The 538881-nt window shown below is 44.0% G+C and overlaps 5 protein-coding genes and 1 pseudogene across 9 annotated transcripts; 2 read left to right on the top strand and 4 right to left on the bottom strand.

The window, feature by feature from the left end:
- Positions 1–50857: 50857 nt before the first annotated feature.
- LOC143925734 (SCAN domain-containing protein 3-like) lies at positions 50858–52729 on the bottom strand. The gene has a single exon (XM_077450186.1). It carries the CDS (start codon positions 52727–52729, stop codon positions 50858–50860), a length of 1872 nt encoding a protein of 623 aa, XP_077306312.1.
- Positions 52730–63476: 10747 nt separating this feature from the next.
- Positions 63477–305640, bottom strand: LOC143924811 (dynein axonemal assembly factor 8-like). Of its 2 annotated transcripts, none has more exons than XM_077449282.1 (31): positions 305567–305640; positions 296088–296231; positions 285171–285272; positions 282183–282440; positions 277624–277708; positions 271575–271749; positions 267941–268108; positions 264010–264303; positions 257359–257506; positions 254924–255112; positions 245210–245362; positions 243332–243526; positions 238216–238326; positions 235050–235200; positions 234672–234969; positions 234496–234581; positions 229823–229977; positions 229572–229713; positions 227631–227762; positions 224453–224647; positions 189396–189707; positions 180424–180486; positions 176061–176114; positions 174724–174893; positions 171122–171317; positions 153416–153513; positions 143810–143906; positions 96479–96690; positions 92950–93035; positions 65459–65522; positions 63477–65158 (listed from the first exon to the last, which is right to left on the bottom strand). In XM_077449282.1, the coding sequence occupies exons 2-31, from the start codon at positions 296199–296201 to the stop codon at positions 65081–65083; spliced, it is 4581 nt and encodes a 1526-aa protein (XP_077305408.1). In that variant the 5' UTR covers positions 296202–296231; positions 305567–305640; the 3' UTR covers positions 63477–65080. The 2 variants fall into 2 exon arrangements, with proteins under 2 accessions (XP_077305408.1, XP_077305409.1); XM_077449283.1 differs by having other exon boundaries at positions 271575–271746.
- Positions 118943–123963, bottom strand: LOC143924813 (E3 ubiquitin/ISG15 ligase TRIM25-like). Its single transcript, XM_077449284.1, has one exon. The coding sequence runs from the start codon at positions 123918–123920 to the stop codon at positions 122337–122339; it is 1584 nt and encodes a 527-aa protein (XP_077305410.1). The 5' UTR covers positions 123921–123963; the 3' UTR covers positions 118943–122336.
- Positions 305641–306104: 464 nt separating the features above from the next.
- ANKS3 (ankyrin repeat and sterile alpha motif domain containing 3) lies at positions 306105–367788 on the top strand. 3 transcript variants are annotated; one of them, XM_077449280.1, is made up of 17 exons: positions 306105–306254; positions 325415–325599; positions 329115–329313; positions 333152–333273; positions 333387–333469; positions 334143–334277; positions 340864–341019; positions 343629–343763; positions 344488–344582; positions 347642–347797; positions 357994–358118; positions 358462–358603; positions 358717–358889; positions 360031–360110; positions 363130–363216; positions 363288–363378; positions 365765–367788. In XM_077449280.1, exons 2-16 carry the CDS (start codon positions 325439–325441, stop codon positions 363368–363370), a joined length of 1932 nt encoding a protein of 643 aa, XP_077305406.1. In that variant the 5' UTR covers positions 306105–306254; positions 325415–325438; the 3' UTR covers positions 363371–363378; positions 365765–367788. The 3 variants fall into 3 exon arrangements, with proteins under 3 accessions (XP_077305406.1, XP_077305405.1, XP_077305407.1); XM_077449279.1 differs by having other exon boundaries at positions 344488–344621; XM_077449281.1 differs by lacking the exon at positions 325415–325599 and having other exon boundaries at positions 306122–306254; positions 344488–344621.
- Positions 315809–315926, top strand: LOC143925769 (5S ribosomal RNA; annotated as a pseudogene).
- Positions 367789–371345: 3557 nt separating the features above from the next.
- On the bottom strand, positions 371346–538301 carry LOC143924809 (glucagon receptor-like). Of its 2 annotated transcripts, XM_077449277.1 has the most exons (14): positions 538102–538301; positions 470979–471039; positions 459646–459742; positions 455232–455339; positions 439601–439722; positions 437470–437576; positions 437169–437325; positions 432888–433047; positions 431400–431460; positions 429079–429148; positions 397612–397700; positions 378797–378935; positions 376246–376287; positions 371346–372344 (listed from the first exon to the last, which is right to left on the bottom strand). In XM_077449277.1, exons 1-14 carry the CDS (start codon positions 538155–538157, stop codon positions 372276–372278), a joined length of 1338 nt encoding a protein of 445 aa, XP_077305403.1. In that variant the 5' UTR covers positions 538158–538301; the 3' UTR covers positions 371346–372275. The 2 variants fall into 2 exon arrangements, with proteins under 2 accessions (XP_077305403.1, XP_077305404.1); XM_077449278.1 differs by lacking the exon at positions 459646–459742.
- Between the last annotated feature and the right edge of the window lie 580 nt (positions 538302–538881).

Raw genomic sequence — 538881 nt, 5'->3', positions numbered from 1 at the left:
TGACCGGGTGGGATGGACCATTAGCTTTCCAGTCTAGGGGTCGTTACAAGCAGGGCCGTCTTTAAGTCGGGGCAAAAGGGGCAGCTGTCCTGGGTCCTGTCATTGTAGTGGGGCCCAAAGCAGATGCCTCATACTTGCCAACTATCCCAGTTTAAATTCCCTTGTCCTTTGAAGTTTTAGTCCCGTGCTGTGTCCCGATATCTCAGGGTAAAGTGCTGTTACTAACACTGCCCAGCTCTGCCCTATTGTTGTGTAGAGACTCACCTGCAGACCCTGTGTTTACATGTAAATAACCAGCATTCATTTGCAAATAGCGACAGCATTCATAAGTAAATAGCTGTGGCCGGCGGCATTGATATGTAAATAAAGGCGCCATTCATATGTATATCATGCCCCCTGCAGTGAGATGGTGTGCTGTAGCCTCTAGCAACCAATCAGTGAGCAGTATTACTGTACAGCAATCTCTAGCAACCAATTAACAAGCAAAAATTATTTGTTGTAGCCTCTAACAACTAATCAGTGAGCCGTAATGTGTGCTGTGACCTCCTGCAACCAGTCAGTAAGCAGTAATTATATGCTGTAACCACTGGCAACCAATCACAATTGCAGTAAACTGATTTTAAGTCTAGCTGCTATTGTCTCAGAGCATGTGGAGAGTAAAAATGCATGGGGGGGAGGGGGCCAATAAAATGTTTGCCCAGGGTCCAATCAATATTAAAGATGGCCATGGTTACAAGCTTAAAATGATGGCCAGGGATGGAAGCTTTACATCAATTCACCAGGCAGATCTCACATGCTCATGATAATCATCCAAGATATTAATACCCGAAACAAAATAAAAGGAGGGAACTATAGTGAAGTACCGTTTGGCAATACGTTTATTGCGCAAGTACGAATGAATACTTACAAAATGCAGGGTAAAAACAAGCATGAAATGTCAAGAGATTTCAATAGGAAACACAGCTGTTGGCGCGCGTTCCACCGATAACTGGAAGTGACGTCTGTTGGTCTCAGAACCAGATATTATGTCAACGCATTTCACCCTCCCACAGGGCGCCATCAAGGACCTCAAACTCTCACCTTGTAAAATAACCCATTCAGTTTAAAATATAAATGATAGGCAAAACATTTGTGTATACATATAAAAAAAATTATATAAATGCCTTTTTTTTTTAAAATAAGAAATCACATAACTCTGTTTTCAGCTACATAAGAGCTAGGGGAGGAGAAACAGCAGTACACTAATCTTCCCAGTAAATGGCTGTGCAGGGTGAGGCATGTCAGCACAAGGCTGATTTTTGGATAAGCCCCAATCACAGCAAGAAAACTGACCATGCTATGCTCTCATGCCTAGTGTGGTGAGTTTTAATAGAAAAGCATGGGGACTGGCAGGAATATTAGGGATTTCACACAAGGGAAGAAATACAAAGAGAACAGGATATTTCCGCAAACAAGTACATGGTACAGCAGGCACATATCAGGAATATGAAATGTTGGGCTTACATATTTATTTATTTTTTCACAATAACGTTTATTGTAGAAGTAAAGAAAAAGAAGGGGAAGAGGGGGTATAGAAGGAAGGAAGAGGGGATATAGAAGGAAGGCAGAGCGAGATATTGAAGGATGAAAAGCAGAGGGAGGTAGAAAAGGAAGTAAGGAAGGAAAGAAGGAAGGAAGGGGGTATAGAAGTAAGGAAGAGGGGATATAGAAGGAAGGAAGAGGGGGTATAAAAGGAAGGAAGAGGGGAAGAAGGGGTATAGAAGGAAGGAAGCGGGGGTATAGAAGGAAGGAAGAGGGGGTATAAAAGGAAGGAAGATGGGGTAAAGAAGTAAGGAGAAGGGGATATAGAAGGAAGGATGAGGGGGGTATAGAAGGAAGGAAGCGGGGATATAGAAGGAAGGAAGAGGGGGTATAGAAGGAAGGAAGGATGAGGGGGTATAGAAGGAAGGAAGAGGGGATATAGAAGGAAGGAAGAGGGGGTATAGAAGAAAGGAAGAGGGGATATAGAAGGAAGGAAGAGGGGGTATAGAAGGAAGGAAGTCAGAGTAAGGCAGTGGGAGATAAGGAAGGAATTCAGAGTTAAGGAAGGAATTAGCAAGGAAGATTTAGATAAGGGACGGAGGAATGAGGAAAGAAGGAAGTAAGGCGTGAGCGAAATAAAGAAACAAAGAAAGAAGAGAAAAATGGAAGAGGAGATAGAAGAAAGATGGAAAGAATTGAGTGAAAAAGGAAGGAGGGAGGGAAGATGGGAGAAAGGAAGGCAGAGGGGGATAAGGAAGGAAGGCAGAGGAGGGGGATAAGGGAGGAAGGTAGAAGGGGATAAGAAAGGAAGGCAGAGGGGGATAAGGAAGGAAGGCAGAAGGGGATAAGGAAGGAAGGCAGTGGGTGATAAGGAAGGAAGGCAGAGGGGGATAAGGAAGGGAGGCAGAGGGAGATAATGAAGGAAGGCAGAGGGGGATAAGGAAGGGAGGCAGAGGGGATAAGGAAGGAAGGCAGAGGGGTATAAGGAAGGAGGGCAGAGGGGGATAAGGAAGGAAGGCAGAGGGGGATAAGGAAGGAGGGCAGAGGGGGATAAAGAAGGAGGGCAGAGGGGAATAAGGAAGGAGGTCAGAGGGGGATAAGGAAGGGAGGCAGAGGGGATAAGGAAGGAAGGCAGAGGGGGATAAGGAAGGAGGGCAGAGGGGGATAAGGAAGGAAGGCAGAGGGGGATAAGGAAGGAGGGCAGAGGGGGATAAAGAAGGAGGGCAGAGGGGAATAAGGAAGGAGGTCAGAGGGGGATAAGGAAGGAGGGCAGAGGGGGGTAAGGAAGGAGGGCAGAGGGGGGTAAGGAAGGAAGGCAGAGGGGGATAATGAAGGCAGAGGGGGATAAGGAAGGAGGGCAGAGGGGGATAAGGAAGAAAGGATGGCAGAAGGATATAAGGAAGGAAAAGGAATGATGATAAGGAAAAGGGGGGGGGGGGGGGTGAAAGGAAGAGAAAAGGTGGAGATTATAGAAGGAAGAGGGGAAAAAAAAAAGTAAAATGAAGGTAGGTTGGTTTTGTGGCTAATGCACAGCAAAACAAAGAAGATCATCTTCTGTATTAGAAAAGTGAAGGAGGTCTCCGCTCCGCACTGCTCGGTCTTGTGCCTGGATTACAGCTCACACATCTCCCAGATCTGCCGTTCTCAGACTCGCACTGTTAAATCTTTTCTATATTTAGTCGGCAGATTAACACATAAAAAAAACCTACAAAATAAAACCAAAGAGAAAAAAACGTGGGTGATAATGACAGAATAGATCTTGCTATTTGTGTCTAGTCTAGTATTTATAACCTCCAGACGTGCCAAAAAAGTTGGATAAACAATATTAAGGCTATAAAACCAAATTCTTTAACATACTAAAAAGCTGTTCATACACTAGTAGAACTTTGAAATTTTTCGTTTTAGGAGCGTTTGTTTCGATTTCATAATTGTTAGGTCAAATTTATGTTTGTGACAATCAATTTTAACCACTTGTTTACTGGGCACCTAAACCCCCTCCTGCCCAGACCAATTTTCAGCTTTTAGCGCTGTCACAATTTGAACAAGAATTGCGTGAACATACAACACTGTACCCAAATGAAATTTCTATCATTTTTTCCCCACAAATAGAGTTTTAGTTTGGTATTTGATCACCTCTGGGTTTTTTATTTTTTGTTAAAAAAATTAAAAAAGACAGAATTAAAATAAAAAATACAAGTTTTATATTTTGTTAATAAATTTTGCAAACAGGTAATTTTTCTCCTTCATTGATCGGCACTGATAGGCTGCATTGATGGGCACTGATAAGGTGGCATTGATGGACACTAATAGGCGGTACTGGTGGGCACTGATGAGGTGGCACTGATAGATGGCATTGGTGGGCACTGAGAGGTGGCACTGAAGGGCATTGATAGGTGGCACTGAAGGGTACTAATAGGTGGCACTGATAGCTGGCACTGATGGGCACTGATAGCTAGCAGTGATGGGCATTGATGGGTGGCAGTGATGGGCACTGATCGGTACTGGTAGGTGACACTGATAGGCAGCATTGCTAGGTAGCACTTATGAGTCACTGATTGGCACCACTGGTGGGCATTGATAGGTGACACTTATGGGCATTGATAGGTGACACAGATTGCTGACACTGAATTGTACTGGTGGGCACTGATTCATGGCACTGTGGGCACTGGCTGGCGGTACTGGTTGGCACAGATGAGGCAGCTTCACCTCTTCCTCTTTGGGAACGATGTCCCTTGCACAGAAGGCGCTGATCGGCTTTTGTTTCTCCTCACACTGTCAGCGTGAAGAGAAAAAAAAACGATTACCGATCTTCTGTTTACATCACGTGATCAGCTGTCATTGGCTGACAGCTGATCATGTGGTAAGGCGCCGGGGTCGACACCTTACTCTGATCTGTGAAGGGGAAGACGTCTATTGACGGCCTCTCGACAAAGTAGGTCCGCGCTGTAGCTGGCATTTGGCTATAGCGCGGATCTAAAAGGAGTTAAAGGAGTTAAAGGATCAGGATGGAAATTTTTTCTTGAATGAACACAGTGTATGATTGTAATCTCTAAGGAGCAGGGTCCTCTGTTTCCTCCCACATTGAATTGTATTGTAACTGTACTGTTTGCCCTCATGTTTTAAAGTGCTGCACAAAACTGTTGGCGCTATATAAATCCTGTATAATAATAATAATATTAATAATAATGTAGTTTTCATTCGATAAATTTAATACACTTAAGATTTATTATACGCATGTTTGTACAAATGTTCATACAAAAATCTACTAGTGTATGCCCAGCTTTACATATTCACCTAGGCGGTGGCAGAAATACAGTACCATGTAACTGTGGCCCAGTTCTCACAGACATGAGACAATGCTAATTCCTGATACCCTGTTTCCCCGATAGTAAGACACCCCCGATTGTAAGACGTATCGGGAGTTTCAGAGGGGTCGGCTAATATAAGCCGTACCCCGAAAGTAAGACATATGTCTTACTTTCGGGGAAACACGGGGGGTATTGCCGCCTCCCTCTCATCTAGCTGCGCGCCGCCTCCTGCCCATGTCCGCACCGTCCCCCTCTCCATACGTCGCCGCGTCTGCCATTTCCCTCTGATCTTAATGAGCGCCGCCTCCTGCCCACGCCTGAGCCGTCCCCCTCTCCATACGTCACCGCGCCGTCCCCTGCACTTGTCACTGCCGCCTCCTGCTTAAAATACGGTAATGCACACAGTATTAATCATACATCAGTAAAACATACACACTGGCATACTGGGGTATCATCTGCTGTATGTAACCCAGTGGGTATCAGCAGGTGTCACACTGGATTAAATACAGCAGGTGGTACTGTATCACACACAAATCTGTTTTATCTTCCAGTATTCCACTGTTCGTTCTTACCATTTTTCATTGTTTTACATGTTATGCAATGTTGTAACAAGATATTCTTGGCACTTCCTTTTATAAAACTGTTTTGTGGTGAATACAATACTGTTCAGGTTGTTAATAAATGTTAATTTTATGGTTAAAACAAAAAATTCGACAATTTTTTTCCAATATAAGACATACCCCGAAAGTAAGACATAGTGGGGCTTTTGGGGATAAAAAGAAAGTAAGACACTGTCTTACTTTCGGGGAAACACGGTAGTACTGGCCCAGTGTAGCAAACAGCCTTGGTGATGGGAAATATTTAGAGGACAAAAAAAAAAATGTGAGGTTGTTGTTTGCATTGGACAATGTGTGTGTGATAACAAACTTCCTCAACTTCTGTGATAGAGAAGAACTCTGTGGCCCTGTACCTGCACTGTCCGATGTTACTTGAATGGGACTAGGACCATGCCATGCAGCGTCACTCTTTACTTATGCATTCACGATTATTTTTAAAAAGTTTAAAATGATCTAATATGATCCCATAATGAACCATAGGCCAATCGGATGGTGAACTTCTTCTGCCTAGGTCCAGGCCTCTGTGGCCTCCCACAAATCCTCTCCTGCAAGTCAGAGAACAAAGCTATCAGAATTACAGAGTGGATCGGGTTGGTGTCTGCTGTCTGTCAACATGCATTCATCATTGTGAATATGTGAGCTGCTTTGTGCCTGTTTATCGGTGTGTCAATTTATCTGCATTGGTGACAAACAGCGTCAGGCCTGGTTTAAGGGTAAGTAGCGGGAAATGACAGATGGTCCATTACTGTAAATATATATAGTTTAGCGTTCAGCTGAAAGATGGTAAATTACATTCAGATTCATAGCCTGTCCACAGAGGAAGGCAGCGATGGCAGTCAATACTAAGACATTAAGTTACAAAGTGCTTGCGTCTCCATACCTGACCACTAACTCAAACAAATGAGGAGTAGCTAGCAATAAATTCTTATTTACATAGCTCATTATTTTTCTTTGGCTATGTAAACACCAGACGTTTACGTGCATGCAAACCTTCCAATATATATCTTTATTATTAATTTGTGCTATAGAAATAAAAGTAAACCTTAAATACAGATTAGGGGATGGCCATTGTTCTTGGTCCTTCTAATGAGGGAGTGTATTTTGGGTACCAAGGGTAACCAGAAACGTAAGAAGATCAATGCACTGAACAACAGGAAATAATTGTAATCAATGTCCATAGATAACCCCACCCCTGAGGAAATGATCTGTTGAGGTGGGTTTTCCTAGTTGATGTTCTTAGAGATAATGCCAGCATTAGGAGTCTTTGGTCAGGATATAAAAACATTCATGGTTCATACTGTATGCAGGGCCGTCTTTAATATTGATTGGACCCTGGGCAAAACTTTTCTTGGGGCCCCCCCATGCAGTTTTGCTCTCCGCCTGCTCTGAGACATACAATATATAGCAGCTAGACTTCAAAATCAGTTTACTGAATCAGATCAGGCAGCTATTGCGATTGGTTGCCAGAGGTTACATTGTATCATTACCGCTCACTGACTGGTTGCTAGAGGTTACACTACATATTAAGGCTCACTGATTAGTTGCTAGAGGTTACAGCACATGATTTCTGCTTGTTGATTGCTTGCTAGAGATTACTGTGGATATGACCTCAGGAGGGCATGATATACATATAATTGCTGCTGGCCGCTGCTATTTACGTATGAATGCTGCCACAATTTACATATGGATGCTGGAAATTTACATGTAAACGCGGGGTGTGCAGGTGAGTCATCTGTACACAACAATAGGGCAGAGCTGGGCAGCATTAGTAGCAGCACTTCACACTGAGATATTGGGACACAGCACAGGACTAAAACTTCAAGGGTTGAGGGAATTTCAACCAGGATAGTTGGCAAGTATGAGGCAGCTGCTTTGGGCCCCACTACAATGACAGGGCCCAGGGCAGCTGCCCCTTTTGCCCTGCCTTAAAAATGGCCCTGACTGTATGTGCACGAGTATGCCCTAATCACTCTGCATTTCTGCAGTGGTCAGTTGTGGGTGGGGATTTTGCAATGGTCAGTTGGTGGTGATTATTGTGCAATTGTCAATTGGTGGTGGAGATTGCTCAGTGGACAGTTGGTGAAGGGGAGTGTGCAGTGGTCAATTGATGGTGGGGTTTGTGCAGTGGTGGTTGTGATTGTGCAATGGTCAATTGGTGGAGGAGATTGTGCACTGGTCAGTTGGTGGAGGGGATTTGCACTGGTCAGTTAGTGGAGGGAATTGTGCACTGGTCAGTTAGTGGAGGGGATTGTGCACTGGTCAGTTGGTGGAGAGAATTGTGCACTGGTCAGTTAGTGGAGGGAATTGTGCACTGGTCAGTTAGTGGAGGGAATTGTGCACTGGTCAGTTAGTGGAGGGAATTGTGCACTGGTCATTAGGTGGAGGAGATTGTGCACTGGTCAGTTGGTGGAGGGGATTTGCACTGGTCAGTTAGTGGAGGGAATTGTGCACTGGTCAGTTAGTGGAGGGAATTGTGCACTGGTCATTAGGTGGAGGAGATTGTGCACTGGTCAGTTGATGGAGGGGATTGTGCACTGGTCAGTTGGTGGAGGGAATTGTGCACTGGTCAGTTAGTGGAGGGGATTGTGCACTGGTCAGTTGGTGGAGGGAATTGTGCACTGGTCATTAGGTGGAGGAGATTGTGCACTGGTCAGTTGGTGGAGGGGATTGTGCAGTCATTTACTGGTGGTGGGGTGTGCACAGTGGTCAGTTCCCAGTGGAGATTTTTGCAGTGGTCAGTTGGTGGAGGGCATGATGCAGTGGTCATTTGGTGGTGGTTATTGTGCAGTGGTTAGTCGGTGGTGGAAATTCTTCATTAGTCAGTAAATCGATGAGATTTTGCAGTGGTCAGTTGGTGGTGGGGATTGTGCAGTGGTCAATTGGTGGTGGGGATTGTACAGTGGGCAACTGGTGGTGGGGATTGTACAGTGGTCTCTTTCAGCCACCTCCTGTCTACCTACACTCCAGCATTGGCTGTGGAGCGATTTCCCAAGAGTGATAACAGTGGACCATGCCTGCACAATGTGTGTCGGCATAGCCACCTGGGGGGGGGAGAGACAGAAATTATCGCTAGTGGCTATAGCCTCAGTGAACTGTCTGAACTTCCTTCTTGCAAGCGGAAGCTGGATCAAGGACACTTGCTTGCTAGATCAGCCTTTCTCAACCTTTTTACCCAAGAAATAAAATAATTTTCAAGTCAATTGGAACCCTTACTAAAACCATTTCATTGAGGGTCAATGCATCGGTGGTTAGTATGAAGAATGCAACCCTTCTCCTGGTTGTTTCTTACTGTGTTTTTATGCCTATTTATAAAGTCTTCCATAGGTTTCCACACTTCCCCTTTTCCCTCTGACTTCCATTTGTTTGGAATGAGCAGTGCACGTTAGTTTTGGTCTTTTGCATGTAGGATAGGTGGATGGCACCTCCTCCATGTTTCCCTCCTCGTTGGGCGCCAAGCAAGGGTCACATGAGAGGCCTACCCCAGGCAGGTTCTTCTGGGCTACGCTAGGCACTTTGCTTTGTGCACTGGTGCCCAGTCCTGTTGGAACAGGAGGAGCCATCCCCAAACTGTTCCCACAAAGTTGGGAGCATGAAATTGTCCAAAATGTCCTGGTATGCTGACGCCTTAAGGGTTCCCTTCACTGGAACTAAGGAGCCAGAGGTTACATTGTATCATTACCGCTCACTGACTGGTTGCTAGAGGTTACACTACATATTAAGGCTCACTGATTAGTTGCTAGAGGTTACAGCACATGATTTCTGCTTGTTGATTGCTTGCTAGAGATTACTGTGGATATGACCTCAGGAGGGCATGATATACATATAATTGCTGCTGGCCGCTGCTATTTACGTATGAATGCTGCCACAATTTACATATGGATGCTGGAAATTTACATGTAAACGCGGGGTGTGCAGGTGAGTCATCTGTACACAACAATAGGGCAGAGCTGGGCAGCATTAGTAGCAGCACTTCACACTGAGATATTGGGACACAGCACAGGACTAAAACTTCAAGGGTTGAGGGAATTTCAACCAGGATAGTTGGCAAGTATGAGGCAGCTGCTTTGGGCCCCACTACAATGACAGGGCCCAGGGCAGCTGCCCCTTTTGCCCTGCCTTAAAAATGGCCCTGACTGTATGTGCACGAGTATGCCCTAATCACTCTGCATTTCTGCAGTGGTCAGTTGTGGGTGGGGATTTTGCAATGGTCAGTTGGTGGTGATTATTGTGCAATTGTCAATTGGTGGTGGAGATTGCTCAGTGGACAGTTGGTGAAGGGGAGTGTGCAGTGGTCAATTGATGGTGGGGTTTGTGCAGTGGTGGTTGTGATTGTGCAATGGTCAATTGGTGGAGGGAATTGTGCACTGGTCAGTTGGTGGAGGGAATTGTGCACTGGTCAGTTAGTGGAGGGGATTGTGCACTGGTCAGTTGGTGGAGGGAATTGTGCACTGGTCAGTTAGTGGAGGGAATTGTGCACTGGTCAGTTAGTGGAGGGAATTGTGCACTGGTCAGTTAGTGGAGGGAATTGTGCACTGGTCATTAGGTGGAGGAGATTGTGCACTGGTCAGTTGATGGAGGGGATTGTGCACTGGTCAGTTGGTGGAGGGAATTGTGCACTGGTCAGTTAGTGGAGGGGATTGTGCACTGGTCAGTTGGTGGAGGGAATTGTGCACTGGTCATTAGGTGGAGGAGATTGTGCACTGGTCAGTTGGTGGAGGGGATTGTGCAGTCATTTACTGGTGGTGGGGTGTGCACAGTGGTCAGTTCCCAGTGGAGATTTCTGCAGTGGTCAGTTGGTGGAGGGCATGATGCAGTGGTCATTTGGTGGTGGTTATTGTGCAGTGGTTAGTCGGTGGTGGAAATTCTTCATTAGTCAGTAAATCGATGAGATTTTGCAGTGGTCAGTTGGTGGTGGGGATTGTGCAGTGGTCAATTGGTGGTGGGGATTGTACAGTGGGCAACTGGAGTTAGTGGAGGGAGTTAGTGGAGGGAATTGTGCACTGGTCAGTTAGTGGAGGGAATTGTGCACTGGTCATTAGGTGGAGGAGATTGTGCACTGGTCAGTTGATGGAGGGAATTGTGCACTGGTCATTAGGTGGAGGAGATTGTGCACTGGTCAGTTGATGGAGGGGATTGTGCACTGGTCAGTTGGTGGAGGGAATTGTGCACTGGTCAGTTAGTGGAGGGGATTGTGCACTGGTCAGTTGGTGGAGGGAATTGTGTACTGGTCATTAGGTGGAGGAGATTGTGCACTGGTCAGTTGGTGGAGGAGATTGTGCACTGGTCAGTTGGTGGAGGGGATTGTGCAGTCATTTACTGGTGGTGGGGTGTGCACAGTGGTCAGTTCCCAGTGGAGATTTTTGCAGTGGTCAGTTGGTGGAGGGCGTGATGCAGTGGTCATTTGGTGGTGGTTATTGTGCAGTGGTTAGTCGGTGGTGGAAATTCTTCATTAGTCAGTAAATCGATGAGATTTTGCAGTGGTCAGTTGGTGGTGGGGATTGTGCAGTGGTCAATTGGTGGTGGGGATTGTACAGTGGGCAACTGGTGGTGAGGATTGTACAGTGGTCTCTTTCAGCCACCTCCTGTCTACCTACACTCCAGCATTGGCTGTGGAGCGATTTCCCAAGAGTGATAACAGTGGACCATGCCTGCACAATGTGTGTCGGCATAGCCACCTGGGGGGGGGGAGAGACAGAAATTATCGCTAGTGGCTATAGCCTCAGTGAACTGTCTGAACTTCCTTCTTGCAAGCGGAAGCTGGATCAAGGACACTTGCTCGCTAGATCAGCCTTTCTCAACCTTTTTACCCAAGAAATAAAATAATTTTCAAGTCAATTGGAACCCTTACTAAAACCATTTCATTGAGGGTCAATGCATCGGTGGTTAGTATGAAGAATGCAACCCTTCTCCTGGTTGTTTCTTACTGTGTTTTTATGCCTATTTATAAAGTCTTCCATAGGTTTCCACACTTCCCCTTTTCCCTCCGACTTCCATTTGTTTGGAATGAGCAGTGCACGTTAGTTTTGGTCTTTTGCATGTAGGATAGGTGGATGGCACCTCCTCCATGTTTCCCTCCTCGTTGGGCGCCAAGCAAGGGTCACATGAGAGGCCTACCCCAGGCAGATTCTTCTGGGCTACGCTAGGCACTTTGCTTTGTGCACTGGTGCCCAGTCCTGTTGGAACAGGAGGAGCCATCCCCAAACTGTTCCCACAAAGTTGGGAGCATGAAATTGTCCAAAATGTCCTGGTATGCTGACGCCTTAAGGGTTCCCTTCACTGGAACTAAGGAGCCAAGCCAAACCCTTGAAAAACAACCCCACACCATAATCCCCCCTCCACCAAATGATTTGGACCAGTGCACAAAGCAAATTCCATAAAGACATGGATGAGCGAGTTTGGGGTGGAGGAACTTCAAACTGATAGAACACCTTTGGGGTGAATTAGAGAGGAACCATAAAACGCTACAGTGCTAAAACTGTGCCCATCCTGTAGCACGGATTCCAGGCTCATCCCACTCCCTACAATGACCGGCTTTTCTTCTCTACCACGGACAATCACACAGCTCCCAGCTTACTACCGGACTACAAATCCATTGTGACCTGTCATCCTCTCTCCCCTCCCTCTCCCGCTTGTGAGTGCCATTTGTTTTATATTCGATTTTACTCAATAAATTGTGCTACACTATGCCGGTTTGGCGCTTTCTTCCCTTCCCCCTTTGAATTAGATCGGAGACTGCGAGCCAGGCCATCTCATCCACATCAGTGCCTGACCTCACTAATGTGCTTCTGGAAGAATGGTCAAACATTCCCATAAACACACTCCTAAACCTTGCGGACAGCCTTCCCAGAAGAACTGAAGCTGTTATAGCTGTAAAAGGTGGGCCAACTCAACATTGAACCCTACAGACATATGCCGCGTACACACGGTTGGATTTTCCGACGGGAAATGTTGTATGTGAGCTTGTTGTCGGAAAGTCTGACCATGTGTATGCTCCATCGAACATTTGCTGTCGGACTTTCCGCCAACAAATGTTTGATAGCAGGTTCTCAAATTTTCAACCAAAACTACAACTATGTTGTTGGAAAGTCCGATCGTGTGTACACAAGTCCATCGGGCAAACGTTCATGTATACTCAGAATCAAGCAAAAGGAGCTACACTGGCTATTGAACTTCCTTTTTCTCGGCTCGTCGTATGCCTTGCATGTCACCGCGTTCGCCCCGCTCGTAATTGTTGCCCAACACTTGTGTGACCATGTGTATGCAAGACAAGTTTGAGCCAACAACCTTGGAACAAAAATCCACGGTTTTGTTGGAGAAAAAGTCAGATCCTGTGTACGCGGCATAAGACTCGGATGCCAATAAAGTTCATGTGCGTGTCAAGGCAGGTGTCCCAGTAATTTTGGTAATATAGTGTAGCTACAAGTAGCCATCTTATGGGCTAAGTCAGTGTTTAGCTCATTGATTCAGTGACTCCGTGTAAGGTTATGATTAGTAGAAGTATATTAAGTATACAGACATGGCTTTTCTGCACACAAGCTTCTACAGTACAATAAGCCTGCTGCTCCTTCCCCTCTATTCTAGGTATCTCAGTACAATTGCAGGCATGGGGAGGGGTAGGGAAGGGGATCACTTCTCCATCCTCAGCCCCCTGTATAGCGCGAACAAGGGCTGCACTCTCGTCTGGCTGGTTATCTGATGCTGTTGCCGGGGTAACCGTGAGAGGCCGCTCTTTCAGATGTGCAGATTGCTTAGGTTCTGTTCAGGGCCAAAAGCAATGGGAAACGACAATAAACTACAAAGGGCTACATCTATAAATATGATACTGTATAGGAATGCCTCAGCTTAAGTTTACCCTTCATTATTTGTAAGGAGAGGTCTACCCTGCCGTTAAGGGTGCATTTGCACCTGCGATTACATGTGAAGACCCCAGCGGGGGGTTCCCAGCAATTAGCTGCAGAATCTCACATGTACCTGGGAGGGATTGGGAGTTTACATGCATGTTCAGTACATTTATAGCGCATTGGTAGTGCGTTTTCAGCCCTTTTAAAAAAAAAAATGTTTTTGTTTATTTCAAAATTAGTTTTTATGTGCATTTGTAGTGTGTTTTTTCGTGCGTTTATGTGCATTTTTGGTGCGTTCCAAGAAAAATGCATTATACTGTACAGTACTTTTTTTTTAACCACTTCAGCCCCGGACTATTTGGCTGGCCAAAGACCAGAGCACTTTTTGTGATTTGGCACTGGATCAATTTAACTGACAATTGCGCTGACGTGCGACGTGGCTCCCAAACAAAATTGACGTCCTTTTTGCCCACAAATAGAGCTTTCTTTTGGTGGTATTTGATCACCTCTGTGGTTTTTATTTTTTGCGCTATAAACAAAAAATAGCGTAAATTTTGGAAAAAAAAATGCATTATATTTTACTTTTTGCTATAATAAATATCCCCCAAAAATATATAACAACATTTTTTTTTCCCTTAGTATTCTTCTACATATTTTTGGCAAAAAAATCGCAATAAGTTTGCACAAAAGTTATAGCGCCTACAAAATAGGGCAGGGATATGCAATTAGTGGACCTCCAGCTGTTGCAAAACTACAAATCCCATCATGCCTCTGCATTTGGTGTCATGCTTGTGGCTGTCAGAGACTTGCTATACCTCATGGGAATTGTAGTTCTGCAACAGCTGGAGGTCCACTAATTGCATATCCCTGAAATAGGGGATAGTTTTATGGCATTTTATTATTAATTTTTTTTTTACTAGTAATGGTAGTGATCAGCGTTTTTTATCGGGACTGCAGCATTATGGCAGACACATTTGACACTTTTGGCGCGATTTTGGAACCATTCACATTTATACAGCCCCTGGACGACGTAAGGTATTACGAAATGCGTAGGGGGGAGCGATGCACTGACGTCACCTCGTGTTCGATATTGGTATTCCAGGAAGCACGGGTTTGTTTGTGTGCGTCCGGCCAGCGCACACTTTTTAAGGCCTGATGTTATTCCATGTTTGTAAGTGCATTTTATATTTTATAATTACATGATTAAAGTAAAGGTTTTACACTATTTGGAGACTTCCTATCTTTTATGTGCTATTGTATCGAGTGGAGAGCTCTGCACGGGAGGGGAGGAGTTATGAAAGACTGAGCTAATTCTCTGTTGTGGAAGTCACAAGATCAGAGAGATGGTCTGACGGCGTGAGAGCCTGCATACCGTGTTTACATCTGTTGTGACCCTCTGTAATGGGGGGGGGGGGGGTCATGTCTTTCTGGTAAGGAGCCAATCTCTATATAGTTGGTGGTGGATATAACACGGCTGGCACGTTTGAAGAATCTCAATTGGATTTCAGAATTTTTCACTTCTACCACGGGTGGCTGGCTATTTACGTTGGACACTATTTATATATATTTTTGAACTGTATTCTTATATTAATTGTGGGGACTATAATTATTCCATTGGTGACAAATAATGGTTTATTTAATTCTTTTAATTTTACTCATTTGTGTTTGTATATGGGGCATTTATAAGGAAAACATTTTTTAAGCAGAATTATTGCCTTTGGAGGTAGGGTTTGACACAACACCAGGTGAGGGGTTTAGGACACTTGATTTTGAGTTATTTATGTGATTGGTGATATCAGAATTTGTATGTTGCACAAACACAAGGTAAAATTTGTGATTCATTCCCATTTTCATATTATTTATAGGTTAGCACAATTCACTATTTTCTCTACATTTATACAGTGATCAGTGCAATTAAAAATGCATTGATTACTATGTAAATGTAACTGGCAGTGAAGGGGTTAACCACTAGGTGGCGCTGTAGGGTTTAAGTGTGTCCTAGGGAGTGATTCTAATGGTGGGGCGGAGGGGCTGTGTGTGACACTACACTGGTCACCGATCCCGATTACAGGGAGCGGTGATCAGTGTCATTGTCATTAGGCAGAACGGTTAAATGCTTGTTTACATCAGCATTTCCATGAGACAATCACGGGTATCCCCGCAGACATCGAGTCCGCGGGACCTGGGATCATGCTCACGGAGCTCCCGGCGGGCACACGCACGTGCCCGTAAGCCGCCTTTTAAAGGACAACGTGCAGGTATGTTAATCTGCCTGTACGTGCCTTTCTGCCGCAATATATCTGCGTGAGGCTGTCTGGAAGCGGTTAAACATGCATGAATGCGTGAATGCATGCGTGTTTTGGGTCATTGTCATGCTGGAATACCCATCCATGACCCATTTGTAATGCCCTGGCTGAGGGAAAGAGGTTCTCTCCCAAAATTTGACGGTACATCGTCCCTTTGATGCGGTGAGGTTGTCCTGTCCCCTTAGCAGAAAAGTAACCCCAAAGCATAATGCTTCCACATACATGTTTGGCGGTGGGGAGGGCATTCTTGGGGTCATAGGCAGCATTCCTCCTCCTCCTCCAAACACGAGTCGTTTTAATGCCAAAGAGCTTGATTTTGGTCTCATCTGACCACAACATTTTCACCCAGTTCTCCTCTGAATCATTCAGATGTTGATTAGCAAACTTCAGACCATGGGCGTCCGCATAGGGGGGCAAGTGCACCCCTTTAGCAAGGTGTCAGCACATGCAGCCCTCAAAATTTCCTACATTTGCCTGCTGGCATTTGGCGAGTGGAAATTAGCGGTGGGTGAGTGTGGAGCAGGGACGGACTGGGCTGACAGTTTCCTGGCTAATCTCTTCTGGCAGAAGCGTTGCGGCCATCAGAGTGCCCCGGAGGGGGTGCTCCCTGCCCCCAGGCCACTCTGATGTCCTTTACAAAAGGCTGCACCACTTCAGCCAGAAGCCATCAGTCTGGAAACCTTCACAAGGATTGGGCATCCGAATGACACAGAACAGGGATCTCCCGCTGAGGCGCGCCTTGTATATTATTAGCCGGCTGCTGTCAAACAAAGTACCACCTCCTGGACCGGCATTGGATCAGTGTGCTGTCTATTAGAGAAGTCGGTCTAAGAGGCGGGACTTTGTTTGACAGCGGCGGCTATTCATGTACAAGCCACGTCTCAGCCGGACATTGCCGCTCTGAGTCACCTGGCCGGCAGATCCTCCTGATTCCTCCCTGATGCATTGCTGGGCACTGATGAAGCTAATGTATGGGCAATGATAGGCTGCATTGTTGGATACTGATATGCTGCACTGATGGCCAATGATATGCTGCACGTATGGTCACTGATACGCTGCACTGATGGGCAATGATATGCTGCACTGGTAGGCAATGATACACTGCACTGGTGGGCGCTGATAGGCTGCACTGACCCCCTTTTCTCACCCCCTTTCCTGGCCGGCCGGGTAGCGTGCTCGGATAAGGGTCTGGTATGGATCTGGGGGGGACCCCCACGCCGTTTTTTTGGCGTAGGGGGTTCCCCTTAGAATCCATACCAGACCTAAGGGCCTGGTATGCTCTCGGAGGGGGAACCCACGCCAATTTTTTTTAATAAATTTGGCGTGGAGTTCCCTCTTGAGAGCTGATTATTCTGTCAGAGTCGCCACCGTATAGACGGAGATCCGACCTCCATTGAAATCAATGGGTACCAGTCGCCTACAAGTCGGATTGAAGTAGTACAGGAACCTTTTCTGAAGTCGGAGCGACTTCAGTAGTGTGCATTAAGACGGCTCTCATTCACTTACATTGATTTTTACATGTTGTCCGACCTGAGGCGACTAGGGGCGACCTGAAGTCGGATCTGAGTCGCCCCTGTGTGAACCGGCTCTAAGGCCCCTTTCACACTGGGGCGGGAGCGGCGTTGGCTGTAAAGCGCTGGCGTTTTGCAGGTGCACGCAAATTTAAAGCTTGACATGTTGGGTATCTGTTTACTCATTTGCCTCTTTTTTTTAATATTTTACCAAAATGTTAATTTGACAAATTTTACAATGTCAAAGCTCGACATGTTGGGTATCTGTTTACTCCATACAAGCTCATCTTTTATATTTGATCAAATTGGGTAATAGAGCTGCACGGTTCTGGCCAAAATGAGAATCACGATTTTTTTGCTTAGAATAAAAAGATCACGATTCTCGCGACATTTATTCTTTCACATTATACAAAAACAAATTAGGCTAACTTTACTGGTTATTTATTTTTATTTTTTTTATTCATTAAAGTAATTTTTTCCAAAGAAATTGGCCAAATTGGCGCAAATACAGTGTGACATAAAATATTGCAACAACCACCATTTTATTCTCAGGGTCTCTACTAAAATATATATATATATATATATATATATATATATATATATATATATATATATAATGTTTGGGGGCTCTAAGTAATTTTCTAGCAAAAAAAATGATTTTAACTTGAAATCAACAAATGTCAGAAAAAGGTTTAGCGTTTAAGAGCTGGTTCACACTGGGACGACTTGTCAGGCGACTTAGCCACCTGACAAGTCGCACCCCGTTCTGTACAATGGAACTGTTTTAATCAGAACGACTCAAGTCACTCCGACTTAGAAAAAGTTTCCTGTACAACTTTGGGGGCGACTTGAAGCGACTTGCATTCACTTCTATAGAGAAGCTGCTGTCGTGTCCAGGTCGCCTGAGGCAGTCGCGCTGCAAGTCGTGCTGCCTCAGTGTGAACCAGACTGCCTGTTTTTTTTTTTCTTCCTTGGCTGTGGCTTAAGAAGAGCAGAGAGAATTCTTTGCAAAGCAAGAATCGTGAAGAACTTTTGTCAAGATCGCAACGGGGGAAAAAAATTGCGATAACCATTCTTGACGATTAATCGTGCAGCTCTAGGTAATATATTGCGAGCCCCAAAAATAGCTTAATGCCACGTACACACGACCGGACTTTTCGAGGGACTAGGTCCGACGGTCTTTCCGACGGACTTTCGGTGGAGTTCCGACTGACTTTCCGAATGAATGGACTTGGCCACACACAATCACACCAAAGACCGACGGATTCGAACGTGATGACGTACGACTGGACTAGAATAAGGAAGTTCATAGCCAGTAGCCAATAGCTGCCCTAACGTCGTTTTTTGTCCGTCGAACTAGTATACACACGAACGGATTTGTCAGTCCGGCGGAAAAATTTAAAACATGTTCTATTTCTAAAGTCCGCCGGATTTTTGGCAAGCAAAGGTCCGATGGAGTGCACACAAGATCGAATTGTCCGAAGGACTCGTTCCGTCAAACCTTTGCTGTCAAAAAGTCTGGTCGTGTGTACTTTGTCGTGTGTATTTTTTTTACAAAAATTTTGCACTTGATTAACCGTTGTGCAAACATCGTGTGGTGTAACAAGCTGTGACCACTACCATTTTATTCTCCAGGGTCTCTGCTTTCAAAAAATGATATAACATTTGGGGGATTCAACTAATTATCATAATTTTTCAAACGTGTGAAAACAATGTGAAAACGGTGAAAGGGTTAAATAATCCTAAATAGTAGCTGTAATATGAGTGCTGATTGATCTTTTGTATGAAATATCGGTTCATAAATAAGCGTGTGAATGTGAATGTTTAGAGTTATGTAAGGGGGTACTACATGTCCTCTCTGCCAGGTTATCTCAGCGGGAGTAATCTCAATGGGCACTTATTAGGGCATTTCCGCGAACATTTCTAATGCTGTAGGTATACCTCTATGAGACATGGTTGATGTAACCTATGTTTAGACATTCATGTAGATTTATACAGTGCATGTATAATGAGAAGTTTCCATAGATGGCAGGCACTCAAAGCATTCGTTGAGCGTATTCTTGTTGTTCGGCATTCAATCACGGCAGAGTGCAGTACATTTTGTCTCATTCTTCTGAAAGCACATCTTGCAGCGTCTTACAAGTGTACGCTTTCAGCGCATAATGTATTCTGAGTGTACAGAACACGCTGTTATACATCCATCGTTCTGCAGCCTAGATAAATCAAAGGGTAATAAGGTTTGGCGTTTTATGGCCTAAATAGATCATGTGACCAGAAAGCCTCTCAGATAGCGGAGACCCAGTTTATCAGAGCAGCTATAAAATCTCTCCTCCTGCTAAGCACGCTCTATAGAATAATATAGGATTTGTAGCGTTTCCTCGTACAGCTTGACAGATCTCATCCCATCTGTTATCGTAGCTCTTCATCTGAGATTATATAGAAATATTAGGGGGTGATTTACTAAAGGTCTGCCGCAGAGAGCCCTGCGCTCACTTTAAACAAACCAGCGGTCGTCGTAATGAACGGTGCTTTTTCGGTATATGTATGTTTGGACTTATCCCCTTAGCATTTGTCCAAAAATAATATCTTCCCCTTTTTTCATTTTTTGTTATTTTACATTTTGCTTATTGCTTTTTCCATATAAGGATTTGTAAGAGCTCCCTCTGGTGGTTATCTGTATATCTGGGAATGCAATTAACATCCCTGCTTAAAGGAAAACTTATACAAAAAAAAATGGTATATTATTGGTAAATAGTATTTCTGTTTCATTTTGGTGATAGCTAAGATTTTCTAAAACTAGGGAAAAGATTGAAAGGTAGCTTTCCCGCAACCATGGCAACACCAGGGTCGCTGAATACACTGCCATTCAATCTGTTCTGTGTATTCGTTATCCATGATTACTTGCCTCTCTGTTATATTTCCTTCACAAATCCCAATAGGGATAGCAGAGGGTCGGGAATCCCTGGTTTCCAGAGCTACCCTGTTGGAGATTAGGTGCTTCCAGGACTTTAGGTTACTGGTGATTAAGGAAATTATGTATAGGGCTGACTGATGCCCCCAGGAAGTGCCAGGGTGAAAAAAAAAAGCCATTATCTCCTGTGTGTATTTCAAAATACATTTCTGAATTCAACTTGAAGTTGAAGTTTAAAGCGGAAGTAAACCCATCCATAAAAGAGTTTTATTTACGGCACGTGCCGGAAATGTAACACTCCCATTGGTTGTGCTCTCAACCAAACAGTCAAACCATCCAATGGCTGATGTCATAACTGATCACGGCAGTTGTAGATTAAACAGAGGCAAAGATGGCAGCTTCCTTGGCTGAAAATGATAGGGGGGTTTACTTACCCTCTAACTGGTTGCCGACCAGCCGCCGCAGTTTTACTGCAGCAGAATGGCACAGCTGGGCGAAAGGACCTTACCTTACGTCGCTTCGCCTTTTGGCCACTAGGAGCGCGCGCCTGCAGCGTGTGCCCAGAGCCGATGCGAGCGCCCGGCAGGCGCAATGACCGCTGGGCACATGTGATCGCTAATGACAGAGCGAGAAACGGGATCTGTGTGTGTAAACACAGAGATCCCGGTTCTCTCGGGGGAGAGGAGACAGATTGTGTGTTCATACTGAGAATGAACACCGATTTCTCTCTTCTCCTAGTCAGTCCCATCCCCCCTATACTTAGAACACACCAAGAGAACACAGCTAACCCCTTGATCGCCACCCAGTGTTAACCCTTTCCCTGCCAATGACATTTATACAGTAATTGGTGCATTTTTATAGCAGTGATCGCTGTATCATTGTCAATTGTCCCAAAAATGTGTCAAAAGTGTCCAATTTGTCCGCCGCAATATCACAGTTCCGATAAAAATTGCAGATCGCCGCCATTACTAGTAAAAAAATGCCATAAATCTATCCCCTTTTTTGTAGACTCTATAAATTTTGCGCCAACCAGTCAATAGACACTTATTGCAATTTTTTTTTTTTTTTACCAAAAATATGTAGAAGAATATAAACTGAGGAAAAAAATTTGTTTTTTTGGAAAAAAAAAAAGGTGGGATATTTATTATAGGAAAAAGTAAAATATATTGTGTTTTTTTTTTGTTTTGTTTATAGTGCAAAAAATGAAAACCGAAGAGGTGATCAAATACCACCAAAAGAAAGCTCTATTTGTGTGAAAAAAGGATGTCAATTTTGTTTGGGTACAGCAGTGCACGACCACGCAATTGTCAGTTCAAGTGATGTAGTGCCATATCACAAAAAATGGCCTGTTTATTAAAGTGGCGCTTCCCCCCCCCCAAAAAAAAAAAAATATGATGAAAATTCCTAAAAAAAAATAATCTCCATTCCAGGAACAGGCACTTCTCCAATAATATCAAAGTTCTGTTTCATGTGCTAAAATACAGTGCCTTGAAAAAGTATTCATACCCCTTGACATTTTCCACATTTTGTCATGTTACAACCAAAAACGTAAATGTATTTTATTGGGATTTTATGTGATAGACCAACACAAAGTGGCACATAATTGTGAAGTGGAAGGAAAATGATAAATGGTTTTCAATTTTGTTTACAAATAAATATCTGAAAAGTCTGACGTGCATTTGTGCCCCCTTTATTCTAATACCCCTAACTAAAATCTAGTGGAACCAATTGCCTTCAGAAGTCACCTAATTAGTAAATAGAGTCCACATGTGTGCAATTTAATTTCAGTATAAATACACCTGTTCCGTGAAGCCCTCAGAGGTTTGTTAGAGAACCTTAGAACAAACAGCATCATAAATGCCAAGAAACACATGAGACAGGTCAGGGATAAAGTCGTGGAGACGTTTGAAGCAGGGTTAGGTTATAAAAAAATATCTAAAGCTTTGAACCTCTCACGAAGCTCTGTTCAATACATCGTCTGAAAGTGGAAAGCCTATGACACAACTGCAAAATTACCAAGACATGGCCGTCCACCTAAACTGACAGGCTGGGCAAGGAGAGCATTAATCAGAGAAGCAGCAAAGAGGCCCATGGTAACTCTGGAGGAGCTGTAGAGATCCACAGCTCAGGTGGGAGAATCTGTCCACAGGACAACTATTAGTCGTGCACTCCACAAATCTGACCTTTCTGGAAGAGTGGTAAGAAGAAAGCCATTGTTGAAAGAAAGCCATAATAAGTCCCATTTGCAATTTGTGAGAAGCCATTTGGGGAACACAGCAAACATGGGGAAGAAATTGCTCTGGTGAGATGAGACCAAAATGTAACTTTTTTGGCCTAAAAGCAAAACGCTATGTGTTGGAAAACTAACTCTGCATATCACCCTGAGCACACCATCCACACCGTGAAACATGGCGGTGGCAGCATCATGTTGTGGGGATGCTCTTCATCAGCAGGGACATCGAAGCTGTTCGGGGTTGAGTGGAAGATGGATGGAGCCAAATACAGGGCACTCTTAGAAGAAAACCTGGTTCACCTTCCAGCAGGAAAATGACCCTAAACATACAGCCAGAGCTACAATGGAATGGATAGATCAGAGTATATTGATGTGTTATGCCGCGTACACACGACTGGACTTTCCGGCAGAAAAGGTCTGACGGTCTTCCCGATGGAGTTCCGATGGAGTTATGACAGACTTCCGAACGAACGGACTTGCCCAGACACGAATGAAAAAGTCAGAGCAAAGTCAGTTCGTTTTGAACGTGATGACGTACGTCGGGACTAGAAAAGGAAGTTCAATAGCCAGTAGCCAATAGCTGCCCTAGTGTCGTATTTGGTCTGTCGGACCAGCATACAGATGAACGGGTTTCCCAATAGAAATTGAAGTCCAGACCTAAATCCAATTGATAATCTGTGGCAAGACTTTAAAAATTGCTGACGGAGCTTGAGCTATTTAGCAAAGAAGAATGGGCAAAAATGTCACTCTCTAGCTTTGCAAAAAAAAATAAAAAATAAGAAGAAATTAGATTTTTTTTCTTTTTTTTTATAGGATTTTTTATAGTAGAAGAAAGTAAAACATACACGCACACACATATTTATAGCGCAAAAAAATAATTAACGCAGAGATGATAAAATACAACCAAAAAAAATCTCTATTTGTGGGAAAAAAAGGCATACCTTTTATTTGGGTACAGCGTTGCATGAGTATGCAATTGTCAGTTAAAGTAACGCAGTGCCGTATTGCATAAAATGGCCTGGTCATGAAGGGGGTAAACCTTCTGAAGGTCAAATGGTTAAGTGAATGATGTCATGAGCACCCCTCCCCCCCTTTCTGTATGTGCAGCTGCAGGGTGGAGAATGCCCAGCCACAGATCGTTGGCTCAGCACTGACAGCTGACTTCCAGGTTTGGTTGATCATGGGACAAAAGATGAAGCCAAACCCAAATCAGGAGAGCCATCAGACTTTCACCCAAGTGGCACCTTATACGCTATATAACCAAAAGTATTTTCTTTATGGACTTTGCTTTGTACACTGGTGTGCAGTCATGTTGGAAAAGGAAGGAGCCACCCCCAAACTGTTCCCACAAAGTTGGGAGCATGAAATTGTCCAAAATGAAATGTCTTGGTATGCTGACGCCTTAAGAGTTCCCTTCACTGGAACTAAAGGGCCAAGCCCAACCCCTGAAAAACAACCCCACACCATAATCCCCCCTCCACCAAATGATTTGGACCAGTACACAAAGCAAGGTCCATAAAGACATGGATGAGCGAGTTTGGGGTGGAGGAACTTGACTGACCCCAACCCGATAGAACTCCTTTGGAAATAATTTTTGTGGAGACTGCGAGCCAGGCCTTCTCTCCAACACCAGTACCTGACCTCACAAATGCTCTTCTGGAAGAATGGTGAAACATTCCCATAGACACACTCCTAAACCTTGTGGACAGCCTTCCCAGAAGAGTTGAAGCTGTTATAGCTGCAAAGAGTGGACCAACGCAATATTGAACCCTACGGACTAAGACTGGGATGCCATTAAAGTTTGTGTGCATTAAAAGGCAGACGTCCCAATACTTTTGGTAATATAGTATATATAGTCCCCTTAGCTTTTCCTCCAGCTGTTACATAGAAGGTTTTGTATTGAGATAAGGGGAGGGGTAGGGGAGCTGGGCCAGCACAGAGAGTAATTCAACTTTTCAGGAGGAGGAAATAACTATGATGTGCAGGGAGGGAGGGGGCTGTGTTGGGTAACTGACCAAATCAAATTTCCTAGCAAGTTCAAGGGCACATTTCAATTGAATAAAAAATCGTCAGTGGAATGGGAAACCACTGCATGTAAAGTACTTAATTCTTCTGTGCAATATTTTACATTGGGGACAGGGTCCCTTTAAGTACAGCTCAGTGTGGCCCCAGTTATGTGATTGCGTCAATACAGTGCATACATCCCGGTTGTGCCCTAGATACGTACTGTATAAGCAATATAGTCAGTATAAGAGGAAACCCCTAACACTGATGAAGACGAGAAGACGAGCTGTAATGCAGCTATTTTCTAGCACAGTTGGGAATGTGGCAAGTGTATGTAGTGGGAGGAAGGTAGGCAATGTCATTGGCCCTGAATACAACTGGAGATGATGAAAATAGCGTGTTATGTGATAACTGTACCCACATGGTAGTTGTTTGGTATACAGGCAAAGACGCGAAGACGGGGGATCTCAGAGGGCATACATGTGGCAGAGTGAGAGGGAGTTTGGCACTGCCTGCTCCTTCAAGTACAAACGGCGCACTTGGCAGGACAGTGCCAGTGTGGGGGAGGACAGCACGGCTGCCACCCCTTCTGTACCTGTTCTGTGTATTAGAGGAGACGCTGCCAGGGCAGCACGCGTAGGAGCTTGGCACGGCGGATGCCCGCACCATACCTGCTATGTGATCAGAAGGTTCTGTTCATTCCCTGGAAATGATTTAATTACCTCTGATAAACTGGCTGCCTCAGCAATCAGCGATCTGGGAGACGCGGCACTTTGCATAATTGTGCATTTTAATCGGAGGAGCGTTACCCCCTGCCCCAGCAGCTGAGGTGACGTGACCTAGATTTTAGGGGTCACTGAGGTGAAATGCAGCATGACCACCAGAGGGGACCTGAGCATCATCCTTCACTGTCATGCATGCTCTTAAAGGCAACACTGTACAATTATATCTTATTTTTCATACGAGGTCATATATGCACTGTTTCTGGCCTCATTTACATAGGTGGCAAACTTTACTGTCCCTCTAAAAAGTGAACCATGGAGGCGGTTTGCAGGTGTTCAGCAGGTGATACTGTCGCCTCCTGATTGCCTTTTTTTTTCTTGACCCCAATGGGGATTTTACATCAAAATACTGCAACCATGTGCCAAAGGGGGTCCTAAGGAATGTAATGGTTACATTTGGTCTACCAATTGCAACATGACAAGTTAAATAGACTGCACCACCATGTATCATGGTCATAGCAAAGTAAATAGACATGAGCAGCCGCCATGTAAATTCGTAGATAAGCACCCTTGACCATCTGTGCAAAATAAGCCTTCAAGATAAATTCCAGGTGTAGCAGTCTGTGATTGCTGCACTTCTCTCTTTTGCCACTAGGTGGCTGGGTGCCTGGTGGCATTTGATATGAGAAGTGCAATGCAAGGTCAGATTAGGGGTATATGGGGTACTCCAGCCAATGAGCAGGGGTTTTATTAAGTCCTTTGGCCTGCTGGGAGAACCTAAATATTTGGATGGAGTCAGGTGTTCGGTGTTCTGTGCCACCTGGATGGCTGTCTGGGTGGACGTGTGTTGTACTACCTGGGCTGCTAGTCCGGAGTTTGGGCCTATCCTGGGCATATCTGGCTGCTAGGCTGTCTGAGGGCCTATCCAGAAGCAAGAGAGCAGTGCAGAGTTGGGATTTCGGCTTGCAGTCCAACCAGAAGGGACGGTTCTGCCGGCCGGAGAACCTGACATGGTCGGCGGCAGAGGGGAAGCAGCTTTGTGTGTCAAGCCAGGGACTGAGCAGGCCAGTGGGGCGAGTGGGGCGATGTTAGAATTTAATATTCATCAATTAACAAAAGAATTAACAAAAGTAAATCATCTAGTCTAGTGAGAGAGACTGTGAGCTTAATGGACTGAAGAACTACAAGAAGTGATTGTAGATGAAGTGAAGTAACTGTTACACTTTGTGCTTGTGTTCAAGCCTGTACCCGCATTCCTACACATGCATGAGACAGCATTCCTACACATGCAAATGTGGTGTCTAGTTGGATGCCTTTCCCTGCATGGTTGTCCTCCTGTTGAAGTCTCTGAGTCTGCTAATTCGTTTTGCAACTACTTCAGGGTGTCCTGGCCCTAACCCTCTTTCCCAAAGTTCTGTTAGAAATAAAATCTCTTTTGCATTCAAAAAGTGTCTGGTGCCCAATCAATCTACCTTGCATTACACCCACTGTGCCTTGCAACCCACCATATGCAGAAGGGTGTCAGCTGTCTCTGGCCCTGCAGGTTCTCATTAGACCAAGGAGGTCTGTGACAATTTTTTTTCATAGTTACATTGATCCAGCTTGGTCCAATGCAAGTATATATACACTTGTAACAAAGCGTCCCACACTCTGCTTAAGTGCTTTCTTAATATACTGCTACCTCCCAGTCTGAATATAGATATCAGATATTCCAACCGTTCCCAACAAAAAACAAGGCGATACTCATTTGGTTGCTAAACATGAACTGATTTATTTGAGATGACACAGAAATATATACACCAGGATGACAATACAAACTGTAACCAGAAACCTAATTAACATGAGCTAGTTATCTAATCATTTACCCAGACTAGGTGACTCAGAAATATGACCTTTCAGGGTAGACTTGTTGTCTCCTCACTCACAACTTACAATAAACCTAAGTATAAACACATCTCTTAACCACTTAACCACTTTCAGACCGGACCATTTTGCTGGTAAATGACCAGAGGTCTTTTTACACTTTGGCACTGCGCTGCTTTAACTGGTAATTGCGCGGTCATGCAATGTTGTACCCAAACAAAATTTGCGTCCTTTTCTTCCCACAAATAGAGCTTTCTTTTGATGGTATTTGATTGCCTCTGCGATTTTTATTTTTTGCGATATAAACGTAAAAAGACCGCAAATTTTGAAAAAAAATGATATTTTCTACTTTTTGTTATTAGAAAAATCCAATAAACTCAATTTTAGTCATACATTTAGGCCAAAATGTATTCAGCCACATGTCTTTGGTAAAAAAAAAGTCAATAATTGTATATTTATTGGTTTGCGCAAAAGTTGTCACATCTACAAACTAAGGTACGTTTTCTGGAATTTACGCAGCTTTTAGTTTACGACTGCCTATCTCATTTCTTGAGGTGCTAAAATGACAGGGCAGTACAAAACCCCCCCAAATGACCCCATTTTGGAAAGTAGACCCCCTAAGGAAATTGATAAGAGGCATGTTGAGCCCATTGAATATTTTATTTTTTTGCCTCAAGCGATTGAATAATGACAAAAAAAAAATTTTTTTTTTTTTTTTACACAAAGTTGTCACTAAATGATATATTGCTCACACATGCTATGGGCGTATGTGAAATGACACCCCAAAATAAATTCTGCTGCTTCTCCTGAGTACGGGGATACCACATATGTGGGACTTTTTGGGAGCCTAGCCGCGTACGGGGCCCCGAAAACCAAGCACCGCCTTCAGGCTTTCTAAGGGCGTAAATTTTTGATTTCACGCCTCACTACCTATTACAGTTTTGAAGGCCATAAAATGCCAAGATGGCACAAAACCCCCACAAATGACCCCATTTTAGAAAGTAGACACCCCAAGCTATTTGCTGAGAGGCATGTTGAGTCCATGGAATATTTTATATTTTGCCACAAGTTGCGGGAAAATTACAAACTTTTTTTTTTTTTTTTTTTTTTTCACAAAGTTGTCACTAAATGATATATTGCTCATGCATGCCATGGGCATATGTGAAATGACACCCCAAAATAAATTCTGCTGCTTCTCCTGAGTACGGGGATACCACATATGTGGGACTTTTTGGGAGCCTAGCCGCGTACGGGGCCCCGAAAACCAAGCACCGCCTTCAGGCTTTCTAAGGGCGTAATTTTTTGAGTTCACTTCTCACTACCTATTACAGTTGTGAAGGCCATAAAATGCCAAGATGGCACAAAACCCCCACAAATGACCCCATTTTAGAAAGTAGACACCCCAAGCTATTTGCTGAGAGGCATGTTGAGTCCATGGAATATTTTATATTTTGCCACAAGTTGCGGGAAAATTACAAACTTTTTTTTTTTTTCACAAAGTTGTCACTAAATGATATATTGCTCACGCATGCCATGGGCATATGTGAAATGACACCCCAAAATAAATTCTGCTGCTTCTCCTGAGTACGGGGATACCACATATGTGGGACTTTTTGGGAGCCTAGCCGCGTACGGGGCCCCAAAAACCAAGCACCGCCTTCAGGCTTTCTAAGGGCGTTACAGTTTTGAAGGCCATAAAATGCCAAGATGGCACAAACCCCCCCCCCCCCCAAATGACCCCATTTTAGAAAGTAGACACCCCTAAATTTAGGGGTACACTAGTGAGACTAGGTAATAAATGGCGGGTGCCCTGAAACTATAAAAAAATAACTAACCAACCAGCGTCACCTGTAACAGTTATATGGTGATCACTGGTGAAAGGGTTAACTAGGGGGCAATCAGGGGGCTTTATGCGGTAGTATATGGGGGTCCCTGGCGCTATAAAAAGCTGCGGCGAACCTAAATACCTACCTGCCTAACTAGCGTCACCTGTGACACTAATACAGCGATCAGAAAAACGATCGCTTATTAGGCTGGGTTCACACTGGAGCGATGCGGGAACGCCACGAATGCGCGGCGGGTTCCCGCATCGCATGCCTCCCGGCGGCAGTTCACACTGCCCTATGCGAACTGCTGGGAGTGTCAGTGAAATGTTAATGACACCCCCAGATCAGTTCGCATATCGCAGTGCGATCTGCAAACTTGGATCGCATGGTGTGAACACCCATGCGATCCGATTCTGCTGCGGACCAAAAAAAGGGTCCCGTGCGAGTTTGCGGCGGGTGCGGCGGGTGCGACACGAATTCAGCCATACTATCTGTATAGCTGAACTCGAATCGCACAGAGATCGGATGTGATTTGCACTGCAGTGCGGTGCGAATCACATCCGTTCTCATAAACCGCTGCAATGTGAACCCAGCCTTAGTGACACTGGCGACGGGGGGTGATCACGGGGTTAAACCTTTATTGGGGGGGTTAGGGGGGTACCTTAGAACTAAAGGGGGCTAACCCTAACTGCCCTAACAGTTATTAGTCACAAATGACACCTGCCGGGTGATCAGGGGGTTAAACCTTTATTAGGTAATAAATGGCGGGTGCCCTGAAACTATAAAAAAATAACTAACCAACCAGCGTCACCTGTAACAGTTATATGGTGATCACTGGTGAAAGGGTTAACTAGGGGGCAATCAGGGGGCTTTATGCGGTAGTATATGGGGGTCCCTAGCGCTATAAAAAGCTGCGGCGAACCTAAATACCTACCTGCCTAACTAGCGTCACCTGTGACACTAATACGGCGATCAGAAAAATGATCGCTTATTAGGCTGGGTTCACACTGGAGCGATGCGGAAACGCCGCGAATCCGCGGCGGGTTCCCGCATCGCATGCCTCCCGGCGGCAGTTCACACTGCCCTATGCGAACTGCTGGGAGTGTCAGTGAAATGTTACTGACACCCCCAGATCAGTTCGCATATCGCAGTGCGATCTGCAAACTCGGATCGCATGGTGTGAACACCCATGCGATCCGATTCTGCTGCGGGCCAAAAAAAGGGTCCCGTGCGAATTTGCGGCGGGTGCGGCGGGTGTGGCGGGTGCGGCGGGTGCGGCGAATGGCTGAACTCGAATCGCACAGAGATCGGATGTGATTTGCACTGCAGTGCGGTGCGAATCACATTCGTTCTCATAAACCGCTGCAATGTGAACCCAGCCTTAGTGACACTGGCGACGGGGGGTGATCACGGGGTTAAACCTTTATTGGGGGGGTTAGGGGGGTACATTAGAACTAAAGGGGGCTAACCCTAACTGCCCTAACAGTTATTACAGTCACAAATGACACCAATGCAAAAAAAAAAAAAAAAAAAAAAAAAAATGACATTGGTGTCACTGTGACTGGGGGGCAGGGGTAATTGGGGGGGTGATCGGGGGGTAAAGGGGGGGTGTGAGTGTGCCTGGCATGTTCTACTGTGTGTGGGATGTGTTGGTGCAACTCACTGATCCGCTCTCCTCCGTGTCGGAACGAAAAATACCGACACGGAGGAGAGAATACATCACTTCCTCTCCTGTGTTTACATTACAGGAGAGGAAGTGATGTCACCGGGGATTTCCATTCGTCGGGAGCGATCGCGAGGGGGTGGCCATGAATGAATGGCCGTCCCCTCGTCCGGGATCGCTCCCGAACGAAAACCGACCGCCGCAGGCACCGGGCGGGGGCCCGATCGGGCCCCCGACCCGCGGGAGGCAAAGGACGTACATGTATGTGCTTATGCCTGCCCGTGCCATTCTGCCGACGTACATCGGCGTGCGGCGGTCGGCAAGTGGTTAAGGACCGCCGTATTGCCAATGTACGTCATTACAATGGCACAGGCAGGCACAAGCACGTACATGTACGTGCCTGCCTTCCAGCGGGTGGGGGGTCCGATCGGACCCCCTCCCACTGGATACGGCGGTCCAGTTCGCTGCAGGAGCGATCCGTGATGAGGGGATGGCCGTTGGTTTCTGGCCATCCCCTCTCGATCGCTCCTGGCCAATGAGAAGCTTCCTCCCACTGTGTATTGTATACACAGGAATTAGGAAGTGATGTCATTCTCCTCGGGGCGGTCTTTTTGACCGGACTACGAGGAGAAGACAGAAAGTAAGTGTGCACCAACACTACACTGACATGTAGCTACACACAGGCACACAACCCCCCCGATCCCCCCTCCCCCGATCGCCCCCCGCCCCCCCTCCCCCCTAGTCACAGTGTCACTGATTCAGTGTCAGTTGTAAAAGTAAAAACTGTCAGGGCAGTTAGTGTTAGGTCCAGGGTAGCCCCCTATCACCCCCAATAAAGGTTTAACCCCCTGATTGCCCCTGGAGTTAACCCTTTCACCCCCTTTTGCCAGTGTCACTAAGCGATCATTTTTCTGATCGCTGCATTAGTGTCGCTAGTGTCACTAGGTAGCTAGTTATTTTTTTAGGTTCACCGCCAGGTTTTTATAGCGCTAGGTACCCCGATATACTACCCAATAATGGTTTTAACCCCCTGATTGCCCCTAGTTAACCCTTTCATCCCCTTTTGCCAGTGTCACTAAGCGATCATTTTTCTGATCGCTGCATTAGTGTCGCTAGTGTCGCTAGGTAGCTAGTTTTTTTTTAGGTTCACCGCCAGGTTTTTATAGCGCTAGGTACCCCGATATACTACCCAATAATGGTTTTAACCCCCTGATTGCCCATAGTTAACCCTTTCACCAGCGATCACAGTATAAGTGTCACTGGTGACGCTGGTTAGCCAGTTAGTTATTTAGGTTCCCCGTCAGGTTTTTATATAGCGCCAGGGACCCCCATATACTACCTAATAAAAATTTGAACCCCCTGATTGCCCCTAGTTAACCCTTTCACCAGTGATCACCGTATAAGTGTTACGGGTGACTCTGGTTAGTTTGCTTTTTATAGCATCAGGGCACCCACCATTTATTACCCAATAAAGGTTTAACCCCCTGATCACCCGGCGGGTGATATCAATTAGGTTTTAGGGTCAGGGTCTGCGTCGCCCCAGGCAGCGCTAGGTTAGTGCCAGTACCGCTAACACCCACACGCAAAGCATAAACCTCCCGTAGTGGTATAGAATCTGAACAGATCAATATCTGATCTGATCACATCTATACTAGCATCCCCAGCAGTTTAGGGTTCCAAAAAAACGCATTGTTAGCGGGATCAGCCCAGATACCTGCTGGCACCTGCGTTTTGCCCCTCTGCCCAGCCCACCCAAGTGCAGTATAAATCGATCACTGTCACTTACAAAACACTAAACACATAACTGCAGCGATCGCAGAGTCAGGCCTGATCCCTGCGATCGCTAACAGTTTTTTTTGGTAGCATTTTATATTTAAATCCGGAAGGCAGTGCTTGGTTTTCGGGGTCCCGTACGTGGCTAGGCTCCCAAAAAGTCCCCCACATGTGGTATCCCCGTACTCGGGAGAAGCAGCAGAATTTATTTTGGGGTGTAATTTGACTTATGCCCATAGCATGTGTGAGCAATATATCATTTAGTGACAACTTTGTGCAAAAAAAAAAAAAATTGTAAAATTCCTGCAACTTGTGGCAAAATATAAAATATTTCATGGACTCAACATGCCTCTCAGTAAATAGCTTGGGGTGTCTACTTTCCAAAATGGGGTCATTTGGGGGGGGTTTTGTGCTATTTTGGCCTTTTATGGCCTTTCGAAACTGTGATAGGTAGTGAGGAGTGAAATCAAAAATTTGCACCCTTAGAAACCCTGAAGGCAGTGATTGGTTTGCGGGGTGCCGTACGCAGCTAGACTCCCAAAAGTCCCACATATGTGGTATCCTCGTACTCAGGAGAAGCAGCAGAATATATTTTGGGGTGCAATTCCACATATAACTATGGCATGTGTGAGCAATATATCATTTAGTGACAACTTTTTGTAAACTTTTTTTTTTTTTTGTGTCATTATTCAATCACTTGGGACAAAAAAAAAATATTCAATGGGCTCAACATGCCTCTCCACAACTTCCTTGGGGTGTCTACTTTCCAAAATGGGGTCATTTGGGGGGGGGGGGGGTTGTGTTATTTTGGCATTTTATGGCCTTCGAAACTGCGATAGGTAGTGAGGAGTGAAATCAAAAATTTGCACCCTTAGAAATCCTGAAGGCAGTGATTGGTTTTCGGGGTGCCGTGCGCGACTAGACTCCCAAAAAGTCCCACATATGTGGTATCCCCGTACTCAGGAGAAGCAGCAGAATATATTTTGGGGTGCAATTCCACATATAACTATGGCATGTGTGAGCAATATATCATTTAGTGACAACTTTTTGTAAACTTTTTATTTTTTTTTTGTGTCATTATTCAATCACTTGGGACAAAAAAAAAATATTCAATGGGCTCAACATGCCTCTCCACAACTTCCCTGGGGTGTCTACTTTCCAAAATGGGGTCATTTGGGGGGGGGGTTTGTACTGCCCTGCCATTTTAGCACCTCAAGAAATGAGATAGGCAGTCGTAAATGAAAAGCTGTGTAAATTCCAGAAAATGTACTCTAGTTTGTAGACGCTATAACTTTTGCGCAAACCAATAAATATCCGCTTATTGACATTTTTTTTACTAAAGACATGTGGCTGAATAAATTTTGCCCTAAATGTATGACTAAAATTGAGTTTATTCGATTTTTCTTATAACAAAAAGTAGAAAATATCATTTTTTCTCAAAATTTTCGGTCTTTTTCCATTTATATCGCAAAAATTAAAAATTGCAGAGGCAATCAAATACCATCAAAAGAAAGCTCTATTTGTGGGAAGAAAAGGACGCAAATTTCGTTTGGGTACAACATTGCATGACCGCGCAATTAACAGTTAAAGCAGTGCAGTGCGAAATTGTAAAAAGACCTCTGGTCCTTAGGCTGTTAATTGGTCCGGGTCTGAAGTGGTTAATAGTTTGCTAGGAGAAAAAGGTATATTAATGATCACAATAAATGACTATGTGAAAGAGCCGAGTCCCAAGCTGGCAGCACCATCATGGCCTCCTTAATAATGTCCTTTTTGCATTACATAACAGAATATATTCCTAAATGCTTGTAGCTCCCTCAAATGCCAGGGGCCATAGACAGTACGCAAGGGGCTAGCATTCAGTCTGCTCCAAAAGCCTCTGTCCCGGGTGAGTCTGTCACAATACTATATTGTCAAAAGTATTGGGATGCCTGCCTTAACATGCACATGAACTTTAATGGCATCCCAGTCTTATTCGGTAGGGTTCAATATTGAGTTGGCCCACCCTTTGCAGCTATAACAGCTTCAACTCTTCTGGGAAGGCTGTCCATAAGGTTTAGGAGTGTGTCTATGGGAATGTTTGACCATTTTTCCAGAAGCACATTTGTGAGGTCAGCCATGTTGGACAAGAAGGGCTGACTCACAGTCTCCACTCTAATTCTCCCTAAAGGTGCTCTATCGGGTTGGGGTCAGGACTCTGCACACACCAATTAAGTTCCTCCAACCCAAACTCACTCATTAATGTTTTTATGTTTTTATGTTTTTATGTTTTATGGATCAGATGGTCTGATGAAGAAGCTGTAGCTTCGAAATGCATTACCATTCCTTGCCACTGTGAATAATCACACTTCCTGTTCCTGTGAAGTCACGACCAGCTGCTTCTTGTTTCCTGCCTCCTGGTTCCCAGCATTTTCTGGATCCCTGTAAGATCACACCAGTGCCCCAGGCTGCAAAGGGAAGACATTTATGAGACTCCAGGACTGGCGATTTTCACTGCATACTGAACTCATCTAATTTAACCTGTACAACATCCCCACGGAGGAACGAGGGATCTCCCCAGCATTCCAGCAAAGACAGCCCAAGAAGCGACACAGTGGCTTATACTGTGGAGGCTGATCCACCCCGGACGGGGTCGTATTTCTGGTGAGAGCAAAATTCATAAACACGAACGGATAAGCGAAGTTACTCCCTCCATTCCTCTTCTATACATAGAAAATCTCTCTTTTTTCACTATCTAATTTCCATTTTTTATATTATGGACTAAATCTCTATTTCTTATATTTTATATATTTTTTTATAATATGGACTAATATTTCTAATTTTTCTTGTATTTTTTCCCCATTTTCATATCTAAAATTGGGGATTTTTTCGAAACTTAACACAGTGTGTATATATTTGTTGCACTTTTCATATTTCATTTTTTCACTTGTGTTTCACAATTGTACAAATTTGAATTTTTTGGTTTTTTCTTTATGGTTATTTGATTGAATTTGTATACCAAAGTTCTTGGTTACGCCATCACCACAGTCACAGGCACATTGGGTATTTTTTAATATATATATATATATATATATATTTTTTAGTATGTTTTTTAAAAGTTTTCACTGTTGATTATAGATTGAGTTTAGCATACATAGTATCATTTATTTTAGGCACCTAATTCATTTATTGTGCAATTCACATTTATATATAGATATATTTTTTATTCCAATTCCTATTTTCACCCTTATTTTTATATTAATTTATTAACCAGCACGCTGGAAAATTTATATTCATATTTATTTTTGTATTCACAATTTAATATTGACTGATACATTATTTATTGGGTTTATCATTCCAGTATATTTTGGTTCATTCAGGATTCTTTGGAGTTTAAAACCATTAGCCAGCAAGCTGAAAAATTTGTACATTTCTATGATATTTAGTGAGTCCAAAAAGGTATAGCGCCATATCTATTTTCTCTACCTCACTTTTTTTATGGACCTTGCCTTGTGTACTGGTGCACAGTCATATTGGAACAGGAAGGGGCCATCCCAAAATGGTTCCCACAAAGTTGGGAGCATGAAATTGTCCAAAATGTCTTGGGATGCTGATGCCTTAAGAGTTCCCTTCACTGGAACTAAGGCCCATGCCCAACCCCTAAAAAACAACCCCACACCATAATCCCCCCTCCACCAAATGATTTTGACCAGTGCACAAAGCAAGGCCTATAAAGACATGGATAAGCACATTTGGGGTGGAGAAACGTGACCAGGCCTTCTCGTCCAACATCAGTGCCTGACCTCACAAATGCACTTCTGGAAGAATGGTCAAACATTCCCATAAACACACTATTAAACATTGTGGACAGCCTTCCCAGAAGAGTTGAAGATGTTCTAGCTGCAAAGGTCAGGCCAACTCAATATTGAACCATACTGACCAAGACTGGGATGCCATCAAAGATCATGTGCGTGTAAAGGCAGATGTCTTAATACTTTTATCAATATAGTGTATGTCCCATGCCTGTGGGATCCCCTGGATAGTATAGTTATCGTGTGACTGCCAGATATGGCCCTTTGCTTGCTTTTATCTGGCCCTTGGGGCACTATTTCATTCACTGGCACAATTTCTCCCAATGACCCGAACAACGGAGCACAATTTCTCTCAATGACACCAACAATGGGGCACAATTAATTCCAATGACACCAACAATGGGGCACTATTCCTCCAAAATGACAAAAACAATGGGGCACAATTCCTTCCAACGAAGGGGCACAGTTTTTCCCAATGACACCAACAATAGGGCCCAATGCCACTAATGATGCGGCACAATTACTCTCACTGACTCCAAAGACAGGACATTGTTTGCTCCAACTGATGCAGAGACATTTTCTACTCCTGATGACCACCCTCTAGCCCCCCTAAAGTCTAAAGGACAGTAAACTGGCCCTTTGTTTAGAAAGTGTGGAGACCCCCTGTTCTATAGTCATGTGAGCTGCATAGATAAGAAAAAGGAGGAAATTAATAGCTTAGTAGGGAGCTGAAACTGGAGCATGTTCTGATGTGGCAACGGCTGGTCTACACAATCTCAGGCTGCAGCAGGGACACAGACAAAGAGGGAGCGATAATGAACAGCACGATCAACTACCGTATATACTCGAGTATAGGCCGACCCGAATATAAGCCGAGGCCCCCAATTTACCCCCAAAAAAACTGGCAAACTTATTGACTCGTGTATAAGCCGAGGGTAAGACATGCCTGTCCATCCCTGTGTGTGTGTCCGTCCATCCCTGTGTGTCCGTCCATCCCTGTGTGTCCGTCCATCCCTGTGTGTCCGTCCATCCATCCCTGTGTGTGTGTGTGTCCATCCATCCATCCATCCCTGTGTGTGTGTGTCTCCATCCATCCATCCATCCATCCCTGTGTGTGTGTGTCTCCATCCATCCATCCATCCATCCCTGTGTGTGTGTGTCTCCATCCATCCATCCATCCCTGTGTGTGTGTGTATCCATCCCTGTGTGTGTGTGTATCCATCCGTGTGTGTGTGTGTGTGTGTGTGTGTGTGTGTGTGTGTGTGTGTGTGTGTGTGTGTGTGTGTCCAGCCTACCTGTGTCCCGAGCCTTTGTCCCGAGCCTCCGTCCCGTGCCTTGCCTCCTTGCCTCCGTGCCTCGCCGCCGTGCCTTGCCTCCGTCCCGTCCCGTCCCGTCCCGTGCCGTGCCTTGCCTTGCCTCCGTCCCGTGCCCTCTTCGTCGGCGCCTCGGCGGCCATTGTAAAATTCAAAAGCTGCGCCGCCGCCTTCGCCTGTGATAGGCGGAATACTGAATTTCCCAGCAGCCTGTGTTCCGCCTATCACGTACATCGTATCATCCTCGTCCGTAGTACGAGGATGATACGATGTCCGTGATAGGCGGAACACAGGCTGCTGGGAAATTCAGTGTTCCGCCTATCACAGGCGAAGGCGGAGCCGGAGGCGCGGCTTTTGAATTATAGAATGGCCGCTGTCTGTCTGCTCGACACGCTGATCGAGCGGGCAGACAGCGATGACTCGAGTATAAGCCGAGGGGGGCACTTTCAGCCTCAAAAAAGAGGCTGAAAATCTCGGCTTATACTCGAGTATATACGGTAGGTTTTCTTTCAGAATACAGAAAACCAATCCCATAGTGATTGAGTGCGTATGAGCAGAATGTAATACAACATGAACTGACAGGTTTAATGACAATTTAAATTGGTGTAATCTCTTTCGATTGTAGATGCATGTACGTTGACACAAAACGTTGCAAGAATTACCTGCAGATCCGTTAAGAAAATGTTGGGGTACTTGGAGTTTTTTTTAGCACCCAGTCAGCTTGAATTTGCTGGGCCAGCAAGACCGGGCCTGGATGTTTTTCTTCATAAGAAAAAGCTTCCATCTTTCCACTTTACCCCATAGCCCAGACATATGAAGAATACGGGAGATTGTTGTCACCTGTACCACACAGCCAGCACTTGCCAGATATTCCTGCAGCTCCTTTAAAGTGGTTGTAAACCCTTACAACACACTTTGACCTACAGGTAAGCCTAGATTAAGGCTTACCTGTAGGTCCAAGAAATATCTCCTAAACCTATACGGTTTAGGAGATATTTACAAAAGGACAGCAGCGTGTAGGCGCACTGGGCAGGCCACAGATTGCGGCGATATGCCGGTCGTGTCGGCTCCCGTGCGCATGCGCGGGAGTGACGTCATCGCGGCTCCAGCGAATCACAGCGCCGGAGCAGCGAGACCCGGAAGTCACTACGGGATACATGGCAGCGGCGAACATGAAGACGGAGGACCGCTTCAGGGGCTTCGTTCTCAGGTAAGTTATTCATAATGAGCTAGTATGCTATGCATACTAGCTCATTATGCCTTTGCCTTGCAAGTTGCATTTTTTTTTTTTTTAAATAGCCTTTACTTCCTCTTTAAAGTTGCTGTAGGCCTCTTGGCAGCCTCCTTGACCAGTTTTATTCTCATCTTTTCATCAATTTTGGAGAGGTGTCCAGTTCTTGGTAATATCACTGTTGTGCCATATTTTCTCCACTTGATGATGACGGTCTTCAGTGTGTTCCATGGTATATCTAATGCATTGGAAATTCTTTTGTACCCTTCTTCTGACTAATATCTTTTACCAATGAGATCCCTCTGATGCTTTGGAAGCTCTCTGCGGACCATGGCTTTTGCTGTAGGATGCGACTAGGAAAATGTCATGAAAGACCTACTAGAACAGCTGAAATTTATTTGGGGTTAATCAGAGGCACTTTATATGATGGCAGGTGTGTACTGACTCCTATTTGACATGAGTTTGAATGTGATCGCTTAATTCTGAACACAGCTACATGCCCAGTTATAACAGGGTGTGCACACTTATGCAACCACATTATTATTATTTTTTTTTTCTCCACCCCTAAAGGATTTCAGTTTGTTTTTTAATTGAGTTTGAGTACAGTTTATAGGTCACTTTAAAAGGTGGAAAAAGTTCTTAAATGATTTATCTTTGTCTCATTTTTTTACATCACAGAAACCTGACATTTTAACAGTGGTGTGTAGACTTTTTATATCCACGGTAAGTATTCACAGCCTTTGCTCAATACTTTTTTTAGGCACCCTTGGCACCAATTACATACTCAAGACTTTTTAAATATAAAGCTACTAGCTTGGCACACCTATTTTTGAGCAGTTTCTCCCATTCTTCTTTGCAAGACCTCTCAAGCACCATCAAGTTGGATGGGGAGCATTGGCTTGGTGCACAGCCATTTTCAGATCTATCCAGAGATGTTCAATCGGATTCAAGTCTGGGCTCTGGCTGGGACACTCAAGGACATTCACGGAGTTGTCTTCTCTGTGTGTTTAGGCTCGTTGTCCTATTGGAAGATGAACCTTTGCTCCAGTCTCAGGTCCAGAGCGCTCTGGAGGATGTTTTCATCAAAGATGTCTCTGTACATTGCTGCATTCATCTCTCCCTCAATCCTGTCTAGTCATCCAGTTCCTGTCGCTAAAAAAAATCCCCAGAGCATGATGCTGCCACCACCATGCTTCACTGTAGGGATGGTATTGGCCAGGTGATGAGTGGTGCCTGGTTTCTTCAAGACATGCTGCTTGCCATTCAGACCAAAGAGTTCAATCTTTGTTTCATCAGACCAGAGAATTTTGTTTCTCATGGTCTACGAGTCCTTCAGATGCCTTTTTGCAAACGCCAGGCAGGCTGTCATGTGCCTTTTACTGAGGAGTGGGTTCTGTCCGACCACTCTGACATACAGGCCTGATTGGTGGAGTTCTGCAGAGATGCTTGTTCTTCTGGAAGGTTCTCCTCTATCCATAGAGAAATGCTGGGGCTCTGTCAGAGTGACCATCAGGTTCCTGGTCACCTCCCTGACTAAGGCCCTTCTCCACCAATCGCTCAGTTTGGCTGGGTGGCCCACTCTAGGCCCCTGTACACACGGTCGGAGATTTCCACAACCAAATCCGTCGGATTTTGTCCATCAGATTTAGTCTGACGGATTGTGTCCGAAACTGTTGCATACACACGGTCGGACTAAGTTGTCGAAAAATCCGATCTTTCAGAACGTGATGACGTAATTTCGTTACGATGGGACTAGATTCAGGCTAGTAGCCAATAGCTTTGATGTAGGAATTTGATCTGAGCATGCGTGGCACTTGGTCCGATCAAAATTCTCTACACATGATCAGATTACGTCCGACCGGCCCAGTTGGTCAGGAAATATTTCCAACATGTTGGAAAATTGGGTCGGACGGAATCAGTCCGATGCATACCACACACAGTCGGATTATCTGACGACACGGTCCAATAAGACACATTCCGACGGATTCTCTGACCGTGTGTACGCGGCATAGGAAGGGTCCTGGTGGTTCCAAACCTCTTCCATTTACGGATGATGGAGGTCACTGTGCTCATTGGGACCTTCAATGCTGCAGACATTTTTCTGTACCCTTCCCCAGATCTGTGCCTCCATACAATCCTGTCACTGAGGTCTACCTCCAATTCCTTGGACTTCATGGCTTGGTTTGTGCTCTGACATGCACTGTTACCTGTGGGACCTTCTATAGACAAGTGTGTGCCTTTCCAAATCATGTCCAATCAACTGAATTTACCACAGGTGGACTCCAATCAAGTTGTAGAAACATCTGGATGATCAGTGTAAACAGGATGCACCTGAGGTCAATTTTTAGTGTCGTTGCAAAGGCTGTGAACAATTATGTACATTTTCATTTTTTTTATTTTTAGTAAATTTATAAAGATTTCAAACAAACTCATTATGGGGTATTGTTTGTATAATTTTGAGGAAAATAATGAATTTAACCACTTTCAGACCGGACCAATTTGCTGGTCAAAGACCAGACCACTTTTTGCGATTCGGCACTGCGTCGCTTTAACTGACAATTGCCCGGTCGTGCGACGTGGCTCCCAAACAAAATTAACGTCCTTTTTTTCCCACAAATAGAGCTTTCTTTTGGTGGTATTTGATCACCCCTGCGGTTTTTATTTTTTGCGCTATAAGCAAAAATAGAGCGATAATTTTGAAAAAAACGCATTATTTTTTACATTTTGTAATAATAAATATCCCCCAAAAATATATAAAAAAACATTTTTTTCCCTCAGTTTAGGCCGATACGTATTCTTCTACATATTTTTGGTAAAAAAAATCGCAATAAGCGATTATTGATTGGTTTGCGCAAAAGTTATAGCGTTTACAAAATAGGGATAGTTTTATAGCATTTTTATTAATAATTTTTTATTATTTTTTTTTTTACTAGTAATGGCGGCGATCTGCGATTTTTATTGTAACTGCGACATTGTGGGGGACCCATCGGACATTTTTGACACATTTTTGGGACCATTGTCATTTATACAGTAATCACTGCTATATAAATGCAGTGATTCCTGTGTAAATGACACTGGCAGTGAAAGGGTTAACCAGTGGGTGGCAGTGTAGGGGTTAAGTGTTCCTAGGGGTGTGTTACTAACTGTGGGGGGGTTGGGCTTTCATTTAGTGTACACTGATCTCTGCTCCAATCACATGGAGCAGAGATCAGCGTCACTAGTTGCTAGGCAGAATGGAAAAATGTTGTTTATACAGCATTTCCTCCATTCGGCCGCTCCGTGAGACGATCGCGGGGATGCCCGCGGCGATCGAGTCCACGGGTCCCGCGACCGGACTCACGGGGGTCCCGACCAGCGCGGGAGCGCGCCGCCAGCGGCGCGCTCCCGATGGCATGGCGGCAACGAATATTGGACATACATGTACGCCAATATGCCTGCCCGTGCCATTCTGTCGACGTACATCGTCGTGCACTGGTCGGGAAGTGGTTAATCAATTTTGGAATAAGCCTGTAACATAACTAAATGTGGAAGTGAATACTTTCCGGATGCACTGTAAATCCCTTCAGTCATAGGGATCTACAACTTTATGATGCCCATCAAGAGCTCTTTTTTGATCTTGATGACACTGTAATTGCAAAGAGAACACCAGACCCTAGATGTCTAAGATGTAAAGTAGTATTAAACCCTCAGCATTTTTTAGATTAACCTGCTGAGTACAATTAAAAAAAAGTATTCCTCTGTAAACTATTGCAGTATACACATTTCAATGTTGCTGGCTCCAGCTTCTCCAGTGCTGCTTCCCTGAACTTCCAGATGTCACTGTGAAGAGTTAAAGCAGTAGTAAACCACATAAAAAAAAAAAAAAATCATAACACTAGTCCCTGTATGCAAGGATAGGTCCCTCCATAGGATGCTGCAAGAGAAATTGAAACAGGAAACCTGGGAAGGTGGTCATCACATAAGCTTAGCACCTTCTAGCTTAGTGTGCTAGTGTAAATAGTCGTTTTGCTAGTGTAAGTAAATTGGGCTTGGCTTGCAGCCAAGCCTGGGCTGAATCTGGGTCAAGGTAAGTGACTCAGGGAGGCTGGATGACTCATCAAGCAGCACCTCTGGTACCCCCCTACTTGCTGAAATCTTAGAGAAGCTCCCAGAAGAATGGGTAGGAGGTTAGGAGGAGCTGCTTAAAGTATTGAGGAGGGCCTCAGACAAACCCCAGCAGGTGGGTTAGCAGGGCGGCGGGTACCTCTTAACTACTCCTGAGTCATGCCAGCAGTGGCAGTCAGGTGGAAGATGGAGAGAGTGCTGTGGAGGCTGCCGTTGGCCCTCGGGGATGGCCCTAGTCTGGGGGGGGGGGGAGGGGGGTGACCTCGGCCTGGGGCTCGGGTGCTGGAGGGATCCTCTACAACACACAGAGGAATCCTTGCCTGGATGCAGGGGAGCAAGTTTGAGGACAGCAGGAGAGTGAACATGTTGTGCAGGAGATCTCCATGAGAAGTCAGCCAGGTGGGTTGGTGAGTGTGCCGTCTGGGGGGGACTGTGGGAAGTAGCCAGGAGGGCTAGAGAGAGAGGTAGCTTCAACCAGTGCCTAAAGAAAGAGGTGGTGCTGGGATCGGTAGCTGGACACTGGTCTTTTCTCTACACATCCATAGAGAACCGCAAACCATGCCTGTAAAGGGCTTTTGCTTAATCTGACCAAGTGCTTTTTGTCAGATTCATCAGTGTTCTAGCTGGATCTGTGTTGTTTTCTGTTAGCAAGTGAAATGCTGGAGGAAGAGGAGTGTATATAGACTGTATATAGGAATGTTGTCCCTGAAGAGTTCTGAAGTCAAGTGGGAATCCCATAATACCCCTATTTCCTATCCAAGTGTAGCGCCTGCTCCTGAAGAGCACGCGCTATGTGTTTTGTCATTTAACTTTACCCTTGAGCCGCAGTTTGGTTTTTGGTTTAATTACTTATTTTGACCTCAGTACCAGTCTGGCTGGATTGCATGGTGTTATGCACGACCATAGCTGGCACTGTCATCCCTGGCATAATTCAGAACACAGTCTAGTTGGGTGCATTAAGGGTTTACTCTCTCTTGGAACCAGCCCAGTGGGAGTGTCACTCTTGCTGTGCATTCTGGGAGAGGGTACTTAAGGTGCTGGCGTTGCTTGCTTAGGGGTTTCCGGTCCAGAAGTGCTTTCTGGCTGATGGTCCTGGTCCTCCTGACCAGCCCCCAGGACACTCATGGCCTGTGGTGCGGGTCCACCCGACTACAGGTCTCGGGGCTGGCTAGCCCGAGGCAAAGAAACTGAAAGAAGGATTCAAAGGTGGTCCAGTGCCGTCTCGGTTAGCAGAGAGGCCCACAACTGTGAAGGTATCCAGGGGAGGACTCTTCGGGAGAAGGCAACGCAAAGGTTGGCTTCTCAATAAGAGCCTGGACAAGTTGAAGGACCCCAAGTGAATCTGATCTCGTGTGGTATCGCCGGACCGGCTGCAAGATACTGGTACCACACGAGGGTTCTCCAAGTGTTCTACAAACTTTCAGTTTTACTCAAGTGTTCTACAGCAAGTCTGTGGCAGAGACTTGGTCTGATTGAAACACCCTGTTGGCTGCTAGGCCTGGTGAGAGAAGGACTATCCGATAAGGGTGAGGATCCAGCTGTGAATGGCTATTCTTTGGATTTCCTAATGTGAGAGACTTTTCCTATTTGAATTGGCACGAGTACCTGGACTTTCCTACCTAAACCCTCTAACCTTATGTTGAGAGACTGTGTTCGTTAACTATTTTTGCAAAAAAAAATCCCCTTAAGTGGATCTGGCGTCAGTCTCTGCAGTTCTTGGGCCATCTACCTCGGGAAACCCCTAGACCAGTGATGGCGAGCCTTGGCACCCCAGATGTTTTGGAACTACATTTCCCATGATGCTCGTGCACTCTTCAGTGTAGTGGAGCATCATGGGAAATGTAGTTCCAAAACATCTGGGGTGCCAAGGTTCGCCATCACTGCCCTAGACACATACGAGGTGAAGAAGGTAACGGTACCCCAATTAAATCAGCTGCTCATTCGGGGGTCAGTGCTACACAAGTTTTATCTCCACAATAAAACATAAAAAACAAGCACTGGACTGTTTCTTGACTCTGGAATATTGTGGAGATTCGCTGTGCCTTGCTGTGCAGGATGGGGGATCCCAGTTCACTAGTGGCTCCTATATGGGGTACGCTACAGGAACATTGGAAAGGATTAAAACATAAAGAAGCTGCACACTCAGGAAGCGATTAAATCAGCTGCAGAAAGTTCCTAAAAACTGGGATTAATATCACTTTCATTAAGACAGGTTCGACTCACACGTTTCCTAATAACGTTCTAATCATTGGCACCAGAAAAATTACAATTGACCAAAACAATACTTATTTTGACGATTTATCTTTTTTTTTTTTTCTCAGTGCTGCAGATCTCCTATAGCTTCTTTCAGCCACTTCCTGTCTACATGTACTTACTATAGTATCAGCTGAACACCATTGCTCTGGACCACCTTTCAGTACCATGCCTGTTTGTCAGCAAGGTTGCTTGTAGTCTACAACAGGGGTGCACATGAAAGAACAACAATGCAAGGGTACAATTGGGAGACAGTGGCCCCCAAATTAGTCAGAATTGTCCAGGCCTGTAAAAGGTTTACTTTTATTTACTACTGAACACTACACAAGAGGAATCTAACTTCTGTTCAAGGCATTCTGGGTCTCCTCCAGTGCTATGACTGAATCCCATAGAAGTTTAGAGAAGTGCATTCTAAATGCATCCAAAAATGCTTGCGGTGGGTCTGGCACATGGACTGGGGAAAAATAGGCCTTCGTGCTGGGCCAAAGTGTGTTCTATAATTCGAAACGCGCGTGACTACACTGTGTCTTAAAAACCCAGAAAACACATTCAGGCAGGTTGGTAAAAAAAACAGGAATTTTAATACTTCTCGAAAACATTTAGGCTGCATTCATACCTGAGCATTTCAAAGTTGTGTGTTTGGCTGCGATTTTGCTGCAATTTTGTTTAGGTCACCAGTGTAAAAGGCAGAAAAACACCTGTAATCTGCCCCAAGGAAGCTCATGTTCTTTTTTGAGCTTAGGGCGTTTTTCAGGCGTTTTGCTTCAGGTGTGAACAGGTGCCATTGAATTTAATGGAATTTTGCTTCTTGGGCGTTTTTCAGGCCTTTTATGAGCTGAAAACACTCAGGTGTGAATGCAGCCTAAGGCTGGGTTCACACTGCAGCGGTTTATGAGAACGGATGTGATTTGCACCGCACTGCAGTGCAAATCACATCCGATCTCTCTGCGATGTGAGTTCAGCCATACAGATAGTATGGCTGAATTCACATCGCACCCGGCCCAAACTCGCACAGGACCCTTTTTTTGGTCCGCAGCAGAATCAGATCGCATGGGTGTTCACACCATGCGATCCGATTCCTGTCCGAGTTTGCAGATCGCACTGCGATATGCGAACTGATCTGGGGGTGTCATTAACGTTTCACTGACACTCCCAGCAGTTCGCATAGGGCAGTGTGAACTGCCGCCAGGAGGTATGCGATGCGGGAACCTGCCGTGGATTCGTGGCGTTCCCGCATCGCTGCAATGTGAACCTAGCCTAAAAGTAACACTAAAATATATCTCCTTCTCCCCCTCACTTCCATATGTTTTGAGCAAGCACTACATGTTAGTTGTGTTCATGTGTCCTGATGCAGCACTGAGGACACCATTGATTGGGCAGCATTGAGGACCGTAGGCACAGTGGTTGGCCAAGGAAACTTAAAGTGGGGTTCCACCCTAAAGTGGAACTTCCGCTGATCGGAACCCTCCCCCCCTCCGGTGTCACAATTGGCACCTTACAGGGGGGAGGGGGGTGGAGATACCACTTCCGGGCATAGACTCCTGTGGGAGTCTATGTCATTTCCTGTCCTGCCCCGCTGTCTGCTGGGACACACACGGGTCCCAGAGACAGCGCGGACAATTCCTATTGCGCTGCGTTTCGCGCATGCGCAGTAGGGAACCGGGAAGTGAAGCCGATTTGCTTCACTTCCTGATTCCCTCACCTAGAATGGTGACGGCAGCAGCCGAGAGCCGAGCGATCGGCCTCGGCTGCCGGCGTCGCTGGAACCCAGGACAGGTGAGTGTCCATTTATTAAAAGTCAGCAGCTGTAGTATTTATAGCTGCTAGCTTTTAATATATATATTTTTTTTTTAGGTGGAATCCCTTTTTAATGCAGCAGATGAAACACAAATCATGCTTACTTCACTTCAACACTGGAAGATGTCCAGCAGTGCTGTCAGCAGAGAACTTGCAGAAACCAGTGGGACCCAGATATACTCATCTACTGTCTGGAGAACCCTGGCAAAAATTGGTCTTCATGGAAGAATTGCAGCCAAAAAGCCATACCTTCAATGTAGAAACAAGGCTAAGCAGCTCAACTATGCAGGAAAACAAAGGAACCGCGGTGCAGAAAAATGGCAGTAGGTGCTCTGGACGGATGAGTCAAAATGTGAAATATTTGGCTGTAGCAGGAGGCAGTTTGTTCGCAAAGGGCTTTAGAGCGGTACAAAAATTAGTGTCTGCAGGCAACGGTATGGTGGAGGATCCTTGCAAGTTTAGGGCTACATGTCTGCAAATGGAGTTGGACATTTGGTCAGGATCAATGGTGTCCTCAATGCAGACAAACACAGGCAGATACTTATCCAACATACCGTACCATCAGAGGGGCATGTGATTGGCCCCAAATGTATTCTGCAGCTGGACAACTACCTCAAACATACAGCCAATGTCATTAGGAACTATCTTCAACATAAGGAAAAACGATCTTAACCACTACAATACAGGGCACTTTCACCCCCTTCCTTCCCAGCCCAATTTTCAGCTTTCAGCGCTCTCGCTCTTTCAGTGACAATTGCGCGGTCATGCTACACTGTACCCAAATGAAATTGTTATCATTTTTTTCGCACAAATAGAGCTTTATTTTGGTGTTATTTATTCACGACTCCGTTTTTTTTTTTTTTGCGATATAAGCGCAAAAATAGCGGAAATTTGGAAAAAAAACTATATTTTCTTTTTTCTATTTGAAAAGAAATCCAATAAAATCAAATTTTGTCATAAATTTAAGCCAAAATGTATTCTGCTACATGTTTTTGGTAAAAAAAATTCCGTTAAGTGTATAATAATTGGTTTGTGTGATCACGGACATATGTACGCAAATGATCATGTACATATGTGTGCAGGTGATCACGTACATATGTGTGCAGATAATCATTGGGACATGTGATTTTAGTGGGACATATGTGGGGGACATGTTTTTATTATTAGGGACATGTGTTTTTATTATTTGGGGACATGTGTGTTTTGGGGACATATGTGGGGACTGTGTTTGTACTGTGTGGTGTGTTGTGTGTGTACACTACACTGATGATCAGTGAGTAAAAAGCTGTAAAAAGCAGCCCATACTCACTGATCATCAGCCGGCTGCAGCGATCTGCTCTCTTCTCCTCAGCGGTGACTTCCGTGTGAGGAGAGGAGAGCCGATTGCCTAGCAACCGGCTGTTTGTTTACATCACATGACGGCCGTGATTGGACACGGCCGTCATGTGATCAGGAGGGCCAATCACAGAGCCCTCCTGCCGATCTGAGATGTGCCGTGTCCGGGTGACACGAGCACATCGGGATCGCGCCGCTGCGCGGGCGCGCGCGCGCGCGATCCCGCTGCTCCTGAATGACGTTCCCAAACGTCCTATCAGGAGCAGGCGGCTCCCACCCGGCCGTATATACGCATTGGCCGGGTGGGAAGTGGTTAAGAACTATCTTCAGCGGATCTTCAGTAGGAACTGGCCAAGATGCGAACTGTTAATGGGCAGGCTGAATGTACCAAGCCGATTGATCGATCAACTTGGGTACAGCCAGCCTGCCAGATTCTCTTGCAATTATTGCTAGCAGCTGCTATAGCTGCTAGCAACAATCACTGTTTTCTCCCAGCAGGGACAGTTTCCTCCACAGAAGGGATTCCCCTGTCAGCACAGTCAGTGTTGATGGGGTAATTGTCCAAAATTTCATTCCTGCAACCCATGGAAATTTGCACCATGTATGGCCTGCCTAAGGAACTAGGAGTCCTGGAAGTGATGTTTTGGCTCCCACAGAGTCCTGATCTCAACATCATGGTGTCTGGGATTACATTAAAAGACAGAAGGATCTGAGGCAGCCTACAACCACAGAAGATCTGTGGTTAGTTCTCCAAGATGTTTGGAACAACCTACCTGGCGAGTTCCTTTAAAAACTGTGTGTAATGCCGCATACACACGAGCGGAATGTCCGACAGAAAAAGTCAGATGGGAGCTTTTCATTGTATATTCCGATCGTGTGTATGCCCCTTCAGACTTTTTACATCGAAAATTCTGACGGACCTAGAAATAGAACATGTTCTAAATATTTCTGACGGAACCAATTCCTATCGGCAAAACCGTTCGTCTGTATGCTGTTCCTACGGACCAAAAACAACACATGCTCTGAAGTAAGTATGAGAAAGCTATTGGCTACTGGCTATTGAACTTCATTTTTCTAGTCCCGTCGTACGTGCTATACGTCACCGCGTTCTTGATGATGCTGTTCCGACGTACCAAAAACGACCATGCTCTGAAGCAAGTACGAGACGGAAGCTATTGGCTACTGGCTATTGAACTTCCATTTTCTAGTCCCATCATACGTGTTAGCCCTTGTACACGCGGTCAGACATTCCGATGGACAATGTCCGATAGGACCGTGTTGTCGGATAATCCAACAGTGTGTGGGCTCCATCGGACTGCGACGGACCAAGTTTTCCAGTTGGAAATTTTTTTTACCGACAACATGATCCAATCGGACTCTAAAATCCGATCGGACTCTAAAATTTTCCGACAACATGATCCGATCGGACTCTGTCCGATCATATGTAGAGAATTCTGATCATGCCACGCATGCTCAGATCAAATTCCTAGACCAAAGCTATTGGCTACTAGCCTGAACGTAGTCCCGTCCTAACAAAATAAAGTCATCATGTTAAGTACGATCGGATTTTCTGACAACTTTGTCTGACTGTGTGTATGCAACAGTTTCGAACAAAATCCGATGGATTTGGTTGTCGGAATGTCTGACCGTGTGTACAAGGGCTTATACGTCACCGCGTTCTTGACGGTCGGACTTTGGTGTGATCGGGTGTACGCAAGACAGTTTCAGCGGAATTCCGTCAGAACTCCATCAGAAAAACCTTCAGAGTTTATTCCGACGGGAAAACTGGTCGTGTGTACAGGGCATAAGTGCACCTAGAAGAATTGATGCTGTTTTGAAGGCAAAGGGTCACACAAATAATGATCTGATTTGGATTTCTCTTCTGTTCCAATTTGTTAATTGATAAAATATAAACTATTAACACTTATATTTCTCAAAGCATTCCCAATTTACAGCATTTTTCACCTTTGCACAATACTAATATATATTATATATATATATATATATAAAATCATACTGTATATACACATATATAAATTGTGTGTGTGATATATATATATATATATATATATATATATATATATATATATATATATATATATACATATACACACACACACACACACACACACACACACACACACACACACACACACACAATAACTTCAGGAGGGGGAGAAGGCAGGGGAAGAGGTGATTAGCTTTAGGCTAGGTTTAGACGTGTCTAATCCCGCCACTTCTTTGAACCACATTCAGATCTGTTTTTTATAGGTGACTTACAGGCAGTGAGGAGGCAATGTGGCATTTGCGGTGCTTACCTTTATACTTGCATGGGTTGTGTTTGGCGGGTTTGCTGCCTGCCGATTGTGACACGTTGGGTAGTTTTTGGCACGGGTGCAAAGCAAAGCATTGTAAATGTGGCATGTAAACACCCCTGTCCCCTGCCATTGCAGCTTAAGGGGAAGGAGCTAGAAATGGTGCTTAACCTTGCATTTTTAACTCCCTCCAACAGCACCTGTAAACTAATGCCGCGTACACACTAGAGCAGGGGTAATGAATTAAAATTCAAGGAGGTCCGGTCGCCAAAATTTTCTTTGGGCCGAGGTCCGAATCTGAAGTCTGCGCTATGACTCAGAAAGATTGTAGTCACTGTATATCTATCAAAAACATGAGAAATGGACAATTTCCTTAGCATTTCAACAATATTTATTGTCAAGTTTCAGTTACAATATTAAACATGTGGACAGCTGGAACTAGGATAGCTTTACATTTGCTCTTGTCTTTGTAAGGAAAACAAACAACTATTTTTAACAAAAAAAACATGGAAGCAAATCCATAACTCTTTAATAAAACATAAAAAGCACATCCATTTTTCAAGTAAAAGAAGCACCTTCTGACTTTATTTCAATTTTTTTAACACCCAAAAAACTTTCCTGTCTAGTGAGAAAAATGGGATTTTGATTGTCCTGCCAGTAGTTTGAATCTTGGCTTAAATTGAGTTACTGCCATTCTCATGCACATATGTAGGTGCTCATTGGTGAGCCTGGAACGATACTTTGTTTTAATAATGTTCATAGTAGAGAAAGCTGACTCACAGCTGTATGTAGATCCAAACATGGTCAAGGTGTGTAGTGCTACCTTGATTAGACAAGGGAAATCAGTCTCAGGCACAGTCTGTAGCCAGAAGTTAGCCGGATCAGTTCCTTCAAAGTGCTCTCTTAGTGCGACATTTGTTTGCAGGTCAATCATTTCTGTCTGTAGAGATCCCTCATGTGCCCACTTGAAGGTCTGCATCACCTCCTTTGAAAACACTCTGACATCTTTAATGAGGAATGGATTGTGAATGAACAGGAGGATCTGATGTCCAAGACTGAAGCTATCAAACCTTTTACTGAAGTTTCCAATGAGTTTATTTATGAAGTCAACAAAAGAAGAAACATCTCTCTTTCCTTGAATCTGTTCTTTCACCTTTGTGAAATGCAAGCACTCTCCTTGCAGATCTTCCTTGAACAAATCCAGTTTTCTCTGGAAGGAGCGGACAGCGGTCATCAAATCACAGATGGAATTGTTCTTGCCTTGGAGCTTTACATTGAGTTCATTAAGGTGTGATGTTATGTCCACTAGGAAAGCGATATTTTCCATTGTGCTTTCATCTTGTAAAAACAGTGAAAACTGTCTTGCTTTCTGACTTTTGAGTTGCACTAAGAAAGCTGCTACTTCAGTTCGAATGGACCAAAAGCGTTCCAATACATTGCCTTTACTTAGCCATCTAACATTGTTGTGAAGTAAAAGGTCATTTGCATTTGCCTCAACTTCTTTAAGAAACTCTCTTAGTAAACGATGTTGATGGGATGAGGATACTCTGAGGAAGTTGATGAGTTTCATCATCGTGTCCATGATTTCTGCAAACTTGTCCGATAGAATGGCACACAGGACAGTCTGGTGAATAATGCAGTGGTAAGAAATAAGGTCAGGGTTGTCCTCTTTCAGTCGTGCCACAGCTCCTCTCTCCTTTCCTACCATGGCAGGGGCACCATCTGTGGTAACCGAGACCACCTTTTTCAGATCGATCTTCCTCTTTCTCAGAATCTCCTTAATGGCCTCGTATATGTCTTGTCCTCTTGTGTGCGTCTCAAGTGGTGTTACACCTAACAGGTCCTCACAAAATTCTTTTGTTTCTTTGTGAAAAAATCTTACATACACCAAAAGCTGGGCATTATCAGTTATATCCGTTGATTCATCAATGGCTAAAGAAATGCATACTGCACTCTGAATCGCTGCATCAAGTTGTCCCAAAACATCCTCTGTTAATATTTCAGTCTTTTTTGTTGCTGTTGACGCCGACAGTGGGATCTGGTTGATTTTTCCACACAGCTCATCTTTTTGTTTACCCTCAAGTAAAGTTTCAGCAACAGCATTCAAACACTCCTTTACAAATGTACCATCGGTAAATGGTCTTTTGTGTTGCCCCAAAATCCATGCTACTTTAAGTGAACATTCATTTGCACGCTGCTGGGCTGTAAATGAATGTGAGAGGACTTTGGTAGATCTGTCATACTGGGCTTTCAGTTCCGTTATTTTACGTGCCCTTACCTCAGAATGCTGTGGATATGTTTGCGCAAACGAGCTGTGTTTTGTTTCGTAGTGACGCTTCACATTGCTACTTTTTATTAATGCCACGGTTTCGCAACAAATCAGACAAACTGGTTTTAAACTTCCCACAGGAAGAATGAACATATATTGGTCTGTCCATTCATCTTTGAAGACTCGGTTTTCAGTGTCTACCTTCCTTTTCTTGGCACAAGCCATGCTCTCGGTCACTTTTGCTACGGTTTCCTCCACACACTTTGGTAATATTCTGTAAATGTAAATGTCCCTATTAGTTTTCCCTCTTACATCAGTTGCCCCTATTAGAGTAAGGCCGCGTACACACGGGCGGATTGTCTGTCCAACTTAGTCCGCTGAACCGTGTTTCAGCGGACAATCCGCTCGTGTGTGGGCTTCAGCGGACTTTTTCAGCGGACAGTCTGACGGACTAAGTCTTTCGGAATTTCCGTAATTTTGTCCGTCCAAACTTGGTTTCAGCGGACAATCCGCTCGTGAGTAGGCTAGTTCGACGGACTAAGTTTGGCACATGCTCAGAAAGGATTTACACGGCGAAGGTTGCATTGCAGTGTATTGGACGTCGAATTTCTCGTCCCGTCGTACATGCCGTACACGTCATCGCGCAAGCTTTCAGCGGACTGTCTGTTCATCGTGTGTGGTCAAGTCCGTTCATTCAAAAGTTGAACGGACTGTCTGTCGGATTGTCTGACGAACTTAGTTGGGCGGATAATCCGCCCGTGTGTACGCAGCCTAATTCATTAATTCATTGCCCCATCAGACTACCCCCAAAATAAGTTGCCAAAGGCAGACTACTCTCTTATATCAGGCATTCTTGTCAGAGTGCCCACTTACATCAGGTTTCTGCAATGGAAAGCCCCCTTACAGCTGGTGTCTCCCATCAGTGTGCCCCCTTATACAATTTGTCACCATCAGAGTGCCCCATTATATAAAGGTGCCCTCTTACATAGGGTGTCCACATCAGCGTGCCCCCTTACATTAGATGTCACCATACGTGTGCCTCCTTACATCAGGTGTCCCCACCAGATCAGATGTGCCCATCTGATTGCACTTTAAATTAGGTGTGTTCTTCACAGTGCCCCTTTACATCAATTGTCCCCATCACCGTGCTCTTACATCAGGTGCCCCCATCACAGTGCCCCTTTACATCAGTCGTTCCCATCACAGTGCCCCTTTACATCAGATGTCCCCATCACAGTGCTTCTTTAAATCAGGAGTCCCCATCACAGTGTCCCTTTACATCGGGTGTCGCCCCTTTACATCGGGTGCCCCATCACAGTGCCTCTTTACATCAGGTGCCCCCATCACAGTGCCCCTTTACATCAGATGTCCCCATCACAGTGCTTCTTTAAATCAAGTGTCCTCATCACAGTGCCCCTTTACATCGGGTGTCCCAATCACAGTGCCCCTTTACATCGGGTGTCCCAATCACAGTGCCCCTTTACATCTGGTGTCCCCACCACAGTGCCCCTTTACATCGGGTGTCCCCATCACAGTGCCCCTTTACATCAGGTGCCCCCATCACAGTGCCCCTTTACATCAGTCGTCCCCATCATAGTGCCCCTTTAAATCGGGTGTCCCCATCACAGTGCCCCTTTACATCGGGTGTCCCAACCACAGTGCCCCTTTACATCGGGTGTCCCCATCACAGTGCCCCTTTACATCGGGTGTCCCCATCACAGTGCCCCTTTACATCGGGTGCCCCATCACAGTGCCCCTTTACATCAGGTGCCCCCATCACAGTGCCCCTTTACATCAGATGTCCCCATCACAGTGCTTCTTTAAATCAAGTGTCCTCATCACAGTGCCCCTTTACATCGGGTGTCCCAATCACAGTGCCCCTTTACATCGGGTGTCCCAATCACAGTGCCCCTTTACATCTGGTGTCCCCATCACAGTGCCCCTTTACATTGGGTGCCCCATCACAGTGCCCCTTTACATCAGGTGCCCCCATCACAGTGCCCCTTTACATCAGATGTCCCCATCACAGTGCTTCTTTAAATCAAGTGTCCTCATCACAGTGCCCCTTTACATCGGGTGTCCCAATCACAGTGCCCCTTTACATCGGGTGTCCCAATCGCAGTGCCCCTTTACATCTGGTGTCCCCATCACAGTGCCCCTTTACATCGGGTGTCCCCATCACAGTGCCCCTTTACATCGGGTGTCCCCATCACAGTGCCCCTTTACATCGGGTGTCCCCATCACAGTGCCCCTTTACATCGGTGTCCCCATCCCAGTGCCCCTTTACATCGGGTATCCCCATCCCAGTGTCCCTTTACATCGGGTGTCCCCATCACAGTGCCCCTTTACATCGGGTGTCCCCATCACAGTGCCCCTTTACATCGGGTGTCCCCATCACAGTGCCCCTTTACATCGGGTGTCCCCATCACAGCGCCCCTTTACATCGGGTGTCCCCATCCCAGTGCCCCTTTACATCGGGTGTCCCCATCACAGTGCCCCTTTACATCGGGTGTCCCCATCACAGTGCCCCTTTACATCGGGTGTCCCCATCACAGTGCCCCTTTACATCAGTCGTCCCCATCACAGTGCCCCTTTACATCGGGTGTCCCAACCACAGTGCCCCTTTACATCGGGTGTCCCCATCACAGTGCCCCTTTACATCGGGTGTCCCCATTACAGTGCCCCTTTACATCGGGTGCCCCCATCACAGTGCCCCTTTACATCGGGTGCCCCCATCACAGTGCCCCTTTACATCAGTCGTCCCCATCACAGTGCCCCTTTACATCGGGTGTCCCCATCACAGTGCCCCTTAACAAAATGTGCACATCAGGGTGTCCCTTAACATAAAATAAGGGTCATGCTGATGGGCACATTTTATATTAAGGGGCACTCTGATGGACAACAAAATGTGCCCCTTAACTTAAAATTTGCCCATCAAAGTGGCCCTTTTAATATAAAATGTACCCATCAGTGTTGCTCTTAAAATAAAATATGCCCATCAGCGTGCCCCTTAACATGAAATAAGGGTCACACTGATGGGCGCCTATTATGTTAGGAGGCACTCTGATGGACAAATTTTATTTTAAGGGGCATGCTGGTGGGTATATTTTTAATGTGCACATCGATGGGCATATTTTGTAAGGCACATTTTGTTGTGCCCCTTAACAAAATATGCCCATCGATGTGCACATTAAAAATATACCCATCAGCGTGCCCCGTAAAATTAAATTTGTCCATCAGAGTACCCCTTAACATAAAAGGTGCCCATCAGCGTGACCCTTATTTTATGCTAAAGGGCACTCTGATGAACACATTTTATTTTAAGGGGCATGCTGATGGGTATATTTGTAATTTGCACAATGCTGGGCTTTTTTTGTAAGGGGCATGCTGATGGGTATATTTGTAATTTGCACAATGCTGTGCTTTTTTTGTAAGGGGCACGCTGATGGATATATTTTTAAGTGCACACTGATGGGCATATTTTGTTAAGGCGCACCTTAACAAAACATGCAAATCAGTGTGCACATAAAAAATATACCCATCAGCGTGCCCCTTACAAAAAAAGCCCAGCATTGTGCAAATTACAAATATACCCATCAGCATGCCCCTTACAAAAAAAGCCCAGCATTGTGCAAATTACAAATATACCCATCAGCATGCCCCTTACAAAAAAAGCCCAGCATTGTGCAAATTACAAATATACCCATCAGCATGCCCCTTACAAAAAAAGCCCAGCCTTGTGCAAATGACAAATATACCCATCACCATGCCCCTTACAAAAAAGCCCAGCATTTTGCAAATTACCAATATACAAATACAGTCATGATCACTATGTGCCCACATACCTCAACTGCAGGAGGGCACAACAGAAGCTGCCTCAAGGAGTCGGAGAGCCAGGACCCGGGAATTCGGAACCGCGGGCAGCATGGGGGGCGGAGCGCGCACGTGACGTCACACCCCCTACTATCTGTGAGCGTGCGTGTCTTCAGCTCCGAGACGCGGCCAGGAGCAGGGGGCGGGCGCATGCGCACAGCGTCACTGGTTGCTAGGGAAACCCGCGGTCCCAGCAAACCAGTGATTGCTGTCATTTAATATGCTGGCGGCATAGCGGTCCGGGCGGAAGCCCCGCTCGGTCCGGACTCGGACCGCGGGCCGATATTTGATGACGGCTGCACTAGAGGAATGTCCGACAGAAAAAGTCAGACGGAAGCATTTCATCATATATTCCGATCGTGTGTATGCCTCATCAGACTTTTTTTTTCGAAAATTCTGATGTTCCTAGAAATAGAACATGTTCTAAATATTTCCGACTGAACCAATTCCTATCGGGAAAACCACTCGTCTGTATGCTGTTCCTACGGACCAAAAACAACACATGCTCTGAAGTAAGTATGAGAAAGCTATTGGCTACTGGCTATTGAACTTCATTTTTCTAGTCCCGTCGTACGTGCTGTACGTCACCGCGTTCTTGATGATCAAACTTTGGTGTCATCGTGTGTACGCAATACAGTTTCAGCGGGAATTCCGTCGGAACTCTATCAGAAAAACCTTCAGAGTTTATTTCCGATGGGAAAACTGGTCGTGCGTACAGGGCATTAGTCTTATGCCACGTACACATGACTGGACTTTTTGACAGCAAAGGTCAGACGGAACGAGTCCGTCGGACAATTAGATCGTATGTGGGCTCCATCGGACCTTTGCTTGCCAAAAATCCGGCGGACTTTAGAAATGGAACATGTTTTAAATTTTCTCACCAGAACTCCGCCGGACCGAGAAATCCGCTCGTCTGTATGCTGGTCCGACGGACAAAAAACGACGCTAGGGCAGCTATTGGCTACTGGCTATGAACTTCCTTATTCTAGTCCGGTCATACATCATCACGTTCGAATCCATCGGACTTTGGTGTGATTGTGTGTGGCCAAGTCCGTTCATTCGGAAAGTCTGTCGGAACTCCGTCGAAAGTCCGTCAGAAAGACCGTCGGACCCAGTTCCTCGAAAAGTCAGATCGGGTGTACGCGGCATTAGGGTAAAGGTCAGCTTTACTTATATAAATATCAGGTCACCAACTTAGCTATGTATACTGTCTTGCAGAGCTGTATAAATCTCAGGACTGGCTGCACAAAATGACAAATCCTTTGGCAGGTAAAATGGCGCAAATATATGTAGTTCAAGTATGGATTAAGCATTGCCTGGAGATCAGCTTTAAGTAAATAAAATGTGCAGAAAGTATCAGCAGCATTGTACAGACAGGATACTCCGTGAAAGGGTTAAGATGGAATAACAGTGACACGAGTCTCATCTGTTAACTTATTGATGCAGAGGGGGGGATCATGCGGGAACATAGAGACACAGCTGCAAGGATCAGCCCAGACACCCTGGGGACAAGTTACCAAGACTACACGTGTCCCTACATGACAGCCCAGATTGTTTACCTGCGTTTCTACCTTGTTTAGTGAGCTTACAGTCTAACCTAGTTTTTTTTTTTTTGCTTAATAACCACAGAAGCATTGCATATATTAATAGAGGGGTAGGTAGCATGCAGAGGGGTATTCACAAGCAAGGTAACCAGTTCAAGAAAAATTAGGGGCATCATTGTCTAAGTACAGCTTACTGGAAGATTTATATGACAAAGTTTACAGAGGAATAATCCATATGCTGTGATTAGCTCCTTGGAGTGTGAAGAAAGAAAAGAGAGAAGGGGAGAGAAAAGAAAAATAAGAGGAAGAGGCAGGTTTATGGTATGTTATTGGTGGCATAGGTGGAGTGGATCAGGTCCTAACATCTCAGTTGTATATTTAGGCTTCCTAGTAGGGTGATATATGTCGGTTCAGCTCTTTGGTGGGTTCCAGATAACTGGACTCAAAGCCACAGAAGAATGTCAACGTTTTGGACTTCATGGTTCTAGACACCAGTCAGACCTTGTATTTGGTAGAAAACGTGTTAATTAATCTAACAGAACCAAGTATTTTTGAACGGATTGTTCTGTGCTTTAAAGAGAACCTGTACTGTAAAAGATGTAGCCAAAATGCAAGCAGATGCCAAAGAACTATTTACCAGTAATGTATGTAGGCACCTTGCAGCTGATCTTTACTCCATTACTGATATGACATTTCTTATTCTGCACTGTTTGGAGGTGTCCACAATAGTAGAGGAGCTGCTGAGCTATGCTTCTTACTGTCAGAGATAGCCCCCCAATGAACCGTGATCTGGTGACTTGTAGACTAATGAATAATAGGCAACGTGAGAGGTGCAGAAAACACAGATCCACAGAATGAATAAAGTAGGTGCATGGAGATCCTTGCACTGGAAGTCTTCAGGTACAGCTTCCACTCCAGCAAGGAGAACAGTGACACAGTGGTGACATCATCAAATCTTGCTTCAAATCTGAAGAGACTAGCAGTCAGAGACAGCAATGCCTAGTGATTCCACACTGCAGATATAGAGCTATAAGTATTAAGGTTCTGTATAGGAGTTTCTAGGCACCATCACATACCAAGTGTATTGCTATTTTTCAGGAGAAATGTAAGACAAATGTAAATATTACAGGGTACTTCTGAGGCACAATTAACATTTCTAGCTGTTCCCTACAAGATAGCAACTCTTCAGGTCCACTTTAAGGGGAGTTATAGAACCTTCAGAGTCCATTTATTTATTTTGTTAAACATGCTACAGCAGTGCGCATGTTACCACAATGCAGGCCCTCAATGTTCTGTCATCTAGAATTAGAGAACAAGAAGGAGAGGAGTTTTAGCATATTTGCAGTCTAATGAATTGTGCTTTATTAGGATATTTATATTATATAAATATATTTATTCTATGACATTCCAATAAAAGAACACAGTGAAAAAAAACAGACATCTGATTAAATATAACAAACTATTTTTTTTATTGAGAAAAAAATTATATTGCAAAAAAGGAAAAGAGATGAGAGAACAGAAAAGTTGATCTTGGCTCAGTTTTTTTATTTTTTTTATATAATGGTCAAAATAGAGGAACTTATTTATTCTGAACTGCCAACAGAAGGCTAAAAGCTGGACTGTAGCCAGTAATATTTACATTATTCTGTGCATTGAGAGGATTATAATTTATCATCATACTGTTTTATATCAACCTGCTTATTGTTCTCTATTGAATTAAGGAGCCTAAACAGCTCAGCAGCTCTGCTCCTGCCATGCTCTTGGTAGACCTCATATACTGGTTGACCTCCAGCAAATACCCTTTATGTTGCCCCTTTGTTAAATGTTCCTGTCTACCCATCTGCGGGCATTTTATTTTATAATGGACCTCTAGGTGTTCAAAATAAAAAAAGCAACTCTGGTTGCAATATTCACTTCCAAATCCGAGTACTTTTTTTTACCCAAAAGTTTTCCACAGTCTTCTGATTTGAAGGACATCCATCATCACTTCACCCATATGATTGAGGTGATATCGTCAATTAGGGGTGTCACTGGCCTGCCCCCTGATGGGGTGTCACCACAGTGCCCTTCATTCACAGTATATTGATTCCGAGAGTGGTGCACTCTGTTAAAGCCAGGACTGGCTACCACTTAGCCCCTGTACAGACGGTCGGAAATTCAGACGAAAAAGGTCCGATCGGACCATGTTGTCGGATAATCCGACCGTGTGTGGGCTACATCAGACTTTTTCCATCGGAAAGTCCGACCAACAAAGTTTGAGAGCTGGATATAAAATTTTTCCGAAAACATGATCTGATCGGACTTTGTCCGATCGTTTGTAGAGAATTCCAATCGGACAAAGTGCCACGCATGCTCAGATCAAATTACGAGACCAAAGCTATTGGCTACTAGGCTGAACGTGGTCCCGTCGCAATGAGCGAACGTCATCACGTTCTGAACGATCAGATTTTCCGACAACTTTGTCCGACCGTGTGTATGCAACACCAGTTTCGGACAAAATCCGTCGGAAAAAATCCAATGGATTTTGTTGTCGGAATGTCCGACCGTGTGTACAAGGAGTTAGAGAAGTTTGAGAGAAGGGGGGGAACCTACATGATTGGCCTAAAGACATTAGAAAATCGGTAAGAATAGGATAACAAAAGCACAAAATACCGCAGTAAGGATCATCTATTGAGGGGAGTGGGACTAGGCCTTAAAGTGGGCTTTGATGAGAAAAGGAATATTGTGTAGAATGTAATTAAAGCGGGAGTTCCGCCGTTTTTTTCAGTTTTTTTTTAAAGCCAGCAGCTACAAATACTGCAGCTGCTGACTTTTAAAATAAGGACACTTACCCGCCCAGCGCGCCCGCGATGTCGGCACCCGAATCCGATCTCTCGATCATCTCTCGGGTGCTACCGCCGCCATCTTGGGTATGGGAATCAGGAAGTGGAGCCTTGCGGCTTCATTTCCCGGTTCCCTACTGCGCATGCGCAAGTTGCGCTGCACAATAAGGATGGTCCCCGCTGTCTCTGGGATCCGTGTGTTTCCCAGCAGACAGCGGGGACCTGCGGAAAGGGGCGTAGATTCTGCAGATATCTATGCCGGAAGTGGGTGCAGATACCTGTACTGTACAGGTACCTGCACCCCCCTCCCCCCTGAAAGGTGCCAATTGTGGCGCCGGAGGGGGAGGAGGGTTCCAACGAGCAGAAGCTCCACTTTAGGGTGGAGCTCTGCTTTAAGAGGACACCATTGCTCAGACATGGAGGTGAGACTCTGCCCAATTATTTTTATAGAATGTGGGAGCTCTTATAATATTAGATCTATATAAGATAGAATATAATATATATAATTTATAGCCAAAAAATAAAATAAAGGCAACTTCATAACTTGCAATAAACTGAAAGAAAAACTGAACTGAAAGAGAAAATTTCTAAAGTGACAGATATCCTTTAACTCCAGTTTTTTTACATTAGAGAAGTCATGTCAGTTGTCACTTCACAGCGGTAGAATAAATGAAAGAAGTGCAAACATGTAACATGTAACAGCTAAACACAAAGTCCCATATTGCTGATCTCTAGGTGTCTGCAATATCATCTCTCCACCTCCCGGTGTCGGCTCCAGACCTTCATCCTTGACACATTCTACAACGAAGCCCAATAGATGTTGAAATGCATCAGAGATAGTAGTTCAGGTGGGTGATGTGACTTCTATAAACAAGATGACAAGCCTATGGACTGCCATTTCAAAAGCCTGAGTGTTCGTGGATTCGATTATACAGGCCATCAAATCAATCAGGATGATATGAAGGTCAGTCTGATTTTTAGACAGATGAATTGAACAAAGATCTACAGGGATCTTTAGTATTGGTCTGCTAGCAGAAACCTTTCATTGTTGACAGTACTTCAGGGATGAGAATTCCTATGATTCTGGCTACATTTATTAATAGACACTACAAGCTAGCGTTAGGCAGCAGGCAAGGGATGGGCAGCAACAATGAAGAAATTACACTTTGCTACAATGTAAAGTAGTGAGTGTACAGCTTGTATAACAGTGTAAATGTTCTGTCCCCTCAAAATAACTCAACACACAGCCATTAATGTCTAAACCACTGGCAACAAAAGTGAGTACACCCCTAATTGAAAATATCCAAATTGGGCCCAATTAGAAATTTTCCCTCCCCGGTGTTACAAGGTCTCAGGTGTGAATGGGGAGCAGGTGTGGTAAATTTGGTGTTAACTCGCTCACTCTCTCATACTGGTCACTGGAAGATCAACATGGCATCTCATGGCAAAAGATCTTAAAAAAGTAATTGTTGCTCTACATAAAGATGGCCTAGGCTACAAGAAGATTGCCAAGATGCTGAAACTGAGCTGCAGCATGGTGGCCAAGACCATACAGCGGTTTAACAGGACAGGTTCCACTCAGAACAAGCCTCGCCTTGGTCGACCAAAAAAGTTGATTGCACATGCTCAGCATCATATCCAGAGGTTGTCTTTGGGAAATAGACATATGAGTGCTGTCAGAATTGCTGCAGAGGTTGAAGGGGTGGGGGGTGAGCCTGTCAGTGCTCAGACCATACGCCGCACACTGCATAAAATTGGTCTGCATGGCTGTCATCCCAGAAGGAAGCCTCTTCTAAAGATGATGCACAAGAAAGCCCGCAAACAGTATGCTGAAGACCAGCATACGAATGACATAGATTACTGGAACCATGTCCTGTGGTCTGATGAGACCAAGATAAACTCATTTGGTTCAGATGGTGTCAAGCGTGTGTGGCAACAAATAGGTTTAAGAGTACAAACACAAGTGTGTATTGCCTACAGTCAAGCATGGTGGTGGGAGTGTCATGGTCTGGGGCTGCATGAGTGCTGCTGGCACTGGGGAGGTACAGTTCATTGAGGGAACCGTGAATCACAACATGTACTGTAAAATACTGAAGCAGAGCATGATCCCCTCCCTTCAGAGATTGGCCTGCAGGGCAGTATTCCAACATGATAACGACCCCAAACACACATCTAAGATGACCACTGCCTTGCTAAAGAAGCTGAGGGTAAAGGTGATGGACTGGCCAAGTGTGTCTCCAGACCTAAACCCTATTGAGCATCTGTGGAGCATCCTCAAACAGAAGGTGGAGGAGCGCAAGGTCTCTAACATCCATCAGCTCTGTCATGTCATCATAGAGGAGTGGAAGAGGACTCCGGTGGCAACCTGTGAAGCTCTGGTGAACTCCATGCCCAAGAAGGTTAAGGCAGTGCTGGAAAATAATGGTGGCTGCACAAAATATTGACACTTTGGGCCCAATTTGGACGTTTTCACTTAGGTGTGTACTCACTTTTGTTGCCAACGGTTTAAACAATAATGGCTGTGTGTTCAATTATTTTGAGGGGACAGCAAATGTACACTATTATACAAGCTGTACCCTCACTACTTTACATTGTAGCAAAGTATAATTTCTTCAGTGTTGTCACATGAAACGATACAATAAAACATTAACAAAAATGTGAGGTGTGTATTCACTTTTGTGAGCTACTGTATGTATATACACAGTATCCCACTAAAGAGAGTACACCCCTCACGTTTTTGTAAATATTTTATTATATCTTTTCATGTGACAACACTAAAGAAATTACACTTTGCTACAATATAAAGTAGTGAGCTTACATAACAGTGTAAATTTGCTGTCCCCTCAAAATAACTCCTCTGCACGGTATTTATGTATATTACTAAAGATCTGCTGGTCAAACAGCAAGGTGATATAATGGAGGGAAAGCCATATTTCTCTGTTAGTTAGACTCCAGCCTAAATTGACAACTAATACCTACCTTCAAGTTCAGGAAATGTGGCATGCACATACAATCTTCTGACCTATCTACACAGTCATGGAACTGGAAGTTCCCTTGCTTCACGCCACGCTGGAGCCTGGAGAAGATGGATGGAGGAGGTGGGTGGAGCCAACATTCACACACTAGGCACGGAGGAGGAAGTAGTTATATCCTCCTCCACTCCGCTCTGAATGCTGGCACCTTGCTCTCCTCCTCCTCGGCTTGGAAGTGACATCACTGGTTGCTAGACGCCAGGTGGCAGGCGATAGCAGGGGCGGACTGACCATTGGGCCACTCGGGCACTGCCCGAGGGCCCCCAAGCCATTAGGGGGCCCCATCAGGGTTGCCAGCCTCAGTAAAACCAGGGACAGTATGTACAAATCTTCGTTTTTTACATCTGTCTCTGAAATGTCCTTACCGACATCCTTTTGGTCTAAAAATCCAAAGATTATAGCTGTCCCACCTCTCCAGTACCTTCTCAGTCAATAGAAACATGTCTGTGTATACTGTGTGTACATGTATGTGTATACTGTGTGATTGTATACTGTGTGATTGTATACTGTGTGTGTGTATACTGTGTGGCCCCATAATCTCGGATTGCCTGGGGGCCCCATAATCACCTATTGCCCGGGGGCCCAATGAGTTGTCAGTCCACCCCTGGGCGATAGCAACCAGTGCCAGGACAGGCCAGCAGCGGTGCAGCAACACGAGGGTCTCAGCGCTGCTGCTGGCCTATTGCTGATAATATTTTCTCGGGGGGGGAAGAATTGCCCCGTTGCCCCCCCACTGGATCCGCACTTGTAACCACTATACTATAAAACCACCTGATTGAACGGGGCAGAGCATTGAGAAAGGCCTGCGGGTTCCTAGTACAAAATTCAGCCTCAGTCATTGTCAAGAAGACATGGGGTTTACCTTCAGGTAAGTGTGCTGTCAATGTATTCCTTGCCATATCCCAGTGTGAGGGCTCCTATAGATTATGGCAGGTCGGTACCTCAATGTACAGAGATACCTTGGCAATGACTTTCCCATAAGTTTCCAATGTTTGAATACTTACAAGTCTGTTTTTTTTGTGAACAGAAGAAGCAGGTCTTATTTAGGTTCCTTTAGCTAACAAGGATGTGTTGAGGAGTTTTTATATTTGCCATTTGGAACTCAAGAGGCACAGCTTGGTGGGTACAAAAACATCATCAGAATGTAGTTTGCCAAATTACAATTTTCATTTGTCATATAGATTTATCGCTGTTATTTTCTTGATGAGCTGGCAGTAGATCCGCTTTCCGATCTTAGGATGGAATGTCAGAGTGACTTTGAGCTGTCATTGGAGAGCTGATGAGCGCTGTATAGAGCGCCACTTCTCACAAGGCCCGAGGCACAATTTGGTGGATGCTGTCAGGGGTCAGTGAATCAAAAACGCAGCTGAGAATCTTGTCGGCCTGAAGAGAGAATAGGAAAGAAGATGAGGTAAGGGTGGGTGCTGGAGATAGACGTTGGAGGAAAATAAGGTGACACAGAAATGAGAAGACTAAGCAGGATCACTCTACTCGGTCAGCACATCTCACTCTTATCTCTCAATTCCCAAAGGAGCAGCTGAGAATGCAATTCAGTGCTGCTAAATGAAATCAACAATATAAATGCAATTCTCTGCAACTTGGCCAGTGTCTGGTTTGTGTAAGTTGTGTCAGCACAATGAATAGCTGCAGCCTGGAGGATCGGTGCAGGCACGTGCCACTTACCTGTGGCTGGCTCTGGGGACTCAGCAACGATTGTGGGAAGTTCTGTCCGTTTTGTAAGTTAATACTGCAAGAAAATAATAATCCTGTTAAGCAATAAATAAAAAAATAAAAAAAGAATAACAATTTTGACCAGTGCTGGCATGAGAGGATGGTCACAGGGTTTGGTCAGGCCATACTTTGCAGGAATACTTTTGCCAATTAGCTTTGGTAAAGACTGTCCAGTTTTGAATTTTCAGGTCATTAATATATGTACATGGGAGCACCCATTTATACTTGTTGCATATAGGGCCAGATTTAGACCTTGGGGGGCCCGAGGCACTTCAGGTTCTGGGAGCCTCTCATATACATTGGTTTACATTCTCAATGATAGTCACACATTTTTAAAATGCACGACACAAAAACGTTACAATATACCAGTCCAGAGCAAAAATATTTTACAGATGATGGCTGGTAAAAATCTTTCTTCTCAAGATACAGTTAAAAAAATAAAAGTTTTTTTATGATTATATATTATAATATTTAAATAAAAACAAGAAAAATACTGTGCTAGCCTAAAAACCAACCATACAAAAATTATACTAAATATTTGGAAGCAGTGATTATTAAGATGTGATACACACCCAAAATACACATAAAATAAAAAATATAACCGCGCTCTCCCACAAATTAATTATTCTTAGCACGTGATTAAACCTAGAATCTCCAACCAAATTCAGCCACTATAAGTCCAATGTGACTATTATAATAAATTGATAAAAAACAGAAAACAGTGATAACATATATATGTAATTAATACATATGCAGTGCTTAACAGTTTCACTGAGAAATAGCATGTAAATAAATATTAAATATCAGATAAATAAATAAATACATAAATTCAGATGAATAAATAAATCAAGAAATAAATAAATAAAAACGTTAATAAACTCAATTGAGTTTATTAACGTTTTTATTTATTTTTTATGTTTTCAGTTTTTTTATCAATTTATTATAATAGTCACATTGGACTTATAGTGGCTGAATTTGGTTGGAGATTCTAGGTTTAATCACATGCTAAGAATAATCAATTTGTGGGAGAGCGCGGTTATATTTTTTATTTTATATTATAATATTTATTTTTTATTATTTTACATTATTTTATATTATTCTTTGGATATAGGGGGGTATCCAGGACAGTTGCTCCTTTTGCCCCCCTATAAATCTGGCACTGGTTGCATCCACACACTCTGAATCATGTACTGAAACACAGTGGGTTTTATTTAAAGTACATGTTCCATTAAGGAATATAAGGGTCAATATTGCCGGCTTAGTCTTGAAAATTTTAGCTATCTGGCTGTGTCCAGATTGAAGAATTTTGAAAAATAAAACTGAGAAAGTCTGAATTTCTTAAAGTGTCATTAAAGCTGAACTCCATCGTTTGAAATTCTTTACATAGTTTGTTTGGGTCAGCTTGAGAGGGGGGATGTTGAAGCACAGAAGGATTTTCATCTTAAAGCGGTTTTGTACAGAAAATTGCAAGTTCATCTTATTCAAATGGCTTTGGAACATAGATGCAGTTATGACCATTGAAATAAAATAATATGCAGTATTTACCTTTTATTTTTAATGTTTATGCCGACTTCCGGGCTCTCCTCCCGTGGGAGTAGGCGTGTTTATTGGCTTCGCAATGGTCCCTGGGAACTTTTTTTTGCTATTTCCCAGAAATCCGTGGGGGACACAGTCAAGCCGAAATTGCCATTTTGAAAGTGGGCAGGCAGCTCTATCAGCCATTACTACTATAGCACATGAGGCAAAAGGAAGGAAAACAAAGAGGACACTCAATGAGCATGTGCGAGATGGAGTGGTGGATGCTGAGTGTCATCGCATCCAGGAAGTAAATGCCTGTGGGCTTCAAACGCCCACAGTGAAAGTGGAAACTGCCGGACTGCTTTTTTAAAAGTTTTCCTTAGCAATGAAATCGTCACGCCGGGGGTTAAAAAGACGCCGATCGTGGCTGCAAAGACACCGTAGGAATCGCCCAACAGTGACACAGGTAAAAAAAAAAAAAAAAAAAACGGCAGTGGAATCCCACTTTAGGCCGGGTTCACACTGCTGCGGGGGGAGATCCGGATGTGATTCGCACCGCACTGCAGTGCAAATCACATCCGATCTCCGTAGCGATGCGAGTTCAGCCATACAGATAGTATGGCTGAATTCGCATCGCTCCTGCAGCAAACTCGCACGGGACCATTTTTTTGGTCTGCAACAGAATCGGATCGCATGGGGGTTCACACCATGCGATCCGATTCCTGTGCGAGTCTGCAGATCGCACTGCGATATGCGGACGGATCTGGGGGTGTCATTAACATATCATTGACACTCCCAGCCGTCCGCATAGGGCAGTGTGAACTGCCGGCGGGAGGTGTGCGATGCGGGAAAACGCCGCGGATTTGCGGCGTTCCCGCATCGCTGTGGTGTGAACCCGGCCTTAAAGTGGAGTAAAAGTCTTTTCATATTAGGACACTTACCTGTCCTGGAATCCAGCGATGTCGGCACCCCAGCCGATGCTTCTAATTGGTGTAAGAAATTAAAAATACCAACAACCCGCGCAGATGGAGAACTCTTATTTAATCAGTAATTATTCATTAATCAATTAACATGTAGCTTAGATGTTAACCATTGGCTCTTGGGTGCTGGGCCGCCATTTGTGGGAAACCGGCAGGTTCCCTACTGCACATGTGCGAAGTGCATTGTGCTTTCTGAAGGGCCTGGCTGTATCACTCGGAAGTTTGGCCCCCCTCCTCCTTCCCCCGCCGCCAGCCCATTAGGAAAGTGAAATGCGCATTAGGGAACCTGCTGGTTTCCCTTACCACGTATGGCGGCGCAGCACCCGAGAGCCGATGGAAACATCAGCTGGGGTGCCGACATCGCTGGATCCCAGGACAGGTAAGTGTCCTAATATAAAAAGATTTTACGTTTGTTGGAACTTCGCTTTAAAGTAAAAATAGGAACAGTAATGGGGAGCATTTAAAAAAAATGATATTTGGGGATTGGAACTCCACTTTAAGATGAAAATCCTTCTGTGCTGAAGCATCCCTCGCTCCCCTTTATCTTACCATAGCCCATCTGATCCAGCAATGTGCAGTAAAGCAGCAGCTCTCGCTGCTGCTTCCTTCCTCATTGGACAGATTGATAGCAGTGGGAGGGATTGGCTCCTGCTGATGTCAATTAAATGCTGTCCTAAGCGAGCGGATGGGGGTTGGGAGTTGGGGCAACCGCCCCCCTCAGTTTCGATAGTTTCAGACAGGGCAACTAGGAAGGCGAGCTTGCACTGGTGCCCCCATGGACAGCAGCTTTCCATGGGGTCACTGGGCCATGGGGGAGGAGCCAGAAGAAGAGGATTGGGGCTGCTCTGTGCAAAACCATTGCACAGAGCAGGTAAGTATAACATGTTTGTTATTTTAGTTTAAAAAAAAATAAAGCTTTAGCCTGGGTTCACACTTGCACGATGTAGATACAGCATGTGATTCGCACAGGAATCACACCACATTCCTGTGCACATCACATGCAATGTCTGTACATTTTTTTATGGTTGAAATCGCTTTGCATCAGCAGGTGCAGGACCCTTTTTTTCCATCGCATAGCATGGCAAAAGCGCTGTGTTTTGCAATCTATTTTGGGGTGTCGTTAAGATAACACTGACACACGCAGCAGATCGCATCCGCAACGCAGAAGTGTGAACCAGGGCTTAATGCCGCTTTAAGCCTGAAATATACTAATGAAAGTATTTTTTTTTTGTGTTTGATATTTTTTGCACCTATCTGTTGATCCTTACAGAAATCTTATGAGACTTCCTGTGCTGCACTCATATCATATCAGTTACATTGGGGTTGATTTACTAAAGACTAATCTACTTTGCACTGCAAGTGCACTTGGAAGTGCAGTCCCTTTAGATCTGAGTGGAAGAGCTAAAATGAGGGGAAGCTCTGCTGATTTTATCATCCATTCATGTAAAAGCAAAAATTCTGTTGTTTATTTCCCTTGCATGTCCCCCTCATATCTACGACGACTGCACTTCCAAATGCACTTGTAGTGTACAGTGGATTTGTCTTTAGTAAATAAGCCCTCCCCCCCTTCCCAGTTATCTCTGAGGACTACAGAAACCCTTCACTCTATGCTAGGAAGAGGAAAAGGGGCAGTTTTTTTTGTATTCTTGTCTAAGCCCTTGTACACACGGTCGGAAATTCCGACGGAAAATGTCCGATCGGACCATGTTGCCGTGTGTGGGTTCCATCTGACTTTTTCCGTCTGAATGTCCAACCAACAAAGTTTGAGAGCTGGATATAAAATTATCCGACAACATGATCCGATCTGACTTTGTCAGATCGTTTGTAGAGAATTCCGATTGGACAAAGTGCCACGCATGCTCAGATCAAATTACGAGACCAAAACTTGGCTACTAGCCTGCATGTAGTCCCATCGTAACGAACGAACGTCATCACGTTCCAAACGATCGGATTTTCTGACAACTTTGTCCGACTGTGTGTATGCAACACCAGTTTCGGACAAAATCTGTCGGAAAAAATCCGATGGATTTTGTTGTTGGAATGTCCGACCGTGTGTACAAGGGCTTAGAGTGACAACGCTGATTCTCCATAGATACAGTACACCTATAGATTCTGCCAGTAACAAAATTCTTCTTCTAGGGTGACGCAGCTCACTCGCTTTACTGTATCTATGGAGAAGCAGCGTTGCCACCCTAGAAGAAGAAGTGTGTTACTGGTAGAATCTATAGCTGAAAATAAAGAATAAAAAGCTTCAAAAAATGGTGATCACCAAATCTAAGGACACCAAGCTGCTATATGTGACATTTTTGTTCTTAGGTTTAGTTACGTTTTAAGACAAGCTCTTTACTGAATAAGTCCACAAGTGTCTGAAGTCATGTTACAACAGCTGGCATTGCCTACCAGAACTTTGAGACATCTGCTGAATCTGCTTGCGATTAATTGAAAGAGAACAGTCATCTCTTTCATGGTTTTGTTAGATCCAAATGTAGGAAAGGATCAGTGTATAAAATTTTATTAATGAATGCAATGTATGTTTTATTCATTTTAATAAAGTATAGCTAAAGGCAAAACGTTCCGGTTTCATTTTGGCTAAAGTGGAAAGGGATTAGAACCCCTGTTAGGTTTATTTTACTGCATGTGCCCCCCAGTCACCCTCTCTATTTTTCCTGTTTACCGTTATCACCAGAGGTTACTATGAAAGAAAATCCAAAATTTTGGGTTGTGGACAGAATTAATTATCAGTAAGTGTGTCTGTGGGGTGCCACATCCAAATAACTAAACCAAAAGAAGAAATATCCCTTAACTGGACTTTGAAGGCACAAAAATTACATAATGAGTAAAAAAGTAGAAATTTTATCAATAGCGTAATTACTTCATAAGCTACAGAATAAAAAGCGAAATGGGGGCGGAATTTTATCAATAATGTATATAAATTATGACAGTTACCACAGCGATTGACATTATTGTCTATGGTTCACCCAACGCGTTTCAGAGTTTTAAAAAATCTCCTTCTTCAGGGGTACATGAAAGGGTCAATCATGTTTATGTTTTCTGAAACGGTCATATGCATAACATTCCAACAAAGTATTAAAAGCAACCAGAAAGCTGAGCGGAGTTGTGTCTTGAATCTGCCCGTCTATACTCCTTTGTGTCCCATTAAGTATGAATATGCTTGCTAAATGGTAGCCAGAGCACCCTGGGAAAGGATGACCATCCAAAAATGATGAAGTCAAAGAGAAGCGTAACCCGTATAATGAGAGAATAAATGCTGCTCAATCACAGGCCATTGTGGTACGCTACCAGCCAGGTAGCCACTGATGTGGGCGGTCGTGTGGAGACACAATCCGGCATCCAACCCAAACTTTGGGTTGTCACCAGAACAGGAATAGAGGGGACACCAGTTCTGCTGACAACCAGGAATTCCCTCACTTTGGAGAGATTTCCTCTCACTTCCTTTTTTGGCTATGGGGCAGGAAGTGAAGGTAAAGACGGACACGTGGCAAAAAAATAAAATAAAATACTGAAAACAGATCATAAACCTCCCTTGCTCTAAAATGAAATGTATAGCTTGTTTTATGGGCAGCCATGTTTGCACATTATCTATTAAGGCTATGCTTTCTATGCAGATTGGTGCACAGTGTTTTAACTTGGTGATTATTTTATTCCACAGAAAATCTACCAAACAAGGGCTGTCTGATTGAAAAGAGCTGATTATTACTATTATTATACAGGATTTATATACTGCCAACAGTTTGCGCAGCGCTTTACAACATGAGGGCAGACAGGACGGAATCAGAGGGCCCTGCTCAACAGAGATTACAATCTAGGAACCTGATTGCACCTGATTCTCTGCAATCTCTGATAGAGTGAAACGTCTACAATGCTTCTGGTTGTCAGAGATCCTATGACCCAGCCTTCCTAGACTTTAAGGCCACTTTCACGCGGGCTTTCCGATCAAGTCCGCCTGTTCGTTTTTCAGACGGACCTGATTGGACACTCCATTCACCCCTATGGAGTGGCGGATGTCAATGGTGACATGTCCATTGACATCTGCCGATATCCGATCCTGTCCGTGAAATCTAGGCGGATGATGACCCTAGTTTCAATCCATCTGGAGAATCGGATTGGATGGGATCAGATGAAAACTGACATCCAATCTCCCCATAGAGGAGGCTTTGACAGGTCCCTCTCTGCGCACTGAGCATAGACGGACCTGTCATCTGCCTGCTCAGCGGGGATCAGCGGATCGATACCCCACCGAGCAAAGCGGAGTTCGCCAGTCGGAAAAGCCGTGTGAAAGGACCATAAGACATATGTTTAGACTTTCTAGACAAACAGTGCCTTGAAAAAGTATTCATACCCCTTGACATTTTTCACATTTTGCCATGTTACAACCAAAAACATAAATGTATTTTATTGGGATTTTATGTGATAGACCAACACAAAGTGGCACATAATTGTGAAGTGGAAGGAAAATTCGAAATGGTTTTCAATTTTTTTTACAAATAAATATCTGAAAAGTATGGTGGGCATTTGTATTCAGCCCCCTTTACTCTGATACTGCATCTATCAAACCAGATATTGATGCTTTATTTGATCAAAAACAGTGTTAAATACAGTAAAACTTTGGTATGAGAAGAACATTTTGCAAGGTAACACATTTTGACATGATATACAAGCGATGTCTTGATATACAAGTAGTGTCATGTCACAACTGAGTATAAAAGAGAAGAGAGGCGGCTCTAAGTGTAGCAATAGGGTTACATTTAATGAAGGTACAACATTGAGCAACATATTACTACACTAAGGCCGCGTACACACGCGTGGACTGTTCGCCCAACCTTGTTCGTCAAACAGTTTGACAAACAGTCCGCTCAAAATTAGCATGAACGGACTTGACCACACACGATGAACGAACAGTCCGCTGAAACCGTGCGCGATGACGTGAACGGCACGTACGACGGGACTAGAAAACGACGTCCTATACACTGCAATGCAACCTTCGGCGTGTAAATCCTTTCTGACTATGCGCGGAACTTAGTTTGACGAACAAGCCTACACACGGGCGGACTGTCCGCTCAAACCAAGTTTCAGCGGACAGTTTTACGGAAATTCCGAAAAACTTTGTTCGTCAGACTGTCCGCTGAAACTGTCCGCTGAAGCCCACACACGAGCGGACTGTCCGCTGAAACACTGTTCAGCGGACAAAGTTGGGCCAACAGTCCGCGCGTGTGTACGCGGCCTTAGGCTCCATTCACACCTCAGCATTTTGTAGCTTGAAGCTTGAAGCTACAAAGCGCTTGAGGGGAAAAAAAATCCATTATTCTCTATGGAGATGGTTCACATCTCCACTCCAAGTCGCCTGAAGCTCAAACAAGGTCTGGACCCATTTTAGTCACTCGAATCAGGCAGATTTGGTCGTTTTTGGAGCAGGAAGCAGATGACAAAATCTAAAAACATACCAACAAATGAAACAGATGATCATTTTTCCTATTGACTAATAAAAAAAAATGGCAAAGCTCAAAAATGCCGGAAAATGCTGCATAGAAATGCGCAAATACGCTTGACAAAACGCCAGAAAAAACACTCAAAAGTGAATGGGGCCTTAGAGGCTCCTCTCTTCTGTTTTATACTCTGGAGCTCCTGCAGGATTTTGCTTCTAATCCCCTTGTGGAGGCTTCCATTTGTGGAGGGACATTTTATGGTTACACGACTTATCACATTGCTATAATCTTTTTATATTGACTATAAACTGAAGGACCTATGAATAAATGGTTGTGGAACGAATCATTTGAGTTTCCATTATTTCTTATGGGGAAATTCGCTTTGATACACAAGTGCTTTGGATTACAAGCATGTTTCTGGGATGAATTATGCTCGCAAACCAAGGTTTTACTGTATTGCACTAGTTTGATTTTTCTCTCTTTTATAATGAAAAAATATTACAAAAAAAATTTAGTTTTATTTGTCAGATAGGTACATAATCTATATTATTGTTAGTATATTTTATGTGTGGCCCAAGATATTTCCTCTTCTTCCAATGTGGCCCAGGAAGGTCAGAAGGTTGGACACCCCTGATTTAGATCATTACGGAAGTTCAGCTTTAACCACTTGCGTACCGCTATATATAATATATAATAATATACGTCGGCAGAATGGCACGTCTGGGCAAAGTAGCGTACCCGTACGTTACTTTGAATTTCCCACTGTGCGCGCCTGCAGCAAGCTCCGTGACCGTGCCCGCGGGACCAGCAGACTCGATCGCCACAGGGATATCCGCAATCATGTCACGGAGCTGAAGAACGGGGAGATGCCAATGTAAACAACATCTCCCCGTTCTGCCTAGTGACAGGACACTGATCGTCTTCTCCCTGTCATCGGGAGCAGCAATCAGTGTCCACGTCACACAAGCCCATCCCCCAGACAGTTAGGAACAATCCCCTAGGACACACTTAACCCCTTCACTGCCAGTGACATTTTTACATTAATCAAAGCAATTTTATAGCATTGATCACTGTATTAATGCCAATGGTCCCAAAAGCGTGTCAAAATTGTTCCGATGTGTCCGCCATAATGTCGCAGTCATGATAAAAATCGCTGCCATTACTAGTAAAAAAAAAATTATTAATAAAAATGCCATAAAACTATTCCCTATTTTGTAGACGCTATAACTTTTGTGCAAACCAATCAATAAACACTTATTGCAATTTTTTTTTACCAAAAATATGTAGAAGAATACGTATCGGCCTAAACTGAGGGAAAATTTTTTTTTTATATATTTTTGGGGGATATTTATTATAGCAAAAAGTAAAAAATAATGCGTTTTTTTTCAAAATTTTGCTTTTTTTTTTGTCTATAGCACAAAAAAATAAAAACCACAGAGGTGATCAAATGCCACCAAAAGAAAGTTCTATTTGTGGGAAAAAAAAGGACGTCAATTTTGTTTGGGAGCCACGCCGCACGACCGCGCAATTGTCAGTTAAAGCGCCGCAGTGCCGAATCGCAAAAAGTGCTCTGGTCAGGAAGGGGGTAAATTCTTCCGGGGCTGAAATGGTTAATCACGGTTGCAATGCTTTCTATGCAACATTAGCAGTTCCCTAGTTAATCGACTTGTTTTCTATAGCAGGATTTCACTACAAGCCTAATTTAATTCCGAGTACTACATAATTACATATACATCTAACATATAATTTGGAATCCTGATGATGAAAACAATAAGAATCTTAGGAGAGGAGACGCTAGTTATAATGCATATATACGAGAGCGTGTGCCGGATGGCAAACACACCTTGGATGCTCTCAAAGCGAAGATTTCCAAAGAGTTTTCAAAACGGCCTTTAAAAAAAAAAAAAAAAAGGAATCTTTTGAGGCTCCCGAAAACCAACCCCATAGAAAAGATGATTTCAGGGAACGTAACCAAAATCCCGCTCTGCCGAGTAAAATCCCTTTGCTAGGTTTTGTGTTCTTTCAATAGAATGCTTTAAACTCTGCCTGGCCTACTTTTCCTGTGCAGCTGGCTATAACTCATGGTTCTAAGGATAGAGGAGCTGGAACATCACAGATAAGAGCTAAGGAGGGGGGGGGGGACTCGGGAGCTCTGTACCCCCTCCCTCCGACTGCGAGGAAGAAATCAACAAAGCTTCCCACTGGGATCCACACAGCCTCTTGTCACACGGGTTGCTCCCTGCACACTCCATGATATAATAGCCTCCATCAGATATGGGCCATTTATATATATATATTATTATTATTATTATTATTATACAGGATTTGCAATGTATAGTGCCAACAGTTTGAGTAGCGCTTAACATTATAAAGGGAGATAGTACAGTAAAAATACAATTCAAAAAAAGGTTAGGAGGACCTTGTTCCTGAGAGCTTACAATCTAACAGGGAGGGCAAGTGGAACAAAAAGTAATAGTGCGGCACAGTGGTGTAGTGGGTAGCACAAAAAAAAAAAAAAAAAAAATTAAAAAAAAAGGGTCGCTGGTTCGAATTCCAACCATGACACTACCTGCCTGGATTTTGCATGTTCTCCCTGTGCCTGTGTGAGTTTCCTCTGGGTTACTCCGGTTTCCTCCCACACTCCAAAGACATGCTGGTAGGTTAATTGGCTTCTGTCTAAATTGACCCTAGTATATGAATGTGAGTTTCACCCGGTTCACACTGCGGGTGATGCGAGGCGACACGACTCGCCTCGCCGCTATCTTACAAGTCGCCCCCGTTCTGTACAATGGAACCGTTCTGAGAGGAGCGACTCGAGTCGCTCCGACTCAGAAAAAAGGTTCCTGTACTACTTTCGGGCGACCTCGGGGCGACTTGCATTGACTTCTATACAGAAGTCATCTGCAAGTTGCCGCTGAGGTCGCGGCAGGTCGCGGCGAGGCAAGTCGGTGTCGCCTCGCATCGCCTGCAGTGTGAGCCGGCCCTTAGGGACCTTAGATTGTAAGCTTCTTGAGGGTAGTGACTGATGTGAATGCACAATGAATATGTTAAGCGCTGCGTAAATTGACGGCGCTATATAAGTACCTTAAATAATAATAGCTGTAAGGGATGAGCTGATGGGAGAATGAAACATTCAATTCAAAGGCAAAGGTGGGATGGACTTCCCTGAAGAGATGAGTTTTCAGGGATCAGGGAATTGCACAGAGTAGGAGATAGCCGGCCAGATTGGGGTAGTCTTGGAGACGAATAGGAGAGGAGGAGACAAGACAGCTGGAGAGTGTGTGTGTGTGTGTGTGTGTATATATACACATTATATATTATATATATGTAGCACTAACCCCCGAAGGAGCTGCTTATTAGATTGGGCTTACCGTTGCCTTCTTCTCCTCAATTTGTGTCTAGGGGTTTCCCATGGTAGATACCCAGTAACTCTAGACTGACGACAGATCCGCATGAAGGGATTTTTATTGCAAAAACGTAGACAACGAACAGTCTCTTTAAAATAGGATCAGAGGGTTAGGAAGGAAGTTCAGGTACTCTAATGCCGCGTACACACGATCAGACTATAGGGCGGACTTAGTCTGGCGGACAAACCGCCGTAAAGTCCGCCGGACTGTCCGAACGAGCGGACCTGCTCCAAAGACTTTTCCAAAGTCGGAAGAAGAGGGCGTCGACGAAGAAGAAAGCCGGGCTCCTCCACTAGTAAAAGAGCAAGCAGAAGATAGCGGAGGAGTCTGGCGAGAAGACCCCCCCAAGACGGAAGAAGACCCCTGGAGCTGTGCAATAAACTATTTTTAACCCTTGTGTGTTGTGTTTTATTTACATTTTTTTCACAGGTGAATGGGTAGGGGTACATTGTACCCCATACTCATTCACATAGGGTGGGGGGCCGGGATCCGGAGGCCCCCTTATTAAAGGGGGCTCCCGGATTCCGATAAGCCCCCCGCCCGCAGACTCCTACAACCAACGGCCAGGGTTGTCGGGAAGAGTCCCTTGTCCTCATCAACATGGGGACAAGGTGCTTTGGGGTGGGGGGGCCGCGCGCCCCCCTTCCCCAAAGCACCCCCCCATGTTGAGGGCACGCGGCCTGGTACGGCTCAGGAGGGGGGGGCGCTCACTTGTCCCCACCCCCTTTCCTGACCGGCCGGGTAGCGTGCTCGGATAAGGGTCTGATATGGACCTGGGAGGGACCCCCACGCCGTTTTTTGGGCGTAGGGCTTCCCCTTTAAGTCCATACCAGGTGACGGGGCCAGTGACGCTTCCTTCGCTAGTCCCAGCTACCTGGAGCAAATTTTGGTGCAAAACTACTTTCTAAGTCCGCCGGACTTTTGGGTAAAAAAAGTCCGCCGGAGCCCACACACTGGTGGATTGTCCAGCGGACTCGAGTCCGCCGGACTTTTCCACCAGATTGTTTGATCGTGTGTACGCGGCATTAGTGTCAAAGTCAATAATGAAGGACTTGCTTACTTTGACTAGATCCAGAGAATAGCCATTCACAACTGGATGTTCACTCAAGTTGGACAGTCCCTCTCTCACAAGGCCTAGCAGCCAACAAAGGTGCTTTACTCAGGAACAAGTCTCTGCCACAGACATTGTTGTAGAAATTACAGGAATACGTCTCTGCTACAGACATTGTAGAACACGTAGGGAAACTAAACTTGAAGAACACTCGTAGGATACCTGGATCTCTCAGCCAGCTTGGCGATATTCATGAGACCGGATTCTCTTGGGTACTCCAGTTCCTCCAGGCTCTTACTAAGAAACCAACCCGTACGTGGCCTTCTTCTGAAGAGTCCTCCCCTGGATAGCGTGAAGTCACTGGGTCTCTCCCAAACAGCTCAGAATCCTCCTTTCGTTTCTTTTCCTCGAGCTAGCCAGCCCAAAGACAACAAGATCAGGTGGATCCGCACCCCAGGCCATAGCCTTCCTGGGGGCTGGTCAGGAGGACCAGGAGTATGAAGTCAGTACATCTTTCTGGACCGGAACCCCAAAGCACGTGACATCCGCATCTTAAATACCCTCTCCCAGAAAGCACAGCAAGAGTGACACTCCCACTGGGCAGGCTCAGAGAGAGTAAACTTAAAGCACCCAACTAGACTGTGGTTCCATGCCTGCCAGAAGAGACAGTGCCCCTTGTGGCCAGGCTGAACATCCTGTAGTCCAGTCAGACTGATGCTGAGATCCAAATTTAGAACAATTGTACCCAAACCAAACTGCAGTTCAGGCATAACTTTAACTTTGAAAAACGCATAGCGCGTGCTCTTTAGGCGTGTCCCCTCAAAATAACTCAACACACAGCCATTAATGTCTAAACCACTGGCAACAAAAGTGAGTACACCCCTAAGTGAAAATGTCCACATTGGGCCCGATTAGCCATTTTCCCTCCCCGGTGTCACGTGACTCGTTTACACTGTTATACAAGCTGTGCACTCACTACTTTACATTGTAGCAAAGTGGCATTTCTTCAGTGTTGTCACATGAAAAGATAGAAGAAAATATTTAAAAAAATGTGAGGGGTGTACTTACTTTTGTGAGATACTGTATATATATATATATATATACACACACACACACACACACACACACAGCGGGTAAAATAAGTATTGAACACATCACCATCACCAGGTAAATATTGACATGAAAGTTTCACATACAGTGAGGGAAAAAAAGTATTTGATCCCCTGCTGATTTTGTACGTTTGCCCACTGACAAAGAAATGATCAGTTTATAATTTTAATGGTAGGTATATTTTAACAGTGATAGACGGAAGAACTACAAAAAAATCCAGAAAAAACACATTTCAAAATAGTTATAAATTGATTTGCATTTTAATGAGTGAAATAAGTATTTGACCTCCTTACCAAAACATGACTTAGTACTTGGTGGCAAAACCCTTGTTGGCAATCACAGAGGTCAGATGTTTGCACACATCTTAGGAGGGATTTCCTCCCACTCCTCTTTGCAGATCCTCTCCAAGTCATTAAGGTTTTGAGGCTGACGGGTAACTCGAACTTTTAGCTTCCTTCACATATTTTCTATGGGATTAAGGTCTGGAGATTTGCCAGGATCTTAATGTGCTTCTTTTTGAGCCACTCGTTTGTTGCCTTTGCCCTGTGTTTTGGGTCATTGTCATGTGGGAAGACCCATCCACGACCCATTTTCAATGCCTTGTCTGAGAGAAGGAGGTTCTCACCCAAGGTTTGACGGTACATTGTCCCATCCATCATCCCTTTGATGTGGTGAAGTTGTCTTGTCCCCTTAGCAGAAAAACACCCCTCAAAGCATAATTCTTCCACCTCCATGTTTGAGCAGAAGGTGTTCTTGGGGTCACAGGCAACATTCTTCCTCCTCCAAACACAGCAAATTGAGTTGATGCCAAAGAGCTTGATTTTGGTCTCATCTGACCACAACACTTTCACCCAGCTCTCCTTTGATCATATAGATGTTAATTTTCAAACGTCAGACGGGCCTGTACATGGGCTTTCTTGAGCAGTGGCACCTTGCGGGTGCTGCAGGATTTCAGTCCTTCACGGTGTAGTGTGTTACCAATTGTTTTCTTGGTGACTATGGTCCCAGCTGCCTTGAGATCATTGACAAGATTCTCCCGTGTAGTTCTGGGCTGATTCCTCACCGTTCTCATGGTCCTTGAAACTCCACAAGATGAGATCTTGCATGGAGCCCCAGACTGAGAGAGATTGACAGTTATTTTGTGTTTTTTCTATTTGCGAATAATCGCACCAACTGTTGTCACCCTCTCACTAAACTGCTTTGCGATGTCTTGTAGCCCATTCCAGCCTTGTGTAGATCTACAATCTTGCCCCTGACATCCTTGGACAGCTCTTTGGTCTTGGCCATGGTGGAGAGATTGGAATCTGATTGATTGCTTCTGTGGACAGGTGTCTTTTATACAGGTAATAAGCTTAGATTAGGAGCACTCCCTTTAAGAGAGTGCCCCTAATCTCAGCTTGTTACCTGTATAGAAGACACCCAGAAGCCAGAAATGTTGCTGATTGATAAGGGATCAAATACTTTTTTTCACTCATTAAAATGCAAATCAATTTATAACTTTTTTGAAATGCATTTTTCTGCATATTTTAGTTGTTATTCTGTCGCTCACTGTTAAAATAAATCTTCCATTAAAATTATAGATTGAACATTTCTTTATCAGTGGGCAAACGTACAAAATCAGCAGGGGATCAAATACTTTGTTCCCTCACTGTACATACATACAAAGAAACCAAAACAAATCCGTTCAGAAATTAAGTTATGTGTAATAAAATGGAATGACATGGGGAAAAAGTATTGAATGGTATTAACTGAAATTTATTTAATACTTGGTACAAAATCCTTTGCTCATCCATGTCTTTAGCTTTGTACACTGGTGCGCAGTCATGTTGGAACAGGAAGGGGCCATCCCCAAACTGTTCCCACAAAGTTGGAGCATGAAATTGTCCAAACAGTCTTGGTATGCTGATGCCTTAAGTGTTCTCTTCACTGAAACAAAGGGGCCAAGCCCAACCCCCTGCAAAACTACCCTGCACCATAACTCCCCTTCACCAAATGATTTGGACCAGTGTACAAAGCAAGGTCCATAAAGACACGGATGAGCAAGTTTGGGGTGGAGGAACTTGACTGGCCTTCTCGTCCAACATCAGTGCCTGACCTCACAAATGCTCTTCTGGAAGAATGGCCAAACGTTCCTATAGACACACTCCTAAACCTTGTGGACAGCTTTCCCAGAAGAGTTGAAGCTGGTATCGCTGCGAAGGTTAGACCAACTCAATATTGAATCTTATGGACCAAGACTGGGATGCCATTAAAGTTCATGTGCGTGTAAAGGCAGGCATCCCAATACTTGGGCTTGGGGCTGGGCACCAATTGTAGCATTTTCTCTAGGTCTCCGATTTTGTGTAGTTATGTTCCAATGTTCCAGGGCTGAATTAAAGTGTTAGTATGGCCAACAGTGGCGGCCCATCCATTAGGTGCGCACGGGCGCCGCCCCCCCCCCCCTACATCCAGGGCATCAGACGCATGGATGCCAATGAGGGGAAGTGTTTTTTTTTTGATGCACATGATTAGAGCCAGAACTCTAATAGGCTTTAAAAACAGGAAGCCCACCCAGTTGTGTGACAATAGCGAATAAATATTTGCTATTGTAACACGGATTCTCCTCCCGGCCAATCAGGAAGCAGGTTATGAGACCCGTCACCCAATTGGCTGAAAGGAGATCCAATCAGAATGGCCACCAGGAGAAGAAGGGAGGAGACGCTTGGGAGCCGAAACAGCAGCCACTCACAGCCTGGAGAGAAGCCGCTCGCCCGCAAGATGGGGTAAGTGACGGGCCCTGACTGACTGACTGATGGGGGGGGGCTTTTTTGTGCAGTCCTTGACCCAACCAGGGGGGTGGGAAGATTGTTTGGCGCCGCCCCCACCAAAAAACAAAAACAAAACACCCCCTGCCACTGATGGCCCAAACACTTTTTCTTTTGGATAGAGTACAGAAGGGTTATAACTCCCATTAGGCTAGTTTTGTTTTGCCTGCTTCCAGCTGGGGAGATTTGCATTCACTTCCATTTCTAGAGATCCAAAAGGAAATTCAGCGACATGGGTTGTGAAAGACTTGAGAAATCTTTGGGAATCTTGTGAAGAGCATTGAAGTGAATATTGAGTGAGCCCAAATTTCAATAATAGCAGAAAGAGTTTAAAGGGGTAGGATAAAAACCTGACCCTTCTCTGCTCTGGGCCAAAGTGAGCAATACGAAGATTGCAGGGGACAAGAGTGCATAATGCATAGAGTGCAGGGCTTAGAAGTAAGTAATTCACAGCATGCAGGGGTTAGGAGTAAGTACTGCAGAGAGGGCAGAGGTCCCAAGTAAATAATGCAGAATACAAAGGTCAGGGGTAAATAACACACAGAGCGCATGGGAAAGGTGTAAGTAATGCAGAGAGTGCAGAGTTCAGGTGTAACAAACAGAGAGCAGGGGTCAGGAGTAAGCAATGTACAAAGTGCAGGGGTCAGGAGTAAGCCATGTATAAAATGCAGGAACCAGGAGTAAGTAACATACAGGGCGCAGGGGTTACAAGTAATGAACACAATGCAGAGGTCAGAAAGTAAGTAATGTAGAGTTCAGGAGTAAGTAACACACAGAGCGCAGACGTCAGGGGTAAGTAATGCATAGAGTGCTGATGTCAGAAGTATGTAATGCAAGTACAGGGGTTGCAAGTAACATACAGAGGGCAGCGGTCAGGGGTAGGAAATTTAGAGAGTTCAGAGCTCAGGATTAAGAAATGTACAGCGTACAGGGATTAGGAGTGGGTACTGTACAGAGTACAGGGGTCAGGAGTAAGTAGCGCACACAGTGCCTCCTAAGCAAAAATCACCCCCTGCTCCCAATACAACCCCCCCCCCAGGTGAAAATTGACCCAGTACAAACATAAGGTTTTGCCTTCCATTTTATTTTTCCTTACAAAAATGAATCTCAATGATGCAAGAAGATTAATATAGAGTACATTGCATGGCAGGGCAGAAATGCGTAGACCTGGAAAACAATTTTGTGCATTTTTGGTCCACCAATCTGGAAATGCCCGATTTACATTGTACCTGGTGGTATCCTCTATCTGTCAAAAAAATGACTGCACAGTCACAGACTGCTGCTGAAGACTTTAAGACTGGGTTCAGAGTTATGCGAATACGAGGTGTGATCAGGCTCCATTGAGAAACTCACATCTCCAGGGTGGCCATGGAGTGCACAGCAACAGGGGTCTGTGGTTCCATTTCAGGTCCGAATTCAGGCAAAAATTCTGAGCCAATTTGGCCCTGAAATGGTGAACGGGGACGCACCGGAACCCCTGATGCGAGCCGCTCTGGAAATAGTGTGAACACGGCCTTAAAGTATGTACAAGAGAACAGGAAAGATGTAAGGGCAACTTTATCTTCTCTTTATCGCTTTCCCACCATCTGTCTGATAATCAACAATGGTAAATTATGTAGTGGCAGGCTCCTGAAGATGTTTTTCAAAGTTTAAGCTTTACCCAAACTACAGTTTGGTTTGGGCCTATTTGACTAAATTTGGCTTCTGTGTCAGTCTGACTGGACTGTGAGATGTTCAGCCTGGCCACAGGGGGGCGCTATCTCTGGTGGCAGGCGTGCAACTATGGTCTGGTTAGGCGCTTGAATTATTCCCTCTTGGAGTCAGGTCAGTGGGAGTGGCCCTCCCACTGTGCCCTCTGGGAGAGGGTATTTAAGACATGGACGTCACGTGGTTCTGGATTCCGGTGCAGTATGCTGTGCTGAGTATATGGTCCTGGTCTTCCTGACCAGCCCCCGGGAAGGCTATGGCCTGGGGTGCGGTTCCTCCAGACTTTAATGCCTCGGGGCTGGCTAGCCCAAGGCAAGGGAACTAAGGAAGGATTCTGAGGTGGATGGGTGCCGTCTCCGGTCCAGGAGAGACCCAGTGTACTTCGAGCATTCCAGGCAGGGCCGGTGCTACCACTAGGCGGACTAGGCAACCGCCTAGGGCGCACTGCCGCCTAGGGCGCCCAGCCGCTGGTTATTGTACTCCTCTCCTGCACAGTGCACTGTCCTTGTAAATATCCTGCCATGTCAAGCAGCACCGCCACCAACCCCTGCCCCGCCCCCCCCTCCGTTCCGCTGATGTAAACACACACTGCAGGGAGCCAGCCAGTAAACCTCTGGGCGCTCTCTGTGTGTGTCACTGTGTCAGGCAGCAGTAGCGCCCTCCACCCCCCCCTCGCTCTGCTCTCTCCGCTCTCTGACTGTCTGTCAGTCTGTCACATGACACATCTCGCCGAGGCCACTCTCCAGACTCCAGCAACACAGTTCCCCCGGCCCCCCCCCCCCCACGCGCTCCTGGAACGGAGTAAGTATCATGGATGGATGGAGGATGCAAGCATCGTGGGATACATGGCTGCGTGGCGCCTGGCGGCAGCTCTCTCCGGGCTTTGGGACAGGTGCAGCCTGGGCTGGCTGTAACAGGAAGAGGCATCACAGGACACAGAACAGAACCAGCAGGTACACTGTACACAGACAACACAACACAGCAGAGTGGGTGCCAGTGAGAAACAGGTGTCACTGGTGGAATAAGTAAAAACTGTTGCTTTCTCTCTTAATGAGATTGTATATGAAATGTCATTTTAAAATGTGTATGAGTGTATATGTATTATATATTGACTGATCTGCTAAAATGACCCCCCCCCCCCCCCCCCCGAGTCTGTATTTTATGGGCACTGCTGAGTCTCTATTGGATCATGGGCGCTGGTGACATGGTATTTGACGGGCGCTGGTGAGTCTGTATTTGATGGGCGCTGGTGACATGGTATTTGACGGGTGCTGGTGAAGTGGCATTGATGGGCACTGGTGAGTCTGTATTTGATGGACGCTGGTAAAGTGGCATTGATGGGCGCTGGTGAGTCTGTATTTGATGGACGCTGGTAAAGTGGCATTGATGGGCGCTGGTGAGTCTGTATTTGATGGACGCTGGTAAAGTGGCATTGATGGGCGCTGGTGAGTCTGTATTTGACGGACGCTGGTAAAGTGGCATTGATGGGTGCTGGTGAGTCTGTATTTGATGGGCGCAAAAATTTGTTTTGAATTATTTGATCCAAAACCTGGTTTGGGGCAAAACTGTAAAATTTAGTTGGTCTAGCAAAGTGTTGCATGCAAAATAGTAGCGGCCATTAAAAAGGTGGGGATTACATGAGCAGGGCAAAGGGGGTGGAGTCAGGGGTGGAGCCAAGGGGGGCGGCAAAATGAGGTTTCGCCTAGGGTGTCAAAAATCCTTGCACCAGCCCTGATTCCAGGGGAGGACTCTTTAGAAGAACACCACGCGTGAGGTTGGTTTTATTAACAAGAGCCTGGAAGGGCTGAAGTAACCGAAAGAATCCAGTCTTGGGGATATCGCCAAGTGGGCTGAAAGATCCAGATATCTTACAAGTGTTCTACAGCTTAGTTTTCCCTACGTGTTCTGCAACAATGTCGGTTATAAAGACTTTGTTCCTGAGTAAGCACCTTGTTGGCTGCTAGGCCTTGTGAGAGAGGGACTGTCAAACCTGAGTGATCATCCAGCTGCGAATGGCTATTCTCTGGATGCAGTCGAAGTAAGCAAGTTCCATAACGTTTATAGACTTTGACATTGAGAGTACCTGAACTTTTCTTTCCAACCCTCTGATCCTAAGTTAAAAGACTGTTCAATAGTTGACGTTTGCAAATAAAATCCATTCAACTGGATCTATTGTCAGTCTCAAGTTACTGGGCCATCTACCACGGGACATCCCCTAGACGTGTCACAAGGAGAACGAAAGGTAACGGTAATCCCAAAAATAACCAGCAGCTCCTTCGGGGGTTAATGCTACAATTAGAAACAAGGATAGATCATTTCTACAGCTGCTGACTTCTGTCCCCACCCAACAACCATCAGGCTTCTAAACACAGAGCAAAGTAGAGTCCCCTGAAGATCCTCCTCAGCTCTATGCTACTGGTCCAACAGGGGGCGACAGAGACAGAAGCTGGCAATTGCATTTAAAAAATGTAGCCAGTCATGCTAGTGGGGACTTCTGGCACTCACCAACAGATGCAAGACATGTGACGTGGGTGATCAATGCTGAAAACACCAATGAGGAACGGCAAGGAAATCTCTCCAAAGTGAACAAATTCTCATCTTTGAGAGTTGTTATGGGAATAGAAGTCCTCATTGGAGATTTTTATCATTACCTTACTCTGGTGGCAACTCAGAATGTTTGGATTTCTCCCCAAATTGTGTTTTGGTGACAATGGCCACCAAAACAAATAGAGGAAAAACTCTCCCTGGGGGCACAGAGAGCAATGAAAAAGTTATAACCCTCCCATACTCTAATCTACAGCCTTGGTGCCCAACCTGTGGCCCAAGAGCTGCATATGGCCCTTTGAAATATGGTGTGTGACCTTTGGACCTCAGCGGTGTATAGTGGAAACATTGATTAGGGTAATAGCATTGATCTCTACTAGCCTAATGTAACATGTTCTTAGTTTTTTATTGTCTTCTGTAGCATATCTCCAGCTGAAAATATTGCTTTCCAAACGCTCTGGCCTTCATTTCCTTCATTAACCACTTCAATACCGGGCACTTTCAGGGTACGACAGCAAAGGCATCCTGCAGAAGTCCTTAGATTCGTTTTCTCATAAATCTTCATTATTGTCAGCAGAAAATGTAAAATGTACAGGAAAATCCCTGTAACTGATTAGCATTTTTTTTCCCATGGTAAAAAGAGTGAGTCACCCTATGTGCGTCACTATAAAATGTCACCTAACTTGGGGACAAACATTTCTGTAGATTTGGCGGTACAGCGGTGTGGCCAATGATGACAACTCTTGTGTTGTGCTGTCCTCAGAGAGAGGAGTGCTTAGGTATGGCCAGGGTAAGGGACAGGGTTTGCGTTGTGCCTGCACGTAGCCTGGCATGTATGTCACTGCTGAATGTCAGCCAGTGTGCCGGCTCGGGTTATTAAGTCCCTATGCCCTTCACAGTGCACAGTTGCTGTGTGTATGGCGGGCTCTGTGACATCTTCTAAGTCACGGAAATCCTAACACACCATCTAATCTGTAGCATAACAAAAGCTTCCTATAAAGGGATTTTGTTTGAGCCTAATCCATCAGAGAAAACTGAACTGTCCCAGCTTCAGTCTACCAAATCCTCTCTCTCTGACCCCTTGAGTTCCATGTCGGGAATTAACCTCGAGTGTCATGGAACATAATAAGTGACCAGACTACATTCGGTCGTGTGCCAGAGTCAATGTCAATGCGGGTAAATTGGGTCCCAGTGGCACAGCTTAGCCAGGTTTCCTGTAAAGGTGACATTGTGGAACGATCAGTGCTCGGTGTTTGAGAATCTACTTTATGGTGTGCACAATTCTGCAGCTAGGTGGCGTCTTTCTCAAAGAACAGTGCTCCTGCACGGATGTAATTAAAAGGATATCTAAATCCAAGTAAAAAAAAATAAAAAATGTATTGCAGCTTAGCAGTTCTAACATGTAGTGACTGCTTTAGTTGTTTGTTTCTCAGGCTAAGACTTTTTTCTACAAACATCTGCTGATTCTGCAAGCAGAACCCTGGTGGCCAACCTGTGGCCCTTTTTGGTTAGCTCGGGGCCCTTGCAGACAGAAATCTGTGTTTCCCTATGGCGCTGTCATAGCAGTGATTTCTAGCAGTCTCATGTAATATGTCTTCAGTCAATGACTATCTCCTGAAGCATATCCCTGTTTGAATATTATTCCAAATTCATAATTTGGCACTTATAGGTGTTATATTATATTCATGGAAAGCTTGCAAAACATATTTGGTTATATTATTAGTCATAATAAATATAGTATGCGTGAATGAGCTTGATCAATTGATTTGATATGATTCTTCATCCAAAGCTGAGTATTGCTGGAAGTTTCTGGTTTAGGAGAATGACATATAAGGTATCTGGGTATAGAATGTCATGAGAAGACAAAAATAGACATCTACGTAGCTAAAGGAATAATACATATTTGTTTATATCCTGTTAAGTTAGTTTAGTGTAGTCTCAGTCATATTAATAAGTATTAGTATATAGTTACTTAACCACTTCCTGTCCGGTCAATAGCAAAATGATGGCCAGGCAGTGGTTCAGTTATCCTGACTGGGTGTCATATGACGTCGTTCAGGATAAGAGCCGCATGGGGGCACACACTGCGGCGATCGGTGGTGCGGTGTGTCACTCTGATGGAGGCTCTTTACCATGTGATCAGCCTTGTCCAATCACGGCTGATCATGAAGTAAACAGGAAGAGTTATTGATTGGCTTTTCCTCACTCGCGTCTGACAGATGTGAGTAGAGGAGAGCCAATCGGATGCTCTCCTGACAGGGGGGTCTGCGCCAATTGTTTATCAGCGCAGCCCCCCTTAGATGCCCACACTAGACCACCAGGGAAGCCCCCAGGAGCACCAGAGAAGCCCCCAGCATGTGGATGGCCAGGTACATCCCCCATGGCCACCCACGTGAAAAAATATGCCCAAAATATGCCAATCAGTGCCCACATCTCTGTGGCACATTACAAAATAGGGATGCCCAGCAATGCCACCCATCAGTGTCATCCATTAGTGTCCATCAGTGCCACCTATCAGTGCCCATCCATGCCACCTATCAGTGCCACCCATAAGTACCCATCAGTGCCATCTATGAGTGCACATCAGTGCCGCCTATCAGTGCACATCAGTGCCACCTTATCAGTGCCTGTCATTGAAGAAGAAAACCTATTTATTTACAAAGAAATGTAACAGAAATAAAGAACAAAAATGTCGGTCTTTTTTTATTTGTTGCATAAAAAATAAAAATTGCAGAGGTGATCAAATACCACCAAAATAAAGCTCTATTTGTGGGAACAAAATGATAAAAAATTTGTTTGGGTACAGTGTAGCATGACTGCGCAATTGTCCTTCAAATTGAGACAGCGCTGAAAGCTGAAAATTGGCTTGGGCAGGAAGGTGTCTAAGTGCCCAGAATTGAAGTGGTTAATGTAGTTAAAGTTGGTAATATGTGTTCATATTAGTAGATTTTTGGCACTACATGATCAGCACATTACTACAAGTGTTACATGTGGGATTGTCAATCAAACTCTATATATGACTCTCTGAGTTAGTATCTCCTTCTGTATAGCATATTGCTGACGTTAGCAGAAATGAATGTGTGCCATACAGGGTTCTAAGTTTCTGTGAGGTTATGACGTTCACATGTAACATATAAAGCCAGCGCTTTGATTTTGAAGATCAGACACACACACCCACTAGGAGAGATGGCACTGACATGTTCACCAAGACACTTTGACAAGTTGAAACAGCTGATTTCTCCCAGAAGTCTAAGAACATCATTTCCTGCTTCTTTTTGGGCTACACAAGACAGCATGGAGACAGAAGCCAGCAGCCATGAAGCACACATACTTCCCTAAGCTTATTCCAGCTTTATGGCTATTTATTCTATTTTATATATTTTTACCTACACTGAACTATTATACTTTTTTACATTGTATTTATGGTGCCAACTGTGTGACAAACTCACACTTTGCTTTAAGTCAGTCTATCAATGCTATTCATCCAGAAACGCCCTTGAGATAAAAGAATATTATATATTATATTTATTCTTCAATCCCCAGTCTCCAAGAACTCCTATAGCATGTTCACTATCTCTAACAGTCTCCTCCAGCATGTCTGCAATCTTTGATCATATCCTGTATCATGTCTGCAGTCTGATCATCTCCTGTTTCAGATCTGTAGTCTCTGACCATCTCCTGCATCATGTTTGCAGTCTCTGACCATCTCCTGCATCATGTTTGCAGTCTCTGACCATCTCCTGCATCATGTTTGCAGTCTCTGACCATCTCCTGTTTCATGTCTGCAGTCTCTGACCATCTCCTGTATCATGTCTGCAGTCTCTGACCATCTCCTGTATCATGTCTGCAGTCTCTGACCATCTCCTGTATCATGTCTGCAGTCTCTGACCATCTCCTGTATCATGTCTGCAGTCTCTGACCATCTCCTGTATCATGTCTGCAGTCTCTGACCATCTCCTGTATCATGTCTGCAGTCTCTGACCATCTCCTGTTTTATGTCTACAGTCTCTGACCATCTCCTGTTTCATGTCTACAGTCTCTGACCATATCTTGTATTATTATCAACAGTCTCTGACCATCTCTCTCATCCTATCTGCAGTGTCTGGCCCTCTTTTGTATTATATCCACAGTCTCTGACCATTTTGAAACAATGTTATGTTGTAAATAAGCCACACTGTGATGCACTTTGGTTTTGCACTGTATTCTTATTTCCATACATATTTATATATTTTATTTCTTTATAGCACATTGCCCTTTTGCAGCATAGTAGACATGCTGCATGTTATTACAGCGAAAAGGACGGCACTGCATATCATCGAGCAACATCGCAACGCTCCACGCTTCTGTACAGTTATATCAGTACATTGTCACTTTGTACACTTCAGATAAAGTTAAAAGGGAACTGTGTGATGTGCATCTCACCACTCCCTACTGGCAGCTCATTGCAGACAACAGACAGCTGCCTGCAAACTACAGCGCTCTGGTTTAATGTGCGGACAGTGGGAACGGGCCCTTACAGATTGGAGAGCCATCTAACTCAGCAAGTGGTAAACTGGACCTCTGCAGAGAGACCGCTGCTGTCACACCGAGAGCTTGGATCCTTTTTTAAAACAAACATACAGTATACCCACAGTGAAGTGACTGACGATACACGGAGATAAAAATCAATCCTCCTACATAAGTTGTACCTGTTTATCTAGAGCCATTTCTTCTCTACGTCTGTTCAAAGTGCTTAATTCATAAAGCTTGTCTGGGAGTTAAAAAAAAGGGCGGAGAGCTAAAATTCCACTCTGCAGAGGTCAGTGAAGAGAGCTGATTGGAGGGAAGGGTTGCATCTCCCTTCACACAGCACACAGAAACAAAGCCGAGGCTGTCAATTTGCTGGAGATCCCTCCCGTCACCATTTTTCTCTTGGTGTTAGGAAAACTCGTCAGAAGTGACTCATGCCAATAGCAGAGGAAGGAAACAGCAGACTAACTGCTCTTAATGGAGAAAAGTATGCACTATAGAGGGTTTTGTTTTGTTCACATTTCATGTCTGAGGTTTACAATCACTTTAACCACTAGTTATACTGCAGCAGGTTGGCGTGGCTGTACAAATCGCCATAGCTGTATGTCGCTCCTTTAAGGCGTCACAGCAGGCACGCGCCACTGGAGGCATAGTTTGCCGGTCACCTGCGATCGCTTGTGACAGAGCGAGAACCGGGATCTCTGTGTGTAAACACACAGATCCGGGTTCTCTCAGGGAGAGAAGACAAATCGTGTGTTTATACTAAGTATGAACAACGATCAGTTTCCTCCCCTAGTCAATCCCATCCCCCCTACAGTTAGAACACACCTAGGGAACACAGTTAACCTCTTGACCACCCCCTGGTGTCAACCCCTTCCCTGCCAGTGACATTTATACAGTAATCAATGGCTATTTGCAGCTCTGATCGCTGTATAAATGCCAATGGTCCCAAAATAGTTCCAAAAGTGTCTGATCTGTCCCCCGCAATGTTGCAGTCCTGATAAAAAAAAAAAAAAAAATCACAGATCGCAGCAATTACTAGTAAAAAGAATTAAAAATAATAAAAATGCCATAAATCTATCCCTTATTTTGTAGATGCTATAACTTTTGTGCAAACCAATCAATATCGCTTATTGCGATTTTTTTTTATACCAAAAATATGTAGAAGAATACAGAAGAAGAAGAATCAGCCTAAACTAAAGGAATTTTTTTATTTATTTTGGGGATATTTATTATAGCAAAAAGTACAAAATATTGTGTTTTTTTCAAAATTTTTGCTTTTTGTTTATAGCGCCTAAAATAATAACCGCAGAGGTGATCAAATACCACCAAAAGAAAGCTCTATTTGTGGGGAAAAAAGTAAAGTTTAAATAAAGTTTGTTTGGGTGCAGCGTCGCACGACCACCCAATTGTCAGTTAAAGCGTTGCAGTGTCGTATCGCATACCAGTGCCACCTATCAGTGGCCATCAGTGCCACCTTCCGGGGCTGAAGTGGTTAAATTACTTTGTAAATAAAACAAATCGTAAGACTGTGTACACCGTTTGTTTTGATAAATCAGATTAAAACATTCTAGATGTAACGTAAAACATTCAATTGGGTTTTCAGATTTTATTGTGAATAGTAGAGGTCCCCCTTAACATAAAAATAACTTAGGGCTTCCCTGCAAGCCCTGCTTCTCTTCCAATGTTACAAGCTGTACTATAAATGACCAGCACTAAGCAGGTTACTTGTGCCCTGCAGCATCCATTACTGTATGTAGAGGAGTTCCGCCAAGTGTAAGGACCACATAGCACAATATGCAAAATCCAAAGAAACCAGGGGGCAGTGACGTGAATCATCGGTAAAAATCAGCAAATGGGGGGGGGGGGGGGGGGGGGGGAGTGCGGGCGCCAAAAGGGGAGGGGGAGTTTTTTTTTTTTTTCTTCCTAGCCCATCTCATCACGTGTCGGGTTGTATGTTGGGTGTATGTTCGTTTGTTATTCGTGATGTTTTTTATTTGATAAAAAAAATAAAATAAGCATTTCATTAAATATTAATGGAAAAAAAAGCCAAGCACAGGGGATGTGTCAGAGAAAAAATGGGTTATACATTTTGGACATAGGGGTGATTTCTAATTGCAAAGCCCAAATGGAAAAGTCATCCGCTAAACTCCCTGGAGCCAATAAAAAGTCAACGTACTAACCACCCCACAAAAATGGATTTTCCTATTGTCTGTTTATCCAGTGATCATTGTTTTGTAGACATGGAAAATGTTCATTGTCTAAACAATGGGATGGGATCAATGTGCGGCTGCTAAATTATTCAACTCATTACCTTTGCTAATTATTCTCATGTGTTTTATCGTTGACAGAAATACACTGATGCTTACCTGCCCATTAGCGAGTGGAAGCAGGTTACTGCATTGTCCCTCTGAGCGGCTATAAGCAGGCAGGGACCCTCCATCACAGCGTTATACTGAAACAAATCACAAGAACAGAGTTATAAGTGTGTCCTCTACAGGCATATCGATTATGCATGCATTCGCTTCCATCGCTGGGAGGATCGTCATTGGTAGTTACTGGGGAAAAGTATGATGTCCGATGCTAACACAACCCAACACACACACACAAGCCTCATACACACGACCGGATTGTTGGCCAACAGAGCTTCAGACTTCAGTCCAAAGTGTGTGTGCCGGGAACTTGTCTTGCATACCAATATCCCGTACACACAGTTGGATTTTCTGACGGAAAATGTTCGATGGGAGATTTTTGTCGAAAATTCCTACCATGTGTAGGCTCCATCTGACATTTTCCATCAGAATTTCCAACACACAAAATCCGTTAAAGAGAGAAAACCACCACTCCAGGATAGCCCTCCAAGGCGGATGTCCTTCTTCCTAACGAGGAGCCCCAGGTGCTGGCTAATACATATGCAATAGGCAGGCAATGGCAAAAAACTCTGGATAGCCGCACACCGGAAAAAGGCTTAAAATTTAATTAAAAATCGGGGGTCACATCACATCAAATGATCCACAGCAAGGAAAACGGTACAAAAATGTTAACGCGTTTCGCACTGGAATCAGTGCTTACTCATAGATTTTTTATAAAAACACCTTTCCGGTGTGCGGCTATCCAGAGTTTTTCTGCCATTGCCTGCCTAACAAAAAAACTGTTTTGTACACGTGTACACAATTCCGATGCAGTTCCACACATGCTCGGAATCAAGCAGAAGAGCTACTGGCTATTGAACTTCATTTTTCTCGGCTCGTCATACGTGTTGTACGTTACCGCATTCGCAGTTGACGACCAACTTTGTGTGACCGTGTGTATGCAAGACAAGTTTGAGCCAACATCCGTTGGAAAAAATGCATGGATTTTGTAGTCGGAATGTCCGATCAATGTCCGATCGTGTGTACGCGACATAACCCTCTCTGTGATCCAAACACTATCCCATGCTGTAATCCTAACAATAACTTTCCCTGTAATCCTAACACTAGCGTTCCCTGTAATCCTAACACTAGCCTTCCCTGTAACGTCCATATAATCTTAACAACAAAAAGAAACTCCTAACACTAACCCTCCCTAACAGTAACTCTCCTTGTAACCCTTCCTTTAATCCTAATACCAACTCTCCCTGTAACACTAACCCTTCCTGTAGTTCTAACACTAACCCTCCCCATAATTTTAACAATAACCATCCCTGGGAACCTAACACCAACTCTCCTTTCAATGTAACCCTGTAATCCTCCCACCAACCCCCATCAGACCTGTTATAAGAACACTAACTTTGTCTGTAATAGTAAAGGCGCATACACGACACCATTGATGCAAACTGAAAGGTGGTGGCATAGCGCTGTCAACCTGCAACAGGAAGTGTTGTTACTGACAGGATCTCTAAGTAAGAAACCTCAAAATAGATTCCCCCCTAAAATATTTGCTTAAAGTAAGTATATACAGTACAGTGATGCATGATACCAAACATACTGAAATGGATTTACAGTTACATACTGTAAAGTTTGCAGTGCAACTTATTGCTCTTCATAAACAGCCCTAAGGCCTGATTCACACCTATGCATTTTTAGTGCTTTTTGCATTTTGCACTATGGTCCATTTAAGCCCTTGTACACACGGTCGGACATTCTGACAACCAAATCCGTTGGATTTTGTCCGACGGATTTTGTCCGAAACTGTTGCATACACACGGTCGGACAAAGTTGGCGGAAAATCCGATCGTTCAGAACGTGATGATGTAATTTCGTTACGATGGGACTACGTTCAGGCTAGTAGCCAATAGCTTTGGTCTAGGAATTTGATCTGAGCATGCGTGGCACTTTGTCCGATCAGAATTCTCTACACAAGTCCGATCAGATCATGTTGTCGGAAAATTTTATAGCCCAGCTGGAAAACTTGGTCTGTCGAATACTCCGACGGAAACAGTCCGACAACACGGTCCTATCGGACATTTTCCATCGGAATATCCGACCGTGTGTACAAGGGCTAACATGGTTTCCTATGGAACACGTTCTGTAGTGCAAATCTGCAAAATGCAAAAAGCACTAAAAATGCCTAGGTGTGAATCAGGCCTTAGAGGGAAAGAGGGGCTTTTTAAATATGTTCAGTTCTGATAATCTGGAATTTTGACATATTTATCCATTCGAGTCCTTAAAATACTTTTATATGACCCAGTTAATGAAAATTATGTAATTTTTATAAAGTGGCTCTTGAATGTTAAAGGAAAAACACATGAAATGATAGTGACCTCTTTTACACAGCTTTAGTGCAATACAGTTCCCCTTACAATGGTCTGCATGATCAGACACAGCAAAGGAAGCAAAATAAGGACAATATCAATCCTTCATATGTAAGTCTATATAGCTGTAATATCTAAAAAAGAAAACTAAACAAACATTTAAAAGGAGGAACTTTCCTTGGCTATGGGAAAATTAAAGGTCAGCTGCTTCAAGTACTGGGGCTGCTGACTTTGAAGAAAGACATACAATACTTACCAGCCCATCAAGTCCAGCATAGTCTTATGCAAGTGATTCTTTGAAGAGTTTCTACATCACAATCTTGTATTTGGGAGCTGGCTGTTAATTACAGATCACTCACAGCTGGCCCCTACACCGCATGCGCGAGATCCAGACTACCAAGAGATGGTTCAGTAGCCCCCTGGGATGTGTGATGTGAGGAATGCCAGCAGGAGGGGGAATTGAGCAGACAATTGAAGGAGTGGGAGCAAGAACCACCAAATAAGTACTCATGTCCCAAAAAATAAAATAAAAAAAGGATTTAAATTTGCCTAAATTTCTTAACTCACTTATCTTTGGAACAAATCCTCTTCTTGGCCCCATGATGTCATCACAAGGGCCTTCAAAGTCTTCACTACACTGAATCCAAGAGAAAGGATCCAGGGGGACACTACAAGTAATTTCATGGCTCCCTGTACTCACTTCTAAATGCCATAAGTGGCTGGATATGATGGGCACAGTTGCCTGCATATGATGGGCACAAGTGGCTGCATTTGAGGGGCACAAATGGCTGCATATGATGGGCACAATTGGCTGCATATGATGGGCAGAGTAGCTGCATATGATGGGGACAGTGGCTGCAATTGATGGGCACAAATGGCCGCATATGATGGGCAGAGTAGCTGCATATGATGGGGACAGTGGCTGCAATTGATGGGCACAAATGGCCGCTTATGATGGGCAGAGTAGCTTCATATGATGGGGACAGTGGCTGCAGTTGATGGGCACAATGACTGCATTTGATGGGCACAGTGAGGCTACAATTGATAGGGGATGGGGGGGGGGGGGGGGGGGTTCAGTATTTTTCAGTTTGTTTGTGCCCCCCCTCCCCCAAACATTTTAAGCACCAGCCACCATTGGCATCCTTTAATATCACTTTAAGATATACCTCCGACGACCAGCTATCCTTTGTTTTGTATAATTCCGCCACAATCTGAGCCTGTAATTGGTCAAACACGGTAAGCCGCGCCCCTGTGACACGGAACTCCTTCTCGGCCAGCTTCTCTAGCCCCTGAATAAATGCTGGTGAAGACCCCTGCAGCGCAACAGCGGGAAAAAGCAGGCACGTCGTCTGGCACAAGGCACTGGTGAACAACAGACCTAGAAAGCAAACACAAAACATTATTCACCTAATCGCATGTCAGAATTAGAAGCGAATACTACCTCTTAACGCATCATTTTAATGTCATTGTTCTATAATTGTTCTAATTGAGTTGAAAATACAGAGTGGATGTGATATCTGACAAAGAGATGGTGTCACAGCATCTGCCTGTCACATGTAATTTATAGAATCATTTAAGAGTGTAGCTTCTTGATTAATTTATGTAAAATATTGACAAGATCCAATAATTATTATGTAGAGAATAACACGATGTAGGCACAACAATAAGATACAGACTGCAAACAACACGGCACTTGAATGACACTTCTATGAGAATTTAGGCCCAAACATATCTCACTAAAGAAACCCTATCACCAGATCATAAATTTCAACAAAACTCTACCCATAAGATTATATGTGCATTGAGCATATTTTATATAAATGTAAAAGCCTCCCTTGCATAGACATCCAAAAGCTGAAATCTTGACTGTGATGACAGCAGATCCAGAGGTCACTCAAATCGATCGGACATTCCGACAATAAATGTTCGATGTGACCTTGTTGTCAGAAATTCCGACCGTGTGTATGCTCCATCTGACATTTTTTGTCGGAATTTCCGACAACAAAAATTTGAGAGCTGGTTCTCAAATTTTCCATCAACAAAATCCATTGTCGTAAATTCCGAGCGTGTGTAGACAACTCCGATGCACAAAATCCTACACATGCTCTGAATCATGTACGAGACGGAAGCGATCGGTCTGGTAAAACTAGCGTTTGTAATGGAGATGCACATTCGTCATGCTGCACGTTTTTAAATCTCTTAATGCAGTGCATTCTCGTCTTCTTTATCATGCTAGAATTATGAAGTTGTTTTGCTGCTCATATTCACACAAATTCTGACAAACTGATTTCTTTATTATTTCTTGTGATCTCATGAATAATATATATTTTTTCTTTTGTCAGATCTCCATAATAATGTTTTGTATTTATCTCCTGTTTTTTTTAGATATTTTTATGATCTCTATTATATGTTTTGTTGTTTTGTGTGTCAAGTTGCCACAACACCATTATTAACCTATATTATTTTTTAACCTCAAGGAGGTTGTTTGGTGTTGGTGTCCCTTGTTAATTTGACATTGTCTGTTTGAAATGTACCTGCCTACTTACAAACTGTCCTTTTTGAAGTAAAACACATAGGCAAGTATTTGTGAACAAAAAAATAGCCATTTATTATGGGTCATAACCAAATAAAGAGGAAGGCAACGCTGGATAAACTGGTGAAATTGGCGAAGACTTTGTACCCCAGGGCACACATCGACTATTTTACAGCCAAAATTGGTGGCATGAGGAGTCCATATAATAGTGAGTACAATCCAGTCCTGGACTCCAAGAGATCAGGAACAGCAGCAGATGACATATATGTCCCCAGGCTGTGGTCTTACCAGAGCCTGCGTCTTTTGTCAGACCAGACTGAACCCAGGCCATCTCTCTCGTCTTAAGCCCCATACACACTATCAGATTATCTGCTGAGTTTTTCCTTCAGATTTACCAAAACCATATAATATGAGGACAAACCTTAGGAGTTTCAATGTGTATGAAACCAGGCAGGCCCTTCTACTACATGGTTTTGGTAAATCTGAAGGAAAAACTCAGCAGATAATCTGATAGTGTGTATGGGGCTTTACACGCTTGCTTCCAGGCTGTGGCTCTGGTGTTGGAGTTGTGGGAGGAGGTGGAGGAGGAGGAGGTCGATGGTCAAAGTTACAAACCTGGCTTTGGTATGTGAGTTTGCCCCTCAATCCCTTATTTAGGGCTTGTAAGATAACTTCCTCACAGAAGAGGCATTGGCCCTCCTGCATTTTGCTGGCTGCCATGCAGGCATAGTCCTTTTGAATATTGGGGGGGTTCTGAGGGCCACAGTAGCCTACTGAAATAGCCCAAGTGCTGCCCTTCCTGGGCCTTTTTTTTTTTTTTTTGAGGTGGAGGGGAGGGAGCTGGGATTTGGTCAGGCTACTGGGCCCGGCCTACTCCTGGCTGCCACTTACCCCCGCAACCTCCTGGCTGCCACTTTCCACAGCCTCCTCCTGGCTGAGGCTTTCCTGTGCATGAAAAAGGGACATAGTTTTAGTTTTTGGTTCATCAATCACATACAATTTTCAACTTATGACTGTTGCAAATTAAATTTTAACAAATAGAAAAGACTATCATTCTGACCCCAGCATTTTTCATTCTTGTCCCTATCATTTGTGGCCACTACTGCTCCTCATGCCACCAATTGCGTCCTTCAAATAGTTGATGGTTGCCGTGGGGATCTGTGGCTTCAAGAATGCCAACAATTGATCCAGCGCTGCCTGCCTCTTTCTTTTATTATTATAAAAGGGGTGGTTTACCTGCCACAGACAGGGCAGCTCCCTGTACATATCAATGAATATGGGGATAAAGTCCTTATCATTCAGTATATCCATTTTCTCTGCAAGACACAACACAAGACAAACCCTAATGTCAGGCTAAACTCTCATAATTTTGTCCCAATATAGGCCTCAGTTTATAAGCAGTATAGGCCCGAGTTAAAATCGTACCTTTGTTATCATGATCGGCGCTTCCACTACTCCTTCCTCCGCTCACAGGTCGTATGTACGACACACGCGTGTTACGCTTTATATACACTGTGCATTCGTGAAATTCCGCCCGTCCCTGACCTTCTATCTAGTATATTTCCTGCCCCGTCTCTTTCGGCGCAGTGGGAGAGCACTTGGCAGAGAAAGAACAGGTGCATGAAAACAGCAGCAGCCATGACAAAAGCCCGGAGCCATGAACATCCCGATCCCGGAGGAGATTTAAGGCCTCAAATATGGTCTTTGTAGAGATGGTGGACATCTTTAGGAGGGCCGACTATGACAGGAAGCATGGACCTTACCCAAACCAATATGTGAGAAAGGCCAAGATCATGACTAAAGTAAGAATTTTGGGGTACGGCGATCCAAGGAAAAACTGGGGAAACGCTGGTCAGACCTCAAATTGAGGGAGCAGGATCAGTACAGAAGAATCAAGAGAGAACTGCAAAAAAGTATTTTGTTGTGTGTTCCTATTATTATTATTACGTTAATGCTGCTCCATGTGCTTTTCTTTACTGTTGTACAGTTTAAAATGGCAACTTTCAGGATCGTGGGCACAGTAATCGTTCATAGTAAACATTGCTCATTCACCCACTAATACGTTGTTTTTTGCAGATGCAGGTAACTACATTTAGTCATGATTATCTGTATTAAAAGAAGTTTTGTTGTATAGATGGGTTTGTAACTAGAATGAAATGCAAACTTTATTTACTGTAAGGAGAGGACACTCAGCAGCTGTTTACACATCTGGACACAGAAGCACTAGTGTGGGACACCAGAGCAAACTTTTTAGGGTGTCCCACACAGATGCTCCAGTGGATACTAGGGGTGTCTCCATGTGTGATACTTTACCAAAAAATGTAATTTTTCCAGCTTTGGAAAGGGAAAAAAATCATGTCTTCAGCTTGGAACTCTGACAAAACAGACAATTGTACGACACTTCCAAGCAATGTTTCATATTCCTATTTCTGCCCACAAATATCTGTGTGCTAAGTATACCTTATTTTTATTCACATAGGGGAGAAAAGACTAGGGACATCTGAGGTCACCAGGGACCCCCCCACCTCATAAAAAAGGGGAAATCCCAAAACAACAACCGCAGAATGTGGAGGAAGGAGAGGTTTATGAAGTGGAGCGAAATAGTGACCACAACAGGTGAGTGTCTGAGACCATGGGCGTCCGCAGAACTTTTTCCAAGGGGGGGCATCATTTTAAGGCCACTCATGCTCTGACCCTTTTCGACAATCTCATGAAAATCTTTCCACTGGTAATACATATGTGTTATATAACAGATAATTCATCTTAACTTTGTATTGGAAGTTACTCTGGCGGCTGTGTTCCATGCCCATATAGCCTAGAGAATGTACATCTTTTTACATTGCAATACATCTGTTGTGGCCATATTTTGATCTCATACTGTCATTGTATAGGCTGTTTTCATCAAGATAAAAATATGGCAACAACAGATGTATTGCAATGTAAAAAGATGTAAATTCTCTAGGCTATATGGGCATGGTACGCAGCCACCTGAGTAACCTTGCGGATGCCCATGCTTTCAAAAACCAGCCCTGGAAAAAATTTCATACCAGCCTCACAGCATTATTATACCAGCCCAACAGCATAACGTCATTATTTTCTTGTTCATGAAAGGGAAAACCATACATTTTACCAGTTAATAGTGGTAAGTGATCAATCATCAAGTGGGACCCCAGAAACTCAGAACGTGGGGGGGGACCACCTTCTGCAGAAACAATACTCGAAGGTAAGGGGGGTAGGTTACTAATATAAGGAGGAAACCCTTTATATCAGTGCCCCTTACATTATCGTATTCACTCCCCCCTTACATCAGTGACCACCCCCCGACTGGCCTGGCGGTGCTTTCACTGACCTCCTCTCAGGTCCACTGTGCAGGGCTCAGTCAGTTGGCTCCAGCTTGGTGGCTCTGGTTTTATCCTATAGTCTCCTGTCCACAGTCCACACAAGTCTGACTTTTCCCATGACCCCCATCCCGGCGGTTCTCACACTCTTGACTCCTCTCCAGACTCCCTCAGAGACTGCAGACATGCTACAGGAGATGGTCAGAGACTGCAGACTTGATGCAAGAGCTCAATGCAGCCTCTCCAGTGCCCATCAAATGCAGCCTCACTGTGCCTACCAATGCAGCCTCACTGTGCCCACCAAATTCAGCCTCACTGTGCCCACCAAATTCAGCCTCACTGTGCCCACCAAATTCAGCCTCACTGTGCCCACCAAATTCAGCCTCACTGTGCCCACCAAATGCAGCCTCACTGTGCCCATCAAATGCAGCTTTACTGTGCCCATCATTGCAGCCCCTCCTGTGCCCCATGTCCCAGTCTGCAGTCCCTGTCTGTGGGAAGGTGTGTTGTTGATGCTTGGTACGGTACCTTGCATGCTAGCAGGATATTCATGATGGCCAGCAGCAGGCAGGGTCTGTTCTCATTTTGGATGGGGACGGTGCTCCTTCCAGAGGATCTGTCTGCTGTGAGATGGAGTGGTCCCTGGCCACCTGCACTTTCAGCCATCCTCATTTTCCGGCCCCAGTCAGCCTGTCCTCTGGTCCTGGGGAAGTGGAGAGCACTGGTTGGGAGTTGGAGAGAACGGGGAGCGTACTAGAGAGTAGAGAGTACTGGCGGGGTTGGAGAACACATGGGTGGGGGCAAAGAGCGAGGGGGAGTGGAGATCACAGGGGTGGGGAGCAGAGAGCGCTGGGGGGGGAACTTGAGAGCACTGGGGGTGCCAAAAGGAACAGGGGTAGAGAGCACGGTAGGCTGAGAGCACTGGGGGGGCTAAGAGTGTGGGGCGGTGAAGAGCACTGGGGGGCAGAAAAACAGAGGTGGAGAGCACGGGGGCTGGAGAGTACAAAGAGCAGGGGGGAGTGGAGAGCACCAGAGGGGGCCAGAAAGAACAGGGGTGGAAAGCACGGGGGACTGGAGAGCACTATGGGGGGTGGAGAGCACTGGTAGGGTTGGAGAGCACATGGGTGGGGGTAAAATGCAGGGGTGGAGAGCACGGAAGGTAGAGAGCACTGGGGGGGCTGGAGAGCACCAAGGGGGCAGAAAGGACAGGGGTGGGGAGAATGGGGGGCTGGAGAGCACTGGGGTGGGGGCTGGAGAGTGATGGGGAGAGCTGAAGAGCACTGGGGGGGGGAAAGAACAGGGGGGGAGAGCACTGGGGGGAGTGGAGAGCAAAGGGAGGGAGAAAGAACAGGGGGGGAAAGAACAGGGGAGAGTGGAGGGCACTGGGGGGGAGAGCACTGGAGGGAGAGAATTGGAGGGAGTGGAGAGCAGTGGGGGGGAAAGAACAGGGGGGAGAGCACTGGGGGAGAACAGGGGGGAGAGCACTGAGGGGAGAGCACTGGGGAGGAGAACGGTGTGAGAGCACGGAGGGGAGAGGTCTGTGGGGAGTGGAGAGCACTGTGGGGGGAGAGCACTGTGGGGAGTGGAGAGCACTGGGGGGGAACGGGGGGGAGAGCACTGGGGGGGAACATGGGGGAGAGCACTGGGGGGGGAACGGGGGAGAGCACTAGGATGGTGGCTAGAGAAGGATGTGGAGAGCAGGGGGGGGCAGGAGAGTGTGGTGGCGGAGGAGAGCATGGGGGGCAGGAAAATGTGGTGCGGTGAAGAGCACTGGGGGAGCAGAAAAACAGGAGTGGAGAGCACGGGGGCTGGAGAGTACTGGGGGGGTACAAAGAGCAGGGGGGAGTAGAGAGCACCAGTGGGGGCCAGAAAGAACAGGGGTGGAAAGCACTGGGGACTGGAGAGCACTATGGGGGGTGGAGAGCCCTGGTAGGGTTGAAGAGCACATGGGTGGGGGCAGAATGCAGGGGGAGTGGAGAGTACAGGGGTGGGGAGTGGAGAGCACTGGGGGGGCTGGAGAGCACCAGGGGGGCAGAAAGAACAGGGGTGGGGAGAATGGGGGGCTGGAGAGCACTGGGGTGGGGGCTGGAGAGTGATGGGGAGAGCTGAAGAGCACTGGGGGGGAGGCACTGGGGGGAGTGGAAAGAAGAGGCGGGGAGAAAGAACAGGGGGGGAGAGCACTGGAGGGAGTGGAGAGCACTGGGGGGAAAGAACAGGGGGGAGAGCATGGGGGGGAGAACAGGGGGGAGAGCACTGGGGAGGAGAACGAGGGGAGAGCACGGAGGGGAGAGGACTGGGGGGAGCGGAGAGCACTGTGGGGGGGGAAAATGGGGGAAGCACTGGGGGGAGTGGAGAGCACTGGGCGGGGGGGAACAGGGGGGGGAGAGCACTGAGGGGGGAGAGCACTGGGGGGGACAGGGGGGAGCACTGGGATGGTGGCTAGAGAAGGATGGGGGGGGCAGGAGAGTGTGATGGAGGAGAGAGGGGGGCAGGAGAGTGTGGTGGAGGAGAGAGGGGGGGACAGGAGAGTGTGGTGGTGGAGTGCACTGGGGGGGGGCAGGGAGCACAAGGTGAACTGGGGACAGTAAAATAAGTTGGATAGGAGAATTGGCAGGGCGCCCCTCCCCCCGCCCTCCTATCCAGGCACTGTGGCACATAGGGCGGGCTGTACCTGCAGCATTTCCTTCTCTTGATCATAGTGCTGGATGGCTCTGTGTACTGCGGCCAGTCTGTAACATGGCCCGCCCCCCCAGACCGGCTCGTGTGATAGGGGGAACGTTGATTCTCTTTACTATCACATGAGCTGGTCTGAGGGGACGGGGCCATGTTACAGAGCGGCCGCAGTACACAGAGCCATCCAGCACTCTGATCTATGGGAATCGGAGAGGGTGGAGGATGCAGTCGCCCGCAGAAAAAAAAATGAAAAAAAAGTGAAAATAAATGCAGCATGGTGGCGGCTACGGCAGACACCTTGGGGATTCCAGGGGGGGACACTTGACCCCCCTTGCCCCCTGCTGCGGACGCCCATGTCTGAGACCACAGCTTCAGGTAATAGATGTACGCCTGCATATTTATAATACATGGTGTTTTTTATTTTATTTTAGGTAATGAGGATGTTGTGGAAGAAGAAACACATTTCACAAGTGCAAGTGCACAGATCATCATCAGGGAGATCATGGTGTGCAATCGGTATTTACAGAAGATCAAGGAAGACATCAATGATGTTGAAAAAATACTCAAAAAGATCATTGATGTTTAAGGCAGAATTGAAAACACACCATTTCTCAAATTGTTTCTATTATTCTTTTGAAGATGCATACAGTGTGTCAACATGTGCCATCTGCCATCATGGGATATCAATGTATGCGTTTTGTGGGTGCAACCCCTTCAATGCAACTAAAGTAGATGAGAGGGAGGGGTTGAACCCCCCAAAACACGTCCATTGATGGCAGCTAGCACATGTTGACATTAGGCATGGGATCAGGAGGGAAATCCCAATTTTGATTCTCAATTTGTGTGCATTTTCAAAATTTGGCTTTCACAGGGTGAAATCACATTCATGGTGCGGAAAATGATGATGCTAAATGCTAAAAATAATGCTAACATTTTTTAGCATTAATGCATTACAAACATTAACAACAAAAACAAGGTGTGTGTGTAGCAGAACCACAACATAATAGTTAGCTGAAGAAGAGATTGTCACCCCATGTATCAAATAAATTATGTTTGCACTATTGAAGAATATGGGCAAAAAAAAAAGCCCACTGGATAACCTAGGTGACAGCTAAAAGAAACACAAGCAGTAAATCAAAGGAAATATTATTTCATTTTAAAATACTAATTTAGTTAAAAAAGGTTTCTTAAACATTTTCTGGCATATCAATGGCCCCCCCTACCCGCAAAGTACTCCATATACAGTATTTTAGATGGACCTCGTGGGCGCTTTGGGGGGGCAAGTGAGGACGGCCAGCTTCAAGCTCCGTCAGGGTTTGGTCTTAAAATCCGGGCTCAAGCCCAACTGAGGCCACATAGTTCATAGAATTTCTCCCTAAAAGTTGTGGAGAATGCAGAATGCAAGGATTATATGGTTAAGTTCATATTCTGCCATGTTGATCGGCGTAAGGACTAGGCGCACCAGCTGGCCATTATCCAAGAGCATTCTCCACCATTATTCTGGTTCTGGCCAGCCGGTAATTAAAAACCCTCTGGTCCGGGGTGAGGGTCCTCATCGGGAACGGCCACATCAAGTGATCACCCAGCCCAAACGCTTCATCAGCGACAAAGATCCCAAGCCACCACTCTGGAGCCACCTGTAGAACTTGGTTTGGGCGATGACTCCACCATCCGACATCTGGCCATTCTACCTCATGTCCACATAGAGAAAATCATATGTCGCCGACACTACCTCCAACATCACAATACTATTAAACCCTCTATAGTTGTAATAGTATGACCCTAAGTTGGGGGGTGGGACTATGTGGACGTGTTTCCCATCTATTGCCCCTCCACAGTTGGGAAAGTCCCAACACTGAGCAAATTGGAAAGCCACAGTCTGCCATACCTGTGACATTGAAGGAAACTGTGGAGTGAAACAGAAAAGAAAAAAAATAGGACTTATGCACATAACATTGCAATCAGATTAGACACAAACATTCTTGGCCAACATCAGTATAACATTTATTTGAAGGAGTATTAAAAGAAAAAAATCTAAGGTCCACTTATCATATTCCTCGCCCCCTCTGATGGCCCATTGTAAAAAAATTTAGGGGGGGGGGGGGGGGGGAGATGTTTTGGACAGGTAACCCTCTCCACTTCATTGAGAGCTGAATGCATAAATAATGTGTGTTACTTTGACCAGTCCCTCCTTTACTTACACTATTGGTATCCCACTGGACAGGTAAGAAGTGTCATAATCCAAAAATATGAATACACACTGTCCAAATTGAAGCACATTTGTACATTCTGCAATTACCTATCAAGAGAACAAAACTTTAGACAGTACCATTAGAAAGTATTCAGGCAGGCCCTTTCACTACATGCTTTGGTGAATTCATCCATAAATATGACCACAAAAGAGGTAGGTATAGTGTGTATGGGTTTGGCAAAGTCAGCAGATAGAGTATTGGTATCTGTTGACTTAATGTTTGTGGGGAGGGAAGGTTCCAAATAATTTTGTGACCCCCCAAAAAAAAGCCTCTGGCAATCATTTGTACACATTTTAGGGGGTGTTTAGGGTAAAGCACTACTATGGAGATGACAAAATACATTGTTAAGAGACTAAGCTAGGTGCGTATGGGCCCAGGATTTATAAAGAATTTGTGTGTGTCCCCCATGCCCCCCCCCCCCCCCTCTACATTTATCATTCTTTTTCTTTCCTGCAGATTCCTGAGCTTTTTTGTGACGGACAAAGACAACACTTGGCTGTTCCTGGAATATGAATAGTTACACCACTTCTGTAACTGGAGGGACTTTCTATCAGCCCTCCCAGGGACCCTGCTATACCGCCGCAGGTCCTTACACTATTCCCATAACTGGAGGGACTTTCTATTAGTCCTCCCAGGGACCCTGCTATACCATCGCAGGTCCCTACAACACTCCCATAACTGGAGGGACTTTCCACCAGCCCTCCCAGGGATCCTGCTATACCACCGCAGGTCCCTATACCAGTGTTCTTAATGGAGAGACTTTCTATCAGTCCTCCCAGGGACCCTGCCATACCATTGCAGGTCCCTACAACACTCCCATAACTGGAGAGTCTTTTTATCAGTCCTCCCAGGGACCCTGCTATACAATCGCAGGTCCCGACACCATGCAAGTTAACTGGGGGGACTTTTCACCAGCCCTCTGAGGGACTCTGCTATACAATCGCAGGTCCTGACACTGTTTCAGTGCCTGGAGAGACTTTCCATCAGCCCTCCGCGGGACCCTGCCATAACACCGCAGGTCCTGACACAACTCCAGTGACCGGAGGGACTTTCCATCACCCCTCGAGGGACCCTGCTATAACATTGCAGGTCCTGACACTGCTCCAGTGAGCGGAGGGGCTTTCCATCAGCCCCTCCGAGGGACCCTGCTATAACATCGTAGGGCCCGACACCACTCTATTAACTGGAGGGACTTTCCATCAGCCCTCCGAGGGACCCTGCCATAACACAGCAGGTCCTGACACCACTCCTGTAACCAGAGGGACTCTCCATCAATCCTCGGAGGGACCCTGCCATAACACCGCAAGTTCTAACACCACTCCAGTGACTGGAAGGATGTTACATCAGCTCTCTGAGGGACCCTGCCATAACACCGCAGGTCCTGAGACCGCTCCAGTAATCGGAGGGGCTTTCCATCATCCCTCCGAGGGACCCTGCTATAACATCGCAGGTCCTGACACTGCTCCAGTGAGCGGAGGGACTCTTCATCAGCCCTCTGAGGGACCCTGCCATAACAGCGCAAGTTCTGACACCACTCCAGTGACTGGAGGGACTTTACATCAGCTCTCTGAGGGATCCTGCCATAAAACCGCAGGTCCTGAGACCGCTCCAGTAATCGGAGGGACCCGCCATCAGCCCTCCGAGGGACCTTGCCATAACACCGCAGGTCCTGACACCACTCCAGTGACTCCAGTGACTTCCCATCAGCTGTCCAAGGACCAGGTACCAACACAAGTTGCCATATTGATGGACAATTCACATCCAGTGCCAAGCAATTCCAAAGGGACTTACCATCAGCGTAACAAGATGAGATTGAGGACCACTCCATATGGTAAGTGTTAGTGTCTCAGCAGAATAAAAAAAACTGTCAGGCATTGACTGTCTATCCAAAAAAAAAAAAAAACTTCAGATACACTCTAATTATTTTATTCTGTGGTCAGAAGCTCTGCATTGTACCATTTCAGAGTGGCAGATCTCTATTATGCTGCGTACACACGATCAAACAATCCGGTGGAAAAGTCCGGCAAACTCAAGTCCGCCAAACAATCCCCCCGTGTGTAGCCTCCGGCATACTTTTTTGACCCGAAAGTACAGCGGACTTAGAATGCCGTGTTGCACTCCAATCTTCCCGCCGGACTCGCATTTCGGCGAACAATCCGGCCGTGTGTATGCCAGTCCGCCGTACTTTTGAAATTAACTGACTTTTCCCGCCCGGAGAAAAGTCCGCTCATTTCGAGCGGGTCTCCAGGTAGGCGGGGCCCGCGAAGGAGACTCCTTCGCTGGCCCCGCCGCCTGGTATGGACTTAAAGGGGAACCCCAACGCCGAAAAAAATTGGCGTGGGGGTCCCCCCCAAGTCCACAACAGACCCTTGTCCGAGCACGCTACACAGCCAGCCAGGAAAGGGGGCGAGCGAGCGCCCCCCTCCTGAGCCGTACCAGGCCGCGTGCCCTCAACATGGGGGGTGCCTTTGGGAAGGGGGGGCCGCGCGGCCCCCCCACCCCAAAGCACCTTGTCCCCATGTTGATGAGGACAAGGGCCTCTTCCCGACAACCCTGGCCGTTGGTTGTCGGGGTCTGTGGGCGGGGGGCTTATCGGAATCCGGGAGCCCCCTTTAATAAGGGGGCCCCTGGATACCGGCCCCCCACCCTATGTGAATGAGTATGGGGTACAATGTACCCCTACCCATTCACCTGTAAAATAAAAGTACAAAAAAAACACAACACACGAGATAAAATAGTTTATTGGACAGCTCCGGGGGTCTTCCGTCTTCGGGGGTCTTCTCGCCGGACTCCTCCGCTATCTTCTTGTAGCTCTTTTGCTAGCGGAGGAGTCCAGCTTTCTTCCTCGCCGCCGGCCTCTTCTTCCAACTTCGGGGGTCTTGTCCCCCTCTTCGGTTCTTTCTGCCGGGCCACCACGCCTTCTTATAGCTCTTTTACAGGCGGTGGCCCGGTCTTCTGTCGCCGCCGCCGCCTTCCGTTCTTCTTCTTCTTCTTCTCCAGGAGATGTTGACTCGACAATCTCTCTGGCCTCAATGCCAGGGACGCGCTGCGCTGCCACTTATATAGGGACAAGGGGCGGTGTCACATGGGTTGGTCACATGGGTTGATGTCACATGGCGACAGTCCCAGCATCCTCCGGGACTGTGACATCGTAAGGGGGCGGGGTCACCATGTGACACCAACCCATGTGACACCGCCCCTTGTCCCTATATAATTGGCAGCGCGTCCCTGGCATTGCGGCCGGAGAGATTGTCGAGTCAACAAACATCTCCTGGAGAAGATGGAAGGAGGAGAAGAAGGAGAAGGAGGAGAAGGAGGAGAAGGAGGAGAAGAAGAACAAGAACAACAAGAAGAACAACAAGAAGAACAACAAGAACAACAAGAAGAACAACAAGAAGAACAACAAGAACAACAAGAAGAACAACAAGAACAAGAAGAACAAGAACAAGAACAAGAAGAACAAGAACAAGAACAACAAGAACAACAAGAACAAGAACAACAAGAACAACAAGAACAAGAACAACAAGAACAACAAGAACAACAAGAACAACAAGAACAACAAGAACAACAAGAACAACAAGAACAACAAGAACAACAAGAACAAGAAGAACAAGAAGAACAAGAAGAACAAGAAGAACAAGAAGAAGAAGAAGAAGAAGAAGAACGGAAGGCGACGGCGGCGACAGAAGACCGGGCCACCGCCTGTAAAAGAGCTATATGAAGGCGCGGTGGCCCGGCAGAAGAACCGAAGAGGGGGACAAGACCCCCGAAGTCGGAAGAAGAGGCCGGTGGCGAGGAAGAAAGCCGGACTCCTCCGCTAGCAAAAGAGCTACAAGAAGATAGCGGAGGAGTCCGACGAGAAGACCCCCGAAGACGGAAGGACCCCCGGAGCTGTGCAATAAACTATTTTATCTCCTGTGTTGTGTTTTTTTTGTACTTTTATTTTACAGGTGAATGGGTAGGGGTACATTGTACCCCATACTCATTCACATAGGGTGAGGGGCCGGTATCCGGGGGCCCCCTTATTAAAGGGGGCTCCCGGATTCCGATAAGCCCCCCGCCCGCAGACCCCGACAACCAACGGCCAGGGTTGTCGGGAAGAGGCCCTTGTCCTCATCAACATGGGGACAAGGTGCTTTGGGGTGGGGGGGCCGCGCGGCCCCCCCTTCCCCAAGGCACCCCCCATGTTGAGGGCACGCGGCCTGGGACGGCTCAGAAGGGCCGGCCGGGTAGCGTGCTCGGACAAGGGTCTGTTGTGGACTTGGGGGGGACCCCCACGCCAATTTTTTTTCGGCGTTGGGGTTCCCCTTTAAGTCCATACCAGGCGGCGGGGCCCCGCCTACCTGGAGACGTGCTCGAAATGAGCGGACTTTCCTCCGCGTGTGTGGGCGAGTCCGTTCATTTCAAAAGTAGGGCGGATAGTACGGCGGACTTAGTACGCCGTATTAGTCCGCTCAAAAAGTGCCGTGTGTGGGCAAGTAGCCCGTTCGGAAAGTCCGACGGACAGTCTGGCGGGAAGTCCGCCAGACTAAGTACGTCGGACCATACCGCTACGTGTGTACGCGGCTTTAGAGTACTAGAAAGCCCCATTATTATCAGAGCCGGACCTATTCTCTGAGATCTGTAAGAAATTTGTGCACCCGCCATGTCTTGCTCTACATTTCTCATTATATTTTTCTTTTCTGCAGATTATCAATCAAGAGCTAGATCCCAAATACTCATCCAGAGGAGAGGTCTAGTTGTACCACAACAGGTGCCGTCACAGGTCTTTGGGATACCAATCCCATTTGAGGTAAGTACAAGCCAACTATAATTTCCATCCTAAATACAAGTTTCTTATACAAAAAGTAGGTGGGTGGGGGGTAGGGATGAGCTTCGTGTTCGAGTCGAACGTACGTTCGACTCGAACATTGGCCGTTCGGCGAATTCCGAACGTTTGGGCCGTTCGCGTCAAAATTCGAGTGCCGCGCGCGCGGACCACAATGCACTGCGGTGGCGCAGTGCATTGCTGCCCCATGATTGGCCAAGCATGCACTGTGACCCCGCATGCTTGGCCAATCGCAGCGCCGGCAGCGAGGAGAGCCATGATTGGCCACAGGCATCCTGCCTGTGGCCAATCATAGCTCAGGCTGTGTAGTGCACGCCCCACACTATATAAGGCCGCCTTTGAGGCGGCCTCGTATAGTGTGTTACTTAGCATCTGAAGCAGTGGGTGTTCTGTGTACCTTCAACACAGTACACACCAATCGTTTTTGGCTGATTTCCTATCTTGCTGCTGTGTAGTGGTTGTTGTCTGTGCCCTGACTGCAGTATACACCACTATATTCACCTCACCTATATAGCTAGTGATCTAGCTTTAACCACTTAACAACTGCCCATTGCCGATTAACGGCTTCAGGGGGGTTGTTTAACTCTGAGAGGCCGTTAATTAACGGCCTCCCAGAATTCTGCTCTCACGTGCCCCGAGGTGTGCGCACTCGAGAGCATCCGTGACCGCCGGGTCGCATCACGGATCACGGTAAACGGCCGCTCATAGCGGCCGTTTACCACGTGATTGCTCCGTCAAATGACGGAGTGATCACTTGGAAACAAACCGGCGTCATGTTATGACGCCTGTTCCTCCCTCCCCTCTCTGTACCAATCGGTACAGCGGAGGGGAAAGAGATCGGTGTCAGCAGCGATGTGGGCTGCATCTGCAGTGCCCACATCGCTGCTCACCGAATTTAACCCCTCAATTCCCTGCCAATACTCTGCAATACCAGTGCATACTCTGCAGTACCCTGCCATTACTCTGCAGTACCCCGCCATTACTCTGCAGTGCAGTACCCTGCCATTACTCTGCAGTACCCCCCATTACTCTGCAGTAACCCCCATTACTCTGCAGTACCCGCCATTACTCTGCAGTACCCGCCATTACTCTGCAGTACCCGCCATTACTCTGCAGTACCCCCAATACTCTGCAGTGCAGTACCCTGCCATTACTCTGCAGTGCAGTACCCTGCCATTACTCTGCAGTGCAGTACCCTGCCATTACTCTGCAGTACCCCCCATTACTCTGCAGTAACCCCCAATACTCTGCAGTACCCGCCATTACTCTGCAGTACCCGCCATTACTCTGCAGTACCCGCCATTACTCTGCAGTACCCCCAATACTCTGCAGTGCAGTACCCTGCCATTACTCTGCAGTGCAGTACCCTGCCATTACTCTGCAGTACCCTGCCATTACTCTGCAGTACCCCCCATTACTCTGCAGTACCCGCCATTACTCTGCAGTACCCGCCATTACTCTGCAGTACCCGCCATTACTCTGCAGTGCAGTACCCTGCCATTACTCTGCAGTACCCCCCATTACTCTGCAGTAACCCCCAATACTCTGCAGTAACCCCCAATACTCTGCAGTACCCCCCAATACTCTGCAGTACCCCCCAATACTCTGCAGTACCCCCCAATACTCTGCAGTACCCTGCCATTACTCTGCAGTGCAGTACCCTGCCATTACTCTGCAGTAACCCCCATTACTCTGCAGTAACCCCCATTACTCTGCAGTAACCCCCATTACTCTGCAGTACCCCCCAATACTCTGCAGTACCCCCCAATACTCTGCAGTACCCTGCCATTACTCTGTAGTACCCCCCAATACTCTGCAGTACCCTGCTATTACTCTGTAGTACCCCGCCAATACCCCGCCAATACTCTGTAATACCCTGCCATAAATTGCCATACCCAGCCATACTCAGAGATACCCAGCCATACTCGGTGATACCCTGAAATACCCAGCCATAGACGCCCCCCACCCCTCACCGCCCTCCGGTGCTTCTACCAACTCGCCAGTACGATCAAAGCCAGAATCTTTTTTTTATTTTTTATTTCAGGCTTCCCAGCCTAGAGGTGAGATGTGGGGTCATATTGACCCCCCAGATTTCACTGTAAAGAGGACCTGTCACCCCATATTCCTATTACAAGGGATGTTTACATTTCTTGTAATAGGAATAAAAGTGATCAAAAATATATTTTTGGGGAAAAAAATGTCAAACTAAAATAAATAAAGTAAAATGAACAATAAAAAAATAAAATAAAAATTAAAGCGCCCATGTCCCCATGTGCTCGCATGTGCCACACATGTGAGGTATCGCCGAGAATGTTAGAGCGAGAGCAATAATTCTAGTCCTAGACCTCCTCTGCAACTCAAAACATGTAACCAGTAAAAAAAAAATTTAAGCGTCGCCTATGGGGATTTTTTAAGTAGCGACGTTTGGCGCCATTCCACGGGCATGTGCAATTTTGAAGAGTGACATGTTTGATATCTATTTACTCAGCATAACTTCATCTTTCACTTTATGCAAACATTGGGCTAACAAGTGGTTAATAATAGAGCTTGCAGTCAGTAGTGTTAGGAGATGCGTGCTGTCTGCGTGCTCTGTACCCAGTACATACCGCTATAATATAGGGCAGGCCCCTACTTTCAAACATCCAACTTACAAACATCTCCTACTTGCAAACGCAAGGAGACAACAGCAAGTGAGATGAAAAAAGATGGACGACAAAACAAATTATACAGGGGTGATAACCCTTCCCTATGTTTTCCAAAAAGCTTAAAGATAGTTTTTTTGACTGGAGCTACACTTTAAAAATGTACCGGTTGAAAATGACAAACAGATTCAACTTAACACAACAAACCTACACAGTCCCTGTCTTGTTTGCACCGCCTGTATACTGCTGTTCTGAGTATATAGGGCCTGGGGGCCACACGCATTTCCTTTTTTTAATATGGGTACGGGGTTTCCCTTAATATGCGTACAAGACCCAAATAGGCTGGTAATGGGCAGGGAGGGCTACCCATGCCATGTTTCTCAATGATTTTCAACCATATTGCAGGAACCAGATATAACATTAAAACCGCAAGCAGTTTTAAATGGTGTTATTTCCGTTTAATGTCATTTTGTGCAGGGACTGTTCTAAACACGGGAAACACGTGGCACTTCACAGGCATACTACAGACACCCCCCAGGCACCATATTTAAAGGAATATTTCACTTTTTTTTTTCCACTTTAATCGTCATTAAAATCAGTGTTCCCGCCAAAACGGCAGTTTTTAAAACTTTTTTTTGCAGTGACCCATGTCCCCTGGGGCAGGAGCCAGGTCCCCAAACCCTTTTTAGGACACTATCTTGCATATTAGCCGTTAAAATTAGCACTTTCCAATTCGAACGTTCGAGTCCCATAGACCTCAATGGGGTTCTAACGTTCGTACCGAACGCGGGGGTCGTTCGCAAGTTCTGGTGCGAACCGAACCGGGGGGTGTTCGGCTCATCCCTAGTGGGGGGGAACACAGAGAACTCACCATCATACATACACAGGAGAACATTTATGCCGCGTACACACGACCGGACTTTACGAGGGACTAGGTCCGACAGACTTTCGACGGAGTTCTGACGGACTTTCCGAATGAACGGACTTGGCCACACACAATCACACCAAAGTCCAACGGATTTGAATGTGATGACGTACGACCGGACTAGAATAAGGAAGTTCATAGCCAGTAGACAATAGCTGCCCTAGCGTCGGTTTTTGTCCGTCGGACTAGCATACACACGAGCGGATTTCTCGGTAAGAACTGGGTCCGGCGGAGTTCCGGCGGAAAAATTTGAAACATGTTCCATTTCTAAAGTCTGTTGGATTTTTACAAATCTAAAGTCCGCTGCAGCCCACACACGTTCGAATGGTCTGCCGGAATTGTTCCGTCGGACCTTTGATGTAGAAAAGTCCGCTCGTGTGTACGGGGCATTAGAGATCTCACCATCACACATACACAGGAGAACATTTAGAGATCTCACCATCACAGATACAAAGGAGAACACGTAGATATCTCACCATCACACAAAATTAACTGTATAAATTGCATAAATTAAGAGTTTTAAATTCTATGAATTCACTGTTTATAGAATTTTCTCTAACCGATTCTTCTTTAATCAAATATATATATTACATATATATTATATATTACATGCATATTTCTCCATTTACATGAAGGTCAGGTTAATAGAACCCAGCCAGCACAGAGTTCCCCCATATATCAGAGTCTGCAGGATTCCCCCTTACAGTGCAAGGGAACTCTGATATAAAGGGGAATGCTGCGGATCATGATCTAAGGGGGAACCTGCAGACTATGGTGTAAAGGGGAACTCTAATGTAGGGGGGGGGGTCTGGTGACCAAACAGTACCTTTATATCAGAGTCCACTGCATTCCCCTTTACATCACAAAGTTCCAACTTGCATTTAAACTGGAAACTCTAATGTGGAGGGGCTCTGGAGCACCTTCCGCAGAGTCAGAGATTACAGACTTGATACAGGAGATAATCAGAGACTGCAGACATGATACAGGAGATGATCAGTGACTGCATACATAATACAAGAGATGATCAGAGATTACAGACATGATACAGGAGATAAATGCAGCCACTGTGCCATCAAATGCAGCCACTGTGCCCATCAAATGCAGCCACTGTGCCCATCAAATGCAGCCACTGTGCCCATCAAATGCAGCCACTGTGCCCATCAAATTCAGCCACTGTGCCCATCAAATGGATGCCACCCCCTTTGTGGCAGACAGCATCTGTTTGATTGGGGGGAGGATATGTGCTAGGGGGGCTTTGGGAGGGGAGAAGATATGTGCTGGGGGTGGATTTCATATCCAAGCCCCCTTGCAGCACAAGTCCTAAAGTCCCCCCTAGCACTATTTTTAGCGCCGCTTTACCGTTGTTTTAGTGGCGCTATTCAGAGGGGTTAAGTCCACCCGCAAAACACAGCTGGCGCCGGCGGTATTGCAACGCTGCCCCTTAGATTTCAATGGGGAGCAGCTCCTTCACCACTCCAAAGAAGCTGCTGGCAGGACTTTTTCTGATGCCCTGCCAGTGCACCGCTCCAGTGTGAAAGCCCTCGCTATAGCGCCTGTAAAATGCCCTCAGTGTGAAAGGGGGTCTAATGCCAATATTTGCAACAATAACCCCCATCATTGGTGTCAGTGGTCACAATAAAAACCTCCAGCTTTGGTGTCAGTGACCGCAATAATAACCTCCAGCACTGGTGTCATTGACTGCAATAATAACCTCCGGCACAGGTATTCGTGTCTGCAATAACAACCCCCAGCATTGGTGTCAGTGGCGTCAGTGGCCAAAATAACCCCCAGCATTGGTGTCAGTGGCCAAAATAACCCCCAGCATTGGTGTCAGTGGCCAGTGGTGTCAGTGGCCAAAATAACCCCCAGCATTGGTGTCAGTGCTCACAAAAACCTCCAGCTTTGGTGTCAGTCACCGCAATAATAACCTCCAGCATTGTTGTCAGTGGTTGCAATAGAATCCTCCAGCTTTGGTGTCAGTGATCGCAATAATAACCTCCAGCACCAATGTCATTGACTGCAATAATAACCTCCAGCACTGGTGTCATTGACTGCAATAATAACCACCCATCAGTGCTCATAACTGCCTCCTCATCAGCGTACATCAATGAAGGAGAAAAATTACCGGTTTTAAAATTTTATAACAAAATATAAAAAAAATTATAATTTTTTTCAAAAATTCTGTCTTTTTAAAAATTTTTAACAAAAAATAAAATCTGCAGAGGTGATCAAATACCACCAAAATAAAGCTCTATTTGTGGGAAAAAAATTATAAAAATTTAATTTGGGTCCCCGAACACATGAATTACACAGGTTCTGTGGCTGATTAAGGTGGTAATTAAACGGACTTGGTGCCTTACCTGCATTAAATTAGCCTCAGAACCTGTGTAATTCATATGTGTTCAGTTTTAAAGGGATGAGGTGGCAATCCTAATCTCAAGCCTTTTTATGTAAACATTTTTTACATTTATTTTTTATTCTAATGCAGGAAATGCATTAAGATAAAAAAAAAAAAAACAGTTTGACTTTAGAACCACTTTAACCACTTGACCTCCGGAAGATTTACCCCCCTTCATGACCAGACCATTTTTTTGCTATGTGGTACTGTGTTACTTTAACTGAAAATTGCACATTGTACCCGAATAAAATTGATGTCCTTTTGTTCCTACAAATAGAGCTTTCTTTTGGTGGTATTTGATTACATCTGCCTTTTCAATTTTTCGCGCTATAAACAAAAAAATTACAGACAATTTCGAAAAAAAAAAAAAAATATATATATATATATATATATATATATATATATTTTTTTTTTTCTGCTATAAAACATACTCAGTAAAGAAACTGGGAAAAAAAAATCAAATTTCTTCATCAGTTCAGGCCAATATGTATTCTGCTACAAATTTTTGGTAAAAAAAAAAAAAAAAAAAAAAAATTCCCAATAAGCGTATATCCGCTTGCCGACCGCCTCACGCAGATATACTGCAGCAGAAGGGCTCATACAGGCAAACTAACGTACCTGTAGTGGCCCTTTAAGAGGCGCCCGCGATCGCCTCACGGGAAGGAAGAATGAGGAGATGCTAATGTAAATAAGCATCTCCCCGTTCTGCCTAGAGACAGTGTCACTGATTTCTGCTCCATGTGATCGGGAGCAGAAATCAGTGATGTATCACACGTAGCCAAAATATTTACCAAAACCATATAATATAAGGTCAAACCAAGGAGTTTCAATGTGTATGCAATCAGGCAGGCTCTTGCACTATATGGTTTTGGTAAATCTGAAGGAAAAAAAAATCAGTAGAAAATCTGATAGTGTGTATAGGGCTTTAGTCATCTGCTTCCTAACAACCAAGGACACTGTGCAAATTGGCCTTAAAAAAACCCAGAAAAAAAATATATAAAAAAATGTTGGATCCCATAGAGTTCATTGAGGTTTGTGAGTGAAGTTGGGGGCTCATGAATTTCAGGTTGGGTTTGCGGATCTTCCTGCAAACCGAACCCAGATCTGTTAGCTCTTTACCTTTCTCTGAAAAGCAATAAGCAAACAAGAGGATAAGATTTTCAAAGTGCTAGTCCAGCTGCATTACATGGCATTTATTAGATACCTACAATCCTGGATTCATTTACATTAGACCAGCCTTTCACAACCTTTTTACCCCCCTTGAAACAGTTTTCAAGTCTCAGGGAACCCCTACTAAAATGATTAAACCTACAGCTTATGGTACATTCCCATGATCAGTAGGTTATAGAGTCTTTTAAATAAAAGAATCATTTACTTAATACTCATGAAATTAAATGCATAATAATAATGGCTAAAAAACACAGATGGTCAAAATTGTAGTGACATTGTTGGTCAGTATAGGGGTGAACCCTTACATTATTGGTCATTGTGGAAGTGACTCCTTCTATTGTTGGTCAATGAATGACCCTTACAGTGGTGGTCGGGGCAGAAGTGACCCCTTAAATTGTCGGTCAATAAAGGCAGAAGATAAATCTGTCACTGCTCTTACCTCAAGGAACCCCTAGCAACCTTTGGAGGAGGTCATGATTAAGCGAATTTCTTTGTGAAACACGTCAACTATCCTTCTGTCCTCATGATTGTCCCGTTTGAATGTTATTGAATAAAGCTAATTTTTCTCTGAAGCTTGGAGTGCGGTCGCCATTCCTCCCTACTATGCCTTTTGACCTCTGGAGAAACCCCAGAGTTGCACGGAATTCTGATTGAGAAAAGCTGCATTAGACCATTTAGGGCATTTTTTTCAGAGAAGTGCAATGCATCAAAATAAGACATGTTCCTATGTACATTCTTTGGATGTGCTCTAGAAAACGTTGAAGTCCCTTATAGTAATTTATCAATAAAAAGTGGGGCATCTCAACCTTACCCTTCTTGTGAAAATGCTAAGTTTCATTTTAGTTTATAAATATATTCAGTGAGATATTTTCTATTTGTGTGCAAAATGTTTATTGGTCAGCATCAATAAAAATAAAAAAAAAGATACAACTAGTAGGCCAATAATTAAAATGTTATATATCTGAATATTGTGACAATGGCTGAAGAAGTAATATACTGTACAATATCATGAAGGAAGCATAAAAGTATTGGTGCAAATTGTACAATATGTGACGATATGCCAAGTCATACAATATTTATACACAAAAAGATTATACAGCAAAGAAAGTATAGGACCCATTTAGCAGTCATAATACTGTCTAACTTTCAACTCAAGAGGCAAAAAGAGGACCAAGCTTCCCATTTATCTGAATATTGAGTCATGGAGTAAGTAATATGGAAAATTCTTTCCATGAAAATCAAAAAGTCCAGTCTGGTTAGGAATTGAGAAACAGTAATGGAGAGTGACCTCCAATTAAAGGTTATCAGCCCTTGTGTGGCTGCACATAACGTATTTATCCATTTTTGTGTATGGTACAGTATGAGACCACAGTGATTGATGCAAAGAGAAGGCAAACTAGCATCATCAAGTTCAATTTCTTCATCAGAGTCTCCCCATATATTTGTGTCATAATTCAAGTCCCCACACACATTTGTGTCCCCATGAGTTTACCCACACATTTGTGCCCCCATGAGTCTATCTGCACATTTGTGTCCCCATCAGAGCCCCCCTGCACATTTGTGTCCCCAAGAGTCTATCTGCACATTTGTGTCCCTATCAGAGCCCCTTTGCATGTTTGTGTTCCCATCAGAGCCCCCCTGCACATATATGTCTCCATCAGAGCCCCCCTGCACATTTGTGTCCCTATCAGAGCCCCCTTGCATGTTTGTGTCCCCATCAGAGCCTCCCTCCACATTCGTGCCCCCATGAGTCTATCTGCACATTTGTATCGCTATCAGAGCCCCCTTACACGTTTGTGTCCCAACAGAGACTCCCTACACATATGTGTCCCCATCAGAGCCCCTCAGCACGTTTGTGTTCCCATCAGAGCCCCCCTGCACGTGTCCCCATCAGATCCCCCCTGCACATTTGTCTCCCTATCAGAGCCCCCCTGCACATATGTGTCCCCATCAGAGCCCCCTTGCACATATGTGTCCCCATCAGAGCCCCCCTGCACATTTGTGTCCCTATCAGAGCCCCCTTGCACGTTTGTGTCCCCATCAGAGCCTTCCTGCACATTCGTGCCCCCATGAGTCTATCTGCACATTTGTGTCCCTATCAGAGCCCCCTTACACGTTTGTGTCCCATCAGAGACTTCCTACACATATGTGTCCCCATCAGAGCCCCTCTGCATGTTTGTGTCCTCATCAGAGCCCCCCTGCTCATCTGTTTCCCAGAGGCAGGATATTGAGCATACCACATTGCATCTGTGCCTTACCCACTCTGTACTCTGTACTGTTAGGAGCCACTGAGAGCAAAAGCTGTCCCTTGTAAACACAGAAGGCTTTTGGGTTTACAAGTTACAATGTGGAGTGGCAGTGGAGGGTGAGAGCCAGAGGTGGCAGAAGGTAGTTCTGTCACATTCCGGATGCAAAACTGGCGGGCCAGATTTGGCCTGCAGTCCTTGTGTTTGACATACGTGCTATAGAGCAGTGGTTCTCAACCCTGTCCTCAAGTACCCCCAACAGGCCATGTTTGCAGGTTTTCCTTTATCTTGCACAGGTGCTTTAGATCCGAGTCAATGACTTGATATTTTGGACAGCCATTTTATCTAAGAGAAATTCCCAAAACATGGCCTGTTGGGGGTACTTGAGGACTGAGGTTGAGAACCACTGCTATAGATGGTGAAATGTGGTACTTTCACTGAAGAAAATCATGAGAAAAAGTTTCCTTCACAATGGAGCCATTTTTTTTAAATATTTTTGATTAACCTGTTTTAGCTGTTACCATGGTTTATGATAAACTAACTACTTGGCACATTTCCATGTCCTATTGTTCGAATCTGAAGGAAAAATAGTGGAAATGAAAAAAAAAATATTTTCATGTTGTAGAGCTTTTGATTATGTAGTGCATGTGCAAATGTTTCTAGGCACCTGACTGTCAGGCCTATATGAATTTGTTGATCATCTCATTAAACCATGGGTATTGATATGGAGGTGCACACAGCTCTCAGACTCCCCACTGGTTATAACATACTCCACTCTTCTGGGAAGGCTTTCCACAAGATTTTAAAGCGTGTCTGTGGAAAATTGTGCCCATACCTCAAAAGATGAACGAGGTGTTGTTGTTGGACAAGAAGATCCGACTAGAAAATGGTCTTCTAATGAATTCCAAAAGTGTTCAGTATGGTTGAGGTCAGGACTATGTGCAGGACACTTGAGTTCCTCCACACTAAACTCATGAAATCATGTCTTAAATCCAGCAGAGAAAGGGAGCCAGTCAACAGTAAGTGGATTCAAACATGCTTGGGACCAACACAGACCAATACTCAGACAAAAAAAAAACCCTGTGCAATTTTTTTCTAAAAATGGGAGCAACTCAAAAGGGACCATCTGGCCTTTTTCTGCCCCGCTCTTCTATGTTTGTATGTCTCTATGGAGCTGATTTCGTAGACAGGGGTACAGTCATGGTGGGATAGAAGGGACCTCCCCCAAACTGTTACCACTTGGTTATATAAAAACAACTTTTTATAATGTCTTTGCATACCTACCAACTTTTTGACATGTGAACGAAGGACACCTATTAGAAAAATGTGTAGGAAAACGACCCACCACAAAAAAAAAGTATATATATATATATATATATATATATATATATATATATATATATATATATATATATATGAAAAATATGAAAGATAAAAAGTGCATTTTATATACAAACTACCGTATATAGATCAGACCAAGATGAGGGACAAATGAGGAGGAAAGAGTGGCAGAGGGGCATTGTTCCATCATAGACAGTCCCTCGAAATCAGGGACAGTTGGGAACTGTGGTCTTTGTATGCTGTAGTATTAGCAGTTCCTTTCCCTGGAAACACCCGAACTCAATAACTTGGGGAGGGGTTCACATATTTTGTGAATTCCGTTTGTACTTGTTTAAGATGGGGGAATGAATTACTCTATATAGTCCGGGACAGAATGATAGATCTACTACAACCCACCTAAAACAGAGAAGTCCATTTTGGGGTGGTCATCTATTATTTTAAGGAGTTAGAACACAAATGCGGCCATGACATTTGAAGTCTGGTAAGCACTAATATATTCAGTTTTTGTTCTTGGGTTTTTATACACTTAAAGTCATACACAACCAGGCAATTAGCATTTTTAGAAGAAGGCCAGAAACACCACCAACTTCTACCATGATAGAATCACTTTAAAAACATCAGCTTAGCAATAGTGTTCCTGAAAATTAGTGTAGTAGGTTGGCAACGATGATAATTATTCTAGTTTTTAAGCTTGATCCAGCCATCGTTCCATACCACAAAAGCAGGGTGTAGAGGTTCAGTGAAGGTGGCATGGAAGGTGTACAGGAGTTTGGCTGAGTCACACAGCTGGTAGAAGGACAGATAACCAGCTTCATAATCCAGGTATATTCCTAATCTTCGAATGGGAGATTTGAGCGGAAGATTGGTCACAAGCGAATCATGAATCACAAGATAGCTCATCTCTGCCCTGTTCAAGCACCAGGAATATTTATTGTCTCCAATCTTCGACCTTGGGCCCTCACGCGGTATGGAGGCATATGCCAAGCCCACCATCCAGAAGGCTGATTCACTGGTGTCCACTTCCCAGTAATGTTTTCCTTTAAGGAAACAATTCTTGGCAAACAACTGGCAGTAAGATGTGAAACGCTTTGAACTGGCCGGTCGTTTTAGCGGCCCACTCACCCAGGAAGCAACCTTTTGATCTCCTGAGACAAGGACATTGTTGCATGCCGAGTCAGAATCCAGCACTAGATCCGCTGACTTAGTTATATAAGATGCTTTCTTCATTTTGCACATTAAATCAGATAGGGCCACATGCAAGCTTGACGTAATCAAACCTTCATCAAATCTCATTTCTGACCTGTCCTCTTCTTTAATCGTCTTTTCTGCAATATTGAGGTCCCCAAGGCCAATCAAAATGTTGCCGTCCGCTTCCTTGTCTTGCAGGATGAGCAATGGGTCTGTCATCTTGCAAAGTTCCTCAAGTTGACGCATCTTCTCAAACATTGATTCTTTTTGTGTCTCCAGCTTTTTGATAAGATGAGAGATTTTAGAATCAATTTTGTCTTCCTGCTTAAAGATAACACCCAGGATCCAGGCTTCCTTTTCCTCCAGCTGTTTCCTGGCATCTTCAAACAGGGATATGACTCCCTTTTTAACATCAGAGGATTTTTTGCGTTCATTGAACTGGATGTCCAGTAGATTCTGGACTTGTTTCTCAATACCTTCCACCTGGGAAGTTAACTTATTCAGGACCACTTTGACTTTAGCCTTCTTCTTCGTCACAGCCTCAACCAGGGTCTCCACATTGTGCGTTCTGTGGGACCCTACAGCAAAGCAGGACACACAAATGCAGGAAGCATCTTTGCAGCAGTGGTATTCCAGGAGCTTGTTGTGGGTCTGACATTTCCTGCTGACCAGGGAATCGATGGGCTCGATCAGAACGTGGTCCACAGCGCTGTTGTGGATAGTTAGGTGGATGCCACACAGGGAAGTCTCACACTGAAGACATGTCTTGACGGCTAGGATGGGAGCGTGCACACAGTAAGTACAGGTAACCCCAGACCCCTTCGGGTCTTTCTGAGTAACAAGGAAATGTTTTGCTATGTTACACAACTTCCTGTTCTTCTCCAGCATGGGACGTTCCGAATACTCCTCTCTGCATTCAGGACACGAGTAGCTGCCTGAATCCTTCTGAACATCCAGAACTCTTTCAATACACACCTGGCAGAAGTTGTGTCCACATCTCAGTGTCACCGGATCCGTATAAAGGTCCAGGCAGATGGAGCAGCTCAGATCCTCGTGCAGCTCTGCAGATGCCATTGTGCGGGAAAGCTGGGAGAATACGAAAACTTGCCAGATTCAGGAAGTGGGCGGGGATCTGTTCCTGTTGCTGCTGCCTAGTTTTTAACCCTTTTATGCTGAGCCTGCAACCAAGTCCTTTTACTGGTTGGCAAGCACTTAGATAATGTTCACAGGCACAGAAAAGGTGACGCAAAGATTTTTAAGTTTCACTGTACAATCTCCTTTATAATTCCCCAAACTATGTACTATTAAAACCAACTGTCTATCCAAATTGAAGCCTATCCACAACACAACTGTAGGTAGATCTAAGCCCTTGTACACACGGTCGGACATTCCGACAACAAAATCCATCAGATTTTTTCAGACGGATTTTGTCCGAAACTGGTGTTGCATACACATGGTCGGACAAAGTTGTCGGAAAATCCGATTGTTCGTAACGTGATGACGTTATTTAGTTACGACGGGACTACGTTCAGGCTAGTAGCCCATAGCTTTGGTCTAGGAATTTGATCTGAGCATGCGTGGCACTTTGTTCCGATCGGGATTCTCTACAAACGATCGGACGAAGTCCGATCAGATCATGTTGTCGGAAAATTTTTATGTCCAGCTCTCAAACTTTGTTGGTCGGACATTCCGATGGAAAAAGTCAGATGAAGCCCACACATGGTCGGATTATCTGACAACACGGTCCAATCGGACATTTTCCGTCGGAATATCTGACCGTGTGTACAAGGGCTAAAGGAGATTGTATGGCAAGATTGGAAGATATGCAGTGAGCTTAAAAAAGGAACTTTACTCTCTTAGGCCCCTTTCACACATGCTGATGGTATGTCCGTATTTCATCCATCCGTTTGCGGATGAAATACGGACATCCATTCATCCCTATGGGATAGCGGGTGTCTGCGGATGAGCATCCGCAGACACCCGATTTCGTCCGCCTCAGTCCGATTCTGCAGACGGAGGAAAATCCTATTTTTCTATCCGTCTGCAGAGCGGATCGGACGAACACGGACACACGGTCCGTGCTCGTCCGATCCCCATAGAGGAGAGCGGAGAGCTGACAGGGCGGTCCCCGCACAGTGTGCGGAGACCGCCCTGTCCGCAGCCGGCTCAGCGAGGACAACGGAGCGATCCCCGCTGAGCGAGCGGATCTTCGCGGGGCGGATCAGTAATGATCCGCCCCGTGTGAAAGAGGCCTTAATCAACATTGACTATTTTTAATCCTTACGCTAGCATTAGTAAATAGATTGGAAAGTATATAATATTTACTTGTTTTTAAACTTTTTTATTTTTAATTTTTTTTTGTTATTTTCTGGTTCTCATGTCCAGGCAAATGATCCCATATATCCCAGTAGTCTTCAGGAGTGGAGGGGATTTCTCAGCAAAGTACATCCTCCTGCCAGTGTTTCGTCAGATAAGGCAACCCGTCAGAATTTGTAACGGAAGTGACGTTCCATTGCCGCCATCTTGCTACACCCTGCACTATCCACAGTAAGGATACAGTGAGAAGGCGGCAAGGGGACATCTTGTTACACCCACCAAAGTCTGGCATTTCTCACTTATTTTTAACAGTAAACTGAGCTAATATAGTGAGATTCAGTATTTTTAAATCCGTCAGACTGTTTAGATGTTGAATTTTAAAAGCAGCGGTGAGCCTGCTGATCTCACAGGTTTGGTAATATGGCAGAACACAGCTGCTTTGAAAAATCAACATCAAAACAGTCTAATGGATTTAAAAATACTGAATTTCACTATATAAGCTCAGTTTACTGTTAAAAATAAGTGTGAAATGCAAAACTCCGGTGGGTGTAACAAGATGTCCGCTTACCGCCTTCTCACTGTATCCTTACTGTGGACGAGTGCAGGGTGTAGCAAGATGGCAGCGACGAAACGTCACTTCCGTTACAAAATCTGTCGGGTCACCTAATCTGACGAAACACCTGAATGGCTTAGCTAAGGGCAGATGGATTCCAGGAGGTAAATATTACAAAAATGATCTGCCCTTACTGAAGATGGACAGACATGCTAGGGGGGTGTTTTTCCAAAGTAATTTCTCAGGAAATTGAAGCATGGAGACATGGATAGACGGATGTGTTTGCTTTGTATATTAAAAATGAATGAAATAGCATTTCTGGTTTGTGGTGCTCAGATGCAATGTACTTATGCTTTAAAAGAAAGGGAAGTTAATAAAACAGAGCTTATTTCAGTGATTCTCGATATAAAGACTATATCATCCAAAAATGTAAAGCTGAAGTTTAGACATGGAATTTTTTTTTACATACCTGTACTAACATTGCTCCAGCTTGGATCAATCTATTTACTGTATACATGTTCCATACCTGTAGGATCCCTCTAGAACAGGGATATGCAATTAGCGGACCTCCAGCTGTTGCAGAACTACAATTACCATGAGGCACAGCAAGGCTCTGAGAGCCACAAGCATGACACTCAGAGGCAGTGGCATGATGGGACTTGTAGTTTTGCAACAGCTGGAGGTCAGCTAATTGCATATCCCTGCTCTAGAAGCTGAAAATCACTGTAGCAGGCACCGCTACCATAGTGGTTTCCACCAGCTTGTTGGTTCCGTGAGGAGCAGCTACCCTGCTGCATTGTGAATACACAAGGTCGCTTGCTTGGTGCAGGACCCAGAAACAAATGGAGATCACTATAGTAGCGTTGCCTATAACCATAGGCATGCAAAGGGGCTTGCCTAGTGTTCCTTGGCACACTGTAATCACCCAGTGTGGCGCAGATTGCCCCACCAAAGCCCCCTAAGAGGGCTTCTAAAAAAAAAAAAAAACACTACTGACATCTTCTTTTTCCCTACTGAAAAGTCCACTGCTCTACTAATACCGTGCATTTTTTAATACATTTGGGGTGCACACCCTAATGCAATAGGCTGCGCACACCTTTGCCTACAACACTGATTTCCAGCTTCCACAGGGATCCCACTAATGTGCCACATTGATACTTCTATTGGTCCAAGCAGGAGCAGTGTAACCACTGTATGTAGAAACTGCCATAGATAAACTTCAGCTTTAACTGCACCCAAAACTTTTTTTTTCTAGTCTTCAGTAGGAATGAACTGAATTGTCCTAGGCTTAGTGCGAGTAGGGTTGGGTGAAATGCGTACCAGACCCATCGAGTCCCAATGCCGGCCCCTCTTACTAACCATGATCAGCCTGCAGTGCATAGAGAAGCACAGAGACCCAGTGATGAAAATAAAATAGAATGCTTTATTTTAAAAAAAAAATATGAAAATCACATACATTTTTATTACATTTCTCATGTACAACAAAAACACATTACAACATAAAAAACATTTCCATCAAATACCCCAAACCCCAAACAAAACAAAGTAAAAAAAAAATGTAAATTTTAATTGACATGTTGATAGGGGATGGGGGGGGGGGGGGAACCAAAGAAGGTGAAATATAAGCAGACTGAACTTCAGCTTTAAAAAAGGTGCTTCTTTTGCAGTGGTCGTTTTTTTTTATTGCTGTCTGTGTCCACTTTGATGGATTTCTTTTTATTTCCTGTCCCAGAGATACAACAACTATGTAGTACAAGGACTCATATTACATAGTTTTGGAAAATGTAAATTAAATTGTACAGAGATTGTGTGGTCAGATTGGAATATGGATGGTGACCCTTAGACTATGGTCACTGGTAAAGGTGTCCCCATTGGAGGATTTACTATTAATTATCTAGTTATCTATTAATGACATTTTCGATTTCCCATCACTTTCTCTCCCAGTGACAAAGTTCACCGGACTAGAGATTCCAATCCTTCCAGAGAAACTCCAGAGATTCTAATCCTTCCCTACTACATTCATAATGAGAACATTTTCAGATCATCTGTAATATCAACCAATAAAATCAACAGTTCCATGACAACCCGACACCATCATATCGCAGAAGTCTGTCTCCTATAAGAGGAGCTCTCTATACTCGGAATAAGTCTCCCCTCTCCAGTGTTTCTCCCACAACCCACAATTGAAAAGAATGTGTTACGGCGTTCCCAGTGACTTGTATGGAAGTGGGTGGGGTTTTCTATGGGTGGGCAGTGTGGACGGCTACATTGTGATTAATGGAAAGGAGATAAAAAAATTAATTGCCAACATGCAGTCCACTCACGTTCCTCCACCCCAAACTCGCTCATCCATGTCTTTATGGACCTTGCTTTGTGCACTGGTGCCCAGTCCTGTTGGAACAGGAAGGGGCCATCCCCAAACTGTTCCCACAAATTTGGGAGCATGAAATTGTCCAAAATGTCTTGGTATGCTGATGCCTTAAGAGTTCCATTCACTGGACCCCAAGAGGCCAATCCCTGAAAAACAACCCCACACCATAATCCCCCCTCCACCACATGACTTGGACCAGTTCACAAAGCAAGGTTCATAAAGACATGGATGAGCGCGTTTGGGGTGGAGGAAGTTGACTGGCCTGCACAAAGCCCTGACCTCAACCCGATAGAACACCTTTGGGATGAGTTAGAGCAGAGACTGGGAGCCAGGCCTTCTCATCCAACATCAGTGCCTAATCTCACAAATGCGCTTCTGGAAGAACGGTCAAACATTCCCATAGACACACTCCTAAACCTTGTGAACAGTCTTCCCAGAAGAGTTGAAGCTGTTATAGCTGCAAAGCGTGGGCCAACGCAATATTGAACCCTACGGACTAAGACTGGGATGTCGTTAAAGTTCATGTGCGTGTAAAGGCAGGTGTCCCAATACTTTTGGTAACAGTGTATTAAACACACACACAAAAGAGCTATTTACGGGCTCAATGCGGACAGCCCCATGTGAAAGGGGCCTTACTCATACAGATGACAGAATAAAAAAAAAGTGATTTTTATTAACTGTTAGTGAGACTTCCAAAGGAGAACTCTAAATAAAACACAACACGCAAAAATAAATTTACAGAGAAAAGCAAGTTATCCATGTGTAGCCCATGGAATAGGCATTCTCCCTCTAGTGCCCAGTATTCAGGCAATTCCATCACTTGGAGACACAAGAGCCTACACTGAACATTCAGTTTCCGTGGAGGCTGCATCCAGATCAGGATTGGTGAACGGGCAGGCGCCCAACCTCTTTCACCTGCTTAGGCCGGCCATACACAGACTGAATTTGGTCAGTTTCCTCATCAACACAAACCGTGTTAACAAGGGAATCCCTCCTGCCAGGCCATGGTCTTCCCCCGGTGGGAAGCCATCCCCGCTGGAAGAAGACATCGATTTATCACTAGCCGCTATAGTAGCCACTAGCGATAATCACAAGAGAATCCAGCAGGCTGGTTGTACCCAAGTTGATCCAGTGATCAACTTGGTACATTAAGTCTGCCTATTAACGGATCGATATCTTAGCCGGTCCCTGCTGAACCAGCTGATATTCAAACCGTGTAGGCTGGCCTTAGAGACATCTTTATACTTCAGCTATAATCTCTTGCCGTTAGCATGCCAGTCGTTTACCTGCTTAACATTACTGGCCTATAAATATCCAACATAGTCTATGGGACATTGCTAGAAGAAGACAACTCCCCCCCCCCCCCCCCCCCAAACTGGAACAGTCTCCTATACAGGTCATGAATAACTATTCATCCATTTAAGGAAGCACTCTACCCTTATGTGTCATTAAAACTAAAATGGTATTTCAGTGACGGCTAACCAAGTGCGTCAGTGGTCCACAGGGAGTTGATGAGTTTTGACAGCTTCAATTGCATCTAATCTGTCTAGCTAGAGATTACGTTAACATTGCTACTAAGGATGCGCTCAGGTGTGCAAACAGCATGTGCAGAGCCCGCCAGGAAGTCGGCACTGCAGAACACTAATCACAAGCAGTGAGACATTGTCCCAATGCGAGAAATGTCTCACTGCTTGTGATTAATGCTGTGCAGGGCCAATTTCCTGGCGGGCTCTGCACGTGCCGTTTGCACACATGCCTGAGCTAGCTGAGCTGACCTAGGCGTGTCGCCACTCTAAGGCAACAGTCGTACGGGCACTTTGCCATGGTGCAATCTACACACGCAATCTACTAATTCCTGTTGCTATGTTTGACAAGTGTGGGCGGCTAGCTGTGGCCTCCAAACCCAGACACTTCAATGACAGGATGTCCACCCACGGGTCCCACAAACCAATTACTCAAATCCCATCCATTTGGGAGTGCAGATAGGGATGGTTAATGGGAAGGTGACACCATACCTGCCAACTTTTTGAGATGGGAATAAAGGGACACCTATCAGCAAAAGTATGCAGGCATAGGACACACCCCTTGCCACACCCCTTAAAGGAGAATTGTACAAAAAACAAGATTGGTTTAACCTACAAGTCCTTTTTTTAACCACTATTATTCTTTTATATTGGATCCTGGAATTTATAAATGCAGAAATTTAGAAATCAGATGAAAAGTTTAGTGCTTTGAGAGATAAAAAGTGCATTGTATATATATCTATATGGATCAGACCAAAATGAGGGACAAATGAGGAGGAAAGAGGGACAGAGGGACTTTGCTCTAAATCAGGGACAGTCCCTCAAAATCAGGGACAGTTGGGAGCTAAGGATGACACGGGTAACTTTGCAGGACAGAGATGCAGCCTACCAATGTACCAAATTTGCATATTGTTTATGGATTTGTTTACTGGTACACTGGAATGGAAAAAATCTTTTGTTCCTTGGTATTTTCGAAATAAAAATCTTTCTTATATAAAAAAATAAATAAAAATATGACAGGATGTCGGCAGCCACAGGTTTTCATGGCTGGTCACACAAGCAGCGATTGCTTGCTTTGCGAAACAATCATGACAGCTAGCTAACTGTTCACATCTGTCAAACACAGCAGCAAAAATCAGTGGATTCCTGTCGCTGGTATTTGTACCATGGCAAAACGCCCGTGTGACTGTAGCTTTACTGCACATCAGCAATCCCAACTACCAGGCTGCCCCAGTCTACTCCTAGTTACCCTCCACACACACAGCTCTGCAGTTTTCACCAACCTTTATCTCCAACACACCAGACCTGTCTGCTCCCCAGGATGCAGAGCTCTGACTGGGTGCAGGTGAGTCTAAATTGGCTAAAAGGGAGAGGAGGAAAACTCGGAGTGGACGGCAGATCAGATGTCTGGAAAGGTGGAAGAAATGAGCCGGGAGATGTGTAAATCCAGAACAGGACTTTTCCAGGATCCAGTGGCTGCTGGTGGTCAAAATTTTGGGGGGAGGCGGCAAACAGACCTGGCCCCCTCACTCTCATTAGATAAATTGATCACAGTGGTGATCCGGCGATCCACTTGCACTGCACTTCCCCCTCCAGGGGCTTGATAGGCGGTGATCCTTGCATTACTGCTACCATTGCTTCTCGGCTAAGATCAAGTGTAGTATCTGTTCTTATCAGTTGCCAGGAGGTGGCGCTTGCTTCCATCCCCGCTCTACGATGAGGTTGATCAGGGGTGGCGGTTGCTATGCAAAACCTGCTGGCGTAAAGGTGACCTGGAGCGGTTCGTAGCCGAAAGGGAAGCCTTCTAATGGGGAAAGTCGGCCCCTTCATTAGGAGGGATCAGAATTTTGGCTAGTACCTTCCAAATATAATTAGGTAGGAGTTATGGGAGCGAGGGGAGAGTATAGCGAAGAGTGCTCTCTCTGAGCTGCCAGAAGCTCCATGCCTCCTGGTTGGGAAAGGGGGGCTTCTGCCCCTTGCAGTTTTTTGGTTGGGAAAGCCTGCCCCTTTTCGGTGTTATTGAGGGGAATTGGCCGGTACTGCCAAATACAATTAGGTGGGAGCATTGGGACATATGGGACATATGGGAGAGTTTGCCAGTTACCTCCCCATATGGCGCTTATGATGTTCTAATACCTTCCTGTCTGTGGTGGGGCTGCATCGATCTGGGCTGTCGGTCAGGGTTGTGACGAAAAGCCAGTGGTGAATGTGCCCCTGAAGTGGCAGTTCCGAGGATGAAGTGGGGTGCTGTATATTCACTGTGATGGAGATCACTTTGAGTTATGGCACCAAGGTCACTTCACCACAACACATGTTTTTCGCACCTGCCTCTAGGGCCGAGCCATTTTTTATTCCTGGTCGGAGGGCCGGCCATTGTATTGCACAATAGTCACTTTCACTCTCTCCCACTTCCTTCTCCCCCACTTTCTTTCATTTATTCCCTATGTTTGTCACTTTTTTGTATTTTTTTGTTTGATGTGTTACATGTTTTGTCATAGTGTGATGAGTAGGGTGTGGGTCCTCGGGCCAACCCTGAAAGTCTTGGGAGGAGGTGGACATGGCCTTCTGGCTTGGTTCACCTTCTCTCATGGGGGGAGCCCCAACAAGTACTTGGGTGGGTCTGTTTTGGCAGACCTTCCAGAGAAAGGGGGACTGTCTGGTTTCGCCCAGATGGTCTCATGTGAGTACCACAGTCCCCGTCTGGAGCCTAACGCCCTGGGGGTTCAGGGTAAGGTCCTTCATAGTGGAGGACAGTGTAACACCCGTTGCCCGTTTTGTGTCTCACTCTTTATGTGTGTGCACTTTTTTGGCACCGGGTGGAGCTTTTTGGGTGTGTTTCACACGCCACTGGCTTTTCAAAAAAAAAAAAAAAAACTGTGAAAGACAGGTATCCTGCCCCCCCCCCCCCCAAAAGGTGCAAATGTGGCACCGGAGAGGGGGGAAGAGTACACTTTTGGGTGGAACTCCGCTTTAATCCTTTGAAGACCAGCCTATGTTTCTACCTTTCTTCACTTGTTTGGACTTCCTCTTTCCTTCTCCCAATCTCTCTCCTCTCTTCTCCCTCTCCTACTCTTCCCCCTCTCTTTTTAAAGACCTACTTCCATCGACCATCATTTATACACAAATACTGGTGTCCAAAGGGCCCTTTAGCTCTGCCTTCAAATAGGTCCTGAATGCTTACCTATGTACCGGTTTATGTTTACTCTGACTTTTATTGTCATTCTTATCAGATGGGCTATACCAGTGATGGCGAACCTTGGCACCCCAGATGTTTTGGAACTACATTTCCCATGATGCTCATGCACTCTGCAGTGTAGTGGAGCATCATGGGAAATGTAGTTCCAAAACATCTGGGGTGCCAAGGTTCGCCATCACTGGGCTATACTAACCCCTGTGTGGGTGTCATTGTTGTTATCCACACTTTTATAACTAATAAAAAATATACAAGAAACAGAAACTAAGCCTTTTGATAAGGTTGCAATCACTGTGATGAGTCATTCAGTTATGTTTAAACTGCAGCTTGAGCTACAGAGCTCTGCAAATAACAGGTTTTCCCCAACAAACTGCTAAACAGTCTCTAGAAGACAAAAAGAAACAAGACAACAGTTCCACCTTTTGGCTGGAAGAGGAATACAAAACATTAGTATGCAATACTTTATATTGACCTAAAAAAATTGAATGATAGCAGTGACATCTTGCTGTTGGAGTATCCAAGATGGCAGGGGCTGTTTCATCTGAGCAGACACCACCTATAACTAAAATATCCTTTAAGGGAACTTAAAAAGTAGGAGCTCTGAACTCACTGGCTACTTTCTAATTTTCTGTTCATGTACCCAGCATACTAAAGTCAGAGGACCAGCATGGGAACCAGGCATTTTCCAAATTAGGTCAGCAGTTGCAGTCAACGTACCTCTAGACAATTAATACTGCCTTATGCAAGGTTTCTGAAGGACAGGGTCACTTGAAGATGGAATTGAACTTTTTGTAATCAAATGTCAGTTTTATTTATTCTCTCTGCGTTATGTTGCACCTGATCATATTTGTATCAAATTCCCAAAATGATCATCGGGGCACAAAATAATTTACTTCGACTTCTTCAATACGCTATATGAAAAACTGCAGATTTAATTATTTAGCAATACCACATTTCCCTGAGATTGTGTCGGGTAAACCTAGCCTCGAGACACGCTAAGCAAACCCAGCCTCGGTGTCTTGCCGTATTTCCCATTATTGTTGACACACACAGTTCTGCTAATCCGCTTGGTACACAGAACTCATTAAAGTTTAGCCAGGATTAGTAAAGTAGTGTGACTGGAAAACCCAGACATGTCTGCAAACTGCATACCAGTGCTATAGTATACATATCAGCTGGATGAATGTGACCCCACAATACTATCAAAGTGAATTAAGTTTATTAATCCTCAAATCCATTTGTATGTGCCTGGGGAGGCCCTGGATTGCAAAACATACACTGTACAGGGGATTGCAACCTGCCTGACTCTAAAGCTGGCCTCATACTATACCAGTGATGGGGAACCTTGGCACCCCAGATGTTTTGGAACTACATTTCTCATGATGCTCACCTACCCTGCTGAGTGCATGAGCATCATGGGAAATGTAGTTCCAAAACATCTGGGGTGCCAAGGTCCCCCATCTCTGTACTATACAATCCGATTGCACAATCTCGGTATGATCCCATTTAGATTTATCAAAACTTTGTGAGGACATACGTAAATAAACCCTTCAGTTAAAGTGGTTCTAAAGGCTAAATGGTTTTCCTTAATGTATTCTCTGCATTGAGGTTAAAAATCTTTTTAGGTGCAGCTCCTCCCACCAGCCCTCTCTAATAACTTACCTGAGCCTGATCTTAGTCTCATGCTGCTCTCGCTCTCTCCCTCCTCACTGGACTCTGTGAGAGAAGCAGAAGCCATTGGCTTACGCTGTTGTCAATCAAATCCAGTGACAAGAGAGTTGAGGGAGGGGATGAGCCACTGTGTGTCAATCGAACAGGGCACTTTAAGGGGCACTGGTGGGAGACCTGCCAGGAGGATCGGGGCAAGTATGACATGTTTGTTATTTTAGAAAAATAGAACTGAACTGGACCTTTGATACCACTTTAATTTAAAATCAGGCAGGCCCTTGCACTACTTAGTTTATGATAAATTTAAAGGAGATTGTAAATCGTATGGTCAGCTGAAAGCCCAACATCATGAAAAAAAAAATACACTCTTGCAATGGGGCCCCCCCATCACTGCAACAGTTAATTACACCTTACATTTATGGGCAGAGGATTAAGGAGAGGCCTTATCTTACCTTATATACAGTGACAAAACTCTTGCACAATAAAAAGCAAACAAAATGCTTATTAGGTGCCTATATCTCTTCTGCAGCTTGCACTGTCAAGTGTTTTGTACATCTCCAATCATATCATATAATGAAGTTCTTCCCCAAAAAAATCTATAATATACAGATAACAAACTTTAATCAACAAAAAATAAACCTTGGGACCTGAGCTTCAACAGCCATGTCGTTAAAGTCAGTGAACAAGAAGCAGGTTGCTGGATCAGTCCTTGAGACAGAAGGTCTCCGGAAGGGCCCACAGAACATCTGCCTGGAGTCTGAGTATGTCCAAGTACAACATTTTCCTGAGTCAGTATGGTACAGTGAGAATCACTAGAATGCCCTCCAACTTGATCCTTTTGAGCAGACAGGGGGGAAGCTGGAGAGGTGGAAATGCATAGATCAGGTGGAACTAAGATTCACCAGAGTGTGCAATGCAATGACCCAACTGTCCCTGGAACTGACAACAAACTGTTCCAGAAGGCTCATCCTGATTGGATTGCTCAGAGGGAGAGGTGGGATTCCCCATCAACCTCTTCAGGACGCATGTCTGCAGCATAGGTAAAGTCAGAGACTGACCCAGGAGGGGGGACTGGAGGGGCGCACTTTTGACTTGTTATCTATGGCCTCCAAAAGAACTGAAATCCTCTACTCCAGAAAAATTGTTCTACATGAAGAAGTGGGAACAAGACATAGGAGAGACATTCGTTTTAGAAGAATGGTCCACAATGTCACAGTGTGTGTCAAAATCATATATAAATCATATATTCATTGATTGAAGCAAATTACAAGGTTTTGCTCAGATGGTACATGGTACATGGTACAGACAATACTTGTTTTGTTTGTCCCAGGCACCTCTCCCTCCTGCTTTCGAGGATGCAGTTTGTAAGGCAAGGTGACCCATATATGGTGGGCCTGCCCCAAGGTGAAACTTTTTTGGATCCGCCTTTATAATTTCATCTTCTCACTTACACAGGTGAATTTAATTAAATCACTGCAACAAGCTCTTCTGGGACGCCCGGTAGAAGGCACACCTAAATGGGCAAGGGAACTTGTAACCTTTATCTTAATGGCAGCCAGAATAGCAATTGCCAGATCATGGAAGACACCCACGATCCCTTTCGACCTGGTAAAAAATAAGTTGTCATGGATCATGGTAAATGAACGCCTTTCAGTGATCCTACAGGGCAAATGAGCCATATTTGATAAGATCTGGGAACCCTGGATCAAATACTTGTCTGACCCCTTGTGAGATCTCAGGGATTGACCAAGTTAATCTTAGGGAGTGAACTTCCCTCTCTGATATTCTTTTCTTCTTACTTTCATTATTTTCCTTTTCTTTTTTCTGGTCTTGGTCTTTCCCCTTCCTCCCCCTCCTGTATGGAGAGTAGTGGAGGCACAGGGAAACCAGGGGATATTCATAGTTACCTTTTAGACTATGGAAATTTTACTCGGTTGTGTTATCATTGTATCTTTTTCTGAATTGGAGCAATACGCAGTAACAGATATGCAGGCCTGGAAAATAATAATTCACTTTTCTGGAAAGGCACACTGTAGAATTATACCAAGATATGGTATACAGTTTAAACCTAAATGTTAAAAATGTTTTGAAACTTTCAATAAAAACCATTGAAACACAAAAGAACTGAAATCCTACCCATACAATCAAACACTGGCAGAAAATTGCTCCATAGATAAGTAGGAGGAAGGCTGTGTGGCCACAGGAAGACAGGGAAGCAGACTGGGGCAACAGTACGAACAGAGAATACCAGGGTCCTGTGTAAATAGACTACCACCATCCTCCTCGATCCAAGTCCGGAGTTTGACCTAGCAAGTCCAATTGACACCTTATCCTGCCCTTGTGATCTGACATGTGCAGTGCAGCTGTAAATGGGAAGGGTAAAGCTTTCTGTGCCAGGCACTCTAGGCTGCTGAACTCAGGTAGGCATCCAGAGATCGCTGGTGGTGGTTGAATGGAAATACTGTAGTAGCTCCAGGTGTAAGAGACAAACCACCAGGAAAATGTTGCCAAATTTAAACAGCCCACAGTCCTCTTACTCCATGGCTGCAATACACTATTTAAAAGTAAAGTGATGAAGCCCATATGCCACTATAGCCTAGGCATAGAAGGGCCTGCACCCTGGGATAGAATTTATGGGTCTGGCATTTACTGAAGCAGATATTTTTGCACTTTGGGCAGGAGGTTATGGATTACACACATACTGGCTTTGCCCTATAAAGTTGGAATTCACTTGAAAGGGTATTCAGTAACAGGGCTACACCACTGGCAGATCATGGCCCTGGACATATATAAGCCCCTGTGGCTAACAAAACATGACACACATTATGTCAAGGTGAGCTCCCATGCAGAATCCAGTGCCCGGCCCTGCATCTTCAACCAAGTGGAGACTGGGTACAGTCGCCCAAAGATCAGTTGAGAAATCAACCATTCCAGAAGCTGTAGAAGGAGATTCAGAAGCTGTGGTGTGGCCAGGAGACCAGGAATCTTGATGGAAGTATCATTCAGAGAAAAAAACCTCTATGAAAAAGAGGTAAGCTAATCCAAGGGATGTGGACTAGCAAAAAACTGAGGCTAGCTGAGAGTGGAAGGAGTTATAGAGGGATAGGTGGATGTCCCGACTGCTTTCTTATTTCCCAGTGTTAAAGTACTAAAGATTAGCTGCATACGACCATGGTTAAAAACTAAATATCCTGTGAATTGTACGACTGGGAAACACATAGTAGATTTGAGAAGTAGCTGACTAACATTGTGCAACATAAAAAATGCAACCAACTACCATGATTTTATTTTATAGGCTCTCTGCTTTAAGAAAACATGTAAAGTATTGGGGGTTATAAGTAATCTTCAAACTGAAAATAGGCATTTACACATGTATGCAAAAAATGAAAAATAAAAAAGGTTGCGGGGGGCGAAAAGTTTCCCTAATGCCTCGTACACACGATCAAACAATCCGGTGGAAAAGTCCGGCGGACTCAAGTCCACCGGACAATCCCCCTGTGTGGAGACTCCGGCGGACTTTTTTAACCCAAAAGTCTGGCGGACTTAGAAAGTATTTTTGCACTCCAATCCATCCTCTGGGACTATGACATCATAATGGGTGGGGACATCATCCGGCGATGTCCCTATATAAGTCGCCACGCGCCGTGTCCCTGCCATTGTGTCTGGAAAGAGCGACGAGGCAACATCTGAAGAGAAGAACAGAAGACGGCGACAGAAGACCGGGTCACCGCTTGTAAAAGAGCTAGAAGAAGGTGCGGTGCCCCAGCAAGACCCCCGAAGTCGGAAGAAGAGGGCGGCGGTGAAGAAGAAAGCCGGGCTCCTCCACTAGTAAAAGAGCTAGCAGAAGATAGCGAAGGAGTCCGGCGAGAAGACCCCAGAAGACAGACAGAAGACCCCCCGGAGCTGTGCAATAAACTATTTTAACCATTGTGTGTTACTTTTTTCACAGGTGAATGGGTAGGGGTACATTGTACCCCATACTCATTCACATAGGGTGGGGGGCCGGTATCCGAGGGCCCCCTTATTAAAGGGGGCTCCCGGATTCCGATAAGCCCCCCCCGCCCGCAGACCCCGACAACCAATGGCCATGGTTGTCAGGAAGCGGCCCTTGTCCTCATCAACATGGGGACAAGGTGCTTTGGGGTGGGGGGCCCCCTTCCCCAAGGCACCCCCCCATGTTGAGGGCACGCGGCCTGGTATGGCTCAGGAGGGGGGGGGGGGGCGCTCGCTCGTCCCCACCCCCTTTTCTGGCCAGCCGGGTAGCGTGCTCGGATAAGGGTCTGACATGGACCTTGGGGGCACCCCCACGCCGATTTTTCGGCGTAGGGGTTCCCCTTTAAGTCCATACCAGGTGACCAGCTGAAAAAGTGCCGTGTGTGGGCAAGTAGCTTGTTCGGAAAGTCCGGCGGACAGTCCGGCGCTACGTGTGTATGCGGCATAAATCTAACAAACTTTTCTTATAAGCTCCCCTTTGGTATAACATTAAATGCATTTTTTTTAAAATATATGTTCAAGAAGTGCAAAAAAATTACCACTGATCCTTCTAGAAATCTAGTGAGCTGATAACGTTAAGCACTCTTGTCAGTTACAATGTTCAATCTATGGACTAGAACCCCCCTCCCTCCATGTTATGGAGATGAGGAGAGAGGAGGTGTTCTTTAGGTGTCTTCATGTCCTAGGGTGATAATGCCGCTTGTCCACAGATTTAGTATGGTAAATCAGTGTTGTCACCAGGGGCGTTACTAGGTCTACAAAAGATTTGGGGCTGGAGCCCATAGCAGCGTAGTAAAGAAAGTCATACGTTTGGGTGGGCATACACATGTATATACAGTAATATACGTGTGTGTGTGTGTGTGTTTATATCCCCAGAGAGCCCCCCCACTTACATCAGGGTCCCCAGAGAGCCCCTCCTTACATCAGGGTCCCCAGAGAGCCCCTCCTTACATCAGGGTCTCCAGAGAGCCCCCCTTACACCAGGGTCCCCAGAGAGCCTCCTCCTTACATCAGAGTCCACAGAGAGTCTCCCCCTTGCATCAGGGTCCCCAGAGAGCCCCCCACTTACATCAGGGTTCCCAGAGAGCACCCCTTACATTCGGGTCCCCAGAGAGCCTCCCCCTTAAATCAGGGTCCCGAGAGAGCCTCCCACTTACATCTGGGTCCCCAGAGAGCCTCCCACTTACATCTGGGTCCCCAGAGAGCCTCCCCTCCCCTTGGGGTCCACTGCACAGACTTGGGGCTATGGGCCCCAGATTCGGGGCTATAGCCTCAAAAGCCACCCCCTAGCGCCGCCACTGGTTGTCACCCTAGGACAAGGTGCGTTATTGGCAAGATCACCAAGTATAGTTAAAAAGGTGAAACTAATGCAGCCGCCTCAACTAAGAACTCCCAAGAAAAAAATATACATTTAATTTTTGTTTGGAGATTTAGTAACACTTTAAGTAAGAACTGTAGTTGCTTTTTTGGAGAAAGGAGAAAGCTAAGGAGGGGTCCATTAGAAACAGAATATAAAGTCAGAAGTATATGCAAGCAATGATATTGGTTATTGCTTCATTGTGATTAGGCCACCTTCCTGCAAACACCTCAAAGGGGTTAACAAGCGAGTGTGGCAAGGCATGAGGCTTTCTGATGATCGCGGATGTGCTGCACAGCTGTGTTCCGGTGCAGAGATGCTGACACCACTGTGCGTCATAAGCCCGGCACACGTGTCAATGTGTATGTGACTTGCATTTTCCATACACTTAGACTGGGATAGGCTGCAACTGGTAGACTGTATCATTAACCCTGTGTATGTCAAATCACTGCACACAGGACAATATATAATCAGACAACCAAATGCTAGTGACTTTTTTTTATAAGCTTTCACTTATATCACATGGTCTCTTAAGTCTGTTTTATTTAAACGCAGGACAAATTGATCTGTAAAAAAATGTATACACAAACTTTATTGAATCAATTTCTCCTGCTTTTAAATGTACATGCATTTACAAACATTTAGAGTTTGTAATCTGGCCCTGGATGCACAGATTTCAGTTTTTTCTAAACCCAATTAAACTGAATGCAGCTAAACTCAAGTAAATGCATATAATACCAACAGTTACATTCCTTTATATACATTTAGACGTGTCCTATAAATGCATATAATTGCATGCCTGTGTAAATGAGGCCTAAAAGAGTACAGGACAGTCTTTACATGAACCAAGGACAGATATAAGCAATGATATGCTGAGCATGTTGAACATGAGGACCATTTCACAACCAAGCTTTTCTTTTTTGTATTCTTGGCAGAGTACCACCCCAGTCTGCCAGGTTTAGTGCCAGAGAGACCATATTTGGGTCAGTTACACCCATTTCCAACAAACTCTGCTCCCCCCCCCCCCCCCAGCCCCAAAACATTTATTAAAGCCCAATTCAACTTTTAATATAAATTAGCTAAATATATTCCACATGCATTTAAACTAAAGGTGTAAAGGTGAAAAACCTTATAGTTTTTCTTTAAAAATAAGCTACAGCAGTTGAGTAGAAAAGCCTGTCTCATGTCAGCAAGCTGTAGAGAAGGACCCTGGGTCATGATGGAGAAGCAGTGGTCTCCTTGTAGAGGTCCAACATGCCCCTTGCTGAGTCAGAACCAGAGTCTTCCAAAAAATAACCCACAGAGCAGAAAAACCTGTCCCCTGCCAGTATATGGTAGTGAAGGACTCTTGCTCTCTGTGGGGAAGCAGTGGTCTCCTTTTAGAGGTTCAACACACCTTTTGCCGAGTCCGAGCTAGAACTTTCCAAAAAATAAGCCACAGCTGTGGAGTAGAAAAACATGCCCCCTGCCAGCATGCTGTAACAAAGGACCCTTGCTCACTGTGGGAAAGCAGTGGTCTCTTTGCAGAGGTCTAGCACACCCCTTGCCAAGTCAGAGTGAGTGCTTTTCAAAAAATAAGCTACAGCCGTGGAGTAGAGAAGCCTCCCCCTGCCAGCACACTGTAGTAGAGGACCCTTGCTTTCTGTGGGAAAGCCATGGTCTCCTTGCAGAGGTCCAGTATGCCCCTTGCTGAGTCAGAGTCGGTGCGTTTAAAAAAATAAGCTACAGCAATGGAGTAAGAAAACCTGTCCCTTGCCAGCATGCTGTAGGGAAGGACTCTTGCTCTGTGTCGGGAAACCATATTCTTCTTTTAGAGGTTCAACATGCCTCTCAAGTCCGAGCTAGAGCGTCCCAAAAAATAAGCCATAGCTGTGGTATAGAAAAACCTTTCCCTTGCCAGCATGCTGTAGTGAAGGACCATTGCTCTCTCTGGGAAAAGAGTGATCTTCTTGCAGACGTCTAACTTGTCCCTTGCTGAGTCAGAGTCTTTTTTTCAAAAAATAAGCTACAGCTGTGGAGTAGAACAGGCTGTTCCCTGCCAGCAGGGACGTTGCTAGGTCTACAAAAGATCTGGGGCTAGAGCCCAAAGCAGCGTAGTAAAGAAAGTCATATGCTTGGGCAGGCATACACATGTATATAGAGTAATATACATGTGTGTGTGTGTGTATATATCCCCAGAGAGCCCCCCCCTTACATCAGAGTCCCCAGAGAGCCCCCCTTACATCAGGGTCCCCAGAGAGCCCCCCTACATCAGAGTCCCCAGAGAGCCTCCCCCTTAAATCAGGGTTGCCAAAGAGCCTCCCCTTACATCAGGGTACCCAGAGAGCCTCCCCCTTGCTTCAGGGTCCCCAGAGAGCCCCCCCCACTTACATCAGGGTCCACAGAGAGCCAATCCTCCCCTTGGGGACCCCTGCAGAGACTCGGGGCTATGGGCCCCAGATTCGGGGCTATAGCCCCAAAAGCCACCCCCTAGCGACGCCACTGCCTGCCAGCATTCTGTAGTGATGGACCCTTCTCTCTGTGGGGAAGAAGTGGTCTCCCACCCACCTTGCCGAGTCACAGCCAGAGTTCTTCGATTAGTGGCAAGTATGAGCTTTTCTTATTGCAAAGCTCTGGCTCATTAGGGAGCATGGTGGACCTCTGCAATGAGAGCACTGCTTCCAACTTCCCCACAAGGGTCCTACTTTGCATCTGCTGGCAGGGGACAAGCCTTTCTACTCAGGCTGTGGCTGCTTTATAAAGAAGATGAAAACTTTAAACTTCTGAGGGTTTTTTTTTTTTTTAGGAGCATGTGACCTCCTCCCAGTATGCAGCACTTGGGCCTGAGCAGTAAATTGCCGGGTCCAAACACTGGCATAATACTGAGCTTACAATGGATTTGCAGCTACCATGAAGTAGGGAAGGTGAATGTTATTGGATGAGATATTTATTTTTACAAGAGAAACTGAATGGGCCTAAGTGACAGAGTTTCTTTAAGGTGCCTCCTCTACACATCTTCCTATTGTACAGGAGTTTTAAAGGAAAACCTGAGAGAAACATGGAGCCTGCCATTGTTGACTTCTTATTTCTGAAAGCAGCAAAGATAGGGGAACCCCTGGTGGTGGACTTTAAAGGCACGTACAACCATAGAGTATAGTAAGAACAATTTGGTTTATTTATTAAATTGATATAAAATCATATAGAAACAAAAATAGTTTATACATGTCACGACAAATTTATACAGTACAATGAGGCAGATCACCTATACAAGGTAAGATCGGCTACAGAGTTGATCACCCTATACGTTTCGGAGCTAGTATAGTCTCCTTCTTCAGGGGTGGAGATACAGCATGAGGTATAGTTATAAACAAATAAAGTGTCATGTGAGTGTAACACACTAACACACTGTTCCCACAGGTTCTACATGTGGGACGCCGAGCCACAACACACTACATCTATCATCATTCCTCTTTCATGGGAGCCTCGGATACTGGGAAGCCACATATTCCACCCAACCCGGTCTGCTGTTTTTAATTGAATAGTGTGTTACACTCACATGACACTTTATTTGGTTATAACTATACCTCATGCTGTATCTCCCCCCCCCCCCCCCCGAAGAAGGAGACTATACTATCTCCGAAACACGTAGGGTGATAAGGGTAATAAACTTTGTAGCCGATCTTACCTTGTATAGGTGATCTGCCTCATTGTACTGTATAAATTTGTTGTGACATGTATAAACTATTTTTATTACTATATGATTTTATATCAATTTAATAAATAAACCAAATTGTTCTTACTATACTCTATGGTTGTACGTGCCTTTAAAGTCCACCACCAGGGGTTCCCCTATCTTTGTAGTCTTTATATTGGATGTGGCACAACAACTCTACACAGCATTGCCGTCCTACACCCTCTTCTTCATTTCTGAAAGCAGGAACACAAACACACGTTGACTTAAAATACCTAACAAATGTTGTATCTACTATCTTGTGTGCCACAAACAATACCTTTATGTTGTGATGGTCCAGGTTGGCATGCTTGGCTCTTCTGTGTCCGCCGTTGTGCACTAGTGTCCAGGAAGACATCACGTGTCAGTCTGGGGATCTGGAGACAGAGATGTGTTAAAAGGTATAGGTAAACACCTGTACAACCACATACCCCTGACCAGTTTAGTGTTAGTGAATCCTATAAGGTGTCACATGGTTGGCTACTATGGGATTGAGGACACTGTGACAGTTTAACAGATAAGGATGTATAATAGGTTCTGATGCATGTAAGTAAACCCCCCTATTGTTTTCAGCCAAGGAAGCTGCCATCTTGGCCTCTGTTTAATCTCCAACTGCCATGATTGTGCACATGTGATCAGTTATAACACCAGCTATTGGATGGTCTGACAGTTTGGTTGAGAGCACAACCAATGGGAGTGTTACATTTCCGGCACGTGCCAGAAATGAAACGGATAAATGGATGGGTTTGCTTCCGCTTTAAGTACGGGTTAGCTAATGAGCCTCAGGAAATGTCAAACCTGCTCAGCGATCCAAAAAAGATTAGAGCTACTGCTAAGGTTCCCCCCCAAAGCTGCATCCTGTCTACTTCATGCAGGCCAAAAGTAGCAATTTCAAATATATTTAAAGAGAACATATACAGTGGGGAAAATAATGATTTGATCCCCTGCAGATTTTGTAAGTTTGTCCACGTACAAACAAATGAAGGGTCTATAATTTGTATCATAGTTGTATTTTTAATGAAAGAGACAGAATATCAACCAAAAATCCAGAAAAAAAAACACATGATACAAATGCTATACATTCAGTTGCAGTTCAGCAAGTAAAATAAGTATTTGACCCCCAAGCGTTGCTTCTCCCCTCTCCGGGTCTTCTCTGCTGATGTCTTCTAGCCCTCTCCAGTTCTTCTCCCCCGTCCACTGTCTTCTGCCTCTGCCAGGTCTTCTCCACTGTCTTCTGTCTCTACTAGGTCTTCTCTGCTGTCTTCTTGCTCTTTTTGCCGGGTCTTCTCCCTCTGTTCTTCTTCCGATGTTGACTCAACACTCTCTCCCGCTCTAATACTGGATGCGCGGTGTACCACTGTATGGGGTGTGGTCACTGTGTGATGTCACCCAGAGGCCCCACCCCTTATGACGCCACTGCCCCATCATGCCCAGGGAGGTGGCGTAATAAGGGGGCGGGCCTCAGAATGATGTCACACGGTGACCCTGCCCCATGCCAATATAAGTAGTGGTACAATGCAAACCCAGCATTAGAGCGGGAGAGCGCCTTGAGTCAACATCGGAAAAAGAACAGAGGGAGAAGACAGCCGAGAAGGCCCAGCAAAAGAGCAAGAAGACATTGGGGAAGACCTGGCAGAGGCAGAAGACAGCGGACAGAAGGAGAAGAACTGGAGAGGGCTAGAAGACATCAGCGGAGAAAACCAGGAGAGGGGAGAAGCGACGCCGGAGCTGCCTTAATAAATCACTTTAAAAACTTGTGCACTGCGTTTTATTTTTGACACTTTTTTTTAGGTGAATGAGTAAGGATACAATGTGGGGGCCGGAATCTGGGGGGCCTCGATCTGGGGACCCCCTTGTTAAAAGGGGGCTTCTAGATTCCGATAAACCCCCCGCCCACAGACCCCGACAACCAACGGCCAGGAGAGGGTGCTTGCTCACTCATCCCCACCCCCTTTCCTGACCTGCCGCGCTGAGTGCTCAGATGAAGGTCTGGTATGAATTTTGGGGGAACCCCACGTAGTTTTTTGTCGCGGGGGTTCCCCTTAAAATCCATACCAGACCGAAGGACCTGGTATGCTCTTGGAGGGAGAACCCATGCCGGTTGTTTTTTTTAAATTTGGTGTGCAGTTTCCCCTAAAGATTCATACCAGACACAAAGTGCCTGCAGATGCGGCGTCGGTGAATGGTGCCATTGATGGCAATTGCCGCCGATTTGACATGTCAAATCGGATGTCAAAATGCTCCAGTGTGAGCCAGGGCTGAAGGAAATTTGAATGCAGATAACAGATGGGCAAAACTCACGGCGCTTGTCATCTTTTCACATGTCCATCACCACATTCCCAGGAGCAAAAAAATGTAATAGCTTTATGTAAAAGGCAGGCAAAAAAGATAGCTAAGCATTTTTTGGTAATAAAAAATGATTGTTCCTATATTAACACATATTTGTATGCAATAATGTCCCATGAGCATTAACGCACACTGGCACAGCTATGCATTAATCACAAAGGTAAGCCGAGCCATGACAGAAGGAGATATTTATTGCCAGTAAAATCTAAGGATCAGTACAAAACCTGGTGGCCTTTTCAATGTAGATTCTTCATTTTTTTATTTTATCCAGGACGACCAAAAATATCACCATACGCCTTGTACTTTCGTGATAGCTATTCTGGGCAAAAGTCTCATGGTAGCATCCGAAAAAGCTGTGCTGTCTGTATGGTATCCCAGATTGGAGCCAAATTTGCTAGCGCTGTGTTAACTCTTCCAATGTATTTCATTTACAAAAGAAAGATTCAGGGTTTTTTTTTTTAAATGGAAAGTACAGTGTATTCTAGGGAACATATGTTTTCAGCTATTATTGCAGTGCTTAATTTTATTTATGAACATTTAATGCTTGCCCTTCAATATTTTTCTTCTTGCACTATATCACAGCAAAGACTATGAAGTTAAGTTGCAATTGGATGAGATTGATAGATTAACTACTAGAGGGAACTCTTAGTTTGATTCACCTTTATTCACACTCTCTGCTTAAAGTAAACCTGTGGCCAGGCTATAGAAATTCATATATTTAAAGTGTACTTTTTTTTCCTATAAAAATAACAAACATGTTATACTTCCCTGCTCTGCTGCAGTGGATTTGCACAGAGCAGCCCAGATCCTCCTCTTCCCGGGTCCCTCTTATGTGATACTGGCCTCTCCCCCCTGTTCAGTGACCCTACAAGCAAGCAGCTTGCTATGGGGGCACCCGAGCCAAGTCACAGCTCCCTGTGTCCATTCAGACACGGACCCCCGACCCAGCCCGCCCCCTCTCTTCCCTAATTGGCTAGCTGACTTTTATCGATTGCTGTGTCTCAGCCAATCAGGAGGGAGATTCTCGGACGGCTGTAAAACTCATGGACATCGCTGGACAGAGAGGAACCTCAGGTAAGTGTTAGGGGGTGTTGCACACAGAAGGTTTTTTATCTTACTGCGTGGAATGCAGTGAAATAAAAGACCTTCTGCCTTTACAATCACTTTAAATATTCTTAATAAGCAGTAATTTAGCTTTAAACCAACCCTTGTCGAACTCTGTAGCTGCAGGAACTGTGGAGAAACAGAAAACATCTATGTTCGGGCAATATGTTCAAACAGCAGGGCTTTTTTTCAGCCGGAACTCAGCGGAACGTTGTTCCGCCACCTCCAGCGCTGATCCCTCGCGCCTCTGCTCACTGCTGTCACTTATAAACAGAACAGCCCCACTTCTTAGTTTACAAGTGACAGCACTCCTCTCCCGGCGGCACAAAACCCTCTCCCTGCTCTGGGTATCCTTCACTGCGGTTGCCGTTCTGAGCTTGTACACCTACTATGAGCAAATATCCCCTTTTTTTATCTCCCATTACAGCCAGCCCTACCCTGCGATCTACTGCCACTAGGTATCCTCTGCAATGTGAATGTTGCCTCTCTGCCCACAAAAAGTGCACCCCCCATGCTGCTCAGAGCTGTGTTCCTCTGCTGTTCCAAGGACGGGTGTGCTGCTGTACCCCATCTGTAAGGGACATGTCCGGAAATCTTCCCAATCTGACCGAGTACTCGAGGTAAACCAAGTGCACTGTGGTATATGACACTCAACATGCACAGAACAGTCACATGCACTCACACAGTGTACACTGCATGCATACACAGGACATCACCTCCCCCTCCTACTTGGCACCAATGTCCCCCTCTCCCCCCCACTAAGTGCCAATGTCCCCCCTATCCCCTCCCCACTAAATGCCAATGTTCCCCCTCTCTCCCCCACTAAGCGCCAATGTCCCCCTCTCTCCCCCCACTAAATGCCAATGTCCCCCCTCTCCCCACCACTAAGCACCAATATCCCCCACTAAGCACCAATGTGCCCCCTCTTCCCCCCCACTAAGCGCCAATGTACCCCCATCCCGCCCACTAAGCGTCAATGTTCCCCCTTTTCCACCCACTAAGCGCCAATGTTCTGCCTTCCCCCCCCCCCCCACTAAGTGCCAATGTTCCCCCGTCTCCCCTCCAATAAGCACCAATGTCTCCCTCTCCCCCCACTAAGTGCCAATGTCCCCCCCACTAAGCGCCAATGTTCCCCCTCCCCCCCACTAAGCACCAATGTCCCCATCTCCCCTCCAATAAGCACCAATGTCCCCCGCTCCCCCCACTAAGCGCCAATGCCCCCCCACTAAGCGCCAATGTGCCCCCTCCCCCCACTAAGCGCCAATGTCCCCCCCCCCACTAAGCGTCAATGTCCCCCCCACCAAGTGCCAATGTCCTTAATCTTCCACCCGCTAAGCACCAATGTCCCCCCATCCCCCCGCTAAGCACCAATGTTCCCCCTATCCCCCCCACTAAGCGCCAATTCCCCCCACTAAGTGCCAATGTGCCCCCTGCCCCCCCTAAGCACCAATGTCCCCCCCACTAAGCGCCAATGTCCCCCTCTCCCCTACACTAGGGGCCAATGTCCCCCCACCCCCCACTAAGCGCCAATGTCCCCCTCTTCCCCCTACTAAGGGCGAATGTCCCCCTCTTCCCCCCACTAAGCTCCAATGTCCCCCATCCCCCCCACTAAGTGTCAATGTTCCCCCTTTTCCACCCACTAAGTGCCAATGTTCCGCCTTTCCCCCCCACTAAGTGCCAATGTTCCCCGTCTCCCCTCCAATAAGCACCAAAGTCTCCCCCCCACTAAGCGCCAATGTCCCCCCCCACTAAGCGCCAATGTTCCCCCTCCCCCACTAAGCACCAATGTCCCGTTTCCCCTCCAATAAGCACCAATGTCCCCCTCTCCCCCCACTAAGCACCAATGCCCCCCCACTAAGCCCCAATGTCCCCCATCTTCCCCCCGCTAAGCACCAATGTCCCCCCTATCCCCCTGCTAAGCACCAATGTCCCCCCCACTAAGCGCCAATGTCCCCCTCTCCCCTACACTAGGCGCCAATGTCCCCCCTCTCCCCCCACTAAGCGCCAATGTCCCCCCTCTTCCCCCTACTAAGGGCCAATGTCCCCCCCTTCCCCATTAAGCTCCAATGTCCCCCCTCTCCCCCACCACTAAGCGCAAATGTCCCCCCTCGCCACACTAAGTGCCAATGTCCCCCCTCCCCCCCCCACTAAGCGCCAATGTCCCCCTCTGCCCCCACTAAGCACCAATGTCCCCCTCTCCCATCCACTAAACACCAATGCCCCCCCACTAATCGCCAATGTCCCTCCTTGCCGCCTACTAAGCGCCAATGTCCCCCCCACTAAGCGCCAATGCCCCCCCACTAAGCTCCAATGTCCCCCTCTTCCCCCCTACTAAGGGCCAATGTCCCCCTCTTTCCCCCATTAAGCTCCAATGTCCCCCCTCTTCCCCCCCACTAAGCGCCAATGTCCCCCATCCCCCCCACTAAGTGTCAATGTTCCCCCTTTTCCACCCACTAAGTGCCAATGTTCCGCCTTTCTCCCCACTAAGTGCCAATGTTCCCCGTCTCCCCTCCAATAAGCACCAAAGTCTCCCTCCCCCCCACTAAGCTCCAATGTCCCCCCCACTAAGCTCCAATGTCCCCCCCACTAAGCGCCAATGTCCCCGTCTCCCCTCCAATAAGCACCAATGTCCCCCACTAAGCGCCAATGGCCCCCCACTAAGTGCCAATGTGTCCCCTCCCCAGCACTAAGCGCCAATGCCCCCCACTAAGCGCCAATGTCCCCCTCTCCCCTACACTAGGCGCCAATGTCCCCCCTCTCCCCCCACTAAGCGCCAATGTCCCCCCTCTTCCCCCCTACTAAGGGCCAATGCCCCCCCTCTTCCCCATTAAGCTCCAATGTCCCCCCTCTCCCCCACCACTAAGCGCAAATGTCCCCCCTCGCCACACTAAGTCCCAATGTCCCCCCTCTCCCCCCCACTAAGCGCCAATGTCCCCCTCTCGCCCCACTAAGCACCAATGTCCCCCTCTCCCATCCACTAAGCACCAATGCCCCCCCACTAATCGCCAATGTCCCTCCTTGCCCCCTACTAAGCGCCAATGTCCCCCCCAATAAACACCAATGTCCCCCCACTAAGCGCCAATGTCCCCATCACTAAGCGCCAATGTCCCCCATCTTCCCCCCACTAAGCACCAATGTCCCTCCCATCTCCCCGCTAAGCGCCAATGTCCCCCTCTGCCCCCACTAAGCACCAATGTCCCCCTCTCCCATCCACTAAACACCAATGCCCCCCCACTAATCGCCAATGTCCCTCCTTGCCGCCTACTAAGCGCCAATGTCCCCCCCACTAAGCGCCAATGCCCCCCCCCACTAAGCTCCAATGTCCCCCTCTTCCCCCCTACTAAGGGCCAATGTCCCCCTCTTTCCCCCATTAAGCTCCAATGTCCCCCCTCTTCCCCCCCACTAAGCGCCAATGTCCCCCATCCCCCCACTAAGTGTCAATGTTCCCCCTTTTCCACCCACTAAGTGCCAATGTTCCGCCTTTCTCCCCACTAAGTGCCAATGTTCCCCGTCTCCCCTCCAATAAGCACCAAAGTCTCCCTCCCCCCCACTAAGCTCCAATGTCCCCCCCACTAAGCTCCAATGTCCCCCCCACTAAGCGCCAATGTCCCCGTCTCCCCTCCAATAAGCACCAATGTCCCCCACTAAGCGCCAATGGCCCCCCACTAAGTGCCAATGTGTCCCCTCCCCAGCACTAAGCGCCAATGCCCCCCACTAAGCGCCAATGTCCCCCTCTCCCCTACACTAGGCGCCAATGTCCCCCCTCTCCCCCCACTAAGCGCCAATGTCCCCCCTCTTCCCCCCTACTAAGGGCCAATGCCCCCCCTCTTCCCCATTAAGCTCCAATGTCCCCCCTCTCCCCCACCACTAAGCGCAAATGTCCCCCCTCGCCACACTAAGTCCCAATGTCCCCCCTCTCCCCCCCACTAAGCGCCAATGTCCCCCTCTCGCCCCACTAAGCACCAATGTCCCCCTCTCCCATCCACTAAGCACCAATGCCCCCCCACTAATCGCCAATGTCCCTCCTTGCCCCCTACTAAGCGCCAATGTCCCCCCCAATAAACACCAATGTCCCCCCACTAAGCGCCAATGTCCCCATCACTAAGCGCCAATGTCCCCCATCTTCCCCCCACTAAGCACCAATGTCCCTCCCATCTCCCCGCTAAGCCCCAATGTCCCCCCTCCCCCCACTAAGCGCCAATGTCCCCCTCTCCCCTACACTAAGCGCCAATGTCCCCCCTCTCTCCCCCACTAAGCGTCAATGTCCCCCCTCTTCCCCCCACTAAGGGCCAATGTCCCCCTCTCCGCCCCATTAAGCTCCAATGTCCCCCCTCTCCCCCACCACTAAGCGCAAATGTCCCCCCTCACCACACTAAGTGCCAATGTCCCCCCTCTCCCCCCCACTAAGCGCCAATGTCCCCCTCTCTCCCCACTAAGTGCCAATGTCCCCCTCTCTCCCCACTAAGCACCAATGTCCCCCTCTCCCATCCACTAAGCGCCAATGCCTCCCCTCAAAGCGCCAATGTCCATCCTCGCCCCCCACTAAGTGCCAATGTCCCCCCTCTCCCACCCCAACTAAGCGCCAATGTCCTCCTCTCCCCCCACTAAACGCCAATGTCCCCTCTCTTCCACCCACTGAGGGCCAATGTTCCCATCCCCCCCATTAAGCGCCAATATCCCCCTCTCCCCCACTAAGCACCAATGTCCCCCCACTGAGCACCAATATCCCCCTCTCCCCCCCACTGAGCATCAATAGCTCCCTTCTCCCCCATTTAGCACCAATGTCCCTCCCCCACTGAGCACCAATGTCACCCTCTCCCCCCACTTAGCAAGAATAGCTCCCTTCTCCCCCTATTTAGCACCAATGTCCCCCCACTGAGCACCAATATCCCCCTCTCCCCCCCACTTAGCACCAGTAGCTCCCTTCATCCTCCATTTATCACCAATGCCCCCCCCCCCCCCCCCCATAAATACTTTAATGTCTATAGTCTGGCTATGGGTTTATTAACTGTTGAGAGAAAATACGGTTATCAAGCCTGGAGGGAGTGCATTGTTGGCTCTCATTGTGAGAAAGTGGAGTAAAGCACAGCCATTGTGCATCACTGCAAACAAGGGAACAGAGCATGTAGTGAAATAATTTAGTTGTGCTATGTATATCTATATTTACAAACTATACAAAGAAATAAAGATTTTCAAAACACTCACCGATAAGATTTACATGAAACTAAACATTACAATGGAGGTTATTTACTAGAGGAAAATCCACTTTGCACAGCAAGTGCACTTGGAAGTAAAGTTGCTGTAGATCCAAGGGGGACATGCAAGGAAAATAAAAAACAGCATTTTAGCTTGCACATGATTGGAAGATAAAATCAGCAGAGCTTCCCCTCATTTCAGATCTACCCCTCAGATTTACAGCGATTGCACTTCCAAGTGCACTTTCAGTGCAAAGTGGATTTGCCTTCTGTAAATAACCCCCTATATGTCTTAAAAAAACATCAAAAAAGTATTTGCATAAAGAAGAACAAAATGCAAAGACAAAATATAATAATCAATAGCTGCTTACCCGAGCTAAAGCTTTTTTAGACTCTAGAATAAAAGCTAATGATCCAAATTATATTTTCACTAGCTATTATTCCAAAGGTTTTAGGTTATCTGTGTACGCTCAAGACAATGCTAACTATTGCACATTGTGGTCCAAATGCAGAGAGAGACAAACTTAAGTCATGTCATTTAGCATTTTGCCTGGAATTGCTCCTGAAAAATAGCAGTGACCTTCCTGGTATTTGAGTGTACCTAGGCACCCCGATGCCCACAGCCTCATAGCTGACCTTCAAGATGTAAGGTCTTGCTGGTCTCAGTAAATTTAGAGAAGTCACTCCTGTGCTGCTTACTGTTCTCCTTGCTGAAAGCTCTGACACGAGGAAGCAAAGCCTTGCCTCCACCAATATGGCCACCTCCACACAGTGACAAAGTGAATTAAAGGCAATGTAAATTAGCAATAAGAAGAGACCACAAGCAATGCTGTTGACCAGTCATTTGCCCTCTACCTGCCCTTTTTTTGTCTACAGCTTCTAGAGTTCTAATCTTCTTTAACATTATACCTTCATCCAAAGTTAACTACAGGTGCACAACCATACTATAAATGGGGCAGTTGCTCTGGAGCCACAACCATGTGCATGTAGGACATAGTGGGATATGGCTAAGTAATCTAGGACTGCTCGGGGGTCTGGTATTTATTTTAAAAAACGGGGGGTACCCACCTGTATTTGACCCAGGCCAAACCACTTCTTAAAAACCTGTATGTACAGTGTATATTATAGGCACTCTTTAAATCAATGTTACCTCATAAAACAATCACAAACAAGCCAGAATATTCTGCTGACCTGGTGCTGAGGAGGGAGATTCTGGGTATGGAAATAATGATGTACTCTACCTTTTCCTTCTCTAGAACAAGAGACTGGTGATCACAGATGAGGCCCCCAGGGAAGAAACATTTAATGTCTTGGATGGCAGCCTGATAAGAAGTGGAACCTGCAGAACACGGAAAGTGGTGTAAAGAATGGAACAATAGCCTAATGGACAACTATGTACTGTATATTCCATATTAACACAACTTAAATTAAACTTTAACAACCCAACAATTAATGAACCTGAACTTTGTTTTTACATGAAATAGCGATAATTATTGCCTAAGAGCATTCACCGTAGGATGCCTACTATTCCCTTTATTAGTCCGAAAAGCATTTTGTGTCTAAGTTTAGATACTTAGAAACATAAGGAAATAATTAGAAGAGTTAAGCACAATTAAAGGGTACTGGCTGGTATTAAATGTGCAAAAGTCACAGGAAATCTGAGATAACACTTAGGACAAAAATGTATTTAAAAGCAAACCTGGGCTTTGTCCATGCCGGGCAAAGCAACAAGTTAGCTTTAATGCCCATCTTCCCAGCAGCGCATACCTCACCCTGGATGCCAAAGTGCCCATGTACCACAAAAATACATCTCACCTTCCTACCACGTCACAGCTCTAGTGTTTGGCCCAGCATTATCACATTGGGCAGAGAAATAGTCCTCAACACTAACCTTAACCCTACGAGTCAGACAGCAGCAAGAAACTTAGGAAGGGCTTCCTTTCCTCGCTCCCAATGCCTGAACTGAGCAATGGGGGAGGGAAGGAGGGTACTGCACAAATTTGCCTTAAAGTTGAAGCATGGGGCCAAAAATGATTTTTGGCTAGTTGCATAAAAATAAATTGGCTCTAGGGATGTATGCCCCATCTCTATCTGCCTTTGTATCTTACTTTTACTCAGGCAGGAATCCCCAATTAATGCCAAATGTCCAGCATTGAAACTTTTTTTTTTTATAATTTACATTTTTATTAGCATTATAAAAAGCATTATAAAGAGCAATCCAAGGAGTGTGAACATTCTTAGTTACAGTAAGTATGTTATGGTTAACATGATTTAACAACAAACAACCGTAAATTTATACGTAAAATAGTAAACCATCGTACGGTACAAGATATTGCGGTGAACAAGATATTGCAGTGAAATAAATTTGTATAGTGTCCTTTGATCCGTCGACCCCAATGGTTGCTAACAGTAGATGGATCCAATTCCACTCTTTATAAAAGTTACAGGTACAATAAGAATAGATCAGCAGTATCCAATCTGGTATTAATTATACATCACAACCTTTTAAATAGTTAGAGGCTCTTCGATTTTTAAGCCATTCTTGCCAGTTTCTTATAGAATTATTAACTGAGGAGTTTTTCCAAGCTAGAAGAAGCTCATGTCTTGAGTGTTTATTCTAGCGACTACCCTTGACAAGTTAGGAGTTTCTGTAGATTTCCACATGCTTGTGATGGTTAGCCTTGCCAATACCAGATTATGTGTTACTATCGTCCTAAAACATAGTGGGTATCTATCCAGATTTATTCTAGTAAGGCCATTTCTGGTGTCAAATCTATAAACATGCCTGTGAGGTCTGCTATAAAAGAGGAGAAAAAAAACTTGTTACATTTTTGCAGGCCCATAGTGTATGGTATAGGTTACCTGAAGACTCATTGCACGTCCAACATAATGGCAATATGGAGGGGAATATTTCTGCCAATCTATATGGGATCAGATAACAGCTGTTAAGGATTTTTTGAGAATTGTCTCAATGTTCAATGCAAGCAGATGTTTTAGTTATTGTTGTTATAGCTTGTTTCCATTGTTCCCAAGAGAATGTTTGTGAGAGGTCTTTCTCCCGTTTCAACATGTTGGGATTTTTCCCATTTGTAGAGATGGATGAAAAGGAGGTTATAAAATAAAGATATTCCCTTTTTTTATTTAGATGGTTATCAGTATTTCCAGATTATTGTGGGAATGGTTATACCTTCTAGTTTTAATTTTTTTTAGGCGGTTGTTTGTGTTCTTTTTATTTTCGACTATGTTTTTGAGACGATCTGGTAGATATTGGTAGGTTTGAAAACCTAACTTTACCCAATCACTTGTTGATATTTTTATTCTACAGTATTCTACTATTCTTTTCAGAGTTGGTACATTTTTACACATTTTGTACATCTTTATTAGATTTGGAAAGAATATGTTTCCATGCAATTAAGGTTGCTTTTATAGATAGGAGGTTGGGTATGAGTATTATTTTTTATATTATATGCTTGGCCATAGACAGAGCGTATAAATCATGTCCTTTTGTGAATTCTTTTTCTATATGCACCCATAAATTGTCATTGGGGGTGGTGAACCAAAATTTCATTTGGTCTAATAAGGAGGCATAATAATTATTTTTAATATTTGGTAGTCCCATTTCACCCAATTATTAGTGGTTAGTACAGTATATCGATTGCTACCCTTGTTTTTTTCTCATTCCATATGAATTTCCTAATTTTTGTATTAATTTATGTAAAAAATTTAGCTGGTATCAAAATTGGGAAGGAATGAAAATAATACAATATGTTGGGTAAGGTTTTAATTTTAAAGACTGCCATCTTCCCAACCCACTGCAGTTGTACTTTTTTAATGTTTTGCAGATCTATATTAATTTGTTCTGTTAGTTTGGGGAAGTTTGATGTATTTATTTTAGATGCAGGATAGGAAAGTTGTACGCCTAGATAGGTGATGGATGGTTCATTCCAGTTGTAGCCATAATTCTTACTTAGTATATCAATTTTGTTTTTGGGGATGTTCATGGATAATACATAACATTTATTTTGGTTAACTTTGTAGTAGGAGACCTCCCCATAATGATCTACTAATTTTCTAATTTTGGGTATGGAGGATTCGGGTAGAAGTTAAAATGACATCATTCGCAAAAAGTCCAATTTTATGTTCATGTTCTCCAATAGTGATTCCAGTAATTAGTTACTGAGTTATTGAGTTATTTCTTATACTTATTTCTTATACTTTCTGCTAATGGCTCTATTATTAGTGAGAAGATTATAGGGGACAATGGACATCCCTGCCTGGTTCCATTCCTCAGTTTAAAGTTTTGGACAGTGTTCCTGAGGAGTATACTGTGGCTGAGGGTTGTGAATATAAATACATAATGGCTGAATGAACAAATTATACCAAATTTTTCTAGCATTTGAGATACAAATTGCCAATGCAGCCTATCAAATGCTTTTTCTGTGTCAAGTGCTAGGAAGATAGCTGGAGTATGGCTGTTTTCTATAGAGTTTAAGAAATTTACCTTTCTTCTAGTGCCGTCTGGGGCTTGTCTTCCTTTCATGAATCCCACTTGATCTGCCCCAATAAGGTAGGAGGTTATATTTAGTAAACGATTCAGTATAATTTTAGCGTAAATTTTAATATCCGAATTTAGCAATGATATTGGCCTATAGTTGCTTGGTGCTGCTGGGTATTTATTTGGTTTTGGAAGTGTAATTATTAGTGCTTCTAGCATTTCTTCCAGGTATTATGATTGGCTACTTGATTAAACATTTTAGTTAAATGTGGTGATAAAATTTAACTTAATTGATAATATTCCCCTGATAACCCATCTTTACCTGAGGTTTTATTTTTGGGTAGGGATTTACCCTTGTGGTTTAATTTATTGTAATAGGATTATTTAACAATGTTAAGTCATTGGGGTCTATTTCTGGAAGATTTATTTTTCTTAAAAATTCTGATATATTTTTGTTTGTAGGTTGGGGGATACTTATATATACCTGAGATATGGTGTTTTAAACTATTTATTTTATTTTTATTTTGGCATTGTTTTAGTAGATTTGCTAATAGTTTACCAGCTTTATTGCTCTGAGAGTAGTAATTCAACTTCAGTTTTTTCAAGTATTTATCGTGATCTTCTATTAACCGGTTCCTGACTGCCTCACGCAGATATACTGTGATAGAAACTCTTTTTCCGAGAGTTGTTGGATACATATTTATGAGGAAAGTTATTAGGAGAAAATTTCGGTGCTTTATCCTCTGTAAAATGCGATTCTTGTATGCATATAATATCGCTGTTCAATTTTAATATGTCTTTCCAAAGAGCTTTCTGTTTGAATGGGCTATTAAGGCCCCTTACATTCAGTGACATAAATTTAAGTGCCATGAAAATGGTAAGAGAGGCTACTTTGCCTTCTGATAGATTTTTATATTTAATTATGTATTATTTAGAGGCAGATCCATAGAAAGGTAATGAACAAAGCATATCATTTATGGCTAGTTTGCCATTGTTGTGGGATTTTTCCCAGTGCGGCTTTTCCCCATGCGTTATCTTCGCTTGGTGGTAATAAGCCCCATTTTTTCAAAAGTTTCAGGCCATCTTCCATATTCATGATGGTAAATTCTTTTTCATCTGTTTCCAGCATTAGTTTTGTAGGGAAATCCCACTTAGAGGTGATTTTGTCATTCCTAAGAATTTTAGTTATTGTATTGAGATTTTTGCGTGCTTGTATAGTTGCCGGTGAAAGATCCGAGTACAATATTATTCCCACATATGGGTCAGGTAGTGGTGCATTATGCCTTGCAAAATACATTAGTTGCTCCTTCACTTCAAAAAAATGAATTTTTGCAATCACATCTCTGGATAGCTTTTCTGGTATGTGTTTGGGTTTAGGTAGTCTATGCGATCGGTCTATCATGAGCTCTTGATGTGGAATTTCAGGTAGTAGAGTAGATATCATCTCTTTTAGGATGTGTTTCAAATCAGAAGGTTTAACATTCTTCGGAATACCTTGGAATTTTACATTGTTCCTTCTTGAACGATCTTCCAAATCAATTACCTTCAATTTGAGGTTTTTAATTTCATCTTCTAATTCAAAATGTGCATCTACCAGCTCATTGTGTGCATCCGTAAAATCACACATTTTATTTTCTACATACTCCACTCGTTCGCTTAGTGCATCTATTTCTTTTTTGGATTAATTTATAAAACACTTCATATCATCTTCCTCTTAGAGACATTATTATGTACGTAATAGGTGTGTCAGAGACAGGCTGACCTTTAGTGGGTATAGCTGTAAGTTGTGCATCATAGGGGTTTTGTTCCATTATAATAGCATTGTCATGTATAATAGCACTTACATTCTCCTGAGATTAAGTGATTTTCCTCTTCTGCTTCAGAGGGCTGCTGGTGTCATCCTGGGCATGCAGAACTTTCCTTACTAGTTCTGCTTTTGATAGATTTCCATCTGCAGTATGTTCACCTTGCTGCCTCATGCTGTGTGGAGATGAGGAGGAGCCAGGGCCATCTTGGCTTTCTCCTAGTTTGGGGGGTCCCCCGCTATCCTTTATCTTTACATCAGCCTCTGTAGCCATCCCTGTCCCCCATCATGGAGACTTTTAGCCCCAACTGCAGTACACTGATCACTTAGTCACCCGCTCAGCAACTTCTCCATTCATAAAAAAGCCTTGCATTCTTTTTACTAAATGCAAGGCCTTCTGTGATTGGAGGATTATAGATGGTGACATTTGCACCTTCAAACACAAAGATAACTTATTTCGACTGTGTATATGGCCAAAAATCTTTTTTGGCCATATTGCAGCTTTAATAGTTCATTCACACAATACACATTACCATTTATGTGGCTCCATTATGCAGCACAGTTAAAATGAACAGACAAAAACAAAGGTTTTCCTTTTCTACATAACCTATTCTCAGTACCTTAGACCTGTATGGTGTTTTTTATTGTGTATTCCAATTCAAGCCTAAGGAATTGGACCTTTCAAAACTGCAGAGAGATACAAAAGAAAATGTATGACAGCAAGTATTCCAATATTTGTTATGTGAGAGCACATAATCAAGGGACAATGACAATAGGTTTGTAGATGTGAAGGGATACTTAAGATAGGGTGACCTACAGTTGAGGATATATGGAAATCAGTGACATAAGTGAAATGTATTTGAATTGAACCATCCACATCAGTCCTTGCCCCAAAAGAGCTTACAACCTAAAATCCCTATCACACAGCTCTAATGCACATGTCAAACACAAGGCCCATGGACCGAATCCAGCCTGCCAGGCCTTGTCATGTGGACTATGCACCCAGTTTTGCAGCCAAAACGTGGCCAATGGAGTTCCGCCACCTCCGGGTCTCACACGCCGCTCCCTACAAAAGCCTTCTACATTTTCAAGGGACAGCTTTGCTCTCAGCGGCTCCCGGATCTAACTGATCCCTGGACGCACTGACGGCAGGGCAGAGCAAGGACAGTTCTCCAGAAACTGCGGGAGAGAGTGATCGACCTGCAAGGGGAGGCAGAGCCGCCTACACAGGAAGTTACCACAGCGGAATATACAGGTAGTAGAGCCAACTACTCAGGGAGGTACTAGAGCCAAGTCAGGTAGGAGAGAGTAGAAATGTGAGGAAGCTTTGGGGGGCTTAGACACTATGCATAGCGCACCTCTAAATCCTAGACTCTGTACACAGTACACCCCTAAATTCTGCACTCTGTAGATAGTGCACACTCCTGAACTCTGCACACTTTATGTTGCATACTCCTGAACTCTGCACTTTCAACATAGCATACTCCTAAACTCTGCACTCTATGCAGCGTACTTCTGAACTTTGCACTCTGTACAAAACGCACTCCTGAACCCTAAACTCTGTACGTAGTGCACTCCTCAACCCTGCCCTCTGTACACAGAACACTCCTGAACTCTACACTCTTTTTGACACACACTCCCGAGTACTCCTATGTATCTGAGTAGATACATAGTCTTACAGATACAATCAGCCCTTTGAAGGCAATCATAATGCTGACGCAGTCCGAAATAAAACGGAGTTGGCACCCCTGCTCTAAAGTGTTTCTGCATGAAAGCAAGCTAACCCACCAGTGTTTTTGAGTTGTGGGAGGAAAATGAAGAAACCAAATCGGAAGTACAGCATGTGGTACATGGCCCCAAAATTAATTCTGGAATTAAATGCTGAAAGGCAGCAACACCAACCACTAGTCATCTTACTGCCCATATCATAAAGGCCAGTTCCACCCAAGACTCAAATTTAATATCTGGCTTGTTCCACCGTTTGATTTTCGATATCTGTCAGAGAATGCATAGATGGGTCTCTTCTATTGCCCCCTCAAATAGTAACCATAGGCTAGTGTGCTGCCTGAGGTGTAACAAATGTAACAAATTTATGACATATGGAATTTTCATGGTACTAATTTCTTTAATTCCCTTCTGTGTCCATAGGAAATGTAAGTGTGGAAATGGTCCAAAGGACTCTAGATAATAAACACCTAGATCAAATAAAAGTCAAGGGTCAACTAGAATTAGGTGTCTGACATGGGGATCAAGTTGCATTAAATACAAGGACCAATGGATACAAGAAGCATGCAAGGATCTATACAGAGAAAGTAGAAAATAAAATTCTAATTTAAGACATGGACATGGTACACATAATAGCTGACCACAGCAATCATATGAAGTGATTTAACAATGTGGGGAAGAGAGACAGGAAAAGCATCTATAATGTAAACCCTTTTCACTGAGGTTTTCCAGTAAGCAGGAAAGATGGACTGACAAGTCACTTAATGGCTCCCATCTGCTGTCATTTTCTGGGCTTCATTGGTTCATCAGATGTGTGAAATGTGCAGCACTTTTCCTTCAAAGAAATAGCTAAGCTTATTATTCACTGGGTGACAGTTAAAGTGAGCGATCAGTATATAGGCAATCCATAATGATTCATTTTTGTTAAAGCTAATTTGGGAATGTGATCTTTTTAATGTAAATGACATTATAGGCATGATGTTAATGACGGAAAGATGACGGCCCAAAAATGTCAAAGAACTAGTCACCGCTGTTTCATGTGGTCTCCCTGTAGGTGATATTTCTAGCCATTTCTTGTTTTGCGTTATGTTTCTGTGTGGACAGAGCCGACGATAGGGGATTACTATTGGGTCTCCTGTAGTGGGCCCGGCAGCAGGGTGATCGGTGCAGCAGGACGGGAGGACAATTACAGAACGATGCACTGTGTCTGTCTCTCTCCCTCCAGTAGCTGAAAGCTGGTTTCTCCCCCTTTCAGCTGCTGGAAGGAGAGACATTGCATCGTTCTGTAATTGTCCTTACGTTCTGCTGCACTGATCACTCTCCCTGTGCTGCCACACATCTGATTCTCCCCCGCGTGCCTGTCCTCCCCCCCTCACCCCCGCAGCACTGCCAGCAGGAACACAGGTGGATGGAGAGTGGTGGAAGGGGCCAGTAAATAGGTAATTTACTGGTCCCTTCCTTTTCTAAATCGGACACAGTGAGTGATCAGTACAGATCGCTCCTGTGTCCATTGATAACTGAGCAATCTGTGTCTTCAATTTCTTTCTCTGTCTCAAAGGTGAGATATCAGGGATCCCTTGAAATTTCATACAAGCCCCCCTCCACCTCCCTCAACAGCGTTATACGTTTTTTCAAAATAAATGTAAAAAATAAAATTGTAAAAAATATTTTTTTAATTGTTAAAAAAAAGTTTTAATTTGAGAAATTATTTAATTATTTTAAAATTTTTGTAATGGGGGGGCTGTACAGGGCCCCGTGATTTCTAACGGCAGCCCTGTGTGTGGAGGCAGCTATCTTGGTAGGGGCATGGCTATGCTTCCTCATGTCAGAGATGACACTTTGATGACTGTTGACCTGATGACTGGTGTGGGGGGAATATGCAATAAGCAGGGGTGATGGAGGAATCACTTATTCACAGAATAGTTAAAGCAGGGAGATCCCTGCACTCCAAGTCCTTGGGTACAGCTTCCTCTCCAGCAAGGAAAACAGTGAGCAGCACAGTGGTGACATCTGGTAAGTCAAAGGCAACAGTGTCTTAGATCTCTCACTGTAGATACACAGCTATGATGCTACCGGAGTGCCTGGACATAGGAAGTGCACTGCTGTTTTTAAGCAGGAATTCCAGATAAATTGTACATTTTCAGGGTTCTGCTTAGGCAAAATTAACATTTCTAGATGTTCCCTATAACATGCCCTTAGCAAATCTTAAATTTTTGAGTTTAAAGCGGAGGTCCACCCTAAAATGGACCTCCGCTCATCGGAACCCCCCCCCCTCCGGCGCCACAATCGGCACCTTTCAGGGGGGAGGGGGGTGCAGTTACCTGGATAATCCAGGTAACTGCACCCACTTCCGGGCTAGCTCTCTGCGGAACGGGGCGTACGTTACGCCCCGTTCCGCAAGCGCCCGCCCCCTTCAGCAAGTGCCCCGCTGCCTGCTGGGAAACACACAGCTCCCAGAGGCAGCGGGGACCGTCCGGATTGCGCCGCGCGGCTCGCGCATGCGCAGTAGGGAACCGGGAAATGAAGCCGAAAGGCTCCATTTCCTGATTCCCATACCCAAGATGGCGGCGGGACCCGGCAGCCGAGCGAGCGATCGGCTTCGGGTGCCGACATCGCGGGCGCGCTGGACAGGTAAGTGTCACTATTTAAAAGTCAGCAGCTGCAGTATTTGTAGCTGCTGGCTTTAAAAAAAAACAAAAAAAAACGCGGAGTCCCGGTGGACTCCCGCTTTAAGGACACCTTAAAAGTGAATTCCAAGCAAAAGAAATTAACAGGAAGGGGCCATCTTCAAACTGTTCCTATAAAGTTGGGTGCATGAAATTGTCCAAAATGTCTTTGTATGCTGATGCCTTTAAGAGTTCCCTTCACTGAAACGAAGGGGCCAAACCCAACCCCTGAAAAACAACCCCACATCATAATCCCCCCTCCACCAAATGATTTGGACCAGGGCACAAAGCAAGTTCCATAAAGACATGGATGAGGGAGTTTGGGGTGGAGGAACTTGATTGGCCTGCACAGAGTCCTGACCCCATAGAACACATTTGGAATGAATTAGAGCGGAGACTGCGAGCAAGGCCTTCTTGTCCACATCAGTGCCTGACCTTAAAAATGCGCTTCTGGAAGAATGGTCAAATATTCCCATAGACACACTCCTAAACCTTGTGGACAGCCTTCCCAGAAGAGTTGAAGCTGTAAAGGGTGGGCCAACTCAATGTTGAACCCTGGGATGTCATTAAAGTTTATGTGTGTGTAAAGGCAGGTGTCCCAATACTTTTGACAATAAAGTGCATTTTGGAACACTGAATGCTCTGCACTGTGCTAAGAATAATACGCTACAGATTGCTCTATTCACTATGGTGTACCGTGATTAAGGCTAGGTTTCCAATGAGTACCTTTTATATCTGTGGGACATCAAGTCACAGCGACTACAAAGTAGTCCCTGCACTACGTTGGTCCTACTTTGATGCGACTTGAGGTCCATAGACCTCAAGAATACACAGGCATTGTTTCAAGTCCCATCAAAATTCACAGCAAAAAATGCGGCAAAATCACACAATTTTCAGGTCACAATAGTGGAAACCTAGCCTTAAAATCTTGTCTACTTGGGCAATTTTTTCACACATGATAAAAAATCTGCATTTTTTTCTAGCAAGTTACATATTTTATGAACACAAAGGCCCTTTAGAGTAAAATGGTGGCTGTTGGAATTTTTCATGTCCCACAATATTTGTGTAGCTGTTTATCAAACTTTTCAATAAAAAAATGTGATTAAATGATTTCTAGTGAACACAAACAGAATTCAATCACTTGACCTCCAGAAGATTTACCCCCCTTCATGACCAGGCCATTTTTTGCGATACGGCACTGCATTACTTTAACTGACAATTGTCATTCAGCGCTGTACCCAAATAAAATTGATGTAAATTTATTTCCCACAAATAGAGCTTTCTCTTGGAGGTATTTGATCACCACCCCAGGAAGACGTCACGTGTGACAAAATATGTTGGGCAGTGCTACATGCTGACGCCATCGCATCCCACGTGATCCCGGAAGTTCGGGTGTATGCTTTTGCTTTTATCCAATGCGCATCTTGTTTTTATCTCTTGTCAGCTGTTTTTTCAAAAAAATTATCGTTATGGTATCGCACTATTGGAGTTTTTGTTTTATATGATTACCTCCTACCCCTGGATATTTCAGGCATCCTGCCGTGAGGGGAGGGTACTATCCCAATATCCCGGAGGCTTGGTTGTCATTATAACCCGCAGAGGTATTCTGCCTGCCTGATTGATCATCCTAGAGATAGGTGGTCCTGGCGATTCGGTAAGAATCACAGACTACCATGTGTGGCATATCACAGAAAAGTCATCAAATCACTTGGTGATGGAGAAATCATATATGCTTTTTTTTTTACTTAACTATTTTTAAAGGACTCGGTCACTGTTTTTTTATTTTTTTTTATTTAAACTGATTATGTGGCAAGTGTCACTTTTGTTGTTGTACCCCATACTCATTCACATAGGGTGGGGGCCAGGATCTGAGGATCCCCTTATTAAAGGGGGCTCCCGGATTCTGATAAGCCCCCCGCTCGCAGCCCCCCGACAACCAATGGCCAGGGTTGTCGGGAAGAGGCCCTTGTCCTCATCAACACGGGGCAAGGTGCTTAGGGGTGGGGGGCTGCAGGGCTCCCCCTTCCCCAAAGCACCCTCCCCCCATGTTGAGGGCATTCGCCTGGTACGGTTCAATAGGGGGGGGCACTCACTCGTCCCCACCCCCTTTCCTGACTGGCCGGGCTGCGTGCTCGGATAAGGGTCTGCTATGGATTTTAGGGGGACCCCCACAACGTTTTTTCGGCATGGGGGGGTTCCCCTTAAAATCCATACCAGACCTAAGGGCCTGGTATGCTCCTAGAGGGGGAACCCATGCCGTTTTTTTATTTAAAATTTGTCGTGGAGTCCCCCCTCGAGAGCTGATTATTCTGTGAGAGGCGACATTGTCTCTTCAATATAGATGGAGATCCGACTTGGAGGCGACTTCCATTGAAATCAATGGGTACAAGTCGCCTAGAAGTCGGATTGAAGTAGTACAGGAACCTTTTTTGTAGTCGGAGCGACTGCTGTAGTGTACATTAAGACGGCTCCATTAACTAACATTGATTTTCTCAACAGCTCGACTTGGGGCGACCTGAAGTCGGATCCCTAGTTGCCCCTGTGTGAACGGGCTCTTAGGGCAGGGTCACCAGAACTAGTGTCCCCATTGGAACATTTCCCCCACTATTACTTTTTTGGGGACAACCCAAAATTAGGGATTTTCTTTTACTTTCATTTTCAGTGATAACGGTAAATAGAACAAATAGAGGGGTGAATCTTCCTAACGGGGGCACAGACAGCAATAATCACTGCCAAGTGTTCTAATCCCTCAACGCTATCCAAAACTAAGTAGAATAAGTTTTGCCTTTAGTTATACTTAAAATGTGAGCTAGAATTGCTCTCACTCTGCTGTCGCAATGTTACATCAAATGTATAGTACAATCACAGCTTACATATTTATGCTGGACCTAATTGCAGACGTGCTTTTGTGCGTGAGCACGGGGGATGCGGGTGCTCTAAATATTTTATTATTTTTATTTCTTCTTTTTTTTTTTTCATTTACCTTTATTGCTATCACAAAGGGTTGAACACACACTTTTGTGATAGCTTTAGACAGTGCCAGGTACTCTTTATGGAGGCAACAGGGGTGTATTACATCCCTGATGTCTCCCCTGCCCTCCATGGCAGCTGATCAAACACAGATTGTGTTTGATCAGCTGCTTCCCAGGTCAGGGAATGACCGCTCTGAAACCAGCAGTGACTAAATCCTTGTCGCTTCCAGCTTCATTCATCACATAGGAGATCAGGGAATGGCTGTTCCTTCTCCTCTGTGGACAGCTGCCCCAATTGCTTACTATGGTTCTAGGCTCCATATTGGAATGGGGAGCCTGGGAACGGTGGCAAGAGGGGGGCCTTCTAAACACTGTAAAAGTGATTGAGCGGTTGTAAATCATTTTAACAGAAAAGGTAATCTTTTTATTTAGGGAGCACATGACTGTTATTTACTGTTATTTTTGAAAACTGTTATTTACATATGAGCACAAGTCTCTTTTCCAGATTTACTATATATTGATATTTATTTTCCATGGAATTTAAGTTACACCTGATGGTTTTTGTATGAGATTTACTGATAGATAAGCACAATCTTACATGATTGATTACTTTGATATTTATACGGCGATAGCGCTGCTTACTCACATTTATTAGATTAATGGTTTATGTACCATATAAATAGCTGCTGCACCTGGCTTCACTGTTATTATATATATATATATACAGTGGTGTGAAAAAGTGTTTGCCCCCTTCCTCATTTCCTGTTCCTTTGCATGTTTGTCACACTTAAGTGTTTCGGAACATCAAACCAATTTAAACAATAGTCAAGGACAACACAAGTAAACACAAAATGCAATTTGTAAATGAAGGTGTTTATTATTAAAGGTGAAAAAAAAATCCAAACCATCATGGCCCTGTGTGAAAAAGTGATTGCCCCCCTTGTTAAAACATACTATAACTGTGGTTGTCCACACCTGAGTTCAATTTCTATAGCCACACCCAGGCCTGATTATTGCCACACCTGTTCACAATCAAGGCATCACTTAAATAGGAGCTGCTTGACACAGTAAGGTCCACCAGAAGATCCTTAAAAGCTACACATCATGCCGAGACCCAAAGAAATTCAGGAACAATTGAGAAAGAAAGTAATTGAGATCTATCAGTCTGGAAAGGGTTATAAAGCCATTTCCAAAGCTTTGGGAATCCAGCGAACCACAGTGAGAGCCATTATCCACAAATGGCGAAGACATGGAACAGTGGTGAACCTTCCCAGGAGTGGCCGGCCGCCCAAAATTACCCCAAGAGCGCAGCGACGACTCATCCAAGAGGTCACAAAAGACCCCACAACAACGTCCAAGGAACTGCAGGCCTCACTTGCCTCAGTTAAGGTCAGCGTTCATGCCTCCACCATCAGGAAAAGACTGGGCAAAAATGGTCTGCATGGCAGAGTTCCAAGGAGAAAACCACTGCTGAGCAAAAAGAACATCAAAGCTCGTCTCAATTTCTCCACAACACATCTTGATGATCCCCAAGACTTTTGGGACAACATTCTGTGGACCGATGAGACAAAAGTGGAACTCTTTGGAAGGTGTGTTTCCAAGTATATCTGGCATAGAAGGAACACTGCATTTCATAAAAAGAACATTATACCAACAGTAAAATATGGTGGTGGTAGTGTGATGGTCTGGGGCTGTTTTGCTGCTTCAGGACCTGGAAGACTTGCCATGATAAAAGGAACTATGAATTCTGCTGTCTACCAAGAGATCCTGAAGGAGAATGTCCGACCATCTGTTCGTGTACTCAAGCTGAAACGAACTTGGGTTCTGCAGCAGGACAATGATCCTAAACACACCAGCAAGTCCACCACCGAATGGCTGAAGAAAAACAAAATGAAGACTTTGGAGTGGCCTAGCCAAAGTCCTGACCTGAATCCTATTGAGATGTTGTGGTATGACCTTAAAAAGGCCGTTCATGCTCGAAAACCCTCTAATGTAACTGAATTAGGACAATTCTGCAAAAATGAGTGGGCCAAAATTCCTCCAGGACGCTGTAAAAGCCTCATTGCACGTTATCGCAAACGCTTGGTTGCAGTTGTTGCTGCTAAGGGTGGCCCAACCAGTTATTAGGTTTAGGGGGCAATCACTTTTTCACACAGGGCCATGATGGTTTGGATTTTTTTTCACCTTTAATAATAAACACCTTCATTTACAAATTGCATTTTGTGTTTATTTGTGTTGTCCTTGACTATTGTTTAAATTGGTTTGATGTTCCGAAACACTTAAGTGTGACAAACATGCAAAGGAACAGGAAATGAGGAAGGGGGCAAACACTTTTTCACACCACTGTATATCTTGATGCACGTTTTTTTAATTTAATCATTGTTAATCATTGGCGGCAGCCGTGATCCTGGTATAACTGCTTGCTGTGCAGGCTGTTTATATACGTATGCTGAGCAAAAAGCAGTTAAAGGCGTTTTAAACCTTCCTATGAGGTGCGCATTATCATGGTGTCATTTGTTGCTTTGTATGCACAGTCTAGTAATGGACGGAGGAGCGTGGTGGAGCAGCGAGATGACAACTGTCAACCTGAGCCTCCCTCAGCCCAAGCTGAGCCCGACAGCCTGGGCCGGCATGCCTGGGTTATTGGTGGTGTAACAGCTGCAGCAGCACAGAGTGGCTCAGTCAGTGACCAGACTGAGTGAGGTGACGGTGCCACTAATCTGTAATATAAGTTAAAACAGCACAACTACTTCTACACACTGATGCTCTGGGGGGGGGGGGGGGGGGTTGAACCCCCGTGATCCCCTTCCTTATCTACGTCCCTGGTCTATAGTAGAGTAAATGTTTACTTTCCGGTGTCAGAAATTTCCATTTGTGTTCAATCAAGAGGCATGCCGCGTGGCACTGCACAGGTTAATGCATGACCTCTGTAGTCAGAGGAGAACTAATATTTTCTGTGAAGAGACTATATATGCCTCGGTACCTGGGTTTCTGCATCTAGTGAGAGCTACACTGTAATTAGATCTGACACAGCCACTAGTAGGCAGAACAATTAACAGGGAGATCACCATGCAGTCTTTCATTGTATTAGCACTCCCACATTTGTGATGCAACAGAGGAAATCGGGTGACAGATTGTAAACTGATTGTAAACTGGAACAAGAAATTGCCAAATAGGGACAAGCTAGGTGGATGAATATGTAGACATAGGGAAATTGATCATCCATGATGCCACAAGCTGCAACCACAACATGTGAGCTCATCATTAAGATACGATTACAAGATAAGGAAAACAAGACAGGGAAGATTACACTGATACCTAGGTAAAACAACAAAAACATTTGAAAGTGAACAATGCCTTTAAATATTCCACACCACTTCCCTCTGAATACTGTGCTGTAGGTTATATACTCTAACTTTTATCTCTGTTACTGCTAACTATCACAGTTTAGCATACAGAAGTTATTCAAACCACTTGAACTTCTGAATTTCACCCTGTTCAATAAATGGGTAGACTTTTGGTAGTTGTGTCTAATGATGAGCAGCAAAATGTTTAATAGCTCCTCAGTCTGAGTAGTGCAGGGTGGCTATCATTCAGGGAGGGACTGACAACTCATGGGGCCCTCGGGCAATAGAAGATTATGGGGCCCCCAGGCTTACAGGTGGCCACCGTGCCAAGAGTAAGTAACAAACAAAACAACATTTAGAGTACAGCAGTCAGGATGAGCGCTGCGCTCACATCAGAGTCCTCCCTTACACCAAAGTCCTAACATTCTCCCTATACATCACAGTCCGCAGAGTCCTACTGGACACAGTTATCTAACAATTATTTAGATTAAATATAACTAAAAAGATCTATATAGAGGAATCAGGACCTCCATTCTCCTGCCGGTGACCCCTCTAGTGATGCATCTTTGAACACATACTGTTATGCCCCGTACACACAGCTTAAGCATAGGGGATGTGGTCAAAAACGTGAGAGAACATGGTGTAAGTAGTTGAGCGCTCGCAGTGTAGAATCTTCCAGATGAATTACTCACAGATGCCTCTTATGGAGTGTAAGCAACATCGCTACGAGGACGATCTTACATAAATGGTCAGGTTAATGGAAAGGTTCTCTGAAACGTATATTCTTCAATGCACCCAACCATGACCTTTATTGCCTGTCAAACACAATGGCTGGACAGGAAGACAGCATTGCTGTAGATGTCAACTAGGAAGACCCCTAAATGTGTGTATTTTCATTAGTAAGTATTGCGACAGCAACAGAAGGTATTTAAACATCCAATCTTTAGCTATGCATCTGCTTTACTTACTCCCCCTTGAATGTCTATTAAAACCAAGGCCAAAGGCTGCCTTAATGGATGTTTGCTGTTATTTATGGGTTTCTGTAAGGGGGTGCTAAGAGTACTGGGTACAATGTTTTGTATTTAACTACAATTTTTAAATAGAAAGTGTTACAAATACAAAAAAAGGTGATAAAAATGTAATAAGATTCTAAAATGTAACCTGCATATAGGTTGCATTCTGTATACCACTAGAAAAACTGAACATAGCAGCCAGAGCTGTGCTAAAAATACAATGCTAGGGATACCAGAATGATTTTCCACTGCACATGGGTATGCCTATGATGATCAGGTCATTCACAACCTGGTAGTGATCTGTGAATATCATCCGTAAACTAATTTGCAGTTAAAGTAGTACTATAGGCAAAACTTTTTTTTTCCATTTTGAATAGAGCAAGGAAGATTTATAACCTCTGTCAGATTTCTTTTTTTTGCCATCTGTGTCCCATCGCAGAGATTTCCCTTCACTTCCCATCTCATAGCAAAACAGGAAGTGAGAGGAAATCCATGCAAATGATAGCAATTCCTTGGGGACCCCCAGGTGACCAGAACTGGAAGATTTTCCCTCTATCACTTTTCTGGGGACAACTCAAAATTTGGGATTTTCTTTTACTTTCACTTTCAATGATAATGGTGGGCGAATATAGAGAGGGAGAATATAGAGCATATAGAGAGGGAGAATCTCCTAATGGGGGGCACAGACAGAATTCCTCTCCACTCTATCGAAAACTAAACAAAAAGTTTTGCCTTTAGTTATACTTCCAAGGTGAATAGACAAAATTATCCTTGGTTTTCATTGATAATAAGCTTTCATATAAGAGGAAGGGAGCGCATATATCACAGTCCTGGTAGAAAAACAAGTTACATTTTTTAACCACATGACCCCTTTAAGACAAATAATGGAAAGAAGCACACACGTTAAAGTAAAATGCCGACATACCATACATCCCATTGTGCACAACACTGGTGCCATACTGGGCTCTCCACAGGAATTGGTCCTTGGCCTTACACACACGTGGATTTTCGGGACCCAGAAGCTCCAGGAGTTTGAGAACTGCGTTGATTCTCTGCAGGCAGAGGACTAGGCAGGGGGCCGATGTCAGGTAGTCACAGTGTGCCTGGCATGAAGCTTCATCCTACAAGGAGTGTACAAGACAATAACAGAAAATCTACGTTATTGTGTTAGGTGAAAAAAAAACATATCAATAATAATATTGCACTCAGTTGGGGATATTTGCTTCATAATGACAGTTCCTTGGTTGTTTAGTAAAGGTTTATAGTCTATGGAGCAGGGCCCTCTGATTCCTCCTATATTCAATTGTATTATAACTACACTGACGTACATGTTGTAAAGCACTGTCCAAATTATTGGTACTATAAAAATCCTGTATTATAATAATAATAATAATAATAATAATAATAATAGTGTAAATAATGTAAACTTAAAAACAAAAAAATGGTCACTATAAAAAAACAAAAATGAAAACTTGGCTTCTGGAAAATACATACAATCCTGTTCAGATACACATAAGGGTGACAATGACATTTACAATTGCAGACCTAGATTCTTCTGGAACCTGTCTGCACCAACATCACAATGCTTTCAAGTCATTTTATACTCTAAGCCCTTGTACACACGATCGGACATTCCGACGGAAAATGTCCGATCGGAACGCGTTGTCGGATAATCCGACCATGTGTGGGCTCCATTGGACTGTTTCCGTCGAAATATCCGACTGACAAAGTTTTAGAGCTGGGCTGTAAAATTTTCTGACAACATGATCTGACTTTGTCCGATCGTTTGTAGAGAATTCCGAACGGACAAAGTGCCACTCATGCTCAGATCATATCCTAGACCAAAGCTATTGGCTACTAGCCTGAACGTAGTCCCGTCATAACGAAATAATGTCATCACGTTCTGAACGTTCGGATTTTCCGACAACTTTGTCCGACCGTGTGTATGCAACACCAGTTTCGGACAAAATCCGATGGATTTGGTTGTCGGAATGTCCGACCGTGTGTACAAGGGCTTAGACCAGGCCTTTTCTGAGGCCGCGTACACACGCGCGGACTGTTGGCCCAACTTTGTCCGTCCAACAGTTTGAGCGAACAGTCCGCTCAAACTTAGCATGGACGGACATGGCCACACACGACGGACGAACAGTTTGCTGAAACCGTGCGCGATGACGTGAACGGCACGTACGACGGGACGAAAAATACGACGTCCTATACACTGCAATGCAACCTTCCGACGTGGAAATCCTTTCTGAGCATGCGCGAGACTTAGTTGGCCGAACAAGCCTACACACGAGCGAACAGTCCGCTGAAACCTTGTTTCAGCGGACAGTTTTTCGGAATTTCCGTAAGACCTTGTTCGGCCAACTGTCCGCTGAAACTGTCCGCTGAAGCCCCACACACGAGCGGACTGTCCGCCCAAACACTGTTCAGCGGACAAGGTTGGGCGAACAGTCCGCGCGTGTGTACGCGGCCTGACACTTTTTGTATATATGTAAAAATCTGTATTTTTTTTTTTGATAGAAAATTACTTAAAACCCCCAAACATTATAAATACAGTATACTGTATATATTTGTTTAGCAAAGGTCTAGAGAATAAAATGTATTTGAGCAGCATTTTTTCTAACGCAAATGTTTTGGAAAAATACATTTTAATGAACTTTAATGCACAATATAATAGCCAATTTTTTGGGTAAAATATAAAAGATGGTGTTATTCCGAGTAAATAGATGCCGAACGTGTAACAGTTTAAAATTGCACCTGCACATGCTGGTGGAACGTTGCCAAACTACAGTTTTTAAAAATCTCCATAGGCGACACTTTAAAAGCCTTTATAGGTTACCCGTTTAGAGTTACACAGGAGGTCTGGGGCTAGAATTAATGCTCTCACTCTGACATTCGTGGCAATACTTTACATGTGTGGTGTGATCGCCGTTTACGTATGCTTGCAGCAGGACCAAGACGTGCGCCCCCCTTTGTGCGCGATCACAGGGGGACGGAGGCACTTTAAAACATTTTTTTATTTTATGACTTTTTCTATTTTTACACCAAATCTTTTATTTATTTATTTTGGATCACTTTTACTGCTGTTACAAGGAATGTAAACATTCCTTGTGACAGCAATAGGCAGTGACAGGTACACTTTATTGAGAGATCTGGGGTCTATTAGACCCCAGATGTCTCCTCTGCCCTTAAAAGCATCTGATAACACCAAGATCAGTGTGATTAGATGCTTTCACAATTTAAAAATGGCATTGTTTACATCCAGGGAAACCAGAAGTGACAAAGTAGCCATCACCTCTTGTTTCCCATACCATAGAGCTGATCAAGTACTTTCCAGTCCTCATTCAGCTCTAGGGTAAGCCAGCTTCATTGCAGGCTTGCTGGTGGGACGGTAGAGCCTGGAGAGGCACCGGTGGGCCGTTGGGACCCCTCCCACTGCCTGTAAAAGCAATCCAGTGGCTAATTAGTCACTATGATGGCTTCTATAATAAAGCCAAGCGCCTTCTGAAAAAAACAATGTAGCTGCAGGCATCATCCCAGTATACCACTTGAAACTGCCAACATATATGTACATTAGGCAGTTTACAAGTGGTTAAGCCACCTAAACGTCTACAGAAGGAGTCTCCAGTCTTTCTAAACAAAGGACCAGTTTACTGCCCTTCAGAATTTAGGGGGCTGGACTGTGGCAAGTGGTATTAGAAAATGCCTTGGCATTAGTGGGAGTAGACAAAGTCTTAGGCTTGGTGGTCAGTGAGAGTAAATAAATTACATAGCAAACAGTGCCCCATCATTGGTATTAGTAGGAGGAATAGAGCCCGCCATTGGTATTAGTGGGAGGAATAGTGCCCCATCATTCATATAAGTGGGAGCAATAGTGCCCCATCTTTCCTATTAGTGGGAGGAAGAGTGCACTATTGTTTAGATCAATGGAAGGAATTATGCCCTACTGTTGGTATTTAGTCAAATTAATAATGTTCCATCACTGGTGTCAATGGAAGGAATAGTGCCTCAATGTTGGTGTCAGTGGGAGGGGCAGTGCCCCACTTTTGGTGTCATTGGAAGGAATGGTGTCTCATCATTGGTGTCAGTGGGAGGAATAGCATCCCAAGGGCCAGATAAAGGCAAGAAAAGAGCCAAAGTTTGGAGACCACTGTTCTAGAGATACACACAAAGGCTGTATTTAATGTAAGGATCTGTAAGATTTTTAGCCCATGGCAACCAATTAGAGATCCATTTTCAGTAGCACAGCAGGGGACTTGGGCAACCAACACACTTATAAACAAGAGCAATGTCTTTTTATCGATCATGATCCTGTGACAATTATGTGATCATTTGTGTCCATGCAAAGCCAGTTTGATATTTTTTTTGTGTTATATTAACAATTTATGCTAACAGATTATTATTATTTTTTTTGTGTTCGTAGCAATGAAGCCTTGCATAGGAAAAGACAAATTCCTCGGTCATGCTACTCTTGCAGCACTTGTAAGATTAATAACCTGATATGTATTTGTCTGATTCCCATACCTGTTTGGCTTCTTCGGGAATGATGTGCAAGGACTCTTCTCTGGTCAGGTTCACCAGCTTTAACCCAACCAGGACAAACTTCTGCGTGTTGACTTTACGTAGTATCTTCCCCAGGTTGCTGCTCCAGGAGCCAGGCTTTAGAATGAGGACTGTATAGAGTGAAGGAGGACCTAAGGGAAACCATGTAAAATGATTATATGTACTTTATATTTAAAAAATACATGGAGGCTTACTTAAAGAGAAGTATACCCATAGCTTTTTTGGATACACTTCTCCTATGGATCACAGATTGCAGTTTGTTCTGCACTTCTGTGACCCATTTTCAACCATCAGCTGATGTCACAGAGTCGGTGCAGAACCCGGAATGGGCACATGGCTCAGCTTCTCAGTGATCTGCCAAGAGCCTGAACCAGCCCCTCCTGCTCCGGCCACAGCCCAGCATTCCAGTGACTGTCAAGGCTCTGGGCTCCAAGCGGAGGGGGGGCTGAGTGATCGGCGGTGTTCGATCACTCAGTTCTCACTACAGAGCCAGCAGGGGACAGATGCAGCATCGGATTGATGCTGCATCTACCTAGGTGAGAATAATGTTCGTTTTAATAAAAAAATAAATAAAATACTTCTCTTTTAAAGGTGAAATTTTAATTCTGTTGAGAACCAAAAAAACCCTCCTTCTAAGCTATACCTTATAAGGATTTTAGAAAACGAATTGACCTGGACTTGTGAAACTTATTTAAGTCTCACGATGTCCTTCCTCAAACTACTGAAAAGAAGCTGCCTTCATTATCACAGGCAGAGCAATTTCAGTATTATAATATTCAAATGCAATGTCAGCATCCCTTAAGGTGTACAAGAGTGGAAGAAAATATGTAAAAAACAAAAAAAACCTCCTGTTGTATGTAGGGTAAGCCTGTAATCTTTGAGCTCTCTGCATTCTTCAGTGAAAAACAGTGAACAAAGAAACATAACATTCTGGAACTATTCTGTTAACAAAAGGTGTACAAACTGCACCCAGGCAGCCATTTTGCAACTTAGAAACAATTTTTGAAGGCTACAGCTTGTTCTTACAAAGGAAAAATGCTTGCTTTCAATGTCTGTACAGTTCATGCAGCACCATAAGTTGAATGGGCGGCCACACGCAGCACCATGCGGCTCAAACCACACGAACATGAGGCCCTTTAATGGACTATGGGGGCTGATGAATGAGGTATAAAGATTAAAAAATACATCAAATAAATAATACATTATAACAAATAATATTATTTGATTACATTTATATGTTGTTTATTGCATTTGATGAGTATTTTGTAGAACAAATAATAAAAGATATACGACTTTACCTGACAGCATGTAAGTAAATATGGACTCGGTCTGTCCTCTCCAATTTTCTGCACCTGTCAGAACAACAACAGATGCTGTTTCTGCAGTACAAGCATTTCATATACGGTATCATTCATACTCATATGTCTTGTTCTGGAGTGTATGAAAACTCATTCCAAATGCATGGAAACAAGACAGAGAAGATTGCTTAGTGCGCTGGTTTCCCAAGGTTAATATCAGTATTGTAACAGAATCTAAGAGACGAAATATAAAATGTATCAGATCGCCAGAGAACAAATATGATCAGTGTAGTAGCCTCGTGGAGGAAAACAGAGACAATGTGTAATCATATAAATGTAAAGAATCAGGCACAATATAGCGTCATAATCATGGAAGAGAAGGGAGGCATAGTTTTGATTTACTAAATAAGTGCAGCAAGATCGCTTTTAAAATGACTGTGTTTATCATAAAATCATTTTTTGGAGTCCTTCGAGGGCAGAGAAACTCAAAAACCTTTGGGTTATACTGCCCACTACAGGAGGATTGGCAAACAAAAAAAAACAGTAGGTCATCCCAAGAAATCCCCACCTACTAGCAGCATTGCCTCAGAGTATGAGATCATAAGCACAGAGGGATGGGATCTGTGTCCCTCAACAGATTCCAAAAATATGGAATTTACATCCAGAACAAAAATCTTATTTTCCTTCTCATCCATTGAAAGACCCAAAAAGTCTTGAACCTTCAAGACATCCAAAAAAGTCCAGAGCATCACAGCAAACAGCAAACCAATGCCAACAGGCTCAACAAAAAAACAACAGAACTGGGGACTGCCTGCAACTCAAAAACACCTGTAATACCTAATGTCCAAAGCTAGCTTCAGGTGAGGTTGAAACAACCACACAGTAGAACTTAGAGAACGTGTGAACAGAAGAGGTGGCAGTCTTGCAAAATTGAAAAGAGAGAGGTAGAATGAAAATCCAGCACACCCTTTTAGGCTCCATGCACACTGAAGCTCAAAAAAGCTTTTTCTGGACGCGATTGCTGCCAGAAAACGCTGGTTGAAAAACGTGCTTTTAACAGCGTTTTGTACTAGCGTTTATTAGCTTTGGCGTTTATGGGCATTTTTTATAAAAATACACAAAGGACACTCCAAAAATCCCACAGTGCATTCCAAACTCCCACAATGCATTGAAAAAATAGAATGCCGAACACTAATTAATGAGTGTTTATGAGCATTTATCGGCGTTTGTAGTTTTTTTGCAGTGAAAAACGGCACTTTGAACGCGAATTTCTGGCGTTCAGAAAAAGCCCATAAACTCCACTGCTCAATAAAGCTAAAAAACGTCCATGTGTATGGGGACATAGGCTAACATAGAGTGGAGTTTATGGGCTTTAAAAAAAAAACGCCCAAACTCCAATAAACTGCAGCTTATAAGCTCCAGTGTGCAAGGAGCCATATAGTCCAACCAGAAAGACAACAAGGAAATCAGCCTTTCTGAAAGAAGCAGTGGCTGGGAAAAAGATTCTCATAGTCTAAACCACCTCCAGATAATGGAGGGAAAAATATTTTTGGTGATCTGGAGCTGGACAGAAAGATAGAAAAACTGTGTCATGGTTGTAGTCAAAGGCAGGACCTTAGGCAAGAGGGAAGTCCTGGGCCTTAACACAATCTTATCTCTATGCAAAACCAGAAATGGATAACGCCTCCAGTTCAGACACTAGCCTCATAGATTTTATGGTAACAGTAATGCTGCGTACACACAATCGGATTATCCGGCGGACAATCCGCCCGTGTGTGGGCTCCAGCGGACTTTTTCTTCCCAAAAGTCCGGCGGACTTCTAAAGAAGTTTTTACTCAAAATTGTCCACCGGACTTGGCAGTCCAGCGGACAATTCGCCTGTCTGTGTGCTAGTCCGAAATGAACGGACTTGCCCACACACAGAGAAAAGTCCGTTCATTTTGAACAGGGCTCCAGGTAGACGGAACTAGTGACTCCATCGGGAAGATTGACACCTCACTAGCCCCGTCACCTGGTATGGATTTAAATGGGAAGCCCTACGCCGAAAAAAAAAAGGGAGTGGGGGTCCCCCCAAAATCCATAGCAGACCCTTATCCGGCACGTAGTCTGGCCGGTCAGGGAAGGGGGTGGGGACAAGCGTGTGCCCCCCCTTCCTGAGCCGTACCAGGCCGTCTGCCCTCAACATGGCCCCCCCACCCCAAAGCACCTTGTCCCCATGTTGATAGCGGCCAGGGTTGTCGGGGTCTGCGGGCAGGGGGCTTATCAGAATCTGGGAGCCCCCTTTAAGCCTGCACATTCCGGCCCCCTACCCTATGTGAATGAGTATGGGGTACGATGTACCCCTACCCATTCACCTGGGGGGAAAAAGTGTACATAAAAAAAAAAACACAACACAGGTTTTTAAAATACTTTATTAGACAGCTTCAGGGGTCTTCTCTTCTTCCGTCTTCGGGGGTCTTCTCATCCAGAAAAGTCCGGTTGTGTGTGAGCAGGTCTGCTCATTCGGAAAGTCCGGCGGACCTCTGCTGCAAAGTCCGGCGGGTTGTCCGCCGGACTAAGTCTGCCGAATAGTCTGATCGTGTGTGCGCGGCATAAGAGTGAATGACAGTAGAAAGAAGGATTTTTTCTAATGGGTTCAAAGGACAGTTTCTGATTTGCAGAGAGAAACAGATCCCACAATGTCACATGAGAACAGACAAGAAGAGCTACATGGGAGAACTACTAATACAAAAGGTCTTAATCAAAGGATAAGGGGCCAGTGGTCTCCAAAACAGAACAGAAAGGACAGAAACCTGACTCTTAATAATACTTACAGCCAAATACTGGCCTTTCTAGATGATAAACCTTGCTGGAAGCAAACTTTCAGCATCATAGGAATCACAGGCTTGGAAATAACCCAGTCCCTCAGAACCCGGAAAGACATGCTATTAAAGCCAGTGATAGCTGGACATTGAGGGAGATAAGTCTCCAATGACAACCAAGTTCTTTCCAGGACGAAGGTGCACAGGACTCCTTCCCAGTCCAACAGACTGCCATTAGTCTTTATCCTCCTCTAAAATGTGGGAAGAAAGAAATTCCTCAACTCCGGATTCCTAAACTAAAGAGAAAGGGACAACCTAGCCCATAGCGACAGGTGAAATGTTTGTCCAGAGACTGGATCAACTTTTCCCATGATGGCAGAATTTTGTGTTTTGCAGAGTTATGGAGTGAAAGTGGACAAATGGAACTGCCTTGAAGGAGGCTACAATCTGTCCTAGGATTAAAATACAAAAGCTGAGAGCTAAATGACTCTGAGATCAGAGAAACTGAAGTTTCTTATGAGGACAGAACACTCTGTCTAGGACTAGACAACAATACTCCAAATGATGAGTCAGTTAATGCAATGATTTCTGGACTCATGCAAATGCGCTGAGCCAATACCTCCCTCTCCTGGTGTACCGGGCCAGTGTCTTCCTCTTCAGCATAGCAGGGGGGCCGGGCAGCCTCAAAGATGATGGGTACAGCGGTGGAGGCAATTATAAACACCAATCTCCCTGTATCCCTGTATAGTTAAAGCAGCTGACAGCCGCTTCTCCTCCTCTCCCTCCCGCGGCTGTCAGCTTCTTGAAAGCTATACAGGGAGATTGGTGTTTATAACTGCCCCCACCATCACACCGTTCAGCCCAGAGTGTCCCCTGTGTCCTCCTCTGGCTCCCCAGTGTCCTCCTCTGGGTGCTCCTCTAGCTCTCCGGGTCCTCCTTGTGCACCTCTGGCTCTCCGCGTCCTCCTCCGGTCTCTCCCCCCCTCCTCGTCCTGGATCTGTCAGGATGGAGAGTGGAGGAAGGAGCCGGTAAATATGTAATTTACTGTCTCCTTCCTATTCTGAATAAACAGAGTCAGTGATCACTGACTGTCCATTCATAACTGGGCACCATAAACTGTGTTTACAATGCTTCAGTTTATGAATAGAGAGGAGCCTCTGTATACTGTCCATTCATCTTCAGTGCAGTTGAGGCTGCAGAGAAAGGTACTGGAGAATCTCTGTTCTCAGTCTTTTTCCCTTTCTCAAAAAGAAGATGTCAGGTGTCTGACCCCTGATATCTCGATAAAGCCCCCAACAGGGCTGATAAAAAAAAAAAAAGAATTGTAATAAATAGTTAAAAAGTTAAAATTGTAAAAATAATAAAAAAGAAAAAGAAAGAAAAACACTGACACCATCCACGCCCCCCACCCCAAAAATAAAAATGACATTAAAAAAAAGTATTGGTAATCGGTATCAGCAAGTACCTGAAAAAAGTATCGGTACTTGTACTTGGTCTTAAAAAAGTGGTAAAAAACCTTTCAACTCAATGCAATATTCATATGGTAAGATCTCTAGACTTACCTCTTGCTTTGTAGTAGATTCCAGGCGGCACAGTATATTTCAGAAGCGGTCGACTTTGGGCATCTGTGGGGTAATTTATTACTTATAAGTTGATGGCAGCTACAGAAATTTTTATAGGAAGAGTCACAGCTGAGAAGAAACAAGGAGGATAGCTAATAGGCATCATCTTTTTTTATCATCATCTTATAGGGCTTTTGTGTTAAGGAGTCTACTAAAACAACATTGGATGGAAGACAGTACCTCTAATGTAGCACTATTGGAATAACATACATCTCTTTTTTTGAGCAGTGCTAAAAACAAAGAACAAAAACCAGCAGCCGCCGACTTGAATAAGTCATTCAGTCCCAAAGGGCCCCCCCCCCCCAGTACCATTATCCATCATGTTACAGTATTTCATAACTTAACAAGCATTGCCTTAAAGCGGTATTAAACCCAAATGCAATAATTTTTTATACTGCAACTTACAAATCCTTAGATGTGATTGCTGCAATTGTTTTGGCTTTCTTTCCCTTATCTTCACGTGGTGATCTGGCCAGCATGTCTGTTGTTTTTCAACAGAACAAACTGTCCTCCAGATGTAGCAGTTAGAGGGTTGAGACAAGCAATCTACCGCTGACAGGGATGCTTACAATGATCCGTTTTGATTGGTTCATGTAAAACTTTTATCCCAAAATAAATAATAGTTTACTTTAACTGATTATAAAGTATTAGCTGGAGTTTGGCTTCAATTTGTTAGTGTCTAAATCTGCTAGGACATCTAATGCCCCGTACACCCGAACGGATTTTCCGTCGGAAAAACCATCCAAGTTTTTCCAACGGAAAAAGCTTGGCTTGCATACACACGGTCACGCAAAAGTTCTCTGAACTTTCGACCGTCAAGAACACGGTGACGTACAACACTACAATGAGCCAAGAATATGCTTCCGAGCATGCGTCCAATTGTTTCCGAGCATGTGTAGGAATTTTGCGTGTTGGAATTTGTACAGACGATCGGAATTTCCGATTCGAACTTTTTCCGACCGAACAATAGAGAACCTGCTCTCAATCTTTTGCTGGCAGGAATTCCTCCAGCAAAAGTCAGGTGGAGCATGCACACGGCCGGAATTTCCAACCAAAAGCTCACATCGGACTTTTGCTGGCGGAATTTCCGAGCGAGCGGAGCCGAGATACACAAAGCGGAAGTACACTCAGCTTTACTCGGCTCCTCTCGCAGCGAGCGCCGCTGACATACAGAAAGTCAAATGTACTTCGGCTAGTCTCAGCTCCTCTCTCAGTCCCGCCCCTGGCGATCGCTCCTCTCCTCTTGCAATCAGTGGAGATGGGTGGGACTGCGAGAGGAGCCGAGTAAAGCCGAAGTACGCTCGGCTTTCTGTATCCTGGCTCCACTCGCTCCTCTCCGCTGTCCGCTCACAGTCAGCGGAAATCGGCACCAAATTTAAAACAGGGAAATGCGGCAAAGAGACTGGCAAGGCTGCAAAGGTACTGGGCAAGGCTGCAGATGGACACTGGACAAGACTACAATGATGGGCAAGGCTGCAGATGGACACTGACAAGGCTGCATTGAAGGGCATTTTAATGTAAGTTTTTTTCCTTAAACTTCCCTCCTAAAAGTTTTTTTCCTTAAAATTCCCTACTAAACTTCCAAGTATCGGGTGCGAGTGTGCGCTGCCAGTGTCATTAGTACAGTGACAGTGCATATTTTTAGCACTGATCACTGAAATAATAACACTGGTCCCCAAAAAATGTCCAGAGTGTTAGGTAGTATCCAATTTGCCTGCTGCAATATCCCAGTCCCGCTATAAGTCACTGATCACCGCCCATTACTAGTAGAAAATATAAATAAATAAAAAATCAATAAATCTATCCCAAAGGTTGTAGACACTAGAACTTTTGCGCAAACCAATCAATATATACTTATTGGGGTTTTTTTTGTTACCAAAAATATGCAGCAGAATACACATTGGTCTAAATTGATGAAGAAATTAGATTTTTTATTTTATTGGATATGTTTTATAGCAGAAAGTAAAAAAAAATATAACATTTTTTTTTCATAACTCTTGCCCTTTTTTGGCTTACAGTGCAAAAAATAAAAACCATAGAGGTGATCAAATACCACCAATAGAATTTTATTCAAATAATTCGTATTATTTGTGGGGGAAAAAAGGACATAAAATTGTATTTGGGTACAGCGTGGCAATTGTCAGTTAAAAGTTTTGCAGTGCCGTGTCAAAAAAAAAAAAAAATGGCCTGGTCATGAAGGGGGGTAAATCTTCTGGAGCTGAGGTGGGTAATACTGCTAAGGTAGCACCATCATTTAGAATGAGCCATCAACACAGCAAAAATTGTACCTGCACCTTTTTGTTCACATAGCATGTATGTTGTGGTGCACTGTAATGTGGGTACCTACTGGACTGTACATGCAGTATTTTTTTATGTTACCACATGTTGCAGCAACATGAAAAATGATGCCTATTAGCACATTACAGCAGCTAAAAGTCATGAAGCCAGCCAAGGTATCATTACACAAGTGACATTTGTCCATTTCACCCAGACTGTGCCATGGTCACATGGGTAAAGCAGTTGGTATTCAGCCTGATTAGAGAACCTTGCCTGATCACCACCGATTACCCCCAGGTAAGTCACTTTCTGCAGCCTCTTCCTGCTCCTCCTTCTCTGCAAAGGAATAAACATGAACGCTCAGCTGAACCAAGCCTTTGTGTTTATGGATGGACTGACTGAGTCACATGCCAGAGGGCGGACAGATTGTATCTGCAGATCTGACTCCTAATTTTTGCCGCTAGCCTTAATCATAGCTATGTTTCCTATACTGCCTGCCAAGATCTATCCTACGCACTCCTTGGTAAGCTAGTGCACCACATTGGTTCTCTGAGTACAGCACTTTATCTTTTTCTTAAAGGATAATTTTGCTTTAAATAAATGCAAAATTTTTTTCCAGGTAAAAAAACAAGCATTTAAAAAAAAATTTTTTTTTAGCAGGCAGTGTTATTTTTGACAGCAAATTTCGATTTAGTTTTAGTCTTATGCCCTGTACACACAAGCAGAAGAATCTTGGATGGTTTTCCGACAGAATTCCACTCAAGCTTGGCTTGCATACACACAGTCACACAAAAGTTCACTGAACTTTCGACCGTCAAGAACACGGTGACGTTCAACACTACGACGAGCCGAGAAAATGAAGTTCAAGCTTCCGACCATGCAGCGAATTGTTTCCAAGCATGCGTAGGAATTTTGCTCGTCGGAATTCCTACAGACGATCGGAATTTCTGATCGGAACTTTTTCCGACCGATAAATTGAGAACCTGCTCTCAATCTTTTGCTGGCTGGAAAAACTCAGATGGAGCATACACATGGTCGCATTTTCCAATCAAAAGCTCTCACCTGTCTTTTGCTGGCCGAACTTCCGATCGTGTGCACGGGGCATTAGTCTTAGGACTAAAATGGCATTTTAGTTTTAGTCCCATTTTAGTCTTCTGCAATTGTTTTAGCTTTAGTTGTATTTAGTAGACTAAATCTCCAGTACATTTTAGTCAACTAAAATCTCCAGTATATTTTAGTCGACTAAAACTAATTTTAGTTGTCTAAAATCGAATGGGTGTAATTCAATTGCAATGCAACAATTCTCTACAATTTGCAAACTCATTATATACTGCTGGAGTGAAAAATCGAATATATGTTATTTATTATTACATTGAGGTATGAACACGCACTACAGACCAGTGTTCATTTGAAGTCAAATTTCAATTTAGTTTTAGTCTTATGCCACGTACACACGAACGGTCTTCTGACTTTTCAGTGGAGTTCCGAACGAACGGACTTGGCCACACACAATCACACCAAAGTCCGATGGATTCGACCGGACTAGAATAAGGAAGTTCATAGCCAGTAGCCAATAGCTGCCCTAGGTTTTCGTTCGTCGGACCAGCAAACAGACAAACTGATTTTTCGACCGGATTCGAGTCCATCGGAAAGATTTGGAACATGTTCTAAATCTAAAGTGTGTCTGATTTTTATCCGATGAAACCCACACACAATCTAATTGTCCGGTGGATTTGTTTCATCTGACCTTTCCTGTGGAAAAGTCCGGTTGTGTGTATCCGGCATAAGTCTTGACTAAAATATCATTTTAGTTTTAGTCGTATTTTAATCATTTTAGTTATTTTAGTTTTAGTCGTATTTTAGTTAAAGCGGGATTCCACCCTAAAGTGGAACCTCCGCTGATCGGAACCCCCCCCCCCCCCTCCGGTGTCACAATTGACACCTTTCAGGGGGGAGGGGGGTGGAGATACCTGTCAAAGACAGGTATTTTCACCCACTTCCGGGCATAGACTCCCACGGGAGTCTACGCCATTTCCTGCCCTGCCGCGCTGTCTGCTGGGACACACACGGGTCCCAGTGACAGCGCGGAGATCTCCTATTGCGCGGCGCGGCTCGCGCATGCGCAGTAGGGAACCGGGAAGTGAAGCCGATTCGCTTTACTTCCTGATTCCCTCACCTCGAATGGCGGCGGCAGCAGCCGAGGCCCGAGCGGTCGATCGGCCTCGGCTGCCGGCATCGCTGGAACCCGGGACAGGTGAGTGTCCATTTATTAAAAGTCAGCAGCTGTAGTATTTATAGCTGCTGGCTTTTAATATTTTTTTTTTGGGCGGAATCCCTCTTTAACTAAAATAATATTCATTTAGTCGACTAAAATGTTTTAGTCGACGAAATTAACACTGGCAGCAGGCGACAGCTGCAGCATTGGGAACATGTTACATTTTCCACCCTAAAATCAAGTGGAACGCGTAACAAGTTCCCAAAGGTGAATTTATCCTTTAAATAGGAACTGTCTGGATTGTCATATTGTTGTATCTAGCTTCTCCTTTTAAGCCTAGGTTCACACTGACAGCGGGAATGAAATCGTGTGAGTTCAGTTTCTGCACAATGGTCGATTGAAATCAATCCCCGAAGTCGCTAAAATTACTACAGAAACTACTTTTGGGAATTTGTGCGGAGCCATAATGTCGGCGTCACACTGATTCGGACAGTGCCATTGCCGGTGTTTCATCGCATATGGCGACCCATCGCATTTGACTACCCACTGGACTGCGCATGCGCAACGCCGCCATATGTGTTCCAACACTGTGGCGATCTGCTCCTGCACAGAATTTTGTGGCCACACCTCTGAGTCCAGGTTCAAGCTCCACCATTCAAGCGGACATAGCCCTTGTACACTCGGTCGGAGATTCCGACAGAATGTGTCCTATCGGACCGTTTTGTCGGATAATCCGACTGTGTGTGGTATGCATCGGACTGTTCCTGTCGGAATATCCGTCGGACCAAATTTTCCAACTTGTTGGAAATATTTTCTGACAAACTGGTCCGATCGGACATACTCCGATCATGTGTAGAGAATTTTGATCGGACAACGTGCCACGCATGCTCAGATCAAATTCCTACACCAAAGCTATTGGCTACTAGCGTGAACGTAGTCCCGTCGTAACGAAATAACGTCATCACGTTCTGAACGATCGGATTTTCCGACAACTTGGTCCGACCGTGTGTATGCAACAGTTTCAGACACAATCCGTCGGACAAAATCTGTTGGACAAAATCCAACGGATTTGGTTCGCAGAATGTCCGACAGTGTGTACAAGGGCATAGAGTTAGATTATAATTATGCCAAGCGAAGCGAGGCCGGGCCCAAAGTGTGGAGAGTGAAGCGAGCCCGCGAGGGGCCGTTTCCGCAGGAATGCATATGGCGGCGTCGCGCATGCGCACTCCAGCGGGTAGCAAAATGTGATGGGTAGCCGAATGTGACGTGACACTGGCAATAGCCGCCAATTTGGCATGCAATTTGACATATCAAATTGCATGCCAAATAGCTGCAATGTGAATCTAGGCTCTATGTTTCAGTGTTGGTTACATAATTAAATGCTAAACCTTATTCTTTGTTATAGAGAACACACTGGGGTTGATTTATTAAAACTGGAGAGTGCAAAATCTGGTGCAGCTCTGCATGGTAGCCAATCAGCTTCTACTTCCAGCTTGTTCAGTTAGGCTTTGACAAAAACCTGGAAGCTGATTGGTTTCCATGCAGAGCTGTACCAGATTTTGCACTCCCTAGTTTTAGTAAAGCAACCCCAGTCCGTTCATTAGCACCTCCAGGCAAATTGAAACCAGTGCTGAAAATTGCAGCTAAAATCTGAAAGGATGACTCTGATATGGCCTAAAATAAGAAAGCAGACAAGTCGTCTGGATGAAGAAACAAAAACCTCTGCCAATCCTTAGCCCAGAAAAAGTATGTATAATGCCGTGTACACACGACCGGACTTTCCGGCAGAATAGGTCCGATGGAATCATTCCATCCGATCGTGTGTGGGATAGTCCAATCGTTTGTCTTTAAAAAATTCTGATGGACCTAGAAATAGAACATGTTTCAAATCTGTTTGACGGACTCAATTCCTATCGGGAAAACCGTTAGTCTGTATGCTGATCCAACGGACAAAATACGACGCAAAGGCAGCTACTGGCTACTGAGCTTCCTTTTCTAGTCCCGTTGTACGTCAAAACAAACGGACTTTCGAACGGACTTTAGTCCATTTGTGTGTGGTCAAGTCCGTTCATTCGGAAGTCATCGTAACTCAGTCGAAAGTCCGTTGGGAAGACCGTCTGACCTTTTCTGCCGGAAAGTCCGGTCGCGCGTACGCGGCATAAGGCCCACCAGAAAATATATGTTGCATAATACACCAGTAGCTATTGATACTGGAACTTAAAAAATGAACACAAATGAAAAGCGCAAATAAGCCAATGGTAAATAACAATAACAATGAGAGAGGCCACTGTGACCAATACAATATCAATAAAAGGGTATACGGTAAATATAATGCATCAAATACATCACAGTGGCATCTCTCATTGCCATTGGCTCATTTGCGCTTTTCATTATGCTGGATGTAAAAAGACAGCGAGGATGTTTGGGTCGGAGCCCTGAAAAAAAGATATATTGCTATTAGATGCCAGAAAATACAAAGCCCAACTGGAAAAAAACAAGTCATTGATCTACACATCAAGCTGGGAAGGGAACATGTCTTTGTTGCCTATATGAAGCAATTAGCTGTAAAGTAAACCTTTGTCCATGCGGGGCAAAAGAACAGGTTTACTTTAATCTCCTCTCCCAAGCAGTACATGCTAACCTTTTCTTTCTTCCCTTTCCACTCCATTGGCTGCTGGGAGCAGGTGAAGCAGCCATTTGTAAGCTATAGGTCGCTCTAGTTATAGTTACTAAACCCACAACAGTAAAATCTGTCTGCATATGCAGAATAGCTTGCCTGTTATACTCACTGTGGAACTTAAAGTGGTTGTAAACCCTTACAAACCCCTTTGACCTACAGGTAAGCCTAGATTAAGGCTTACCTGTAGGTCCAAGCAATATCTCCTAAACCTATATGGTTTAGGAGATATTTGCCCGAAAACGGGCACCGCTGTCTACGGCGCATGCGCCATAGACAGCGGCGCACAGGCGCACTGAGCACGGCATTCTCAGCGACGGAGCTGTCGCACGTGTCGGCTCCCGTGCGCATGCGCGGGAGTGACGTCATCGCGGCTTCGCCGAATGACAGCGGCGGAGCTGCGAGACCCCACCAACAAGATGGATGCGGCGGACTATAGGGGACAGCGGCGACTTCGCTGGCTCCTGTGTCAGGTAAGTGACACATAATGGGATACTATGCGATGCATAGTAGTCCATTATGCTTTGCCTTTGCAGGGAATGAAAGGGGAAGTAAACTCATCAGGGTTTACTTCCTCTTTAAGGGGTTAATCCTCTGCATTGTGTAAAAAGGCTCCTTTATCCTGTATGCACCTATCCTTCCCTTCTGCACTGTCTATCTGGGGAAGGCCAGCTAACACAGGGTAGCCAACCTGCACATGCTCAGTTGTGTCTTTTATGCTGGAGAGAACAGTTAATTGTTCTCAGAGCTAGCCAGGTCACATGATATTGACATCACACAGGTGGGTGTGTATATAGGAAATAGTGGAAATCTCCTCCTTCCTGAACTTTCAGCATGGGACAAACTCTTTGTTTATCATGTGACCGTGGTATACAGATCAGCCAAAAAGGTATATAGTGGCAGTATTTTAATGTAAAGATTTATAAGCTGTGGGCACTGTGGGTGGGCAGATGATTTTCCTGTAATGGGTTTAGTAACACTTTAAACAGGGTTTTGGAGTCATGGTTCTTGGTGATCTGCCCACTAAAAGAGTTACAACGCTTCTCTACTGTATACCTCAATGTAAGGGGTATTTTCTTTGCTCCTGGCTACTGATAGGAAGGCAAATATTTGCAGCTGTGTTGGGAGAATTAAAGGTGTTGTAAAGGTAAATATTTTTTCACCTTAATGAATTCTATGACTTAAGGTGAAAAAACATCTGACAGTGCCGGCCCCCCGGTTTACTTACCTGACCCCTCGAAAGCCCGCGCTCGCCCCTGACATCCTCTTCGCTGCTCAGCCTGGCCGCTGATTGGCTAGAGTGGATGGATTGAAAGCAGCGCAGCCATTGGCTCCCACTGCTGTCAATCACATCCAATGATGTGGCATGCCAGGGGCGGGGCCGAGTGATACAGTGAGTGGCTATAGCCGCTGGCTGTATCACGGGAGCGCGCCTGCAAGAACTTCTCACTTGAGAGCTCGCATGAACGTGAGAAGTACTTGCGGGGGGAAGCCGAGACAGCTGGTGAGGGACCACAGAAGAGCAGGTTTGGGGCCACTCTGTGCAAAACGAGCTGCACAGTGGAGGTAAGTATAACATGTTTGTTATTTAAAAAAAAAAATGAACTTTGCAAAACCTTTAAAGCAAATACTAAGACAAGATACATTACTAGTTGGTACAGACAAATTCCTTTGTGAAAGAAGATGGAAGGGAACTGTGATTAAGACAATAGGTACAACATGGAAAAAAGATGTCATAACTACCAGAAACCAAGTCCCTGTCTGTGAAAATCAGGGCAGCTTGCCGGAAAGCAATCTCCGGGGCGGCGGACATGATGAGCCGGGACTGCGTCTTCCCTTTGACCGGCACCATTTGTTTAATAGCCTGTGCCAAGGAGGTGAAGGCATGAATTCGGCGTAGGGCACACACCAAAGCCGGGTTGGAGGTCAGCTGCTCAATATCGCTCGGCCATTGCCGCTCTCCCACCTCGTACGGGGTGATCTCCTTGGCCTGAAGCCGGCTTAGACGTGGCAGCCACTTCAGACCTAAAACTTCAAATCCTTCAAAGCCACAACCTGTCAAGGCAAAAAAAAAAAAAATGTAAATACCACAATTTGTCTATTTTGTTTGCGTGACATTCCATGTTAGAACTATTCTATTTAGTAAATTGAATTCAAAATGTAACTGCATCTAATGCCTAAACAATAGTTTGTTGGATTTAATTACCTCCAGTCTTTATTGGAAAGGTTACAATGCAACTAAATATAGCTCTATTAGCTTCCCATGAGGCCATAGTTGTCATTTTAACAAGCAAGTTCCTTAAAGTGTTTGTAAACCTTCAGGTATTTTTTTTTCATAACACAAACATGTTATACTTAACTGCGCTTTGCAATAGTTTTGTTCAGAGCAGCCCCAATCATCTTTTTCTGGGGTCCCCGTCAGCACTCCAAGCCCCTCCTCTTCATCAGGTGCCCCCAGGGAAAGCCTGAGGGGCACCCATTCAGGCTCGCTCCTGAGTCCCGCTGCTACATCCATTGACACAGACAGTGGAACTAGGCCCTGCTCCCTGCATCCCAGGATTGATTGACAGCAGCGGGAGCCAATGGCTCCTGCTGCTATAGATCTGTCCAGTGAGGGGAGAGAAAGCAGCTGGAGCTGCTGCACTTGTGCACGTCCCTGGATCAGGCTCAGGTAAGAAAAAGGGGCTCAATGCATTAAGGTTTTAGAACCACTTTAAACAATTGTTCTACATTATATATTGAGACACTGTCTAGAGAAAGTGACATTATTTGGCTTTGTCCACCACCAAAGTCCACAGCAGAAAGAACTCATGTGACTTGAATTATCAATGTCACTTTCTGAAATACATGTATAGCAAAAACGTTAAAAAAAAAAAATTAAGGAAAGGAAGGAAAGAGTAAAAAAGGGTTAAACACCGACTGGGTTTTTATTGCTCTCTGCATCCTGCTAGGGAGATTTCCCTTTCACTTCTAGTCTTGGAGACTAAACAGTAGTGAAAGGAAATCCCCCCAAACAAATGTAATATTTAACAGTGGCCAACTGCGCCTAAAGCCAAAATATATTCAGTGGGTTTATTCACCACCAGTCATACAAATCTTTACTAGGATTCTACAAGTATAATAATCACTGTCTATGTCCTGCTAGGGTACTCATTAGAGTCCTTTATGCCCTGTACACAACCTGTTTTCCCGTCGGAATAAACTTTGAAGGTTTTTCCGACGGAGTTCCGACAGAATTCCGCTGAAACTGTCTTGCGTACACACAATCACACCAAAGTCCGACCGTCAAGAACTCAGTGATGTACGACACGTACAACGGGACTAGAAAAAGTAAGTTCAATAGCCAGTAGCCTCCGTCTAGTACTTGCTTCAGAGCATACGTCATTTTTTGGTACGTCGGAACAGCATACAGACGAGCGATTTTCCCGATAGGAATTGGTTCAGTCGAAAATATTTAGAACATGTTCTATTTCTAGGGCTGTCAGAATTTTCGAAAAAAAAATGATGGGGCCCACACAGCATCGAAATATACGATGAAAAGATTTAGTCAGACTTTTTCTGTCGGACATTCCGCTCGTGTGTACGTGGCATTAGAGATGCAACAGGTAGTGTGGGCAAATTGCCTCCAACTAATGGGCAATTCCCATTTTAGACAGTTGTCACTTGTCTCCCCTGGAAGATTTTTGCTCACCTCTTATGCCGCGTACACACGAGCGGACTTTTCAACATCCAAAGTCCGACGGACTGATTCCGTCAGACTATTCGATCGTGTGTGGGCTGCAACGGACTTTTGATTCGGAAAAGTCTGACGGACTTTACAAATGGAACATGCTTCAAATTTTTCCGACGGAACTCCGCCGGACCTGGTCCCTTCGAAAAATTTGCTCGTGTGTATGCTATTCCGACGGACTAAAACCGACGCTAGGGCAGCTATTGGCTACTGGCTATGAACTTCCTTATTCGAGTCCAGTCGTACGTCATCACGTTCGAATCCGTCGGAGTTTGGTGTGATTGTGTGTGGCCAAGTCCGCTCAGTCGAAAAGTCCGTCAGAACTCTGTCGGAACTCCGGCAGAACTCCGGCAGGACTCCTTCGGAAGTCTGTCGGACATAAGTCCTCTCGTGTGTACGGGGCTTTACTCTTGTGAAAACGAAAATGTAGGATTTCCCCTAAATCCAGCCAAGATAACAATCATCATCAGGAAAAAGAGATGGATGATTCTCCCCAGCAGGGAAATAGACCCCAATAAAAACTTGGTAAATGGTCTAATGCTTTTTCACTATAACCAAAGCTAAAAAAAGGAAAAGTTTTGACTTTAGATGCGCTTTAAATCAATCCGAGTTTGTCGTAGAAAATGCTTGCCAGGGTTGGGACAAGGGATGGGCAGGAGGGGAGGCTGCCCTGGGTACAATGGTTTATTGCAGGGATGTGTTTCATCACATATGGCGACCCATCACATTTGGCTACCCACTGGACTGCACATGTGCGAAGCCACCATATGCGTTCCAACACTGTGGCGATCTGAGCTTGCGCAGAATTTTGTGCCCACACACCTGAGTCCAGGTTATGCCGAGCAAAGGGGCCCTGTGTTGGAATGCATATGGCGGTGTAGCGCATGCGCACTCCAGCGGGTAGAAAAATCTGATGGGTAGCTGAATGTGACGCGACATGGGCACTCTGACCGTAGCCTTAAGGGGGGGGAGTGCAGTTTGGCATCTTTTCCCTGGGTGCTGGATGGCCTTGTCTCGGCAATTATGCCTGCTAAAATGACTTGCTCATGCCGGCTGTGTTTGACTTACCATGCATATCCAAACTAGATCTCCTTGCAACATTTAAGAACTGGATCTGGTACAGCTGGGATACCATGATTTGTGCAATATGTGTTTCAACTATACATGTGCCTAGTCCTGCTGGCTGTACTTATGCAACAAGGGTTTGTGTACACAGGCATATTTTAACACTACAACTGTTTTACTCCCTTCTACAAGTCAATGGGGATGCAAAAACAACTTCAAAGCAGATCAAAGGAGCTCTGTAGGACTTTGGTTGCCTAACTTAAAAATGGGATTAAAAAGCTATACCTGCAGAGAAGGCATTATATACTTACCTCTTCCACTGCTTATAGAGCTGAATTCTGCTCCATTGATGAGGAGTTCTGCTACGCCAGTGGGGCTTACGCCAGTGTGGTTACGCCAGGGTTAGTAAACGCAGCAAAGTCCTTTGCTGCATCCAATAACACTGGCATAACCTGAAATTGTTCCAAGCAGTAAATCACAATGTCGATTTATTTGATATCTGCTTACTTGAGTGATTTAAACTCAATTCTAAATTCAAAAACCCTAATGAAGGAGAAGTGTGTCTGTCCCTTGAAATGCATTGGCTTTATTCTGCTCAATTGAATCAATATCATTAAATTACCTTTGGGCTCTTGGTCATATGTTTGATGCTTTCATTGAATTGTACTGTGCTGCCCAACCACAGCTAGTGCGCCCTGTGACAATTTCAATGACCCTTAGAAAATCTGAATCCAGTGCCCTCTTTGTTCTTGTGTTAGGATTTCTTTAACTATATTTTTATTGAAGAGAGGCATAGAAAATGGTACGTACAAAGCACAGTTACAACATGTGTACATGGCACCTACGCTGTTCTCGTGTTAGGTTTTAATTGCCATCTGTGTCCCTGTTAGGGAAAGTCACCCTCGCTATGGCATGTTGCCAGGATCTGGATCTGAACCTGAGACCTCTGCGGTATCTGGCTGTGGCTCTTTTCACCGTGCCACCCGAGATGCTGGACAGCTCCCTGCCTGATTCCTTAGACCAGTGGTCATCAACCCTGTCCTCGGGGCCCACTAACAGGCCAGGTTTTATGTATTACCTTGGGGAGATGCAGACTAGAATACTGCAATCACTGAGCAGCGAATGATATCACCTGGGATGTATTTCAGTTATCTTGCAAACCTGGCCTGTTAGTGGGCCCTGAGGACAGGGTTGATGACCACTGCCTTAGACAATTTTACTTTGTACTGTGTTTCTGGTAAACCTTGCGCTCTTTGTTCCTCCCATGAACTTCCTAATTTAAGCCATTTCTCTACACTTCCTGTTTGCCAGATTGCGCTCTCTCCAACCGATATCTTGCACCTTTGCACACCTGCTGCTATCCTTATCTTTACTACCACTCGTTGTCAACCCTTGGCTTGTTTTCATCTAGTACACTTCTGCTTGATACCATTAACCACTTAAGGACAGAGCTTCTTTCTGAGATTCGTTGTTTACAAGTTAAAAAAACCTTTTTTTTGCTACAAAATGACTTAGAACCCCCAAACATTATATATTTTTTTCTAACACCCTAGAGAATAAAATAGTGGTAGTTGCAATACTTTCTGTCACACCATATTTGCACAGCAGTCTTACAAGCGCACATTAGTTGAAAAAAATACACTTTTTTGAATTAAAAAAATAAGACAACAGTAAAGTTAGCCCATTTTTTTTATTTTGTGAAAGATTATGTTACGCAGAGTAAATTGATACCCAACATGTCACGTTTTAAAATTGCGCCCGCTCGTGGAATGGCGACAAACATTTACCCTTAAAAATCTCCATAGGTGACGTTTAAAAAATTCTACAGGTTGCATGTTTTAAGCTCCAGAGGAAGTCTAGGGATAGAATTATTGTGCTCGCTCTACCGATCGCGCCGATACCTTACATATGTGGTTTGAACACAGTTTTCATATGCAGGCGCTACTCACGTATGCATTCGCTGCTGCACGCAAGCTCGTTGAGGCAGAGCGCGTTTAAAAAAAATAATTTTTTTCTTATTTGTTTTACCTTTTCTTTTTTCTTTTTAAAAATTGTCATTTAAAATTATTATTATTTTTTTTTAAATGGCCCTTTAAGCACTATCTACAGAAGTGATGTTTTGACGTTGCTTCTGCCCTACATTGTTATGGAGATGGGTGGGGACCATCATGCCCTCATTCGTCTCCATACCCAAAGGGTGAAGATCTGATCGCCTCCGCCACTGCTGACGGCTCCGGTAAGTGGCGGAGGGCACCGGAGTGCGGCGGAAGGGGGGGCCCCCTCTCACATCGCTGATAAAAGTGATCTTGCGGCGAATTCGATGCAGAGACCACTTTTATCTGAAACCGGACCGCTCACTAAGGAAGAGGATACTGCGGTTATGGCAGCTAGCTGCTGTCATAACAACGATATTCCTCTTCAAACAGCCAATGTAAAAGGACGGTGGGCAGTCCCGAAGTGGTTGCTCTACTACTCATTACTGACCTCTTGGCTTGTTTATTGTCTATGCTTCTGCTCGTTCCCTATCTGCTTCATCTGCTACCTGACCCCGGCTTGCTCTCTTCCTTCTGGGGCAATCCAGAGGGCCATGACCTGACATCTGCATGCAGCAAAACCCATCTCCACCATCAGGAGCTCTGGTGTAGACCCTCTAGTGCTTAGACACCAGGCCTCAGGTAAGTCCACATAATCCACCAGGGGGATCTGCCTGTGTATTCATCAAGCTGACTTGAGTGGCCTTCTCTATTGCTACAGCCACTGCCTCTGAGCCTGATCCCAGACCATGACATGTTTACCAAGATCACAGAAAGTCAAGGAAAAATTTGGATTGTCATCAGAACAGTAAGAGAGGGGAAATCCTTTAATGGAGACACTAGTTCTGGTGACAACCAGGGATTCCCTAATTTTTGGAAAAAACAAAATAAAAATACTGATTGAGCCAAAACATTCATTTTTTTTAAATAAAAATCATATGAATATTTAGCAACTTTTTGCACTGCAATATATTAAAACTATTGCCAAAAAAGTTTATTTTCTCCAGCAGGAAGCATTGTTTCGAAGTTATTTGGCCCTGTGGATTATGTATTTTGCAAACATGTTTATTTTTCAAGAGAAAAAGTGTACACATCAGCCAATCAAATTCTAGCTGACTTTTCTCCAGAATTGGGGCGGCACAGTGGTGTAGTGGGTTGCACTCTTGCCTAGCAGTAAAAAGGGTCGCTGGTTTGAATACCAACCACGACACTACCTGCATGAGTTTTCATGTTCTCCCTGTGCCTGCGTGGGTTTCCTTCCACACTCCAAAGACATGCTGGTAGGTTAATTGGCTTCTGTCCAAAATTGGCCCTAATATATGAATGGGGACCTTGGATTGTGGGCTCCTTGAGGGTAGGGACCGATGTGAGTGTGCAATGTACAGGGATAGGGACAATTGTAGACACTCACTCAGGTTGGACTGGTGTCTTTATGTAACTATTTAATAGATTAGAAACAGCAAGATACCTGATAAAAGGTTGGACTTTTTCTTTTTCATTAATCTACCCTACTGTACTTTATCAATACAAGAAGTGCTGTGTAGTAACCCATGTTGACCAATCACAATTAAGCTTGCATCTATAAATCTAATCTCTTATTGGTTGCTCCGTGCCTCAAGGAACCACTTCTGTTTTCATTGTTAATATAGGTTAATAAATACAGCCTTCCTGTAAAGACAGGCAAGCTAATGATATATAACCATTCCCTGTTGCAGAAAGAAATTTGGCAAATCCCTACCATGGGATTCTGCACCCATTAATACTTTAACTACAAAATTAAAAACACTTAAATGATAACTGCCGCTGAACATGCCATTAGCTCACACCCTTACTGGCTTCACTGACACAGCCTAATTAAATATACACCTCAGCCTGGGATGTGGATGACACCGGTGGGGAAACCCATACAGAGTCGGAGTTCTATTTACGGAAGTAACCAAAAATAGCTGATTGTAGGGCTGGGAAGAGCTGACGGCAAGGCCTCGGGCTTTGTATGCCCATTAAGGTGGGTAATCCTGGAAGCTCGGAGCAAACACACACACGGAGAGTCGAAGGATGTGTAACTGGGGAGAAAGGCCAATTTCATAGGTAGAGGACACTGGGAAAATCCTTCAGATATATTGTTCTGCCCAGAGGTGAGCTCACAAGAAGATCCTATTTTTAGGCTTGCTGCCTATGTAGGAATGACCAAGATGTGGAAAAATAATATCACATTCTTTCTTTTATGTCACATGCAAGCATTTCTTTCTTTGATGTTCTTACAAGCAAAAGCTTCCCCCCGTGGAACTATACAATAGAGAAGACATCTTTTTACGGAGAAACTGCACCTCATTATTCTATTATTAGATATAGTCTAACCTTCAAAAATGTATCATATGCTCCTACATATAAGTGGTTAATAAACACAATTTTTTTTTTCCAATAACACATTTTTTTGTTTGTTCTAGAACAGGGCAATTGAATAAATGGGAAGAGAAATCAGAAAGTGTTCCCGTCGAAAATAAATAAAAAGGAGGTACATTATGTAGGAGGGAGAAAATTAAGTGGCTGTGTATTGCTAAAGGGAATAGATTTCTTAAGCCTCGTACACACGGTCGGATTTTCTGACGGGAATTGTGTGTTGACAGACTGTTGGCGGAAAATCCTACCGATTGTACACTCCATCGGACAATTGTCAGATTTTCCACGGACAAATGGTGGAGGCCAGGCATTAAAATTTTCCGCGGACAACGGTTTTTCCGATCATGTGTACACAAGTCCGTCAGACAAAAGTCCAAAGTATAAACACGCATGCTCCGAATCAATGTTCACCAAACACCACATTAGCAGAAGGTGCCCAAGGGGTGGCGCTAAAGAGCTGACAATTGTGTGCCGTTTGTTTGCAAGACGAGTTCCTGGCCAACGCCCTTCGGACAAAAGTCTGACGCTTTGTCTGCAGAAATTCCGATCGTGTGTACGAGGCTTTAGAGATAAAATATATTCCTCTTGACAAAACGCAGCAGAATCAGCGGGTACACCAATGAGATGTAGTGGCACTTGTAGTTTTGCAGAGAGTAGAGTTCTCATTCATTTTACCTGGAGGAATGCCTGGAATAGTTTTCAGGTCCTAGCGAACCTCTGCTAAAAATTAGCATGATCAGAAAGTTGAATGATGTATACCCAGAGTATAACACTTGGGGTGATTTATGTTTTGACTAACAAATGTTAATAATGGTCTGAAAAAATGCAGAACATGAAAACTGTAGTGTGGCCCAACACCAATAGTTAGTGCAGTACTACATAGTTGGAGAAGGTCCTCTTTTATTGGTGGTCAATGGAGAAATGCCCCCTTACATTGGTGGTCAGTGGGGGATATGCCCTTTTATATTTGTAGTCAGTGGAGAAATGTTGCCTTACATGGGGTGGTCAGGCAGAGATAGCTCCTCTTATATTGCTGGTCAGTGGAAAAATTCCTCTTAAATTTTGGGGTTAGTAGAATGCCTTCTTACATTGATGGTTAAAGGGACATAGGCCCTCTTACATTGGTGGTCAGCAGAGATATGCGCTCTTACATTGGTAGCTAGTAGAAAGAACTCTTAGATTGGTGATCAGTGGGGATGTGCCCTCTCACATTGGTGGTTAGTAGAATGCATTAGTGATCATTGGGAAATAGGCACCCTATATTGGTGGTCAGTGGGGACATGCCCTCTTAGGCAAGTTTCACTCCTGTGTGGCTGTGAGGGCCTGCAGATTGCATGGGCACAAAAGCCCATTCATTCGCAGGAAAGAAGTCCGTGCACTATTTTTTAAATCAGAGACCGCATGGGAACCAAGGTTCCCAGTACAGGTGCAATTTCCCCCTTATATTGGTGTTCACTGGAGAGATGTCTCCTTACAACAACGATTAGTGGAGAGCCCTTTTATAATGGCGATCAGTGGAAAATGTGTCCTCTTACAATGGTGGTCAATGTAGACATGTCCCTCTTACATTAGTGGCCAGTGTGTGCTTGCCCCTCTTATACTGGAGGTCACTGTTTGAGAGATCAACCTACCAATGCTCACTGTACAAGCAATCCCTAGAAACCTCCAAAAGAACCCTAGGGTTTTATGGTACCTTGGCTGGGAATGAATATGATGGGACTTGCAGTTACAGGTAAGCCAATAAAACGCAGTGGGGCTTACAGCTTTGCAGTGACAGTAGGTAAGCCAGGTTGACTTGCAATTTTACAGAGACAGGAAAGAGGCCAGTAGGATGTGTTCTGTAGGTAGCCAGAGACAGAAATGGTGACAGTGGGGCATGCTGGGGCTTGTAGTATTACAAATAATAACAAAACCAGTAAAACATGCTGGAACTTATAGTTGTAAATTGACAGAAGAGAGGCCAGTGGTCTGTGTGACAACACCTCTTTTGTCCCATATCATTGGTCCATCAGTGACTTTAACTACTGGTAGTCTGGTTTTGGTGAGGCCACATTTCTTTGTCCACATTAGCACACTATCTTTGTAACAGCCTATTCTTATACTAGATTATGAGAGGGATCCTGATGAGACATCACAAACATTATTCATGGGTGGGATCCATTCATGGCATCTTCCAAGGCGAAGTGAAAGACTGTAGCGCCCCCTGATCCCAGCATCAGAGAGGGCTGACATTTCAACGGGCGCCAGTCACTTTTAATGCTGAACAAAAGTAACTTTATTGGTCACACAACAAAAATTCAGGGAGAGAAGGGTAGGACACAGTACACCCTAGAACAAGCAGGCAAGCAGACTCAAACAAAAATAGAAAGGTAGACAGCAGTACGGAAAAAAGGCTTTAAAGTATTACTAAACCAAGAACCCTGTATTCACTAAATCTGGTCTCTAACAATACATAGAACATGTAAATGCAATTATTTTAGTAAATATAAATTGCCAAATATGTAAAGATGAATATCTCGTGCTTACCCTAAAAATCAATTTTTCAAAAGTGTGTATGGGTGCTGCTACTCATAAATCGAAATACTCAATTCAAAACATATATATAGCAAATAAGTGCGCCTAACTGTAATATAATAAAAGTCAAATGGTAGAATGTCCACATTAAAATGATTTCAAAATGTAGTAATCAAATAGATCAGGGGTGTCCAAACTTTTTTCAAAGAGGGCCAGATTTGATGAAGTGAACATGCACGAGGGCCGACCTATTTGCCTGACATTCTTTGAACCATTAAAAATCGGTCTAAGTGTGTTCGTTCGAACACTAATACACGGCCCAACAAGAATTCTCTTGCCTTTGTGGCTGTGTGTGTTGAAGAGATGAGCTTGGGCGTGTTATTTGGATATACCGTATTTATTGGCGAATAAGAGGGAAGTTTCAGGAAAAAAAAAAATTTAAATTTTAAATAAAAAACTCTGAAGCAAAATAAGAGTCAGTGCCCATCTGCGCTCCCACCATTGCCAGGAATGCACCCACCATTAGCCAGGAATGCACCCACCATTAGCCAGGATTTCAGCCACCATTAGTCAGGAATGCAGCCACCATTAGCCAGGATTTCAGCCACCATTAGCCAGGAATGCAGCCACCATTGCCAGGATTTCACTCACTATTAGCCAGGAATGCAGCCACCATTGCCAGGATTTCACTCACTATTGCCAGGAATGCACCCACCATTGCCAGGATTTCACATACTATTGCCAGGAATGCAGCCACCATTGCCAGGATTTCACTCACTATTGCCAGGAATGCAGCCACCATTGCCAGGATTTCACTCACTATTAGCCAGGAATGCAGCCACCATTGCCAGGATTTCACTCACTATTGCCAGGAATGCACCCACCATTGCCAGGATTTCACATACTATTGCCAGGAATGCAGCCACCATTGCCAGGATTTCACTCACTATTGCCAGGAATGCAGCCACCATTGCCAGGATTTCACATACTATTGCCAGAAATGCAGCCACCATTGCCAGGATTTCAAATACTATTGCCAGGAATGCAGCCACCATTGCCAGGATTTCACATACTATTGCCAGGAATGCAGCCACCATTGCCAGGATTTCACATACTATTGCCAGGAATGCAGCCACCATTGCCAGGATTTCACATACTATTGCCAGAAATGCAGCCACCATTAGCCAGGATTTCACATACTATTGCCAGGAATGCAGCCACCATTGCCAGGATTTCACTCACTATTGCCAGGAATGCAGCCACCATTGCCAGGATTTCACATACTATTGCCAGAAATGCACCCACCATTGCCAGGATTTCACTTACTATTGCCAGGAATGCAGCCACCATTGCCAGGATTTCACTCACTATTAGCCAGGAATGTACTTACCATTGCCATCAGTGCAGCCTTGGAGGGGACATGGAGGGGGCTGGACTAGCGCCAAAGAACAGGAGAATCTCCTGTTTTCACAGCGGCCTCTTTAAGAGAAAGTCCCGCCTCCTTTGATGGACAGAACAGTCGTCCAATGGCGGAGATGGGGCTTCCTATTACAGAGGCTGCAGTGTAAACAGGAAATACTCCTGTGTGCACAGCGCTCGTACAGCCTCCTATCTCCAATGCAGCCAGACTATATATCTTTTGTGGCCCCGGCGCTGGGAGATTGTCGGGGGCCACAAAAGATATATATGTTTAGATTACCAGGCGGGCCGTTCAAAACCGGACCGCGGGCCGCGATTGGCCCGCGGGCCGGACTTTGGACATGCCTGAAATAGATTGTTCAATGGTGCTCTTTATGTAAATTTGTGACTATCCGTGCTTTTCTACGGTGTGTTCTTTTACACAAATGGGAAAAATGTTGCCTCTTACCAGAAGGAATGGATCCCAGATGATATGGATCAAACATGCTTAGTTGTAATTGAAACCAACTGCGATATTCCACTCCTTCCACTCTGAGAGATGTCTCCCTCTTGGTATAGTATTTGCTTTGCCTGGATATGGAAATACTTCTCATATACTCCCAGCTCCAAGATAATCCTGCTGACTGCTCTCCGGCACATAAAGATATTAAGAAGGGAGAAACTTCACAGTGCAGTATGTAAAAACGAGCATTTATTGAAAAAAATCTCATTGCCCTTTACAGAAAGTAAAAACAAAGATATTCAAACAAACACAGCCGTGGACCTCATCCTTCAGGCTGGTGCGTGGTGACATCACAGAATGCAGCTCCACCCGATGCGTTTCCCTCTAAGAGGCATCGACTGAACATCTTCGTTTTTACTTTCTGTAAAGTGCAATGAGACTTTTTTCAATAAACGCTTGTTTTACAAATTGCACTATGAAGTTTCTTCCTTAATACCTCTATGTGCCGGAGAGCACTCAGCAGGATTATGTGTGGAGCTGGAAGTCTACAAGAAGTATTTCCATATCCAGGCAAAGCAAATACTATAACAAGCAGGGAGTTCTCTCATTGGAGTGGAAGGAGTGGAATATCGCAGTTGGTTTCAATTACAACTAAGTGTGTTTGATCCCCACCATCCAAGATCCATCCTTCCTGGTAAGAGGCAAAATTTTTCCCTTTTGTGTAAAACAACATACTGTAGAAAAACACGGATATTCACATAAAGAGCACTTTTGGACAATCTATTTGATTATTCAATTTTTTTGATAATTTTAATGTGGACATTATACCATTTGATTTTTATCATATTTCAGAATTTCGTACTTATTTGTTGTATATAAATTGCTAAATAGGAGGAGGAGTAGGAGGAGGAGGAGTTTCCATTCTCTATTGACTGGACAGTCATGGACTGGCTGCATGACCTCACAGGGAGTCCATGACCTCATGGACTGTGCTGAATGGCCCTGTGCTGATCACATGCACCCTCCAAATAAAAGAGAAAAAAAAACACTAGCAATATGCACCAAAGTGAGCATGTGCAGAGTGCCTCCAAGGCTCTGTTCTATCAGAAGATGGATTAGGGACAGTAAAAGGAGAGAATCAGAGAAGACAGGATCAAACAGCCTTTTTACACAATGCACAGGTTTAACCCCTTAGGTCCCACATTGAGTATAACAAGCATGCTCTACTGCATATACAGACTGATTTTACTGTTGTGGGATTAGTAATACTTTAAGCCAGTGGTCATCAACTCTGTCCTCAGGGTCCACTAACAGGCCAGGTTTGCAAGATAACTGAAATACAGTGGTGTGAAAAAGTGTTTGCCCCCTTCCTCATTTCCTGTTCCTTTGCATGTTTGTCACACTTAAGTGTTTCGGAACATCAAACCAATTTAAACAATAGTCAAGGACAACACAAGTAAACACAAAATGCAATTTGTAAATGAAGGTGTTTATTATTAAAGGTGAAAAAAAATCCAAACCATCATGGCCCTGTGTGAAAAAGTGATTGCCCCCTAAACCTAATAACTGGTTGGGCCACCCTTAGCAGCAACAACTGCAACCAAGCGTTTGCGATAACGTGCAATGAGGCTTTTACAGCGTCCTGGAGGAATTTTGTCCCACTCATCTTTGCAGAATTGTCCTAATTCAGTTACATTAGAGGGTTTTCGAGCATGAACGGCCTTTTTAAGGTCATACCACAACATCTCAATAGGATTCAGGTCAGGACTTTGGCTAGGCCACTCCAAAGTCTTCATTTTGTTTTTCTTCAGCCATTCGGTGGTGGACTTGCTGGTGTGTTTAGGATCATTGTCCTGCTGCAGAACCCAAGTTTGTTTCAGCTTGAGTACACGAACAGATGGTCGGACATTCTCCTTCAGGATCTCTTGGTAGACAGCAGAATTCATAGTTCCTTTTATCACGGCAAGTCTTCCAGGTCCTGAAGCAGCAAAACAGCCCCAGACCATCACACTACCACCACCATATTTTACTGTTGGTATAATGTTCTTTTTATGAAATGCAGTGTTCCTTCTACGCCAGATATACTTGGACACACACCTTCCAAAGAGTTCCACTTTTGTCTCATCGGTCCACAGAATGTTGTCCCAAAAGTCTTGGGGATCATCAAGATGTGTTGTGGAGAAATTGAGACGAGCTTTGATGTTCTTTTTGCTCAGCAGTGGCTTTCTCCTTGGAACTCTGCCATGCAGGCCATTTTTGCCTAGTCTTTTCCTGATGGTGGAGGCATGAACGCTGACCTTAACTGAGGCAAGTGAGGCCTGCAGTTCCTTGGACGTTGTTGTGGGGTCTTTTGTGACCTCTTGGATGAGTCGTCGCTGCGCTCTTGGGGTAATTTTGGGCGGCCGGCCACTCCTGGGAAGGTTCACCACTGTTCCATGTCTTCGCCATTTGTGGATAATGGCTCTCACTGTGGTTCGCTGGATTCCCAAAGCTTTGGAAATGGCTTTATAACCCTTTCCAGACTGATAGATCTCAATTACTTTCTTTCTCAATTGTTCCTGAATTTCTTTGGGTCTCGGCATGATGTGTAGCTTTTAAGGATCTTCTGGTGGACCTTACTGTGTCAAGCAGCTCCTATTTAAGTGATGCCTTGATTGTGAACAGGTGTGGCAATAATCAGGCCTGGGTGTGGCTAGAGAAATTGAACTCAGGTGTGGACAACCACAGTTATAGTATGTTTTAACAAGGGGGGCAATCACTTTTTCACACAGGGCCATGATGGTTTGGATTTTTTTTCACCTTTAATAATAAACACCTTCATTTACAAATTGCATTTTGTGTTTACTTGTGTTGTCCTTGTAAGGATTAAGGTATATGTTGAAACAAAATGGTTGACCTTATGTCTTATATTTTTCTATCCTTCTCTGTAAAATCCACATTCGTCATCTTTAGTCACGTACTCATCAAGAAGAGGCCGCATCAGCCCTAAAAAGCAGTCTACGCCCAGAAGATTGTCTTATCAGCTGATAACACCCGGAGAATTGTCTTTACTTTGAAAATGTTGTTTTTTTTACATTTGCTGATGTTTGCCCTTTTCTGTCTATAAAAGATGTAATAAACAAGCCTCAGAGCCACAGTCAGTCAGAGACAGTTAGAGTTAACGACGGACTTCTGAGCAGAAATACTGAATACTTCTGTGTCTCTTTGCTCGGATAAGAACTCTAACTAACAATTGGGAAACGGTAACATAACCTGACAAATAGGTGACTTGTTGAGGTCACACCTAACATTTCTGGCGCCGCGAACACGGACTCGCTGAAGAAACTACAAGAGGCGAACGAACATAAGGACGGAACAAAGAGGCTGGGCACATCAAAGAACCACAGACAAATCCTGCGCAGGTAAGAAAAGCTTTATTTTCTTATAAACTCTGTGCTTCTTAGATTTGTGCCCACCTGATCTGTCTGAATTGTTCTTCAGGTAAAAACCAACCTCTGTAGTAAGTGGGTCTTGAACTTAATATTTTGGCTTATGTTACCGTTGTTTCTTGTCTGTCTACTTGTCATCTGTCTGTTGTGAATGAGATAAGCCCTGTTTGTATGGTGTGAATTGAAACATATATCATCCCAATGGGTAACGGAATGCGCCCTTAACTCGTAAGAGTACTTTGGGGGTCCGACACTTAAGTTTGATATACGCTTTTTGATTCATGAGCCTAAAAACGGGTTGAAAGTATAAGTCCTGACTGCCTCAATAAAGCAGGAATAAGAAACGAATGCTGAGAGATTCCATGGTAATGGGAAGGGAAATAAGGTCTCCACAAAGCCCGGAGATCTAGTCATATGTGTTTGGCCACCAAAAGGGAATGCTTGTATATGTTGTAGCTGTCAGTCTGGTCATAATATTTGTCAGTTGGCTAGCATATAAAGTAATTCGATCTCATATAGGAGAGGTTTTTTAGTATTTTGGCACCCTAGGAGGAGAAGGCAACGAGACACTTAGTAAGTGATCCAAACGCCACCTAGGCAGGACTGTCAAAATGGGCCAGACACATGGTAAACCCCAGGAGGAATCTCAGAAATGTTATGCTGTTAAAGACATAATTACAATGTTGTATGGGAAGGATAAGGCACAGGGCACAAATAGGATTCTCAAGAAATTTGGAATGGATGGAGAAAATGGATTAAGTGTAGAAGGTTGGGAAGAAATAAAGAAAGACAGACAGGGAGAGATATTGCAGAACAGATGGGTATCACAAATACAATGTTTAATTAAGGTTTCCAACAGGGCTGAAGAGGAGGGATGGGAGTATTGTCAGGAAAAGGGTGGATGGGATATGAAGGTCCGACACAAAAGTCTTCCTTCTGCTCCCGGCGATAGGGTAAATACGGGAGATACTCCACCTCCTTATAACACTACCACACCAGGTAATGAAAGACCAAAACTTTATCCTTCCTCAAGAGGAAGAGGATGGGTATGCCGAGTATGCGGTACCCAGAACACAGACTGGGCACAGGAATGTGTACATTGCGGCGCTCAAAGACCAGAGCCCGTAGCTCCAGTCCATAGTCGGACTAGGGTAATACAAGTAAATAATCCAAATGCGGGTCAAGCAGGACAGCCACCTACAGTGACTCGACAAGTCGTTCTGAGGACATGGACACCTTGGTCGGCTGACACTCTTATGGCATTAATACAGAATGCTCCTGATCCCGTAGCAAAACCTGCCGCATTCTGTAGATTCGTGACACAATTACTAGACACACATGAAGCAACTTGGCAAGATGGGGAAGATATATGTAGACATAAAATGACACTAACGATGTTTAATCAATTTATGAATGAAATTACCCCACTTAGACCGAATGGGGATCCTACCACAGATCCACCAGGAGTACACCCTCGTCATATAGACTCTAGACCCCTGTTTATAGCTCAGTTACGAGAATTTTGCCAAGGGAAACAGCAGGAAAGGGGTTCGACAGCGCCCATAAAACAGGCCCCAGGTCAGACTGTTACAGAATTTTACCTCAACATGGAAAGCATGATGGCTGACGAAGGTCTAGATTTAGCCTTACCCGTCACCATTAGGGCTTTCAATCGACAGTTTATGGAAGGACTAGTACCCCAAATAGGTGACAAACTGAAGGCATGTACTCCCGAATGGAGAGCCATACGGGACAGAGGAACATTGTTGCAGAAAGCACAAGGCATAGAGGCTGATTTAGCAGAAACTAAACCCAGAAGGACACCGGGAGTTAACACTGTTGCCCGGGTCAATGAAGGAGGGAATTCCTCCCGTAAACCTCTTACCTGTTATTACTGCAACAAGGTGGGACATATAAAAAGAGACTGTAGGAAAAGGATAAAAGACGAACAGGAAGGAAACACGGACAGAGACACGAGGGACTACAGACAGAGGCGTACCAATGATAGGGACGATCCGACCGCATGACTTGCCCCAGTCCTAGCTGAATCAGAGAACAAAATGCTCCACATGTTGATGAAGGTGGAAGGTAAACATATTCCTTGTTTGGTTGACACAGGAGCGTCACGCAGTCTGTTGTCTGATTCAGTAGTCCCTCCACACATGACGTCCCGTGACACCATACCCATAAGTGGTTATGACGGTCTTTTGTCCGATGCCCCGCTGACTAAACCTTAAAAAGTAAAAATAGGGAGAATGGCAACCACCTGACACTTGTGTATTGTTGCAATATGTAGATGACCTATTGTTATGTTGTCCGGATAACGATACTTGTTTAAAAGCCACTCTCTCATTGTTACAATTCCTGGCTGAAAAAGGGTGCAAGGTGAATAGAACTAAGTTACAGGTATGTCAGAAAAAGGTTGTCTTTTTGGGCCACTGTATATCCCAGGGTACTCGACACCTCACTGAAGAACGAGTCCAGGCCATAAGACAAATGAATATCCCACGCAACTTTAAGCAACTTCGTATGTTTCTGGGAATGGTATCATATTGTAGACAATGGATACCACATGCCAGTTCTCTGATGCAGCCATTATATGATTGCTTGAAAATAGTACCCTATGTACTCACAGAAGCAGGTCATGAATCTTTTAGCACCTTAAAAAGGTTACTAATTTCGGCACCTGCGATCGGGATCCCTGATTATACCAAAACATTTCATTTGTACATTGCTGAAATCACGGGACACGCAACAGGGGTGTTGACACAACAACACATCAAACAAAGGCCGGTAGCATACTTCTCGGCGGCTCTCGATCCTGTCTCTAGAGGATCACCGTCCTGTGTACGAGCAGTTGCAGCAGTGTCAATTATCATTGACAAATCCTCAGAAATTGTCTTAGACAATCCTGTAGTGGTACATACCACACATGACATACACGCCATCTTATCACAGGTCCAACCAAAACACATATCAATGGCAAGGCAGCTGCGTCTACAATGCACTTTGCTCCTACCCCCCAATGTTACCTTTCAGCGATGCACTTCTTTTAACTTAGCACAGCTTTTACCATTACAGACAGATTTGACAGGGGGGAGTAATGATGATAATGGTGTAGATACAGCACAAGATACTCAGGATTCTGACACACTTTCATTTCATGACATAACATCTGATGAACACGATTGTTTCCAACTTATGGAACAAGAAACCACGGGGTTCCCACATGTCACAGACATACCCATTGCAAATGCAGAACACACACTGTACATAGATGGTAGTAGATTTGCCGATGACAAAGGTAAATATCACACAGGTTATGCTGTGGTAACGGACACACAGGTAATTGAGGCAAAGTCACTACCAGCACACATGTCGGCACAAGAAGCGGAACTAACCGCTCTAGAGAAAGCCCTAGAACACTTGGAGGGACAAGAAGGGAACATTTACACTGATTCCGCATACGCCTACGGTGTTGCACATGATTATGGCCACATATGGAAAGCTAGAGGTTACCTTACAGCAGCAGGCACACCTGTTAAACATGGTGAAGGAATCAAAAGAGTCCTGAACAATCTTCAAAAGGTTATAAGAGTAGCCATCATGAAGATAGCGGCACACACGAGCGCAAAAACAACTGAGGCAAAAGGAAACGCATTTGCAGATTTAACTGCAAAGAAGGCAGCTCTAGGGGAAGTAAGCCCTGAGACCTTAGCCACGGTACAGGTGAGTATGCCCGAAACCACATGGCAGCAGCTAATGGAACTACAGGAACAAGCAGGGGCTATTGAGAAGGACCGTTGGGTTAAGGAGGGAGCTGCACCAGGCCTTGACAATGTATGGAGAGAAGGAGACAAAATATGTCTACCCGCTTCTCTATACCCAGCAATGGCAGCGGCTGTCCACTTACCCACTCATGTCAGCTCCAATTCTATGTATAGGATTGTAAGCCAAGGATGGCTAGCCCCTGGATTCAGTAGTACTGCAAGGAACTACTGTGCTGCATGCCAAATCTGTCTGATTAATAACCCAGGACAGAGAGTGAAAACCCCACGTAAACATCAGGTCCGGGCCCAATATCCCTTTCAGAGACTGCAGATTGACTACATACAAATGCCTAAGAGCGGCCCCTTTGAATTTGTTCTCGTGTGCATCTGCCTATTTTTCAGGCTGGCCGAAAGTTATCCTGTGAAATCAGCTACGGCAAAAGCCACCGCCAAGAAACTGATTACTGAGCTGATACCTAGGTTTGGTCTCCCAGAAACAATAGAATCAGATAGGGGGACACATTTCACGGGAGAAATAATGCAAAATGTGATGGCAATGTTAGGGGTTCAACAAAGTTTTCATACTCCTTACCACCCACAGAGTTCAGGATCAGTAGAAAGAGTAAATGGTACAATCAAGCTGAAAATACAAAAAGCCATGCAAGAGTTAAATAAACCATGGCCTGAGTGCCTAGCTTTAGCTTTGTTCTCTATTAGGTACACCCCAACAGGAAAAACAGGGTTATCCCCATATGAAATACTGTTTGGAAGTGCACCTAGATTAGGTTTATATTTTCCTCAAAGTATGCAATTACAATGTGATAGTTTAACTACGTATGTAATACAGTTGCAACAACGTCTGACTAAAATCCACAAGAGTGTGTATTCTTCTCTTCCAGACCCTAATTCTGTCACAGGTACACACGATCTACAACCAGGAGACTATGTGTATGTAAAGAAACATACCAGAAAGACACTGGAACCAATGTTTGAAGGTCCTTTCCAGGTGCTATTGATTACAGCAACCTCAGTGAAATTGGAAGGGAAACCTACCTGGATCCACGCTTCTCATTGTAAAAAGGAGCCAGTTGGCAAATGACAACATGTATCTTTTTATTGTTTCAGTAATTCTGGCTAATAGTTTGGTTACCTCACAGAATAAAATACACAAGGATGAAGGATTTTCTAAAAAAATGTTATTACTGAAGTTTAAATATGCTTATGCCCAGAAGTCAGGATATGAGAAATGTTGGATTTGTAGCAAATTACACCCCAGCACAGCAAGTATACCACTGATGGCAGTTCCTATAAACTATACTGATCTTGCTAACAGTAGCATTAACAATTAGAATTACATGAATTAGCAATTGAAAGTATGAGTGCAGCATTGACAGGACTCTGTGAAACTACTGAGGACTATGAGTGCTGTACTTGGATACATAATACCAGCATTGAGGTACCTGACTATTATGACATCATTGCACAACACCGTACGGAAGTAAAGAATTTACAAGAGAAGGCCCGAAATATTGGTCGCGACTGGGATCCGTTTGGTGGAACTTTTAGTTTCTCAGGGTTATTCTCTTGGGTTAAGAAGGCAGCAATGACAATTATAGTGGTGCTCTTATTCGTATTTTTCTTTTATGCATGCTTTAAGTTGTTTATGTGCTTTTGCAAGAAAGCCAAGGTAAATGATGCGGAAAAGATGGAACTTTTGTGAAGATAGGTAGATTTAGTTTCTTGACATCACCCATCTGTCAGAAAAGCCACTCTTCCTGAATTTTAGATGTTGGTACTGTCCAGGGGGATGGGTGTATACCCCTCTGACAACTCGCGGTCAGGGAGAGTACTCTGGATATAGGCTGACTAGAACTTGTTCAGGTGGACCCAGGGCAGGAGGGAGGGGTGATGTCAAAGGGGGAAATGTAAGGATTAAGGTATATGTTGAAACAAAATGGTTGACCTTATGTCTTATATTTTTCTATCCTTCTCTGTAAAATCCACATTCGTCATCTTTAGTCACGTACTCATCAAGAAGAGGCCGCATCAGCCCTAAAAAGCAGTCTACGCCCAGAAGATTGTCTTATCAGCTGATAACACCCGGAGAATTGTCTTTACTTTGAAAATGTTGTTTTTTTTACATTTGCTGATGTTTGCCCTTTTCTGTCTATAAAAGATGTAATAAACAAGCCTCAGAGCCACAGTCAGTCAGAGACAGTTAGAGTTAACGACGGACTTCTGAGCAGAAATACTGAATACTTCTGTGTCTCTTTGCTCGGATAAGAACTCTAACTAACAATTGGGAAACGGTAACATAACCTGACAAATAGGTGACTTGTTGAGGTCACACCTAACATCCTTGACTATTGTTTAAATTGGTTTGATGTTCCGAAACACTTAAGTGTGACAAACATGCAAAGGAACAGGAAATGAGGAAGGGGGCAAACACTTTTTCACACCACTGTACATCACAGGTGAAATAATTTGCTGCTCAGTGATTGCAGTATTCTAGTCTGCATCTCCCCAAGGTAATACATAAAACCTGGTCTGTTAGTGGGCCCTGAGGACAGGGTTGATGTACTTTAGTAGAAACAGCTATCTCCCATACAACAACTCACAGTAACGTGAACAAATTGTCTGGGTGAGACCATATTGATAATTTCCCAGGTTTTCCAAAAGTTCCCCTTTCTATGGCAGAGTGACTTCTGGTAATTCATCTCAGGTCCCCATCCTTTCCTTCATGTACACAGACAGGCCCTCAATTGCAGAGCTTAGAGCACATGGTTGGGCCTAGGCTTCAGGCCTACCCAGCACAGTAGTTCCTCACTAAGGATGAGCTCCGGCGTGTTCGCACACTCCACGTGCAGAGCCCGCCAGGAAGTCGGTGCAGCACTGCACTAATCACAGGCAGTGAGACATTGTCCTGATGCATGGCTGCAGAGATCGGGAAAAGTTTCACTGCCTGTGATTAGCGTATCGCTGCACCGAGTTCCTGGCGGGCTCTGCACATGGAGTGTGCGAACACGCCAGAGCTGATCCCTATTCCTCACACACTCACATCAGGCCAAGGTCTGGGTAGGAGAACAATGGTCACTTAACCTCCCAGCATATTTATGCTCTCTTCCAGCATGCACTAGTAACCAGGAAAACACCTACTGGTTGGCTGAGAGAAGTATGCATTTTCATAGCCCAGTTTTACTGCATCTCATAATACTAATGCCAAAGGTGCCAGTGACATCTACTGACCAAAGGGAGGAACTACAGCCACACTGAACTGTGGGGGAAAACCCAAATGATCACAAAGACTATAAATTAGCCAGGTTACCTACAACCCATCAAAACTAAAAGTTTACTGGTAGCCCCCGCTTCGGACAGAGTGCCACAAGACAATAAGAGGGAATGGCTCACTGGTTTCTCCCTGCTGTTGTCATTAACAGAAGTGCCGGCAAAACGTAGAATGTGCAGCTACGTTAGAGTTCATCAGTCTTCCCCCCCCACTCCCAGACACAATTCAAGATATTGATCTCTAGCACTTTCAACATAAAATACACCGTATAATCGTCTACAGAATACAGATGCAACCTTGATGATGAAAAACACAATAGAGAGACAGATGTATAAAACTTTTTTCAGTAACTTTAATAAGTAATAACCACACACACACATACATATTATATTATATATATATATATATATATATATATATATATATATATATATATATATTTTTTTTTAGATGGTTTAGATTGTAAGTTTGTAAAGCGTTGCGCAAACTGTTGGTGCTATATAAAACCTGTATAATAATAATAATAATAATAAATATATATATATATATATATATATACATATATATATATATATATATATATATATATACATATACATATACATATATACATACATACATACATATATATATATATATACATATATATATATATATATATATATATATATATATATATAATGATATTGTAAAATATGATTGAATACAAGTAACAATATCGAAAAAATGTACTAATGTATGTTATGATTGCCGATGTTTATTACATCTTTCCAATAAATAGATTGATAAAACAAAAGCTTATAGTTCATCCATATCGTTGTATGGCCTTCGGAGATTACTCAGGTGGAATTGTGTTGGCAAAAATGACAATCACAATGGGACTGCCACTAATGACATCCATTTACTCCAGTAATCTGAGCTGTGAGCCCCTGGAGAGCTTCTCCACAATCATATAAATGTGTCCGCAGGTGAGCAGCTGGAGGAGCTAATGTGCAGGACACGGTGTATATCAGTGCATCCTCACAGCTGTGCCCTGTTCTGAAATGTCAGGAACGCCTGATCTGTACCCAAAATTCTCGGTGTCTGCATAAATCTCACTGCGGAAAAGCTGAGTCCGATACACTGAGCTCCGTTCCTATCGGATTGGGAGGACACAATGACTGGGCAACCTGCTGTCCTACAGCTGCCAAGGAACTACCAAGTGTTGCTTTGTCCTTTAGGTCATCATACCCATACCTCCTCTACCTGTCAGAACCAAATATCAACATCACATATTTTTACGTTGATTCTTCGGACATTATTAGGCTTATTTAAAACCAAAAGTTTTATTTTAGTTTTGGATAGAATGGTGAGGGTTAGAATCCCTGTCATATTTTTATTGTCTTCCGTGTCTCCATTGAGGAGATACACACTCTCAAAATGTCCCATTGACCATGGTCACTGGGCCCGAAGAAGATAACATTTTGAGTTACCACCAAACAGAAATATATGGGAAATCTTCCAATAAGAACACATAAGATTAAAATGTGTTCTCATGCACGGTGTTGGCGTTTCTATATCCCACTTAGTAACAAAATAGGTACGAATAAAGCCCATGGAACTTTACTAACAAACGCCAGACAGTAATAGATATCATAAAATCCATAAATTGTATTATATAAACATAAAAACTCAGTAAAAAAAAAAAACATGATATACAGTGCATCCATAAATGTTCACAGCGCTTCACTTTTTCCACATATTGTTATGTTTCAGCCTTATTCCAAAATGGATTAAATAAAAAAATTTCCTCAAAATTCTACAAACAATTTCCCCATAATAATAATGTGAAAGAAGTTTGTTTGAAATCTTTGCAAATTTAAAAAAAATCCCATGTACATAAGTATTCACAGCCTTTGCTCAATACTTTGTTGAAGCACCTTTGCCACCAATTACAGCCTCAAGTGTTTTTGAGTATGATGCTACAAGCTTGGCACACCTATTACTGGGCAGTTTCTCCCATTCTTCTTTGCAGGACCTCTCAAGTTCCATCAGGTTGAATAGGGAGTGTTGGTGCAGACCCATTTTTATCTCTCAAGAGATGCTTAATTGCATTCAAGTCTGGGCTCTGGCTGGGCCACTCAAGGACATTCACAGTGTTGTCCTGTAGTCACATCTTTTGTTGTCTTAGCTGTGTGCTTAGGGTCATTGTCCTGTTGGAAGATAAACCTTCACCACAGTCTGAAGTCCAGAATGCTCTGGAGCAGGTTTTAATCAAGGATGTCTCTGTACATTGCTGGATTAATTTTTCCCTCAATCCTGACTAGTCTCCCAATTCCTGCCACTAAAAAACATCCCCATAGCATGAGGCTGCCACCACTATGCTTAACTGAAGGGATGGTATTGGCCAGGTGATGGGAGGTGCCTGGTTTCCTCCAGACATGACACCTGCCATTTAGGCCAAAGAGTTAAATTTTTTGTTTCATTAGATCAGAGGATTTTGTTTTTCATGGTCTGACTGGCCACTCTACCATACAAGTCTAATTGGTGGAGTGCTGCAGAGATTGTTGTCCTTCTGGAAGGTTCACCTCTCTCCATAGAGAAATGCTAGAGTGACCTTTGGGTTTTTGGTCACCTCCCTGCCTAAGGATCCCCCCCCCCACCCCCGATCACTCAGTTTGGCTGGGCGGCCCGCTCTAGGAAGAGATTTGGTGGCTCCAAACTTCTTCTATTTATGGATGATGGAGGCCACTGTGCTCATTGGGACCATCAACGCTGCAGAAATTTTTCTGTACCCTTCCCCAGATCTGTGCCTCCATACAATCCTGTGTGAGAGGTCTACAGACAATTCCTTGGACTTCATGGCTGGGTTTGTGCTCTGACATGCACCGTTAACTGTGGGACCTTATATAGACAATTGTGTGCCTGTCACGTACCTGAAGGTTTGCGATTAGAGTAGGGGAACACATAGCCTTAATAAAAAGTAAGGTCTCTAAACACACTGTCCCGAGACACTACAGGGAACACCATAACAGTGACCCAACAGGTACCCAATTTCTAGCTATTGACAAATATACACCTCCGTGGAGGGGTGGTGCTATGACTCGGGGTGTTTCCAGATTAGAAACCTACTGGATATATTTGATTCGTTCTTACTCGCCATTTGGCTTAAATATAGAATGGGATATTAATGCCTTCATTAATAATGGTTAATATGTATATTGACAATATTTTATTTTAGTGTTTTATTTTATTTTGCTTATCTGTTTTAATATTTTTCGATTTTTATGTAAGTGGTAGGTTTTTCTACCATTGTTGTTTATGTTATATCAATATTATTGGTCTTGGGACAGAATTCTATCTGCCTTAGATGCTATCAGTATTTGTCACAATGCACGTTCGGGCATGCGCTGTGTCGGTGCTGATGTATACTTTGTATAAAAATTGTTTTAAAGATACTTTTTCATTGCATATACATAACTGCTCCCACCCCATACTTATTAGTATGGGTGTACTTAAATGCACAGCCCCTTTAGGATGTATGGTCCGGCGTATGTTTACATACGTCCTACTTGACACCGGAGATGATGTATTTTCATCACATCACTTCCTGTTGTCGGTCACATCCTGGCCGGATGTGACGTACTTTCCGTTTACGTCACTTCCGATGTTCGATGCTCTTCGATTGGCGGTGACGTGTTTCCTCTCACGCCGCCTCTTGCGTCGGACGTGCGTGTAATACTGGTGCTTCCGGTACGCGGTGCGTTCCATCACCGCTAGACGGAGGCATCAGTGCTCTCTATATACGACACGCCCACTATGTTAGTACTTCCCTGTAGTGGGGGTGGCTTCGTCGGCATAAGTGGCTGGGTAGGATAATGATTGGAACCATATCCACGCCCCTTATGTGTTCAATCATGACCCGGAAATACTACTAACGGTATTACAGAGGGGAATAAATTATAACGTCTGGCTAATTTTTACGTTTGGTATATTTCTAAAGTTTGGGCCAACCTAGCTTTCATTTATTAGTTTATTTTATATATGTTTTGGCATGGTCTGTCTGCTGATACATGCTGTAACATTATAATGAGGCGTGGAATGCACGCCGGGCGCCATCTTAAACCGGAAATGACACGCGGTGACACAGGCAGATGGAATTTTCGCCCAAATTGATTGTTTGCTATATAAGTGATGATGCTACAGTGTAGTGCTACCCCAGATGACGTCTGTAGAGGACGAAACGCATCGGGACTACTGCTGTAGCACTGTTTTTATGGAATAAGCGCTTGATTTCTTTGGTTACATGTGAGTTCATTACTTTTTTATTAAATTTTTTCTCTTAAACGGATTTACACTATTGTGGCTCCTTATTTTCCTTTGTATGAGTTCAACATTTTGAGCTGGAGTGTACCGATGTGGATTTAACAACTAGTTGGGACAACTATATGAGGAGTCTGACTTGTTACTTCCCTGAAAATCTACACCTGCAAATCTCGCCTTCTATGTTATAAGCTTGCATGATCCTTCGAATATATATTCGTTTGGATCCATACTATCTGGTAAGCCTTTATTTCTAAAGGTGACGGGAATATCACAGGGTGTCTGCATGCTAGCCTCATTTAAGAAGGTGGATGGTGACCCGTATTTCACGTTTGGATTGGATCAACTTTTTACATAGAGACTTTTAAATTCATTTATATTTTTTGGAAGTGTATTTTTTTATTTTTATTTCTATGTACTTTTTTAAGAATTCACACCTAAGGTGTTTGGGTTAAATTGTATGATGATGTACTAACTAGATTATTCATAATTTTGTTAAGCGCTACACTTTGGTTTGATATTTGTTTATTATTCACTGTTTTATCCTTGTGATTGTGTTAGCAGCTTTTTTCTGTTTTTTCGGATAGCGCAGTGTCACAGGGAACGTTTTTTTGTCTACGTACCTGAAGGCAGACTGAAATGACAAGGTCGGCCTCTCTTGTATCTTCTGCTGATAGTGGAACAGAAGGAGCCAAGGGACAGGAAGAACACGAGTGCCTGCAGATGTAGACCCAGAAACTTGTAGCACGAAGTTGTAGCTGGTTGCAGGACCGTAGTCGCAGACACTCGGATGGCAGTGTTGAGCCAAGCAGGGAACAGGAGCGAGGTCACAAGGATAGCCGGGTTCGGTAGCAGGCAGGCAGCAAGGTACCAAGGCATCAGGCAGAAGCAAGGTCAAATGGGAAGCCGGGATCAGGAACCAGTAATCAAAGTATAGCAGAGTCCAGAAGCAGGGTCAAGGAAAGCCAAATTAAGCACTGATCAGGGGACCCTTTAAATAGGCCATCCAGCGACAATTGGCACTAAGGAGGCGCTCCTCCACGTGCACGTCGTCCGTGCTTTTTCAGTCACCTGTGAGCGCGCGCATGTACGGTTTTCTTACATTGCTGCCCCCCCCCCCCCCCACACTTATGGGTAGCCTCCAGATGCCCACTACAAACATTTCTCAGGGTGGTGATGAAGATAGGCTTGAACCAATCGTGGAGCATACACATTGGAGGAAGTTTCCCATGAATTATCTTCAGGGCCATAGCCCTTCCACTTAATGAGGAACTGAGTTGGCCCCTTCTCTTCATGCCTGATCCCCTTGATTGGGAAAAAAGGTTTTGGTGATACACCTGGCTGCTGGATGCCCTGGCTATTTGGATGCCTTTGAGCGGTGTTTGATGCAAGTCCTTTCCACGTGATTTAGCCACACCAAGTCATCTGACCAGAGAGTGGAGCCGGAACCATTGCTGAGGTGTTGATATATGCCTGCTTTTCATTCATTTCTGGTAAGGAGATTGGATTGACACTGTGGTGTGGTGTGCCTTTCTATATACACTGAAGCTGGTGAAGGGATTTCATCTCTCCCTCCTTCTGTGTGCCAATTTTCAGTTTAGAGATGCATGTGGACTTTTAATTTATGTGCATTGCAAAGATTTTAACAAACTTTATTGCAGATTCCTACCTTTTATTATTCTGAAGAAATCGCTATTTGTTCCTCTGTGCCCCTGTGCTCAGTGAGTCTAATAGAAGTGGTTTCTTAGCTGCTGCAGCTGCATGGCTTCAATCAGGAAAATCGCAGGGTCTGCATCTCTTTAGAGGTAATTTCCTATTGGCTGTGTCTTACCAAAAAGGAAATCTTTGTTACAGGAGATGCTAAAAATCTGACTTGTATCTTAGTGCAGACTTCTGGGAAAATTAGTAAGCCAATCACACAAGCAGTTTCTGGGTGGTGTTCTGTATACATTTTGTGTACAGAACACCTCCAGGTAGCCATATTGCATTGCATTTCACATAAAATTACAGAACTGCAGAAAGAAAAGGAAAGGTCATTTTTAATAACATTCAATTACAATATGACTTGTGTCAGAATTGTATATGCTATACTATTTTTTTTTCCATTTGCTTTTTTTTTTAGCATGAAAGTGGAGTTACCCTTTAGCCACTTAAGGACCAGCCGCCGCACTTATACTGCAGTAGGTTGGCTCCCCTTGGGTGAATCGCCATCATGGTACATGGGGCGCTTTTACAGCTCTAGGGGGCGCGGCCGCGGCGCAAGGCAGGAGATAATGCGCGTGGCCGGCGGTCGCGATGCCCGCTGGCCACCCGCGATCACTCCTGACAGAGACAGGACAGAGTTCTGTTAATGTAAACAGACAGATAGATCTCCGTTCTGTCAGGGGAGGAGAGACAGATCTGCTGCTCCTAAAGATTAGGAACAGTGATATTCCTCCTCCTCCAGGCAGTCCCATCCCCCCCAGTTAGAACACACATGAGGGAAAAAATTTAAGCCCTTGATCACCCCCTAGTGTTAACCCCTTCCCGGCCAATGACATTTATAAAGTAATTAGTGGCTATTTTTAGCTCTGATTAATGTATAAATGTTTAAAAGTATCCGATCTGTCCACCGCAATGTCGCAGTCCTGCTAGAAATCGCTGATCGCCACCATTACTAGTTAAAAAAATTAAATAATAATAACAATGGCACAAATCTATCCTCTATTTTTTAGACGCAACCCAATCAATATACGCTTATTGTGATTTTTTTACCAGAAATATGTAAAAGAATATATATTGGCCTAAACTGATGAAGAAATTTGTTTACTCAATTTTTTTTACGGATAAAATAGCAAAAAGTAAAAAAAAAAAATTTTTTCTAAATTATCGCTCTTTTTTGTTTATAGTGCAAAAAAAAAAACAAAAAAAAACAAAACGAAGAGGTGATCAAATACCACCAAAAGAAAGCTCTATTTGTGGGGGGAAAAAAAAAGTTTTTTGTATAAATTTTATTATTATTATTATTTATTTTAATTTTTGTGTAAATTTTGTATGGGTACAGTGTCGCACAACCACGCAATTGTCAATTTAAGTGACGCAGTGCCATATCGCAAAAAATGGTCTGGTCATTAAGGGGGCAAATCCTTCCGGCCCTTAAGTGGTTAAATAAGAGGTGGCAGGTTTTCCTAGAATACACAGCACTGATTTTGATGACTGTAACTGCATCATTACAATGTCTCCACTGCCCCTTAGTGGATTGTCTTGGTAGTGCAGCAATATATACATTGATAAAAAGGCTGAATATTGTATTATAACTAATCACAGTATTGATCAAAATATGGATCACAAAACCTCCAAGGCTGACTTGCAGCCAAGAGTGAAAAAGAAATACAATACAGTTCATCCTTTATGTTTAAAAGGATATTGAGAGATAAAGTGGAGGAAGGAAGTAACAAATCTATTTTCTTGCTGTTTGCTAAAACAATGCAATTTGGGGAAATTGAATCTTAATCAGGCCTGTATTATATCTATATTTGTTTTAAGCTTTTATTGTCTATAAAATATGAAGCCAGAAAGAAGACAATAACTAGAACTGTAAATGTCTATCTGCTTTTTAAAAGGCTATCTTTAACATAACACCTGTCTGATCCAGTTCAGGCAATAACCTCATTCTGTAGCTAGCCTCTGATCCTACCGGTCCCCAATGATTGGACAGCCTGAAAAACATCCCAAATACTACTACTATCAGTTGATAGGCCGGTGGCTGGGTATGCCACCCTCTCTACTAAAATTACTGAGCTGAGCATGCAAGTTAAAACTGATGAACTGAGCAGTGGCGGCATCCATAGAGGGCCGCACCCCCCCCCCCCCCCATCCATGAGTCCGGCCTCCTGATCTACATGCAGGGACGCCAGACCATGAATTCCAATTGGGGGGGGGGGTGTTTTTTTGTGAAGCACATGATTGGAGCCAGAGGCTCTGATAGGCTAAAAAAAAAAAAAAGGATGGGTTCCGCCGGGTGCAGAGCTTTGTGCCCCGAAGCCCATCCAGTTTGTGACGATAACGAATTAATATTTGTTCCCCCCACACTAATCCTTCTCCAGGCAATCAGGAAGCAGGTCTGAAACCCATCACCTGATTGGCTGAATAGGGGGGTGCTGGTTAAATACCGCCGTTTTTTTTTTTAGGGTTGTGCTGGTTAAGTGCTGCGGGGTGGGGGGTGGGGGTTGTTGTGCTGGTTAAGTACAACCAGCGTGGGTTGTGCTAGTTAAGTGCTGCGGGGAGGGTGGGCTGTGCTGGTAAAGTACCGCTGGGAGGTCAGTAGTGGTTGTTTGCTACCGCCTCCCCCCAAATAAGAATTTGCCAAGAGGGCTGTTGGATTTTGTCCAAATGCTGGACTGTCCTCCAAAGTCAGTGGGCAGCTTAAGAATTGCATACCTTTCCCTTGCAACCCCTGAATTCTACTACCAATTGCTGCTGGTCACAATACCAAATGCCAGCGCATGGGTCACCTGATCTACCTCTAAGGATTTTGGGGAAGTGACGTTCAATCTGCAACTCTACCTTAACTCTGATTTTCCCCTTCAGTGGAGCCAATATCTTTTTGACTACCTAAGCGCAGAGAAAAAATGTCTTAGGCCCCTTTCACACATGCGGACGATATGTCCGTATTTCATCCATCCGCTTGTACTATCAATCCGTTTATCGTACAATTGCTTCGAAAGTGGTATTTTTCATCAGATTTTTGGATTGTGTGTACGGGCACTTAGGCAGGCCATACATGGTGCAAATTTCCTGCACAGTGAATGCCTCCCGCCATGTGATTGTCTGCTCCCGAAACGAGGGTGGCAGGGCGGGCACGAGGGATGCTGTCCCCGCCAGGAGACAACAGGGATTATCACTAGTGGCTATCGCAGCCGCTACCAATAAAACTGCAAAAGAATCTGGCAGGCTGGTTGTACCCAAGTTGATTGATTGATCGACTTAGTACATTCAGCCTGCCCATTAACAGTTAATTTTCTTCTGTCTTTTTCATTTCACTCTGGCTGTCACAAATGATTGCCCCAAACACTTTTCACTCCCTGATCCAGTCTTATGGTTTGTAACAGCATGTTTTCTTCAACAATTTCACCAACGGTTCCCCCGCTTTTATTAGGCTCCTACTGGCCTTACACCATCTTGTATCCCCTGAGAGTTCCTTATAGTATATCCCCCTTTCTTACAGACTCCTCCAGAGCCCCACTTTGTGTTGCCACATACACAATATGGAGAATCTATTTGCTTGGGGATCTTATGTCTGGGCATTTGATCCCTGCATTGTACAGCTTCCTCAGCTCCCGTGATGGACGACCTATCCCAGCGGCTCCTCAAAAGTACAGTGTCCTGTTCTCCAGTCCCCTGTAAGTAATTATACTACAATATTTCCTACACCCCCCATTTTTACTGCTCAAGTTCTTACCAGAACTGATCGGTATCAATACATATATATTTTTTACAGACCAATGGATGCATCTGCTCCCGATGAAGTGCCTTCACACGAAATGCGTTGATATCTGATAGGATGCACCTTGCTATAGTCAATCATCTTTTTACTATACTTTTAATTACTCGCGTTCCAATACAGAGTTATCACTCCATACATTGGCAACTGGAATGTGCTGCTTTTTAATTTTCAAGGTTGTACACATATGAACTACTTTGATTATGTATCTATATTCTTACTTTATACTACATGTACATATATGCAGTGGCTTTTAATGTATTCTATATTGAGTGTGATTTTATACCCTCTTTATACTTAATAAAACTCATTAAGTCCCCATGCATGCATTACTCTGTTCAATTGTCGTTTGCTCACACAAAAGTCCCAACTTCCTTTTCATATTTATTTTTCTGATAGGAAGTGGAAAGAAAATACATGTATCAACCCACAATGAGGGATTCAATAATTGTCCCTTCCCAGTTCCAAACTCTACATGTTTCGCAGTGAAATGCTTCTTCAGGAGTATGGTTCAGAGAAAAATTATTCTAAAAGAGACCAAACATGTATGTAAACAATCTTCATATAACAAAACAGAGTAAAAACATTGAAATTGCAGAATAGGGGGTGAACCACTAGGCAACTGCCATAATAGTGAAATATCCCGTAGCTGCAATGCAACCCAGAACACTTTCCAGTTCCTATCAGAGTTATTCAACTGTCTTAATATGTTATGTGTCTGCCCTTGTGGGTGTTTTTAATTGATAATTTTTAATAAAATTCATATATTTTTGTAACTTTTTTTGTGAGTCTATACCGTAACATGAAAGTCCAAAGTTGCCTCAAATTTTCTGCCTTTCTTTGAACCGAAGTAAGCGAGCCCATGCAACATATCACTAATCTGTTATCAACAGCCATTTCGTTTTCTGATATGTTTCTCTGAATGAAATAAAATTCACTCAACTACAAACAATGCTTTGTCCATGAAGGGTAAAGAAAAAGATTCACCAGCTGCCATTTCTTCCTTTCACCCCAACTGCTCCGTTTGGCCACTGGGAGTGAAAGGAAGAGCTACTGTGTAAACCTCAGTCTCTACATTCTCACACCACTTCTATATGACAGCAATGGGGAGCTGAATTGTTCGATCACCAACCATTAACGCTGTCACATGGTAGGAAGATGCCACATGTTTTTCCCATACCTGCAAGTACTGGGTATTATGATTTGCTCTTACCAAGGGGATAGGAGAGGGGATGAGCACAACAATTTTGGGGGTTTTGGGGGTCCGCTTTGCACTTCAAGTGCACTTGGAAGTAAAGTCGCTGTAGATCCGAGGGAGACATGCAAGGAAAATAACAAAACAGCATTTTAGCTTGCACATGATTGGATAATAAAATCAGCAGAGCTTCCACTCATTTCAGATCTACCCCTTAGATTTAGAGCGACTGCACTTCCAAGTGCACTTTCAGTGCAAAGTGGATTTTCCTTTCGTAAATAACCCCCCTATGTGTTGCTGTTGGGGCTGTCAAAAAGAACCTATTTGCATTGTCTTGCATTAGCAAAGCACAGCTTAATTTTTAAATGAGAAATTAAATCAGCACATTAACCACTTAAGGGCCGAGCCTCTTTTTGAGATTTGTTGTCTACAAGTAAAAAAATTTTTTTTTGCTAGAAAATTATTTAGAACCCCCAAACAGTATACATTTTTTTTCTAACACCCTAGAGAATAAAATGGCGTTTGTTGCAATACTTTCTGTCACATCGTATTTGTGCAGCGGTCTTACAAGCACACTTTTTTTGTAAAAAATACACTTTTTTGAATTAAAAAATAAAACAGTAAAGTTAGCCCAATTTTTTTTATATTGTAAAAGACAATGTTACTGCATGTAAATTGATCCCCAACATATCACGCTTCAAAATTGCACCGCTCATGGAATGGCGACAAACTTTTACCCTTAAAAATCGCCATAGACAACGTTTAAAAAATTCTACAGATTGCATGTTTTTAGTTACAGAGGAAGCTCTACCAATAGCAGCAATACCTCACATATGTGATTTGAACTGCAATGATATGGAGATGGGTGGGCCATCTTCCCCTCACTCGTCTCCATACCCAGCACGGATGAACATCGATTACCTCCGCCACTGCCGACGGCTCCGGTAAGCGGTGGAGGGCACCAGAGCACGGCAGGGGCGGGGGGGGGCCCTCTCCTGCCGCCGATAAAAGTGATATTGCGGTGAGTCCGCTGCAAAGACCACTCTTATCGGAAACCGGACCGCCGGCCGAAAAAGAGAATACTGGAGTTATGGTAGCTAGCTGCTGCCATAACAACGATATTCCTCTTCAAACTTAGGACATACATCGGCGTGCGGCAGTCCGGAAGTGGTTTTAAAGGCCAACTTCATCTTTTACATGTTTCCCCTGTATTTAGGGTGTAACATGGTGCCAAATAGAGCCCCCTCCCCAAGAGCATGGTTCTTCACCTCTACAGCAGCTTTCACTTTTGAAATCAGCGTGGCTGTGCAGGACTCTATCCACACAATTGCATCATTCATTCACAGAGATCTGTGAATGAATAAACGACAAGACCTGTCTGCCACTGCGGCAGATGGACTTGTAGCTCTCAATGGAACATGAGTACCGTGATTACTCCGCACTCATTGTCTGTATTGACTGTTCCTCCAGCTCTCCAATTGAAAGCCCATATCTCGGTACAGTTAGAAAGCTGGAGGAAGAGTCCGCATGAGCCTGGCACTGCATTCACAATCCACTGAACACGGGTGCAATGCTTTGCAGGCCCCTTTGAAAAAATATATAAATGCACATTTATTTTACTTGAAAAATATGTGCATTTATTATTTGTTTTTAAAGGGTGAATTTAGCCTTTAATAATTGGAGGGCAGAAAGATCAAAATTGTATTTGAAATACTAATCAAAAAAGGGGCCTACCTGAGAAAACCTCTTGTTTTTTGGCTCGGAGTCTAAAAATCTGCCGCAGGAAGTGGCCTGCTCTCTGCAGGGTCTGTCCACCGCTCATAGTCAGGATCGCAACTTGTTCAGCTTCGGGGTCAAAGGGAAAAGGTCGCCTAGACAACATGTCCATGACTGCAGTGCTTGGGTCTGGCACAGCATGTAAGCTTGCACCTATCACAAACAGAGAAGCATTACACAATTATTTTACCCAAAACCAATCAGTATAACAGTCATAAAATTTGATTAGTGTATTATTAAATGCAATATAACATATAGTAGAGCAAATCACCAACTTGGGAATTCACAAATATATTTAAAGTGATCCTAGGATAAGGCTGTGGACATCCTTATTATATTTACGGTACATATTCTTTACAAGTAGTAGCCACCAGAGTTAATTTTGTCATTCAAATTTGATTTTGTTTTAGTTAATGGTCTTTTGACTAAAATGGCATTTTAGTTGTACTTTAGTCATCTGCAATTGTTTTAGTTCTATTTAGTCAACTAAAATCACCAGTACAATTCAGTTAACTAAAATCATTTTAGTTGACTAAAATCGAATTGGTTTAGTTAAATTGTAATGCATTATTTAACCGCATCCAGACCGCCCTCCATACATATATGGGCAGCCTGTACAAATCATGTACCTATACCTGATTTTATGTATACAGTGTAAGGGCCACACGGGTGTCACCGTAGCGCAGCTCCCACTGTGATTGGACAGCGCAGATTGTTCACAGGAGCAATGGAGCAACGGTGTGCCGATGTAAACAAGGCACGCCGTTGATCTGTTAGTGAGGAAAAGAGAGATCTTCTGTTTCAGCTAAGCTAAAACACGATCTCTCTTTTCCTCTAGTGTAACATTGCCCCCCACAGTTAGAAGACACCTCCCTAGGGCACTCTTAACCCCTTAATCCCCCCTAGTGTTAACCCCTTCCCTGCCAGTGTCATTTATACAGTGATCATTGCATTTTTTTTTAGCACTGATCACTGTATTTTTGTCACTGGTCCCCAAAAAAGTGTCATTTATTGTCAGATTTGTCCGCCACAATGTCGCAGTCCCGCTAAAAATCTCTGATCGCCGCCATTACTAGTGGAAAGAAAATGCTACAAATCAAACCCATAGATTGTAGACGTGATAACTTTTGCACAAACCAATCAATAAAAGCTTATTGGGATTTTTTTTAACCAAAACATATGTAGCCAAATACATATTTGCCTAAACTGATAAAGAAATGTGATTTTTACAATTTTTTTATTGGGAATGTTTTATAGCAGAGAGTAATAAATATTGTTTTTATGCAAAAATTGCTGCTCTTTTTTTGCCCAAAAAAAAAATGCAGAGGTGATCAAATGCCACCAAAAGAAAGCTCTATTTGTGGGAAAAAAAGTACATCAATTTTATTTGGTTATAGCATCGCACGACCGCGCAATTGTCAGTTAAAGCAACGAAGCGTCCTATTGCAAAAACTGGCCTGGTCAGGAAGTGGGTAAAACCTTCCGGGGCTGAAGTGGTTAAGCATCTCTCTAGAATTTCCAAACTCCTTATATAATACTAAATAGTATATCTCATTTATAATGTTATTAATTATGGTATTAAGGTTTGAACAAACTACACAGGCACTCTGGATGGTGGTCTGAGGAGGCCTGAATGCTGCACAGTGCTCTGGACAGTGGCCCGAGGAGGTCTGTAATGCACACAGTGCTCTGGACAGTGGACTGAGGAGGTCTGTAATGCACACAGTGCTCTGGACAGTGGCCCGAGGAGGTCTGTAATGCACACAGTGCTCTGGACAGTGGCCCGAGGAGGTCTGTAATGCACACAGTGCTCTGGACAGTGGTCTGAGGAGGCCCATAAAAGTAATGCGCACAGTGCTCTGGGCGGTAGTTTGTGGAGGCATGTAATGCTGCACAGTGCTAAACACGCCAATCTACCAAGCACGCTACAATCGCTTCCTTCCTTGCTGAGAGGGGAAGCACTCTCACAGGCTCAACAGGCAGAGCTCCAAGGAACCTGGAAGTTCACGTGGGTAAACATCCCTTCCTCACTTTTTTGTTCTGTCTTTGTTCCTTGACGAAGATGGAATTGATTATCGTCATCTTTTTAGTAAATTGACAAAAATGTGGGTTATTTTTTGTTTAGTTTTCGTCAATGAAAATATGCCGCTGACGAAAATTATGATAAAAACTTTTTCATCAACTAAATTAACACCGGTAGCCAAAGGACTCGTGGGGTAACTCACACTCAAAATATCACAAAAGAACTCTAAAGCCATGATCCAGTCTACTGCTGAACAGCTTGGTGTTTGTTTACACAAGCAGGCTGTCAGGCTGCCAAATCTTTGCTGCAAGTGAAAGCAAGCCGAGATAAGCTGATATTTCCTTCGCTGTGAACTTTGAAGATGAATTTCTCCATAGTACCTGCAGCTACCAGAGGTCAGTGATGGCTTGTTTTAAGGCAATTTACTGCTTGTAAACAATATGTAAATATTTGAATATCCATAGCCAAAGATCCTGCTGATATTGATATTTGTTGGTAAATGCGGAATATTTAGGGACTCTGGCAGTGAGATCTCTGTACACTTATGGCCTTTACTAGGGAGTTTCTCCTCCCTGTTTGATTTTTGCTATATTAGATTTTTGAAGGATTAGAGCTGGATCCAGAGCCTAGTGGATTTCTAGGGGGACCAGTTCTAATCTTCTTGCTCCTGCAGTAAACCAGAAGGGATTGTGTAATGGGTCAGTTCAACCGTCGGTCACTTCACAAAGCCGACTGAACTTGGAGGCAGCTGGTGTCTAATGGGGCAGGCCATGCCAGGGCAAACAAGGAAAATGGAGCAGTTTGCAGCAATATAAGGGATGGGAGGACCAAAGCTGACACCTTGTCTAGTGCCCCATCCTGCCTTAATCCATCTGTAAGAACAATGCAGAAGAAAGAGTATAGCCCCTTAGGGTTGGTAAAAACACCAACAATTCCACTGTGGGCAAAACAGAGCCACAGGCAATACCCAGGAGATCTCACCACTAGAGTTCCCATATGATAAAACAAGTCAATAAGTGATTTAGCCAACTAGCTCCCTTCCTAAAACAGAAATATCAGTTTTGAACAAACTGAACCTTTAAGCACTAGGCTTATAACACATAAGTAAGTTACCGAGTGCCTGTAACAAAGCATCTGAATAGGGTGCTGCATGAAAACACAGCATTGGATCCAGATCGCCAGGACAAGACAGTCTGCACCGGATTACCCCCAGAAGACCCTGCTCAGCCAGATCATTCATTAATCCTAGAGAGAGAGGAGATTGTTATAAGTACACAGGTCAACTACAAGTCACTTCTTTGGACCAAAGCAAACAGTAGTTACATCTTTTCCAGATTATATAATATGTCAAACAAATGCGTTGCTGCAAATTAATGTGCAAGAGTGGTGTTGTGGTGTGACCTGCAGTTTTCTATGGTTGCTTATATTTATAGTTTGAGTGAATGCTGGCTAGACACAGAAATATGTTACAGTTCAGCATCGGGAAGATCTTATTCATTCTCTTTATGCAAAGGAAAATAAATTCTGAAAGACATGGTACTATTGGATAGTAGAGATCTTGCCACACTAAGCGAACTAAACATTTATGAAAAGGTGAATCTCACTTTAGCTGGCCACAGATGGTTCAGATCTCTGCTGGTTGAGCAGGGACTGGCTGGGATTCGAACCACGTATGAGCAGGCTGATTGTACCCAGGTCAATCCATCAACTTGGTTACAACCCACATGTTGGATTTTTAGGATGCAATTAATGCCGGTGGCTATAGCCGCTACCAATAATCACTGTTCCCCTGGCAGGGAAGGATTCAGATCAGCAGTTGCAGCCATTGGCTATAGGTGTTAATCGAATGCTGTTTTCCGGCATGACCGTTTGACAGAAGCTATTTGTTAGACCGGCTTTTGTAGAACAGAAAGCAGTACACATGGCTGAAGGTCATCCGGTTCCTTCTAAACCAGGCAATTTTTAGTCCATGTATACCCCCCTGCTTTAGACAGGACTGTACTACAGTATGTAGGGGTTACTATGCTCTGTACATACATTTTTGTACTCTATTGTACAATAGTAATCTGATCTTTATAAAAAAAAAAAAGCAGAAAAAGCACAAGCTGGTAGTATACATTTAGGCTCGATTCATACTAATGCGTTTTTTGATGCTTTTTGCATTTTACAGAAATGCATTTCATTTTTTTTTTAACATGGGTTGCTATTGAACACGTTCACTTAAATGCATTTTTGTGCCTCTGCATTTTTGGAAAGGGTTGGGGACTTTTTTTCCCGCAAAATGCAGCGTTTTGCATGTAATAGTCTTCAATGGACCCGCATCATAAATGCAAGTACTGTGTTTTTACTGGAATTTTGTGGTGATTTGCGTTTTGTGGGTTTATTTTTTACATTCACTGTATATAGTTGGTCCCCCCAATATCCATTAGACTCTTATCCGAACATGCAACCTGGCAGGTCAGGAAAGGGAGGGGAGGAGTGAGCGCCCCCCCCCCCATCCTGAACCATACCAGGCCCCATGCCCTCAACATGGGGGTGTGAGTGCTTTGGGGTAGGGGGGCTTATTGGAATCTCTGGTGAATAGGTAGGGGTATGATGTACCTGATACCCATTCACATGGGGGAAGGTGGGTTCTGGGGGCCATCTTGTTAAAGGAGGCTTCCAGACTGTGATAAGCCCCTCGCCCGCAGATACGGACAACCACGGGCCAGAGTTGTCCCCATCATCAGACGCAGACCCTGGTATGTCCCCATCACCAGGCGCAGAGCCTGGTATGTTTCAGGAGGAAGGGGGACGCTCGCTGGTCCCCTTTCTTTCCTGACCTGCTGGGCTGTATGCTCGGATAAGGGTACGTATGGATTTTGGGGGGACCCCACGCCAATGTGTGTTAAAAATGGCCACTTGTCATCTCCATTGAAAGCCCACATTACAAGGGGACAACACAGAAGAACAATCAAACTATTGAAATCACATTAGCATAATTATGAGATTTTAGTGATTAGGTTTAGATATAATTGAATGCAAATAACAAATAAATCATTCATGTGGACTGACCTTGAACAAGAGCTGGTATGTGATGTCCAGCATTCTCCCGTCTAAGGAGAAGGAGCAAGCAGTGAAGACGTGGTTCTGGGAGGGCAGTATAAAGTTCTCCCTCTAGTTGGGGTGAAGGTTTATCAGGGCAGAAGATTGACACCTGTAATATAGTAATAATGAGGATTGGTCATCAACTTTGAACAGTTTTGTTGTTACATGCTTTTGAAAATAACTAGTGTTACAGATAATAGTCTTGTTCGATACTGCACCTGACTTGAAGACATGTTCATCATGGCAGCACGCTTAGAAGAGAAACGAAGGTTCTGGAGACCGTGAATACTGAATCCTCGCTGGCAGCATGTATGAATTACATCTCCATAAGCATATGGAGGTATGGCAGGGGAGACTGCAAGAAATATGTCTCCTGGAGGAGCCAAGAAATAAATTAATATATTCAATGCCCATACACCTGACATGAGAGAGCCAATCTGACTGACACCAATCAATCCTCAAAGGTCTATCCTGTTTTACTATCAGCTAATGAAGGTCTTGGTTTTATTTCTTTATATAGCTCCAACACATTCCAAAAATCTTAACAAGGAACACAAACCAAGTACATTAGTTCATGTGGTACAGCAGCATACAGTCTGGTGTTTCTGACATAGTCGTATGCATTCAGATGCAAATACATATACAGTTAGATCCATTTGGACACAGTCACAATTTTTCTTTTTTTCAGGTATGTACCAAAACATCTTGAAGCTATAACTATGTAATGAAAATGGACTGAAAGTGCTCACTCTCAGCTTTAATTTGAGGGTATGTACATCCAAATCGGAGGAAGGGTTTAGGAATTACAGCTCTTAAGAATAGTCAACCCCACTCCTTTTTTTAAGGGACCAAAAGTAATTGGAATATTGAATCAAAAGCTGTGTCATGGCCAGGTGTGGGCTACTTCTTTGTTATTTCATCATCAATTAAGCAGGTAAAATGTCTGGAGTTGATTCTAAGTGTGGTGTTTGTATTTGGAGGTAAACAAAGCCACCAGAGAGATAGCAGCAATATTAGGAGTGGCCAAATAAACAGTTTAGTACATTCTGAGGAAAGAAGAACGCACTGATATGCTCAGCAACATAAAAAGGCCTGGACGTCCACGGAAGAAAACATTGGTGGATGATCGCAGGATCCTCTCTATGGTAAAGAAAAACCCATTCACAACATCTGGACAAGTGAAGGATACTCTCCAGAAGGTGGGCATGGCATTGTCACAGTCTACAATTAAGAGAAGACTTCAGGAGAGCAAATACAGAGGGTTTACTGCAGGGTGCAAAACATTCATAAGGCCTGAAGAATAGAAAAGCCAGATTAGACTTTGCCCAAAAAATATAAAAAAGCTAGACCAGTTCTGGAAAAGCATTCTTTGGATGGATGAAACTAAGATTAATCTATACCAGAATGACAGGAAGAAAAAAAAAGTGTGGAGAAGGCTTGGAAAAGCTCATATTCCAAAGCACACAATATCATCTGTAAAACATGGTGGAGGCAGTGTGATGGCATGGGCATGCATGGCTTCCAGTGGGACCGGATCATTGTTGTTTATTGATGATGTGACAAAAGACAAAAGCAGCCAGATGAATTCTGCAGTGTTTAGAGATATACTGTCAGCCCAGATTTAGCCAAATGCAGCAAAGTTGATTGGACGGTGCTTCACAATACAGATGGACAATGATCCAAAACACACTTCAAAAGCACCCAGGAGCTTTTGAAGGAAAAGTAGTGGAATATTCTGCAATAGCCAAGTGAATCACCTGATCTCAACCCAATTAAGCATGCATTTCACTTGCTGAAAAATAAAAATAATAGAAACTGCACTGTGAAAAAACAAAAACAAACTAGCAGCCAGCACAGCTATAGGCAAAAAGCAATAATGTGGATATGGAAAAGTGCAGAGCTAATAGTACAAAACAAATAAAAGTGTATTACTTTACTATACATAAACACCTCTAAATCATGATAACTCAAACTATAAGTGTAAGACCACCATGTGAAAATAAATATAAAGTCACTTTTATAGTGATAAAAAATCCCAATATATATGTGATCCATCAAACGTACCGTATGTGAAAATCCACCGGTGTGACCCTGAAGATGAGATGATAGCCGGAAACACCACCACCACCGTGGATAAGAGGAGGCTTACCAGAACTTGATGACTTGGAGAGGCTTATACCGCTCAAGTCCTAAAGGCTTGTTAGGTTAGTCAAACCCAATGGAGGCGGCTGGTCCTGGATATGTCTCAATTGATGAACATCAAACATCAATGGGATATGGAATGTGGACCGTAAAAAACTTAATTGGAGAACAAAGGCTTTGGTAATATACGTCATGGAAATAAAAGAACTTGCATAGCATGATGCCGTTTAAAAAAAAAAAGTAGTATTTAATAAATATTAAATTGAACACTCACATTTAGAAAAACATAAAAAGGTTTGTAAATGGATACAGGTACAAAGAGCGATGTGTGTAGGAAGATCACTGATGCATTTAGACTAAACAGTCATCATCTGGGGTGTGGACCCCCCACACCTACACCGCTTAAATAGAGATGATGACCCCAAAAAGACCTGAGGCCGGAAATGGCTTCACATGACTATCTAAGACCCGGAAGAAAATAGGTTGGAAGAAAATTGGCTTTAAAGCTTTTTTCTTTTAAGAAAAAATTTCAATTTTAACAATGGATGGATAACCCATCTAAATAGAAATGTATATAGATAAAAGGATTGCTCCCACAATGACGAGCATTACAAAATGGAGTCCAATATCCAAGCCTCATCTTGAAAGAGGTCAGGAATCGTAACTTTCCGCTTCATGGACCAATCCGCGAAACACAAGGCTGCAATCATCACAGCCAAGCCTTGTTATGAAAACTAGGCCAGGAGCAATCATCCCAACCAAGCCTTGCTGTGAGAACGAGGACAGGAACCATAACTTCCGCCTCACGGACCAATTCGTGGACGTCACAGGACGGCAACTACCGCAACCAAGCCTCACTATGGGAGAAGGAAACAGATGCCGTCACCGTCAGCCGCGCAATACCCTCGGACCAATCACCAAAAGGCAAATGGTCTCAATATTGACAACCAGGCCTCAGTATAAGAAAAAAAAGGGAAGTCAACATAGGCGGGACATCGGATTATAAATCCAACTCCATAATAGAGTGGACTTAGGGAGCAGTATTAGTTATAAATGCACCAAAATTGCGGGTCCAGCTAGAAGTCTGCACTTCAAATTCATTTGGATTGATTCATTAAAATTTTATTCTGGTGGCATACAAAGCCAAAAGTATGAAAATTGTGCCTGTGTCCAAATATATATGGACCTAACTGTACTTTGCAGCATGCTGGTTCCTTCCTCTGACTTGTCACTGCTAAGTTCTGCACTGATGCAACGCTCAGAAGAGGAGAAACAGTTTGCGGTGGAGAACATAGGCATCTGACGGCCCTGGAAGTGTTAAATGCCGAAGAGGCCTTCCAAATATGTAGCACTGGAAGAAATGGGAGGTCGGAGAAACCAGCTTCCATAGGCGTGAGTATATGTTGTCTTCCACTGGACGGTCTCTCTTAAAACATCTCTATACCACCATATTGTAAAACTAAAGGGCGGGTGTGTATTTCTAAAGTGCAGTTTATGAATGGCTTTTCAGACAACACACTTAGGTGACCATTGCGCCTTAAATGGCTGTGATGTGAATTGTTGCATGACAGCTCAGATCACAGCCATGATGTACAGAGCCAATCAGAGTGTCTCTCTACCTTGTAATTGCTGTAAACCAATCAATGGTAGTAGTGTTTAAAAACATTCAGCCCATTAACAATAGAGGAAGCTTCCCTTCCTCCATTGTAAACAGGCTGAAAGTTTGAAAACACAGCAGGAAGTAGGATCAGCAGATCGAAAGTGAAGGTGTCTTAAAGTGCCACTGATCACCAATGATAATGGGATTGTTTCTTTATATAAAAAGATATGTTACTGTAGCTCAGAGTTTAGTATCCATTCCCTAAACAACCTAATTTACCGGAGTGCAACGAACCAGACCAGCATCCATCTTGTACAGTGGAGCCCTGAGTAGTTTACCTGGAGCAGACCATGTATTTTACATATGTATCCATCTCCATGGACAGCATGAGAGGAATAAGTTAATGCCATTGTCTAAGTTCTGCTTTCTGCATACATGTCATACTGAAGTCAAGGTGCTGGTTACATCATTAAAGCGGGGTTCCACCCTAAAGTGGAACTTCCGCTGATCGGAACCCTCCCCCCCTCCGGTGTCACAACTGGCACCTTACAGGGGGGAAGGGGGAGGAGATACCTGTCAAAGACAGGTATTTACACCCACTTCCGGGCATAGACTCCCGTGGGAGTCTATGTCATTTCCTGTCCTGCCGCGCTGTCTGCTGGGACACACACGGGTCCCAGTGACAGCGCGGACAATTCCTATTGCGCTGCGCGACTCACGTATGTGCAGTAGGGAACCGGGAAGTGAAGCCGATTCGCTTCACTTCCTGATTCCCTCACCTAGAATGGTGACGGCAGCAGCCGAGAGTCGAGCGATCGATTTCTTATTAACCTGAGTAAAAAAATAAATAAATTTTTAACCCTTAGCACAAAGACAATTTACACAAAACCAACATACGGTCCCTTTAAATTGACCTACTTCATACCATAACCATCACCATGGTCTAGTACAGGGAAATGCAATTAGCAGACCTCCAGCTGTTGTAGAACTACAATTCCCATGAGGCATAGCAAGACTCTTAGAGCCACAAGCATGTCAGCCAGAGGCATGATGGGACTTGTAGTCCGCTTGTTGGGTCCGCTAATTGCGTATCAATGGTCTAGTAGGTGAAAGGCACACCCCTGTACTGAAAACTCCTGTAGCCCTTACCCTGAGTTGTGGCGGTCAACAAAGCAGCAGGACGGAACAAATGGGATTCCTGAGAAATGCAGTCTTGTTCTGCAGGGCTCAGAGATCTAACAGAGACATTAAATCAGAATAACAATGGTTACACATACAACACAACCACAGAAAAGGGCTTCTGCAAATCTAAAGACTTTTATTACCTCCCTCTAGGTGGGTTCTGAATGCCAATCTTCATACTGTCATTACTTCGTATTCTCCCCCCAAACCACAGGCTCAGGTCTCTCAAAATACATGCCGAGGTGCGCGAATAATGCAGCAGAGGCTTCTCTTTTGTCTGACCATAAATTGCACTCAGTGAATTCTGGTCTGTCAGTCGGGCAAGTATGGGATCACAAGGGCCTGATATGTCCCCCCATAGTTCCAGTGCATGAGGCCCACGCAGAGCCAAAGCCAAGAAAGGAGGGCACTGCGTGTCTCTAATGGCATTAGAATTCAGGCCTGGAAACAAAGAAAATGTACTATTCATTATAAATTAATCTGATCAAGCCTCTAGTATGATAATCACACCCATTACATACCTTTACCAATGTCAGACTGGAGAGTAGAGGATTGTGGGTAGAGCAGTCTTAGACCACACACTTCCAGCCCTGCTGTAAGGATAAGGTGGAGGGTGTGGTGAAATGCAATGGGGCAACGCAGTAGAGTGTCAAACAATACGACAGGCACCACCTGAGCAGAGAAAATTGATTTAAAAAGTAAAAACAATTAAAGGGTTAGTTAACCTCAACAAGGAACTTCTCTTTATTTAGTCCAATAAAGCTGAAATCTGGGTAAAATAAAAAAGGTACCCTTGCAGCTAGTCATCTCCTGCCCTGCACAGGATAAATGCTTATTTATGTCTATGTTCTTTCATGCAGGCAGAGGGGGCAGCAAAAACAGGTGACTGAGCCTGGATTTTATCTCCCCCGATTGCATACCCAAATCCTAACATTACAGCCTGACACAGCTGCTCACATAATGTGCCCGTGTTGCTTTGCTTCATGCCCATGGAGTTTTTAACTCAGGCTGCAGAGTTTGACAGGTGGCACTGCCTGTCAGACTCACTCATTGAGGTCAACGGGGCTGTGCCACAACTGCGTGCAATGCAAGCAACTGTGGAGCGGTAGTGCGGCATTTACAGGGTTAAATCAGGCACAGAGGATGTGATATAATGCCTTCACACCACCTGTCAAATGCCCTGCAGGTTCTACATAGTATGGGACAACTCCAGAGAGCCTTCAACAAACAGAGCGGGGAAGAGAAGCAGCTCCGGGGAACCGGTTGTGTAGCTGGGAGGTAGCCTGTGGAAACGAGGAACATGATAAGTAAAACTGCTTCTTATGCTCTGTCTAGACAAAAATTTGCATTGAACCCTTGCATTACAGAGGAGCCCCACAGCAGGGGTTACCTTTTGTTCTACTCAGAGTTCAGCTATACCATTGAAAGCGCTTGAATCTTTTGTTGCATTTGTTCAAAAGAACCTATTAATCTCGCCAGAAATGTGAGCTGGTAACTTCTGTCTGTGCCACAGTTTTATCATTTGCACTGTGCCCAGTTACAGTGAGGGGAAAAAAGTATTTGACCCCCTGCTGATTTTTTACATTTGCCCACTGACAAAGAAATCATCAGTCCAGAATTTTAATGGTAGGTTTATTTTAACAGTGAGAGACAGAATAACAAAAATATGAAGAAAAACGCATTTCAAAAAAAGATATATTGATTTGCATTTTAATGAGTGAAATTATGTATTTGATCCCCTATCAATCAGCAAGATTTCTGTCTCCCAGGTGTCTTCTATACAGGTAACGAGTTGAGATTAGGAGCACTCCTTTAAAGGCAGTGCCCCTAATCTCACATTGTTACTTGTATAAAAGACACCCGTCCACAGAAGCGATCAGATTCCAATCTCTCCACTATGGCCAAGACCAAAGAGCTGTCCAAGGATGTCAGGAACATGATTGTAGACCTACACAAGGCTGGAATGGGCCACAAGACCATCGCCAAGCGCTTGGTGAGAGGGTGACAACAGTTGGTGTGATTATTCGCAAATGGAAGAAACACAAAATTACTGTCAATCTCGCTCGGTCTGGGGCTCCATGCAAGATCTCAGCTCGGGGAGATTCAATGATCATGAGAACGATGAGGAATCAGCCCAGAACTACACGGGAGAATGATCTCAAGGCAGCTGGGACCATAGTCAAGAAAAAAAATGATAACACACTACGCCAAGAAGGACTGAAAACCTGCAGTGCCTGCAAGGTCCCCCTGCTCAAGAAAGCACATGTACAGGCCCGTCTGACGTTTGCTAATGAACATCTAAATGATTTGGAGGAGAACTGGGTGAAAGTGTTGTGGTCAGATGAGACCAAAATCAAGCTCTTTGGCATCAACTTAATTTGCCGTGTTTAGAGGAATGCTGCGAATGACCTCAAGAAAACCATCCCCACCGTCAAATATGGAAGTGGAAACTTCATGCTTTGGGTGTTTTTTCTGCTAAGGGGACAGGACAACCTCACTGCATCAAAGGGACAATGGACGCGGCCATGCACCGTCAAATCTTGGGTGAGAACCTCTTTCCCTCAACCAGGGCATTGAAAATGGGTTGTGGATGAGTATTCCAGCAGGACAATGACCCAAAACACATGGCCAAAGCAACAAAGGAGTGGCTCAAGAAGAAGCACAGTAATGTCCTGGAGTGGCCTAGCCAGTCTCCAGACCTTAATCCCATAGAAAATATGTGCAGAGAGCAGAAGGTTCGAGTTACCAAACGTCAGCCTCGAAACCTTAATGACTTGGAGAGGATCTGCAAAAAGGAGAGGGACAAAATCCCTCCTGTGTGCAAACCTGGTGGTCAACTACAAGAAACATCTGACTTCTGTGATTGCCAACAAGGGTTTTGCCACCAAGTACTAAGTCATGTTTTGCGAAGGGGTCAAATACTTATCTCATTCATTAAAATGTAAATCAATTTATAACTTTTTGGAAATGCGTTTTTCTGGATATTTTTTATTATTGTAATTATGTCTCTCACCGTTACAATAAACCTACCATTAAAATTATAGACTGATCATTTATTTGTTAGTGGGCAAATGTACAAAATCAGCAGGGGATCAAATCCCTTTTTTCCCCCTCACTTATCTGAGGACTACAGGACCCCTCCTTGTTTCTACAGTATGAGGGAGAATTGTCATCCTAGGACAGGAAGCATGTTACTGACAATATCACTAGACAAAAATAAAGGAAGAAAGTTTAAAAAAAATAAAATAAATGTAGCCATCACATCTAAGGACTTGGCTGCATTTTACAACATTTTTGTTCCTGGGATCAGACAAGTCATCCACTTAAAACATATAGACGCCCACATGCCATACACATTCACCCATGGGAGGCGGAGCTTTCTGTGCTGAAAGTGCACTCACTTTGCACCCCCTGCACATTGACCAACCTGTCAAAGACACCTCTCAGTCAGTACGGGAGTTGGCAGGATCGGCTCCGGATCTTGTGACCACTGTGAGAGCCAATCACTGTGGTCACGTGATTGCTGAACCTTTCTGCCCCAAGCTTACAGACCTTATTAAAGGGATGCCAGGGATGGGCGGGAAGAGGGTTACAAACTGGTTGGTTGCTAAAGGCAACACAGATACTTTTCTTTTATCTTTGTACACAAGACCCAGTGACAGTTTCAGTCCATGAGAGATGCCGCACCTCTGTGTCATTGTCTGTTGAGATGTTAGGAGAAAGAGGACACAGCTTCTCTTCAGTCTCCAGTGTCTGCCAGAAGAATCCAGAGGATGAGGAGAACACTTTATGCACCGCCTAATAAGAAAACAGATTTTTCTATAAAACAGCTGAACTGACAACACAAAATCAGTGATAGCAGCAAATGTACTACAATCACCTCACTAACAATGCCTCTATGGGCTAAAACTTTGTTGCTGAATTTAAGGGGAAGTGAAGGCAACTCTTATATCATATATGTGGAACTAAATCTTGGTCCACGCTTGGGAAATGTTTCCTATAGGCTGTAGAGGTGACAGTCAAAAAAAACAAAACAGAAGTGATTAGTAAACAAGGGTATCTATATGGTGTATAATTTTATTACGAAGGAGTCAGGCCTAGTGGACATCTCATGCCTACTGAACAAATTGGAAATGTCTAGGGTGGAACTGTTCAGCTGATATCAATTGTCACATGATCTACAATGCCTATCTAAAAGAGGTCAAGGATAGTTCACCTCTTTTGATGGCATTTGAATGTTTGTGTGAGCGCTATGAGGGTTATAGAGTAGGCTCTATAACCCTCATAGCGCTCACACAAACTTTCAAATGCCCTCCATTTAGTTGATTCCCCCATATACTGCTTCAGCTTTAGATGTGGGAGCAGGACTTGGATACACTTGTACTGGTCTAGGACTGGTCCAAGTGGTTTGACAAAATGTATAAAGGGTATTTTAAATTTGTCTCTGGGGAAGCAGATGATCATCTCTAGATGATATTTGCTACTATCTAAAATTGCAAAATGTCTCCTGACCCCTTTCCTGACAGCTTTCCATGGTGTGACCAAAGAAGGGAACTGTTTCCTGTGTAGTGGCAATGCCCAAAGGTGAAGCGATTTTGGACCTGTGTCTTTGGACTCATACATGGTCACAGGCATAGATATACTGAAAACAGCTTAGGCTGCCTTACTAAATAAACCTAGCCCAGATATCCCAAAGCCCTCACACTCATATTCTGTGCTCTCCTACCCACTAAATCAGCCATTGCTAAGACTTGGAAAACCTCCATGAAAAGCTTGGAATTTTTGAAGTATAAATGATCTTGGATTATGATCCACAAAAAATTAGATAACGTAGCTAATATCAAATAAACAATCTTAGGAGGACATGAGAACCCTGGATTAAATATATCCAACTTTGACCATGGAGTTTTGTGGGTGCTGTAGGCTCTCTTTTTGGGGTAAGGGGCTGACCAGGCACAGGGGCTGAATGATGGCATATTTTACATCTCTTGTCTTTATGTCTTCTTACTTTTACAACACTTGCTGTTCTTTCCCTCCTTTCTCCTCTCTCTCCTCGTCACAAATTCAGTTACTTTGTGCAGCGTTAAGGTGCAAAGGAAGACCAGGAGAAAATGAAAGTGCCCATGACAGAAGCGGGCACTGACAGCACAGCTCTGGAGGGCAATGTTTGTCAGCTAGGTCCGTCAAAATGTGCTAATATAAAGTGCATACTGGCACATTATGCCATATCGCTTTTAGGAGCCAATTTAATTAAAATGAAAAAGCGGAGTTTAACTCCAATTTAGACTTGCCATACAATAAGTGGAATGTTTAGTTTTAGGAATGTTCATTTGATTTTCTAATTGTTAGTGGGGTCACACTGACATTCATTTTCAACTGTGTTAATGAGAAAGTTCGAGGGAGCAGGGTATAGTTACATAGATTGAAAAAAGACACAAGTCCCCCTTAGTTCAGAGTAGAATTTTTTTCTTGAATTAATTTTAGTGCATATGATTTTCATTCATTAAATGAATCAACAAGTTTTTCAAAACCCCAACACAGGATGGAGCTGTGGGAATTTAACAATAGAGCAGTGCCACGTCCTAAACAACAGTTTTAAATAGAGGAGCAACAAAAATGGAATTTATAGGCACCAATTATAAAAAATATATAAAGTTTTTATTTAACAAATAATACAAAACACACATTTTTAAAATCTTGCAAATAAAATGCAAAAAGCTAGCTGAATCTCTCTAGTAGTTGTAGTAGTTTCATTCATTAAAGTCCATATATTCCAAAATGAAATGTTAAAAGCAAACACAATTTTGAAGTACTTTTGAACAACATTCGTTAAGAATTGTTGCAAGAATGTTTGTACGAACATTTGTGGGAAAATTCATTCAAAAATCTACTAGCGTATGGTAACATTAGAACTTTCAGTCATAGAACATCAGCTTGCTACATAATTACATAGTTAGTGAGATTGAAAAAGGACACAAGTACATCTAGTTCAACCAAAAGAGGAGAAAAAAAAGAAAACCTCCATATACAAAACCCTATATTCACAGTTGATCCAGAGAAAGTTAAAAAAACAAAACAAAAAAAAAAACAGCGGGTGGAGGGAAAAAACAAAAAATATCTTGATCCCCAGGAGGCAATCAGATATGTCCTGTATCAATAATTCCTTGCGTTATTACCTCTAAATATTGGTATCTAGTTATATTTTGTGCATATAGGAATGCATCTGGCTCTTTTTTTAAAACAATCTGAGCCAGACAGAACTAGTTCTTGATGGAGTCTGAGGCCGCGTACACACGGGCGGACTGTTCGTCCAACTTTGTCCGCTGAACAGTGTTTCAGCGGACAGTCCGCTCGTGTGTGGGCTTCAGCGGACAGTTTCAGCGGACAGTCTGACGAACAAAGTTTTTCGGAATTTCCGTAAGACTGTCCGCTGAAACTTGGTTTGAGCGGACAGTCCGCTCGTGTGTAGGCTTGTTCGGCAAACTAAGTCTCGCGCATGCTCAGAAAGAATTTACACGGCGAAGGTTGCATTGCAGTGTATCGGACGCCGAATTTCTCGTCCCGTCGTACGTGCCGTTCACGTCATCGCGCAAGTTTTCAGCGGACTGTTCGTTCGTCGTGTGTGGTCAAGTCCGTTCATGCTAATTTTGAACGGACTGTTTGTCAAACTGTTTGACAAACCTAGTTGGGCGGACAGTCCGCCCGTGTGTACGCGGCCTAACCCACATTTCCAATACTCTTACTGTGAAGCAGCTTTTGCATACCTGAAGGTTAAATCTCTATTCCTCCAGGCGTTAAGAGTGCTCCCTTGTATTCTGTGTTTTCTTTTAATCAACCATTGGCAAAACTATTTGGAGGAATCCTGGCATGAAGGGAAATCGTTTTAAAAAAAACTATCCCATTGCTTATCACTTGAGATGGAGGGGGGCGGCTATCCCATTTGAATCGACCAGGTGGGGCATTACAGCTGATAGCTTCTGCCACTCACGAGTGAAGGAAAGGTAATATCCTATTTTGGTGTTCTTACTCTTGATCTGTGGCCGGTCTATCGCTCCGGAGTGGACTGGAGGAATACCTGTTACAGCACATTGCTAACCTTTGGCGAGTTTGACCCTAAGACCCCTTTCACACCGAGGGTGTTTTGCAGGCACTATAGCGTTAAAAATAGTGCCTGAAAACCGCCCTAAAACATCTGCTCCATTCACTCCAGTGTGAAAGCCCGAGGGCTTTCACACTGGAGCGTTGTGCTGGCAGGGCATCAGAAAAAGTCCTGCCAGCAGCTTCTTTGGAGCGGTGAACTCACTCACTCCTCCACCGCTCCTTCCCATTGATTTGGCTGCGGTAGCATTTTGCGGGAGGATTTAACTCTTTTTCGGCCACTAGCGGCCGAATAGCGCTGCTAAAACAACGGTAAAGAGACGCTAAAAATAGCGCCGCTTTACCGCTCTAGCTTGGGGTAGCACAATGTGAAAGAGGTCTTATAATTTGGTGTCCTTCCTATCTGGTAAGAGGATATCTGGCTATTTTTAAGTTGTTTATCTGGATCTGAAACATTGGAACATTCCTGCAGAGTGAAGGGGCAGTAGCCCAAGTCATCTAAATGAATGTTTTTGCTATTCTGTTTCAATTTGGACAATTTCTTGATACATCAATCTAAATATTTGTGTGGACTTTTTATTTAATTTTTTTCACCAGCTTATAAGATATTATTTATTATGTTTCACTAAACAATTCACTTTTCATCATATTTATATATTGGTGATCAGTTCACTTATTCTATACTAATAAGTCCCCTTTTTTTATAATGGTCACTTATTGTGGTTGATAATATTTGCGCAATCTCCTGTATGTGTATATATATCCGTTTTAATTGAGTATTCAATTTGCTAGGAGATGCATTTATAACCTTATTCACAATATTTTTTCACTTAGTCTTCATACATCACCTGCACATTGGGCTGGGCAAGTGCAGAAAAACGAATGCCGCATACACACAACCGTTTTTTCCGTCAGAATAAACTCTGGCGGTCTTTTCGACGGAGTTCAGCTGAACGGACTTGCCTACACACGATCGCACCAAAGTCCGTCTGTTTAGAACGCAATGATGTACAATGGGACTAGAAAGAAGAAGTACAATAGCCGGTAGCTGTTTTTGGTCCGTCGGAATAGCATACAGATGAACGGTTTTCCCGATAGGAATTGATTCCATTGGAAAGGTTTAAAACATGTTCTATTTCTAAATCAGTCAGAATTTTTGAAAAGAAAAAAAAGTCAGATGAAGCCCACACACGATCAGAATATTCGATGAAATGATTCCGTCTGACCTTTTCTACCAGAGAGTCCTGTCGTGTGTACGCGGCATAATACATAAATATCAAGAAGACAATGTATGGCTGTACAGTATATTCAGTTTTTTTGTACAGTATTGGTCTTTATTGGTTAACTGCAACCATGCAAAATGGGTATGTCAGTTTAATATTACACTGCCTTTTTGTATTTATTAGTCACGGTATTGATAAGATGCACTGAATACAAGCACTGTATAATTTGTAGTGCTTCCTTTGAAATTAATGAAAAATCATTGAAAGAAAACAATGGCAGTGATCCTGCTACTTCTGATACCACTACAATACTGGTAGGGGAAGCCTCCAGTGGCATCAGGACCCCTCCCTTCACCCCTATAGGCTGACGAAAAGTACAGGATCTCCTTTAGTCATGCCTGTAAAGTGCCTCAAGAGCAATTCTTCTCAGTGTGAAATGACTACATCCCATGTCACCACCTCTAGCTTTTGCAATTCCTTACCTCTGGGTCAGGATTGAGTACTGTGATGCTACTCAGTCTCACAGACGGAACATCCACGTTCAATGTGAAGAGCTGACCCTGCAGCTGATGACTAAGTTCCTCTCTCCAACAGGTGGCGCTCTGCAGGGTGGTGTGCGACAGGTATAGCGACATCCGCTGGTAGAAACTGGAGGTTCCTCGCAGGTGTTCTTTGCCCTGGATAAAAATAACAGACTTTAATAACGACACTCCATACAATGGCAGTAACAGGAAAGTGGAGGTAAGACTATGAAAATAGAAGCTATCCTTTTCTGAGACTACAACTGGGCTCTACAGGATATTTGTACTGAAAATGCAAGATGCCATTGCTGACGTCTGAAAATGATATTTACCTGGCTACCCTTAGCTTTGACACCTTCCGAATCTCTGACTATTTGCTGCATGCTTGCTCTTATTTAGATCTGCTTGTTTCAGGTTAGTATCTCAATGGAAGGTTACATTTCTTTTAGGGCAGTTTTTTTTTTTTAAAGTTATAATCCTGCCTTAGAGAAGTCACTATAAGGTGTCTTCATTACCAGATACCTTTGTTATCCAGAAAATCCTCTTTTGCGTACCCCTCTAATCCTGGTTTCACTTTAGTATTAAGGATGGACATATATTGTATAATTTTCCCTTAGATTTAGACCTCTTTCACCCTGAGGCAGTTTCCAGGCATTTTAGCACTAGAAATAGCACCTGTAAAGCGCCTGAATACTGCCTCCCAGTACTCCCTCCCGCTTGCGGGATGTGCAATGAATGGGCAGCGTTTTCCGAAGTGCCTACTAAAGTGATTCAGAGGTGGCTGGAGCCCCCAAAAAGCCTGAGCCTCGGGCATGCACGGTTCTATTAGCCCCGAGCCCAACAGCCGCCACCGCGAGGGAACCGATCTGTCCCGAGCCCGGCCAAGTGATATAGCAGGTCCCGCCTTCTGGAGCCTGCAGTGCCTATGATGGACATCCCACTGGTCTAATGTGGGGTTCGCAGGATGTTTGAGGTCTGTCATAGGCGCTGCAGACTCCAGAAGGTGGGAATTACAATGCAGCCGCTGTGCCACTGTGAGAAGATCCCCTCTCGGCACGTGGGTGGTCAGCTGTCCTCTCCTCTCATGTGTCATGGCTCTGGCTGCCTGGCAGTGTGTGCCAGTGTACGTCAGTTTGGGTCAGGTACGTCAGTTTGGGTCAGGTACGTCAGTTTGGGTCAGGTACGTCAGTTTGGGTCAGGTACGTCAGTTTGGGTCAGGTACGTCAGTTTGGGTCAGGTACGTCAGTTTGGGTCAGGTACTTCAGTTTGGGTCAGGTACGTCAGTGTGGGCCAGGTACGTCAGTGTGGGCCAGGTACGTCAGTGTGGGCCAGGTACGTCAGGTAGGCGAGTGTAATGGTCAGTGTATGTCAGGTAGGTGAGTGTAATAGTCAGTGTGGGTCAGTGTATGTCAGGTAGGTCAGTTCATGTCAGGTAAGCAACACACACCGCCATCACCCCCCCCCCCCCCATGCTGGGCTCGGACTTCAGGTTGAAGCCCCTGTTTTTTTTTTTCCACCTAGCAATGCCTCCAATTCCCAGACTTTTCATTGGAGCTACAGAAGTGACGTGCAACATTTAATGAAATTAAGCAAAAACTCCAGGAAAAAGAAATTGAATACTCAATGATGTATCCGGCTCGATTAAAAGTGGTGGATGATGAAAATACTTTTTTTTCCCCTAAGAGTTGATGAGGATAAGTACCAAATAAATGGATCGATAAGTATGAACTGTAGAGATGAGAAGTGACTAAGATTTGATTGTTGGAAAATAGACAGAAGTTAACGAGAAATGCTATGTGCTGGACTGATAGTAATTATATAATAGATTAATATATTTACCTTGTGTTTTCGTATTTTGGGACTTGGGTGAGCGCCTACATGCCTGGGTGACACACAAGCGTAAAGTGCCAGTCCTTCCTCCCGCCACACTTGTTGAAGCCCCAACACTTGGAAAGGGGCTTCTGCCTCACCTTGAGGATTTAAAGGTGACACCTGAATAGAAGAGAACTAGAGATTACTAAAAAATATGACAACTAGAGCTGGATTCTGAAGGAGCATATACCAGAGTCACCATAGACACTAATATAGTATGAGATAGATTTTTCATTGTAGGTCTGCTCAGTAATGTGTAAGTGAAACCCATATAGACATGTATTACCTCTAGCAGAGATTACCTTACTCCTTCTGGCAATATCTTCATCAGTTTTTTTTTCTCCAGAACAATGACACCATCTATAGTTGTGTTCAAAAGTTTAGACAATAACGTCAAAGAAGGATGGATGCTGAACCCCAACACAAGCATGTAAATTGTAGCCAGAGCCAGTTACAAAGCCAGGTACATCGGTAGCTTCAGGCAGCCTTGAAAGGGGCCACTAGGATAGTGAAACAGATGAATGCCAAGAAAATGACCAGTTACACTTACTGGTAATGGCTTTTCTAGGAAATCTTCCAGGACGGCACACCTGAAAGATGACTGGTCCACCTGACAGGAAACACAATCAACAACAAGTTTAAAAGTTTAAAAGTTCCCACCCCTCCCTCAGACCCTCAGTTATGGTAAAGAAAAGCCCACACCGGTGTCAGAGGGAACATTCTGTGAGGAATAAATATACCACACCAATAAAACAAGGGTAGGGAAGTAGGCCTGCCGTCCTGGAAGATTTCCTAGAAAAGCCGTTACCGGTAAGCGTAACTGGTCATTTTCTCCAGTCATCTTCCAGGACGGCACACCTGAGACGATAAGCAAGAAGTTCAGGCCTACCTTTAGGGCGGGACAACCGCTTGTAGGACCTTCCTGCCAAATGCCAAATCCTGAGGGGACAACAGCTCCACTCTGTAGTGCCTCAGAAAAGTTCTATGGCTCGTCCATGTTGCTGCTCTGCAGATCTGGTCGATTGAGGCGCCTGCCCTTTCTGCCCAGGAGGTCGCCAGGGATCTGGTTGAATGCGCCTTAAGGTGAGCTGGCACTGGTCTACCTGCCTGCCTATAAGTAATAGATATGGTTTGTCTGACCCATCTAGCTATCGTTGCCTTAGAAGCTTGTAGACCCTTTCTCTTCCCCGAGAAAGTGATCAATAAGTGACTGGATCTCCTAAAGTCTCTCACTCTTTCCAAATAGACTAGGAGACAGCGCCTGACATCTAAGAAATGGAACCTTTCCTCTTCCTTATTCTTGGGATTCTGGCAAAAGGACGGGAGAATAATCTCTGTGTTCTGTGAAATAGTGAAGCCACTTTTGGCAAATAAAGAGGATCCTGAGTGAGGATTACCCTATCCTCTAGGATACGCAAAAACGGCTCTTTAATCGAAAGGGCCTGTATATCACCCACCCTTCTGGCCTTAGTGATAGCCAGAAGGAAGGCCAACTTAAATGATAAAAGTCTAACGGAGATTTGACCCACTGGCTCAAAGGGCCCCTTTGTTAGGGCATCTAATACCAGGGACAGGTCCCATGGAGGGCAACTGACCGACCTGACTGGAACTACCCTTTCCCTGGCCAACAAAAATCTTTTTATCAGTGGTTCTTGTCCTAGCTTCCTGTCAAAAAACACGGACAGGGCTGCCACATGGACTTTGAGGGTGCTGACTGCCAAACCCTGGACCACCCCCTCTTGAAGAAAGTCTAGGATGGTAGGTATCATCTGGAGAGCCCCCTCCTTAGACTGCAGCCAATGGGAGAAAACTTTCCAGACTTTTGCATAAATTTTTCTGGTGACGCCTTTCCTACTGAGGAGAAGAGTGTTTATTACTCTCTCTCCGAACAGCCCCTGTCACTGAGTATTTCCCTCTCAATAGCCATGCTGTCAGAGAGAGACGTCCCGGGTCGGGGTGAAAGACTGGACCCTGACTGAGCAGGTCTCGTTGCACCGGCAGATGCAGTGGGGGAGCTACCGAGAGAGTCTGAATGGTGGGAAACCAAACCCTCTTGGGCCACCAGGGTGCTATCAGCACCAGGTCTGTCCTTGAGTAGGTTAACTTCTGTAGAACTCTGGGAAGGAGTACCAGTGGGGGAAAGGCATAGGCCAGCCTCAAATCCCACACCTGTACAAGAGCGTCTATCCCTTCTGCTTCTTGATCCTTGTAAAGGGAGAAAAACCTGCGGACCTTCGCATTCCTCCGGGAAGCGAATAAATCTATTTCTGGCTTGCCAAAATGTCTGCAAACCAGGAAGAAGATTTCCTTGCTCAATCCCCATTCCCCTTGAAGGATGGGCTGTCTGCTTAGGAAATCTGCCTGCAGATTGAGTGAGCCTTTTATATGAATCGCTGACAGCGAAAGGACCCTCCTTTCTGCTTCCCCAAAGATCTGCTGTGCTAACTCCCTCAGTTTGCCCGACCTTGTCCCCCCTTGGTGGTTTAGGTATGCAACCGTGACCCGGTTGTCTGAGAGGACCTGAACCTCTCTGTCCTGCAGCTGCTGTTGGAAATACTCTAGGGCTTTGCCTACTGCCAGGAGCTCCCTGAAATTGGAAGATTCCCTGGCTTGGCTGCGGTTCCAGGACCCCTGGGTATATTGGTCTCCCAGATGAGCCCCCCCAGCCCTAAGCGCTGGCGTCCGTGGTCAAGACCAATAGGTTTACCTGGGACCAGGGGCGACCCTTCAAAAAATTGTGTGGGTTGAGCCACCACCGCAGAGAGAGAGAGAGAGACCTCCTCTGTGAGGGACACTCGCCTCTCCAATGTTTCTCTCTTTCCTCCCCATGAGGCAAGTAGGAAAGTCTGAAGTTGTCGAGAATGAAGTTGTGCCCAGGTTACTGCCGGTATGCAGGCGGTCATGAGGCCCAGCAGTCTCATTATATATATCTCAGAGAGGCTTCTCCTCTTTCGAGAAGGGTGACAACCGCATTCTGGACCTTCACTACCTTCTCTGTTGGTAAGAATACCTTCTGTGCCTGTGAGTCTAACAGGTAGCCTAGGTATAGTTTGGACTGAGATGGTGTCAGTGAGGACTTCTCCCGACTGACCATCCAGCCCAAGGTCTCCAGAGTCTCTAACACGATGTCTCTGTCTATCACCGCTTGCCTCTGATCCACACTGTAGATCAGCAAGTCGTCCAGGTAGGGTATTAACCTTATCCTCTGCAGGTGTAGGTATGCTACGACCTCGGCCATCACCTTTGTGAATACCCTTGGGCTTGCCGCCAGCCCAAAGGGGAGAGCTCTGAACTGCCAGTGTTGTACCTTCTGCTGCATGTGAACTGCGAAGCGTAGGTACTTCTGGTGTTCGGGAGCAATGGGTACGTGTAGATATGCATCTTTCAGGTCCAGAGTGACCATAAAAACTCCTGCCTGAAGATGTTTTCTTACTGAGTAAATACTCTCCATTCTGAACCTCTTCTGAAGTAAGTAACAGTTGAGTCCTCTCAGATTTATTATTAACCGAAATTTGCCTGAGGGTTTTGGAACCACAAATACGTGTGAGTAAAAACCCTGGGCTAACTGACTGGCTGGTACTGGAGCAATAACCCCTTGCTCTGCCAGCTCCTTTAAATTTCTCAGTAACCCGGCTGCCTTGGCTGGGTCCCTGGGAGGAAAGGTAATCAGAAATTTCTGTGGGGGAAGATTTTGGAATTCCAGTCTGTACCCCTCTTCTAAGAGATTTAAAATATATGGACTCTGCGTAATCCTTTCCCAATGGGGAAGGAAGTTGCTGAGTCTTGCGGCCACCCTTACGGTGGCGTCATTTGCCTTCTTTCTGAGAGGCTCCGGAACTGGAGAAAAGAATTGCACTCTTTTCTTTTCCTTTTCCAAGGTTCCACTTCTTCCTCTGTTCAACTTTCCCTCTATGATGAGTCTTTGAGTGGGGGCCTCAAAAAAATTTCTTACCCCTTTCCCTCTTGGGCCTCACTGGGAACTTCTTTCCCTTTTCAGTAGATCGGGACAGAACCTGATCTAGGCCTGACCCAAACAGCAGGGAACCCTCAAAGAGAATGCTGCATAAGCGAGACTTGGAAGTGAAATCTCCATCCCAGGTCTTTACCCATAGGGCCCTCCTGGCGGAGTTTAAAAGTGCTGCTGCCTTAGCTGTGGTCCTAACAGTCTCCACCGCTGCATCTGCCACATATGCTACCGCTCGACTGATTACCTCCAGTGAGTCTACAATTTCTTTAGTCTCCTTACCCCGGGAGCCGTGATCCATTAATTTGCCAAGCCAGGTGTCTGCATTTCTGGCTACACAGGCGGAAGCTAGAGCCGGCGCCATTGCCGCCGCATTCGCCTCTCAGGCCCTTTTGAGTAATGTCTCAGACTTTCTATCCATCTGATCCTGGATATTTCCAGAGTCTTCGAAGAATAAATCAGACCTCTTAGACACCTGCGCTAGGGCTGCATCCAAACGAGGAGTTTTAAAAAATTTCTCCTCCTCCTCATCCTTAAAGGGACACCTTCTCTTCCAAGCTTTCAGTCTGAGGAGCTTACATTCAGGTTCCTTCCATTCTCTGAGGACTATCTCCTTCAGAGACTGGTGGATGGGAAAGGTTCTGGCCTGCAACCTTCCTAGGCCCCTATACACCCTGTCCTGTGCTGAAACCTGAGCAGAGGGGACCTGGATATCTTCCGAGGTGTAAATGGCCTTTAATAGGCCTTCCATGTCCTCACTCGAGAACAAAAGTCCCCCAGGTTTTGCCTCCCCCTGGCTATCCTGGTCTGAATCTTCCTCCCCAGAACTAAATTCTGGGACCTGACCTTCCTCCACCTCAGACAACAGGGAGACCTGCCCCTGGGAACTCTCCGTATAAGATGTGGAAAAATTCTCTTGTGAATGAGGAGTCTCTCTCCCAGAAGGATCCTCATCCTGACTCTTCACTAGAGTAGTTTGAAAAGATTGAAGGGTGGCTAACATTTCTTACTGTAAAGCCCTACATTCCTTCACGACCTGGGCGGTCTCCTTGCCTGCGAGCTTAAAGATACATCTATCGCAGAAAGGCTTGCTGTGGTCTTGTGCTAATTTAGAATTACAATAACCACAACGCCTGGACTTTGAAGTAGCCTTTCCTTTAGACCTACAGGCTGACCCCTGGGCAGAGCCTTCAGTCCCTGGAAATAGTAAAAAAAATAAATAAATAGGCAATTAGCTACTCATGTCCTAAAAGGGCCAAGGGGGGTCTGCCTCAGAGTACCCTGCCCCTAAAACACAGCTGGATCACTCACCCCCTGTGGTGAGCTCAATGGCTGTCTGCTGAGACGGACCTTCCAGTTCCATGGCGATTTAGCTGCCCTGCAGGATCGCTGGATCAAGGTGTAGTCTTGAGCGTTCCCCTGTTTGCCTTGGAGATGCTGCAATGCACAAGGCGCCTCACCAGAATGTAGCCTGGGTGCTTTCCACTGCACCCTCTGCTGTTTAAATAAACTGCCGATCGGCGCCATCTTTGGAAGGTCCGTCGTCCGGAAATGACGTACGGCCCTCTTCCGGTCCTGCGCCGTGATGCTGGAACGCACGCCGGTGCATCCAGACATCACAGTATCAACAAGGTCTCCATCCGGAAACTCGATGCCCGGAAGTGACGCGTCCGAACTTCCGGACATGCGCCGTAGTGCTGGAACGCACGCCATCCACGTTCAGCACTCCTGGAAGGATGCAGCTCACCTCACTCCACCAATGAACAAAGTTCAAGGTAGGCACCAGCATAAATGGGGAGCAGCACATTTAGGACAACTCCCCTGTCCCACGTGGCTGAGAACAAGGCTCTCTAAAGAGACCTTGAGTGAGCACTATCTCCCCCAGGTGTCCCTGGGGGTTACAAGGGACTATCGCAGACCCTGTCTGCTGAGTCCCAGGGAAAGATAATCCTCTCTAGGGAAAAAACGAGGTCCCAGACCCCTCAACAAAAATAAAAAAGGAGAAAATTGGTTTCGCTGCCATCCTGTGGGAAACACAATCAAGAGCTGAGGGTCTGAGGGAGGGGTGGGAACTTTTAAACTTGTTGTTGATTGTGTTTCCTGTCAGGTGGACCAGTCATCTCTCAGGTGTGCCGTCCTGGAAGATGACTGGAGAAAAAGTACTAAACACTGGAGCACCTGTTTAGTGTTCTTTCATGCTCAAAAGTTTGCATACCCTTGCCGAAATCAAGAAATTTTGGCATTGACATTGAAACTACGACTGATCATGCCAAAAACTGTCTTTTATTTAAGGATAGTGATCATATTAAGCCATTTATTATTTGGCTACTTTTTAAAATCAGAATGATAACAGAAATCACCTAAATGGCCCTGATCATAAGTTTCCATCCCCTAAATTGTCTGGCCTTGGTACAGACACACAAGGTGACACACATTAGTGTTAGCACTTATGTTGATGTACTGAGCAAGCTAGATACTAATCTATGGCGAGCAGAATAGAAATGCCAAAAAGACCTGCGTAACAAAATAATTAAATATTATAAAGCCGGAAAAGGATATAAAAAGATATCCAAAACCTTGAATATGCCAGTAAGTACTGTTCAATCACTTATTGAGAAGTGGAAAATTCAGGGATCTCTTGATACCAAGCCAAGGTCAGGTAGACATGGAAAGATTTCAGCCACAAACGCCAGAAGAATTATTTGGGATACAAAGAAAAACCCATAGGTAACCTCAGGAGAAATACAGGCTGCTCTGGAAAAAAGATGGTGCCGTTGTTCAAGGAGCACAATACGACGATACTTGAACAAAAATTAACTACATGGTCAAGTTGGCAGAAAGAAGGTTTTACTACGCCGATGCCACAAAAAAGCCTGGTTACAATATGCCGACAACACCTCACAGCTTCTGGCACACTGCAACCTGGAGAGGGGTCAACAAGGCCTATCGTGACAAGATTACCGTCCCCACTGTGAAGCATGGTGGTGGCTCACTGTTTTGGGGGGTTGTGAGCTCTAAAGGCACAGGGACAAAGAAGAAACAAGAGAGAAATCTCGTGCAAATATAGTGGGATTTTAAACCGAATAATTATTCATAATAAAAAGACACATGATTATATTACATAATAAATAGACCATGGAATGATGCTTAACATCAGAAATCAAAGAGGCGTTGATAGGCAGGGAAACTGACGTGTTTCACAGATTGCTTCATCGGGGTTCATGCACATATCATTTATTTCATCTGGTCTTTTTATTTAGCTGAGCATCACATGACTCCCTAATCAATAGTCCGCAGCTCCTATGACTACCACGCAGCGACTAATTCCTGATAGGGAATTAGTCGCATACGTCTTGATGTCCGGTTTGCAGTGGACTTGTTCACACTGAAGCTGCTACTCCGCCAGTCTAAGCCCTTGTACACACGGTCGGACATTCTGACAACAAAATCCGTCAGATTTTGTCCGACGGATTTTGTCTGAAACTGGTGTTGCATACACACGGTCGGACAAAGTTGTCGGAAAATCCGATTGTTCGTAACGTGGTGACGTTATTTCATTACGACGGGACTACGTTCAGGCTAGTAGCCAATAGCTTTGGTCTAGGAATTTGACCTGAGCATGTGTGGCAATTTGTCCGATCGGACCATGTTGTCGGAAAATTTTATAGCCCAGCTCTAAAACTTTGTCGGTCGGATATTCCGACTGAAACAGTCTGATGTAGCCCCACACATGGTCGGATTATCCAACAACACGGTCCGATCTGACATTTTCCGTCAGAATGTCCGACCATGTGTACAAGGGTTATGAATTCTTATTCATGTGCTTACTGCTATGCTCTCAGATTTTGGGCGCAGAAACATCAACTGGCGAATAAGCACGATCCAATTTCCTCACTGCTTATCCCAGGTGGGTCTGGCCCCTATTGGGAATTAGTCGCTGCGTGGGAGTTATAGGAGCTGCAGACTACTGATTAGGGAGTCATGTGATGCTCAGCCAAATAAAAAGACCAGATGAAATCAATGATATGTGCATAAACCCCGATGAATCTGCGAAACATGTCAGTTTTCCTGCCTGTCAACGCCTCTTTGATTTCTGATGTTAAGCATCATTCCATGGTCTATTTATTATGTAAAATAATCATGTGTCTTTTTATTATGAATTCTATTTTTGATACTATGTAATAAACTGTTGATTTTTTTAAATCTGATGTTGTTGGTGCTCGCCTTATTGTCTCAGTTTAAAATCCCATTATATTTGCACAAGATTTCTCTCTTGTTTCTTCTTTGAATTTGATTCCAGGGATGTGAGACTTTGTCTGTACTGGAAATTATCCAATTTCCAATATATTTACACTCTAAAGGCACAGGGAATCTTGTGAAAATTGATGGCAAGATGAATGCAGCATGTTATCAGAAAATACTGGCAGACAATTTGCATTCTACTGCACAAAAGCTCTGCATGGGACACTCTTGGACTTTCCAGCATGACAATGACCCTAAGCTCAAGGCCAAGTTGACCCACCAGTGGTTACAGCAGAAAAAGGTGAAGGTTCTGGAGTGGCCATCACAGTCTCCTGGCTCTAAGATCATCAAGCCACTCAGGGGAGAATGTGTGGTTCATGCAAAACAATCAAAGACTTTGTATGACCTGGAGGCATTTTGCCAAGACAAATGGGCAGCTATACCACCTGCAAGAATTCTGGGCCTTATAGACAACTATTAAAAAAGACTGCCCACTGTCATTGATTCTAAAGGGGGCAATACACTGTATTAAGGACTAATGCTGCATACACACGACCGGTTTTTCCGTCAGAATAAACTCTGAAGGTTTTTCCGACGCAGTTCCGCTGAAACTGTCTTGTGTACACACGATCACACCAATCGATCACAACACGTACAACGGGACTAGAAAAAGGAAGTTCAATAGCCAATAGCCTCCGTCTCATACTTGCTTCAGAGTATGCGTCCTTTTTGGTCTGTCGAAACAGCATACAGACGAGCGGTTTTCCCGATAGGAACTCGTTCCGGTGGAAATATTTAAAACATGATCTATTTCTAGGTCTTATTGCGATTTTTTTTACCAAAGATATGTAGGAGAATATATATCGGCCTAAACTGAGAAAAAAATAGCTTTTTTGGGGGGATATTTATTATAGCAAAAAGTATAAAATATTTGTTTTTTTTTTCAAAATTGTCGTTCTTTTTTGTTTATAGCACAAACGCAGAGGTGATCAAATACCACCCAAAGAAAGCTCTATTTGTGGGAAAAAAAGGGCGTCAATTTTGTTTGGGTACAGCGTCGCACGACCGCGCAATTGTCAGTTAAATCGACGCAGTGCCGTATTGCTAAAAATGGCCTGATTATTAAGGGGGAAAATCTTCTGGGGCTGAAGGGGTTAAACACACATACACACACACACACAGTGAAAACGCATATATGGGAATAATTTTTAAACCAAAAAATATGTAATTCTGCACAGAAAATGCTTCAGTTATGCAGATTCAGTCCTACCACATCACCTCCCGATTGCTTCATGGTTAAAAGAACTGAAATCCAATAAATAAAAAGGAAGAGGCCAGGGACAGTGAGAAAGTCACAGTGTGCAGTACAATCAGAGTAAGTCATTTCAGTACGGGAGAGGAGTCTGTGCAACAGCAAGATTGAAGGTAAAGCTAGAGCTCATCTTTAAGCAAGGCAGATCTACAATGTCACTCACCAAAGTGATGAGCCAGACGAGCAAAGCGTGGTAGATGTTTGCTTGTGAGAGAGAAGAGGCTTGAAATCGACCGCTGTGTTGGGCTGGTGCGACTGTTTGACCACAGCTAGACAGCCGTATAGTGAGGAGTAACATCTCCTCCCTGCTACACATAGGTAATGTGTCCATTTCTGGGCTGTATGATGCCTCCTGTAAAATACAACATACAGGGTTTACTATGCAAGATAAAATGTTACTAAACCCAGAACCTGCATTCACTATATCTGGTCTCGCACAGTACACAGAACATGGAAATGCAATTATTGTAATAAATATAAATAGCTAAATAACTTTTCTCATCAGCAATATATAGCATTCTTGTGATTTCTATCAGTTCCTGGTGAAGTTCTTAAGAGAAGTTTTCATACTGCATTGAGCTGTCCAATGTGGCTGCAGGGCTCCTGACCCTCTGTCTGGACAGTGCTGATTGACCCTGCACTGATCACCTGCACTCTCCCAAGAAAAAAAAAAACCCTCTCTAGCAATACACACCAAACTGAGCATGTGCAACCTGACACCAAAGGCTCTGTCCTACAGGGGGACAGTGCAGAGAGGGGAGGATCTGTGCATACAGGATCAAACTGCCTTTTTACACAAAGCAGAGGTCTAACCCCTTAGGTTCCATAGTGAGTATAACAAGCATGCTTTACTGCATAGACTGATTTTACTGTTGTGGGTTTGGTGACACTTTAAAGAGGACCTCCACCCTCAAGTGGAAGTTCCGCTCATTGGAACCCTCCTCCCCTCCAGTGCCACAATTGTCACCTTTCAGGGGGGAGGGGGGTGCAGATACCTGTATAATCCAGGTATCTGCACCCACTTCCGGGAATAGCTAGCTGCAGCTAGCTGCACATGCAATCGCTCATGAGACACCGAGAATCGGGATCTGTGTGTGTAAACAGTGTAAACTAGTCGGACTGAATATAGACAAGAGGGGACTGTCTAACTGCCACCATGTGACAGCGCAGAGCCAAGCACTAGACATGTGCAATTTGTTTTGTTTTGAATTAGTTTAACAATTTAGTTAAATCTGAAAATTTTGGAAATTCTAAATTTCGGAAGTTCGGAAATTCGACATTCGAAAATTTGAAAATTCACAAATTTGGAAATGTAAAAATCCGAAAATAAGAATGAAAATCGGAAAATTCAAAAGAATGAAAATCAAAAAACCTGAAATAATAACCAACTAATAACTATTAAATTATAGGTGAAATTATTAAATTATAGGTATTGGAATTTCCTTTCAAATTTGGCTGAATTTATCCAAAGTTAAAAATGATCTGAAATAACGAAATGCCGTATATAAACAATTGGAATGTAATGATCTAATAATAATAAATAATAATAATAAAACCTCCCTTATTATTATTTATTATTAATTTGTTCCATTCCATTTGTTTAGAGGCGACATTCGTTATTTAGAATAATTCGTAACTTCAGATAAATCTGTATTTGTTACGTTCACAAACAGCCAAATTTGAAAGGAAATTCCAATACCTATAATTTAATAGTTAGTTATTATTAGTTAGTTATTATTTTGAAATTTACTGATGTTCTCTCTTTTTTTTCAGATTTTCAAATTTTTGAATTTCTGAATTCGAAAATTCAAAAATTCGGAATTCAAAAATTTGGAAATTTGAAAATTCGAATTTAAAAGCAAAAAAACAAATGAAACTAAAACAAACACATTTTTTGTCAGTGCACATGTCTGCCAAGCACCACCACTATCACATGGGGGGAAAAAAATGGAGTCACATGGTCCTTTATACTAAGCTGAAAGGGTAATTTCTTTGCTCAGCCTGTGTCTTGGCTACATTCCAGTCATCTGCTCTGTTACCTCCATGTTCCAGCATCTCGCTCTTGTTCAGTGGTCTACAGCCCACGCTGTCAACGCTGATCTGGTACTGCTTGCAACAGCAGCACTCATGCCACTTAGCATCCTCACATTTTCCGTCACCGCTTCCAGGGCCAAGAGGTGCAAGAGAAGCCCCCCTCCCCCCCCACCAATATTTTTGTCTCCACCAGGTAAGTGCTTACTTATTTAAAAAAAAAAATTGGAATAGACAAGCAGCACTTCTCTGATTTCATACCTGCTTCCACTAGACCAGGGATATGCAATTAGCGGACCTCCAGCTGTTGCAGAACTACAAGTCCCATGAGGCATTGCAAGACTCTGACAGCCACAAGTATGACACCCAGAGGCATGATGGGACTTGTAGTTTTGCAACAGCTGGAGGTCAGCTAATTGCATATCCCTGCACTAGACCATGAATTTCAGTTTGCACTTACTTGGTGGTCGGACTAGTGAAGAGAAGAAATCAGAAGCGACTTCCACATTTTTATAATGAAAGTGGAAAACCCTTTTAGTGATTAACATAACATGACTCCTGTCTTACCAGATGAAAGAGAACGGGAGTTTGCTGAGCCATGGGCTGCCGTCCGCTCACAGAGTGCAGCGGTTTCATGCCCTCCAGCTGTGTCTGCATGCGCTGCCTGCTTTTCCTTTCTTTCTCCAGCTTCTCCCTGTCCATCATCTCCGCGGGGCTGCAATGAGAGATTTGAAGTATAAGTACTGGCAAACGCATACCCTGAACTTTCACAGTAAATAAAACCAGGGCAGCTGATAGGGCAGTACAGCCAGCCTTCCTGTAGAGGGCCCGAGCTCTGTCACTTTAGAAGAGGGGCCCGGGAACCTGCAGAGCAGGAGAGCTAGCCGAACTGCCTTCTGACATTTGTAGATCTCCTAGCAGCGCTGCCAGCTTTCTCCCTCCAGCATCTCAGTTCTTCCTACTGGCAATTGGTAAAGTGTCCTGATCTGGAGCAGAAGACAGCTGCAGTCTCAGTCTGCCTGTGTCTCTGCCGGGTCCTGAAACTCCCCCTCGTCAATGTTATCTCTGGTCAGCATGAGCAGGAAGCTTCACCTCCTCCCTGAGTGCTGACCTCTCATCCCCCTCCAGATCTGCTCTCACTGCTCTGTGCTCAGAGGGGGTGAGGGGGTGAGGGGGGGGGGGGGGGGGGGTTGCTGCTGGAACAAAGTCACAAAACTTTAGGATTTTGGAGAGAGGGTGAATATGAAGCCAGCCTAGAACTGCAGATAACTGTCAATGCACTGCTGAGCAAGAACCCAGTGGACACATCTCTCTCTGCAGCTGCCAGGCATCTCTGCCCAGCCATTTCTATATACCATCCCTAAGGTCCCTTTATACTTCATATAGCAGTAAAAAACATTCCTGCTCACATTTTCTTTTTTTTTTTTCTTGTTTTTCACACATAGGGTAACCCATTCACTTGAATGGGCTGCCATATATGTGACAAACATATAGAGGCTTCAGAAACTTTTAAGGCATGCAGCGTTGCCACATGACAAAACGCATGTCTTCTCATTGCATTTGGGGTGACATTAACAATTATTGTGCACCACAAGTTCTATGCGCATGTGCAGCGCATTTCCAAAATGCACTGCAAATTGCCCATTACTTGTGCACTTGTCACACATTCAGGTCACCTCCAACGTGAATGTGGCCTAATGTCTCATATACACTGCTAGTTTACTTTTGCTAAACCCCACAGGCTGAATGAAAAAAAACCCTGACACCTCAGGTCAGAGCCTCTGTACTAACAATCTAATGTTAGTACAGTGATCTCCCCTGCTATTCTATTGTATTCTGACAAGCGGACGCCCCACCAGAACACTCCGGTCAGGGAGATGGTCAGCATCCCTTTTTTGATCAAGCCCTTTCGACAAAAGCCAGCTGTCATACCGGGCTGTATACATGCCATGGCTGCAACGCTTTACTTCAGAGCTGAGGCATTTGTACTGCAGGTTGTAGAATTTGACAGGCAGCACCACCTGTCAAACTTCCCATTGAGTTCAATGGGGCTGCTCTGCACCTTCAAGCCAAATACTTGGCTTACAGCTGCAATGCGGTCTCACAATGTAAAAATGTAAAATGTAAAATAAAAACAACAGGTGTCATGAGGCAGCAGTAGCAAGGCTCTTATTTCTGCAATGGCTGCAAAGGATACCATTGTGACCATGGCATTTTAGCAATTTGATTTCCCGGGGGCCCTGTCAGGTAGGTTGTAGGGGGCCCCGTGATTTCTAACAGCGGCCCTGAATAAAACCTCTCACTACTCTAGGACATCAGACCTGTTACATACATATATTAACCACTTGAGGACCGCCGTATTGCCATTGTACGTCAGCACAATGGCACAGGCAGGCATAATCACGTACATCTACGTGATTGCCTTCCAGCGGGTGGGGGGTCCCATCGGACCCCCTCCCGCTGGATACGGCGGTCCGATTCGGTCCAGGAGCGCTCCGTGAAGAGGGGATGGCCGTTCGTTTTCGGCCACCCCCTCTGGATCGCTCCTGGCCAATGAGAAGCTTCCTCCCCTGTGTATTGTTTACACAGGAAGGAGGAAGTGATGTCATTCTCCTCGGGGCGGTCTTTTTGACCGGACTACGAGGAGAAGAGTAAAAGTAAGTCTGCACGAACACTACACTGACATGTAGGTACACACAGGCACACAAACCCCCCCCGATCCCCCCCCCGATCGCCTCCCGATCCCCCCCCCCGCCCCCCCTCCCCCCCCAGTCACAGTGTCACTGATTGCATTGATCATTTCTTTACTGATCAATGCATTCAGTGTCAGTTGTGACAGTAAAAACTGTCAGGACAGTTAGTGTTAGGTCCAGGGTAGCCCCCTATCAGCCCCCAATAAAGATTTAACCCCCTGATTGCCCCTAGAGTTAACCCTTTCACCCCCTTTTGCCAGTGTCACTAAGCGATCATTTTTCTGATCGCTGCATGTGTCGCTAGTGTCGCTAGGTAGCTAGTTATTTTTTTAGGTTCACCGCCAGGTTTTTATATCGCTAGGTACCCCGATATACTACCCAATAATGTTTTTAACCCCCTGATTGCCGCTAGTTAACCCTTTCACCCCCTTTTGCCAGTGTCACTAAGCGATCGTTTTTCTGATCGCTGCATTAGTGTCGCTACAGTCGCTAGGTAGCTAGTTATTTTTTTAGGTTCACCGCCAGGTTATTATAGCGCTAGGTACCCCGATATACTACCCAATAATGTTTTTAACCCCCTGATTGCCGCTAGTTAACCCTTTCACCCCCTTTTGCCAGTGTCACTAAGCGATCATTTTTCTGATCGCTGCATGTGTCGCTAGGTAGCTAGTTATTTTTTTAGGTTCACCGCCAGGTTTTTATATCGCTAGGTACCCCGATATACTACCCAATAATGTTTTTAACCCCCTGATTGCCGCTAGTTAACCCTTTCACCCCCTTTTGCCAGTGTCACTAAGCGATCGTTTTTCTGATCGCTGCATTAGTGTCGCTACAGTCGCTAGGTAGCTAGTTATTTTTTTAGGTTCACCGCCAGGTTTTTATAGCGCTAGGTACCCCGATATACTACCCAATAATGGTTTTAACCCCCTGATTTCCGCTAGTTAACCCTTTCACCCCCTTTTGCCAGTGTCACTAAGCGATAATTTTTCTGAACGCTGCATCAGTGTCGCTAGTGTCGCTAGGTAGCTAGTTAACTAGGCTCCCAAAAAGTCCCCCACATGTGGTATCCCCGTACTCGGGAGAAGCAGCAGAATTTATTTTGGGGTGTAATTTGACTTCTGCCCATAGCATGTGTGAACAATATATCATTTAGTGACAACTTTGTGCAAAAAAAAAAAAGTTTGTAATATTCCCGCAACTTTTGGCAAAATATAAAATATTCCATGGACTCAACATGCCTCTCAGTAAATAGCTTGGGGTGTCTACTTTCCAAAATGGGGTCATTTTGGGGGGTTTTGTGCTATTTTGGCATTTTATGGCCTTCGAAACTGTGATAGGTAGTGAGGAGTTAAATCAAAAATTTGCACCCTTAGAAATCCTGAAGGTGGTGATTGGTTTTCGGGGTGCCGTGCGCGACTAGACTCCCAAAAAGTCCCACACATGTGGTATCCCCGTACTCGGGAGAAGCAGCAGAATGTATTTTGGGGTGTCATTTCACATATAACCATGGCATGTGTGAGCAATATATCATTTAGTGACAACTTTTTGTAAAAAAAATTTTTTTTTTTTTTTTTGTCATTATTCAATCCCTTAGGACAAAAAAAATAAATATTCAATGGGCTCAACATACCCATCAGCAATTTCCTTGGGGTGTCTACTTTCCAAAATGGGGTCATTTGGGGGGGATTTGTACTGCCCTGCCATTTTAGCACCTCAAGAAATGAGATCGGCAGTCATAAATTAAAAGCTGTGTAAATTCCAGAAAATGTACTCTAGTTTGTAGACGCTATAACTTTTGCGCAAACCAAAAAATATACGCTTATTGACATTTTTTTTAAGACATGTGGCTGAATAAATTTTGCCCTCAATGTATGACTAAAATTTAGTTTATTCGATTTTTCTTATAACAAAAAGAAGAAAATATCTTTTTTTTTCAAAATTTTCGCTCTTTTTCCATTTATATCGCAAAAAAAAAAAATCGCAGAGGCAATCAAATACCATCAAAAGAAAGCTCTATTTGTGGGAAGAAAAGGACGCAAATTTCGTTTGGGTGCAATATTGCATGACCGCGCAATTACCAGTTAAAGCAGCGCAGTGCGAAATTGCAAAAAGACCTCTGGTCCTTAAGGTGTTTATTGGTCCGGAGCTGAAGTGGTTAAACCCATCTGTCTTGCACAGTTATCTTTCTTAAATCCTTACTCCTTAGTATTTGGGAGTGAGGAAGGGTTGGAGCCTCTCTCAGGTTTTTGGAAAAATTAAACCAATGTATGGCGCCTAATGTTAAACAACAAAAACCAAAGACAAAAAAGTAGCCGCTCCTTTAAATAGAATAAATCCACTAGTGATATGAAAGGTGTGGCGCTTACATACAATTCTTATGTAGGATATAGACAGAATATTAGGTCATAAAGTGAATGAATCAGTCCAGTGTGACCTAATTTTCAGCACCAAAAATGTAAAAGGGTACAATGTTGCACAACCTCGCAATTGTCGGTTAAAGCGACGCAGTGCCATATCGCAAAAAATGGCCTGGTCATTAGGGGGCAAATCCTTCCAGGGCGGAAGTGGTTAACAGCATGATTAAAAAAAAAAAAAGTGACATTTCCTGTAAAACTTTCACTCACTCTCACCTCTTCTGATCTGCACTATGGGACTTTTTTTGTATAATCTCTTTTTGAAGTTATAATTTTCAATACAATGGAAAAAAAAGAAACAGTACAGTAAACAAAGACCGAGAATTTGTGTCCATAAATCCAAACGCAAAATCACCGGCAATCCACAGATATGAACTGGAACAGGAAGAGGCATGCAAATCATCAATAGTCATGTAGGAACGATGTCTCTGCACAAAACCAGTAGGCCACTATGGGCCATATAACCACTTTCAGACCGGACCATTTTGCTGGCTTAAGACCAGAGCACTTTTTGTGATTCGGCACTGCGTTGATTTAACTGACAATTGCGCGGTCGTGCGATGTGGCTCCCAAACAAAATTGACATACTTTTTTTCCCACAAATAGAGCTTTCTTTTGGTGGTATTTGATCACCCCTGCAGTTTTTTTTTTTTTTGCGCTATAAACAAAAATAGAGCGACAATTTCGAAAAAAACATTTTTTACTTTTTGCTATAATAAATATCCCCCAAAAACATATGAAAAAACATTTTTTTCCCCTCAGTTTAGGCCGATACTTATTCTTTTACAAATTTTTGGTAAAAAAAAACAAAAACGCAATAAGCGATTATTGATTGGTTTGCGCAAAAGTTATAGCGCTTACAAAATAGGGGATAGATTTATGGCATTTTTATTAATAATTTTTTTTTATTAGTAATGGCGGCGATCAGCGATTTTTATTGTGACTGCGACATTAGGGTGGACACATCAGACGTTTTATACAGCAATCAGTGCTATACAAATGCTCCGATTCCTGTGTAAATGACACTGGCAGTGAAGGGGTTAACCAAGGGGTGGCAGTGTAGGGGTTAAGTGTTCCTAGGAGCATGTTACTAACTGTGGGGGGCTGGGCTTTGTGTTAGTGAACACTGATCTCTGCTTCAATCACATGGAGCAGAGATCAGCGTCACTTGTTGCTAGGCAGAACGGGGAGATGCTGTTTACAACGGCATCTCCTCGTTCAGCCTCCCTGTGAGACGATCGCGGGTATCCCCGCGGCAATCGAGTCCGCGGGACCCGCGACTGGACTCACGGGGGTCCCGACCAGCACGCGAGCGCGCCGACGACGGCGCGCACGCGATGGCAGGGTGGCATATAGAAATGGACGTACCTGTACACCAATATGCCATTCTGCCGACGTACATCGTCGCGCGTCTATCAGGAACTGGTTAATGTGATGTACATCCTGACCAATTATCAAGCTGTGAGGCTGAAAGCAAAATTTTAAACAGGTAAAGTGGAGATTTGCCTGTGACTTTAGCTGTTTGAATCCAATAATCCTTTGGTTTATCGAAATAAAGTGGATCTCAACCCAAAAGGGGAAGCTCTGCTTTTTTGCTTCCTCCCGCACCCTGTTTTTGACAGGTATTCCTCCCCACTTCTGGGAGACTTTGCCGTGGCCCCTCTCGTCCTTCCACCTCAGCCAGGCCATTCATAAAGCGCAGCTCGCTTCGCGCATGTGCAGTAGGGGGCTGGCTGTGAAGCCGTAAGGCTTCACTGCCGGTTTCCCTTATGAGGAATGGCGGTGGCAGCACCCGAGAGCTGATTGAAAAATTGACTGGAGTGCCAACATTGCGGGATTCCTGGACAGGTAAGTGTCCTAATATTAAAAGTCAGCAGCTACAGTATTTGGAGCTCTGTTTTAAAGTCTTTTTATGCATTTTTATATCACATATTTCGTTTCTGTGATAGGTTTATTGTAAATAAGCCCACTGCTAACATGTATGCAAGGAACCCGTTCAGGTAATAATCAATTATCTTGCTAAAGCACTCAATATACAAAAATGCTGTCTGATACGTGAAGAAAAATTAGAAAGCAAGTATCGGCAAGGCGATAGGCGAGTTGACTCTTACATGGTTTGTATCTGTATTATTTCAGGTGGATCCAGGTTGCTTTTTTGGGGTTCTTCTTCTTTCATCTCCTGTTCTGTAACACTGCACCCTTTTTCCTGTGATTGTGATGTATATTGACCAATGTCACTCCTCTTCTCCAACCGCTCCAACCTTCGCCTTCGAGAGGTCGGTATCTTATCCTCATGTTCATGTCCGTTAACATGCGCTTGTTGGAGCCTGTTGTCATCAGAACTAGACTCTCTCTTAGTGGAGCGAAGCTGGCGCAGTAACATGCTTTTACATGTATGCTCTGACCTGTGAGTTAATTGTACCATGTTAGTAATAAAACAAAATGACAGCTAAAGTTCCCTGTATATCATGGAGACTTGGTGTATATGCTATAGTGCTGCCCTAAGCTTCATAGGTATTGGGACACTACAGTCAATACTAACTATTAATGGAGCTCTTCAGACTATGATTACGATAGACCCCAAACAATGTGTCTTAGGTATAACTGATGATGTGGTACAGTTTGACCCTAAATTAAGTTTATTTCTTTAACCAGAAACACAGAAGCTCCTGTAGAAGCGACAACTTAGTCTCGAAACATGTTGAGCAAATTTTAATTCATTAAGGACCTTTGAAAACCCAACAGTCAATGCTGTATCTCAGTGTGAGCTTTTTATACATGTTTTTATAAATGTATACTGTATATGTCTGGAATTTATATGAACTATTAAAATATTGCTATTTTTCTATACGTACCATTAAAGTCAATTTTTCCTCATTATCTATTCATTCAATTGTCTAGAATGTGGCACATGTATATTCGGGGTGTTTGATTGTCACCCCAGGGCACAGCAATCAATCCTTTTCTCGATGTGGTACAAGAGCCGCATATCAGAGAGGCAGTTTCTAGAGCACTTTTCCAAGCCCGAAAACGTATCCTTATTCATTGGAAACCTGTAGTTCCTCCCTCTCCTTAGGCTTGGATTGACCACATGGGCATTACATTTCAATACGAATTACTCATATCAACACTAAGGCTGTTCATCTAAGTATGATAAAGTATGGAATGGATGGTTAACTACTCCTGGAATATCGCCAGTAGACTTAATGATGGATAGACTACTTATTGTAAGAGGGTATTCTATGTAAGGCAGTATCGGTACGCTAGGTTGGTGCCAAGGGGTGAGTTGCATCGCAAAGGACAAGCACTACCCTACAGATGTGGGAAATTATGTTCTTTATATATACATTGATTTCAGCTTGTGTAAGCTATTTGTATTTTGTTAATTTTGTTATATCAGAATCAGTTAATGACCTGTGGATTGTGACCTATGGACACTCTGGAATGCTCCCTTTTTATTGTTTTTTTTTTTTGTTCTTTGTTTTTTCAATAAACTGGACATACCCACCATTTAATTTGATTTTCTCACTGGTTCATTTAATACACTTTTATTTGGTTCCTTTTTGAGAAAGCACTGTGGTCCTAACCAATTGAAATTAGAGAATGGCCGTAAATGTATCTATGGTAACACCAGCATCTGTGTTCTGTATTTTTATTAGCTTCTTGTAATCCCCTGCACAGCTGTACTCAGGCCGGAAGGGGAAGGGTCGGCACTCTGAGCTGATCCATAATCTATTACTTTGTACAGTACTGTAAGTCGAACACTGTTGGGTTTACTAAAACTGTAGCGTGAAAAATCTGGTGCAGTTCTTCATAGAAATCAGCTTTCAGCTTTTATTTTCAAAGCTTAAAGGGGAGTTCCACCCACTTTTTATTGTTGCAATGTATGTTAAAAGTATTGAGAAAGCTTTTACCAATGGCAAGATTTATTTTTTTTGTAAGTAAATACCTTATTTCTTCTTTTTTTCAGCAGCACTTCTGGCTGTGGCCGCCTAGGCGATTATGTCACTAGGCGGCACAGTGGTGTAGTGGTTAGCACTCTCACCTAGCAGTAAAAAGCGTTGCTGGTTCAAATCCCAACCAGGACACTACCTGCTTGGAGTTTGCATGTTCTCCCCTGTGCCTGCATGGGTTTTCTCCAGGTACTCCGGTTTCCTCCCACTCTCCAAAGACATGCAGGTAGGTTAATTGGCTTCTGTCCAAAATTGGCCCTAGTATATGAATGGGGACCTTGGAATGTGGGCTCCTTGAGGGTAGGGACCGATGTGAGTGTGCAATGTACAGGGATAGGGACAATTGTAGACACTGACTCAGGTTGAACTGGATGGACTGATGTCTTTATTCAACCTTACTATGTAATTATGTAACTATGTAATTCACAAGGGCTCGCTCCTGGGATAGCGGTGTCATGTATCCCAAGAGTCCTTGGGAATCGCCTAGTGACAAAAGCGGGAGGAGTTCCCGCCATTCTCTAAGAACTGCATCTGCCGGGAGGGATTAAAGCATATCGGCTTGGGATCAGTCTGCGCAGGAGCAAGATTGGGAGGTGCATGCTGGGTAGCCAGCTGCACCAAATCCCGGAAATTAAGAGAAGAGGGCTAATATGGAACCTGCCTGCTCCCGAGATGCGTTTAGTAATCAGATATTTTTCCAACTAAAATGACCACACATATGACATGTTATAAATGTAAATGTATGTTTAGACAAGTACAGAGGAGTCTTAAAAAAAAGTGTTTGGGGGACAGGAACTCTGCTTTAATTGTACAAGCTGCACCAAATTTTGCACTCCCCCAGTTTTAGTAAATCCACGCTTGTGAACAAGAGGGGAAAATACAATAATACTATCTCAATAGAGTGCTGCTTCTCTGTCACTGTGCAATCACCTAAGTTATGGGTCCCATCAGTGAGACCACTGATGACCAAGAATCCGGGCTTCAAGGGCCTAAATCACAAGACTGGCTCAACAAAATTTTAAATATCATGGCAACTAAAAGCTTCAATGTATATCTATGTATGTAATTCAATTGTGTTTATAGACGTTTTCCCTGATTTCAGCTTTAAAATTCTGCATATGTACACTTTCAATTTGTCCCTGGACAGCTGTAAAACCTAGTGAACAGGTATGTGTGCATCTTGAATACAGTAAAACCTTGGTTTGAGAGTAACTTGGTTTGAGAGCTTTTTGCAAGACAAACAACATTTTAAAATAAATGTTGACATGATATACAAGCGATGTCTTGATATACGTAGCGCCATGATATAAGTAGCGCCATGTCACAACTGAGTATAAAAGAGAAGAGGCGCCTCTAAGTGTAGCAATATAGTTACATTTAATGAAGGTAAAACATTTAGCAACATATTGCTACACTTAGAGGCTCGTCTCTTCTCTTTTATACTCTGGAGCTCCTGCTGGATTTTGCTTCTAATCCCCTTGTGGAGGCTTCCATTTGTGGAGGGACGTTTTATGGTTACACAACCTGGTCACATTGCGATAAAAATTTATATGGACTATAAACTGAAGGACCTATGAATAAATGGTTGTGGAACAAATCATCTGAGTTTCCATTATTTCTTATGGGAAAAGTGGCTTTGATATACAAGTCCTTTGGATTACAAGCATGTTTCTGGAACAAATTATGCTCGCAATCCAAGGTTTTACTGTACTTGACTTGTACGGATGTGATTGTAGCCGTATTAGTGCAACTGTGACAGAGAAAATTGAGTACTGTCCGTGATACTTTTTTTATTTCCGCTAACATACAATTTTTCAGGACAAGCTTTTGAGGTATGTCCCCTTCTTCAAGGTCCAAGTAGTACTCAAGTACTCGAGTACTGCTTGGACCTTGAAGAAGGGGACATGCCCTGAAAGCTTGTCCTGAAAATTTGTACGTTAGTGCAAATAAAAAAAAGTATCACGGACAGTACTCAATTTTCTCTGACTTGTATGGAAAATGGCACTCCTAACAAGAGCAAATGGTTTGTCCGAACAGTTTTACTGCCATCTAGTGGTACAAAAGCAAATAACATGTTTGCTGCACTTACTCATTTAGTGGCAAATTATTTCTTTTCAGTTCATTTTTTTGCCCTTCAGGGTTGTTCTCTGTACCCATCTTAACAAGTGCATTGGGCAAAGTGTCTCTCAAATCTATGCACACTGTAGACGTATGTTCAGAATGCCTTACACTTGTAACCTTCTTGGGAAGAGATAGTCTGGAATGAAATAAATGATTAAAGTGTATGTCAGGGCAAACTAAAAACACACAGTACTGCAATACATGCACATTTATTGTTTGTCTTTTTAAAAACACAGAAAATACCTGTGATCCTTCCAGAAATCCAGTGGGCATCTAACTTTCTGTTACTGGCTCACAACATTGCTGCTGCTGCACTGAAATTCTAAAACAGAATTGTCAGCGCTGACTGAGCTCTCCCCTGCTACATCACCCTTTGTCCCTCTGTGTCTCAAAGCATATATTGATTTCTGTCTTAGCAAAACCATACTGTTACCTCCCAAGAGTTTGGTCAAACACTGTCTGAAGGGAAAGTGCTCTTGGGAGTCGTTCTGGGTAGGGCATGTCCACCTCAATGGGAACTGACCCAGGGCACCCTGCTGATATCTTCTCCCAAAAGCTGCTTCTTTCAAGAATTTTACAAAGTCTTGTGATGACCTCACGAGGAGTAATAAAAGCTGTTTTCATGCTTCATGTACAAAAGTAAAATAAATATTGCTGGAAGATGCTCTAAAAGAGAGAAAGGATGTTTGGGAGTAGACTTGGGTCATGTCTAGAGATCCCCAATAATATTTTCAAAGCATATAGATAAAAATCAATCTACACCCTAATTTGAGGACATTTCGTTTGTTAAAACACTTCATATCATAACCAGCTGCTATGTTTCCACTGGTTTAATCCTTTTCTGTATCCCAGTGTTGCTGATCTCCTTCAGATTATTGGAACCACTTCCTGTCTGTATGCACTTGTTTCAGATTTGGCAGCAAATCATTTGCTCTAAACTGGCTTCCTGATAGTGACAACTGATTGTCAGTGGGACTGATGATATTGTATGTATCTGGATAGAAAACAGGTTGCGGGAGGGCGGCATACAGAGGGTGGTGATTAATGGCATATTTTCTGAATGGTATAGAGTTGTGAATGGGGTACCCCAGGGCTCTGTCCTGGGATCAATTCTGTTTAACTTGTTCATAACCAATAAAGTGCTTGGAATACATAGTTCTATTTTCCTCAGTTTTTAAACCCCTTGAAATGCTACACATTTTGTCATGTTACAACCAAAAAACATAAATGTATTACATTGGGATTGTATGTGATAGACCAACACAAAGTGGCACATAATTGTGAAGTGAAGGAAAATGATAAATGGTTTTCCAATTTAAAAAAAAATAAACATCTGAAAGTGTGGTGTGCATTTGTATTCAGCCCCCTTTACTCTGATATCCCTAACTAAAATCTAGTGCAACCAATTGCCTTCAGAAGTCACCTAATTAGTAAAGTCTACCTGTGTGTAATTTAATCTCAGTATCAATACAGCTGCTCTGTTAAGCCTGCAGAGGTTTGTTAGAGAATCTTAGTGAAGAAACAGCATCATAAAGGCCAAGGGACACACCAGACAGGTCAGGGATAAACTTGTGGAGAAGTTTAAAGCAGGGTTAGGTGATAAAAAAAATATTCCAAGCTTTGAACGTCTCACAGAGCACTGTTCAATCCATTAGCCGAAAATGGAAAAAAAGAGTATGGCTCAACTGCAAACCTACCAAATCATGGCCGTCCACCTAAACTGACAGGCTGGGCAATGAGAGCATTAAATCAGAGAAGCAGCCAAGAGGCCCATGGTAACTCTGGAGAAGCTGCAGAGATCCACAGCTCAGGTGGGAGAATCTGTCCACAGGACAACTATTAGTCGTGCTCTCCACAAATCTGGCCTTTATTGAAGAGTGGCAAGAAGAAAGTCATTGTTGAAAGAAAGCTATAAGAAGTCCTGTTTGCAGTTTGTGAGAAGCCATGTGGGGGACACAGCAAACATGTGAGAGAAGGTGCTCTGGTCAGATGAAACCAAAATGGAACTTATTGACCTAAAAGCAAAATGCTATGTGTGATGGAAAACTAACACTGCACATCGCCCTGAACACACCATACCCACCCTGAAACATGGCGGTGGGAGCATGTTGTGGGGATGCTTTTCTTCAACAGAGACAGGGAAGCTGGTGAGAGTCAATGGGAAGATGGATGGAGCCAAATACAGGACAATCTTAGAAGAAAACTTGAGACTTGAGAGGAGGTTTGCTTTCCAGTAGGGCAACAACCCTAAACATACAGCCAGAGCTACAATGGAATGGTTTAGATCAAACCATATTCATGTGTTGGAATGGCTCAGTGAAAGTCCAGACCTAAATCCAATTGAGAATCTGACAGAGCTTGAGCTATTTTGCAAGAATGGGCAAAAATGGCACTCTATATGTACAAAGCTGGTAGAGACATCCCCAAAAAAACTTGCAGCTGTAATTGCCGTGAAAGGTGGTTCTACAAAGTATTGCCTTGGGGAGGCTGAACACAAATGCACGCCACACTTTTCAGATATTTATTTGCAAAGCATGTTACAATTATATGCCCCTTTGTGTTGGTCTATCACCTAAAATATATATACGTTTTTGGTTGTAACATGACAATATATGGAAAATTGAAAGGGGTATGAATACTTTTTCAAGGCACTATATATGGCAGATAAGTTAAAAAACTGAAAAATTTAAAGTGACGCACTTGGAAGCTATAAATATGCATGCAAACTACTCGCTAGGGGGAGAACCTCTGGGGGGGAGACTAAAGATGGAAAGAGGGAAAAAACAAGAAAAAAAAAACAATATTTCTACCACTTTATAAAACACTGGTCTGGTCACATTTTGAATATGCAGTCAAGTTCTGGTCACCAAACCTCAGGAAGGATGTGCTGGAGCTGGAGAGAGTCCAGGGAAGGGCAACGAAGCTAATAAGGGGACTGGAGGACCTCAGTCATGAGGAATGACTTAAAACATTAAACTTATTCTCCCTGGAGAAGAGATGTTTAGGAGGGGAAATGATTGGAAGAAAACTATTGAATCTTGGATCTCTAAAGAAGACACACAGCCACACAAAGCTGGACGAGAAGTGGTCCAATCTTAAACTGCAGGGGCCCTTTTTTTGTTACAGCAGTAAGGATGTAGAACTCCCTTCCACAGTTGGTGCTGTCAGCGGGGAGTGTAAATACATTTAAAAAACTTTTACAACTGTTTCTTTGTGAATACGATGTAGAGGGATATTGGAAATGGTACCAACACACACACACACACACACACACACACACACACACACACACACACACACACACACACACACACACACACACACACACACACACTCAGGTGGAACTGGATGGACTGGTGTCTTTTTGCAACCTTACAAACTATGATAGGCAACCTTGTCACTCCAGGTGTGTAAAAACTACAAATTCCATGAGGAATTGCAAAACCGCCAGCTACAGGCATGACCCCCAGATGGAGAGTCATGATGGGATTTGAAGTTTGACCACAGTTGATGTACTAAGGTTGCCTACATCCTTCTCCAGAGTTATTGCCTCACGCAATCAAAGTGCACCCTGGATTTATTATTTCTCCCTTCCAACATACCTGTCAGAAGGCAAAATGCTGGCAGCCTCCTTCTGCACCTGAGAACTCTGCTGGACAGGAGGCAGAGCCTGTAATTGTTTGACACTTAATTCCACCAGCTGCTCCATTATCCGATCCTGACGTTTCTTTATACTGCTTTCAAATGACAGCAGAGAGGGGGGTAAGTCTTCCACTACTTGAAAAAATGAAACACCCACAGTTAGTTATGGCATTAATTCTACGTCAATTGCTGTTAAGAATGTTCACTGAAATATGATGTTTTACCTCCTGGTTATATAATAGATTTACAGGTACAGTATAATTACTTGGGGAAAGGGGGAGGAGGTGGGGTGTATAGAAAAAGGCAACATATAATTAAATATAACTATTGGTGGAAAGCGTTATTGTATGTGCTTAAAGTGAATCTGTTACCAGGCCATAGATATTAAAGTATTTACATATTCTTCCCAAGCAGTAATTAAGCTTTAAAGCGAGCTCACATTGACCTCTGTCACTGCAGGTACCACGGAACAATTCATCCTCAAATATCACACAGAAAGCAGAAATGTTGCCCAAGTTGTTCTCTCAGTAGCTCTGCATTCTCTGCATCTGTGCCACTGAGTTTGCAAAACAGACTTTTTTTTTTTAATACTTTTATTTAGGACATCATCTCTGGTACATCTTCATAACAAATGAAATATGAAGTACAATTTGTTAACGTGGCACCACATCCAATAAGAAAAATGTACAGTACCTCTATAAGGATATATAAAAAAAAAAAATGACTTTGAAGGCTGTTACTCATAATCCCAATATAAAAGGAAAAAAACACGAGTTTGTCATATAGTAAAACAATATACAAAGTTTATTAAGGATACATTAAAATATGTTTTAACACTTTTAACATTCATAGAGGATGTGTGACAACATCCCAAAAGGGGGATTGTTTTTAGGATGTTGTCACACATCCTATATGAATGTTAATAGTTTTAAAAATATTTTAATGTATGCTTAATGAGCTTTGTATATTGTTTTACTATATGACATACTCTAGTGCTTTTTTCCTTTATATTGGGGTTATGGGTGACAGCCCTAAAAATTCCTTTCTTTCTCTATCCGGTACATTCATAGGGACTTGGATTGTTACAAATTTAAATAATTGTCCAGCACAGGCTGCATTCTTGAAATTACCTTGTGTGATGCCAGGTGCATCTGTCTTATCCCCTTCTTACACAACTGTTTCCTCTACAGACATCCCTCTCTTTTCCACCTATTTTATCAACTACGACACACTATATATATATTATATATATATATATATATATATATATATATATATACACACATACATATATACACATATATACATGAAGATAACTGCCAGCAACCAATATGGCTGCAAAAGCCCCCTCTTCTCTGAAACCACATCCACTTTTGTTCACTAGTAGTGAAGGACCTGTTGGTGATGTCACAATTTACATACAGTGTCTCACAAAAGTGAGTACACCCCTCACATTTTTGGATATATTTTATTATATCTTTTCATGTGACAACACTGAAGAAATTACACTTTGCTATAATGTAAAGTAGTGAGTGTACAGCTTGTATAAAATTGTGTACATTTGCTGCCCCCTCAAAATAACCTAACACACAGCCACTAATGTCTAAACTGCTGGTAGCAAAAGTGAGTACACCCCTAAGTGAAAATGTCCAGATTTGTCCCAAAGTGTCAATATTTTGTGTGGCCACCATTATTTTCTAGCAATGCCTTAACCCTCTTGGGCATGGAGTTCACCAGAGCTTGACAGGTTGCCACTGGTGTCCTCTTCTACTCCTCCATGACGACATCACGGAGCCGGCGGAAGTGTTAGAGATCTTGGGCTCTTCCACCTTCCGTTTGAGGATGCCCCACAGATGCTCAATAGGGTTTAGGTCTGGAGACATGCTTGGCCAGTCCATCACCTTTATCCTCAGCTTCTTTAGCAAGGCAGTGGTCAACTTGGAGGTCTGTTTGGGGTTGTTATGTTGGAATACTGCCCTGCAGCCCAGTCTCTGAAGGGAAGGGATCATACTCTGCTTCAGTATGTCACAGTACATGTTGGCATTCATGGTTCCCTCAATGAAATGTAGCTCCCCAGTGCCGGCAGCACTCATGCAGCCCCAGACCATGACGATCCCACCACCATGCTTGACTGTGGGCAAGACACAATTGTCTTTGTACTCCTCCCCTGGTTGCCGCCACAGACACACCTGCTGAACCAAATAAGTTTATCTTGAGCTCATCAGACCACAGGACATGGCTCCAGTAATCCATGTCCTTAGTCTGCTTGTCTTCAGCAAACAGTGGACTTTCTTGTGCATCATCTTTAGAAGAGGTTGCCTTCTGGGATGACAGCCATGCAGACCAATTTGATGCAGTGTGCGGTGTATGGTCTGAGCACTGACATGTTGACCCCCCCCCCCCCCCCCCCCCCACACTCCTTCAACCTCTGCAGCAATGTTGGCAGCACTCATATGTCTATTTCCCAAAGACAACCTCTGGATATGACGCTGGGCACGTGCACTCATCTTCTTTGGTTGACCATGGAGAGGCCTGTTCTGAGTGGAACCTGTCCTTGTAAACTGCTACATGGTCTTGGCCACCATGCTGCAGCTCAGTTTCAGGGTCTTGTCAATCTTCTTATAGCTTAGGCCATCTATATGTAGAGCAACAATTATGTTTTTCAGATCCTCAGAGAGTTCTTTGCCATGGGGTGAACTTCCAGTGACCAGTTACATAGTTACATAGTTAGTCAGGTTGAAAAAAGACACAAGTCCATCCAGTTCAGCCAAAAAAAAAAATATATATATATATATATATATATATATATATATATATATATATATATATATATATATATATATATATATATATATATATATAAAATAAATATCATACCAGCCCATATACCCAATTCTATACCCACAGTTGATCCAGAGGAAGGCAAAAAACCCCAGCAGAGCATGATCCAATTTGCTAAAGCAGGGGAAAAAATTCCTTCCTGATCCCCCGAGAGGCAATCGGATTTTCCCCGGATCAACTTTACCTATAAATTTTAGTACCCAGTTATATTACGTACACTTAGGAAATAATCCAGGCCTTTCTTAAAGCAATCCACTGAGCTGGCCATAACCACCTCTGCAGGGAGTCTATTCCACATTTTCACAGCTCTTACTGTGAAGAAACCTTTCCGTATTTGGAGATGAAATCTCTTCTCCTCTAGACGTAAAGAGTGCCCCCTTGTCCTCTTTGTTGACTGTAAAGTGAATAACTCGACACCAAGTTCCCTATATGGACCCCTTATATATTTGTACATGTTGATCAAATCCCCCCTTAATCTCCTCTTATCAAGAGTGAATAAATTCAGTTCCTCTAATCTTTCCTCATAGCTGAGTTCCTCCATGCCTCTTATCAGTTTGGTTGCCCTTCTCTACACTTTCTCCAGTTCCCCAATATCCTTTTTGAGAACTGGTGCCCAAAACTGAACGGCATATTCCAAATGAGGTCTTACTAATGATTTGAACAGGGGCAAAATGATATCTCTCTCTCTGGAGTACATACCTCTCTTAATACAGGAAAGGACTTTGCTCGCTTTGGAAACCGCAGCTTGGCATTGCATGCTATTATTGAGCTTATGATCTACCAAAACCCCCATATCCTTCTCCACTATGGATTCCTGCCAGTTGTACTCCCCCTAGAGTGTATGATGCATGCATATTCTTAGCCCCCAAGTGCATAACTTTACATTTCTCAACATTAAACCTCATCTGCCACAAAGTCGCCCAATTAGACAGAGCATTGAGGTCGGCTTGTAAATTGGAGACATCCTGTAAGGACGTTATTCCACTGCATAGCTTGGTGTCATCTGCAAAGACGGAAATGTTACTTTTGATCCCAGACCCAATATCATTTATAAAGATATTAAAAAGCAAGGGTCCCAGCACTGAACCTTGGGGTACACCACTGATAACCTTAGACCATTCAGAGTAAGAATCATTAACCACTACTCTCTGAATTCTGTCTTTTAGCCAGTTTTCTATCCATCTACAAATTGATAATTCCAAACCTGTAGACTTTACCTTACACATGAGCCGTGTGTGCGGAACTGTATCGAACGCTTTTGCAAAATCCAAATATATGACGTCCACCGCCACCCCTCTGTCCAAGGTTTTACTTACCACCTCATAAAAAGAAATCAGGTTTGTCTGACAACTTCTGTCTTTCATGAATCCATGCTGTCTGTTGCTCAAAATATTTTTTTCCTGCAAGAACTTGTCTATGTGGTCTTTTATTAATCCCTCCAGTATCTTCCCAACTATAGAAGTTAAACTAACGGGTCTATAATTACTTGGTTAAATATAGGCACCACATTGGCCCTGCGCCAATCCAGTGGTACTATTCCTGTCATTAATGAGTCCCTAAAAATTAGATACAATGGCTTTGAAATTACAGAGCTCAATTCTTTTAGGATCCGTGGGTGGATGCCATCAGGTCCAGGTGCTTTATCCACCTTTATTCTGTCCAAATATTTCTGGACCATATCACTTATGAGCCATTGTGGATTTGGGGCTGCGTCAGTACCACCCTCATTATGGACATGAGCTCCCCCATGCTCCTTTGTATACACAGAGCTGAAGAAAGTATTTAATAAGTTAGCCTTTTCTTTGTCCCCAGTCACCCACTCCAGATTATTTTGCAAAGGGCCTACATGCTCAGACTTAACCTTTTTACTATTAATATATTTGAAGAATTTTTTGGGGTTTGTCCTACTGTCTTTTGCAATCTGTCTTTCATTTTGAATTTTTGCATCCTTTATTTCCTTTTTACATATTCCGTTATATTCCTTGTAACATTTAAATGACACTAGTGTTCCTTCATTTTTATATTTTTTGAAAGCTCTTTTTTATAGTTTATAGCTTTTTTAACTTTGGCCGTGAGCCACATCGGCTTTATTTTTAACCTTTTAAACTTATTGCCCATGGGAATATACTTTGCCGTGAGATCACAAACAAGCTTTTTGAAGAATTCCCATTTCTGTTCTGTGCCCATTGGTGCCAATATTCTCTCCCAGTCTAAGTCCTGGAGAGCAGCCCTCATCCTTTGAAAATGTGCTCTCTTGAAATTAAGTGTTTTTATCTTTCCCGTATGTGATTTTTGCTTACAGCTAACATCAAATGAAATCATGTTATGGTCACTGCTACCCAGATGTTCCTTTATCTGAACATTAGTAATACGTTCTGCATGGTTTGAGATTACCAGGTCCAACCAACAGAGCATCATTCCTAGTTGGGGCCTCAATAAACTGTACCATAAAATTGTCCTGTAATAGGTTTACAAATTTTTGCCCCTTAACTGTCCCAGCAGTGCCATTACCCCAGTCAATTTCTGGGTAGTAGTATGAGAGTAAGAACGATAACACCAAATTTAATACACCTGCTCCCCATTCACTCTTGAGACCTTGAAACACTAATGAATCACATGACACCGGGAAGGGAAAATGGCTAATTGGGCCCAATTTGGACATTTTCACTTAGGGGTGTACTCACTTTTGTTGCCAGCGGTTTAGAGATTAATGGCTGTGTGTTGAGTTATTTTAAGGGGACAGCAAGTTTACACTGTTATACAAGCTGTACACTCACTACTTTACATTGTAGCAAAGTGTCATTTCTTCAGTGTTGTCACATGAAAAGATAAAATAAAATATTTACAAAAGTGTGAGGGGTGTACTCACTTGTGAGATACTGTATATGGTTATAGCCAGAACAATACAGCCAGTATGTCAATATACTGGCAGGTATCGGGCATAATAGATGGCATTAATCAAACAGAGAGTAACTGGAAAGTCTCAAGCCAAGCAAAAAAGTGTCCACACATAAGTTCTGTATCATTGCCATGTAATTACATTGCAAGATGGGTGTGTACTGTGTATGATTAATGGAACCTTTAGGAAGTCAAAGCTGTATCATTATTGTGTCATATTATATATATAAAAAAAAAAATAACTGTATCATTACTTTAATCAGCACTTACCATTGTCTTCTGGAGCTAAATCTAGCAAGGTTCCTTCTTCTGTCAATTGCTGAAGTATCAGATTCATGTCCCACTGTTCAGTCAGCTGTAATAAGTTAGATGACATAAATGACATAAATAACATATTAATGACTACTTGGCCCTACAGAGTCCAATAAAAGCTAATGATTTTAAGCACAGGCTGCAACAATCAAGCCCTGTAGTGGTTGACACCTTAATGATAAAGAGAATGTAGAGTAGTATGGAATGGACCACAATTGTCACCATTAGGAAACCCACCCAGAGAAATGACTAGAGATGTGCACCATGGAAACATTTGTTTAGTTTCAGATTTAATCATTAAGTTAATGAATCATCTTATTTCACTTTTATACCTTACTGAATTTGTTGAAATACTGTATGTTTCCATTTCATATGTATCACATTTTTTATAATAATGAAAAATGTTAATACAACATAAAAACAAAATGGATCTGAATCAATTTAGATCATTTGTTATGTCGTTAAGTTATTTTGGATACTTCAAACATCAACAAAAGGCCCAAACTATCGCATCATGCCATCCGAAAGAAACAAATTAATTTGTCATTTTGTTATAATTTATTTGAGATTAATTGAAATTCATTACTGTTGTGATTCAGAGATTTGTATACATCCAAATCTCCAAATAACAAAAATTTTGTCTGAATTTAAATTTGTAACAAAATGAATCACATGTGTCTAGAAATTACATGTAGACAAGTGCCTCCGAAGAGGCTGTGTGGACGCTGTTGCACTGGGATGCAAAAAAGGAAGAAAAAGGTGAAAACGATATTATAATAAGCAAATTGGACTACGCTTTTTGGGGGCTATTTTTTTGCCTTCCCCTTGATCAGCTGTGGGTATAAGGCTCTGTAGTATATAGGAGGTTTTCCGGGTATTTATTTTTTATATTGCTTGAACTAGAGTCTTTTTTTCAACCTGACTATTAGACATGTGCACTGACAAAAAAATTAGTTGGTTTCCGTTTCATTCGTTTTTTTGCTTTTTTCTGAAAATCGGAAATTCGAAAATTTCAGAAATCCGAATGTCCAGCTTTCTGAATTTCAAAAATTTGAAAATCTGAAAAAAAAAAAAAAAAAGAAAGAAAATCAGTAAAATTTCAAATAATAACCAACTATTAAATTATAGGTATTAGAATTTCCTTTCAAATTTGGCTGTTTGTGAATGTACCAAAAACAAATTTATCTGAAGTTACAAACTATCTGAAATAACAAATTCCGCATCTAAACAAATGGAATGGAAACAAATTAATAATAATAAAAAGGTTTTTTTATTATTGTTATTTATTATTATTAGATCGTTACATTCCATTAGTTTAGAAATGGCATTCGTTATATCAGATAATTAGTAACGTTGGATAAATTCGTATTCGTTACATTCACTAACAGCCAAATTAGAAAGGAAATTCCAATACCTATAAATTTAATATTTATTATTAGTAATTATTTCAGACTTTCTGGTTTTTGAATTTTCATTCTTTTGAATAATCAGATAGTCATTCTTAGATTTTCAAATTTCCAAATTGTTGAATTTTTAAATTGATGAGATTTCGAATATTCGAATTTCAAAATTTCGAATTTACAAAATTTAGAAAACTTGGAAATTTCAGAATTAAGTAATTTGTCAAAATTCTCATGTAACTAATTAGAGTTTACATCTAGACTTCTTGGTCAAAAGTATGTGGAAACCCCTCCAAATAATGGAGTTCAGGTGTTTAAATTTTAGGCAATTGTACGATTTGAAACTTGTGGCAACAGTTTTTATTTTTTTATAGATTCTTTTTATTGAAAATGTTTGTTTGGTCATGCATACATTTGGACAATGTCATAGTGACATGTCCCCAAACTTCCGGCCTCACAGGGCCCATTCCTACCTATCTAACATAGTCATTATCTCACAGTTAACTTCCCAACTTTTCCCTACCCTCAACCCCCCCCTTGTCACAGCTCATATCAGAACACATACATTTTGACTATTTCTGAGTGTCTCTATGTTTCTTCTTCCCTGGATGCCCTTGTGGCAACAGTTTAAAGAAGGCTTCTTCTGTTCCAGCATGGCTGTGCTCCTGAGTACAAAGCCAGTTCCAAGAAGACATGGTTTGAGGACTTTGATGTGGGGGAATTCCTTTTGGGAAGAATTTGAATTCTGATTGCAAGCCAGGTCTGCTCATCAAACATCAGTATCTGATGTCACAAAAGCTCTTTTGGCTTAATGAACACAAAGTCTGACAAAATGCACTCCAAAATTCAATGGAAAGCCCTCTCGGAGGAGTGGAGGCTGTTATAATTTTAATGTGACAGTCAGATGTCCACAAACTTTTTGCCACATAGTGTACTTTAAATGCACTTCAAAAAGTGGCGCTAGATACCGAGCATTATGTCATGATAATCCAGAGAGGACCTGCTGAGCACATGCTGGTACTTTAAAAACCCGCACATCAATATTAAGCCACCATCACTAAGGAAGAAGCTCCTAAAAAGATGAATTGTATAATACTCAGTGGTACTAGAAATAGAAATGAGGCATAACACGATGATGAAAGAAGCAGCAAAAGAAGGCTTGAGGACTTTATAAAGGTTGCTAATCTTTCTAGACATCCTTAAAAGAGAAGTAAAGGAAAAAAAAAAGAATTTCCTGATTAATACTTACCTAGGTGAATTAGGCATCGGTCCGATGCTGCATCTGTCCCCCGGTGCCACTAAATTGAGAACCAAACAATCGAATATCGCTGATAGCTCGGTTTCCACAGCTCCATGAGCAGAGAGCTGTAGACTGTCAGTCACAGCTCTCTGCTCCTCTCCCTCCGCGCTCCCCGTCTCAGGATCTCAACGGCTCACTGAGTGGCTGAGCTGGGTGTCAGTCCAGACTCCGTGGTTGGGATGACATAGTGACTGGACCGACATTGGTGACGTCAGCAGAGAGCGGACTACTCCTGGGATCCATAGGAGAAGTACAGCCAAACGAGCTTTGACTATACTTCTCCTTTATGCTGTGTCGTCAAGAACAACGCCATTTTTATCTGTTTCCACTCCCTACTTTCTATCTCCAATACTTTTGATTATTCACTTATTTTTTGATGATTTCTGTGATTGCTGATGGTAATAAAAGACAACTTCACTTTTGGTGCAGTTGTTCTTTAATTCTCCCCACCCCCCAAATGCAGCCTACCTGGTAATATACTTAAAGTCGCGTTCCACCCAAAAGTGGAAGCTCAGCTCACCTGCCGAAATGCTTCACTGCCGGTTTCCCTTACAGGCAATGGTGGCAGTAGCACCCAAGAGCCAATGGAAACATCGGCTGGGGCCCTGGCATTGCTGGAATCCAGGATAGGCAAGTTTCCTAATATTAAAAGTGTATTTTTTACTGAAATTTTGTGTTTCATAAATTGCTGCGCCAATATTGTGTGAAGTAAAAAAAAAAAAAAAAATACCACTATTTTATTCTCTAGGGTGTCTGATTTCAAAATAATATATAGTGGTTTGGGGGTTTTGTGTAATCTTCAGACATAATTTTTTTTTAACATGTGTGTAAAAAAATGTGCTTATATTTAGGTACAAACTGTGTTTACAATTATTTATTTTGTATTATTATTTTGTACTTATGTTGTACTTATTTTGTATCTGTGTGGATTTCTTGGCATTATCTTTTCTGTAATGCTTTTTGTTTTATTTAATTAATAAAACCCCTTTTGATAATAAATAATAAAAACAAACAAAAAAGAAAAAACATTAGAAAAAAAAACACGCAGTACAACAACATGTTATGTGTATGAATTATGTGGTGTGTGCCCATTGATTTATTTTTTGCATCTCAACACACATAAGGTATAAGCAGGCATCCTGGGATGTCAGTTCTCAAGTAGGACTGCAACTTATAAATTGGAAAACAGGTTCGATATAATAAGCAGGATACACTTAATCAAGATACAAATGGCTGACCACACACCTCTACCCCCATCTCAATTGTTCTTAGATAAAACAGTCATTTATGGTAATGAACAATTCTTGGTAAGGTCATCAAAACTGTTTGTGAAACTACAAGGATTCCAAACTGTCATGCCGCGTACACACGACCGGACTTTTTCGACAGCAAAGGTCCGACGGAATGAATCCGTCGGACAATCCGATCATGTGTGGGCTCCATCGGACCTTTGCTGTCCAAAAAATCTGCCGGACTTTAGAAATAGAACATGTTTCAAATTTTTTGGCTGAAACTCCACCGGACCCAGTTCCTATAGAGAAATTAGTTTGTGTGTATGCTAGTCCGACGGACAAAAACTGACGCTAGGGCAGCTATTGGCTACTGGCTATGAACTTCCTTATTCTAGTCCGGTCGTACCTCATCGCGTTCAAATCCGTCGGACTTCGGCGTGATTGTGTGTGGCCAAGTCCGTTCATTCGGAAAGTCCGTCGGAACTCCACCGAAAGTCCATCGGGAAGACCGTCGGACCTAGTCCGTCAAAAAGTCCGGTCGTTTGTACGCGGCATAAGACATGAAGTTAAAGCAAGTAAACACACCTTCATCGGCGGCAAGAGGGCGTCATCATGCTTCATCGGTATAGGCTCCTGTTTTAACCAGCCACTCTTTGGTGTTCTCTGTTGGTCTTTGGCTTCTCTGTCCATCTTTCCTCCAAGGAAGTTGTCAAACGCACCGTCCCCAGCTTTACATGATGACAAGATGCTCTGATCTGATGCTGGTTTTGTTTCAGCTGTTGCATGCAGTTTAGTGGAACTATCTTCGCAATTTGGTAAAATGTGATCATCAGCTGCAATCACCTAGGATAGAATATTATTCATGGATAAATTACCAGGATATATAAAAGATGTGTAGCTCATTGGATTACCATTGCCTAGTGCTAGATAAATAGTTGCAAGATAAAAACTTAAAAAAAAAACAACAGCAGATCTGTTGCAGAGCTAAGCTGGCTGAACGATCTTCAGCATTCAACATACTTCTGGATGTGTCGGGTGTCTGGAGTGGGCCTATACTCCAGCCGCTATGTCACTACTGTGTCCTATAATGAAGCTGCAGCCAACAGAAAGAACCACAGTGCAGCAGTAGTAAGTGCAGAGTGATGGTGGGGGCAGTGGAGCATGTAAGTATTAAAGTGGTTGAAAACCCTTTACAACCACTTTTTACTACAGGCAAGCCTATAATTAGGCTTATCTGTAGCTACACTCTATATCTCCTAAACCTGCACGGTTTAGGAGATATCCCTGTATTTGCATGTGCCGACGTCATCAGCACATGCGCAGTTAAGCAAACTAGACTGTGGCGTCACTGGCTGACGTCATTGTGGCTCCAGCCAATCACAGCGCCAGAGCTGCGATACCCGGAAGTAACCCCCGGGACAGATGTCGGCCGCCGGAGAGGTGAACGAGGCCTGCCGCTGGGGCTTCGATCTCAGGTAAGTAATTCATAATGAGCTGGTATGCTATGCATACCAGCTCATTACGCCTTTGTCTTGCAGGGTTTTATTATTTTATTTTTTATTTTTTAAGGCTTACAACCACTTTAATTGTGTACTTTACCAGGTAGCTCTTTTTTTTTTGGGAAATATCAGTTTCAGAGTTTATTTGATGACTAATTTTAAGTTTTGGATGTAGTTTGAAAAGGTTCGGACCCTTTGTCAGGGCTTTTCATTGTTGTCTGTGTCTCTGCTGGAAGATTCACCCCTTTATTTGTCCTTGTGGCCAATTTGAGGAAAAATCTAAATTTAAAGCATTATAAGGTTAGGGAAAATCCACTAATGGGAACCCCAGTTCCTGTGACAACTCTAATATGGGAATTCCATTCAATTTGGAGTGCTTTCCACAAATTTCCTGTTGCGTCCCCAAAACAGGAAGTTTAGGGAAATCTCTCTACTGGAACACAGGCAGCAAGAGATAACTCAATAGGGTTCTTAAAGTGTCCCTAAACTCACATCATAAAAAACTATCAATAAATGGTTTATTACATGCTGTTCATACTCGCTCAGTCACTATGAGATTTTATTATTTATTTTTTATTTAATTTCAGGTACTTGTATAGATAGCGCTGTCAATTTACACAGCACTTTACATATAAATGGTACATTCACATCAGTCCCTACCCTCAAGGAGCCTATTTAATATTAATACATACATGGACCAATTTAGATTTGTTTTGTGTATTCTGCAAAAAACCTGTTTGATCCTGCTGCTCTCTATCTCCCACTTCTGTCCATGTCCTCAATTCAGCTAGGGATGTTGCAGTTGTGGTGGCAACTCTGCACATGCTCAGTTTTCAGTGAGGTTCTATGATGAGTGTTCCCTCCCTATCACATCTGAGCAGCCAATGTGACTTTAGAGTCACACATGTGGGGTATACACAGTGGTAAATGAGAGGCCACTCCCTCGTTTCTCCTCCATGACCACCAACCAGCTAAACACAATGGGGGCGCAATGTTACATTTAGATTGATGGAGGCTTCACCTCCCTGTTATTCTAAGACACATGCTTAAGAGGCGTGGCACAGCCTGTGACTGACAGAAATCCACCCGCACCATGCTATTAACAAAAAATAATAAAGATTTGATTTCAAATATATTTTTATATGGCAATTTTAAATAGAAAATTTGCATTAATTATTTCTTTTTACTCTGTATTCCAATATTTTGAACATGTGGCCAGCAGCAGAAGACTAGAAGCTCCTTCTGCTTATGTTTCCCTGCAGACAGGCTGGAACAGTGCTGGGTCATGTGACATCTGTCTATCGATTAGGAAAAAGGGTACGTAGATTTTTCTGATTAAAATAATTACAGTGTCATCGTCATTTACAGAAAGAAAAGGGATAAGGTCAATTAAACAGTGTGCGTTTATTATCACTTTCAGCTCTCTTACTCTATTTAAGAATAAACCCTCATAATTGGGACTTTGGAGGCAACTATAGGGGAATATGTTGAACAATAAGCAAAATGTTATACAATCTTTATTGGTACAAAAAGTATAAAAGTTACAATGTTGCAATGTCTATTTTTTTTTTTTTTTTTTTTAGCAAAGGTGGTTGCAATGTCTATTTAGTGTGTACATACTGCATATCACATAACTATACAAATCACAATGTAGTACTCCCAGGATACTTAGAGATACTTATACTATCGTGCGAGTACTGCATTGGGATTTGTATAGTTATGTAATATATGTACACACTAAATAGCAGTTGCAACATCGTGTATTTTTTTACTTTTAGTAGCAATAAAGATTGTATAAAATTTTATGTAACATTGTTTAAAGTTCAACATATTCCCCTATAGCTGCCTCCAAAGACCCACTTATGAGGGATTTATTTTGTGCATATATGGCCATGGGATATTGGCAATCGGTAAAATTTTTACTATATTTGTTACTCTATTGAAAAACTGAAAACAATGATGACTTTACATACACTTTATTAACTAAATAGTATTATTATTATTATTATTATTATTAAATATTGCCATTAATGTAACTCAGGAAAATAAATCAGATACAACAAAGAGCCCTCACCTTAATATTAGCATCTTCTTCATATAATAGTTCCATGGATAGATCAGACACAAGGTTGTCCTCTCGCTGGAAAATCTGCACATCTCCACACTCGCTGTCAGTCTGTGCCAACATAAAGATAGTTCACAAAAATTTTAGGACCGGGGTCATGGAAAACAAACTGATATTGCTGAATTTTACACCCCTGGATACTCTTTAAACCTAAATTTCAAGTATGGCAATCTTTATATAGTTACATTGGTCCAGCTTGGATTAATCAGTTACCGACCACCAGCCGCAGTCGTACTGCGGCAGGTTGGCTCCCCTGCACTAATCACATTGTACGTCAGGCGTGTTTACGGTCCATACACAGCGATTTGAGTCAATGTCCGCCAGCCGTCCGCGATTGCTCCAGAGACAGGCAGAACAGGGGTCTGTCAGTGTAAACAAACAGATCCCCATTCTGACAGGGGAGGAGAGAGAGCTCTGCTGTTCCTAGTGATTAGGAACAGCGAACTCTCTCCTCCTCCAGTCAGCCCACCCTCCATACAGTTAGCAAAACCTCCCTAGGGAACACTTAACCCCTTGAGGGCCCCCCTGGTGTAAACCCCTTCCCTGCCAGTGACAATCAGTGGCTATTTTTAGCTTTGATCGCTGTATAAATGTCAATGGTCACAAAAAAGTGTCAAAAGTGTCAGATCTGTCTGCCGCAATCCCGCTAAAAATCGCAGATCACTGCCATTACTAGTAAAAAATAATAATAATAAAAATGGCATAAATCTATCCCATAGTTTGTAGACGTCATTTGCGCGAACCAATCAATATACGCTTATTGCGATTTTCTTTAATAAAAATTTGTAGCAGAATACATATTGGCCTAAACTGAGGAAGAAATTCATTTTTTTATATATTTTTTGGGGATATTTATTATAGCAAAAAGTAAAGTAAAGTAATTGTTGCTCTTTTTTTCTTTATAGCGCAAAAAAACCCTGCAGAGGTGATCAAAAACCACCCAAAGACAGCTCTATTTGTGGGGAAAAAAAGAACATAAATATGTGCCGTATCGCAAAAAATGGCCTGGCCATAAGGGGGCACATCCGTTCAGTCCGCACCACTACTACAGTTATGCTGCTAGGCTTTGGGTCCCACGCTTAGTGGCTGACCTGTTGCTTACTGGACACAGGTGGTTGCTTGCTTGGCATAAATGCCATTCAGAGAGCACTTTCCATGTTCTCAAATAATGCAAACCGTTCTCCGATTGGACGAGATGGAGATGGTGATGTCATAGACCTACCTCTCCCCCTCGTTCAATCAGAGAATGCTTTGAATTAATTGATAAAAATGGAAAGTGCTCTCTGAATGGCGTCTGCAACATTCTGTGTCTAGTGGCATGGGATCTGGAAGCTAGCAGTAACATCTGGAGTAGCGGCCCCTACTACAATAATTTCCAGCTCCTAGAGGCACCCCACAGCTATGCCACATACATACTTACACTGGTATGAGCTGGACCAAAAAAAACTCTGTAAAAATTGCCATACCTAAACTTCAGCTTTAAAAGAAAAATAATATGTATTTAGTGGGGTGTTTTTCTGTGCCCCATAAAATGCCCCACAACATACTATTTTGGTTCCAACATAAGCATAAACATACTGTATATATGTTATGAATGGCTGCAAGTCATGTTGGAATCTGTAGTGTAATCATATTCCCCAAATTTCACAACTTTTGCAGAACACCACCAAGCTCAAACACCCAAAGGGGTAGGATTTAGCATAATAGATATGTTTCTTTTTTGGAATTGTATGAACAGAATGGTGGTAGTGACCAAATGTTTAATTTGACATTTTCAATAGAAAACATTGTGCATTACAACAAACTAATTCAAAAGTTTACCTCTTAGCCTTTTACTAACAATATAGCCAAACTACAGGTAAGAGGCTAAATAAATTATTGAAATACATATTTGTGACCTGTCTGACCTTACCAAGATTTGGAATCCTGTTTTGATGAGATCCAGGCTCCTACCAGGCAGAACAAGCAGGTCTAAAGCCCCATACACACTATTAGATTTTCTGCTGATTTTTGTCTTCAGATTTACCAAAACCATATAATATGAGGTTAAACCTTAAAGTGGATGTAAACCCGAAAATGTATTTTTTTTTTTTATGTCATAATGTAGAGTATAAGATTTCCTATCATTTGAGCCCAGTCCTGCCACAAAGAGTTAATCCAGCTCTGAGCAATCCTCCTTTATTGTTCAGTGAGATAAATATTGACAAACAGAGAAAAACTTTGTCAAATCCTCCCCTTTGCTGTGAGTGACAGGTGAGTTACATATCTCGTGCACTAGCCTAAGAGACATGCATTATTTTTTAATTCCCTCCCACTCCTTTCTTCTGCAGCTCTGCAAGGATTGGCTGTTCCACACCTCAGCATGATTTGGCATGCTGAAGTCACGTGGGGACTTTTTTGGGTTTTGACTGGATGTTAGTGATCATAGCAGAAGTTCAGCGTAAGAAATACACAGGAGAAAATGTATGTTGATAAGAGGAGTGTAGAGGTGGGCGGGGAGTCTACTGACATCACGACTCCACCCACTGAGCCCTGGAAAACAGACCCACCCACAAAATCTGCAGTTTTTCGGGTCTCATAGCAGACAGAGGGGAGACATTTGACAGATAAGTATACATGCAGGAGGCGTGTATATCCTTCTAGATAACCAATATTGCAGTAGTTTAGAAAGGATGAGAGTGGGTTTACATCAACTTTAAGAGTTTCAATTTATATCCAATCAGAAAGGCCCTTGCACTACATGGGTTTGGTAAATCTGAACACAAAAATCCAGGTTAGACCTCTTATTATATGGTTTTGGTAAATCTAAGGCCGCGTACACACGGGCGGACTGTTCGTCCAACTTTGTCCGCTGAACAGTGTTTCAGCGGACAGTCCGCTCGTGTGTGGGCTTCAGCGGACAGTTTCAGCGGACAGTCTGACGAACAAAGTTTTTCGGAATTTCCGTAAGACTGTCCGCTGAAACTTGGTTTGAGCGGACAGTCCGCTCATGTGTAGGCTTGTTCGTTAAACTAAGTTCCGCGCATGCTCAGAAAGGATTTACACGCCGAAGGTTGCATTGCAGTGTATAGGACTTTGAATCTCTCGTCCCGTCGTACGTGCCGTTCACGTCATCGCGCAAGTTTTCAGCGGACTGTTCGTTCGTCGTGTGTGGTCAAGTCCGCTCATGCTAATTTTGAGCGGACTGTTTGTCAAACTGTTTGACTAACAAAGTTGGGCGAACAGTCCGCCCGTGTGTACGCGGCCTAAAGGAAAATTGTACCAGATCATATCATTTTCATTTAGTCAGTATAGTTGTCATCTCAAAATAAAATACAAATACATTATCACACAACATCACTTCCGATTTTTTTTGTTCTGTTGTACGAGAATTTTCATGCCTTTAGTTACCTATTCAATTTCTACTTGTGACTATTAAGCGAAAAAACAGCAACCTAAAAGAGCCCTTATGCTTCTCCCATTGTCTAGTGTTGCTATGCAGAAGATCACACAGAGATAAAAATAAAGCTAGATACCGTATGTGTGTTTTCACTAGTTGTCTTTAAATACGCATTTGGTTATGTTATAATGAATACATGAATTAAATGTTTTCAGCTCCCAGCAAACATCTAAATGCACAGCTTTTACCTACCAAAAGGGGTTTGCATTTTCTTCCAGCTCTGCCAGAAAACACAGCCAGAAAGATGACATCACTATCTCTACTGCAGGTAAGCAAAACAGTGGTATCTTCTCCCCGCCCCAGCCTCCTGATTGGACAAGGAGCAGCAAGTGACAGATAAGGTAACCTTGCTTACCTCTCTGCTCCACCCATCAGCATTGTTCCTTGTCTGCACATTTATATGCAGTTCACGGGATAGGCTACCAATCTTGTCCCATCCTCACCCCAGCTGAGTCTAATGCCCTATACACACGGTCGGACTTTCCAACGGAAAATGTGCGATCGGATCGTGTTGTCGGAAAATCAGATCGTGTGTGGGCTCCATTTGAACTTTTTCCATTGGATTTTCCGACAACAAAGTCCGATCGTTTAAATTCCAATCGTGTGTAGACAATTCCGATGGACAAAGTGCCACGCATGCTCAGAACAAATTACGAGACAAAGGCTATTGGCATGCACGGCACTTTGTCCGTGGGAATTCTCTACACATGATCGGAATAAGTCTGATCGGAGATTGTTGTCGGAAAATTTTAGAAACAGCTCTCAAACTTTTTCCGTCTGAATTTCCGACGGAAAAAGCCCACACACGATCGGATTTTCCAACAATATAATCCGATCGGACCTTTTCCGTCTGAATTTCCGACCATGTGTACAGGGCATAAGAGTCTCATACAGGAAACTGGGCTTTACTTTTGAGATAGTCATTGTCTCTTTCACATTCCATTATACTGAACGTAATTTTTTGTTCCCCTTTCTATATGAACACAAATGTATGTTGCATTTTGTTGGACACCGCCCAATGTCATCTTGGATAAAAATGACTAAAAATCTAATTAAATCAGCAATTAAATGCTTAAATTAGGTAATTTTGTAGTTAATCAGATAGAAAAAAAACTAAACATCAAGAACATCATGCATATAATGAATATTATCTCTTATATCTAAGCTATCTTTTATAAATGAGGGTTGATAACACTAAAGTTGCTGCAGAGATTTCTAGGGGTTCCCTGAGTGACAAACAACTTTTGCCTCTCCGATATGTTACCACTGACAACAATGATCTTTTTAACTATCTGTATGGAAGGATTCTTCCCAAACAGGGCCAAGAAAAGCAAAGGACAGGAGGGGCTGCTGCCCCTGGCTCAGGTAAGGAAGGGGGCACTTTGGAATTTCGTCAGGAACTTGTTACAGAAGTAACAACAGAATCAGAGAGAATGTGCTCTCCACACTCCAGATCTTCCTTCCAGTCAGAGCAGCTCTCCTTGATACAGGAATCACTGTCAGATAGGGACTGTTTTGGATTTAAATACCAGCCCCCCCCCCCCATCTCCCCCCTAGACTGCTCTTTTCCTGGCAGCATAAAAGGTTGGTAGGGGACGGACAGGGGTGGACTGACCATTGGGCCACCCGGGCACTGCCCGAGGGCCCCATGCCACTAGGGGGCCCCATCAGGGTTGCCAGCCTCAGTAAAACCAGGGACAGTATGTAAAAATTTGTGTTTTTTTTTTACATCTGTCTCTGAAATGTCCCTTACCGACATTCTTTTGGTCTAAAAATCCTGAGATTATAGCTGCCCCACCTCTCCAGTACCTTCTCAGCCAATAGAAACATGCCTGCGTATACTGTGTGATTGTATACTGTGTGTGTGTGTATTTGTGTGTACTGTGTGGCCCCATAATCTCTGATTGCCCGGGGCCCTATAATCTCCCATTGCCCGGGGGCCCCATGAGTTGTCAGTCCACCCCTGGGGATGGATAAACAAACCCTGTACTCACCTTCACCATACTCCAGCCAAGCTGTCCCAAATGGGATTGGGTACTGCATTCACTTGCCCCTTTCTTCATATGTTCTGGAGTTGTCTGGGGCTGGCTTCTTACTGGAGGGACCTGTTCAAATTTTTTGAGGACCAACTTGCACTTCCTATACCTCAGACCCCAGAAGTAGGACTCTTAGCCCTTGTACACACAGTCGGAAATTCCGACAACCAAATCCGTCTCAGTAATTCCGACGGATTAATTCCGGAAGAGGTCCGGAAGTGATGTTGCATACATACGGTCGGACTAAGTTGACGGAAAATCCGATTGTACATTACGTGATGACGTTATTTCATTACGACGGGACTACGTTCAGGCTAGTAGCCAATAGCTTTGGTCTAGGAATTTGATCTGAGCATGCGTGGCACTTTGTCTGTCGGAGTAGGCTACACATGAACGGAGTATGTCCGATAGGAGCATTTTGTCAGAAAATTTTACCGGCAAGTCGGATAACAGTCCGATGGAGACCACACACAGTTGGAATATCCGACAAAACGGTCCGATAGGAAACATTCCGTTGGAATCTCTGACCGTGTGTACAAGGGCTTAGGTATATTAAAACGATTTTATACACAGAACCCACCCTCGAATTCTACTCAGCACAATTCTATATTATGCCCAAAAGGTTATATTGTTACAGTGGAAGGATGTCAACTTTCCAACAACCCAAACTCTTTATCGCATTATTAACGGCAAACTCCCAAAACTCAAGTTAATCTACAAGAGTAGGTCTTGTACAAAGAAATTTACTAAATTATGGCAGCCATGGATGGATGTCACTAACGCATTCTGGGGTATTGTCTTCTCGTCCCAGATGACCTAGTTTGGTCTGAACTGCAGTGAGTCGTATCCCTAAACCTTCAGAGACTTTGGTACTTCTCAACTGAAAGGGGCTTTATATGATACAAAACTTTTGTCTCAAATGATCTTGAGGGTGAGGTGGGCTGGGACCTAAATAGGTCAAATGCCCCATACACACGGTCGGACATTCCAACCACAAAATCCGTCAGATTTTTTCAGATGGATTTTGGCCGAAACTTGTGTTGCATACACACGGTGGCACAAAGTTGTCGGAAAATCTGATCGTTCTGAAATAGGTGACATCAAACACGTACGTCTGGACTATAAACGGGCCAGTAGCCAATAGCTTTTGTCTCTTAGTTTATTGTGAGCATGCGTGGCACTTTGTCTGTCGGAATTGTCTACACACGATTGGAATTAATGTGATCGGATTTTGTTGTTGGAAAATTTTAGATCCTGCTCTCAAACTTTGTGCCTCGTTAAATCCAATGGAAAAGGTCAGATGGAGCCCACACACGGTCGGATTTTCCAACAATATGATCCAATTGCACATTTTGCGTTGGAAAATCCGACCGTGTGTACAGGGCATAAGGTGCATCAGTGTGAATGATTAAATGTGTGTGTGAAAGTTTTTGTATTGTTTTGGGTACCTTCTGGCTGCATTCTAACTCCTTAATCCCTACCCTGGATGGGGGGGGGGGAGATGTATTTCCAGGGCCCTGGGATATTATATGAGCCTACTAAGCCCCGTCGCTGATTTTATTGGGTCAGTATGACCCCCAAATATATTTGTTATAGGCATGTGTAATTGGTCCCCTGCTAACCCCCCACCCCTTTTTCTTTACATGTTTTTACTTTACTACCCTGTGACTGTTATGTTTAATTGCAAAACTTATAAACACCTTTCAAAAAAAAAAAAACCTGTATAGTTCTGATCTGACAGCATTCCTGTGTCACCTGCTATATACTGACAGAAGGGAGGTGCTAGAGGGGAGAGAGCAAAGCTGGCACCTAACAGATATTTGTGTTGGGGATAGGACAACATGATTTGTGCAAGGAAGGGGGATTTGAATTTAGGAAGAGAAGAGACTATGAGCTAGGAGAGGAGATTGGAGGGGGGGTATTTGTACTAGGAGGAGAATTTTGTGGGGGGCAAGTAGATAGAGGATTTGTATTAAAAGGGGTGATTTTTTTTCAAGGGCAAAGATTTGTGCTGGGAGGGAATTTATCCTGGGGGAAGGGGAGAGTGCAGATTAGTGCTGGATTTAACCACTTTCAGACCGGACCATTTTGCTGGTCAATGACCAGAGGTCTTTTTACAATTTGGCACTGCGCTGCTTTAACCGGTAATTGCGCGGCCATGCAATGTTGTACCCAAACAAAATTTGCGTCCTTTTCTTCCCACAAATAGAGCTTTCTTTTGATGGTATTTGATTGCCTCTGCGATTTTTATTTTTTGCGATATAAACGTAAAAAGACTGCAAATTTTGAAAAAAAATATTTTCTACTTTTTGTTATTAGAAAAATCCAATAAACTCAATTTTAGTCATACATTTAGGCCAAAATGTATTCAGCCACATGTCTTTGGTAAAAAAAAAGTCAATAACTGTATATTTATTGGTTTGCGCAAAAGTTGTCACATCTACAAACTAAGGTACGTTTTCTGGAATTTACGCAGCTTTTAGTTTACGACTGCCTATCTCATTTCTTGAGGTGCTAAAATGGCAGGGCAGTACAAAATCCCCCCCAAATGACCCCATTTTGGAAAGTAGACCCCCTAAGGAAATTGATAAGTGGCATGTTGAGCCCATTGAATATTTTATTTTTTTGCCTCAAGCGATTGAATAATGACAAAAAAAAAATTTTTTATTTTTTTTTACACAAAGTTGTCACTAAATGATATATTGCTCACACATGCCATGGGCATATGTGAAATGACACCACAAAATAAATTCTGCTGCTTCTCCTGAGTACGGGGATACCACATGTGTGGGATTTTTTGGGAGCCTAGCCGCGTACGGGGCCCCGAAAGCCAAGAACCACCTTCAGGTTTTCTAAGGGCGTAAATATTTGACTTCACTCCTCACTACCTATTACAGTTTTGAAGGCCATAAAATGCCAAGATGGCACAAAACCCCCACAAATGACCCCATTTTGGAAAGTAGACACCCCAAGCTATTTGCTGAGAGGCATGTTGAGTCCATGAAATATTTTATATTTTGCCACAAGTTGCGGGAAAATTACAACTTTTTTTTTTTTATTTTTTTTTTCACAAAGTTGTCACTAAATGATATATTGCTCACGCATGCCATGGGCATATGTGAAATGACACCCCAAAATAAATTCTGCTGCTTCTCCTGAGTACGGGGATACCACATATGTGGGACTTTTTGGGAGCCTAGCCGCGTACGGGGCCCCGAAAACCAAGCACCGCCTTCAGGCTTTCTAAGGGCGTTACAGTTTTGAAGGCCATAAAATGCCAAGATGGCACAAACCCCCCCCCCCCCCCCAAATGACCCCATTTTGGAAAGTAGACACCCCTAAATTTAGGGGTACACTAGTGAGACTAGGTAATAAATGGCGGGTGCCCTGAGACTATAAAAAAATAACTAACCAACCAGCGTCACCTGTAACAGTTATATGGTGATCACTGGTGAAAGGGTTAACTAGGGGGCAATCAGGGGGCTTTATGCGGTAGTATATGGGGGTCCCTGGCGCTATAAAAAGCTGCAGCGAACCTAAATACCTACCTGCCTAACTAGCGTCACCTGTGACACTAATACAGCGATCAGAAAAACGATCGCTTATTAGGCTGGGTTCACACTGGAGCGATGCGGGAACGCCACGAATCCGCGGCGGGTTCCCGCATCGCATGCCTCCCGGCGGCAGTTCACACTGCCCTATGCGAACTGCTGGGAGTGTCAGTGAAATGTTAATGACACCCCCAGATCAGTTCGCATATCGCAGTGCGATCTGCAAACTCGGATCGCATGGTGTGAACACCCATGCGATCCGATTCTGCTGCGGACCAAAAAAAGGGTCCCGTGCGAATTTGCGGCGGGTGCGGCGCGAATTCAGCCATACTATCTGTATGGCTGAACTCGAATCGCACAGAGATCGGATGTGATTTGCACTGCAGTGCGGTGCGAATCACATCCGTTCTCATAAACCGCTGCAATGTGAACCCAGCCTTAGTGACACTGGCGACGGGGGGTGATCACGGGGTTAAACCTTTATTGGGGGGGTTAGGGGGTACCCTAGAGCTAAAGGGGGCTAACCCTAACTGCCCTAACAGTTATTACAGTCACAAATGACACCAATGCAAAAAAAAAAAAATGCTATTGGTGTCACTGTGACTGGGGGTGCAGGGGTGATTGGGGGGGCGATCGGGAGGTGAAGGGGGGGTGTGAGTGTGCCTGGCATGTTCTACTGTGAAGTGTCGTGTTGGTGCAACTCACCGATCCTCTCTCCTCGGTGCCGGAACGAAAAATACCGACACGGAGGAGAGATTACATCACTTCCTCTCCTGTGTTTACATTACAGGAGAGGAAGTGATGTCACGCCTCACTTCCATTCGTCAGGAGCGATCGAGAGGGGGTGGCCATGAATGAATGGCCGCTCCCTCATCCCGGATCGCTTCTGAACGAAAACCGACCGCCGCTGGCACCGGGGGGGGGGGCCCGGTCGGGCCCCCCACCCGCGAGAAGGCAGGGACGTACATGTACGCCCATATGCCTGCCCGTGCCATTCTGTCGACGTACATCGTCGTGCGGCGGTCGGCAAGTGGTTAAAAAAAAAAAAATTTGAGGCGGAAGGTTTTTGCTGAGACACAATGCTTACACATCAAGGGGGTGGGCGCAGTTTGTCATCTTCACCCTGAGCGCCATACGACCTTCTCTCGCCACTGTTCCCAATGACCACAAATGGAGGCAGCATTCTTCCTTCTAACCTTGGTGCTAATGTACCATGAGCTGTAGATCTGGTAATTACTAGCAAGGGTTCCCTAACATCGATAATTTATTTCAAGGGATCCTCCATGTAAAAAAATGTTGAAAAAGGCTTATCTAAGCAGTGACCCAAACAGGAAGAATCTGGGCTCATTCTTATGTGCGGTAGCCCTTGCCATCCATTTAAAAAGCATTGGAGCACTTTTGAAAGTGGTGACAAGGCAATTTGTCACTTCCTCACTGTTTGTTTCAACCCTAAAAAGGCTGAACCACCGTTTTTGCAACGGTGCAGGTGGTTCCAGCATGGCCCCATTCACCCATTACACATAAGACACATTTCACAGGTATATTTTCAATTTTGCTGTGAAGCGAAGCATTGAAGACACGGCAAGTGCACAGCCTTGAGCAGCTGCTTGGCTTTCTTTAGGTGGATGGTAAAACTGCGGCTCAGCTGCTTGCTTTTACCACCCCCCTTGCTGCCTGTGTGGATGAGCCCTTTAAGATAAAAAAAAACTTGTATTCAATTAAATGTTTATTTACCTTTCTAGTACATGTTTTTGCTGTCTATGTACTTTGCATGTATTATCAATAAATAGTTTTGTACCCGATCAACTCTTTAAAATGATTTATCACTTTATGTACCCACCATGGAGTCCTCATCAGAGTCCAGAGAAGGTGCATTGACTGAGAGGACTGACTCAATGTTATAACCTCCAGTCCATTGTCCCCGGGTTGTAGAAGATTCCTGTTCAGCAGACATTTTCTGAGGATGCAGAATCTACCTAAAAGCCTGAGAGAAAGCACAAACATACATGAAACTGAATCGTTTAGACATGTGCACTGACAAAATTTTTCTTTTTTTTAATCGTTTCATTAGTTTTTTTCCTTTTTTCGGAAATTCAAAAATTCGAAAATCAGAAAAAAAAGAAAACCAGTAAAATACAAAATAATAACTAACTATTAAATTATAGGTATTGGTATTTCTGTTCCAATGCTGTTCAGCATTCGTTATTTCAGATACTTCGTAACTTCGGATAAATTCATACTTGTTATGTTCACTAACAGCCAAATTTGAAAGGAAATTCCAATACCTATAATTTAATATTTATTATTAGTTAACTATTATTTCCGATTTATTTATTTTTTTAATTTTCAGATTTTCATTCTTTTGAATTTTAGAATTTTAAAATTTATGAAATTTCGAATATTCGAATTTCCAAAATTTTGAATGTTCGGAAATTAGAAAATTTGAAAATTCATAATTTTGAAAATTCGGAAATTTGAAAATACGTAATTTCGGAAATTTGTACATTGAAAAATTCGGAATTAACAAATTTTTCAAAATTCATTAAAAAACTAATTCGGAACTAAGCGAATTGCACATGTCTAGAATCGTTATATAAATCTCTGATAGAAGACAAGGAGGAACCAAGCAACACCAAAAATAACGTTGACCCATCCTTGTAAAGGATCTTAAAGCTGAAAATTGGAAACATTTCACCAAATTATAAAACTAGCAGTACAATAATGAGAAGTGTGGTATCTCATAAAAAGCTACGAGATTTTAGGCTAGCCTGGTGACAACAGATAATGATGACTACTAACTGGATACTATTGTTCTCTTAGACAAGACCTGTACTAAGTGTAAAAGTCATGCATACTGGGCCCACAACTAGCTGTTCTGTGTAGTGGCCATTATAGTCATGTCTCAGCTCACGTCAGCCATGTTGTCATGTGAAGGGCATAACCACAGTGACCTTATCCCCCACCTTTTTCTTTCTTTCAGTTATACAATACACAAACTGTTCCACCGCTGTACCCTCTTCAACTGATGCCAGGCCCTTATCAGTCCATTGAGGGACACACAGACCCTTTCCAATAACCAATCCACGTTCCCGTCTAGGAACCCTACTAAAACCGTCACCCTCACCAAGCTTAGCAATCCAGAGAACTAAGAGATACCAGTCGTAAATAGCTCAGTTGGACGGAGGGGGCAATACACATAAGTGCAGATAGGTCAGCAGTTGTAATTCTGAAACTTCAGCATGTTTTAGAAGAGGCAGAATTTGGACATATTTACTTTCCTCATGTAATTTGTAGCATTTCAAGTGCAGACCCTATGTCAGACCATATGGGAACTGCTGGCACTCCTTATCCTTCCTAGGTAAAGTAGACATCTGAAACCTGCCATATTTATATTTATTTTGAAGCTAATTTCATGCTGCACAATAATCTGCTGGTTAGCAAACTGTAGATACTCAGAGCTATGAATACTTATTTATACAAAAGGGGACAGTACGGCAAGTGTACCTGGCGGGTCGACTCGTACACCAGCGGCTTGTGTCAGGGAGGTAATAGACATGTAGATGTACACAATAACACTGCGCAATAGCCAACAATGGAAAAAGTCTAAGGAAGCAAAACTGAAAAATAAGGCTGCTAACACGCTAAAACTGGGATCTTTTTAGCTCAGAAAACGTCAAGAATGCAAAGTGTAAGCGCCAAGCATATATAAATATTGCCCTTGTGATTGACAAAGAATAAATAAACAATACTGTGTGCATATACCTATAACAGGCAAATACAATGTGACCCAAATATATATATATATATATATTTTTTTTATATGTGTAAAAAATAATGGAAAAATAGGTATATAAACATAGAAATCTATATATCTATAAAATTAAACATATATCATACTAAACAAAAGGAAATTCCACTTTACTGTGAAGTTATCCCAAAAGAAAGGGAATAGCAAGGCAAAAGTGCGGTGAACATCCACGTAGATGTGAAATAAAAATAAAAAAAAAAAAATTTTTTTTTTTTTTTTTTTTTTTAGGAAAACACTAAAGTTCATAGATGGGTAAAAAAACGTATAAAGTGTAAGTCCCAATAAACTTCGGTGTCCACAAGCGTCCCACTTTACTGTGACCAGAAATGACTTCACCCAGTGTAGCTCCCACCACCTTAAGAAGCGCAGGCTTACCGGATGGACGTGACCCAAATAGACATATGCCTAGGGGGTCAACAATAGCTTGCAATCGCAGTTACTGCAACTTTGGATACAGCATTCCACCATGAAAGAAGTCCAACCATAAACGATTCATTCAGTGTGACGAGCTGCGTGTGATCACCGTTTTTATGTATATAAACAGCTCCGGTAGCAATTCAGGCATAAAAGTAAAAAGATATAGCCGACATAGCGTAATAACGTTTTTAAAAAAGGCTTTAATAAAAGTAAAATATCAAACTCACATTTCCAGTGTGATCAATAAGCATGTTAGAGAGAAAATAGGCAGTGGCAGAGTCCTCCCCGTTCCCCATTGACAACGTCAGGTATGACGAAACACGTCTGGGAAGGCACGCAGTGACGCCATCACGTTGTAGGAGAGGAGGACGGGCTCCTGAATGCCGGCCGGCTTTTTATGTTCTTTCTATGCATGCTGTATTTATTTCGATGCTCATGTAAGTGCGCTACTTTTTACTTTAATAAATCCTCCAAACAGTATCACACTATGTTGGTTCCCTCTTTTTCCCTCGAGCTACTGATAGTATTTTTTTGGGATCGTGGATTAAGATGTGCTTATAAGAGTGCTGTTGTTCATTTCGGTGAGCTGATCTACTAAAAAGAGGAATATTCTGACGCGATTGATGATATAGCCATAACGCTCCAACCAAAGTTCCATCTGGTAAGCGCACTCACTATATGGTGACGGGCACTTGTGCGCATCTGAGTGTGTTCAACCACCGTGGCGTTTCCATTTAGGACCGCAACTGTTGATCATTTATGGACTCCTTTATGAACTTTTTGAGGATGAATTCTTATTAATTGTTACTTTTTATTTAGAAGTTTTGAATATATCAACTATTCACATTTCACATATATAAAAAATAATCCTTTTTTTTTTAGGGGTGTTTATTTATAGGTTACTTTTATGTTGGCGCAGCTTTTTGTATTTTCTCATTGCTGTTAGGTGTTTGTATCACATTTATTGCTGCCGCCTTCCTTATAGATTGTTAGTAGTTTGTGTTTGTTTTTGCTTCACCCAAGCGCAGTTTATTTTTCCCTTTATAGACCTAGAAATAAGACTGGCTTCAAATTTGTCCGCCGGACTCGGCTTTTAGCGGACAATCCGTTCGCCTGTGTGCTAGTCCGACGGACTAAAACCGACGCTAGGGCAGCTATTGGCTACTGGTTATGAACTTCCTTATTTTACGTCATCACATTGTAATCCGCCGGACTTTTGGAGTGATCATGTGTGGCCAAGTCCGTTCGTTTGAAAGTCAGGCGGACCTCAGCTGCAAAGTCCGTCGGATTGTCCGCCGGACCAAGTCCGTCAAAGTCTGGTCTTTTATACGCGGCATTAGAGTACCATTTCGAAATAATGCTGTTTTTGTTAAGCCAAAAGGTGATTTAAAGAGTCATTATAATCATTTGATGAAGATTTTTATGTTGTTTGTTCACTTTGCTGCATTCGAATCGAAAACAATAAAACATTTTCGTTTCGACCGATTCGAAAATGTAACGTTTCAAATTGAAAAAACAAACAAACAAACAAAAAAAAAAAAACATAAATTCGAAGAAAATTCAAAAATTCCAAATACAAATTGAGCAAATCAACTAAATTTAACTAAACAAAATAGCTAAATTAACAAATCAAAACTAAAACTAAACAAATTTTTTCGTCATGCACATGTCTAGCAGATAATGGAATGTATACTTTTTTTTGTCAGAATGGAGCGCTTTAAGCACCCTAAAAATGTGAGTAATCACTTTGCACTTTAATAAACACTATTTGGGGTTTAAACGTTATAAGCACTATTGGAGATCATTTGTTTTTACATACACACGGATCGAACGGTGGGAAGCAGCAGCACTGAGACCAGCTTCACACTGAGCTGCGGGAATGAAGCTATGCGAGTTCAGCTGAACTCGCACGATTTCACTCCCTCATGTCAGTCCTGACTTAGGCTGCAATTTCACAGACATCTGTGCGGGTTTCTGCACAGATGTCAATGGAAATCGCACGCCGAAATCACAAAAAGTAGTACAGAAACTACTTTTTGAAATCGGTGCGGCGTCGCACCGATTAGGACGGTGCCATTGCCGGCAATTGTGGCCGATTTGACATGCAATTTGTCAAATCGCACCAATGTGAACCAGGGCTCAAGGAGAGAAAGGGGAATCAGTACATCTGTAGATCTTAATCCAGATGGGACTAAGAAGCAAGTATTGACCCAACTTAATTGTGAGGTCACTGGTGTTAAGGTGATAATGCACCCAAAGGGGAGGACGAGTGCAGTGTTGTCAGCAGCTGCGTAGTTCTGACTCTGAGCACTTTAAAGCACATGAAGGAGTGGAGATTGTTAGCACATCAATAAGTAATTTGACTTTTGTTCATTTATATATCAAGGACCGTACAAATATACTTATTTATCACAGTGTTATCACTGCATGATTACTTAGTATCGAGTAGATCACTGCTGTACACATGTAGTGTGGAGCAATTTATTCAATTGTTTTTGGTATATTGTTACGGTCAGGGCTTTTTTTCAGCAGGAACGTGGGGGAATCGCAGTTCCGGCACCTCCAGAACTGAATTTATGTAATGGCAAGGGGTGCTGGGATGTTATGAAGGGTCTAGTAATGCTGGCTGCTGGGGAATCTATTGTTGCTAGAAGGGATCTATTTTCGCAGAGAAAGGGGGTCTATTGTTACTGTGGAGGTCTTGTGTTGCTCCAGGGGGATCATTTGTTGCTGGAGTGGGTCTTATGTTGCTGGGGGGTCAGTTGTTGCTGGGAGGGATCTACTGTTGAGGGAGGGGTCTGTGTTGCTGGCTGCTGGAGGGTCTATTGATGCTGGCTACTGGGGAATCTATTGTTGCTGGAGGGGATATATTGTTGCAGGGGGGTCTATTGTTACTGATGTAGGTCTTATGTTGCACGTGGTCAATCGCTGCTGGGAGAGATTTACTGTTGAAGGAGGGGGTCTAATGTTGCTGGCTGCTGGAGGGTCTATTGATGCTAGGCTGTTGGGAGAAGATTGTGGCTGTGGTGGATATATTTTCCCTTGGGTGTCCATTGTTGTTAGATCTATTTTACTGCTTTTATTATCATTAACAAATTCCATACAAAAAAGCACCACAAAATGCTACTTAGTTCTGAAAGGGGTGGTACTGGGAGGTGGGTAAGGGGTGGGACCAAGGAGCGGGCTTGGAGGTGGGTAGGGGGCGGAGTCAAGGGGTGTCTCAGAAAAGAGGAGTTCCTGCACCTATTCTCTGAGGAAAAAAAGCCCTGGTTACGGTGAACACAAAGGTTAACCAAAGCGAGGCACATTAATTGAATTCAATACAGATAGCTATGCCCTCTACATGAGAGTGACTACTCTGCTCTGAATTCAGAAGCAGTGCAGCATCATTGCCACTCCAACACTGGAAGCTGCATTAGGAGACCTTCACTGACAGGATCAGATATTTGTGGGATGTTGCAGGGTGGAGAGGGGGATACAAGAAAGCTAAGTATAGATGCCGCTGCAGCACATATTTTTATAGCCATTCGTCCAGCAAGACAGCATGTACCTTAGTTCTGTGCAAATAGGGGGAAAATGTTTTTCAGGCAAATTCTTTTTCAAATTTTCTCTCATTGTGGGCAGACATAAAATACTGCAATATGGTGACTAGATGAGGGGTAGGCAACCCCCAGCACTGGTGCTGCAAGCGGCACGCAAAGCCTCTTTAGCCGGCACTCGGCCCCCTCCCCATCAGCAGAGCAGTGCAGGGAAGTGTCAGTGAGACACTAATACATTCCAATCTCAGAATTGCCCACACCACACCTGCACTGAGGGGGGGGCACTGTGCCCCCACACATTGTAAAAGATGGGAAACATTGTTTGGTTCTCTAACTTTGCTGGAGCTGCGATTGTCTTTGTGATGGGGAAGAGATTGGGCGCAGTTCTGCTGGGGGGGGGGGGGTTCCCTGTTTCCAGGAGGGGGAGGACTGTCATTGGCCACTGCTAAAGCCAATCACAGTCCTGCTAGCCCCGTCCACCATCTAGAGGAAGATGACTCGCTTGGTTGCTACTACCAATCTCATAAAGAAGAGATTTCACTGTGATTGAGAAAACTACAATCAGGGGACAGTTTGTGGAATTACTGTTGAGCTTCTGGGAATTTTGCTGAAATTATTCCTGAACTTTTTTTGTCACTTACTACTGAACCCCTCTGCACTCTGTGTCCCTTTAGGCCACAGTCAGCATTCAGCACAATGAAAATCACACCCAACTTTTGCTGCGGAGCTCCTCACTTTTCCTCAGCCACAGGGGTCCAACTTATCCTGCAAACAGGCCCACAGCTTTCAGAAAATACCCCTGACCTGATCTCATCATTGTGCATACGTACATTCCAGATGCTTGTATGTGACATCCCATACATCCCATACATCCCATACATCACATACATCACATACATCCCACACAAGAACGTGGGCTGGATGTGAGAGGTGGATCAGCGGGATGAGCCAGGACAAGTAGATGTGTCTCATCTCTGCTTCCTTTCACCACTCTGCATATCACATCATCATAGATGAGAAGAGGGTACAGTGTTGGGGCAAATGTGCAGGGGGGTAGAGCAGTGGGGCAGATATGAAAGGAGGTGTACTGGTGGAACAGATGAGCAGGGGGTTACAGTGGTGGGGCAAAACAGCAAGGGGAACAGAGGTGGAGCAGAAGAGCAGGGGGTACAGAGGTGAGAGAGATGTGCAGGAGGTACATTGGTGGGGCAGATGAGAAAGCGGGTTACTGTGGTGGGAAAGATGAGCAGAAGGGTTCAGTGTTAGGACAGATGAAATGTGATTCATTAGTGAGACAGAAGAGCATGGGCATAAGGCGGTGGGGCAGATGTGCAGGGGGGTACAGTGCTGGGGCAGATGAGAAGAAAGAAAAACGTTGAACTATCCAAAGTTAAAACAACAGAGGGAGAAGATTTATTCGATGGAAAGATGAAAAAAAAAAAAAAAAATACTGAAGTTCCACTCTAATGTCATTGCTCGCCTCTCACAGCTATTAGCTTTCTCTGCCATCAATCATTTTGTTCTCAAGCACATGAAAAAGATGCCACCCCAGAATCCCTTTAGATGTGCATGCTCATGCTGTTTGACCATTCTTCTAGAAGTGCATTCGTGAGGTCAGGCACTGATGTTGGACGAGAAGGCCTGGATCACAGTCTCCGCTCTACTTCAAGGTGTTCTATCAAGTTGAGATCAAGTTCCTGCCCCCCAAACTCCCTCATCCATGTCTTTATGAGCCTTGTTTTGTGCAATGGTCCAAATCATTTGGTGGAGGGGGGATTATGGTGTGGGGTTGTCTTTCAGTAGTTTGGTTTGGCCCCTTAGTTCCAGTGAAGGGAACTCTTAAGGCGTCAGCATACCAAGACATTTTGGACAATTTCATGCTCCCAACTTTGTGGGAACAGTTTGGGGATGCCTCCTTGTTCCAACACGACTGCACACCAGTGCATAAAGCAAGGTCCATAAAGACATGGATGAGTGAGTTTGGGGTGGAGGAACTTGACTGGCCTGCACAGAGTCCTGACCTCAACCCGATAGAACACCTTTGGGATGAATTAGAGCAAAGACTGTGGACCAGGCCTTCTTGTCCAACTAGGGTTGCCACCTTTTATTCAAGTCAAACCCGAACACTTTAGTGGTGCACAGCAATTTTTTATAGCGTAAACTACATATATTTTGCTATTAAATACCATTTCTAATCATATGAAGTTAATAACAAGAGTCCTCCTTTACATCAGAGTCCACAGAGTTCTCCTTTTACATCTGAACTCGCAGAGTTCCCTTTCACTGTAAGGGGGTCTCTGCAGACTCTGATGTAAGGGAGAAGTCTGGAGCCTCTAACATAAGCGATGCTCTGGGAACCCTGATTTAAAGGGGGACACTGAGAACTCTGATGTACTGAGAGGACGCTGATTGAAGGGGAACACTGTGGCCTCTGATGTAAAGGGGAACTCTGATGTAAGGGGTGCTCTGAAAACCCAGATTTACCTTAGTGTACTCACCCAGAGGCAGGAGAGAGAAGGGGGGAGACTTCAGTCACAGACAGGTATGGATGGTGAGCTCACTCACCACTTGGCAGTCAGCATCTCTCATCCAGATGTATCTGAGGATGCTGGACTTCACATTTACAGCCCCCACTTTTACTTTCTGAGGCACAGCCCTGGGGATTGGAGTGTGGGCAGACACAGAGGGGGTAGGGTTGGGGGGGGGGGGGAAGAGGTGCAGATCGAGCCCTCTCTCGTCTGTGTGTGTGTTTGGGGGATGGGGGGGGGGGGGTTATTAGTGTTGGCTTTGGGCAGCATGGAAGAGAGTGTAACATACACTCTCAGCTTAGACAAATGCAGCCATAAACCCTGCTGGGAAGCCATGGTCTAGTCTGAATAACATGTCTGGGTTTCAGGCAATCTGAAACCCGGACACATGATTCCAAACCCAAACTGTCCAGGTGGATCCCAGACAGGTGGCAACCCTACGTCCAACATCAGTGCCTGACCTCACAAATGCTCTTCTGGAAGAATGGTGAAACATTCCCATAGACACACTGCTAAACCTTGTGGACAACCTTCCCAGAAGAGTTGAAGCTGTTATAGCTGCAAAGGGTGGGCCAACTCAGTATTGAACTATGGATATTTTTATGGATTTTTTGTAGTAGCAATCAGCAATTTTTAGCGGGACTGCGACATTATGATGAACACCTCGCTGTACATTACAGCTATAGACAGGCCATGAGACCCCATTCTGGTGAGGAGGTCCAGGAGAAATGTTATGGACCATTTAAAAAATTATAATAATGAAAGACCATTCTAGGAGCCATGAGTGTGATTGAGGAACTACAGGTCCCAGCATGACTGCTAGAGCATGGCAGACCCAGGAGAGCCAAGGCAGCCAGCATGTGATCACTATTCCTATCAGCGTGCCTGTTACCATGGAAACCACGTTCAATCCCATTCTGAAGCAACTCGCTGCATATTGGCGCCCCCCGAGCGCACAGCCCCGGCAGAACCCCCCCCCTCTAATGACACTGCCCGGCGTTATACAAACACCCACACAGCTACCTACCTGCTGTCACCTGCTAGCGCTACCTACAACAGTTGCCTCTCAGCACCGCCCCCTAGAACCCAAACCCCGCCCCCACGACTCGACAGAGAACAGGTGCAGCCAAAGGGCACGCCCACTTTCTACATTAAGTTATAAGCCACGCCCACATGAGGGTGAGCGCACAACCATTCCGCCAGTGAAAAATGCCCAAGTCATAGCCACGCCCAAAACGTGCTTTCGCGTCCCTCGCACGCTGAGTAACCCGGGGCAACAAGTGGAAGCCCCGCTTTTTAAGGTCCTAACAGGAACTTAGAAAGTACCAGAGCTTAGGGCGGTGACCGATAGGAGAGAGAAACTACAGCAACAGAATAACAAGTAAAATAGAATTGTTTAATATTATCATATGAAATTCCAACATTTGGCTTCAGGAAGGAATCGTTTATTAACCACACACCTGTCAGGACAATGTTTGCTGGATTGCTATTGGTCAGCTTGTTGGGCGAGAGGAAATCTCTGGGACACCATTGGCTAATGCGCCCGCCAATCAAAAGGAGGGGGAGCAGAAGCTGAAGAATTCTGGGAAATGTAGTTGGCACAAAGTTTTCAACTTGGAAGTTTGTAGTTGGGAGAAAACTGCAAATCCCAGAGGTCTGTGCGGGGGAAGGGAGTCCAGCAGGGAGGCTGAGAGCTGTGTAGGTGGAAGAGAGAGGTAAGTTCTAATACAGAGAGATCTGTGTCCTGATGTCTGTGCATCAGGAGGAGAGGGAAGCTCTGTGTCCTGATGTCTGTGCATCAGGAGGAGAGGGGGGCTCTGTGTTCTGATGTCTGTGCATCAGGAGGAGAGGGGGGCTCTGTGTCCTGATGTCTGTGCATCAGGAGGAGAGGGGGGCTCTGTGTCCTGATGTCTGTGCATCAGGAGGAGAGGGGGGGCTCTGTGTCCTGATGTCTGTGCATCAGGAGGAGAGGGGGGGCTCTGTGTCCTGATGTCTGTGCATCAGGAGGAGAGGGGGGGGGGGGGCTCTGTGTCCTGATGTCTGTGCATCAGGAGGAGAGGGGGGCTCTGTGTCCTGATGTCTGTGCATCAGGAGGAGAGGGGGGGCTCTGTGTCCTGATGTCTGTGCATCAGGAGGAGAGGGGGGGCTCTGTGTCCTGATGTCTGTGCATCAGGAGGAGAGGGGGGGCTCTGTGTCCTGATGTCTGTGCATCAGGAGGAGAGGGGGGGGGCTCTGTGTCCTGATGTCTGTGCATCAGGAGAAGAGGGGGGGGCTCTGTGTCCTGATGTCTGTGCATCAGGAGGAGAGGGGGGCTCTGTGTTCTGATGTCTGTGCATCAGGAGGAGAGGGGGGCTCTGTGTCCTGATGTCTGTGCATCAGGAGGAGAGGGGGGCTCTGTGTCCTGATGTCTGTGCATCAGGAGGAGAGGGGGGCTCTGTGTCCTGATGTCTGTGCATCAGGAGGAGAGGGGGGCTCTGTGTCCTGATGTCTGTGCATCAGGAGGAGAGGGGGGCTCTGTGTCCTGATGTCTGTGCATCAGGAGGAGAGGGGGGCTCTGTGTCCTGATGTCTGTGCATCAGGAGGAGAGGGGGGCTCTGTGTCCTGATGTCTGTGCATCAGGAGGAGAGGGGGGCTCTGTGTCCTGATGTCTGTGCATCAGGAGGAGAGGGGGGCTCTGTGTCCTGATGTCTGTGCATCAGGAGGAGAGGGGGGCTCTGTGTCCTGATGTCTGTGCATCAGGAGGAGAGGGGGGCTCTGTGTCCTGATGTCTGTGCATCAGGAGGAGAGGGGGGCTCTGTGTCCTGATGTCTGTGCATCAGGAGGAGAGGGGGGCTCTGTGTCCTGATGTCTGTGCATCAGGAGGAGAGGGGGGCTCTGTGTCCTGATGTCTGTGCATCAGGAGGAGAGGGGGGCTCTGTGTCCTGATGTCTGTGCATCAGGAGGAGAGGGGGGCTCTGTGTCCTGATGTCTGTGCATCAGGAGGAGAGGGGGGCTCTGTGTCCTGATGTCTGTGCATCAGGAGGAGAGGGGGGGGCTCTGTGTCCTGATGTCTGTGCATCAGGAGGAGAGGGGAGCTCTGTGTCCTGATGTCTGTGCATCAGGAGGAGAGGGGAGCTCTGTGTCCCTGTGTGTGTATATTAGGAGGAGAGGGAAGCTCTGTGTCCTGATGTCTGTGCATCAGGAGGAGAGGGGGGGGGCTCTGTGTCCTGATGTCTGTGCATCAGGAGGAGGGGGGGGCTCTGTGTCCTGATGTCTGTGCATCAGGAGGAGAGGGGGGCTCTGTGTCCTGATGTCTGTGCATCAGGAGGAGAGGGGGGCTCTGTGTCCTGATGTCTGTGCATCAGGAGGAGAGGGGGGCTCTGTGTCCTGATGTCTGTGCATCAGGAGGAGAGGGGGGCTCTGTGTCCTGATGTCTGTGCATCAGGAGGAGAGGGGGGCTCTGTGTCCTGATGTCTGTGCATCAGGAGGAGAGGGGGGGGCTCTGTGTCCTGATGTCTGTGCATCAGGAGGAGAGGGGAGCTCTGTGTCCTGATGTCTGTGCATCAGGAGGAGAGGGGAGCTCTGTGTCCCTGTGTGTGTATATTAGGAGGAGAGGGAAGCTCTGTGTCCTGATGTCTGTGCATCAGGAGGAGAGGGGGGGGGCTCTGTGTCCTGATGTCTGTGCATCAGGAGGAGAGGGGGGGGGGGGGGCTCTGTGTCCTGATGTCTGTGCATCAGGAGGAGAGGGGGGCTCTGTGTCCTGATGTCTGTGCATCAGGAGGAGAGGGGGGGCTCTGTGTCCTGATGTCTGTGCATCAGGAGGAGAGGGGGGGCTCTGTGTCCTGATGTCTGTGCATCAGGAGGAGAGGGGGGGCTCTGTGTCCTGATGTCTGTGCATCAGGAGGAGAGGGGGGGCTCTGTGTCCTGATGTCTGTGCATCAGGAGGAGAGGGGGGGCTCTGTGTCCTGATGTCTGTGCATCAGGAGGAGAGGGGGGGCTCTGTGTCCTGATGTCTGTGCATCAGGAGGAGAGGGGGGGCTCTGTGTCCTGATGTCTGTGCATCAGGAGGAGAGGGGGGCTCTGTGTCCTGATGTCTGTGCATCAGGAGGAGAGGGGGGGCTCTGTGTCCTGATGTCTGTGCATCAGGAGGAGAGGGGGGCTCTGTGTCCTGATGTCTGTGCATCAGGAGGAGAGGGGGGCTCTGTGTCCTGATGTCTGTGCATCAGGAGGAGAGGGGGGCTCTGTGTCCTGATGTCTGTGCATCAGGAGGAGAGGGGGGCTCTGTGTCCTGATGTCTGTGCATCAGGAGGAGAGGGGGGGGGGGCTCTGTGTCCTGATGTCTGTGCATCAGGAGGAGAGGGGGGGGGGGCTCTGTGTCCTGATGTCTGTGCATCAGGAGGAGAGGGGGGGGGGCTCTGTGTCCTGATGTCTGTGCATCAGGAGGAGAGGGGGGGGGGCTCTGTGTCCTGATGTCTGTGCATCAGGAGGAGAGGGGGGGGGGCTCTGTGTCCTGATGTCTGTGCATCAGGAGGAGAGGGGGGGGGGCTCTGTGTCCTGATGTCTGTGCATCAGGAGAAGAGGGGGGGGCTCTGTGTCCTGATGTCTGTGCATCAGGAGGAGAGGGGAGCTCTGTGTCCTGATGTCTGTGCATCAGGAGGAGAGGGGAGCTCTGTGTCCCTGTGTGTGTATATTAGGAGGAGAGGGAAGCTCTGTGTCCTGATGTCTGTGCATCAGGAGGAGAGGGGGGGGGGGCTCTGTGTCCTGATGTCTGTGCATCAGGAGGAGAGGGGGGCTCTGTGTCCTGATGTCTGTGCATCAGGAGGAGAGGGGGGCTCTGTGTCCTGATGTCTGTGCATCAGGAGGAGAGGGGGGCTCTGTGTCCTGATGTCTGTGCATCAGGAGGAGAGGGGGGCTCTGTGTCCTGATGTCTGTGCATCAGGAGGAGAGGGGGGCTCTGTGTCCTGATGTCTGTGCATCAGGAGGAGAGGGGGGGGGCTCTGTGTCCTGATGTCTGTGCATCAGGAGGAGAGGGGGGGGGGGCTCTGTGTCCTGATGTCTGTGCATCAGGAGGAGAGGGGGGGGGGGGCTCTGTGTCCTGATGTCTGTGCATCAGGAGGAGAGGGGGGGGGGGGCTCTGTGTCCTGATGTCTGTGCATCAGGAGAAGAGGGGGGGGCTCTGTGTCCTGATGTCTGTGCATCAGGAGGAGAGGGGAGCTCTGTGTCCTGATGTCTGTGCATCAGGAGGAGAGGGGAGCTCTGTGTCCCTGTGTGTGTATATTAGGAGGAGAGGGAAGCTCTGTGTCCTGATGTCTGTGCATCAGGAGGAGAGGGGGGGGGGCTCTGTGTCCTGATGTCTGTGCATCAGGAGGAGAGGGGGGGGGGGGCTCTGTGTCCTGATGTCTGTGCATCAGGAGGAGAGGGGGGCTCTGTGTCCTGATGTCTGTGCATCAGGAGGAGAGGGGGGCTCTGTGTCCTGATGTCTGTGCATCAGGAGGAGAGGGGGGCTCTGTGTCCTGATGTCTGTGCATCAGGAGGAGAGGGGGGCTCTGTGTCCTGATGTCTGTGCATCAGGAGGAGAGGGGGGGCTCTGTGTCCTGATGTCTGTGCATCAGGAGGAGAGGGGGGGCTCTGTGTCCTGATGTCTGTGCATCAGGAGGAGAGGGGGGGCTCTGTGTCCTGATGTCTGTGCATCAGGAGGAGAGGGGGGGCTCTGTGTCCTGATGTCTGTGCATCAGGAGGAGAGGGGGGGCTCTGTGTCCTGATGTCTGTGCATCAGGAGGAGAGGGGGGGCTCTGTGTCCTGATGTCTGTGCATCAGGAGGAGAGGGGGGGCTCTGTGTCCTGATGTCTGTGCATCAGGAGGAGAGGGGGGGCTCTGTGTCCTGATGTCTGTGCATCAGGAGGAGAGGGGGGGCTCTGTGTCCTGATGTCTGTGCATCAGGAGGAGAGGGGGGGCTCTGTGTCCTGATGTCTGTGCATCAGGAGGAGAGGGGGGGCTCTGTGTCCTGATGTCTGTGCATCAGGAGGAGAGGGGGGGCTCTGTGTCCTGATGTCTGTGCATCAGGAGGAGAGGGGGGGCTCTGTGTCCTGATGTCTGTGCATCAGGAGGAGAGGGGGGGCTCTGTGTCCTGATGTCTGTGCATCAGGAGGAGAGGGGGGCTCTGTGTCCTGATGTCTGTGCATCAGGAGGAGAGGGGGGCTCTGTGTCCTGATGTCTGTGCATCAGGAGGAGAGGGGGGGGGGCTCTGTGTCCTGATGTCTGTGCATCAGGAGGAGAGGGGGGGGGGGGCTCTGTGTCCTGATGTCTGTGCATCAGGAGGAGAGGGGGGGGGGCTCTGTGTCCTGATGTCTGTGCATCAGGAGGAGAGGGGGGGGGCTCTGTGTCCTGATGTCTGTGCATCAGGAGGAGAGGGGGGGGGGCTCTGTGTCCTGATGTCTGTGCATCAGGAGGAGAGGGGGGGGGCTCTGTGTCCTGATGTCTGTGCATCAGGAGGAGAGGGGGGGGGCTCTGTGTCCTGATGTCTGTGCATCAGGAGGAGAGGGGGGGGGCTCTGTGTCCTGATGTCTGTGCATCAGGAGGAGAGGGGGGGGGCTCTGTGTCCTGATGTCTGTGCATCAGGAGGAGAGGGGGGGGGGGGGGCTCTGTGTCCTGATGTCTGTGCATCAGGAGGAGAGGGGGGGGGGGGGGGCTCTGTGTCCTGATGTCTGTGCATCAGGAGGAGAGGGGGGGGGCTCTGTGTCCTGATGTCTGTGCATCAGGAGGAGAGGGGGGGGGGCTCTGTGTCCTGATGTCTGTGCATCAGGAGGAGAGGGGGGGGCTCTGTGTCCTGATGTCTGTGCATCAGGAGGAGAGGGGAGCTCTGTGTCCTGATGTCTGTGCATTAGGAGGAGAGCTCTGTATAATATAAAGATGTGATATTGCTGAGCATATTTTATTTCTTCCAAATTAAAATCTAATGATCCCATATGTTTTTTGTTAAAGCTGAACTAAAGATGAACAAAAAAAAACAATTTCGAGCCATGGATATGTAGCGATTAAATGATCTTTAGTAATGCTTGACTCATGTTTTGCTCCATTCTCTTCCATCTCCCCCCCCCCCCCATACTGTTAGACCCATTTCTCACCGGGGAGAGATTCAGACCTTTACGTGCTAATAATAGCACCTGTAAAGCGCCTCTCATGCCTCCCCGGTCTGACAGCCCAAATGCTTTCACACTGGGGCGGTGCTCTTACAGGTCCTGCAAGAAGCGTCTTTTTGGCAGTGCGGGAGCGGGGTATACAGCACTCAGGGCCGTCTTTAAGGCAGGGCAAAAGGGACAGCTGCCCTGGGCCCTGTCATTGTTTTGGGGCCCAAAGCAGCTGCCCCATACTTGCCAATTATCCCAGTTTAAATTGCCTTGTCCCTTGAAGTTTTAGTCCCTTGCTATGTCCTGATATCTCAGTGTGAAGTGCTGCTACTAATGCTGCCCAGCTCTGCCCTATTGTTGTGTACAGGTGACTCACCTGCAGACCCTGTGTTTTAGGGCTGCAACTAACGATTATTTTCATAATCGATTAATCGGCCGATTTATTTTTTCGATTAATCGGATAAAAAAAAAAAAGGGGGGGGGGAGAAATATATACGCACACACGTGTCCCCCCCCCCCCCACAGTATAGATGACACATTCCTCCCCTCTCACATGGTGTCACTGCCCCACCTCCTCTCAGTGCTCCCCTCCGGTGTCTCTGGTTTTCTCACCCCTTCATGGTGACAGCGGCTCCTCCTCGGTGTGTCGGGGTGGTGTGGGGCGGAGTCTCAGTCCGGACCCACCACACGTGACTCGGCCGACTCCTCCAAATGGAGCGAAGGGCACCCCGAAGCCGGGAGATGGATGCACGCATGTGCAGAGCCCAACCTCCAATCACGGCAGTGCTGGAAAGTGGGGATATGCGGGGACAGAGGAAGAGGACGGGGGATGTGCGGGGACAGAGGAAGAGGACGGGGGATGTGCGGGGACAGAAGAACTCCGTGACTCCTCCAGAATTCATTCACTTGGGCTGACAGGCTGAACGCCGCGGTGGGGGTGACGTCAGCGCGCAGCTCTCCGCCGCCGGGTGTACCAAGATGGCTGCCAGCTCCGAAGCTAGGCCGAAGCCGCGGTCTTTCTTAAGGCCGCGGCCCGCTCCGCGGATCACATGGTGCGGACCAACTAATCGATAATGAAAATCGTTGACAACGATTTTCAATATCGATTATTATCGATAATATCGATTAATCGTTTCAGCCCTACTGTGTTTACATGTAAATACCCAGCATTCATATGTAAATAGCTTCATCCGATATCATAGATATGTAAATAAAGGCAGCATTCATATGGATATCATGCCCCCTGCAGCGAGCAGTATTACTGTACAGTAATCTCTAGCAACCAACCAAAAAGCAGAAATCATGTAGTGTAACCTCTAGCAACTAATCAGCGAGCCGTAATGTGTGCTGTAACCTCTAGCAACCAGTCAGTAAGGGGTAATGATACACAGTAACCTCTGGCAACCAATTGCAATCGCTGCCTGGTCAGATACAGTAAATCGATTTTAAGTCTAGCTGCTATTTATTGTATGTCTCAGAGAAGGTGGAGAGCAAAATTGTATGGGGGGGGGGGGGGAAGCAAGAAAATGTTTGCCCAGTGTCCAATCATTGTTAAAGACGGCCCTGGCAGCACTCCTAAACCGCCCCTGCCATTGAAATCAATGGGTAGAGCGATTGAGACAGCTGCGCTTTTTGGGCGTTATTAACCCTTTCCTCTGCCACTAGCGATGATTAAAAGCGATCTGCTAGCAGCCGAAAAGTGCTGCTATGAGGGCCGGTTATACACAAAAACACACTCCAGATCTGTTCCAGCTCCAGAGTTTCTGCATGCATGTTTTTGGTGCAATTCCAGATGCATCCCGGGTGCGTTTTTTATTTTTTTTTATTTTAATTTTTTAATGGAATTGACCTCCTCCGGTGTGAACTATTCCACTGGAAACCACATAACCTACTTTCCATGTGTTTTTGATGCAGAACAAAAACACACTGGACTACATATGGTGTGAACTGGCCCTAACAGCAGTAAAGCGCCATTAAAACTAACAGCGAATTACTAATAACGCCAGGCACTAGGCAGTGTGAAAGTACCCCAAGTCACTTCAGTCTGGTGCTGAGACTTGTAGTTCTAGCTGTTGCATATATAGCAGGTCATTTGTTGTAGTGATGCACCAATACCATTTATTATTTTAGTACTCGCCGATACCAATTACCGATACCTAGCGAAACTGTTTTGTTTTCACGTCAGCAATGGTACAAAGCATTAAAAAGTTATTTACAAATATTTTTTTTTTTTTTTTTTTTCTTAGCTCTTTTTCAATGTGAAATGTGTAAATATATGTTAATATATATGTGTAAAAATATTCACTAACAAAGCAAAAAAAAAAAGTTTTAATTGTTTATTGTTTATAAAATAGATGTGAACAAAGGGGGGGGGGGGGAAAGCAGGAAAATAATTTAAATGGAGGAGAATAGGGAGTTAATTAAGGCTGATTAGAGTAAATTGGGGGTTATTAACCACTTCCCACCCGGCCTATAATAGAATGACAGCCGGGAAGTGGTTCTGTTATCCTGACTGGGCGTCATATGATGTTCAGCGGGTTAACATGCCGGCGATCACAAGTGCGGCGTGTCAATCTAACACACCGCATCTCCGATCTTGATAAGAAGTCTCTGACAGAGGCACATTTATTATCAGCACAGCCTCCATCAAATGTACCCATAAGCTGCCAGTCGGTGCCCAGTCAGTGCCCCATCATAACCCCCTGCCAGTGCCAATCAGTGCCCAGCATGAACACCTGTCAGTACCTGCCCAGTCAGTGCTGCCCATCAGTGACATCTATTAGTGTCCATCAATACCACCTATCAGTGCTACCTATCGGTGCCTGTCAGCGATGCATATCGGTGCTCATCAATTCTACATATCCGTGGCCGTCAGTGAAGGAGAAAACAAAATTTTAAAACGGAAACAAATGTCTTTTTTTTTTTTTTTTTTAGTTTAGCAAAAAATAAAAACCTCCAGAGGTGATCAAATACCACCAGAAGAAAGCTCTATTTGTGGGAAGAAAATTATAAAAAATTATATATATAATTTTTCCCCAATCGTCTTTCAGGACAGCCACTTTTGAGAGACACTGGCTCCTCCCCTCTTAGGAAACACCGCCTTCATTTTCATGATTTAAGCCTCCTCCTCCCTTCGTTCCTCAGTTATGGTGTTTCCTCCGGTGGGGAGACACCGCTAAGGAACCTTAGCTGAATCAGTTGGAGAGACTGAAGCTATCCGAGCGGAGCTCTGGCCCCACTCGGCAGTCCGATCGTCTATCGGTCTACTTTCGGCAGTCCGGCCAGCTGGTAAGCTGAATTTTCGTACTGACCATACACTCTAAACTTCGCTTGGGGAAAGCAGGAAGTTTTTAGAGGCTCATCCCTTCGTTCGCCCAGGAGGGTGCTTCAACGGGATAGGCAGTCCGGTCAGCTGGGGAGCTGAATTTTTGTACTGTCCATACACTCTAAACTTCGCTTGGGGAAAGCAGGAAGTCTTTAGAGGTTCATCCCTACGTTCGCCCGCAGGAGGGTGCTTCAACGGGATAGGCAGTCCGGTCGGCTGGGGAGCTGAACTCTTGTACTGACCTTTTTTACACGCACTCTAATCTTCGCTTGGGGAAAGCAGGAAGTTTTAGGGAGGTCCACCCATTCGTTTTCGCCCAGTGGGGCCTGCAACAGGACGTCCTAGGTCCCCCTGTGTCCCCCTGTGTTTTGCAGTCGGCTTGGAGCTGGAGGCCGGACCAGATGACGGGCGACGTCAGTTCCGGTGGGGGCGGACGTCTTCGTTGAACCCGCGTCTTCCGGTTCCGGACGCGGACGGGAAGGAGGACCAAGCGTTCGGCTGGTGCAGCCTCTCTTCTAAGTTGCACAGGTAGCTTTTGGAGGCACGTTCGTACCACTCTTCCTCAACAGGAGAATGTCCGAAGCAGTGGCTTCAGGAGCTCCAGGAGTAACGGCACCAGCCACTCAAAGGTAAAAGCCCTGGCGAGGGGTTCCCTTACCTTACAACCAGTAGCTCCACTGGTGTTTTTTCCCCCTAGGTGGTCGGGGGGGAAGGGCAGTGCGTCTGGGATCCAGATGGAGATTGATCCTAGGGGAGGGCACTCCCAGTGGTTAAGTAGTGCTGGTGTTTCTTTTTTTTTTAGGATTTTATGCTGCTCTTTTATCTCTATGTCTCAGAGGCCTACGGCCACATCACCCTGAATGCGCTCGATCTCGTCTGATCTCGGATGCTAAGCAGGGTCGGGCCTGGTTAGTACCTGGATGGGAGACCGCCTGGAATACCAGGTGCCGTAGGGGACATGAGCAAATCTCCCTTGGTTCTAGGAGGGAGCGTCCTTCATATAGAGCCTCTTGGGGGAATCCCTGGTTCAGGGCACTTGGTTAAGAGTGTATTGAAGCACCGTAAGCTCAGTCAGACCTTTAACCTAAGGGTTCAGGGTTCAGGTCCCTGTTTGAGCGCCATCAGGAAACAGGCAGCAGACACGGTGCATATCTGGCGGCTTCTGTGAAAGTTCCAGTGGCCTCAGCTCCAGAGCACTCTTTCACCAGCACAGCAGAGTGTTCCACCTAACCCGATGGATGTTCCTCCTGCAGGTTAAGGGAGAGTCTAGAGGGTTCCAGAGAGGAAGTTGAGGAAGAAGTTGACAGTGCCGTCTCAGACTCCCAGGGAATCTGATGGTGAGGGCTTGGGTGGGGAACCCAAAAGAACCTCACGATGTAAACTTCCCCCTGGATGAAGTGGATAAGCTCTGGGGAGCTATTCATACCACTTTAGGCATACAAGAGAAAAAGAAGGCATTGTCACCCCACGATCAGATGTACTAGGGCCTGGGGGAAGCGGGTGTTCCCGGTTCATGACGTCTTGATCGATGTCATCAGAAATGGCGGGGTCCCGAAGGAAAACCTTTCTTTTCTGGTGCATTAAAACAAAGGTTTTTTTCTTGGGCGGAAGAGGAAGCTCTTGTCTGGAATAGAATCTCCCAGGTTAGAGGCTACCTTTCTTCAGATGTCCAGGCATACTGACCTGTCCTCGGGGACATGGGAATACTTTTCAGACCCTATGGTTTGAAATGATGGACTCACTTCTGAAGGATGCATGGGTTTTTTCTCTTAAGAAAATATCTAAGCCTGCCATAGCGGCCACAGGGGTGGCTCATAATATGAAGTGTCGGCTTAGCCAGATTAATGCATGAAGCAATGACGGCAGAGGAGACTTTCTATCCTCCTTTCCCACGCTGCTTAAGGAGTTGGCATACGCTGCTTCGATTCAATCCAGGCGAATGTATGCAAGATCTTCGGCTCTGACCAACTCAGCCTGGAGGGCCTTAAGGCTGAAGACATGGCAGGGGGTCAAGGCGTCCAATGCAAAAGCTCTGTGTAATCCTTTTTTACTGGAGACCTGCTGTTTTTGGCCAGGTCTTGAAGCAGTGCGAGATCGCACGGCTGATAAGATAAAGGCCGTTTCCCTTAAGAGGAAATATATAAAAAGGGCCTTCCTCCCCCAGTGGGAGATGATCACCTCCAATTAGTTTGTGATGAGGATCATCAGAAGAGGTTACCGTTGGGAGTTTTCAGAACTCCCCCCTGTTTGAGACTCCTTGTCGCTGAGCTGCCAAAATGTGCCCTTCTTTCCTCTTCAGAGTTAGAGGAACAGGAAGTGGTAATACAGGTCCCAGCAGGATAGATAGGAAGGGCTCCTATTCTCACTTTTTTGTGGTTCACAAGCCTTTGGAAAAAAGTTCAGGCTCATCCTGAACCTGAAGCGTCTGTGTGTCTTAGTCACCTACAGACGGCTTTCGTTGGTTTTGGTTACTGGGTGAGGGCACCTCTTCCACCAAAACTGTTTCAGGGCATGGATAGTAAGGATGCATACCTGCATATTCCCATCGCAGAGAACCACCAGCGTTTCCTTAGGCTGGCAGTGATAACTTCTGTATGGGGTGCTACACCTTCAGTTCAAAACACTTCCCTTTTGGGCTATCCCTTCCTCCTCGTATCTTCACCAAAGTGATGGTAGAAGTTCGGGCATTCCTACGTCTCAGGGGAGTCTCGGTGATCGTGTGTCTTGACGATCTTCTCCTGTTTGTACCTTCTCTGGCGCAGTCGATTTGGGATCCACAGGTAACAAAAAGACCTGTTGGTGAGCCTGGGTTGGCCTCTGAACCTAGAGAAACCCAACTTAAATTCCTTACCAGGGGGTCACCTTCCTGGGGTAGGTGCTGGGCTCAACAGAACAAAAGGTCTTCCCTCCTTGGAGAAGATCCAGAAGATAGACCAAGCACTGTTGTTTCTCCAGGGCAACCGTCAAAAAACTCAGGCAGGTTGAGTTTACTGACAGCCACGCTCCTAGCAGTTCAGTGGACGGGGTCATGTTACCGTCCTCTGCAAACTATTTATCTTGAATGTTTGGGACCACAGTCAAGGGTCTTGGGACTTTTTGGTTTCGGTTCCAACTCAGGTAAAGAGGTCCCTTTGGGAAAGGGAGCACGTTTGTTACAAGACCTAGAATGGAGTTTGCCAGTATCCAGGGTGGTTACAACCGATACGAACGGCTTAGGTTGGGGTACACACCTAGACTCCTGTTTGGTACAGGGTACCTGGGAGAGGAAGGAATCTAAGAGATCCTCAAATTGGAGGGAGTTGAGAACAGTAGATCTGGTTCTCAGGACCTTTCAGAGAGTTCTCTGGAGACTTCATGTAAGAGTCATGGAAACAATCCTTGGCAGTGGCTTACGTCGACAGGACGGGGACTCCTGGAGCGGATCCTTATGGGTCCTAGCGAAGGCCATCCTCAGATGGGCCGAATATTAAAATCCTGTCTTTCCAGTGATCTGTTTGAAAGGAGAGCAAATTCTGATATTAGGTTTCCTCAGAGCAACCAGGTTCTCAAGCAGGAGGTTTTTCGAATGGATCACCCAGAGTTGGGGGATTCCTTGGATAGACCTCTTTTTTTTCTCAAGGGAAAACGCAAAGGAAAGCCATCTCCTGTTCCATGAACAGGGGAGAGGGGAGGTCGGGAGCAGACACACTAAAGCACAGAGTTAGGGTTTCTCTAAGTGCTATGCTTTCTCCCCTCCCGTTCTGATTCCTGCAGGGTCAGGGAAGTTTTCAGGTGGAGATTACTACCTGTTTTCTAATCACACCTCTTGGGCCCAGGAGGCCGTGGTTCTCCATTCTGAAGGGCCTGTCAGTGGAGCCCCCCCGGGTTTTCCCGGTCTAAGAGTGTCTCCTTTCCCAGGGTCCAATCTGCGGTCCCCAGGTGGATTCTTGCAGCTTGGCTACTGAGAAGGAATTGCCGAAGGGCAAAGGGGTCTCAGACTGTTTAATAGCCACTCTTCTGAATTGCAGGTAAATAGAAACTCAGACCATTTTCTTGAAGGTATGGAGGCGGTTCAACAGCTGGTGCTCAGAGAACTCCTTCAATGTGCACAGCCTTGTAGCCGTTCTAGAGTTCCTGCAGTCAGGGGCAGATAAAGGTTTAGCCCCATAAACATTGAAGAGTCAGGTTTTCGCTTTTAGCGTATTCCTGGAAGGGCATTTAATATCAGACCTTGGTATAGTAAGGTTCTTAGAGCCTTAAGTAGGTAAAGACCAAGCCTTTGGTCGTCCCCTCCCCAGTCGGGGTCGCTCATTAGTTTTACAGGTTCTCACAAAGAACCTTTTCAGCAATTGGAATCTGGCTTATGGTTGATTACTCTCAAAACTGTCTTTTTGAGACGATCACTACGGCAAGGAAAGTGAGTAAACTCGAAACCCTTTCTGTTAGGGCACTCCCTTTCCAGACCATTCAGTTTTTAAGACCATTCTGGCCTTTTTACCTAATGGTAGTCTCTAATCCTCAGAGAGTCCGAGAGATTATGCTGCCTATTTTTTCGTTCAAAACCAGTGAGAGAACAGGAACACATCTTATTGGACGTTAGAAGATGTGTCCTTCATTATTTTGGTTGCACAAAGTCAGTTCAGGAAGTCTGATTTACTTTTAGTGTTACTTCCAAGGGCTAGGAAGGGTTCCAAAGCCTTTAGACGTACGCTAACCAGATGGTTAAGGTCAGCCATTGGGCAGACTTGCGTGGTTGGGGTATTAAAGCCTCCAGTTAGAATTAAAGCACACTCAGCCAGGACAGCGGCAACTCCGCAGACAAAGTGGGCTGGTGCGTCTCCTGAACAGATCTGTAGAGCCGCAACGTGGTTCAAGTTTTCTACGTTCGTGAAGCGCTATAGATTGGATCTTCTCTCAGCCAAAGACCAACCCCTTTGGTCACAAGGTGCTGCAAGCAGTAGGTCCCACCCTAAGACAAGGTACTCGCTTATCCTTTCAAAGGTGGCTGTCCTGAAAGACGATTGGGGGAAAAATGGAGTTACGTACCGGTAACATCCTTTTCCAGGAGTCTTTCAGGACAGCACCGGTTCCCACCCAGGTTTTTTGCAGATCATCGGGAACTCATCACATGAGACCGTCAGGTAAGTGAACTGAGGAACGAAGGGAGGAGGAGGCCTAAATCATGAAAATGAAGGCGGTGTTTCCTAAGAGGGGAGGAGCCAGTGTCTCTCAAAGGTGGCTGTCCTGAAAGACTCCTGGAAAAGGATGTTACCGGTACGTAACTCCATTTTTTTTTTTTTTTTTTTCTGGAACTGACTGCACTGGTGTGAACTATGCCATTGGAAACCATATAAACTATTATCCATGGGTTTTTGATGCAGAAAAAAAACGCACTGGACTGCATGTGGTGTGAACTGGACCTCAAAGTGAAAGTAGTCATGGAATGAAAACCATCCCTTCGCTGTGCTATTAGGAATGAGCCGTGTTCAGAGACTTCTCAGGAATCTTAGTAAACCATTAAGCTAAGCCTGGCTTCTGCATATTTAAAGGGAATCAGAAGTTTGAAATCTTTAATATGTAACTTAACTCAAATTGGGTATGTTGTTTAGGAGGAATAGCAGAATAACGCAGCAAGAGATTTGTCACGCTTGAAAATCCCTGTATTTATTATGGTTCTAGTTCTTTTATGAAATATGATTTGGTCGAGATGAATGTATTTTTTATTATTTTTTTTTTATCTATTTCTTTTGCGCATATACTGTGCAGTTTTTTTCCCCTTCCTATCTATATCTTGCACTTGTTATCAATTTTAAGTGGTTCTAAAGAAGGTTTTTTTATTGTTGTGCATTAGGATAAAAAAAGCCTTTTGTGTGTAGCACCCCCCCTCCCCCCCCATACTTATTTGAGGTCCAACTAGATCCAGCAATGTGGCACGAGTGCCTTGTCTATCCGGGACTCTCCCTTCTGATTGGCTGAGACACAGCAGTTGTGCCATTGGCTCCCACTGCTGTCAATCAAAGTCAGTTAGCCAATCAGGAGAGAGGGGGTGGGGCCGAACCGTGGCTCCGTGTCTGAATGGACACAGGGAGCCTCAGCTTGGGTGCCACAATAGCAAGCTGCTTGCTGTGGGGGCACTCAATAGGAGGGAGCCAGAAAAAAAGGAGGATCAGGGCTGCTCTGTGCAAAACCATTGCACAGAGCAGGTAAGTATAACATGTTTATTATTTTTAAAGGAAAAAAAAGATGAGACTTTACGATCACATTTTAACTTTGGAGTGCAAAGAAAAAGAGAAAAGTTGGAACGTTGAATGAAGCCTGTCATAAATAATAATGGTGGTTCCATATAGTACCAAATCATGGAAAAACATTTATAGCAATCCATAATAGTCAGAAACCATGAAATCGGCCCGAGACAGAAGTACAGTTAAATCACACTTGTTTAATAATAAAAGTAAAAAGAACAAACGTAGTCAAAACATAGACAAAGTTCAGTAACCAAAACGGATAGCCAAGCCAGAAGTCAGAGATAAATGTAGTGTAACAGCGTAACAGCAAGCAGGATCTGGAGCCAGAAGGGATGTCAGCAAAGCAAGTGATGTTGTGATGTTGACCAAAGCTAAGGTAGAGATCCTCTGGACTTGGACGGCTTAAGTAGGCAGGACTGACGAGCAGGATCAACAGCTGAGTGACTGGAAAGAGCTAGGAGCTGGCAATTAGCCGACAGCTGAGCAGCCAGCTGAGAGAAGTAAGGGCCGAACCCAACCCTGACAATAATAAATTCATACTCAAAAAGACTTGTGTATAAAATAGTGCTTATAACATGGAATACACATATTCAATAACCATGGTTGGCATGTAGGATACAAAACAAAACAAATCAAATATTACAAATCGACATAGAGACATAATTGAATAAAATATAAACATGATTAATACATTGAATTCCTGAATTACTCATACATCAGATGGTATACATGATACATAAAGAAATGCAAGATTAAAACCAGGCATGTCTTGGCATCTGTTATTGAAACTCAATGCGTTTCGTGGCATTTCAGCCACTTATCAGGAGTATATTGCAAGATGGTACTAAGTAATTGATATTTGTTTTTATAAATTTTCATGTAATTCCCTCGGATAGAGGGAAATCTCAAAAAAATGTCAATTACTTACAAACCAGCACCTCCATGGAAAGTTGGGGGGCCCTCAGATAGGATGTCTGCCCCTGGGTTGAAGGGGGACCCCCCCCCCCCCCATAGAGACCAAAGGGGAAAGCCTGAGGATAGGTTGAAGTAGCACAACATGGTCCTTTTGTATAGCGTGTGTGCATGACTTGCTGCTAAAAATGTGTGAGACTTTGATGAGGTCTAAGTATTGAGAAAGGGAAATAAAATAAATAACTTTTTTTTATTTTTATTTTTTTTAAATAGAGGGTTTATATGTACAATCATGAGTGCAGAGGGGTTGTGCAGATGTGTAAACAGACCAAGCTTGGTGATGCACAGTGGGTGTTTAAGTGCTCAAAAATGCGGTCAGGCCAAACAAAAGTCATATAATACCTACCTGTTACCTGAAAAGGGTGCATGAAAGGAATCGTGAATGGATACCCTTCCAATGTTATAGGAGCGTATGAAGTTACTCTGGCTCATATATACTAGGGTTGCACCAATACCACTTTAAGACCGAGTACAAGTACCGATACTTTTTTTTTTTAACGTACTTGCTGATACCGATTACCAATACTTTTTTTTTAATGTCAAGTGACAGTTTTCAAAGCACAATACAGACTAACCATATCTTCTTTATAATTATGAAGAACTGTAACTCAAGAGATTTTGAAAGAATGAAACTGTTTTATTTGCTTATCGCAAACTTGTAAAAAACTCAATTTTCATGGATGGACACGCATATGCAGCAATGATGGCTGGCACTTACTGATGAGCACTTAAGGGCACTGATAGGTGGCACTGATTTGCAGCACTGATGGCTGGCATTTATGGGCACTGATATGTGGCACTGATTTCCAGCACTGACTGATTGAGACTCATATGCGGCAATGAGGGCTGGCACTTACTGATGGGCACTGGTATGTGGCACTGATAGGTGGCACTGACTGTTGGCACTTACTGATGGGCACTGATATGTGGCACTGATGGCTGGCACTTATGGGTGGCACTTATGGAAATTGGGCACTGATAGGTGGCACTTATGGGCACTAATAGGTGGTATCGTGATGCAATAAAATCGACAAGTGATGACAAGAGCCCATCTTGATACACCCTGCACTCAGCCTCAGCAAGCCTAGTCAGAATGCAGCAGCGGACATCTTGTTACACCCAGCCCATATAATTAGTGAACTATATGGGCTGGGTGTAACAAGATGTCCTCTGCCACCTTGTGACTGCAGGCTACAGAGGCTGAAATTCGGGCCATCACTTCCGTTAATGATTCTGACGGCCGGTCACGGGCGGGCTGAACCCGCCTGTGAGTGACCCACACCCCTGCCAGGCTTACACAGGCTGCAAGGCTCACCTTTAAAGCTTCGCTGCACTCTGGTATCTGGTAAGGCATCAGGAGCATTTGCCAGAGTACAAGTACTTGGGCAAATACTCGTTATCAGCACCGATACTAGTATCGGTGCAACCCTACTCTACAACTTGATGTCTGTGGGACTCCAGAGACACCAGCAGCTTCAAATATCTGTTTGCTGCTATGTAATGGTGTTTTAGCAGCTGCTCTCTTGATCCGATGCATGGATCTGGCAGAAATCTTCCTCAATGTGCCTTTATCTGCACGAAACCTGTCTGCTCTGAATCAGCCACAAATCTCTTAATAGTGCGATGATCACGCTTACGTTTTTGTGAAATATCTAATGTTTTCATACTTTGTCCAAGGCATTGAACTATTTCACTCTTTTCGGCAGCAGAGGGATCCTTTTTCTTCCCCATATTGCTTGAAAATGGTGCTCTGCTTAAAGCGCGACTGTACTGGAGAAAAAAAATATTAAAAGCCAGCAGCTACAAATACTACAGCTGCTGACTTAATGGACACTCACCTGTCCCGGGGTCCAGCGATGCCGAGGCCGTTCGATCGCTCGGCTCTCGGCTGCTGCCGCCACCATTCTAGGTGAGGGAATCAGGAAGTGAAGCGAATCGGCTTCACTTCCCGGTTCCCTACTGCTCATGCGCGAGTCGCGCAGCGCAATAGGAATTGTCCGCGCTGTCTCTGGGACCCGTGTGTGTCCCAGCAGACAGAGCGGCAGGACAGGAAATGGCATAGACTCCCGTGGGAGTCTATGCCCGGAAGTGGGTGTAAATACCTGTCTTTGACAGGTATCTGCACCCCCCCTCCCCCCTGAAAGGTGCCAATTGTGACACCGGAGGGGGGGAGGGTTCCGATCAGCGGAAGTTCCACTATAGGGTGGAACCCCGCTTTAATAATGTGGAACACCCTCCTTTAGTAGCTTTTCCTTTTTAATTTTGCTCAATTGGCAATCTAATTATCATAGATGTCCAAGATTGTTTTCAGTGATCAAAAGAGCCCCGATACACAATGCCATCCATGAGTTAAACTGAAAAACAAAATATTTAGGCTCGGTTCACACCAGACGCGGCACGACTTGCCGCGACCTGACAAGTCGCCCCCGTTCTGTACTACGGAACCGTTCTAATAGGAGCGACTCGAGTCGCTCCGACTTAGAAAAAAGGTTCCTGTACTACTTTTGCGGCGACCTCGGGTGACTTGCATTGACTTCTATACAGAAGTCGTTTTGCAAGTCGCCGCTGAGGTCGTGGCGCGGCAAGTCGTGCCGCGTCTGGTGTGAACCGAGCCTTAATCTTTGTGACACTGAAATAGAATTTGCATAATAATTTGAACAGGGTGTAGGAACGAAGTGCCAGATTTGGCCCGGATGGGAAGTGGTTAAGCACATGGCAAGTTTTACAGGTGGTGCCGTCTGTCAAACTCTCCCATGTAAGTGAATGGGACCATGCTGCAAGCCAAATTCAATATTCAATTTTGGGGTGGTCCTGCAATGCATAATGACCAAACAAATAAAAAAAAAAAAAAAAAAAAAACCATCAGAAGGCAGCAGTTTTATCTTTCACTGTGCTTTGGAAAAGAGATCCACAGCAGATCACTTTTTCAGGGGGGCGGTAAACACTGCTGCTACTGTGAAAGAAGCTAAATGCAGCATGCCATCATGTGATAAACGACCGCAAGATGGTTGTGTACAGAAAAATACTCTTTCTCCAGATAAACACTATTCTGTTTTCATGGGCTTTAGGAATTTTGCATAGGAGTGTCCATCTTAAATGCCGCTCCTTTCTAATGTACTCAGCTGCTGCAAACAGTTTTTCACTCCTCAGTATCTTGTCTAACAAGACGGTTAAGTGTAGATTATTTGTTTTGCTCGGTTTTATGGACTTATTTGCATTCCTTTATTTTATTTTGTTGCCCATCACAGGATATATAAACTGGTTTTGGCACGATGGCGAGTGAGCTAAGTGATGAATCCAGTGAGTCGGAGATGTTGAGCCGCAGTCTGTCCATGTGGTACGGGGAGCCATTGGATGGACAAGAGTTGTCTTTGGATCTTCATACAGCGGCTTCTATAGGACAGTATGAGGTTGTTCAGAGCTGTGTTTGCAGGTAAGAATAAAACACTGTTGTGATAAATCTTTCCTGAACTTGGCCAGTTCAGACTTTGCGTGTGATGGAAAACGACATAAGCCTTCGTTGCTTGGTAATAACCACATCTCAAAACCATCAGTAGATCTACAGACTTCTGCTATTACAAAGTTCTCAAAACCATCAGTAGATCTACAGACTTCTGCTATTACAAAGTTTTGTACCTATCCAGGTATATCAAAGACTGTGCGTCCGGCATCACTCTAAAACAGGGATAGGCAATAGGCAAAGCCTATCCCTGTTTTAGAGTGATGCCGGACGCACAGTCTTTGATATACCTGGATAGGTACAAAACTTTGTAATAGCAGAAGTCTGAAGATCTAGCTGTTGTAGAACTACAATACTCATGAGGAATTTTAGGACACTTGATGGCCAAAGGCATGACCCCCAGAGGCATGATGGGATTTGTAGTTTCACCACTGCTGGACTGCTAAGGCTGCCGACTCCTGCTCTAGAATATGCTTCTTCCTTCAGTGATGAGTAGGGAGCCAATCTAAGGCCAGCCACACACGATACAAACCCATGGTTGCAGGAAAGAAATTCACATGATTTCCCCATCAACACGGACACTGCTGACAGGGGAATTGCTCCTGCTGAGACATTGTCTGCTCCTGACGAAGGGGAAGCAGTCCCCAACGGGAGAAGACGGTTATTATTATTATTATTATTATTATTATTATTATTATTATTATTCAGGATTTATATAGCACCAACAGTTTGCGCAGCGCTTTACAACATGATGGAAGACAGTACACTTACAATACAAATCAATACAGGAGAGATCAGAGGGCCCTGCTCCTTAGAGTTTACAATCTAGAAGGGAGGGTCAAGTGGAAACAAAAGGTAATAATTGTGGGGGGGGAGCTGAAGGAGAAAAGTAAAATACACTTGTTAGGTGTGGGTGGGGTAGGCTTCTCTGAAGAGAAGGTTTTCAGGGATCGTCTAAAAGCTAATAAAGTAGGAGATAGGTGGACAGATTGGGGTAGGGCATTCCATAGAATTGGAGAGGCTTTGGAAAAGTCCTGGAGGTGACAAGGGAGCTAGAGAGAAGGAGGTCTTGAGAGGAACGAAGAGAACAAGTAGGTTGGTATTTAGAGACAGTGATTATCGCTATAGCAGGGGCTAATGATAATCGTAAAATAATCCAGCACACTGGTTGTACCCAATGTGATCAATCAATCAACTTGGTACATTCAGCCTTTCCATTAACGTTTCAAATCTCAGCCAGTTCCTGCTGAACCGTCTGAGATTTAAACTTTAAACAGTGTATGGCTGGCCTAAAGGGATACCAGAGCTGCCTTCATGCATATAACATAGGAAAACCTTTTTTCCATGTCTTTCTCTCTCCCTGTTATCCTCCGCAGTTTTTCTTTTGTACATTATTCAAGTAACTTATGCTGAATAGAAATAATATTGAAGAGCTGCAGGTATTGCCTTGTCCACTATTGAGAAGTACAAAACCTTCATTTTTTTATTTTTTATTTTTTTCCCTTGTTAATCACAAGATTGTCCCTCTTGTACCTCTTTGGGGTAAACTTACCACTATAACAGAGAACAGGCTTTTCCGCAAGTTACCTTGAAGACTGGAAAACCGTGCTCTGGCCCAGATGCCTTTTGAATTGTAGCAATAATCTTCAAATACAATGAAGCTGGCAGCTTCCTTAACCTCCATTGCAACAATTCTTTATAGGCTACATGGCAGGATCCAGCACTAATAGACTAATGTGTTTTGGCCAAAGCCTTATGCCCCATACACACAATCAGAAATTCCATAAGAAAAAACTTGGATGGTTTTTCCGACAGAATTCCGCTCAAGCTTGCCTTGCATACACACGGTCACACAAAAGTTCTCTGATCTTTCGATCATCAAGAACGTGGTGACGTACAACACTACGATGAGCCGAGAAAATTAAGTTCAATGCTTCCGAGCATGCGTCAAATTGTTTACGAGCATGCATGATTTTTTTGCACGTCCGAATTACATACAGACGAACACCTTTTCGGATAGGAACTTTTTTCCAACCGAAAAATAGAGAACTTGCTCTCAATCTTTTTGCTGGCTGGCATTCTGCCAGCAAAAGTCCGATAGAGCATACACGCAGTCGGAATTTCTGACCAAAAGCTCACATCTGACTTTTGCTGGCAACATTTCCGATCGTGTGTATGGGGCATAGCTTTTATAACATGCAATTAGGAAGGCTTTGGCTGAAACTCGTTGGCGTGTTGCTGATGGATCCTGCCATGTAGCCAGTAAATAATTATTGCAATGGATGTTACAGAAGTAGCCGGCTTCATTGTATTAGAGAAACTTACTACTCGTTGGTGACAGTAGAAATGAGCCCAGTATTAAATACTAACCACAAATCTACTAAAAGATCAATCCCTGTAGGGTGTTTTAGGAGCCACAGAAACCTTGAAGGACTTGTTCTATGATAACCCGTGTTTATGAGGAGCACATCCCACAGAGTGATTTGGGGGGGGGCTTCGTAACAAAATGTTGTGACCTGTATTGCTGCGTGGATTGTTCCTGGGGGGGGTTCCACAGCTCCTGCTTTTTGGAAAGCTGAAATAAATAATTGTATTTTCCTGGGTGTCTGGAACTCCCAGAATTCCATTCATACCTTCCAGCATCTATCCTAATATTTAATTATAAAATTCTTTCTACTTCTGACCTGTGATGTCTGGTCCATTCCATAAGACAGTGCATTAAAGGATAGATTTAATTTTTTTTAATTTTTTTTGGTGTTCAGCTTGAAGAGCAGCACAGCCTTGCTTTAGGTGGGACAATCCCATCAACTCAGGGTTTGGGACTATAGTCCTATCTCTCTTATAAGCAGTGTGAGCACTCTAATGACACTGACCTTTGCCTGCCTGCGCTCTGGTGCTTATTTTGAAACATTTAGACTTTTTTTTTTTTTTTTTTTTTTTTTACCACTTCAGCAAATACTGCCGAGAGACTTATTCAACTTTACGTTCATTGGCTGGCTCCTTCTTGGTTTGACATCATTGTGGTATTTTTACAGAAGTTTATTTTTAATTTCTTCTATTATCAGGTTTTCCAAAATTTTAATTATTTAAAATCTTATTCACTAACCTCACTTTATATCTGTCTTTCAAAAATTCTATTTCACTGCCGATAGCCCCGTCCTTCTACCTAGTTCCATCCCCTCCCCCTACCCATTGGTCTGCACTCGGCCCTCTTTCTTATTTCTAAACCTACTCGTGCCCTACTACACTCTCATTTATATTTTTCCCAATATCTCTCAGAGGTTTTGAAAATTTTGCATTTCCCCAGGTACTATTATATCTTCCTGGTTGCCCTTTTTCTCTGCTGCATAGATATTCAATTGTGAAACATTCTGGCTTGATGCTGATGTGCATGGAAATGAAGAGGTTACTTGGCTGTCACTTGCTTTGTGACTATTTTAAAGTGTAATTTTGTCTTCTCACTAACGAGCCCTCTTGTTTATCCACAGACGGGATGTAGACCTGAACCAGAAGAATCTGGGTGGATGGACACCACTCATGTATGCTTCTTACATTGGTCATGATGCAGTGTTGAGCCTCCTCCTGGAAGCCGGGGTAGATGTGAACTGCAGGACCTCCAGTGGACAGACCCCTCTGATGCTAGCCGCCAGCTGCGGGAATGAGAGGGTGGCTTATTTTCTAATACAGGTAAGACAAGCTAAATATGACAAGATATGCCCAAGGCATAGTCTCTTCCTCTAACCACTTGACCTCCCGGAAGATTTAACCCCCTTTCATCCATTTATTGCGATATGGCATTGCGTTACTTTAACTGACAATTGTGCGGTCATGCAGTGCTGTACTCAAAGTTTGTCTTCCCCCCCCCCCCCCCACAAATAGAGATTTCTTTTGGTGGTATTTGATCACCTCCTGGTTTTTATTTTTTGTGCTATAAACAAAAAAAGACCAACAATTAAAAAAAAAAAACCTATACCTTTTTACTATAAATCATCCAATAAAAACTTTTTCATACATTTAGGCCAATCTGCATTCTGCTACATGTTTTTGGTAAAAATCCCAATAAGCCTATATTCATTGTTTTGCGCTGAAGTTGTATCATCCACAAACTATGGTGGTTATATACTGGAATTTTCATTTGTTTCTTTTTTTTTAATACTAGTAATGGCGGCGATCAGGACCTTTTATAGTGGTGCCGGTGGACACTAACTGACACGTTGTGGAAACCAGTGACACAAATATAAAATGATTGGTGCTAAAAATATGCACTGACACTGTACTGTAATAACACTGGTTGGGGAAGGGTTAAACATCTAGGGCAATCAAAGGTTAACTGTGCTTCTAGGCAGTGTTTTTGTGTGCTACTTTTACTAAGGGATGTGATGGATTTTTTTCCCTTTGCAGGGCCACAAAATCCTTCACTGCCAGAACAGAGGAGTTTACACAGGCAGAGCTCTGTTCTGTGTCTCTGCCCGACGATCGGTCGGTGCCGGTGGACATCCAGTGCCCAGCACCCACAGATGGGTGTCAAGTATGCCTCCTATGCGGAAGTGCAGAACCATAGATATAGAGAGGGAGAAGGAGGAAAAAAAATGACTCCTAAAGGCAGAGGAATGGTGGGACATGTAGTTCCGCAACAGCTGGAGGGCCACAGGTTGCGCGCCCATGCCCTAAACCATCTGTTCCTGCAACCACTGAAATATAGTCTAATGCTATCCATGCCCACATGCATGTACACAATCTATGGGTAGTTGTTAACGAAAACCAGGGTGTTCAAAATTGTTCCCTATTTGCCCATATTTCTAAGATCCCTCTGACTATTTCTATCAAGATCTTTCCTAGAGCTCTTCTCTACAGTGCCTTGAAAAAGTATTCATACCCTTTGAAATTTTCCAAATTTTTGTCATGTTACAACCAAAAACGTAAATGTATTTTATGTGATAGACCAACACAAAGTGGCACATAATTGTGAAGGAAAGGAAAATAAGTGTGTGTGTGTGTGTGTGTGTGTGTGTGTGTGTATATATATATATATAATTAATTATACAGTGCCTTGTGAAAGTATTCGGCCCCCTTGAACTTTTCAACCTTTTGCCACATTTCAGGCTTCAAACATAAAGATATAAAATTTTAATTTTTTGTGAAGAATCACCAACAAGTGGGACACAATTGTGAAGTGGAATGAAATCTATTGGATTTTTGAAACTTTTTTTTAACTAATAAAAAAAATGAAAAGTGGGGCGTGCAAAATTATTCGGCCCCCCCTTGCGTTAATACTTTGTAGAGCCACCTTTTGCTGCGATTACAGCTGCAAGTCGCTTGGGGTATGTCTCTATCAGTTTTGCACATCGAGAGACTGAAATTCTTGCCCATTCTTCCTTGCAAAACAGCTCGAGCTCAGTGAGGTTGGATGGAGAGCATTTGTGAACAGCAGTTTTCAGCTCTTTCCACAGATTCTCGATTGGATTCAGGTCTGGACTTTGACTTGGCCATTCACCTGGATATGTTTATTTGTGAACCATTCCTTTGTAGATTTTGCTGTATGTTTGGGATCATTGTCTTGTTGGAAGATAAATCTCCGTCCCAGTTTCAGGTCTTTTGCAGACTCCAACAGGTTTTCATCCAGAACGGTCCTGTATTTGGCTGCATCCATCTTGCCCTCAATTTTTAATTCAATCTAATTTTATTCAGAAAAAAGGGTGAGAAAAAGAAGGTAGACAACACAAGCAGTAACAAGATACACCAACAGTATGCTTCGTATATGCCTGAACAAAAACATGTCTATGTTACATATAAATGGATTGACAGCACGTAAATAAGGCCTTCCAGGAAACCGTCAATGAGACCAATCCATGTTTGCGGGGGAAGGGGAAAAGGAAAATAGAGAAGAAAAAAAAAAAAATATATATATATATATATATATATATATATATATATATATATATATATATATATATATATATAATATACATATATATACACATAAACACATACATACAGAAAGAGTAAAATAAATACATCGTATAATCTAAAGAACCTTTCGTCTTCAGTACTGCCAAGGGGGTTCAAAACTGGCCCCTGCGCAGAACTCCGGACGAAGTCATATAAAAATCTGCAGGGACATCTTGCCCTCAATTTTAACCATCTTCCCTGTCCCTGCTGAAGAAAAGCAGGCCCAAACCATGATGCTGCCACCACCATGTTTGACAGTGGGGATGGTGTGTTGAGGGTGATGAGCTGTGTTGCTTTTACGCCAAACATATCGTTTTGCATTGTGGGCAAAAAGTTCGATTTTGGTTTCATCTGACCAGAGCACCTTCTTCCACATGTTTGGTGTGTCTCCCAGGTGGCTTTTGGCAAACTTTAGACGAGACTTTTTATGGATATCTTTGAGAAATGGCTTTCTTCTTGCCACTCTTCCATAAAGGCCAGATTTGTGCAGTGTACGACTGATTGTTGTCCTATGGACAGACTCTCCCACCTCAGCTGTAGTTCTCTGCAGTTCATCCAGAGTGATCATGGGCCTCTTGGCTGCATCTCTGATCAGTCTTCTCCTTGTCTGAGCTGAAAGTTTAGAGGGACGGCCAGGTCTTGGTAGATTTGCAGTGGTCTACCAGCTTTGCACATCTAGAGTGAAATTTTTGCCCATTCTTCTTTGCAAAACCGCTCAAGCTCTGTCAGATTGGATGGAGAGCGTCTGTGAATAGCAATTGTCAAGTCTTTCCACAGATTCTCAATTGGATTTAGGTCTGGACTTTGACTGGGCCATTCTAAGACATGAATATGCTTTGATCTAAACCAGGGTTCTCCAAGGGCCACATTGTAGATTTTACAAATATTTTCGGGCTGAAAAAAGTAGTTATTTTTATAATCTCATTATAGCCTTTCCACACATCTGTCTCTTCCCCCCCCCCCCCCTTCCCTCATACCGCTCCTTTAACACACCCCTCCACCATCACACACACCTTTTTGGGTTTTCCAGTCCTGCAGACAATTTCTCTTAGTCCTGTGGCTCCTCCTCCAGATGATGTCAGTGGAGGAATCTGCAGCACACCAGAGCAGGCTAGCTATCACTGGGGCAGGCGTGACAAGACATCCATCCAAATTTCTGGTGGCAGTGCACCAACGCCCCCCATCCAATCGGATGGAGATTGAGAGGTCCTGCAAAGAAGAATGGGAGAAACTGCCCAAAAATAGGTGTGCCAAGCTTGTAGCATCATACTCAAAAAACTTGAGGCTGTAATTGGTGCCAAAGGTGCTTCAACAAAGTATTAAGCAAAGGCTTTTTTAATAAATTTGCAAAGATTTCAAACAAACTTCTTTCACGTTGTCATTATGAGGTATTGCATGTAGAATTTTGAGGAAAATAAGGAATCAAATCCATTTTGGAATAAGGCTGTAACATAACAAAATGTGGAAAAAGTGAAGTTATGTGAATACTTTCCGGATGCACTGTATTTTTAGTCTTTGACGAGTTGTGTCTAATTTTTTTTATTTTTATTTTTTTTTGTTTATTCTAACATTGAAGCATGGGGCTGAGATGGAGGCCAGGGATGCTCGTGGTTGGACAGCTCTTTTTCACTGCACTAGTGCTGGACACCAGCGGATGCTGCTATCCTTACTGGAGAATGGGGCCGATGCAGATGTCAAGTAAGAAAATCATGTTCATCTCAAGGAGGATGTACAATCGGGTTGTAAGGTATTTAGTCGATTTTGTATTTCCTGTGTGCCTGCAACAATGGCATTCTTTTGGATCTTTCCAGGGAGCCAGTATATGGGTTCACTCCGCTCATGGAGGCTGCAGCCTCAGGACACCAAATCATAGTGCAGCATCTACTAAACCATGTAAGTCTTCAGTCCTACAGTGTACATATGTGATACAATACAGGATGGGGTACTACCCATTTCACACTAGGAATTGCATTGCTGGCAGCAAATTGCTAGCAAAAGGATCCCTAGAAGACTCTTCCAGGGTGACCAGAAAGGCGTTCCATTGCTACTTCTGCGCTGCATTTGCACAAGGAGAGCCATGCTATAAAAGGTGAGTACTCTATTTAGCAATACTGTAGCTGGTAATTTGCTTCCAGCGGCAGGATCTCCTAGGTTATTTTTTTTTTTTTTTTTTTGTGCCTTAAAAAAAAATAGGCAATGATGTTGTGAGGACTGCTTTCCTGTTTCACATTATATATATGGGTATATATGTATATATGTGTATATATGTGTATGTGTATATATATATATATATTATATATATATATATATATATATATATATATATATAATATATATATATATATATATATATATATATATATATATATATATATATATATATATATATATGTATATATATGTATATGTGTGTGTGTGTGTATATATGTATATATATATATATATATATATATATATATATATATATATATATATATATATATATATATTATACTTATTTATTTCTCTAAAAACTTAATATATATTTCAGCTAAAATGTATCATTTTCTTTTGTTTTTTTGGTAGGGGGGTGAAGGTGATGGAGGCAGACCATAATGGAGATACTGCTCGAATGCTGGCAGCAAGATATGGCTATTCAAGGATAGTGTCTCTACTGGACTCCTATCGCATCCGCGGGTCCCGACTCCATAGCAAGGGATCGGGTATTAATTTGTATCTATTTTGTTTTATAAATGTAGCAATATTTCACCATATTGGTGCAGTTCCCCTTGTGTAGAGAAAGATAGTTTTTATTCTCGCGCCAAATGAAAAACATTAAGGAGGTACTGAACGCTGGAAGCTGTAGCCAAAAAAGTTACCAAACAGAGGACTGGTCACTAGTACTGCATGTAGTCCTTCAGCTGCGGAACTTTTCCCACACTGTGTGTGGAAGTGGCCTTCTTGGTAGAAGCAGGACTTTCTTTCCTCATGTCAAAGGCTCCACCATAGGGAGCAGCACAGTAGGGACATCACCAAATTTCACTTTAAATCTGCTAAGACCAGCAGTCCGAGGCAGCGGTGCCTTACTGCAAATTTGCAGGGTACTGCTTAGACCCGATTAACTTTTCTAGATGTTCTTTAGAACATAGCATATACACTGTATTACCAAAGGTATTGTGACACCTGCCTTTACACACACACAACATTAATGGCATCCCAGTCTTAGTTCATAGGGTTCAATATTGATTTGACCCAGCCTTTTGCAGCTATAACAGCTTCAACTCTTCTGGGAAGGCTGTCCACAAGGTTTAGGAGTGTGTCTATGGGAATATTTGACCATTCTTGCAGAAGCACATTTGTGAGGTCAGACACTATTGTGGATGAGAAGGCCTGGCTTGCAGCCTGTGCTCTAATTCATTCCAAAGACGTTCTATTGGGTTGAGGTCAGTGCAGGCCAGTCAAGTTCCTTCATCCCAAACTTGCTCATCCATGTCTTTATGGACCTTGCTTTGTGCACTGGTGCACAGTCATGTTGGGACAGGAAGGGGCCATCCCCAAACTGTTCCCACAAAGTTGGAAGCATGAAATTGTCCAGAATGTCTTGGTATGCTGATGCCTTAAGAGTTGCCTTCACTGAAACTAAGGGGCCAAGCCCAACCCCTGAAAAATAACCCCACACCATTTCAGCAAATGATTTGGACCTGTGCACAAAATAAGGTCCATAAAGACACGGATTAGCGAGTTTGGGGTGGAGGAACTTGTCTGGCCTGCACAAAGTGCTCACCTCAACCCAATAAAACCCCTTTGGGATGAATTAGAGCGCAGACTGCAAGTCAGGCCCTCTTGTCCAACGTGCGGTTTACTGTCACATGCTTGTGAGTAGATTTTATTTTGTTTTTTTTAATAAACCTATCTAAGGATAATGTACAAGGCCCTCTCTCTTTTACTTCTTGTCCATCCAACATCAGTGCCTGACCTCACAAATGTGCTTCTGGAAGAATTGTCAAACATTCCCATAGACACACTCCTAAACCTTGTGGATGGCCTTCCCAGAAGAGTTGAAACTGTTATAGCTGCAAAGGGTGGACCAAATGCAATATTGAACCCTACGGACTAAGACCCCATTAAAGTGCGTGTAAAGGCAGGCGTCCCAACACTTTTGGTAGTAAAATGTATTCACTTTTTGAGTTTTTTTTTTTTTTTTTTTTTTTTGTGTCACTTAACCCCTCCTTTCCAAAAGGCCCTATATTAATGTTCTTCAATCAATGCCCCATGCTAAGTGTGCATTAATAAAACTACCATCTAGCACTTGACACTTTGCACAGCTGCCAGGGATCCTAATTTACGATAAGAACCAATCATGAAACTCTGATCAGAATTCAGCTGTGGGTACTCCTGCTAACTCCTACATTACTACTTCATCCTGTAGTGATGTAGGAGTTAATGGGAGGAACCATAGAGCAGCAGGGAGACCCCAATAAATTCTGAAGAATCCTCTGGAGCATGGGCGTCCGCAGCAGGGGGGTCAAGTGCGCCCCCCCTGGAATCCCCAAGGTGTCTGCCGTAGCCGCCGCCATGCTGCATTTATTTTCACTTTTTTTTTCATTTTTTTTTCCGCGGGCGACTTCATCCTCCGCCCTCTCCGACTCCCATAGATCAGAGTGCTGGATGGCTCTGTGTACTGCAGCCGCTCTGTAACATGGCCCCGTCCCCTCAGACCAGCTCATGTGATAGTAAAGAGAATCAAAGTTCCCCCTATCACACGAGCCGGTCTGGGGGGGCGGGCCATGTTACAGACTGGCCGCAGTACACAGAGCCATCCAGCACTATGATCAAGAGAAGGAAATGCTGCAGGTACAGCCCGCCTATGTGCCACAGTGCCTGGATAGGAGGGCGGGGGGGGGGGGGGAGGGGCGCCCTGCCAATTCTCCTATCCAACTTATTTTACTGTCCCCAGTTCACCTTGTGCTCCCTGCCCCCCCCCCCCCCCCCCCAGTGCACTCCACCACCACCACACTCTCTCCTGTCCCCCCCTCTCTCCTCCACCACACTCTCCTGCCCCCCCATCCTTCTCTAGCCACCATCCCAGTGCTCTCCACTCCCCCCAGTGCTTCCCCCATTCTCCCCCCCCCCCCCCACAGTGCTCTCCGCTCCCCCCAGTCCTCTCCCCTCCGTGCTCTCCCCTCGTTCTCCTCCCCAGTGCTCTCCCCCCTGTTCTTTCCCCCCAGTGCTCTCCACTCCCTCCAGTGCTCTCCCCCTCTGTTCTTTCTCCCCGCTTCTTCTTTCCACTCCCCCCCAGTGCTCTTCAGCTCTCCCCATAACTCTCCAGCCCCCACCCCAGTGCTCTCCAGCCCCCCTGGTGCTCTCCACTCCCCACCCCTGTACTCTCCACTCCCCCTGCATTCTGCCCCCACCCATGTGCTCTTCAACCCTACCAGGGCTCTCCACCCCCCATAGTGCTCTCCAGTCCCCAGTGCTTTCCACCCCTGTTCTTTCTGGCCCCCACTGGTGCTCTCCACTCCCCCGTGCTCTTTGTACCCCCCCAGTACTCTCCAGCCCCCGTGCTCTCCACTCCTGTTTTTCTGCTCCCCCAGTGCTCTTCACCGCACCACATTCTCCTGCCCCCCATGCTCTCCTCCGCCACCACACTCTCCTGCCCCCCCTGCTCTCCAGCTCTCCCCATCCTTCTCTAGCCACCATCCTAGTGCTTTCCCCCATGTGCTTTCCCCCCCCCAGTGCTTTCCCCCCCCCAGTGCTTTCCCCCCCCCAGTGCTTTCTCCCCCCCCAGTGCTTTCTCCCCCCCCAGTGCTTTCTCCCCCCCCAGTGCTTTCTCCCCCCCCAGTGCTTTCTCCCCCCCCAGTGCTTTCTCCCCCCACAGTGCTTTCTCCCCCCACAGTGCTCTCCCCCCCCCCACAGTGCTCTCCCCCCCCCACAGTGCTCTCCACCCCCCACAGTGCTCTCCACTCCCCACAGTCCTCTCCCCTCAGTGCTCTCCCCCCTGTTCTCCCCCAGTGCTCTCCCCCCTGTTCTCCCCCAGTGCTCTCCCCCCTGTTCTCCCCCAGTGCTCTCCCCCCTGTTCTTTCCCCCCCAGTGCTCTCCACTCCCTCCAATTCTCTCCCTCCAGTGCTCTCCCCCCTGTTCTTTCCCCCTCTCCCCATCACTCTCCAGCCCCCACCCCAGTGCTCTCCAGCCCCCCATTCTCCCCACCCCTGTCCTTTCTGCCCCCTTGGTGCTCTCCAGCCCCCCCCACAGTGCTCTCCCCCCCCCCCACAGTGCTCTCCCCCCCCCACAGTGCTCTCCCCCCACAGTGCTCTCCCCCCACAGTGCTCTCCACCCCCCACAGTGCTCTCCACTCCCCACAGTCCTCTCCCCTCAGTGCTCTCCCCCCTGTTCTCCCCCAGTGCTCTCCCCCCTGTTCTCCCCCAGTGCTCTCCCCCCTGTTCTCCCCCAGTGCTCTCCCCCCTGTTCTCCCCCAGTGCTCTCCCCCCTGTTCTTTCCCCCCCAGTGCTCTCCACTCCCTCCAATTCTCTCCCTCCAGTGCTCTCCCCCCTGTTCTTTCCCCCTCTCCCCATCACTCTCCAGCTTCCACCCCAGTGCTCTCCAGCCCCCCATTCTCCCCACCCCTGTCCTTTCTGCCCCCTTGGTGCTCTCCAGCCCCCCCCCCAGTGCTCTCTACCTTCCGTGCTCTCCACCCCTGCATTTTACCCCCACCCATGTGCTCTCCACCCCCCATAGTGCTCTCCAGTCCCCCGTGCTTTCCACCCCTGTTCTTTCTGGCCCCCTCTGGTGCTCTCCACTCCCCCCTGCTCTTTGTACCCCCCAGTACTCTCCAGCCCCCGTGCTCTCCACCTCTGTTTTTCTGCCCCCCAGTGCTCTTCACCGCCCCACACTCTTAGCCCCCCCAGTGCTCTCAGCCTACCGTGCTCTCTACCCCTGTTCTTATTGGCACCCCCAGTGCTCTCAAGTTCCCCACCCCTGTGATCTCCATTCCCCCTCGCTCTTTGCCCCCACCCATGTGTTCTCCAACCCCGCCAGTACTCTCTACTCTCTAGTACGCTCCCCGTTCTCTCCAACTCCCACCCAGTGCTCTCCACTTCCCCAGGACCAGAGGACAGGCTGACTGGGGCCGGAAAATGAGGATGGCTGAAGGTGCAGGTGGCCAGGGACCACTCCATCTCACAGCAGACAGATCCTCTGGAAGGAGCACCGTCCCCATCCAAAATGAGAACAGACCCTGCCTGCTGCTGGCCATCATGGATATCCTGCTAGCATGCAAGGTACCGTAACAAGCATCAACAACACACCTTCCCACAGACAGGGACTGCAGACTGGGACATGGGGCACAGGAGGGGCTGCAAGGATGGGCACAGTAAAGCTGCATTTGATGGGCACAGTGAGGCTGCATTTGATGGGCACAGTGAGGCTGCATTTGGTGGGCACAGTGAGGCTGCATTTGGTGGGCACAGTGAGGCTGCATTTGATGGGCACAGTGAGGCTGCATTTGATGGGCACAGTGAGGCTGCATTTGGTGGGCACAGTGAGGCTGCATTTGGTGGGCACAGTGAGGCTGCATTTGGTGGGCACAGTGAGGCTGCATTTGGTGGGCACAGTGAGGCTGCATTTGGTGGGCACAGTGAGGCTGCATTTGGTGGGCACAGTGAGGCTGCATTTGGTGGGCACAGTGAGGCTGCATTTGGTGGGCACAGTGAGGCTGCATTTGGTGGGCACAGTGAGGCTGCATTTGGTGGGCACAGTGAGGCTGCATTTGGTGGGCACAGTGAGGCTGCATTTGGTGGGCACAGTGAGGCTGCATTTGGTGGGCACAGTGAGGCTGAATTTGATGGGCACTGGAGAGGCTGCATTGAGCTCTTGCATCAAGTCTGCAGTCTCTGACCATCTCCTGTAGCATGTCTGCAGTCTCTGAGGGAGTCTGGAGAGGAGTCAAGAGTGGGAGAACCGCCGGGATGGGGGTCATGGGGAAAAGTCAGACTTGTGTGGACTGTGGACAGGAGACTATAGGATAAAACCAGAGCCACCAAGCTGGAGCCAACTGACTGAGCCCTGCACAGTGCACCTGAGAGGAGGTCAGTGAAAGCACCGCCAGGCCAGTCGGGGGGTGGTCACTGATGTAAGGGGGGAGTGAATACGATAATGTAAGGGACACTGATATAAAGGGTTTCCTCCTTATATTAGTAACCTACCCCCCTTACCTTCGAGTATTGTTTCTGCAGAAGGTGGTCCCCCCCACGTTCTGAGTTTCTGGGGTCCCCCTTGATGATTGATCACTTACCACTATTAACTGGTAAAATGTATGGTTTTCCCTTTCATGAACAAGAAAATAATGACGTTATGCTGTTGGGCTGGTATAATAATGCTGTGAGGCTGGTATGAAATTTTTTCCAGGGCTGGTTTTTGAAAGCATGGGCGTCCGCAAGGTTACTCAGGTGGCTGCGTACCATGCCCATATAGCCTAGAGAATTTACATCTTTTTACATTGCAATGCATCTGTTGTTGCCATATTTTTATCTTGATGAAAACAGTCTATACAGTGACAGTATGAGATCAAAATATGGCCACAACAGATGTATTGCAATGTAAAAAGATGTACATTCTCTAGGCTATATGGGCATGGAACACAGCCACCAGAGTAACTTCCAATACAAAGTGAAGATGAATTATCTGTTATATAACACATATGTATTACCAGTGGAAAGATTTTCATGAGATTGTCGAAAAGGGGCAGAGCATGAGTGGCCTTAAAATGATGCCCCCCCTTGGAAAAAGTTCTGCGGACGCCCATGCTCTGGAGGCGATTTTGCTTTATTATTGTGGCATTAGACGGAGTGAGGGAGGGGAGTATTACTTCCTACTTTACAGGGGGCACATTTATTAACGGTTTTATTTTAATGCAAGGAAGCGTTTCGACCAAAACCTTCCAACCCCCCAGGTGAGTGATGAAGGTGTACACCATCTGCAAGGTTTTTACTGCTGTTTGGGACTCTGTCAAGGGAAATCCATTCACTTCCTGTCTTGGTGACTAATTCAAGAAGGCCTTCATGTATTGTATGGAAAGAGGGGGCGTACACAAATGGCAGATAGAGATCAGGCATTTTAGGAGGCTGAACCGAGACGCCATAGTGGGGAAAACAATTAGTGGCTTTGAAAAAGGCTCACTTGTTAAGGGTAAAACCGCTATAGGGCTTAGACAGTGAGAGGCGCTGGGACTGGTTGAATATGAAAGCATTTTGCAGGTAAAACTGCTTTAAATCCAATTTTGTTTTTTCTAATAAAAATTTTGTATGTTTTCAGTCCATCAAGAAGATCTCAGCTCATCTGATGAATCTTCTTCCACCCCTTACCGGCCAAGGCCACAGAGGAAGACCAAAGGTCCTAGCATTCATGATGGGCCCCAAGCCTTGGCAAAGATAACTGGCAGAGGAGGTGCACATGCCCGGCCTGGATATGGTGTGTAGATAATAGAATAGGTTGGATGCAAGCTTAGCATGATCCAGGACACTGATGTCTCTGTATAGAGCAGTGCTTCACTACTTCCAGTATTGCTAAACCTGTGACACCTTTGTTTAAAAAAGGTCCTTTGCATTTCCGTTCTTAAAGTAGCATGCATTGCTTTCTGGGCAATTTAAAGTAAAGTGCACCTTAAAGTGGAAGTAAACTTCCTCGGCAAACTTTTACCTATAAGTAAGCCTATAATAAGACTTACCTATAGGTATTGAAACCTGTGCAGTTTAGGTGATATTTCCAGTGCATGCAGCCAGTGACATCACTGGCACATGCGATCTGGACGAACGGCCCACGTGTGCCGTTCCTTCTGATCCAGTGCCATGAACGGCGGCCCCCACACAAATGCGCAGGATTGATATCATTGCAGCTCCAGCCAATCGCAGTGCCAGAGCCCGCGAACCCGAAAGAAGCTCCGGGAAAGATGTCGGCCATGACAGTAGTGTGCGGGGACCTCTGCAACAGCTTTGTTTTATGGTATTTCATAATGAGCTAGTATGCGATGCATACTAGCTCATTGTGCCTCTGTCTTGCAGGGTTTTTTTTTGGGGGGGGGGGGGGGGGGATTTTTTATTTATTTTATTTTCAGAGGCTTACAACCTCGTTAAGGGCCCCTTCACACCAGATGCAATGGGATGTGTTTTTTGGACACATGCCCACTGCATAGATACATCACACCTTTGCAGTGCAGTAAAAATAAAGTATGGCGAGCTGCATTGTTTTCATAATTGCAAATGCATATAAATGCAACACATGTAAACACGACTCTGGGACTGAAAAACAAATTGGGCTCTTTGATGACTTGTCCTTCCCCATGCCAAAAATGCTAAGGAAAAATGCACTGCAAACGCGCGCACATATCAAAAGTAGCCTAATCTATAAAAAACAAAATCCACTTTAACTGCATTACTCTTCAGTACAGTCCCACAGACTTTCCACACTGTGATCCAGCTTCTGTCCTCTTCTGGGCTTGTTAGACGCCCCAAGGGTCCTCTGACCCACACCTTCTTGAGCACACCACCTGCTAATGCGTTGTCACTTTTTTCTTTTGCTTTTCATCCAGCAATGTCGGATAATTGTGTCCCTGCACCACATGCTGTGGTTTTTCAACCCCCTACGTCACTGCTGTGTAATGTAGCAGCATAGGGGTTAAAAGATGGAAGCACATCACTAGCTGGGGACACCATTTCCTACCGAGCATTTTGAAAGACGAGCAAAATTTTTAAATACATTTTGACTTGATATACAAGTAGCGTCATGTCACAGCTGAGTATAAAAGAGAGGCGCCTCTAAGTGTAGCAATATGGTTACATTTAATGAAGGTGCAACATATTGCTACACTTAGAGGCGCCTCTCTTCTCTTTTATACTCTGTAGCTCCTGCTGGATTTTGCTTCTAATCCCCTTGTGGAGGCTTCCATTTGTGGATGCACGTTTTATGGTTACACAACCTGGTCACATTGCTATAATCTTTTTATATGGACTATAAACTGAAGGATTTATGAATAAATGGTTGTGGAACGAATCATCTGATAAACAAGTGCTTCGGATTACAAGCATGTCTCTGGAACGAATTCTGCTTGCAATCCAAGGTTTTACTGTGTGTGTGTGTGTGTGTGTGTGTGTGTGTGTGCGTGTGTGCGCGCGTGCACCGGGGGGGGGGGTACCCCATCCCAGTTGCCCACGTACCATTGTAGGACATTTGCATCCTGCTCTTTGCGGTCATCCCCTCTGGACAACATTCCTCTATGGCTGCACCTGGGCTGAGAAGTCTTAGCCCCTGTACACACGGTCGGACATTCTGCCAACCAAATCCATCGGATCTTGTCCGAAACTGTTGCATACACACGGTCGGACTAAGTTGTCGAAAAATCCGATCATTCAGAAAGTGATGACATAATTTCGTTACGATGGGACTAGTAGCCAATAGCTTTGATGTAGGAATTTGATCTGAGCATGCGTGGCACTTGGTCCGATCAAAATTCTCTACACATGATCGGAGTATGTCCGATCGAACCAGTTGGTCGGAAAATATTTCCAACATGTTGGAAAATTGGGTCCGACGGATATTCAGACGGAATCAGTCCGATGCATACCACACACAGTATAATTTCCTGACAGCACGGTCCGATAGGACACATTCTGACGGATTCTCCGACCGTGTGTACAAGGGCTTATAGACTTCTAAAGGCGCATTGCCTGAGCATCTTTCCTGTTGAAATATGGCCTTATTCAAGTCTTATTGCTTACTGTGCAGTCGGCCAATAAATAAACCAGTGTTTGCAAGTGTGTTTATTTTATAGATGGTGTTTCTTACCAAGCAGAGATAAATTCTAATATATCACTCTATTTTGATATCTTTTTAGTTTGAAGTGACTTTCTTTTACTTCTAAAATGATCACATTGTCATTGTGTTTTAATGTCATGCAGCATTGACAGAAATTTTACTCCATATTGTATTACAGTTCCACCCCATGTGTCTTTTAGAGGCTGTGTACTAAAAAAATCAAAAATAATATATATGTCATAATTTTTTTCTTTTACCACACTTTTCAGCACCAGGCCCACCTCAGGGGTATGTCACATTTACTGAACTTGATTATGAGGCAGCGGGGACAGACAATGTGCGCTATCGGGATGTCACCTCCCCCATCAATGACTGCGATGTGGAGAGCAATGGGAGCAGTAAAGGTGGGTGCTGATGCAGACGGTTTAAGATGGAAGGAAAACCACTATAATTTAGATAATCGCACATTTTGGTTGGTGTACTGTTTACCTAAAATAACTTTTTTGATTTGAATTTAATGCTTTCACCTGACTGTGCTCATTATGTAAGACAGGGCTCGCAATCCAAGGATTTACTGTATATATGTTTGCCATTTGTAAAAAAACAAAACGAAAAAAAAAAAAACCACAAAGCTTTATTTAGTAATGCTGGCATTTGCTCTGTTTATTGGCGCACAGTTTAAAGGAGTTGTAAAGGCAGAAGGTTTTTTTATCTTAATGCATTAAGATAGAAGGCCTTCTGTGTGTAGCAGCCCCCCAATACTTACCTGAGCCCCATCTCTCTTCAGCGCTGTCCACGAGTCCCTTGGCCATCCGGGACTCTCCCCCGCAGAGGGGCGGGGCCGAACTGCAGCTCTGTGACTCAATATACAGAGCTGCAGCTGGGCTCCGGTGCCCCCATAGCAAGCTGCTTGCTGTGTGGGCGCTTGACAGGATGGCGGGGCCAGTAGCACCGAAGAGGGATCCGAGAAGAGGAGGATCCAGGCTGCTTTGTGCACAACCAACTGCGCAGAGGTATAACGCATGTTTGTTATTTAAAAAAAAAAAAAAGAGACTTTACAATTACTTTTAATTTTTTCTTTTAATGATGGGTCAATGTTAAACTTATGACGATATTGTGTTTTTTCAGAAGAGGGAGGTGTCAGTAGAACACGGAGCAGTAGCAGTGAAGGTGTGTCTCTAAACACTGGTGTGAGTAGTGAGGCCTCAGTTGAGAGCAATGAGGTACGGAGATACGGTCACTACAAGCATGCTCAAATTCTTGTAAGTTCTTTATACATCGTGCAGACACAAGTAAGAAGATGCTTATGCAGCTTTGTGCTGATTTTCATGCTGAATTGGTACATTTTCCAAGAGAGTACGTGATGGCTCAGCTGCCCGTGCAGACCCTTCAGGGGAATGTATGGTGTTTTACTTTGTATAGTCATCTATTTGTAACGGAGCGTGTTTAATATTTTGATTTTGGGCCAGCAGATGGCGCTTTAGGCTCAGTTTAACGTTTTCACAAAGGCATGTCGGGCTCAAATGAAACAGTAGGCCACATTTTTTAGGTGATGCAAAAGCCCTCCAAAGTATTCCAAAATATCATTCAGGTTACCACGGAAGACAGGGCTTAAGTATGATGAGATTAATGTTTGCCTGCCTTGTGATTTTTCACATACATATCTTTTTTTTATTGATTTTTGTAAGAAGTTTTACAAGTGAATAGTAATAGGCACAACAAAGAAACAAAAGCGGTCATGTAATGTTTGCATGTGGCAAAAGAGGAGTTGAGTGCAATGAAAAAAAATGCAATTAAGAAATGAACAGATGCCAGCGATTTAGTATGTTTTGGACGTGAGCAGTGTTTGGTGCAGTTGGCAGCAAGGGAGATATGTTTTTCTTGTCTATTGGAAGATTAAGGTCCCTATCACAGGGGGCAGAATCCATTCCAATCAGATCCCTTGTGGATCAGAGCAGAGCAGATGGATAATGCTAAAGCCCCTTTCACACGGGTATTCGGACCTGATTGTAAGGTCTAGGCATCCCTCTGGACAGAGCATAAGACCTCTTTTACATGGGGTGAATTTGGTTTCGATCAGCAGGGGATCTGCTCAAAGATTCCCCTGCCGATTGGAGACGAGCGGGCGGATGACACACCCGCTCTTCTCCAATCTCAATGTCCACTCAGTTTTTACACCGACTGCCCTCCGATCACCCTAAACAGAAGAGGATGGATCCCCTACCAATTTTTTTTTATTTTTAGCAGGCCGGATTGGACCCAGAGGTAGATGGGTATATAAACGGACACTAGTCTGTTTACACACGTCTGTCCAAAGGGATGCCTAGACCTTCCAATCAGGTCCGAATACAGATTTTCCGACAGCTTTGTGCGACCGTGTGCATGCAAGACAAGTTTGGGCCAAAAGCCGTCTGATTTTTTTTCCGACGGATTTTGGCCCAAACTTGTCTTGCATACACACGGTCGCACAAAGCTGTCGAAAAATCTGATCGTTCTAAACGTGGAACACGTACGGTGGGGCAGTAATCAATAGCTTTTGTCTCGTAATTTTATTCTGAGCATGCGTGGCATTTTGTCCGTTGGAATTGTCTACACACGATCGGAATTTAAACGATCGGATTTTGTTGTTGGAAAATTTTAGATCTTGCTCTCAAACTTTGTGTGTCGGAAACTCCGACAGAAAAAGTCCAATTGAGCCCACACACGATCCTATCGGACATTTTCCGTCGGAAAGTCCGACCGTGTGTACAGGGCATTAGGGTGGTATGGATTATATAAGGGAAAAGCCTCAGGTTGTGGCAGTCAGAAAGGGAGCAATGGAGGTCTCTAGCAAATGTGGAGCAGAATCGGTGATGGGTAAGGGAGCAGTCGATTTGAATTGATACCAACTCTGATCAAGTTATACAGGTGCATCTCAAAAAATTAGAATATCAAAAAGTGCATTTTTTTTTTTCTTCAGTAATTCAATTCAAAAAGTGAAACTCATATAGTCTATAGATTCATTACACACACAGTGATATATTTCAAGCATTTCTTTTAATTTAGATTATGGCTTGCAGCTAGTAAAATTCAGTATCTCATAAAATTTCAGTATTGTGAACGTTCAATATTGTAGACTCACGGTGTCACACTCTAATTGGAAAATTAACTAAAAAAAAACTGTAAAGGTTTCCTGAGCCTTTTAAGAGGTCTCACAATCTGGTTCACTAGGTTACACAATCATGGGGAAGACTGCTGACTTGACACTTGTCGAAAAGACTGTCATCGTCACCCTCCACAAGGAGGGTAAGTCACAAATTGCTAAAGAAGCTGGCTGTTCAGAGTGCTGTATCCAAGCATATTAATGGAAAGTTGAGTGGAAGGAAAAAGTTTGGTAGAAAAAGTTGAGAGGATTGTGTAGCAAAGGCCATTCAAGAATTTTGGGGGAGATTCACAAGGAGTGGACTACGGCTGGTGTCAGTGCTTCAAGAGGCACCACACACAGACTTGTCCAGGACATGGACTACAACTGTCACATTCCTTGTGTCAAGACACTCCTGAACCAAAGACAACCTCAAAAGTGTCTTACCTGGGCTAAAGAGAAAAATGACTGGATTGTTGCTCAATGATCCAAAGTTGTCTTTTCAGATAATAGTAAATTTTAAATTTCATTTGGAAATCAAGGTCCTAGAGTCTGGAGGAAGAGTGGAGAGGCACAGAATCCACGCTGCATGAAGTCCAGGGAAGTTTCCACAGTCAGTGATGATTTGGGGAGCCATGCCATCTGCTGGTGTTGGTCCACTATGTTTTATCAAGTACAAAGTCAGCGCAGACAAGTAAAAGGATTGAGCCAGCAACTCTTTAGTCCATATAGCGATTTTAATGGTTGCATGAAGTAACAAGCAAAGTCAGCGCAGCCCTCTAGCAGAAAATTCTAGAGCACTTCGTGCTTCCCTCTGCTGACCAGTTTTATGAAGATTCTGATTTCATTTTCCAGCAAGACTTGCCACCTACCCACTCTGCCAAAAGTACCAATACCTGGTTTAATGATTATGGTATCGCTGTGCTTGATTGGCCAGCAAACCCTCACCTGACCTAAACCCCATAGAGATTTTTTTTTTAAATTTTTTATTATTAAATACATTTTCCCTTCTTCTCAGAATCTTAATTAGGTGGTTATTAAGGGTAAAGGGGGCAAGTGAAGTTCCTGGGGTGATGTCTGTCTCTCTCTGAGCTGCATACAGCTGTACATGTTTATACTGCTTTGCCTTATTTTATATTCACATCTGTATTTCTGTTCCAGGATTCTGACCTGGCTGTGGAAACATCTAGCAGGAAGCATGGCAAGATGCACTCCAAAGGCAGACAGCGCAATGGAGATGTCCACAACAACCCTGGGCCCTCAAACTGCAGAGTCTCACAGCCTGATCCAGATATTCCTTGCTATACCGGGCCTAAGGTACTTTTACAAAGAGTACTTAAAGAGGACTTGAACTGTGGAACCTGGGATCAAAAAAGGCAGGCAGAGGACAAAGGACTACAACCCAAATTCCAAAAATGTTGGGAAGCTGCGTAAAATCTACAAAACAAAACGCAATGATTTGCAAATCTTGTAAACCCATATTTTCTTCTTGTCAAAAAGGTTTATTGATTTTTACATAAGACCTAGAAACAGGCAGAGAAAAAAAAAGGAGAGAAAAAGAAGCCATCAAGTACATGTGTATACAAGACAGTGATTTGGGCAACCAATCTTAACAAATTAAGCCCTTGTACACACGGTCGGACATTCCGACAACAAAATCCATTGGATTTTGTCCGAAACTGGTGTTGCATACACACAGTCAGACAAAGTTGTCGGAAAATCCGATCGTACGTAACGTGATGACGTTATTTCGTTACGACGGGTCTACGTTCAGGCTAGTAGCCAATAGCTTTGGTCTAGGAATTTGATCTGAGCATGCGTGGCACTTTGTCCGATCGGAATTCTCTACACACAATCGGACAAAGTCCGATCAGATCATGTTGTCGGAAAGGTTTATAGCCCAGCTTTAAAACAGACGGAAACAGTCCGATGGAGCCTACACACAGTCGGATTATCCGACAACACGGTCCGATCGTAAATTTTTCGTTGGAATGTCCGACCGTGTGTACAAGGGCATAAGAGTTACCAGCAGTAAACAGAAAGGTGCTGGTTGGTAAAGTCAGCTGACTAATATAGCAAAGTTGGTACCTTTTTTTAAATATGCACTAGAGAAGCTGACCTAAGTGATTGCAATCCAATGGTAAAAATCAGTGTATGTAACAGAGGGCAATAGGTATGAAAACCAAGAAGGGTAGAGAGGGGAGAGCGAAGGAGAACTAAAGAGAGGAGATGGGGGTGGGTATAGAACGGATGGATCATTTAGCAATAAAACCCAAAAAATAACCCTGCCTGGAAAGTTGGGGGAGAGAAAAGGCAAAGGAACAAATGAAAGAGGTAACTCTTGGGAAGGTAGTGCAGTTCCAATTCCCAAAAAAAAAAAAAGGGGGAAGGCTTACCAAGGCATTAATACAGTGTCGTTGAAGTGTGGGAGTAAACAATGATTAACCTAAGGCCACCAAACTTTCTGAAATTTGCAAAGCTTATCATTTTTCAATGGCTTCCATGTTATCATGAATAAGGGCCTTATTGATCATATGTTTAGCTTCAGCCGCAACCAAGGATGGAGTTTTCCATGCTTTGGCAATGGTTTGTTTACCAGCTGTAACAGATTACATTGATTTTGGGTAAACTCAACTGGTTTTAGGTTTAGAAGAGCCATTGTTGGATCTGGCTGGATGGTCTCGGGAGCTTTTGAAGCCATTGCAAAGGATTACTTTCCAGAAGTTTTAGACTACAGGGCAGTCCCCCCACACATGGAGATGCGCGCCTAGGTCTGAACAGCCACGAAAGCTTGCCGCTGAATAAGAAAGGAACGTATTTTGCAATCCTAGCCGGGAACTAGGTACCAGTGGACAAGGACCTTCTAATTTGTTTCTACTGCTAGAAAATTAGTCGAAGATTTGGTAGCGGCCCGAATACCAGATCAATCTGCAATATCAAGTGTGCGCCCCAAATCCTGTTCCCATTTGGCAACATATGATGGTGGTCCAGCATCCGGTTTAACACTCAATTGTTTGTAGAGAATTGATATAAGTCCTCTTATATTAGGGTCAAGGTATGGGTAAACACATATTTTATTCACCATGGGAAACATCAAATGTTTTAAACTGAGAAAATTAACCATTTTAAGAAAAAAAATAAGGTCGTTTTTAAATTGATGGCAGCAACTTGTCTCAAAAAAGTTGGGACAGGTACCACAGTGTAGCATCTCCATTTCTTTTAACACTCTCTCTAAATGTCTGGGAAGTGAGGAGACCATTTTCTGGATTTTTGGGAGTTGAAGGTTGTGCCATTCTTGTCTAATATAGAATTCTAACTGCTTGGCAGTCCTGAGTTTTTTTTTTTTTTTTTTTTTTTTTTTTTGTCGTATTTATTTTTGTTTCAAGATGCAACAAACATTATCCAGTGGTGAAAGGTCTAGGCTGCAGGCAGGCCAGTTAAGCACCCAGACTCTTCTACTATGAAGCTATGCTGTTGCCACGATGCAGTATGTGGTTTAGCATTGTCCTATTGAATTATGCAAGGCCTTCCCTGAAAAACACATTGTATGAATGGGAGCATATCCTGCTCTAAAACCTGGATTTACAGTATATTTCTGCATTGATGCCTTTCCAGATATGCAAGGTACCCATTCGATACACACCAATGCACCCCCATTGAGAGATGCAGACTTTTGAACTGAGCACTGATGACAAACCAGAAGGTCCCTCTCCTCTGTAGTCCAGAGGACGTAGCACCCATGGTTGCCAAAAATGGCAAATTTTGATTTGTCTGACCACAGAACAGTTTTCCACTTTTCAACAGACAATAAATGAGCTTTGGCCCAGAGAAGACGACCGCATTTCTGGATCATGTTCAGATATGGCTTTTTTTGCACAATAGAGGTTTACCTTGCGTTTTGGGATGTCACAAAGAACTGTGTTCACAGACCGTGAACCAGGGCTTATACTCAACCATGTTGCTGATCTGTTGCCAACTAACCTAATTAGTTGCAAAATGTTCTTCCAGCTCTATCCATTTTTCTTTTTTTTTTTTTTTTTTTTTTGCTCTGTCCCAACTTTTTTGAGATGAGTTTCTGCCATCCATTCCAAAATGACCTTATTTTTTCTAAAAATTGTATACTTTCTCAGTCTGAAATCTTTTTAGATTTGCTTTCTATTGTGAACAAAATATGGAGTTTGAGATTTACAAATCCTTGCATTATGGCGTGTTTTATTTATTTTTTAAATGTAGCTTTTATACAGCGTCCCAACTTTCTTGGAATTTACCAGTATTGTCGGCAGTCTCTCTGCAGCTAATCTCCCCCCCCCCCCCGTGAATAAATTGCCTTACCTTGTTTTGTACTTTGTCGCGGTGTGCAGGTGGCCACCTTGGTAAAAGTAGAGTTTTGCTTTTGTCAGAGCAGCTTCCCTGGTGACCTGATATCTGGTAGTAGGACAAAAAAGCACAGTTCCACAGAATGAATTAATCAGGGGCAGGGAGATCTTTCCAATGAAGGTCTTCAGATACAACTTCATCTTCAGCACGGAGAACTGAGCAACACAATAGTGACATCACACAGAAATAGAGCTAAGATGCTGAAAATACAGGGAGTGTTCAGCTGTCTTTCAGGAGGAATTCAAGACAAGGGGTATATGTTACAGGGTACTGCTTATGCAAAACTAACATTTCTAGATGTTCCCAGAAACAACCAAAATCTTCACCTTCCTTTCATGTTCACGTTACAAGATAACTACCTTTGAACCAAAAATATATATATGACCCCCTCCCCCCTCCCTACTCCTCATCAGCAGTAAAATGTCAGACCTTAGATTAGACATCTGCTTTTCTCGCTGCCATCCAACGATAATGGTGTAATCATAAGCAGAAGTGAGTGGGGCTTTCCTCTGCAAATGTCAAGCCATCAGTTTGCTCCTGTGAGACTACGAGACCAAGAGGTGGAGCATGGCAATGCACTGTCACATGTGTGGAAAGCTTTGCTGCTTCTTATTAGGAATGATCTGTGATCAGGTATATGTACTGATTGTTTTGTCACATTATATAATACCAGTGAAACTTTAGATTGTAAAGAATATCTAATGCCAAATCCTTTTTTCTTAACGTTTGTAGTAGAAAAGATCTAAAACCCCTGCCAGACTTTTTTTTTTTTTTTTTTTTCTTTTGCCAGGTTGGAGACAATCTCCCTTCTAGAGAGCTGGCATTAGAAAGTGTCCCCATGAAAAGACTATTTCTAATCTGGTGACAACTCATAATTTGTATTTCCCATAATTGTCAATCCCAGTAACAGTGGTCACCTGGAGAAAACATGTTCACATTCAAGGTGGATTGGGGAATCTACCCGCTGCTATATTGTACTCTGATAATGAGAAAACACCCCCACTGTCAAAATGCACAGATTAACACTACAATCATTGGCTGCAGCAGCTGATCAAGCAGCTCTTCTCCGTCAGAATTCAATTGATAGTTTGACTTCTGTGACCACACATAGATTGAAATTTGGCTGGTCCCTGCAGAACCAGACAAATCTTGATCTATCTCTGGCCACCTTTTAGACTGCTCTTTGTAGTCCTTTAGACCAGTGTTTCTCAACTCCAGTCCTCGGTGTCCATTCACACAGGGGCAACTCGGATCCGACTTCAGGTTGCCCCTAGTCGCCTCAGGTCGGACAACATTTAAAAGTCAATGAGAGCCGTCTTAATGCACACTACTGAAGTCGCTCCGACTTCAGAAAAGGTTCCTGTACTACTTCAATCCGACTTGTAGGCGACCGGTACCCATTGATTTCAATGGAGGTCGCCTCCAAGTCGGATCTCCGTCTATACGGAGGCGACTCTGACAGAATTATCAGCTCTCAAGAGGGAACTCCACGCCAAATTTATGAAAAAAAAATTTGGCGTGGGTTCCGAGAGCATACCAGGCCCTTAGGTCTGGTATGGATTTTAAGGGGAACCCCTACGCCGAAAAAACGGCGTGGGGGTCCCCCCAGATCCATACCAGACCCTTATCCGAGCACGCTATCCGGCCAGCCAGGAAAGGGGGTTGGGACGAGCGAGCGCCCCCCCTCTCCTGAGCCGTACCAGGCCGCGCGCCCTCAACATGGGGGGGGCCGCCACGCGGCCCCCCACCCCAAAGCACCTTGTCCCCATGTTGATGAAGACAAGGGCCTCTTCCCGACAACCCTGGGCGTTGGTTGTCGGTGTCTGCGGGCGGGGGGCTTATTGGAATCCGGGAGCCCCCTTTAATAAGATTGTACCCCATACTCATTCACATAGGGTGGGGGGCCATGTACCCCTACCCATTCACCTGTGAAAAAAAGTACAAAAAAACCACAGGGTTAAAATAGTTTATTGCACAGCTCTAAGGGTCTTCCGTCTTCGGGGGTCTTCTCGCCGGACTCCTCCGCCATCTTCTGCTACCTCTTTTTACTAGCGGAGGAGCCCGGCACTCTTCTTCCGACTTCGGGGGTCTTGTCCCCCTCTTCGGTTCTTCTTGCCGGGCCACCGCGTCACTGGCTACAGTGGGAGGGACCAAGATCTCCCTCTGATGTCAGCCAGGGAGGTCATGTGACCGCTGTGCTGGCCGCTCAGCCCCTCCCACTTTAACCCTTAGATGGGGAAGGAGAGTGGCCGGGAGTCACGTGGCTGGCCTGAAGAGATCTGAAAAGGGTATTTACATGCTTAGGTTTCAACAAACAGTTACTGTGTGTTATGACTGCATAAAAGAGAGGGTCTGGCAGTGAATTTTTTTTAACAGTTTACTTTGTTACTCATTGCGGCGGTGGGGGGTAGCGGAGACGGCTCAGCCACATGAGCTGACAGGCAGGGAGGGGAGGGGAGAGGAGAGGGTGGCAGATGACTGAGTCACGTAAACTGACCACAGTGATCTGGCATCAGCAGCCATGATTATCATGGTCAGTACAGCCAGGATCAGCTAGATTTTTTTTTTTTTTTTTTTTTTTTTTGCGGATTAGACAGCACAAGCACTCTGCTGTGCTGTTTAATCTGCTATAAGGGAACCGGAGCTTTTTTTTTTTTTTTTTTTTTTTTTTTTTCGGGTTACAGCCACTTTTAACATATTCCTAGTGCTGAAGTTGGGTGGGATTGAATGGATCGTGGTTGGCATTCCATACCACTCAGTTTTGGCACTGGGAACATGTTGACATCGCTTTTGTAGTCTCAGAGACTACAAATGGCAGTCTAAAGGTGGCCATAATGGATTGAAATTCTACCGATTTCAGCAGGACCTGGCGGAATTTCAATCCATCTATGGCCACCTTTTAGACTGCTCTTTGTAGTCCCTGAGACTACAGAGGCGATGGCAACATGTTCCCAGTGCTGAGGCTGGGTGGGATTGAATGGAACACAGCTGGCATTCAATCCCACCCAATTACATTTGCCCTCCCAAGCCATGCTTTGACATGCAGTTTCTGAATTCAAGCAGCATCTACCACACAAGCCCTGCACAGAAACTCCCTGAAACAACGCAAATCCAGAGGAATTATGGGACATGTGATTTCAGGCGTTTACATGGGTAGCATATAGGAAGTTTTCCAGGTGCCCTTGACTTGCAGACAGCCTTGTATAGGAGGAATGATGTCACAAGTACTGTAAACTGCTGCATAGGGTGATACAAGCACACAGGGAAAAAATTACATTTCAGATGTGGCAGTTGAGAGATGGAATTTGTCTTTATCGTACATCACAGGGCACACAGATTCTGCTTGAATACAAGAGGGTTATGGTGTTCTCTACAGGTGTTTGGATACTGGCAAAAAAAAAAAAACAGAAGTCTCCCTCCTAGGCGTAAACCCCCCCATCCCCCCCCCCCCCCGGTAGGCAGTACTTCTTCTGTTTTCTTGCCACTGTCTGAAGGTGATGGGGTCGCCACAGAGGTTGTGACCCATTGTATTCTGAAACTGCGGGCGATTCGCCTGGCTGTCCTGTATTGCTCAGCAGCTGAAAAGTCTCCTTTTGATAGTTCAGTCAGACAAATCTAGAGTTGTGCCATACATAACTCCTCAAGGTGGCACCAGATGTTGGTTGGCCCAGGAGGAAATGATCTCATCCCGTCTTGGACAGAGCTTCATCACAATCCAGGAGTGGAAAATTGGCAGGCAGACTTCCCCAGCCATCAGTAGTTGTCGCAGGAGGAGTGAGCTGTCCCCTGGGAGATATTCTAGGAGATCTGATGATGGCAGGGCACACCAGATGTGGAGGATTGTCCCTAGAACCAGGGATTCTCAGGCGTTTGCAGTGGATCATTTGGTTACTCCATGGGACCAGTTCTCGCTGATTTTATGCCTTTCCTCCGCTACAACAACTTCTTCTACGTCCTACTCCATAGAATTTGTGTGGAGGGAATACCGGTGATTCTGATTGCCCAGGAGAATGTACTATTCTGACATCATCAACATGTCAGTTGACAGTCCTTGGGTCTTTCTGGATTGTTCCTGACCTTCTGTCGCATAGTCCAATCTTCCATAATTCTTAATGGTTACTGGCTTCGTCCTTGCAAGTATGTTGTGGGTCATATCTCGGCCTTCCTCCAAAAGCGGGTTGATTTGCAAGTAGCCTTGAGTATGATCCAAGGTCAGATTTCAGCTTTGTCAGTCTTTTTTTAGCTGCTGCTTGTGATGAACGCGGGTGTCAGATCCCTGCCCTCCTCGCTAACTCACGTTGAAGGACCGGCCATCCTCACACCACTCTGTCACTTGCGTAACAATGCCACTCTCAGCTGCGCCCAGCACAAAGATTTTCCAGCTTGTGGGGCCACAATATAGGTGCGAGCAGTCTGAGAGCGATTGTCAGTGGGCTACTTACGCAATTAACCCTTTAACTGCCACCACGACCTTTGATTAGGAAGGGTCAGGACTTCCTTCAGTTTAGCAATACCAATTATGATTTTAGCATAAGCATCTGCAACACGCACTGCTACCAAAGACAGGTCTGCTCAGAGGCCTTACTCTACAACAGTAGCGCTCTTCAAGAGGCAGGTTCGTTTATCGCTTGTATTAAGAGCTTAGAGAGCTTTTTAATATGTCCATATTATGGACATAGAGACAAGATTAACTCTTTTTAACATAAGGGTTTAATAATGAAAACGTCAAAATTGGTGAACATAAAATATTTACAGAAAAAAGATGTTTTAAAGAGATGAAGACAATATACAGCCGCAAAGAAATAAGGTAGAATTGGGGAGGAAGAATACTTGCAATTAATGTCCGAGGGTTGATCAGAGTTTGATCGATGAGCTGGGTAATCTGTTCTCAAACTTGGCAACTGTTCCTGCTTGGATGGTAAAAGGAGAAAAGATCATTGTCTTGGCATCTCCTCTTTTCTGTCAGATCAAAGGGGCGTTGACAGTGACCAAGTGACCAATCGTCTGGTCATCTTGTTTAGGGATTGGTTGTTTGGAGGTCTCTACATTCATGACCATGTCCCAGGTACACTTTGTGATACAAATTTATATCTCTGCATCTCTACTGTTTACAGATTGTGAATATCTATATTATTGATCAGCGTGACATTTGCTTCAAAACAAATATAAAATGCCAGGTCTCCAATGTCTAGGTTACCTAGGAGTAATAAGGGGTACCAGTGATTTCCCATATGATCTGACATAAGGGTGTCTGGACTTGAAACGTTACAAATTATCTGAGGAAGCTAAATATGTCCATATTATGGCTGTGCTATCTTGGAAGTTATGAAATTTCAGAACTATCCCATTTAAGCTTTATGTGCATTAAGGTATTTATGACCGGTATCTGTTGGTTCTCTGGATTGAGAGGGTGACAGTTTTAAGATAGGCCTGGACATCCTGCCAGGCCCACATTAGCTGTTTTTTATTTTATTTATTTATTTATTTTTTCAGGCTTAGCCTGATTCTGCTTTCTCTATGTTGAGATAACAGCTCTTTTGAATTATAAAGCCTAAAAATTCCTGGAAATAAGGGAGGAGGGAGGGGGTTCAGATTTCTACTGCAATGTTTAACTGTTAGCCAAAGCTGTAATGGCTGCCGTAAGGTTCCCCGACAACATGGCCGCTGGCTACAGCTTTTCATGTGTCCAGTACGTGATATCATTACACTTCTTGCTTCTCATTTCTTCGTGCATGCCTTTTTACAGGGTGTCGCATGGTTTTTCTCCTTTAAATCAGGGTACTTTTGTTCCCATGGGATCTTAATTTGGTTCTTTCTGTTTTTACAGCAACCTCAATTTGAACCCATTTGAGATCTTGCCTTAACCTTCCTCATAAAAAGAGCTATGTTTCTGGTGGCCCTTTCCTGCAAGGAGCTGTTTCTGGTGCTCCACCGTAACAAGGTGCTTCTTCATCCTTGGCCATCTTTTTTGCAGAAGGAGGTTTTGGCCCTCCATCTCAATCAGGACATTGTCTTGCCGCCTTTTTGTCCAAAACCTCAAAGCCAGGGGACAAGGCTTTGAGGTTTTGGACAACTTGGATGTAGTTCATGCTATCAGGAGTTACCTGAAGTGGAATTCGAGTCCTGAAGTTGGATTCTCTGTGCTCACCGAGGGTCCAAAGAAAAAGGTCACACAACTACCAAGTCTACTATTCCCGGTGGATTAATTTGCTTATTTCTCAAGCCTATGGTTTGGAAGGAAAGGTTTCACCTTTTTTCAGTAATGGCACATTCTACCAGGAGTGTAGGTGCCTGTTGTGCTATCCACCATCAAGCTTCAGTAGATCAGGTTTGCAAAGCTGCTGCCTGGTCTTTGGTTCACACTTTTACAAGTTTTACCAGCTGGATGTTAGATCCGCTGAGGATGCTACGTTTTTGGTTATGGCGTTTTGCAGGCTGCTGCATGAGGTTGTTCCTGTTTTTGTGGGGGGGGGGGGGGGCTGTTGGCTGTTGTTGTTCTCCCCCCCCCCCCCAATGTTCAGTGCTTTGGGACATCCCTGTCATAGGGGTTCAAGAAGACTCTGTGCCCTGTTATATGAAAATGGGATTTTTGCTTTACCTGTAAAATCTATTACTTGGAGCACGTCACTGGACGTAGATCCTACTAGCTTTTGGTTTATGGCTTGCTACAAAACCTGCCTATCAGGGAAGGGTTATGGCTAGGAGGGGACTTCCTGTCTATTTTTTGACAGTGTCAAGTCACCTGCAGATGGCACTATAACCCCGTCATGTGAATCCAAAAAGATGCGCGGGGGAACATTTACTAAAACTGGTGCATGGTAACCAATCAGCCTCAGCTTGTTCAATTAAACTTTGACAATAAAACCTAGAAGCTGATTGGTTACTATGCACAGCTGCACCAAATTGTGCACCTCCTTTAATAAATCCTTCCCCTCTGTGTCCCATGAGGTACTCCAAAAAAATGGATTTTACAGATAAATCAAAAATCCTATTGTGACAGTGAGATAATTCCGAAATTGAGATGTAAAGAAAAGGTTTGACTCTCAATACACTTTTTGAGTATTGGTCCACTTATACCGTATTTTACTTTTTGTATCTGATTCAGAAGTTCTTAACCTTTAATCTTCTCCCATTAGGACCTGGCAGAGCTGCTCGAGCAGATTGGCTGTTCCAAATACCTTCCTGTATTCCAGGAGCAAGATGTGAATCTGCGGATCTTCCTCACTCTCACAGAGCCTGACCTGAAGGAAGTGGGCATCACGTGAGTGCCGTGGATTTGGCTTGCGAGAGGGGTGACTGTGGCCAAGCTTAGAGGCTGGAAGGGCAAATATATATTCTGGGACTTGACAAAAAGCTTTATCTACTCTCATTTCACAATAGAAGACTGGGGTGTTAACCACCTTTTTTCACCTTGAGGACCAATTGGAGCTTTGTAATCTAAAGTTGACATGTAAAGTTGAACTAAAAATGCATGCATTGGCACTAACAGAGCCATTTTTCTTAGCTTTTGCCTTGGTTTTATGTTGGCGATCTCTGCTGCTCACTTTATATAGCTATCTTTTTATGAAGTCCCAGAAAATAATTCCTGTATGTTTGCATTGTAGCTTGTTTGGACCAAAGAGAAAGATGACATCTGCCATTGCTCGCTGGCATAGTTCTGCCCGTCCTCCAGGGGATGTCTTGGAACAGGCCTATGCTGATCATTTGGAAGCTGAGATGCAAGAGTTGGCCATACAGCTCCACAAGGTAATGGTGTATCGTTTGAATAAAGCAGTTAAGTGTTACAAAAGATTACATTTTTTTTTTTTTATTATTATTTATTTATTTTTTGACGTTTTCATATTGGGCTAACTCCATAGAAGTGTGAAGAAACGGAGCTCTTGAAAGGACAAGTTGATCAGGAAAGGGAACTCCGAGCCGTGGCTGAGAGCTGCCTCATGGAGCAGGAGACAAAGTGGAGGAGTGTTCGCTGCCAGTTGGAAGCCACATGTAACCTGGCCACGGAAACTCAGAGGGCAGTCACTCAGCTCAGGTACTTTTGCATCTCTGCCAAAACCAAAGACCAGAAAAAAATCTCTCAACCAGTCAACACGGGTTGTATCGGGCTATTCAGATCTACCATTGCCTTATCCAAAGATAAAAAATATAATGGGGACGCAGACATGTCTGGTTGTACAGTATGAGCTCATTTCTCTGCTCTTTCCTCTGATCTGCATGTTTTTTGCCCTGCAGCACAACTGCCTGGCTCCTTTTATTGTTTCTCTGCTAGTTTCATCTCTCCTGTACATGGACTTCAAAAAGCGAATGCTTCATTAAAGTGTTACTAAACCCACAATAGTAAAATCAGTCTGTATATACAGTAAATCATGCTTGTGCTACTGTGGAACCTAAGGGGTTAATCCTCTGCATTGCGTAAAAGGCTGTTTGATCCTGTCTTCTCTGATCCTCCCCTTCTTTCGCTGTCCCCAATTTATCTGCTGATAGAACAGAGCCTTGGCGTCACTCTGCACATTCTCAGATTGATTGATTTTATTTCTTGGGAGGGTGCATGTGATCACCACAGGGCCAATCCACACTGTCCAGACAGAGTCAGGGTCCTGCAGCCTCATAGGACAGTCAGTGTAGAATGAAAACGCCTCCTACAAGCTTTAACCAGACACTGATGGAAGTCACAAGACTGCTATATACTGCTGATGGGGGGGGGGGGGGGGGAGGAGGAAAGGTATTTTGCGGTTTATATTTACTAAAATAATTGCATTTCCGTGTTTTGTGTACTGTGGGAGACCAGATATAGTTAATGCAGGGTCCTAGGTTTAGTAACACTTTAAAATGTAGCCACTTGCACTGCTTTTCTTTTGTTTAAAAAATAAAAATAAAAAAATTACATTCAAGCATGTATTATTGAATGCAGGGCTACATTACTATGTAAATTTTATATCTGTCTGGATTTTAGCTTTAAGTTAATAAATGTATTGTGTAGCAGTTCTATATGTTAAAAGCTAAGTTCACCTTTTAGGAGCATGTTGCATTGTCCTAAGCACCCACTTCCAACCCCCCAGAGCGAACTTTTGGCTTCATTGCTGAACTAAAATGTATATTGCTAAAACATTTGATTTGCTAATGATTTTTTTTTTTTTTTTATTTTTTTTTTTTTTTTTATACATATGTCACAGGAATTTCCAGGAAGAGCTATCTCATCGCCTGGGAAAAGCAAACTCCATAAGAACATGTACAGCTCCCTCCAGACCAGCGGGTAAGGTGTAGAGGCATGACACAGCTTATATAATGACATGGGGATTTAGATGGAAATACGGAGTGAATAGGTGTGAAGAGTCAAAGATTATGTGCACAATGGAGCTCACAAGCCCTAGACTAATTGGTGAAATCTAGAACCCACCAGAGTCTTTTAAATGGAATGTGCACTATATTGTGTTTTTTTTTATTTATTTTTTTAATACAATTTCTTTATTCTGTTCATGACTGAAACAAATACAATTTTTATGGATTATAAAAAACATAAATGTATGTGGATTTTTATTTTTATGGCCAGAAGGTGGCAATACAAGGCCTTTTTATTAGCATTATATCACTGATTGTAACTACAGAGACTTGAAAAAGTATTCATACCCCCTTGACATTTTCTACATTTTGTCATGTTAAAACCAAAAACGTAAATGTATTTTATTTTGATTTTATGTGATGGACCAACACAAAATGGCACATAATTATGGAGTGGAAGGAAAATTATAAATGTTTTTTAACATTTTTTACAAATATGTGAAAAGTGTGGTGTGCATTTGTATGGCGTTTGTATGGCGCCTCCTTTCACTGCAATTTCAGCTGCAAGTCTTTTTGGGGACATCTCTACCAGCTTTGTACATCTAGAGTGTGACATTTTTGCCCATTCTTCTTTGCAAAATAGATCATGCTCTGTCAGATTGGATAGAGCACATCTGTGAACAAGAATTTTCAAGTCTAGTCACAGATTCTCAGTTGGATTTAGGTCGGGACTGGGCCAGTCTAACACATGAATATGCTTTGATCTAAACCATTCCATTGTAGCTCTGGCTGTATGTTTAGGGTCGTTGTCCTGCTGGAAGGTAAACCTCCGTCCCAGTCTCAAGTCTTTTTCAGAGTCTAATGCCACGTACACACGACTGTTTTTTCCATCCGAATAAACACCGGTCTTTCCGACGGAGTTCCTCTGAAACGGACTTGCCTACACACGATCACACCAAAGTCCATTTGTTTTGAACGGGATGACGTATGACGGGACTAGAAAAGTAGTTCAATAGCCAGTAGCCAGTAGCTGCCCTTGCGTCGCTTTTGGTCCGTGGCAATAGCAGACAGACTAATGGTTTTCCCGATTTTAGGAATTGATTCCGTCGGAAAGATTTAAAACATGTTCTATTTCTAGGTCCGTCAGAATTTTGGAAAAAAAAAGACTGAAGCGCACACATGATCAGAATATCCGATGAAATGATGCAGTCTGACCTTTTCTGCCGGAAAGTCTGGTCGTGTGTATGCAGCATAACAGGTATTCTTCTAAGATTGCCCTGTATTTGGCTCCATCCATCTTCCCATCAACTCTGACCACCTTCCCTGTCCCTGCTGAAGAAAAGCATCCCCACAACATGATGCTGCCACCACCATGTTTCACGGTGGGGATGGTGTGTTCAGAGTGATGTGCAGTGTTCGTTTTTTCCTTTTCGGACAAAAAGTTAAATTTTGGTCTCATCTAACCAAAGCACCTTCTTCCACATGTTTGCTGTGTCCCCAACATGACTTCTTACAAACTGCAAACAAGACTTCTTATGGCTTTCTTTCAACAATGACTTTCTTCTTGCCCCTCTTCCATAAAGGCCAGATTTGTGGAGAGCACGACTAATAGTGGTCCTGTGGACAGATTCTCCCACCTGAGCTGTGGATCTCTGCAGCTCCTCCAGAGTTACCATGGGCCTCTTGGCTGCTTCCCTGATTAATGCTCTCCTTGCCCGGCCTGTCAGTTTAGGTGGACGGTCATGTCTTGGCAGGTTTGCACTTGTCCCATACTCTTTGCATTTTTGGATAATGGATTGAACAGTGCTCTGTGAGATGTTCAAAGCTTGGGATATTTATTTTTATAACCTAACCCTGCTTTATACTTCTCCACAACTTTATCCCTGACCTGTCTGGTGTGTTCCTTGGCCTTCATGCTGCTGTTTGTTCACTAAGGTTCTCTAACAAACCACTGAGGGCTTCAATGATCAGCTGTATTTATACTGATATTAAATTACACAGAGGTGGACTCTATTTACTAATTAGGTGACTTCTGAAGGCAATTGGTTACACTAGATTTTAGTTGGGGGTATCAGAGTAAAGGGGGCTGAATACAAATGCACACCACAGTTTTCAGATATTTATTTGTAAAGAATTATGAAAACCATTTATCCGTTTCCTTCCACTTCACAATTATGTGCCACTTTGTGTTGGTCTATCACATAAAATCCCAATAAAATACATTTACATTTTTGGTTGCAACATGACAAAATATGCAAAATTTTAAGGTATGAATTTTTTTTCAAGGCATTGTGTAAAAAGCCTGAACGTGCAATCTAAGGCATCCTGAATGATTGCTACTGCCTAAACTACAAACTAACATATTGCTGCTTTAGTGGTAAGATTTCCCTTTTACTCCCTCCCTGGTTACAGCCTTCTCACTAGTTTATGTTTGTATTTGTGTTAATATAAGAATGTTTTCTCATTTCGGTTTCCCCAACTCCAGGTTATTTTCTTTTCTTAAAATGGTTCCTAGGCAAATTTAAAATAAAACTGCTCTGGCTGCAATACTCGCCTCTGATGTGAGGTTGTCCCCTGCAGTACTTTTTCTTTGCCACAAGATGTCCTCAATTCTCCATGTTAAATGACACCCAGCATCACCCAACATGGAAGATTGAGAACATAATGCAGGGTGTCATGGCCCTGCTCTATGAGGGGGCATCACCACAGTATCCTTCATGCACTGGGCACCACTGACATAATCGTGTCAGCACTGCCCTCTGCATCAGTGAGAGATGCCCAGCGTGGCAGACAGGACCCTGAGGTGTTGTGGGACCGACTTGAAGAATAAAATTATTACAAGTGGGTGACACATTGAAGGGGGGGGGGGTGTTTCAAGGGAGGCTTGGAGGCTTGGAGCCCAGAGTAGGGCTTTAAGTCTCTTTGCATTATGTTCTGTAAAAACTGGTACTTTGCTGCAGGTTTCAATAATCCTTCCTGCATGTCTTTGTCAGGACCTCATGCTGGAAATGGACCCTCACCCAAGTCTATGAGCATGCTGGAGCTGTCGTCCTCGCTGGAGGAAAGCACTGTCATACTGGGTAAGGATTTGCCTATTTGTGGTCTGCTGTCACCTGGCTATAGAAATACTCACAGCTTCTTCCTTCTACAGAAAAGGCAGTCCGATCTGTACAGGAAAACCTGGAAAAGCTGAGATCATCAGATAAAGGACGACACAAATGGCCAGACCCCTGAGTGATGAGGTAAAGAGACTGCCATAAGACAGCCAAAGTCTACAAACCCAGAAGTAGCCTAAAGCTAGCCATACACGTTACAGTCTGACTTGTAGTGTCTCTGTACTGTCTCCTTTTAGATATAACAAATTAAGCTAAGTTAAAGAGGAAGTAAACCCCGGCTGATTTTTCTTATTTTTTTAATTTTCACATACAATAGCTCATTACAAGGGATAATAGATTGAAATCTGCTGAAAACGAGGTCTGTAAATACCTTTATTTAGGCTCTTTGCAATCTCTTCATTTCCGGGTATTGGCCGCGCCATTGTTTGTGCTGTTTGCTGAATCTGTTCTGGACGTCACTTCCGCCCTTACTCTGTTTCACTTTCGAAATCTCGCGCATGCGCCATAGCACCGTATCAGGAAGGAGATAATCAGAGCATCGCAAGACTTCTCCTCTGTGCTGTTCAGAGGGGAAGCTCGTCCGTAGAAATGTCCCGACATGCAGGGAATACAGAAACGGCACACTTTAGGTGCCGTTAATGAAACATCCTACTGCGCAGTCGCGCATGACGCCATTTTCGATTACAGAATGATTTACATGGAAACTGCAGCAGTGAGTACACTTTCACAGGCAGCGATCAGCTGCCTGTGTTATCTACATTTATGAAGAGCTAAAGTTGTCTCGGAGGGTTTACAACCACTTTAACATTTAGGCAGGCTCTATACTTTGTGGTTGGTAGATCTAAAGGGAATTGTAATATGCATGGTCGACCTAACTCTTTAGACACAACCTAGAAGTAGTCTACAGGCACTAAAGGGGATCCAGGCACCAGGGCAGAGAGTGATAGTGCGGTGGTGATTTACTCAATGGTCTGGTTATCAGTTTAGCCCTTGTTCACATTGACTGTGGCTTTGAAATTGTGCGACTTTATCTGAAATAGCACAATTTCAAAGCCACATGTCAGTGTAACTTTGGGTGCGGCTTCATGCACAGATGTCTATGCAAGTCGCACCCAAAATCGCCAAAAGTAGTGCAGGAACTACTGAGAGTTTCATTAAGCCCCATTCACATTGAAGCAACAGGTCATGAAGATTTGACAGGTCAAATCGCATGACAAGCCGCAGCCTATTGCCGACAATCACTCCACTCAAATCAGTGCTACGCCAACTTTGCAGTGCCACACTGATTTGAGCGAAGTTATTGTGGGCAACTGGCTGCGGCTTGTCATGCGATTTGACCTGTCAAATCTTCATGACCTGTTGCTTCAATGTGAATGGGGGCTTAAGGAAACTCTCACATTAGAATACAAAGTGGCACCTCTAATGTAATGGGTTTTCTTATATAGAATGACTTTGGGTCTTGTACAATAAGATGTCTAAAGCCCCATACACACTATCCGTTTTTCTGCTGAGTTTTTCCCTTCAGATTTACCAAAACCATATAATATGAGGTCAAACCTTTAAGAGTTTCAATTTGTATGCAATCAGGCAGGCCCTTGCACTGCATGGTTTTGGTAAACCTGAAGGAAAAACTCAGCAGAAAAACTGATAGTGTGTATGGGGCTTAAAGGAACATTATTATAATAATAATAATCGTTCCAGCCATGCAAAACTGATATCCATTTGTGGTATATCTAGTAGAGTTAAATTGACAGTTCTATCTCTGGGACTGTACTGGTGAGATCGCTGGGTCTGTATACATGCTGCGGCCATTATGAGGGCTCCCACCTGCTTTCTGGAACCTGTATTGTATAACGAAGTGGCACATAATTGTGAAGTGGAAGGAAAATGATAAATGGGATGTCAAAATTGTTTTTACAAATAAATTTGTGAAAAGTGTGACATGCATTTGTATTCATTTTTTTATTTTTTCCTAACTTCACAATTATGTGCCACTTTGTTGGTCTTTCATATAAAATCCCCAAACATTTTTGTTTTTTTGGTTGTAACCTGACAAAATGTGAAAAATTTCAAGGGGTATGAATACATTTTCAAGGAACTGTATTATGTTCATCAGCTTCATTGATTCTGTATGAATTTTTTGGTTAATATTAATATGTCCCTTTGGTGGTTTCATTAGACACAAAAGACAGAGGTTATCTTGTAGCCAAGAAGAAGCAGTGTTTTTTTGTAATTTATTACAGAAGAAAGTTCAGCCCGGAGTTGAACTTATTTTTTGAGTAGTTCAAATAATATTTTAATGTACTGTAACCTTCCAAGTTTTTTTTTTTTTTTTTTTTTTTTTTTTTTTTTTCTCCATTCAGACTAGTTAGACAGATTTTGGCTGCTACACTTTGCACCTCATCATTGTACTTTGCACTGTTTGAATAAACAGGTTTTGATTATTTAAACTGACCATTCTTTCAGATATTTATATCCATAGCAAAAATAAATTTCTTGCTCTGTCTTCCAGGGGTCATTCTTACTATACCTCAGACGATGGGTGATGTTTTCCACCCCGAAGATGACAAACCCCAGGGCATGGTGCCCACAGTAGCCCCGACACTGCTCTCCTCCGCTTGGCGGGCCTTCTGGAACTGGGCACCTCTTGGTCCTTGGGTTGATGGTGTTGGACTGCAACTCACGGTGATAATCTACTGAAACGTAAGGCAGAAGACGCAGCAGTGAAGGCCAACAATCTTGATGCTTGTTGATGGAAGGGACAGGGATGGTCTACAAGACTGTTTGTTTGAAAAGTCTGTCTAGCCTAATTAAGAATTTGGTTGCTGGATAATCCTCATTCTGCAAGTGGCAGATTTTAAATGAGTAAAACTGCATTCCTTTTGGGGACTCCTTTTTTTTTTTTTTTTTTTTTTTTTTTTTTATCAGCACTCTGTTTCAGACACTTGATGATTAGTAGCCAAATATTGAAGGGTGACAAATATTCCGGGGTATGTACGCATTGTCCCCAGGACTATCTCCCGACTCATGTTTTCAGTTCCTTAAAGCAAACCTGTGCTTTGATTGTGCAGGGCAGTTAAACTTGTTCCCCTTAATGTTACATACAGTTTAAAGTGATACTAAATGTGAGGGGGGGAATTTTTGTTAATTATTTTTTTTTTAAAGCCCAGTGCAAAAAAAGTGAAACCCAAAAGGTGCACATGGTGTACACATGGTCCTCCCTCGAAGAGAAGGGACCCGTGCCCTGATCCCCCGGGGTGTTAGGCTCCATACAGGGACTGGGGTGCTTCACATGGTCCATCTGGCTGAAACCAGACTGAGCCTGTTTTCTGGGAGGTCTGCCAAGACAGACCAACCCAAGTACTAGGTGGGGCTCCCCTGGAGTGATACCCAATGAGAGAGGGTGAACTAAGCCAGAAGGCCATGTCCACCCCCTCCCAAGACTTTCAGGGCAGGCCTGAGGACCTATACCCTAACTTCTGAAACGTGATGGGGGGGGGGGGGGGATACACTAGCTAGTGTTCCCTTACAATGCGCATATATATATATAATTACACCTCGGCCTCCTGCTCTAAGATGGCAGGTTGGCAAGCCCAGATCACGGGTTGCTGACCCACCATCCCAGAGCAGCAGTTTTGTGAATGAAGCCGCTGGTAGTGCAAGCAAGTGGCTGCGGAGCAGAGCCACATAAGCCAATGCTTTCTGTATAGTGCCCGCTCCTGTCACAGGTGGAGTGATACCAAATGCACTCTCCCTAGGACAGCACCAGCCAGTGATACCAGAATGCAAGATGGCTATTTAAATGTAAGTTTACGACTAAATTCACAGTATAATATATGGATATATCTGTTTTGCAGTGGTTACTGGGCTGCTTTCAAACTGATCCGCAGGTACAGTCCAGCTGCGGTTTACCTGCATTGAGCCATAGACTTCTGTTATTACCTGCGGGTTTGTTGTGCATTCAGAAAGTGCGCCAAACTTGCAGGATATAATAGAAGTTTATGGCAGCTAACCTGCAGAAAATCCACAGGTTCACTGCGCTGCACCTGCGGTTTGGGCAAATCGCAGCGCATCGGTGTGAAAGCAGCCTTAGGCCCCTTTCACATGATTGGTCCGACCCAATCGGACTTACTATTCACCTCTATGGAACAGCAGATGTCAATGGACTTGTGTCTGTTTACACTCGTCTACCTAAACAAAAAAACTAGAAAGGGATCTGCCCCCTTTCATCTGGGCGAATCGGATTGGATCAGAGGGCCCACAGAGTAGAGTGAGCTGTGTCAGTGGACACGGACCTGTCATCCTCCTGCTCCACTCATTGTGGCCCGCGACCGGTTACCAATTCACTTAAGTGGCCCTCGCTCTTCAAAAGGTTGGGCACCCCTGCCCTATTGATTCAAACTATATAAACAAAGTGCAGTATCATGAATGACCTCTAGATGTCCCTAGTAGATTAATTGCAATGAGTGAACGTGCAAAATATATAATAAAAACACGTATTACTCTAAAGTGCTAATAAACAAAAGTGCATTGAAATTGCCCCCTAATGTTTTCAGTGGGTGACAAATGGTAAAAGTGCAATGTCCGAAGAACTCAATTATAATATTTAAAGGTGAAAAAATGTCCAAAACATTTCATCCCATAGTTTTTGCAGTGGTGCATATGATTCCATAGATCCAACAATCAAGTACCTAAATCTTCCTCCACCAACACCGGTTACACAGCCTACTAACCGGATATATATGACCACCGTTACAGGAGTCACATACAACAAATGGGTACAAGGTTACTCCAGCTGTTCGCCTGAATTGCTCAGCAGAGAGACCTCAAGAAGCAGATCAGATTTTTTTTTTTTGCTATAAAATCCATGCAATAAAAAAATCAAAATCAAATTTCTTCATAAATGTAGGCCAATATGTATTCCGCTACATGTTTGTTTGGGGGGACAAAAATTTTATGGAATTTTCATTTCTTCTTTCTCTTTTTTTTAATACTAGTAATGCCGATGATCAGTGATTTCTAGTGGGACTGCAATATTGCGGCAGACATTTTGACACTGACACTTTGCCTGGATCGTCACTGATCCGTGATCCGAATGGGTCAACCTGTTTGGATCGGCACACCATGCGATCCACGGAGCACTCCCCTGTTCGTGTGGCTTTGGAAAGGCCACAGCTTTGGCCTAGTGCCGGAGCAGTGGCTGCTGTCTTGCCAGGAAGTGACGTTTCGTTGCCGCCATCTTGCTGCACCCCACACTCCTGCACAGTAATGATAGTGAGAAGAGGGCAAGCAGAAATCTTGTTACACCCACCGGAGTTTTAGATTTCACAGCTATTTTCAACACAAACGGAGCTTATGTGCTTAAATAAAGTATTTGTAAATCTGACGGACTGTTTACATGTTAAATTTTAAAAGCAGCAGCAAACCAGCTGACCTTACATGGTTGCTAATGTGACAGAACACCTCTGATTTTCACATTTAACATTTAGCTGTCGGATTGCTTTTCAGAGGCCATTTGACAGGCTTTGTGGAGGCAATTATATATCCTCCTCGCTGCCAGATTCAACCTTGTATTGCCACAGTATCGTGCTGCAATCCTGTGCATTGAATGTGGTTGCGGCGCAGCCCCACTGACGTTTAAAGGGCAAGTTGGACAGGTAGGGGTGCTGGTCAAACTCTACACCCTGAGTTAAACATGTTATGGCCATAAAGCAAAGCATAATAGTCATGGCACGTGCATAGCCCTGTTCGGCTATTGTTACAAATCAGGTGGGCCGCCAGGGGGTGTTAAAACTGTGGCTCAGCCATCTGTTTTTAATGATGCCTGTTTGAAAGAGCCCAAAGTGATGGGAACTCTAGGTGTGATCTTTATTGCATTATTACTTTGGCCCAGCTTGACACAATGTAAGCATAAAGTACATATTCCCAACCTGTGGGGTCACTTGGGGAAGCTGACGATCCCTGGAGCAGTCGGTGATGGGAATGATCTTCCAGGTCCTGGGACTGAGCAACTTCCTGGAGCAGTCGGTGATGGGAATGATCTTCCAGGTCCTGGGACTGAGCAACTTCTCCTCTGCATACTGACCTCAAGAGAGCGCTCGCTCGACACTACTGCCATTTACAGAACGAGGTGTATTTTGAGACATCACTGCCCCTCCTCTCCATATTATCCAAGGCATTAGAACAACTTTTATTAAAAATAAATAAATAATTCTGTAAATGGCAGCAGTCCCAGTCCAGCAATCCTCTGTGGTTCAATGTGCAGAGGGGAAGCTGCTTTATCTTTACATATTTTTCCTTAATAGGCACAAAGGATATAAATCCAGATTATATCCAGATTATAACTTTCTAAAAATAGCAGTGCCATCATTCCTATACTGTTAGAGTTCAAAATGGACAACGTCTCAGGCCTTGCTGCCCTCAAGGATAGGGATATCCTAGCAGTCAAAGGAGAAATAGAAAAAATAGGGCGCACTGGCCTTGTGCATTATCCTTAGATGTATTTTATTAATAAAGTCAATTGAAAACTACTCACAAACACGTGGAAGAAAACCGCAATATAAAAAGCCTTTAGATGATGGCCATCAGTCTCACAACAACAGACTCCAGATGGTAATTGAGAAAATTATAAGGGCCACTGCCGGCTGACACGTTTCGAAGGGATACCTTCTTCCTCAGAGCCCAGCCAAGACCTTCTTCCTCAGGCTGGGCTCTGAGGAAGAAGGTATCCATTCAAAATGCATCAGTCGGTAGTGACCCTTATAATATTCTCCATTACCATCTGGATTCTGTTGTCGTGAGACGGATGGCCATCATCTGAAGGCTTTTTATATTGCGGTTTTCTTCCACATGTTTGCGAGTAGTTTTTAATTTACTTTTTTTTAATAAAATAAATCTAAGGATAATGCACAAGGTTGGTGCGCCCTCAATTTTTCTATTTCTCCTATACTGCACAAACCCTGAGTTAGAGCTTTGGGAGGGGCTCAGGAGCTCCACCCATACCAGGCTTCCTGCAGAAAACTACAGGAGGGGCGGAGACTCGACCATGGGCGTCCGCAGGTAGGGGCAAGGGGGGGTAAAGTGCCCCCTCCCACCTGGAATCATGGATCGGATCTCAAATTCAGCACAGTTGCGTCGCTATCAGGGTGCAGGCAGCCCGCAACCGGGTACCAACCACCAGTGGGGTGACACCATCAAGCTGCTGTCAACTCCCCCCCCACCCATCAGCGCAGTGTGATTTTTGGCTCAGTCCAGCAGAGAACTCAGCGGCGCTATGACAGGAGAAAAGCGAGCTGCAGGCTGTCAGAGGTTTCCCCTGCTCGTCTCCCCTTCTCCTGTCAGGGAGAAGAGACGGCAGCTCTCACCAGGTCCCTGCCCAGCTTCCTGCCCACTTAGTTTCTTGCCTATTGGCCATAACTGAGGGTCGATCAAAGGATACTAGGAGAGGATAGGATCATGGAACATGTAGTTCCAAAGATTGGCGGCCCCATTTTTCACAGGGAAGAGGCTACAGCTTGATCAAGAGAGAGACTGAGAGACTGCAGCCTGGAAAAAAGCTGGGGGAGAGAGTTCTACAGGACAAGAACGAGGAGTGTGCTCTGGCGGAAGCCAGAGAGAGAGCCATGCTGCCCAGCGCTACCAGAGAAAGAGCCACACTGCCCTGCACCACCAGAGAGAGAAAGACTGAACCACTACCAGGGTACAGAAATACTATACTACTGACCAGAGTCGATTCCAGGGAACCTAGAGTGAGCAATCATCCAGCCGGAGGGATCACTGCTGTAGTTTCTCTGGGTCTGGTAAGAGGGCCTGTTGGCCATTATCCATTACTCATCCTAGGGACTGTACTACGTCTGCAGTCTCTGACCATGATAATGTGATAATGACATTGTCAAAAAGGGGCAGTGCATGGATGACCCTAAAATGATGCCCCTCCCTGAAAAAAGTTCTGCGGACGCCCATGGACTCGACCAGTCACTCTGCACAAGAAGAGAGAGCGCAGCAGCAAGTGGTCTTTTATTACAGGAAGTTCCTGCACAGAGGTAAAGTATCACACTGGATTACTGCACCGATCTGGAAGAAATGCACCAAGATTTAAGGAAGAATATACATGCCGAATGTATTTAGACAATATTTGCTTATCCTGGAGTTCATTTTAAGTCTGCTCCATAAGTTTAGCTTTGTTTCAAAAGTTCACTGCAGGAAAATAAACACATTTTTGTGTGGAGAAACCAATCACAAAAATATTGGCACATTTCAGATAAAAATTACAATTTCAACATTAAAGTGGGGTACACACTATAAGAAAATCGGGTGAAAGTTCATGCGATTTTTCTCAATGTTTCACAGCAAATAGGAACCAATGAATGAAAATTCTTACGAATATTCTTGTCTGACCAAGGCATTTTTTGTTGTTTATTGTTTCTGACCATGCGCAGTCTTTCCTTTTCTGATTTTCTTGTACGAAAATCATACGAAAACGGTACACATTAAACAAAAATTGTTCATTCTGTTCCCATACGAGAAACATTTTGGAGTTTGTCCCTTCGGCATTTTCCTATGAAAATTTGTAGTTGGGTGTCGAAAGTTGTGTACATCCTAAACGAAAATTGTACGAAAATTCTTTGGACCAAAATGGTTTTCCTATAGTGTGTACGAGCCTTATTCCTATGAAACCCTCTCTGACTCCAGCATGTTCCTTCATCGCGGAGTTGTCCACAGGCTCCAGTATTCCAGGTCTACAAGTGAAGGGGCCAGCTGTTTAGTTACATATTCTGCAAATTTGGTTGAATGGCTTTGGAGATGTTGTGTTGATTCTCTGTATTGGTGAACACTCGATGCCTTGGTCCCGCAATCTAACTTACCTGAGTGCTTGCTTTTTAATACCCTGATGACCACCCTTGTTATAGTGGCCTAAGAGCAGGAGCAAAGTAGTCACTTCAAGTAGAGTTCTGTTCGGTTAGGCCAGCCCTCAGTTCCATGGCGATAGGCGCACATAAAGCGTCCAATATCATTATGATGGGTCATCGAAGGCACAAGGATGGCTTGTTCATCTTCCACATCTGCCATTTTTTTTGGATCTCGTACCGAACCTAAAAAGGGATGAAAAATCAGACAAGTCTATGCAAAAAAAAATAAAAAATCTGTTCCTTTATTCAATCAAGAAAAAAAGAACAGGTTATCTTGGAAGAAGAGCCCCCAGTCAATGGATGCTTGCCTCTTCCATGCTCCCCTACTGTGCATCAGAGCCCTGTACAAATAGCTAGTGCTTAGGCTTATAACCCCTGTCATGTTTTTTTTTTGTTTTTGTTTCTTTTGGGGGGGAGGGGGGGTTGATTTGCCAGCTGTGTCCCATTTGTGAGCTTTCCCTTTACTTCCTGTCCCATAGCCAACACGGGAAGTGAAAGGAAAGAAATCTCTTCAAAGTGAGGGAATCCCTCTTTGTTACCAGGATCACCAGAGCTAGTGTCCCCATTGGAACATATCCCCTCTATTGCTGTTCAGGGACAGCACAAAATTTGGGATTTTTTATTTTTATTTTAACTTTTACTTTTGATGATAACAGTAAACATGACAAATAGAGAGGGTGATTCTTCCTAATGGAGACCCAGACAGCAATAAAAACCTGGCAGGTGTTCTAATTCCGCTTTACTTGATCCAAAACAACAACAAAAAAAAAGTTAAATGTTGGCTTCCTATGATAATCGGTTTCATCTAGTGGCCATAATGTGGTACTTAGTGGTATTTCAGAAATATGCATTGTACCCACTAGATGGCACTGAGGATCAAAGGAAATCAACATATTATGGAAAATGCCATCAGTGTTTGTTTTTACTGGGTGAATGCTTGTGACATTCTTCTGACAAATGTTTTAGAATTAGACCATAATTTTACACAGCATAAGGGCTCAGCAATCCGATGGGTGAACAGAGAGGTGGGGAAGTATCTTCTTTCCAGAGAACTGTGTATGGACAAAGTGGCAGAGCCTCTGGTTTATTTTAGGATGTTACAATTCGACAGTTCTATCAACATACATCCTGCCTTTGTGAAAAACATGGATTATGGCTTTATTCCAATCACTGAACGCTGACTGCCTATTAATGTGTATGAAAAATTACAATGTCCTACAAATGATTATTTAATAGTGTGTCTTGTAAAAGAAAATTAAATCTGGTATAATTGAGCAATACTAAAGTCCCCCCCCCCCCCCCAAAAAAAAATTGAACATTGACGGTATCTTTATAATGTAGATGACAAGGTCTCTCCCACCATAAAGTATCTTCTTATCTTGAGTGAGGTGGTAACAGACCAGAATCTCACTTTGCCTAATTGTGTCTCCAGCAGCTTGATGCAGAATTTGCATCTAGTTAGGGTTTAGAATAAATTACAGTGGTACATCAGTTACCATTTATTTGTAAAATTGTGGCATTTATATTACCGTATATACTCGAGTATAAGCCGAGATTTTCAGCCTCTTTTTTGAGGCTGAAAGTGCCCCCCTCGGCTTATACTCGAGTCATCGCTGTCTGCCTGCTCGATCAGCGTGTCGAGCAGACAGACAGCGGCCATTCTATAATTCAAAAGCCGCGCCTCCGGCTCCGCCTTCGCCTGTGATAGGCGGAACACTGAATTTCCCAGCAGCCTGTGTTCCGCCTATCACCGACATCGTCTCATCCTCGTACTACGGACGAGGATGAGACGATGTCCGTGATAGGCGGAACACAGGCTGCTGGGAAATTGTGTTCCGCCTATCACAGACAGGGAGGCGCGGCATTTGAACAGGGGAATGGGCGCCGACGAAGAGCGGTGATCCTGGGACGGGACCGGACGGAGGCTCGGCTCGGGACGGGACCGGACGGAGTCTCGGGACGGGACGGGACGGGACCGGACGGAGGCTCGGGACGGGACCGGACGGAGGCTCGGGACGGGACGGGACCGGACGGAGGCTCGGGACGGGACGGGACCGGACGGAGGCTCGGGACCGGACGGAGGCTCAGGACACAGGTAGGCTGGACACACACACACACACACACACACGGATGGACACACACACACACAGGGATGGATGGATGGATGGACACACACACAGGGATGGATGGACACACACACACACAGGGATGGATGGATGGACACACACACACAGGGATGGATGGATGGATGGACACACACACAGGGATGGATGGATGGATGGATGGATGGACACACACACACAGGGATGGATGGACACACACACACACAGGGATGGATGGATGGACACACACACAGGGATGGACAGGCATATCTCACCCTCGGCTTATACACGAGTCAATAGGTTTCCCAGTTTTTTGGGGGTAAATTGGGGGCCTCGGCTTATACTCGGGTCGGCCTATACTCGAGTATATACGGTAACCTTCAGGAATAATTTGCTGCCCCAATTTCCTTCACTTGACAGATTCTTCAAAACAAGCCCCTCATTGCCCTCTGTAGCAGCAGGCATTGTGTAGTAATTCATGCTTAAAGTTTATGGCATATACTGTTTGCCTTTCATTGTCAAGAGCGCAACTTACTGCTCCCCCTCCTAGCAGTGACTTTGCAATTTTGGCTGATCCCGCTCCCCTCTCCCACAATGCCTCCTCCTTCCCTCCCATCAGCTGTCACCTCTGCCCCCATGTCTCCCAATGACCCCCCCCCCCCCCATCCTCTTACCCCAGTGATCACAGCCTTTTCCATCTCAACTCTCCCATCCCACAATCTATATTTCACCCCACCCTGCCCTCACTTACCCCTCAACACCCTCCTCCCACTCTGCCCTCAGTTATCCCTCTACTCCCCCCACCCTGCCCTCACTTACCCCTCTACACCCTCCTCCCACCCTGCCCTCACCCCTCTACTCCCCCCAACCTGCCCTCACTTACCCCTCTACACCCTCCTCCCACTCTGCCCTAAGTTACCCCTCTATTCCCCCCACCCTGCCCTCACTTACCCCTCTACACCCTCCTCCCACCCTGCCCTCACTTACCCATCACTTACCCCTCTACACCCTCCTCCCACTCTGCCCTCAGTTACCCCTCTACTCCCCCCACCCTGCCCTCAACCAACTCCCTAACTACTCCTACTTTTCCTAGGCGATGGATATCAGTAATTGGTATTGTTGAGTACTTGCAAAAAATAAAGTATCATACTCGTACTCTGTGTTAAAAACTTGGTATCAGTGCATCCCTAGTTAAATTACTCCAGTATCTGCAGCTACAGAGGTCAATGAAGGCTTGTCTTAAAGCTTATTTACTACGTATTAAGAATGCATAAATATTTAACTGTCGATTAGCTTGGCTTCAGCTCTTCTTTAGGCTGGTTATACACATTATAATCTAACTGTACATTCTGCTTTGAGGCTACCAAAACTATATAATGTGAGGACCTATCTACACAATTCATTATAAGTGTATCCAGGCAACAGCCCTAAATGCCTTTCGTTAGATATAAAAGGCTTTAAAAGAGAAGTAAACCCAAAGCTTGGATCACAGGAGTACAGTTTATTTTTTCTGCACTTCTGAAACCCGTTTTCAGCTGACATCACAGAGCCGATCCCGGTGGCGAAAAGATTTCAACCGCAGGGTCGGGATCCGACCAGAACCCTGGACCAGCACCTGGCTCAGCATCACAGTGAGTCACTAAGAGCCTGAGCCAAGCGCACCCATACCCTCCACAGCCCAGTACTCCAGAGGGTGGAGGGGGCAGAGCAGAGAGCTGGTGACTTCAGTCACCAGCTCTCTGCTCACAGAGCACTGAGAACCAAGCAATCAGCGTTTTTTGATCGCTCAGTTCTTACCCTTAGAGCTGGCGGGGTACCAGTGCTGCTTCCACCTAAGTAAGTATGATTCTTTTTTAGAAAACAAAAATTCCCTAACTTCTCTTTTTAACATGTTCAGTCAGCTTCATTCAAATATCTGAATAAAGAAAATGATTTATTGTTGCTCATAGCATCCAGGTACATAGCTGCTTGCTTTCACTCACCTCTTTATTGGCAAAGCAGTAAAGCACAGAGACCAGGAAACCCTGTAAGAGAGTGAAAGTGAATTGAAGGTTGTCATTTTAACCACAATTAGGTTCAGGCTAATATAGAATCACCCCCTGCTCGTGTACTCCAGTATCTCAGTGCGTCAAATGGAGGGAAAAAAAAGGAACAGTACACTGTGTTTCAATACAGAAGGATGAAGGGGACCCTGCTTATGGCATTAAGGCTTGATTCATATCTATGCTTGTTGCTTTTGAGCGTTTCTGCAGGGCTTTTTGCGGTGCTTGTCCCGTTTTTGGACACATAGTTTTACCACGATTTTTTTACACTGTATATTGCTGGTTGCTAAGGAGGGGGCCAGGAAGCTGGTCGCCGTGTCCTTAACAACCGATGAGTCATCAGTTGTCAGCTGGCTTCCTGCTGAATGTAAAAAAATAAAAAATCAAGAGAAAAAACAGCGTGGGGTCCCCCCCAGGTCCATACCAGGCCCTTGGGTCTAGTATAGATTTGGAGGGGACCCCCACACACCGAAATTTTAAAAAAATGGCGCGCAAAGTCCATACCAGACCCTTATCCGAGCATGCAGCAACATGGGGGGATGGGTGCTTTGAGGCAGGGGGGCTCGGTGTAGGGATTCCCCTTTAAGTCCATACCAGGTGACGGGGCCAGCGACTCCTCCTTCGCTGGCCCCGGCTACCTGGAGCCGCGCTCAAAATGAGCAGACTTTTCTCCGGGCGGGAAAAGTCCATTCATTTCAAAAGTACGGCGGACTGGCACACACACGGCCGTACTGTCCGCCGAAATGCGAGTCCGGCGGACAGATTGGTGTGCAAAACTACTTTCTTATTCCGCCGGAGCCTACACACGGGCGAATTGTCCGCCAGACTTTTCCACCGGATTGTTTGATCGTGTGTACGCGGCATGAGATAAAAAGGGGAAAATTCTGGACATTTTATGGAGGTTTAGCCAGTGAATGGATGTGGGGCCTGAAGAAGAGGTCAGAGTCTGGGATTACTTCTAGCACCCTGGCATGCGTGAAGGGACCAACAGTTGTGTTATTGATCTCAATGGTAGTCATGAGGTGGGGTTGGGTTAGGAAGAAATATTACAAGCTCAGTGTTGGACAGATTGAATTTCAGTAAAAGGTGTGACACCCATACTAATATGTCGCTCAGTAAATTTGTGATACATGAGGTGACTGAGGGGATGAACCAGGGAGTAGAAACATAGATCTGAGTGTCGTTGGCCTGGAGGTGGTATTGGAAGCGATGGGGGTTATCAATGGTCCCAGGGAATAGCTGTAGAGTAAGAATAGAAGAGGCTCAAGGACAGAGCCTTGGGGTACCCCAACAAAGGTAGAGGAGTTGAAGAGATTACTGCTAACTGGGCTATTTGAACAACTTTAGACCCATCTCTCTGCTCCCACTTGCCTCCAAACTTCTTAAACATCTTGTCCACAACTGTACAAGTTGCTACCTCATGGATAGTAACTTTTTTGACTGCCTACTGTCTAGCTTCCGCCAATAACATTCCACTAAAACTGCTCTATAATATCCGTCAGATTTTTTCCGACTGATTTTGGCCCAAACTTGTCTTGCATACACGTGGTCACACAAAGTTGTCTGAAAATCCGATCGTTCACAACGAGGTGACGCAAACCACGTACAACAGGACTATAAAGAGGCCAGTAGCCAATAGCTTTCGTCTCGTAATTTATTCTGAGCATGCGTGGTACTTTGTCCGTCGGAATTGTCTACACACGATCGGAATTTAAATGATCGGATTTTGTTGTTGGAAAATTTTAGATCTTGCTCTCAAACTTCGTGTGTCAAAAATTCCGACGGAAAAAGTCCACTTGAGCCCACACACGATCGGATTTTCCGACAACACGATCCGATCACACATTTTCCATCGGAAAGTCTGACCGTGTGTACAGGGCATTAGGGTGGTATGGATTATATAAGGGAAAGCCTCAGGTTGTGGCAGTCAGAAAGGGGGCAATGGAGGTCTCTGTGCGTCGGAATTGTCTACACACAATCGGAATTTAAACGATCGGATTTTGTTGTCGGAAAATTTTAGATCCAGATCTCAAACTGTGTGTGTCGGAAATTCAGACGGAAAAAGTCCGATGGAGCCCACGCGCAATCAGAATTTCCGACAAATCACAGACATGACTCCTAGAGGCAGAGGCATGATGGGATTTGTAGTTTCAAAACAGCTGGAGAGCCAAGGTGCAAGGGCCGGTTCACACAGCGGGCGATAAGAGGCGACACGACTCGCCTCGCCTCGCTCCCGCAAGTCGCCCCCGTTCTGTACAATGGAACCGTTCTGAGAGAAGCGACTCGAGTCGCTCCGACTCAGAAAAAAGGTTCCTGTACTACTTCTGGGCGACTTCGGGGGCGACTTGCATTGACTTCTATACAGAAGTCCTCTGCAAGTCGCCGCTGAGCTCGCCGCAGGTCGCGGCGAGGCAAGTCGGAGACGCCTCGCCGCGCCTGCAGTGTGAACCGGCCCTAACTAATCCACATTTTTACTTGTTGGTAAACTCACCTGGAAAGAGCTGAAGAAGAGGTTGAAGAAGACTTTGACATATCGCAGAACTCCTGATGTTTGCTCATCTGTGGCAAAGATGAACACAACTTCATGGATCCCAAAAAGAGGAATTAGTGTGAGTGTGGCCTTAGCCAATCTGTGGGAGAGAGACTGAATTCATTATAAATTGTGAATGGGAACATGTTTTTCAACATATATATCTAATGGGTCAACCCACCCAATATTTAATTAGTAGATAGATTGGCAATAAGTAAAAATGTACACTGCCTTCTTGAATACCTCCAGAAACTGCAGTGTACCACCATCTTGCCCCCAAAACATGGGGGGCGCTAGTCTTGGGCACTAAATTGTTTAAAAAGGGTGCAGAGCTGGACAACTGAATAAAAATGCTTTGTCTTGCCTTCCTCTAGACCAGGGAACTGAATTAAAATTCATGGAGGTCTAGTCATTAAAATTTCCTTCTAGCCAAATCGCATGTATGTGTGAGCCTATACATCACAGTCTATCTACTCTTCTACTTTTATTTTACAATCCTGTTCTTATATCGGTGTCCTCAGTCCTACCTAAATATCACAACCCCCCCCCCCCCACACACACACACACACACACACACAAGCATGCACGCACACAGGTAGCTGTGTCCTTCACTCCCTTGTCACATCAATCCCCCCCCCAGCCATGTCCTTTGCCCCCCTTAACTCTCCTACCTTATCCCACACAGAGCAGGAGACAGGACCTCTCTGGAAGAAGGGTAGGAGCTGCCAGAATTAGCGTTTCATAATAAGAAGCTAGTAATTGGTTGTCAGGCTCCCCCTGCCCCCTAGCAACCAATTGCCTCCCACCCTCTGTCCACAACTGTCCTACCTCCCACTCTCTGCTGTGCTGTGAGAAAGACAGCGCAGAGGCCATGCTGAAGGACCGTCTCCTAAAGGGCGTGACCCCAGGTACTCAGACAGCAGCCTGCCACTTAGTGATGCTGGCTGGCTGATCTGAGCTGCAGTTTTACAGCCCCCCACACTGCCCTGCTGAATTATACTGGTAGATGAATTATAGATTTATCTATGTCATGGATATTTAAAAGGAGATACCACTGTTGCAATACATTTTTTGGTTATTTTTTTTATATGATTTAATAGATTTATTATATCCTTTTTCCTGAAGGACCAGATTTGAATCCAGGCTGTGTGTTTCTTTAAACAGTTTTTGGGTCAAGCTTGGCCAAACCATTTATTTCCTTTACTAACTGTTTCAGCTGCTGTCAGCGCTCTATAAACTTTATGTAGCATTGACTACATACAGAAAACAGCTCTGTGTTCTGGCATCCATATGGGGGTCTTCCTGTCCCACTCCCGGAATAAAAGCAAGTCAGGCTGAATCCTGCTCAGCCATGCACAGGCAGCTTTGTATCCTCTGAAGGAATACAAGGCTTCCTCTGATTAGCTGAGATGGAGAGGCGGGTAGATGTCATGATCTCCACCCCTCTGCCAATCAGAGCGAGCCTTGTATTCATTGATAAAATACAAGGTTTTCTGTGAATAGTTGAGCAGCACTCAGAAATCATTTGGGCCACTTTGGCCCTAACAAACTATGTTAAGTATCACAAAACAGGGAAACATGTTGAGAAGCAGTCTCCTTCTTCTGGAAGGTAAATGACAACTGAAAATGCATTAGTAATAAGCAGATATAATCCATATTGACTAATTAAGAGGTATTAGAGGCATGTGGAGGTTATTGTACTTACAGACATACAGTATTTGTGCTAAAAGAAAATGACATGTGCAGTGCACTGCTAAAAAATGTGTTCATTTTCTTTCATTCATTTTTCTGGGCCATTCATTATAATCGGAATTCTTTATTTCAAAAAAAATGTATACATTTTTGAAAATTCTAAATCTGAAAATTTGAAGTTAATAAAGAAAATCCGAAAGAAAAAAAATCCAAAAATTTGAAAAGCCGAAATTATTATTAACTAGCTAATAATAACTATTAAATTATAGGTATTTGAATTTCCTTTCAAATTTGGCTGTTAGTGAACGTAACGAATACGAATTTATCTGAAGTTACAAATTATCAGAAAAAAACAAATGCCGCATCTAAACGAATAGAACGCAACAAATTAATAATTATAAATAAAACGTTTTTCTTATTTTTAATTTGTTACGTTCCATTTCGTTTAGATGCGGCATTCATTATTTCGAATAATTCGTATTTGTGACATTCACTAACGGCCATATTTGAAAAGAAATTCCAATATCTATAATTTAATAGTTATTATTAGCTAGTTAGTTATTTTAGATTTTCAAATTTTTGGGTTTTCTAATTTTCAGATTTTCGCTCTTATTTCAGATGTTCTAATTTCCGAATCATCAGATTTTCGAATTTCTGGATTTTCAGGAAAAAATTTGTTAAATGGGCTTTTGTTAATTAAAATATTTCCGTATGAACAAATTTGTCAAATTTTGTCAGAAAATTTAGAACTAAACTAATTGCACATGTCTAAAGTACAGTATGCAACGGCACACAATCTTGCTAAAGCTGATCTTTTTCATATTCTTTTATGAGCAATAAAAGTTTTTAAATGTAAAAAAAATGTTTTCTTTTTTTTTTTGGTCTATACGTTATTGATCCTTTTAAAGTCCTATGTGCTAATTGGTATTTTATGACAGAATATAACTGGGGATGTGCTACCATGATTACAATCGGTCCAATTACATTAAGTGCAAAACAAAGAATTAGCATATTTCATGTAGGTGTATTTCTATTCCAGCCATCTCAGTGGGAGTAGGTAGAGGATAGACTCTCTGGGGATGCAGGCTGTTTATACAAGGATATGCCAGGGATGGATTTTGCTGCTGGCACATCACAGTAATGTATACAGGAGCAAAGGGCAGGTTTTTTTTTTTTGGAATGACAGCAGAGAAATACATATAATTATTGCATTAAGTATAGCAGATGGAACTTGTTTACCATGCTCTAAATGTGTGTTTGTTCCATCTATCATTTATGCACTGATCTGTGTTCACTCTGCATTTTCACGCAAGCTCCCACTGCAACTCTTATTGACTGTTAAACCCTACAAAAAAAACAAAAAACGAACAAACAAACAAAAAAATCCAACAAAATCAGCAGAAGGGACATTACTTACCTTCGGTGTTATGTGTCCCTTGTGCTTATGTCTTCTAGTACAGTGCAGCAGGGTTTAAAGCGGAGGTCCACACAAATTTTTAAGTTAAACTCCATCACATTTTTGCATTGCATACATTGTCAAATGGAATTTATTTTTATTTTTTTTAAAGGGGGTACCTGTATGTCCGTGTTTTCTTGGTTGCTTCTGTCTCTGACCCCCGCGGGTATGGGCGGGTATGGTAGTCATATCCTGCGGCGCACTGTCTCCTGGGAGCTATGTGTCATTATTCCCAGCAGTCGATGTGGATGGCCACCGTTAATTTTCGCGAGATTCGGAAACCGGCTTATCTTTGTTGCCATCACAACGGGCCGGGAACTTTCCACCGTTGTGATGGTAAACTAAGCATGCGCGGGAACGAGCGGTGAATGCTGGTAGCTCAGCATCACCATATCCAGGAAGTGTCCACAAGCAAGATGAAACCTGCCATTACTAATTTTTATAAGTACGTTTTATGTACGAAACCGGACAGCGGGGGGATATAGTTCATAAAACAAGTGAGTGTAACATTTACATTATATTAACTTATAAATTGTTAAAAAAAAAAAAAAACTTGAATTGTCGGCGGACCTCCGCTTTATAGTAGACATGTGCAAAAGGAAAAAATTCGTTTAGTTTCGTTTTGTTTTAATTCGTTGTTAATTCATTAATTTCGTTTAGTTATATTCGTTAACTTTCTTAAATTCCTTTTCGGATTTCGTTTAGTTTTCTACCGAATTCGAAAAATCGGCCACATTCGAAAATATTTCAACGAAATTCGAAAATATTTCAACGAAATTCGAAAATATTTCTACCGGATTCGAAATGATTTCAACATGATTCGACATTATTTCAACCACATTCGAAAATATTTAGTGACCCGACTTTAGGGCCATGTATCTCTGGGTCACTTGGTGCTAGAAACTCCAAATTTGGATATGTTGTAGTGCTAGTACTATTGTGTTTGCATACCAAATTTGGGGTTTCTAGCTATAAGTGACCCCGAGATATGTGGCCCCAAAATCGGGTCGCAAAATGTTATTAGTTAATAGAGCAGAGAATGACATTTTGCGACCCGATTTTGGGGCCACATATCTCGGGGTCACTTATAGCTAGAAACCCCATATTTGGTATGCAAACACAATAATACTAGCTCTACAACATATCCAAGTGAAGTGTCTAGCACCAAGTGACCCCGAGATACATGGCCCTAAAGTCGGGTCACAAAATATTTTCAATGCGGTTGAAATAATGTGGAATCATGTTGAAAACATTTCGAATGCAGTTGAAATAATGTCGAATCATGTCGAATTCATTCGTTATATTTCTTTCGTATTCGTTGTAATTTGTTACTTTTTTATTCGGATGCATCCGAATGTCCGAAAGATGCAAAATTCGGCCGAATTTCGATTCGTTACGAAACAAATTGCACAAGCCTACTTTATAGAACTGAAGAGCTGTCACGGGCTCTTATCAAGACTCAACTATGCCTATTCTATCTACCTAGCTCTGCCATTTAGAGAAGCATTACTACAGCTTCTAGGCATTACATATGATGTCTGATTGGAAGAGGTGGACCTTTCAATCATCTGCCCATCTTCCATTCATAGATCACTTCATTCATGAATCTGTAGTATGGCTTCTATGAATAGTGGAGCTGGGTGGAAATGGCGGGCATAGTTGGGCACTTATTCTTGATGAAAGCCTGTGACAAGTCCTGAGTTCTATTAAACCAAGCTGCACTGAACTAGAAAACAGAATCACAAAAGGAAAGTAAAGTCCCTTGTGCTGATTTTTTATTTTTTTTTGGGGGGGGGGGGGTGGTTTTTGGAGGTAAACTTAGGCTTTAACCATCAATAAGAGGTGTAGCTGGTGGAGGCATCAGAGGAGGAAGATTTCTACTGAACTAGAAGAGAGAAGCACAAGGAACACAAAGGTAAGTAAAGCCCATTTTGCTGATTTTGTTTTTTTAGTAAACTTAAGCCCCGTACACATGGACCCAATGTCGGGAGACAACGGCCAGTTAAAAGAAAACCGTCTGACATTCAGCCCGTGTGTATGTCGATCTGTCTGACAGAAGCCAGCCATGCACGCTGGAAAACCAGCATCCGACCGACTGCAGATCAGCGTGTCCTGTCCCCGGAGATCGCTCTACTAACCTCGCATGGTCAGTATAGTGTCTCCGACCGGAGCAAACCGTTTTTTTTTTTTGTTCAACCTCAGAAAACGAATAGTATGTACCCGGCTTTAGGCTTTAAAGGGAAACAACTGAGGGAGGACTTGTATCAAGTAGTCAGTTTGAGACCTTTTTACAAGTCCTCAGTTGTTTCCCTTTATAGCCTGTTAGCAAACACCTATTGTTATACTCAGACCATTATATAAAACACCAACCAAGACTCCAACTGTACAAAGCATAAGTGTTATAAGGGTAAGTTCATGTTTACAGAAAAAACTGTAAGGTAAACACACAGGACCCCCTCCTCACCCCCCACCCCAGTCCCGCTGACCTGGATTGTAGTGATCTCCCGTTCAGAAAGCCCGGAGCAGAGAAGAGACAACATAGGCGCAGGGCGGCATGACAGGGTTAACATGGGGACGTTCAGGAATCTGGAGAGGGCGGTACAGTCACAGGACTGGAGGGGAGGAGCAGAGTTAATGTGCTGAAGGGGCGGCTCCTCCCCTCCTCAGTCTGCTGATCTGGAGCGAGCTTCCCACCCTCCCTCCCTTAGTTTTTTTGGGGGGGCTGTTGTTTATTAACCTGTTGCTTTATTTTCCAGTATTGAGTTGTCGTGGCAGCGGCATGGTGTTGGTCTGTGCGGATGAAAGATTTACCCCAGTGATGGAAGAGTGCAGGACCTATCGGTGGTATAGTACCCGTCAGTGGTGATACAGCTAACAGTGGTTTTAGCTGAAGTTGGTATCAGGTGCACTGTGGTCAGGGTTTGGCTTCTGAGCTAGTTTGTCAGCTTGAGGTCTATTAGAGTTGGGTACCGCAGTGCCGGATGGTTTTATGATGGTGACCAACAGACCAACGGGAGGAGTTTAATGGAGGAAGTGTCTTAAAGCGGGAGTCCGCCGGGAGTTCCGCCGTTTTTTTTTTTTTTAAAGCCAGCAGCTACAAATACTGCAGCTGCTGACTTTTAAAATAAGGACACTTTACCCGCCCAGCGCGCCCGCGATGTCGGCACCCAAAGCCGATCTCTCGATCGTCTCTCGGGTGCTGCCGCCGCCATCTTGGGTATGGGAATCAGGAAGTGGAGCCTTTCGGCTTCATTTCCCGGTTCCCTACTGCGCATGTGCGAGTCGCGCTGCGCAATAAGGATGGTCCCGCTGCCTCTGGGATCTGTGTGTTTCCCAGCAGGCAGCGGGGGACTTTCGGAAAGGGGCCTAATCTACGCCCCTTTCCGCAGATAGCTATGCCGGAAGTGGGTGCAGGTACCTGCACCCCCCTCCCCCCTGAAAGGTGCCAATTGTGGCGCCGGAGGGGGGGGGGATTCCAATGAGCGGAAGGTCCACTTTAGGGTTGACCTCCACTTTAATACCTGAGTTTAGATTGGTTAATTTATGTTATTTATGCTAATTATTTTGAATAATTTTATAATAAAGATAATTGGCTGCTAATTTGGTGTGGTCTCAGTTTCTGGGGTATATATAAATATAAGGGGGCGTAGCAGTGGTAAAATAATTTTAGTAAAAGGGGAGTAAGTCACAGTATGTTGTACCCTAGTCATGAGCTCTCGTATAGCCGCATTAGGGGTCCGGGGCTTAGAAATCTGAGCTGATTCTCCAAAACGTACCCCATCAGGAGGGACGTTTCGGAGCATTCTAATTGGCCAATGCCGTCACATGGGCAGCGCTGACCTATCAGAAGTCACGTAGCACATCCTTTCAGCGAGGAAGAAGATGCATGCATGCCGAGGGGATTTCTAAGCCCTGGACCCGTGAGCTGGCTATGCCCTGGCTCAGAACGGGAGATCGCCCCGGGACAGGTCAGCAGGACTGGGGGGGGGGTCTTGTGTAAGTTTACCTTACAATTTTTTTTGTAAAGGTGAACTTACACTCAGGGGCGGAATGACAACTCATGGGGCCCCTGCGCGTTATGGGGCCCCCGGGCAATAGATTATGGGGATACACAGTACACACACACACACACACACAGAAAAGGTACTGGCGGGGCGGCTATAATCTTGGGATTTTTAAATAAACAGATTTTTACATACTGTCCCTGGTTTTATTGAGGCTGGCAACCCTGATGGGGCCCCTTAGTGGCATGGGGCCCTCAGGCAGTGCCCATGTGCCCGAATGGTCAGTCCGCCCCTGCTTACACTTTAAAGTTGTTGTAAACCCACTTTGAAAAAAAAAAAAACTAACACCTGCAAGACAAAGGCATAATGAGCTAGCATAGCATACTAGCTCATTATGTAATACTCACCTGAGATCGAAGTCCTCGATGCGGTGCCCGACACCAATCCAGCCGGCAACATCACTCCCGGGGGTTACTTTGGTATCGTGGCTCCGGCGCTATGATTGGCCAGAGCCACCGGTAACGGCACACTCACTGGAGAAAATGGGACGTATGTGCCATTGCTTCAGTGCGCATGCAACGATGATGTCGGCACATGCTGATACAGGGGATATCTCCTAATCCATGTAGGTTTAGGAGATATCCAGGTAGCTACAGGTAAGCCTTAACTGTAACACAAAGTGGTCTGTAAGGGTTTGCAACCACTTTAAGGAATAAATAGAATCAAATAAGGGTGTATGTGGGTAAAGACAAGATAAGTGTTTATAAAGTCTCTAGAAAAGTCCAAAATAAAGTTCATAATAAACATCCCATGGCACCTGTGGCAGCTCCACCTTGAGCCCGGATTCACACTAGTGCGGGTTCTCCGCATCCAATTCACATGACAGGAGATTGTGACTGGCTCTCTATGGAGGCGGTTCACACATCTCCGGAGTGGATCCGGATCATAAAAGGATCCACCTGCAACGGTGACAACCCCAAGGGGTCTACAAACATGATAAGTTAGTAAACCTTTGTGTAGTGCAGGAGACAGCAGAGTGAACAGGTTTGTTTTATCACTGTGGTGCTGCTCATTCATCATCCATTTAGCATACTAGAGTAGGGAAGTGACAGCATCATATTGTTTTACTTTTAGGCCTCTTTTACACTTGCGTGCAAGGGGCAGTAAAAATAGGCGGTTAAGCTGAGATGTTACCTCCTCCCAACCACCCACCTTAAGTTAATATGGCAGCCAGAGAGGGTGGTACACACAGCGCAGCAAACATTCAGCAGGCAGTACCACCACTAAACAAGTCCCATTTAAGTGAATAGGGCTGTGCTCCAAGTACCCTGCAACTGCGTGTAAAGCATGTAGCTGCAGCATGGTGCGGCGGGCTTTCTAGGGTTGAAACAGGCACCCAGAAAGTGAAATATCGCTTCCCAGTCACCTGTCAACTGCCCTCTGAAAAGTGATCCTCCGCAGATCAGTGGTCAAAGCAAGTGTAAATGAGCCATCACAGAGAAAGCAGTGTCACCCTCCTGGTGGTGTTTTTAGACATGCATGATGAAAAAATTTGCTTTGTTTCGTTTTCATTAGTTAATCTAGTTATTTCATTTAGTTACATTTGGTTGATTCATTCAATTCGTATTTGGAATTTTCGAATTTACTGTTTTTTTGTTTTCTTTCCGATTTGAAACGCTCAAAACATTACATTTTCGAATTGGTCGAAACTAAAATGTTTAGGCTCGGTTCACACTGCTGCGGTGTATGAGATCGGATGTAATTCGCACCGCACTGCAGTGCAAATCACATGCGATCTCTGTGCGATGCGATTTCAGCCATACAGATAGTATGGCTGAATTCACATCGCATCTGGCCCAAACTCATACAGGACCCTTTTTTTGGTCCGCAGCAGAATCGGATCGCATGGGTGTTCACACCATGCGATCCGATTCCTGTCTGAGTTTGCAGATCGCACTGCGATATGCAAACTGATTTGGAGGTGTCATTAAGGTTTCACTGACACTCCCAGCAGTCCGCATAGGGCAGTGTGAACTGCCGCCAGGACGCATGTGATGTGGGAACCTGCAGTAGATTCGCAGCTTTCCCGCATCGCAGCAGTGTGAACCTAGCTTTATATTGTTTTGACTCTTTAAATCACCTTTAGCTTAACAAAAACAAAATTATTTCGAAATGGTACTCTAATGACACACTTAGCCCTTGTACATGCGGTCGGACATTCCGAAGGAAAATGTCCGATCAGACAGTGTTGTCGAATAATCCGACTGTGTAGGGGCTCCATCGGACTGTTTCCGTCTGAATATCCAACCGACAAAGTTTTAGAGCTGGGCTATAAAATTTTCCGACAACATGATCCGATCGGACTTTGTCTGATTGTTTGTGGAGAATTACGATCGGACAAAGTGTCACGCATGCTCAGATCAAATTCCTAGACCAAAGCTATTGGCTACTAGCCTGAACGTAGTCCCGTCGTAACTAAATAATGTCATCATGTTACGAACGATCGGATTTTCCGACAATTTTGTCCGACCATGTGTATGTAACACCAGTTTCTGACAAAATCCGTCAGACAAAATCCGACGGATTTTGTTGTCGTAATGTCCGACCGTGTGTACAAGGGCTTAAAGGGGTTGTAAAGGTAAAAGTTTTTTCACCTTAATGCATTCTATGCATTAAGGTTAAAAAAACATCTGACAGTTTTACTTACCTGACCCCGCGAAAGCCCCGCACTCATCCCTGACGTCCTCTTCGCCGCTCAGCCTGGCCGTTGATTGGCTGGAGTGGATGGATTGAAAGCAGTGCAGCTATTGGCTCGCACTGCTGTCAATCACATCCAATGATGCGGCGCGCCGGGGGGGCGGGGCCGAGTGATACAGTGAGCGGCTATAGCCGCCGGCTGTATCATGGGCGCGCGCTCGCAAGTGCTTCTCACCATGCAAGGGAGCTCACATGAATGTGAGAAGTACTTGCGGGGGGGAGCAGAGACAGCCGCTGAGGGACCCCAGAAAAGTAGGTTCTCTGTGCAAAACGAGCTGCACAGTGGAGGTAAGTATAACATGTTTGCTATTTAAAAAAAATAAAATAAATTCTCTTTACAACCCCTTTAAGGGATGATTTACTAAAGGCAAATCCACTTTGCACTACAAGTGCACTTGGAAGTGCAGTCGCTGTAGATCTGAGAGGTAGATCTGAAATGAGGGGAAGCTCTGCTGATTTTATCATCCAATCATGTGCAAGCTAAAATGCTGTTATTTATTTTCCTTGCATGACCCCCTCAGATCTACAGCGACTTTACTTCTAAGTGCACTTGTAGTGCAAAGTGGATTTGCCTTTAGTAAATAAACCCCATAGTCTTTGATTTCGGCAATATGTATAGTGGGAATTCGACTGGAGTTCAATGTAAAAATTCGATTCAAATTTCAGTCTGAAATTCCGACGGATTTTGTTTTGTTATTCGGAGCATTCAGTAAAATTCATTTATTTTGTAATTTGGGTATTCAGATATATCCCAATCTCCAAATAATGAAAACATTTTCAGAATATTAATTCGGAACGAAACAAACCGCACACGTCTAGTTGTTTTCTGGCTGATGTGTATGGATCACAAAAGCGGCCGCACAGAATTAAAAATCTGTGGGTAGATGGGGCAGTTCACGTAGGCAGATTTCAATAGGCATATTCTTTAACCACAAGCCGACCAGCGCACTACGATGTACATCGGCACAATGGCACAGCTGGGCAAATGGGCATACAGGTACGTCCCCTTTAGATCATGGCATTGTGGGCGCATGCTGCATACTCCATGATCATGCCCGCGGGTCCCGCGGACATGATGTTTGCCGGGGGGGCCTGCAATCGTGTCACGGATCGGAAGGCATTTCCCCATTCTGCCTAGTGACATGACAGAGATCTACTGCTCCCTGTCATTGGGAGCAATGATCTCTGTCATGTTGTAGTGAGCCCACCCCCCCACAGTTAGAATCAGTCCCTAGGACACACTTAACCCCTTGATCGCCCCCTAGTGTTTAACCCCTTCCCTGCCAGTGTCATTTACACAGTAATCAGTGCATTTTTACAGCACTGATCGCTGTATAAATGACAATGGTCCCAAAATAGTGTCAAAAGTGTCCGATGTGTCCACCATAATGTCACAGTCATGATAAAAATTGCAGATCACCGGCATTACTAATAAAAAAAAATGAATAATAAAAACACCATAAATCTATCCCCTATTTTGTAGACACTATAACTTTTGCGCAAACCAATCAATATACGCTTATTGCATTTTTTGGTGTTTTTTTTTTACCAAAAATACGTAGAAGAATACATATCAGCCTAAACTGCAAAAGAAATTCTTTTTTTAATATATTTTTTGGGGATATTTTTTATAGCAAAAAAGTAAAAAATATTGCTGCTTTTTTTTTTTTTTTCAAAATTGTCGCTCTTTTTTTGTTTTTTGTTTATAGCGCAAAAAATAAAAACCGCAGGGGTGATCAAATACCACCAAAAGAAAGCTCTATTTGTGGGAAAAAGGACGTCGATTTTGTTTGGATGCAACGTCGCACGACCGCGCAATTTTCAGTTAAAGTGTTTGTAAACCCTTACAAACCACTTTGACCTACAGGTAAGCCTAGATTAAGGCTGCGTACACACGGGCGGATTGTATGGCCTACTTAGTCCGTCATACAATCCGACGGACAGTCCGTCCTACTTTCGAATGAACGGACTTGACCACACACGGATGCACAAACAGTCCGTCGAAAGCTTGCGCGATGACGTGTACAGCACGTACGACGGGACTAGAAATAGGAAGTCCAATACACAGCAATGCACCCTTCGGCCGTGTAAATCCTTTCTGAGCATGCGCCATTCTTAGTCCGTCGAACGAGCCTACTCACGAGCGGATTGTCCGCTGAAACCAAAGTATGACGGACAGAATTACGGAAATTCCGAAATACTTAGTACGCCAGACTGCACGCTGAAAAAGTCAGCTGAAGCCCACACACGAGCGGATTGTCCGCTGAAATGTGTTTCGACGGACTAAGTAGGCCATACAGTCCGCCCGTGTGTACGCGGCCTTAGGCTTACCTGTAGGTCCAAGAAATATTTCCTAAACCTACACGGTTTAGGAGATATTTACTAAGAGACAGTCACAGCTGTCTCCGGCGCATCCGCGTAGACAGCAGCACAAAGGCACACTATCGCCGTTAGCAGCATGCCGCTGCTAACGGTGATATGCCGTTAGTGGCGGCTCCCATGCGCGGGAGTGACGTCATCGCTGCTCCGGCGCTGTGAGTGGCCGGAGCAGCGATACCCGGAAGAAGATGGACGCTCCGGACTACAAGGGACAACGGTGACATCGCTGGCTCCTGTGTCAGGTAAGTGACACATAATGGACTACTATGTGATGCATAGTAGCCCATTATGCTTTACCTTTGCAGGGAGACAAAGAGGAAGTAAACCCATCAGGGTTTACTTCCTCTTTACAGCGACGCAGTACCGTATCACAAAAAGGGCTTTGGTAGCGAAGGGGGTGAATCCTTCCAGGCCTTAGGGTCCTTTCACACGGGGCGGATCAGTTCTGATCCGCCCCGTGGATATCCGTTTGCTCAGCGGGGATCACTCCGCCGATCCCCGCTAAGCAGGGAGATGACAGCTCCGTCTCTGCACACTGCGCAGGGACGGACCTGTCACTGCGCCGCTCTCCCCTATGGGAGATCGGATGACGACGGACCGCAGTGCCCGTCGTCATCCGATCCGATCCGCAGACGGATGGAAAAATAGCTTTTTCCTCCGTTACACTTTTTCGGATCGGAGCGGGTCGGATGTCAGCGGACATGTCACCGCTGACATCCGACGCTCCATAGAGCTCTATGGAGCACCCGTTCAGGTCCGCCTGAAAAACTGACAGGCGGGCCTGAACGGGACGTCAGTGTGAAAGGGGCCTTAAGCGTATACGTTTGCCAATTTTAGATTTTGGGAGAAATACATTTAAAATGTATGATTTTTTTTTTCTCTCCTGGGTAGCATTTTCTACATTTGGGTTTTAAAGCCAATTAGATCTATAAAAAAATGAGTCATGGACGGTGGGCTTACGTGACAAGTCTGTCTATGGAGTGGGTGTCAGAAGCAGTGAGTCTATCAACTGTCAACTAGACTGAAGGTCAATGATTGTCTTTCCTGTGACCGATACATTGTAACCTATTTAATTTGTGTCGCTGAGAACCCTCCAAAGTACATTCTGGTAAAACCATCCTCGGCTGTCACATTTTACATCCTCGGGCCCGCTGTATGTGACCCCATAAGTGGAATGAGTCACTGTAGCGGTGAGTCACTCCTCTGACTACTGATATTTAAAATACAGAGGTAATGCGGACACCAGTCCATTTAAAATCATTTTTTATGATCTATTCTAGAAGCCAGGTTCAATCCAATTACATTATAAAGCCATAATGCATTTGCAACGTATGTGTGCTAATAATGAAGAACAGTATGCTGACTTTTGGCTGCCTTGTACCTCGTAGTATTTTATTAATCGCTTCAGCTCTGGAAGATTTACTCCCCCCTTCATGACTAGGCCATTTTTTTGCGATACGGCACTGCATTACTTCAACTGACAATTGCGTGATCGCGCGATGCTGTACCCAAATAAAAGTGATGTCCTTTTTCACATTTTCACTTTTTTCACATCATTTGATCACCTCTGAATTTTTATTTTTTTTGCGCTATAAACAAAAAAAAAGAGCGTAAATTTTGGAAAAATTTTTTATATATATTTTTACTTTCTGCTATAAAACACTTTGAAACACATCGAATTTCTTCATCAATTTAGGCGAATATGTATTCTGCTACATATATTTGGTAAAAAAAAATCCCAATAAGCGTATACTGATTGGTTTGTGCAAAAGTTATAGTACTTGCAAACTATGGGAAATTTTATGGAGTTTTTATTTATTTATTTTTACTAATAATGGTGGTGATATAGCAGGAGTGTGATATTGCAGCAGACAAATCTGACACTAACTGACACTTTTTTTGGAATCAGTGACATTAATACAGTGATCAGTGGTAAAAATATGGGAAGGGGTTAACATCAGGGTGTTCAAAGGGTAAAGTTATTGTAAAGACAGAAGGTTTTTTTTTATCTTAATGCATTAAGATAAAAAAAAATAAACTTCTGTGTGTAGCAGCCACCCTAATACCTACCTGAGCCCCATCTCTATCCAGCGCTGTGCACAAATGCCTTGGCCCTCCAGGACTCTCCCTCCTGATTGGCTGCACCCACAGCAGCGGCACCATTGGCTCCTGCTGCTGTTAATCAAAGTCAGTTAGGCAATCCGGAGAGAGAGGGGGCAGGGCCGAACCGTGGCTCCATATCTGAATGGACACACAGAACGTTGGCTCATCTTGTGTGCCCCCATAGCAGGCTGCTTCCTGCGGGGGAAATTGACAGGAGGGAAGGGCCAAGAGCTCCAGCGAGGGACCCGAGAAAAAGGGGATCTGGGCTGTTTTGTGCAAAACCATAAAAAGTATAACATAAAAGTAACCATAAAACGGAGCTCTGTTCTTTCTTCTTGATCCATATGCCATATTCACTTGGTGGTCATGCCAATTCCTAAGCTGCCATATCTGGAGATCTGTCTGCTCTGCTGGTTTTGACTACCTGTCATGGGTGTCAATTCCGTCTGGTGAGTAGGATACTTACCTAGAAGCTGGTGGAAGGAAACACACCCTTGAAGACACTATTATAGAATTTTGTATCACAACTTTGGAAGAATTAGAAGACATCACTGGCACATTTGTGGGAATTATTTGTTTGGTGGTGGATTATGGGACATTTATTTATACTTATTTGTGTGTTTAGCGCGGCATGAAATCAAAGTTGCATGCTGTAGAGAAGCCCCTTTTAACAAGGGGACCCCCAGATCCCCCCCCCCCGTTTGAAATGGTAACGGGTACATTGTACATCTTGGGACAAGTCCTTTATTAAAAAATAAAAAAATAAAAATGTCCCACGAAGTCCATTCATCTTCTTCTCTGGCTCCGCCGACGGATCGGAAAAAATAAATAAAAAAGTTCAGCCACCATGGGAGGCACCCGCCTTATGATGCTTCAGTGTGATGACAGTTCTTTTATAACGGAGGGCGGGGCCACATGGTGATGTACCCGGGTGACCCTGCCCCCCTCTGACGCCACAGGGAAGCCATTGGGAAGTCCTTGTGCATCAGAGGGGGGGGATTGTTGCTGCTCTGTTGCCCCACTTTTTTCCTGCCTTAAAGATGGCCCTGAGGGGAGAAGCCACCTCCCACACCATGCGCCCGGCCCCTAATCTCCATGCAGGGCACATGACGCATGGATTTTAATGTGTTTTTTTTTTAAGCACATGATTAGAGCCGGGGGCTAATGTCTTCCTACTTTTCCTACTTTTCCTCCCAGACAATTAGGAAGCGGATCCTGAGACCCAATTGTCCAGGGAATCTTGGGGAGGAAAAGCAACGGCCCCGGCTCCTCCCTCTGCAAGCTGCGGGCCCATGTGCAGCGAGGAGCAGCAGGTGGAGGGGCAGAAACAGCCTCTTCAAGGAGCTCTATCCCGGATCTAGCACCAGAACCACCACTTCATCATTGTCCTCCCAAGCTAAGGCCATGGATCGCAGCCTTCCCATCCGATCCGTCTGGTGGGGTAGTGTGAGTGAGGGGGCCAGGTTTTTTTGCCACCCCCCCAAAAAAAATTCCACGCCAGGTGCCACTGTATAAAACAATACATGAAAGTGGGGCAGGACACTCTCTGTGCAGAAGCAGTGATTTCTCTACAGATGTCCAACATGCCCCTATAGCTCTGCAAATGACAAGCTCATGCTCTCTGCTGACTGAAGAGCTATAGCACAGGAGGAGTGTGTCTGACCTCTGCAGAGAGATTACTGCTTCCACACAGAGAGCAAAGGCCCCTTTGTACAGCATGCCGGCAGGGGACAGGTTTTTCTGCACAGGCTTTCACAAAGTATTACATCTCTCTGAACATCAACATAATAATAAGAGGTATATAATCATTAAAACAAGCTGTTGCTGCCCCTATGCCACAGCCTGTGTTTGCCACTAACAACCAGTAACATCTGCCTTATTTTATAACCAGCACTTGGAATCTGCCATCTAGAATCTGGTCGCTTTGCAGAATTTGCAGCTCCATTACTCTGGATTTGATTCCAAATAGTTTCCAGTCAGATACCCATAATCCCTTGGTGCTTCTTTTTCCACCCCATTGCTGGAAAGCCATCTGTATATAATGATGAGGAGATTAAAAGGGGTGCACTAGTGTTCATGTCATCGTTGTCATGGTGATGGCGTAGTATGCCTCTTGCTGGTTAGTAAAGGAGATTTTTATTATAGCAATATTTGCAGATGGATTTATAGTAATCTCTTATAATTATGGGCACTGTATGGCATATTTTATATATATATATATATATATATATATATATATATCTACCTACATCAGCATAGTCCTTCTGTTTGAACAGAGCTGAGTTTAATGTACACATCAAATATGCTTGTGCTTGTCATCTATTTCATTTAAGGCAGATGTCACATTATTATTATTGCATGTACAATTATGCTTTTAAAGGGAACTTTTTATGATTAAAATACAAAGGCCGTGCATTATTAAGCCCTTAACGTTCTCTGGCTGTCTCTGACTCCGTACTTACTAAATCACTGACTTGGAGCAAACATATAACAAGTGCTAGCTAGTACTTTCACCCAGGTTGTATGTATGTGCCTATGGCTCTAGCCTAGGGCTGCCACCTGTTCGGGATTCACCCGGACATTTCAGGTTTTGAATGATGTGTCCGGGTTTAAGTCCACCTAAAACCTGCACACAATATTCAGACAGGAATGCGGCTCAGAACAGGGCCTGATAGGAGGGTGAGGGGACACTATGCACACCACATTACTATTCTATTTGGAGCGCCCTTAGCCCTTGTACACACGGTCGGAGATTCCGACAACCAAATCCGACGGATTCTGTCCAACGGATATTGTCCGAAACTGTTGCATACACACGGTCGGACGAAGTTGTTGGAAAATCCAATCGTTCAGAATGTGATGACGTTATTTCGTTACGACGGAACTACGTTCAGGCTAGTAGCCAATAGCTTTGGTGTAGGAATTTGATCTGAGCATGCGTGGCACTTTTTCCGATCGGAATTCCCTACACATGATGGGAGTATGTCCGATCGGACCAGTTTGTCGGAAAAAATTTCCAGCAAGTTGGAAAATTTGGTCCGACGGATATTCCGACGGAAACAGTCCGATGCTTACCACACACAGTCGGATTATCCGACAAAACGGTCCGATAGGACACATTCCGACGGATTCTCCGACCGTGTGTACAAGGGCTAAGGTGTACCAGGTCTGTTGCAACCATATCGTTTATGCAAAAAAATAAATTTTTGCTGTGTGCCACTAAAGTGGTCGGGTTTGGCTTGAATCCCTTGAATGTTTTTATTCCCTCGTGATGCAGAGTTTGTATATACACAGTATGTGTGTATATATATATATATATATATATATATATATATATATATATATATATATATGGATGGATGGGTAAATTTGCCTAAGCACAGCCCTGAAAACTTTACCTCTTCCCTCCTCAACCATAGCAAGGTACTTCCTGAACTTCATAGCTGTATGTCTGCAGTAGGAGATCTAAGACACTGCTGCATCTGACTGCTAACATCAGGAGAAGTTGGATATGGCGATGTCACTACAGTACTGTTCATGGTTCTCCTTGCTGGAGAGGAAGCTGTACCTGAAGACCTGCTTCTACTTCATTCATTCTGTGAATCTGGGCTTTCTGCACCTCTCCTGCTGCTTCTTGGTCATTACCCCACCAGTCCAGCCATCAGGGGAACAACTGTGACATGACAAGTATCAAAACCCTGCTCCTATACTAAGATGGTTGCCTCCACATGGTGACATGGCGCAGGAGAAAGCTCAGCTGCAGGGAAACCACAAGGAATACTGGTGACGGAGGGCACAAATGAAAAGAAGGTTATGACTAAGACCGGCCATACATGGTCTAGAATCTCGGCTGATTCCTACTGAACCGGCCAAGATTTGAACCATTAGTGGACAGGCTGAATGTACCAAGTTGATTGTTCGATCAACTTGGGTATAACCAGCCTGCCGGCTGCTATAGCCCCTAGCGATAATCACTGATAATCTCCCTTCTAACCCATTCCCCCCACCGGGGGAAGACAATGGCCTGGCAGGAGGGATTCCCCTGTCAACACTGTCTGTGTTGATGGGGAATCGTGTGAACCCGTGGTTGCAGGAAAGAAATTTACACTGCCAATGGACTGCCTAAGGCTATTTGCCAAAACATGTAAGCTGTTTTTATCTTCACTATTCTGTAGCTAAATAAAGACTTCAACATGGATGTATAAGTTTGCGTCTCTCCTTATCTATTTGCCCAATTTAAGAGGGCACATGCACAGACACAACAGTTTCATGTCCACACTTATCACACTTCAATTTGTGATTGCTGGAAACTATAGACAACTCAATGTTTTGCAGACATACTGAAACAGCTCTTGTGCCTAAAAGAATTGGGTGACAGGGCTCACCTTAGCTTGTAGTCAGCATATCCTTTCTGATTGGCTCTCAGTTTTGATAATATCATCTTCAGGATCCTCATAAAGATCAGTAGGTTGATCTGAGATGGAAATAGAAAGACTTAACACATGGAAATGTTGTAGGGAAAAATGCACTATTGAAATACATTTTCCATTTCACTGTAAAGTTGCCTACATTATGTGTGAAAATTAAACATTGTACACATCGCTCCCATTGAGATTACACTCCACAGTCCATAGTTACAGCTCAGGTTATAGGTTGGCTCATCTTAACCGAAACAGTTATACCAGAAACTTGAACAATGGATGCCAAAATGCAAAATTTTTATATTCCTTTATTAAAATAGCTCTCAAGAGAAAGTTCAGTCCAATGTGTTTCGGACAAGGCACAGTGCTTTCTCAAAGGAGGACAAGACAACTACTCACACACCATTACAAATAATCATTTTTAACACCCCATTCACACTTATATCACTTGTCATACAATTTTGGACATCAAATTTGCATGACAAGTCATACCCTGTGTTTTTCAACGATAGTCGTTCAAATATGTGTAACCTAAAGTCGTAGCAACTTCAAGTAGTTCATGCACTACTATGGTTCAACTTTCATGCAACTTGAGGTCCATAGACATCAATGTTAACCCACAAAAGTTGCATGAAGGGTCATGCCTGAATGTTTTACATGCAACAGTGGGTCTGACTTTGCAGAGAGACAAGAAGTCACATCCAAGTCACACCTATTCAAAGTTGCATCAAAGTTGCACTCCAAGGTCGCAGGACTTTGGAGTTGAACAAGTGTTAATGGCAGAAAAAGGAGAGAGAGGCGCCAGGCAAATCCTTAAGCAGCAAACAATTTATTAAATAAAAACACAGGATAATGTGTACAATGTACAGAGTGGGTAGGTGCTTCCTCAGCGGTACACAGGAGTGATTTCATCGCGGCTCCGGCGCTATGAGGAAAGAACATGGAGAAGAAATACCCCCGAGGAAAACCACTTTAACTACAAAGGTCTCACAGAGAATTATCGGAAAGCAATCTTCAAAGCCAAAAAGGACCACTTCTCATATACAATCTCAACGGCCGCAAACCAACCACGGGAACTGTTTAAACTGGTTACTCAATCAATGAATCCGGTGTGCCCAGAACCCCCAGAAAGTGAATCCCAGGATTACTGTGACAAACTGTCAGATATTTTCATCGATAAAGTCAAAACCATCAGGGAAACAATTTGTCAGAAGAAAACATCCAACCTGAGCCAGCAAATACATAAAGAGGATGTCTGCACCAACATACCGCAACCGCCGAAATTTTCACTATCCCCAATTACCGTAAACACCGCAAAAAACATCATTAATAAACTGCGTGACAGTACCTCACCTATTGACATCATCCCCACAAAACTACTGAAAGAATGCTCCGACATCGTGGCTCCAACCATAACCCACCTCATAAACAGATCATTCCACGAAGGGATTGTTCCCAGCATCCTCAAACAAGGCATCGTCAAATCTCTACTCAAGAAACCAAACCTGGACCCTCAGGATCCAAACAACCGTAGGCCAATTACAAGCCTCAACACCATTTCTAAGATCATGGAGAAAGCTGTAGTACATCAGCTACAACTTCACCTGGATACTCACAAACTCCTGGACCCGCTTCAATCAGGCTTCCACCCAGGTCATGGAATAGAAACAGCCCTCCTCAAGATTTGGGATGACGCCCTCGAAGCAGCAGATGACAGAGAGCCGTGTCTAGTACTGCTAGACCTAAGTGCAGCGTTTGATACAGTAGATCACAATATTCTACTCGTCCGCCTCACAGAAGTAGCCAGAGTCCAAGACATAGATCTCCAATGGTTCGCGTTCTTCCTAGGAAATCGGTCACAGACAGTGAAACTAGGAAAATTCCTCTCCGAAACTCAGGCAGTCACCTGCGGAGTCCCTCAAGGCTCTCCTTTGTCACCCGTTCTCTTCAACATTTACATTCGCCCACTCCTTCAAATCATCAGATGCTCAGATCTCTGCTTCCACTCTTACGCTGACGACACGCAACTTTATTTCCGGATCAATGGAAAAAAAGATCACCAACAACTTGAAAACTGCCTCAAATCAATAGAGGACTGGATGACCACTAACTCCCTCCAGCTGAACGAATCAAAGACAGAGCTTCTTATCTTACACCAAAATCATAAGCCCGCAACCAAAACCTCCTGGTCTCCACCAACCGTCTTTGGGCAGACTATCTCCCCAAAGACCAAAGCGAAGAGTCTCGGGGTTATTTTAGACGCACAAATGTCAATGGATGCGCAAATAGGATCTGTAGTCAGTGGATCTCACCATCTTCTGCGCATGCTTCGCAGACTCATCCCTTTTATCCCAAAGAATGACAAAGAAGTGGTAGTTGGAACAATCATTAATTCACGACTGGACTACGCAAACTTGCTTTACATAGGATTACCACAATATCAACTTGCGCGATTACAACTGATCCAAAACACGGCGGCAAGGCTGATAACAGCAAAAAAAACCTGGGAATCCATCTCTCCTTCGCTGAGGAGCTTACATTGGCTAACCGTAAAAAATCGGATCACGTTCAAGACCCTTTGCCTCACCCACAAATGCGTGCATAGAGAAGCTCCGCAATACCTAATGGAGAAAATAAATCATTACACACCAAACCGCAGTCTTCGATCACCAAACAAAAACCTCCTCCTCATGCCCAAAGTCCGGTATAAATCCAAGGGGGATTGGAGATTCGCTGTCCAAGGGCCTCGGCTATGGAATGCTCTACCAATCAACATCCGCCTGGAAGAAAATCACTTGGCTTTTAGGAAAAAACTCAAGACCTTCCTCTTTTAGCAGATGATCAAAGCTCGCCACAGCACCTAGAGGCGATTCAGTTCGCATTGTGCACTATACAAGTATTTCATTCATTCATTCATGAGTGGCCGGAGCCACGTCGCTGCGTGGGAGTCCTCCGTTCCAGGTAAGGAGCTCTGATTTTCCAGTAGCATCCTCCGGACCTTCAAAGCGTATGCGCCACTGACGTCAGTGGCTGCATCCAAGCTGAATATCTTGTAAACCATATACGTTTAGGAGATATTCATTTTACCTTCAGGTAAGCCTTATTATAGCCTTACCTTTAGGTAAAAATGTGCAAGAGGGGGATTCAAGCACTTTAAAACTGTTCAAAAGCATTATATTTTGTATGGTTTGTGTGTGTGTGTATGTATATTTATATAGTGGCAACAATAATTATTTGATTCCCTGCAGAAGTTTGCCCACTTAGAAAGAAATGAAGGGTCTATAAAAAAAAATCATGGTGTATTTTAAATTATAGAGACAGAATATCAATCAAAAATCCAGAAAAAGCACATAATTCAAATGTTATACATTGAGTTGCAGTTCAGTGAGTAAAATAAGTATTTAATCCCCTACCAATAAACACTAATTCTGGCTCCCACAGACTGGCTACAGTAAGTACTCATGAGGTACACAGATTAGTTTGGTTAAGGGCCGGTTCACACAGCGGGCGATGCGAGGCGACACGACTCGCCTCGCCTCGCTCCCGCAAGTCGCCCCCGTTCTGTACAATGGAACCGTTCTGAGAGGAGCGACTCGAGTCGCTCCGACTCAGAAAAAAGGTTCCTGTACTACTTTTGGGCGACCTCGGGGCGACTTGCATTGACTTCTATACAGAAGTCATCTGCAAGTCGCCGCTGAGGTCGCCGCAGGTCGCGGCGAGGCAAGTCGGAGACGCCTCGCCTCGCCTGCTGTGTGAACCGGCCCTAATTTAAGAAGGTGCTCCTAACAACAACTCGTTATGGGTATAAAAGACACCTGTCCACAGAATCTCTTTCTTCCAGTCAAACCTCATCATCATGGGAAGACTAAAGAGCTGTCAAAAGATGTCGGGGACAAGATTGTAGACCTGCACAAGGCTGGAATGGGCTACAAGAATATCAGCAAGCAGCTTGGTGAGAAGGAGACAACTGTTGGAGCGATTGTTCTCAAATGGAAGAAATACAAAATAACCATCAATCGCCCTCGGTCAGGAGGTCCATGCTGGATTTGGCCTCATGGGGTAAGGATGATCATGAAAAAAAGTGAGGGATCAGCCCAGAACTACACAGGAGGAGCTTGTAATTGATCTCAAGGCAGTTGAGACTACAGTCAAAAAACAAACCATTGGTAACACAATACGTCACCATGGATTGAAATCTTGCAAGGTCCCCCTCCTCAAGAACTCACATTTACAGGCCCGTCTGAAGTTTGCCCATGAACATCTAAATGATTCAGAGAAGGATTGGGAGAAATTACTGTGGTCAGATGAGACCAAAATTGAGCTCTTTGGCATTAACTCAACTCACTGCGTTTGGAGGAAGAAAAAAAATGCTGACTATGATCCTAAAAACACCATCCCTACAGTTAATCACGGAGGTGGAAACATTATACTTTGTGGCTGTTTCTCTGCAAAGACCCTTTCACACTGAGGCACTTTTCGGATCTTTCACACTAAAAAAAGCACCTGAAAAGCTCACGAAAAACCTATTTTCATTAAAATCAATGAATGCTTTCACACTGGGGCAATGGGCAGGCAGGGCAGTGAAAAAACACCCCCCTCCATTGAAATTAATGGAAAGCTCTTCAAAAGTGCTCAAATGTTTTACTTACAATTTAGAAGTGCCTCAGTGTGAAAGGAGCCTAAATGTACAGGCTAACTTTGCCACATTTAGAGACCAATGGATCAGGCCATGTATTGTAAAATCTTGGATGAAAACATTCTTCCCTCAGCCAGAAGACTGAAGATGGGTTGTGGATGGGTCTTCCAGCATGACAATGACCCAAAACCTACCGCCAAGACAACAAAGGCGTGGCTCAAGAAGAAAAACATTAAGGTCATAAAGTGGCCTAGTCAGTTTCCAGACCTTAATCTCATAGAAAATTTATGGAGGCAGCTGAAACTTTGAGTTGCCAAGAGACAGCCAAGAAACCTTTAGCCCTTGTACACATCGGAGATTCCGACGGAATGTGTCCTATCGGACCGTTTTGTGGGATAATCCGACTGTGTGTGGTATGTGAGAAAAGGGTTATTCCTGCGCCTAATCAGGGAAGAATCCGATAATCGTACTGCTGCATACACTGAAATGGGGATGCTTGGGTCCCAATAGCAGAGTAAAAAGGTAAAAAAGTAGTGATGCGCGGTACTATAATAGGGAGTTGGCCTAGGAGGCTTAATAAATTCTATAGGCACTAAGATTGTGCGTGATATATATATTCCCGTATACAGTAAGAGAAAGGTATATAAAAAGTTGTGTGTATTTTTATAAGGGGGTGGTGGACAACTCTCACCACTATAGCATGATGATATTCAAGATAGGAGACAAATGTAATGAGTAAGAAAAAAAAAGAAAAAATTGCAATGCTTGGAATAAGTAATCCCTAATGCGATTTTATAACTGACAGAATCGCATAAAGTGCCAGTGCTAGACAATAAATAGAATCATGAAAGTATTAACTACACCATAGATTAAATAAAACAATATATATAAAGCAGTCACAAAGAATAGTGAATCGCAGTGCGATTTGTTCACGCTGACAAAATCGCATAAAGTGCCAGTGCTAAAGGTGAGAAGGTGTGTGGAATATTCTATTACACAATAAGGTAAATAGGATAATATGTATAAAACAATCACCAACTCGATAAAACGTATGTGCAAGAAATGGTGAGTTGTAGCTGCCAGAAGTCGCATAAAGTGCTAGTGTCACAGAAGTGGTAGAACAAGGTCCGTGCGGGTGTTCTCTACCATATAATCATCAAAACAATATTCCTGCGACCGTGAACAGCTCAATAGTTCAATTGTGCAAAAAATGACAGAAAATCAAAATAAACGCATAAGTAATATTGGTGTTAAGGGAGTAAAGAGAATCCCACAAACTAATCAAAAAACTGTGTACGATACCTACAAGAAATTATATAAAAAATAACAATAGCATATATCAGAGTGTGACCATTCTGCTTTGTGCGATAAACGGTGGCGATTATGTCAAAAGTCGCATATATCGACAAATCGCATATAATGTCCGTGTCTGTATATAAGTGCACAGAGCAATATAATCGGTGATGGTGGTGAAAGAGGTGAATATATCCCACGTGGTCCTGTGTGGTTGGAGTATGGGTGTCCCCTTACCTTACAGCTGTAAGGTAACAGCCTGTGATATGTATATCCTCAGAACTCCTGTACTTTATCCCTCGAGGTCTTGTCCCGATATTTACAGATCCTGGTATCCACGGATCCTGGCGTCTCCTGCCTATCACGCTGTGTTGGTCCCTTTGAGTATTTGCTCAGCAGCACTCAGCGTGGGGGGGGGGGGTGTAGGTTTACCTCGGCAATTGGTGCATATGTAAGGGGTTAAAGAAATAAGGAGGAAGGGAGCCCCATAGTGTAGTAATTCTCAACACATATGATTTATTACAGCAAAACAGTAATGTACTCACAAGCAGACAAGTTTCAAATGCAGTGTATAAACGAGCCTCGAGCTCGATTGCGTCACTTCCGGTAGCGTCCCGACGCGTGTTCGTCACGGTCACGTGACTTCATCAGGGGATGTCTAGTGCCCACGGAAGTGTCTTTAAATAGAGACATTAATAGCTAATTTGGCGGCCATTTTGGGGAAGACCCGGAAGTATCCCGGCGGCCATTTTGTCGTCTACATGGTCGCCGGAAGTATACGGGCGGCCATTTTTTTGGTTATTCCGCCGTTTTTTATCATGTTTATGGCCAGAAAAAACTGTGTGGCCATTTTTTGGGGAGTGTCTCCAGCGGGGCTTGTCTTGATTTACATAGGAGTGTCATCGCCCCCTTAGTAACGAGTGTTCATAGTTACAGATGGAAACATGAGGTGATGTTTAAAAACATGTGATACGGGCTGCAAGTTAAACCTATAATGTAGGTACCAGACACATAATTATAAGTAAAACAAGTGCTGGTAAATAATGTCTGAACATTATTAGATTTATGCTAGAGTTGCTATAAAAATCCTTAATAAAAATTACATGTAAAAAATATAAAAGAAGGTATATAAAATTTAGAAAAATTATTACCATATATTTATTTATGCGTAAATATAAAAATTTGTGATTCCTAATAGAGATATTGGTGCCACGAATAAATTAAGGCTAAGGTAATTTATGTAGCCTTGTTTTGATAAGCAAAAAATAAAAAATAATAAAAATATTTAATGTTATAATTATATCGAAAATATGTGATAAGCGAGGTTAAAGGATTAAAATTAAAATCTGAAAAAACTTTAATTAAAAAAATATAAAAGATAAAAATAAAATGCATATAAAAACAAAAAAAAAAAAACGTTCTCAATGCTGCCGGAAATGACGTATGGAGCAAGATGTAAAATTACATTCAGGATAATCAGAACACACAAAGAGATTAAAATAGAGTACATATAGAAAATATGCATGTATGTGCACCCATATGCGTAAATACCTGTGTGTGTCACCACCATAATTAGATACAACCCGGTGACATACAGGGTGCAAACATATAAAATGTCTAAACCTATATATAACGAGAGGAGCTCTAAGAGAGAGATTGGGGGGCGTTGTGAATGAGAGGTGAGAGAAGGGCGGTATATGGACTATAAAACTCTAAAAAATCCTAAAAAAACGGAAGAAATCGCAGAGAGATGAAGAACGGTTAAAAATCGCTAATAAAACAATTCAAATCAAATTCCACGTTGAGGCCCTTTGGCGTGAATGTGTCTAGTGTGAATATCCATTTGGACTCGATTTGGCTGAGGGTTCTTACTTTGTGTCCCCCTCTCCAATGTTTAACATAGGGCTCAATCCCCCAGAATTTAAGTTGGGAGGGGTCTTTCTTATGATGTAACGCAAAGTGCCTTGATACGCTGTGTTTGTCAAATCCCTTTAGTATGTTCTTCACATGTTCTTTCACGCGTACCTTGAGCGGTCTCTTGGTACGACCAATGTATTGGAGGCCGCAGCTGCATTCTAATGCGTATACTACTCCAATCGTGTTGCAACAGATGAATTCTTTGATGTCGTAGCTATTGCCTGTGCTGGTTGAAGTGAATTCTTTTTTCTTTTCATTCGGGCGTTTTGTTCTGGTGCATGCGTAGCATCGTTTGCAGGGAAAGAATCCTTTTCCCGTGAAAAAGGAGAGACCCCTACTCGGTGGGTCTGGTATATTCTTCACTATTTTATCTCTGATAGTGGGGGCTCGCCTGTAAACAAATTTTGGGCGAGTGGGCAACACATCTTTCAAGCATGTATCTGAGCGTAGTATCTCCCAATTGCGTTTAATAATTTTTTCGACTTGTTTAAACTGTACATTAAAGTCCAGGATGATCGGAATGTTATCTTGTATTGTCCCGTTATGGGGTTTATCTCTGATGAGATCTTTGCGATTTAGTCTTGCTACTTCTGATATTTTTTTGTTAATAAAATCGTCTTCGTAGCCTTTTTCTATAAATTTTTGTTTAATTTTTTTAGCTTGATCGAGAAAGTGTTCCTCCTGTGTGCAATTGCGTCTCAGGCGCATGAGTTGGCCTTTTGGTATGTTGTAAAGCCAATTCCTGTGGTGGCAGCTTTCCAGTGGTAAATAACTATTGCGGTCTACGCTTTTAAAGTGTGTTTTAGAAAGAAGTTTTTTATTCTCTTGTATTATTTCCAGATCTAGGAAGGTGATAGATTTATTATTTATTTCCCACGATAGTTTTATATTCCTATTGTTCTCATTTAGCTTCTCCAGGAAAGTAGTTAATTTTGATCGTTCGCCTTTCCACAGGATAATCACGTCATCTATATATCTCCGATATGTATACAGTTCGCTTGGAGGTTTAGTAAACACTTCTTCTTCCTCCCATTGTGACATAAAGAGGCCTGCAACGCTAGGGGCGAATTTAGCTCCCATGGCTACGCCCGTCTTTTGGTGGTAATAATTTCTGTTGTACCAGAAGTAGCTATTTTTGAGGCAGAAGTCTAGACATTTTATCAGGAATTTTCTCTGAGAGCAGGGGAGGTCTGTGTATTTCCGTAATCCCCATTTTGTTGCCTCACAGGCTTGATGGTGCTGAATAATCGTATACAGTGAGGCTACGTCCGCCGTAGCAAGCCACCAGGGTCCCTCTTCTGTTGGTATACCATCTATAATTTGTAGTATGTGTTTGGTGTCTCTCAGATATGCACGTGTCTTCTGTACAGCCGGCTGCAGATAGTAGTCGATATATTGTCCCATTCTCGCTGTCAAGGAGTCGATACCATTCACTATTGGTCTGGGAGGTGGGTTTTCTCTATCTTTGTGGATTTTCGGAAGGGAGTAAATTATTGGAGTTTTACATGCCTCGGGTATTAGATATTTGGCTTCCTTCTTATTGAGTATATCCTTCTTTAGGCCTAAATGTACCACTTGTTCGAGGGCTTTCCTACATTTAAAAACTGGATTGCTCAACAGTCGGACATATGTGTCCTTATCTTCAAGTAGAGAGTTCATATTTGCATTATATTGCTCTTTGGACAGTATTACGATGCCCCCTCCTTTATCTGCTGGTCGTATGACCAAGTCTTTCCTTTTCGTTAATTTCCGAATCCCGCTTTTGATATATTTCGGTTCATCTCGTTTCTTTATCTTTAGATCTTTGACCTCTTCAAGAACAATGCGTTTGAATACTTCTATATGTTTATTATCTTTTGTTACTGGGTTAAAAGTGGATTTATTTCTTAAAGTGCTGTGCATGATTTCTTCGGTAGATCTTGTGGTCTTGGGTTTGCAGGGGTTACTAATTATGTATTTCTTAATATTTAGTTTCCTCACGAATTTCTGGATTCCAATATAGGTTTGAAATTTATCAAGGTTTTTTGTAGGTGCGTATTTTAGACCCTTATCCAGCACCCCTATTTCTTCGTGAGAAAGTGGTTGTCCACTAAGGTTAAAGATTCCTTCGCCCTTCATTCTCTTTTTCTTTTGTGATCTCTTCCCCCCTCTGCATCCTCTCTTTCGGGTGTTCTTCTCTGGCTCCTTGGATTTTCGTTCCTCCTTGGTGGGTCGTTCTCTCGGCCTCTCTCTAAAAAAGACCTCTCGTATTCCATGTCAGATTGTCTGTGTCTATCTGATCTATCATCCTCCCATCTTCGCTCTAGGGGTGCATAATAGTTATATGTTGGAATTGGGCTCCTTTCGTATGTACGGTACGGTGTTTGAGGAGGAGGGTTCCGGTCTATTCCTTCTCTTCTCTCGTGTCGTCTATAGGGGCTTCTTCCCCTTGGTGCTTGTGTATCATAGGGGCGCCCTCTATTGTCATTGTTAGGCCCTCTGTTGTCTCTTTGCTGATAGTGTGTTCTATTATCATAGTAAGGTCTTGGTCCATTATTCCTTCTGTTATTCCTCCAAAAGGGTTTTTTCCAGCCATTTCGGGGTGTCCTATCCTGATGGTAGGGTCTTCTCTCATTTTTATAAGGTGTAAGTCTTCTATCGTTTTCTCGGGGAGTATGTTGGTAGTAATTGCCTTGTCTGTCATTATTCCTCATCGTGTCAGGTCTAGTTCGTTCATACGTGTCATATGGCCCAGTTTGATTTTGGTTTTCTTGGTTTACTCGCATGTTGGTGTATTCCGGTTGTACTCTTACTAGTTTTTCTGGGGTAGAATAAGTTGAAATTGGGTCTAGGTGTCCCACTTGGCTTTGCCATTTGAAAGCTCGATCGGTTTTGAAATCATTCATGTCTCGATTATATTTCTTGCTTTTTCTTTGTTGAACTTCTCTATCTTTTTTTGTGAGATCTTTATTTAGTTGTGCTGTTAGGGCTGTGAATTCCGCTGTATCTTTATATATTTCCAATTCCTCTTTCACTCCCATAATAATCTCGTCTACCATTTTCTGTTTTTTCTTTTTTCTATCAAGTAGGAACATAAGAAGTTCCAAACCTTTCCCATTAAAAAATTTGAACCAATCATCGATTGATTCCTGATCTGTCAAACCATCGTTTGGTATGACGTCCCATCTCAGGCGCCTAGGGACAATCCCATCCCTGATATATTGTTCAAAGGTGACAGTGTCCCACCATAGGCTGACCTTCTTTTCCATATTGTGCCCTAATTTTCTCATTAGGCTTTCAAGGTCACTGCTTTTGTTGGTAGGTGTAGTTACATTAAAAACCTCTCCCAAATTAACCTGTCTTTTATCTAGGAATGAAAGAACGTCCATGATGGCTGCAAGAATGAGTCAAGATAAATGTCAAGGTAAATGAGAAAAGGGTTATTCCTGCGCCTAATCAGGGAAGAATCCGATAATCGTACTGCTGCATACACTGAAATGGGGATGCTTGGGTCCCAATAGCAGAGTAAAAAGGTAAAAAAGTAGTGATGCGCGGTACTATAATAGGGAGTTGGCCTAGGAGGCTTAATAAATTCTATAGGCACTAAGATTGTGCGTGATATATATATTCCCGTATACAGTAAGAGAAAGGTATATAAAAAGTTGTGTGTATTTTTATAAGGGGGTGGTGGACAACTCTCACCACTATAGCATGATGATATTCAAGATAGGAGACAAATGTAATGAGTAAGAAAAAAAAAGAAAAAATTGCAATGCTTGGAATAAGTAATCCCTAATGCGATTTTATAACTGACAGAATCGCATAAAGTGCCAGTGCTAGACAATAAATAGAATCATGAAAGTATTAACTACACCATAGATTAAATAAAACAATATATATAAAGCAGTCACAAAGAATAGTGAATCGCAGTGCGATTTGTTCACGCTGACAAAATCGCATAAAGTGCCAGTGCTAAAGGTGAGAAGGTGTGTGGAATATTCTATTACACAATAAGGTAAATAGGATAATATGTATAAAACAATCACCAACTCGATAAAACGTATGTGCAAGAAATGGTGAGTTGTAGCTGCCAGAAGTCGCATAAAGTGCTAGTGTCACAGAAGTGGTAGAACAAGGTCCGTGCGGGTGTTCTCTACCATATAATCATCAAAACAATATTCCTGCGACCGTGAACAGCTCAATAGTTCAATTGTGCAAAAAATGACAGAAAATCAAAATAAACGCATAAGTAATATTGGTGTTAAGGGAGTAAAGAGAATCCCACAAACTAATCAAAAAACTGTGTACGATACCTACAAGAAATTATATAAAAAATAACAATAGCATATATCAGAGTGTGACCATTCTGCTTTGTGCGATAAACGGTGGCGATTATGTCAAAAGTCGCATATATCGACAAATCGCATATAATGTCCGTGTCTGTATATAAGTGCACAGAGCAATATAATCGGTGATGGTGGTGAAAGAGGTGAATATATCCCACGTGGTCCTGTGTGGTTGGAGTATGGGTGTCCCCTTACCTTACAGCTGTAAGGTAACAGCCTGTGATATGTATATCCTCAGAACTCCTGTACTTTATCCCTCGAGGTCTTGTCCCGATATTTACAGATCCTGGTATCCACGGATCCTGGCGTCTCCTGCCTATCACGCTGTGTTGGTCCCTTTGAGTATTTGCTCAGCAGCACTCAGCGTGGGGGGGGGGGGTGTAGGTTTACCTCGGCAATTGGTGCATATGTAAGGGGTTAAAGAAATAAGGAGGAAGGGAGCCCCATAGTGTAGTAATTCTCAACACATATGATTTATTACAGCAAAACAGTAATGTACTCACAAGCAGACAAGTTTCAAATGCAGTGTATAAACGAGCCTCGAGCTCGATTGCGTCACTTCCGGTAGCGTCCCGACGCGTGTTCGTCACGGTCACGTGACTTCATCAGGGGATGTCTAGTGCCCACGGAAGTGTCTTTAAATAGAGACATTAATAGCTAATTTGGCGGCCATTTTGGGGAAGACCCGGAAGTATCCCGGCGGCCATTTTGTCGTCTACATGGTCGCCGGAAGTATACGGGCGGCCATTTTTTTGGTTATTCCGCCGTTTTTTATCATGTTTATGGCCAGAAAAAACTGTGTGGCCATTTTTTGGGGAGTGTCTCCAGCGGGGCTTGGGGAAGAGATCACAAAAGAAAAAGAGAATGAAGGGCGAAGGAATCTTTAACCTTAGTGGACAACCACTTTCTCACGAAGAAATAGGGGTGCTGGATAAGGGTCTAAAATACGCACCTACAAAAAACCTTGATAAATTTCAAACCTATATTGGAATCCAGAAATTCGTGAGGAAACTAAATATTAAGAAATACATAATTAGTAACCCCTGCAAACCCAAGACCACAAGATCTACCGAAGAAATCATGCACAGCACTTTAAGAAATAAATCCACTTTTAACCCAGTAACAAAAGATAATAAACATATAGAAGTATTCAAACGCATTGTTCTTGAAGAGGTCAAAGATCTAAAGATAAAGAAACGAGATGAACCGAAATATATCAAAAGCGGGATTCGGAAATTAACGAAAAGGAAAGACTTGGTCATACGACCAGCAGATAAAGGAGGGGGCATCGTAATACTGTCCAAAGAGCAATATAATGCAAATATGAACTCTCTACTTGAAGATAAGGACACATATGTCCGACTGTTGAGCAATCCAGTTTTTAAATGTAGGAAAGCCCTCGAACAAGTGGTACATTTAGGCCTAAAGAAGGATATACTCAATAAGAAGGAAGCCAAATATCTAATACCCGAGGCATGTAGAACTCCAATAATTTACTCCCTTCCGAAAATCCACAAAGATAGAGAAAACCCACCTCCCAGACCAATAGTGAATGGTATCGACTCCTTGACAGCGAGAATGGGACAATATATCGACTACTATCTGCAGCCGGCTGTACAGAAGACACGTGCATATCTGAGAGACACCAAACACATACTACAAATTATAGATGGTATACCAACAGAAGAGGGACCCTGGTGGCTTGCTACGGCGGACGTAGCCTCACTGTATACGATTATTCAGCACCATCAAGCCTGTGAGGCAACAAAATGGGGATTACGGAAATACACAGACCTCCCCTGCTCTCAGAGAAAATTCCTGATAAAATGTCTAGACTTCTGCCTCAAAAATAGCTACTTCTGGTACAACAGAAATTATTACCACCAAAAGACGGGCGTAGCCATGGGAGCTAAATTCGCCCCTAGCGTTGCAGGCCTCTTTATGTCACAATGGGAGGAAGAAGAAGTGTTTACTAAACCTCCAAGCGAACTGTATACATATCGGAGATATATAGATGACGTGATTATCCTGTGGAAAGGCGAACGATCAAAATTAACTACTTTCCTGGAGAAGCTAAATGAGAACAATAGGAATATAAAACTATCGTGGGAAATAAATAATAAATCTATCACCTTCCTAGATCTGGAAATAATACAAGAGAATAAAAAACTTCTTTCTAAAACACACTTTAAAAGCGTAGACCGCAATAGTTATTTACCACTGGAAAGCTGCCACCACAGGAATTGGCTTTACAACATACCAAAAGGCCAACTCATGCGCCTGAGACGCAATTGCACACAGGAGGAACACTTTCTCGATCAAGCTAAAAAAATTAAACAAAAATTTATAGAAAAAGGCTACGAAGACGATTTTATTAACAAAAAAATATCAGAAGTAGCAAGACTAAATCGCAAAGATCTCATCAGAGATAAACCCCATAACGGGACAATACAAGATAACATTCCGATCATCCTGGACTTTAATGTACAGTTTAAACAAGTCGAAAAAATTATTAAACGCAATTGGGAGATACTACGCTCAGATACATGCTTGAAAGATGTGTTGCCCACTCGCCCAAAATTTGTTTACAGGCGAGCCCCCACTATCAGAGATAAAATAGTGAAGAATATACCAGACCCACCGAGTAGGGGTCTCTCCTTTTTCACGGGAAAAGGATTCTTTCCCTGCAAACGATGCTACGCATGCACCAGAACAAAACGCCCGAATGAAAAGAAAAAAGAATTCACTTCAACCAGCACAGGCAATAGCTACGACATCAAAGAATTCATCTGTTGCAACACGATTGGAGTAGTATACGCATTAGAATGCAGCTGCGGCCTCCAATACATTGGTCGTACCAAGAGACCGCTCAAGGTACGCGTGAAAGAACATGTGAAGAACATACTAAAGGGATTTGACAAACACAGCGTATCAAGGCACTTTGCGTTACATCATAAGAAAGACCCCTCCCAACTTAAATTCTGGGGGATTGAGCCCTATGTTAAACATTGGAGAGGGGGACACAAAGTAAGAACCCTCAGCCAAATCGAGTCCAAATGGATATTCACACTAGACACATTCACGCCAAAGGGCCTCAACGTGGAATTTGATTTGAATTGTTTTATTAGCGATTTTTAACCGTTCTTCATCTCTCTGCGATTTCTTCCGTTTTTTTAGGATTTTTTAGAGTTTTATAGTCCATATACCGCCCTTCTCTCACCTCTCATTCACAACGCCCCCCAATCTCTCTCTTAGAGCTCCTCTCGTTATATATAGGTTTAGACATTTTATATGTTTGCACCCTGTATGTCACCGGGTTGTATCTAATTATGGTGGTGACACACACAGGTATTTACGCATATGGGTGCACATACATGCATATTTTCTATATGTACTCTATTTTAATCTCTTTGTGTGTTCTGATTATCCTGAATGTAATTTTACATCTTGCTCCATACGTCATTTCCGGCAGCATTGAGAACGTTTTTTTTTTTTTGTTTTTATATGCATTTTATTTTTATCTTTTATATTTTTTTAATTAAAGTTTTTTCAGATTTTAATTTTAATCCTTTAACCTCGCTTATCACATATTTTCGATATAATTATAACATTAAATATTTTTATTATTTTTTATTTTTTGCTTATCAAAACAAGGCTACATAAATTACCTTAGCCTTAATTTATTCGTGGCACCAATATCTCTATTAGGAATCACAAATTTTTATATTTACGCATAAATAAATATATGGTAATAATTTTTCTAAATTTTATATACCTTCTTTTATATTTTTTACATGTAATTTTTATTAAGGATTTTTATAGCAACTCTAGCATAAATCTAATAATGTTCAGACATTATTTACCAGCACTTGTTTTACTTATAATTATGTGTCTGGTACCTACATTATAGGTTTAACTTGCAGCCCGTATCACATGTTTTTAAACATCACCTCATGTTTCCATCTGTAACTATGAACACTCGTTACTAAGGGGGCGATGACACTCCTATGTAAATCAAGACAAGCCCCGCTGGAGACACTCCCCAAAAAATGGCCACACAGTTTTTTCTGGCCATAAACATGATAAAAAACGGCGGAATAACCAAAAAAATGGCCGCCCGTATACTTCCGGCGACCATGTAGACGACAAAATGGCCGCCGGGATACTTCCGGGTCTTCCCCAAAATGGCCGCCAAATTAGCTATTAATGTCTCTATTTAAAGACACTTCCGTGGGCACTAGACATCCCCTGATGAAGTCACGTGACCGTGACGAACACGCGTCGGGACGCTACCGGAAGTGACGCAATCGAGCTCGAGGCTCGTTTATACACTGCATTTGAAACTTGTCTGCTTGTGAGTACATTACTGTTTTGCTGTAATAAATCATATGTGTTGAGAATTACTACACTATGGGGCTCCCTTCCTCCTTATTTCTTTAACCCCTTACATATGCACCAATTGCCGAGGTAAACCTACACCCCCCCCCCCACGCTGAGTGCTGCTGAGCAAATACTCAAAGGGACCAACACAGCGTGATAGGCAGGAGACGCCAGGATCCGTGGATACCAGGATCTGTAAATATCGGGACAAGACCTCGAGGGATAAAGTACAGGAGTTCTGAGGATATACATATCACAGGCTGTTACCTTACAGCTGTAAGGTAAGGGGACACCCATACTCCAACCACACAGGACCACGTGGGATATATTCACCTCTTTCACCACCATCACCGATTATATTGCTCTGTGCACTTATATACAGACACGGACATTATATGCGATTTGTCGATATATGCGACTTTTGACATAATCGCCACCGTTTATCGCACAAAGCAGAATGGTCACACTCTGATATATGCTATTGTTATTTTTTATATAATTTCTTGTAGGTATCGTACACAGTTTTTTGATTAGTTTGTGGGATTCTCTTTACTCCCTTAACACCAATATTACTTATGCGTTTATTTAGATTTTCTGTCATTTTTTGCACAATTGAACTATTGAGCTGTTCACGGTCGCAGGAATATTGTTTTGATGATTATATGGTAGAGAACACCCGCACGGACCTTGTTCTACCACTTCTGTGACACTAGCACTTTATGCGACTTCTGGCAGCTACAACTCACCATTTCTTGCACATACGTTTTATCGAGTTGGTGATTGTTTTATACATATTATCCTATTTACCTTATTGTGTAATAGAATATTCCACACACCTTCTCACCTTTAGCACTGGCACTTTATGCGATTTTGTCAGCGTGAACAAATCGCACTGCGATTCACTATTCTTTGTGACTGCTTTATATATGTGTGTGGTATGCATCGGACTGTTTCCGTCGTAATATCCATCGGACCCAATTTTCCAACTTTTTGGAAATATTTTCCTACAAACTGGTCCGATCGGACATACTCCGATCATGTGTAGAGAATTTTGATGGGACAAAGTGCCACGAATGCTCAGATCAAATTCCTACATGAAAGCTATTGGCTACTAGCGTGAACTTAGTCCCGTCGTAACGAAATCATGTTCTGAACGATCGGATTTTCCGACAACTTGGTCCGACCGTGTGTATGCAACAGTTTCGGACACAATCTGTCTGACAAAATCCGTCGGACAAAATCCAACGGATTTGGTCGGCAGAATGTCTGACCATGTGTACAGGGGCTAAGGAATTAGAGAAGATCTGTAAAGAAGACTGGACCAAAATCCCTCCTGAGATGTTTGCAAACCTGGTAACCAACTACAAGAAATGCCTTGCCAACAAGGGTTTCTCCACCGAATACTAAGTCATGTTTTGCTTGGGGATCAAATACTTATTTTACTCACTGAACTGGAACTCAATTTACAACATTTGTATCATGAGGTTTTCTTTTTTTTTATGGATTTTTGGTTGATATTCTGTCTCTATCATTTAAAATACACCTGTGATAAGAATTATAGTCCCTCCATTTCTTTGTAAGTGGGCAAACTTACAAAATCTTAACTGGTTAATTGACTGGTTACAGCTGTCGAGATCAATTGTTTGTACATGAAGATAGATTGTCAAAGTAAAGATTTGAATTATATAGAGATCTCATCCTCGTTTTTTGTTGTTTATCATCTGTGAATTGATTGGGAGCCCATGGTTTATGTGATCTCGGTGTGGTGAGAAGTTTATAACATGGCAGGAGCACTTTCAGTATATATATATATATATATATATATATATATATATATAGTATATATAATAGTAAAATGTAGCAATGAAAAAGATACATGTAACAAATGCAATTATTCAATTTCACCACACACCATCTAGGGCAAAACTGATCAACTAGTGCAACTCTCACACCTGTAAGTTGCCTGTGGCCCAGAGCAATTTTTACAATTGTGCTATGGGACAGTTGATGTGACAATAACTTTGTCATTACCTATGGTAAAAAGTTAATACATATATAATTTTTTAAAAATTCAAGCAAAGCTTCCTTTTTGTGATATGTTTGTGCAAAAAAAATAAATAAAAAAAATGCAATCCATAGATATAAACATTGGGTTGGCTGTTCTCCCAGCCATCGCCCGGGGAGAGAGTCGGCCGGATCATCAGAGAGATGGGAACATCGCTGCAACAGCTTTCATTTCCGAGTGTTCCCCTCGCTCGCTGTCACATACAGACCCGCCTCCTGGCCCGAGTACTTTGATAGACAGAACACTGGTCCAATGCCAGGACGTATGATGTATATCAAGTACCTGGGCCAGGAGGCGGGGCTGTATGTGACAACGAGTGCGGGGAACATTCAGCAATTTAAATGAAAGCTGTTACAGTGAAGTTCCCTGCTCTGTGATCATCTGTTCAGCAATCCTCTTCCTCTCCTCTCTCTTCCCTTGCACAGGGGAAGCAGCATTGATGGACACAGGTGAGGCTGCAATGCATTGTTGGCACAAGTAATGCGGCATTGTTGGGCACAGGTGAGACTGAAATGCATTGTTGGCAAAGATAATACGGCATTGTTGGGCACAGGTGAGGCTGCATTGTTGGCACAGGTGAACTGGCATTAATGGACACAGGTGAGGCTGCATTGTTAGCATAGGTGAGGCTGCATTGTTGGTACAGGTGAGGCTGCATTGTTGGTACAGGTGAGGCTGCATTGTTGGGCACTGACAAAGTTGTTGTTAATATTTATTTTTGTAACTTAATTCTGCATAAACTTTTAAAGCGGAGTTCTTCTTTAAAAAAAAAAATTACAAGTCAGCAGCTACAAAAACTGCAGCTTCTAACTTGTAATAATCGGACACTTACCTGTTCCAGGGTCCAGCAATGCGGGGGAACGAAGCCCCGCTCCTCACCCCCTCCTCTCTGCGGCGCTAGCATTGTCACTGTGGGCGCCCAGCTGTATGCACAAGCCACACAGCACGCTGTGACTGGCCGGACAATCATCTGAGACATGTGACGTGTCCCAGATGATTGCTGAGAGGGAGAAGGAGAGTTTAACTTGCCTCCAGCGCCGGGAGGAAGTGGGAGCTGGAACCCTCTAAAATGAGGGTTTCCACTCCCCCCCAAAAAATGACATGCCAAATGTGGCATGTTAGGGGGCCACCTTCCCTTAAAGTGGAAGTTCCATTTTTGGATGGAACTTCGCTTTAACTGTCATTTCATGAGATCATTTATGTGGACGTGTTTAGGGGTGGAATTAGGGGTGGGGCAACTGGTGGCGAGTAACTCTTAGGCCTGATTCACACCTATGGCATTTTTAGTGCTTTTTTCATTTTGCAGATTTGCACTACAGAACGTGTTCCATAGAAAATCATGGTGAATGGACTTTAGTGCAAATCTGCAAAATGCAAAAAGCACTAAAAACGCATAGGTGTGAATCAGGCCTTAAAGCCTGGATAGTAGCTCAGGGCTTGAAATGTTGCTAAAAGTATGATTCTGAAACAAAGAATTTCAAAGTTCTTTACGAATAAAACAGGGCTTTTTTTTTTTAAATGTTTAAATGTTAACTGTTAGAAAATTAGCAATGAATAAAAAAATAAATAAAAAAATACCAGGAAAATAACATCTAATAACAGCTAAGGGCAGAGTGGAAAAAAGGAGGTAATTAGGGTTGATTAGGGTAAACTAAAAATAAATAAGGGGTTAGGTATAATCATATTTTATTTTATTTTTTTTTCTTTTGTTTTTGTCAAGTTTCTTTAACTGACATTATATGCAGATTGAAATTTTTATCTTTGATCTGCTCATGGATGAAACAGAGTACCGTATATACTCGAGTATAGGCCGACCCGAATATAAGCCGAGGCCCCCAATTTACCCCCAAAAAAACTGGCAAACTTATTGACTCGTGTATAAGCCGAGGGTGAGACATGCCTGTCCATCCCTGTGTGTGTGTCCGTCCATCCCTGTGTGTCCGTCCATCCCTGTGTGTCCGTCCATCCCTGTGTGTCCGTCCATCCCTGTGTGTCCGTCCATCCATCCCTGTGTGTGTGTGTGTCCATCCATCCATCCATCCCTGTGTGTGTGTGTCTCCATCCATCCATCCATCCATCCCTGTGTGTGTGTGTCTCCATCCATCCATCCATCCATCCCTGTGTGTGTGTGTGTCTCCATCCATCCATCCATCCATCCCTGTGTGTGTCTCCATCCGTGTGTGTGTGTGTGTGTGTGTGTCCAGCCTACCTTTGTCCCGAGCCTCCGTCCCGTGCCTTGCCTCCTTGCCTCCGTCCCGTGCCGTGACTTGCCTCCTTGCATCCGTCCCGTGTCGTGCCGTGCCTTGCCGCCGCCGTCCCGTCCCGTCCCGTGCCGTGCCTTCCCTTGCCTCCGTCCCGTGCCCTCTTCGTCGGCGGCCATTGTAAAGTTCAAAAGCTGCGCCGCCGCCTTCGCCTGTGATAGGCGGAACACTGAATTTCCCAGCAGCCTGTGTTCCGCCTATCACAGACGTCGTATCATCCTCGTCCGTAGTACGAGGATGATACGATGTCCGTGATAGGCGGAACACAGGCTGCTGGGAAATTCAGTGTTCCGCCTATCACAGGCGAAGGCGGAGCCGGAGGCGCGGCTTTTGAATAGAATGGCCGCTGTCTGTCTGCTCGACACGCTGATCGAGCGGGCAGACAGCGATGACTCGAGTATAAGCCGAGGGGGGCACTTTCAGCCTCAAAAAAGAGGCTGAAAATCTCGGCTTATACTCGAGTATATACGGTAGATACAAAAGTAACAATGTTATCATTTATCCCTCTAGCACACATCTTTGTCAGAGAATTGGCCAGGAATTGCCGGCAATCGTAATGGCGCCTACACACGACCGGACTTTCCGCCAGAAAAGGTCCGATGGTCTTCCCGATGGACTTCCGAATCAACAGACTTGCCCTCACACGAACGGACTAAAGTCCGTTAGAAAAAGTCAGTTCATTTTGAACGCGATGGCGTACGACAGGACTAGAAAAGGAAGTTCAATAGCCAGTAGCTGCCATTGCATTGTATTTGGTCCGTCGGATCAGCATACAGACAAATGGTTTTCCCGACAGGAATTGAGTCCGTCTGAATTTTTTAAAGAAAAACGATCAGATTATCCCACATACGATTGGAATATCCGACGGAATGATTCCGTCTGACCTATTCTGATGGAAAGTCCGGTCATGTGTAGGCGGCAAAAGGAAGGAAAGCATACAACCTTTATCCTAAAGTGCCGGTTCACACAGCGCGATTCCAGTGTATGCAATGCGATTCCGCATTGCATACAACTCGCAGGCAGCTCACACTGCCCTATGCGAATCACTGTGGGTGTCAATATAAAGTTAATGGCACCCCCAGATCGGTTCGCATATCACAGTGCGAACTGTGAATTTGGACAAGAAGCGGATCATATGGGTGTGAACACTCATGCAATCCGATTCTGGTGCAGACAAAAAAAAAGGGCCCTGCACAACTTTGATCCGAGTGCGATGTAAATTCAGCCATAAAATCTCTATGGCTGAATTTGCATCGCACAGACATTGCATGTGATCCACATAGCAGTGCAGTGCAAATCATATGTGATGTTTGTGATGGCAGAAGTGTGAACTGGCACAAAACGAAAAAAAACTGTTTGCTGTTACTGATTATAAAGTGTGATCTGGGGTTTGATTTTAATTTGTTAGTTTATTTTAATCTGCCAGTGCACCTAATGCCACGTACACACGACCGGACTTTCCGGCAGACTAGGTCCGACGGTCTTCCCGACGGACCTTCCAAACGAACGGACTTGCCCACACACGAACGGACTAACTTTGTTTTGAACGTGATGACGTATGACAGGACGAAAAAAAGGAGGTTCAATAGCCAGTAGCTGATAGCTTCCCTTGCGTTGTATTTGGTCTGTCGGACCGGCATACAGATGAATGTTTTTTCCGATAGGAATTGAGTCCTTCGGACAGATTTGAAACATGTTCTATTTCTAGGTCTGTCTGATTTTTTAAATGAAAAACAATCAGATTAGCCCACACACGATCGGAATGTCTGACGGACTGATTCCATCGGACCTAGTCTGCCGGAAAGTCCGGTCGTGTGTACGTGACACAACACCCCCCCCCCCCTCGACTGACAATGCTGCTGTCTGCTGTACTCCTATGCTCCTTCATCCAGAGTGGAGGCGCTCTAATACAGGACGTGTGTTATTGGCTAGATCACCAGTTAAAAACAGGAAAAAGGAAAAAACAAATCCAGACACCACATCCAGGGATTGCTAAACTGTAATATATTAAATTTTTGATTTTGGGTTTAATACTGCTTTAATTACAACCTGCTACAATATCCATTATTATACAGAATGCTTCATCTCAAGTGTTTTTATTGTTCCTTTTATCTCTTTGTTTCTTCTCTATCTTCTATAACCTCCCTATCCTCACTAATGGCGAAGTTTAAAGCTCTAATCAGAATACCTATTGTTTTTATAACCTCTTTCTTTAAATTTCCGCCATAGTTTATTTGTTTTAAGAGGCTGCAAATCAACTATGGCATTGTTTTATATAAAGAGGTTACATGGATGATATTTTGAAAAAGAGCTTTTTCATCATTACTATTTATGAGAATTGACAGGAATTGATGATCAAGAAAAATCAAAGATATCAAGGAACAATGACAAGCCAATAATGCCCTGTACACACGGTCGGACATTCCGACCACAAAATCCGTCTGATTTTTTCCAACGGATTTTGTCTGAAACTGGTGTTGCATACACACGGTCGGACAAAGTTGTCTGAAAATCCGATCGTTCGGAACCTGGTGATGTTCTTGCATACAACAGGACTATGTTCAGGCTAGTAGCCAATAGCTTTGGTCTCGTAATTTGATCTGAGCATGCATGGCACTTTGTCCGTCGGAATGCTCTACAAACGATCAGAAAAAGTCTGATCTGATTTTTTTGTCAGAAAACTTTACATCCTGCTCTCAAATTTTCTGATAGAGTCCGATAGAGCCCACACACGGTAGGATTTTCTGACAATATAATCCTATCGGACCTTTTCCGTCTGAATTTTCGACCGTGTGTACAAGGCATAAGTGTCACTGAATGTAGTGAGAATATAAAAAGAGTCATACAAGGTACTTTGTATTTCGATTCTTAAATTTTGAAAAATGGTGTGAACATTGTAGCAAAAAGAGCTCCCGCTAAGTATCTACTTATCCCCTAGCATGGATTTTGAAAAGAAACAGTATCTGGCTAAGACTCCTTTCACAGTGGAGGCATTTTTTAGGCGCTACAGTGCTAAAAAAGCCCTCTGGCTTTCATATTGGAGTGGTGCGCTAGCAGGGCATCAGAAAAAGTCCTGCCAGCAGCTTCTTTGGAGCGGCGAACTCACCACTCCTCCACGGCTCCTCCAAGGCTCCTCCGCGGTGGTTAACGTGGATGTAAACCCACTCTCATCCTTTCTAAACTACTGCCATAGTGGCTATAAGGATATACACATGCCTCCTGCATATATTCTTTCCTGTCAAATGTCTCCCCTTTGTCTGTTATGAGACCCAAAAAACTGCAGATTCTGTGGGTGGGTGGTGTCGTGATGTCAGTAGACTCCCCGCCCACCTCTTCACTGCCCTTGTCAACATGCATTTTCTCTTGTGTATTCCTTACAGTGAACTTCTGCTATGATCACTAACATCCAGTCAAAACCCAGAAAAGTCCCCACATGACTTCAGCATGCCCAATCATGCTGAGGTGTAGAGCAGCCAATCCTGGGAGAGCTGGAGAAGAAAGGAGGGGGGATGGGAAGTACATAGAATGTTTCTCTCAGGCTTGTGCATGAGATATGTAACTCACCTGAACTGACTCCTATTTCTCTGTGTGTCAGTTTTTATCTTACTGAAAAAAGATAACAGGACTGCTCAGAGCTGGATTAACCCTTCGTGGCAAGACTGGACACAGATGACATGAAATCCTGTACTGTACAAGGTGCAAACCTAATGCCACGTACACACGATTGGAAATTCGGCCAGCAAAAGACCAATGAGAGCTTTTGGTCGGAAAATGCGACTGCGTGTATGCTCCATCGGACAAAACGCATGCTTGGAAACAATTTGACGAATGCTCAGAAGCATTGAACTTCATTTTCTTGGCTCATCGTAGTGTTGTACGTCACCGCGTTCGTGACGGTTGAAAATTCAGTGAACTTTTGTGTGACTGTGGGTTGACCGGAAAAACCATCCAAGATTTTTCTGATGGAAAATCCGCTTGTGTGTACACAGCATTAGTTAAAAAAACGGAAAATTGTATACTCACCTTCCGTAATTTTCCTTTTCTGACTCATCTTCATGGCAGCACACACTGGGTTGTGACTCCGCCCCCACAACCTGACAGGATTGGATTAGCTATAAATTTGAAGGGGAGACCCCCCGCTGCATTCTCTGTATATATCATCACAAAGAGACAGGGAGGGAACCATGTGCTGCCATGAAGATGCGCCAGGAAAGAAAAATTACGGAAGGTGAGTATACAATTTTCCGTTTTCCTTCATCGCAGCACACACTGGGAAATAACTCGGCAGTCGGGTGGGTGCAAGTAAAAAATAAACTTTAATTCCTTATAATGCGGAAGAATTTGCTCTAATGATGGATCTGCCAAAGTCAGTCATGGACAAGTGAGCTGAATCCACCTTGTAATGGGAAATAAAGGCATGCCTGGAGGACCAAGACGCTGCTCTGCATATTGTCTCTGGAGACACTCTGCAATACGCTGCCCAGGAGGTAGCCACTGCCCTTGTAGAATGAGCCCTGATGCCTTCAGGAATTGCCAGTTGCTGGGAGGAATATGCTTTCTTAATGATTCTGACCAGCCAGGATGCAATGGTACGTGAAGAAGCTGCTTGTCCACGTTTGGATCCATGAGGGATGACCAAGAGAGAATCTGTCCTTCTAAACGAGGTAGTAGCAGTTAGATAATTGATGATGGTTGACCTCACATCCAGAGGGTGTGGATCCCCCTGATCGTTAGAGAAGGATGGAAGAATGATATCCCGGTTGTAGTGGAATGAAGTGGCCACTTTGGGTATAAACTGCTCCGAGGGTCTTAGAACCACTCTGTCAGGAAAAAGAACTAAATGAGGTTCCAAGATCGTTAATGCTTGGATTTCTGATACCCTTTTTGCTGATGTAATTGCAATCAGGAAAGTCAGCTTTAAAGTCAAGTCCCATAGAGAGATTTTTTTCAGATGGATTAAACGGAGGTGAAGACAGGGCGTGGAGAACTACTGACAAATCCCATGATGGAAAGACTGGTTTCCTGGGGGGGTTTGATTTTCAGATAGGCCCTTAAGAACTGGATAACTAGAGGATGAAAAGCCCACTTCGTATCGGTTTTGGTTGATAGGGCAGACACCTGAACTTTGAGGGTACTTAGACTCAGGCCCTTGTTGACCCCTGATTGGAGAAATTCCAGAATGTGAGCAGGCTCTGGAGAAACGCTATTCCATCCCTTCTGTTGAGCCATGGAGCAGAATCTTTCCCAAACTCTAGAATAAATGGTATTGGTCGTAACTTTTCTGGCTTGCATCAGAGTTGATATGACCTCTTGAGAGCATTCCTGGGCTCTCAGCCTAGCCCTCTCAATCTCCAGGCCATAAGGTGCAACCTCTCCGGAGCTGGATGCAGGAACTGACCTTGGGACAAAAGATCCGGAGTTACTCGAAAGGGAATAGGAGGTTGAAGGCCATAGTGGAATAATTGCGATTACCGTCGCTGAGGATCTCTGGAGTCTGGACAGAAACCTTGCCATTAATGGAGTTGGAGGAAAAATGTATCCCAGCCTGAAGTTCCCTGGGTGACTCAGACAGTCTACCCCTTCTGCCGATGGGAACGTCCCTCTTGATAGGAACCTGAGGCATTTGGTATTCGCTGGGGTAGCTGCTAGGTCTATCTCTGGTATCCCCCAGACCTCTGTCAGAAGAGAGAAGGTTAGAGGGTTCAGGGACCACTCGTTGTTGGATAAAGTCTCTTGACTTAGGTAGTCGGCTAATATGTTTTGCGTTGCTGGAACATACACTGCTCTTAGACTCGAAAGATGAATCTGAGCCCATTCTAAAATGGGCCGAACCTCCTCCATCAAAGTGACACTCCTGGTACCTCCTTGTTTCTGAATATAGGACACTGCCACTTTGTTGTCCATGCGGATAACCACATTCTTGCCTCTCAGGTGTGGCGCAAAAGCTCTCAAGGCGTGGAAAGTCGCTCTGAGCTCCAGAATGTTTGAGACTAGGCCTAACGCCTGAAAATGCCACTGTCCCTGGGCTGCCTGGTCCTGAAAATGGGCTCCCCAACCCGTCTGGCAGGCGTCAGAAGTGACTATTTCTGGATCCGGAGGGACTATTGGTCTGTATCTCCCGAGATTGCTGCGGTGTGTCCACCACCATATTGACTGCTTCACTGATCTGGAGACAAAGATGATTTGATGCATCGATACTCCATCCCACTGCCTGAGAAATGAGTTCTGGAGAGTTCTCATGTGCCAGTGTGGTCACTGTATCATAGGTATGGTTGCCGACATGGACTCCAGTACACTTAGGCAGGCTCTGGCTGGCAACTGATTTGTCGACAATAGTCTCTGCATTTTTCGCACTAGAGGCTTGACCTTCTCCTGCGGAAGCTGTATCCTGTTCAATCTGGTGTCTAGATCTGCCCCCAGAAAGACCATTCTCTGTGTAGGTTGTAAACTGCTCTTCCTCCAGTTGACTATCCACCCAAACTTCTGAAGTGTCGCAAGGAGAATCTCCCGGTGGAGAATCAGAGATTCCTGATCTCCTGCTAACAGCAGGATGTCGTCCAGATAGTGGTGAACTCTCAATCCTTTTTCCCTGAGAAAATCTACTAGCGGCAACAGAATTTTGGTAAATGTCCTGCGAGCCGAGGGGATGCTGAACGGAAGACACCGAAACTAGAAATGGTGCTGTTTTATGGCGAATCGCAGAAATTTTTGAAAACTCGGTTGAACTGGCACATGAAGATAAGCGTCTGGCAAATCTATAGAAAGCATCCAGTCGTTTAGGTTTATCGCTAGGAGAATGGACTGTAAACTTTCCATTTTGAAGGATTCCACTTTGATGCCTCTGTTGAGTCTCTTGAGGTCCAGCACGGGTCGCAAGTCGCCCGTCTTCTTTTTCACCAAAAACAGAGGGGAATAGAACCCCTTCCCTCTTTGGTGTGATGGCACTTCTAGGATTGCTCCCTTTAGTCTCAGCTCTGTTATATACTTTACTAACAGGCTCCTCTTGGATAGTGAAGACGGAAGTCTGGTTGAGCGGAAGTAGTTTGGTGGAAAACTGTTCTTGAATTTCCATCTGTGACCAAATCTGATTTTGGAAAGTGTCCATAAGTGTTTTATGTGGTTCGCCCAAATTTTGAAAAAGCTTTTCAGCCTGGCGCCCACCCTGGCCGGGTGGGCGGGCGAATTTTCAAAATGATTTTTGCTGATCCCCAGCCGGGGGGGCCTTGGACTTCTGCAATTTGAGAAAGGAGGGTTTTGTGCTCCTCCAGTCTCTTCTAAATTCCCTACCCGGACGGTAGGATCTGGATTCCCGGTATTTGTCTGGCAAATTACGCTTGAAAGCTGGACCTCTCTGTGCCCTGGGTCTTCTGTCAGAAGGAATCAGACCTGATTTCCCTCCGGAAACCTTGGAGATGGCCGAATCTAGTTTGGTACCGAACAGGTTCGAACCATCATACGGAATCCTGCACCAATTAGTTTTAGAGGCCATGTCTGCTATCCCTGGTTTTAGCCATAGAGCTCTTCTTGCCGTTACCGAAGCCAGCATTGACCTAGCAGAAGATCTCATAACATCTCTTGAGGCCTCTGCCACGAAATCTCCTGCTAGTCTGATCTCCTGCAGGGAAGATATTATTTTCTCCATCTGGACGCCATCCTGAAGGTCTTTCTCCACTCTGGATGCCCATCCTCAGATGGCTCTGGCCACTGCCGCTGTGGTAATCGCTGGCCTACAGGCTCCTCCAGCCGTGGAATAAGCTTTTTTTAATTCTAGATCCATCTTTCGATCAAGACCATCCCGGAAAGAGACCGCATCCTCGATCGGTAAGGTTACGTGACGGGCAAGACGCATTAATGAAGAGTCGACGATGGGAGCATTTATTAGGGGTCTCACTTTCGCTTCCTTTAAAGGAAACATTTTTGCCAGTCTATTGAAAAGGCTAGCTCTCTTATCTGATCTCTCCCACTCGTCTTTGATGAGATCCTCGAGTTCTTCAATGAAAGGAAAAGTCTCCGGATCCCTTTTCAAATTTGGAAAATACTTCCGCACCTTAGGGGGATTTGTTGCATCCTCCTGCCAGCCAATTGCCTCCTTAACGGATTTTGCAAAAGGTTCCACAAGGGAAAGTCAAAGCCGGCTGACATATACTGACTCTCATCCTCAGAGGAGGACTCTGATGCTTGGGTGAGACGAGGTTCCGCAGAGGATGTGCTGGGAACTGCTCTATCCAAAGCTGGCGTTGCTGACTCCAGTAATGTTTTCCATACAGACTCCCTAATGAGGTCCGTAGCAATTCTTGCATCTGCTTCCTTCTTTCTAGTGGCCTCATTGAAGCAGGAGCGACAAGCAAGCTTATCTGGCAAAGCCAGAGCACCGCATACCCAGCAAGCGTTTGCTGCAGGACGGGCATGGTGGCTCTGATGGTGCGAAGGAGGAGACTTCCTGCGTTCTGACTGGCTATGGTGTGAGTGGCTATGCCGTGAATGGCTATGCCTTCGGTGGCATGAAGGGGATCTTGAGCGGCTTCTGCAAGATTTTCTACTCGAGGTATGGCTGGATCTTCTCCCCTGTCTAGAACTTGTGGTTCTTGACTCAGCCGGGCTGCCGAAAGAGAAAAAGGCAGCACTAAGCATCTGGCACTCTTTTTTCCATCTCCCCTTCAATACCTACCTAACCGGTATAGTCTCTTACCTAACTTGCAGATGGTGGTCTGCGTGGACAGTGGACTACTCCATAAGGAAAAAGGTACAGGACAGTCTAAAATGTAAGAAGGAACGCATAAGTAGGAAGCAACTACTATGTCTCCTACAGAAATTTTTTAAAAACATTTAATTGCCTGCAATACACAAAAAATATGGACCTATAATATAAACGAAATATTTAATTTATAATTATTTTAATAATATTTTAATAATATTTAAATTCATTAAATATTAATAATAAAACAGACTAAGCAGAAAAAATGTATAAAAGAAACCCCACAGGGACTTATCTTTGGTGCAATATTGGAATTAGGGATGCAGAGCAGTCTTCTTCAGCTGTAGCCAGCAATACACCATACATTGGACTTACACAGAGACACTGTGTTTTTAAAAAATGGCGCCATGCCGCCGCTGAATGACGCTCCGCGCATGTGTGGAAGTGACTCGAGCACCCCCACGCCATCTTGAAAGAGGGAAGCTCAATCAAAAACATAGGAAAGGAAATCCTAAGTCTGCACATGCGCAGAGCAGCGAAACGAACGGCGGGATAACAGGTACCAGCAAGTCCTGCTCCCTCCGCTGGAAAAAAACAAGGTATTTAAAATTACCCAAAGATAATTAACACAAGAGATGCCAGGTTGCATATACATAGAGAAGAGAGTGGGAAAGCAAGGAAGGGAAATCCACTGCAGATAAAAGCTTCTTTAAAGCTTGTCATATGCCAATAAGATGCCCCTTGAGACCACCAGAGTGGGGGCTCCCTCCATAGAAGCTCCTTTAGAGACTGTACAGGAGGGACTTCCAAACAGGAGAGGCTTGAACCTGCTGGGGCGAAGGCGGTAAGAGGCTTATTCATCTGTAACAAGGAAATGCGTCCGAGCAACCTGTCAGGTGAGGATTAAAAAGAGAATGCAGCGGGTGTCTCTCCTTCAAATTTATAGCTAATCCAATCCTGTCAGGTTGTGGGGGCAGAGTCACAACCCAGTGTGTGCTGCCATGAAGGCGTCAGGAAATAATAATTTGTATTTACATCCACTTTAAATCCAGTGAAGGGAACTCTTAAGGTGTCGGCATACCAAAACATTTTGGAAAATTTCATACTCCCAACTTTGTGGGAACAGTTTGAGGATGGCCCCTTCCTTTTCCAACATGACTGCGGACCAGTGCACAAAGCAAGGTCCATAAACACATGTTTGGGGTGGAGGAACTTGACTGGCCTACACAGAGTCCTGACCTCAACCCGATAGAACACCTTTGTGATGAATTAGAGCGGAGACTGCGAGCCAGGCCTTCTCGTCCAACATTAGAGCCTGACCTCACAAATGCACTTCTGGAAGAATGGTCAAACATTCCCATAGACACACTCCTAAACCTTGTGGACAGCCTTCCCAGAAGAGTTGAAGCTGTTGTAGCTGGTGAGCCAACTCAATATTGAGCCCTACGACTAAGACTGGGATGGCATTAAAGTTCATATGCGTGTAAAGGCAGACGTCTCAATACTTTTGGTAATATATAGTGTACATTGTATAGTGATAAAATTATAAAACAACATACCGTACAGTGTAATGGAATTGTATACAATACTTTTGTAGGGTTAATGATTAGGTGAGATTAATTAATGCTTCTATATAATGGTGTCTGTTATTTTACCATTCTTTCAGAAAGTACTGTACTTTGCGCAAAATGTTCTTACTGGCTATTTGAATAAAGGAAGAATATAATTTTGCATCCCAGTCTGCGGTGTTCCTGTTATAACTGGTATGACTGATTTATGAAATCATGTTCCTACTCAATCCATCAGATTTGTGGAGTACAATGGTTGATTAGCATCTGTAGTAAACGTGACCAACTCACCACAGAAGCCAGCAGGATGGGGATGCGAATTATCCACCAGTATGCCATGTTGTCATTAAGGGCCCAGCATCTGGAAAATAAACATTTTAACCAGTTAGAGTACTTAGATCAACTGATGGATTTTTTTTTTATATATTCTTTATTTTACTATGTTATATAAATTACACCGAAATACATCAGGTGTGCAGAATAATAGTAATTCATGGCTTGATAGTGGTCTAGCAAGGATGTGGTCTAGCCAGGGCTGTCCCAAAACATTGTGCTGCCTGGATCCAAGACTGAAATGCTGCCCCCCCCCCCCCAAAAAAAAAAATGGGTGGCAGTATGAGATGGGGAAATAGCATGGCGCAAACTGATGACACACAAAACTTCTGGATAACAAATCCTATTTGGCATAAATTTGCTGCCCCTCAGAGGCGGCTCTAGGCTTTGTGAGGCTTTAGGCCTAACTTAAACATATGGATCCACTCACATTCAATATGGAAAAAACAATTCAAGAGATAAAAATTAACTGTATACATTGCATATATTAGGAGCCTTAAAGTGCTGGTGTCAATGTCCTCTATCTCAACGCTGGTGTAAGTGCACTCTTTCTCAGCACTGGCGTCGATGCACTCCATCTCAGTGCAGTGTGTCCTGGAGTTGGTGTCAGTGTCCTATCTCAGTGATGGTGTCAGTGTCCTCTATTTTTGTTTACTCTATCTCAGTGCTGGTGTCATGGCACTCTCTCAGTGCACTCTGTCTTAGTGCTGGAGTCAGTGTCCTCTATCTCAGTGCTGTTGTCAGTGTTCTTTATTTTGGTGCTGGTGTCATGACACTCTTTCACGATGCACTCTATCTTGGTGCTGGTGTCAATATTCTCTATCTCAGTGCTGGTGTCACGGCACTCTTTCACAGTGCACTCTGTCATGGTGCCGGAGTCAGTGTCCTCTATATTGGTGTTGGTGTCAATGCTCTCTATCTCGGTGCTGGAGTCAATGTCCTTTATCTATCTCAGTGGGTGTCAGTGCTCTCTTTCTCTCAGTGCTGGTGTCAGTGCACACTATCTTTGTGCTGGTGTCAGTGCACACTATCTTTGTGCTGGTGTCAGTGTCTCTGTCTCTATCAGTGTGGTGCTCACATAGAGCTCTTTGAACTCGGCTTTACAGAAGAGAAGGGGCTGTGCAAGTTTCACCACCTCAGAGTTCTCAGTATCAGTAGGTCCCCCGGGACATCCAGTAGGGGAAGAGCTCCTCATGGGAGATAGCTGCGGAGAAGCTGTGAGGTGAGAAGGGGTCCCTGTCCCCAGGTGAGAAGGGGTTCCTTCCCCCTTGGGGTCCCTGTCCCAAGGTAAGAAGGGGTCCCTTTTCCCAGGGGAAATAGGGTCCCTGTCCCCAGGTGAGAAAGGATCCCTGTCCCCAGGTGAGAAAGGATCCCTGTCCCCAGGTGAGAAGGGGTCCCTGTCCTAGAGGAGATGGGGCCCCTGTTCTCAGGTGAGAAGGGGTCCCTGTCCCCAGGGAAGATGGGGTCCTTGTCCCCATGGTCGCCTGGGCTTCCTCCAGCAGCACGGACAGGGCGATCATCATATCTCCGAGGGAGACCTTGGTATGTTGGGGGGAGGAGGGAGGCTGACCTAGCAGACAAGCCTGCGGTTTCCTCCAGCTCTGGCTCTCATAGGGCTCATGCACTGCAGCACCTGTGTGATTAAACTTAATTTGTTTGGGAGCTGGAGTGGATGCAGCCAACTGGGGGGGGGGGGGATTGGGACTCTGTCAGGCCGCGTACACACGCGGGGACTGTTCGCCCAACTTTGTCCGTCAAACAGTTTCGGCAAACAGTCCGCTCAAAATTAGCATGGACGGACATGGCCACACACGACGGACGAACAGTTTGCTGAAACCGTGCGCGATGACGTGAACGGCACGTACGACGGGACGAAAAATACGACGTCCTATACACTGCATTATAACTTTCGGCGTGAAAATCCTTTCTGAGCATGCGCGCAACTTTGTTTGACGAACAAGCCTACACACGCGGGGACTGTCCGCTGAAACAAGGTTTCAGCGGACAGTTTTTCGGAATTTCCGAAAAAACCTTGTTCAGCGGACTGTTCGCTGAAACTGTCCGCTGAAAGCCCACACACGAGCGGACTGTCCGCTGAAACTTGGTTTCAGCGGACAGTTTCAGCGAACAGTCCCCGCGTGTGTACGCGGCCTCAGTCACCCAGTAATAAGATGGTAAATAAAATCTTAGTGAATCTAATAAAAAAAATCTTGGCATTATCTTAGCATTGCTATAACGTGTTGGATTTATAAATAATCAAGAATAGTGTTTTATCTTACTCTTTGTTCTCCTTCAGATATTTCAGTGTCATCCAAGGAACAACAAACAACACCGGAGTCCCTGCAGAGGAGATTAAATAATGAGTTTTTGTAAATTGTATCTAAACACAAGTACAAATATGTAGTGGATGAATTCCTAATTGGTTTTCTTTATTCAGACTTTTTTTCCCTTTATATTCACTTGGCCCACTTCCTTTCCTAGGGTGACAATTCTCACTCAGAATACTACTGTATATCTATGCAGGAAGTGCCCTAGGACTACCAAACACCCCCTATTGCCAGGGCAGGACTTAGGGTGGTGGGGGCCCCTGGGCTTGAGTCACTTTTGGGCCCTACCTTCTATACATATTTATCGGTGTATAACATGCTCCGGCGTATAACACGCACCCCAAGTTTAGAAGGGAATTTTAAGGAAAAAACATACATTGAAATGCCCATCAATGCAGCCTTATCGGTGTGCATCTGCAGCCTTGTCCAGTGTTACCTTTTCATTTGCAGCCTTGAAGTTTAAAAATGGCGCAGCTGAGATACAGAGTCCTGTGTATCTCGGCGGCTCTTGGGTCATCTTGGTGGCTCTCGGGTCCTTCCGCAGCCCCAAGCAGAGCCGAGAGTAGCCAAATGTGTACTCGGCTTGGCTCACAGTCATGCCAAGTCCCTATGTCCATCATAGGGCGGGACCGGGCGTGACTGAGCGGTGCCGAGCCAAGTACACTCGGCTATGTATCTCAGCTGGGCCCACTATTGGGCGGGGCCTATGGGCTTGAGCCCAGTCAAGCCCAATGGTAAGTCCGGGCCTGATTATAGGGCGGGACTGGGCGCGACTGTGAGCGGTGCCGAGCCAAGTACACTCGGCTATGTATCTCGGCGGGGCCCATGGGCTTGAGCCCAGTTAAGCCCAATGGCAAGTCCGGCCCTGATCATAGGGCGGGACTGGGCGTGACTGAGCGGTGCCGAGCCAAGTACACTTGGCTATGTATCTTGGCAGGGCCCACGGGGCCCCCTATTGGACGGGGCCCATGGGCTTGAGCCCAGTCAAGCCCAATGGTAAGTCTGGCCCTGCCCATCGCCATAAATTAGAGGAGGGTTCTATAGTTCCCAAAGGTGAAGTGGCCAGAAATGATAACAGTACAGCAAGTTACATGTTCACTGGATATCTGGCAGGATCAACAGAAATGTATTTCCCTTAAAAAAAATTTAACACAGTTATTTTATTGGTATATTTAATAAAACAACCAAATAAGAGAAGTTCATTGGAGAGTTCATAGGTACCTGTAGACATAAAATGATCTCTTCCTGATTGGCTGTCTCTTCTGCAGACACCCCCCCCCCGGCTAACATATTTTAAAGGGAGGGTTTAGTAGATATTTTCAGACCACTGCCATCATGTTATCCAATCACAAGCCAGCTGTTGGGGGTTTAATCCTGCTTCCCCCACTTCTGTATCAATAGTAATTCATACTCTGCTGATCCAAGGGTACATTTACTTACCCCATCCAAGGTACAGGTACAAGGTGTAATTGTTCTTCTCGGAAAACACGGCACCAATCAGTAGTTTATATAGGTAGACTGCTTCCACCACAAACCAGTAGTGATTGGCCAGAATACAGTACTGCATTATCACTTGTGCCGTACGACATCCAACAGCAGCCTGTAAGAGAGACATGTTAAGGTTAATGCTTATGCACAAGGTGTGGCAGAAAGCCAAATGAAATGTTTAAATGACTTTGAATAAAATACATTTGTCTTGATTACTTTAACTCTGTTCTCAGTCCTCAAGCTATACAGTGTTGTTGGTTCCACTAATGATTGGCTGGTCTACCTCCATTTCCACCAGTTCAATGCACCGCAACCTGCATTCTGCTCGGAGCCATTGTATCTAGTCTGTTTTGCTGTAACTCTGGCATCAACAGTATTGTACTTTACCCACCCTGGTCCTGGGGTATGCACATACACTATATTACCAAAAGTATTGGGACGACTGCCTTTACCTACACATGAACTTCAATGATATCCCAGTCTTAGTCCATAGGGCTCAATATTGGGTTGGCCCACCCTTTGCAGCTATAGCAGCTTCAACTCTTCTGGGAAGGCTGTCCACAAGGTTTAGGAGTGTATCTATGGGAATGTTTCACCATTCTTTCTAAAGCACATTTTTGAGGTCAGACACTGATGTGAACAAGAAGGCCTGGCTCGCAGTTTTAGCTCTAATTCATCCCGAAGGCAGTCTATCAGGTTGAGGTCAGAACTCTGTGCAGGCCACCCCAAATTTGCTCATCCATGTCTTTATGCACCTTGCTTTGTGCACTGGTCCAAATCATTTGGAGGAGGGGGGATTGTGGTGCGGGGTTGATTTTCAGGGGTTGGGCTTGGCAGCTTAGTTCTAGTGAAGGCGTCTTAAGGCGTCAACCTACCAAGACATTTTGGACAATTTCATGCTTCCAACTTTGTGGGAACAGTTTGGGGATGGCCTTTTCTTGTTCCAACATGACTGTGCATCAGTACACAAAGCAAGGTCCATAAAGACATGGATGAGCGTTTTTGTGGTGGAGGAACTTGACTGGGCTGCACAGAGTCCTGACCTCAATCCGATAGAACACCTTTGGGATGAATTAGAGTGGAGACTGCAAGCTGGCCTTCTCATCCACATCAGTGCCTTCTGGAAGAATGGTCAAACATTCCCATAGACACACTCCTAAACCTTGTGGACAGCCTTCCCAGAAGAGTTGAAGCTGTTATAGCTGCAAAGGGTGGGCCAAATCAATATTGAACCCTACGGACGAAGACTGGGTTGCCATTAAAGTTCATGTGCGTGTAAAGGCAGGCGTCCCAATACTTTTTGGTAATATAATGTATGCATGTCTTCTTCATTTATTTATTTTGTTTCTGTACCTTTTTATTTTATTGTGCTTTTTTTCATGGGTTATTCATTCTTCTTCATTCTTCTATTTAATTCTGTGTTGATCCTGTAGTACGTTATCTAAAACCCTTCAATAAACTCAGATTGAACAGAAAATACTTTTGCCTTGCTTTAAATCAGAAGAAGCCACCCTTCCCACTGGTTGTTATTTGCCATATAATGACGTTAACAAAGCAATACAGAAGAGGAATGAGATGCACAATGCAAAACATATGTCCAAAGATGACTTGAATCTGCTAGCTCGAATACAATCATATTTCCCACTACAATAATATTTGTTCCATTTTCACAGAAACAAAAAATATGATATGTAGAAAAAAAAGAATCATTACAAATGAATCAAAATGCGGGAGTACCAGAAGTAAATGATCTGAAAAGCATTATTTTTTTTTGTCATTTTGTCCTTTTAGTTGCTCAAAAATTTTAGATTCCAATGTTAGTGGTCTTAACATGCCCTGTTCTTCGGGATATTTTTTTAAAGGACATTTTTTATTGATTTTACATAAAACAAAGGCGAGTTTTACAACTCGTACAAGCAAGTAAATGCAACATACAAAATGTATTCATGTAATAAAGTATTTCTGTACAGTAGAACTCCAGCCAATCTTAGTTAACATATAAATACATCTTCAAGGTTCAGAAACAGCAGTAATACAGTTCAGCGACAATACATATATCTTGGGTCATCTCATTTGAAATGGAGTATGTGTAGCATAGCGAGTCATTAAATTATGCATACTTTGTACCTCGGCATTGAGAGTAAGAACACGTCTTCTTTGTCTATAACAAATATTATCCCATGTACAGGTATTGATACAAATTAGTTATTATTAATTTTTTTTTTTTTTTTTTCAAATATCATCTTTTATTGAACATTCACAAAGGGTGAAACCCCATCGTTACTAATTTCATCATTGTTAATATCGCTGAAGTTATACAAATACGTAATTCAATGTGTATGAAAACTTTAAGCATATTGTATCGTCATCCTTCTTAATAGTCTAATGCCGCGTACACACGATTGGAATTCTCGTCGGAAAAGGCTCTGATGGTTTTCCCGACGGAATTCCGACAGAATTCGGCTCAAGCTGTCTTGCCTACACACGGTCACATCAAATTCCGATCATTTATAACGCGGTGACGTACAACACGTACGACGTGACTAGAAAAAGGAAGTTCAATAGTCAGTAGCCAATAGCTTCTGTCTCGTAGTTGAATCTGAGCATGCGTGATTTTTGGCATGTCGGAATTGCATACACACGATCAGAATTACCGATAGAAAGTTTTTCCGTCGGGAAAATTGAGAACATGCTATAAATTTTTGGCTGGCGGAAATTCGGACAGCTAAATTCTGATGGAGCGTACACACGGTCGCATTTTCCAATGAAAAGCTCTCATCGGTCTTTTTCTGGCCGGAATTTTGACCATGTGTATGCGGTATTAAAACAAGAAAATGTATGCTATTGGTACGCATAACGCACGTTCACAGAGTTCAACTTTCACGGAAATGTCAAAAGGTATCAGGATCTCCCTAATGTCTTTTTACTTTTTTCTTTAAAACAATAAAATAATAGGTAACATAGCACTAGAAGAGATAAAAAGAGATAAAGAACAGGGACACGGCTTGGGTGAAGGGAGCAATTACGGTTCTAGGGCATAAGTGAACTATGACCCTAATAGGGTTTTCCCCTCATCGGAGAAAATAAAGATATTCCAGAGACTCCAGGGCGAAGGGAGCAATTACGGTTCCAGGGCGTAAGAGAACTATGACCCTAATAGGGTTTTCCCCTCATCTGAGAAAATAAAGGTATTCCAGAGACTCCAGGGCGAAGGAAGCAATTACGGTTCCAGGGCGTAAGAGAACTATGACCCTAATAGGGATTTTCCCCTCATCTGAGATAATAAAGATATTCCAGAGACTCCAGGGCTTTTGTGTATTTCTCATGGTTGTATTGTGCAGTAAGGACTAAGTCCTCCATCTTGTTCATATCCTCCACCTTCCGCAGCCAACACGTGGGGGTCGGTGGGCACTGCTGTTTCCAGTAAAGAGGTATACATGCCCTAGCAGCATTTAGTAAATGACGTACTAGCGATTTTATTTTGTATTTTTTGCCCGGAATCTTTGAGAGATGGGGCAGGAAGAATGCTGCATCATCTGGGACTTTATATTAGTTAATCTACAATACCAATAGAATGTAATTATTCTATTGGTATAGTAAATTGCGTTTCCAGCCAAAGATGGATCAGATTTTTTAAAAATTCCTTAGGATAACCTCAAGCCTCATATGTAATGGTTGGCATATTCTGATCACATTACCCCTAAAAAAGGGGGCATGTTAAAAACCCAAATATCCCTTTAGACATTTTAGGCATTTTAGAGAGATCTTTGAGCAACTAAAAAGGAACAACTTCAACAATCTTGTCTTCAGATCACTTACATTTGGTGCTTCTATTTTTTATTTCACTCAGAACCACAAAGGTCCTCCACCAGTGAGGACAGACCTTCCTTGAGTGCAGCCTAGAATAAAGCCCCAAAAAATCCTTGGAACAGTGATTTCATAGTTAATAAGGTTGAATAAAGACACCAGTCCATCCAGTTCAACCTGAGTGAGTGTTTACCCCTATGCCTGTACATTTCACACTCACATTGGTCCCTACCCTTAAGGAGCCCACATTGCTGATTTCACTATAATCATCACCATTCCCCATCTGATCCAACTCCTCCACATCCCCAACTATGGCTCAGTATACCAGGACAAATCAAAATCATAGAGCTTACATATCATCTGTAATATCTGACAATAGTTTATGGACATTTTAAACATTGGGGAGAAGAACAAAGTGACTCTCACCTTGTTGCTGACCAGTACCTCCCAGTCAGACACATCAATGATTTGCATACCCCATCTCTTCTCCTGCAAAACGTCCTTCACGATGACTGAGATGCCACGCAGTGCAAAGGAGAAGAATAGGTTTGTGTGGATGTAATTCCGTGTACAGCGCAACTTCCTGGAAAGATATCAGGAAACAAAAGGATTGTAAGGGTTAGTAAATTCATGAGAGCTGTTTTTGATATGGAGCAGAAGACATTTACCCAGGATGCATCAACCCACCAACATGAACATATGACCAGTGAAATCCAGAGACACGTACCTACACATAGTGAGGATCAGCAAGGATGAAAGGAGCGCCAACAGAGACACTGAGTACCCAACAGTGTACAGGACTCTAAAACTAAGTAACAAGTCCTTTGTCACCTCCTAGGAAACAAAGACATGAATTCCAGATAACTGAATAATGATTACACTCATTTTTGGAGCACCCGTTTCATAAATTTGACAGGAGCTCCTCAGTTATATTGCAAAATAACAAATTAAAAATGTAAGTCAGTAACACTTTGCGAAATCCAGGTGGACTTGGGTTTGGGAAATCAGAATTTAATCTTCTGCCATTTCCGGCAGAATAATTATTGCATTCTGAATGGGCTGAAATATTCCCAAGATGCTATTAGGCATTCACATTTGTAATCAGCTAATTATTAAACATAATGAAATTTGCATAACAAGATTTACTTCCCAAAATAGACAAAACCAACTGGAAAAAATATTTCTCTATTCCTGGCATGTGTTTTTGCTAATAAACATTTAAAGCCTGCTTTAATGATAAAATTGCTTAGCTTTGAAAAAGTATTCATACCCCTTGAATTTTTCCATATTTTGTCATGTTACAACCAAAAGCGTAAATGTGTTTTATTGGGATTTTATGTGATAGACCAACACAAAGTGGCATATAATTGTGAAGTGGGAGGAAAATGATAAATGGGTTTCCAAATGTTTTACAAATAAATATGTGAAAAGTGTGGTGTGCATTTATATTCAGCCACCTTTACTCTGATACCCCTAGATAAAATCTAGTGGAACCAATTTCCTTCAGAAGTCACCTAATTCGTAAATAGAGTCCACTTGTGTGTAATTTAATCTCAGTATAAATACAGCTATTCTGTGAAGCCCTCAGAGGTTTGTTAGAGAACCTTAGTGAACAAACAGCACCCTGAAGGCCAAGGAACACACCCGACAGGTCAGGGATAAAGTTGTGGACTCACCAGAAGCCCTCACCCCTGCAGGGGTAAAAAACATGTAATAAGATGCTTCACCAATCCAGATATTCCCAGGAAGCGATGAACTCTCCTATTATGGACCAGAATGTGTATAAACCAGCATCCACATGTAATCATAAATGGGCATCCATAGCGTAAATCCGATAAAAAATGTATTTATTGGTATATTGGGTATTAAAAAGGGCTGTAGTTTAAAAAACGGGGCTAAAAACACTCTGCCCCACCAACAAGAATAGCTGGATGGCGTGTGTTCCACAGACTAATACAAGCAAACAGGAAGTGGCCGGAAGTGACGTTGACGTCAATGTGTACCAAGTCCCACTTAGGGATGGGAGTTCGTATTTCAAATTCATGTGTTAGAATGGGCCAGTCAAAGACCAGACCTAAATCCAATTGTGAATCTGTGGCAAGACTTGAAAATTGCTGTACAGGTGCTCTCCATCCAATCTGACAGACCTTGAGCTATTTTGCACAGAAGAATGGGCAAAAATTTCAATCTCTAGATGTGCAAAGCTGGTAGAGACATCCACAAAAAAGACTTGCAGCTGTAATTGCAGCAAAAGGTGTTTCTACAAAGTATTGACTCAGGGGGGCTGAATACAAATGCACTCCACACCTTTCACATATTTTTTTTTTTTAAGTTTTGAGAAACGTTTATCATTTTCCTTCCACTTCACAATTATATCCCCCTTTGTGTTGGTCTATCACATAAAATCCCAATAAAATACATGTACGGTTTTGGTTGTAACATGACAAAATGTGGAAAATTTCAAGGGTTACGAATACTATCTATCCTGACACTCTCTGATTGAAACACCCTATGGAGCCAGTAAAGTTTACAAAGCAGAGAGAAGGAGAGAGGCAGTGTGACAATCAATGTATTTAAATTTAAGCTTGAACTATTGATCTCTGTAAATAATAGGATTTTTTTTAGTAAGATGTTATAAGAATAGCCTGCCAAATATGTAAAAGGCTCTACCTGCTGTATAAATATTTAGAAAAATTGCAATAATTTATGCTCATTTGACTTAATATTTTCTTTAATTACATTTGATGACTATAATAAATAAGAAAAAACAAGTACAAGAAACAAGTACATGACCACAGCATATTCACAATATTAATTTGAAATGAAAAAAATAAAAAAATCACACAAAATTAAGTCACCTCATCTCTTGTCACCTCCATCTCATCATCGCATTGTGATGAGTTCCTCCAAGGTTGGGTTCCATTGATCGTCTCCCACTGACCATTTAGACCACATTGTCTTGATACCAGTCCATTCTTCACTGCCAACACACACACAAAATTTATTGGCTGAATAAAATGTGTTCTAAATTACTGAACTCTGGCCTAATATATTATATTGCAATGAAAGGGTCTCGAGTCACTTCTTGATGATATATTTGCTGGTCATTATAATGGAGCTCCAGCCATGGTTATATTTAGATGTTTTGATGCTTTAGGTATACCCTAAATGACAACATCCCTTTGTCATGTTTTGCCACTTGTATCATGGGCCTATTCTAAAGTTTATCTATAGCCAGAACTTTTTGTATTAGTTAGCATTGCAAAGTGTTAGAATACCTTTTGGGTTTTACTGCTATCCAAGAGATTTCAAGCAGGAAGTGAGGGAGAATCGATATCAGAGAAGATGATACAGAAAAGTTAAATTACAGGGGTTCTAAGATTCTCCTATATTAATTTAATTTTTATTTTTTTTTATCCCAGGTTGCATTTTGCTGTTGTAGAGTTTTCATGATTTCCAGTCTTATGAAAGAAATGGTTGGCCCCAGGAAGTGATGGAAAATTTTTCTAATGGGGCCTCAAACAGCAGTAAAACTCGACAGGGATTCTAATCTGTCTCCACCCTATCCAAGAAAAAAAGGTTTTGACTATAGATACACATGAATAAAGTCATTGTTAAAATATGCTATTAGAGGCAGCATAGGGACTGCTTTACATGCAGTGCAGGTTATTTACCCAAGTGAAAGGAAAGATGGTTCCATGTCACCAGAACTTAAAAAAAAACCTTGAGACTCCTCTCTACACCCCCTTCTCCCCATAGTTTTCTAGTTGAATTCATCCACAATTGTGTAGAGTTGTCCAGATAAGGGAGATAAAGTAAGAGTTATCACTAGGGATGAGCTTCGTGTTCGAGTCGAACATACGTTCGACTCGAACATCGGCTGTTCGTCCGTTCGGCGAAGTCCGAACATTTTGGTCCGTTCGCACCAAATTCGTGTGGCGCTCACGGCCCACAATGCACTGCGATGGCGCAGTGCATTGCTGGCTCATGATTGGCCAAGCATGCACTGTGACCCCGCATGCTTGGCCAATCACAGCGCCAGCAGCGAGGAGAGCCATGATTGGCCACAGGCAGGATGCCTGTGGCCAATCATAGCTCAGGCTGTGTAGTGCATGCCCCACACTATATAAGGCCGCCAGCGCGGCGGCCTTGTGTAGTGTGTTGGCGTCTGAAGCAGTGGGTTTTCTGTGTACCTTCAACACAGTACACACTGTGAGGATCAAGGTATAAGAATAAAAATGGTTGACAGTATATTTCTTTTAAATGCTTATCTCGTCTGTTTTCAGTTGTTTTAAAGACATCATTCTTAAAGGCCGGATGGGTGCAGTCACGTACACACAAAGAGGAAGCCATGTCATAAGGGTCAACTGCTGCATCAGCTCTAAGAGCAGAAGACACTTAGAAATTGCCTTTTTTAGAAGTTGTTTTGTTTCAACATTTTTTAACGCCTGTCTTTCCTTTGTGTATATAAGACCTGTGTGATAATAAAGGACCTCAGAGTGAGTGAGTGCGACCGTCTGAGCAGACATACTGAGAACTTTTTCCGTGTCTCCTTGCTTAGATAAGACTCTAATAATAATTGGGAAACGGTAACATAACTTATGAATAGGTGACTTGCAGTAGTCACACCTAACATTTTTGGCGCACGAACAAGGGACTTCGCTAAAGAAACTACAAGAGGCGAACGAACATAAGGACGGAACAAAGAGGTCGGGCACATCAGGAACCACAGACAAATCCTGCGCAGGTAAGAAAAGCTTTATTTTCTTATAAACTCTGTGCTTCTTAGATTTGTGCCCACCCGATCTGTCTGTATTGTTCTTCAGGTAAAACCAACCTCTGTAGTAAGCGAGTCTTGAATTTAATATTTGACTTATGTTACCGTTGTTTCTTGTCTGTCTCCTTGTCATCTGTCTGTTGTGACTGAGATAAGCCCTGTTTGTATGGTGTGAATTGAAACATATATCATCCCAATGGGTAACGGAATGCGCCCTTAACTCGTAAGAGTACTTGGGGGTCCGACACTTAAGTTTGATATACGCTTTTTGATTCATGAGCCTAAAAACGGGTTGAAAGTATAAGTCCTGACTGCCTCAATAAAGCAGGAATAAGAAACGATTGCTGAGAGATTCCATGGTAATGGGAAGGGAATAAGGTCTCCACAAAGTCCGGAGATCTAGTTATATGTGTTTGGCCACCAAAAGGAATGCTTGTATATGTTGTAGCCGTCAGTCTGGTCATAATATTTGTCAGTTGGCTAGCATATAAAGTAATTCGATTTCAGAAATCTCATCCAGGAGAGGTTTTTAGTATTTTGGCACCCTAGGAGGAGAAGGCAACGAGACACTTAGTAAGTGATCCAAACGCCACCTAGGCAGGACTGTCAAAATGGGCCAGACACATGGTAAACCCCAGGAGGAATCTCAGAAATGTTATGCTGTTAAAGACATAATTACAATGTTGTATGGGAAGGACAAGGCACAGGGCACGAATAGGGTTCTCAAGAAATTTGGAATGGATGGAGAAAATGGGCTAAGTGTAGAAGGTTGGGGGAATATAAAGAGAGACAGACAGGGGGAGGTCCTGCAGAACAGATGGGTATCACAAATACAATGTTTAATTAAGGTTTCCAACAGGGCTAAAGAGGAGGGATGGAAGTATTGTCATGAACAGGGTGGATGGGATATGAAGGTCCGACGCAAGAGTCTCCCTTCTGCTCCCGAGGATGGAGTAAAAACGGAAGGTACTCCACCTCCTTATACCACTACCACACCAGGTAGCGAAAGACCAAAACTTTATCCTTCCTTAAGAGGAAGAGGATGGGTATGCCGAGTATGCGGTACCCAGAATACAGACTGGGCACAGGAATGTGTACATTGCGGAGCTCAAAGACCAGAGTCCGTAGCTCCAGTCCACAGTCGGACTAGGGTAATACAAGTAAATAATCCAAATGCGGGTCAAGCAGGACAGCCACCTACAGTGACTCGACAAGTCGTTCTGAGGACATGGACACCTTGGTCGGCTGACACTCTTATGGCATTAATACAGAATGCTCCTGATCCCGTAGCAAAACCTGCCGCATTCTGTAGATTCGTGACACAATTACTAGACACACATGAAGCAGCTTGGCAAGATGGGGAAGATTTGTGTAGACATAAAATGACACTGACGATGTTTAATCAATTTATGAATGAAATTGCTCCACATAGACCACAAGGGGATCCAGCGGCAGATCCACCAGGAATACACCCCCGTCATATAGACTCTAGACCCCTGTTTATTAATCAGTTACGAGAATTTTGCCAAGGGAAACAGCAGGAAAGGGGTTCGACAGCGCCCATAAAACAGGCCCCAGGTCAGACTGTTACAGAATTTTACCTCAACATGGAAAGCATGATGGCTGACGAAGGTCTAGATTTAGCCTTACCCGTCACCATTAGGGCTTTCAATCGACAGTTTATGGAAGGACTAGTACCCCAAATAGGTGACAAATTGAAGGCATGTACTCCCGAATGGAGAGCCATATGGGACAGAGGAACATTGTTGCAGAAAGCACAAGGCATAGAGGCTGATTTAGCAGAAGCTAAACCCAGAAGGACACCGGGAGTTAACACTGTTGCCCGGGTCAATGAAGGAGGGAATTCCTCCCGTAAACCTCTTACCTGTTATTACTGCAACAAGGTGGGACATATAAAAAGAGACTGTAGGAAAAGAATAAAAGACGAACAGGAAGGAAACACGGACAGAGACACGAGGGACTACAGACAGAGGCGTACCAACGATAGGGACGATCCGACCGCATGACTTGCCCCAGTCCTAGCTGAATCAGAGAATAAAATGCTCCACATGTTGATGAAGGTGGAAGGTAAACATATTCCTTGTTTAGTTGACACAGGAGCATCACGCAGCTTATTATCTGATTCAGTAGTCCCTCCACACATGACATCCCGTGACACCATACCCATAAGTGGTTATGACGGTCTTTTGTCCGATGCCCCACTGACTAAACCTTTAAAAGTAAAAATAGGGAATGGCAACCACCTGACACTTGTGTATTGTTGCAATATGTAGATGACCTATTGTTATGTTGTCCGGATAACGATACTTGTTTAAAAGCCACTCTATCATTGTTACAATTCCTGGCTGAAAAAGGGTGCAAAGTGAATAGAACTAAGTTACAGGTATGCCAGAAAAAGGTTGTCTTTTTGGGCCACTGTATATCCCAGGGTACTCGACACCTCACTGAAGAACGAGTCCAGGCCATAAGACAAATGAATGTCCCACGCAACTTTAAGCAACTTCGTATGTTTCTGGGAATGGTATCATATTGTAGACAATGGATACCACATGCCAGTTCTCTGATGCAGCCATTATATGATTGCTTGAAAATAGTACCCTATGTACTCACAGAAGCAGGTCATAAGTCTTTTAGCACCTTAAGAAAGTTACTAATTTTGGCACCTGCGATCGGGATCCCTGACTATACCAAAACATTTCATTTGTACATTGCTGAAATCACGGGACACGCAACAGGGGTGTTGACACAACAACACATCAAACAAAGGCCGGTAGCATATTTCTCAGCGGCTCTCGATCCTGTCTCTAGAGGATCACCGTCCTGTGTACGAGCAGTCGCAGCAGTGTCAATTATCATTGACAAATCCTCAGAAATTGTCTTAGACAATCCTGTAGTGGTACATACCACACATGACATACACGCCATCTTGTCACAAGTTCAGCCAAAGCACATATCAATGGCGAGGCAGCTGCGTCTGCAATGCACCTTGCTCCTACCTCCCAATGTTACCTTCCAGCGATGCACTTCCTTTAACTTAGCACAACTTCTACCCTTACAGACAGATTTGACAGGGGGGAGTAATGGTGAAGGCACAGCACAAGAAACTCAGGATTCTGACACACTTTCATTTCATGACATAACATCTGATGAACACGATTGTTTTCAACTTATGGAACAAGAGATCACGGGGTTCCCACATGTCACAGACACACCCATTGCAAATGCAGAACATACACTGTACATAGATGGTAGTAGATTTGCCGATGACAAAGGTAAATATCACACAGGTTATGCTGTGGTAACGGACACACAGGTAATTGAGGCAAAGTCATTACCAGCACACATGTCGGCACAAGAAGCGGAACTAACGGCCTTAGAAAAAGCCTTAGAACACTTAGAGGGACAAGAAGGGAACATTTACACTGACTCTGCCTATGCTTATGGTGTTGCACATGATTATGGCCACATATGGAAAGCTAGAGGTTACCTTACAGCAGCAGGCACACCTGTTAAACATGGTGAAGGAATCAAAAGAGTCCTGAACAATCTTCAAAAAGTTAGAAGAGTAGCCATTATGAAGATAGCGGCACACACGAGCGCAAAAACAATTGAGGCAAAAGGAAATGCATTTGCAGATTTAACTGCAAAACAAGCAGCTCTAGGGGAAGTAAGCCCTGAGACCTTAGCTACGGTAAAGGTGAGCATCCCAGAACCAACATGGCAGCAGATGAGTAAACTACAGGAGCAAGCAGGAGAGAGCGAGAAAGATAGATGGGTAAAAATGGGAGCAGCACCAGGCCTTGACAATATATGGAGGGAAGGAGGCAGAATATGCCTACCTGCCTCTCTATACCCAGCAATGGCAGCGGCTGTCCACTTGCCCACTCATGTCAGCTCCAATTCTATGTATAGGATTGTAAGCCAAGGATGGCTAGCCCCTGGATTCAGTAGTACTGCAAGGAACTACTGTGCTGCATGCCAAATCTGTCTGTTAAATAACCCAGGACAGAGAGTGAAAACCCCACGTAAACATCAGGTTCGGGCCCAGTATCCCTTTCAGAGACTGCAAATTGACTATATCCAAATGCCTAAGAGCGGCCCATTTGAATTTTGTCTCGTGTGCATCTGCTTATTTTCAGGCTGGCCAGAAAGTTATCCAGTGAAATCAGCTACAGCGAAAGCCACAGCGAAGAAACTGATCACAGAGTTAATACCTAGGTTTGGTCTTCCTGAAACCATAGAATCAGATAGGGGAACGCACTTTACAGGAGAAATCATGCAGAATGTAATGGCTATGTTAGGGGTTCAACAAAGTTTCCACACCCCTTACCACCCACAGAGTTCAGGATCAGTAGAAAGAGTAAATGGGACAATAAAGTTAAAAATACAAAAAGCTATGCAAGAGTTAAATAAACCTTGGCCAGAATGTCTGCCTTTAGCTTTGTTCTCCATAAGGTATACTCCAACGGGAAAAACAGGGTTATCCCCATATGAAATACTTTTTGGGAATGCACCCAGACTAGGTTTATACTTTCCACAGAGTATGCAATTGCAATGTGATAGTTTGACTGCATATGTGATACAATTACAACAGCATCTAACTAAGATCCACAAAAGTGTGTATTCTTCTCTTCCAGACCCTAACTCAATAGCAGGTACTCATTCGCTGAGCCCCGGAGATTGGGTCTATGTAAAGAAACATACCAGAAAAGCTTTAGAGCCACGGTTTGAAGGACCATATCAAGTACTGCTGACCACTCCCACATCGGTCAAGTTGGAGGGTAAAGCAGCCTGGATCCACGCTTCACACTGTAAAAAGGAGCCAGTTGGCAAATGACAACATGTATCTTTTTATTCTTTTTGTTTCAGTAATCCTGACCAATAGTTTGGTTACCTCACAGAATGAAATTCACAAGGATGAAGGATTTTCTAAAAAAATGTTATTACTGAAGTTTAAATATGCTTATGCTCGGAAGTCAGGATATGAGAAATGTTGGATTTGCAGTAAATTACACCCCAGTACAGCAAACATACCACTGATGGCAGTTCCTATAAATTATACTGACCTTGCTAACAGTAGCATTAACATAACTGGAACAAATACCAGCAAGACAGTAATGTTTAAATCAAATGGTCTCGCCTTTCCCCCTGCCTGGTGTTTCAACTTAGGGAACACAACGGGAGGAAATAGAGAATGCCAAGACAGCAAGTTTAATTTGTCCATTGTCGTATTAAATGGAAGCTTCTACCCCAGTAATTCCAGCACACACCAGACATTATCTGACTTCCTCACTAACATTGTGGATAATAATGTTAGGTGGTTAGTATCCAACTTATCCCTCTATGGATACACCTCTCGTTATAGAAATGATATCAGTTCAAGATCAGTAGCTCTAGGAAACAATATATACATCTGTTGTGGGGATAAGTGTTATACCTGGATACCTAGAAGGGCTCAGGGATGGTGCTACCTCGCAAGTTTGGTACCAGTAATGGGAGTAGTGGGTGATGAACGAGGTGATCACCTACTAGAAGCTAGTATGCACCCCAGATATCCCCTCAGATATCGTAGCAAGAGAGAAATATTCTTAGAGCAGGACATGGCATGGGCTTGGTTCCCGTCCTGGACAGGATGGGGTATAGACTTAATGAAGCGACTAAATAACTATACTGGAATAATTAATGATATTTTGGAGAAAAACTCTGATGACATTACTAAGTTAAATCTAGAGACCAGAGCCATCACAAAACAAATAGAATTACATGAGTTAGCGATTGAAAGTATGAGTGCAGCATTAACAGGACTCTGTGAGGCTACAGAAGACTATGAATGTTGTACTTGGATACATAACACCAGCATCGAGATACCCGACTATTATGACATCATTGCACGACACCGCACGGAAGTAAAGGATCTACAGGAGAAGGCCCGTAATATTGGCCGTGACTGGGATCCTTTTGGTGGAACTTTTAGTTTCTCAGGGTTATTTTCTTGGTTCAAGAAGGCAGCAATGACGATTATAGTAGTGCTTATATTCATATTTCTCATTTATTTGTGTTTTAAGTTGTTTATGTGCTTTTGCAAGAAAGCCAAGGTAAATGCTGTAGAAAAGATGGAACTTTTGTAAGTTGATAAGTTGGATAAGATAGGTGGATTTAGTTTCTTGACATCACCCATCTTTCAGAAAGGCCACTCTTCCTGAATTTTAGATGTTGGTACTATCCAGGGGGATGGGTGTATACCCCTCTGACAACTCGCGGTCAGGGAGAGTACTTTGGACATAGGCCGACTAGAACTTGTTCAGGTGGACCCAGGGTAAGAGGGAGGGGTGATGTCAAAGGGGGAAGTTGTGAGGATCAAGGTATAAGAATAAAAATGGTTGACAGTATATTTCTTTTAAATGCTTATCTCGTCTGTTTTCAGTTGTTTTAAAGACATCATTCTTAAAGGCCGGATGGGTGCAGTCACGTACACACAAAGAGGAAGCCATGTCATAAGGGTCAACTGCTGCATCAGCTCTAAGAGCAGAAGACACTTAGAAATTGCCTTTTATAGAAGTTGTTTTGTTTCAACATTTTTTAACGCCTGTCTTTCCTTTGTGTATATAAGACCTGTGTGATAATAAAGGACCTCAGAGTGAGTGAGTGCGACCGTCTGAGCAGACATACTGAGAACTTTTTCCGTGTCTCCTTGCTTAGATAAGACTCTAATAATAATTGGGAAACGGTAACATAACTTATGAATAGGTGACTTGCAGTAGTCACACCTAACAACACCGATCGTTTTCGGACGATTTTCGATCTTGCTGTTGTGTAGTGGTTATTGTCTGCGTGCCCTGACCGCAGTATACACCGCTATATTCACCTCACCTATATAGCTAGTGATCTATCTTTATAATAGAGCTTGCAGTCAGTAGTGTTAGGAGATAGTGCATGCTGTCTGCGTGCTCTGTACCCAGTACATACCGCTATATCCACCTACATAGCTGTTCTCTATTTGAGCCCACTTGCCATCTGCAGGAGTTATTGGAAGTTGTGTGTGCTTCCAGCAGAGCACAGTATACATCTGTATATACTCCTTTATCTCTGGTGTTCTATAAAAAAGGCATCTGCAGGAGTTAGTGGGTGTTCTGTGTACCTTCAACACAGTACACACCGATCGTTTTCGGACGATTTTCGATCTTGCTGTTGTGTAGTGGTTGTTGTCTGCGTGCCCTGACCGCAGTATACACCGCTATATTCACCTCACCTATATAGCTAGTGATCTATCTTTTATAATAGAGCTTGCAGTCAGTAGTGTTAGGAGATAGTGCGTGCTGTCTGCGTGCTCTGTACCCAGTACATACCGCTATATCCACCTACATAGCTCTTCTCTATTTGAGACCACTTGCCATCTGCAGGAGTTATTGGAAGTTGTGTGTGCCTCCAGCACAGCACAGTATACATCTGTATATACCCCTTTATCTCTGGTGTTCTATAATAAAGGCATCTGCAGGAGTTAGTGGGTGTTGTGTGCCTCTAGCACAATATACACTACCCAACTGCTTTTTTACCCAACTCCCTTCAGGCCATTACCATGTCTGGAAAGCCAGCAAGGAGAGGCAGACAGGTGCGAGCCGATAAAAGAGGGCAAGCAGGCTCTGTGTCTAGAGACAGTGCTGGTCGTGGACGCGGTGCATTGTCATCAGCACGTGGCCATGGGACACGCTTGTCCTTCTTTTCGGTAGCTGGACATGTTGAACCACAACATGCCAACGACTTGGTAGAGTGGATGACCAAGCCCTCTTCATCCTCCTCATCCTCTCTCACCCAGTCTCAGGGTACTAGAAAAGCAGCTGCCAACGCATCGTCTTCCCTCCTCTCAATGTCATCATCAGTGACTCCTTCCCTAGACCCACCACGTCCTCCTGAGGAGTCTCCTGAACTCTTTGAGCACAGTGTTGGGTACATGCTCCAGGAGGATGCCCAGTGTTTTGTGGGCTCTGATGATGACACTCAGCTAGAGGAAGGCAGTAGCGTGAGCGCAGAGAGAGGGGATGCTCAAGAAGGACAGCAATCTGGCAGTCATGTTCCACAAGCTGCAGCATACTGCCAGGTTTGCTACAGCGATGAAGAGGGAGGGGATGATGAGGGCACTGACTCCACGTGGGTGCCTGGAAGGAGAGAGGAGGAGGAGGAGGAGGAGGAGGAGGAGGAGGAGGAGGAGGAGGAGGAGGAGGCACATGTCCAACGAGGCAGGATGCCCTCCGGGGGCCAGCTTAGGGGCAGCACACCGACTGAATCACACCGCAGAGCTCTGCCTGTGCAGAGCGCTGCCTCTGCGCGTTATTCTAAAAGTTCTTTGGTGTGGGCCTTTTTTGAGACGAGTGCATCAGATCGCACCGCTGCTATTTGCAACATATGTCTCAAGCGTATCTCACGTGGCCAAAACATCAGCCGCTTGGGCACCACATGCTTGACCAGACATATGTTGACCTGCCATGCAGCTCGTTGGCAAGCGTACCTCAAAGACCCACACCAAAGAACAAAGCGGACCTCTCCTTGCTCCTCATCAGCTGGCATCTCCAACCCCACTAGACCTTCAGTCCTCTCTGAAACCTGCTCTGAGAGGAATGAAGGTGTAGAATTAGGTGTGTCACAGCCAAGTGCTTCCGGGAACTCTGCTAGCGGTACACCCACGTCCGATTATAGCAGGTAAATGTCCCTGCCCCAGCTGCTGGACCGGCGAAAGAAGTTCACTCCCAGCCATCCACATGCCCAGCGGTTGAATGCTAGCTTGGCTAAATTGCTAGCACTTCAACTGCTGCCTTTTCAGTTGGTAGACTCGGCCCCCTTCCGTGAGTTTGTACAATGTGCGGTTCCTCAGTGGCAGGTCCCCAAACGCCACTTTTTCTCACGGAAGGCGATTCCGGCTCTCTACCGGCATGTGGAAGGCAATGTCCTTGCCTCGCTGGACAGGGCGGTCAGCGGTAAGGTGCATATTACCGCTGACCCCATGGTCCAGCAGGCATGGACAGGGACGTTACCTGTCTTTCACGGCCCATTGGGTCACTCTTCTGGCAGCTGGGAAGGATGCAGGACAAGGTGCAGTAGTGTTGGAGGTTGTTCCGCCACCACGCCTCCAAAATGCTACTATTGGTTGTGACACACCTCTCTCCTCCACCCCCTCCTCTTCTTCTTCCTCCATGGCCTCTTCCAGTGCTCTGTCCTCAAAACCAGCGGTGCTCCGTAGGCGTTCCAGGGGCTACGCAAGTACGCAGGCAAAACGATGCCATGCCGTGCTTGCGCTGGTTTGTTTGGGGGACAGGAGCCACACTGGGGCGGATGTTTTGTCAGCTCTGCAGGGGCAGGCCGAGAGGTGGTTGATGCCACGCCAGCTTAAGCCAGGAATGGTGGTTTGCGACAATGGCACCAACCTCCTCTCCGCCCTCCGACAGGGACAACTGACCCATGTGCCCTGTGTAGCTCACGTCCTTAACCTGGTGGTGCAGCGGTTCTTGGGCAGGTACCCCGGCTTACAGGATGTCCTGAAGCAGGCCAGGAAAGTCTGTGTGCATTTCCGCCAATCATTTAATGCCTGTGCTCGGCTGGCTGAGCTCCAAAAGGAGTTGAACCTGCCCAAGAACCGCCTTATATGTGACATGCCCACCAGATGGAACTCAACATTGGCCATGCTGCAGCGGCTGCACACGCAGCAGAGGGCCATCAATGAGTACCTGTGCGACTACGGCACCAGGACAGGGTCAGGGGAGCTCGGTTTTTTCTCACCACGCCAGTGGGGCATGATCAGGGATGCATGCACTGTCCTGTCACCGTTTGAGGAGGCCACAAGGATGGTGAGCAGTGACAGTGCATGCATCAGTGACACTGTACCTCTTGTCCACCTCTTGGAGCATACGCTGTGTGGAATAATGGACAGGGCACTTGAGGCAGAGCAGAGGCAGGAAGAGGAGGACTTCCTTGCCTCTCAAGGCCCCCTTTATCCAGACAGTGTTCCTGCTGTGCCACCCATCACACAGGAAGAGGATGAGGAGGAGGAAGAGGAGGAGGAGGATGATTGTGTCAGCATGGAGGTGGAGGCTGGCACTCAGCATCAGCATCAGCAGCAGCAGTCTTGTAGGGATGATTTACAGTCCCAAGAAACACGTGGACTTGTACGTGGCTGGGAGGAGGTAGCTGCGGATCATGTTGTCCTTAGTGACCCAGAGGACTCTGGACCGAATGCCTCAGCTAACCTACGCTGCATGGCCTCCCTGATCCTGCAAAGCCTGCGGAAGGATCCTCGTATTCTTCGGATCAAGGAGAGGGACCATTACTGGCTGGCCACTCTCCTTGATCCACGGTACAAGGGTAAGGTTGCCGACCTTATCTTGCCATCGCAGAGGGAGCAGAGGATGAGACATCTCCGGGAGGCCTTGCAGAAAGGTCTGTGCAACGCGTTCCCAGAGACTGGGAGGTTACAAACTCCTGGTCCTGGACAACGTGTTGCTGAGGCATCGGTCAAAAGGAGCGGTGGAGAAGGTGGCCGTCTGACTGATGCTTTCAGACAATTTTTTAGTCCGCAGCCCCAAGGTATGATCGGTTCCAGCACCCATCGCCAGCGTCTAATTTACATGGTGCAGGAATACCTAGGGGCAAGGTCAGACTTGGACACCTTTCCCACCGAAAATCCTCTGGCTTACTGGGTCTTGAGGATGGATCACTGGCCAGAGCTTGCACAGTATGCAATTGAGCTACTGGCCTGTCCTGCATCCAGTGTTCTTTCGGAACGCACCTTCAGTGCTGCTGGTGGCTTTGTTACCGATCACAGGGTGCGCCTGTCCACCGAATCAGTTAATCGACTGACCTTCATCAAGATGAATCAGTCTTGGATCACCCACAGCTACCAAGCACCTGAAGCTGATGTAACAGAATAATTTGTTTTGAAATATCATATCCCTTCAAGACTGCCAATGCTGATGCTGAGTGACTGTCCTGTTATGTTGATTGTCTATCCTCTTCCTCCTCCGCTGATATGTTGGAAGAACATTTCTGGTTCTGGGTGATGCCATCAGCCCAATTTTTCTGCCCCTGTTTAACAGGGGCGTTTAAGTACAATTTTTGATGCAATGCTTTGCAGCAGGGCTAATTCCTGCAATCAAACAAGAGTATATGGGAGAGGTTGCAGTGTGGTGGCACCAGCACCAGTGCCTAAGGCCCAATTTTTTTGCCCCTGTTTAACAGGGGCGTTTAATTACAATTTTTGATGCAATGCTTTGCAGCAGGGCTAATTCCTGCAATCAAACAAGAGTATATGGGAGAGGTTGCAGTGTGGTGGCACCAGCACCAGTGCCTAAGGCCCAATTTTTCTGCCCCTGTTTAACAGGGGCGTTTAATTACAATTTTTGATGCAATGCTTTGCAGCAGGGCTAATTCCTGCAATCAAACAAGAGTATATGGGAGAGGTTGCAGTGTGGTGGCACCAGCACCAGTGCCTAAGGCCCAATTTTTCTGCCCCTGTTTAACAGGGGCGTTTAATTACAATTTTTGATGCAATGCTTTGCAGCAAGGCTAATTCCTGCAATCAAACAAGAGTATATGGGAGAGGTTGCAGTGTGGTGGCACCAGCACCAGTGCCTAAGGCCCAATTTTTCTGCCCCTGTTTAACAGGGGCGTTTAATTACAATTTTTGATGCAATGCTTTGCAGCAGGGCTAATTCCTGCAATAAAACTAGAGTATATGGCAGAGGTTGCAGTGTGGTGGCACCAGCACCAGTGCCTAAGGCCCAATTTTTCTGCCCCTGTTTAACAGGGGCGTTTAATTACAATTTTTGATGCAATGCTTTGCAGCAGGGCTAATTCCTGCAATAAAACTAGAGTATATGGCAGAGGTTGCAGTGTGGTGGCACCAGCACCAGTGCCTAAGGCCCAATTTTTCTGCCCCTGTTTAACAGGGGCGTTTAAGTACAATTTTTGATGCAATGCTTTGCAGCAGGGCTAATTTCTGCAATAAAACTAGAGTATATGGAAGAGGTTGCAGTGTGGTGGCACCAGCAGCAGTGCCTAAGGCCAATTTTTTCTGCCCCTGTTTAACAGGGACATGTAATTACAATTCTTGATATGATATTTCACAGGAGGGCCCCTTCCTGTGCCCACCCAGAGTAACGGTGAGGACTTATAGTGTTGTGGCACCAGCACCACAACCACCAAAGGTCAATTTTTCTACCACTGTTCAACAATGGCATGTAATTACAATTCTTGATATAATCGTTCACAGCAGGGCGCTCCAGCGCCCACCAAGAGTCACTTTGAGGGCTTACAATGTTGTGGCAAAACCAACATCTTGTTCCGCCATTTCTGCAGAGCATATAGGGCAGGCCCCTACTTTCAAACATCCAACTTACAAACATCTCCTACTTGCAAATGGAAGGAGACAACAGCAAGTGAGATGAAAAAAGATGGACGACAAAACAAATTATACAGGGGTGATAACCCTTCCCTATGTTTTCCAAAAAGCTTAAAAAATGTTTTTTTGACTGGAGCTACACTTTAAAAATGTACCAGTTGAAAATTACAAACAGATTTAACTCAACACAACAAACCTACACAGTCCCTGTCTTGTTTGCACCGCCTGTATACTGCTGTTCTGAGTATATAGGGCCTGGGGGCCACACGCATTTCCTTTTTTTAAATATGGGTACAGGGTTCCCCTTAATATGCGTACAAGACCCAAATAGGCTGGTAATGGGCAGGGAGGGCTACCCATGTCATTTTTCTCAATGATTTTCAACCATATTGCAGGAACCAGATATAACATTAAAACCGCAAGCAGTTTTAAATGGTGATATTTCCGTTTAATGTCATTTTGTGCAGGGACTGTTCTAAACACGGGAAACACGTGGCACTTCACAGGCATCCTACAGACACCCCCCAGGCACCATATTTAAAGGAATATTGCACTTTTTTTTTTCACTTTAATCGTCATTAAAATCAGTGCTCCCGCCAAAACGGCCATTTTTAAAAACATTTTAGGCATTGACCCATGTCCCCTGGGGCAGGAGCCAGGTCCCCAAACCCTTTTTAGGACAGTATCTTGCATATTAGCCGTTAAAATTAGCGCTTTTAATTTCGAACGTTCGAGTCCCATAGACTTCAATGGGGTTCTAACGTTCGTACGAATTTGGGGTCCGTTCGAAAGTTCTGGTGCGAACCGAACCGGGGGGTGTTCGGCTCATCCCTAGTTATCACAATTTGCACATTCTGAGGCTTGGTGCTGCCTCCTCTAATCCTTTACTTTACTTTATTTTCCACTCTAACCTGAGCATATAATATCAGCCCTACTTATCCAATACCAAAATCTCCCAACCCTGCAAAATAACATGGAATTGACTACAAATGGGAGTTATTTGACTTAACTACCCAGGATTCATTAAACCAACTGATACGGCTCCATTGTATCAGCAAAATTAAAAATGTACAATACTTATTTTTTCTATACAGTATATACCATTTCTCCACCAGTGTATTTGCATATGTCTTGTGCTTGCAGTGTTATATATTTGTTAAAAAAGTTTGTTAAAGAAAATCCAACCCTAGATTTTAGCTGTTGATCTATGTTAGTGAGGAACATTAGTTGACTACTTGCATTCCTATCCCTATCATTTTACTTATTTCTTTTCCATTTTTAAAACAAATCTGTTGTAGAAAGATACCTTTCTGGAACCAGGGAAGATAATATGGACAGGATACACTTGTGATAGTCCCGGGTGTTCCATCTGGCCAGCAGGCATACATGTCAAAAGTACGGTTGCAGTGCAGCCCTATGAAACAAAAGACAGAGAAGCAAGTTGGGGTTGAGGGGGTCCTAGACCGCAATTAAAATGAAGGATGATCATTACAAGAAAACCTTTTGCCAATAATACTAGATCTCTCTCTTGTAGTTAAAGGGGTGAGATAGGGAGTGGGACTGCTCAATTTTAGAAGAATCTGGAACACCCCCTTGAAATATGTTGGGTGTTGGGCCAATGTGTGTACCAAATTTAGGTTACCTGCACTGGGACCAAGCCAGAAAAAGAGGGGCCAGTTGGGGGAATGTGGGTTTTATGAGCAGTAGGATGTTGACTACCAATAAGGTGGAAGTGAACCTGCTTGGGTGGTATCAAGTTTATCTAAAGCCAAATGTTTGCTTGTATTTTGGCTAGAGTATGGAGTGATTAATACCAGTCAGGTTACCTTTTTTTTTGCCAATAAGTAGATTTTACTTTTTTTCTGGTTTTGTCAATACAACAAAAAGGTGAAGCATTCTCTCCAAAGAAAGAAAACCCTATTTTAGACAGTTGCCTCCAGAAGACTTTCCCCATGGGAACATTCCCTTAATACTTCTTCTCTGGTGACAATTTGAAATGTTGGATTTTCCATCACCGACAATGGTCACCAGGACAAAGAGAGGGTTAATCTAAAAACCTGACAGGAATTCTTAGCCTTTCTTACACTTCCCAAGACAAAAAAAAAGGGTTTGGGCTTAAAATACCCTTTAAGGATCACCCTTCAAGGTAGATTGTAATGCCCCGTACACACGAGAGGGATTAAGTCTGACAGACCTCCAAAGGAGTTCCGCCGGAGTTCCGACGGAGTTCCGACGGAGTTCTGGCGGACTTTTCGACCGAACGGACTTGACCACACACCATCACACCAAACTCCGACGGAGTCGAACGTGATGACGTACGACTGGATTCGACGTAGGAAGTTCATAGACAGTAGCCAATAGCTGCCCTAGCGTCGGTTTTAGTCCGTCGGAGTAGCACACACACGAGCAAATTTTTCGAAGGGGACCGGGTCCGGCGGAGTTCCGTCGGGAAAATTTGAAGCATGCTTCATTTCTAAAGTCCGTCAGACTTTAGCGAAGCTAAAGTCCGTTGCAGCCCACACACGATCGGATAGTCTGACGGACTCAGTCCGTCGGAGTTTGGATGTCGAAAAGTCCGCTCGTGTGTACGGGGCAAAAGTGTAACTGGTAGCCCTTTAAGTGGGCTACAATGTCTGGGAGGTGGCATGGTTTCTGTATCATGTGACTGCTGTTATTGGCTCTCATAGTGGTCATTTGATTGGGAGCCTGTCCGGCTGGCTCCCAATCAGAAGTCTTGACTGAGAGCTTTGGATGACAGCTCGGTCACTGTTGGGAGCATACTCTAAGCAAAATACCTCCTTCCACCGTAAACAAATATCTGCAACGGCTAGGCATTAATGCCCATCTTTCTTGCCCTTGCATACATTCATTATGCAGCCAGCAAAAGGTTAAAGCCTTACTCCAGGTTTTAAATGTATGTCCGCTGTTAATTTTTTTTCTGATGTCTGTGTACTAAGCCACATCCAATATTCTGAGTAATTTAACCACAGTCACAGGCACTCATTTCCTTATGGAGTCTCTCTTCTAATTCTAAAGTTGGGAGATATAAATGTTGTGATTGCACTGAAACGGCATTCTGCAGCAGTAAAGATACAAAGTCATAACCACTATCTATCTATAATTAAATTTAAAAAAAAGATACTTGTTATAAGTATTGATATTTGCAGCAGGCATGGCACAGCTTCCCCAGCCATCTGGAACCTGCTCATTACATATACAGCTGAGTTTACACAAAGCTCTATCACAAGAAAAGGACAACTGTAATTATCTTCCAAGGGGACACCACTACTGGCTGAGATGTGAATGCCACATATTCTTTCTATAACCATATACTGTATGTCATCATAAACACATAGAGCAGTCCTGTAATACTGTTATTTCCATGTGACTCACATAACGGCCAAAAGTCACTTAGCTCCTGTGGACACAGGCACATTAAAGTGACACGTTACAAAATAATAAATGTACCACTGCGTTTTTGATTAAAGTTTTTTGGCACAAAAAACACTAAACACTCCTAAACGCGCCTAAACATGTGTACAAAATCTCTCTATATGAGCTTTTTTTCCTGCCAAGGGAACTGGCATTTTCTTAAGCCCAGTGTGAATGAACCCTTACTTATCTCATTCTCCACTCCCCCGGGAGATGGAAACTCCCATGCTCTTGCGGTAAAATGTCCCATTTGTCTTAATCACATCAGGACCTTAGATCGCTGGAGCATGAGGAAGAAGACACTCCGGGATCTGGTCAACCCAGAAGAGTGGCGCATATGGTAAGTAAATCCTCTTTTCTTTGTCCCCTTAGGCCCAAATGAGCAATTGACCCTCACCATGCAAGTGCAGCCCCATTGCAAGGGATACTTTTAATGTTTCCTGGAGTTGGGATTTAAAGACCCACGCTTGCTGAAGAATGTTCAGCATTTGACATGTTCTCCAAATGTGCTCTGTGGTTTCCTCTGCCTGCCTTAGGTCACTGCAGGACACGGGATCAGGCAGGAGGAACTACATAACAGAGCCAGGGCGATCAGACATCTGATACGCCCAGAAGTGTGGCAAATGCTAAAGATTTTTAAGCAAGCATAGAGATCTTGAACCTAGGAAAGACTGCACAACAGGAGGTAAGTTTTAGATGTTTTCTTTGTAGATAATTGATTCTTTTTTTTTTTTTCGAAGAGTACGTTTAAGGCCCCTTTTACATGGGTGGACCGATCGGGCCATCCCCTGCCCTCTATGGAGGGTAGGGTGTCATTGATGTCCATTGACACCTGCCGACATCCAATGCTACCATAAACAGATGGATGGGGATCTGTTCCCCATTCGCCTAGCACGGGGTCTCCAAACTGTGGCCTGCGGGCCAGATGTGGCTCTTTGCTTGCCTTTAACCAGCCCCTGGGGCACTATTCCATCCACTGACAACAACAATGGGGTACTATTCCTCCCACTGGCATCAGAGATGGGGAACTAATTCTCACACTGACACCAATTATGGGGCAAAATTCCTCCCACTGACACCATACCAAACCAAAGTGTAGCGCTTAACAAAGTTATGAATAATCTAGTTAGTGCATCATCGTACAATTTAACCCAAACACCTTAGGTGTGAAAATTCTTAAAAAAGTACATAGAAATAAAAAAATACACTTCCAAAAAAATATAAATGAATTAAAAGTCTCTATGTAAAAAGTTGATCCAATCCAAACGTGAAATACGAGTCACCATCCACCTTCTTAAATGAGGCTAGCATGCAGACACCCTGTGATATTCCCGTCACCTTTAGAAGTAAAGGCTTACCGGATAGTATGGATCCAAACGAATATATATTCGAAGGATCATGCAAGCTTATAACTTAGAAGGCGAGATTTGCAGGTGTAGATTTTCAGGGAAGTAACAAGTCAGACTCCTCATATAGTTGTCCCAACTAGTTGTTAAATCCACATCGGTACACTCCAGCTCAAAATGTTGAACTCATACAAAGGAAAATAAGGAGCCACAATAGTGTAAATCCGTTTAAAAGAAAAAATTTAATAAAAAAGTAATGAACTCACATGTAACCAAAGAAATCAAGCGCTTATTCCATAAAAACAGTGCTACTTTTTTGTCTCCCACTGACACCAATTATGTATTTTATTACTTCCATTGACCACCAAGCCTATGGCAGTGTTTACTGACCCCCTAAAGTTTGAAGGGCAGTAAACTGGCCCTTTGTTTCGAAAGTTTGAAAACCCCTAGTCTAGCGAATCAGATAGCCCTAGGAAAGGTAGCAGACCCCTATCTTTTTGACATCGATAGGGATTGCAATAAACACTGAGAAGCTGCATAGTTTTGACCAATTGTGCTCTTCTTGATTTGCTGACCAATTGTGATCTCCCTAATTTATTGCAGATTCTTTATAATTAAAGCTGGACATCCACTGTACCCAAGGCTTCTGCTCTTCTTGTGAACCCTCCTATATATACCAATAACACACTGTATGCATAGTATACACATGAAGTTGCCTTTGAGCAAATTGCACTTGCTGACAGCTAAAAGCAACTGGATTTTTCCCTGTTAGATAAGCCTATCTATTCAAAGAAAACTCAAAAATTGTAAAATCAATCAGGTCAAAGCTATGTCAAACCATTTCTGTATGCTTTATTGTCCAGTTACAGAAAAAAATAAACCACGGAGCTCCAAGTCTATTTTCTTGACAAAAAGACATGTGAAAGAGGGGTGTCAGCTAACCCAGAGGACGCGGAGTGCTTGTCATCCATTGGTAGCAATCTTCTTTATATCGCATCCACTCTTCAACTGTTTTCTCCAGAACTTTCCCAGCAACACTCTGTACAGGACAAATAAAAGTCGGAAGTCAGAGCATTGTCATTTCTCATATATTGAATATACAGCATTGACCTTGATCTTATGCTCCTGTATACACACATTTTGTGCCACAATGAATAGTTACAAGAACAGAGACCTGTTTTTTGCACCTACACTGGGGGGGGGGGGGATTACAAAAACTGATATACACAGAATGTGGTGCAGCTCTGCATAATAACCAATCAGCTGGTAGGTTTTGGCCCCCGTACAGATTGGGCCAATTTAACATACGATTTGACATTTCAAATCGCAGCCTATTGCCAGCAACGGCACCATCCGAATTGGTGCGACGCCGACTTTACAGCACCGCACCAATTTCCAAAAGTAGTTGCTGCACTACTTTTGGTGACTTTGGGGGCGATTTCAATAGGTATTTGTGCATGAAGCCGCACAGATGTCTTTCAAATTGCCCCCCCCCCCCGACTCGCAATGAAATCCGAGTTTGAAATCATGCAAATTCAGCTAAACTCGCACGATTTCAAACCCGCCTCCAATGTGAACATACCCTTAAGCCTCGTACACACAATCGGATTTTCCGAAGGGAATTGTGTGATGACAGACTGTTGGCGAAAAATCTGACCATTTGTACACTCCATCAGACAATTGCTGGCCAACTTTCCAGGGACACATTTTGGATGGCAGGTTTATAAATTTTCCATGGACAAATGTTTGTTGTTGGATTTTCCAAGCATGTGTACACAAGTCCATCAGACAAAAGTCCAAAGTACAAACATGCATGCTCGGAAGCATGGACGAGCAGGAAGTGGTCGGTCTTGTAAACTAGCATTTGTAATGGAGAATCAACATTTGTGATGTGGAAAATTATGAAATCTCCAAATGCAGCGCACAATTCTCTTCTTCTTTAATGGGATAATAATGAAGCTGCTTTGCTGATGATACTGATGGAGTTCTGCCAAATGTATTTAAAAAGGCTTTTTTTTCTAGTGATATCAAGCATAATATTATTATGTTTTTTAATTTTTTTGGTCAAGTTACCACAACACCATATTTCCCGTAGTTTTTTTATATCAAAGATACAACTATGTTGGTGTCCCTTGTTAATTTTACATTGTATTTTTTAAAATGTAACTGCCTACTAGTAAACTGTAATTTGAAGTAAGTGCATTAAAAAAAAGAAAACAAATACGATTAGATATGCTATCTGCCAATAGAACTTAACCAAAAAGTGCATTCTATGCATCCAAAAATATAGAAAATATACCAAATCAAATCATTATTCAACCAAAAAACAAAATAAAAGCCTCATGCATGTGTCCTGCTTCTTAATATAGGGGGTCAACAATGCCAAGAGTTGGTAAAAGCAGGGGTCCGTCATCCGGAGATAATTCCGAAAATCATCTGGATTATTCTCCTGGAGCTCCCGTAGCAAAGGCATATGACATAATTGGTCACGATTAATAAAGGAACCAATTTTTGGTCCAAGAAATCATGTTATCTCCTCCGATTCTGCAACATGGCTGATTGATGAACGTCCACGGAAACAAACTGAAAAGCGCAAAATGAAAAGTGCGAATCAACACTCGCCAAACTTCTACTAATGAAATTAGCAGAAGGAGACCAAAGAGTGGCGCATGACAATTGAACATCCTCTTTATCGGCTCGTGGTACGTCTAATACGTCACTATGTTCATGTTTGTTGACCGACAATTCCTTGTCGTTTGTATGCAAGACAAGTTCCTGGCCAACGCCCTTCAGCCTCGTAAAGACAAAAGTCTGAGGTTTTGTCTGCGGAATCATGTGTACGAGGCTTTACTGACAAAATGTAATTAAACAACCTGACGTTAGAAGCTGATTGGTTACTATGCACAGCTACACCAGGTTCTGTGGACCATCCCTATATAGCCAAAAGTTTGTGAATTTTTATCTGAGGTGTTGGATATTCCAATCCAAAACCGTAGTCTTTAATGTAGAATTGGACCCTCCTTTGTGGCTATAACAGCCTCCACCTATATGGGAAAGCCTTTCATAAGATTGTGGATAGCTTCTGTGGGAATTTGTGGCCATTGAGTCAAAAGAACTTTGTGAGGTCCGATACTGATGTTTGATGAGAAGACCTGACTCACAATTAGCATTACAGTTATTCCCAAAAACAGAAAAGAGAAGAAAGAAACGGGGTAATAAACTTGTTAAATCTCCTTGTTGGTAGGTACCATGTCCTTAAATGAGGTACTTATAAACAAAATTGCTCCAGAAAAAGCTACTGTTATTAGCATTTTTAAGCTACAAGTTTTTCACATTATATATAAAACTTCATTTTTTATCACTGTAACTTTTAAAACCCAATATTAAAATGTTGCCAATGTTACAGATCACATAATGCATGTATGAATAACATAACAACGTGTAGATAAGCCACTCAAAGATTTTATAAAAAATAGTGAAGTAAAGATGAAATATCCACATTCAGCGTGTTTCGCAGGTCATGACCCTGTGACCTGTGAAACGCATTGAAGTCTTTGGAGCTGTAGTGCCACATGCATGCTACACTTTCCCATCACTTCAATGGAAAACAGGCCTATAGCTTGAACAAGTTATTGGTTGGCTTTCTAGATAAGCAAATGGAGACTGTGGTATGCAAGCATACGCCATCCTATTTCTGCATCCATGATGCTCTTTGTTTTAGGACTACATTTTATATAAAATTTTGCAGATATTCACTCTATGGGCTTGTTATACCACGTCAACTGATCTGTGTTTTTCTGCATATCAAGATGTACGGTGTGAACAGGGCTCACAGAAATCAATTTTTCATGGTGTGAACAAGTCCTGTATATCACACAGCACAATCCCTGCTGAACTGCTGAGATGAAATCAGTTACAGCATAAGCCACAAAGATGCTTGTTTTCAGTCAGTCTGAGCAGACCAGTAACGAAATTAATCATTGTGTGTCACTTCTAATGCCATGTACACACGGTCGGACTTTCCGGCAGAAAAGGTCAGGCGGAATCATTCCATTGGATATTCCGATCATGTGTGGGCTTCATCTGACTTTTTCTTTCGAAAATTCTGACGGACCTAGAAATAGAACATGTTTTAAATATTTCCGACGGAATCAATTATTATCGGGAAAACCGTTCATCTGTATGCTATTCCGACGGACCAAAAACGACGTAAGGGCAGCTATTGGCTACTGGCTATTGAACTTCCTTTTTCTAGTCCCGTCGTACGACATCGCGTTCAAAACAAACGGACTTTGGTGTGATCGCGTGTAGGCAAGTCCATTTCAGAGGAACTCCGAACTCGGAAAGACCGTCAGAGTCTATTCTGACGGAAAAAACGGTCGTGTGTATGGGGCATAAGGCTAGCCTAACCAATAAGATGGCTCCTCCATAACACGGGAAATACCTGCCCATCCTCTGCAATATTGCAACCCAGCACTGTTTCTCATGTGGCTCACCTGATGGATGAAGCAGGGTTGGTTGTGCTCAATATAGCCCAACAATTGGATTGGGCTGTTTAAGTTCTAAGCTAGATACAGCACAAGTAACCAAAATAATTATTTTAATAATTATTACAGCAAAAACTTATATGAACGAGGTTTCGAAAAAATAAGAAACACAGATTATTAAAATTACTTATGTCACGTTGATCCATTTATATGCATAAGTAAACCCTTCTATATACCTTTCAATAATGCACATTACAGAATAAGTCACTGTTACGGTGAAGGTTAATAAATTTAATTATCTAACACTTCCTTTGAAGAAACAATTGTTTCCTACACTACAGGACCCCGTGAATAATTATAGTTATACAGTGACTATGATGAGCAATTGGACATAATTACAAACGTTGGCTCTAATGTAGATCACCCTAATTATACAATGCTGTGCTAGTAAGGGGCAAAAGTAGTTCCTATCAGGATGGAAGGTTGCAAATGGCACTAATTGGGTGCATTACTTTGCCCTGATTTTATATAACCAATTATACTCTGATTACTGTTCATCTGACATCAATGTACTAAGAATAGGACTTTGAACATTGATAATTCTCTGAAGGGGTTGTGGCACCTTAGAATAGCATTTCTAGACATTTGTTCAGCCATGGTACCCATGCAAAATCTCAGGACACCCCAGGTGACTTACAACTTGTTTTTTTCAGGATGCAATAGGGTTGATTTACTAAAATTGAAGAGTACAGGAAGAATTTTGAAGTAGTATGTATGGTACTAGAGAAAGAAAAGGTGATAAGATAGATGAAATAGTAAACAGCTGTAATGGTGATGAAGATCAGGGCACCACGATATAAAGAGTGGGACAGTGAGTGTATGAATGTTGTGTGCATGTTTGGTATGTATGTTAAGATTTTGCATTGTTTAAGTTACTTCATTTCAGAGGTACCCTCTTGGCATAGTTGACTTGAGACGCACCCTTGCCCCAGCTGCCATTGATTTGGTAGAGGGGAGCCAAACGGTACTGCACATGTCTTTAAAAATCCAGCTACTCATGCCAGCTTATAAAAATTTATATGTATGTAATCATAAAGGTTATACAATATAATTCTCATGTAAGGAGACATACTGTTATATTGTTTAGTACTTATATTGTACTGTTGAAAATTAAATAAACACCTTTTAAAAAAAATAGAAAATTGAAGAGTGCAAAATCTGATGCAGCTGTACATGGTAGCCAGTCGGCTTCTAACTTCGGCTTGTTCAATTAGGCTTTGACAAAAAACCTGGAAGCTGATTGATTTCTAAGCAGAGCTGCACCAGAACTCCAGTATAACAAACATGTTATACTTTCCTGTTCTGTCCAGTGATTTTGCACAGAGCAGCCCAGATCATCCTCTTTTCAGGTCCCTCGTTGGTACTCCTGGCCCCTCCCTCCTGCAGAGTGCCCCCACAACAAGCAGCCCCCTCTCTCTCCTCATTGACTCACTGACTTTGATTGACAGCAGTGGGAGCCGATGGCACCCCACTGCTGTCTCAGCCAATGAGGACAGCCGAGATTCTTGTGCAACATTGCTGGATCAAGTTGATCTCAGGTAAGTATTAGGGGGGCTTCTGCACACAGAAGGTATTTTATCTTAATTTATAGAATGCATTAAGATAAAAACCTTCTGACTCTAGAACCACTTTAAGCCACCAGTGCGGATTACTATTGCACGTGCTTTGTTAGTAGCTCAAAGACAAATTGTTCTAAAGTGGATTTCTCAGCACCCACCAACCCTATCTGACTGGATATTCGACCTTAAAGCGGAGTTCCACCGTTTTTTTTTTTTTTAAAGCCAGCAGCTACAAATACTGCAGCTGCTGACTTTTAAAATAAGGACACTTACCCGCCCAGCGCGCCCGCGATGTCGGCACCCGAAGCCGATCTCTTGATCGTCTCTCGGGTGCTGCCTCCGCCATCTTGGGTATGGGAATCAGGAAGTGGAGCCTTGCGGCTTCATTTCCCGGTTCCCTACTGCGCATGCGCGAGTCGCGCTGCGCTAAAAAGGATGGTCCCCGCTGTCTCTGGGATCCGTGTGTTTCCCAGCAGACAGCGGGGGACCTGTGGAAAGGGGCATAGATTCTGCGGAAAGGGGCGTAGATTCTGCATATATCTATGCCGGAAGTGGGTGGGTGCAGATACCTGTACTGTACAGGTACTTGCACCCCCTCCCCCCTGAAAGGTGCCAATTGTGGCGCCGGAATGGGGGAGGGTTCCAATGAGTGGAAGCTCCACTTTAGGGTGGAGCTCCGCTTTAATACGTGTTTTTCTTATGAGAGAAACTTTTATTTTATTAAAAATCCTATTAAAACAGTTTGATGCAATTTGGTCACCTTGGCTAGACCATATGAGCTTTGTGTTGAATTAAGCCTCTAAGCCTCATACACACAGTCGGATTTTCCGCAGACAAAACCTCAGACTGTTGTCTGAAGGCGTGTGCCTGGATTGTGCCTGGATATATACATATATATATATATACATATATATATATATATATATATACACACACACATACACAGAGGTGCATCTCATTTCCTCAAAAAGTTAATTTATTTCAGTAATTCATTTCAAAAAGTGAAACTCATATATTTTTTATAGATGCGTTTCACACAGAGTGATATATTTCAAGCATTTCTTTCTTTTAATCTTGATGATCATGGCTTACAGCTAGTGAAAAACCCAAAATTCAGTATCTCAGAAAATTAGAATATTACATAAGACCAATAAAAACAGATTTAGATAGATAGATAGATAGATAGATAGATAGATAGATAGATAGATAGATAGATAGATATGCCCTAATTCATCCTCATACTTATTTTGTATATACTGATTGATATATATATATATATATATATATATATATATATATATATATATATATATATATATCTTTTTTCCTTAACAGCCACATTCTCCCATGTGCTTGGTATCTATTTTTCAATCCATCTAGAAAATATGTTTGAAGCTTGTCTGGAATGGAATTGATGAAACAAAAACACAACAAGATAGCGCTGTCCACTTCATCCAAGCAGCCGGATTCATGTTTTAATCAATACTACATGTCAAGTATTCTGCCAGTGCACATGAGTCCCATTTTCCGTGAGCCTGCCTGCCGAAATGGTTATTTTCCGTGAGCCTGCCTGCCGAAATGGTTTGCTGGAGAAGACTTATAGCAGAATGTGAAGCACACAGCAAATTATTGCACATGGATGGAAATGATTTTAGAATGCTTATAGCCTAATAAAATAATGCAGTGAACAATGATGGGTTTTAAGCCAAAGCCACCAATCACATTCATGGAAGGACTCATTCCCACCAGACTGCATTTTCCTGTGTTTTGAGGGAAACTCAATCAAAGTTAAAAATGCAGTAATAATGTATGAGAGTTATTTAGTAATGGGGGAACTGGTGCATGCAATATTTTTGGTCTGATGATCTGCAATATTTTCTTCAGATTAATTCTATAGGGCCCTTGGAAGCTCATCCAAAATGCACATATAATAACTGCCTGAGCAAGTATCTTAAAGAAGAATTTCAGGTATGAATATTTTTACATAATTCTGCTTCAACCAATGTAACTATGCATTTACCATACCTGTGGGATCCCATACCTGTGGAGGCTGTAAATCACTGTAAAAGAAACCGCTACTCCAGTGATCTTTGCTAGCTTCTAGGTCCCATGCTAAGCCGCTACCTTGCTGCACTGGGAAAACAGAAGGTCAGCCTTTCGACACAAATGCTTTTCAGCGAATGCTTTGTGTTTTCTCAAGGAATGAAAAGCATTCTCTAATTGGACAAGGTGGATAGTGTGATGTCACCATCCATCCCCTCTACTTCGCCCAATCGAAGAATGTTTTGCATTCATTAAGAAAATGTAAAGTGTTCTCTGAATGGTGCTTGCATCCAAAGGCCAACCTTCTGTGAGTTCATAATGCAGCAAGGAATTTGCTCGGTATGGGACCCAGAAACTAGTGGAGATCAATATGTTAGCGGCGTCTACTTCAGTGATTCCCGGTTTCTAGAGGGATCCCATAGGTATGGTATATGCTTAGTTTAAATTGTCTGGAATTTTTCTTTAATGGAAAAGTAAGAAAATTGTTTAAGTAAGGCCCTTTTCACATGGGCTTTTTGATCAGATGTACCTGTTAGTTTTCCATGCTGTCCTGATTGGATGCTCTTTTCAGGTCTATAGGCAGGGGGGTGTAAATGGACTTGTGCCTTTCTACATTCACCTGCTTCCAAGTCCATCCAGATGTGCGTCCTTTTCCAGGCCTTAACATGATGGATAGGATGTAGTCTGATGTAAATGGACAAAAATCTGTTTATATCCAGCAGCCATAGTTCGACCATGGGTGCACCACAGTCCGCTATCAAAATGCAGACCAAAATTCTGAATGGGCATTGATGTCACAAAACTGATTTCTGCCCAGTTCTGCTCTGATTTAGCAGGATATCTGCTCACTGATCCCTTGCTGAACAGAGAAAAGCATGCCCATGTGAGAGGACCATTACTACTGTGACAAAGCAGAAAAGAAATTAGCAGAATGTTGTCACCTTATAACGGAAAGTCCCTGAACAAGGACCTTTATAGCAGATATAGTTTTAATTAAAGCAGTAGATTTAAAACATATTGGAAGTTACTTTTGAGGTTGTGTTTTTCTGTTATATTTAAATTAAAAATTACATTTGAAGTTGTATTTTTAAGTTTTATTTGACATATATCAAAACCCCCTAAAACAAAAATGTAATATATTGATATGTAGCAGTCTTTAGATGTGGTGGCTGCACATGTACAAGTACACAAAAACTCCTTTTGATCCAATGAAAAAAAATTGTTTCCTTGTATCTTCCGATGCACTGAACTGAAGCCCCAAACAAGGTTAGCAGCTTTCCCAGATATCTTCTATGCCAGTGTAGCCACATTGTCCTAAACAGGGGCTACTAGCCTAAATTTAGTTTTTGGCTGGGTGGTAGTCAGCCGAGGCTAATTGGGTAGTTCTTCGCATTGTTTTTCCCTAAGCTTCAATTAGGTTGTGGTTTCTCACTGTTGCCTGTCTCATAATATAAGATTTCATAAACAAGACTAAGTTATGAATATTTTTATTTCCTTCACCCAATCCAGTAGGATGTTTAGGCCACGAGGGCATGCTGTAGAGGATCTAAATATTTGGGGCAGGGCATGTGCTTTCTCTCTTCCCCTGGGCTGAGGCCTGGGAAAGTGCTGCTGGACTGAGCTCTGCTGTTAGGCCCAAGAGCCTGTTTAGGTCCTAACATGTGCTGACGTGGACCTGAAGCTGTCCTGCCTGGTCTGGGGGAAGCTGTGACAAGAAAAAGAGCCAAGGGAGGCCCCTGGTTGGAGAGAACCAGGAAGAAGGCTTACAGAATGGCCTGGTGACTCACTTGGAGGACACACTGAAATCTGGGAGCATGCTTACAGTGTTGCTGGGCTGGTTTAAAGGTTCTGAGATTGTGAAGCTGGGCATTGATCTGGAGAGTCTGTAAATGATCTTCCTGGTATGTAGTACCTCTAACCCTCTTCACCTTCACCTTCTTAACCCCTCTGCAATAAAACTCTAAAATGACAAAAGTGACTAGCGCTCAAAATTCTGTTTCAGTCCCCCATTTTGGCCATGAAGTCAGCCCTAGGGCGAAATGCTAGCCCACCCTTGCCTCTGGAGGTGCCTTTGGGGTGTCAGGGGGTGTTCTACACCAGCTATTCTCAATCAGAGTCCCATGAAACCATAGGGTTCCCCCAGGGGTTTATAGGTATTCCTTGAGCTGTGGCTGATTGGTCTCCCATTTAATGACCTGCATAGTTCTGGGGCCAAAGCCACTTGGCAAAGCAAGCAGAATGACACTAATAATCTTTTTAGCTGTCTGTAAGGGTGACATTTGGACCACCACTGGAAGGGTTTCATTCGTCCTACTGGCTACCAATGTTAGATGCATTTTTCCCATTGACCTCTGATGAATTGAGCTCTGATGAATTGGTTTTAGTAAAGATTCCATGAGAACTGGAAATTAGTTGTGGAGCTCCTCTGGGGTTAAAAGGTTAGTAAAGCCGCGTACACACGATCAAACAATCCAGTGGAAAAGTCCAGTGTGGGCTCCGGGGGACTTTTTTTACCCAAAAGTCCGGCGGACTAAGAAAGTAGTTTTGCACCTAAATATGTCCGCCGTACTCGCACTTCGGCGGACAATAGGGCCGTGTGTGTGCTAGTCCGCCGTACTTTTGAAATGAACTGACTTTTCCCGCCCAGAGAAAAGTTTGCTAATTTTGAGCGCAGCTCCAGGTAGCCGGGACCAGCGAAGGAGGCGTTGCTGGCCCCGTCACCTGGTATGGCGTTAAAGGGTAAGCCCTACGCCGAAAAAACGGCGTGGGGGTCCCCCTCTATGTCCATATCAGACCCTTATCCGAGCACGCAACCCGGCCGGTCAGGAAAGGGGGTGGGGATGAGTGAGCGCCCCCCCTCCCGAGCCGTACCAGGCCGCGTGCCCTCAACATGGCCGTTGGTTGACGGGGTCTGCGGGCGGGGGCTTATTGGAATCCGGGAGCCCCCTTTAATAAGTTTATTTTTTTTAGTTTTGGATGAAGTGGAGAGAGATTAGAACAGCTGTCAGTTTTTATTGCTGTCTGTGGCCTTGGTTGAGGAGACCCCCCCCCTCCCTCTATTTGTCCTGTTTACCATTATCATTAAATATGAAAGTAAAAGGAAACCCCGAATTTTGGGTTGTCCCCAGAAAAGTAATAGAGGGAAAATCTTCCAATGGGGACACTATCTCTGGTGATCCGGGGGTCCCCAAGGAATTCCCTTAATTTGCAGGGATTTCTTCTCACTTCCTGTTTGGCTATCAGGCAAGAAGTGAAGGAAAATCTCTGCAATTGGACACAGATGGAAAAAAATAAATTTGGAAGGGTTTTAAACCCTTCCTTGCTCTTTCCAAAATGAAAAAAAAAAAAGTTTTGCTTATAGTTCTACTTAATTTCTGTAAAACGCAGACTAGTGTCTGATAATTCATCAGCATTGGTTATTTTTTCTACGGGGAGAATTGAATTGTTGATTTGAATAATTATATATGTATTATCTATTATTACAGACGATTTTGTTACGTATATGCAATTATCTTAGTGTCTATGTATATCGCAATTAGGCTATTATGTATGATGTTTGCATGTGTCGTAATAAATGTTAATTTATCTATAATCTCCAATCCATACTCACATCGATCTGTTGTGTTACTTCAAAGAATTTTGCATTGGCTAAAAGATAACTCAAATAAATTAATTGTTCAGCCATTCCCTGACATAGCATAACAAGGTCCTTGAACCTGCAGACTGGAGAATTGGGAGCATAGAGGTGACTGCCATTCACTTACGCAAGACAAAGCCGGGCGTAACTACTGTAAGCAATTTGAACTCAGCTGGCAAATTAGCTGAAGTGTTTTGTTGACAATGGATAAAAAAAACAAAAAAAAATGAGTGTTAAAAAAAAAAAATTGTATGGTTTGTACGAGAATGTGGATGAGGGCGTATTCAGCTGTAGCTACAGAAAACATAAAGAAATGACAGATTCTGGAGCAGATCTCTGATTAAAAGAGCATCTACGAGGAATAACTCTGAATGTCAACCTCCCCTTGGTCTAATAATTGGAACTATTATTGTGAAGAGCCCAAGAGACATGAGTGCAGTGTCAGGGTGACTGTTACCTGTCTGACTCTGTGGACCAGGGTGACCTTACCTGTGAGTGACAGAGGGTGCACAGGCTGAGCAGGGAGAGCAGAGGTGAGGAACGCATCCATCTGAAGGGTCAAAACAAAAACAGGATTAGCCATCAACACCCAGCATTGCTCACAATGTTACCATCACAGCATGTCTTCTGAGAATCAGAGCGTTTAAAAGGAACATGTCCCAATAAAAATATGCCATACCTGACATGTCTTTAAAAATGCATTCTCTACTGTTATCTACAACCTTTTTTTTGCTTAATGCCCCATACACATGATCAGAAATCCTGTCCGAAAAAACTTGGATGTTTTTTCCAACGGAATTCCACTCAAACTTGGCTTGCATACATACGGTCACACAAAAGTTTTCTGAACTGTCGACCGTCAAGAACGCGGTGACGTACAACCCCTTACGATGAGCTGAGAAAATTAAGTTCAATGCTTCTGAGCATGCATGATTTTTTGCGCATTCGAATTGCATACACGAATGCATTTTCAGATAGGAACTTTTCCCGACCAACAAATAGAGAACATGCTCTCAATCTTTTGCTGGCTGGAATTCCACCAGCAAAAGACTGATGGAGTATACACACGGTCGCATTTTCAGACAAAAATCTCTCATTTGAGTTTTGCTGGCGGGATTTCCAATTGTTTGTACACGGCATTACTGTTTAGTAAAGTTTGGGTGAGAGGCACCAAATCTAAAGCTGCTCCAAAACAGAGTCCATGGAGTCAAGTGTTTCATTAGGGGAATACAGTCATTTGAAATTAGCTGGTCTTAGATCAAGATGCCCTACTAGGACATCTTAGAAAAAAATCCAGGGCTAGGGGAGTGAATATTTATTATTACAGGTATTTATATAGCACAAAAAATTTAGCCACTTGCCCTCCGGAAGGTTTTACCCCCTACAAGACCAGGGCATTTTTTGCTATTCAGCACTGTACTACTTTAACTGGCAATTGCGCGGTCATGCAATACTGTACCCAAATGAAATGTTTATAAAGTCTCTACACGTATATATTATTAAATGGTTTGTGCAAAAGTTATAGTGTCTAAAAACGATGTTGTGTGTGTGTGTAATATATATATATATATATATATATATATATATATATATATATATACACATACACACACAGTGCCTTGCGAAAGTATTCGGCCCCCCTTGAACTTTTCAACCTTTTGCCACATTTCAGGCTTCAAACATAAAGATATAAAATTAAAATTTTTTGTGAAGAATCACCAACAAGTGGGACACAATTGTGAAGTGGAACGAAATCTATTGGATATTTTAAACTTTTTTAGCAAATTAAAAACTGAAAAGTGGTGCGTGCAAAATTATTCAGCCCCTTTACTTTTAGTGCAGAAAACTCACTCCAGAAGTTCAGCGAGGATTTCTGAATGATCCAATGTTGTCCTAAATGACTGATGGTGATAAATAGAATCCACCTGTGTGTAATCAAGTCTCTGTATAAATGCACCTGCTCTGTGATAGTCTCAGGGTTCTGTTGAAAGCACAGAGAGCATCATGAAGACCAAGGAACACACCAGGCAGGTCCGTAATACTGTTGTGGAGAAGTTTAAAGCCGGATTTGGATACAAAAATATTTCCCAAGCTTTAAACATCCCAAGGAGCACTGTGCAAGCGATCATTTTGAAATGGAAGGAGTACCAGACCACTGCAAATCTACCAAGACCTGGCCGTCCCTCTAAACTTTCAGCTCAGACAAGGAGAAGACTGATCAGAGATGCAGCCAAGAGGCCCATGATCACTCTGGATGAACTGCAGAGAACTACAGCTGAGGTGGGAGAGTCTGTCCATAGGACAACAATCAGTCGTACACTGCACAAACCTGGCCTTTATGGAAGAGTGGCAAGAAGAAAGCCATTTCTCAAAGATATCCATAAAAAGTCTCGTCTAAAGTTTGCCACAAGCCACCTGGGAGACACACCAAACATGTGGAAGAAGGTGCTCTGGTCAGATGAAACCAAAATCGAACTTTTTGCCCACAATGCAAAACGATATGTTTGGCGTAAAAGCAACACAGCTCATCACCCTCAACACACCATCCCCACTGTCAAATATGGTGGTGGCAGCATCATGGTTTGGGCCTGCTTTTCTTTAGCAGGGACAGGGAAGATGGTTAAAATTGAGGGGAAGATGGATGCAGCCAAATACAGGACCATTCTGGATGAAAACCTGTTGGAGTCTGCAAAAGACCTGAAACTGGGACAGAGATTTATCTTCCAACAAGACAATGATCCCAAACATACAGCAAAATTTACAAAGGAATGGTTCACAAATAAACGTATCCAGGTGTTAGAATGGCCAAGTCAAAGTCCAGACCTGAATCCAATCGAGAATCTGTGGAAAGAGCTGAAAACTGCTGTTCACAAACGCTCTCCATCCAACCTCACTGAGCTCGAGCTGTTTTGCAAGGAAGAATGTGCAAGAATTTCAGTCTCTCGATGTGCAAAACTGATAGAGACATACCCCAAGCGACTTGCAGCTGTAATCGCAGCAAAAGGTGGCTCTACAAAGTATTAACGCAAGGGGGCCGAATAATTTTGCACGCCCCACTTTTCATTTTTTTATTAGTTAAAAAAGTTTCAAAAATCCAATAGATTTCGTTCCACTTCACAATTGTGTCCCACTTGTTGGTGATTCTTCACAAAAAATAAAAATTTTATATCTTTATGTTTGAAGCCTGAAATGTGTCAAAGGGTTGAAAAGTTCAAGGGGGCCGAATACTTTCGCAAGGCACTGTATATATATACCAGAATTTACACAGCTATAGACACTATTCTGTAATGGCAGTGATCAGCAACTTATAGTGTGACTGTGATAGGGTGGTAGGCAATGACGCTCTTTTTCTTCTTCTTTTTTTTTGATTTAAAAACAATATTTATTATTAGTCAGTAGTCTATAGGGACTTCTCAAGGCTGCTGAAAATCAAGCAATCTCAGCACTGTGCAGATTTATTTTCTGCAGTGCTAATTTTACAAAAACAGGTCACTTTTTTCAGACCAAATATTAGCAAAATTGCATCAGTATGATTTCAGCCATCCCAAATTCCATCAAGCCCCTGTGCTTTAAGTAAAAAAATGTTACATTATTCAGTGTACATACATAAAAGGATTTCAACTATATTTGGAATGGAATAAACAGAAGGGATCATTTCCAACTTTTTAAAAATAAAAACCAGTGCAGCATTGTTTTCTCCCTAAAATATTTGCCTTAAAACATGTTAAACATATGTATTAAGACAACGTATAATTTTCAAACAACACATTGTACCTTTAATGTTGTGGCTGTGTTCCAAATACGTTACAGCAACTCTAGAGCCAGAAAAATATTTTTTTAAGAAGTCCACCCTGCAAAAGAACCAATCTGGTGGTTAGAACTCTTATCTTCGCTGTTCTGAAGAGTTCCGAAGGCCAAAGACATAGTCAGATGTGGTTCCTCTTGCCAGCTCCATGTCACTACAGGACACACTAAGGGAGCCAGCAGGTGGTACCACATGAGACATTCAACACGCCTAGAAGTGTGTAGGACAATCAAGGTGTAGTCCTTCAAGAGAGCGAAGATTGGAGTCCCTGCACACAGCACTTGTAAGTATTATAACTCTTCTTTTGCAGGATGGAGTTAAAAAAAATAATCCACAATCCCGCACACAATATTTTGTGCTGAGATTGCCAGGTTCTCTGGTGACAGAGTCAGTTTAAAAAGAGGAACTGAAGTCTGGAAGCTCTGCCCAAAAAGACAGAAGGAGGACTAAGAACTAATCAGCAGTAGTGCCTGTGGTCGTTCCCAAATCATGGTTTACCATGCCTTGTGCTGCACTGTGTCTCTATGTGAAGGTGGCCATCTTGGCAGAAGCAAGGCTTTGTTTCCCTAACCACTTCAGCCCCGGAAGACTTGGCTGCTCATTGACCAGGCCACCTTCCATGACCCGGCACCGTGCCGCTCCAACTGACAACTGCGCGGTCGTGAGACGCTGCACCCAAACAAAACTCATGTCCCCTTCTCCCCCACAAACAGTGATCCCCCTGGTGGCACTCGATCATCTCTGCAGCCCTCACTCTCTGCGCTACAAACAAAAAAAGCGTGACAATTCTGGAAAAAAAAACACAATTCTTTGTACTTCTTGCTATAATAAGCACCCCCAATTTATTATTCCTTCTTCAGTCTAGGCCAACATTTACTCCACTACACATTCCCGGTAACAAAAATCGCAACAAGCAAATATTTCCTGGCCTGCACAAAAGCCACAGCGTCCACAAAATAGGGGACAGATCCATGGCACCTCTAACAACACCATGGGACGACCAAGGGGGCCAACTGCACTCCCTGACTGTGTGCTCTAACTGTGGGGGGAGGGGACTGACTATAGGAGATGACAGATCATGGTTCCCAGTTATTAGGAACTCACGATCTGCCTTTACTGGCAAATTGACGTTCTTACATGGCTAAGATGGCATGTCATCAGCTCTTTACCAAGATTGGGGTTCTTTGGGCGCACAAGCGAGATGAGACTGGGGCTCCCAGAACCAGAGGGGATCCCGCCCCCGTCCTTTGTCTATACAGTGGGTGGGAGGAGGTTAAATAAAGAATAATAGTAAAAAAACACAGCAGGAGTGCATTTTCCTATCGGCAATTTGGAGTTTGGGAGTTTAGGCATGTTGTTTATTTCTGCACAAGTTAATTAGTGGCTGACCCAGGCCGAGGGGGGAAAGTGTTAAGTATATGTGCTTAGTTCCAGGGCTTTTTTTGGATCCAGCCTACTCACTGGTGATAAAAATATGGTTCAAGACTGGGTTCAGGGCCTTTTGCCCACACTTGATGATCGAGTGCCACCAGGGGGATCTCTGTTTTGGGGGAGAAGGGAACATCAGTTTTGTTTGTGCTCTGATGCAAAGTGAGGGCTATTATTTGAAGAGAACTGTGATGTAAAGAGGGGGACTGTGAGGTGATGGAGGGACTAAAGATACTGTTGTAAAAGGGGGTGTTTGTCATGTAACAGGAGGGCTGTATGTATGTTTTGTGAAGTAAAAGTGGGTGCTTTGGTGTAAAGGGGGAGACTGCAATATAAAATGGAGCACCGCGGTGTAAAGGGGGGACTACAACGTAAAAAAGAGCACTTTGATGTAAAGGGGGTACTGCAATATAAAAGGGGCATTGTGGTGTAAAGGGGGGTACTGCAATATAAAAGGGGGCATTGTGGTGTAAAGGGGGGTACTGTGATGTAAAAGGGGGCACTGTGATATAAAAGGGAAGACTGTAATGTTAAAGGGGGTGTTGTGGTGTAAAGAGGAGGACTGATTAGTAAAGGGGGGAACTTTGTTGTAAAGGGGGATTGCAATATAAAAGGGGACACATTAGTGTAAAGAGGGGAGGGGCAGTGTAAATGGCACTGTGGTGGAGATTGTTGTAATAACATTGGATAGTAAGTAGAGCAGCTCTGATAGGGTTACCACCTGTCTGGGATTCCTCCGGACAGTTCAGGGTTTGAATCATGTGTCCAGGTTTCAGTCCACCTGACACCCGGACACATTATTCAGACAGGAATGTGGCTCAGAACAGGGCTTGACAGGAAGGCGAGGGGGTACTATGTGTGCTACATTACTATTCTCTTTGTAGTGCCCAAAGGTGTCCCAGGTCTGTTACAATCCTATAGTGTATATTGAGAAAAAAAATTGTTGTGCACCACTAAAGTGTACGGGTTTGGCTTGAAGAAAAAGTGGCAACCCTAGGCTCCGACTGAAGCTGTTAGCGGATTAATCTAAAAAAACTAACAAATGGTGTGTACCAGGCTTAACCCTTTCCCGCCGAGCGTACGCAGATGTGCGTACTCTGCTTCCGGGGGGTATACCGGGATGATGCCCGCACCTGCAGGCATCATCCCGGTACCGCTTTTTTCAGCAGGCGATTGGCTATCCAGGCATAACAACCGATGCGGCTAAAAGCCGCTCGGCTGTTATGCCGGAGGAGCGGGAGGGGACGTCCCCCCCTCCCGCCGCCTCCCGCCGCTGTTACCGGTGCTCCCGCTCGATCGGGAGCACCGATTCAAATTCCGCTGCCTTCGGCTGCTGGGCAGGGACTGGAATGAAGCCGTAATTGGCTTCGTTCCAGTCTTCTCATCGTAAACACGGAAGCGTCGTCATGACGTCACTTCCCATTTACTCGGCTGCCAATGGCGCCGGTTTTAAAAAAATATCCGGTATTCAGAATCGCAGTTTTCGGCGATCTGAATACATTGAAGTGTAAAGGAGGGGTGGGGGGTCTTTTAGACCCCCGATCCCTCCATAAAGAGTACCTGTCACCACCTATTACTGTCACAAGGGATGTTTACATTCCTTGTGACAGCAATAAAAGTGATCAATTTTAAATTTTTTTTCAAAAACAATTTAGTCATTTTAAAATAAATAAAATAAATAAATAAAATAAAAAATTTTAAAGCGCCCGCCGTCCCCGCGAGCTCGCGAAGCAAAGAAAACGCATACGGAAGTCGCGCCCGCGTATGTAAACGGTGTTCAAATCACACATGTGAGGTATCGCCGCGATCGTCAGAGCGAGAGCAATAATTCTAGCACTAGACCTCCTCTGTAACGCTAACCTGGTAACCGTAAAAAATTTTTAAAGCGTCGCCTATTGAGATTTTTAGGTACCGTACTTTGTCGTCAATCCACAAGTGCGCGCAATTATAAAGTGTGACATGTTTGGTATCTATTTACTCGGCGTAACATTATCTTTCACATTACGCAAAAAAATTGGGCTAATTTTACTGTTTTTTTTTTTTTTATTCATGAAAGTGTCCCTTTTCCCAAAAAGTTGCGTTTAAAACATCGCTGCGCAAATACCGCGTGACATAAAATATTGCAACAATCGCCGTTTTATTCTCTAGAGTCTCTGCTAAAAAATATATATATATAATGTTTGGGGGTTCCAAGTAATTTTCTAGCAAAAAATATGGATTTTAACTTGTACACACCAAATTCCAAAAATAGGCTTAGTCATGAAAGGGTTAAAGTGGTTGTAAACCCTTACAACACACTTTGACCTACAGGTAAACCTAGATTAAGGCTTACCTGTAGGTCCAAGAAATATCTTGGACCATATCGCCGCGGTCAACGGCGATATACCGCGAGTGGCGGCTCCCGTGCGCGGGAGTGACGTCATCGCGGCTTTGCTGAATGACAGCGGCGGAGCGGCGAGACCCACCGAGAAGATGGATGCGCCAGACTATAGGGGACAGCAGTGACTTCGCTGGCTCCTGTGTCAGTTAAGTGACACATAATGGACTACTATGCAATGCATAGTAGTCCATTATGCTTTACCTTTGCAGGGAATGAAAGAGGAAGTAAACCGATGGGTTTACTTCCTCTTTAAGGCCTCATGCACAATGGACATTTTTAGAGCTGCCCCTAGGAGCGTGTGGCATTTTTTTCCTGCTTCTAAACTTCCCTGCATGTTAGGCTTTTGGCATAGTTTAGAGGCAGAAGAATTTAGAGGCAGGAAAAAAACCAAAAAACACTGCCAGTACATCCAGGAGCAGCAGAGTTTGGGCAGAAAAAACACTTGACACTTGTAAATGCATCTAAACACACACTAATCCTAGGCGCGTTTAGCGCTTGAGCATTAATTAATTTCAATGGCCAGAATAAATTCTGGGTAATGAAATTAATTAACACCCAAACACTTGTCGCCTATAAATGCGCCTAAATGCTTCCAGAAATGTTAAACCCCTTTCACACTGAGGCACTTTTCAATCGCTTAAAAAGCTCACGAAAAAACTATTTCAATTAAATGAATGCTTTCACACTGGGGCAGTGCGCTGGCAGGGCAGTGAAAAAATGCCTCCCTCCATTGAAATTAATGGAAAGCTCTTCAAAAGCTCTCAGGCCGCGTACACACGGGTGGACTGTTCGTCCAACTTTGTCCGCTGAACAGTGTTTCAGCGGACAGTCCGCTCGTGTGTGGGCTTCAGTGGACAGTTTCAGCGGACAGTCTGACGAACAAAGTTTTTTGGAATTTCCGTAAGACTGTCCACTGAAACTTGGTTTGAGCGGACAGTCCGCTCATGTGTAGGCTTGTTCGTCAAACTAAGTTCCGCGCATCCTCAGAAAGGATTTACACGGCGAAGGTTGCATTGCAGTGTATCGGACGCCGAATTTCTCGTCCCGTCGTACGTGCCGTTCACGTCATCCCGCAAGTTTTCAGCGGACTGTTCGTTCGTCGTGTGTGGTCAAGTCCGCTCATGCAAATTTTGAACGGACTGTTTGTCAAACTGTTTGACGAACCTAGTTGGGCGGACAGTCCGCCCGTGTGTACGCGGCCTTAGTGTTTTACTGGCAGTTTAGAAGTGCCTCAGTGTGAAAGGGGCCTTAGACACTTTTAGAAGTGTCAAGTGTTTTTTTTTCTGGAACACTGCTTCTAGTGCCGCGTACACATGATCAAACAATCGGGTGGAAAAGTCCGGCAAACTCAAGTCCGCCGGACAATCCCCCCGTGTGTAGCTTCCGGCGTACTTTTTTGACCCGAAAGTACGGCGGACTTAGAAAGTAGTTTTGCACGCCAATCTTCCCGCTGGACTTGCATTTCGGCGGACAATCCGGCCGTGCGTATGCCAGTCCGCCATACTTTTGAATGAATGGACTTTTCCCGCCCGGAGAAAAGTCCGCTCATTTTGAGCGGGTCTCCAGGTAGGCGGGGCCCGCGAAGGAGACGTTGCTGACCCCACCACCTGGTATGGACTTAAAGAGGAACCCCAACGCCAAAAAAAAACGGCGTGGGGGTTCCCCCCAGGTCCACATCACACCCTTGTCCGAGGATGCTACCCGGCCGGCCAGGAAAGGGGGGGGGGCGATCGCGTGCCACCCCCCTCCTGAGCCGTACCAGGCCGCATGCCCTCAACATGGGGGCTGCCTTGGGGAAGGGGGGGGCGCGCGCCCCCCGCACCCCAAAGCACCTTGTCCCCATGTTGATGAGGACAAGGGCCTCTTCCCGACAACCCTGGCCTTTGGTTGTCGGGGTTTGCGGGCGGGGGCTTATCGGAATCCGGGAGCCCCCTTTAATAAGGGGGCCCCAGGATACCGGCCCCCCACCCTATGTGAATGAGTATGGGGTACAATGTACCCCTACCCATTCACCTGTGAAAAAAAGTACAAAAAAAAACACAACACAGGGTAAAAATAGTTTATTGCACAGCTCCGGGGTTCTTCCGTCTTCAGGGGTCTTCTCGCCAGACTCCTCCGCTATCTTTTTCTAGCACTTTTACTAGCGGAGGAGCCCGGCTTTCTTCCTCGCCGCCGCCCTCTTCTTCCGACTTCGGGGGTCTTGTCCCCCTCTTTGGTTCTTCTGCCGGGCCACCGCGCCTTCTTATAGCTCTTTTACAGGCGGTGGCCCGGTCTTCTGTCGCCGCTGACGTCGCCGCCGCCTTCTGTTCTTCTCTTCTTCTCTTCAGATGTTGACTCGTCGCTCCCTCCGCTCACAATGACGGGGAGAGGATGCTGGGACTGTGACACTATAATGGGCGGGGACATCATCCGGTGATGTCCCTATAAAAGGCACCGCGCGCCCGGTCCCCGAAGAACAGAAGGCTGCGGCGGCGGCGACAGAAGACCGGGCCACCGCCTGTAAAAGAGCTATAAGAAGGCGCGGTGGCCCGGCAGAAGAACCGAAGAGGGGGACAAGACCCCCGAAGTCGGAAGAAGAGGGTGGCGGCGAGGAAGAAAGCCGGGCTCCTCCGCTAGTAAAAGAGCTAGAAGAAGATAGCAGAGGAGTCCGGCGAGAAGACCCCCGAAGACGGAAGACCTCCGGAGCTGTGCAATAAACTATTTTTACCCTGTGTTGTGTTTTTTTTGTACTTTTTTTCACAGGTGAATGGGTAGGGGTACATTGTACCCCATACTCATTCACATAGGGTGGGGGGCTGGTATCCGGGGGCCCCCTTATTAAAGGGGGCTCCCGGATTCCGATAAGCCCCCCGCCCGCAGACCCCGACAACCAACGGCCAGGGTTGTCGGGAAGAGGCCCTTGTCCTCATCAACATGGGGACAAGGTGCTTTGGGGTGGGGGGGCCGCGCGGCCCCCCCTTCCCCAAGGCACCCCCCATGTTGAGGGCACGTGGCCTGGTACGGCTCAGGAGGGGGGGCGCTCGCTCGTCCCCCCTTTCCTGGCCGGCCGGGTAGCGTGCTCGTACAAGGGTCTGATGTGGACCTGGGGGGGACCCCACGCCGATTTTTTTCGGCGTTGGGGTTCCCCTTTAAGTCCATACCAGGTGGCGGGGCCAGCGACGTCTCCTTCGCGGGCCCCGCCTACCTGGAGACCCGCTCAAAATGAGCGGACTTTACTCCGCGTGTGTGGGCGAGTCCGTTCATTTCAAAAGTAGGGCGGATAGTACGGCGGACTTAGTACACCGTATTAGTCCCCTGAAAAAGTGCCGTGTGTGGGCAAGTAGCCCGTTCAGAAAGTCGGACGGACAGTCCGGCGGGAAGTCCGCCAGTCTAAGTCCGTTGGATAGTCGGCTACGTGTGTACGCGGCATAGGAGTGTTTGGAAAACGTCAAGCGTGCACGAGGCCTTAAACTGCATACTTGTTTTAGTTCAGTGACTCAAAAGCACTGAAGCCATTAGATCAACACGACAGCTGGGCAACTAGACTTTTCAGAAAGAGGGGCCAGGAATGGCAGCAGATGTCCTTCTGAGCATGCTTTCTTAAAGAAATATATATATATATATATATATATATATATATATATACACAAAATGTTGCCTTAACAAAAATGTATGAAAAAGTAATCAGTGAATTAGTATCCAAATATGACAATATCGTAATCATATAAGTGTCCAGCGTGAGAAAACAGTCCCACAAAAATGGATGATATCTCCTTCACTCCACCATAGAGGCCAATCAGCAACACCCAAATCTGATGTCCTCTTACTAGAGCTCGAAGGACAGATGGGTGAAACAGCCTTTTGGGGACTCTCTCCCTCTAGCAATACTCCAGCCAGAATCAAGCAGCCATGGGGATGATGCCTCGGAAAATATATTCCAGAAAAGATAACACCAGCTCCCAAAGGAATAAAAAGCACTAAATAGTGTAAAACCTTAAGACAAATTCTTTATTATAATCAAGTTAAAGATCATGCGCATGTCTTCATTATAACAATCCAGTTCAAGCAAGATGGCATCTGCCTTCACTTCCGGGTAACGCGTTGGCATGATCAAGCCACTCTGCCCTATGCGTTTCTCCACAATAGGACTTCTACTGGGGCCAATTATGACAAATATCTCACTGTTGTGTTTCCAGCTTTTTCTTTTACATTAACACTAGCGCAGTATTTTTTTGGTTTTCTTAAAAAGAAACTTGTATTGAGAAAAATATAGAAGCTTCCACTGGTGACCTCCTTCTGAAAATGTTTACCTTCCATGATTTCCTGCAGCCTCTGGCTTTAATACTTTGTGAGTCACAAATCTGAATGAAGCATGCAGCAAAGGAACATCAAATGTATACTTGTTCCTAGCCTAATGCTCAAACCATTGAAGCTACTACATCAGCATGACATATAGGCAAATAGCATTTTTAGAAGGAGGTCAGCAATAGTAAAGGTTTTTTTTAACGCCCAACACCAGAGTCCATAATGTAGGAAGAAACAAGGTAGCTGGATTTACACAATAGCGCACAAATACAATACATTCCAACAACAATTTAGGAAGCATTCTACTTCAATGACAAAAGGCAGAAAGATGAATATTGATATCACATGTGGTTATTGTGCGTACAGGTACAATTATAGTATGCTCTTCATCACAGTCTTCTGTATTGAACTGTTGTTCCTAGGTTAGGGTACAATGATCTAAGACCTTCAGATATGAAAAGAAAGCCCATTTGTATAGATTTACACAAAGGATATGAACCAAAAAAAATTCAATCTGTCTGCAGCAATGACGCACAACCAACAGTCACCATTGTCATTGCTAAAAGACTTAAGAACTTCCAAAATGGGGCTCAGTGCTGTTTTGAAATTGACTTTGACTTTCTGTTCCAGTTTTACAGACAGGAATAAAATAAATGTATTGTGAAAAACAATTGCTCAATCCATTATGGGAAATACTATACTCATACAAAATCCTAAGTTTTTAGACCAATAAAACTTCTTTTATGATACTTTTCCCATACTTTGTGTAGTACAGTCTGCAGTTCCAGCACGAAAGGGACTTTGTGACTGTGTTGCCCTGGGAGACACTCACACAAGCGCTGCTATAGATGAGACCATTATCACATAAGACAGAGCAGCTGGTATTCAACCGCGCTCCATCCACTAAGGGGCAAGCTGAGGACATGAACTTTTAGAGACTTTTGAGAAATCCATGTGGAGGATTGTGAGGAATGTAGTTTGTAAAGAGCCATTACTACAGATTCAGTTTTAAACTACAATTCCCAGATAGAAACACTAAGAAGGTGGGGTTGAGGCCTATTTCCTATGTTGAGAGGACATGTACCTATATTCTCTTTCTGCAGGGAGACCAGGACTGATACAGACCCGGCACACTGGGAAATAGGGATGAGCCGAACACCCCCCGGTTCGGTTCGCACCAGAACTTGCGAACGACCCCCGCGTTCGGTACAAACGTTAGAACCCCATTGAAGTCTATGGGACTCGAACGTTCGAATTGGAAAGTGCTCATTTTAATGGCTAATATGCAAGATAGTGTCCTAAAAAGGGTTTGGCGACCTGCCTCCTGCCTCAGGGGACATGGGTCACTGCAAAAAAAAGTTTTAAAAACTACCGTTTTGGCGGGAGCACTGATTTTAATGACGATTAAAGTGAAAAAAAAAAAGTGAAATATTCCTTTAAATATGGTGCCTGCGGGGTGTCTGTAGTATGCCTGTGAAGTGCCACGTGTTTCCCGTGTTTAGAACAGTCCCTGCACAAAATTACATTAAACGGAAATAACACCATTTAAAACTGCTTGCGGTTTTAATGTTATATCTGGTTCCTGCAATATGGTTGAAAATCATTGAGAAACATGGCATGGGTAGCCCTCCCTGCCCATTACCAGCCTATTTGGGTCTTGTACGCATATTAAGGGGAACCCCGTACCCATATTAAAAAAAGGAAATGCGTGTGGCCCCCAGGCCCTATATACTCAGAACAGCAGTATACTGGCGGTGCAAACAAGACAGGGACTGTGTAGGTTTGTTGTGTTAAGTTGAATCTGTTTGTCATTTTCAACCGGTACATTTTTAAAGTGTAGCTCCAGTCAAAAAAACTATCTTTAAGCTTTTTGGAAAACATAGGGAAGGGTTATCACCCCTGTATAATTTGTTTTGTCGTCCATCTTTTTTCATCTCACTTGCTGCTGTCTCCTTGCGTTTGCAAGTAGGAGATGTTTGTAAGTTGGATGTTTGAAAGTAGGGGCCTGCCCTATATTATAGCGGTATGTACTGGGTACAGAGCACGCAGACAGCACACACTATCTCCTAACACTACTGACTGCAAGCTCTATTATTAACCACTTGTTAGCCCAATGTTTGCATAAAGTGAAAGATGAAGTTATGCTGAGTAAATAGATATCAAACATGTCACTCTTCAAAATTGCACATGCCCGTGGAATGGCGCCAAACGTCGCTACTTAAAAAATCCCCATAGGCGACGCTTTTAATATTTTTTTACTGGTTACATGTTTTGAGTTGCAGAGGAGGTCTAGGACTAGAATTATTTCTCTCGCTCTAACATTCTCGGCGATACCTCACATGTGTGGCACATGCGAGCACATGGGGACATGGGCGCTTTAATTTTTATTTTATTTTTTTATTGTTCATTTTACTTTATTTATTTTAGTTTGACATTTTTTTTCCCAAAAATATATTTTTGATCACTTTTATTCCTATTACAAGAAATGTAAACATCCCTTGTAATAGGAATATGGGGTGACAGGTCCTCTTTACAGTGAAATCTGGGGGGTCAATATGACCCCACATCTCACCTCTAGGCTGGGAAGCCTGAAATAAAAAATAAAAAAAAGATTCTGGCTTTGATCGTACTGGCGAGTTGGTAGAAGCACCGGAGGGCGGTGAGGGGTGGGGGGCGTCTATGGCTGGGTATTTCAGGGTATCACCGAGTATGGCTGGGTATCTCTGAGTATGGCTGGGTATGGAAATTTATGGCAGGGTATTACAGAGTATTGGCGGGGTATTGGCGGGGTACTACAGAGTAATAGCAGGGTACTGCAGAGTATTGGGGGTACTGCAGAGTAATGGCGGGTACTGCAGAGTATTGGGGGGTACTGCAGAGTAATGGGGGTTACTGCAGAGTAATGGGGGGTACTGCAGAGTAATGGCAGGGTACTGCACTGCAGAGTAATGGCGGGGTACTGCACTGCAGAGTAATGGCGGGGTACTGCAGAGTAATGGCGGGGTACTGCAGAGTAATGGCAGGGTACTGCACTGCAGAGTAATGGCAGGGTACTGCACTGCAGAGTAATGGCGGGGTACTGCACTGCAGAGTAATGGCGGGGTACTGCAGAGTAATGGCGGGGTACTGCAGAGTAATGGCAGGGTACTGCAGAGTATGCACTGGTATTGCAGAGTATTGGCAGGGAATTGAGGGGTTAAATTCGGTGAGCAGCAATGTGGGCACTGCAGATGCAGCCCACATCGCTGCTGACACCGATCTCTTTCCCCTCCGCTGTACCGATCGGTACAGAAAGGGGAGGGAGGAACAGGCGTCATAACATGACGCCGGTTTGTTTCCAAGTGATCACTCCGTCATTTGACGGAGCAATCACGTGGTAAACGGCCGCTATGAGCGGCCGTTTACCGTGATGCGCCGGGTCCTATGGACCCGGCGGTCACGGATGCTCTCGAGTGCGCACACCTCGGGGCACGCGAGAGCAGAATTCTGGGAGGCCGTTAATCAACGGCCTCTCTGAGTTAAACAACCGCCCTGAAGCCGTTAATCGGCAATGGGCAGTTGTTAAGTGGTTAAAGCTAGATCACTAGCTATATAGGTGAGGTGAATATAGTGGTGTATACTGCAGTCAGGGCACAGACAACAACCACTACACAGCAGCAAGATAGGAAATCAGCCAAAAACGATTGGTGTGTACTGTGTTGAAGGTACACAGAGCACCCACTGCTTCAGATGCAAAGTAACACACTACAGGAGGCCGCCTTAAAGGCGGCCTTATATAGTGTGGGGCGTGCACTACACAGCCTGAGCTATGATTGGCCACAGGCAGGATGCCTGTGGCCAATCATGGCTCTCCTCGCTGCCGGCGCTGCGATTGGCCAAGCATGCGGGGTCACAGTGCATGCTTGGCCAATCATCGGGCAGCAATGCACTGCGCCAATGCAGTGCATTGTGGTCCGCGCGCGCGTCACTCGAATTTTGACGCGAACGGCCAAAACGTTCGGAATTCGCCGAACGGCCGAACAGCCAATGTTCGAGTCGAACGTACGTTCGACTCGAACACGAAGCTCATCCCTACTGGGAAAGCTGAGAAGGGCGATTTCTGACTGAGGAGTAGAGATAATCAGTGGACTGTGACACCTGAGAGCAGTAGAGGTAGAGCGGCCACTAATCCAGAGACTTAAAGTGAGAGCTGGACTTTGGGGAGCCTAATGTTAAGCTAAAAGAGCTGGACGCTGAGGGTACTAATAGAGAGAGCCCCTTTTCTTAGTAAGTAGAAAGAGAATGCCTGCCGATACAGGACTGGTGAGCGGTCACTGACCAACTCTACTCTACAACTTCATAGCAGAGGGACAGAGTTGGCTGTTAGGAACACTGTCAATACATGCCCCAGCTTTAGGTAGGGACAGTACCTAATGGGACACTACCCCATGTGCTCCTACGCAAGATTTTGGGTCCCAACGAGCTGGCCAGCAGAAGGACTAGAACAGTGTACTGCTATCAGAAACCATGAAACCAGACCAAGACAGAAGTACAGTTAAATCACACTTGTTTAATAATAAAAGTAAAAAGAACAAACGTAGTCAAAACATAGCCAGAAGTCAGGGATCAAAGTAGTGGAACAACAAGCAGGATCTGGAGCCAGAAGGGATGTCAGTAAAAAGCCAGTCTTTAAACAGGAACGCAGTAGATTTTTTGTCATGTGACCAGGGCGAAGGCAGAGCTCCTCTGGACTGGATGGCTTAAGTAGGCAGGACTGACAAGCAGGACCATCAACAGCTGAGTAACTGTGGAGAGAGATGGGAGCTGGCAATTAGCTGAGCGGCCAGCTCAGAGATGGAAGGGCTGAGCCCATCCCTGACAGTACTCCCTCCTCAACGACCCCTCCCCCTCGGAGGGCCACCAGGCTTGAGGGGAAAACATCTATGGAAATCACGGAGGAGGACAGGGACATGTACGTCCGAGGATGAGACCCAAGAGCTTTCCTTTGGACCGTACCCTTTCCAATGCACCAGGTACGTATGCGCCCACGGAACCTACGGGAGTCAACAATGGACTGTACTGAAGGACTATACTCCCCATGGTTCTCAACCTGTACAGGGTGAGGATGTGGTATTGAGGTGGTAAAGCGGTTGCAGACCAAATGTTTTAATAAGGAGACATGAAATACATAAAAAATACGCATATAAGAAGGAAGGTCTAATGCGTAAGCCACTGGGTTAATTCTGCGAACGACACGGAAAGGCCCAATAAACCAAGGTGCAAACTTCAGTGAGGGAGCACAAAGTCGAAAGTTGCAAGATGACAGCCAGACCCTGTCCCCAACCTGGTAGGAAGGTGCAGGCAGGTGTCTGCAGTAGGCATGGAGTCTGTACCTATCATTAGCATGATGTAAAGCCTCCTGGACTTGTGACCAAGTGGAACGAAGACCATAGAGATTCTCCTCTAACATTGGAATATTCTTCGGAACAAACGAGTCAGGCAACACGGAAGGTTGGAAACGATAATTCGCTATAAACTAGGACAATCAGGAAGCAGAATTCAAGGCATTGTTGTGAGAAAACTCTGTCCATGGTAATAGTTCTGACCAGTTGTTATAATGGTCAGAAATATAGCAACTTAGGAATTGCTCCAAGGACTGGTTCTGCGCCTCCATTAGACTGTGGGTGATACACAGAGGAGAAAGCAAGCTGAATTCCCAACTGTGCACAAAAGGCTCGCCAGAACCAGGACACAAACTGACTACCCCTGTCCAAGACAATCACCCTGGGTAGCCCATGTAAGGGAAAGATCTCCCGAGCAAAAATGGAAGCCAGTTTCTTAGAAGTGGGCAACTTCTTAAGTGGCATACAATGACACAGCTTTGAGAATCGGTCAACCACCATAAGGATAACAGTGTTGCCTTGGGAGTTGGGTAACTCCACAATGAAAACCATAGACAGGTGGGTCTAAGTCCTCTCTCCATTGGGTATGGGTTGTAGGAGGCCCACTGGAATGTGTCGTGGAGTCTTACTCTGAGCACACGAGGAACAGGCAGCTACGAAGGCAGTTAAATCAGCACGAAGACTAGGCCACCAGAATTGTTGGGAAATGGCCCAAACGAGTTGATTCTTCCCAGGGTGGCCAGCTGCCTTGGGAGAATGGTAAGTCTGGAGCACGGCAGTATGGAGACTCTGTGGGACAAAACAGCGGTCAAAAGGTTTCTCAGGAGGAGCATGGACCTGAGCAGCAAGAATTTTGTCACCCAAAGAAGAAGTCAGACTGGTGCGAACCGTAGCCAGAATACAATCAATGTAACGGATACTTGACAAAAAAAAGAGCCCATCGTACCCTTCTGGGAGAGAGGCATTTAGCCTCAGACAAGAAAGTGAGATTCTTATGGTCAGTAAGAATAAGAACCGGCACAGTGGTACCTTCAAGGAGATGTCTCCATTCTTTCGGGGCTAAAATGATTGCCATCTGTTACCAATCTCGTAACTGCACTCCGCAGGTGACAATTTATTGGAAATTTGGATTTATTTGTAAAATATTTTTAAAACCATTTATCATTTTCCTTCCGCTTCACAATTATGTGCCACTTTGTGTTGGTCTATCACATAAAATCCCAATAAAATACATTTACATTTTTGATTGCAACATGACAAAATGTGGACAATTTCAAGGGGTATGAATACTTTTTAAAGGCATTGTAGAGGGGCCCTTAGCTTGGGAATAAGTTAACACTTTCCTGCGCATTGTTTATGCAAATCAGACTATCTCTCATTCGGATGGCTTATAAAGATCTGCATTAAATCAACCAATGAACTTTTTGTTAAAAAAAAAAATCAACCAATGAACCAGTAGCACTTTACACTACTCTGCGTGACTGGCATACTTGTTCTGGATTAGTGACTCTGGATGTATAAAAGACAGTCGGTCATTATAACAACCAGGCAACTAGTATTTTCAGCCAACTGTCAGTATTGGCAGCCACCATACTTTTCTTATGAAAGTTTTATTTTAAAGGAAATCTGTAGTGACAGAAACACACAGACTGCCATTGTTGACCTCCTTTAAAAAATGTGAATTGTCTGGTTATTCCTTGATTTGGTACTTACTGACATGAAAAGGGTATGGAGACTAGAAGGAATGAACACTTGATCTGCTTATTTTTTTTACGTCAGTGGCTCGGAAATTATTGAAGCCATGTAATCAACATGACTACTAGGCAAATAGCATTTTCAGAATGGGGTCAGCATTGGCAGCCCTGTTATATCTGTAAGCACAGGTTTCACGTGTTTGGTTTGACCGGAATGCACCTTTAACTGCGTCTACTGTCTTGTAATGCACTGGCAGTAAGAATTCTGTTAAATGTCACTGTGTAGCTGAACAGTTTCCGCAGTCACAGCTGTTGTATTATGTGGATGGTAGACACCACTAGGCATGTCAGACAATACGTGGGTCGTGTGTAATTAAAAAGTGCAGTGATCATACATTACCCACAAATTATTAATTAGTCATATGATCGGAAGCAACTGTATGTTGCAGTTTACTAAACAGGTGAAAATTTGAAAGCAATAATGTAATGTATATAATGTATATACACTGCAGAATAATGAAAGCTGTACAAACATATGAAAGCTGCACATGGACTCTTCTCAGCAAAGTCTCTGACTCTTTCAAAGTAACATGTAGCTGCACGGAATGTGACTGCCGAACACAGCTACTTGCAATTATCCTCATAGACAGGATCCCTCATGGTGAAGTCCTAAGTAGCAGTGGTAACCAAGGGGTGAAGCAACACCCTCACTAGACCTGGAGTTGTCCAGTAGCAATCCAGAGGGATGCCCCAAAATGGATGGGTCTTCTGGAGAAGCTGCATTTTATAAGACTCTAGTCCAGCTGCCTGCATGCTGGTTCTGAGAGTGGAAGGCCTCTCACTGGCTGCAGATCACTTGCCCAGCTACCTCTGTCTCATCTCTTGTGACATCTCTGAACTTTTGAGGGAGGGAAGCAGGGAAACCATTCTCCCGTGAGCATCTTCAGAGTTGTGGTAAAAGGAGCTAAGAGGGGCCTGCTCCTGCATCTGAGCATAGTGAGTAAATGTAATACACCACCCAACTCAAACCTGCTCTCCCTGGCAAGTTTGCAGACTATTTAAATTCATCCTGTTTTGGTATTAGGGGAGTAATAGTGCCCAGATGTTGGTGTCAGTGGGAGGAATATCACCCCAATTTTGGTGTCAGTGGGTGGAATAGTGCCTCATTATTGGTGTCAATGGGAGGAATAGCGCCCCATCATTGGTGTCAGTGGGAGGAATTGTGCCCCATCATTGGTGTCAGTGAGAGAAATAGTACGCCAATGTTGGTGTCAGTGGGAATAATGCCCCAATGTTGGTGTCAGTGGGAGGAATAGCGCCCCAACATTGGTGTCAGTGGGGGGTATAGTGCCCCAATGCTGGTGTTAGTGGGAGGAATAGTGCCCCATCCCTGGTGTCAGTGGGAGGAATAATTGCCCATTGTTGGTGTCAGTGGCAGAAATTATGCCCCACTGTTGGTTTCAGTAGGGGGAATAGTGCCTTCTATTAGAGGAAAGAATAGTACTCCAAGGGCCAGATAAAGATACTCAAAGGGACACATCTGGCCCCTGGGCCAAACTTTGGAGACCACTGGTCTGGAGGGTTCCACAGCAAGAGTATGAACCCCAGCTGAGGTGACCATTGGGAAACTGCAAAATTGGCAAGATCCATGGCTCCTACTGGGGGTCTTGAAGAAAATAGTTAAATTGCAGGAGGCAACTACTGCTGAAACTCTGGTGGCAGAGATGTTTCTGGCTCACACATTTTGACACGTTCCTCGAAAAAACCCTTATGTCTGTCTGTGAGTCTCAGTAGGTTTGAGAAGATTACCAAGTAGGCATTTGATGTTTTCTTGGATTCCTTCTCTCTGGATATTGTAAACTGGCACACTTTGAGTAGGTTGTTGAAGGACAACTCCAGGGACTTCTGCTTTATGTTGAACTAGCACACCCCAGGTTGAAGATCAAAGTGTGATGCTTCCAATTCTTTTCGCTCCACCCATGACTAATCGTTAATAAACTGTTGGGCTTCAGAGTAGTAGTGTAGTTTCCACTTCCAAATCCAAGACGTTGGGCTGTTTTCAAGTTCTTTTGTGGGCACTGTGGCCCATTGATCACAGAGTGTACAGCTGAATGTAACATGGTAAGGTGAGCAGTATGTTGAGGAATGTACTCTATGATTTTATTCATACAACCCTGAAAAGGACAAGGGGCCCTTCACTGAGTCTGCAGGGGACAGCACTGGAAATAGGATGAGTATTGCACTGAAATCTGATTTCCTTTATTTGAAATGCCATAGGAAATATATATATATATATATATATATATATATATATATATATACATGCACAGTATATATATACACAGTATACTGTATTACACACACATTTTCCTTTAAAAACTAGAGTTGGGCTCTAACATAAAAAATTAATCTGATGCTTAGTCCCATAGGATTACTTTGTATTAAGTGTTTGTCATAAATCTAATTATATATATATAAATAGAACAGGAAAGTTTTTTTTTGTTAGAAACTGATTATCAAAGCTGTTTTCACACCTACATTTTATTACTTAGACTGGGGTCCAAAGGCACAGAAAAGGTTTGCAGATCTCATGAGACAGCACGTGCGTCACGGCTCCACTTCTGCACGCTGTCACCTTCATAACAAATGAGGCTATTTTTAACAATGATGGCAAAATAGCAGAAAAATAAAAACATTGCATTTTAAAGCGACATGGTTAAAAGAGAACAATCATTTCTTGTTTTTAAATATGGACGATCGGTATAAAGTGGCAACTACAAGTATACTATAAATACAGCATGCCATTGCTGGACTCATTATGAAAATGATGGCTGTCTGGCCTTCAGACTGGCCCTTTGGTTTCAGTATGTTCAGAGTCACTGACCTGGAAAAGACTATGCAGATCAGAGAAGTCAGAGAAAAATCAGAAGTCCTTATCCGCATCAATGGTCCTGATCACTGAAGCATGGCATCTAGGTAACTAACATTTTCAGAAGGAGAAAAGTGGCATTCAAAATATTAATATATGCCCACAAGCAATATGGGAACTGCTGAGACAGCAGAATATAAGGTATTTATTCATCTATAATCTTCAATCTAGCAGCGAAATTAATAAAATAAGTGAGTGGCATTAGTCAATGTAATGATCCTAAGAAATGCATTAAAAAAAAAAAAATGTCATTGGAACTCCGCTTTAAATACAGTATATGTATGATTTGGTCATCTTCTATACTAAAAGGGACTTTGCTCTGAGCTTTTTGGCCTTTCTCTATTCACTCATCTGAAGGGAGTTCTGGCCTGACTCCATTTGTGCATTTCCATGCACCTTCTCTTATTAGCAGCATTTTCATCTTGAATTTCCAAGAACTAGTAGTTCTGATTTGTCTGGTTTCTAGATTTGCAAATGAAAGCTTTGGTGCAGCTGTGTTACTGGCCATTTTTGTTATTCTGTTGCAGCCTTCTTTCTGTTGCTGTATCTGGCACTTGTTTTCTGTAGCTGGCTATGTCTGGGTTCTCAGATTTTCTCTTGGTGTGTGCCTGGGCTATGCTTGAGCCCATAAATTCTGTATATAGCCCTACAGAATAAACAGTGCACAGTCCATATGGCTTCACTGCTTAACTGCAGACAGGAAACAGGAACTTCATTCAGGGACAAGACTTAGAGCATATTATAGATGCTGCTACAAACTTATAAACACTGTCATATACTGGTTGAATAATATATCTCTACTAAATACAGATGAACAGTAGTTCTTGCACAAAATGCACAAAATACAATTCTGTATGCCAAAAAAGGAATGAGAAGCTGGGCACTGCCACAGAGGATGTGCCAATACAAAATATATTTTTAAAGAAAACCATACAGCTGGGAAAGGGTCTTCTCAATGGGGCTCCGAGGAACAAATTGAAAGTATACAAATCCTATAGGGTTGAAAATATATTTATTGGTAGTTTAACAGAAAATACGTAGAACAACATATAAAGTTATAGTCTGGAGACTGTCACAGGTAGACATGTGTGATGAGTCAGCCAAATGGCTATCGCCTACAGCTTAACTCATAATTGTTATGCGGTATAACATTAACATCAACCACCGTTACTTGATGTATGAAGTCATCCTGGCTAGGAGAGCCTCGTTGTTCATAATAAAATTGTATGCATGCATTTTAAAGATTAATATTAAAAGAAAAAAAGGGAAGAAGGAGGGGAAGGGATCCACTGTTGGGTGTGAATTGGGGAAGAAAGGGAAGAAAAAGAGGAGACAGGAAGAAAGTAAGTAAGAGGAAGTCAAAGCCCTTGTACACACGGTCGGAGATTCCGACGGAATGTGTCCTATCGGACCGTTTTGACGGATAATCCAACTGTGTGTGGTCTCCATCGGACTGTTTCCATTGGAGTATCCGACGGACCAAGTTTTCCAACTTGTCGGTAAAATTTTCAGACAAAATGCTCCGATCGGACATACTCCAATCATGTGTGGCCTACTCCGACGGACAAAGTGCCACGCATGCTCAGATCAAATTCCTAGACCAAAGCTATTGGCTACTAGCCTGAACGTAGTCCCATCGTAACGAAATAACGGCATCATGTTATGTACAATCTGATTTTCCGACAACTTTGTCCGACCGTGTGTATGCAACAGTTTTGGACAAAATCCGTCGGACAAAATCCGTTGGACAAAATCCAATGGATTTGGTTGTCAGAATGTCCGACCGTGTGTACAAGGGCTAAGAAGGGCGTAAGAGCTGCTGAGGAGACATTTAGAAGAGGGGAGTAGTTAGGGGACCGTCAAGGGGGAACCTTAGGTACATGCCATGCCCAACCCATTGTCGGGTTACATGCTAGAATGATCATGTCGGGACCAACAACATGTTGGCGAGAGTATCGAAGGTGGAGAAGCGGAGCCAGATGGACCACAGTATTTGGTTATCAAAGGTGTCGTTGTCCAGGGCCAGCATCTCCTCCATTCTCAAGGTGTCGTTCAGGCTCAAGACCCATTGTGACAAGGGAGGAGTGGTGGAAGTCTTCCAAAATAGTGGGATAAGTTGTCTAGCTGAGGACATAAAGAAACGGGGGAGGTTCCGTTTCTGTGATGTTACTGACCCTGGGAGTATAGAGAGAAGGGCAATCTTAGGAGAAGGTGTCAGCGTTTCATCATACATTTTATTATAGCATTCAAATATCTGAATCCAGAAGGGACGGATCCTCTCGCATTCCCACCAGACATGTAGGTAGGTCCCTGTAGAGGTAGAACACCGCCAGCCGGATGCTGGGGTAGATGGGAAAATGTGTGTAATGTGGAGGAGTCCCTGTACCATCTTAACAGAATCTTGTAGTTCTTCTCCTGCGAGTAGCAGGATATCGTGGATTTATGCATAAAATGGAACGAGGTCTGCCAATCTGGTCGGGGGATGTCCTCTCCCAAGTCTGCAGACCACATCCTGGTGTAAGGCAGGTCATCGTGTGTTAGGGTTTGTAAGAGGCAATATATGGTCGAGAGAAGGTGTCTGGGTGTTTCAGAGACAGAGCACAGCCATTCGAATTCGGTATAAGAGTGATGGATTTGGGAGGAAGAATGTAAATGTTTTACAAATGTGGATAAGTGGAGGGTGGTGAGCCAATCGTGCGATCCCGTTGGTGTGATAGGTGTCCCTTGTGTAGCGGCGGGCTCCTGAAGAGCACGCGCTATGTGTTTTCAAAATTTAACTTTACCCAAACTACAGTTTGGTTTGGGCCTATTTGCCTAAATTTGACTTCTGTGTCAGTCTGACTGGGCTGTGGGATGTTCAGCCTGGCCACAGAGGGGCGCTGTCTCTGGTAGCAGTTGTGGAACTATGGTCTGGTTGGGCGGTTTAATTTACTCTCTCTCGGAGTCAGGTCAGTGGGAGTGGCCCTCTCACTGTGCCCTCTGGGAGAGGGTATTTAAGATGCGGACATCACGTGGTTCGGGGTTCCGGTCCAGTATGCTGTGCTAATTACATGGTCCTGGTCCTCCTGACCAGCCCCCAGGAAGGCTATGGCCTGGGGTGCGGATCCACCTGACTTTAATGCCTCGGGGCTGGCTAGCTCGCGGCAAGGGAACTAAGGAAAGATTCCAAGGTGGATGGGTGCTGTCTCCGGTTCGGGAGAGACCCATTGAACTTTGAGCATTCCAGGGGAGGACTCTTTAGAAGAACACCACATACAGGTTGGTTTTCTTAACAAGAGCCTGGAAGGGCTGAAGTAACCGAGAGAATGCAGTCTTGTGGATATCGCCAAGCAGGCTGAAAGATCCAGGTATCCTACAACTGTTCTACAGCTTAGTTTCCCTACATGTTCTGTAACAACGTCTGTGATAAAGACTTTGTTCCTGAGTAAACACCTGGTTGGCTGCTAGGACTTGTTAGAGAGGGACTGTCCAATCTGAGTGTTCATCTAGCTGCGAATGGCTATTCTCTGGATGCAGTCAAGTAAGTAAGCAAGTTCTTTAACGTTTTTGGACTTTGACATTGAGAGTACCTGAACTTCCCTTTCCAACCCTCTGATCCCAAGTAAAAATCTGTTCAATGGTTTGATTTTTTGCAAATAAAATCCATTCAAGTGGATCTATTGTCAGTCTCAATTTACTGGGCCATCTACCACGGGACATCCCCTAGACGTGAAACAAGGAGAACGAAAGGTAACGGTAAGCCCAAAAATAACCAGTAGCTCCTTCAGGGGTTAGTGCTACTTTAAATAACATGCTTATGGATACCTTACAGCTGAGTTTGGTGTTATGGAACAGGACAGTTTCCATGGGCAGTCTAAGTGGCAGTGAAAACTGGCAGTGTATAATTTACACTGAAATAGATTTTTATCTTTTACAATTACCTTGGCTAAAATACTGCAGCAGCACCCCAATCTTTCAAATTTTTTGGTAGCTTTAGCAGTGACATGCTTTTGTTGTAAGCCCTTACAAATACCCAGTGAAGTGATTGGCCTCAGGCGATACACAGATGGAACAAATCCTCCTACATATGTTGTACCTGTTTATTTGTAGCCATTTCTTCTCGACAGCAGTTCAATGTCCAGCATTTATAAAGGGCGGTGTAAAGCTGAAATTACACTCTACAGAGGTCAGTTAGCACACAGCACACAAGAACAGCGCTGAGGCTGTCAATCACAGGCTATGTGCTGGAGGTTGCTCCCCTGTCACTTTTTTTCTCTTGATGTCAAGAAAACTTATCAGAAGTGATTCATACAGGTAGCAGAGGAACAAGGCAGTAGACAGAAATAATGCGTATGATCTGGATTAAGACAGGTACACACTATAGAGGGATATGCTCATATTTCATGTCTGAGGTTTACAACCACTTTGAGCATTAAAAGACTTTGTAAAAGTGGCACTATTAGGGAACTACCAGAATCTGCCACAGTTCTTGATAAAGTTATTGAAAGGGTGGTAGGAATTTTTGAATCTGGTGCAGGCCAGGGGTATAATTTCTGCCATGGCTGCAATGAATAGCAACGCGGCTGTGACATGTGTACACCCCTAGCCACTACCTCTGTTGCTAAAGGTGGTAGCAATTGGTGGGCCGTTGAGCTCAGCACAGTTCAACCATGGAGTTTTTAGCCCCAATACCTCATTCACACGTGCTTTAATAGGAATTGTATTGTGTTTATGTCCACTTATCTCTTCAATACAGGGGCACTTACACCCCCTTCCTGCAGAGGCCAATTTTTCAGCTTTCAGCGCTGTCAGATTTTGAATGAAAATTGCGTGGTCATGCTACACTGTAACCCTGTGAAATTTTATAATTTTCTTCACACAAATAGAGCTTTCTTTTGGTGGTATTTAATCACTTCTGGGTTTTTAATTTTTTCCTAAAAAAAAAAATAATTAAAAAAAGACCGAAATTTAAAAAAAAAAATGTTTTTCTTAGTTTCTGCCAGTAAATTTTGTAAATAAGTATTTTTTCTCCTTCACTGGTGGGCACTGAGGAGGTGGCACCAGGGCTTTTTTCCGCTGGAACTTCCACCACCTCTGGCTCAGGCTCTCTGCTCATCACTTTTTTTACAAGTGACAGCTTGTCTCCCAACGGCTCCCACAGATCTGATCTGTTGAGCAGCTCTCACTGAGTGCAAGATGGGGACAAGGGAGATGCCGTTGCTCGGGGTGCAGTGCAGATCCCGATACACCCACTGGATGATCTCCCTGCAAGTGAGAGAAGCAGAGCCAAGTACAGTGTGTGGGGAGGTTCTAGAGCCAGCTGGGTTCTTTAGCTTAATATAGGAACACAAGTAAGACATGTAGAAGATGGTGGAGCATTGTGTGTGTAGTGCTCCCCTGAATTTTGCACTCTGTATTTAATGTAGTCCTGGTATTTAATGCTTCCACTGTTAGTGAAATTTTACCACACCCACTACTTAATGCAGTTTGGAGGGTATGTGTGTGTGTGTGTATGGGGGGGGGTGTCACGGTTGAGTTCCTGCACCTATTTAGTGAGAAAAAAAGCCCTGGGAGGCACTGATGAGGAGGCACGAATATGCCACACTTATGGGCACTGATAGGTGGCACTCATATGTGGCACTGATGAGCACTGATAGGCGGCACTGATGGGTGGCACTGGTGGGCACTAATAGGCGGTACTGGTGGGCACAGATAGGCGGCACTGGTGGGCATAGATAGGCGGCATGGATAGGCGGCACTGATGGGCACTGATGGGTGGCATTGATGGGCAGCATTGACGGGCAGCAGTGATGGGCATTGATGGGTGGCACTGATAGCCAGCCCTGACTGACATCACTAATGGCCACTGATTGCTGGCACTTGTGGGCATTGATTGCTGGCACTTGTAGGCACTGGTGGGCACTGATTGCTGGCAGTAGTGGGCACTCATTGCTGGCACTGGTGGGCACTTAATTGTAATCAAAGCACTGATCATCAGTGCCCCGATTACATACCTAGATGTCCTCTGCGATCAGCTATCCTCTCCTCACACTCTGTCAGTGTGAGGCCAGGAAAGCCGATTGCTGGCATCTCCGTGTTTACATGTGACTGGCTGTGATTTCACACAGCTAATCACATGGTTAAAGAGCCGTGGCCGCAGCTCTTTACAGAGATCGGGGTCACGCCGTATCTTAGCAACATGGCGTGGCCGCGATCGCCCTGTGGGCATGCGAGAGCTGTTGTTTTGGGAAGCCATCATATCATGTCCACCCAGAACGAGAGCTGCACCACCCTGCCGTCATTTGATTAAGCCTAGTACACGCAATGATTAACAGACAAATGATCATCCATTTTTTTTTCCATGATAATCTCCATATCCAAAATGAAGAGGTAACGAAAGTACGAAAATTCTCATACGGCAGAATAAAAATTCGGAAGTGATGTTTTGTATTGTATTGAAGTGTATTTGTATTGTATTTTCAGGCGAAATCTGTTGCGATTAAACGAAAATGGTACGATCTGGTACCATACGAGAAAGGTTTGTCCCTTTCAGGCAAAAGCTGTGTACTAAAGATCAGATTATTGTACGATTGCTTCGAAAGCGGTATTTTTTGTAGTAGTTTTGTATTTTTTTAAAGGCAACCATAATGCTAATGTGGCCATGCATGTCAATGTTTATAAGACTTTTGATATAAGTGGCTTTACACCCTGTACACTGTGCTTCTAAAATGAAAGAATGCTGTGAAATGACAAGCGTATTTTCATTTATGCGATCTAAGATATTTATTAATTGGAGGTTGTCTGCTCACAAATGTATATAAAGGGTCCTTCTTGTATGAGACTCAGACTTGTTTTCTGACTTTTATTAGAACTCTTGTCACTATGTATGCTGACTACAGAAATAAAAATTGCTGAGGACACTTTTTTTCTCTTTCATTAGAATATTTCTTTGACACAAAATAGCGAAAATTACTTCTGAAATTACTGTACATGTTAATGCTTAGCTGAAAGTAAATTATTTGATTTGCTTATACTTTAAAGCGGGAGTCCGCCGGGAGTTCCGCCGTTTTTTTTTTTTTTTAAAAGCCAGCAGCTACAAATACTGCAGCTGCTGACTTTTAAAATAAGGACACTTACCCGCCCAGCGCGCCTGCGATGTCGGCACCCGAAGCCGATCTCTCGATCGTCTCTCGGGTGCTGCCGCCGCCATCTTGGGTATGGGAATCAGGAAGTGGAGCCTTTCGGCTTCATTTCCCGGTTCCCTACTGCACATGCGCGGGTCGCGCTGCGCAATAAGGATGGACCCGCTGCCTCTGGGATCTGTGTGTTTCCCAGCAGGCAGCGGGGGACTTTCGGAAAGGGGCGTAGATTCACGCCCCTTTCCACAGAGAGCTATCCCTAAAGTGTGTGCAGATACCTGTACTGTACAGGTACCTGCACCCCCTCCCCCCTGAAAGGTGCCAATTGTGGCGCCGGAGGGGGGGAGGATTCCAATGAGCGGAAGGTCCACTTTAGGGTGGACCTCCGCTTTAAAGTGTAGTTTCACTTTTGCAGTCAAATTGCCATTCACACAACATACCTAAAAATAATAATAATAATAAGTAAATAAAAGCTTTCTTACCTTTCTGATTGTTTTTAGGAGTATGTATGCATAAGACTCTAGGGCAACTTCTATTACTCTAATGCCTCGTACACATGGCCGGAACAACGGACTGTTTCCATCGGATTTTCCGACGTGTGTATGCCCATCGGTCTTTTTCTGTAGGCATTTCCAACGGTCTTTAGATTGAGAGCCTGTTCTTAATTTTTCAGACGGAAAACTGATCGTGTGTATGCATTTCCGACATGCAAAATTCCAACGCATGCTCGGAAACAATTTGACGCATGCTTGGAAGCATTAAACTTCCCTTTTATAGTGCCGTCGAACGTGTTGTATGTTGCGGTGTTATTGACCGTCGGAATTTGGTGTGACCATGTGTAGGCAAGACAGTTTGAGGGAAATTCCATTGGAATTCCAATGGGAAAACCATCAGAGCTTTTTCCAATGAGAATTCCGATCGTGTTTAAGCGGCATAACCACTTAGACCCCATTCACACCTGAGCGTTTTGTAGCTTGACGCCTGAAGCTACAAAACGCTGGAGGGGAAAAAATCCATTATTCTCAATGGAGATGGTTCACATCTCCACTCCAAGTCGCCTGAAGCCCTACGCGCGAATCGGGCTGATTTGGGCGTTTTTCTTCTTTTAACATTGGTGACCTTTTGCCCTGCAAAAAAAAAAAAAACGCGGTAAAAAACGCCGCAAATCGCGGTAAAAAACGCCGCAAAAAACGCTTGAAAACACTACGCTCAGGTGTGAATGCAGCCTTAAGGACTGAGCCTCTTTCTGAGATTTGGTGTTTACAAGTTAAAAACTGTTTTCTTTGTCTAGAAAATTACTTAGAACCCCCAAACATATATATATATTTTGTTTCCCGACACCCTAGAGAATAAAATGGCGGTTGTTAAAATACTTTCTGTCACACCGTATTTGCGCAGTGGTCATACAAGCACACTTTTTTTGGGGAAAAAATACACTTTTTTGAATTAACAAATAAGACAACAGTAAAGTTAGCCCAATTTTTTCTTATATTGTGAAAGATAATGTTACACCGAGTAAATTGATACCCAAAATGTCATACTTCAAAATTGCACCCGCTCGTGGAATGGCGACAAACTTTTACCCTTTAAAATCTCCACAGGTGACATTTAAGAAATTCTACAGGTTGCATGTTTTGAGTTACAGAGGAGATCTAGGGCTAGAACTATTACTCTCGCTCTACCAATCCTGGTGATACCTCACATGTGTGGTTTGAACACCGTTTTCATATGCGGGCACTTCTCAGGCATGCGTTCGCTTCTGCACGCAAGCTCGGCAGGACGGACGCATTTAAGAAAAAAAAATTCTTATTTATTTTATCTTTTATTTTTTACAATGTTCTTTTTAAAAAAAATGGTGTCACTTTTATTCCTATTATAAGCATCCCTTGTAATAGAAAAAAAGCATGACAAGACCTCTGAGCCCACGTACATACGGTCGGAGATTTTGCCAACCAAATCCGTCGGATTTTGCCCGTCGGATTTAGTCCGACGGATTGTGTCCGAAACTGTTGTATACACACGGTCGGGCCAAGTTGGCGAAAAATCCGATCTTTCAGAACGTGATGACGTAATTTCGTTACAATGGGACTACATTCAGGCTAGTAGCCAATAGCTTTGATGTAGGAATTTGATCTGAGCATGCGTGGCACTTGGTCCGATGAAAATGCTCTACACATGATCGGATTAGGTCCGTCCGGCCCAGTTGGTCGGGAAATATTTCCAACATGTTGGAAAATTGGGTCGGACTGAGATTCGGACGGAATCAGTCCGATGCATACCACACACAGTCGGATTATCTGACGACACGGTCCGATAAGATTCATTCCGACAGATTCTCCAACCGTGTGTACAAGGGCTGAGACTGCTTTCACACTGAGGCACTTTACAGGTGCTACAGTGCTAAAAATAGTGCCTGCATAGTGCTTGTAAAGAGTCACTCCTGTTTCACACTGGAGTGGTGCGCTTGCAGGACAGTAAAAAAAAGTCCTGCAAGCAGCATCTTTTAAATCAATTGCCGGTGGTTTTATCTATTTTACGGCCGCTAGCGGTGGTTAAAAGTGCCCTGCTAGCGGCTGAATAGCCCCTTAGCTTGAAAGAACCTTTAAATATGGTATCTGGGGTCAAAGAGACCTCAGCTCTCATATTTACACTAAAATGCAATAAAAACATGGGCGAAAGTGACTTTTTGACGCTGCTTCTGCCCTGCAGTGGTATGGAGACATATGGAGGTCATATTTCCCTCACTCGTCTCCATGCCAAGCCAGGGACAGGACCCGATCGCTTCCGCCGCTACCGATGGCACTGGGGAGCGGCGGTAGGGGGGACCCTCTCCCACCACCGATAAAAGTGATCTTGCGGTGAAGAGCCGTAGAGACCACTTTTATCTTGAAGCAGACCGCCCGCTGAAGAAGAGAATACCGGAGTAATGGCAGCTAGCTGCTGCCATAACAACGGCATTCCTCTTCAAAATAGCGTCGTAAAGCGATGGCGGGTGGTCTGGAAGTGGTTAAAAAGATGGCAATGTGAAGATAATTAGGGACAGAATCAGGGACATTTTTTTTTTTTTAGAGCTATAGGCTGAGTGGGACGTGGTTAAACTGGTGGCTCTCCTGTTCTGACTGGACATCATAGGGCATCCTTGAGAACAAGACACTCATGCACGCCCTCAGGGTCACACAGCATGGCGATCGGTGGTGCGGTGTGACACGCTGTATCTCCGAACACGGTAAAGAGCCTATGACATAGGCTCTTTACCATGTAATCAGCTATGTCCAATCACAGCTGATTACAGCGTAACTAGGAAATGCCAGTTATTGGTATTCCTCTATTCATGCTGAAAGTGCGTGAGTAGAGGAGAGCAGCTCTCGTGAAAGGAGGGATCTGCACTGATAATCAGTGGAGTGATTATCAGTACAGCCCATCAGCGATGCCCACTAGTGCCCACCAGTGATGCCATCAGTGCCCACCAGTGATGCCAATCAATGCCCATCAGTGGTGCCAATTATTGCCAATCAGTGCCCATTAGTGGTGCCTTTCAGTGCCCATCATTGGTGTCTGTCAGTGCCTCTTCATCAGTGTCGCCTATCAGTGCCCTCTATCAGTGCATATCATTGCCGCCTATCAGTGCCCATAAAGACTGCCCATCAGTGCCACCTATCAGTTTGCATCAGTTCTGCATATTATTGCCTCCTCATCAGGGGCCACTTCATCAGTACAGACTCATCAGTGCACATCAGTGAAAGAGAAAACTTACTTATTTACAAAATTTTGTAAAGAAACTAAGAAACATTTTTTGTTTTTTACATTTTCAGGCTTTCTTAATTTGTTTAGCAACAAATAAAAAACCCAGTTGTGATTAAATACTACCAAACAAAAGCTCTATCTGTCTCAAACAAATTGTACAAATTTTGTTTGGGTACAGCATTGCATGACCGCGCAATTGTCATTCAAAGTGTGACAGTGCTTAAAGCTGAAAATTGGTCTGGGCAGGAATGGGTAGTCTCTGATTTCCTAACACTGAACCGCCTCTCCGCCAATCACGTGCTCGGGTCTGTTACACCTCACCAGATTGGCTGAGACGACAGGCACTGTGATTGGACTCCTATCAGTCGTCCAATCCCCTATAGGAGAGGACGGGAGGAGAGGATGGGAGAAGACATATGGAGGACACCGCTCACCGCCGTTCACCCGTTGCCCCACCGAGACAGGGTAAGTGCTAGGCAGACAGCGAGCGGGCGAGGGTCACAGTGGCAGCATTCGATGGGCACAGTGGCAGCATTTGATGGGCACAATGGGAGCATTTGATGGCACAGTGGCAGCATTTGATGGCACAGTGGCAGCATTTGATGGGCACAGTGGGAGCATTTGATGGCACAGTGGCAGCATTTGATGGGCACAGTTCGAAAATTTGATGGCACAGTGGCAGCATTTGATGGGCACAGTGGGAGCATTTGATGGCACAGTGCGAGCATTTGATGGCACAGTGGCTGCAATTGATGGGCGCAGTGGCTTCATTTGATGGGTACAGTGAGACTGCAATTGATGGGGTTTTTTTCAGTTTGTTTGCGCCTCCCCAAAAATGTTGAACACCAGCCTCCACTGGTGTTGAGTTATTGACTCACTACTTTACATTGTAGCAAAATGTAATTTCTTCAGAGTTGTCACATGAAAAGATATAATAAAATATTTACAAAAATGTGAGGGGTGTACTCACTTATGTGAGATACTGTAAAGAGTACCTGTCACCACCTATTACTGTCACAAGGGATGTTTACATTCCTTGTGACAGCAATAAAAGTGATCAAATTTTTATTTTTATTTTTAAAAACAATTTAGTCATTTTAATATAAAAAAATAAATAAAAACTAAAAAAAATGTTTTAAAGCGCCCGCCGTCCCCGTGAGCTCACGAAGCAAAGAAAACGCATAGGGAAGTCGTGCCCGCATATGTAAATGGTGTTCAAATCACACATGTGAGGTATCGCCGCGATCATCAGAGCAAGGGCAATAATTCTAGCACTAGACCTCCTCTGTAACGCTAACCTGGTAACCGTAAAAAATATTTAAAGCGTTGCCTATTGAGATTTTTAGGTACTGAACTTTGTCGTTAATCCACGAGTGTGTGCAATTATAAAGTGTGACATGTTTGGTATCTATTTACTCAGCGTAACATTATCTTTCACATTATGCAAAAAAATTGGGCTAATTTTACTGTTTCGTTTTTTTTTAATTAATGAAAGTGTCCCTTTTCCCAAAAAGTTGCGTTTAAAACACAGCTGTGCAAATACCGTATAACATAAAATATTGCAACAATCGCCGTTTTATTCTCTAGAGTCTCTGCTAAAAAAATATATATAATGTTTGGGGGTTCCAGGTAATTTTCTAGCAAAAAATATGGATTTTAACTTGTAAACACCAAATGCCAAAAATAGGCTTAGTCATGAAAGGGATAATTATTCTTTGTTTGCCCTGTTACAATATACTCTTGCTTAAACTACTAAGGATGAGCTCCGGCATGTTCGCACATCCCACATGCAGAGCCAGCCAGGAAGTCGGCATTGCGCTGCGCTAGTCTCAGACAGTGAGACATTTCCCGATCTCTGCAGCCGCGTATCGGGACAATGTCTCACTGCTTGTGATTAGCGCAGCGCAGTGCTGACTTCCCAGCGGGTTCTGCACATGGGGTGTGTGAACACGCCGGAGCTCTTCATTAGTAACTACCACCTTTTGATATGAAAAGAGGAGGGTGAGTTTTTTTGGAAATCTGTGTCCCAATGGGGAGATTTCCCTTCACTTCCTGTTCCATAGCCAGAACAAAGTGAGGGAATCCCCAGTTTTCAGCAGACCTAGTGTCCCTTTTAGAAGATTTCCCCTCTATTACTTTTCTGGGGACAACCCAGAATTTGGGATTTTCTTTTACTTTCTCTTTTGATGATAATTGTAAACAGGACAAATAGAGAGGGTGAATCTCCCTAGGGAGGACATCAATAACAAACTGACAGGAGTTCTAATCCCAGTCCACTCTATCCAAAACAAATGCCCTGTACACACGGTCAGACATTCCGACAACAAAATCCCTCAGATTTTTTTCCCTCTGATTTTTGCCGAAACTTGTGTTGCATACACACAGTCGAACAAAGTTGTTGGAAAATCCGATCATTCAGAGGTGACGTTCGTTCCATATGACGGGACTACGTAGAGGCCAGTAGCCAATAGCTTTAGTCTCGTAATTTATTCTGAGCATGTGTGGCACTTTATCCGTCTGAATTCTACAAACGATCGGAAAAAGTCTGATCGGATTTTGTTGTCGGAAAATTTTAGATCCAGCTCCAAACTTTCCAGCCAGAAAAAGACCGATAGAGCCCACACACACATCGGATTTTCTGACAACATAATCTGATTGGACCTTTTCCGTCAGAATTTTTCCGACAGTGTGTGCAGAGCATAAGAGTCTCCAAGTTGGAGCAAAAATAGAAGTGGATAAATCAAGAGCAGGTTTGCCTGGTGGGAGTCCACTCCTCCTTAAAGGAACAGGGGGCATGTTGGATGCCCTTCCATGTGCACCATCTGCGGGGATACCACTACACAAGATTACCTACATTCTGCAGATCAGAAATAACTAGACTAAAATATTGAGGAGAATTGGCAAATCTACGGTTCTGGTGATTGTTTTATCACTACTCCACATGCTGCAGAGCAAAGCCTAGAAGTGATTGAGTCAGATATTTATAGCACCTTATCTCGTGAAGGACACTGCAGAGGGACACGTCACCCAAGGAGACTTCAGAAAATAGCAGTTGATGGAAGTGCTCAGCTTATCCTCCAAACAACTATTCTTTCCAAATTGTACAAGCAAGAAATTTTGCATTGGGCAAAAAAAGAAAAAAAAAACAGTGGTGATTAAATACCACCAAAAGTAAACTCTATTTGTGTGAAAAAAATGATATAAATTTTATTTGGGTACAGTGTTTCATGACCGAGCAATCGTCAGTTAAATTAGAGCAGTGCTGAATACCAAAACTTTCTCTGGTCATGAACCTTCTGGAGGTCAAGTGGTTAATCATTAGTGGGGTGCATGGTAACTCTGTGCATGTTGACTACAGAACGAAAAAGCACATAGCACTGCTTCTAATTGCAGGAGGAGGGTGGGAGGGTGACCCTCATCTGAATCATTCGGCTGATTCATACAGCTGTCTGTTTTTTGTTTTGTTTTTAACATGAACTCTTATGCACAGAGCTAAAACATCAATTTACAATTCAAAATTACAATTGCCTGGTAAAGGGCAAAAATAACTTGTTTATATATAATATGCTAAATTCCCCTTACTAAAATAAAAAAAGAAAAAAATCCAAAAATGTTATTTTTTACGTGATGCATAAATAAAATACACAAAAAGAAACCCTTTAAAGAATAAAATCATCATCTTGTTATAAATCAGTGTAAAGTTAAGTATGTATTAAGAATAAGAGAATAAATTGAACAAAAAACATATGCTTGTATGTTACCATGGCACCAATCAATGGGAAACCAATAAATGAGAAAAGGTCAGCTGATACCAAAGTCTCCCCCAACCCGTTCTCGTTATAGCTGCCATGGTAACATAGTAACATGCATGCACAAAGTACACTCCGAGCATCTGATGAAAAAATTATTAAGAAGAGATACATTGAGTTGAAAGTTAAAATATCAGTAGAAAGCTGAATAGATTTCAAAATCTGGCTTTCCCTGTGATGCCGCGTACACACGATCGGAAATTCGTCCAGCAAAAGACTGATGAGAGCTTTTGGTCGGAAAATGCAATTGTGTCGTGTGTATGCTCCATCAGACTTTTGCTGGCTGAATTTCAGCCAGCAAAAGATTGAGAGCATGTTCTAAATTTTTCGTTCCTATCCGAAAATGCGTTTGTGTGTATGCAAAAACTCACGCATCTCAGTATCAACTATGAGATGGAAGCTATTGGCTACTGGCTATTGAACTTCCTTTTTCTAGTCCCATCGTACGTATTATACGTCACTGCGTTCTTGTCGATCGGAATGACTCTGTGTATGCGAGACAGCTTGAGCGAAATCCCGTCGGAATTCCGTCGGAAAAACCATCAGAGCTTTTTCCAACCAAAATTCCGATCGTGTGTACGTGGCATAAAAGTTGAGCTTGGTTCCATAAACTCTTAATGGGCTTCCTGTTGGTTCTTTCAATAAGATTAAAACTGTCACTGATCAATAAAGAAATGCGATAAGAGGTGAAATTGGTAGGGGACAGGTCTTTTTCACGAAAAGCTGAAATTTGCATATCACTAAGTTGCCGATATTGCTGGTTTCAGTCATGGTAGTTTTCACTGACAGTAATCTTAAAGTTATTGTAAAGTCTTCTTTTTTATTCTATAAAAATAACAAATATGTTATACTCACCTGCCCTGTGCAGTGGATTTGCAGAGAGCAGCCTAGATCCTCCTCTTCTCGGGTCCCTCTTCTGTGCTCCTAGCCCCACCCTCCTGTTCAGTGCCCCCACAGCAAGCAGCTTGCTATTGTGGCACCCGAGCTGAGTCACAGCTCCATGTGTTCATTCAGACATGGAGCTGCGGTTTAGCCTTGCCCCATCTCTCTCCTGATTGGCTGAGTTTGATTGACAGCAGCAGGAGCCAATGGCACCGCTGCCATGTCTCAACCAATCAAGAGAGAAAGTCCCAGACAGCCGAGACACTCGTGAACATCGCTGGATAGAGATAGGGTTCAGGTAAGTATTAGGGGGGCTGACGGGTGGCTGCTGCACATAGAAGGCTTTTTATCTTAATGCATAGAATGTATTAAGATACAAAAATCTTCTGACTTTACAACCCCCCTTTTTTTTACACATTTTTCATCATATTCTTAGTCTGAATTACCAAAGTTTGTGAAAGGTTACTTTAACATGTTCCCGACCAGCCGCCACAGTTTTACTGTGGCAGAATGGCACGGGTGGACAAAAGGACGTTACCTTACATCTGCGTGCGTCCTCCGCGACAATCGGATTAATTTCAGAACCAATCAGTCCCCCCTATGTGAATTGGTAATGGGGTACCCCTACCATTTAATAAAAAAAAGTGTCCAAAATGTTAAAAAAAAGACAAGAGACAGCTTGGGAAGAGTCCTTTATTTAAAAAAAAAAATGTCCAACGATTTAAATTCACACTGCCCGACGGACTGGAAAAAAAAACGCGCAACAGTTCCACCTACATGGGAGGTTGTGATGCTTCTTCTTGGTGACAGTTGTTATATAGCTGAGGGCAGGGCCACCCGGTGTAAACGGGTGACCCTACCCCCCTCTGACACCATAGGTGTGAGTATTTTGCAGCTCTCATTTGTTTTTGAAAATGAAGAAAGAAAAGAAAAACATTTTTTTTCCTTTTTTCAATTTTCAAAACTTTGTGACAAAAAGCGAGATCTGCTAAATACTCAACATGCCTCTCAGCAAATAGCTTGTGGTGTCTACTTTCCAAAATGGTGTCATTTGGGGGGGTTTTGTGCTATCTTGCCATTTCATGGCCCCTGAAACTGTGATAGGCAGTGAGAAGTGAAATAAAAAATTTACGCCCTCAGAAAGCCTGAAGGCGGTGATTGGTTTTCGAGGTCCTGTACATGGTTAGACTGCCAAAAAGTCTCACACTTGTGGTATCCCCATACTCAGGAGAAGCAGCAGAATGTATTTTGGGGTGTAATTTCACATATAACTATGCCATGTTTGAACAATATATTATTTAGTGACAACTTTGTGTAAAAAAAAAAATTTTTTTTAATTTTCCCAAAACTTGTGGCAAAATATAAAATATTTCATGGACTCAACATGCCTATCAGCAAATGGCTTGAAGTGTCTTCTTTCCAAATTTAGGTAACTTGGGGGGGGGTTGTGCTATCTTGACATTTCATGGCCTTCTAAATTGTGGTAGTGAGGAAGTGAAATCACCATTTTACCTAAAATGCAAGAAAATAGCTTTAAGCTGCTGACAAGATGGTACAGAGTTCCCACAACTCTAGCTAGGATATTCCCTACAGCCTCGGATGTATGCTGGAGAGGCTGTGGGCTCTGAGGCACATTCCTATATATTTGGTGGGAGTGTACGCTGCTGCGGCCTTTCTGGCAAGATATTAGGCAATAGATTAAGACCATTACAGATGTAGACCTGCCAGACTCACCCATGGTGTTCCTGTTGCACGTGCCGCCCACTCCTCTACGTACCTACAGTAAATCAGCTCTTCCACACCTTTTGAATGCTGGTCCTTATGCACTGGAAGTCAACCCAGGTCCCATGTCGCTCCGAATGGGTGCATTTGCTCAATTCTATAATGGCAGCAGAGGAGTGGATGGCAAAATGCAGGGACAGGTATGATAAATTCTATGCTATTTGGGCCACTTGGATACATTATACATCTTCCATAACTTAGGCAGCACCTGTAGCCGTCCGGACGCAAACAGTTCAATAGGCCATATGTGAGTGATTAGGCTGAGACTAAACTACTTCATTGTCTTAAGGATCCCGATACTGGCTGAAGACCCAAACCTATTACTGTTAAACCGAGAGATTAACCTTTGATGTGCCCATTTTTCCCCCACCCCCCTATTTGTTACTGTGCAAGTGGAAACAGGTGAAATGCTATATTTTGCAATTAAAGCTTGACTTTGTATAGCGATAAAGGTCTCTGCATCGTAAAGCCCCCCATAATGGGGGAACAACTTGATGATATCATATGAGGCGTACTCACTTTATGCTGTTCTTTTTAAGACCTCTGTACTGCATGCCACTTGAAATCCCACCCCCCATGTCTGTCCCTTTTTTGTTTTATGTAACTGTCGTGTTGCACTATGTTTACTTTTCTGACAAAATAAAATAAAGATTATGTAAAAAAATAAAAAAAAAAAATCACCATTTTACGCCCTTAGAAAGCCTGGGGGCAGTGATTGGTTTTCGGGGTCCTGTACACGGCTAGGCTCCCAAAAAAGTCTCACACATGTGGTATCCCCGTACTCAGGAGAAGCCCATGGCATGTTTGAGCAATATATCATTTAGTGACAACTTTGCGCAAAAAAAAGGAAAATGAAAGATTGTCATTTTACAGCAACTTGTGGCAAAATATTAAATATTCCATGGACTCAACATGCCTTTCAGAAAATAGCTTGGGGTGTCTACTTTCCAAAATGGGGTCATTTATCAAGACTAGCACCTCCCAACAACACTAAAGGCATATATATATCTATATATATATATATAGATATATATATATACTGTATCTATCTACTGTATATATATATATATATATATATATATATATATATATATATATATAGATGTAGATATATATATATATATATATATATATATATATATATATATATATATATATATATATTGTTCTATTATATTATGTATACTGTATATAATCAAAAACCATTTCAGAAATTCTGCAACTACATACCAGTCACCATGCAAGACTTTCCTTACAGAAGTGTGTATTTGACAGCTGTGGCCGCCACACCGTTTCTTTACATCACATGTGAAAACAGAATAAATAATTCATTTTCACTCACTATTCTCATTTACCTCTGTCTCCTCTAAGGATGATTTAAAGACCAAGGAGAGCAAATGATATAGCATGGATTTAAATGAGAATAATGCCAATATAGGGGTAACAAGAAACCATCAACCTCATCAGTAATGCATGGGGATTCTGATAGGTAATTAGGAGAAATATACCTGGGAAAATCGAGTACAGGGGGCTCTAACCTTTGCCTGCTTGTAAGTCGTACTCAAATATAAAAAGAAGTTCTAAATCCAATCATCTAAGAGGCTTTGACAGCTGTCATGCAATTGACGTTGATAATATTGATGAACATTTTAATGAGGTAGTGCAAAATTACTGCTCAGAGGAAGTGTGGGGGCTTGTATACAAAGACAGAAGTGGTAAGAAAAAAAAGACTTGATGTCAGGCTGTATTTGCCTCTGGTACCGGAGGACCCACTCTAAAAAGGAGATTTAGGGAATAGCCAAAACGAATGGGTGTTCTAGCCTCCAACTGCAACGGGCTGTAAACAATTTTGCAGCGGTATCATAGCTTCCAGCTCGGGGCTCCTGGTTGCTAGGGAGCCAGCACCCAGCAATGTCCTAAGAACCAGTGACTTAGTGCCACCAGCACAATCAGCTATCATTGCAAACAAAGGGGCTTTGTATCAGTGCAGAGGTCTACCTCATATTATTTGTACAAGACGCCAGGGATGGATCCTTGATGGTAGATAAACTATATTACCAAAATTGGGATATATTGGGATGCCTGCCTTTACACATTAACTTTAATGGAATCCCAGTCTTAGTCTGTAGGGTTCAATATTGAGTTGGCCCACCCTTTGCAGCTATAACAGCTTCAACTCCTCTGGGAAGGCTATCAACAAGGTTTAGGAGTGTATCCATAGGAATGTTTGACTATTCTTCCAGAAGCGCATTTGTGAGGACAGGCACGTTTCTAATGACGTTTGTAATGATGTCATCAGGAAGCCTTCCTGACGATGTCATTGCGACGAAACGTACGTCAAGGCGCATTCCGGTCACATAGTTTGGTCCGAACTTTTGGTTCCCAAGATCCAGGGGGTGGAACGCATGCCAATTCAAGCAGCAGAAGTGGCACAGCTAGGTTCCAACTCACCCGGTCTGATACGTTCGTTCCCTCTAGTGCCAAGGCATTAGCACTTTTAAAGTAAGAGGCCATTTGACTATTTTAGTTTTTTATGTTATTTTAAATAAAACGTTATTATGCCACGACCCGGTTCTTTCTATATTTTTTCTTGAGCAAACGTGGATTGAAACAACATTTCCGGTACACCTAAGCAGAGTTTTCCCATCAAGGTTGGCAGTTCCCTAAATATGCTAAAGCTGTACTTGACCTTCCTTTTAAGCAAAGGGGTCAAGGTGAGTTGGTGAGTAGGCTACTTACCATAATTCACCGGGTGACGTGTTTGTGCATTTCTCCTAAGCGGTGACGGGGCATACATGATTCATCTCTACTTCAGCTTCATCACTTCTCTTTTTTTATGTACATGGACATTTTTTATAAGTTCACTGTTTGAGTTGATTTGATTTATTTAATTTATATTGCAGCTTGTATTGACTAATAAGATACCTGCACTAGAGCACTTTATTGTAATTATTTAAGGTTTAGTAAGCACCACTGAATGTTATTCAAGGTTTATTATGTTCAGCGCCCCTTTATCACTTACAACCCACATCTCACAAAGGCAAATTTTTTTGCACTTTGAGGGGAGCAGCTTAGAGATTATTCACATATTTAATTTCAGTCTAAGCGTGGGGTATTCCATTGTCCTTTGGTTTAATCAACCTTAGACAAGTGCTGTGCTGTGCAATGCATAAGCAACACGCGTGTTGCTTTTGCATTGCACAGCACAGCACTTGTCTAAGGTTGTTGTTTGATGGTTTACAGGAGAAGAAAAAAAGAAATGAGACACCTACGGAGTTCTAAAGGGGGACGCTGATTGTAAGCAGGACACACTTACAGCAGAGCCGAAGACACCACTATAGGACAACCACCAGGGGATCTCTAACTGTTCCCAACACCAAAGGCATATATTCCCATGCTGTTACCTTACAGCAGTAAGGTAAGGGGACACCCATACACTAAACAGCACGGAGGATAAAGAAGTCACGCAGCACCAGCATTACTCCGTAGAGATTTATCACCAGCACCAGCACTTTATCTTTGTGTCTTCAAGTCACCATATATGCTGCACTTTATTCTATGAGAAGGAATTCTTCACAGACACTTCGATATATTTTATTCACCTATAAAAGGACTTATCACTATATATCACCTTGAATGTTACTGTCATTTATTTATTATTGTTACTACCGATATTTTAATATTATCGTTTATTTTTGTTCAGTATTGCTTTTATCTATGGGATATTTTTGCAACATTTGCACTTTAATCTATGTTCTTAGGCTTGGTCATTACCAGCATTGCCTCTCACAGTATTTTCAGTGCCTTTACTCATAGCACTTCCGCACTTTATTGTTTATGTACAGCGCATCACTACCCATTTTTTCTACTTCCCAGAATAGTTGAAGCTGTTATAGTTGCAAAGGGTGGGCCACCATCGAACCCTTCGGAAGAAGACTGGGATGATATTAAGATCCCTTTCACACCACACCGCACATTGCGTCGGCGGTAAAACGCCGCTATTTTTAGCGACGTTTTACCGCTGGATTTGCGGCGCATTTCGGCCGCTAGCGGGGCGCTTTTACCCCCCGCTAGCGGCCGCGAAAGGGTTAAAACCGCCGGCAATACGCTGCAATAGCGGCATTTTGCCGGCGGTGATACAGCGCTGCCCCATTGATTTCAATGGGGAGCAGCGGTGGAGGAGCGTTACACACACCGCTCCTTCACCACTCCAAAGAAGCTGCTGGCAGGACTTTTTTCTGACGTCCTGCCAGCGCACCGCTGTAGTGTGAAAGCCCTCGGGGCTTTCACACTACACATAATGGTGCAGCTTCTTTAGGGCGGATTGCAGGCGCTATTTCTAACACTATAGCGCCTGCAAAGCGCCCTGGTGTGAAAGGGGTGTAAGATTCATGTGCGTGTAAAGGCAAGCATTCCAATACTTTTGGTAATATAGTGTAGGTATCACCATTGTTTGGATTATGGTCTCTTTAAGGGGGACGATAAAGAGCATTTTTTGGAGTACTCAATAATAAACCCACCTCTTAGGCAGGCCTGGAAAGTTTCCAGCAAGTCGATGAGGTGTTGTGTGGAACAAGACACACTTGTGAGAAAGATATGTGGCTGTTCGATTTTCTGAGTCCCTGCTGGGCTATTGTGACCTTTTCCGGACCCCTTGAGCAGGTAGGGACTTTAAAATCCTGTTGTTGGACAAGTTTGCATTGGTATCTTTCATGGACTGTTTTTTGTTAGTTTTTATGCTGAAGTTAAGCTGTTTTTTTTGCTTTTTTGGATGAATAAAAACTATTTTACAAAGACACGGATGGATAATGATCTGAACCCCCAAATATCACACCTCCTATGGTGGAATGTTCTAAGCCTCTGTACACACGGTCGGAGATTTCGACAACCAAATCCGTCGGATTTTGTCCGTCGGATCTTGTCTGAAACTGTTGCATACACACGGTCAGACTAAGTTGTCGAAAAATCTGATCTTTCAGAACGTGATGACGTAATTTCGTTACGATGGGACTACATTCAGGCTAGTAGCCAATAGCTTTGATGTAGGAATTTGATCTGAGCATGCATTGCACTTGGTCCGATCAAAATTCTCTACACATGATCGGAGTATGTCCGATCGAACCAGTTGGTTGGAAAATATTTCCAACAAGTTGGAAAATTGGGTCCGACGGATATTCCGACGGAATCAGTCCGATGCATACCACACACAGTCGGATTATCCGACAACACGGTCCGATAGGACACATTCCGACGGATTCTCCGATCGTGTGTACAAGGGCTTAGACTATAATGTTAGGATATTTTCTCTATTATTTAATTTTTATTCTGGTCAAATCAAAGACTATTTTCTCAAATGTTCGCTAAATATTCACATTTGCCAAGTGAAAAGCAACAAATAGAAACTGACATTTCACAAAAATTCCAAACATTATGGATATAATCTTGCACACCACCATCTGTAGCCTGACACTTAGGGCAGAGTAGGAGTACTCAAACCACCAAAAACATCTTAATTTGAACTTCAAACCAATTAGTAAAAATAGTGAAATTTCACCAAAATCTCCTAATTTTCACTAGGATTTTGAGAACAAGAAAAGTCTCAATTTTGTTTATTCTTAGTAGGTTGTACAAAGTTACAAAAGGTACAAATTTTGGTGGTCTTTCACTTTCATACCTTAGCTAGAGAATTGTTTTGTTAAAGCTTGCATAAAAGCCATAAGAGGTAGAAAGGGGAATCTGGAGGTTGAGTAACATGACACTATTTCCCTTTTTCCGCTTTCTCTGATCAGGCATATGGGACTTCTGGAAGTGTGTTGGATGTAGAAGATTTTTTGACCATCTTAACTTTGAAATAGAGCAAAGATTGGTGGCTTGGGCAATAGGATAAATAAGAAATATATATATTTTTTTACAAGTTGGCCTCAACCTCCCACTGAACCATTACCCCACCAAGGGTTGGACACTACTGTATCCATCAACACCACTCAGTAAGTGTCATTGAGTCCACTGAGCTTAATGGAGGCCTTAAAAGGGACGAGGAAGGAGGGGATCAGACATTTTGAAATATATTATCTAATAGTAGTACCTTTACAATTGCAATATTTTTGTTTATCCTATAAAAGGATTTATTTTCTGTACAACATGCAATAGTGGTAAATGCTCCAATTTTTTGGGATTTTTTTCTAAATGGCCAGAGAATCTGCCTATATTTTTCTTCAAGTAAAGGCATTTTTTAAAGATAAATTTTTATTATTTTAAGTTCCATTAACCTTGTAGAGAATGACATAGTGTTTACTATTCAATTACTTTAACCTCTAATCTTTTGTGTTTCTTCTACCTCCAGGGTACAAAGGCCAGCATTCCCAGCATCTCTAATTGCATACTAGTTCTGAGTCCTTGTATCTCTTTATTAGTGAAGCAAAGATGAAGAGACGACAATCCTGGTGCTTGCATCTATAAAGCCCAACTCCAGGATATTGACAACCACCCTCATACTAACCACACCTATCCAAATGCCCATTTTACTAACTTGAAGACATGGTCATGTGACAATCCTGCTTTCTTTTTCTGTTAACATCCTGGGGTCCTTTTTTAGGTGTCCACGTCACTGTCTGCACAATGTGGACTCTCCTATTGGCCAGGTCCTCTCTAATAGAATCCAAAAGCAGGTGAACTCATGGGGGTGGTGAGGTGAGGGGACCAGTGCCCAAGAAGATAATGAGCAAGGAAAAATGCCTAGTTCCCAGGCAGAAATGTAGCTCTGCTCATAGAGGAAACTGTGACTTTGATCCATTATACAGCGGGACAGCTTAGGATGAGGTTTTTGCATGAAGACAGTGTATTATTTTAATTTAATTTTTGCCTGGTATTGGGCTTTTAAAACCAGTTCAAAATGGCAGTTCAGGTATGGTTTTAAAATGTCTCAAAGACACATACAAAAAGCAACAGTTTAACATCAGCTTCCAAAAATGCACTAAAACCTTCTCACCTGTACAACCACAAAGGCAGTCTCCAAACCAGCCATTATCAACCAGGGTTCAGTGGAACCCTAGGGTTCTTCAGGAGGCAGTCACTGGGGTTTCCTTGAAATGTTGCTATTTGAACTCCCATCTGATGATGCCTGGATAGTTCTCGGTCCAATGCAACTTGGCAGAGCCAGCAGCATGGCACCAATGATTTTTTAAGGTGTCTGAAAGGGTGGCATTCTGACCACCACTATAAGAGGGGCAATTCTTCCTTGACTACTAAAGTCAAAGCATTTTTTCCCACTGACCACCAAAGACTTTGTTTTAGTAAGGGTTCCCTGAGACCTAATATTAATTTCAAGGGTTCCTCTGGCGTAAAAAGTTTGACTAAGGCTGATCCAAACTCTTACACTGCCGCAAGTTATTTGCTAAAAAATAGCATGTAAAGGTTACCTATAGTTATTTTTCTCATTGTAGAATAATAAATACTAATGCATTCTAGCCAACATTCAGCATGAAATTTTCTCAATTTCCTATCCCATTTGTTCTTTTGATAAGCAGCAACATTAAATCATAATGACGCCCAATTACTGAAATACGAATGTTCCGGAGAAAAATTATATTTGAAGCACCACAATCTTTCACTCAAAGTTGGATTTCAGTTTCTATCATTTAAAACAATTGATAAATTTGATATTGACCTATCACATTGTATTATGTACAGTACATGCAGAAATATATCACCCCATGGAGTATGGGATGAGTGACCACCTGCTGCAGATTCTAATGCGCATTCTGAGCTTCTCATTGTATACTTTAGGTGATTGTAGCTATATTAGTGCACTTGCAATAAGAACAATTGAGTACTGTCCATGATACTTTTTTATTTGCACTAACATCCAAATTTTCAGAAAAAGCTTTAAGAGTGTGTCTCCTTCTTCAAGCCCCAAGCAGTACTAATAAACAAAGTTTTAGCAGAATGTTAAGTAAGACAATCTGTGGGGAAAAAAAAAAGAAAAAAGAAAGACAAACCAATGTACACAGCAATGGTAATTAATTGGATAGTTAGTAAGATAAAGCAGGGAGAGGTTTATAGACTAGGAGGTGAATAACAGTCACATAGGTGGATAGGTGGGGGGGGGGATCATGAACCTGTTGGATAGTGATTTAGAAAACTAAGGTACACATTTAGTCCATTACCTTTTGTGTCAAATAGAATTATCATTCTTAGTGTCAGGTCTGGGCTCAGCCCTTCCTTCTATGAGCTGGCCGCTCAGTTGTCGGCTAATTGCCAGCTCCTATCTCTCCACAGTGACTCACCTGTTGATGATATCATGCTCATCAGTCCTGCCTATTTAAACTGCCCAGCCTAGATGATCTCTGACTTTGCCTTGGTCAACATCACAGACTATCTCCTGTTTTCCTGTTAAAGGCTTGCTTGACTGACATTCCTTCTAGCCCCAGATCCTGCTTGCTGTTCCACTATGCTGATCCCTGGCTCCCCAACTTTCTGGCTTGTCTAACTATCCATTTTGGTTACCAAACTTTGGCTATGTTTTGACTACGTTTTTTCTATTTACTTTTATTATTAAACAAGTGTGATTTAACTGTACTTCTGTCTCGGTTTGATTTATGGTTTATGATAGTTCAAAAGTTTTCCTTTACTGAGTAGTTTTGAAGTTCTCTTTAAAGTGGTTGTAAAGGTAGAAGTTTTTTTTTAGCCTAATGCATTCTATGCGGCTCAGCTCAGATGTCCCCATAGCAAGCTGCTTTCTGTGGGAGCACTCAACAGGAGGGAGGGGCCAGGAGCACCAAAAAGGGGCCTGAGAACAGGAGGATCCAGGCTGCTCTGTGCAAAACCACTGCACAGAGCAAATAATTATAACATGTTTGTTTTTTAAAAAAAAGAAGAAAAACAAGACTTTAGTATCACTTTAAGAACTAAAACATTCATGTCTTCTATGGTGTGTTCTGGTTGTGAGAAATAATGTCCCGCGGGAGTACGGAAATCATCCTTCCTGTGTTCTTTAATGTTGTGTCTATGTAAATTCATCCTTCTTTGCAATTTCTGTTGGCAACATAAGATCCTTAGCTGCATTTTTTGCATTGGATGAGGTACACCCCGCCATCAGTTAAAACCATTAGTCCTAACAGCATTCAACAAAATCCATATATATGCTAACGCTATATAGATGATATTTTCATCATATAGATAGAAGGTGATGAAAATCTAAAACAATTTCATTCATTGATCCACATGTTTCAGCCATCAATCAAACTACAAATGGACTATTCCAACACATGTCAATTTCCCAGACACCATAGTGCACATAAAGTATGACAAGCTGCACATCCCAATATACAGGAAAGCCACTGACAGATGCAACTATCTTCACAGTTCCAGCTTTCACCCCCAGTACACCAAATGGGCCACCATACACAGCCAGGCCATCAGATACCACCAAATATGCTCAGACCCAGAAGTCAGAGACAAACATCTCTGAACATTATCAGACTTTCTTCCATAAGAAAGGTTACAAGAACAAAACCATTAATACAATCATAGACATGGCCCTGGAAATCTGAAGAGAAAATCTCCACTACAAAGAGAAAAAAAACTGATAATCAAAGATTTGCAACCCATCATAACAAAAGATGAAACTCTGAAAGAAATATTCCAACAACCCCCAATGCTGACTTTCAGGTAACCACCCAAACCCAGACATAAACTAATCAGCAGAAAACTTCATTCTGATTATGAAGTCACATAAAGGAACCAGGCCCTGCAACAACAAAAAAGCTGCAAACTGTATAGCCAAATAAATGTATCAAAAAATGTCACACACACAAAAGGGATCTTGAATAACACAGGATCATGCGGCTCTACCTACAATAATGTGGTGTACCTCCTCCGGTGCAAAAATGCAGCAAATCTTACATTGGCTAAACAGGACAGAAAATGCAAGCAATGATGAATTTACACAGACAAACCATGAAGGAACATAAGAAGGATGCTTTCTGAACTCCTGTGGGACATCATTTCTCATGACCAGATAATACCATGCATGTTTTAGTTCTTAAGTGGAACGTCAAAACTACTCAGGAAAAGAAAACATTTGAATTAAGAATGATAATTCTAATTGACATAAAAGATAATGGACTAAATATGGACTTGTTTTTTTTTTAATCACTATCCAACAATTCTATGACCCCCTCCTCACCCCTGTGACTGTTTCTCCCCCTCCCACCAGTCTATAGTCCTCTCCCTGCTTCATCTTACTATCCAATTCATTACCATTGCTGTGTATGTTTGTGGGGGGGGGGGGGGGGTGTTGTCTCAACATCTCAACATTCTGATAAAACATTGGGGGTTATTAACTAAAGGCAAATCCATTTTGCACTACAAGTGCACTTGGAAGTGCTGTCGCTGTATATCTGAGGGGGTTATGCAAGGCAAATAAAAAACAGCATTTTTGCTTGCACATGATTGGATGATAACATCTGCAGAGCTTCCCCTCATTTCAGAGCTTCCCCTCAGATCTAGAGCGATTGCACTTTCAAATGCACTTGTAGTGCAAAGTGGATTTGCCTTTAGTAAATAACCCCCTTTGTGTATTAGTGCTGCTTGGGCCTTGAAGAAGGGGGCACACTCAGAAAACTTGTTCTAAAAATATGGATATTAGCGCAAATAATAAAAAATATTATGGTCAGTACTCAATTTTTTAAAGAATACGTTAGAATCTGAAGCAAGTAATATAGAGCCCACCTCATTTTCTGCCTGGAGGAAATTGAGCATCATATAACCCTTTCTTTCCTAGCCAGGCAGTACCTGACCAACCCCTTACATTTATTGGATTTTATTTATTTCAGTCCAAGAGGCTCAGAATAACATCAGGGCATTTCTTAGTGCAGCCTAGATGCAAATGGAGCCTACCTGGGATTGCCCACTCCTCCAGATTGACACCCATACATCAAGGCACTCTGAAGCTTACATAAGCTCACAGTGTGCGGTGAAATCAGAGTAAGCAATTTCATTACAGGGAAAGGAACTCATACAACTGTGCAAGACTGAAGGTAAGGCTGGAGTTCAACTTTAAGCAACATGTGTTCTACAACTCTAAAAGTTTACCAAAGCCAGTATTAGGCAAAGTAGTGGAAAAAGAAAATTATCTTTTTGTGCCACTGTGGATGTGGCAAGGTTCTTTGCCAGTATACTTTTTGTTAAAAGCTGTCCCTCTTTCAAATTGCAAAATCTCTTCATTGTTTAATCCTTGCCTATGTTCCTTTTTAAGCTGCTGTCATGACTGCTGCGCAGGTTTTTTCTTAGGGTGGCTTCTTTCTTTCTTGCAGCATTCTATAGAGCCATAAACAACAAAAACAACCTGCGCATAGGCCCCCTTCACACAAGGCGGTTTTCAGTCGCTACAGTGCTAAAAATAGCACCTGTGTAGCGCCTGAAAAAAAACGTCCACTTTCACTCCAGTGTGAAAGCCGGAGGGCTTTCACACTGGAGCGGTGCACTGGCAGGTCGGTGAAAAAAGTCCTGCTAGCCACATCTTTGGAGCGGTGAATGAGCGGTGTATTCACCGCTCCTACCCATTGAAATCAATGGGGCAGCACGGCTATACCGCCGGCAAAGCGCCGCTGCAGAGGTGCTTTGCGGGCGGTTTTAACCCTTTTTCGGAAGCTAGCGGGGGTTAAAACCACCCGCTAGCGGCCGCATACCACTGCTAAAACGATGCCCGCGCCGCCCCAGTGTGAAAGGAAAACTAGTAGTGCTCTAAATTGTGTGAGTTGGACAGCTGCACTCATGGTATTGTACACATCAATACTAACAAATCTATCATAAAAAAATTGTGTTGCACTGTCACTAATATACCAATCTCATATCAAACCAATATAAATCATATTTTATAAAGTGCATCAGTGCTAAAAAATTACAATTCATATACAATTCATACAAATTTTCTTCAAGGGTAAATTTTAAATAAAGTGCAATCAGGCAAAAATAATGTGCAAAGAGAAATTTCTAAGCTAACAATGCAGGAAAGGGTCCATAAATTATAGTCCAAATGTGCCAAATGAATGACTTCCTAATTATTCCAGTGGCGATAACCCAGTGCTCCCCTTTCAGGTCAACACATATAGCCTCTTACCAGCAAATATATTCCGATGCTTGTTTTATCCTCCCTGTTAATAAATATTGGTTCATTTACATTGGATGTTGTGCAAACTGAAAATTGCTTGGGTCGTGCGATGCTGTTCCCAAATAAAATTAACGTCTTTTTTTCCCACAAATAGAGCTTTCTTTTGGTGGTATTTGATCACCTCTGCGGTTTTAATTTTTTTTGCGCTAGAAACAAAAAAAGACCAACAATTTTGAAAAAAAAAATTAAATTTTTTTTTACTTTTTGCTATAATAAATATCCCTAAAAATGTAAAAAAAAAAGTCTTCATCAGTTTAGGCCGATATGTATTCTTCTACATAGTTTTTGTAAAAAAAAATCTCAATAAGAGTATATTGATTGGTTTGCGCAAAAGTTATAGCGTCTACAAAATAGGGGATAGATTTTTGGTATTTTTATTATTTATTTATTTATTTATATTATTTATTTATTTTTTATCGCGACATTTCAGAGGACAGATTGGACACTTTTGACATTTTTGTGGGACCATTGACATTTATACAGTGATCAGAGCTAAAAATAGCCACTGGTTACTGTATAAATGCCACTGGCAGGAAGGAGTTAACACTAGGGGGCAATCAAGGGGTTGAATGTGTTCCCTCATGAGTTTTTCTAACTGTGGGGGATGGGACTGACTGGAGGAGGAGACATATCTCTGTTCCTCGTCAAATAGTAGAGAAAGGGGAATGGGGAAAATTGGGACTTTAAATTAGGTCATAGCCTCCATCCCTATCACTATAAGGCAAAAACAAGAGCTTAACGGGACTTTATATGAAGCACGGGGGTTAAGAAAGGAAACAAAAATAGCTATTAAGAAAAAGATTTATTATTTATTTGTCTATCAAAACATGATTACATATATTTAATGAGGTGCGCAAACATACATCATTAATATCAAAATTTTCTTTATACACTCATGGTGACCGATAAAAAATAGGTTATAAATGCGCACCTCAATCGTATACATAGAAACAACCAATGGTAATGATGGAATAGACAATTAATAAAGTATTACAGCTACATGAACCTATGACTTCATGATTGTTACATTAAATAAAATGAACATAATTGATAGAATATTACAGAAATAAATGCTGTTAGTGTTGGGATACCAAAATACACGGCAACCAGTAGCTCTATGCGTTTCGCGGGTTACTGCCGCTCATCAGGAGCAAGCTCGTGATTGGTCTGAAAATAAAGGGTAGTAATTAATTAATATTTATAATAATTGAAGCAAAAGGGAGATTGAAAGGCCCACCTAATAATCACTTACATACAGCTATGCAGCCATAGGCGCGGTATTGGGGGCCACCAAACACCCCAAGCGACGGCACGGGAGCTGAGGAGGGCCATCAAGCGGCAATGGGGCCCACGGGGTGCGTACATAGGCGGCCACCGGGACAAAAAGGGAACATAATCAGCATGTAAGTGTATGCCTAATGGGTGAAGAAATACATAATGGGAACTACAGATGAGAGGATATATAATGTGGAACATATAAGTGCAGGTTGAAAAGAGAGGAGGGGAAGGAAAGTATGCAGTAAAAATATCTCTGTTCCTAATTACTAGCAATGGCAAATCTGTCTCTCCTCCTTTGTCAGAATGGGGATTTGTGTGTTTATGGGTGCTCGTGGGTGGGCGGCGGACATCGCAGCTGGAGGCCACGCGCATCGGGCCCGCCGCTGTGCAATCGGGCACGCACGTGCCTGCTATGGCTCTTAAAGGAGTCAGCGTACTGGTACGGCGATTCCTGGGAACGAGCCAATCTGCCGTTGTAAATGTGTGTGAGCTGGGGTCGGCAGGTGGTTAAAGTCTTGTTTTTGCAGGTTGAACAAAGCTCACCTGGTAACCAAATTAGGTTTTTTTTCCAAAGCAGTGTGTAATACAACTTTTACATGCCACACACTGGTCCTCATACAAGGTGGCCTTCGGTCTTTTAATCCAGAAAATGAGGTCACCTACAGTGCCTTGAACAGCTGTATTTATACTGAGATTAAATTACACACCAGTAGACTCTATTTACTAATTAAGTGACATCTGAAGGCACTTGGTTTCACTCGATTTTAGTTTGGGGTATCAGAGTAAAGGGGGCTGATTACAAATGCACGCCACACTTTTCAAATATTTATTTATTAAAAAAAATTGTAAAACCATTTATCATTTTCCTTCCACTTCACAATCATGTGCCACTTTGTGTTGGTCTATCGCATAAAATCCCAATAAAATACATTTACATTTTGGGTGGTAACATGACAAAATGTGGAAAATTTAAAGGGGTATGATTATTTTTTCAAGGCACTGTATTGAGCATTGATTATAGTAACCTGTCCAGCACTCTGATATGGCCAATGACGCATTGTATCAATGGAAATAGTCAATGGGCATATAGTTAATGAAAAATAATAGTCCAAATAATAGTCCAAAGGGTTACTGAGATTCATGCAGTCAATCATAAAGGGAAGCTGAGGAGGATCTAGTAGTTCTCAACAACTAATCTTTTATCTTGTACGTGCCGTATAATAAATGCATTAGAGTTTCCCTCACTCAGTGTACTTTAAAAATGGGTGGTGTGGATGGGTGCAACGAGTCCTGGCAGGTGTTTGTACTGGAACTGGTTGTTAATGATGGACTAAGATAAGGCTTAGTTCACCTCTCTCTCCCTTTGGGGGAGCCCCACTGAGTACTTGGGTGGGTCTGTGTCCAGAGAAAGGGGGCCGTCTGGCTTGTGAATGTGAAAGTACCTCAGTCCCCATCTGGAGCCTAACTCCCCAGGGTATCAGGGTAAGGTTATTCCTATGGAGGACTAGTGTAACACCCGTTGCACGTTTTGTGTCACCTCTTTATGTGTGTGTACTTTTTTTGGCACCGGGTGGAGTTTTTGGGTGTTTTTCACACGCCACAGGCTTTAAAAAAAAAAAGGGTGTTGCTAAAGTCCAAAAAGGTCCAAGGCACCCTTGGGCAAGGTCAATCAGGCGGCACAGTGGTGTAGTGGGTAGCACTCTCGCCTAGCAGTAAAAAGGGTTGCTGGTTCAGATCCCAACCATGATGCTACCTGCCTGGAGTTTGCATGTTCTCCCTGTGCCTGCGTGGGTTTCCTCCAGGTACTCCGGTTTCCTCCCACACTCCAAAGACATGCAGGTAGGTTAATTGGCTTCTGTCCAAAATTAGTCCTAGTATATGAATGGGGACTTTGGATTGTGGGTGCCTTGAGGGTAGGGGCTGATGTGAGTGTGCAATGTACAGGGATAGGGACAATTGTAGACACTCACTCAGGTTGAACTAGATGGACTGGTGTCTTTATTCAACCTTACTTACTATGTAAGGGAGGGTGAATGGTTGCAGAGCACCGTGATGAACGAGGCTCATCTTTTTATGCTCCCCATATCTCTTTTCCCTTTCTTCCTCTTTATTTTTCTACCAGTACCCTTCCCTTTTCCTTGCTACACAAGTATTTCTTGCATACAAATATCTTCTGTATACTTTCTCTGTGTCAGCTCAGAAGCTTTTGCCCAACATTAAAGGTTCATCAGGGCACATGTCTGTTATACAAAATAATTGTTTCTCGCTTTTGCATTTTTGCTTCCCCCAGACATAAGCAGTTATCACTCCGACCTAGAACTTGATTTGTCTAGAGCTTTTCAGCCAGTGCCCCAGGGTCTAGATACAGTGCGAAATGGGGACTAATGATACATTTAATTAACTTCTGGGATTCTCTTCCTGATTCTGTGTGATTACTATGTAGCACAATGTAACCCAAGGAGCAATTCTTGTGATGTCATCAGAGTTTCTTACGTGCTCTGATGGTTCATCTTAGAGCAGCACAAATCTAATTAAGCTTTGCCCTGCTTCCCATTGAAATGGTGATCTGTTGCTTGAGCCATATTATATATATATATATAAAACCTAATTGATATATATATATATATATATATATATATATAGATAGATAGATAGATAGATAGATAGATAGATAGATAGATAGATAGATAGATAGATAGATAGATAGATAGATAGATAGATAGATAGATAGATAGATAGATATATCTATACATTCACTGGCCACTTTATTAGGTACATCCGTTCAAATGCTTGGTGACTCAAATTGCTAATCAACCATTCACATGGCAGCAACTCAATGCATTTAGGCATCTAGACGTGGTAAATATGACTTGCTAAAGTTCAAACTGAGCATTGGAATGGGGAAGAAAGGGAATTGAAGTGACTTTGAGCGTGGCATGGTTATTAGTGCCAAATGAGCTGGTCTGAGTATTTAAAAAACTGCTGATCTACTGGGATTTTCATGCACAACCATCTCTAGGGGTTTACAGAGAATGGTGCGAAAAAGAGAAAATAACCAGCGAGCGTCAGTTGTGTGGATGAAAAATGCCCTGTTGATGTCAGAGGTCAGAGGAGAATGGGCAGACTGGGTCGAGATGATAGAAAGGCAACAGTAACTCAAATAACCACTCGTTACAACCAAGATATGCAGAATATCATCTCTGAATGCACAACACATTGAACCTTGAAGCAGATGGGCTACAGAAGCAGAAGACCAGACCAAGTGCCACTCAGCTAAGAACAGGAAACTGAGGCTACAAGTCACACAGGCTTACCAAAATTGTACAATAGAAGATTGAAGAAATGCTGCCTGGTCTGATGATTTTCAATTTCAGCTGCAATATTCAGATGGTCTGGTCAGAATTTGGTGTTAACAACATGAAAGTGCATGGATCCATACTGTCTTGTATCAACTGTTCAGGCTGGTGGTGTAATGGTGTGGGGGATAGTTTCTTGCTACACTTTGGGCACCTTAGTACCAATTGAGCAATGTTTAAACACCACGGCATACCTGTGTATTGTTGCTGACCACGTCCATCCCTTTATGACTACAGTGTACCCATCTTCTGATGGCTCCTTCCATCAGCATAATGCACCATGTCACAAAGCTCCAATAATCTCACCACTGGTTTCTTGAACATGACAATGAGTTTCCTGTACTCCAATGGCCTCCACAGTCACCAGATCTCAATCCAATAGAGCACCCTTGAGATGTGGTAGAACAGGAAATTTGCATCATGGATGTGCAGTTGACAAATCTGCAGCAACTGCGTGATTCTGCTCTCCAAATGATAAAGCAAATAAAGCGCTCAGTGATTCATATAAAGTGCTAAGTGTACAAGATAATAAACTCTAAAATGATTAAAATTCATACACTAAAAACACAGTAAATACAGAATCTAAAGCGCTAGACAAAAGATAGGTGATAGATGTGCAATAGGTGCAAATAGTCTGATCTGGTACAGCGTCCAAACTGGCGCTAACATAAATAGGATAAAGCGCAAATGACCTAAAGTTCAAAGAAATCATATATCTTCAAATAGTGCTAGTGATCACAGTGTTCTACCATTCTGTGTTGTGATGATGTGAATGAATGATCCTTTTCTTCTGTGAAGTTACACCTAACGGTGCAGTGGCTCCTTACCTTACCACTGTAAGGCAACAGTATAAAGATATCAAAGGGTAATCCAAATTCCAGAATTCCAGAATCCTGCAGGGGGTCTCACTGAATATTTCTTTATGGATGGCGGCTTATATGAAGCCTGGTATCCTGGTGAGTGCTTCTTGTTTATGTGTGTCTCCTTTGCATAAGTTACTAGCGATGGAGATCCTCTTAGGTGGACATGTCAATATGGACCAAAACCTCTGAAGAATGTTTCTAACAACTTGTTGAATCTATGCCACGAAGAATTAAGGCAGTTCTGACGGCAAAAGGGGGTGCAATCTGGTACTAGCAAGGTGTACCTAATAAAGTGGCCGCTGAGTATATATATATATATATATATATATATATATATATTTATGGTGAAGAGCCCTCTGACCGATACGGACAAGGATGATAGACAAGGACAACATAAACTCGCTACCTGAAATGGACCTGAAAGTGTGCCCTGGTCTAACGTACGGTATACCAAAATAAGGGGGCATACCCTAAAATGAAATGAATATGAAATGGGTGAAATGAGTACTCATATGAGGAGTATGCTAGAGTGAAGGCCTGATAAAAGGGGACGGGTGGGCGGGTATCGCGCACCGGAACCGACAAGGAAGATGGGCGGACGGCAGGTTATATACACCACCGGGCTCCTCCCATAATTTCAGGCCACCATACTGGCCTTTCTATTTATGGTGAAGAGCCCTCTGACCGATACGGACAAGGATGATAGACAAGGACAACATAAACTCGCTACCTGAAATGGACCTGAAAGTGTGCCCTGGTCTAACGTACGGTATACCAAAATAAGGGGGCAAAACACTCAGGTAGGGGATGCATTTTATTGAACCAAGATTGTTACTGGGTAAGTTTGACAAAGGCCTGAGCCATCTCAACTTGCGGATTGGGTACATAACGGGCAAAACAGGAGGACTTCCATCTACCCAACTTTTTGATGACGTGGACCGGGACCCCTTGGCGGGAGGCTGTTGAAGCTGCCCCGATGCGAAACGAATGTCCCGAGTAGTGCGCAGGATTGAGGTGAAGGATGCTCAGGAGTATCCTGACATGCTCCATGAACTGGGCTGCGTTGAGAGGTTTGGAGTGAAAGGGGAGAAGTGGGCCAGTCCCTGGTTGATCGGCCAAAAGGGTCAGCAAGCGGGTGAGGACAGCGACCGGACACCAGCGGTTGTGGGTCTTATAGAGATGTATGTCCGTACCTGGGCCAAGCTGCTGTGTCTTTGAGACCGCTAAATGTAGGATGAAATGGTCCTCAAACCTTACTAGATGGTGTTTGCACAGCATACGTGCCGAGGGGCTACTGCAGGTAAATTCGCCTGGCCGCAAGAAGCCGTAGAAGGCCAGGTGTATGGCTGCTTGCAGGACGACACTGACATGGAGACCGAAAGGTGAGGAGGCCAGAATGTCTGACATGTCCCTGAATACTTCGCCCGTGATAGGCAGCCGTTTGATGCTGGAAACCGGCCGACGTTTCTGAATGCCGCGCATGAGTGCCCGGACGGCGTGACAGGTGAATAAGGAGGGCTTAGTAGGGTCCTGGAGGGACGTGAAGTGTTGTACCCCGGCCAAGTACAATCGGATTGTGTTGAACGATAATGCCAAGTCCGAATGGCAGTAGGAAAGGAAGGCAAGGACTTGCTTGACCCGGGAGGTCTCTGTATTGTGGGACGATATGAAGCGAGTAAAGGCCCTCCAGGCCGACTGATAGGCCTTGCGGGTATTGTCTGAGAGGGAGTGATCAATAAGTTGAGTCGCTGCTGACAAGTGCGGGGCTAATCCAATGTCAGTTGAGACCAGTCCGGGATAGCTGCAGAAGTTGGTCCGGCTCCGGGTACCTGATCAAAAAACGAAACAAAGTTAAAGCGGGAGAGGGCATCCGCCGCCTGATTAAATTTGCCGGGGACAAAAGAACAATGAAGGTTGAACTGAAACAATAATGAGAGCTGGGTCAGTCGCCGCAGGAAGGACATAATCTGTAGAGATCTGGACCTGCCTTTATTGACAATCTCCGCAGTGGCCAGGTTATCTGTAGAAAAGACCACCGTCTGGCCTGACCAGCTGCGGCCCCAGGTGTGTGCAGCGGCTACAATGGGATATAGCTCAAACAGGGAGGACGTCTCAGTGAAGCCAGGAATAGCCAGTATCTGTGGAGGCCAGGGGGCTGCGAGCCAGAGGTTGCCAAAAATAGCCGCAAAGCCCGTGGAGGCCGCTGCGTCGGTCACCACCCGAGGTGACAGGGCGGACACGGAGGGGACGAACAGGGACACTCCGTTCCAGGAGGACAGGAATTCCTCCCACATGGCTAGGTCTGCAATAGCCGCGGAATCCAGGTTGAGTACTTGCTCCGGGTCCTGAGAGTGGGATAATAAGGCCAGCAGGCGTGACACGAACGAGCGCCCCTGGGGGATGATGCGCATAGCAAAATTGAGCATACCAAGGAGGGACTGGAGCTGTCTCTTGGTACAAGTCCTGGCATGAGTAAAGTCCCTCAGGACCGTCCTGATGCGGGTCAGTTTATCCGGGGGAAGGCTGGCCTGCATGGTGTTAGTGTCTAGGCTGACCCCGAGAAAGGTGATAGCCTGCGACGGACCCTCCACCTTGTGCTCCGCAATGGGGACATTAAGGTTACCGAAGACTCCCCTCAACTTAGCCAGATCTTGTGGGGGAGAGCCGGGCGGCTCTATCAGCAGGAAGTCATCCAGATAATGAATGACTTCCCGACACTGGGCTACATGTAACAAGATCCAAGCAAGAGCCTGTGCGAAGGTGTCGAAGAGCCAAGGACTACTCTTGGACCCGAACGTGAGCTTAGTGGCAAAGTAGTACTGCTGCCTCCACTTGATTCCATGCCAGCACCAGAGGGAAGGATGGATAGGAAGAAGTTTAAAAGCATTTGAGATGTCGGCCTTGGAGAGCCAGGTACCTGTACCTGTCTTAAGAATGGCCTGGATGGCCATGTCTACTGATGCATATTTAAGGGAGAACTCCTCAGAGGGAATAAGGGAATTGAGACTGGGGACCGTAGAGGAATGAGGCGCTGACAAATCATAAACCAATCTGAGTTTATTAGAGAACTTGCCCTTGACAAGCCCAATAGGGCTGACTCGCCAGGTGACGAATGGGGGCTGTATGAAAGGGCCGATGACAAAGTCCTGATCTAGTTCAGATTGCAGCAGTTGGTCGATGGCAAGCTCATCCGTGGCTGCTGAGCGGAGGTTCTGGCACTCGTGTGTGACGTGAGGGAGAGAGATGAGTCCAGTGTGAAAGCCTTCCGTGAAGCCCTGGACGAGGAAGGTGGACAGTGAGGGGGTAGGGTGGCTGGATAGGTAGACGCTAAGCCACGACACATTGAGCCGGCTTAGTCAGGACCTTTTGAGCTGCTTGATCTCACACATGAGCCGGGGGTGAGCTCTATGACATTGGGTGCACACATGGAGCAGCCTACACTGGCTGAAATTACACGACCCACTGTTATAATTATTGCAGATCGAAGCACCGCCCATGGTTTTAACTGGGCGCCCTAGCTTATCGGTCTGTGGCGGGCGAGCTGGCACTTGCAGGCCCTGAGCGGCCCCCGAGGTAGATGGGCCGACGAAGGGCGGGGCTGCCACTGAGGTAGCGCACCAGGCCGCAGTATGTGTTGCTGACTGGCAGATTGTACACAGAGGGGACCGAAGCCCCGCGAAGTGGCGGCAGAACAGTTCTGTGTCCATTGTGCTCCAATCCGTAGGGGTCTGGAACTGGGAAAGCCTGGCGGCTGCTTTAGCGGAGAAGGATCGGTGGTAGTCATAAAAAGAAGATCCGCCGTATTTGTAGCCCAGGTCAACTACCACATGGAGGTACCGATCCAGCTCCTCCCTCCTGCCAGGGGAGGCCGAGCAAATGATGTCCCTCATCATGCCAAAAGCTAAGGTAAACTCAGTAACTGAGAGCTTCCTATCTAATCTGGAGTCCTTAGCTTTGAGGACCACTGATACGTCCCCCCAAGTATAGGCTTTATTCTCTGCCAGCTCATGAATTGAGATCAGCAAGGAAGCCAAATTGACGTCCTTTCCCTCTAAAATGTCCTTCCTGATGTTTGCTGACACCATATGCGATGGGAACACTATCGGTGCAGCTCCGGGGATACCTGCAGGAGGGCTCACAACTGGTAGGGACGCTGGTACAGGCGGAGAGACAGAGGGTTGGGTCTCGAGGAGGGCTACTCGGCCCTGCAGATCTGTCATCGAGGTCGTGATAGATGACACCAGGGTGTGGAGCTGGGAGATAGAAGAGGCGATGGAGCCTAAGGAGGCCTGCTGAGTAGAAGCCTCCACCGCCGCGGGAGGAGGAAACAGGAGCCGGAAAAGCTCTGCCTTTCTGGCTGTTGCTGGGAAGGGGACACCCCTGCGTCTTAGCTCGGCTGTTAGCCTGGGAATGGTCCAAGCTCTGAAGGCCCTTTGGCTGCCATTCTCTGAACCGGATGGAGACAATGGAGCCGTGAGGTCCTCGCTGCCGGCCTGGGACATGGTGGCGGAAATTGGGTCTGACGAGGCCACAAGCCCTCTGATGCGATTCTTTCTCCTAATACGGACCTATAAGGGGTGAGATGGATTACAACTGGTTGGAGACTCCTAAAGAAATACCTGTTTCAAAGAAGGCAGCTTTGCTGAAGGGCATTTCCCGCTAGATGATTATGCTTACCTAAGAAGGCACCGTCTGACCAGGTGCAGGCTGGACCTACTGAACTCGACTGACCTGAGGAGATGAAGGTGAAGTTTGTTTGAGACTCCCACCTGACGAAGGCTAGCTAACAGTGGAAGTGAGACGTCACACACGAGATAAACGACACCAAGGAAGGAAATAAATTTTCCTCTTTCCCACCCCCCTGAATCGCCCCCCCCCCCCCTTTTTTTTTTTTTTTCCCTTTTTTTTTTTTTTTCCTTCCCCTCCTTTTTTTTTTTTTTTTTTTTTAGTGAAATGAGGCTGATGAGCAAGGCCCCCCGATAAGAATCCAACGTTGAAAAACCAACTGGACTAGAAGCGGGAAGTAACACGTGACCGTGAAATGAGTGAATCTGCCATGACAGAGATCCGAATCGCCATGCCACAAACTTGCGACCGAGCACGAAGCGGAACCTGGAGCATGTACTGAAATGAGGCCATTCCTGGGGCACGCCGGAACGAATTTGGTCCATGAACATGACTATTCGTACCGGAACGTGATAGGTGAAATGAAATGAAACCCATGACAAAGACTGGAATCAGACGACGAGCCCAAGCACCTAACAAATGAATCCCGTCTTTGGAGCATGTACTGAAATGAGGCGTAGCAGCTGGGCACACCGGAACGAATTGGTGCATCAAATAAATGCAACGAGATTCGAATCGGAGTGTAATAAGTGACAGAAATGATATCCCATGACAGAGACAAGATTCAACGACTGGACTGATGGTAGCAAATAATGAATCCGTCTCTGGCGCATGTACTGAAATGAGGCGTAGCAGCTGGGCACGCCAGAACGAATCGGTGCATAGTAACATGCGACAGGATTCGAATTGGAGTGTAATAAGTGACAGAAATGATATCCCATGACAGAGACAAGATTCAACGAGTGGACCGATGGTAGCAAATAATGAATCCGTCTCTGGCGCATGTACTGAAATGAGGCCATTCCTGGGGCACGCCGAGACGAATTGGTCCATGAACATGACTATTCGTACCGGAACGTGATAGGTGAAATGAAATGAAACCCATGACAAAGACTGGAATCAGAAGACGAGCCCATGCACCTAACAAATGAATCCCGTCTTTGGAGCATGTACTGAAATGAGGCGTAGCAGCTGGGCGCACCAGGACGAATCGGTGCATAGAGGAATGCGACAGGATTCGAATTGGAGCGTAATAAGTGACAGAAATGATATGCCATGACAAAGACAAGAATCAGGGACCGAGCGTGAACCTGCAAGTGATTCCGTCTCTGGAGCATGTACAGAAATGAGGCCGAACCCTGGGGCACTTCAAAGCGAATCGGTGCACCAGCGGTGCGACAGGATTCGCGACGGAGCGCGACTAGTGACAGAAATGATATTGGAGCAGCAGAAATGACTGGGACTGAAATGTTTGAACGAGGTGAAATGAGACACATAACATAATTGCAAGAAATGAAGAGACACATTCGAACTGGAGCAGAGCAGCGACACGTGCGGACTGATTGCCTTGTCGTAACAAGCAGTCGGCTGTGGGTCGAACGATTCGACCGCTACAATAGAAATGCACGGCAGTCGAACGGTTTCGAATGCCGTAGCTGCGAATGAATCGCCTGTCGTGGCGTAATCGAACGTGTCGAATGATGACAACGCCTACGTCGAAAGTAGCATACAGTGACAAGTGTACGAGGCCACCGAAACATTCGATATGACAGAACAGAGCGGCTTGTGCGTACAAGCAAAATAATGGTACATCGAAAACGTAATAAAAGAGGGTGCCGAAGCCCTACCTGCGACAGCCGGCCCGAGCGACAAATTCGATGGGTACAGCGACGACGAACCTACGGACGCTGATGGACGAGACGGGATTGTCGAATTGAAGACGAAAACGCGGGAACCGCCGAACAGGCTCGCTGCGTCTGATCTGGATAGTCGGCCCTTGATATCTGACGTGTCAGATATCGCGCACCGGAACCGACAAGGAAGATGGGCGGACGGCAGGTTATATACACCACCGGGCTCCTCCCATAATTTCAGGCCACCATACTGGCCTTTCTATATATATATATAGAGAGAGAGAGAGAGAGAGAGAGAGAGAGAAATCAGTCAAAAGATTGCTGCACCTAAAATGATTTATTCAAAAAATAATCACATACAAATAAATTGCATATCGTACCAGTTCCAGTTCAACAGTTTTGGGCAGTAAAGCTTGTGCCCTTCTTCAGGCTGGAAACAAAGATATATCTTTGTTCTAACCTGAAGAAGGGCGCAAGCTTTACAGCCGAAACTGTTGAACTGGAACTGGCACAATATGCAATTTATTTGTATGTGATTATTTTTTGAATAAATTATTTCAAGTGCAGCAATCCTTTGATTGGTTCTTATATGGTTGAGTGGGAAGGTCTGATTGCATGCACTCATGCACTAGAAAATTGCCGTGTTGCTGTTTACCGTACCTTTGAAGATATATATATATATATATATATATATATATATTACCTTAGAGTCCAACAAATACATTGGGTGCTCTGGATGGCACACACTCATGTGATTGCAGACTTGTGAAAATGGTGCAGTCACACAAATTCCTTATTACACCAGCCCAATTAGATTACGTCCAAGTGCTACACAGACTGCTTTTAATTACCAGTTTCTTTTTTTTTTCCTGAGTCAGTTATATTTGGAGTTTAATATCTGGGGCTGCCCTATTTAAGTAAAAGCTGTACTAGCAAATGTTGGGAATTCTTCTTTACCTCTCTTTCTGAAAATTCAACTTCTCTGACTGTTATGCCCCATACACACGATCAGACATTCTGACAACAAAACCATGGATTTTTTTCTGAAGGATGTTGGCTCAAACTTGTCTTACATACCCTCTCTTGAGTTGTATTGTATTGTAATGTCTGCCCTAATGTTGTAAAGCGCAAACTGTCGGTGCTATATAAATCCTGTATAATAATAATACACACGGTCACACAAATGTTGACCCAAAATTCCAATCGTGAGAACGCGGTGACGTACAAGACATACAACGAGCCGAGAAAAAGTAAGTTAAATTGCCAGTGTGGCTCCTTCTGCTTGATTCAGAGCATGTGTGATCTTTTGTGCGACGGACTTGTGTACACACGAACAGACTTTCCGACAACGAAGTTTGTTGTCGGAAAATTTGAGAACCTGCTCTCAAACATTTGTGAGCGGAAAGTCCGACAGCAAATGTCCAATGGAGCATACACAAGGTTGGACTTTCCGACAACAAGCTCACATCGAACATTTCCGATCGTGTGTGCGGGGCATTATTCTGATTTTCTGCCTTCAAAACTAACGTCAAACAAGCCTGCAGAAAATTACTTTTGACTTCCTTGATCTGCATAATACTTCTTGGTCAGGTGACCAACATTTTGGAATGGAGGATGTCAGCAATAGTGGACTATACATTTTCCTTATGGCAGGTCCAATTTAAAACCTATACAATTAAAATACACATCCAAATCTGCTAATAAATTTAAAGCAGTTAAATAAACATATATTATGTTGAACAGAAAATACTGTCCCGAAACAGACAAAGCTCCAAAAACTGAAAAAGAAACTCTGGGAGTTAAATTAAAACTGAAGTGACTTCTATAGGGATTAATAGATTTCTGGACATGGAGTGGTTGATATTTACAGCAAATCTTAGAAATCAACGGTCATATAGAAGTAGGTTAATGGTATTATGCTGCATAAACTATTCAGGATCTATCATCATGTGACAGCTTGACCTATGTCTGCATATAGTGCATACAACAGCACATTCAAATATATTTGTATGTGTGTATATATATATATATATATATATATATATATATATATATATATTAATTAGGGTTGTTACTGATTAAAATTTTCATGTTCGATTAATCGTTTTTTTTTTAAATCGATTAATCAACTAATTTCAATTAAATATAACGCACATACAGATCCAATTACTTTTAGCTGATCTCCTTGCATTGTAACTCTGTATTAGTCAGTGGTAAATGTGGTATACACTATATACAATCACCCGACACTAGTTAGTTTCCACAATCCATGACTTAACTTCACAGTTCACACAAATACGTTTTAAATTCAAACTGTAGCACTGACGTAAGTAATTTTTTTTCCCCCACAGTAGCGTGACAATCCCTCCACCTCCGGTCTAACTAATCACTCTCACCTTATGGCATGGACAGGTGGTCATGCAAGCGGGTATCTAAAGGGTTAACACGGACCATAAACTTCTCTCACGCCAGGTCATGGGTAGAAAGAAAAGATCTAAGTGCTCACCGCTTAAAGTGGAGTTGCCCCCCAAAAAATAAAACCACTTAAAAATCTTAAAAAAAATAAAAAATAAATAATTGGCAAAAAAAAAATTTTTTACTCACCTCTAAATACCGGTTGCTAGGGGGTCCCTCGTAGTCTGCCTTCTTCATTGCCCGGGCTGGTGACATCACTTCCCCTCGCGCCGCACATTCACCTGGGACCTGTCACGTGTCCCAGGTGACTGTACGGCGTATCACGGCGCCCTGCGCCGCTCGCGCATGCGCAGTGGGTGCCCGGCTGTGAAGCCACAGCCGGGTGCCCACAGTATGCATGACGGCGCCGCGAGCGGAGCGGGGAGCGAGGGGGGGGCTTCGTTCCCCCGCATCGCTGGAACCCGGGACAGGTAAGTGTCCGATTATTAAAAGCCAGCAGCTGCAGTATTTGTAGCTGCTGACTTTTAATTTTTTTTTTTAGGGGGTACCCCACTTTAAGTATCAGATTTAATTTTTGTGTTTAAACACAAACTACTCACATAAAGATGATAAAAACACAGCATGTAAAGCCGACAATCGTGTTAGTTCCGTAGGGCAGCAGCGGGTGACGTCATGCGTAGCTCCTCCCCTGTACGTGTTACGTTCAATCAGAACTTCAATGTCACCGGACTCTTCCCCCCTTCCCTTCGTTAGCAGATGGAGGCACTTGGGGAAGGGGAGAGGAGTCCAATGACGTCGATGTCCGTGATGTCACCGGATCTCCGATGGAACTCTTTTGATCGATCAAAAAAATGTATTGATTAATCGAGGAATTAATCTTTAATTTCCACAGCCCTAATATATATATATATATATATATATATATATATATATATATATATATATATATATATATACAGGCATACCCCACTTTTAAATACACAATGGGGTTTATTTACTAAAGCTGGACAGTGCAAAATCAGGCTCACTTCTGAAAGAAACCAATGCGCTTCCAGATATTATTACCAAAGCTTAATTGAACAAGCTGGGGTTAGAAGCTCATTGGTTTCTAAGCAGAAGTGAGCCTGATTTTGCACTTTCCAGCTTTAGTAAATAATATCCATTGTGTACTTAAAAGTGGGGTATGCCTGTGTGTGTATATATATATATATATATATATATATATATATATATATATAATATACATACACACAATATATCTCAATGATATAGAATAGAAGTAAACCAAGCTTATCTTCAACAAATCACACCAGTCCAAAAAAAAGGGAACTAACTCTCATTGGAACACAGAATGGAAGTCTATACTAGGAATTCCACATTGCACACAGAGCTATTGACAATATAACCAGCAAAAACTTTCCAGAACTCTAGCCAAAAATCGTGTGATCATTGACAGTATCTATACATTTTCCTTCATATTGTAAAATAAAATGATTTTCTTTCAATGCAATATCTGTACAAAAGTTGACAAAAATATCTATGTTCAAATAAATATCTGATCTCAATATTTTTTGTTGTCTTTCCTTTGGTTTTCAATGGACTCAGTTATTATATACCAGGATATGGGTCCTTATTTTGAAGAAAGTGACAGTTATTTTCTCCTAAACTAAATGACAATTGAAAAATACAATCACGTGGTTGATATCATGGGTCTGTTAGCTGGATTAAAGTAAAGTATATTTTCAGCAAATTTAAATACCATATTGCATATTGCTGATACAGTCCATTCATTGATTGTGCATAAGAGACTTACCTGGCTGAGCAAGGAATGGTCAAGTGTAGCCAGTATAGTGCACACTTCATTCCCATGGTAGGTGCCAGTAGTATGTTTCACATACAGATCTGATAGGTAGCCTTCTTGCTTCTTAGTATAAAGAAATCTAGACTATATTGCTCCGAAACTCTCCTCGTAGCTCTCTCCCTTCCAAAGATTTCTCATCAGTTCCATGCATCCCTCTCCCAGACCCCTCCTCTGCTCACCCCTCCCTTCAGTTTCCCTGTCTTTGCATTGAAACCACTAACTGTATTCCTCTATTCTCCATGCCATTCCCAACGCTAGTATCCCTTGTCTCTTTTCTTCAAGGCAATGTATCTTCTGAGCAGGGATAATGCTATGTGTCCCTGTGGGTACTGTTTAACTGGCTGTACTGGTCAGTCTAGAGACCCATTTATGCTAAAGTTTACACGTGCGCCATGGACGGGCATTTCATCCATGTTTTTGAAGGCTCACGAACCCTGGTTAATGCCCTGTACCAATTCTGTCCATTGCAGCTGACAGTATAGTTCACATGGTCACATTCATAGTGCTTTGGGTTGCATGACGCCAAAATGTATTTATTATGCAGCGTTCAGTTGGCTTTTCAATTCCCCACATGTCTCCTTTCATGTCAATGTAAAGGCGCCGCAAAAGCATCACAAATGTGCCAATTGCATAGCAGTGTAAGTTATAGTACAGGAATCCACACAATAAAGGACCAACACTGAGGAGGCATCTGGCAAGCATTATTTAAAGTGTTACTAAACCCACAACAGT

This window comes from Lithobates pipiens, unplaced genomic scaffold (assembly GCF_037356315.1).
Source record: "Lithobates pipiens isolate NorthernLeopardFrog02 unplaced genomic scaffold, aLitPip1_a1.2 Scaffold_22, whole genome shotgun sequence".
NCBI lineage: Eukaryota > Metazoa > Chordata > Amphibia > Anura > Ranidae > Lithobates > Lithobates pipiens.
This window is presented reverse-complemented; position numbering and strand designations above follow the sequence as displayed.

Excerpts from the sequence above, each read along its gene's own strand:
- ANKS3 (XM_077449279.1), top strand. The coding sequence starts at position 325,439 with ATGGCGAGTGAGCTAAGTGATGAATCCAGTGAGTCGGAGATGTTGAGC. Across the intron at positions 325,600-329,114 it reads GTTCAGAGCTGTGTTTGCAG|ACGGGATGTAGACCTGAACC; the intron begins GTAAGAATAAAA and ends GTTTATCCACAG. Across the intron at positions 333,470-334,142 it reads GCAGCATCTACTAAACCATG|GGGTGAAGGTGATGGAGGCA; the intron begins TAAGTCTTCAGT and ends TTTTTGGTAGGG.
- LOC143924809 (XM_077449277.1), bottom strand. The coding sequence starts at position 538,157 with ATGGGAATGAAGTGTGCACTATACTGGCTACACTTGACCATTCCTTGC. Across the intron at positions 431,461-432,887 it reads GTACCTGTACCTTGGATGGG|GGACTCCGGTGTTGTTTGTT; the intron begins GTAAGTAAATGT and ends TCTCCTCTGCAG. Across the intron at positions 429,149-431,399 it reads TATCTGAAGGAGAACAAAGA|ATGCTGGGCCCTTAATGACA; the intron begins GTAAGATAAAAC and ends TTTATTTTCCAG.
- LOC143924813 (XM_077449284.1), bottom strand. The coding sequence starts at position 123,920 with ATGGCATCTGCAGAGCTGCACGAGGATCTGAGCTGCTCCATCTGCCTG.
- LOC143925734 (XM_077450186.1), bottom strand. The coding sequence starts at position 52,729 with ATGGCTTGTGCCAAGAAAAGGAAGGTAGACACTGAAAACCGAGTCTTC.
- LOC143924811 (XM_077449282.1), bottom strand. The coding sequence starts at position 296,201 with ATGTCTGCTGAACAGGAATCTTCTACAACCCGGGGACAATGGACTGGA. Across the intron at positions 227,763-229,571 it reads CATACCAGCTCTTGTTCAAG|GATTAATGAATGATCTGGCT; the intron begins GTCAGTCCACAT and ends CTCTCTCTCTAG. Across the intron at positions 153,514-171,121 it reads TGTGCACAATGGGATGTATG|GTTCCACTTCTTATCAGGCT; the intron begins GTATGTCGGCAT and ends CGTGTTCTGCAG.